Source organism: Bos taurus, chromosome 8, assembly GCF_002263795.3.
Source record: "Bos taurus isolate L1 Dominette 01449 registration number 42190680 breed Hereford chromosome 8, ARS-UCD2.0, whole genome shotgun sequence".
Classification (NCBI taxonomy): Eukaryota; Metazoa; Chordata; class Mammalia; order Artiodactyla; family Bovidae; genus Bos; species Bos taurus.
Window position 1 is genome coordinate 39,316,988 of NC_037335.1, and position 465,666 is coordinate 39,782,653.

A 465,666-nucleotide genomic window follows, 5' to 3' on the forward strand; every position below is an offset into this window, starting at 1 on the left:
GAGGAGCCTGGTGGGCTACAGTCCATGGGGTCTCAAGAGTCGGACACAACTGAGCGACTGACACACACACACACAATTGAGATACATGATGGTGCAAGGGCACACTTTATCTACTCTCCCATCTCCTGCAGGAAGCAGGATGGGGCAGGCAGCACCTGGGAGGCAGGGTGACTCCCCTCACCCCCATCCCTTCTGGAAGTCTTGGGGCCTCAGTGCCTGCAACACTGGCCTTAGGCAAATAAAAGACTAAGTTGTTTACTGAAAAAAAAAAACAAAAACAACAAAAAAAAACTGAATTACTTACTCAGGATTATACACAGACAGAACTGAGACATAACCTTAGATGGTTTGGCTCCCATGTCTACACTTTAAAAGATCTTGAAAAACTTCTGCCTTAATGCATTCTTGACATGCAAAGAGAGTTGTGAAAGACAAAAGGTAAAAACATTCAAATAATGACTCAAGGTATAGTCACTAGAGAGGTAGGAAGAAGGCAAGGTTAATTAGGATGCCTACTTTTTTATTTCCACTCACCAGGAAATCTATACTCATAAAATAATTCTATTTATGCCATTTTTACAGGTGTAAACCCTACATGTGCTAATTTCAAAATATTTATTAAGACCTACTGTGTGTCAGGCACTGTTGTAGGCACTAGCGCTACATGAATGAATGTAGAGACAAGGTTGCTATATCCTAGGCAGAGAAGTAAGTTCTTGAGAAGAGTGGAGATATGGGGAGAGAATCAATAAATATGAAGATAAGTTCATTTCTAACAGTGACACATGCAAATAGGATGATAAAGGAATGATAAGAAGAATGTTGGAGAAGGCTAGTTTGATCTTGGACAGTAGGGACTGCCTTTCTGCAGAGATGACACTTGAGCTAAGACTTGAATGAGGCAGTCCTGTGAAGAACATGAATGGGGACAGGGAAGGGATCTCTAGGCAAAGGGAAGAGCCAGAGGAATGCTCTGAGACTTGGCATGGCCAGAGAATAAAAGAAGGCCAGGGAGAATACCAGAAAATGAAATCTGAAGGGAGAAAACAATTATGAATACAATGGCTGCTACTTTTAAGCATCACAAGATATAGTTTGAAACAATAATAGTTGCAGAGAACTTGGGGGAGGTCTTCGAGGATATGTTGATTTTCTCCATGAAGACAAGGAGGTAAAGGGGAGGGGCATTCTGTGCAGAAGACTGATAAAAGGCAGGTCCATACATGCCAAGTCCAGGGATCTGCTGCTGCTTGTTCAGTTTACCTGGGGCAAGAAGTTCCTCACATGGGGTACTTGTCATGAAAGGAGCCTGGAGGCACAGTTCAACTCCTCAAGGACCTTGGGTGTAACACTCCATAGTTTGCACTCTATCTTCAGGGTAATGGGCATGAAAGAATCTGCACTGGGGTTTTACTGGAATCAGTCAGTTGCTCAGGGAGGATCCCAGAGCCCAATCAGGGAGGAACTGCAATGGTCACCTGAGCACTCGCCGGGGCCCTGATCTGTCTAAGATGTGGTTCTGGGGATGGACTCAGGAAAATGAAAAGGAATAATAACGGGCCTATGGAGCTAGTTGGAAGTTTTAGAGGGAGGAGAAGGTGATTTCCCTTCATTTAATCCACGTGGATTATCTGTGGCCCCTGGAGAACATAAGACGGGATGGGGAACACATGTATACCTGTGGCGGATTCATTTTGATATTTGGCAAAACTAATACAATTATGTAAAGTTTAAAAATAAAATAAAATTAGAGAAAAAAAAAAAAAAAGAAGGAACTAATTGGGAGGCATACTCGTAGTCTAGTGGATATCTAAGATTTAGCACTGGCTTGTAGACCACGTCAGAATTGGGAATCATTAAGTCTTTCTTTCCTTTGTCAGCCGACAAAGGTCCTATCTAGTCAAAGCTATGGTTTTTCCAGCAGTCATGTATGAATGTGAGAGCTGGACCATAAAGAAAGCTGAGCACCAAAGAATTGATGCTTTTGAACTGTCGTGTTGGAGAAGACTCTTGAGAGTCCCTTGGACAGCAAGGACATCCAACCAGTCCATCCTAAAGGAAATCAGTCCTGAATATTCATTGGAAGGACTGATGCTGAAGCTCCAATACTCCGGCCACTTGATGCAAAGAATTCACTTACTGGAAAAGACCCTAATGCTGGGAAAGATTGAAGGCGAGAGGGGAAGGGGATGACAGAGGATGAGATGGTTGAATGGCATCACTGACTCAATGGACATCAGTTTGAGTAAGCTCAGGGAGTTGGTGATGGACAGGGAAGCCTGGCATGCTGTAGTCTATGGGGTTGCAAAGAGTCAGACATGACTAACTGAACTGAAGTCTTTCTTTCCACTGAAATTCAATCATGCTGTCCAAATATTCCTGACATGATCTAACCAGGGCTCCCCAAGAGTGGGTTCAGTACCCTGTAAGGGTTGACTGGCTAAATAACTTACATGGGATTTGTGATGTGCAACATATCCAGGTCCTGAGCTCCTTCTGAACCACCAGGCCATCCATCTGTCTTGGTATCTTACATTAGCATTGACCCTGAGTTCACTAATAACTGTTACTCTATAGAGCCTCTGCTATACACACTCACATACTTATACTTTTTCCTTAGTTCCTTCCTGTGTTCTCCAGGGATCCCAGATAAGCCATGTGGCTCAAATGAGGGAAAATCACCTTCTCCTCCCTCTAAAACCTCCAAATGGCTCCCCAGCCTTGTTATTATTCCTTTTTATTATCCTGAGTCCATCCCCAGAGCCAAGTCTGGTGTGTGGGGAGGTAAAAATCAAAGCATAGCTATTAACTAATGGCTTTGCAACACAACACAACTGTACTAAAATATATCCTAATTGTCTTTTTAGTATTAATCATGATCCAAAGCTTTCCTCCTAATTTATTATTTACAGTATTCTTTAGTTGAAAAGACAAACATTTATGCCCGGATTCTCCTGAGCTGTTTCTTAGTCATTTATCTTAATGAATAATTGCATTAATATATGCTCGGGACTTCCCTATTGGTCCAGTGGTTAAGACTCTGCACTCCCAATTCAGGGGGTACAGGTTTGATACCTGGTCGGGGAACTAAGATCCCACATAGCATGTGGTGCAGCCAAAAAAAAAAAAAAGAAATACTAAGCCTCAATTATTAACTAGACATCTGACATCTCCAAATTCTGAACTACATATGGTTTTTGTTCAGCTAAATTACAACCACAGATTTTTGTGATATTACAAGAAGATCGAGGAAATTATTCTAAGAAAGTATATAAGGAGAAGGATAACAAACTATGATCTGAGTAGGAGGAAAGATTTAGAGCTTAAAATAATGGCAGCTTCATCCAATGTCTTTGTCAGTGATTAAGAAAAAAGCTGGGGAGGGGGGTGTGAATGTCTTCAGTCCATATGACTGTCCATCTCTCCCCAAATACTACTGTTTTAACCAAAGCAGAGACTCTCTTAGTGGATGTGGTGGTTAAGTCATGATTTAAAGGAAATAAATACAGGTGCAGAAATTCTCTGCAGGAGAATGACGCTTCTTGGAAATCACTCTATAATAGTAAATACGGATCTTATGACATCACAGTACCTGAGTATTTTGAATGTTTAAAATTCATATTTAAATGAAAAAACTGGGGAGTAAAGTTACACTGACTAAAATTACAAATAAATAAAGTTTACATGGAGTTCCACCCAATACTTAACTGCACTTTGCATAGCTGTGCCCCAAATCTATGGAAAAGAGTTTTAATGACAAATACTGAAATGACCATCAAGATCTTAAGGAAGGAGGGAAGACCTTTAGAAATGATCTTGTCTAAGCCTCCATTTTTACAGTTGAATAAATGGAGGCCCTTAGTGATTTACCTAAAGTTTCACATCTAGTAATGGTAGTTTGTTTTGAACATTTGGTATACCTGGGAGGATTTTTTTCCCCCAATACAACATGCTGCCTGACTCTAGGAAAACAATGACAGGGTTAAAAAAAAAATTTTTTTTTAATAAAAACACCACATATACTCAGTCTCAGAGCCTTAGAAGATGCCCTATAGAAGGATATGAGTTAGAAGAGATGGGGAGGAAGACTCAGGTTGCAAAAATAATCTACAATATCATAATGGGAATATGAGCAATCTGAAGTTGAAAATGTTTTTATAGATTTCAACAATTTTAATATTTATATGTTCAAATGGGATATTCTAGACCCTTGCCAGAACTATTTTGCTCCACTGTTCTGGGAAAAGAATAATCTCTTACAGAGAATACATTTTTATATAAGTTTTTTGAGAAAATATTTTTAAATAAAGCCTGTTACTCAGGCAGTGTGGTTCTTCTTGGCCTTGGAGTATGTCTGCTTGGCATGAGGGTTGGAAATGTTCCTTAGCTTTGGCCTTGTGGATGCTTACAGGCGATTTCAGGAATACTTGCATACTACCAACTATCAGTTTGCAGAAAGTAGTTTCTAATATTCAAGGCTAACTATTTAGCATCCCTGCTGCTTTGTCTACTGGAAACTCTGCATCAGTCTTGGATTATGAAGGCTGGAAAAGTACTTGGGCTACAGGCGCACCAGGAAGCACACATTAACCAGGGGGAGAGAAAGGGAAACAAAAAAAAGACTAGAAAATAAGAAGAGGACCAAGTATAGTTTCAGGAAGGGAGAGAGCTAACCCAAAGCCCTCTCACAGCAAAGAGCTCAAGAATGGCTGCCACAGTTCAGTTACTGGCCTAGATGGGGGAACTGAATTTCCCAGGGACTAAAGTCACCCATGGGATCCCCTCAAAGGCCAGTTTATTTTGCTAGGCTAACTTGCTCCTCTGGCTACTTGGATGACAGTAAGAAGTATGGCTGGGGCAACACAAATTCATCGTGATCTCAGATAAAAGCAAATGGAAATCTATACCCCACTGATAAAGATTCAGTAACACTGCTGAGTCTGAGGTCTGGATGACCTTTTTGGTTCACAATTTTAGTTCACAAGTGTCACTGAATGATGGGATGCAGGCAGATTCTTAATCGGAGGTGGTTTTGCCATTTCATTTGGTGTTAGGAGAACAGAGTTAAGGATGTGTCCAAATGAAGTCACATCCCATGGAAGACTGGCAATCAGAGAATTAGCTTATTGAAGGTTTCAAAAAACTGTAAGGAAATAGGTGTTGAATGTATGTGAAAATCAAGGACTATAGATAACAGTTGACATTGAAATGCAATAACAGAAGACTGTGAAAATCTATCAGGATGTCAAGGATAATATGGTTGGGCTTTGAGGAATATAGGTGATAATTTGTCTTTCTCTTCACACTATCTCCACACCATTAAAGTACTGCTGATGAAGATCTGACTTGAGTAGAAGGTAGAACCAACTCGATCCACCAAAGTGATATTGAAAGAGAGAGAGAGACGGTCAAGGAGAGCGTGAGGAACCCAATATGGATTCTGAGATACTTGACAATTTTATATATTCCTAAAATAACAGAAAAACTGGTCTCGGGAATACTTTTCATCTTCAAGGAATTAAATCTTTGAAAATGCTACCTGTTTCAGAATAACAATAATAAAAAGACACCAGGAATTTGAATATAGTCTATGCCTACAGATAGTTACTTCTCCAAATTCAATAGCCATGGGAAAACACAGGTTGCTGGACTGAACTTCCAGTTGTTTTCCTTGTCTAAACTGGAGGCTCACCACCTCTGAAACAGCTTGACAGTCTAACTAGGCAGGCAAAAGAGGTTCTGTTCAGCTTATGACTTTCATAAGTACTTTTCAGCAATTGCAACAGAGACATCAATTTCCTACTAGAATAGGAGAATTTTAGGAAAAGGAAAAATTTAAACAGGCTCATAAGTCCTAGTTAAAAGACATTCTGTTCAACTTCCCATTTCCTTTTTCTCAGAGATATCCACTTTTATCTGTTTTAGCTGTCTCAGTGTAGGATCTCCCTGAGGCAAATTTTGCAATAATGACCTGACTGAGTCATTTATTTGGCAGACAATCATAGAAATGCTTGTGGGGAATTGAGGAAGAAAAGAAAGGCAGTAAATGAAGTCAGACACAGGAAGTTACCTCTGTGGGCAAATGGAGTTTAATCTGCTGGGGAACGCTGAGAAAAGGTTTAGAACACACTCCCCTAGGCCTGAGTTATCCCACACAAGGAGTGAAAGAGTTGGGGTATTTATAACCAACTCTTGAGTTCACTCATGGAGGGCACTTCCTGATGTGTTATTTCTCCAGCACGTATGATATTCAGGATAAGTATGATCTAGAGGCCAGAGAAAACCCTCAGACAAGAGATTCAGATGCTAGAAGCTGGAAGTCAAATCCACTCAAACAGAAATGTTAAGCAGTGCTTTTGAAAGCACACATATTTTAGTTACTATGTTACTTTGTGTAACTTTATATCTTTAATATCCCGATGTAGTTACTTCTTAATGTTTCAAAATACTTTTTGATACTATTTCTTGACACACTATTTAAATCATGAAGAATTTGCTCTCTTAGTTCTCCTATCCCACCACCTTCATACAGCCGAATCCTTCGCATTCCCGCATCCTTCAAGTACTGCTCTGTAATCATTTTTAGTTATATCTGTAGTCAGTGTTCACATTGTAAGGATGATGAAAACACTTCACAGCTATGCCACGTTATAAAGTATGATTACCATTCCTTTCTTGCTCAGCTTCCTGTTTTCTCTGGAATTAATCCTGTTGCTGTTTTGAGTGCTTAGTATTTTCTGTATCTATCACTTCTTTAATCTGAATCTTTGTTGGTTTCTAAATCTAGTCCCAAGACATTCATTCACATCAGTTATTCAATCAATATCCTGAAGAAATGTGGAGGCTTCTAACCTGCTCTCACCGTGACTGTTTTCCCTCTACATCTGGTGCTCCACTCTCATCCTGAGTTCTCCACCACCATGGTGGAGGATCTCTTTTTCTTATCCCTGTAGTGGGTCTTTCATTTTCTATATCCTATGTTGTGCTCCCTCATTTGCTGAAACTCATAGCTTTCTGAGAAAAAGTGAATGGAAGAAAAATGTTGATATCTTTTATACCTAAAAATAACTTTATTCTCATCTGACACTTAATTGATAAGTTTGGCTGTGTACAAAATTTCTGGTTATTAATTTTCCATCAGGATTTCTAAGGCATTATTTTATTTTCACATTTCTAAGCCTGTTTCAGTGTCAGCACCCTTGGCAGGAAGCCCTCCTACACAGACTGCCTTCTGTACTCTGAGTTGCAACTGTTTACACTGCCACCCATCACATAGACAGACGTTTTCCTCATTCCTTACAGGTGCTGACACAGCTGCCTGACCCACTGGGCAGAAGCCCTCCTTTACCAGCTCACGCTCACACATGTCTCCGTGCACCACCTTCTCACTCTCTCTGACCCCAGTGTGGATGCCCTCCTCACGCTCTCAGGTTCCAAAACCCATCTCTGAGCCACCACAGCCTTCCCCTACCCCTGCCAGGATGGGTATCTCCTTTGTTCTGCCTTTCCTAAAGACTTTAGCATGGAATTATTTAGAAAGAGAAAGGAAGAGGAAGAGTGAACTAATGGAATGGAATTTTAACATATTTCACATAATTTTAGGTGACACATTTTTTTTAAGAAAATTTTAGAAACAAAATTACTTTCAAATTGCATGTTAATGGTATTGATTTTTACAAGCCAGATCCTTTTATTTAGAAGTTGGATACAGAGATCTTCACCAAAGAATATTCAGGCTAACTGGAGAAAAGTACTCCAGTGAGTTGTTCCAGCAATGCCAGAGGGCACGGAACTGGATTTCAAGGCCAAAGCAGCCAAAGAACCGCCTCCTCACCAGAAGACCAAGTCCTGAGCTATCCACCAGATTCTGTATGGGACGTAGATACTCTCAGGAAGTGTGTGGGCCCTTGAAATTTTAGAATGTCTAGTACTCTGCCAATTAATTGAGAACTCAAATCTATATAGTAAAATATTTTATAACTCACGAAAATATGGTATTATACTCAATATGTCAGACCATTAGTCCAATAAGTTTATTTATTAAATGTTTCAGCATTTCTAATTATTTGAATAATTCTAATACTGTATATTAGTGTATAATTCTAATAGTGTAAACGAAACTATTCTGTTGTTTCAATCCAGGTTTCTCAACCGCAGCACATCTGGGCCAGATAATTAACTGGGGTGGGGTGGGGGGCAGGGCATGCTGTCCTGTGCATTACAGAATGTTTACCAGTATTCCTGCGGTCTACACACAGGTATCAACAGTAACACCCTCTATCCCAGGTGGACAACCAAAGATGTCTCCAGATCACCCCTAGTTGAGAACCACTGCCTTGAATTTATACTTTAATTATTTTGACTCCCTTCTTTGTTTAAAATGCATCTTCTTCCACAAAGTGATGAAAAGCCATTGCTCTTTTAGCTTCTCAGGTACAAAAAATTAACAGATGATTAATAAAAGATTGCTACTGCCGGTATCAACATAAAATGCTAATTTTAAAAATATTCAGCTTATGTTAATTTCCACTATTATCTCTTCTTCAAAGTCTAAGACTTCCTATTTCACTGGTATTTAAGTAGCCATATTAAAGGTAACTGAAAGCAAATAATGAAAATAAAAAACAAACTGGATTTTAAAAATATATTTCAGGGAGAAAGCTTATCTGTTAAACTCAAGTAGTCAACATTTCCAAAACAAATAATTTTAAAACTACTTCACTGGTGCTTCAGATCCCCATTTATTCACTTACCTCAGAGTCATATGAAAGATAATAACCTCAAAAGTATTTTGGGTAAAAAGGTTGCACTTTTAATGGTTTTGGCAATGTTCATTTCTCCTATGTGCAATGTGCCAACATTTGGTATTTTGCTATATACTAAATTAAAATACTATTCCTGCTATGATTTAAAAATAATATTGTAAATGTTTTTCTTTATGATCTGTTCTTTTTAGTAAGTCATTTCTAAAGTTCCAAATTTTCAAAGAGTAAACAGGAAGAGTCCAGATCCCTCAATGTGGTTCTTAACCAGGGCAGAATTTTATAACTGGTATCATGAACTCCTGATTGCAAAATTCAATCAAATTGCAAAAAGACTTAAGTTGAAAAAAAGTAGGGAAAACCACTAGACCATTCAGGTATGACCTAAATCAAATCCCTTATGATTATACAGTGGAAGTGACAAATAGACTCAAGGGATTATATCCGATAGACAGAGTGTCTGAAGAACTATAGTTGGAGGTTTGTGACATTGTACAGGAGGCAGTGATCAAGACCATCCCTGAGAAAAAGAAATGCAAAAAGGCAAAATGGTTGTCTGAGTAGGCTTTACAAATAGCTGAGAAAAGAAGAGAAGCTAAAGGCAAAGGAGAAAAGGAAAGATATACCCATTTGAATGCAGAGTTCCAAAGAATAGCAAGGAGAGATAAGAAAGCCTTTCTCAGTGATCAGTGCAAAGAAATAGAGGAAAATAATAGAATGGAAATGAATTTCGATATCTGGCAAAACTAATACAATATTGTAAAGTTTAAAAATAAAGTAAAATTAAAAAAAACAAAAACAAAAAATAAATAAAATAAAATTAAATTAAATTAAAAAAATAATAGAATGGAAAAGACTAGAGATCTCTTCAAGAAAATCAGAGATACCAAGGGAATATTTCATGCAATAATGGGCACAATAAAGGACAGAAATAGTATGGACCTAACAGAAACAGAAAATATTAAGAAGAGGTGGCAAAAATACACAGAAGAACTGTACAAAAAAAGATCTTTATGACCCAGATCTTTATGATGATGGTGTGATCACTCATCTAGAGTCATACACCCTGGAATGTGAAATCAAGTGGACCTTAGGAAGCATCAGTACAAACAAAGCTAGTGAAGGTGATGGAATTCCACTTGAGCTATTTCAAAGATGATGCTGGGAAAGTGTTGCACTCAATATGCCAGCAAACTTGAAAAACTCAGCAGTGCCTACAGGATTGGAAAAGGTCAGTTTCCAGTCCACTCCCAAAGAAAGGCAATGCCAAAGAATGTTCAAACTACTGCACAACTGTATTCATCTCAATGCTAGCAAAATAATGCTCAAGCCAAGTGAGGCTTCAACAGTATATGAACCAAGACCTTTCAAAAGTTCAAGCTGGATTCAGAAAAAGCAGAAGAACCAGAGATCAAATTGCCAACATCCACTGAGTCATCAAAAAAGCAAGAGTTTCAGAAAAACATCCACTTCTGCTTTATCAGCTATGCCAAAGCCTTTGACTGTGTTGATCACAACAAACTATGGAAAATTCTTCAAGAGATGGAAATACCAGACCACCTTACTTGCTTCCTGAGAAATCTGTATGCAGGTCAAGAAGCAATAGTTAGAACCGGACATGGAACAAAGGACTGGTTCCAAATTGGGAAAGGAGTACGTTAAGGCTGTATATTGTCACCCTGCTTATTTAACTTATATGCAGAGTACATCATGTGAAATGCCAGGCTGAAAGAAACACAAGCTGGAATCAAGATTGCTGGGAGAAATATCAATAACCTCAGATATGTAGATGATACCACCCTAGTAGAAAGTGAAGAGGAACTAAAGAGCTTCTTTAGTGATGAAAGTGAAAGAGGAGACTGAAAAAGCTGGCTTAAAACTCAACATTCAAAAAACTACGATCATGGTATCCGGTCCCATCACTTCATGGCAAATAGATGGGGAAACAATGGAAACAGTGAGAGATTTTATTTTCTTGGTCTCCAAAATCACTGCAGATGATGACTGCAGCCATGAAATTAAAAGATGCTTTCTCCTTGGAAGAAAATCTATGACCAATCTAGTCAGCATATTAAAAACCAGAGACATTACTTTGCTGACAAAGGTCTGTCTAGTCAAACCTATGGTTTTTCTAGTAGTCATGTATGGATGTGAGAGTTGGACTATAAAGAAAGCTGAGTGCCAAAGAACTAATGTTTTTGAACTGTGGTCTTGAAGAATACTCTTGAGAGTCTGTTGGACTGCAAGGAGATCCAACCATTCAATCCTAAAGGAAATCAGTCCTAAATATTCATTGGAAGGACTGATGCTGAAGCTGAAACTCCAATACTTTGACTACCTGATGTGAAGAACTGACTCATTTGAAAAGACCCTGATGCTAGGAAAGATTGAAGGCAGGAGGACAAGGGTACAGAGGATGAGATGGTTGGATGGCATCACTGACTCAATGGACATGAGTTTGAGCAAGCTCCCGGAGTTGGTAATGGACAGGGAAGCCTGGCGTGCTGCAGTCCATGGGGTCTCAACAAGTCAGACATGACTGAGTAACTGAACTGACCTGACTTTAAACACTGTGATTTGCTTTAAAGGAATGAAAGAAGTAAAGGGTTAGAAAACATCCTTCAAGGAATAGAGAGGCAGATGTAGAGAATGGACTTGTGAACACAGCGGGGGAAAGAGAGGATGAGATGAATTGAGAGAGTAGTGTTGACATATATACACTACCATGTGCAAAACAGACAAGGTGCGGCAAGCTGCTATATAACACGGGGAGCTCAGGCTGGTGCTCTGTGATGACCAAGAGTGGTGGAATGGATAAGGGATGGGAGCGAGGCAATTTAGGGATACTTATAGCTGATTCACACTGTTGTATAGCAGAAACTAACACAGCATTGTAAAGCAATTATTCTCCAATTAAAAGAAAAAATCATCCTTCAGCTTCAAAGGATGAAGGTGTGTATTATGTAGGTGTGTATGTTAATTATAAAGATCCAAACTATTTTTAAATTTCCAAATCAAATGCTGCTGTGTGGATTGCCTAGTAGGCACTAAGGGGAGTTGACACTTTGGGGTGGTAGGAAAGGCACTGAACTTGTTATCTGAAGTTTTGCTTGAGTCCTACCATAGACTGTTACTGTGATCTCTGCAAAGCAACTCTGAATTTCACCTGTGTGTGTGTGTGTGTGCGCGTGTGCGCATGTCCACGTGCTCAATTGTTTCTGACTCTTTGGGTACTCTGGGACCCACAAGATTCCTCTGTCTATGGGGTTTTCCAGGCAAGAATACTGGAATGGTTGCCATTTCCTCCTCCAAGGGATCTTTCAGACCCAGGGACTGAACTCGTCTCTCCTGCATTGGCAGGCAGGTTCTTTACCACTGAGCCACCTGGGAAGCTCGAATTTTACCTGTAAAATGGACTAAATACTCATGGAATATCCTTATTGTGTCAGAAAAATGAAATCACATTTCTAAAATTTTCAAGAAACTACAAATGACAGTCAAGTGTTAAGAGCCCAAGCTCTCCTGACAGTCTTAGTTTGAACCCTCATCGCCCTCACAACTCTTAAGACTCAGACATATGACTGAATCTGAGTTCCTCTATACCTCATTTATAGTTTGATGATATAAATACTTTATGCAGGTCAGATGACTATAGAGAGGGATGAAAATGAGATAATGCAGACAGTGTTTGGCAGATGATAAGCACTCAATATTTCCTAATACTGTTGTGATATGTTTATTGACATTCTCCAAAATAGGCATATTCCATGTCTATTGCTATTTTCACTCTACCCTATAACTTGATGAGTTCTGCTTTACATGGGAGAAACTGACTGCAAAGCCCTCCCTGTTAAGCAGTTGACTATACACCTTATTTCTCAGAAAATGACTATTCTATGGAAACAGTGACTATATTTGAGAATTTAAACTAGAGTCAATGATGTGATAAGGGACCATATCTGATTGACACATTTCAATGAAACTTCACAAAAAAGGTATAAGTTCAAATGACATTTAGCTGTGCACTAAACGAAGGATATTTACAGAAAAGACCATAACTGAAATCATGGCTATCTTCAAAAATCCAGAATATGAAGTATCTGGCTCTGTGAACAACAACAACAACAAAAAAAAAACCCTGAACGCAGGAAAATGGGGTGTTCAGAGAAAACTGTGCCTTTTAGAGACATAGTATTGGGCATTTAAAGTAGTTGGTTATTGAAACCAGTAGACTGCAACCCTGGAAGTAAGTGAGAAGGCCTCTCCATTCATTGTGATGAAATGTGCAGATATTCTGCACACACCAAAGAGCAGAAAGAGCACCTTCATCAAAAATTAATAAATCACTTCTTAGAAACAACCGAATCACAGATGAAGGGAGTTCATAATCATATAAAAGCATATAACTATCCCTAGAATCTTAATCAATTTTCTTTTCCACTGATCAGCTTAGCTCAGAATGATTTTCTTTGTCAACTGTTTTTGAGTATCCCTTACTCAAAGAATTACCTATATAGCCAATCTCACCTATCAATCAATGTTAATATAAAAAGTGTAATTTAACTTCATTTATAAGATGGGCAATTTACAACTTACAATTTTGTTCAAATGCTGCTATGAAAATAATATTTTTTGAATTATAACTGAATTATGTTTTTTGAAAGCCTTAAAATGTCATCTCTAGCATGCTAATAAATGCTTGAGAATTATTTGAGAACAATTAATAAGGATTATTTGAGATGTTTCAAGGTTGGTATGTTGGCCAACATTTTAATGTCTTCAATTATATGCAAATTATAAGTGACATTTGATGTCCCTGAATAATAAAGTGTTAAGGAAGGAATAAAGTATCATTCTTCAGCTTCTATATTCATGACTAAACATTTTCATACTAAACTTTCATGCATTCCATTGTTATTGAAGTAGAATAATTAATGTTTATAAATACCATTGGCTAGAACCTTAGAAGTACTAGTTACAAAATATATTTTCTTTAACATACATACACATTTGTTATTCATCATGTTAATAGTGTAGCCTCATATTACTGACATTAGCTCTTTATAACACATCTAAAGTATTGCATAATCTATTTATGATGAAGACAACTGTAGTTAGGAATTTTAATTCTATCAACTTATTCAGGATTTCATATGTAACAAATTCAATGGAAATAACTGGCAAAATCATTCACATACAAGGCTATACTGATTTAATTGCTTGGGCAGGCAACATAAGCATTGGGAGTTGTTTAAGTTTCCCAAGTGATCCTATGTGTTACAATGCTGGTGAACCTTTAGGATGGGGTAAGCATCCTCATTAGGATTGGGAGGCATGAGCCATTGACTAATCTGAAGGATCACTCATCCTATTCAAGAAAATTTCTAGATTACAGGGTGTGGGGATGGGGATAAGGAGGGTCCTGGGGCAACTCTTACACAATTGCTGAATAGTTTGTAAAAATGTGCTGCTGCTGCTAAGTCGCTTCAGTCGTGTCCGACTCTGTGCAACCCCATAGACGGCAGCCCACCAAGCTCCCATCCCTGGGATTCTCCAGGCAAGAACACTGGAGTGGGTTGCCATTTCCTTCTCCAATGCATGAAAGTGAAAAGTGAAAGTGAAGTCGCTCAGTCGTGTCCGACTCTTAGCGACCCCATGGACTGCAGCCTGCTAGGTTCCTCTGTCCATGGGATTTTCCAGGCAAGAGTACTGGAGTGGGTGCAGATGGCACCATTTATTGGCAAAGGCATCCAGTGCTAAGATGAATATCTGAAGTTTGGTCAACCGTGCTGATGGTTGAATCCTGGCCTTTGTGAGCAACATCAGAGTTAAGGGATGGGGTGTTGTTTCAGGACATATATGGAAATGATATCATCCATAAAGTATACTGACTCCCACTGTTGTCCACTTGTGCAGGCTTGCTCAGTCACTTAGTCAAGTTTGACTCTTTTCTGACCCCAGGGACTGTGGTCTGCCAGGCTCCTCAGTCCATGGGATTTTTCAGGCAAGAAAACTGGAGTGGGTTAGCATTTCCTCTTCCAGGGGATCTAGTTGATCCAAAAAGACTTCCCAGGCAGCAAGGGGTCCAGCAGAGGGGAGCACCCCTGCACATTGTGCCATCTGCCAAGGGTTTGAGGACAGCGAAGGCCACCCCCTTCCAGAGGTTTAAGTCATTCTACAGCTTGTCGGGTGCTGCTTCCATGACCCAAGGCATAATGGGCAGCTAGATATGGAGGGTCACAGGACCATGGGCTTTAAGAACCTCTATTCCCAGGAAAAGGAGTCGTGGTGGGTGCAGGAGGGCCTAGAGGAGCCAGCCCATGTTGAAGGTCAGGAAGGGCAGCGGTGATGAGATACCCCTCGTCCAAGGTAAGGAGCAATGGCTGCGCTTTGCTGGAGCAGCCGTGAAGAGATACCCCACGCCCAAGGTAAGAGAAACCCAAGTAAGACAGTAGGTGTTGCAAGAGGGCATCAGAGGGCAAACACACTGAAACCATACTCATAGAAAACTAGTCAATCTAATCATACTAGGACCACAGCCTTGTCTAATTCAATGAAACTAAGCCATGCCCGTGGGGCAACCCAAGATGGGCGGGTCATGGTGGAGAGATCTGACAGAATGTGGTCCACTGGAGAAGGGAATGGCAAACCACTTCAGTATTCTTGCCTTGAGAACCCCATGAACAGTATGAAAAGGCAAAATGATAGGATACTGAAAGAGAAACTCCCCAGGTCAGTAGGTACCCAATATGCTACTGGAGATCAGTGGAGAAATAACTCTAGAAAGAATGAAGGGATGGAGCCGAAGCAAAAAGAATACCCAGCTATGGATGTGACTGGTGATAGAAGCAAGGTCCGATGCTATAAAGAGCAATATTGCATAGGAACCTGGAATGTCAGGTCCATGAATCAAGGCAAATTGGAAATGGTCAGTCAAGAGATGGAAAGGGTGAATGTTGACATTCTATGAATCAGCGAACTGAAATGGACTGGAATGGCTGAATTTAACTGAGATGACCATTATATCTACTACTGCAAGCAAGAATCCCTCAGAAGAAATGGAGTAGCCATCATGGTCAACAAAAGAGTCCGAAATGCAGTACTTGGATGCAATCTCAAAAATAACAGAATGATCTCTGTTCGTTTCCAAGGCAAACCATTCAATATCACAGTAATCCAAGTCTATGCCCTAACCAGTAATGCTGAAGAAGCTGAAGTTGAACGGTTCTATGAAGACCTACAAGACCTTTTAGAACTAACACCCAAAAAAGATGTCCTTTTCATTACAGGGGACTGGAATGCAAAAGTAGGAAGTCAAGAAACACCTGGAGTAACAGGTAAATTTGGTCTTGGAATACGGAATGAAGCAGGGCAAAAACTAATAGAGTTTTGCAAGAAAATGCACTGGTCATAACAAACACCCTCTTCCAACAACACAAGAGAAGACTCTATACATGGACGTCACCAGATGGTCAACACTGAAATCAGATTGATTATATTCTTTGCAACCAAAGATGGAGAAGCTCTATACAGTCAGCAAAAACAAGACCAGGAGCTGACTGTGGCTCAGACTATGAACTCTTTATTGCCAAATTCAGACTTAAATTGAAGAAAGTAGGGAAAACCATTAAACCATTCAGGTATGACCTAAATCAAATCCCTTCTGATTATACAGTGGAAGTGAGAAATAGATTTAAGGGCCTAGATCTGATAGATAGAGTGCCTGATGAACTATGGAATGAGGTTCGTGACATTGTACAGGAGACAGGGATCAAGACCATCCCCATGGAAAAGAAATGCAAAAAAGCAAAATGGCTGTCTTGGGAGGCCTTACAAATAGCTGTGAAAAGAAGAGAAGCGAAAAGCAAAGGAGAAAAGGAAAGATATAAACATCTGAATGCAGAGTTCCAAAGAATAGCAAGAAGAGATAAGAAAGCCTTCTCCAGAGATCAATGCAAAGAAATAGAGGAAAACAACAGGATGGGAAAGACTAGAGATCTCTGGAAAATCAGAGATACCAAAGGAACATTTCATGCAAAGATGGGCTCAATAAAGGACAGAAATGGTATGGACCTAACAGAAGCAGAAGATATTAAGAAGAGATGGCAAGAATACACAGAAGAACTGTACAAAAAAGATCATCACTGCCGGGGTCCAGCCCTGGCTGATCCAGGGTATTCGAAGGGGAGATGGCTTCGGCGACTATTTAAATATTCATCAAAGATATAAAGAGTAATAGAATGAGGATAGCTCAGTGGGAAAATTCAGTGGAGAAAAGAGGCTGAGTGGCTTGGTTTACGCGGGAGACCAATAAAACTTCAAAACAAGAAGTTTGCACCACTTACGTAGGCCGCAGGCGTCCTTCCGTTCTCCCGAAGGAGAGGAGACACTGAGGCCTCCCCGGTCTGATTTTAGAAGCCCAGGCATAATTAGTAAGCATGGTGGGTTCCGCGCTCCAGATGGAAACTCAGCCAGAGTGAGAGGGAGAGCGACATTGGGAGACCAGTCTTTTGAGGAACTGATCCCAATTCTTTATTTTCCAGAGTCTGTTTTTATACACTGAGATGTTATACAAAAGTCATGTGGGGACAGCAGTCCTGACTTTTATTAAAGTCAGGTGCTTCACACAAATGTATACAGAGGTCTTAGGGGTGTTACATCATCTTCTGGCCAGGGGGGCCTGCTGACAATTTACGACCCTTTCCTTGTGACAGTGGTCAGTCAACCAGAACACTTTTTTCTCCAAGGGTGATTATTCTTAAAACAGACGCCACCCAAATAAAGTTACATTCCCATAGGGTGAGGGTGTAGTGGGTTTAAGGAAAGAATTCACTTAGCCTAAGGTCTGACATGATTAATATCAAAGGTTAATACTTATTTCTTCTATATATTCATTAATGTGTGTAAGGGCAGGGGATGTGGAGTCTTAGCAACAAACGTTGGCTCAACAAATGAAAAACCCTTCACCAATACAATTTCTAATCAGCCCACTATACATATACTAATAATTTTCTAACTTCTCTAAAGAACCTGTTTTTAGAAGGTTTAAAGCATCTCGTGCCTCTCACGGTTGGGAGGCTGTGAGCAATCACATGTGGCTGGACAAGCCTGTCAGGCAGGCTAGAGAACCTTCAGAGGAGTTTGTAGGTTGAAACACTCCTGTCATGCCCAGGAATTATTATTAACTGGAGCTCTAAGTTAACTCCTTCTCTGAAAGAGGTGGTGGGAGACAGCCCCCCGTAAAGTCAGAGGTGTAGGGGAGAGCACAAAGTAGTAAAGTAGGCAGGCTCTGGTTATGGGGGTAGATGATCGAGAATTTCCAGGGGGACTCCTGAGGCTCCATCCTGCCTTTGCGTATATCGAGCCTCCTTCCTCATGACCTTTGTCATGGGCGGAGTGCCTCACGCCGGCCTCCAACACATCACGACCCAGATAATCACGATGGTGTGATCACTGACCTAGAGCCAGACATCCTGGAATGTGAAGTCAAGTGGGCCTTAGAAAGCATCACTACAAACAAAGCTAGTGGAGGTGATGGAATTCCAGTTGAGCTAGTCCAAATCCTGAAAGATGATGCTGTGAAAGTGCTGCACTCAATATGCCAGCAAATTTGGAAAACTCAGCAGTGGCCACAGGACTGGAAAAGGTCAGTTTTCATTCCAATCCCAAAGAAAGGCAATGCCAAAGAATGCTCAAACTACCGCACAACTGCACTCATCTCATACGCTAGTAAAGTAATGCTCAAAATTCTCCAAGCCAGGCTTCAGCAATATGTGAATCGTGAACTTTCTGATGTTCAAGCTGGTTTTAGAAAAGGCAGAGAACCAGAGATCAAATTGCCAACATCCGCTGGATCATGGAAAAAGCAAGAGAGTTCCAGAAAAACATCTATTTCTGCTTTATTGACTATGCCAAAGGCTTTGACTGTGTGGATCACAATAAACTGTGGAAAATTCTGAAAGAGATGGGAATACCAGACCACCTGACCTGCCTCTTGAGAAATCTGTATGCAGGTAAGGAAGCCACAGTTAGAACTGGACATGGAACAACAGACTGGTTCTAAATAAGAAAAGGAGTACGTCAAGGCTGTATATTGTTACCCTGTTTATTTAACTTATATGCAGAGTACATCATGAGAAATGCTGGACTGGAAGAAACACAAGCTGGAATCAAGATTGCCGGGAGAAATATCAACAACCTCAGATATGCAGATGACACCACCCTTATGGCAGAAAGTGAAGAGGAACTCAAAAGCCTCTTGATGAAAGTGAAAGTGGAGAGTGAAAAAGTTGGCTTAAAGCTCAACATTCAGAAAACTAAGATCGTGGCATCTGGTCCCATCATTTCATGGGAAATAGATGGGGAAACAGTGGAAACAGTGTCAGACTTTATTTTTCTGGGCTCCAAAATCATACAGATGGTGACTGCAGCCATGAAATTAAAAGACGCTTACTCCTTGGAAGGAAAGTTATGACCAACCTAGATAGCATATTCAAAAGCAGAGACATTACTTTGCCAACAAAGGTCCATCTAGTCAAGGCTATGGTTTTTCCTGTCGTCATGTATGGATGTGAGAGTTGGACTGTGAAGAAGGCTGAGCGCCCAAGAATTGATGCTTTTGAACTGTGGTGTTGGAGAAGACTCTTGAGAGTCCCTTGGACTGCAAGGAGATCCAACCAGTCCATTCTGAAGGAGATCAGCCCTGGGATTTCTTTGGAAGGAATGATGCTAAAGCTGAAACTCCAGTACTTTGGCCAACTCATGCAAAGAGTTGACTCACTGGAAAAGACTCATGCCGGGAGGGACTGGGGGAAGGAGGAGAAGGTGAAGACAGAGGATGAGATGGCTAGATGGCATCACTGCCTCAATGGACGTGAGTCTCAGTGAACTCCGGGAGTTGGTGATGGACAGGGAGGCCTGGTGTGCTTCGATTCATGGGGTCACAAAGAGTCGGACATGACTGAGCGACTGATCTGATCTGATCTGATCTGATACAATATGATATGCAACAGGTCTACAATATAGTGATTTTCAATTTTAATGTGTAATGCTCCATTTATACTTAATACAAAATATTGACTATATTCCCTGTGTAGAATATTTCTGTAGAATTTTTATTTTATGACTAAAAATTTACACCTCTTACTCCTCTACCTCTACTGTGTACCTACACACTCTCCTTTCCCCACTGGTAACCACTAACTTGTTCTCTGTATCTGTGAGCCTGCTTGTTTTTGTTGCATCCCTGATTCGCTGTGTTTTTATATTCTACATAGGAGTGCTATCATACAGTATTTGTATTTCTCTTAATACAAATTCACTTAAGTGAAATTCACTTAGCATAACGCCTTCTAAGTCCACCCATTCTGCTGCAAATGGCAAAATTTCATTCTTTTTGTTAAGGCAGATTACTATTTTTTTTGGGCGGGGTGTGTGTATCACATCTTCTTTATCTATTTATCTGCTGTTGGACACTTGTTTGTTTCCATATTATAACAACTGTAAATAACACTATGAGCATTGGTGTTCAAGTATCTTTTAGAATTGGTGTTTTTTTCTTTTCCCAGATATGTACCCAGGAATGGAATTGCTGGGTAATATGGTAGCTCTAGTTTTAGTTTTTTTGTGAAACCTCCATACTATTTCACACTGGTGCACTAATTTACATTTCTACCAACACTGCTGAGACATCATCAATCTAAATAACATTATACTTACTAAGGAGATTGAATCAATAATGAAGTACCTATCAAGAAAGAAAAACCTGAGACAAGATAGCCTCACTGGAGAATTCTACCAAATGTTTTAAAGAATTAAAACCAATCATTCTCAAACTCATACAAAAAAACTGAAGAATTAAAACACTTCCTACCTCATTCTCAGGACCAAAATTACACAATCCCAAAGCCAGACAAAGACACTACATAGGAAACTACAGGCCAATATCCTTTACTGATGCCAAAATCCTTAATAAAAAACAGCAAACTGAATTCAACTGGATATTAAAAGGATGATACACAGTGACTAAGTGAAATTTATTCCTGGAATGCACGGATAGTTCAACATATGAAAATCAATGAATGTATTACACTACATTAATAGAACGATGGGACCAAAAACATGTAATAAAAGCATGACAGCAGGGGAAGGTGAGGGTGGGGCAAATTGAGAAAGTAGTGTTGACACATACACACTGCCATGTGTAAAAAATAGCCAGCTAGTGGGAAGCTGCTGTATAACACAGGGAGCCCAGCCTGGTGCTCTGTGACAACCCGAGAGGGGTGGGGGGGTGTGTGGGGTAGTATTATGGGAAGGAGGCTCACGAGGGAGGGGATATATATATATATATAGAGAGAGAGAGAGAGAGAGAGAGAAAGAGAGAGAGAGAGCTGATTTGTATTGTTCTATTGCATAAAACACTACACTCTAAAGCAATCATCCTTTAATTTAAAAAAAAAATGACATAACTCAATACTATTTCATGATTAAAAACAACCAACAAACAAGGAATGGAAATATACTGCCTAAGCCTGATAAAGTCTACGTATGAAAAACCCATACTTAACATCATTCTCAGTGAAGGACTGAAAGCTTATCCCCTAAGAGCAGTAACAAGATATTTCATATTTATTTTAGACTAGGGAAATGACGTTAGACAAAAAGCAATTTCAAGCAATTTTCTTATTTGAATTCAAAATGGGTTGTAAAGCAGTCCAAAACCACAATTTTGTTTGCACCAACCTAATAATTAACTTATGTTGTGAAAAAAAGGTTGTAACAACAACAACAAAAAACCTTTTCTTAAATATGTATGATACAGAATGATTGTTGATTTCACATCTACATGTATATTCTCAATGATGCATTTACCTAGGTCCAAATCAGTTCAGTTCAGTTCAGTTCAGTCACTCAGTCATGTCCGACTCTTTGCGACCCTATGAATCACAGGTCCAAATTAGGCCCCACTAATCATTAGAATATGAGAAATCATTCCTAGTGTTCACATTTTTCAAATGTTATGGAACAATATTGTCTTCCCACATCATATTTTTTCTCAAAAATCAATTTTTTTCCTGCTAAAGAAGCTGTTTTAAAAAAATCAATGGTATTATTGCATGAATTACTTTTGTATCTTATTAACTTCATAATGATTTTAAAAGCTTTATTATTTAACTGACATACGTAGCTTTATATACACCTAACACCAGGTACAAACAAAAGTAATAAAAATGTTTAATCAAGCTTGTTGGTATAGACTATTTAAACATTAAACCACAAACCTTGTAATTTTCTACTTGAGCCATAGCAGGTTTTATTTTCCCTGCTGAACTAATGTTTGAAAGTAATCAGATTCAATACCAGATACAATTAGATTTTTGTGCCCAAATGAACTCAACTGTTTTTCAAGTTATAGTACTTTCATGCTTCTAAGAAATTCAAGTAAATATATTTAAGTGACATAAATGAAGTCACAAAGTGAACAGAAAAAGAAATCAATGTTTTTTTCCTTAGAAAAGAACTAGATTGGGGAAAAAAAAAACACAGTAAAGTTTACCATTTTAGAATTTATGGAACATTCATGTAAGCAAAATAAACTTGTGAAATGATATGAACATTTGTTAAAATCGTAAACCAGCATGGTATTAATAGTCAATTTCTTTAATCTATTTATTGATACATAGTTAGCTAGTATTTTGGGGCTTTTTTAGAGAAAATGTACTTATAACAAGTTAATCTCCTCCATCAAATGTCTGGAGATGAAGAATAACAGAAGATGAAAAATCACATTTCCTATATTGCAAATCCCTAGGCATGGCTAGTCATAAGCAAATCTCTGAAGTTCATCATGTTCTCCCTGAGGCCTCCTCCCAAAGAGCTCCTTATTGAAGAAGCAGAGACCAACAGAATGTAACTCTTTAGGGAGAAAGTCAGTATTCTTGCCTGGAGAATCCCAGGGACAGAGGAGCCTGGTGGGCTGGCATTTGTGGGGTCGCACAGTCAGACATGACTGATGCGACTTAGCAGCAGCAGCAGGGAGAAAGTCAATATTTTTTCAAGAGTTATACTTTCATCATGAAATCTTTGTTGCTGATTTTAACATTTCCATTCATATATCATTTATTCCCCAGCATAGCTCATTGTCAATTCCAGAACTCCATTTGCTCTGAGGTCCACTCCTCATCCCACTAGTTTTCACATCATACTTAACTAATAACACTGAAGTTTCACCATCATCTGGTGACTCAGTTAAATTTCATCTGCTAGTACATACCACTACTCCTGCCTATCTTTTCCTCCATTTTAAATGGAAAAGTATCCCCAAAATGTAACCCCTCTACCTGTCTGTATGTTATGACCATGGCTTTCTTATTCCTGAAAGACTGTGTCTACGTGTAACAGGCATGAATTTGTAAGCAGTCTCTGGTGTGAAAGAAATACACAACTATTTTATTCTCAACAGATTGATATGTTTAAATGCTGTCAATGAATTGGAAATTTAGCATCAGACATTATTCTAATGGAACTCCCCTATTAAGCTGTGCTTGAAACCCAGAGTTTTAGCACCAAAGCACTAAGTCCCCAAGACCCATAGTTTCAACAGTTTCCACCATGACACCTACTATTCTAGCCTGCATGGTGTCTCCATTAAAGGTCTTACCTCTCTTGCTGGAGTCAACAGAACTTTGCCAAATGTGCGTGTTTTCTGCTCAGGGTCTGTTTCCCTAGGTATACCATATAGCCATTCCTTCTAAGGCTCCCCCTTTCCATGTCACTGCCACTCAGCACTGCACAGCAGTAATTCTTTATTTCAGGACTCTAGTCCATCATCCTCTTTCCATTACAAGGAAATTCTTCCCTTTAACCCCTCAACCATCTCTCCTCTTCCTCTCCATTTCTCTCTTACTTGGCCATTGGGGACACCTGCCTAATTTTGGCCTCCTCCCGTATTTAGGGGTCATGGGAAGAGTAACTTTAAGCAATCTCTGTTTTCTGCCCTGCAAAAGTCCATCAGGAAGGAAACAGTTAGGCTCTGGATACCTGGTTAAAACTTGTGGGGAGATGGTATAAGAGGTTGAAAGGAAAAAATAGAGGGGAAAATGTAATGTCTCAATTATTTTGCCACACTCTTTGACCTTGCACATCATCCACCTTTCCTTCTGCATGGGAATTTTCCTCTGTTTCTAATATTTTTCAGTAAACAAAGAAAACTGTTTTTGCATCAACTCTTCCTCTGCCAAATCAATAGAACTTCTGCTAGTTCTTCACCCCTCATTCCCTCTGGGACCCACTATGAACTGTTCCCTATCTGAATCTTAGCATATTAAATTCCACACTGGTCTCCAATCCCAAATTTTAATTTGCTTCTCTTTTACTTCTCTTTCACATTTCACTCCACTGATGATCCCTCTTCAGAAAATTATCTTCCCTTTTTGCTTTTATAAAAAGCAGAAGGACATCATCCTCTATAATTCTTGTTTTCTCCTTCTTTATCTCTTCTCTTGCTTCTTACCACATGAAATTCCCTCTTCTTTACTTTGACACTGTATGCCCTGTCCATCAGTTGGAGAGTTGATTTAATTTTATTTAACTCACAACTCTTTGCTGTTGATTTCTGAATCTGGATCTCCAGGCTGGATGTCTTAGCATACTTCCAGCCCCATGTTTCCATCTGTTTTGTTAGGAGAATTCCTCTTGAATACTTTAGAGTTATCTAAGATTCATCATTTCTTAAGCTTTACTGGGGCTTCCCAGGTGGCACTAGTGGTAAAGAACCCATCTGCTAATCCAGGTTTGATTTCTAAATCGGGTAGATCCCCTGGAGGGAGGGCATGGCAAACCAATCCAGCATTCCTGCCTCGAGAATCCCATGGACAGAGGACACTGGCGGGCTACAGTCTATAGGGACTCAAAGAATCATACACAACTGAAGCGACTTAACATATGCAAAGCTTTACTGTAGGATTAAATTCCCCTCATGATTCTTCAATGTCATCAGCTTTTCATTCTCTACAGCTCAAAGCCCTGGTCTTCCTGACATACAATGGCAAAAAGGCACATGATTTTCAACATTGCTCATTATTAGAGAAATGCAAATCAAAACTACAAGGAGGTAACACCTTACACCATTCGGAATGGCCATCATTAAAAAAGTCTACAAATAACAAATGCTGGAGAGGGTGTGGAGAAAAGGGAAACTTTCTACACTGTTCCACTATGGAAAACAGTATGAAGATTCCCCAGAAAAGTAGAATTATCATATGATCGAGAAATCCCACTCCTGGACATATATCTGGACAAAACTATAATGCAAAAAGATACATTTACCCTTATGTTCATAGCAGCAGTATTCATAAAGGAGAAGACATGGAAACAACCTAAATGTCCATCAACAGATGAATGAATGAAGAAGACATGGTACATATATACAATAAAATACTACTCAGACATAAAAATGAACAAAATAATACTATTTGTAGCAACATGGATGCAACTAGAGATCATTTTACTAAGTGAAGTAAATCAGAAAGAGAAAGACAAATACCACAAATATATATCACTTATATGTAGAATCTAAAATATGACACAGATGAACCTATCTACAAAACATAAACAAACTCACAGACATAAAGAACAGACTCATGGTTGCCAAAGTGGTGGAGGGGACGGAAAGGAATGGAGTAGGCTTTTGGCAACTCATGGTTGCCAAAGTGGTGGAGGGGACAGAAAGGAATGGAGTAGGAATGGAGTAGTAAGTAGATAGAAACTATTACATATAGAATAGATAAACAATAAGGCCTTACTGTACAGGACAGGGAGCTATATTCAACATCATGAGATAAACCATAATGGAAAAGAATACAAAAAAGAATGTATATATTTTGATATATGTATAACTGAGTAAACTTGCTGTACAGCAGAAATTAACATAATTGTAAGTCAACTGTCCTTCAATTTTTTAAAAATCCCTGGTCTTGTTAAATTCTTCTCTCTCTCCCACATCCAGTTTACATAAAACAAGTCCTCAAATCTAATGATGGTTCATTTAAAAATCACTTTTATGGGTCCTTTCTGTTTATGTCTACTCCTTCCATCCTACTGCTGGGTCTTCACAATTCATTGATCCAAAATGTGGACTTGTAGTTCGTTTCTTCACTTTTGGTTTTTCTTCCTCCACATCTGTATACATTAAGGTCAAGTTATTTAAGCTTCAATTTTAGCTTCCCTGGTGTCTCAGTGGCTAAAGAATTTGCCTGCAATGTAGGAGACCTGGGTTCGATCCCTTGGTTGGGAAGATCCCCTAGAGGAGGGGCATGGCAACCCACTCTAGTATTCTTGCCTGGATAAATCTCATGGACAGAGGAGCCTGGTGGGCTGCAGTCCATGGGGTCTTGAAGAGTTGGACACAAATGAGGAACTAAGCACAGCAGCACATACATTATCCACTAATTATTTTATAACCTCCTGTTCCCCATAGGATAAACAGAAAAAAATCCAAACTCCGTACTCTAAATTTTAAAGCTCCCTTTGTCCTCTAGCAACATTCCATCTTCTACTAATCCTTAACATCACTATTATAGGTTCTTTTACTGACGATATACCTTGCTCACTTGTTTACATGCCTTTGTAGCTTCCATCCTCTCCTCCTGAAGTACCAGACCCACTTTCTGACTACCTACTTTTTCATCGAAGCCTAATTAAGTTCTGTCTCCTAAATGAAGTCTTCCAAGACTACTGAGCTCATACAAGTCTCCCCCTTCTACAAATTATTTTACTTAAATTTCTGCAATTCAACATTTAACCAATGATGTTTTTGCTCCATTATATTTAAACATAATTAGAATAAGAAGTCTAAGCTCCTGGTTTAAAGCTCCTATACTTCACTTATTTCATTTATAGATCCTAAACACAAAAGACTCCCCCCACACCCCACTGACTTAATGGAGAATCTTTTCTTGTAGGACTGGATCATGACTATATTGACTGCATACTATCCTTTATGTACTAGAAGTAAAAATGATTTTAAATGAGTTTCTCATACTCTAGCCAAATTAACAGTCTGGTACCTCAAATGTAAAAAATGCAATAATTATTTTAAAGAACACCAAACCTATTATCTCATTTGATTATCACATTCCAACAAAGTAGCTGCTGCAGCTAAGTTGCTTCAGTCGTGTCTGACTCTGTGCGACCCCATAGACAGCAGGCCACCAGGCTCCTCTGTCCCTGGGATTCTCCAGGCAAGAATACTGGAGTGGGTTGCCATTTCCTTCTTCAATGCATGCATGCATGCTGCTTCAGTCATGTCCGAATCTGTGCGACCCTATGGACAGCAGCCCACCAGGCTCCTCCATCCATAGGAGTCTCCAGGCAAGAATACTGGAGTGGGTTGCCATTTCCTTCTCCACAACAAAGTACAAATGGCAATAATTATACAGCTAATACATATCATTATGTGTTAGGCACTGTATTTTCTCATTTATTATTTCATGTGTTACTTACTGCATTATGTCATATAATCCTTTAATAGCACTGTCAGAAGGCACTACTATTATTACCTACCTTCAACCTACACCACATGTTCTTATATTCATGACATATATTACGTAAACTAGTATAAGATTTCTGCAAATTTGTATAGCTACTTATTCCTATAGCTGAGACCAGCTTCTAAGTGTCTTTATTACCAACAGAGTGAACTTTTAAACCCATTCTGAGGCAATTACTTTAATGTGTGTGCATATATGCTTTTTTTTTTTTTTTTGGTCCAAATTATTATTTTCTCTAATCTAAGGGTTTGGTCTAAAAGATTTGCTTTTATATTATAACTGGGGCTCCATAGCTCATGGGTTAGAGCACTGGTCTCATAAAAGATTTGCTTTTATAATATCACGTGCCATCATCACCAATCCCAAAGAAAAGCAATGCCAAAGAATGCTCAAACTATTGCACAACTGCACTCATCTCACACACTAGTCAAGTAATGCTCAAAATTCTCCAAGCCAGCCTTCAGCAATACATGAACCATGAACTTCCAGATGTTCAAGCTGGTTTTAGAAAAGGTAGAGGAATCAGAGATCAAATTGCCAACATCTGCTGGATCATGGAAAAAGCAAGAGAGTTCCAGAAAAACATCTATTTCTGCTTTATTGACTATGCCAAAGCCTTTGACTGTGTGGATTACAATAAATTGTGGAAAATTCTGAAAGAGATGGGAATACTTGACCACCTGACCTGCCTCTTGAGAAATCTGTATGCAGGTCAGGAAGCAAGTTAGAACTGGACATGGAACAACAGACTGGTTCCAGATAGGAAAAGGAGTACATCAAGGCTGTATATTGTTACCCTGCTTATTTAACTTATACACAGAGTACATCATGAGAAACGCTGGGCTGGAAGAAACACAAGCTGGAATCAAGATTGCCGGGAAAAATATCAATAACCTCAGATATGCAGATGACACCACCCTTATGGCAGAAAGTGAAGAACTAAAGAGCCTCTTGATGAAAGTGAAAGAGGAAAGTGAAAAAGTTGGCTTAAAACTCAACATTCAGAAAACTACGATCATGGCATCCGGTCCCATCACTTCATGGGAAATAGATGGGGAAACAGTGGAAACAGTGGCTGACTTTGTTTCCTTGGGCTCCAAAATCACTGTAGATGGTGACTGCAGCCATGAAATTAAAAGACACTTACTCCTTGGAAGGAAAGCTATGACCAACCTAGACAGCATATTAAAAAGCAGAGACAATACTTTGTCAACAAAGGTCCATCTAGTCAAGGCTACGGTTTTTCCAGTAGTCATGTATGGATGTGAGAGTTGGACTGTGAAGAAAGCTGAGCACTGAAGAATTGATGCTTTTGAAATGTGGTGTTGGAGAAGACTCTTTAGAGTCCCTTTCAAGGAGATCCAACTAGTCCATCCTAAAGGAGATCAGTCCTGGGTGTTCATTGGAAGGACTGATGTTGAAGCTGAAACTCCAATACTTTGGCCACCTGACATGAAGAGCTGGCTCATTTGAAAAGACCCTGATGCTGGGAAAGATTGAGGGCAGGAGAAGAGGACGACAGAGGATGAGATGGTTGGATGGCATCACTGACTCAATGGACATGGATTTGGGTAGACTCCGGGAGTTGGTGATGGACAGGGAGGCCTGGCGTGCTGCAGTTCATAGGGTAGCAAAGAGTTGGATACAACTGAGCGACTGAACTGAACTGATCATCGCCAAACAGATTCATTGTTTTTGTAATATTTTTCTTTGACAAATTATGGTTATATGAAGTAGTTTAACAGTTTGTACTCCAGGGACAGACTGACTGTTTTTAATCAGACTTCTACCCCTTACTAACTCTCTCATTTTAGGCAAGTTTTGTAATCTAAGATGAGCTCCCTCTTGTCTATAAGCTAGAGATAATTACAAGACTATTTGATATGATTACTACAGGATTAAATGGGGTAAAACGTGTACAAGCACTTAGATTACTGCCTGACATACAGTAATCACTCAACAAATGATGTACTGTTATTATTGTTCTTTCAAAACATATTTGAATACATATTACTTAACATATAATTGAATACATATTTTTTGTATATATTCAAGAATACAGACTTAGTATAAATACCAAGAATAAAGTGTTAATGAGACCAGCATTATAGTGGGGAAAACAGACAATCAATTGGACAGAAAGCAAAAAAGTAAATAATGGAGATATTATCTACTAGCTGTTTTATAATCTAGCAAGTATTAATTATAGTTACTATTATTAATTGTACCCACATTTAATACTGCTAAGATAAAAATTTTAAGGACTCAATCATGGGAATCATATTTCCCACATGAAGATATCAACATAAAATGCTAAAATAACTTGAAAACAAATATTCTAGTATAATTACTAACAATTCCATATTCTTCTTGTATAAATGGAATTTTATTTTATAAAAACTCAAATGAGCTCTTTTGGATAGCTCCAATTTTATGACAATGTTCTGGAATAAGGTAGACAGGAAAAAGTGAAAGTGAAAGTTACTCAGTCATATCCGACTCTTTGTGATCCCATGGACTGTAGCCCACCAGGCTCCTCTGCCCATGGAATTCTCCATGCTAGAATACTGGAGTGAGTAGCCTGTTTCCTTCTCCAGGGGATCTTCCCAACCCAGGTCTCCCACATTGCAGGCGGATTCTTTACTAGCTGAGCTACCAGGGAAGCACAGCTAGGATAGTATATTAACAAATAAGTCATTCAGTAATAATAGCAACTTATTCAAAATAAGTCATTTCACTAATAATTTGTTCAGTTCAGTAAGTTTGTTGACTCTTGATCAGTTCAGTCACTCAGTTGTGTCTGACTCTTTGTGATCCCATGGACTACAGCACACCAGGTCTCCCTGTCCATCACCAACTCCAGGAGTTTACTCAAACTCATGTCTATTGAGTTGGCGATGCCATCCAACCATCTCATCCTCTTTCATCCCCTTCTCCTCCCACCTTCAATCTTTCCCAGCATCAGGGTATTTTCAAATCAGGTGGCCAAAGGATTGGAGTTTCAGCTTCAATATTAGTCCTTCCAACGAACACTCAGGACTGATCTCGTTGCCATCCAAGGGACTCTCAAGAGTCTTCTCCAACACCACATTTCAAAAGCATCAATTCTTCGGCATTCAGCTTTCTTTATAGTCCAACTCTCACATCCATACATGACTACTGGAAAAACCATAGCCTTGACTAGACAGACATTTGTTGGCAAAGTAACATCTCTGCTTTTTAACATGCTGTCTAGGTTGGTCATAGCTTTTCTCCCAAGGAGTAAGCGTCTTTTAATTTCACGGTTACAGTCACCATCTGCAGTGTTTTTGGAGCCCCCCAAAATAAAGTCTGCCACTGTTTCTCCATCTATCTGCCATGAAGTAATGGGATCAGATGCCATGATCTTAGTTTTCTGAATGTTGAGTTTTAAGCCAACTTTTTCACTTTCCTCTTTCACTTTCATCAAGAGGCTCTTTAGTTCTTCGCTTTCTGCCATGAGGGTGGTGTCATCTGCATATCTGAGGTTTGACATTTCTCCTGGCAATCTTGATTCCAGCTTGTGCTTCATCCAGCCCAGCATTTCTCATGATGCACTCTGCATATAAGTTAAATAAGCAGGGTGACAATATACAGCCTTGATGTACTTCTTTTCCTATCTGGAACCAGTCTGTTGTTCCATGTCCAGTTCTAACTGTTGCTTCCTGACCTGCATACAGATTTCTCAAGAGGCAGGTCAGGTGGTCAAGTATTCCCATCTCTTTCAGAATTTTCCACAGTTTATTGTAATCCACACAGTCAAAGGCTTTGGCATAGTCAATAAAGCAGAAATAGATGTGTTTCTGGAACTCTCTTGCTTTTTCGATGCCAACATCCAGCAGATGTTGGCAATTCAATCTCTGGTTTCTCTGCCTTTTCTAAATCCACCTTGAACATCTGGAAGTTCATGGTTCACGTACTGTTGAAGCCTGGCTTGGAGAATTTTGAGCATTACTTTACTAGTGTGTGAGATGAGTGCAACTGTGTGGTAGTTTGAGCATTCTTTGGCATTACCTTTCTTTGGGATTTGAATGAAAACTGACCTTTTTCATTCCTGTGGCCACTGCTGAGTTTTCCAAATGTGCTGGCATATTGAGTGCAGCACTTTCACAGCATCATCTTTTAGGATTTGAAAGAACTCAAATGGAATTCCATCACCTCCACTAGTTTTGTTTGTAGTGATGCTTCCTAAGGCCCACTTGACTTCTCATTCTAGGATGTCTGGCTCTAGGTGAGTGATCACACCATCATGATTATCTGGGTTGTGAAGATCTTTTTTGCACAGTTGTTCTGTGTACTCTTGATAATAACAATAATAAGTAGTAGTTGTAGTCAGGAATGTGTTCATTCATTCAATAAATGTTTATTAAGGGTCTACTTAGCAGGCATTGTCCTAGGCACTGAATAATAAATATGAAACAAAAATAATTCCAGTCTTTAATGAGCTTACAACTAGTATAAAAGATAATTACATGATTTAAAAAAAATTCAGCATAGTACAATAAAGAATAATGATGACATAAGTATGAATTAGGATATAAAGGAACAAGTAGTCAAATCTCAGGGAGTTTATTCACTTACTAAATATTATGATTATTGATATGATTAACATTTTACTTATTATTTGTTGACATTGCTATAATTGTTAACATTAAATTATTCCTGAGAATTTTACTATGTTTCACACTGTTCAAGGCAAAGATGCTGCCAAAGTAAACAAAATAAACAAAAATCCCTGTTGTGTAGAGCTTACATTTTTGCGAGACAGAAAACGTGAAGAAGTAAGATATATATAGTATGTCAGTCTTTAATGAAGATGTGCACACTGAAGAAGTACAAAGGAGGATGAGAATACTGAGCTCACAAATAGAACGGGAGTATAGATTTTTGTGTGGTTCGGACATATACTGGTGCTTCCCTACCGGCTCAGCCAACAGGGTAAAGAATCCTCTCGCAATGAAGGAAACGTAGGAGAAGAGGGTTCAATCCCTTGGTGAGGAAGATCCCCTGGAGGAGGGCATGACAACCCACTCCAGTACTCTTGCCTGGAGAATCCCATGGACAGAGGAGCTTGGCAGGCTACAGTTCATAGGGTCACAAAGAGTCTGAAGTGACTTAGCACGGACATAACACATATATTGCTTGAGTGGTTTTTTGTTGTTGTTTGGTTATGTTCTTTAAGAATATATATATTTTTCTCAGTATAATGAATAGTTTCCTTTCTCACAGGGTTTCCCTGGTGAAGTTCTGCTTAGGACTCATAGCCACTACAGTTTATACATGAATTGTTTCTCAAAGTAGGCAATGAAATTGTGCTAATCAAATTACATAAATCTTTTAAAAGATCTGACTGCCCGTTACTAAGTACTCATGGATACCACTGGAAAGTAGGGCAAAGCTGGGCGAACAGAAAACGGAGAAAAGTACACAGAGGCAAAAAGGAGAAGGAGTGAAAAATAACATTGTAATGGGAAGAGTTAAGAGTATCACTGATAATTGCTGGAGCCTCTGAGGCTTTAGTGGAGAAGGAAATGGCAACCCACTCCAGTGTTCTTGCCTCGAGAATCCCAGGGACGGCGGAGCCTGGTGGGCTGCCCTCTATGGGGTCGCACAGAGTCGGACACGACTGAAGCGACTTAGCAGCAGCAGCTGAGGCTTTATTTATTTATTTTTATTTATTTATTTATTTATTTTTATTTTTTTTAACCCTCCTCCCTCCTCCCTCCCCATACCATCCCTCTGGGTCGTCCCAGTGCACCAGCCCCAAGCATCCAGCATCGTGCATTGAACCTGGACTGGCATCTCGTTTCATACATGACATTTCACATGTTTCAATGCCATTCTCCCAAATCTTCCCACCCTCTCCCTCTCCCACAGAGTCCATTAAGCCAGAAGGAAAAACACCAATACAGTATACTAACGCATATATATGGAATTTAGAAAGATGGTAACGATAACCCTGTATACGAGACAGCAAAAGAGACACTGATGTATAGAACAGCTGAGGCTTTAGTATACTGAAGTTAACTATTCCTGAGACGGCCCCTGACTGCCCCCTTGTGGCTGGTGGGACACCTTCAGCGCCAACACAGTCTAAAAAAATTTCATTTAAAATGACAAGGCAACCTATATGGATTGCGCTGTACTTCCCTGCCCCTTCCCTCTTGATGTAGCAGAATACTATTTTTCTTAGAGGACAAATCCTCTACAAATTTCTGTCACACTCTCGACTAAAATTGTAGTCAGATCGATTTGAGTTGGTAATGGACATGGAAATCTGGCGTGCTGCGGTCCAAGGGGTCGCAGTCGGACACGACTGAGTGACTGAACTGAACTGAACTGAGACCTAAAGGGAGCACGCTCATGCCCTGTCATGCATCATCAATTTCTCCCAACAGGAAAAGACAATTGCCTACATCTCCAAGAAAACAGGGCGCTATTTAAAATACAGCAGAAAGAAGAAAACTTCTCTCTGGTCCACAGATCTCAGCCAGAGATTAAGCAACACAGCCAATTAGAAGACTCCACACTTTGGACTCCCAGCTTCCCCAGTGGATCCTTTGGTTATCACATCCAGTCCCACCTTCCCCCTTTTCCCTACAAAAGCAAGTTCTTCTTCCTAGTTCTCTGAATTTGCATACGGTCCATGACAGTGCACATATGCTGAATTGCATTCCTCTGGCTATTTCTAAATAAATTCACCTTTGCTGATAAAATAACTGACTATTATTAATGTTGACACTATAATTTTGCAATGGACAATCCTTTACAATCCATGGCCAAAAGAACCTTTTATCTCAAATACTCTGTTTTGAAGATTGAGACTAAGGCCCATTTCTCCCCGTAAAAGTGGTAGGAATTTCCTCAGGAAGCTTTGCATCTGCCTTTAAAACGTACACACAAGTTTTAATATATCTTACACCCAACAATTCGTCAGGCCCTGAGGTACAATTAGAAGCAATGTCACAACCACTGCTTTCATGAAACCTGCAAACTAGGGAAAGAAGTTATCAAACAACTGCACAAATAAATGTGAGCAAACCTACCGAGATAAATACCATGAAGAAAAGGAAAGGTTTCTTGAAGGAGGCGACGTCCCATTAGCAAGCAGGCAAAAGAGGCGGGAAATCCATTTCACTAGAGGGAGGCTTTATCCGTTAGTCACGGCCCCATATTTCATTTGATAAATCTTCCTAGTGAGGGTAGAGAGAAAAACGAACCATTTTCAGAACTAACAGCTTGCCACCTGGGGCAGCCTGAGGGCCCTGGGAAATTCGGGAAGCTTAGGTAGCGCCTCCACAGCTGCCCTCGTCTTGACTCGAAGTTCTCGCGAGATCTGGAGACGAAGATCAGAAGGTGCGCACCTCGCCTTGAAGTTCTCGCGAGGTCCGCACGCGAAGATCAGAAGACTGTCCACGTGCACAGTCGTGCAGGACGGCAGTTAGAGCGCGCGGCGGACCTGGCTTGGGGACCCAGGGATGCCGCGGTTCCTCTATCTGTGTCTCGGGCTCCTGCTGGTTCGAGTCTCCCGTGAGCTGAACGACATTAGCAGAGCCAGGAGATTGTGCGGCCAGCATCTACTGCATGAGATAGTAAAACTCTGTGGCGATGTTAACTGGAGCCACGTTGAGAAGGAAAAGCCTTTCACACAGCTGCTTTCCCAGGCCTCAGAAAAGGTTGAAAGCTTCATTCCTGACCGGTCAGAAAGCTCCCAAACCACTTTTCCGGTCTGGAGGAGAGCAACAAACCCAGGTGAAAATCTAAACCAAAGGCATGTTTGTTCATCTTTGTACATTTCTTATTCTCGAATTCGCTCTGCCAGCCATTTAACTTCAGGAAGTGGAATTTGTGCCTAATATACATACACACGGAGAATGCAATGGCACCCCACTCCAGTACTCTTGCCTGGAAAATCCCATGGACGGAGGAGCCTGGTGGGCTGCAGTCCATGGGGTCGCGAAGAGTTGGACACAACTGAGCGACTTCACTTTCACTTTTCACTTTCATGTATTGGAGAAGGAAATGGCAACCCACTCCAGTGTTCTTGCCTGGAGAATCCTAGGGACGGGGGAGCCTGGTGGGCTGCCGTCTATGGGGTCGCACAGAGTCGGACACAACTGAAGCGACTTAGCAGCAGCAGCATACATACACAATCTCTGTGAAGCTTTTTTTTTTTTTTTTTTTAATTTAACTTCAGGGAAAGAAATGCACAAATGTAAAGTCTACAAAGTTGTATAAGTTTCCCAACTTTCCCTTCTTGCCGTGCCCTTGTCACCTGGCAATCTCTATTTTGTCCTTTAACGCCTAATTATAGGTATCACCTTCCCTGGGAACTTGTGGCTCAAACGGTAAAGAATCTCCTGCCGTGCAGGAACCACAGGTTCAATCCCTGAGTGGGGAAGATCCCCTGGAGAAGGGAGTGGCAACCCACTCCAATATTCTTGGCTGGAGAATTCCATGGACAGAGGAGCCTAGTGGGCTACAGTCCATGAGGTTGCAAAGAGTCAGATACGACTGAAGCTACTTGGCACACACACACAGGAATGTATGTTTTATATGAAATGCCCAGCAGAGGGCCAAGCATAGAGTATATGCTTAAGGTATATTGAATTTATACAAAATGCTTTTAAGCAGTCTTTAGGAAGAACATGCAGAAGGCAATGGCACCCCACTCCAGTACTCTTGCCTGGAAAATCCCATGGATGGAGGAGTCTGGTAGGCTGCAGTCCATGGGGTCGCTAAGAGTCGGACACGACTTCACTTTCACTTTCTGTTTTTACATTTTGTGGCTAATGCATTTTAGTCCCAATACATTTGCTGTTTTAAAAGAAAGTGCTCTTTATTTGTAAACAGTTGCCTAGAGTGTATAGTTTAAGTCACTGCCTTTTACAACAATTCAGTTGTTCTAATTTGGGCAAATTTTGTGAAAGTCAAGATTCTGAAATTAAAGGAAGGAGTAGACTATCATATCAAAAGAGAGACCCTAACATAGATGAGTAAAACAAACTAAAACATTGCCTAGCACTTTGTGAGCACTTACTCTTTTTTATTGTTTTGAAGTATAGTTGGTTTACAATATTAGTCTCTGTTGTACAACTGCTAATTCAAAATTTCTATAGATTATATTACATTTAAAGTTATAAAATATTAGCTGTATTCTGTATTCTTTTTTAATGAATGAATAAAACCTATAAATTATTGATGCTAGGGGAATAAAAACTTTTTTATTGAAGTATAAGTTGATTTACAACATTGTATTAGTTTCAGATGTACAGCAAAGTGACTCTGAGTCCATCCATGTTGCTGCAGATGACATCATTTCATTCTTTTTTATGGATGAGTAATATTCCATTGCATATATATATATATATATATATATATATACACACACACACACACACACACACACACACCCCACATCTTCTTTACCCATTTGTCTCTCAGTGGACACTTAAGTTGCTTGCATGTAAATAATGCTGCTATGAGCATTATAATGCTGCTATGAGCATTGGAGTGCATGTATATTTTCAAATTAGATTTTATTTTTTCCAGATACATACCCAGGAGTTGGATTGTTGGAACATATGGTAATTCTATTTTTAATTTTTTAAGGACCCTCTATACTGTTCTTCATAGTGGTTGCACCAACTTATATTCCTACCAACAGCATAGAAAGATTCCCTTTTCTCCACACCCTCTCCAGCATTTATTATTTGTAGACTTTTTGATGATTGACATTATGTGAGGTGATAGCTCATTGTAGTTTTGATTTCCATTTCTCTATTAGTGATGTTGAGCACATTTTCATATGCCCATTGGCCATCTGTGTATCTTCTTTGGAGAAATATTTAGTTCTGCCCAATTTTTTATTATTTTTTTAATTGAGCTATATGAGCTGTTTGTGTAATTTGGAAATTAAGTCCTTGTTGGTTGCATTATTTGAAAATATTTTCTCCCATTCTGTAGGTTGTCTTTTCATTTTGTTTATGGTTTCCTTTGCTCTGCAAAAGCTTATAAGTTCAATTAGAGCTCCTTTGCTTATTTTTGGTGTTATTTCTATTGCTTTGGGAGACTGACCTAAGAAACCATTGGTATGATTTATGTCAGAATGTTTTGCCTATTGTCTCTACAAGTTTTATGGTGTTATGTCTTATATTTAAGTCTTTAAGCCATTTTTAGTTTATTTTTGTGTATAGTGTAAGAGAGTGTTACCTTCATTGATTTACATGGGGCTATCCAGTCTGCCAACACCACTTCCTGAAGAGACTATCTTTTCTCTGCTGTATATTCTTGTCTCTCCTGTTGAAGATCTGTTGACCATTGGTGTTGGGTTTATTTCTGGTCTCTCTATTCTGTTCTGTTGATCCATAAGTCTGTTTTTTGTGTCAGTACCACACTTTTTTGATAGCTATAGCTTTGTAGTATTGTCTGATGTCTGGAAGGGTTATGCCTTCAGCTTTGTTTTTTTTCCTTTAGGATTGCTTTGTCTATTCTGGGTCTTTTGTGATTCCATATAAATTTTAGGACTATTTGTCTAGTTCTGTTAAAAATGTCATGGGTCATTTGGTAGGAATTGCATTAAATCTGTAGATTTCTTCAAACCCAAGAGCACAGCCTATCTTCTTATTGCTTTGAATCATCTTCAGTTTCCTTTATTAACGTTTTATAATTCTGAGGTTATAGGTCTTTCACCTCCTTGGTTAGGTTTATTCCTAGGTATTTTTTAAATGTGATTTTAAAGGGGATTTTTTTTTAACCTTCTGATAGTTCATTGTTAGTGTAAAGAAATGCAACAGATTTCTGTATATTAATATTGTAACCTGCTACCTTGCTGAATTTATCAGTTCTAGTAGTTTTTGTGTGGAGTCTTTAGGGTTTCTATGTAGAGTATCATGTAAAGACAGAAACAATAGAAAACATCAGACTGAATCTTGATCATTTTCTATCATCAAAACCACCTACATATAAATTCATTTTATCCTGTTCTTGTAATGAAGGAATTATCTCTCACCAAACTCTCAGTTGTACTTCAGTTTAGCTGATATTCACACTTTTATGTGTATATGAATCACCTCAGGAATGCTATTAATATACAGATTCTGATTCAGTAGGTCTGGGGTGGAGCCTGAGTTTACTTTTTACAAGCTCCCAGGTAATGCCGATTCCGTTAGTTGAATAATGCTTTCTGAGTAACAAGGGACTAGTTCAGTTTTCTGTTTCTTCTTTATTCTTTCCTCTCACAAGTGCAAGGTGGACTTCCCCTTTTACTTCATGCTTGGTGGGCGTTCCTCTCACATCAAATGCTGTGCTCTCGTTACCTATACCATAGTCAAAATTTTACCTTCAGACATCCAAGCTTGAGTTTGTGATTAAGAATGAGTTTGGAATCCTTTTTCTTGACCAAGCAATAATAAGTCCTTGGTGACCCAGTGGCTAAGATTCCATGCTCCCAGTGCAGGGGGCCTGGGTTCGAACCCTGGTCAGGGAACTAGACCCCACATGCCACAACTAAGACCTGGCACAGCCAAATAAATAAAATATTTTAAAATCAACTTTAAAACTTGTAGCTGGTTAATCACTCCTTTATTTCATGTGTTATTCACAATACCCCAAAGGAGTAAATGTCATTAATTCAGTGAGGAGAGATCTGCAATGAAAGAAGATTTGTAGGAAATGGAAATATATCTGATCATATTTCAGGATTGTCGTACACATTAAACATGTTACTATGGGGACTATATAAAGGACAGTTTGTAAAAGTGGAAATATGTGGCAATGAAACATGGTTTTTTTAAAATATATGGAAGAAGAAAATGAATTTAGGTTATCAATATGAATTTGTATTAGATTTTAAAGAATTCTTAATCTGTAAGGAAAGATAGACTGTAATCTATTAATTTCCAGTGACTAATTTATTAATAGAAGTTGAAGAGAGGCATGTATTTCCAAAAGAGAATTCCAACATAGAATATATAATTATGTCATTTCTTTTGCATGTGAATGTTGCTGAAAAGTTGATTACTTTTTATTTAGTTTATACAAGCAGAATATATTTCTATGTTAGGCCAAATCAATTATCAATAATTTTAATCTTCTGATAATTTCTTTGAGTCTGACACAGGAAATGACAGTTTGGTACACTGATATTCAAAAATGCCTTCTTCAGAGCTACTCAGACATAAGTTGAATTTCAGATTGTGCACTTCTTGTTAATGAATTCCGAATGTATGGACCATTTTGCCACAACCTATTTCAGAGTGTGGCAGCGTGGAACTAATGTCATATTTCTAAATTCTGAGTATGGTGCTGCCTAACTCTTAGTGCTAGGTGAAATTATTGAAGTTTCATTACCAGTATTTCATAATCCATACCCCTATTCCAGTTAGATAGGCTGTAGTCCCTTATTCCTGGTCTTCATCCATCTGTTCTTGTTTTTTACTAGTATATGAGAATTCCTATGTTCTTATATCCATGCCAAGAATTAAAATTATATAATTTTTAACATTTTCCAGTGTGATAGACATGAAATAAAATCTCATTTAACTTGTTCTGGATTTGAGTACCTCATCATATGCATATTAGCCTTTGGGGTTCCTTTTTTTTTTGAAAACTTCCTATTTTTCAGAAATTTTATTTCTATATTTTGCCCACTTTTGTCAAAGTTGTCATCTTCCAGTTAATTTGTAAGACTCATTCAAAATCTAGATACAGTAATAGTTATAGGTTTTAGATAATGCAAATATGCCATCCTATTCTGCCATCTATCTACTGGTGTTATTAGATAGTCTTAATTTTTATGCCATTAGACAATAAGTGTTTCACCTTATTGTTCGTCCTTTTGAATGTTTTGGAGGTCCTTTTTTGTTTCTCTATTTGTTTTATAGTTTTACTTTTCTTGTTAGGTCCTTAATTCTTCTGGGGCCCATTTTTGGTTCTGTTCTGGCTAGGAATACTGTCTTTTCTCAAAGTCTTACTTTTCTGTACATGAGGAAGTATTTTTCTGAATACCATCTACTGAACAGTCATTTTTTCCCCACTGATTGTAGAGCCACTTTTATTGTTTATTAAGTTTGTCTGAGATTCTTATTTAACTGGTCTTTTTGTTTGGCTTTGTATTATTACTACACTGTTTCAGCCAACTTTTTCACTCTCCTCTTTCACCTGCATCAAAAGACTCTTTAGTTCCTCTTTGGTTTCTGTCACTAGGGTGGTATGATCTGCATATCTGAGGTTATTGATATTACTCCCGGCAATCTTGATTCCAGCTTGTGATTCATCCAGTCTGGCATTTCACATGATGTACTCTACATACAAGTTAATAAGAAAGATGACAGTATATAGCCTTGACATACTCCTTTCTCAATTTTGGACCAGTGTGTTGTTCCATGTCCAGTTCTAACTGTTGTTTCTTGACCTGCATATAGGATTTTCAGGAGACAGGAAAGGTGGTCTGGTATTCCCATCTCTTTAAGAATTTTCCACAGTTTGTTGTGATCCACACAGTCAAAGGCTTTAGCATAGTCAGTGAGGCAGAAGTAGATGCTATTCTGGAATTCTCTTGCTTTTTCTGTGATCCAGTGGATATTGGCAATTTGATCTCTGGTTCCTCTCACTTTTGTAAATCCAGCTTGTACATCTGGAAGTTCTCAGTTCATGTACTGCTGAAACCTAACTTGAAGGATTTTGAGCATTAACTTGCTAGCATATGAAATGAGTATAGTTGTGCAGTAGTTTGAGCATTCTTTGGCATTGCCTTTCTTTGGGATTGGAATGAAAACTGACCTTTTCAGTCCTGTGACCACTGCTGAGTTTTCAAATTTGCTGGCATATTGAGTGCAACACTTTAACAGCATCATCTTTTAGATTTGAAATAGCTCAGCTGGAATTCTATCACCTCCACTAACTTTGTTAGTAGTAATGCTTCCTAAGGCCCACTTGAGTTCACACTCCAGGATGTCTGACTCCAGGTGAGTGATCACACCATCATGGTTATCCAGGTCATTAAGACCTTTTTTATGCATTTCTTGCCATCTCTTCTTAATCTTGCCTGCTTCTGTTAGGTCCTTACCATTTCTGTCCTTTATTCCCATCTTTACATGAAATGTTCCCTGATATCTCTAATTTTCTTCAAGAGATCTCTAGTCTTTCCCATTCTTCTGTTTTCCTCTATTTCTTTGCATTGTTGACTAAGAAGTCTTTCTTACCTCTCCCTGCTATTCTTTGGAACTCTGCATTCAGTTGGGTATATCTTTCCCTTTCTCCTTTTCACTTCTCATCTTTTCCCAGATATTTGTAAGGCCTTCTCAGACAACCACTTTGCCTTCTTGCATTTCTTTTTCTTGGGGATGGTTTTGACCTGTACAATGTTATGAAGCTCCATCCATAGTTCTTCAAGCATGCTGTCTATCAGATCTAATCCCTTGAATCTATTTGTCGCTTCTACTGTATAATCATAAGAGATTTGATTTAGGTTGTACCTGAATGGCCTAGTGGTGTTTCTTACTTCCTTCAAGTCTGAATTTTGCAATTCAGCTCATGATCTGAGCCACAGTCAGCTCTAGGTCTTGTTTTTGCTGACTGTGTAGTGCTTCTCCATCTTCAGCTGCAAAGAATATAATCAATCCAATTTCGGTACTGACCATCTGGTGATGTCCATGTGTAGAGTCCTCTTTTATGTTGTTGGAAGAGGATGTTTGCAATGGCCAGTGCATTCTCTTGGCAAAACTCTGTTAGCCTTTGCCCTGCTTCATTTTGTACTCCCAAGGCCAAATTTGCCTGTTACTCCAGGTATCTCTTGACTTCCTACTTTTGCATCCCAGTGTCCTATTATGAAAGGACATCTTTTTAGGTGTGAATTCTAGAAGGTCTTGTAGGTTTTCATAGAACTGGTTGACTTCAGCTTCTTCAGCAATTGGTTGGGGCATAGACTTGGATGACTGGGATGTTGAGTGGTTTGCCTTGGAAACCAACTGAGATCATTCTGTTGTTTTTGAGATTGCAGCCAAGTACTGCATTTCAGACTCTTTTGTTCACTATGAGAGCTCCATTTCTTCTGAGGGATTCTTGCCCACAGTAGTAGATGTAATAGTTATCTGAATTAAATTCGTCCAGTCCAGTCCATTTTAACTGATTCCCAAAATGTCGATGTTCACTCTTGCCATTTCCTGTTTGACCACGTCCAATTTACCTTGATTCATGGACCTAACATCCCAGGTTCCTATGCAATATTGTTCTTTACAGTATCAGACTTTACTTTCACCATCAGACACATCCACAACTAGGTGTTGTTTCCATTTTGGCTCAGCCTTTTCATTCTTTCTGGAGTTATTTCTCCTCTCTTCTCCAGTAGCATATTGGACATTTGGGGCGGCGGAGGTGGGGGTGGGGGGGGCGGGTCATCCTTCAGTTTCATATCTTTTTGCCTTTTCATACTGTTCATGGGGTTCTCAATGCAAGAATACTGGTTTCCCATTCCCTTCTCCAGTGGACTACATTTTGTCAGAACTCTCTACCTTGACCTGTCCGTCTTAGATGGCCCTGCACAGCACGGCTCATAGTTTCATTGAGTTAGACAAGGCTGTGATCCATTTTATCATTTTGGCTAGTTTTCTGTGATTGTGGTTTTCATTCTGGTGGCTGTGGAACTGAAGATCTTGTTTCATCTGTCTGCCCTCTCATGGATGAATCTAAGAGGCTTGTGCAAGCTTTCTGATGGGAGGGACTGCTGTGGGGAAAACTGGGTCTTGCTCTGGTGGGCAGGGCCATCCTCAATAAATCTTTAGTCCAATTTTCTGCTGATTGGTGGGGCTATGCTCCCTCCTTGTAGTTTGGCCTGAAGCTCCCAGTCCTGGAGTCTGCAGGCTCTATGGTAGGGCTATAGGCTCTATAGTAGGGCTAATGGCGACCTGCTGCAATAGGACTTATGAGCATGCTGTGCCTCCCAGGACTACTGCTGCCAGTGGCCCCTGGCCCTGCAGAAGGCCACTGTCGACCCATGTCTCCACCAGAGACTCCCAAACATTCACAGGCAAGTCCTGCTCATGTCTCTTGTGGGGCCACTGCTCCTTTCTCCTGGGTCCTGGTGCACACAAGGTTTTTTTTGTGCCCTCCAAGAGTCTCTGTTTCCCCAGTTTAGTCGAAGTTCTATAATCAAATCCCACAGACCTTAAAAGTCAGATTTGCTAGGATTCTCAGTCCCTTTGCCAGATCCCCAGGTTGGGAAGTCTGATGTGGGGCCTAGAACCTTGGCATCAGTGTGAGAACTTCTTTGGTACAGTTGTTCTCCAGTGTGTGGGTCACCCACCTGGAGGTTCTATGGTAGGGCTAATGGTGACCTCCTCCAGGAGGACTTAGGTCACACACTGTGCCTCCCAGGACTGCTGCTGCCAGTGCCCGTCCCTGCAGCCGGCCATTGCTGACCCACGTCTTTGCAGGAGACCTTCAAACCCACACAGGCAGCTCTGGCTCAGTCTCTTGTGGGGGTCATTGCTCCTTTCCCCTCTTTTCTATTTATACTTAACTCTCTTTGTGATCTGATCCAGTCTTATGGCTCAAAAAATTATCTATATACCTGACTCATAAATTTCTTCAAGCAAAATTTTTTCTTCCATTCTGATTAATCCCATGGGATTTTCCAGGCAAGAGTACTGGAGTGGGTTGCCATTTCCTTCTACAGGGGATCTTCCCAACCCAGGAATAGAACCCAGGTCTCCTGCATTGCAGGCAGATGCTTTACCATCTGAGCCACCAGGGAAACCCAGTTTCAACAAGAGGAAATCTTATTGAGCAAACTTATTTTTCACAGGGCATGGATTGTGGGCCACTGTGGTAGATGGTTTCTTTGGGGTCAGTTGCCAACCTCCTGTCTGTTTCTTTGGGGTCAGGTGCCAACCTCCTGTCTTTGAACTGCAGATTTAGGATGCAGTCCTAAATGGTTCAGAACATGACTCAACAGCAGTGGCTAGAGGCAATATATCCCTCAAAAGGAACTGTAGATGGGCAAGGGCAATGATGGAAATTCAACAAGCCTCCAATTAATTACCTTCTGGTGTTATTTTAATTTCTTATAAGTAATACTGAGTAAGAGCAGTGTAACATTAACAATTCACTGAGCATATCACACTTCTCCATTTCTTTATATTTCAACAGAATGGCTTCTACTAATCACTTAGTTATAAAATATGCGTAAAAAAACAAGTAACTCAATTACAAATGGGCAAAAATTTGAATATACATTTCTACAAGGAGGATATACAATAAGGACATGAAAAATACTCAACATCATTAGTTGCAAGGTCATTACAAATCAAAATGATAATGGGATTCCACTTCACATCCATTAGGATGGCTACCATCAAAAAATGGAAAACATAAAATGTTGGCCAAGATGTATAGCAACTGGAAGCCTAGTATACCAGTGGTGGGATTGTAAAATGGTGTAGCCACTGTGGAAAACTGGCAGTTCCTAAAAAAAGGTAAACAAATTTACCATACAATCCAGCAGTTCTACTCCTAGGTATATACCCAAGAGAACTGAAAATGTGTTCACACAAAAACGTATGTGGATGTTCTGAGCAGTGTTATTCTTAATAGTTAAAAAGTAGAAAGAACCCACATATTTATCAACTGGGTAAATAAAATGTGATATATCCATACAATGGAAAATTATTCATCCATAAAAAGAATAAAGTACTGGCAGACATGCTGCAACATGATTGAACCTCGAAAATATGCTCAGTGAAAAAAACCAGACACAAATGACCATATATGGTTATGTTTTAGGCAGATCTGTAGAAATATAAAGTAGATTAGTAGGTACCAGGGGCTGAAAGAAGAGGAAAATGGGAGTGACTCCTAATCGGGGGAGGTTTCTTTTGGGGATGATAGAAATGTTCTGGAATCAGGTAGTGGTGATGTTTGTGCAACCTTGTGAATATACTAATTGTATATTTAAAATGCTTAATTTTATGGCATATGAATTATAGCTCAAAAAATGTTTTCTGAATAAAAGTGTACAAAGGTTTCTAGGCCTTTTTATAGGAAAACATTACAACTGTTTTACTTAAACATATACATTGCTTTTGAATAACCATTTTACTAGTTAAAATGTGATTACTTGTGTTTCAGAATTAGCTGGCTTTAGTGTTACAGCATTATGATTAAATTTTCAGCTAAGATTTTAATAAAGGATTTATTTCTTGCCTCTCAACAGTCCCTACTTCTGCCTCTCAGGAAGAAGCAATAAACAATATGAAGATGCAGTCACTGCCTGAGTATCAGTATAAAAAGGCCAACTTGCCTTTTAAGACAAGACAAGAGGAATCTTCCTCATCACAAGATATCAGTCCATATATTCATGAGATTATAGAATTTCAGAAGAAAAATACAAACAAAATCAAAACCTTAAGCAATTTGTTTTGGGGGAATCATCCCCAAAGAAAACGCAGAGGATACTCAGAAAAATGTTGTCAGAAGGGATGTACAAAAGAAGAACTTATTATTGCATGCCTTCCATATATTGATTATGAAAACTTAAGGAAGCATCAGCAGTTGTGACTGAGATATACTAACCATCATGAGACTTACACTAACTTAATAAAAAGCTTAATATATTTTACTTATTATTTTTTTGGTGATTGTCCTTGTAGTTTCTCTGCTGTGACCAACATCTAGATGTATTTGTAAGCACTTAGCAATACTTTGTGGTGGTAATACGACTTAGTATTTTCTTTGGTGCTCTGTTTTTCATATATTTTTATATTTGAAGATATTACTGGAGGTGGCATGATCTATGCAGACATCTAACGATTACCTGTTTATTCTTATTTATGGTTTTGAAACTCTCTTAAGTAGCATTTAAATGGATTATGGAGTGTTCTGCATTCCATGTGTATGATATACTGACTGGTGCCCATTACTATTAGGCTCACTCTAGTATGCCAGTTGGAGAAGGCAATGGCACCCCACTCCAGTACTCTTGCCTGGAAAATCCCATGGACGGAGGAGCCTGGTGCGCTGGAGTCCATGGGGTCGCAAAGAGTTGGACACGACTGAGCGACCTCACTTTCACTTTTCACTTTCATGCACTGGAGAAGGAAATGGCAACCCACTCCAGTGTTCTTGCCTGGAGAATCCCAGGGACGGGAGCCTGGTGGGCTGCTTTCTATGGGGTCACACAGAGTTGGACACGACTGAAGCAATGCAGCAGCAGCAGCAGTATGCCAGTACATCTGTCCTACTGACTTAAATTAGCTAACCAACTACCCGTAGTAGCTCTTACACATTTTTAGTAGGTACAGTTTTAATTCTTTGTATAGTAACTGGTAAGTCTTTTCACAGTTTCTATTGAGGACATAGTTCAGTGACTTTCTTGAGGTTGTAATCTCTCTCCAAGATCCCCTGTCTTTGCTTTGAAGGTACTGATACAATGTGAAGTCTTATTCAGGCTTGGTCAGAATAGAGTGCAGTGTCGGCATCACCTGGGAACGTGTTAGAAATGCAGTTCTAAGGTCCTCTCCCAGACCTACTGAATTAGAACTCTGGGTATGGGGCTCATTGGTCTGCATTTTTACAGGCCTTCTGAGTCATTCTTAAGTAGGTTAAAGGTTGACAATCACTGTTAATATTCACAGTATGAATATTGTAGAAATTCTGTTTATGTGCTTGCATATCTTAACTCAATATAGGTACTATAGCACTAAGTTTTTGGTATGTTTTTCCACTTTATGTCCACATGGGAAAATCTTTTAATGCTACAAATTAGAGCAAAGCTTATACAAAGAATCCAAAGTGAAATTCCTATTTTCTGCCATTAATTAGGGGGTAAGTATAATTTGCAATATTTTTCTAGTTTCTTTCCCAAATATGCACTGTAATGTTCTTTTCAATTAAAATTTTAAATTCCTATTTGGCTCTGTTATTTTTTAGAACCAAAGCTCTTTTCCACGTGTATCTGTTATATTCATTTACAGTGCATTAATAGATACAATTTTTTAACCAGTTCTAGGGTACAGCATTCACTTTAATTTTTAGTCACTTGTTTTGATATAAAATGATAGATTATATCATATCATGGTTGAGTGATACAGTAAGTTGGCTGGGTGTTTGATGAAACTGCTCCATTGAGAGTTGCCTTGTAAGCCAAAATACAGTGATACACTTGAACTAGTTTGAAGAAGTGTAGGTCTGTACTTGTAGTTTAAGAATAAAAATGGAGTTTTATTAGCTTCCTAACATATATATCCAAAGTGTCAATTAGAAAATTATGAGATTTACCAAGTATGTTATCTGCCTAGCTATATACTTACCTACACACTTTAGTAATTTTTATGCTAGGGTATATTTAATTAGCTTCTTAGCTTAGTGCCTGTCTGTTAATATCTGTAATTGTATTAACAATGATTTTGTTAGATAGAACACTCATATTTTCCTTATGGACTCCTTAGAGCAATCCTGAAGTAGGAAAAAAATTAATGAAAGCTGAGGTACCTTAATATTATGCAGCCTCTTGAGGCTTCTTCATGTTGTTACTTGCTAGTTAGGGGTAGAGCTAGACCAAGATTTTAATCCTAGCATCTTGTTCAATGTTCCTGATGTCAAGATCATGAGCAGAAATTATCCATATGTTTTGTCTGGAGTTCATTTATTTGGCCCCTACTTTGTTTTGTTTGCATCTGTGTTGGTTAATAACTGTCCTATTTCTAAACACTTGGTAAGAATGTATATTCTGCTATATGTACATGCTGCTGTTTGTGGAGTAGTTCATAAACGTCAGTTAGTTGAAGTTGGTTGATTGTGTTGTTCTCAGAGTTCTATATCTTTACTGATCTTGCTGTTTTTTCTGTCAGAGAAAAGTACTGAAATATCTATAATTTTGCACTTGTCTATTTGTTCTTTTAGCTCATTTATCTTCCTGTATTTAAAAATTACTACATGCATGTTGTATCTATCTTCTACTGAATTAATAGTTTATTATGTCTCCCTTTATCACTGGTAATATTCCTGATACTAATATAGCAACTTCAGCTTTCTTATGATTAGTGTTTCCATCATATATTATTTTTTACCTTTTTATTCTTAACCTCTTTTCATCTTTATATTTAAAATTGGTTCCTTGTAAACAGCATGTAGTTGGTTCTTGCTTTTTCATTGAGTTTGACAATATATGCCTTTTATTTGGAAGTTTAGATCATTGATTAATGTAATTATCAATATGGTATGGATTTAATTAGCCATATGGTTTGGATTTAAATCTATACTTCTGCTATTATCCTATGTGATTTCTGTTCCTTTTTCACCTTGCGTTCTGTTGGGTTGAAATCTTTTAAAATTTCATTTTATCTTGTTGGTTACTTTGCTATTTCTTAAAATTTGATACAATATGCATCTTTATTACAGATTCCTTCAAATATTTTATCACTTCACATGCAGTTTAAGACCTTTTCAACACAATACTTCCATTTACCCCTCCTGTCTTTTCTGCTATTTGTGTTTATATATTTAATTTCTATATCTGTTATAAACTATACATTTTTATTTAACTTCTGTTATAAGCTATACATTTTTACTTTATTTTCAAGTATTTTTAATTCACACAATTTTAATGAGATTATTGCTATTGCATACATTTTCAACTGATTTTTATGTTAAACCAGTGTCATGTAGCTGTCAAAACCATGTAGTCCAATTTAAGCTCAGCTTCTTAAAATTAGCCACTTCTGATTGTTTTCATAAAGTCTTTCTACACTACAAACTCATATCAGCATGAATTGTAAACATACCTGCATCAGTGCAAACATTTCTCAGGTCTGCTCTGTTAAAGCTCTCTGAAAGCTTCACAAGTACTTCTAAATAATCTATTTTATCATGGTACCTTCATAGATTTTCAGTATATCTAATATTGCTTATAAATATATATTTAATTTACCTGGAGACAGCAAAACAGGATTCACTGTGCTCGTTTTTAGCCATGATCATTTTAACTCTGTGCAGAGTATCATATCCATCCATTTGAGTAACTCCATTAAAGTCCTCTGAACCTATCAGGTGAAGTACTTTCACAAAGCTAATACTCACAATGACATCTGTTTTATTCATAAAAATGATGCATGGCTGATAATCTCTGGCATACTGAAACAGTTCTCTGATCAAATGAGCACTTTCACCAATGTACTTGTCTATAGCAGAGCTATATACATTTAGAAAATTGTAGTCCAGCTGGCTAACAGCTCTTGCTATTAGTGTTTTCCCTGTAACTGGCTGTTCATACAACAGCCTTTTAGCCATACTACCATTACAATGGAATAATTCTAGGTTTGTAGGAGGTAGTTCTTTCACCTCTATCAATTTGATAATCTGATAACAGCCCAGTCTCAGAAAAAAGGATTATCTGTGTCCATGAAACATGCTATAAAACAGTGGATCTTGGCAAATGTGTATTCATGTGCAAAGCAGCTCTTGTTCCTGGCTTCAGCTTACTTTTTTCAGGCTACAAGGACAACTCAAAACATATCTTGATCCATTTATAGCTTTAACAGTGAATTTTTGAATCAATATCTTAAGTACTTTACCCACAATCTTTCTACATTTGCGTGACTCGAAGTCCTTCAGATAATTTTCAGACTTCTCATTACTGATTGGTGGTGGTGGTGGTTTAGTCACTAAGTCGTGTCTGACTCTTGCGACCTCAAGGACTGTAGCCTGCCAGGTCCCTCTGTCCATGGGATTCGCCAGGCAAGAATACAGGAGTGGGTTGCCATTTCCTTCTCTAGGGGATCTTCCAGACCCAGGGATCGAACCCAGGTCTCCTGCACTGCAAGCAGTTTCTTTCCCAAGTAAGCTATGAGGGAAGCACACTGATTGGTAAGGTCTTTTATCCTTAATGGTTTAAGATAGCTATTGTCTTGTGTTCCAGCACTTTTTTGCATGTGATAGTCTTGAAGTTTATTATCTCTGTGGTCTACCATGATGAGATGCCATCACTCATAAGGAATGCCAAGAATGGCCATGGCCAATGAGGTGGGGAACAAGGTGGGATGAAGAGGGGAGCAGCACTGGAAGGTGGGGGCCAGATGATCCTGCCCATTTCAATTTTGTATTCTCCCTCACATTCATCATCTATTAGTCTTTCTTCCTTTATTGTCGTGTCAAGTTACCATGTTGTACATAACTGTGTCTGATTATCTTCCTTTATTACAAATAGCTGAGAAAAGAGAAGTGAAGGCAAACAAGAAAAGGAAACATATACTCAACTGAATGCAGAGTTCCAGAGAATAGCATGGAGAGATAAAGCCTTCTTAAGTGAACAATGCAAGGAAACAGAGGAAAATAACAGACTGGGAAAGACTAGAGATCATTTCAAGAAAACTAGGATAAGAAAGCTGTGGTACATATACACAATGGAGTATTACTCAGCCATTAAAAAGAATACATTTGAATCAGTTCTAATGAGGTGGATGAAACTGAAGCCTATTATACAGAGTGAAGTAAGCCAGAAAGAAAAACACCAATACAGTATACTAATGCATATATATGGAATTTAGAAAGATGCTAACAATAACCCTGTGTACGAGACAGCAAAAGAGACACTGATGTATAGAACAGTCTTATGGACTCTGTTGCAGAGGGAGAGGGTGGGAAGATTTGGGAGAATTGCATTGAAACATGTATAATATCATGTATGAAATGAGTTGCCAGTCCAGGTTCGATGCACGATACTGGATGCTTGGGGCTAGTGCACTGGGACGACCCAGAGGGATAGTATGGGGAGGGAGGAGGGAGGAGGGTTCAGGATGGGGAACACATATACCTGTGGCAGATTCATTTTGATATTTGGCAAAACTAATACAATTTGTAAAGTTTAAAAATAAAATAAAAAGAAAACTAGAGATACCAAACGAATATTTCATACAAAGATACAATAAAGGACAGAAATGGCAAGGACCTAACAGAAGCAGAAGAGATTAAGAAGAGGTGGCAAGAATACACACAAGAACTGTACAAAAAAAAAAATCTTAATGACCCAGATGATAGTGTGGTCACTCACCTAGAGCCAGACATCCTGGAACATGAAGTCAAGTGGGCCTTAAAAAAGAAGCACTACAAACAAAGCTAGTGGAGGTGACAGAATTCCAGCTGAGCTATTTCAAATCCTAAAAGATGATACTGTTATTTGGAAAACTCAGCAGTGGCCACAGGACTGGAAAAGGTCAGTTTTCATTCCAATCCCAAAGAAAGGCAATGGCAAAGAAGATTCAAATTACCGTACAATTGTACTCATTTCACATGCTAGCAAATTAATGCTCAAAATTCTTCAAGCTAGGCTTCGGCAGTACCTGAACCAAGAACTACCAGATGTACAAGCTGGATTTACAAAAGTGAGAGGAACCAGAGATCAAATTGCCAACATCTGTTGGATCATAGAAAAAGCAAGAGAATTCCAGAATAGCATCTACTTCTGCCTCACTGACTATGCTAAAGCTTTTGACTGTGTGGATCACAACAAACTGGAAAATTCTTAAAGAGATGGGAATACCAGACCACTTTACCTGTCTCCTAAGAAACCTGTATGCAGGTCAAGAAGCAAATCAGAATTGGACATGGAACAACAGACTGGTTCAAAGTTGGGAAAGGAGTACAACAAGGCGGTATATCATCACACTTATTTAACTTATATGCACAGTTCATCATGTGAAATGCCAGGCTGGACAAATCATAAGTTGGAATCAAGGTTGCTGGGACAGAAAACAACCTCAGATATGCAGATACTACCACCCTAATGGCAGCTAGCAAAGAGGAACTAAAAAGCCTCTTGATGAAGTTGAAAGAGAAGAGTGAAAAAACTGGCTTTAAAACTCAATGTTCAACAAACTAGGGTCATGACATCCGGTCCCACCACTTCATAGCAAATAGACGGTGATAAAGTGGCAACAGTGGCAGATTTTACTTTCCAGGCTCCAAAACCACTGCAGATGGTGGCTGCAGCCATGAAATTAAGACACTTGCTCCTTGGAAGAAAAGCTATGACAAACCTAGACAGAATAGTAAAAAGCAGAAACATCACTTGGCCGACAAAGGTCCGGATAGTCAAAGCTATGGTTTTTCCAGTAGGCATGTGCAGATATGAGAGTTGGACCATAAAGAAGGCTTGGCCCAAAGAATTTCTGCTTTTGAATTGTGGTGTTGGAGAAGATTCTTGAGATTTCCTTGGACAGTAACAAGATCAAACCAGTCAATCCGAAAGGAAATCAACCTTGAATATTCATTGGAAGCACTGATGCTGATGCTGCAATAAATAATTTAGCCACCTGATGCAAAGAGCAGACTCATTGGAAAAGGCCCTGATACTGGGAAAGACTGAAAGCAAAAGAGAAGGGGGTGGTAGAGGATGAGATTGTTAGATAGCATCACTGACTCTATGAACATGAGTTTGAGCAAACTCTGGAGATAGTGAAGGACAGGGAAGCCTGGTGTGCTGCAGTCCAAGGGGTTGCAAAGAGTCAGACATGACTTAGCAAGTGAACAACATTATTTCTTGAAGTGGACTACTCTGTCTTTCCTTGCTCAGTCTTCATCCTCAGTCTAACCTTTAAATGTTAAGATTGTCTCAGGTCCTGATCCTCTACTCGCTGTCTTTATCTAACACTTCCTTAGTTAGCTTAACTATATCCATTATTTTAAATGACTGCCTGTGTAACATTTCTGGGCTTTCCTTCTACTTCGATATCTATTAGGCATCTCAGATTTAACATCTCCAAAGTGGAATTCTGGTTTAAACTCCTTCCATCTAGTTGTTCTTCTCTTACCCTTTCCATCCAAACCACAATAGCATACCGACTTCTTTCCATTTCTGTCCCCATCTCTCTAGTCCAAGCTGCAACATACTTTGAGGGAATGAATGGCGATTAAACCAGTTAGGCAGTGTTTCCAGCACTGGAGCCTACAGGATGTTATCTTGGTACTCTAGACCCAAGCAAAATACTTGTCTCCCCCAAGAGTTCTGATAGATGAACATTCCCTGATATTTCCAACACCAGTTTTTATTACCCCAGGGAGAGCCACAGCCATCCCTGCTTTCCCAGACCACTAATGAACAACAGATCAGCAGGTAGGTCTGGCCTAGGCGCCTATGAAGTCACTGCTTTTGCCCTGCATTCTGGTGAACATGAAACCTTGTGTTCGCCCTCCTGGCAGCTGCTGCACCTGCTCCTTCCTATTCAGCTCACAGTCATATTGTACCTTCCCAAGTTTTTTTTTTTTTTTAAGTTCATTTACTTTCAATTTTCTCTCATCATCTAGCAAATTCATTATCATCACTTACCTTGTTCTTTCTACAAAAACACTTGTTTTCTACATTTTATCACACTGTTGTGCACTTGTAGGGTTTTTTTTTGTTTGTTTGTTTGTCTGTTTTGAGGGACAGAAAGTGACAGTCCAACTAAAAATATGTTCAAATAATTTTCACTGGAAACTGAAATGATTTTGTCATCTTGCCATCTGAGAAATATCACTGAAGAAAGCTTATCTAGTTTATTGCTGCTTTATATGTATGCTGCCAAAGCTGTGAAAGGCAGCATAGTGAAGCAATTATAAACTCTGGCAAACTCCTGGAGTCAGACTGCCTAAATTCAAACTCTAACATCCCTTCTTTCTCCACTTTCTAAATTTATTGTATCTTGCTAAATGTCAGTGTCTACATATTTAAAGCAAAAAAAATAATAGTGTCTACCTCATAGAGTTGTGTGGATAAAATGAGATAACTACCTAAGAGGATACTGAAAGTGAAATGAAGTGAAGTGTTAGTTGCTCAGTTGTGTCAGACTCTGCATCCTCATGGACTGTAGCCTGCTAGGCTCCTCCATCCATGGAATTCTCCAGGTAAGAATACTCGAGTGGGTAGCCATTTCCTTCTCCAGGGGATCTTCCCAATCCAGGGATTGAACCGGGGTCTCCTGCATTGCAGGCAGATTCTTTACCATCTGAGCCACCAGGGAAGCCCTACCTGTACCCTAAATACAGTCTACAGATTTAATGTAATACCATTCAAAATCCTTATGATTTTTTTCCCAGAAATATAAAACCCATTCTAAACCTCATATGCAGTTTCAAGGGACACCAAATAGCCAAAACAATTTTTACAAAGAACAACAAAATTGGAAGTCTCTCACTTCATGACTGCAGAACTTAAAATAAAAGCTACAGTAATAAGAACAATGTGATACTGGCATAAAGACAAACATATAAACTAATAGCATGTAACAGAGAACTCAGAAATAAACTCTCACGTATACAGTCAAACACATTTCAACAAAGGTATCCCAAAGTCATCCGGTAGAAGAAAGATACTCTCTTCAAAAAGTGGTGCTGGAAAAACTAGAAATCTACATGCCAAAAAAAAAAAAATATATATATATATATATATATGGATACTATCTTTCAACATATAGAAAAATTATGGATCAAAGACCTAAATATTAAGAGTTAAAGGCATAAAACACTTAAGAATTTTTTTCCCAGTGTTTTCTTCTGACAATGGATTTGGCAATGATTTCTGGAATATGACACTGAAAGTAAAAGTAGATAAACTGGAAAATATAAAAATTTTAAACTTTTGTGCATAAGAGGATACAATGAACAGAATAAAATGGCAATCCACAGAATGGGAATAATATCTAAAATTATATATGTGATAAAGGGTTAATATCCAGAATATAGAAAGAACTTCTACAACTAAAAACATGAACCCAATCTTAATTAAAATGGACAAAGGACTTAAATAGACATTTCTCCAAAGATGAAAAAATGACCAGTAAAATTACGTATTAAAAGATACTTAAGATCATGAGGTAGATGAAACTGGAGCCTATTATACTGAGTGATGTAAGTCAGGAAGAAAAACAATACCGTATATTAATGCATATATATGCAATTTAGAAAGATGGTAATGATGACCTGCAAGACAGAAGAGACACAGATGTAAAGAACAGACTTTTGGATTCTGTGGGAGAAGGCAAAGGTAGGAAGATTTGAGAGAATAGCATTGAAACATGTATATTACCATATGTGAGACAGATGACCAGTCCAAGTTCAATGCATGTAACAGGGCACTCAAAGCCAGTGCACTGGGACAACCCAGAGGGATGGGATGGGGAGGGAGGTAGGAGGGGGGTTCAGGACAGGGGGACACATGTACACTCGTAGCTGATTCATGTCAATGTATGGCAGAAACTACCAGAATATTATAATTGGCCTCCAATTAAAATAAATCATTAAAAAAAAGATCATTAACCATTAGTGAAATGCAAATGAAAACCACATTAAATAACATCACAACCATTACAATGGATATCACAGAATGTAAAAAGCTGTAGCATTTTTCAAAGACTAATGCTTTGACTTCTAGGTAAATTTCATAGAATAGATATGATCTTCATTTGCTGGTGTTAGTTTCTTTACTATTTCTGTATAGAAATTCTGGCTTTATTTTTTTTTTCAATATTTTATTTTTACTATTTATTTTGGCTGTTCAGTTCAGTCGCTCAGTCTTGCCCGACTCTTTGCAACCCCATGAACTGCAGCACACCAGGCTTCCCTGTCCACCACCAACTCCCAGAGCTTACTCAAACTCATGTCCATTGAGTCAGTGATGCCATCCAACCATCTCATCCTCTGTCATCCCTTTCTCTTCCCACCTTCAATCTTTCCCAGCATCAGGGTCTTTTCCAATGAGTCAGTTCTTTGCATCAGGTGACCAAAGGATTGGAGTTTCAGCTTCAGCATCAGTCCTTCCAATGAATATTCAGGACTGATTTCCTTTAGTATGGACTGGTTGGATCTCCTTGCAGTCCAAGGGACTCTCAGGTGTCTTCTCCAACACCACAGTTCAAAAGCATCAATTCTTCGGTGCTCAGCTTTCTTTACGGTCCAACTCTCACATCCGTACATGAATACTGGAAAAACCATAGCTTTGACTAGACAGACTTTTGTCAGCAGAGTAATATCTCTGCTTTTTTAAATGCTGTCTAGGCCAGTCATAGCTTTTCTTCCAAGGAGCAAGTGTCTTTTAATTTCATGGCTGCAGTCACCATCTGCAGTGATTTTGGAGCCTAAGAAAATAAAGACTGTCACTGTTTCCATTGTTTCCCCATCTATTTGTCATGAAGTGATGGGACCAGATGCCATGATCTTAGTTTTCTGAATGTTGAGGTTTTTTTTATTTTGGCTGTACCAGGTCTTAGTTGCAGCATGTGGGATCTCTAGTTCCCTGACTATGGATCAATCCTAGGTCCCGTGCATTGGGAGCAGAGTCTTAGCCACTGGAGCACCAGGGAAGTCCCTATTCTGCCTTTAATATACAGTAATATGCCATGGTTTTAATATCTTTGTTATTATCTCCTTTTATGATCAAGAAGAAAAACTGCTAATACACTGCATATCATTAAGATACCCTAAGTTTTTTGAGACAATTATATCTTAACTGATTTATTGTGAAATGTAAAATCAAAGACAACAAAATGGTTCTCATGGAGGTACTCCATTGAAGAAGCCTCGATTTTTCCATCTATGAAGGAAAACCTTTAAATTCTAGAGAGATTAAAATTAGGTGACTTTACCAACTAATTTTTCTTAGTTCAGATACACTATTTAGTATATTTTGGAGAAGGACATGGCAACCCACTCCAGTACTCTTGCTTAGAGAATTCCGTGGACAGAGGAGACTGGTGGGCTGCTGTCCATGGCGTTGGACAGAGTCGGACACGACTGAAGCAACTTAGCATGCATGCATGCATGCATGCTTAAAGATCCAATACACTCAGTGTTCTCACACTGACATATCTTCCCTTTCTAACTGAAGTCATTTCTCAGGTAGTACTGGTTTGGCCCATGTCTACATGAGTACACTTAAGAGCAGTGTTTCTCAACATTCTTTGCATTATCCCTAATATCTACAAAGAACTTTTTAGTCATTTTCTCCTAGTCTCTTCCACCATGAGAATTTTATATTACTGCCTATCTACTTATGTACTGTATTTCTGTGCTTTATACATTAAAAAATAAGTTTTTTTTTTTTTTTTTGTCACTGTTCACCCCTGAGAGTTGGTATCAATTCTGCTGAAAAAGCATGCTCTAAAGAGAAGTTTATATATGAAACTCCAACTCTCATATTAGGCCCAAGCCCAAGAAATTCTTTCTATGGATCCTTTATATTTGGGGCCACACCAAACTAGATTCTCTAAAACCATCATGATTAGGGCTGGTATCTGAAAGTTGCAGCAGAACTGAAAGTTTAAATCTCTTGGTTTTGTCTGTATGTTTATTTAACAGGGAATTATAAGATGAAATACCATCAGGATTGACCCTCACAGAAGATTACTCATGTCTTATATATCCATAACTATACCCATAACTGCACTATCTACTCTTCTTTATTCTCAACACATGAATGGGATTTAGGATTTTATCAAGAGGTGATGTCTTCATTACTGCAACCATTAATTTGAATTATCTGATGCAAATTTAAAGTCGCAGGGAGCCTGCATGTGTCAGTATTGGTGAGTGTATATGTAGGAAGGTCTGAAGGGGTATACAATATGGACATGATCTTTTATTTTTTAAGTTTAGAAAAGAAAAATGACTGTACTAAGAATCTGAAAATTAAGTGCCCACGTTGGAGCAGCTGTAAAAAAATGGCCTAGATAACTACTAGAGCCATAATACTTTGGCATTTGACTGAGCTATCCATCCTCTAACCTTTGTCAACTACAAACTGGCACTTGCCATCTACTTCTACAAAGACTAAATCATTGTGCTGCTGCAGCTGCTTATTTTCAACACCCCTTAAAGGAGTTTAGGATGGAGAGCAGAAATGAGGCACACTGTGCTGGGGGAAAAAATGGCAGGACAGGTCTTCAGATAGATATTTTGGGGAGCAGATTTTATAAGCCCAATTCTTGAATCTCCTATCTAGGAAAGCACTAAAATCCTTCATGATGTCAACTGTTCATGACTAGCAGAAACTTTCTTAAAAATAAAAGAAAAAAGTGCTTGATCTGCATGTATCCCCCTTCACCAAAATCACATATATACTGACCCTCTTCCCCCCTGCCTCTTTGGAACAGTTTCTTAGAGCTGTCCGAGATGCTGCTTCCTGGGTCCTCATTTTGCCCCAAACAAAATTTAACTCATAACTCTCACATTGTGCAGTTTTTTTAAAAGTCAACACCTTCTACATTTATTATAGTAACCCTAAAATAAGAGAAATTCAAGATGTTAGAAAAAATTCCCATTAAATGCAAGTTTGAGATCTGACAGAATCTAGAAATCTCCTTTCCCCCTCACCACATACATTGTTCTTTAGGTCTCAGATTTCCAAATCATTATTAGGAAAAAGATTGTCCTCTACAGTAATCTCAGTTTTTGGAGTTTTATTCCTCTATAATAGTAATTTAGGAAGTAAATGGGGCCACCTTAAGGAATTATAATGATATACTCAGGGTTTAGAATTCAACGTTTCTCAAAGTCCTTCAATAAAAAGGTAAGATTTTGTCTCAAATTTTTAAATCACCAATACCCTTACTATATTATCAAGAATTCCTATTCAGTAAGTTACATTATAATGTTACAAAACTAATAACAGAAAGAAAAAGAACTGGTACCAGGGGATTCATGCTGTACTCAAACTTACTGATAGAAAAAAGTATTTAAAACATTTTTTTAAAGAAGGAAAGAAAGAAAACAATATTCTGGCAGAATTTGTGGGAAATAGTGACTATTTTTGTTTTTAAAATGCTTTGTGAACAGCAGATAATAATTTCTGCCATTCAACAGAAACTACATTAGATTTGTCATTTAGATCTTGGCCACCTGCAGCTTGCACTCATAACCTGGGTTATGAAGATTAAAAGTATTTTAATCAGTATTGTTGCAGAATTCAGTTACTTGTTATTAAGAGTCAAGATTCTGCAAACAACTTTCTTTTCCTTCTTCTCCAACCAAAATTAATCCAAAAACTTGAACGTTACTAAGGACATAAAATAAATTTTGTTCTTATATAATTAAAATTTGGGATAGTTATAAAGGTTTACAGCAATCTTCAACAAATTATGCAGAAGAATAAAGTATAGTGTATTTCAAGTTGTTGAAGTTAAAAAAATTTCAAGTATTTAAATAATTGTTAAGTTTGTGTGTTTAGGTTTGTATTTCTCATTTCTATTTTCTATAGTGTCTATGATTTTTTTGCTCTCTAATGTTTTTAGTTTCAGTTAATAAAGTCCAACTCACAAGCTTGTACTCAATACTACTAGAAAACTCTATGCTTTGAGATTCACATTTTTCTAAGAGTTTGAAATACTCAAACTTTTTCATTAAAAATACTACCTACTTAATTATCTCTTTGTGTGTGAGAAGCACCTAAACATTTTCAACTATGTTCTTGGAAGGATAACTGATAAAACTTTCTGTTGCATACTTTCATTTGTGTCTTCAGTATACTTGTATCTGATAATGTCTTATCATCTGCAATGTCTTATCATCTGCAACTAATAAGTTCTTATCCAGCTGCCTCTACAATGTCCTGCTATGTGCCTTTTCCTTACCACCTTGCACCATTTATTAATGCTATTTACCTGTAGTCAGACCTAAATGCTATGCTACTTTCTGTTCACATTGCTCAGAGGTGACATGCTTGACCTCAATAAACAGCATCTATTAAGAGTTCTTCCTGGTACAGTTATTAAAAACATAATTGTTCACAAAATTTAATGCTATGGATAACTAGAACAGGGACTCCTAGAACTCTTTTAATGATTTCATCAATCTATTACAGTTCAAAATAAGATGTTAAACAATTTGCTAAGCAAAGAAAGGCATTATAATGGAAAATGCTCATTAAAAACTTTAAGAAACATTAATGTTGATTGATGTTTCATTTAGAGATAAGGCTTTTCCTTATAAATTTGTAAGGCTGGAAGAGAAAAATATTTAGGCCCTGTACTATGCAATAACATCTGGCATAAACACAACAGAAATTATTAATATTTTAACCTAAGATGAACATACTGTAATAAAGTGAAACAAAATTGGTAATTTAGAAAATATTTTAATATTTAGGTATGTAATGTGATGCTGAAGAAGCTGAAGTTGAATGGTTCTATGAAGACCTATAAAACCTTTTAGATCTAACACCCAAAAAAGATGTCCTTTTCATTATAGGGGACTGGAATGCAAAAGTAGGAAGTCAAGAAACACCTGGAGTAACAGGCAAATTTGGCCTTGGAGTACAGAATGAAGCAAAGGCTAATAGAGTTTTGCCAAGAGAACGTACTTGTAATAGCAAACACCCTCTTCCAACAACACAAGAGAAGACTCTACACATGGACATCACCAGATGGTCAACATGGAAATCAGACTGATTATATTCTATGCAGCCAAAGATGGAGAAGCTCTATACAGTCAGCAAAAACAAGACTGGGAGCTGATTGTGGCTCAGATCATGAACTCCTTATTGACAAATTCAGACTTAATATGAAGAAAGTAGGGAAAACCACTAGACCATTCAGGTATGACCTAAATCAAATCCCTTACGATTATACAGTGGAAGTGAGAAATAGATTTAAGGGACTAGATCTGATAGAGTGCCTGATGAACTATGGATGGAGGTTTGTGACACTGTACAGGAGACAGGGATCAAGACCATCCCCATGGAAAAGAAAGGCAAAAAAGCAAAATGGCTGTTTGAGGAGGCCTTACAAATAGCTGTGAAAAGAAGAGACAAGAAAAACAAAGGAGAAAAGGAAAGATATACGCATCTGAATGCAGAGTTCCAAAGAACAGCAAGGAGAGATAAGAAAGCCTTCTTCAGGGATCAATGCAAAGAAATAGAGGAAAACAATAGAATGGGAAAGACTATAGAGATCTCTTCAAGAAAATTAGAGATACCAAGGGAAATTTTCATGCAAAGATGGGCTTAATAAAGGACAGAAACGGTATGGACCTAATAGAAGCAGACGATATTAAGAAGAGGTGGCAAGAATACACAGAAGAACTGTACAAAAAAGATCTTCATGACCCAGATAATCACGATGGTGTGATCACTCACTTCTGAATTATTGATTAAATCAGTATTTCAATTTTGTAGGAACATGCAAAAGGCACAACGATGAAAATAATACCGTCTCAATCTGACATCATGCCGCCCCAAAATGAGTCCCTATGTATAGAACTGCAGTATCCTCTAATGTCCATAACAAAATTGTTTAAATAAAATTAAATATCAAGTTATGGTTGTGATAAAAATTTCACTTGATTTTAAAGCAGAAGTCTTGGGTTATAAGAAAGCACTCTTCCATAGCAAATTATAGTGCTACCGGCAGCATACATAAATAACATGAAAAAGTGACTGTTTCCCAAAGTAGGTAGCCATGGATATAGGGGATTATTTACATAAAGATTGTGTAACTAAAAATACTGGAATATTTACAGAATCACAGATTTTAAAGAAAATCTGTACCCTCATTTCTGAAGAATATTAATTTGAAGAAGCTGTCTGGCATTAACTGGTACAATACTTACTTACCTGTGTCTTATGCACAATCAACTAAACAGCGGCAAGTTTACTTTCCTTTTATATAAGGTCGGAATCAAAATTTAAAACATCATAAACACTCAATGAACAATAATTCTTTTGAAAACTTAGAATTTTACAATAAAGCAGTCATTCCATCTAAAAACTTTAGATATATGGAATTTTCTCCTAAAACTAAAAACTGAAGCATTAAAAGAAAAACTATTTTAAAAGAAATCTAGTTAACATTCTTATTTTTATAAACAAAATGTTATCAACTTCTAAGAATCTACTTCAGGTACCTAAGTTTTAGTACAAAAATCTGAAATCAAACATATATGATATGCTATTTTTGACTTGAAAAGTAGCAGAACGGAAGATCTCTTAAGTGCATTAACATTACATATACAGATCCTGGAGGAGTCTTTTTACAAATTAAATACAAATTATAGTCAACTTTCATCAAAATATTTACTAGAAATCTTTTAAAATCCAATACATTATCATTTTAGAAGATTTGTGTGTTTGGTAACTACATTTGGTAAAATGTTTTAAAGTAAGTGAAGGTCACTCAGTCGTGTCTGACTCTTTGCAACCCCATGGACTATACAGTCCATGGCATTCTCCAGGCCAGAATACTGAAGTGGGTAGCCTTTCCCTTCTCCAGGGGATCTTCCCAACCCAGGGATCGAACTGGTGTCTCCTGCATTGCAGGCAGATTCTTTACCAGCTTAGCCACAAGGAAAGCCCCAAAATACTGGAGTGGGTAGCCTATCCCTTCTTCAGGGGATCTTCCCAACCCAGGAATCGAACCAGGGTCTCCTGCATTGCAGGCAGATTCTTTACCAACTGAGCTATGAAAGAAGCCCAAATACTTTAAAGATAACATAAAAAGCATTTCTTCCCTTTCCTTCCAACAAAAAAACTCAAACTTTATGTGTGAGGCATTTTTTTTTCTTATATAATAAGCATTTAAAAAACCAGCTCTGAAAGTTAGAAAGATAATCTAAAGTCTTTAAGTAAAAAAAAAATATATATATATATATAGAAGCATATAGCACTGAAAATGAACTATTTTCTTTCTAACCAAAATTCCAAGTATTTTAAACTTTGTATAAATAACACACATACACACACAAACCCACCATATTTTAGGTATGATGTCTAAAATGGAGTAGCACTAAAATGACAACAATAATAAACAACCCTTTATACTTAATTGAAAACACTCATTTTTTTTCAAGATATACATTAAGAATTTTCTACTGGCATTTTTGAATAAAATTAATAATCATTTTAAAAAATCAATTTAATTTCTCCCTTGTATATAAGAATCTAACAACAACAAAAAAGATCTCTTTTATGATTGCAATAGATTTCTGAAATCCCTAAAATATACATTCTTTAGAAAAAAATTCCTAAACCACTGTGCATCTTAGTAGGCTTATATATATGAAAAAAAAAAATCTCTATTATAGCTTACACTTAAATTTAATGCATGACCATAGGTCCCAGGGATTGAAGAATCTTATTGGTAACCAACAGCTCAAGGGATGACAATATTCCTGGCATTTGTAATCTCAAAATTTTAAAAGAAAACTGTTCACGGTGGTCTTAGAAAAAATCTGGAGATAGTTATATTTAAAAAACATACGTGCCACAAACAGATACAAGGGAGACAAATAAGAAAATATATTGTGTTAATCTTTGTAAACTTGTTCCATTTCAAAATGTATTCTAGAGGGTCAGGAAAATTCCCTATACAAATAAAACTAAACATTTGTTCCCTTTGCTTTGAAAAATATTTACAGTACACAGAACAACAAGCTAAAGTATACACCTGCTTATATTGCTGGCCAGTGACATAAATGCGCGAGGACAAAAAGGTGCATATTCAATTATCTGAGCATCTTAATTTGTCTATAGAGTGAAGTTATCATAGAACTATGGAAAAATTATAAAACATTATTTATGAACGCCAGCCCCTGTGTAAAACATCACACAAGATGCCAAGGTGTCACACATTCACTATGGTAAAAACTGTACATACGTATTCTGTATATATTTAAAACTTACAATTTTTTAATCGCTTATAATTCTTAGTTGAAAAATGTCTAATTTTCTTTTTTTGCCAAAGAAAAGTGATGTTAACTGACTGATCAGGTTCCCCAAGTAGTTTACAAAACTCTTTGCTAAGGACTTTTCATCAATGTCTTTGGCTGGTATCCTCATGAAGAAAAACTCACTAAACTTCGAAAGTTTTAAGCAGGTATTTCCACACTTTTGCTGGCAAATATTGTGATATACATAATAATGATATACGTAACAAAAGTCCACAGCAATGTGAAATACAAAACTTTGTTCTGTAAGTCTATCCTGGTCTCAGAGTGAAGTTCATTTCTTTCATCCAGTCATGTTGTCCCTTATTTGATCAACTCGAACTGCTAGGTCTCTGAAAGAGGGGCGCTGGTTTACATTATTGTTCCAGCATTCTGTCATAATCACATATATCTGTAAAAGGGAAAATAAACCAAAATTACAATGAACACAAAGCGCCATTTTTTAATTGGTGAAGACATGAATTCGGAACTCCTACTTAATTTTTTCATAGAGGCGTATGTCATGGCTATACCTACATCCACAGTCATGTTTATGCTACTTATCTAAAAGTCCAGTGAACTGCATAAACTGACCTGAAATCCTTGGGTAAAAAGAGAAAGAAAATGCATGATTACTGTGGATAAAAAAAATTTTTGTTACCTCATCTGGGCATCCATCTGGTCTTGGTAATCTTCCATTATTCTTCAGGAGTTCTATCAAATGGAACACAATCATCTGTCCTTGTTTGTCATTGCCAATCATACGCATAAATTCCTGAAACACAAACCTACTTTTTAATCACATATTTTTGGTACATTTAATTTGAAGCAGAATTCTCAATTTCTTCCAGTAAATGGGAAAAATCCCATGTATGTATGTTTCCTTACCTTGAAACTTTTAAAAACTTTTAAAGACTATTTTAACTTCAAAAACTTCCTTTTCAGTCATACTTCATAAAAGATTGTTAAATGTGGAACCTCTACAATGCCATTTCTGTAACTATAACACCCTCAACACAAATCCCCTGAGAAGAATTCAAAACCAGTGAACTAAAAACACACTTTGTTTTAACACATCATATCACATTTCAGTTGAAATAAAAAGCTGAATGTAGAAGAGGACATAAAAAAATGCAGAATGAATATTAAAGCATAAATGGAATGGAGAGATGTTCATATGTTTAAATTTCATAAGATTAAAGTCTGAACCATAAGGTAGAGGAATATTTACAATGAACACATTTATTTAAATACAGAAGACTCTTGTATATTGGCAAGAAAAGTTACCAATATAAAAATGGGCAAAGTACATGAGGATACAATGCACACATGCACTTACCCCAAATGCCCAATAAATATGTACTCAAGCACACTAAAGGCAGAAATGCAAATTAAAATCAAATCGCTACAACTTCTCTCCCATCAATTTGGCAAAGCTGCGTGGAAATGTAACAGTCGACACGGACAAATGATAAAATACATACCCCTATGCACAGCTACTGAGAGTCTAATTGAGATACAGATTTCCTGGAGAGCATTTTGAAATCATCAAAATCTATTATATGTAAGAGCTCATAATATTTCACATATAATTACATTTTCACTCTAAGATGACAACCAGAGATAAACATAAATATTTATATATAAGGATAGCCACTATGTTCAATGAGTGTTACTTAAAAGGCTGAAAAACAGAAAATGATTGTCCAGAAACTATATCTTTATGTTGAAACATCACCAAGAAATTAGAAGTCATATTTGTAGTAAGTATTTATTAACATAGGAAAATGTCCATGTTATAATCTAATGAAAAAGCAGGAAAGCTAACTGTACAGTATGACTCATTTTATAAATAAAACTTTTTAATAAAATTTAATTTTTACATATAAAATTAAAAGAATCCTGAAAGAAAACATACTACAGTATTAAAGTGGTTACCTCTGAGTAGCTGAATTAGAGATTACTTTCATTTTCTTTTCTATACTGTCCTATATTAAAATTATACAATGAATAGAAAAAATATTATTTTAAAAGGTTTAACATTTGCAATAATTCCTGGGAAGAATGAGTTTATTGGATTTACTAAAAATAATATAAAGAGAATATATTAAACAGTACTATAATCCCCACCTTTCAAAACTTCAAGTTAATTTAATGAGTTAGTTTGGGGGTTATTTTGTTGCTTGTTGTCTTATAAATAACCAATAGGAACTCTAAAATAACCCTAAGTTTACTATTATTCTTTCGAAACGCTTTTCTCATGTTAAAAAAAAAATTGAAAGTAAACAAAAAGCATACTGACCGCTGGTGGGCTTTTACTCTTGTCAATATATGTGAAAAGTTCATACAGAACCACTCCAAAGCTCCAAACATCTGAAGCCACAGAAAACTTGCTCTCTGTCAGTGATTCTGGTGCATACCTGTAATATATTTAAAAGAGTTACTTGATGTGCCAACTCTTGATTTTACCTGCAAATCACTGGATTTAAAAACAAAATAAAAAACAAGGTGTACAGAAAAGGGTTAACACATCAGGCCTGAGTTTGCAATCATCAAAAAGGTCTGTTGGTTGAATGCTGACACTTGACTGGCACCTGGGATGTTATATTCAGGAGGGTTTCCACAATTCCCTAAATGACAGAAGTGGCTTACTGCACCTAAACCATTTCCGTAGACAATATGAGTCTAGAGTTTTGGTATATGCCAGACAGAAAATATCTACATGGATCAGTTCCAATAAAAACTGTGGGCACTGAGTCTCTATTAAGTTTCCTTAGTAGATGACATTTCACACGTGTAGTCAGAATTTATTGCTGGGGGAATTAAGTGTGTCCCATTTGACTTTACTGGGAGAGGACACTTGAAAACATGTGCTTGGTTTCCTCCAGGCATCGCCACAGAGTCTTTTCCTTTTGCTGATTTTTCTTTCTATCCTTTCTCTGTAAGAGTCATAGTCATGTTTATGACTGTATGCTGAGTCCTATGAGTCCTTCCAGTGAATGATCAAACCTGAGGCTGGTCTTGGGAACCACAACACACAAAGATAACTAAAAGCAAAAAAAAAAAAAAAAATTAATTTTGTCTCCTTAACACCAAGGTTAACTGCACAGTACTTTCAAAGAAATGGAAAAAAAAAAAAAAAGCTGATCTTTCCAAGTTAAGCTTAAAATGAATCCAGATAAGTATTCTAGGGGGGCTTCCCTGGTGGCTCAGATGGTAAAGGATCTGCCTGCAATGCAGGAGACAAGGGTCTGATCCCTGAGTTGGGAAGATCCCCTGGAGGAGGACATGGCAATCCACTCCAGTATTTTCGCTCGGAGAATCCATGGACAGAGGAGCCTGGCAAGCTGCAGTCCATAAGGTCAAACAGAGTCAGACACAACTGAAGTGACTTGGCATGCATGCAAGTATCCTAAAGAAAAAAGTGCCTTTTAAGCTGGAGAAGACTTGAAGCTATTAACATATAAAACAAATAACTGTTAATCTGAAAGGGGGTGATTAAAAGAGGGAACATAGAAAATAGAAAGTCACAGGGGAAAATGGTGTCATCCTTTCCCTCAAGTATTAACACTACCCAAGGGAGAATTTTGGCCAATGGATTATGCATATCATGGTCCACAATGTTTATATTCTGTTTATATTCATTAAAGAGAATAATGAAAGATCTGTTTTAAACTTAGATTTAAAATATGAATTATATGAACTGAATCTCTCCTTCAAAATCTCCTTCTCTCCTTCAGCCTATGGTTCCTCACTTCTAGAAATCCTTCTCTAACTACTTAAGGTCTTATGACCTCATGCTATTGAATTTCTATTGTACTTTCAGTCTATACTACACAATTTACCATTATTTTAATATTTATTTTAAAAATTTACATATTTAGTTATGTTAATCCCACAAATGGAATATAACCTCCTTGAAGAGGAGTACTACTTCCTCAACCTTTGCAAAATATTCTCTTACTTTGCTTTCATGAAAGCACTCTGTAATTTCTCCCTTCATTTTCACATTATATATGTAAGGATAAATACAAAGGAAAAAAGAAGCCCATGTAGAAAAGGAGAGAAAGGACTCTCTTCTCATTTACTTTAGAAAATGTAGAATTGTGAATTCTCTATTTGAAATGTATGTAAAAATCTTTTTAAAAGCTTTTGTTTAAAAGCCTCTTGCCAGGTTTACATATAGCAATGTCTTTCTCAAGAACCTGGAAACCACCTCTTCAGAATGCAGTTATCAAGGAAGATCATGCCCCTACATCCCAGTTTAAGTGGGAGGGCAGGAGCCTAACTTGGGCTGGTGCCTCCTGCAAGTTGCAAAACTATCTCCTATCATAAAAATATGAGAAGTTTATTTTTCCTTTGGATAAAGCCAATTAGCTAACACAAATGGGCACTCCTATTACTAAGTGAATTTAGGATGAACTTATGTGTGACAGATGATGCTGTCGAGTCCTCTTACTTGAGGACTAGTTACTGTTTATCCTGAGAACATATATGGAACGAGTTGAACTGTCTTGGCCATATCCAAGAGTGAGATTTCTTTCTGTTTTTTGGCAACCTCTTAGCAGACTGCTTATGGTGCATATTACTTTCTGGATTAATGTTTATTCAGTAACCAAAGTGTTTTCTTTCTGTTCTGTTTTGGGGGAGAGGCTTTCTGGGTTGCGAGGAGATTCGTTTTTAATGGCATTTCCCCAGCACGTTCCCTCCTTTTCTCAATTCTCTAAAGTTGGGTTTCCCCCAGGTTCCATAATCAGAGCTTTTCCTCTCGTTCAAAAAAATTCCCTTAGATAGTATCATCCACTTACACACTAAGGTCTCCCAAATTTACAGCCACTTTATCTTTGACATTTCTTTTATGTTTCAGACTTACTTAAAATTTACACATTAAAGTTCCATAGGCAAAAAGAAATCCAGCCCACCTGTACAAGATTATTTTGCTTTCTCTGTGCAATCAATGAATGACATCAAATCTAACTCCCTAAACTCAAAATCTTAAGAATTATATTTGACTCATCTCTCACTCCAAAGTCTACTGAGTCACTAAGTTTCTTTAGTATGTCTTAGTTATGTCTCCAATCAGCCTCCCAATCCAATACTGCCATTACAGTCTTCGTTAGATCTTTATCTCATGACTAGTACAGAGATCTTCAAACCAGGTGAGGAGTAAGCAGAAAAATATACAAATATTTCCAAGGGGCTCTATAGCAAGAGCAGTATAAGGATTTGTCATTAATTCAAAACCCTGCTTTAATAATTAAAAAAAAAAATCTAAGCAGAAGCCTTTTCCCTTAGTTCTTCTTAATACAAACCTACAGGGCAAGCTGTAAGCTAAACAACACTTGTGAACAATAAAAGCAATATAGATGACAATGATTCTTTTAAATGAAATTACATATTTTAAAAAATATGGTGGCTAAATCTGATGGATAAAAATTATTATTTCTTTCAAACTTTAGTGTTTACTTTTCAATAAGTTAGTTAAAATATATTCTGTCAACTCCTTCTGAAATATGTAAAAATTAGTTGACCTCATTTACTTACATAAAACACTTAATATTTTTACTTGCTACTATGAAAATAAAACAATATACTAACTATCTGATTAGTTTCTAGCAGTATATAGCTTTCTTTTTCATTAAACACATAAAATCTTGATCATGATCAATGATAAGGTTTCTGATTTTTATACAAGCTTCTTATTAGTGAGTCCCCAAAGTCAAACATCAGGCTTCCCAGGTGGCAATCCTGGTAAAGAATCCACCTATCAATGCAGGAGATGCAAGAGACATGGGCTGGATCACTGGGTGGGGAAGATATGCTGGAGAAGGAAATGGAAACTCATTCCAGTATTCTTGCCTGGAAAATCCCTGGTGAATTACAGTCTACAGGTTGCAAAGAGTTGACGTGACTGAGCAGCACAAAGTCAAACATCAGAGTTCAATTTCCCTAAAACATTTATTTACTGAAGGAGTAATAGGCCTTTTACCATATGCCTTACTTCATAAAACGTAATCTTAACAATATTTTATTCTGTATTATGTATTAGGAAATTAAGTAATGAGAAGCAATTTATCTTAATTGTTTAATAAGGAAATTAATTATACTAAATATATATCATTTTAAGCTTATCCTGCCCTGGAGGAGGGCACGGCAATCCACTCCACTATCCTCACCTGGAGAATCCCACAGACAGAGGAGCCTGCAGTCCTCCTCTGGACAGGAAGGCTACAGTCCATGAGGTCGCAAAGAGTCAGACACAACTGAAGCGACTTAGCATGCATGAATGCACATAAGCTTATCCTGATTTCCTTTGTGATTAATCTTTCCAGATATTCAGGAAGAAATACAGGGCCCAAAGCTTTAGGGGCCTTCTTTATGATAAGAATATAAAGTTAGGTATAAAAGTGAATATTTAAAATTAGAAAAGAAAGAATCTCAAAAAGAAGGAACTCTGACAGATATGCCTTGTTAGCTTCATTGTAAACTTGTCTCTCTGCATATGTGTTCTATAGTTTATAATGATTTTTTTAAAAACAGTATTTCATAACATTAACTACTTGAACTGAAAAATGAACTAAAGTTTTTTCTGTCGGAAAATAAGTGTATTTGTTTATGAGGCCTGGTATTGCTAAGCAGATTGAATGAAGGACATTCCTCATTAAGTGACTCAATCTTTGAGATAGAGCAAGGGATTGCCATATTTAAATTATGTATTTAAAAATTATAAAACATTATTTAAAATACTGTATCAAAATTAATATTCTGTTTCTTAACTTTTTATAAATGTATAAACAAGATGCCTCTACATGAGAGTAATACCATGATTTGAATTAATTTGAAAAAAAAATTTTGGCATACTTCCTGGAAACTGAGAAAATGAAAGACCCTAATGATTGGGTAGTAAATCCACTTTTGAAAATCAAGTGGGTTTAATTCTTTGTTTTCTATGAAATTGAAAACAGAATGGATCTAATGAAATTGCCAGCTAACAAATTCTATCAGTAGATCACTGCATATTGTTTTGCTTATCACAAGTCATAAACGTGAATGACATAACAAAACTCCTTCCATTTCCATCTCATTTATACAAAAAAGTTTTCTCTGTGCTTACAAAAACAAAAATAGACTTGGAATTTATGTTGAATCTGGTCCCCTTATAACAGTAAATAATATTTATCTAAGGCTATATGGACTAGTTGGAGGGGGAAAAAAAAAACTCCATATCTCATTAAGAAATGATTGCAATAAACATTTTTAAAGAACTAGTCAAATAACTAATCCAAATTAATAATTCATTTATATTGCATTGGAAATTGCACCCTGACAGTAACTTCAGTGATAGTTCAATCCAGAAGGAAAAAAATGAATAGTTTTGTGGTCACAGGAAATTTTAAAATTAATTCAATTTATATATGTATTTTGGTTACAGAGGAGATTATCAAGATATATTCCAAGTGCAAAATAAAATACATTATGCAGAATTCTGAGAAGGGAGGTGTAAACATAATTTTAAAGAGAAAAAGGAATAACATAAAGTTTCTATCAAAAAGACAGTCTCTTTCTATACCTTTTTAAGTGGGTGACAATCTTTATCAAGTTGCTGTGGCATTTGGATTTCACTGTATATCTCTAAAGGATTGATACACCTGGTATTAATGTCATTATTTATAATACTTTACAAAATATTTACAACCATATAAAATTTTAAAATGTTTCATAAAGAATACAGCTTTTGATAATTCTTTCAATGGGTATACATGCACAAAGGGTTTCAAAATCAATGACCTAGATACCTGAAAAAGTTGTCTAAGTAGTCCTCTCTGCTGTTAGCCTCTCCTTAACACAATGCACTCTCTATACCTCCAGTTCTGGTATGAAGTCCCCTATACACTAAAAATTTACTGACGTGCCCCCAAAGCTTTTGTTTATGTGGGTTGAATCTACTAATATTTACCATATTAGATTTCAAAACCAAGGAGACATAAAAGTATCATTAAAAATAACAATAAACCCAGTAATACTAGCATAAATAATATTTTTATAAAAAATAACTGTTTTCCAAAACAACAAATTTTGTATTTAGAGTTGTATGTTTTACATTTTTGCAAGTTTCTTTAATGTTGGTTTAATACACCTTTTTTGCACCTGATTTTTAAAAAAATTTTTATATGATTTTTAAAGGTTATACACCATTTACAGTTAGTACAAAATATTAGCTATATTCCCCATGTTGAACAAATATATCCCTGTAGCCTATCTCACGTCCAGTAGTTTGTACCTCCCATTTGGCCACCCCCATAATGCCCCTCCCTACTTGTAACCACTAGTTTACTCTCTGTATCTGTGAGTCTGCTTTTTTGTTATATTCACTAGTTTGTTGTATTTTTGATCCCAAATATAAGTGATATCATACAGTATTTATCTTTCTCTGTCTGACCCTCTAAATTCATCCATGTTGTTGCAAATGACAAAATTTCATTATTTTTTAAGGCTAAGTAGTATGCCCTTGTATGTGTATGTACATACAATTGCATCATGTGTGTATGTATCTATGTATACATAAAAGAGATTCATTTCAGAAGTAAAGACACACACAGACTAGATGGAAGGGAAAATATATTTCTAAATACACATTTATATATATATAGGAGCACCAAAATATATAAAGCAAATATTATCAGACCTAAAGGGAGAAATTAAAAACAATACAATAACAACAGTAGGGGACTTTAACACCCCACTTACAGCAGTGGATAGATCATTTACAGAAAAATCAATAAGGAAACAGCTGGCCTTAAATGACATACTAGGTGAGATGGAGTTCAAAGCTATGTACAGAATACTCATTCTTCTAAGGTGCACATGGAATATTCCAAGACAGATCACATATTAAGCCACGAGTTGTCTCAATAATTCAAGAAGACTGAAATCATATCAACCATCTTTTCCAAGTATAATGGTATGAAATCAGAGATCACGATAAGAAAATTGGAAAACCACAAAAATATGAAGATTAAACAACATGCTGGGGCTTCCCTGGTGGTCCAGTGGTTAAGAATCCACCTTGCTTACTGGTTCAATTCCTCATCTGGGAAGATTGCACATGCCACGAGACAACTAAGCCCATGTGCCACAACTACTGAGTCCATGCTCTACAGCCTACAAGCTGCAGCCACTGAGCCCCTGTACAACTACTGAAGCCTGCACACCCTAGAGCCCATGCTATCCAACAAGAGAAGCCACTGCAACAGAAGCCAGGGCACTGCAATTAGAAAACAGGCCCTGCTAGCCACAACTAGAGAAAGCTGGAGCACAGCAACAAAGATCCAGTGCAGCCAAAAGTAATAAACATAAACTTTTAAAAATAAACATGCTACTAAACAACTAGTAGGTCAATGGAGAAATCAAAAGAGAAAAATAACATCCAAAGACAAATGAAAACAGAAATAAAGCACACCAAAATCTACTGAATGCACCAAAAGTAGTTCTAGGAAGGAAGCTCATAACAATACAAACCTACCTCAAGAAACAAGAAAAATCTAACAATCTGAATTTACACCTAAAGTAACCAGAAAAAGAAGATCAAAGTCCAAAGTTATTAGAAGGAGGGAAAGAACAAAGACCAGGGCAGAAATAAAGACTGAAAATGGCAGAAAGTGAAGAGGAACTGAAGAGCCTCTTGATGAAGGTGAAAGAGGAGAGTAAAAAGCTGGCTTAAAACTCAACATTCAGAAAACTAAGATCATGGCATCTGGTCCCATCACTTCATGGCAAATAGATAGTGGAACAATGGAAACAGTGACAGATTTTATTTTCTTAGGCTCCAAAATCACTGGATGGTGACTGCAGCCATGGTATTAAAAGATGCTTGCTCTTTGGAAGAAAAGCTATGACCAACCTAGATAACTATTAAAGTGCTGCACTCAATATGTCAGCAACTTTGAAAAACTCAGCAGTGGCCACGGGACAGGAAAAAGTTGATCTTCATCCCAATTTCCAAGAAGCAGAGTACTAAAGAATGCTAAAACTACCAGACAATTGAACTCATTTCCCATGCTAGTAAGGTTATGCTCAAAATCCCCTAACCTAGGCTTCAGCACTACATGAACCGAGAACTTCCAGATGTTCAAGCAAGAACAACTTGGAGATCAAGTTGCCAACATTCAATGGATCAAGGCAATTCCAGAAAAATATCTACCTGTTTCACTGACTACGCTAAAGTCTGTGACAGTGTGGATCACAAAAATCTGGAAAATTCTTAAAGAGATGGTAATACCAGACCATCTTACCATCCTGAGAAACATGTATGCTGGCCAACAAGCAACAGCTAGAACCTTATATGGAATAACTGACTGGTTCAAAATTGAGAGAGGAGTATGAAAAGGCTGTTTATTGTCACCCTGTTTATTTAACTTATACACAGAGCACATTATGCGAAATGCTGGGCTGGATGAGTTACAAGCTGTAATCAAGACTGCCGGGAGAAATATCAACAAATTCAGATATGCAGATGATACCACTTTAGTGGCAGAAAGCAAAGAGGAACTAAAGAACCTCTAAAGAGGAGAATGAAGAAGCTGGCTTAAAACTCAGTATTATAAAACCAAGATCACAGCATCTGATCCCATCACTTCATGGCAAATAGAGCAGGGGAAAAGGTGGAAGCAGTGACAGATTTCCTCTTCTTGGGCTCTAAAATCACTGCAGATGGTGACTGCAGCCATGAAATTAGAAGATGCTTGCTTCTTCGAAGAAAGCTATAACAAACCTAGACAGTATATTAAAAAGGAAGGACATCAGTTTGCTGACTAAGGTCCGTATAGTCAAGGCTATGGTCTTTCCAGTAGTCATGTATGGATGTGAGAACTGGACCATAAGGAAGGTAGAGCACCAAAGAATTGATGCTTTCAAACTGTGGTGCTGGAGAAGACTCTTGTGAGTCCCGTGGACAGCAAGGAGAACAAACCAGTCAATCTTAAAGCAAAAATCAATCAACTTTGAATACTCACTGGAAGGACTGAGGCTGAAGCTGAAGCTCTAGTATTTTGGTCACCTGATGCGAACAGCTGACTCATTGGAAAAGTCCCTGAAGCTAGGAAAGATTGAGGGCAGAAGGAGAAGAGGGCATCAGAGGATGAGATAGCTGGATGGCATCACTGATACAATCGACATGAACTTGGGGAAACTCCGGGACAGATGGTGAAGGACAGGGAGGCCTGGTGTGCTACAGTCCACGGGGTCGCAAAGAGTCCGACACAACATGGCTACTGAACAACAACAGCACTCAGAGCAATCTACAGATCTAATGCAATTCTTATCAAAACTCCACAGAACTAGAAAAAATTCTAAAGTTTGTATGAAACTACAAAAGATCCTTTGAGAAAGGGAACAACCTTGATAAAGAAGAACAAAGCTGGAGGTAGCATGGAGAAAGGACAGTTCTTCAATAAATGGTGTTGAGAAAATTGCACAGATACATGCAAAAGAATGAAATTAGACCATTATCTTACACCACATATAAAAATTAACATCGAAACAGATTAAAAACTTGAATGTTTAACCCAAAACCATAAAATTCCCAGTGGAAAACATAGGGAGTGGAAAACATCAATCACCTTCATTGATTATTATTATAAATATATAAATGATAAACTACTAAAAATAAAAATAAAGCTTGAAGTTTGTGCTCTAAAACTTTATTGTATGGTACTAAAACATACTCACCAGAATATGGGACTTTCACCAGGCTCTTTCACTTTGTAGTACTCTTTGTCTTGTGGCAAGACTTTGGTTAATCCAAAATCTCCTATTTTAACTCTGTTTTCATTCTCCACTAATATATTCCTTGTTGCCAGATCCCTGTGGATATATCTTTTTGTACCAAGATATTCCATCCCCTATGGATAAAATAACATTTTTCTTTCAGCCAGCTTAATAAACATAAACAATTTAGTCTTCTGGTTACCTACTCCCTTAATTATCTAAGGAAAATTCTAGAGAAAATAGAAAAAAATATATTATTTCTTAATAATTACTTCAACGTATTCTCTTTATTTGGGCTTCCCTGTGGCTAAGATGGTAAAGAATCCACCTGTGATACAGGAGACCTAGGTACAATCCTTGGTTCAGGAAGATCTCCTGGAGAAGGGAATGGCTACCCACTCCAATAATCTTGCCTAGAGAAACCCATGAACAAAGGAGTCTGGCGGGCTATAGTTCATGGGGTCCCAAAAGAGTCAGACATGACTGAGCAACTAAACACAAACTCTTTTCATTTACAACAAATAGCCATGATATTAGGTACCTTGCATATCTGAGATGTGTATTGCAGAAGTTTTTTATGATCTATCCGTTCTTTATGTTTTTGGAGATAGTCTCGTAAACTTCCATATGGTAAATACTCCATAATTAATCTTAGATTATGCCGGCCTATTAACACACAAATGAGAACATAATGTTTTATTCTGTCATGTTTTATTGATGAACTAATATAACATAACTGTGTATGAATGACCTAAAGAGATATAAAATCTGAGTCTAAGATGACAAAACCTGATTATAAATTAAAGGTCATGTGGTATTTAGGAACACTAACTTTCTGAATCAAAATGGTCTGAACATAAAGTTTTAGAAATACTTATGTTTTAATCTCCTGTAACCATTTATGCAAATCAAAATAAGCTGATGAGAAAACTTACTTTCTCTTCATCTATACTGAATAAAAAGGATCTAATTAAAAAATAATATTTTCATAGAAAATATGAACAATTTCTTTCTTTAGAAATGATATTCCCTTGGTACGCTAAAGCAAAAATGGTAACCACCATCCTCACTGAAAAGAATGATCAGCCAAGTAATCAAGGATTTCTTGTAGTTACAGCCCAACACCAAACACAATCTCCAGTCATACAGAATGTTTCCTTCTCTGGACACTGGAATATTTTAAGTTCAGATCTTGGGACATCACGTGTTTCTATTACCCAGTATGCCAAAGACATATCCTAAGTTCAAAAAAAGTATCAATGGGCAACATACCAGCACTGTAGCAGACTCCTTTGTATTTTACAATGTTGTCATGCTGCAAGGATTTAAGGATTTCAATTTCTCTTTCGAAGTCTCTGAGGTGCTCTTCAGTACTGTGCTGGAGCTTTTTCACAGCCACCACCTCCCCAGTATTGTCTTGTAGAGGGTCATACCGGCACATCTCCACACTCCCAAAATTACCCTTAAACAGCACATATCACATTAAGATACAAATCTCAAGTTTTCTAGAAAATTACTAATTATGATTATACAGTCAATTTCAGCAGCTAGAATTAGAAGATGTATCTCTAAACTCACATTAAACAACTTTCAGAAAAAGGAGATAATATTTTAGTAGGTGGATAGTAAGCCTAAATATTTAATTTCTCCAAAAGGAATTAGAGGCTGAAATATAAATAACTTCAAAAAGGCATTATAACAAAACATAAACATTATTTTTTAAGATAAGCCAAAGGACATGCCAGGGAATTTCTAAATTTCTGTCACTAACTTCCAGGAAGAACTTTTCTTTTTCACAATATAGACATTGATATCACTGTCAGTGAGCTGTATAGAATAAGGGTCTGTTATGGACTGAATGTCCATGTCCCATCCCCTCAAATTTGTATGATAAAGCTCTAACCCCAATGTGGTGGAGACAGGGCCTCTGAAGAGGTCGTAAAGGTTAAATAAGGTCATAAGAGTGAGGCCTTCATCCTGAAGGCTAGTGCCATTACAAGAAGAGGAAGACACACCAGTGCTCTCTGCCGCATGAGGACACAGTGAGAAAGTTGCCATGTGGCAAGCTAAGAAGAGAGCCTTCACCAGAACTTGAACCCTACTGGAACCTTGATCTTAAGACTTATCTCAAGAACTTTGAGAAAAAAAATGTCTGCTGCTTAAGCCAAGGTCATGCTGTGTCATTGGTAGCTTCTGTAATTATCTCCTAATATTCTCTACATTCTGATATTCAAGCTCTTTTAAAATCCCCTTCCTTTGAGTGTAGGCTATAAACTCATTTATACTGAACATTGACTGAAAGTGAAAGAGAGTGAAAGACTGAAGGCAGGAGGAGAAGGGGACGACAGAGGATGAGATGGTTAGACTGACTGATGGACATGATTTTGAGCAAGCTCTGGGAGTTGGTGATGGACAGGGAAGCCTGGCGTGCTGCAGTCCATGGGGTCACGTAGAGTTGGACATGACTGAGCGACTGAACTGAACTGACAGTGAACAGAATATGGCAAGAGTGAGAAGATGCCACACCTGAGATAAGGATATAAAAAGTCTATGGCTTTAATCTTGGGTGTTTGCTCTCAGCAACCATGTTGTGAGGCAGCCTGTGGAGAGGCCCATGTAAGTGAGCTAGGAAGCAGATATTCTGAGGCCTATCAATAGCCATATGACAAGCTTGAAAGTAAGTCTTTCCCTAGTTAAGCTTTCAAATGAAACTGCAAGACCTGGCTGGCACCTTGGCTGCAGTCTTTTGAGAGACCCTGCACTAGAATCATCCAGCTAAGTTGCTCCTATATTCTTGACTCACCTAATGAATGTTTTTTGGTCTTTTTTTCAGCTGTTAAGTTTTAGGGTAATTTGTTGCAGAGCAATAGATGATGAATATACCAAATACCTAGACTTATTTTTGTCATTGCTACACTCTCTGAAACATTCTCAAGAATATTTTACAAAGGATGACATCAAAGTATTAATAAAACTAAGCCAATGTATAATATAGCCCCCAATGTTTAGCTCTGGCAAAACTGGATCAGAACATTTAGTTTAGATTCAATACCTAAGTGAGGCCTTCACATTGTGTCCATGCCAAAAATCCAGTTCATAAGGCCACATGGTACAGAACCCTATACTACCAAGCTTAGAGGAAGAATGAGGGCTTACCACTATGATTGGACCTACTAAGAAGTAAGCCTTTTCTATCTTACTTAAAATATATGTTGGTGCAAAAGTATTTGTGGGTTTTGCACTGAACTCTGCTTTTTGATATTGGAATACATTCTTAAACAAATATGATTATACTATATATTATTTTAATGCACATTTCTCGCTTTATGGAATTTTGCTAATGACTTATTACTTGTTGTTTAATTTATATTTATTTTAGACTAGGGAAATGATGTTAGACAAAAAACAAATTTGAGCAATTCAAAATAGGTCATAAAGCAGAGGAGACAATTTGCAACATCAACAATGCATTTGGCCCAGGAACTGCTAACAAATGTATAGTGCAGTGGTGGTTCAAGAAGTTTTGCAAAGGAGTTGAAAGTGTTGAAGATGAGGAGCACAGTGGCTGGCCATTGGAAGTTGACAACGACCAATTCAGAGGATGATCAAAGCTGATCCTCTTACAACTACACAAAAAGTTGCCAAACCTGTGGCAGATTCATTTCGATATTTGGCAAAACTAATACAATATTGTAAAGTTAAAAAAAAAAATTAAATTAAATTAAAAAAAAAAAAAAGAACATTCTATGGTCATTCAACATTTGAAGCAAACTGGAAAGGTGAAAAAGCTGGGTGCCTCATGAGCTAACCACAAATCAAAAAAATCATCATTTCAAAGTGTTGTCTTCTTTTATTCTATGCAACAATGAACCATTTCTCGATCTGATTGTGACATGCAATGAAAAGTGTATTCTCTACAACCAGCTCAGTGGCTGCACTGAGAAGAAGCTCCAAAGCACTTCCCAAAGCTGAACTTTGGGAGGTTTGGTAAAAGGTTTTGACAAAAAAGGTCATGATCACTGTTTGGTGATCTGCTGCCTGTCTGATCCACTATAGTTTTCTGAACCCTGGCGAAACCATTCCATCTGAGAAGTATGCCCAGCAAATCGATGAGATACACCTAAAACTGCAATGCTTGAAGCCAGCACTAGTCAACAGAAAGAACCCCAATTCTTCTCCATGACAACACTCAACCACACAGGACACAACAAATGCTTCAAAAGTTGAATGAACCGCTCTACGAAGTTCGGCCTCATTCTCCATATTCAGCTGACATCTCGCCAACTGACTACCACTTCTTCAAGCATCTCAACGATTTTTTGCAGGGAAAATGCATTCCAAAAGTCAGTCAAATCCTGAAGCACAGATTTTTATGCTACAGGAATAAACAAACTTATTTCTCATTGGCAAAAATGTGCTGATTGTAATGGTTCCTATTTTGATTAATAAAGATGTGTTTGAGCCTAGTTCTAATGGCTTAAAATTCACGGTCTGAAACTACAATAACTTTTTTACCAGCCTAAAATGTAGGCTATGCCTGACTGTGTTACCTTTCAGAAGAGAGAAACTGTCTGCTAGTAAACATGCCTTCTCCAGTCAACATCTGGACTCTGAATGAGCAAGCAGATTAATTATTTCTCCCTTAGGTGACTAAAAAAGGAGGCAGGTGGAAAGGCTTATTAATTGTTCTTTTCTCTATCTCATAACTAAAGTGCCCTCTACCAAGAAAGAATCTCATGGTCAAATTAATTGGGAAAAATATAGCTTAATTTATCCTCCTTTTGAAAATGTTCAATGCACAGTACATGTTAAAGGTTCCAACAAGTTTTTCAGTAAAGACAGCTATTCAACAAAGCATTTCCCCAAAACCTGAAAACTAAGCCTTTTTTCTATAGACACCTTTTAAAACCTTTTTATCTTATATTGAAGTATAGTTGATTAATAATGCTGTGCTAGTTTTAGGTGTAGAGCAAAGTGATTCAGTTATACATATACACGTATCTGTTCTTTTTTCAAATTCTTTTCTCATTTAGGTTGTTATAAAATATTGAGCAGAGTTTCTTGTGTTATGTAGTAGGTACTTGCTGGTTATACAAACACTCTAAAACTCTGTGGAAAGTGAACTTTAGAGAGTCTCTTAAGTCTTTTCTCCCCTAAATAAAATGTTTTATGATTACACTTCAATTATTTAAAAATCTTCTGACACTTTACCTTGCCAAGTTGCTGTAGAAATTTCAAGTGTCTTTCTTCAAATTGTGTAGGGTCTCGGTCTTCAAAAGCACCAGAAAATCCTAGGGCACCTATTCTCATATTTGGTAACATGTCATTTTCTGTTAATAGTTCATAATCTGGAGAAATAAATAACATTTCTAACATAATCTGGCAAATCCATTCTCTGGGTTAAAATTATTCTTATTCAGGCTGACCAAAATAATCATAATGAGTTAGAAACACTAAATACAAATTGATACAAGGCAACTCTGAACGTTTAGACTGTTAATGGAAGCCTTGAATTATAACTCATAATTGGACAGGTTTTTGGTAAAGATTTTTGCAAAGGATAAATGAATACTTTCCAAAATAGGCAATTTTAATATTTATAAAGTAAGTTAGTATGCCGATTTTTGTGGCAAGAAGAACAAGCAGTATTGGAACAGAAAATATTTATGGGTCAGACACAGGTATATTTAGCTAAGTTTTTTAAGGAGGAGAGGACAAACAAAAATCTACTTCATATTTAGAAAATTAATCAGCTATATGTGAGAGCTAGTTTAAAAAACAAAGAATTGTTTATAAAAAAATCAAATAAGCTTCTCAGTGTACTAATTAAATAGCAAACTAAATTGAGATTATTAAAAGGGTAAAAGCATTTTATGAAAATACTTCACAATCAATGAGACTAGAATATGTATAAGGTAGAAAAAGTCATATGAATGTAAGAAATTAAGAGGGTCTAAAAGACATCAGGGAACTTCCCAGAGGGGGATTACAAAATTAGTAAGGATTTATTAAATACATCATTAAGATTGTTCCAACAGTACATACCTGGAGTAAACAAACTATTAAGATCTCTTATAATGGCTCTGAAAGAAGGCCTAAAATCTGGTTCATAATCCATGCAATTATTAATAAGATTTGCTAATTCTGTCCACTTTGGCGCAGGAAGCTGGTGCCTATCTTCATAAAACTGTAGTTTCTATAATTAAAGAACCACATGTTGAGAATAAATTATAAATGCCATGTAAACCTTTTTTTTTTAACATAAAATTGGCCAAAGAATATCAAATAATGTGAAAGAAATATTAGGAATCACAAAATAATTACAACTTCACTGTTTATATAAACTTACTCTTTGAGAATCCAAAGCACTCAGAGGCTTATCTCCTCCACTGCAGATTTCCCACAATGTGGTACCAAAACTCCATTTGTCTGTTGCCAGGTTTAGATTTTTAGGATTTTCAATGCATTCAGGTGGTACCCATGGTATTCTCTCCTGCAGGACTTTTAAATGATAGTTAAAAAAAAAAAATGCTTAAATAACTCCCTTAATAAAACAATTCTTATATATGTTAATAATTTCACACAAATTGGAATAATCAAATCATTTTAATTTGCTTGGGGGCGGGGGTATGTTCATGCATATACACATGCTTAAGGGCCAGAAGGGACCTCTGAGATCACCTAATTCAATATCTCAGCTTTAACAATGTCAACGTTAAGACCCATAATGATTGAATAATTTGCCCAAAGTTATACAATTTGTTAATAGCACAGAATTAGTTACTGTACAATGAATCCTGGATCGACTAAATTTTACATTAAACCGTAGTGTTTCAACTATTGCCCCGTTCTCTCTAACCTTTCCTAATAGCTATGCATTCACAATATTTTTTTCCCCCGTACATTTTTTCCCAAATTGCTTCTTGACATATTTTTTACTTCTTAACAATGTATAAACAATAAAGGTAATGTTAACATCATTTCAATCTGTACTAATGACTCAATAGTAGTCACTATTCTAACCTGCAAATGAAAAACAAGGGCCAATAGGCAAATGAATGATTAAATTATACCAAGATATTCTTGGCACAATATTGATATACATAGGTTCTGCCCAGACCATGAAATCTTCCAAGTTAATTTTTTGATGTCTTTGATCCCATCAGAAAAATGATATTCACAAAAGGAGGGAACACTTTAACTTTACCCTCTGGTATTCTGGCATAGACAGAATGATAGAAGATAGATATATATAAGTAAATAGGTATGTAAATAAGTAAATAAATAAATAAGAACGATAAACTGTTGCATCTTTTGCTATATTTTGGTAAAGCAATGTGAATATTTCTGATGTATAATTAAGAGATTTTAAGAGTACAGAGTCCTTTTCTCCTTCATACAAATATATATTCTCTTTCTTCACATTCCACTCCAAAGGGTAAAATCCCCAAGTATCAGATCTAAATTCCTATAACATTTTCTGCCCTATAGTCCCTGTCCTCACTGTCATATAAGGGTACAGAGTTCAACTACTATTAGCTCCAAAAAGAAACCACGCATCAATGTACAAAAGTTGATAAATCTGGATTCTAAATGTAGAGCATTCAATTAGAGAAATTAGCTAGTTCAATGAAACACAATTACAACACTATTTGGACCAAAAAAACACTCCTCTTTGACTGAAATTTTTAATTTTGTTAAGGATGTTACCGACACAAAAGAAAAGTAAAAGAAGTCATAATTAGCTGAATAATTAAACAAAATAAAAATTTCAAACTAGAAATACTTCTTCTCAAATTTTTATTTAATGATTAAAGAGAATAAAAATTTAGAAAATTTACTTGTGATTCAAAGACTGATATTAAAAAATTCCACAATAAAATTGGATAAAACCTGACATTTCATACTTAATTAGGGATTAAAACTGCTTCAAAAAATCACTTTACAGTTCACGGAAACGTAAGAAAGGACAAATAGACAAGAGTCTAAGATGTAACTATAATTTAGGTTGCTGAAAATGGTAACTAAATTTATTAAGCAAGAATATGTCAATAAAATAGTGTTTGAGAAAAATTAACAGCATGATTTTTATACCTCTTTCCAAGCAAAGGTTAATAAAGTTAAATTTGATTCCTGTTGAACTTACTGTCTTTTGGCAAAACTGTAATACTAATGCCAGGATCACTAAGTTTGATGAAAGGAGGATTTCCTGTCTTCCTGTCTTCTTCTCTGATAAGAAGAATATTTTTGGCGCACACATTCCCATGAATAAGGGTTTTTTCTTCCTATTAAAATTAATTGCATAAACATTCAAATATTAACCCACAAATATTTGAGCACTTAGTATGTCCAGGGCCCGTAAGTGGATTTAAAAAACAAAAATTAAGTAAACATTAATTTGGAGGTACACTTTGAGAAAATAAAAGGAAATGTTATAGCAGCACTGTGCTTCCTATTTTACATTTTAAACAAAACAATAATCTATACCCATGATGAAACAAATACTTACTTTTATAATTTTATAGGCTATCTTATTTAATTATTAATTTATTTTTTGCCACACTCGGCGGCATATGGGATCTTAGCATCCTGACCAAAGATTGGACCTGTACCCCCTGCTTGGAAATGCTAAGTCTTAACCACTGGACTGCCAGGGAAGTCTCCGAAAAATTAATATTTTTTAAAATTACTTTATGCCAGTTCACTTTATGAATCTTGAGATTTTAAACTGTATGTATTTGTAGATAGCAGCTGACACAAGAAATATTGTTTCTGTTCAGAAGGTGCACTCTGAAGAATCTGATCACTGGATGGCCCTCCAGTATTTTGCTTTTCTGACAATATTACTTTCTCAGTGGACATAATTTCCAATTACCTACAAATATCGTAACAAGAGACTTTCTACAGGATTTTTATGTTGTCCATAGCTCTTCTTTTTTTTTTTGATAATTTTTCATTCAATTCTTTAAAGCCAAGGTACACAAACTACAGATTATCCTTCAGCAGTTCTAAGAGACTGATGGAATGACAATACTACTTGTTTCAAAATTTATTTCACATAAATATACACCTAAAATAATCCCTTTCCCCAACTGACACAGATTATTTTAAATAACTCAGCATCTATAGACTTATTTCTTGTTCCCAGGTCAAGATCCTTTCACACAGCTTCATAATGTAAAATAGTAAGTTGACAAAAGAATATACTACTTACTAGAAAATGCATGGCCCATGCCAACTGTTTAGCCACTTCAAGTTTCCATAATATATTTATAGAATTTTTATTCTTTTTCAGATACGTATCTAGTGATCCAAATTTTACAAATTCCTGAACCAGAATATCTGCATTAAAATATAATAATAATAAGGCTAAAATATAATACAATGAAAATATATATAATTTTAAACTTTTATAAATATATTTATAGTTATATGTGAGTATTATAGGTAAAGAAATTAAATTACATGAAATTCAATAATTTAAAGAAAGCATAACAGGTATATACTACTGCATTTTGGAGTTTTAGTTTATTCACAACAGTAAGAGGCAGAAGTCTAAATAATTATATACAAACACAATATCATATATAGAATGAATCTCAAATTATGACTCTGCTTCAACTAATATTAAAATTAGTTTTCATATGTATATAACAATTTTTGGTGACAAAAGTCGCCTTTGGATCTTGCTGGGTGACTAAAACAAATGTTATGAAAGTTTTGCTGCCCATGGTTAATTTGGAGAATAATCCATACATCAATAATAAAGAATTTACTGCAGAGAAATTTACATTAGTATTAAAAAAAAAAAGATCTCGGAGTTTCAATGAGCCACTGACTGTCCTATGTCCCATTACTATGGACTACAAAATTTTTTAAATTGTCAATTATGAAATACCATCAATTATATCACATTCAGATACTTTTAATGTGAAAAAAATGCATCACAGAGTCAATGAAATAAGTATAAAACCAAAAGAACTGGGATTATATGCTCTAAAACACTGTTTTCAAACTTTGTAAGGAAGTATATTCTCCTTTTCCCCTAAATGAAAAAGTATGGGAAATATTAATAAATAAAAAAAAGAAATACAGTGTTTTGTGTTTCAACAATATTTGTTATAGTTATACTGATAGCCAACTATGATCCTAAAATTAAATTTTCTATATAAATAAAAATGGATGTTTTGAAAGACATAACATTAACAGAAAGGAAGCTGGTGGTTTTACTTACTCTCCTCTCCACAGACACATACTCCATAATTTAAAATCAGATGTTTGTGAGAAAGCTGGCTCATCATGCTTGCTGCTTCAAAGAAAGACTAAGGAAAAGAAAAAAAAATTAAAAGTTGCAAAAGAATTACCTTTCATGTCTATAAGCATTCACAGTTCAGAAAGATACTCTCATTTTTCATTAGAAAAATGAACTTCTATTCTCAGCAGGACTATATACAAGACTACAATGTGCTTTGGTCCCTTTAGATTTGCAACTTCCATCAACCTTGATGTTAGAGTTCATTTCCAAGAAACCCCTGATTTAAGCTTAGTTTAAGGAAAGAGCAATGAGAAAGACCAATCGTGATACAGGGCAATGTGAATGATGCAAAATAAACAGTCTTAGACCCACAGCAGCCAGAGTGGAGAACAGAGATATATACAGCTGCATACACCAGAGACAGTGATGTGCAACTGCAGTAAACATGGATGGGAGCTTCAATTAACACTTCCTAAAGAATTAAGAATGATGACTTGGCAGATAAAACAGTCTAACACCTATGTCAGGAGACTGGCAGATAATATCACTCTAACTCAACTAAACTTTGCCTAGAACTTCGGGGTATGGTTGTTGACGATCACAATCACCAACACTGTGGAGTTCTGGATTATAACAACTCTTTGGCTTGTATGTTTCACATTATCTTTTACTAACTTCTTTTAAGACATTTTAAGTTCATAAATGTATGTTACATCACGTTTGGTGATGTATTACTGTGCTAAAGACTCTGGCAACTGGCAGCAGGATTTCTGCTGGCTAGCATCTTCAGATGATGCCCAGAGGTATCCATCCACATTTCACCTACACAGTGTTCCTCAGTACACTGCCCTTCAAACTTTTTTAAAAAGTAGATTAAATTACAGAGGAAACCTGTGGAACCCAGGAAGCTCTGGGGAGCTAACTTTAAAACCAACTGCCTTAGTATTATATATGCAAAGATGTAATCAAACACTTAACACCACACTTAAAAATTAGTTTGGAAATTAGTTACAATGAAAAAATTCTGTTAGTTTTTAGCCCCAACAGAATGCATCCTCAGAAAGGTCTTTGATAAATATACTTTTAAAAATTATAATTTGAAAAGCCACATGAATCAATGTGTTTTGTGTGTATGAGAGCATATTTTAACTATCATAAACTACATGAATTATATAAAGAATATACAAACCTCTGAATAGTTTCTATGTGCTTTATCCAGAACTTTTAAAAGAACTTCTGTTTCATGCAGCTGACCATAGTCTCCTATTTCTCTTCTTATACCTTTAAAAATTTTTGTAAAAGTTCCTTGGCCAAGGCTTTCATTCTTTAACCAAAAAAAAAAAGAGGAAAGCATGAATAAGAATGGAGGAAGATGTGGGAATTAGGAAATATGTCCAATGACAAGAGTTATGGTATGGGGAGGGAGGAGGGAGGAGGGTTCAGGATGGGGAGCACATGTATACCTGTGATGGATTCATTCTGATATTTGGCAAAACTAATACAATTATGTAAAGCTTAAAAATAAAATTAAAATTACAAAAAAAAAAAAAATTCATGAGCAAATATTTCCTTTACAAACCAAATCTGGATTTGAGACTCCATATTAATTATATTCTGCTTTCTTCATAGTAATAAAACACAGAAAACAAAGATTAAAGAACAAAGTGTAATTTGATTTCACCCTGTTCTTAAATGCCCTAAATTAGGTATAATTATCAATTTTAACACTTTTTATAATGTCAGTGTTACCTACATTTATTTGCATGTGAGTCTCTTTCCTTGCTTGCCTTTCCTGATAGTGCAGAATGTCTGACCTGTTCTTTATTACTACTTACTATTTGTGTGACCTTGTACAGGCCATTTAATCTTTCTATACTGCAGAAAGAATAGAAAGAAAGAATATCTTGGTATCCTCATCTGAAGAATGGGGATAATGATTATTTTTCCAAAGAACTCTCATGAACAATAAATGAAAAAATACACAATAGCACTTAGTGCAGTCCACAACAGAGTAAATGCTGAATTAAGTGTTAGCTATTACTACTATTACTAGTGCTTCCTATATACCCTTACAGAATAATTGAAAGCCTGCAATCTGAAGCAGGGCTGCCTGCACTCTATTATTATTAGTTTTGCAATGTTAGTCAGGTTACCTAGCAACTCCCTGCTTCTTGTTACTCACATAAGATTCATATCTTTGTAATTCTGAATAATTCTATCTATTGTTTCCTTAAGGAATTCATATATCAGTTTGGTCTTTCTCATTCTACTTTTCATGTCCCTTAAGCTCTCTTTCATAATTTCCATTTCTCTCTCCCTATCTGCAGCATTTAAACGATTTTCAGATCTTTCAATTCAGTAGTTCTCTCTTCAACTATGAATAATCTGCCTTTTACTTTGTCCCTTTTTAAATGTCAATGAGTATATTTTCCACTTCTGTACTTTTTCCCCCAAATCTTTTTGGGCTATGTTGATACTATCTTGGGTTTTTCCCTTGTTTTCAACTCCTTTTTAATGTTTAAACATATAAATGTGTACTTTATAGCTTCTATCTGAAAAGTCTATGAAGCTCTTAGATATAATTTTGATGCCTGTTGGTCTGCTGATTCTTGCTTAATCCTGGATTACTACTTCTCCATATGTTTTTAAATTTTCAGCTTAAAGCTCATGTTTGGAGTCATTTTATCTGTGGGAATCTTAGGTGGCCTACATTAAGAGGATATCCTTCCAGAAAGATTTTATATTTGCTTTTGACGACCACCACAAGGTGTTACTAAAGGAGTACCACCTATTATTTTAATTTATTGGGTTCAGTTCAGTTCAGTAGCTCAGTTGGGTCCAACTCTTTGCGACTCCATGAACTGCAACATGCCAGGCTTCCCTGTCCATCACCAACTCCCGGAGTCCACCCAAACCCATGTCCATCGTGTCAGTGATGCCATCCAACCATCTCATCCTCTGTTGTCCCCTTCTCCTCCTGCCTTCAATCTTTCCCAGCATCAGGGTCTTTTCCAATGAGTCAGCTCTTCGCATCAGGTGGCCAAAGTATTGGAGTTTCAGCTTCAACATCAGTCTTTCCAATGAACACCCAGGACTGATCTCCTTTAGGATGGACTGGCTGGATCTCCTTGCAGGCCAAGGGACTCTTAAGAGTCTTCTCCCACGCCACAGTTCAAAAGCATCAATTCTTCTGTGCTCAGCTTTCTTCACAGTCCAACTCTCACATCCATACATGACCACTGGAAAAACCATAGCCTTGACTAGACGAACCTTTGTTGGCAAAGTAATGTCTCTGCTTTTGAATATGCTGTCTAGGTTGGTCATATGGAGAAGGCAATGGCACTCCACTCCAGTACTCTTGCCTAGAAAATCCCATGGACGGAGGAGCCTAGTAGGCTGCAGTCCATGGGGTCGCTAACAGTTGGGCACAACTGAGCGACTTCAGTTTCACTTTTAGCAGCAGCAGCAGGTTGGTCATAACTTTCCTTTCAAGGAGTAAGCATCTGTTAATTTCATGGCTGCAGTCACCATCTGCAGTGATTTTGGAGCCCAGAAAAATAAAGTCAGCCACTGTTTCCATTGTTTCACCATCTATTCGCCATGAAGTGATGGGACTGGATGCCATGATCTTAGTTTTCTGAATGTTGAGCTTTAAGCCAACTTTTTCACTCTCCTCTTTCACTTTCATCAAGAGGTTCTTTAGTTCTTCAATTTATTGGCTTAGGGTTTCTCAAACCATGCAGGTGGTATAAACTTTAATTCAAAAGTTTATAATTACAAATTCTCAGGATGAACTTTTTCCTAACTTAAGAGCACAACTAAAACAGACAACATTCTTTTTCTCTTTTTGCTAGTGGATAAATTTTTCACAATCCATATACTGTTTCACTGAGGATCCATTTACTTAAGAATCCTGGCTTTATTCACAGATAGCCTTACTTTTAACTCCTTGTCTTGTATAGAACTCAAGACTTGGCCCTTTTTTGGTACTGCTTTTATCTCTTAGTTCTCTTGATTAGTGAGAATAATCCTAATTTCCCAAAATGTCCTGTGGCCAAACATGAGCTCTTATGTGTTACTACTGTTTTCAGTACCTTCTTTGAATTTCCCTTACTTTCTTGAGAACCTGAGAATTAAGATACTTTTTCAGAAGACTTTTAATTTTTAATTTTTTAAAAATTTCTCAAAAGAGAATACAATTCCATTCTTAAAATAATTAACTCATTTGGTATCACACATTCACAGGAAATGAAAGTATCTGAACTGCTATAAAATTTTTATAACATAGGTTATAATAAAATAGTTCTAAATGTCATGTGAATGAATGCGGGGTAGAAAATGAAGAACATTTGTTTAAAAAGACAAAAACAGTTGTTTTAAAAAGACAGAAAGACAATAATCAGCATCCATTGACTTACAAATACCAAATCTTCATTTCTAATTTTGTGGAACACCATTTGGTTCACATTATTATGCCTTTGTAAAGTTGGTGAGGTTGGTACATCAGAAATACCATTGGTTCTGAAGACTAGAAGGTTTGATTTGTCTGTTTAAAAAAAGGATAGAATGAATGAAAAAAAAATACATAAAATCAAAACACAGAGAATATAAATTGCTCTAAAGGAATAAAATAAAATGTGTCCTATATAAAAGAAATGCTTAACAGCCTCTTTTTGTTCCTTTTTATTTTTCCATGGAAAACTATTTTAGGAGTTTTTTCATTGAAGTCTGATGTACTCTAACCAGTTATTATATGCAAAATTATAATCATTTTCTTAACTAGTACAATTTTTCAGGAATTTTAATATGCCTGTTATCGCAAGAGGTTTCTAATCTTACTATTTTCATTTTAAAAGATAATTGAAAAGAAATTAAGATTCTAAAAGGATCTAAAAGTATTTATTCAGAATAACATGAGAATTTGGTTGTGAGGTCTTTCGGTTCAATAAATAAGTAGCTTATTGATCCTATGAAATTATTATTTCTTAAAATAAATTTTAGCATTATACAATCTTAAGTCACTTATAGACAACCCAAACCAAACTGAACAATTCTATTAGAGGATGCTTGTACAACATATGAGGAAAAAATTCATTGTTTTTGGAGCTTTTTCTCTCCTGTTTTTTGTGAAATCAGTATACCAAAGATATCGCCCACCAAATACAACACCCAAGACCAGTATTTTAAAAATAACTAGAAAACTATTTTACCTTTTGGCTTTGGGGGACAGCATTTAGTAAACTGGAAAATTATACTGTCTGAGCGAACAGTTTCCATCTGGTAGCAATTCAGAAGATCTTTAAGATTACTGAAGTTCTTCTTAGTACCACTGAGGTTGTATTCTCCATTCTCATTTTTGGTAATCAAACAGTGCTTATATTCAATAACATTTTCTCGCTATGTAAGTTTAATTATAAAGAAAGGGGAGGAAAAATCACAATGGACATCATAGTGATTACTGTGACAAAAAGGATATCACAAAAACAACCAACAGAACACTTGAACCATGAATCCTAACGTAGTATCAGCATAAGGTGACCAAGGTGTTAGATGCCTCAAAAAGGCATCTAATTGCAACTGCCTAGTCTATAAATGTGGCTTATTGAAAGGCAAGGAAGAAAGCAATAATAATAAACAATAATAATAGCATCCTTAAGAACCTTCCACATTTACAAGACATAGTATAAAACGATTTTAGCACAATAGGCCTTCCATGAGTTGGCTTCTGCCTCCATCTCCAACCTTAACTCCTGCCACTCTCAACATATAATCCATGTTTTAGCTTATTGAGTGGCTTACAAAATTTAAAGCAAATGCCATGCCATTTTATGCCTTGAAAACTGTAAGTGCTATCTCTCTGTAGAATGTACATCCTTTCCTTTTGAGCAATGTCTTTAATTCTTAAAACTCAGTTTAATTTCACTTTTTCTGTGAGGTCCTCCCTAACAACACTTACTCCATTCCACAGGCAAAGGTGATGACCTGTTTCTCTGTGCCATTACAGTATTTGTATAATTATCTCTAATATGGCAATTCTGATAATATTCAGTTTTTCAATGTTTGTCTTATGTGCTGTACTTCTCATCCATCTATTTTTAAACATATTCAATCTGCCAAAAACATATTCAATCAACTTACAATCATTTTTTATAAAATCAACTCATCTCTGGTCAGTCTCAAGTCCTTCCTACTCTAAAGGACCTATTTTAATCATTGTAAACCTTCTCTTATTGTCTTATTTGCTTACACTGGATAATGTTGTATAATAAACAATGCTCAATTTAATATTTTTTGGTATACTTCATTTTTGTTTTACAAAAAGATAAATTTCTTAAGCAGGGTTATATCATATGCTCCCTAATATACAGCCCTCATATTACACTAGACTAATACAGTAAACATAAAAATATACACATTTTGATTTGATAATTGAATATAATAGACTGTGAATTAGGATAGACTATCAGTATTTTACAATGTTAAAGTCATGGAGCAACCTACTTTCTATATTTTCATGGACAATTAATCCACTTTACATATGTTAAATATGATTGTTTTTTATAAAAATTAAAATAATAACACAATTCTTATAGTCTCTACTTTTAAAAAGTATGATAAATTTTGGAAGCAGCTATAAAGTTTCTCAAGATTTATACCATGAAATTGCTTTATAAGTGATAGTATATCTTATATAATTTTGTACAATAAATAATTTTAGTTGAGATCCAAAATGGTCTGTATTAACAGTGAGATTTCATTACAGTATTACACTTAAAGTGTACATTGTAGATCATTATTCTTAATATTGGAAAAACCACCAGTTAAAAGTACAATGTCTTTTTCTTTGTTATTACCCTATTTTGCTCTAATTCTATAACCGTTACCAGTAAAATGAAAGTTTACTTCTAATTTGTTTTGTTCTACACGTTTTGGTAAAGGTTTCCATTTTTGTGACAAAAGAGACTTCAAAAGATGTGATGAAATCAGACATACTGGTAATACTCAAACAAAAAAATCCAGATAAAAAGATACTAAGATATTACAAATAATTTTTAACATTAAATCCTAGGAGTTATATTTTGTTTATTTATAAAGAATTCCTGAGGTAAATTAAGCTTACTTAATTGCTAGTTATCATATCCAGAACTATCATTTGGAGCATTAAAAAGGAAATACAGTAGATATTATCAAAGGGGAATTACATGCACTAAATAAACATATTACCATTAATTATGTCATACTAACCTCAACAGCAAAAGTCAGAAAATATTTATTAAAGTCCTTAGGACTGCATCGAAGTACATAGAGTCCAGTCTGATTACCTGTTTTCTTCAGTTTACTGATAGCAAAATCCATTCTAAAGGTAAAGAAATAATTTGAATGATAATGTAGTAAGAACCATGACATTACAACCAAAGTGTCATCTAAAAGATCAAAAGTCAAATCTAAAACTCTAAGAATTTTTATAAGTCTCCTCTACTTTATACTTTTACCAATAATCTTGCAAGGAAAAATACTTAAGTACCAAGCCATTCTGCAATAAGTTCACATTGATTCAAGGAGCAATTATATTGCTTTAAAAACATAAGGTATCATAAGACATACAAAATCATAAAGAACACAACTCATTCCTTTGACTTTTCTGCCTTCCAATTTCAAATTTAGTATTTTAAAAACCATACTCAAAACTTCATTTAACTATACAAACAGTGTATCATAAAACACTTGTCTCTTCCATCACAGCCATTACTAATATAAAAATTTATGAGTATATTTAATATTTAATATAATATCAAAGTCTAATAGAAGACCAATGGCAAGCAACAAAGACTACTAATTTTTTAAAATTTGCTATATGTTTAACTGAAGCTGTATATATTGAAAGAAATGTAATCTACATGAAAGCAAGAATTATCTCTGTTTTACTTATCACTGTATTTCTCATATATAAACCAGCACCTGATACATATCAGGTACTTAGTAAATGTTCTACAAATAAATGAAAAAATGGGTAATGAATGAATGAATGAATGGCAGGAGTTTTCAAAATACTGAATATGTAAATTACAGAATGTTCAAATAATGCAACTTTTTCATAGCAACCATACTTCTTTTTTGGCTGTATTGAGTAGCATGTGGGATCTTAGTTCCCTGATCAAGGATCAAACCCATGCCCCCTGCAGTGGAAGCACGGAGACAGAACCACTGGATCACCAGGGAATTCTCACAATCATACTTCTTAAACAGACATTAGGTATAGGTCAAATCAGTCTTGAATTTCAGTCAGGACCTGATTTCTCAAATATTTAAAGATAGGTTAAGGTAAAAAAGCTTCTTCAGTGGCTCAGACTGTGAAGAATCTGCCTGCAATGCAGAAGACCCGGGTTTGATCCCTGGGTTGGGAAGATCTCCTGGAGAAGGGAATGGCAATCCCTCCAGTATTCTTGCCTGGAGAATCCCATGGACAGAAGAGCCTGGAGGGACACAGTCCATGAGGTAGCAGAGTCAGACACAACTGAGCAACTAATACTTTCACTAAGGTAAAAAACATATGCTCAAAATCCCAGATTGTTTCTTCTGCTCAAATCCTTCAAACCTGCTGCTGCTGCTGCTGAGTCGCTTCAGTCGCGTCAGACTCTGTGAGACCCCATAGACGGCAGCCCACCAGGCTCCGCCGTCCCTGGGATTCTCCAGGCAAGAACACTGGAGTGGGTTGCCATTTCCTCCTCCAATGCATGAAAGTGAAAAGTGAAAGTGAAGTTGCTCAGTCGTGTCTGACTCATAGCGATCCCACGGACTGCAGCCTACCAGGCTCCTCGGTACATGGATTTTCCAGGCAAGAGTACTGGAATGGGGTGCCACTGGCCTTCTCCGCCTTCAAACCTGGTGCCAATCATAAAACACATTCTGGTTGAGAGATAACTTCTACTTGGGGTGAACAGATGTTCATGATAGCTGGTTTTATCTAGTGCTAAAGTAAGGTCTACAACTGTGTGGGTCAATATGTTGGCTAGTAGCCACATGAAGCTCTTCACAGTTGACCCTTGAACAGTGTGGGTTTGAACTGCAAGGGTCCACGTATATGCAGGTATTTTTCAGTAGTAAAGATTATACTACTGCTTGGTCTGTGGTTGTTTGAACTCAAGGATATCAAGGAACCACAGATATGGAGGACTGACTATAAGTTATATGTGGATTAACATACTGTGTTATTCAAGGGTCAACTGTAAAGCTATTAAAATTAAATTAAAAATTCAGTTCCTTGGTTGCAGTAGAAACATTCTAAATATTAAATAGCCACATGTGGCTAGTAGCAATTACTAAAGAGCACAGATATAGAACATTTCATTTCCATCACATACTGCACAGCACTAGTCTAGAAAGATGGACATCAGATACAGTTTGTGTTCAAAGCTTTCAGTAGAAGGTGTTGGATTATTCAAAAATAAGGATGATTATCAAATTTTGCATTGTGGCTCCTCCACATTATTTCCAAATTAATGAAACATAAATAGGACGGTTTTAAAAAATTAATACCGAAGAATTAATTAAACACAAGGAGATCCAACCAGTCCATTCTAAAGAAGATCAGTCCTGGGTGTTCATTGGAAGGACTGATGCTAAAGCTGAAACTCCAATACTTTGGCCACCTCATGCGAAGAGTTGACTCATTGGAAAAGACTCTGATGCTGGGAGGGATTGGGGGCAGGAGGAAAAGGGGAACACAGAGGATGAGATGGCTGGATGGCATCGCCGACTCGCTGGACATGAGTTTGAGTGAACTCAGGGAGTTGGTGACGGACAGGGAGGCCTGGTGTGCTGCAATTCATGGGGTCGCAAAGAGTCAGACACAACTGAGTGACTGAACTTAACTGAGAGTACTAAATATCAAACTTATACAACGAGTTAGTACTATAGACTGGAATATAGATGGTAGATTATAATCTAAATAATTCTTATTGTTATATAATCTGATTGGAAATAGAATTTTGTTAAAAGAAAAATAATTTCAGTCCGATCAAGATAATATTTCTTTTCCTGAACTTCCTAAACCTAGGTTTATCATTCTGTTGTGTAAAATATTCTTTATAAATACCTTGTTATTACTTTTTTACTTTAAAAGTCAGTATTACTCACGAAATTGGGCCATGACAGTTGCTTTGTATATTTTCAAGCACCATTGGAGGTGCTACTTCTTTACAAAGATAATGATGTGCATCTGCAGTTAATCTATAATATCCATCAATTAATGACACAAAAGACAAAGCTTCTCTTAATGACTTAAGCTCAATTTCCTTGGAGGAGAAAAGAAAAAGAAGAAATTTATTTTCACTGCATGTTATCAGGTAATTCTTCTAAATTACTTTTCTTTGCGATTGCTCAAATGTCTTTTATGGCTCCAAGTTATACACTTTGAATTACAAATTCTTGTGTCTGATATTTGAGACCCTCTCAAATATGGGTTTACCATGCTTTTCCAGTTACAGTCCACTCTATACCCATAATTATATTGTATTTCCCAATACACCCATTAGACAAATATTCCAGTCATCTCAATTAGAAACCTATCTATATCTAGTCTGATACAAAAGTTGGTATGAATTAGAAATACTAAAAGAAATTGAAGGAACAATCAACTTGCAGAAAAACAAAAAGTTGTACATATAAGAATGAAAATGTGATCATGGTATAATGCCTGGTTCAGCAAAGAACAATATTAGTCACAATGAGAATAGAGAATATGTACTTATGTCAAAAATTATAAGGAGAGAACTGTGTGAGGTATTTGAACTATAAAAAATATTTAGTTAACACAGGTTATAAAAATGATTCCTATAAAAGATACCATAAACAATGACATGAAGAATTGCAAACCTGTGCAACAAAGGATTAATACCTAAGAACAGGAAAGCATGCTGATCAAAGTGAATTACAAGTTTTAGAATTTTGGTCATATAACCCTAAAATGGCCAGAGAGATAAGACAGAGAGATATTTAAATTACAAAATAAATATGACATTTAAGCCAAAAGTACAAGAAATATCTGAGTTAAAAAGAAAACAACAGAGCCAGAAAAATAAGTAGTTTAAGAGCACAGTACAAAGGAATTCATTTCTTCCTTTCAATTAAAATAAGTAGGATGTCTGAAGCTGTTTTATCTTATTATTATTATTAGCCCAGGCTCGGCAGCATGTGGGCTCTTAGTTCCCAGACCAGAGATCAAACCCATGGCCCTGAAGTGGAAGCACACAGTCCAATCCACTGGACAACCGGGGAACTCCCTCTGAAGCTACTTTAAACAGAAAAAAGTTTAATCTTTTATAATCAAACATGCCTCACAGTTCAAATAGGGATTACCTGGGATTGGTTCACAATTTGTTATATAAATAGGCAATATGATAGAATTACGCACACCTCTACTGGTAAAAAAGATTATACAGTTATCCCTCCATTCCTTTATATCTGCATGGTATTGGCTCAAGGATCTGTCTCCCCTCCACAGATACCAAAATCCATGAATCCACAAGTTCCTTATATAAAATGATGCAGTATCTGCATATAAAGTATGTATATCCTCTCATATCCTTTAAATCGTCTCTATAATACCTCATATAATGTAAATGAGATGTGAATGGTTATAAATACAATATAAATGCTATGCAAATAGTTGTCTGCACATGGTAAATTCAAGTTTTCTTTTTAGAACTTTCTGGAATTTTTTCTCTGAATATTTTCAATCTGCAGATAGTTGAATCTGTGGATATGGAACTCATGGATATAGAGGGTAGACTGTATAGACAGGAAGGAGCATTACAACAGGGAACGAGCAAAACTGGGGTTGGGGTGGGAGAGGAGAGGGCAGGAAGTAACTGGTGCTTTGCTAATTATGAAAATGACTGAAAAATACATTAATATACAAGACATTCTTTGGGGAAATGGTGTTGGTAGTGATACAAAGAACTAGATGTAATCAAAAAGCTTACTAAATTGATGTTTACAGCTCTAAATTGATGTTACAGCTCTATTTAAAATTATAATCAAAATCCCTACAAGAGAACATCTTAGGTATTAAGATTCTGAAATACTTATTTCTGACAACCATAAAGCATAACCATTATATAATGATAAAGCAAACTTACTAGACTTTTACCATCTTGCTTATGAATAGTTACAATTCTGCTTTCATTTGCGCCTTCTTGATTTGCTTGTTTAATACTGATATCAATAATATCAGGAAAATCACAATACAACTGTAAATCCTGTAATTAAGAGCAGTTGATATTAAAAATAGGTTGAATTTATGGAGCCATTTTAAAACAAAACTTATAATTTTTCATTCCAAATTCTTTTTAAAAGTATTGACAGCAATAGATAAGCATTAAATGAGATTCTCTCTCCCAGTAATAGCCCTAAGACTACACTGTATCTTGTTTTGAATTTAAAAATGAGAGGATTAAAGGGTGCCAGGAATCTAAAGTGTGCTATAGTACCCTTCAATCCAATCAACATTAGTAGAAACCATTACCAGAAAATTCAGTTTACCAAATAATTAAAATAAAAAAATAAATAAGTATCTGATAACATCCTAAGAAGAATATACGCATGAACAAACTTAAAACTTGTAAAGCAAACTTAAAGAAGTATTTAACAAGTATGCAATATCATAAAATCAATAAAAACTAATCTTTTTCTAACTGAATTTCATAATTGTGCTTCCAGTTATCAGTAACAGTAAAAGAAAAAAAAAGAAGCAAAACAACCTTAAAAATCACTTTTAGAATGTAAGCCTTTTTGAACCTATAAGAACACCATCTGTATTTTCAAAGTCTCCTGTAAATGTGTTATCATACTTCAGAATTTTAAAAAACAAAAATTAAAAGAGAACACCATTACTAACTATTTTGTCATAGAAAACAAACAATATGCCATTTAAGAACAATGAGAAAAGAACCATAGCTATGATCTTGCTGGTGTCACACTATTAAAAACTTTCACTTATATCAACGGAAGGAGAGTAGTGCAAGACCATGTTCCAAATGACTAAAAGTACTTTGCTTCTATTGCCATTCTACTTAAATTAACAAAGAACGAGAACGTATCATTGAAGATTACCTGTTCTGTCAGTGTCTCACTTTCTTTATGTTTCCCTCTTGACCACTGAATTCCACCGTTTCCAGTTATTATAATGGTTGCAAAAATCTCCTCACCTGAAGGACCTCTTCCAGGTTCTTTTACTTCAAATTGCTCTGTGTAGAAGGCAGACTGAAGAGTTTCCAGATTTATAAGATACTTAAGTTTCAAGTTTCTGGCAGTGGCTTTGCAATGGCTGAATTGCTCAATAAATCTGCGAAATCTGTACCTTATTCTCTTCCTTGTCAAAATATGATACTCTTGGATCTTTGCTCGAACACATTTTGGCAAAAATGTCTTGTAGCTAGAGATAATAAAGAATACACACAAGAGCAAAACAAGTTGAAACAAAATAAAATTAGAAGATACCACTCTTCTCCATAATAAGTAAATAGCACAATAGTCAAATGAAAAAGGTCACCATCCATATAGTACAAAACCTTAAGGTTTTATTTGATGATGTGAATGCCTTTACAAATTCTGAGTTGTCATAAAATTTTAGAGAAGGAGAAGTTAATTTTTTTCCCCTAAAGAAATGAAGACGGAGTCTAGTTAATATTGGAATCTCTAAAAATTTCTCTGATATCTTATATACACCATTTTGGCCTATCTTTCCTATAATACTATAAAATTTATCTGAATTCTGGAAATTGTTACATTTTGTTAGATATTACTGATACTCACTAGGCAAACATAGTTCTTTTGTGTGCATTATTCTCTCAGGTCAGCTTCGATATCTATTAATCCCTTTGCAATAAAAACAATTCTATTTGGAAATGTTCTGAATCTTTTGTACTTCCGTCTCTATGTAAAATATCCTAAGGAAGGAAGATAACTTACTTCCCTTCTGCTCAAGTGTCTGAAAAAGGAAGACTGTTTTATTTCTGAAGGCACAACTGGATCTCTATAACCATGTTAGATGCTATTCCCTTTGTCTGACAGCATTCTGTGCACTGCTCCATAATTAACCACTTATCACATTGTACTATGCGTACCTGAGTGCTGGAACTACCTAATGATGAGGGATTATTATATTTTAATGATTATTTTGTACTGTTATAGAGCCATCATTAAATTGTAAATTAAATAAAATTGCAAATAAATTATATTTAAATATAGACAATAAATACTCAAAAGGCATCACTTCCTAATTATTTTACATTATTTATTTATTTATACATTTTTACTACTATATGTGCTTTTGAGGTTATATCTGAGTGATGGAAAGAGTTTGCTACTCATCTCTTTTCAACTCTGCATTGGGTGATCTCAGATTGCTACTTTGAAATTGGCCACAGATACATGGTATTTAAACCATGCATATCAGCAAAAGTTACAAACAAATCAGATATTTTTTTCTCTAAGAACTGTTATTAAACATTTAGCAGCACACCACTGCTTTCTTTCCTTCCCTGCTCTACCCTAATCCCCTTATGGAGATATCAGTCTTGTGTTCAAGTAGCCAAAGCTGCTGGGAAGAGTCATTTGACAAGGTAGATGGGTTGCATTATAAATTCATAATCACAAATTTCAAATAGGCTTTTATCACTACTATCACTTTTATGACATTTCTCTTTTCAACTAATTTTCCCAAGTCCCACAACCATGTCAAATCTCTGATATTCTTAAAGTTCCTACTTCTCTTCTGTCTTACACCTCAGCTACATTTCTCTTTATTATCAAAAACGACTTTATCTTTTTCTTAGGGGAAAAAAAGGGAAAAAAAAAAAAAAGCTTCTCTAAGCAGAACTCCCTCAGTATCTTGCTGCTGCTGCTAAGTCGCTTCAGTTGTGTCTGACCCTATGTGACCCCATAGATGGCAGCCCACCAGGCTCCCCTGTCCCTGGGATTTTCCAGGCAAGAACACTGGAATGGGTTGCCATTTTCTTCTCCAATGCAGGAAAGTGAAAAGTGAAAGTGAAGTCGCTCAGTCATGTCCAACTCTTAGAGACCTCATGGACTGCAGCCTAGCAGGCTCCTCCGTCCATGGGATTTTCCAGGCAAGAGTACTGGAGTGGGGTGCCATTGCCTTCTCCAACAGTATCTTGCTAGTAAACCTTATATATGTGCACTCATTCTTTCTTCCTTCCCACCTATTACAATAAATAAGGTATAAATCTGTTAAAGTTATTTCTTTGATATATACTTACCTCTACCCTCTGGGGAATTTTACTCTATTTATTACTTATCTTCTAACCACAAATTTTAAAAACATTAATGTTTTTCCCATCTTAAATATAAAATCTCCTTATCCTTCATCTCTCTCCAGCCACAGCCTATCTGGCTTCTTTTTAAGAGTTCATATAGCCAATGTCATTTCCTCACCTTCCCTTTACTCCTTAACTCACTCCAGTCTGGCTTCTGTTCCATCATTATCTAGAAACCACTCTTGCTAAGATCAAGGAATGTTGCTGAAACCAAATTCCTTGTTCATTTTACTTGCCATTTTTCAGAAGCATCTAACAGTGTTAATCTCTCTCTCTTTGATACTTTCTTCCCTTAGCTTTCCTGATTTTCATCCCATTTCTTTGGCTACTTTGCCAGTCTTCTTACAGGCTCAATCCCCTTTAGCTGGTGATAATTGTTAGAATTCTTCAAGACTTAACTATGGGCCCTCTTCTTTTCTTATCTATACTTTCTTTCAGTCTAGATACAAATGACTCTGATATCTCTAGCTCTAGCCCAGACCTCTAAGCTTCAGACATAATCCTCCATAGTCAAGTCAATTTACCCATATAATGTGGATGTCTCAAAAAGTGCCTCAAACAACACAGCAAACCAAATTCATGAGTCCCCATAACGTCCTCCCCTAAAAGATTCTCCTAAAGCATTCCCTATCTGAGTACACTGCACTAAAGATCCTCTATTTCCACAATCCCCAGAAACTCGTGAATCATTCTTTACATAACCTCCCCACCAATCCCCATTATTCAATCTGTCACCATCTTCCCTTGATTTTCCCTTCTAAATATTTCTCTAATTTGCCCACTTTTCTTATTATTAACCCATTCAACTGCAACTCCTAGAGAAACTACTGCAATGATCTTACTTTCTAGGTGACCCACATTTCCATTTTCTCTTTCAGCCCTCTAATTAGTTTTCTACTCTGTTGTCATAGGAATCTTCTATGTATTAAATCCTTGCTTTAATATTCTTACATAGGGCTTCACTGGTGGCTCAGTGGTAAAGAATCCAGCTGCCAATGTAGGAGACATGGGTTTGATCCCTGGGTTGGCAAGATAACCTGGAGAAGGAAAGGGCAACCCACTCCAATATTCTTGCCTGGGAAATCTCATGGACAGAGGAGCCTGGCCAGCTGCAATCCACAAAGTTGCAAAGAGTTGGACACAACTTAGCAACTGAGCACACAGGCAACACTCTTACATAGTTTCCTAGTGTTCTTAACCTTATCAACATGCCTCTAGGTTCTATATGGTCCATCCCCTGCCTCATCACCTACTAACTCTTTGAGCTCTAACCATACTGACTCTCTTCATCCTCCCCACGTTTCTTTCTGCTGCAAAGCCTCTTACATGAGCCTCTACTCTCCATCACTTACCTCTCTCCACCCAATAAATTCTACTCATTTTTCAGATCTCAAAAGTCACATTCCCTTCCTTTTTAGGGCAATTATACATTTGTAAAAGACTCTTGATGAAGGTGAAAGAGGAGAGTGAAAAAGCTGGCTTAAAACTCAACATTCAAAAAACTAAGATCATGGCATCCAGTCCTATCACTTCATGGCAAATAGATGTGGAAACACTGGAAAACACTGACAGACTTTATTTTCTTGGGCTCCAAAATCACTGCAGATGGTGACTGCAGCCATGAAATTAAAAGATGTTTACTCCTTGAAAAAAAAGCTATGACAAACCTACACAGTGTATTAAAAAGAAGACACATTACTTTACTGACAAAGATCCGTATAGTCAAAGCTATAGTTTTTCTAGTAGTCATGTATGGATTGAGAGCTGGACCATAAAGAAGGTTGAGCGCTGAAGAACTGGTGCTTTTGAATTATGGTGTTGGAAAGGACTCTTGAGAGTCCCCTGGACTACAAGGAGATCAAACCAGTCTATCTTAAAGGAAATCAATCCTGAATATTCATTGGAGGGACTGATGCTGAGGCTGAAGCTCCAATACTTTGACCACCTGATGCAAAGAGCTGACTCACTGGAAAAGACCCTGATGCTAGCAAAGATTGAAGGCAGGAGGAAAAGGGGACAACGGAGGATGAGATGGTTGGATGGAATCACCGATTCAATGAACATGAATTTGAGCAAGCTCTAGGAGATGGTGAAGGACAGGGAAGCCTGGCATGTTGCAGTCCATGGGGTTGCAAAGAGTTGGACATGACTGAGCAACTGAACAAAATATATAAAATTTAACAAAAGTCTGGATAGAATATAGGAGAGCCTCAGTAAGTTTAGAAAAAAACTGAAAGGTTTAAAAATACAATCAGAATACAAATACTTCCTACTTTACCTTCTTCTATCAAAAACTTTAGCTAAAACCAAGAGCCTTACTAAATATGGATTACAATTTACATAAACACCAGTGCTACTTGATCTAAAAGGCTTTGAAAGCTTATGTGGAAATCAAAAGAGGAGTTTAAGATAACAAAATACAAAAATTTTTTCCACTTTAATTCCTAGAATAAAGGACAGACATACATCCTTTGCTATACTATAAGAATGCATAGTTTCTTGAATATAATGAATCTACTTTGGTGTCATCTGTGATGGGAACTAGCTAGATTTTGTTAGAAACACTACAATTTTTTCAAAAGTCACAAAGTTATTAACTCCTGAAGCATGAAAACATTATTCTTGATGCTTTTGTTATACTGAAACTTTAAGTGTTAGTCGCTCAGTCACGTCCAGCTCTTTGCGACCCCATAGACTGTAGCCTACCAGGCTCCTCTGTCTGTGGAATTCTCCAGGCAAGGATATTGGAGTGGGAAGCCATTCCCTTCTCCAGGGGATCTTTCTCATGATCTGGATTGAACCCAGGTCTCCTGCATTGCAGGCATGTTCTTTACTATGTGAGTCACAGGCTCTAAAAGCTTCTGAAGTTAAGTCTTGTCTTACATACTATTTTTGTACCATAACATGAAATCTGCATCTTATTACTACAATTGGAATAGACCACTGTAAACTCTAGTATCTGCTTAGCTGTGTAGGAGTCTAGTGATATGAGGCATATACCTCCGTTGCTATGTAAGTGGCCTTGGCCCTGGTCTAGTGTTCACAAATTAACCAGGGTCTCCTTTAAACACTTTTCATTCTCTAGCTCTCTTCCTTTTGCAGACCTAGGATTTCAAGGAGCAGATGAAGAATGAAACAGAAAATTCTTATCCATTTCTTTTACTTTCTGTATTCCAACACCAAAACCACAATGCCCAATCAGGATCTGGCATAACAATGGCTAAGTATCTAATACATACACACGCACAAGGAGATGCACAAACACACAGACACGGGTACACAGGTAGACACAAAGGCTTGTCCTCACAGACATAGATGCATCTAATACACAGGTACAGACACACAGAGATGTATTTTACATGTATTTTTTTAAGTCTGGGAAAGAATATGTATTATTTTATGTATTATACTAGACAGAGAAGCATACTCTACTGGATATTTCTAGGAACAAAGCAGCTTATTTCATTTGGTGAAAACAAATTATTCACCTGTTCTTCCATCAATCCCGAAAACTTAAACAAAAAGTAGAGTTCCTTGATTATTTTTCAGAAATAAGCAACGAGTGAAAATTTGGAAAACATCAGGGAATTAAATTACATTAAGAAGGCAAGCAAATCAGGCATGACTTGCTTCAGTACAGTGATAAATTATTTACCTAATATTAAAAGGTCATGGTAACAAACGAAAAAATAGATTACTTCAAAATTTAAAGTCTTGTGCTGCTAATAATATTTTCAAGAAAGTGAAAAAAATCCACAGAATAGGAAAAACATTTGCAAATCATAGATATGAGAACCTACATCTGGAGACTTGTATTCATAATATATAAAGAACCTTTATAACTCAATAATTAATACTGAATTGTACAATTAAAACAAGTAAACTTTGAACTGTGGTGTTGGAGAAGACTCTTGAGAGTCCCTTGGGCTGCAAGGAGATCCAACCAGTCCATTCTGAAGGAGATCAGCCCTGGGATTTCTTTGGAGGGAATGATGCTAGAGCGGAAACTCCAGTACTTTGGCCACCTCATGCGAAGAGTTGACTCATTGGAAAAGACTCCGATGCTGGGAGGGATTGGGGGCAGGAGGAGAAGGGGACAACAGAGGATGAGATGGCTGGATGGCATCACTGACTCAATGGACATGAGTCTGAGTGAACTCCAGGAGTTGGTGATAGACAGGGAGGCCTGGCGTGCTGCAATCATGGGGTGGCAAAGAGTCAGACACGACTGAGCGACTGAACTGAACTGAACTGAAACTTTATGTTATATGAATTATATCTCAATAAAGCTGTTTTAAAATATCATGGAATCTTATAATGAATGTTTAGTATCTATACAGTTTTAAAAGTAAATGAAAGATGAAGCAGAATTCTGCAGATGCATTTATATTCTGGTAAAGATAATCAAAGAAATACAATTACTACACATTTACTGGTTTTAGGACACCAGATTAAATAGGCAGGAAAAAGAATAAATAGATGATGCAATTCCTGACCTCAAAGAAACCACAATCTATAATGTGCCAAGACTTTGGACAATATCATGTCTCCACAGCAGAAATGTTCCACCATAGCTTAAGCCTAGAGTTGGCTTCATATTTAAAAATTCATTTTCAATGGCTCAAAGCTTCTCTGTTCTTCAACTATGTCCCTTTCAATTCCTTCAGTTTCTACTGACAACATCTAAGACACTATGTTCTACTATGGTCTTGCTACAGCAGATATTCAACAAATAGTTGTTAAATGAATAAATGAACGAACAAATGAATGAACAAATGAATGAGTAAGTTATTATCCTAAGAGGTGTTTGTCTGGATTTTAATAAAGATCAAGGCCTTACTGGAAAATAGAAACATTTTTGTTTTTTCTTTAGATACTGGAATCTTTAAGATAACTTCAGTGAGTTCCTGAAATCATTCCCTATGGCTGGCCTACACCCTTAGATGTAGTAGCATTAAGGACTAATAAGCTAAGGACTAATAGGACTAAGGACTAACAGACATTTGAAAACAAAACAAGAATACCTAAAACCAAAGAGGGAAACACAGAAACTGATAACCTGCAAACTGGGTATTTAACATGAGGGCAGTCATAAAAAGAGGGACAAAAGCCAGTTACTGAGAGAAGGATTTCTAGGAATAAAGAGAATTTTAACCAGATTCATGACATCCTCAAACTTATAATCTGGTAGGTATATATAATATGTAAAACAAATGTTTAGTCTTCAAACTTCAAAAAAAAAATCAAAGCATCCTTAAAGTAGTCATATATAGCTTCAAAAGGAGTAGAAGTCTTATAGCCATTAAAGCTGGCCAACAGTAGTAGAATTTCAAAAAATCGTATTAGGCATGACTGTCAGAATTCAAGATGCAGAAGAAAAATTTGGAGTCCGTGGATCACATGTATAAGAATCTGCTGGATGTATTATAAGATTAATAAGGCCTAAGGATCTAATGTAAAACCTGACAATAACTGATAACACTATATTATATAACAGAAACTTGCTAAAGGAGTAGAATGTAAGTTCTCACAATAAATGAATAAAGAAATATTTATGTGAGATGATAGATATGTTAATAAAGAGGGAACAGTTTTACAATATATAGGTAGATGTACACTTTAAATATCTTATAATTTTATATGTCAAGCGTACAAAAATAAACTCAAAATGGATTTTGAATTAAAAGTCTAAATGTAAGACTGCATACTATAAATTCCTCAAGGAAAACATAGGCAGAACACACCCTGACATAAATCATAACAGTATATATTTTTTGGTATTCATCTTAAAGTGAAGAAAATAAAAGAAAAAATAAATAAATGGGACCTAATTAAACTTAAAAGTTTTTGCATAGCAAAGGAAACCATCAACAAGATGAAAAGACAACCTACTGAAAGGGATAAAATATTTGCAAATGAAATGAATGATAAAGGATTCAGTTCAGTTCACTCAGTCATGTCTAGCTCTTTGCAACCCCATGGACTGCAGCACGCCAAGCTTCCCTGTCCATCACCGACTCCTGGAGCTTGCTCAAACTCATGTCCATAGAGTTGGTGATATCATCCAACCATTTCATCCTCTGTTGTCCCCTTCTCCTCTTGCCTTCAATCTTTCCCAGAATCAGGGTCTTTTGCAACAAGTCAGTTCTCAACTCATATAACTCAACATCAAAAAGCCTAACAACCCAATTAAGAAATGGGCATAAGAACTGAATAAACATTTTCCCAAAGAGGAAATGCAGATGGCCATCAGGCACATGAAAAGATGCTCAATATTGCTAATCATCAGGGAAATGCAAATTAATTAAAACTACAATGAGATGTCACTTTGCACCCACTAGAATGGCTATTATTTAAAAAAATATCATACAAATATCAAATGTTGGTGAGGGAGGAATGTAGACTGGTACACATTGTGAAAAACAGTAAGGAGGCTTCTCAAAAAATTAAAATTAAAATTAACATATGACACAGCAATTCTACTCTTGGGTATAAATGCAAACTGTAACTGTAAGTCGCTTCAGTCGTGTCTGACTCTGTGCGACCCCATAGACGGCAGCCCACCAGGCTCCCCCATCCCTGGGATTCTCCAGGAAAGAACACTGGAGTGGGTTGCCGTTTCCTTCTCCAATGCATGAAAGTGAAAAGTGAAAGTGAAGTTGCTCAGTCTCGACCGACTCCCAGCAACCTCATGGACTGCAGCCCACCAGGCTCCTCCGTCCATGGGATTTTCCAGGCAAGAGTACTGGAGTGGGGTGCCATTGCCTTCTCCGATAAATGCAAAAGAAACAAAAATACTGATTTGAAAAGATACACGCACCCCAATTTTCAAGCAGCACTGCTTACAATTGCCAAGGTATAGAAGCAACACTAAGTGTCCATTAACAAATGAATGGATTAACAAGATGTGGTATATACACACACAATGGAATACAACTCAGCCATAAAAAAGAACGAAATTTTGCATTTGCAGCAAAATGGATGGACTGGCAGTGAATTATGTTACATGAAGTATGCCAGACAGAGAAAGACAAATAGTGTACAGTAGCACTTATATGTAGAATCTAAAAAATACAACAAACTATTAAACATAACAAAAAAGAAGTAGACTCACAAATACAGAAAATGAACTAGTGGTTTCTGGTGGGGTGAGGGAAAGCAGGAGGAATTCTATAGAGGTAGAAGGGAAAAAGGATTGTTATGATAACATACAAAATCATTTGTTTGAAACTTCTGAAAATCCTAAAGCATCTATAGAATTTTAAATTTTTTTCATTTAATTTTTTAAAAACACCAAAAACTAAATACAGGCAAACTGGAAAAAAACAAATAAGTTATACAAAAAGTATAACTAGTCATACTTATATGGATTTGCATAAGAAAATTACCTGATAGAGCTATAGATGTCCAGTGGGGTTTGATTTTTTTCTTTGGCTATTCTCATCATATCTAACACTGCCATCCCAAGACATTCTTCCTGTGTTTCATGAGTCACAGGTACTTTTATCCATCCATGTAAAAAATCATGCCGCCACTAAAGTAAAAACAAAATATAGAAGAAAATATTTCTTAAGTTTCACTACCACATCTTAATCTATTATTCTATTTTAATCTATAACACAATTTTCAGAACATATACATTTAACAAGGTCAACTCCTCCCTTGATTTTGAAACACTGTGCCATAAAGTTTTAGTATAAGTTCTTTTGCAAAGATTTAAATTAGGTTCCCAATTATCAGCCTATTTCACTGATTCTATCTTCAAATTGTATCTTCAACATCAAAATTACCTAAATTAAAATAGGTACTAATCAATTAAATATGTACTGAGTTCCAAATATGCTTAAAGCATTGTACTAAGGACTGTTCTGGCTACAAAGAAATATAAGATGTAGCTTCAGCCTCCAAGGAGACTAAAATGTAGCCAGGAAGGGAAATAAGTGAAAAAAAAAAAATTATAATGCCAGACACCATATAAAAGAAGTTGAGACTATATCCAGTAGCAGTAATTAGGAAAAGTTTTGCAGAAAAATTGAAATTTCATGTATTCTTTGAATATGAAGCAATTTTTTAAAATATTTATTCATTTATTTAGTTGGCTGCACTGGGTCTCTGCTGTGTCACACAGGATCTGTGGCTCCGCTGCTGCAGGGTATGAGGGATCTTAGTTTCCTGACCGGGGATTGAACCTATGTCTCCTGCACCGCACAAGGTGGACTCTTAACCACTGGATCACTAGAGAAGTCCCGGAAGAAATTTTTGATTAACACAAAACAGGATGCAGAAATAGAAGAAATGGCACAAAAAGAAAGCACAAGGCATGTTCAGAGATGCAAAGTAGTTGGGTTAGAACAGATAATTCATGTAAAGTGAACAGAGTGAATTAAGACTTGGAAAAGCAAGTTGGGGTCAAACTGCAGGTACTCTTCAACACCTGGATCCCAGAAGCAATAGAGAACCATTTTCTTAAATGTATCCATTTCATAAAGTATCTTTTCTTAAAGCATCATGCCTGTTTCACTGGTAGAAGTAGCAATGATACAGGACTTTAAGAAAATAAAGTGTATTCAAGGAGACTCTTGAAGAGGCTGCAGTAATGGTTCAAATATGAGAGAGTAAGGCTTTGCTGTACAGAAGAAAAGACACTAAAAGAGTCTGAAAAACCCATTAACTTTATAATTATATGTAAAAGAATGAAGAAAATGGAAAAACAGAAATTCTAAGATTTTGATCTAGAAAATTTAGGGACACAGATAAAATCAGACTAAATAGGTAATGGGAGCAAGGTTAAAAGCACCAGTATTCTAAAAATAACAATCTTCTTTATAAGAAAAGTAGAAGCCATAATAATGGCTGAAATACCAACCATGGCTTAAACTAAGAGAAAACATCACCATATTTTATACACATATCTCCCTTCTTCCATATGATAACATCTCATGAAATTAAGCCAGAGAAGGCAATGGCAACCCACTTCAGTACTCCTGCCTGGAAAATCCCATGGACGGAGGGGCCTGGTGGGCTGCAGTCCATGGGGTCGCTGGGAGTCGGACATGACTGAGCGACTTCACTTTCACTTTTCACTTTCATGCACTGGAGAAGGAAATGGCAACCCACTCCAGTGTTTTTGCCTGGAGAATCCCAGGGACAGGGGAGCCTGGTGGGCTGCCGTCTATGGGGTCGCACAGAGTGGGACACGACTGAAGCAACTTAGCAGCAGCAGTAGCAGCATGAAATTAAGTTTTACATAAATTTAAAAAATAATTTTATTTAAAAAAATTAATATGCACTTAAAAGTAGGAGAAAGTAGGGAAAACCACTAGACCATTCAGGTATGACCTAAATCAAATCCCTTATGATTATGCAGTGGAAGTGAGAAATAGATTTAAGGGCCTAGATCTGATAGAGTGCCTGATGAACTATGGAATGAGGTTTGTGACATTGTACAGGAGACAGGGATCAAGACCATCCCCATGGAAAAGAAAGGCAAAAAAGCAAAATGGCTGTCTGGGGAGGCCTTACAAATAGCTGTGAAAAGAAGAGAAGCGAAAAGCAAAGGAAAAAAGGAAAGATATAAGCATCTGAATGCAGAGTTCCAAAGAATAGCAAGGAGAGATAAGAAAGCCTTCCTCAGCAATCAATGCAAAGAAATAGAGGAAAACAACAGAATGGGAAAGACTAGAGATCTCTTCAAGAAAATTAGGGATACCAAGGGAACATTTCATGCAAAGATGGGCTCGATAAAGGACAGAAATGGTATGGACCTAACAGAAGCAGAAGATATTAAGAAGAGATGGCAAGAATACATAGAAGAACTGTACAAAAAAGATCTTGATGACCAAGATAATCACGATGTGATCACTCACTTAGAGCCAGACATCCTGGCATGTGAAGTCAAGTGGGCCTTAGAAAGTATCACTATGAACAAAGCTAGTGAAGGTGATGGAATTCCAGTTGAACTACTCCAAATCCTGAAAGATGATGCTGTGAAAGTGCTGCGCTCAGTATGCCAGCAAATTTGGAAAACTCAGCAGTGGCCACAGGACTGGAAAAGGTCAGTTTTCATTCCAATCCCAAAAAAGGCAATGCCAAAGAATGCTCAAACTACTACACAATTGCACTCATCTCACATGCTAGTAAAATAATGCTCAAAATTCTCCAAGCCAGGCTTCAGCAGTACGTGAACCGTGAACTTCTAGATGTTCAAGGTGGTTTTAGAAAAGGCAGAGGAATCAGAGATCAAATTGCCAACGTTTTCTGGATCATCAAAAAAGCAAGAGAGTTCCAGAAAAACATCTATTTCTGCTTTATTGACTATGCCAAAGCCTTTGACTGCGTGGATCACAATAAACTGTGGAAAATTCTGAAAGAGATGGGAATACCAGACCACTTGACCTGCCTCTTGAGAAACCTATATGCAGGTCAGGAAGCAACAGTTAGAACTGGACATGGAACAACAGACTGGTTCCAAATAGGAAAAGGAGTACGTCAAGGCTGAATACTGTCACCCTGCTTATTTAACTTATACGCAGAGTACATCGTGAGAAACCCTGGGCTGGAAGAAGCACAAGCTGGAATCAAGATTGCCGGGAGAAATATCAATAACCTCAGGTATGCAGATGACACCACCCTTATGGCAGAAGGTGAAGAGGAACTAAAAAGCCTCTTGATGAAAGTGAAAGAGGAGAGTGAAAAAGTTGGCTTAAAGCTCAACATTCAGAAAACGAAGACCATGGCATCCGGTCCCATCACTTCATGGGAAATAGATGGGGAAACAGTGGAAACAGTGTCAGACTTTATTTTTGGAGGCTCCAAAATCACTGTAGATGGTGATTACAGCCATGAAATTAAAAGACCCTTACTCCTTGGAAGGGAAGTTATGACCAACCTAGATAGCATATTCAAAAGCAGAGATATTACTTTGCCAACAAAGGTCCATCTAGTCAAGGTTATGGTTTTTCCAGTAGTCATGTATGGATGTGAGAGTTGGACTGTGAAGAAAGCTGAGCGCCGAAGAATTGATGCTTTTGAACTGTGGTGTTGGAGAAGACTCTTGAGAGTCCCTTGGACTGCAAGGAGATCCAACCAGTCCATTCTAAAGGAGATCAGCCCTGGGTGTTCTTTGGAAGGAATGATGCTAAAGCTGAAACTCCAGTACTTTGGCCACCTCATGCGAAGAGTTGGCTCACTGGAAAAGACTCTGATGCTGGGAGGGATTAGGGGCAGAAGAAAAGGGGATGACAGAGGATAAGATGGCTGGATGGCATCACTGACTCGATGGACGTGAGTTTGAGTGAACTCTGGGAGATGGTGATGGACAGGGAGGCCTGGCGTGCTGCAATCGTGGGATCACAAAGAGTCGGACATGACTGAGTGACTTAATGAACTGAAAAGTATATTTGGTAGCTAACTTTCAAATTAGAAAACATTTTTGTATAAGAAAAGAAATATACTACTTAAAAGGCACCAACCATGAAATAACCAGTGAGCACACATACACACACCCAGCCAAAACAAAGGCCTCAATATTGATAAAGCAAAACTGACTCACAGTAGGATATTTCTTTTTGCTCAAGTTCAAATACTAATTTCACCCCACTTCTGAAAATAGGCAAGTAAATCATTCTTGATTAAAAAAAGCCACCGATAACCAAAGGCTAGGTAGATTATTTTTAATAGCTTGCTTCCGTTTCATATACTATATGGGACCAGAATATAATAAATTCTGTTTATGAGAATATCCTGTGGAACTCATGCCCAAAAAGCAATAAACATATGAAAAAATTAGTGCAGTGCTAACAACAGTGCTAACAACAGAATCAACGAAATAACCATTAGAAAAAAGTTACAGATGAAAGTGTCCCAAATGCCAAAGCATATAATTTTAAACTAGCCGTCTTAACCGTCAATAAAACTGATTCATTTAATTGACTCATTTAATTAAAACTGTAGAAAAGTAGTTTCTCATCTAGGCAGCTGACATTTGAACCAAGAAATTTTATCTACATTCAGCCAGGAAAAGAAATAAAGAAAGAAAGAAAACAGTTATAGTAAAAAATTAGCTATATTTAGTCTAAAACATGCATAAAGTCTAATCTGATATCAATACAATCTAAGAATAAGTTAACTATTACCTTATTTATTTTCTGGGCATGGATTTAGAGAAGTAGAAACACTAAGTAATAGAAAATTGCATGTGGTCATGTCCAGACACAATTTAGGACTCTATTATGAAATTATTTTGCCATCCTAGATAAGAAAAATCCGTTCTAGAAAGATAAAATTGGAAATCACCCATCATTTTTCTAGATCAAAAGTATGAGATGTCATAATACTAATATTATGATAAAGTGGCTCAATGAATAGTTTAGGAAAACCTGGCCTATCAATGGGACTTAACTAGCATGCCACCAAATAAACCATATATGCATAACAGATGAAACAGTACAATTATAAAAGCAGCAGAAAGTCATAATTTCATAGTACCCTATTCTCAGAAGCTTGTTTCTCTCTTTCCTTAATGACTACTAAAACAAAGGAAGCTATGTAAAATTTGGTTAACAGTCAAATGGTTTTGACAAGAGTACCAAGACCATTCAACAGAAAAAGAATAGCCTTTTTAACAAATGGTGCTGAAAAAACTGGATACCCACATGCAAAACAATAAAGATGGCCTCTTACCTTACACCATATAAAAATTATCTCAAAACATAAGACTGTCCTTACATGCAGGTGACATGACATTACATATAGAAAACTCTGAAGACTCCACACAAAAACTACTAGAACTGATAAAAGAATTCAGCAAGGTAGTCGGATATAAGATTAACATACAGAATTTGGTTGCATTTTTACACTAACAATGATATATCAAAGAGAATGTTAAAACAAAATTGCTTTTTAAACAAAATTTTACTTTATTCAAAAAAATAAAATACTTAGGAATAAATCTGACCAAGGAGGTAAAAGCATTATATGCTGAAAACTATAAAACATGAATAAAGAAAATTAAAGATTATTCAAAGACACAGAAAGATAGCCTATGTACTTAGATTGGAAGAATTAATGTTGTTAAAATGGTCATACTATCCAAAGAAATCTACAGATTTATTTAGCACAATCCCTTCAAATTACCCATGACATTTTTCACAAACTAAAAGGAATCATCCTAATTCTTTTGGCCATGCCATGCAACTTTCAGGATCTTAGTTTCCCAATTGGGGTTTAATCCAAGGACCTGGCAGTGAAAGCACCACGTTCTAACCACTGGACTGTCAAGGAATTCCCAGATAATATTCAAATTTATATGAAACCATAAAAGACCCAGAATTACCAAAGTAATCCTAAGGAAAAAGAACAAAGCAAGAGGCATAACCCTCCCAGACTTCAGACATTATTACAAAGCTACACTAATAAAAATGGCACGGTACTGGTACAAAAACAGACATACGAATCAATGGAACAGAATGGAGAGCCCAGAAATAAACCTACACACCTATGGGCAACTGATCTTCAACAAAGGAGAGAAGAATATACACTGGGAAAAAGTCTCCTCAGCCAAGTAGTATTGGGAAAGTTGAACAGCCACATGTAAATCAATATCAGAACACACGCTCATATCATACACAAATACAAACCCAAAATGGTTTAACAATTTCAATATAAGACATGACACCATACAACTCCTAGAAGAAAACATAAGCAAAACATTCTGACATAAATCCTATCTATGGTCAGTCCGTCAAGGCAATAGAAGTAAAAAAGTAAAAATAAATAAATGGGACCTAATCAAACTTACAAGCTTTTACATAGTAAAGCAAAATGTAAACAAAACAAAAAGACAACCTATATAATGGGAGAAAGTACCTGCAAATGATGTGATTAACAGGCTTAATTTCCAAAATATACACATAGCTCATACAATTCAATAACAAAACAACACATAACCCAATTGAAAAATGGACAGAAGAGCTAGACATTTCCCAAAGGAGAAAGACATACAGATGGGCATCAGGCACATGAACAGAAGCTCCACATCATTCATTGTTGGGCTTCCCTGGTGGCTCAGATGGTAAAGAATCTGCCTGCAATGCAGGAGACTCAGGTTTGATCCCTTGGTCGGGAAGACTTCCTGGAGAAGGGAATGGCTACCCACTCCAGTATTCTCGCCTGGAAAACTCCATGGACAGAGGAGCAATGCAAAACAAAAATACACTGAGATCTCACTTCACGTCGGTGAAAATGGCTATCATTAAAAAGTAATAACAAATAACAAATGCTACAAATAAACAAATGCTAGAGAGTAAGGAGAAAAGGGAACCCTCCTACACTGTTGAAGGGAATGTAAGTTGGTACAGCTACTATGGAAAACAGTATGGAGGTTCCTCAAAAAAAAACTAAAAACAGAGTTACCATATGATCCAGCAATCTCACCCCTGAATACATATCTGAAAAAAACCCTGTAATTCAGAAAGATAAAGGTACTCCATATCCACAGCTACCTATTTACAAGAGTCAAGACAAAGAGACAACCTAAATCTCCCCCGACAGATGAATGGATACAGAAGATATGGTACATATATATAAAATGGAACACTACTCAGCCATAAAAAGGAATGAAACAATGCCATTTGCAGCAACATGCACAGATCGAGAGATGATCACAGAAGTGAAGTAAGTCAGAAAGAGAAAGACAAATACCATGTGATATCCCTTATATGTGGAATCTAAAATATGAACTTATCTATGAAACAGAAACAGACTCGGGCATGCAGAACAGACATGTGATTGCCAAGGGGTGGGGGGACGGACTGAGAATTTCAGGTTAGTAGATGTAAACTAGAGAATGGATAAATAACAAGGTCCTACTGTATAGCATAGGGAACTGTATTCAATATCCTATGATAATCTGTAATTGAAAAGAATATAAAAAGTGTGCGTGTGTGCATGCTAGGTCTCTTTGGTCATGTCCAACGCTTTGTGACCCTATGGAGTAGCCCACCAGTCTCCCCTATTCATGGGATTCTTCAGGCAAGAATACTGGAGTGGGTTGCTGTGCCCTCCTCCAAGGGATCTTCCCAACCCAGGAGTCAAACCTACATCTCTTGTGTCTCCTACATGGTAAAGCAGGTGGGTTCTTTACCACTAGCACCATCTGGGAAGCTACGAAAGAGTGTATATATGGATATATGAATCACTTTGCTGTACAGCAGAAATTAGCACAACACTGTAAATTAACTATAATTTAATAAAAAAAAACCCTGAAAACAGATCAAAGATCTAAAGGTAAGAGCTAAAACCATAAAATATTTATAAAAAATAAAGAGGGAAAGCTTCACAATGATGGATTTGGCAATGATTTCTTGCATTTGACACTAAAAGTATAGATAACAGAAGGAAAAAATAGATAAATTGCACTAAAATGTTTGTGCATCACAGGACATAATCAACAGTGAAAAGGCACCTCATGGAACGGGAGAAAATAACTGCAAATCACATATCTAATAAGGGGTTAGTAGCCAGAACCAGACGACAACAACAACAACAACAAAAAAACTCTAAATAACCTGATTAAAGAAATGGGCAAAGGACTTGAACAGAAATTTCCCCCCCAAAAATATACAAGAGGCCAATAAGCTTACAAAAATGCTCTACATAATTAATCATTAAAGAAATGCAAATCAAAATCACAACACGATACCACTTTACACCTATCAGAATGGCCATTATCAAAAAGTGTTGGTGAGGAACACTTGTGTGCCACTGGCAATAACGTAAAATGGTACAGCTGCTGTGGAAAACAGTATAGTAGTTCCTAAAAACATTAAAAATAGAATTACCATATGATCTAGTAGTCTCACTTCTGGATATATATCCAAAAGCATTAAAAGGTCTCAGAGATATCTGTACACTCATGTTCATTACAGTATTACTCATAAGTACCAAAAAGTAGAAGCAAAGCAACCCTCCAAGAAGAGACATGAGTAAACAAAATGTGGTATTTATACAACAGAATATTACTCAGCCTTAAAAAGGAAGGAAATTCTGACACATTCCACAACACAGATGAGTTTTGAAGACATTATGATAAAAGAAATGAGCCTGTCACAAAAAAAGTAAATGCTGTATAGTTCCACTTAACTGAGCTAACCTGGAATAAGCAAATGAATAAAGACAGAGTAGAAAGGTGGCTGCCAGAGGTCAGGAGGAGAAGGAAGCAAAGAGGTACTTTTTAATGGGTAACAAGTTTCAATTTGGGTAGATGAAAAATGTTCTGGAGATGGATGGAGGTAAAGGATGCACAACAATATGAATTCCCTGAACTAACGCACTGCTTTAATCACTAAAAAGTGGCTAAAATAATAAACTTTATTAAGCATATTATATCCCTTCACACATAAAAGTGTCAGTTGCTCTAAACAGCAAAAAAGAAATATTCTTTAATCTGTTGCTTATAAACTGAACTGTACCTACTACACACCTTAGAAATGTGAGCTATGAGGATCTGTGAGATTACTTCCCATGATATTAGCAAATCTGATTTAGAACTTGACTGGATACCTTGGGAATATCAAGAGCATATTTTTACATAAAAGCACTAATTTCTTTCTTTACTAACTACTCCTCATTCTTGCAGCACACAGACTTAAAAGTAATTTAATGACAAAACATTTCAATTACTGTTTAAATCAGGTTATAAACAAGAAAGCATTTTAAAATGTTCCAAAACACCATAAAAATCAAACAGTATTAATAAACAAGTAACTGGAACACAGTTTTCAGGCTAAGTATCAACAAACAGCTCCCCTCCTGTGAGGGGCTACACATACTGCTGTATATTGATAGTTCGCTTTTTATGCAGTTACTTACTTTCTTTACATTTCGCTACCCACTAATAAAAGTCTGAAACTGTTTAGGAATTTCTTTAAAATCCCTCTAAAGAAAATTCACTGTCCCGTATTCCAGCCACTTAGGTCTGTCTACATGAATCATGCTGTAAAACTCAGTCCAAACTTTGTGAAATTCTTAAAATGATTTAAAGCACTAAAATAAAAAGAAAATTCAAAAGGGCCAATTCTAGGAATCTTTATAATTTAGAGTCTATTATCCATAAGCCATGGGCTTCCTAGGTGGCATCAGTGGTAAAGAATCTGCTTGCCAATGCAGGAAACACAAGAGACGCCGGTTCGATCCCTGGGTTGGGAAGATCCCCTGGAGTAGGAAATGGCAGCCCCCTCCAGTACTCTTGCCTAGGCAACTCCATTGACAGAGGAGCCTGGCAGGCTACAGTCCATGGAGTCGCAGCAAAGAGTCGGGTATGACTTGGCACAAATGCACATACATCCAAAAGCTATGGGATTAAAAATTAGTGATAAAAGACTCAATTTTGTTACCTCTCTGCACCTGCTATGCATACAGAGCATCAATTTTCCCACATGCGAATAATTTCCTGATCAAGAAATATACTATACAGCAAGATATTTATAATTTAACACATGTACAATGAAGATAATATAATCATACCTGAGCAAAAAGGTAAGACATGACAAAGTCATCAAGAAGAGGAGCTTCAGCACCTCGAGCTATTCCATGTCGATAGGTTCTGTTGCTGCCATTACAATACCAGTAAGGGAAGTAAAATCTACAAGACAGTTAAAATATTCAGTCAGCCTCCAAACAGTTCTAAAACAGATATACTGTGTATATACAACCAGTTCCAGTCTACCAGAAGGTATTATTCCATAATCAGAAAACACAACCAAGAGTGTTAAATATAAAGTGAGGATAAAAGAAAATACGGATAAAACCACAGTAATAATATAGGCAGAAAATATAAGAAACATAAGTTTAAAATTCATAATCTGCCTTCTTCAATCTGTTATTTCAAAGAAGCAATAACAGAAAATAGAGGAATGTAGAAATACAACATTAACAAAAAAACTTTATATAATTCTAGAAACATCAATGGAAGAATGTGAAAATGTTAAATTTGGTGTGAAAACAATTGTGTCTTCTTTTTAAAAATGGAGATTACATTAAAAAGAATGAAATAATACCACTGGCAGCTACATGGATGCACCCAGAGTTTATCTTATTAAGCAAAGTCATAAAGAAAGAGAAAGACAAACACCACATGATATCACTTATATGTGGACTCTAAAATATGACACAAATGAACTTATCTATGAAATAGAAACAGACTCACAGACAGAGATAACAGACTTGTGGTTGCCAAAGGGATAGGGGAGTCGGGGAAGGCTGGATCGAGAGTTTGCAGTTAGCAGATACAAACTATTATATATAGAATGGATAAACAACCAGGTCCTACTGTATAGCACAGGGATATTCAATATCCTGTAATAAGCCATAATGGAAAAGAATATAAAAAACAATATACATAAATATGTATAACTTGAATCACTTTGCTGAACACCAGAAACTAGCACAACATTGTAAATCAACTATACTTCAATTTTTTAAAAAAATGGATGTGACAAACTTGTCCTTCAAAGAAACAAAAAAATTTCTATACTGCTTTCACAGCTCTACTGAGACATACTTCATTAAAAGTTCAATGTTTTTAGTATATTCAAGGCACTGTACAAATATCACCACAACCTAACTTAGAACATATTTATCTTCCATAAAAGAAATTCCATTCTCACTAGCAGTCATACCCAAGCCACCCATATCTACTCCCCAGCCCTAAGTTACTATTACTCTGTTTCTATAAATTTATCTATTCTAGACATTTTATATAAATGGGATCATATAATGTGGATTTTTCTACCTTTTTTCACTTAGCATAATGTTTTCAAGGATCACCCATATTTATAGCATATGTTAGTACTTCATTTCTTTTCATTGCCCAGTTAGATTTTCATTGTATGGATGTATCACATTTATTTAACTGTTCATCAATTTATGGACATTTGGTTTGTTTCCACCTTTTTGCTGTTGTGAATAATGTTGTTATTAATAATTATATACAAGTTTTTTTTTTCCTGAGGATGTATATTTTCATTTCTCTTGTATATATACCTGGATGGCACTGCTGAATCATATGAAATTTTATGTTTATCTTTTTAAGGAGTAGCCAAACTCTCTTTCAAAGCAGCTGGATTATTTTATACTTCTAACAAAAATTTATGAGTGCCCCAATAGGTCACATCCTTGCCAACACTTGGGTGGAAGAGTTTAAGCTGAATTTTTCTATGGTACTGCCGACTCAGCATTCATTTTGTTTGCTCAAGAATCCTATACGGACCTTCAGATCAGATCAGATCAGTCGCTCAGTCGTGTCCGACTCTATACGGACCTTAAACTGACATTAATCCCCACACAAATGCACGCTCCAGATAGAAATTTGCAGAGTCGCAAGCAATTACAAGTTCCTGATACAATTTCCCCAATAGCCTTTGCGATCCATAGTCATCCCTGCCTCTCCATGCCCATCCCTATGTGCCTCTTCAGTGGACGCCCATATGGCTTACCAAAACCCAGCTCTTTTGAAATGAGTCTAGCCTTAGTCCAGGAGCACTCACCCACAAACCCTAATAAAGGCATGTACTCCAGGGCTGACTCTATCTGCAGTGTGCCTTAACTCTTCCATGTGACACCTTAAGGCATGCTGGTATGTCCTCAAGGACCAGTGAGTAATAAACTTTTCTGCTTCAATTCCTTTTGCAGTTTATTGTTGAAATGTATCTGGTACACTGTGTCCCACTTAATAAGAGTTAATTTGAAAAACTGATAATTACTGTCCATCTTTTTAATGCTTGCCATTCTAGTGGGTAAATGATATCCCACTGTGGTTCCGATTTACATTTCTCTAATGAGTAATGATGTTGAGTATCTTTTCACATGATTTTTGATCCTTTGAATGTTTTCTTTAGAGAAAGGGCTATTCAAAACTTGGCCCATTTATTTTAACTGGGTTATTTGTCATTATACTGAGCTGTTAGAGTTCTTTACATATTATAGATATAAGGTATCTGTCAGATACATGATTTACAAACATTTTCTTCCATTCTGTGGGTTCTCTTTTCACATTCTTGTCAGTATCCTTTGATGCACAAACATATGTTGATGAATCCCAACTAACCTATTTTGTTGTTGCTTACTCTTTTGGTGCCATATTGAAATCACTGCCTACTTTAAGTACACAAAGATACAGTCCTATGTTTTCTGCTAAGAATTTTATAGTTTTAGCCACTAAATTAAGGTCTATGATCCATTTTAAGTTACTTTTTGGTCAATGGTGTAAATTGGTGGTCTAAGTTTATTACTCTACATGTGGATATTCAGTTGTCCCAGAATCATTGTAGAAAAGACTATTCTTTCCCCATGAATTGTCACGGCACCCTTGCCTAAAGTCTACTACCATAATATGAGAGATTATTTTTGGACTTTCAATTTATTCCATTAATGTATATACCTAACCTGAAGTCAGTACAACAGTCTTAATAACTATGATTGTGGACTAAGTTTTGAAATAAGAAATGTGAATCTTCCTACTTTGCTCTTTTTCAAGACTCTAATTTTTCACAAATTTTATGATTATCTGTCAATTTCTAGAATAAACACAGAATTTCAGTGGAGATCACACTGAAAATAAAGCTTGATGATGGGACTATTGCCGTATTAAATCTTCCTATACACAAACATGAGACAGTTTTCCATTTATTTAGGTGTTTCTCTAATTTCCTTCAATGATATTTTATATTTCTAAGTGTACAAATTCTGCAATTCTTTTGTTAGGTTTAAATCAAAGTATTCTTTTATGCTATTGTAAATGGAATTTTATTAATTTCACATTTGTACTATAATTCCTAGCATACAGAAATACAACACTTTGAATTTCTATCTTACAACCAGGCTGAGCTCTTTTATTAGTTCTAATAGTTTATTAATTTCTTAGGATTTCACATATACTAGATCCTAATATCTGGGAATAGAGAGTTTTATCTCTTCTTTTCCAATACAGATGCCCTGTATTTGTTTTCCTTGACATATTTCCCTGTCTAGAATCTGTTCTACAGTGTTCAACAGAAGTGGTGACAGCAGATATTCTGGTCTTGTTTTTGATCTTTGGAAGAAAGCATTAAGCTTTTCACTATCAAGTATTAGATTAGCTTTGGAGTTTTTCACAGATCCTTTATCATACTGAGGAAGTTCCAGTCCATTCCTGTTGTGTTTAGTATTTTGATTACAACAGAATATTAGATTCTGTTAAAAGTTTTTCTTCCATGTTTATTAAGATATGCTTTGGCTCTTTATTCTAATATGGTACATTATACTGATTTTGAGATGTTAAAGCAATATCCTAGGATAATCTCTACCTGGTCAATATTTAATCCTTTTTATATATAGGTAGATTTGGTTTGCTAGTATTTTCTTGATGATTTTTACACCTATGTTTATAAAAGACATTGGTCTGTAGCTTTCTTATTTTTTGGACTTCTTTGTCTGGATTTGGTATTAGAGTAATGGAGAACTTATGGAATGAGTTGGGAAGTGTTTCCTCCTTTTCACTTTTTGGGAATAACTAACAGGGGTTTCCCTGGTGGCTCAGATGGTAAAGAATGTGACTACAATGCAGGAGACCTGGGTTTGATCCCTGGGGTCAGGAAAGATCCCCTGGAAAAGGAAATGGCAACCCACTCCAATATTCCTGCCTGGGGAACCCCATAGACAGAGGAGCCTGACAAGGCTACAATCCATCGGGAGCAAAGAGTTGGACACGACTGAACGATTAACACTTTCACTTCTTTCAGTATCAACATTCCCCTTCATGGATCACAGTCTTGTCACAGTGAAGGGACTTGTATAACTCAATGAAGCTATGAGCCATGGCATGCATGGTAACCCAAGAAGGAGGGGTCATAGTGGAGAGTTCTGACAAATCATGGTCAACTGGAAGAGGTAATGGCAACCTACTCAAGTATTCTTGCCTGGAAAGCCCCATGGACAGTATGAAAAAGCAAAAATATATACCAACAGAATATGAGCCAACCCCTACCCAGGTCAGGAGGTGCCCAGTATATTACTTGGAAAGAGTAGAGGGCAATTTCTATTAGCTCCAGTAAGAATGAAGTAGCTGGGCCATACAAGAAATAGCATACAGCTGTGGATGTGTCTCATGGTGAAAGTAAAGTCCAATGCAGTAAAGAACAACACTGCATATGAATCTGGAATGTTAGGTTCATGAATCAAAGTGAATTAGACATAATAAAACAGGAGATGGCAAGACTGAACAAGTACATCTTAGGAATCAAAATCAGTGAATTAAAATGGACAGTCATGGGTGAATTTAACTCAGATGACCATTATATCTATTGTGGGAAAGAATTCCTTAGAAGAAATGAAATAGAGCTCATAATCAACAAGAGTCCAAAATACAGTACCTGGGTGCAATCTTCAAAACAACAGAATGACCTTTGTTTCCAAAGCAACCCATTCAACATCACTATAATCCAAATGTATGTCCTAACCACTGATGCAGAAACTGATCATTTCTATGAAGACCTATAACACTTTCTAGAACTAACACACAAAAACAATGTCCTTTTCATCACAGGAGATTGGAATGCAAAAGCAGGAAGTCAAGAGATACCTGAAATAACAGGCAAGTTTGGCCTTATAGTACAAAATGAAGCAGGGCAAAGGCTACCACAGTTTTGTCAAGAGAACACAGTGATCATTAGCAAACACCCTCTTTCAACAACCCAAGAGATGACTCTACACATGGACATCACCAGAGTGTCACTATTGAAACTGGAGTGATTATGTTCTTCACAATTAAAGATGGAGAAGCTCTATACAGTCAGTTTAAAAAAAAAAAAAAGGGAGACCTGGTGCTGACTGTGGATCAGATCATGAACTTCTTACTGTAAAACTTAAGCTTAAATTGAAAAAAGTAGGGAAAATTACTAGGTCATTCAAGTATGACCTAAATCACATCTGTTATGATTATACAGTGGAGGTGACAAATAGATTCAAGGGAGCAGATCTGGTAGAGTATGTGAAGAACTACAGGCAGAGTTTTGTAACATTGTATATGAGGCAGTGACCAAAACCATAAAGGGAACATTTCATGCGAGAATGGGCACAATAAAGAACAGAAACAATAAGGACCTAACAGAAGCAGAAGAGATTAAGAAGAAATGGCAAGAATACACAGAAGAACTATACAACAAAGGTCTTAATGAGCCAGAAAACCATGATGGTGTGGTCATTCACCTAGAGCTGGACATCCTGGAGTGGGAAGTCAAGTGGGCCTTAGAAAGCATTACTACGAACAAAGCTAGTGGAGGTGACAAAACTCCAGCTAAGCTATTTAAAATTCTAAAAGATGATGCTATTAAAGTACTATACTCAACATGTCAACAAATTTGGAAAACTCGGCCATGGCTGCTGGACTGGAAAAGTTCAGTTTTCATTCTAATGACAAAGAAGGGCAATGCCAAAGAAAGTTCCAACTATCATACAATTCCATTCATTTCACATGCTAGCAAGATTATGCTCAAAATCCTTCAAGCTAGGCTTTAGGAGTACATGAGCTGAGAATTTCCAGCTGTACAAGTTGGGTTTAGAAAAGGCAGAGGAACCAGAGATCAAATTGCCAACATTCGCTGGACTATCAAGAAAGCAAGGGAATTTCAGAAAAGCATCTACTTCTGCTGCATTGACTATGCTAAAGCCTTTGACTGTGTGGATCACAACTGTGGAAAGTGCTTAAACAGAAGGGAGTAGCAGACCATCTTATCTGTTTCCTGAGAATTCTGTCTGCGGGTCAAGAAGCAACAGTCAGATCTGGACATGGAACAAGTGACTGGTTCAAAACCAGAAAAGGAATATGACAAGGCTGTATATTGTCACCCTGCTTATTTAATTTCTATGCAGAGTACATTATGTGAAATGCTGGGCTGGATGAATCACAGCTGGAATCAAGATTGCTGGGAGAAATATCAACAACCCCAGATATGCAGATAATACCACTCTAATGGCAGAAAGTGAAGAGGAAGTAAAGACCTTCTTGACGAAGGTGAAAGAAAAGAGTGAAAAAACTGACTTGAAACTCAACATTCAAAATACTAAGGTCATGGCAGCCGGTCGCATCACTTCATGGCAAATAGAAGAAGAAAAAGTATAAACAATGATAGATTTTATTCTCTTGGGCTCCAAAATCACTGTGAACGGTGACTGCTGCTATGAAATTAAAAGACGCTCGCTCCTTGAAATGAAAGCTATGACAAACCTAGAGAGCATATTAAAAAGCAAAGATATCACTTTGCCAACAAAGGTCCGCATGTCAAAACTATGGTTTTTCCAGTAGTTATGTAAGGATGTGAGAGGCAGACCATAAAGAAGGCTGAGTACAGAAGAATTGATGCTTTTGAATTGTGGTGCTGGAGAAGACTCTTGAGAGTTCCCTGGACTGCAAGAAGATCAAACCAGTAAATCCTAAAGGAAATCAACCTTAAATATTCACTGGAAGGAATGCTGCTGAAGCTGAAGCTTAATACTTTGGCCACGCGATGTGAAAAGCCGACTCACTGGAAAAGACCCTAATTTTGGGAAAGATTGAAGGCAAAAGGAGAAATGGACAGCAGAGGATAAGATGGTTAGATAGCATCACTGACTCAATGGACATGAACCTGAGCCAACTCTGGGAAATAGAGGAGGGGCAGAGGAGCCTGGCAAGCTACAGTCCATGAGGTCACAAAGTTGGACAAGATTTACCAACTGAACAACAACAAGTATCAACATATCCTTAAAAGTTTAATAGAATTCACCAGTAAAGCCACTTGGATCTGGGCTCTCCTTGTGCAAAGCTTTTTGTTTTATTTGTTGTTTTTTAATTACTAATTGAATTCTATTTCTTTACTTGTTAAGGTCAATTCACATGTTCTATTTCTTTGTCAGTTCTATAGTTTGTGTCTTTCTAAGCATTTTTCTATTTCATCTTGGTTATGTAGTTTGTTGGCATACAGCTGTTTCTTATAATCCTTTTTATTTCTGTAAGGTCACAGTAATATTACCTCTTTTATTCCTGATTTTAATAATTTAAGCTTCTCTCTTTATCTAGTTAAAGCTTTACTGATACTGTTGATCTTTTCAAGGAACCAACCAACTTTTGGTTTCCTCATTTTCTCTTGTTTTTCTATCCTCTATTTCATTTATCTCTACTCTGATCTTTATTATTTCCTTTCTTTAACTTGCTTTCAGTTTCATTTACTCTTCTTTTTCTACTTTGTTAAAATGGAATGTTATTGATTTGAGAACTTTTTTAATATAGTTTTTACAACTATGAATTTACTTTAAAGCATGGTTTTTAGCTGCATACCCTAAGGCTCAGATGGTAAAGCATCTGCCTACAATGCAGGAGAACCAGGTTCAATCCCTGGGTCAGGAAGATCCTCTGGAGAAGGAAATGGCAACCCACTCCAGTACTCTTGCCTGGAAAATTCCATGGATGGAGGCACGTGGTAGGCTACAGTCCATGGGGTCACAAAGAGTCGGACATGACTGAGTGACTTCACTCACTCACCCTAAGTTTTCACATGATCCGTTTTCATTTCCAGTTATATCAAAATATTTTCTATTTTCCTTTGTGATTTCTTCTTTGACCCATTATTTATTTAGAATAGTGTCAATTACCACATATTTGTGAACTGCCCAGTTTTCCTACTGTTAATGAGTTCTAATTTACTTCCACAGTGGTCAGAGAACATACTTTGTATGATTTCAATATTTGTAAATTTACTGAGATTCATTTGATGGACTAACATATGGTCTAACCTGGAGAATATTTCCTATGCACTTGAAGAGAATATGCACTGTCCTGTCATTAGGTACAGTGTTCTATGTTTGTATGTCTAGCTAGTTCACAGTGTTGTTCAAGTCTTCTATTTCCATGCAGATTGATCTTCAGTCTGGTTGTTCTGTCCGTTACTGAAAGTGAGGCATTGAAGTCTCCAACTATTATTGTTGAACTGTCCAGTTTTCCTTTTAATTTTTTCATTGTTGCTTCATTTATTTTGGAGCTCTGTAGTTGGATCCAACTTATAGTAATTACAAGCAAATATTATGCTTCCTAATGGATAAACTCCTTGATCATTATAAAATGTCCCTCCCCTACCTCTAGCAACAACATATATCTTATAATCAACTTTGCTTGATAATATAGCTTCTCAACTCTCCTTTGGTTACTCAATGCCTGGTATATCTTCTTCAATCCTTTACTTTCAAGTTATTTGTGTTTTTGAGTGCAAAGTGTGCCTCTTATAGACAGGATGTAACATGTATTTTTTAAAAATTGAGTTATTCAGTCTCTGCCTTTTAAGAGTTTAATTCATTTACACTTAAGGCTATTACTGTTAATAAAGTATTATGTCTGTCATCTTGCTTCTACTAGGATTTTTTTGTCTTTTTGTTCATTTGTTTCATTATTGCTATAGATATTTTCTAGTATATTATTAATACATTAAGTTTCTAGTGTATTATTAATACATTAAGTCTCTTACTTTATCTTTTACTATATATTTTTGAATTTTGGCATATAAGTCTCTCGGAGAATTACAAAAGACATTGTAACTTAAACAATCTAGTTCTTATTAATATCAACTTAATTTTAATACAATACAAAACTCTCTTTCATTCCCTTTATTCTATATTTGTCATATAAATCACATCTTTATACATTATAAGTTCTCCAACACAGTTTAATAATTGTTGCTCTTTTATGTTGATTCTGAAATAACCCATAAATATGTAATAAAGGAAATGAAGAAGAGCCTCTAAACCACAGACAGGCAGAATTTTTAAAAATTATATAAAATCTCTTTGGGGCAGTTTCTGGTTACATTATCCTTAGTACTTGTGATTATAGGTAGCAGTGCATATGTGCTCCCTTAATTTAAAAGTAGGAGGAAGTCGTGAATTTGATAAGGGAAACATTTTTTAATTCTTTAGAAGAGATCAGCAAACTATTCCCCACAACGCCTAAAATATTTACTATCTGACTTCTTATAGAAAAAGACTGCAGATTACTGCTCTACAGACATTTTAAAATAAAAAGATACACTACTTGCTGATTACAGAAAGAAATTATAGAAATTGATAAAGAAAATATTCTTAATAAGATACTGATATTCTGTGAAACATATGTTGCATATTACTCTGCTTCTTTAAATAACACAAATTTGAAAAGTCTTAAAACCTGCATAAAAGTCTTAATAAATTTGAATAGGTTTAATTTTAAGTACCTTATGTTTTTTTGCTTTTATTAGTCTTTATTTTAAGTGACCTCCTTTCTGTTTGTTTATGGTACTTAACATACTGATCCCATAAATACAGCCTTGGGCTGAATGGTTATTACGGATGCCTGTAGATTTGCTCATATTTTTTTGTTAATAATCATATCATTTCCAAATAATGACTTTTTCCTTCTTTGTTCTCAATTATGAAATATTGTTCCTGTTTTACTGTATTGGTTAGGAACTCCACCAAAATCCTATATACAAGTAGATAACTATATACATGTTATCTTTGCTTTTTATCTTATTCCTGACTTTAGAAGAGAATGATGCTAATATTTTATCATTTAAGAATATTATTTGCCACATGGTTTTTGCAGATATCCTTTAATCATGGTATGAATGTCTCTCTTAACTTTTAGTTTACTAAGGTTTTCTTTCCTTTTTATAATCATGAATGAGTTCATGGTCATGTTTTACTATGCAACACTAACTCTCTATGGAACTGATCTATTTCAGATTCAGAAGTAAGAACAGACTGGACTTATTTCTTTGTTTCATTCTTTTAAATCATAAAATACCTCTGGATTTCTCTAAATTGGTATTACATATCACCAAAAATTATTACACAATTTGTAATTTGAGGTTGTAAATAACCACTGGCAAAATCTTATCCTTCCCTCACTTCAACTGAAAAAAGTTTTTAAAAAGAATGGATGTGAGATCACAGATTATTATATAAAACATCAAGTTTTCTGAGAAATTATCAGTATTCCAAACATTTAGGATTTTTCAAGTAAAGGTCATTCTTATCCTTTTCAAATTTTACTTATAGTCTTAAGTGGAAAAGTAGCACCCTACCAAAACAGCTTTATTCTCAGAGCATTCTAGTAAAAGAGCATGTATGAACACTTTATCTAGTGGGGAAAGAGACTCTTAAAAGAAGAAGTGTGTGCGTGCATACTAAGTTGCTTTAGTAGTGTCAGACTCTACCATCTTATGGACTGTAGTCCACCAGGCTCCTCTGTCCATGAGATTCTCCAGGCTAGAATACTGGACTGGGTTGCCAGTCCAGGAGATTTTTCCCAACCCAGGGATCAAACCCATGTCTCTTACATCTCCTGCATTGGCAGGTGGGTTCTTTTCCACTAGTACCACCTGGGAAGCCCAAATGAAGATTAGATGCTAATTGGTTCTGGTCTCCGATACTAAAGACCTTGCAATTAAAAAGTATGGTTGGTAATTTCTCCCACTTTGCCTTTTACCATTAAGTTAAAAGTGACTACTTTACTGGAGAAAGTACCTGATTCTGTAGAGTACGTTTTGCCTGGTTGATTCATCTATATGGAAGACATGGTTGGGTGGATACCAGATCCTTTCTGTTTCACTCATTAAAGCAAACATACTGTGATATACAGGTGTGATTCCTAAGAAAGAAACAGAAACAAATTATTACAGATATTAAAGTACATTTACAATAACATCTATAATCTGCAGTGGGGCTGAAGCAATAACTCTTAAAATCTGTGCAAAATGCAGCAGCAGTCAAAATCTTCTGGTTCAACACCACTTACAAGTAAGTTCTTAATTAAATATATTTTCCCCCTATATTGTAACATTTGACTGCTAGGATTCTTTCAAATATATTATAAAAAACAGTTTACCTAGGTTTTTTAGTTGTCTTGTACAGTAAAGTTGACCCAATAATACTGGGTTAACCCAACAATATTGTTTTAAATAATACTGAGGGTACCAAATAACGAAAATATTTGAGTCACCAGGTGCTTTAAAAAGAACAATGAAACAGTTTTATTTTTAAATATCAAGTTTTACACAATATACTTTTTATTATATTCTCTGAACTATTTAAACGTACAATGAAAACTTTTAAACATCAACTTAAAATGCAAGGATATGTGATTTTTTTTCAAAAAAAATTTAGAAGGTACATTAACAAAAGGCTGAAGGCCAGTGAACTTTAAAAATCATATAGAACACTTAAACCACAAAATTAAATAATGTATATTATTTCCAAACACAGAGAGAACCCACACAAGTACATACCAATCATGTGGAGGCTAAAAACAAGTCTCCAAAAATACCAGAGACTGGTCATACATACCATATTTTCTATTCACATTTCAATTAAATCAGAAACAAATACTAAGAAAAAAGAGAACAGGAAAACCGACACATTTTTAAATTCAGTTTGACCACGATATCAAAACCAAAGATATTATAAAAGGATAAATCTTACTTACAAAAATAAATTCAAAAATCCTAAATTAAACATTTGCAAACAAAATCTAGCAATGTTACTTAGAAAAAAATATGACAAAGTTCATTTATTTGCAGATTGGAGAGATGGCTAAATTAAGAAAATCTATTAATATAACTCATCAGGATGGTGGCTCAGAGAGTAGAGAATCTGCCTGCAGTGCAGGAGACCCAAGTTTGATCTCTGGGTCAGGAAGATCCCCTAGAAAAGGAAATGGCAACCCACTCCAGTATTCTAGCCTGGAGAATTTCATGGACAGAGGAGCCTGGTAGGTTACAGTTCATTGGGTCACAAACAGTCAAACATGACTAAGTGACACTTTCGACATCATGATAACATATTAGAAAAAAGTCTGTAGTTAAATGACAAAATGATAAATTTGAGAAGCAGTGAGCACACTGATATGTATTTTATCTTTCTACACAAAGAATTACTTGAAATATGTTATAATAAAAATCAAGATTCAAAAGGCAAAATAAAAATATTAAAAGTGAAAATGGAAAAAAAATGGAAATAAGTTATTCACAGTGGAGCAAATCCACAAGACTAAAAAGCAAGAGAAAGAATGGAAATATTAGTATTGAAGAAAATGTAAATTTAAATTAAGTAATATCACTTTATCCCCATTCACCTAAGAGGGATAGCATCTAGTGCTGACTGAACTGTAGTGAAAAGGGAACTACACTGCATAATTGCTAGGAACATAAACTAGCACAACTTCTGAGAAAGTAGTACCTGTATAGCAGTCATGAGAAATCAATGTCAGTAAAAATTTAAAATGTGTTTTTAAGCCAGCAATCTCTCCTGGGTACTCCTAAAAATGTAGTATAGTAGTAAGAAATTAAAAAGAAATAAAATGTAAATTCAAAAGCAGGAAATAAGAAAAAACTGAGGTGGTATAATCCATTCCATGGACCTTTATGAAATTTAATAAAAAGAATGAGTTAGTACAAAGGCAGTTGGTTTGAACAGATTTTTTACAATGTATGTTTTCATGAAAAAAGCAAGAAGCACATAAAGAGTGTATAATATGATTCCATACTATAAAATAATGATCTCAAAATCCTAATGACTCTGTATGACAGGGAGGGGGTGTTGTGCATCCCCGTGTGATTATATGGGAGCTTCCCTGGTGGCTCAGACAGTAAAGAATCTGCAATGCAGGAGACCCAGGTTCAATCCCCGGGTCAGGAAGATCCTCTGGAGAAGAGAATAGCTACCCACTCCAGTCTTCTTGCTGGAGAATGTAATGGTCAGAGGAGCCAGGCAGGCTATAGTTCATGGGGTAGCAAAGAGTCAGACATGAATGAGCAACTAAGTACACAGGGTTACATGATTATGCAGGAAACTTGGAGGATTCACCAAAGATTATGGTCCTAGTTATCAGGATGGGACTAAAGTAAAAGGAAGCTAACAGTACAATGGAGAATAAACTTCTTTTTTCTTTTAAAGAATTCATTAAATAAAAACAGCAAGCCTCCTGTTAAAAAGAAAGGGAAAGGGGAAAACAGATAAAAGCCACTAATGAATACAAAGAGTCCACCACATATGCCACTTTGAAACTAGAGAATAATGGCTTGTTAGTCTCTAAACTTTAAAATAATCATAAGATGACAGGAAAGAATACTATTCTAATAATTTGAGACGTAATTATTTTCTCTGAGTACCATCTGGATCTAGTCTAATTCTGCACTGAAAAAATGCTTTAAACTTGATATTTCTTCTATCTAGAAGGTACAAGGCACTACCTTACCTCTTTCCACAAAATAAGTCACATTGCCAGTGTTTCAGGTACATATATGAGACACAGTGGAAATGTATATATCTCAGCCCTACACAGCTGATTCACTTTGTTGTACAGCAGAAACTAATACAACTTTGTAAAGCAATTATACTCCAATTACAAAAAAAAAAAAAAAAAAAGAAACACAGTGGGAGATGAAATTACTCAGGAAGGGAATGTAAAAGACCTGATTTGAGATTACCTTGGAAAAAAGAGTACTAAGAAGAGAACTTTAGCAAAAAAATGTCATTTAGTTTAAATGTAATCATGCAAATAAAACTGCATATGGAACCATTATTCTTAGCATATGATGATAGGGATATTTTTCTGAACAAGATAATGTCATGATTTTCAAACAACAGTGTGATTATGATTATACAAAGCAGGAAAAGTGAACTCATACTGATGAAACATCAGGATTTTTTTAAATGCTGAATAATTATTTCTTAACAGAAGACTCCAAACCTTAATTATATGTATTAAAATAGGAAAACAAATGTATCCATATAAATTGGCACAAAAGGGTCAGAACAAGGGGATACACCCCTAAAGGAAAATGGTTAGGTCACACAGCAAACAAAAGCAAAAGACAGTGCTTACGTCATGTTTAGTCACACCATCTTATTCCAAAATGGCAATTATATATTATTACTTAATTCACATTTTTTCTAACTAGTTCATGTTAATTGGGCTGTTCTAGGAAGAAAGAACAGAGAAGGCGATGGCACCCCACTCCAGTACTGTTGCCTGGAAAATCCCATGGATAGAGGAGCCTGGTAGGCTGCAGTCCACGGGGTCGCTAGGAGTCAGACATTACTGAGTGACTTCACTTTCACTTTTCACTTTCATGCATTGGAGAAGGAAATGGCAACCCACTCTAGTATTCTTGCCTGGAGGATCCCAGGGACGGGGGAGCCTGGTGGGCTGCCATCAATGGGGTCACAGAGTTGGACACAACTGAAGCGACTTAGCAGCAGCAGGAAGAAAGAAAAAGCAGTGACACTGTGTCTGAGATATACATTATACTGAATAGATTCAAAGAAACCTCAAAGTCACTTTTAACTCCTTTTCTTTCCCTATACACTAAGTCCAAATTATTCTTATTTTTATTTAATAAAAAATTAATTCAAAATGTTTCTTATTTTCTAAGCCACTACCAAAACTGTGATTCAATCCCATATCATTTTAGACCAAGAACAGTCATTCCACTAATAGTAACAGTCTCTATTCTATAATATGCACAAGATGGGTATGGAAAATACAAAAATGAAAACATTGCCTAACTTTAAGCATCTCATCGTAGATGACCCAGAGAAGCCATTAGAGAATTACAAAACAAAAAATTAAGTGCATGATAGTAAAGACCACAAGAAAACACAAAAGTATAGTGCTGACAAAGATTCTTTCCTAGACCAACTTTTAATTAGGCTTCTCTGAACCCTCCCCTAAGTGACCCTAAAAGTTTATTTCCTTGAAGAATCCAATTTAAGCAGGAATCCTGCTTAAATCCATTTAGCAAGATTTTGCCACCTCTGACATATCTGATCAAATTCTGCACTCCTTTAATCCCCCAGCTGGTATCTGATCACCATGGTCTGCTCAGCAAGAATCCCCCCCAGACCTGATGTCTCCTCCAGTAATTTGTGATTCCCCAGTGTCCCCATCCTACTTGTTCCTGGGCTATAAATTTCCACTTTTTCAGACTGTATTCAGAATTAAGCCCGCTTCTACACTGGAGTAGCTTTCCTTACTACTGTTTAAAAAAGTATATCTTTATCACATTAACTTTTGTCTGGCTCTGGTTTTCTTGAGCAAAGGTAAAAAATGTATCAAGAGGTTCAAGTGAAATAAAGATAAACAGTTGAAGGAATCTGTCACCAGCAGATCTGCAATACAAGAAATACTAAAAGGAGTTCTTTATGCTGAAGGAAAATGATGACGGATGAAAGCATGGAACTGTATGACAAATGAATAGGAAAGAGTAAAAGAACAATAAACATTTAAACCAATAATAATTTGTATACCTGTGTGTTTGTGATGTGTACAAAAGTAAAATAGATCACTAACACCAAATGCAAAAAGAAGTAAATACAGTTAAATTGTTATAAAATTCTCAAATTGTTTGAAAAATAACATGCTAGCTTAAGACTGTAATAAACCAAAAAATGTACACTATAATATCTAGGGTAGCTGCCAAAAGAAAAATACAAAAACTAGTTCAAAAAAAAAAATCCAACAGAAGAGATAAAGTAAAAAAAAAAAGAAAGAAAGAAAAATACTTGATCAACCTAAAAAAGGCAGAAAAGAAGGAAACCTAAAGATACATAAAATACAAAACAAATAAGGTTATAAACACAAACACATCAGTAATTTTATTATACATAAATGTAAATAAGCCAATTAAAATACATATTATATCAGTCTGGATTATTAAGAAGAAAACTGTGTTATTTACAAGGGACATACTTTAAACAACCCAGGTTCTATCCCTGGGTTGGGACAATCCCCTGGAGGAGGAAATGGCAACCCACTCCAGAATTCTTGCCTGGAGAATCCCATGGACAGAGGAGTCTAGTGTGCTATAGTCTATAGGGTTGCAAAGACTCGGGCATGATTGAGTGACTAACACTAATTTAAACAAAAGGATATAGACAGGTTGACGCTAAAAAGTAGGAAAATGATACACCATGAAAACACAAGGCAAAAAAAAAAACCCCTGATGAGTCAACATTAGCATTAAACTAAGTAAACTTAAAAAAAAAAAGAAAGATTAGTTGAGATAAAAAGGAACACTTCACAGTAATAAGAGGGCCATCTCAACAGGAAGATATAATAATATTCAATGTGTGTTTCACTAATAAAGTGAAAGGGACAGTCGCAAAGTCTTGTCTGACTCTTTGCGACCCATGGACTGTATCCTACAAGGCTCCTTGGTCCAAGGAACTGTCCACACGAGAATGTTGGAGTGGGTAGCCATTCTCCAGGGCATCTTTCCAACTCAGGGATCAAACCCTGGTCTCCTGCATTGCAGAACAGAAGCTTTACCGTCTGAGCCACCAGGGAAGCCCCACTAATTTCAAGGCTCAATAGAATACATGAAGCAAAAACACAAAGGGCCAGAAGGAGAAACATATATTCAAAATTTCTCAGAAATTGGGAGAAGACAAAAATAAACAAAGGATATAAAATTTAAAATTAACCAAATTTAGTTTACATTTAGAGAACACTACACCTAGCAAGTCAGACTATACACTATTTTCAAATGCATGTGACACATTAAACAAGAGAGTAGATAACCTAAGTAACAAAGAAAGTCTCAAAAAATTTCAGAGGATTGAAATTATATAGAGTACACCCTGTAACCATAGAAAAAAATTTTTTAAAAAACCAGTAACAGGAGGATAATTTTAAAATCCCCCAAAGGAATCAGAATCTGGATGTGCTATATTACCTAAAATGTCCAGTTTTTAACAAAAGAATTATGAGATATGCAAAGAAACAGGAAAGTGTAATCCTTGGGCACAAAAAAAGGAAGGTAACAGACAATGCCTATAAGAAGACCCAGATGTAAGATTTAACAAAAATTTCAAAGCAGTCATTATAAATATGTTTGAAGAACTAGAATAAACCATGATTACAGAAGTAAAGGCAGAGTGACATCAGTGAAAACGGTATATTCCTATATAAAATCAACAACAAAAAGCAGTAAAAACTGTCAAAATCAATTTCATGAGAACTCTGGAAAACAGTCAAAGATATGCAACAACCAAGCAATTGCTGAGTCAGGAAAAAGACAATTTTAAAATGGTGGGAAAAATTAGCAGCACTTCTACTTTGCTCTCTGCTCAGGAAGGGTTTAGCGATGGCAGCTGGTATTCCCAATGTGAAACTCTGGTCCATGGCTCTAGAATTAATAGAGTCAATCTTAATGATTGATTAAGTCATAAAGTGATTTAATCAATCAAAACTATTAAATAATTTTAATTCGTTGCCTTCAATGTGCTCAGAGACCTAAAGGAAGCCATGGACAAAAAACTAAAGGAACCAGGAGAAATACGTGTAAACAAAGATGAACAGTATAAAAAGTGAAAATCTGGAACAAAGAAGCACAACACCCGAAATGAAAAATTCACTGGACTGTTTCAAAAACAGGTTTAAATAAAATAATCAGCTAACTTAAAGATAAGTCAATTAGATTATCTAGTCTGAAGAGCAGGGGGAAAAAAGAAAAAAGATGGACAAAAGTAATACACCTGTGGGATACATTCAAGTCTGCCAACATTACGTTATGACAATTTCAGAGATTTGAAGAGAAAGTAGAGAAAAGGAAAGAATATTTAAAAAATAATGGCCCCAAACTCCCCAAATTTGATGAAAACCATGAACCACACAAATCCAAGAAGGTGAATGAATTGCACGATGATAAATGCAAACTGATGCACACCGAGACACATTAAAAATCAAACCACCAAAAGACAAATATAAAGAGAACATCAAAAACAGCAAGAAAGAAATGACTCATTACATCCTCAATTTGGCATTCTCAGTAAGACTCATAGCAATTTCTCATCAGAAACCAATATGGTCATGAAGAAATTGGATGACATAATTAAAGAGCTCAAAGAGAAAAAAGTCAAATGAGAATTTTATATCTGACAAAATAATTCTTTAAAGATGAAGTAGAAATTAAGACATTCTAAGATAAACAAAAGCTTAGATAAAGGGCCAGCTCCACAAGAAATGCTAAAAAGTATTCTACAGGTAGAAATTATAAGACATTAGACAGTAACTCAAAATCATGAGAAGAAATTTTTAAACTATGATGAAGATACCTATACACACTACAGGCATAAATGTTAAACAATGCAGCCACTTTGAAAAAAACAGTCTTGGGGTGCCTCAAATAGCTAAACATAGAATTACCATTTGACTCAGCAATGCTGGGTTTATACACAACAGAAATGATGTCATACATCCACACAAAAACCTGTATACAAATGTTAACAGAAACATTATTCATGATATCTAAAAGTTGGAAACTGTCCAAATGTCCATCAACTGATCAGTTGTTATAGAAGATGTAGTATATCAATACCGCCACCACCAAGTCGCTTCAGTTGTGTCCAACTCTGTGCGAACCCATGGACTACAGCCTACCAGGCTGTCCATGGGATTCTCCAAGAACACTGGAGTGGGTTGCCATTTCCTTCTCCAATGCATGAAAGTGGAAAGTGAAAGTGAAATCACTCAGTCGTGTCTGACTCTTAGGGACCCCATGCACTGCAGCCTACCAGGCTCCTCCGTCCATGGGACTGGCCATGCAAGAGTACTGGAGTGGGGTGCCATTGCCTTCTCCTAGTATATCAATGCAATGGAACACTATTCAGTCATGAAAGAATTAAGTACTGATAAGTGATACAACTTCTGCTCTATTGACTATGCCAAATAGTAGTGATCTACTTCTGGTTTATTGACTATGCCAAAGCCTTTGACTGTGTGGATCACAATAAACTGTGGAAAATTACTCAAGAGCTGGGAATACCAGACCACCTAACCTGCCTCCTGAGAAATCTGTATGCAGGTCAGGAAACAACAGTTAGAACTGGACATGGAACAACAGATCAGATCAGATCAGTCGCTCAGTCGTGTCCGACTCTTTGCGACCCCATGAATCGCAGCACGCCAGGCCTCCCTGTCCTTCACCAACTCCCGGAGTTCACTCAGACTCACGTCCATCGAGTCAGTGATGCCATCCAGCCATCTCATCATCTGTTGTCCCCTTCTCCTCCTGCCCCCAATCCCTCCTAGCATCAGAGTCTTTTCCAATGAGTCAACTCTTTGCATGAGGTGGCCAAAGTACTGGAGTTTCAGCTTCAGCATCATTCCTTCCAAAGAAATCCCAGGGCTGATCTCCTTCAGAATGGACCGGTTGGATCTCCTTGCAGTCCAAGGGACTCTCAAGAGTCTTCTCCAACACCACAGTTCAAAAGCATCAATTCTTCGGCACTCAGCCTTCTTCACAGTCCAGCTCTCACATCCATACATGACCACAGGAAAAACCATAGCCTTGACTAGACAAACGTTTGTTGGCAAAGTAATATCTCTGCTTTTGAATATGCCATCTAGGTTGGTCATAACTTTCCTTCCAAGGAGTAAGCGTCTTTTAAGTTCACGGCTGCAGTCACCATCTGCAGTGATTTTGGAGCCCAGAAAAATAAAGTCTGACCCTGTTTCCACTGTTTCCCCATCTATTTCCCATGAAGTGATGGGACCAGAGGCCATGATCTTTTCTGAATGTTGAGCTTTAAGCCAACTTTTTCACTCTCCACTTTCACTTTCATCAAGAGGCTTTTTAATTCCTCTTCACTTTCTGCCATAACGGTGGTGTCATCTGCATACCTGAGGTTATTGATATTTCTCCCGGCAATCTTGATTCTAGCTTGTGTTTCTTCCAATCCAGTGTTTCTCATGATGTACTCTGCATATAACTTAAATAAACAGGGTGACAATATACAGCCTTGACGAACTCCTTTTCCTATTTGGAACCAGTCTGTTGTTCCATGTGTTCAAGCTGGTTTTAGAAAAGGCAGAGGAACCAGAGATCAAATTGCCAACATCCGCTGGATCATGGAAAAAGCAAGAGAGTTCCAGAAAAACATCTATTTCTGCTTTATTGACTATGCCAAAGCCTTTGACTGTGTGGATCACAATATACTGTGGAAAATTCTGAAAGAGATGGGAATACCAGACCACCTGATCTGCCTCTTGAGAAATTTGTATGCAGGTCAGGAAGCAACAGTTAGAACTGGACATGGAACAACAGACTGGTTCCAAATAAGAAAAGGAGTACGTTGAGGCTGTATACTGTCACCCTGCTTATTTAAGTTATATGCAGAGTACATCATGTGAAATGCTGGGCTGGAGGAAGCACAAGCTGAATCAAGATTGCCGGGAGAAATATCAATAACCTCAGATATGCAGATGACACCACCCTTATGGCAGAAAGCAAAGAAAAACTAAAGAGCCTCTTGATGAAAGTGAAAGAGGAGAGTGAAAAGCTGCCTTAAAACTCAACATTCAGAAAACGAAGATCATGGCATCTGGTCCCATCACTTTATGGCAAATAGATGGGGAAACAAGGGAAATAGTGACAGACTTTATTTGGGGGGGGGCTCCAAAAACACTGCAGATGGTGACTGCAGCCATGAAATTAAAAGACGCTTGCTCCTTGGAAGAAAAGATATGACTAACCTAGACAGCATATTAAAAAGCAGAGACATTACTTTGCCAACAAAGGTCTGTCTAGTCAAAGGTATGGTTTTTCCAGTGGTCATGTATGGATGTGAGAGTTGGACTATAAAGAAAGCTGAGCACCAAAGAATTGATGCTTTTGAACTGTGGTTGTTGGAGAAGACTCTTGAGAATCCCTTGGACAGCAAGGAGATCAAAGCAGTCCATCCTAAAGGAAATCAGTCCTGAATATTCATTGGAAGGACTGATGTTGAAGTTGAAACTCCAATCCTTTGGCCACCTGATGCAAAGAACTGACTCATTGGAAAAGACCCGATGCTGGGAAAGACTGAAGGCGGGAGGAGAAGGGGATGACAGAGGATGAGATGGTTGGATGGCATCACCGACTCAGTGGATATGAGTTTGAGTAAACTCTGGGAGTTGGTAGGGATGGACAGGGAAGCCTCATGTGCTGCAGTCCATGGGGTCAGACACAACTGAGCGACTGAACTGAACTGAATTGAAGTGATACAACATTAATGAACCTTATAAACATTATATGAGCTTAAGAAGTCAGTAACAAAAGACCAAATATTGTATGATTCAAATTTGCTGAGACAAAAAGGTAAATTTATTGAGACAGAAACTAGACTGGTGGTTGTCTAAGTAACTAGGGAAGAATAGAGAGTTAGGAAGTGATATCCAATAAGCACAGGGGTTTCTTGAGGGTAGTGATGGCTGGACACCTCTGTGAGGATAATACAAAATACTGAACTGTACATTTTTAAGGGTGAAACATATGACTTTAAATGCATGGAATTGAATTATATATCAATAAAGTATTTACAAAAAACAAATATGAGACATTACTTCATACCCACTGGGTATGATCCACTATTAGATGGCGCCAAGGGTATTGCCTTGGATGAGTAAATGTCTGAACTATCTCTGAATTGGCCAGAATTGTCAGTATTAAAGAGTAGGACCAAGACAACTCTACCTCAAAAACTCTAAAAAGGAACTGTCAGATCAAGTCAAAGAAAAAGAGTCATTTGGTTAATTTCCTCACTTTAAAAGAGAGATAAACATACTAACTCGTGTCAGTTTCAGCTTATCAATAATGTTGCTAGGAACCAGAAGTACCTAAAGACCCACCTAGGACTGAGGTCAGTCTCCACAGACATTTCCCCTTCCAGAGTTAATGCTGTGGCAGGACCAGCTCTTGTTAATCTTATTATGATTACAAGGTGCATTTCAGCAAAAATCATCAGGGAACTTTTCAAGTAGAAAAGAAAGGCCACAACTAGCAACAAAATTGTAAATGGAAAAGCTCACTGGTAAAGACAAATATACAGTAAAGGCAGGAAATCATCCACACAGAAATATAATATCAAAACCAGAAATTGTGAGGACAGCACAAATGCAGGATATTAGAAATGCGTTTGGTATTAAAAGATCAGCAACTTAAAACAATCTTGTTTATATACAGACTGCTATTACAAAACCTCATGGTAACCACAAACCAAAAATCTACAATAGATACACACACATAAAAGAAAAAAGAATCCAAACAAAACACTAAAGTTAGCCATCAAATCTCAAGAGAACAAAAAAGGGGGGAAGAAAAAACACCTACAAAAATAAATCCAAAACAATTAATGAAATGGCAATAAGAAACACATATTGATAATTACCTTTAACATTAACAGATTAAATCCTCCAAACAAAAGACACAGACACAAAAAAATAGGCTCAGACACAGGCTATCTACAAGAGACCCACTTCAGATCTAGAGACAATACAGACTGAAAGTGAGGGAATAAAAAAAAAGGTATTCCATGCAAATGGAAATCAAAAGAAAACTGAAGTAGCAATACTCTTATCAGACAAAACAGATTTTAAAATAAGGACTGTCATGGGAGACAAAGAAGAACACTACATGATGATTAAGAGATAAATCCAAAAAGAAGACAAAACAATTGTAAATATATATGTACCCAACATAGGAGCACCTCAATAAATAAGACAAATACCAAGAGCCATACAAGGAGAAATCAACAACAAAAGATAAAAAAGGAGAAGTTTAACACTTCACTTTCATCAATGGACAGATCACTCAGACAGAAAATCAATATGTAAACACATGTCTTAAAACCTTAAAGCACATGGACTTAACTGATATTTATAGAGTATTCCACCCAAAGCAACAGAATACATATTCTTCTCAAGTGCACATGGAACATTCTCCAGGACTGACCACACACTGGCCCACAAAGAGAGCCTCAGTAAACTTAAGAACATTAAAACCATATCAAGCATCTTTTCCAACCACAACATTATCAGATTACAAACCAACTATAAGAAAAACTATTTAAAAAAAAACAACAAAAATACAAAAAAACATGCAAACATGTGGACGCTAAACAATTTGCTACTAAGCAGCCAATGAATCACTGAATAAATAAAAGAGGAAATTTTTAAATGCCTAAAGACAAATGGAAAAAAAAAGCATGATAATTCAAAACCCTTGGGATGCGGCAAAGGCGTTCTAAGATGGAAATTTACAGCAATATAACCATACCTCAAGAAATAAGAAAAAATTCAAATAAATGAGCTAATCTTACACCAAAAGCAACTAAAGAAAAAAATCCAAAGTTATTAGAAGAAAAGCATCATCATGAAGATCAGAGAAATAAATGAAATAGAAATGAAAAAAAGAAAAGATTAATGAAACTAAAAGTAGGCTACTTGAAAAGATAAACAAAACTGATACACCTCTAGCTAATTCATCAACAGAAAGGAGAGGGCTCAAATCAATAAAATTGCAAATGAAAAAGGAGAATTTACTACACATATCACAGAAATACAAAGAATCATAAAAGACTGCTACAAGCAACTATATACCAATAAAATGGATTATTTGGAAGAAATGGACTAATTCTTAGAAAGGTACAACTCCTGAAACTGAGGCAGAAAAAAATAGAAAATACGAATAGACTAATCACAAGTAATGAAATTGAAACCATGATTTAAAAACTCCCAACTAATAAATGTTCAGGACCAGATGGCTTTACAAGTGTATTCTATCAAACACCTAGAAAAGAGTTAACACTTTTACTTCTGAAACTATTTCAAAAACTGCAGAGTAAAACACACTCCCACACTCATTCTATGAGGCCACCATCATCCCAATACCAACAAAAAACAAATATCACAAGAAAATTACTGGCTAATATCACTGATGTACATAGATGCAAAAATCCTCAACAAACTACTAGCAGTTCAAATCTAACAATACATTAAAAGGATCATACACCATGATCAAATGGGATTATCCCAGGGATGCAAGGATTTTTCAATATCCACAGATCACTGTGAATCATCACATCAACAATCTGAATAATAAAAACTATATGATCATCTCAATAAATGCAGAAAAATCTTCTGACAAAATTCAACATGAATTCATAACAAAAACTCTCCAGGAAGTGGGACAGAGGGAACATACTTCAATATAATAAAGTCCATATATGGCAAACCTATAGCTAACATCATACTGAACAGTGAAAAGCTGAAAGCATTTCCTCTAAGATCAGGAACAAGACAAGGATGTCCACTCTCACTACTTTTATTCAACACAGTTTTGTAAGTCCTCAGTACAGCAATTAGAGAAGAAAAAGAAATAAAGGGAATCCAAATTGGAAAAGAAAAAGTAAGACTGTCACTATTTGTAGATGCCATGATACTATACATAGAAAGCCCCTAAGACACTACTACAAAATTACTAGAGCTTATTAAAGAATTAGGTAAAGTTGCAGGATATAAAATTAATACACAGAAATATACTCCATTTGTATACACTAACAATGAAAGATCAGAAAGAGAAATTCAAGAAACAATGCCATTTATCATCACATCAAAAATAATATATACCTAAGAATAAACCTATCTAAAGAGACAAAAGACCTGTACTCCAAAAACTAAGAAGCTGATGAAAACAACTGAAAATGACACAACTGGAAAGCTATACCATGTTCTTGGATTGCAACAATTAATAATGTCAAAATGACTATACTGTCCAAGGCAAAATACAGACTCAATGCAATTCCCTATCAAATTATCAATGGCATTTTTTTAGAACTAGAATAAAAAATCTTAAAATCTGTATGGAGACACAGAAGACCCCGAAGAGTCAAAGCAATCTGTGAAAGAAAAATAGAGTTGAAGGAATCAGACTCCCTGACCTCAGATTACTGAATAAAGCTACAATCATCAAAACAGTATGGCACTGGCACAAAAACAGAAAGATAAATCAGTGGAACAGGATAGAAAGCCCAGAAATACACCCATGCATCTATAATCAATTAATCTATGACAAAGGAGGCAAGATTATACAATGAAGAAAAGACAGTGTCTTCAATACATGGTGCTGGGAAAACTGGACAGCTATATATAAAAAAATGAAATAGAATATTCCTTAACACCATACACAAACATAAAATGAACTAAAGACCTAAATGTAAGACCAGATATTATAAAAGTCTAAGAGAAAAACATAGGCAAAACACTCTCTGACATGAAACACAGCAATATCCTTCTCAACACAGCTCCTAAGGTTATAAAAATGGAAATAAGCAAATGGGACCTAATTAAACTCAAAAGCTTTTGCACAGCAAAGGAAACCATAAACAAAATGAAAAGACAACCCATAGAATGGAAGAAAATACTTACGAACTATCTGAAGGACAGGGACTGGTCTCCAAAAATCTACAAATACCTCATGCATAACAACAATGATAAAAAAATACAATAAAAAATGGGCAGAAACCTAAATAGACATTTCTCCAAAGAAGACCAAGAGGCACATGAAAAAATACTCAACATCACTAATTATTCAGTTCAGTTCAGTTCAGTCGCTCAGTCGTGTCTGACTCTTTGCGACCCCATGAACTGCAGCACTCCAGGCCTCCCTGAACATCACCAACTCCTGGAGTTCACCCAAACTTATGTCCATTGAGTCGGTGATGCCATCCAACCATCTCATCCTCTGTTGTCCCCTTCTCCTCCTGCCCTCAATCTCCTCAAGTTACTAGAGAAATACAAATCAAAAATATGAGAGATCACCTCACACCAGTCAGAATGGCCATCATCAAAAAATCTACACACAATAAATGATGAAAAGAGTGTGGAGAAAAGAGAACCCTCTTACACTGTTGGTGGGACTGTACATTGGTACAGCCACTATGGAGAACCATATGGAGGGTCCTTAAGAAAATTAAAGTAGGGCTACTGCCGGAAGTTGGTGATGGACAGGGAGGCCCGGCGTGCTGCAATTCATGGGGTCGCAAAGAGTCGGACACGACTGAGCGACTGAACTGAACTGAACTGAACCATGTAATCCAGCAATACCATTCCTGAGCATATAGCTATCCAGAGAAAAACTGGATAGTTTCAAAAGATACATGCACTTCAATGTTCACTGCAGCACTGTTTACAATAGCCAAGACATGGAAGCAAGCTAAAGGGCCATCAACACAGGAATGGATAAAAAAGATGCCATACATATATACACCAGAATATTACTCAGCCATTTAAAAGAATGAAACGATGCCATTTGCAACAACATGGATAGAACTAGAAATTATCATACTAAGTAAGACACAGAAAGACAATTATCATATGATATTGTTTATATGTGGAATTTAAAGAAATAATGCAAATGAACTTATTTACAAAACAGAAAGAGACTCAGACTCAGAGAACTTAGAGTTACCAAGGGAAAGGGTAGGGGAGAGGGATAGAATCGGAGTTTGGGATTTACATGTACGTAGATAACCAACAAGGACCTACTGTATACTTCAGGAAACTCTGCTCAAGACTCAGACTCAAGACTCTGCTTAATAACCTAAATGGAAAAATAATTTGAAAAAGAACAGATACATATAAATGTCAAACCGAATCACTTTGCTATACACCTGAAACTAACACAACATTGTTAATCAACTATATTCCAATATAAAATTAAAACAATTTTTTAAAAAGCTATCAGATGCTTATCAATACACACATACACCCTAGTGCTATTGTAAGAACTGAGTAACACATATAAAACAATTATGTGTTTTATGTAAACAATGAGAATAAATTTCAGCCAGCTGAAAGAGGTAAATGGGATACAACTGTAACATTAACTTCATATTCTCATTTCAACTGAGAAAAGAATAAAAGTCACTTTAAAAAATACACTTCCTTTAAGCATTTTTTTTTACAATTAGAAGTTATAACAGATCAAGATTCTTCATTAAATACAAATATCTTAATATTAAAACTTATTTATAACTTAATATAAATTATTTTATCATCAAAGCTATACCTAACAAAAGGTCATTCAATAAAGGGCAATTGGGGATGGAAATGGAAAGGAATTTGAAGATAATAGATATGTGAGTAGGTAGTCAAGAAAGTCTAACTGGTAAAGGACTCAGAGAGGTGGGAGGATTCCAAAAGATAACTCTACAGCCTCTTTTGTCTAAACCTTGCTGTTTCTACACTAGAGCTAATTATCTCATATCTTTAACGTAAAACTTGTCAAGGCTATAGATATGATATCAGAATAACTGTCTTCTCATTTCACAGATTTCTGAATCAAGAAGACCATCTAGACATGACTGAGAGAATATAGGGAGAACCTAGATTTTAAACCTGATTCAATGATGGCTTTGGGTATCCTCACTGAGGAAGGAAAAATTTATTTTAAATACTGAAAAAAGAAAATTATTTGTGGCCAAGAGGGAAAAGTGTAGCAGACTACATTATTGCTCATAAATACTCCATCTTTTCCTCCCACTCCCTGAGAGGACCACCTCATCTGACCCAACACTGGCTTGGCCATATGACTCAGTTTGACCAATGGAATCTGAGCAAGAGTGGTAGTGTGTTAGTTCCAAAAAGAGGCAGTAGGAGGTATTTCATTTCCAGCCCTCATGTTTTTTTTGCCTTTTACCAGTAGAACACCATGTCTCATTTAGGGGTTATTCCTTCAGCCTGGAATCCAAACTGAGGCTATACATGGAACAAACACCTACCAGCTATCTCAGTTTACCACATGTGTTATAAGTCACAGCCATCAACATGTGGTGTTACAACTTCTCATGTGATTTCAGATAACCTTCCTTCTACAACTTCACACTAACTCACAGGATGCAACCTTTTCAACATCCACTTCCACCAACAAGCTTCATAACTTTTTTAAGGTAAAGTGCCAAATATATCGCACTATTTATATATTTTCTTACCACTTAGCATGTGCTGTTTTTACTAAGTTTTTTTTTTTAATATCACCAAGTTTAGACTGTCATACCCCTAACCTTATTTTTCCTATAAGCCCTGTGCTTTTTACTGCACAATTCTGCAGAACACAGTGTCTTTTAGGAACACATATTTCACACCATAACATAACTGACTACATCTTGAAAAAACAGACACAAATATCCGTAATTCGAAGAGACACAGATAACTTAGCTATCTATAACTAAGCCACATAAGGGTAGAAAAGCAAGTTGGGTAAGGTGATATTTAACCTTATGACCTGGTAACACTGTCAAATACAATCACATTGGGAGAATATGTTTCAACTTATGAATTTGAATGTTTGTGTCCTTCTCCCTCAACCTATAGCATTCTATTCCTGGCCCTCCAAAAATAATATCCTTTCACATTCAAAATATATTCATTCCATCACAATAGCCCCAGAAGCCTTAACTCATTCCAGCATCAACTCAAAGTCTGAGTTCAAAGTCTCATCTAAATATCATCTAAATCAGATGTGGATGAGACTCAAGCAAGGCTTCAGCAGTATGTGAACTGAGAACATCCAGATGCACAAGCTGGGTTTAGAAAAGGCAGATTAGCCAAGATCAAATTGCCAGTATATGTTGGATCATGGAGAAAGCAAGAAGTTCCAGAAAAGTATCTACTTCAGCTTCACTGACTACGCTAACACCTTTGATTGTGGATCACAACAAACTGTGGACAATTCTTAAAGAGATCGGCATACCAGACCACCTTACTTGCCTCCCAAGAAATCTGTATGCAGGTCAAGAAGCAAGAGTTATAACGAGACATGAAACAACAGACTACTTCAAAATCAGAAAAAGAGTACAACAGGACTGTACACTGTCACCTGCTTCTTTACCTTTTATGCTGAATACATCATGTGATATGCCAGACTGGATGAATCACAAGCTGGAATCAAGACTGCCAGGAAGTAATATTAACAACCTCAGTATGCAGATAACACTACTCTAATGGCAGAGGGATGAGGAGCTGAAGAGCCTCTTGATAAGAGAGAAAGAGGAGAGTGAAAAAAGCTGGCTTAGAACTCAACATTCAAAAAACAAAGATCATGGCATCCAGTTCCATCGCCTCATGGCAAATAGAAGGGAAAAAGTGAAAGCAGTGATAGATTTTATTTTCTTGGGCTCAAAAATCACTACAAATGGTGACCCCAGCCATGAAATTAAAAGATGCTCGCTCTTTGGAAAAAAGAGACTCAAACTCTGGTGGAATAAGCATCTCCACGAAAGCATCTTTGGTGTCATAAGCTATGACAAACCTAGACATCATATGAAAAAGCAGAGACGTCCCTTTGCCAACAAAGCTCTGTATAGTAAAAGCTATGGTTCTTCCGGCAGTCGTGTACAGATGTGAGAGTTGGACTATAAAGAAGGCTGAGTGCCAAAGAACTGATGTTTTCCAATTGTGGTTCTGGGGAAGACTCATGAGAGTCCCTTGGACATCAAAGAGATCAAACCAGTCAATCCCAAAGGAAATCAATCCTGAATATTCATTGGAAGGACTGATGCTGAAGCTCCAATATTTTGGCCATCTGATGAGAAGAGCCAACTCATTAGAAAAGACCCTGATGCTGGGAAAGATTGATGGCAGGAGGAGAAGGGAACGACAGAGGTTGGATGGCATCACCGACTCAAAGGACATGAGTTTGAGCATGCTCCGGAAGATGATGAAGAGTAGGGAAGCCTGGCGTTTTGCAGTCCATTGGGTTGCAGAGTCAGACATGACTTAGCGACTGAACAACAAGGTACAATTCATCCTGAGGTTCTCCAGCTGTAAACCTATGAAATCAAACAAATTATGTGTTTCTAAAATATAATGGTAGAAAAGGCATAGGACAGATGTTCCCATTCCAACAGGCATAGGACAAATATTTCCATTACAAGAGAAAAGAAAAAATGAGTGACAAGTCTCAAATAAATCTAAAACCTAGTAAGGCAAATTCCATCAGACCTTAAGGCTGATGAATAACCCTCTAACTTGATACTCTGCCTTCCAGACCCACTGAAGCAGAGATCCCACCTGCAGAGCACACCAGGGCAACATTCCTGCCCCTCCAGCTTTGCTGGGCACCAAAGACTCCTGGCAGCCCTGCCCCATGCTTCCCTTCTTTGAAATATAGGTGGAGTCAGACATGCCTCCAGGGCCTTTGCATTCTCCGCTAGCAGAGATACTTATTCCACCAAAGTCTGCTGCCTGCACCCCGCTGAGGGATAACTGCCACTAGGGGCTGCCAGAACCATATCCAGGGCAGCCAAGGAGCTCAGCAACAGCATTAATTTTTTACAACTATAAGCAGTTATGAGGACTCAAGCCACACCTTCAACCCTTCGCTTAGAAAAGACTTGAAGTAAACACCCAATTTTATTGCTCTTAAGTTCTACATTCTACAAAGCACTGAAACATGAACACAACTCAAGCAAGTTCTTTGACACTTTATAACAAGGATCACTTTTCTTTCAGTTTCTAATAACATGGTCCTTATTTCCATCTTAGATCTTATCAGAATGGTCTTTAATGGAACACAATTCTACCAATATTCTCCACAGGATTGCACAGGTGTCCTCTAAGAAAATTGTTTTCTTACAACTCTGTTTCTTTCTTTCCAAGTCCTCACCAAAATCTCCTTTAAAGATCTGTTCCCAACAATGTAGACTTTTTCTAGCATGCACCTCAAAACTCTTCCATTACCCATTACCCAGTCCCAAAGCCACTTTTACATTTTTAGAAACTTGTTACCGCCCTTCCACTTCTCAGTACCAGTTGCTGTTTTAGCTCATTCAGGATGCTATAAGAAAATTATCATACATGAAGTGGCTTATAAAAAAAAGAAACATATTTCTCACATTTCTGGAGGTTGGGAAGTATGAAATCAAGCAGATGCGGTATCTAATGAGGACCCTATTCCTGGTTCATAGATGATTTATTTTCTTATTCATCTTCTTGCTATGTCCACACATGGCAGGAGGGGCAAAGGAACTCTCAGCGATCTCGTTAATAAAGGTACTAGTCCCACTAATGAGGGGTCCACTCTCATGACTGATTCATCTCTGGAAAATCCCACTTCCAAAGTCATCACACTGGAGGAGTAGGTCACAACACAAATTTGGGCGAAACACATTCATTCTATACCACTACCTCAACACAGAATTTACCTTGTATTCTACTTTAGTAATTTTCTCATTTTATATGCATATGAAAACAGTTGTCAGTCATAGAAGCATAAAAAATATATTACACAGGTACATTGTGTTAGAGTATAATAAACCAAGCATATGTTAATAAGAAGAAAAACACTGTTTTTTAATACTTACCACAAGCTTTAGAAGCAGCAATACAGATCTCTTCAGCAACATACTCTCCAGTTAGAAACTGCAGATAATCCCCCTCAGCGTTCCCAAGGGAATGATAAAGATAGACCTGTAGGACTGGATCTATTTGCTTCACAGAGTTAGCATTTCCAGAAATATCACCATTCTGATGTACAGGGGATGTGGATGTTCCTTCCATTTCTGTCATTGTAAGGCAAGCCATTCCCATGCAGAGTCGTTTTCAGAACATTTGCCTGTAAGAGAAACCAGTTACAAATGAAAGTGACACTGGTAAGTTATCCTTCATATATAAAGAAGTCTTCACTGATAGCATTGACTCTGTCAAATCCAGTATTGAATAAGTATCATGGACAAGCATTTCTCAGAGATACTGAAGGTTTTGTTCCAGATCAGTGCAATAAAATAAGTCACACCAGTTTTTTAGTTTCCCAGTACATATAAAAGTTATATTTACACTAGACTGTACTCTATTAGGTGTACAATAGCATTATATCATAAAAAAAAATCCACTGTACATACCTTAACTGAAAATGCATTATTACTGTTAACCATCACATGAAACTTCAGCAATTTATAATCTTTCCACAATAGTAACTCTCATAAGGATATAAGATGCATACTGAAGGAAAAAAAAAAAAACCTGGCAAACTGAATCCAGTAATTTTTAAAAGAATAATAAATCTTGACTGAGTTTGGGAATTCCCTGGTGGTCCAGTGGTTAGGACTTAGGATTTGCTGTCAGTGCTGCGGCCCAGGTTTGATCCCTGGTCAGGGAACTAAGATCACAACCCATGTGGTTCAGCCAAAATAAAAATCTTGACTGAGTTATACCAGAAATGCAAGGCTAACTGAATAATCAAAATTCAATCAATAAAATTTACTATTAGAATAAATGAGAAAAGTAACATATGATCATTTCACTAAATGCCAAAACTGAATTAAAATTCTACAATAGTTTGTGATTAAAAACTCAGCAAACTAGGTTTAAAAGCAAACGTGTGATTAAGAGTAACTACAAAAGACCTAAAATTAATAACTTAATGGCAAAATACCAAACTTTTTTTTCCTGAATTCAAAAACTTAATATGCATGTCTAAAATCATGTCTTCAAATCAATATTGTAGTGTGGTCCTGGACAGTGCAATATGGCAAAAAAAAAAGAAATAAAAGGTATAATGGAAAAGGTAAAACTACATAGAAAACTTACAAGAATCTAAAACTTACTAAAGTGAGCTTATAAGATCACAAGATACAAAGCCAATATACAAAAATCTATTGCAATTCCCATATGCCAGAACCAATTAAAAAATGAACATTTTAAACTGATAGTGAAGTCGCTCAGTTGTGTCCGATTCTTTGCGACCCCGTGGACTGTAGCCCACCAGGCTCCTCTGTCCATGGGATTCTCCAGGGAAGAAAACTGAAGTGGGCTGCCGTTTCCTTCTCCAGGGGATCTTCCCGATGCAGAAATCGAACCCAGGTCTCCCGCATTGCAGGCAGACGCTTTAACCTCTGAGCCACCAGGGAAGCCCCGATATAACAGGAATCAAAAAGTCAAATATATAGGGACAAATTTATTGAAATATCTGTAGGAACTCTGAAATGAAAACATTGTTAGAAGAAAAAAAAAAAAGGCCAGAAAATTTGGATATTTTTCTAAAGAAGACATACAGATTGCCAATAGAAACATGAAAAGATACTCAACATCACTAATTATTAGAGAAATACATATCAAAACAATGAAGTATCACCTCACACCTGTCAGAATCACCATCATCAAAAAGTCTACTAATAATAAATGCTGGAGAAGATGGAGGAAAAAAGAACTCTACTACAATGGTGGTGGGCATATGCATTGGTGAAGTCTCTATGGAAAAAAGTGTGGAGTTTCCTCAAAAAACTAAAAATAGAATAACCATATGATCCAGCAATTCCACTCCTGGATACATATTCAGAAAAACCAACAACACTAATTTGAAAAGCTTCAAGCACCCCTACATTTATAGCAGCACTGTTTCTAGTTTTTCTTCTTCTATTTGCCATGAAGTGATGGGCCTAGACGCCATGACCTTAATTTTTTGAATGCTGAGTTTTAATCCAGCTTTTTCGCTCTCCTCTTCCCCCTCATCAAGAGGCTCTTTAGTTCTTAAGACATACACTCTAGCCTCTATAAGATAACGTGGATATACTGTACAGCACAGGGAACTATAACCGTTATCTTGTAACAACTTTCCAAAGTACAATCTGTAAAAGTACTGACTCACTATGCTGTACATCTGGAACTAATATTGTTAATCAATTATATTTTATGAAAAATACAAAAAATAAAAGTCAAGAACAGAACATGGTGATAGACAATGATAGGAAAGTCAATGTTGTCCAGATATTGATTCTTCTCCAAATTGATCTATAGATTCAACACAATCCCAATTAAAATTTTAGCAGCTTACTCTATGGAAATTTACAAGCTAAAATCTATATGAAAAACAAAAAGGACTTACAATAGCCAAGATAATCTTGAAGAGCAAAATGGAGAATTTATACTACCAGACACCAAGATTTATTATAAAGTCAGAGTAATTAAGTCAGGTTGGTATTGCAATAACTACAAATAAATAGGCAAATGAAACAGAATACCAAAAAAAAAAAAAAAATCCTCACATATGGTCACCTAATCAGAAAAAATGCCTCATTACACTTCAGTGGAGAAGAAATGATTATTTTTTCAAAAAATGTTTCTCAGTCAATTGGTTATTCATATGGGAGGTGAAAAAAAAAAAAGAAAAGAACTTTGACCTCGACTTTATACCATACATAACTACTAATTTGAGATGGATAATTGACCAATATGCATAAGGAATAAACTTTTTCTGGAACAAACACTTCAGAGAAATGGGGACCATCTTCATGACAACAGAAACTTATCTTTCAATAATAAAATAAGAAGGGAACAACATTTAAACACACTTAAAAAAAAATCACTGCAGACAGTGACTGCAGTCATGAAATTAAGACACTTGCTCCTTGGAAGAAAAGCTATGACAAACCTGCTGCTGCTAAGTCACTTCAGTCGTGTCCGACTCTGTGCGACCCCATAGACGGCAGCCCACCAGGCTCCCCCGTCCCTGGGATTCTCCAGGCAAGAATACTGGAGTGGGTTGCCATTTCCTTCTCCAACGCATAGAAGTGTAAAGTGAAAGTGAAGTCACTGAGTCATGCCCGACTCTTAGTGACCCCATGGGCTGGAGCCTTACCAGGCTCCTCCATCCATGGGATTTTCCAGGCAAGAGTACTAGAGTGGGGTGCCATTGCCTTCTCCATGACAAACCTAGACAGTGTATTAAAAAGCAGAAACATCACTTTGCCAACAAAGGTCTGTAGCGTCAAAGCTACGGTTTTTCCAGTCATCATGTATGCAAGGGAGAGTTGGACTATAAAGAAGGCTGACTGTCAAAGAATTCTTGCTATCGATTGATGCTATGCTGCTGGAGAAGATTCTTGAGAGTCCCTTGGACTGCCAGGAGATCAAACCAGTCAATCCTAAAGGAAATTAACCCTGAATATGCTTTGGAAGAACTGATGCTGAAGCTCCAGTACTTTGGCCATGTGATGTGAAGAGTCAAATCATTGGAAAAGACCTTGATGCTGGAAAAGTCTAAGGGCAGGAGAAAAAGGTATGACAGAGAATGAGATGGTTGGATGGCATTGCCGACTCAATGGACATGAGTTTGAGCAAACTCCAGGAGATAGTGAAGGACAGGGAAGCCTGGCATGCTGCAGTGAATGGGGTCTCAAGGAGTCGGACATGACTTTGTGACTGAACAACAACAAAAGAGATACAAAATCGTCCAAAAGCACTTATGAATAACTACTGAATATCACTAATAATTAGGGAAATACAAATTAAAACCATAAGATACTTTCACACACCCATTAAAAAGGAAAATTTAATACCAAATGTTTAAAAATTTGTAGAGAAATTGGAACTCTCATTGCTGGTGGGAATGTTAAATTGAACAAACACTTTGCAAAAATGTTCAGCACTTCCTCACAAAGTTATACATACATTCACACCATGATCCAACAAGTCCACTCCTTGGTAATTTAGCTATAAAGTGCACGCTTTTTTCCTTGCTACTTTCCCCTTCAGGCTACCTGGAATGAAGACACAGTAGCTGAAGCTATACAATGACTCTCTTGCAACCACAAGGTAACCGTGAGGATGGAAATCAATGCAAAGGTTGGAAGAAAAGAAAGATAGCAGATAACTAGTTTCTTGACAACCAGGGAGTCACTAAGTCCAACAGAGAGAAACAATAAACCCAATATTATTTGCAAGGCTTCCCTGGTGGTTCAGTGGTAAAGAATCCTCCTGCCAATGCAGGAAATGCAGGTTCAAGCCCTGTTTCAGGAAGATCCCCTAGAGTAGGAAATGGCAACCCACTCTAGTATTATTGCCTGGGAAATTCCATGGACAGAGAAGCCTGGCAGGCTACAGTCCATGGGGTCACAAAAGAGATTATTTGTATATTCCAGTTATCTGCAGCCAAGTCAAATCGAAACTGATGTCCAACTTCTCCAGATTTCAACTCTTGTACAACCTAAAACATTTTAGTAAATAAGTTAATTTTTTCTTTGAATTTCTGCCCTTCCAGGGCTCTCCTATCTCACATTTACGATAAATGCTATTTGCATTCAAACCAAGAAGATATGTTATCTTCAAGATTATAAAGGATTAAGTCAAAAGGATTTCACAGAAAAATACGCTTATTTTTTAAAAGAAATATGTTCAAAAAGGCATTCTCTCACCAGCTTCAAATCTGAGGTCTGATTTTAGCAGTTTCAAAAGAAGCAAAAGAATTTCTTTTGCTTTAACAGAAGCAAAAGAAATTGCAGAGGCACAGCACAGAAAGCCTGTTGGATCTCATGTAGTTTCTTAGCTCAAAATCACAGAAACTCGTAAGCAAAAGGTTATGATCAGAAAATCTGTAACACAGAAAATCCTTTCCTTCTGTTCCCTTGTGTACTTCGTCCATAACACCATTCCAGAAGACAAACAGCTATTTTCTCCATAATCCCTCGCCCTCAACTACTAAACCTAAAAAGCTCATTGAGAATAGTTTGAGAAAAGTACAAAAATTATTAAAGGTGCTGTGAATAATATCCAAATACAACTTCTCACTATTCATGCTCATACAGATTGTCATTTTGCCTCTTTAATTTAAAATGAAACTGTATGGCTAGGAGTGAATCATATGGTATTTGAATTATGCACCATAAAACATTTTTTAAATATATGTATTTTTAGGAAAAATAGAAATGTTAAAACAATTACCCCAGATACCTGTTTAGCATCAAAACAAGTAAACTTCTGTTGTCTTTATCTCTTCATATTTCTACTAGTTTGTCCATTTCTATCATATATTTGGCTATCCAAACATACTTTTCGCTTCACATTTGATCAATTATGTCTAATCCAATACCCCCCTAAACAATAACCAAACATCCAAGTGTGGGGACAGCCAAGACAATTACATAACATAAACTGCACAAGGGCAGAGACAGTGCAGCCTGAACTTGTCAGAAATGTCAGAAATGGTAATAGGAACATCATGTTTTCAACAGAAATGATCAGTGAATAAGAATTTGGATCTAATTCTCAGTAGTTATTGTTCTAAAAAGTTCTCAGATATGAAACAATGCATATACTGTTTCAAAACATTTAACAGAATATATACAGTGAAATGACAGGGCTATGCATAAACCTAGCTCAACCACCAAATGTACATGAGGGAAACGGAGGAATCCATCCTCAATCTGAGCTGACTGAGTGACTAGGTATATACAAAGCGCCAAAATAGATAAAAAGAGTACGAAAGAAGAAATGAATTTTAGATATTTACAGTCAGGAGCACCTATAAGACAATTAAAAGGAATATCTGTAGTAACTGGCTTGGCATATGAGTAGTTAAGAATGATTTCTTAATTTGGGGTTTGAGAGACTGGGTATCCAGTATTATAATTCACAGAATAGAATATATGGAACACAAGGATAGTTTGAGAGGAATGATTAATTCAATTTAGCATAAAATGAACTGAGTTACCTATGATATATACAGACTGAGATATCCTAAAGGCAGCTGGATTTATGCAGGCTAAGGGAAACATAATGTGCTTTTGGGACAGATTTCACAGTCAGTATACATAAAGGTAGCTATAGCCATAGACATATATGACGTCCAGATATAAGGTATGAGGTAGGAAGAGAAGATGATAGATCAAATCCTTGAGGTCACAACATTTAACATTATCCAGAAACGTCATGGATGGAGGGCATAAAGAAGAATGTAGCAAAGATCTTGAAAATAAATGGCCAGAAATAGAAGAAAACTAGAATTAACTGTATAAAAATTGATTAGTGCATTTTTCTATGTGTTTATTTTAATAAAAATATGGTTCCCTTTAGAAAAAAAAAACAGAAGAGAAGAATTATCTATGAGAAGAATTATCAAACATCATGAAGAGGTTAAATAAGAAACAGAAGGAAAAAAATCTGCTGAATTTAGTAATTAAGAAGTAAAGAATCTGAAGGGTTGCTGCTGCTGCTGCTGCTGCTAAGTCATTTCAGTCATGTCTGACTCTGTGCGACCCCATAGATGGCAGCCCACCAGGCTCCCCCATCCCCGGGATTCTCCAGGCAAGAACACTGGAATGGGTTGCCATTTCCTCCTCCAATGCATGAAAGTGAAAAGTGAAAGTGAAGTCGCTCAGTCGTGTCTGACCCTCAGCGACCCCATGGACTGCAGCCTTCCAGGCTCCTCCGTCCATGGGATTTTCCAGGCAAGAGTACTAGGGTGGGGTGCCACTGCCTTCTCCGTCTGAAGGGTTAAGGATGGCTTTTTCTTTTCATTTGACTTCATTATTTTGAGTTCTCTAATCTCAAGCATGGTTTTCAACTTAGAACTATTACCCAGAAGAATACAGGCGTTCCCAAACATTCAAAAATTCAAAGTTTACCTCAAAAGCAGCATTGAAAAAGGTATTTTCTTAAGATGTAATAAACCACACCAGAAGAGTAAATCCAAAAAGAGGATGATATCAGGTTCAGAAAATAGATCTAATCCTGGAAAGTAATAAAGTTAAGTTATGATGAAAGCTGAATGTCAGGCCTGAGGCACACTAAGAGCAGATAGGAGCAGAGGAGCTCTAGAAGGAAGATTTCAGAAAAAAAGTGTTAGACCACTTGTTATGATTAGTTCAAAACAAACAAAACACCCAGAGTGGACATGATAAAGGAAAACAGTGAAAAGAAAAAAAGGCAATTCTAGTGGGAGAAAACGTTATAAGAAAGGAGATGAAATTATAGCATACTCCTAGGCTCTATAATTGGAGAAGGCAATGGCACCCCACTCCAGTACTCTTGCCTGGAAAATCCCATGGATGGAGGAGCCTGGTGGGCTGCAGTCCATGGGGTTGCTAACAGTCGGACACGACTGAGCAACTTCACTTTCACTTTTTACTTTTCACTTTCATGCATTGGAGAAGGAAATGGCAACCCACTCCAGTATTCTTGCCTGGAGAATCCCAGGGACGGGGAAGCCTGGCGGGCTACCATCTATGGGGTCGCACAGAGTCGGACACGACTGAAGCGACTTAGCAGCAGCAGCAGCAGGCTCTATAATAAACAATCCTCAGTATAATATAAATATTGTTGTGTTAACTATGGTTACTGAACAGAACATAAATGTTAGTCTTAACATAAAATACCAGAGGCTGAGAGGTGAAAGTATGGAGGGAAGCTAAACTAAAGCTTGGGAAAGAAGCACTAACCTTAGAAATTGAGAAATCAATAAATAATGCCAATGGTTGCTGGAACAAGAAATAAAGTCACAAATATATTACTGTAGGTTACAATGATAGCCAATATAAGAAATAAAATAGTGAAACCTGTAATCTGAAGAAAACAGGAGGAACATAGTGGTATAGGTAAAACAGAGACTGAACTACCAGAAGTTAACAGAGTTAAAACCGTGTCCCTCTGGAGAAAAGGATTAAAGTTGGAAAGCACAGAGGTTTTCATTGTAACTGGATTGTCCTACATTATTAATGCTTCTGTGTGATCTGACTTTTTAAACCAATATAAATGAAACATCTATGGGAAAAAAAATTATGAGAGTAATAAGAAAATCATGGTGGCACGGCTACTCTTAAAGGTGAAGAGCAAAAATGAAAAAGGATAGCTGCTGGGCTTCCCTGGTGGCCCAGCGGTTAAGAATCCACCTGGGAATGCAGTTTAATTCCGGATCTGGAAAAATGCCACAGAGCAACCAAGCACACAAATACCAAGCGCCTTGCTCAAGAGCCCACAGGCTATGACTACTGAGCTAGAGGGCTTCAAGTACTGAAGCCCATGTGCCTAGAGCCTCTGCTCCACAATGAGAAGCCCACATCTGCAACTAGAGAGTAGCCCCACTCTCCATAGAGAAAGCCCACAGGCAGCAATGAAGACCTAACACAACCCAAAATAAATAAATAATCAAAAATCCCAAATAGGATATTTTTAAGGTATTCAGTACTACCACCATTTGTAGATCTAAAATATTTGATCAATCTTAACTACACAAACCCAGTTTGAATTAATCTGCAAGAAAAAAAAAAAAAAAGCCTTGTAAGAACTTATGGAAGATACCTTTATAAAGTTTTCATTGAATATAGATGCTTAAATATTTAATTTATAATCTACTTTAAGAATTACTAGTCCCAATTCCTCTCCCTTATCTAGTCTTATCACATTGTTCACCTTGATTCTTCTTTGACTTCCTTCATCTTTAAAATAATGATACAATCACTGTACATCATCTTGAAGTAATTTAAAACAATGGTTCTCACCCTGGCTGCAAGTTACAGTAACAGGGAATTCTATAAATACCAGTGCCTGAGACCAAAGAAAGGAATGATATGGTCTGATAGAAACTTTACAATAATTATTAGTCATGATCAAAGAAACAAAGGCAAGATTAACATTCATGAAAAGAACAAACAGCTATAAAAGAAAATAATTTCAGCAGAATATGTCATACAATGACTACTCAGAAACAGATGTAGAGAGTAGTAAACTGGAAGGTAATACTAAGACATGCAAACAGAAAGCAGCATGATAAAGACAAAAAATACTGAAAAGACAGTTAAGAGGCCTGGAAAACAATCAAGAAAACTATTTTTCAAGAGTGAAAAAAGGTATTCTCAGACTGTTCAAAGCTATATGAAGATAAACTATACATATATTCTGACTAAAAGAACTATTAAAAGATACATTTTAATAAGAGAATTCTGATAGAAAGTACTTAAGATACAGTAGTAAGCACCAAAATTGATAAATTATTGGTAAATGGTAGTAGATACTGCCAGGTGTTTTTAAGCAGGGGAAAAAAAAAAAAAACTCAAGAAATATGTGAACCTGAAACATTAGTAAGCATAAGAAAAGAGGGCTATTTGATTTCTCCTTACCTATAACAGGATTGAGGGCAAAATATGCCACCTCAAAATATGCCATTCTGACCCACCTATGTTTCTTGAAAGTGTGAAATAAATCTCCCATGTGAAGGTATAGTCCCTATACTGGGAGGCTAGATGGAATCCTTATCACCAGAAACAGGGAATTCAAGGTTGAGAAAGCTATATAAACTTTGTTACTTCATTAATTTGCTACCCCAAGCCCAAAGCCCTTTGTTGTATCAAAACTTCACAAATGTTTCCTTTTTTAAAAGGGTATATCAACAGCCTGATTTGGTCACTTCTTAGGTCTTATATCTATGGGACTTCCGTATGTATGAAATGAAATTTGTTTTTCTTCTGTTAATCTGTCTTGAGTCAATTTGATTAGTAGGCCAGCCAAAAGAACCAAGTGACAAAGAGCGGAAATTTACCTTCCTCAACAGTTTTGGTATAATCAGCAGGATCTTCTTTGCTGGAAAACTGCCTGTTCCCAGGACTGCTGCTGCTGAGAAATCCTAGAACCTCTGACAAGAGCTGGCAGCAGGGAAGGATTCTTACTGTCAGCCTTCTGATCTTCGGCTATGGGGGTCCGGTGAAAGCAAAAGTGATGACAGCCCTTTTTCTCTTTCTAAATTTACACTAACAAAAGAAACTATTTGTGTAACAAGTTTCTTTGGTGTAGCAACTATTGTAAATTTAATTTGAGCACTCCTGGCTTTTATTGTTCCTTTTCCTCCCAGAGATGGGCACCATTTTTTTTTTTTTTGGCTCTGTTGTATCATTTGTACTAAGGAGGAAAATCCACAGGGTAGAACACAGGCATAAATAAGCCCCATAAGCATGCTGTTTGAACCAGCTTTCACAGACTAGTGAGTTCAGTTCTCATCAGACGAGTATGAGGACTTTCATTTCACCTTGTTCTACATCCTGAGAGCTTGGCTTTGTGTCCAACGAAACTATTCTCTCTGATCACTACCATCTAAAAAGTACACTTGTCAGGGTATACTTAGTGACCAGTCAAATAGACTGGGGTGCTGAGACATGAAGTCACAAGCAGCAATCTGTCCAGCAGTGTAAGCCCTCAGGGTAATTGGTCACAAGGGGTCCCAGTCCATAGGGGACTCTGTCATCTCAACCTCTGTTGTTTTATTAGTGCTGGGAAAGTCCCATTCCAGTAACACCAGCCTACTGTCACAGATTAGCAGATCTGTAATCAGAGGTGTCTTATATTCTTGGGAAAATCAGAAACACAGTTTTCAGCACACAATTCTTACCACCTATGCAACAAAGGACTTTCCTTTCTTAGACTATCTTTGTGATATCTTTTTGGATACTGTGAGAGCTTATTCTTTATACTCTCTTTGAGAACACCTCTTGCATCCATAGTTAAGTCATAAAAATGCTTATTTATGGTTTAAGTCACTATTAAGAAGATCCTACTCCTCAATGCTCAGACAGTGGATCCTTCAAACTGGAAAACCTTCTGATTTTTTCATCTTAAACAACTGTATTTGGTACATATGGGAAGACCAAAGTTAAAAGTGGATATGAAGAAATATAATGATTACCCTTAGGTATTCCTTTAACAAGATAACAGAAATTAAACTCAGAACAAAATTAAAAATCAAATCTGACATAAACCCCCTTTCTCCTCCCTCTTACACACCTCTTGTCCCCAGCTCTCTATCCCTGACAGAAGATCCCTTCTATCCACCAGAAGACCATCTGGATGTAGGGGGCCCTGCACTAAACACTACCCCTCAAAGAGATGGCCAGAACCTGTCCTAGGACCTCCTGCAAATAATCAGGTAATGACTCAGCTACAGGCCAATATTCAAGGCATGACAGGAATGAAATTAGAGGCTTTCTCCCCTACAGTGAATTGGACTGAGGTCATATCATGCCCTATAAATAGTAATTGCCCTAAAGTTCTGGTAACAGGCAAATGTACTCCAAAACTGCCAAGAGAAAACCTGCATTCTTTCTCTGTCCCTTAAAGATGTAAACTTTACTGTATCTTTGAATGTAAACATCCAAGAAGGTGTATAAAAAAATGCCCAGGCTCACCTGATACTAAAGATAGAAAGAGACTTTTTAAAAAATATAAACTGCTAAAAGCGTTCTCGTGCCCAAACTGTAGAACACAGCCTTCTTAAGGTTACTTGTTAAAGACAAACACCAATCTTTATTCTTCATAAACATTAACAAAAAGCTTTAAAGGTATGTATCTTTAACTTGTTCCACAAAAGACACAATTATGTATAAATTAGTGAGTTTTGTATTGTACTTGATTCACGGCCAAAGTTCTGGAATAGAGCTCCAAGATCTCTGTGTCTGTCTGCATATTTTATCTATGTATGTACATTATAGATTTTTATTTTTCCACCTCCAGACGGTATCGCTAAAATTAATTGGTAAAGAGCTCTATGCAGTTGACTTAGAGAAAAGTAAGCATTTATGTAAACCAAGCATATGTGTGCATGCTAAGTCACTTCAGTCATGTCCGACTGTGCAACTCCATGGACAGCAGTCTACCAGGCTCCTCTGACCATGGGACTCTCCAGGCAAGAATACTAGAGTGGGCTGCCATGCCCTCCTTCAGGGATCTTCCCAACCCAGGGATCAAACCCGTGTCTGTTACACCTAACCTGCACTGGCAGGCGGGTTCTTTACCACTAGTGTCACCTGAGAAGCCTCAAACCAAGTATAGTCTCATACACATAGAAGATAATCCAAATGTTTTTCATGTTTATATGATCTGGGATAATCTCTGATAATAAAAGCTTGCTTAAGTTTATTGCTTTAATAAAAACAAGCATGTCTTCAAAACTCAAGAAAAATACCTTAAGTTGATTGTTAATTATTTCACGTCTAATGCAAGCATAATTATCACAAACAAATGTTTTAAATAAATTTAAATAAGACAATAGTTTATACCAATGTAAACTAAATAATGGATATATATTGAATATCTAAATCATTTCCAGATAGGATAGTATACTGAGATACCGATTGCTAAAAATAGTCTGTTTAGTTTTGACTTTGTAATTTTTTCAGAGGCAAAGGATACTTGGGCCTATTAATAAATATGTTTTAGGCCACAATGAAAAAAAAGTATTATAAGAAAGAATATACTTCTAAAATTTTTGAAATTTATAACTTTGCTAATCTAAACTACTACAGAATGTAATATCATATATTAACACAATGTTTGTTAATATATGAGAGTTCACAATTGCCAGCTTCCTAGTTTTCACTGGAAGGTAAAGATCACAGTTTAAAAGGCTGGAAGAAGAGCTAAGACAAGAGTGAACCAGACAGAAAATGTCAGAACACAGAGTAATAAGTATAAACTAACTCTACATAAATGTGTACATTGGCGCTGAAAGAATGTAGGCGCCCTCTCTGAAAAGTGAGAAGCAGTGAAGCACCCATGAGCACCATCTCCTAACTGTGGATTTGCTGTAACTTCTATAATTTTAATGTAACTTTTTCAAACTGTAGTCATGGAATATTGGTGAGTTATGACTAACATTTATTTGAAAAGTACACAGGTTATCTATAGTTTACATAGATAAATGGATAATATAAACCTACAGCTTTATACTTTGTAGATAGGTAAATAAACATTTATTATCTATATATAAATAGAAAAAACTAGTTTCACAAGGTAGAAAATAGAGTACATGCAAGATTTCTACTTAAAATAACACTTAAAACTGTGTTTCAGTTTATTAAATTTTTACTACAGTTACTTACATAGTTTTGTATGTGTGGCTGTGTTGGGCCCTAACATACAGTATCTTTCTTACTGTGGAATGACCCAATGTGTCTGAAAAGCCACTGCTCTTATATCACAGTAAACTGAACAAAAGGTGTATGCAGCCAGCTAAAAAACGAGTTGAATAAAAACCCTGAAATTCTTCTAGCCAAAAAAGACATTTGTTGTTGCTAAGTCACATTGGACTCTTTGCAACCTCATGAACTAAAGCACGCCAGGCCCCAGAGTTTGCTTAGATTCTGTACAGAGTCTGTGATGCTATCTAACCATCTCACCCTCTACCATCCCCTTCTTCAACTGCCTTCAATCCTTCCTAGCATCAGGGTCTTTTCAATAAGTCCTCTTTTCTCATTAGGTGGCCAAAGTATTGGAGCTTCAGCATCAGTCATTCCAATGATTATTCATGGCTGATTTCCCTTATGATTGACTGATCTCCTTGTTGTCCAAGGGACTCTCTAGAGCTCTTCTCCAGCAATTTGAAAGCATCAGTTCTTTGGAGCTCAGCCTTCTTTATGGTCCAACTCTCACATCCGTACATGACTACTGGAAAAACCATAGCTTCGACTATACAAGCCTTTGTCAGAAAAATAATGTCTCTGCTTTTTAATAAGTTTGTCATAGCTTCCCTTCCAAAGAGTGACTTCAAATTTCATGGCTGCAGTCACCGTCTGCAGTGATTTTGGAATCTAAGAAAATAAAATCTGTCACTTTTTGCCCTTCTATTTGCTGTGAAGTTATGGGACTGGATGCCATGATCTTAGTTTTTTGAATGTTGAGTCTTAAGCCAGCTTTTTCACTCTCCTCTTTCACCCTCATCAAGAGGCTCTTTAGTTCCTCTTCACTTTCTGCCATTAAAGTGGAATTATCTGCATATCTGGGATTGTTGGTATTTCTCCCAGCAATATTAATTCCAGCTTGTGACACATCCAGCCTGACATTTCACATAACGTACTCTGCATAGAAGTATAAGCAAGGTGACAATATACAGCCTTGTCATATGCCTTTTCCAATTCTGAACCTATCAGCTGTTCCATGTCCAGTTCTAAATGTTGCTTTTGACCCACAGACAGATTTATCAGGAGACAGGTACAGGGGTCTTGTATTTCCATCTCTTTAAGAATTTTTCAGAGTTTGTTGTGATCCACACAGTCAAAGCCTTAAGTGTAGTCAATGGAGCAAAGTAGTTGTTTTTCTGGATTTTCCTGGCTTTCTCCATGACCCAACGAATGTTGGCATTTGATCACTTGTTTCTCTGTCTTTTCTAAACCCAGCTTGTACACCTAGAAGTTCTCAGTTCACATACTGCTGAAGCCTAGCTTGAAGGATTTTGAGCATAACCTTACTAGCGTGTAAAATGAGCATATCTGTACAGCAGTGTGAACATTCTTTGGCATTGCCTTTCACTAGGACTGGAAGGAAACTGACCTTTTCCAGTCCTGTGGCCACTGCTGAGTTTTCCAAATTTGCTGACACTTTAACAGCACCATCTTTTAGGATTTTAAATAGCTCAGCTGGAATTCCGTCACCTCCACTAGCCTTGTTTGCAGTAATGCTACCTAAGGCCCACTTGACTCACACTCCAGGCTGTCTGGCTCTAGGTGAGTGGCCACACCATAGTGGTTATCCAGGCCATAATGACCTTTTTGTACAGCTCTTCTATGTATTCTTGCCATGTCTTCTTAATCTCTTCTGCTTCATTAGGTCCTTACCGTTTCTGTCCTTTATTATGACCAACCTTGCATGAAATAGTCCTATGATAGCTCCAATTTTCTTGAAGAGATCTCTAGTCTGTCCCATTCTATTGTTATCCTCTACTTTTTTGCACTGTTCACTTAAGAAGGCTTTCTTATCTCTCCTTGCTGTTCTCTGGAACTCTACATCCAGTTGGGTGTATCTTTCCCTTTCACCTGTGCCTTTCATTTCTCTTCTTTCCTCAGGTTATCTGTAAGGCCTCCTCAGACAACCACTTTGCCTTCTTGCATTTCTTTTTCTTCAGGATGGTTTTGGTCACTGCCTCCTGTACAATGTTACGAACCTTGTCTATAAGGTACTCTGTCTACCAGATCTAATCCCTTGAATCTGTTCATCAACTCTACTGTATAATTATAAGGATTTGACTTAGGTCATACCTGAATGGCCTAGTGGTTTTCCCTACTTTCTTCAATTTTAAGCCTGAATTTTACAGTAAGGAGCTCATGATCTGACCCATAGTCAGCTCCAGGTCTTGTTTTTGCTGAATGTATAGTGGTGCTTCATCTTCAGTTAAAAAGAATATAATCAATCGGATTTCAGTATTGACCATTTGGTAAAGTCCATATGTAGTCTTCTCTTATGTTGTTGGAAGAGGGCATTTGCTATGACCAGTGCATTCTCTTGGAAAAACTCTGTTAGCCTTTGCCCTGCTTCATTTTGTACCCCTAGGCCAAACTTGCCTGTTACTCCAGGTATCTCTTGACTTTTGCATTCCAGTCCCCTATGATGAAAAGGACATCTTTTTTGGCGTTAGTTCTAGAAGGTGTTGTAGGTCTTCACAAAACTGTTCAATTTCAGCTTTTCTGGCACTGATGGTTAGAACACAAACTTGGATTACTGTGATGTTGAATGGTTTGTCTTGGAAATGAACCAAGATCATTCTGTCATTTTTGAGACTGCATCCAAATACGGCATTTTGGACTCCTTTGTTCACTATAAGGGATACTCCATTTCTTCTAAGGAATTCTTGCCCACAGTAGTAGATATAATGGCTAGCTGAATTAAATTCGCCCATTCCCATCCATTTTAGTTCACTGATTCCTAAGAGGTTGATGTTCACTCTTGCCATCTCCTGCTTGATCACATCTAATTTACCTTGATTCATGGACCTAAGCTTCCAGGTCCTATGTAATATTGTTCTTTATAGCATCTCACTTTACTCTCACCACCAGACACATCCACAACTGAGTGTCATTTCTGCTTTGGCCCGGTCACTTCATTTTTTTTGTCAGTTCAGTTCAGTCACTCAGTTGTGTCCGACTCTGCGACCCCATGAACTGCAGCATGCCAGGGCTCCCTGTCCATCACCAACTCCCGGAGTTCACTCAAACTCTTGTCCATTGAGTCAGTGATGCCATCCAGCCATCTCATCCTCTGTGGTCCCCTTCTCCTCCTGCCCCCAAACCCTCCCAGCATCAGAGTCTTTTCCAATGAGTCAACTCTTCCCATGAGGTGGCCAAAGTATTGGAGTTTCAGCTTCAGCATCAGCCCTTCCAAAGAAATCCCAGGGCTGATCTCCTTCAGAATGGACTGGTTGGATCTCCTTGCAGTCCAAGGGAGTCTCAAGAGTCTTCTCCAACACCACAGTTCAAAAGCATCAATTCTTCGGCACTCAGCTACCTTCAGAGTCCAACTCTCACATCCATACATGATCACAGGAAAAACCACAGCCTTGACTAGACGGACCTCTGTTGGCAAAGTAATGTCTCTGCTTTTGAATATGTTATCTAGGTTGGTCATAACTTTCCTTCCAAGGAGTAAGCATCTTTTAATTTCATGGCTGCAGTCACCATCTGCAGTGATTTTGGAGCCCAGAAAAATAATGTCTGACACTGTTTCCACTGTTTCCCCATCTACTTCCCATGAAGTGATGGGACTGGATGCCATGGTCTTAGTTTCCTGAATGTTGAGCTTTAAGCCAATCTTTTCACTCTCCTCTTTCAATTTCATTTTTTTTTTTTTTTTTTTGTAGCTATCGTAATTGTCCTCCACTCTTCTCCAGTAGCATATTGGACACCTTCCGACCTGGGAGGCTCATCTTCCGGTGTCAGGTCTTCTTTTGCCTTTTCACACTGTTCACGAGGTTCTCACAGCAAGAATACTGGAGTGGTTTGCTGTTCCCTCCTCCAGTGGGAGGAGGCACATGTTTTGTCAGAACTCTTCACTATGACCTGCCCACCTTGGGCAGCTCTGCATGGCATGGCTCATAGCTTCACTGAGCTAAGCAAACCCCTTTGCCAGGACAAAGCTGTGATCCATGAAGGGGCAAAGACTATTACATTAAGTGTGTAATTAACTAAAGAAATCTCAGCTAAATTTGGAGTAGGAACAGCCTGTAGAGGGAGCTCTTAGGCGCTACCATGCATCATCCATTGCTCCAAGCAGGAAAAGACATGCCTACATTTCTGACAGAAAGGTGCCTCTACTTTACTAACCAGCGGGAAGAAAAATTCTCTCTGCTCCATGACAGCCCAGCCAATCAGGCTACAGATGCCCACCAATGAGAATCTGCCATACTCTGAATTTCCAGCTTCTGCCAACAGACTCTTTGGTTAACAGAGTCCCTCTAAAAAGTTCCCCTTTTACCTTATAAAAGTAAGTGCCCCTTCTTTGTTATCTAAATTTGCCCATGGTTCACCATAGCTTGCATTTCAAAAACTGCAATTCCTTTGGCTCTTTCCAAATAAACCAACTTTGCTGGTAAAATAAATGGCAATTGTATAATTAAAGCTGACATTTTTGGTGTCAGAAGTGGGACCCAAAGCAGGTGAACCCTGAGACAATGAATCCTGGAATCAAGCAAGGTACCAACACCAAGCCCCTTTTGCTCATCACTTCCATGAGCTACTGCCAGGTTTTTTTTTTTGTTTTTTTTTTTTTTAATTGGAGGCTAACTACTTTACAACACTGTGGTGGTTTTTGTCATACACTGACATGAATCAGCCACTGGTATACATGTGTCCCCCTGTCCCAAACCCCCCATCCCACCTCCCTCCCCATCCGATCCCTCTGGGTTGTCCCAGTGGATCAGCTTTGAGAGCCCTGTTTCACGCATCGAAGTTTGGTAAGTAAGTGTCCTCTCAGGTTCCAAGCTCTGCTCTTTTTGCATTTTGAGCTTTCTGACTTAACTCAGTATCTGGAAAGGCTTGGTCCTTTCAGGTTTGAGGCTCTGACTTTGGAGAGTACTCAGTTGCTTTCTACAGTGTGCAGTAGTGCAGGGTTTTGGAGAGGGGCAGATTCTGGTCGTCTAAATGCTCTAAGTAGAGCCCGCCTTTCAGGACTCTGGACAGTTTAATGTTTAAAAACCATGGACCCCAGCATGTGCACTTTTAAGTAAGTGACCTGAACAAACTATAAGTAATCAGAATTACAATGAGCTGTATGGGGAATTTTCAATCTCCCCAAACTTGTTCTGCTTAAGATTAAAGTGGAGGACTACAATTCTATAATTAAACAAAACAAATTCAAATGTACACAAAACTCTAAAATTTCCATTTTGTAAGATAACATTTCTAAATTGGATGAAACAACAACAACAACAAAAAAAAATAGAAAGGAACAAAATGGCTTCTGAAGCTTCCTGCACCTCACCCTCCCCCAACTTCTTTGTCTCAGGAGCCATCGTGTGTATCTTCCCTGATCACCCATTTGTCTCAGACTGCATCCCAGCAGCCATTTTGTGCTCAGGCCCCACCTCCATGACTCTTTCTTCCTCTGCAAAAACCTACCCCTTTAAAATTGGACCCTCTGAAGATTCAAATGCTATAATCCTAATTACTGTTTCGAAGTTAACTTAAGCAGATAAATATTTAGAAGAAAAGTGTTAAATAACAGCTGCCCTAGATTTCTGGTAGCAGACATACACTCCAAACCTCTAGGAGAAAACTTGCTTTCTGTTTCCTTTTGTTAGGTAAGCGACCCTTCCCGTTCAAAGGGGAAACATTTGTTTTAAATAAGTCCACCTAAAAAGAGGATTCCAAACCTCTTGTGAGACAATAAAAAGCATTTTTTGATTGGCATGCAGAAGCTTCTAAGAAATAAACTGACTCCAAAAACAGCTCTAAAAAGACCCTTACAGGACACAAATACATTCTGAATCTATTATTCTTGTGGGTTTGTATCAGCATATGGCTAAAATTTCAAATCAAACAGTTCCTGTTTGCATCTATCTGAGTGCTCATGTGTGTATATAGGTGTTGTAGACATGTGGGTTTTGTTTTCTTTTCTACCTTCAGATGGTATTGCTAAAATTTGTTTGTAAAAGAGTTCTATTTAATTTGCTTAAAAACAAATAACCACTTACATTAATTAAAGAAATATCATAGAACATAACCCAAAATGCTTTTCAAGTTCACATGATCTATTCAACAGGATTAAATTTTGGTAAATGAAAGCTAGTTTAAGGTCATTGGTTACATTAAAATAGGTTATGTCTTTGGAGTTATAATGGTATAAATAATAGCATGTGTGCGTGCTTAATCATGTCCAGCTCTTAATGACCTCATGGACTATAGCTTGCCAAGCTTCTCTGTCCATAGAATTTTCCAGGCAAGAATACTGGAGTGGGTTGTCATTTCCTTCTCCAGAGGATCTTCCAAACCCAGGAATCAAGCCCGTGTCTCTTGCATCTCCTTCACTTGGAAGGTGGATTCTTTACCAACTGCACTACTCGGGAAACTCCCTTCATGTCAATAATGGAAGCATACAATTTTCAGTTTACCTGGGTAGATGCATGGCAGGGCCTGAGAGTTCCCCATACAGGCCTGTCCCAATTTTAGCTGAGGTTTCTATTTTATTTCACATTTTCCCCTTTTAATCAAAATTTTTCCTTAAAAGCATCACTGATCAAGAGTAAGGATCTCCACATGTAGTGGCACGTTTAGTCTAAAGTCTCAGGCTAAATTTTGTAAACAGAAGGGGTTTTAATGCTTTAAAACCAAAGTAATTTGGTTGAGAGAGGGGAACTGCTATATACTTACATTATCCAAAACTTGCAAGTGTTTGTGAAACTGACATTGTCATTCAGTCACTAAGTAATGGCTGATTCTTTGGGGAACTCTGTTCATGGGATTTCCCAGGCAAGAATACTTAAGTGGATTGCCATCCTCTTCTCCAGGAGATCTTCCAGGACCAGGGATCAAACCCACATCTCCTGCATTGGCAGGTGGGTTCTCTACCACTGAGTCACCAGGGAAGCCCATGAAGTTGACACATTAAACCAAGATGATACACAAAAAGTCACTGACTATTTACTGATATTTCTTTACTTGTGCATTTACAGACTCTTTATTTGAAATACACTTATAAATGCTGTAATAGTATAAAATAACCCTTTCTCTGGATTAATGAACAGGAACAGTATCTTAACAGTATCTTAACAGTAACAAGAATCCCACCATATAAAAATGTGTATGTCCCACAGATGGCCAGTAGGCACATGGAAAGATGCTCAACATCACTAATTATTACAGAAATGCAAATCAAAACTACAGTAAGGTACCACCTCACACCAGTCAGAATGGCCATCATTAAAAAGTCTGCTGCTGCTGCTGCTAAGTCACAAATAACAAATGCTGGAGAGGAGCTGGAGAAAAGGGAATCCTCCTACACTGTTGGTGGGAAAGTAAGCTGGAACAGCCATGATGAAAAACAGTGTGACAGTTCCTCAGAAAACTAAAAACAGTATTCTCATATAACCCAGAAATTCCATTCCTGGCATTATACCTGGACAAAACTATAATTCAAAAAAATAAATGCAGAGGCCTCTGTGGTGATCCAGTGGTCACAAGTCTGCCTAGCAAAGCAGGGGACCCTGCTTCAATTCCTAGTCCAGGAGGATCCCAAATGCTGTGGAGCAACTAAGTCTATGTGCCACAATTACCAAGCCCTCTCTTTAGGGCCCACAAGCCACAACTCCTGAAGCGTGAGCACTTCACAGTCCATGCTCCACAAGGAGAGAAGCCACTGCAAGGAGAAGCTTGCGCACCACAACTAGAGAGTACCACTGCTCACTGCAACTAGGGAAAGCCTGCACACCGCAACAAAGACCCAGAACAGTCAAAAATAACTAAATAATTAAAACATGATTAAATGTTCCACATTTATTTTTAAAAAGTACATGCACCCCTGTATTCATAGCAGCACTGTTCACAACAGCCAAAACATGGAAACCTAAATGTCCATCAAAAGATGAATGGATAAAGAAGATGCAGTACATATATTCAATGGAATACTACTCAGCCATAAAAAAGAACTAAATAATGCCATTTGCACTAACACGGATAAAACTAGAGATTATCGTGCTAAGTGAAATAAGCCAGAAAGAGAAAGACAAATATCAATAGCATATGGTATCACATGTTAAATCTAAAATATGGCTCAAGTGAACCAACTACCAAACAGACTAACAGATATACAGAACAGATGTGTGGTTGCCAACAGGGAGGAGTGAAGAGAGAGTGATGGACTAAGAGTTTGGGGATGGCAGATGTAAAATATTACATTTAGAATGGATAAAAAACAAGGTCCCAATATATAGCACAGGGAATTATACTGAATACAGTTGATAAACCATAATGGAAAAGAACATATAAAACAATTCTAGCCAAAATAGTACTGGTATACACTAGACAGATCAGTGAACCAAAAGAGCATCCAGAAATAAATCTAAGTATATAGTGTAATCTGATGACATTGTTATGCAATAGAAAAGGATATTTAGTTTTATAAAAAGTACTGGCATAACTGACAGTACAACTGGAGAAAATATGCTATAACTATATTGCTGCTGTTTAGTCACTAAGTTGTGTCCAACTCTTTGTGACCCTGTGACAATAACCTGCCAGGCTTCTCTGTCCATGGGATTTCCCTGTTCACTGAAACTAGAGAAAGTCCATGCATAGCAATGGAAATCCAGTGCAACCAAAAATAAATAAATAATAAATTATATATGAATTACATTTTTTAATGCAAAAAACAAAACAACAAAAATACTGGAAGAATCTTTGAGAGAACTTTTACTTGGAATGGAAAAACGTTCTTACACAAAATGGAAAACTCAAAATCCATTTTACAAAAGTCACACAAATTGAGTGTCTGAGTCCCTGTTTTCCTTGACTAATAAAGTAGTTTTCTTATTCTCACTTCAATTTCAATGCCTTAGGCAGGACAGGCAGTTCCCCATAATCTCCACTTCTCCCTACTATATTCCATAACAAGCCCCTTTATATTCATTAATGACACTTTAGTCATTTAAGTTTTCTACCTCCACAATAAAGAAAAAGATCCATTATACTGAATTTTTTATTTCTCTAGAGAAAGGGGACCATAAACAAAATCAAAAGACAAACGGAGTGAGGGAAATATTTGCAATTCATTTATCAAAGAATCTCTCTAATACACAAAGAGCTCCATAAACTGATAAAAGACAAACAATCCACAAGAAAAAAGACAAATATATTACAACTTTCCACCTACAATATATTTTTCGAGCACATATGGAACATTTATAAAAACTGAGCCCAATGAAGCATGCTTGAAAAAAAAATTTTTTTTTTAAAAAGGAAACTCTTAAAAGGCATAACAAATCTAAAAATTACTTTAAAGTTACTGTAACTGTTCCTAAGAAACAATCTCTTCAATGAGTATATGCCTTTATTTCACTGCCACGTTATACTTCTCTTTACATCTGGATCCTTAGTATACTCAGGCAAGAGAATACCATGATATTAAAGATGATGTCCACTGACTTATCCTTAATAATATATGCAGTGGTTTAGTCGCTCAGTCGTGTCCAACTCTTTGTGACCCCATGGACTGTAGCCTGCCAGGCTCCTCTGTCCATGCGATTTTCCAGGCAAGAATACTGGAGTGGGTTACCATTTCCTTCTCCAGGAATATATGCAGTGCACAGCATAAAATGGACACTGACAAAACATCTACCAGGTGACACACACTTACTGTCACCTAATCTATGACAAAGGCAGCAAGAATACACAATGGAGAAAAGACAGTTTCCTCAATAAGTGGTCTGGGAAAACTGGACAGCTACATGTAAAATGATGAAATTAGAAACATCATAATACCATATACAAAAATAAACTCCAGGACTTCCCTGGTGGTCCAGTGGTTAAGAATCCGCCTTTCTGTGTAAGGGGCACTGGTTCGATCCCTCATTTGGGAAAATTCCACATGCGGTGGGGCAGCTAAGCCTGTGCATCACAGCTACTGAGCCCATGCTCCAAGCCCGTAAGCCACAACTACTGAGCCCACATTCCACAATTACTGAAGCCTATGTGCAGTAGAGCCCATGCTCTGCAACAAGAGAAGCCACTGCAATGAGAAGCCCGTACACTGCAGCTGGAGAGTAGCCCACTCAAGGAAACTAGAGAAAGCCTGAATAAAGCAACAAAGACCCAGCACAGTCAAAAATAACTAAGTGAATTTTTTTAAGACTCCATATAGCTAACAGTCACTAGCCAAGCAATATATCTCTAAACTCCCAAATAGCTTTCTCATAGATAACACCTTTGATGTATGAATCACTATAATAATGGTTGCTTAAGTTGTTTTTCAGGAACTCAGAGCTAGATCTTGACCAGCTCAAACCAGCTGAGACCACCAATCTTATTCAACTAGGCCTACCTGAGTATCCAATGGATCACCTTTTGATGTCAGAAGGCCAAAAACTCCACCCTCAGATCATGCTAATGCCACCAATTTCTGAACATGCACCCCATGAAGAAGCATGTAGTTCAGTTCCTTGGAGAACTTCAATCACTATACCTTTTTCCTGCATCCAATCACCCTTCCCCATGCCTCAGACCACCTTGCTCCTTTATCCCTTAAATATCTCAAAACCTTCACCTTTAGGGAGACAAATTTGAGATTTGTTCTCTAGTTTTCTCACTTAGCTGTGCCCTGTGAGTAAACATTTTCTCTGCTGCAAACTTTCCATCTCAGCATGTGTCTTGCTGCACATCAGGCAAATGAACCCAGTTCAGTAACATGATTAACAGAGTCTATTCCTCACCCTACCTTCGCCATGTTCACTGAAACACTCACTCTTAAACCCTGACTCGTCATGTAAGAAAGCCAAGTATCCTGAGTCCCCGATGTTTTAAGGATGTCCAAGCCACATGTATTGATAACGTGCTCCAGTGAAGAGCCTGAGATGAGATCTCAAGTCAAACAGCCAGTGTCAGCTTCCAGTCATATGAGTGATGAAATCTCCAGATGATTCTAGTCCTCCGCCTTCCCATTATCCCCGCCAGCAGCTCTTCCCAACTGATGTCCTAGACACTGAAGAGTAGAAACAAACCATGCCTGATGTGCCTGATCTTAAGTACTGACTCAAAACATCTGAGTCTAATAAACCAGCTATTTTATTTCACTAAGTTTTCAGATGGGTTTGTCATAGCAATAGCAACAAAAATACATACTAATGGAAATGATCCAGTAGATGAAAAAATGGAGAATGCAAGAAAAAGAGAAAGAAACACAATGGTAAAGTCCTTGAAGGTAAAAGGGGATGGGTTCTTCTACCCAAATAGAAACCTTAGATGGGACACTGAACAGCCTATACATTGTAAAGGGGGGGAAAGGGCAGAGTACAGACACAGATACAGAATTGGAGGAGAGGGTCTACTGATGGTAGGTTGTGTTATTTAGAAAATAGAGGTAAGTTACCAGAAGACACTCTTATAAGACTTATAAGTGGTTTCCTGACAAACATAAATAAGAGATGGGGGGAGAAGCGGGTAGAGGCAAAAGGCTGCTGTTTTTCTGTTACAAACATTTAAGCCATTTATCTCTTAAATTTTTTAAAAACTCCCTCATTGACTCATAGATTATGTGATTTGCTCAAAGTCACACAGCATATTAACAGCACTGAGTCTTTGATCCCGATTTCCAAAACAATATACTTTCTCACATTATACTACCTTTTATATTATAAAAATATTACCTAATGGAATTATACTGCATAATCAGAATTTATTAAACTAAAATAATTTAGTAATCAATAATGAATGCCCTATTCTCGAGGACTGATATCAACAAAGAAGGCAGAAAAATGTTCTTGGGAAGATAAAAATATGCATTCAAGCAAAACAAAGAGCCCATGGACTATCTCTACCTCAGTCACCTCCAGAGTAGCTACATCATACAGGTTTCAAAAACAGATAACACTTTTACCCTTTCCAATTCTCCTAATCTGAATACTCCTAAAATTTGCTACCTTCAGTATTCCAAGTTATCTATAAGAATTTCTCTTTCCTTTTAGCAATTAATACCCTTATCATTTTATCCAGATCTTACCAATACAACTGCACCAACAGTCATTTGTCTACCCTGACAGACCACTAAATGCCTTAACACTAACCACTTAATGTCCACTCATTCAAATAACACAAATGCAGGGCTAATGCCCATAAGAAATATGGGCGCCTATGTAGTACAATATGAGAGGACACAGATAAATGACAAACACTCTTTCAAAAACTACCTTCTGGTCTTTATTATGTCTAAAATTCTCATCATTAGTCCCAGGGATGGACAGCTTTGAAAAAAAGTCTCCGTCAATCAACCAAAAATCAAATCCAAAGGTTGTTATACTAGAGAGAACAAAATAATAGCAGTGGTTAATTATGTATGGGAAAACCATAAGCAATTTTCTTCTTTGTTCTGCTTTTCTAGGTTTTATATTAGGAAAAACACCAGTAAACATTTATAAGACCTTTTTCAATTCTGATTCTTCTCACTTTTTGGCAGTGATCAACCATGATCAACTTGATAAACATTCACACCTTAACCTTCCCACTCACTTGCCTCTCATATTATCTGCCCTGTCTTTGTCACCTTTGCCAATTCCTCTTCTTTCACTCACTCTCCAATTATGTGCAGTTCCCAAGGCTCAATCTCAGATCCCCTGCTTTTCTCTCTAAGCACAATAATTTCAGCCTTAAATTTCTTTACTAGGTTCTATTCACATTGTCCCACAGTCTGGTGATATGTCTGTACTTGCTTATCTCACTGTCACCTCAAACTCAACAAATCCAAACTACACAAGCCCAGATGTCTGTACCCCTTCAACTAGCTAATATTTCATACCTATTTCTGTCAGTACAGTCATTAATTAAACCCTTGTTCTTTTTTTTGTCACCAACTAAATGAGTAACTTTGGCCATATTTTTAAACCTCTCTAGGTTTCCTAATGCACATGTTCTCATATAGCTTAAGAGTTTCGACACTCTAATTTCTTGTCACTGTGGATCAAAACTTCAGTCATCTCTAATTACTCCTCTCCTTCCCTCCACTACATCTTCCTTTCTTATCCAGTCCAGAACAAAGTCTTGTGTGACATCTCTCCAGGCTTATTTTTACTAAATTCAAATCCTCATTTCCTCAGGCCTAGATGATTTTCCTAGGTCTATGACTTCTCTTTCCACCTCATACTCTACCCAGCTCTGGTGCCACTGTGATTTTCTTAAAATACTTTTTTTAAGCAAGTTTTTTCTCATTGTGAACCTTTAAAGCTTGTCTATTACCTATGAATCAAAATATACTCTTCTAACCCTGCACTTAAAGACATCCATCCATCTAACCCCAAACATTTTCACCTGATTTCTTTCTACTCTCTGACAGAAACCTTCATTTCAGTCAACTTGTTATGTACTGTTCTCTGATCCTGTCCTGCTTATTTTGCCTTTACTTCCTATACAAGTTCCTTCCTCTTTTGTAAAATCAAGTTCTGCCCAGTTTTGATTCTACCTCTTCTCTGGATCTTTGTCTGCTCACTTCAACTTTATATGGTATCTGAGATATATAACTTTTATTATTTTCCTATCTCCCCTATTACATTATAAGTCCTCAAGGAAAAGAACCTGCTTTACATTTTTCTGCACCTCTTGTGGATCTATAGCAAAGTACCTTTACGTTGTAGATATGAATAAATATTTGTCTGGTAATGGCCTAAAATTCCTTTTTAATACACAGCATTTCTTGAATGTTCCACATGTACTCAGCATTGTGGGTTTGTATGTGTGTGAGTTTAATCTAAATTCTGTTTCTCAATGCATACACAATCAACTTGAAAAGATGTGGCTAACAGAGAAATAATTATCAAACAACCAAAATATGATATATAATTAAACTATGTGATGATATGCTAAGACTAAAAGAACTATAGAACTGTAAGAGAGGAAAAAAGCAATAGTTAGTGAGAAACAATTTCACGAATGAAGTAGAACTTTTAACTTAGCAGCAGTGGTAATAAACTGTTGTAATAATAATAGCGTATTATATTCAGAGCATTGTATAATTATGACAATAGTTTATTGTTAAAGGAGTTTACTTTATGTCTGGGAGTCCTTAATGTGCCAGGCCCTATCCCTGAGGGTTTTTCATGTATCAACTCTCTTAATTCTCACTACAAGCTTACAGAAAAAGTACAGTTCTCAGTTTTCAGATGAGGAGACTGAGGCTCTGCTCAGTTATTCCACACCTAGTGACTCGTGCAGTAGGGTGCAGAACTGGACTTACTGGAAGAAGGATGGAAAACGTGTGAAAGTTAAAAAACAGAATAAGCTTAGGAAGTTATTAGGAAGTATGAGACACAGCTTGCAATACTAGAGCAGAGGATGCTTGCCGAAGGTCCTTAGACAAAACTGAATAAACGGGGCAGGGACTGATGACATAATATTTTGAAAGCCAGGAAAAAGAAGCTCAACTTAATAGGTGGAATGTGGGAGGCCACTGAGGATTTGGGAGCAAGAGAGTGCCATAAAAAGGAGTATCAGAGTGGTATTTATAGAAGGAAGAGATGCTGGATTCAAAGGGGTTGATATGAGTTACAATATTCTAGGCTGAGGATGAGTCCTGGGATTTAGGTAGTAAAAGTGGGAGAAGCAAAGGTATGGATGACAAAAGAAATATGAATAGGACATGGTGAATGGATTAGTACGTGAGATAAACGAAAGAGGCAGTTTAAAGATTATGTCTAATTTAAAGCTTATATGGCCAACAGAGAGAAGGAAATTACAAAGGGGTATAAGAAGATGATTTTCATTTGGGGCAAAGTTAAGTTTAAGGAGATGGTCAAAAATACTAATAGAAAACCAGTACTGGAGAAACTATAAAGTAATCAGAATGACAAGCAATAGGATCAGTGTGAAATAAAGGAACTAGATAGTAGCTATGAAGATATTAAATAGGAGAGTAAACATACGAAGCCGTGATCAGCTGGTACTAACTTTGTATCAATAATTGTACCAATAACTTCGGTGGGAAAGGGAATCAATTAGTGACCAACATTTAAAAATGCAGTTTTTCCATTAAATTTTTTTTTATCAGAAAGCCAACCAAAAACTAAGGCAAAGGCTTCCAAACTTTCTCCATTTAGGGAATCCTTAGACTTAGTAATTTTTTCATAGCACCCCCAGACCAAAAGAAATACTTAAGTGGGGGTGGTTTCAAACCACGTAAGTGTTAACGTCCTTATAATTTAGTGTTTGTTGGACACTGTATAAATTCTCAAACTTGGAATCAAACTTGACAACATCACATTCCAGTATTCTGTTTCATACAGTAGTTGCTTTTTATCAGAGCAACCTTTAAAAGTACAGCTTTGCAAAAACATGACATTGTAGAAAGGAATGTGTCAATCTAATGTTGAAACTGTGAACTACCTCAAATTATCAGTTCAAGCCTGAGTTCAATGGCACCCTGGGGCACCCCAGCACAGTTTGAGAAACTGGGAGCAAAGGGAAGGGGCCTAAAAAGAAAAGAAAGAAGAAAAAAAAATGGGAGCGGAGCAAAAGAAAATTCTTATTAACGTGGTTAACCACAAGAGGGCAGCACAACAGCAGGTAGGGGCAGGACAAATGCAGGGGGCAGGGGGGTGAGGAGAGATGATAAGGGTCAAACCTCCCCATAAGAAGGCTCTAAGACCACTTAACCAGTTCAAGATATAAAAGTCCTTTTTCTCCTTAGACTAAAAAGGAAGAAACACTGGTCACTGGCAGATCACCTTATGCAGTCATCCTGCCCTTCTCTAACATCCTTTCTATGCCTACCCAGTCAAGAGAATAGCCATGACTTTCACAGTGGCCAAGCAATGTACTATTTTGCATGCGTAATTTTATTCAAACTCCACAACAGTCTTATAAGAAAGTGAGGCTCAAAGAGATTTTAAATAACACTATTAAAAGGCAGGAACACCAGAATTCAAACCCAGATCTGACCCCAAAGTCAAGGTCCTTCCCTATTTGGTCTAAAAAGCATCTCATCTTTCAGCAACAGCCAGTTGAAGTAGAGAAGAAAACCATGTTCCCTTCCTATACCTGAGACACGTGTCTCAAATCACTAGGAAAAACCAGCAAATGAAGCAAACTCTTCTTTAATGGGTTCCTAAAACATGCTAAATACTCCAAACGTAGGACACTCAGAGAAAGAAACAAGTATTGTATGCTTATCTAGTCAGCAAGTACTGTAGTTTTCCTGTACAGGTAAATACATGTTAAGGCAAATGCTGGACACATCCAGTTTGCAGATATGTTACATATTAAAAGATACGCGCACACAGGAGCAAGGGATTCTCATACCCAAGTGGTAAAGGGGGAAGGGAAAGGGAGGAAAAAGGTTGATTATTCATCTTAATATCCGTTGGGTGTTATATCAGAATACCTGCAGTAGCGCAACAAAACTATTATGAAACCAAAACCAATCGTCATCACTTATTCCCACTTGCAGTTTCCTCCTCCACATTTCTCCTCCCCTCTATGACATACTCAGCTGCCTCTGTCCTTTCATTCAGAGAAAAGAGAGTTCCTCCGGACAGATTAATAACCACCGGAAAGCAAAATGGGTAAATTCAACCGACAAAGTAAACTTAAGCAGATAAAACTGCCCAGGAAGCATTCTATGCGGTAGCAGAAACCCCAGCAAGAGCAGCTAACGTGTCCTCTCAATAAGTATCTCTTATTACTTGAAAATGTTCCTCCCTCAAAGATTAAGAATCTTTGGTTGCTTGAGGAGAAAGGGTATTGGATGACGTTTTCTCTGCAGAGAAAAACAATGTACGGTCAGCAGAGAAACAAATAACGACTGTTTCTTAAAGAATAACAATAAAGCCCAGAACTACCCTCCAAGTTCATTCCAAGTTCAGCACTGCCATTTTCAAAGAACTAAGCAACAATGAGCCCTGCCTGTCGACACACGCTTCCAACCTTCCTACGCACGGACTCACACCTCAAGACACCCTCGTCTTTACTGCAGAGAAAAAGGACTGCAGTCAGGATCGCTTACCCACCTTCGGGGAAAGGGGATGGAAGGGCCTCTTCTGCAGAAGAGAAACAGATCACATCTTGTTGCCTTGCCTGCTTCTGAAACCTAAAAGAAAAAAAAAAAAAAAAAAAGCGGCAGTTACTACCGCAGAAATCCAGGGGAAATAGATGCTCTTTTCTAGGCTGTTCAGATGTCTAGAAAATTTTAAAGAGAGATAAGTAAAGGGGAGGAGGAGTATCAGGCACATAAGGATGCAAATATCAACAGAAAGACACTCCGTCCGAGGTTTCCTTCTAAAAAGGAGGATTTTCTTGCCGAGTTTACCGACACTAGCGGGGGGAAGGGGAGATCGGGGTGGAAAGGACGAGAGAGACAACTGGTGCCCTCCACCTGGAGCCCAGGCAGCAATAACACTCACCCGCCGCACGGATGTGGTGACGACGACGCGCCCCCAAACCCGAGGGGACTGCTCTTACCCGGTGCCTCCGGCTGGCCACAGTCTGCGAAGCCCCTGGAGCAGGCAAAGGTCCGAGTGTCCGCCAGGCTGAGACCTCGGGGGCCCTCCCGTGCGGGTTCGGCTCTCACTCACATCCCTCGGCGGCGAAGATCTGGCCTTTCCCTGCGCTGCAACAGAAACCCTCCGCCCCGACGCTCTGCCACCAAGTCCGGACCCAGGGGCCGAGGGCCCGAGGCGGCGGCGCGCACTGTGGAGCGAGCAGGACGCGGGCCCAGCCTGTCAGCGCTCAGGAAGGCCGTTAGCGTCGGCCGCTGCGGCCCGCTCCGGCTCCTCTTCCTCTCTCCTTCCTGCAACCCACACCACTCCCACTTTGGGGAACCGGGAAGCCCGTCACAGTCGTCGTCTCCACCCTCTCCGGAGTCACACCGTCTTCTCAGCGCCGCAGGCGACACTGGCTGGGACGTCCTATTTACGTCCGACTCAGCCTCCCAGTTGGCCTCGGGTCTGGCGTCTTGTTCACTGCAGAGACCGCCTTGGTGCAGGGCCGGCGCCTGGCGCGCACCCCCGGACTGCGCGTGCGCCGCTCCACCCAGGCTGCGCTTTCACCGACGCGCGCCGGGGGCGGCCGACGACTGGCTACACAGAACCTGGGCTTCTCGGGAAACGAACTGGCGTGCTCGGAGATTCCCGCGGTGGCCCCTGGGCGTGAGCGGGCGGGGAACTTGAGCTGGGCCGGGCCCTCCGCAGATGGGCGTGTGCGTGGCCGCCGCCCGCCGTGGAGGCGGCTGGGAGTGAGTCAGCCTGGCCGGGTAGGGTCTCCCCTGCGCACAACCTGGCACCGCAGAGAGACTTGCCCTGGTCGCTAGGCCGAGGGTTTGGTGCAACGCGTTCCTAACGCAGCGTTTCGCGCCAGTGCAGTTATGGGAGTCTGATTCCAATCAGTCACTTCTGCTGGAAAGAAATGAGGGTGGGATGAGGTGCCCAGATGCCTGCGGACTGGCGGCAGTGCCAGGCAAACGAGAAACAATTTCCACCATCCCGAAGAGCCTCATTCATTGGGTCAACAAATATTTACTGAGCACCTACTGTTTGCCATTCTTGGTAGGACCCCAAAGATGCTATGTGAACACAACCCACATACCCCTTGCCCTACTGGAGCTTGTATTCTGATAAAGCGACAAAAAAAAAAAAAAAAAAAAAAAGCCTTAAATTTATAACGTGCAAGAGTATAATTGCCACTAGGAAAAGTAAAGGAGCAGGAAGTGGGGAGGCAGTGTGCTATTTTAGTTAGAATGGCCAGGAAAGACCTCCCAGAGTAACATTTGAGTGGAGATCTGAAGAAGGAGAATGAGCCAGTCCTGTGGCTATCTGTGAAGACAGTTTCATGCAGAAACAGTAGCAAAGACAAAGACCCTAAGAAGGGAATGTGCTTGGCAAGTTCAAGGACCAGGAAAGAGGTCAGTGTGGCTGAAGAACAGTAAAGGAAGGGGCAACGGTAAGAGGTGAGGTCAAAGAAGGAGCCTGTAATCCAACTATGTCGGGCCTTTTTCACTCATCATTAGCCTTCTGTCAATCTGAAAAAACAGATACATTTATAGCCCCCCGTTTCACCATACAAATGATGCTGCAATTCAGGTCTAGCTTGTACTTAATTGTTCCTTTAAATCTCACCAAAGCAACTCCTGCATTTCTTCTTACGTAAGACCCATTGCAAAAGGTCTTTGAGCAAATGATAGCAGGCTAGGAAATGACTTGAATCCACACTGGCTTCTTTAAATAATGAACTGGAGCCCTGTTTTCGCCTAAGAAGGGATATACTGGGGAATTGCATTCCTATGGCTCCCGTCTTACAAGCAAAATATGCTGGAGAGTGCTTTGTTGTTGCTGTTTAGTTTCTAAAAGAAATTGCAAATACGAGTTGTGACACAACAGCAAATCTAAAATCTGCTTAGAATATTAAGGCTGAAATTACAAGCAGGAACTATCATGAGAGTTCCCCCAGCAAACAAAACTGTTAACTAGATTAGAAACCAGAACACAGACCCACACGAAGAACATAAAGTGCTGAGGGTGACCTTAACATTAGAGTTAAAATGAAAAGTATCTGAACTGTGGAAATGGAAGCATTCTCTTTAAGAGGGGAAAAAACAAAACAAAATCTGTTTAAGAACTCTAAACAGTACAGATACAGTCATTGTAGTAAATAACATTTCTGAATTTTGCAATGATATGTTTATTCAACCAGGCATGGTATCTGTTACTGTCCACTGCCTATTTGCAGGGAAAAGCCATTTAGAACTAGTGGATATTGAGGGTGTCTTGTGGAGGAAAGCATTCTTTTTTATATTAGTGATTTGGATAGGGAAGAGAGGGTTGACAAGGGAACTATATTAGTCATAGGCTTATAAACTTGAGAAATCAATCTACCCACACAGAGAGATAAAGTGACTTACTTACTGTCATTCTGATAGTGAAAGCCTCTCTCTTCACCAAGATACTATGATTTTAAGCCAATATTACCCTGGGATGTTTAGCTCTTTTCACTCTGTAGCAACTTTTTAATGTTTTATGTGATCTCTGGTAGTGACATAGCTGGAAATTTGCTCCCAGGGCAAATATTTCAGAAAGTTTCCTCTATTCTTTGATATGATAAAAGAAAATTCCAAGACATCTAAGTCTTTCAAGACATTCTTTCACACAATATGGAAAAACAAAAAGTGTGAATTCGGTTAGATGGTAATACATTTAGATTCAAAACTGATTATAGGTCATAGCTAGAAGTAAAAATCAGCAGTCAATTGTCAAGTATGGGGTGTTGTGCCACAAGTTCTGTTATCCCATTGTAATAGAATACGGTGGCACTGGTTCTTGACTGTCACTCCTCAACCCAAGCCTGCAACAAGACTGACAGCACATGTGGGATGGAGCTTTGGCATTTACTTCTTTTTATACCGTAACAAAGGCTGAGTGCCGAAAAATTGATGCTTTCCAACTGCAGTGCTGGAGAAGACTTTTGAGAGTCCCTTGGACAGCACAGAGATCAAACCAGTCGATCCTAAAGGAAATCAGCCCTGAATATTCATCAGAAGGACTGGTACTGAAGCTGAAGCTCCAATACTTTGGCCATCTGAGGCGAAGAGCTAACTCATTGGAAAAGACCCTGATGCTGGGAAAGATTGAGGGCAAAAGGAGAAGGGGGCGACAGAGGATGAAATGGTTGGATGGCATCACCAACTAAATGGATATGAGTTTGAGCAGACTCTGGGAGATAGAGAAGGACAGGAAGCCTAGCGTGCTGCAGTTCGAGGGATTGCAAGGAGTCAGGCACAACTGAGAAACTGAACAACGACAAAGTCCTTAAGTGGTTTTGATGCAAAGGTTAGAAATCCATGGTTCAGGGAATCTGGCTGACCCAGGTTTGAACTACTCTTTTCACCAAGGAAGTCATTTAAATTTTCCAAGCTTCCATTTCCTCATCAGTATAATGAGGATAAGAATATCTTGCTTGAAGAGTTGTTTTGAAGCTTAGATGAAAAAATACTTTAAACCCTTAGCACAGTTATTAAATGCCTATTATGGTTTTGATGGGGACAACTTATATATATCGCCAAAATGTTGGATTTTCTCATAATCCTGAAGCATTTGTCACACTTTATTGCATGACATGGAACTGTGTGGGCAAGAATGATAAGGGCTGAGTTGTAATAGAGATAAATGCAAAGATCTGCATTTGTATAAAAATAAATTATGCCATTAGCTGATGAAATAATGAAAACACTCTTAAGAGCAGAAAAAGATATAGGGAAGTTATTCCCCTTGGAACAGGAAACAGGCCCAAGCAAAAGACTGGGTATAAATCCACAAATTAGTTTGTTTCCTTCCAGGATAGAGATTTACTCTTCTGAAGGTATCAAAAAAAGAGCTATGGAAAGAGGCTGATTTACCCCAGGTCTAGTAATATATGCCAAAAGACAAAGTCAGGAGTGTGAATCAGGTAGACAGACAAGCAAGCAATGTTGTTTTACTTTGAATTATTCATATATTTTAGGACAATTCATTTCAAAGTCTGGCTGGATATGGCAAATTTTTTTTTCAAAATTTCCTCTGCATTTAATTATATCTCTAAATGAATCCTTTCATCCTTCATTATAGTCTCAAAGAAAAAGGTGTTCCTGGTAAGCAGGTCCCTCTTTCCCTTGAGATAACTGGATAAGTTTAATATTGGTGCATAAAAACTAATTTCCCCATCTGTAAGCCAGGAATAAATAACCTCCTTCAGGTAAAAATGATTATTTTGCAAAGCATCTATTATATAATTCTGTTGCTGCTGCTAAGTCACTTCAGTCGTGTCCGACTCTGTGTAACCCTATAGATGGCAGCCCACCAAGCTCCTCTGTCCACAGGACTCTCTAGACAAGAATACTGGAGTGGGTTACCATTTCCTTCTCCGAATTATGCTCTACTTTACAATAAAATTTTAACTTAAAACATTTGTAGTACCAATTCACTAAAAATATGTTTCTTTATAAAAAGATCCATACCAACATTCACCCTTAAGAATAGAAATCCCTGGCCTAATTATTAGTTTGTTGTTGTTTAGTCGCTAAATTGTGTCTGCCTCTATTGCAACCCCATGGACTGTAGCCTGCAAGGCTCTCCTGTCCATGTAATTCCCCAAGCAAGAATACCTGGGTTGCCATTTCCTTCTCCAGGAGATCTTTGTCATCCAGAGACTGAACCCACATCTCCTGCTTAGCAGGTGGATTCTTTACCACTGAGCCACCTGGGAAACAATTATTAGTTTCGGTTCAGTTCAGTTCAGTTGCTCAGTCGTGTCTGACTCTTTGCAACCCCATGAATTGCAGCACACCAGGCCTCCTTGTCCATCACCAACTCCCGGAGTTCACTCAGACTCACGTCCATCGAGTCAGTGATGCCATCCAGCCATCTCATCCTCTGTTGTCCCCTTCTCCTCCTCCCCCCAAACCCTCCCAGCTTGAACTTTGGTGTTGGAGAAGACTCTTGAGAGTCCCTTGGACTGCAAGGAGATCCAACCAGTCCATTCTGAAGATCAGCCCTGGGATTTCTTTGGAAGGAATGACGCTAAAGCTGAAACTCCAATACTTTGGCACCTCATGAATAGAGTTGACTCATTGGAAAATTATTAGTTTATAGAGTGCTAATTCCTGTGTCCTTATTTAGATTAAGGATTTTGCCCTCTTTCATTGAGAGATGTCCTCTACACCCAGAGTAGTCAGCCTGTAGCCCCTGTTTTATGGTTTGTGACCCTGTCCCCCATAACTTGATTACACCATGAGTCAAACTGAATCATTCATGGTCTCCCTCCTGAGGAATTTGGAACTAGGATTCAAAGACAGTTGCTCAGATTTATTTGTTCTTTTAGAGTAAGTTACCCATGCTCTAAAGTTGTAAGATTTCTTCTGTATTCATGTATGTGGAGTTGCACAGAAAGCTGACTTGCTTTGGGGAAAAAAAGACAGTGTACCAAGAATGAATTCTCTTAGGTTTTCAGCTTCCTCTTCCTTACACGGCCCAAAGAAACTTCCTGTATCTGGTATCTTGAAACTTCCTTATGACAAATTTCTCCTTTTAACTTTTACCAGATCTGGTAGAGTCAGAGTATTCACCATGAAATAACCTGGATTATAGTAGATTGATAAGAAGAAAATATTAAAAAAAAAAACCCAACACTCAAATTACAACAGGGAAAATGTATGTGTTTTTTTTTTTTTTTTTTGGTCATATGATACCTTTCATTTCTTTCTTTGTGATTCAAAATTTTTGTAGATAATACTCCATTTGTAGTTATTATAAAGCATTAGCTATATTCCCTGTGCTGAACTGCATGTCATTTAAAAATCAAATTTACCAAGCAATTTTGGAATTCTATCTTCAATCATAAAGTCAAGCATAACTATATAAGTATTAGTCACAATCTAAGGCATTACACAGAATCCATGGGTTAGCAGAAAATAAAGATACCTCCTATCACTACTGTTTAGTTTTCTTTTCTCAATCGCTTCACTCTACTTTCTCTGTAACTTAATAACTTTGTGAGTTTTCTGGGCCACAGCCACAGTAATGTTGTGGTCACTCCATTCTACTTACACTACTGACTAAAGGAAGATTTGATTTGATATTAAAGCATCTTAATAATGTGGTTAAATACTCTGAATTTCAATTTTACCTATGAAATATATAAATGAACCAGAAAATGGTAAGTGACATAGTTCTCCGTTTTAACTTTCACTCCTAACTGGTTACATACCTCCAACATTCATAATTCATCTTTAACTACATCTTTTTTTTCCTCTTTTTCTTTCCTTTGATGCCTTCTCTTCCTAAGGTTTTGAGCTTGTGCTCCTTTATCTCTACATCATGAGAATTAGCCACAGGGAAAACCAGTGTTTCCCTCCTCACAGGGGCACCTGGTGCTAAGAGAGCTCCTTCTTTCAGGTAGTCTTGCTTTATCGACGTTTCTGTCCTCTCAGTTCTCTTTGAGACCTAAGATCTATCACAGTGACCTATGTCTAAAATTTTTTACCTGAAAAAAAAATGCTTTTAAGTCACCTATGTCTTTTTTGACTATTGTTGAGATTATTCGAATTGAATGACTATGAGGTGCTTTAAAGTCTACTGAATCAGTCTTATCAGACTTAGGCAAATGCCATATATTTTAAATAACTGTTATTAATAATTGATCACACTTGAATCCATTGTTACAGGTTGAATTCTGTTCCCCCAAAAGTTATGTTTAAGTCCTAATCTCCTGTACCTGTGACATATGGAAATGGGGTCTTTGTTTGTAATTAGGTTAAAACGAGGTCATTAGGGTGGACCCTAATCCAACAGACCAGAGTCCTTAAGAGTATAGAAGACAGAGACAACACAGAAAAAACAACCATGTGAAAGGGAGGCAGAGACTGGAGTGATACATGTACAGCCCAAGGAACACTCGGGGCTACCAGAAACTAAAAGAGGCAAGGAAGAAATCCTCCCTAGAGGCTTTGGAGAGAGCATGGCACTCCCAATACCTTGATTTGGGGCTTCTAGCCTCCAAAACTGTGAAATAGTAAGTTTCTGTTTGTTTTAAGCCTCCGGTTTATGACATTTTGTTTCAGCAGTCAAAGAAACTAATATACCATGCTACATTTCTCAAACTGAAACTGAGGAAAACCAGGAAAATAACTTTCTTCTTTCATCCACACCTAATACTGTCTCCCACTGAACACTGATATAACCATTCATTTGGAGAAAAAAACAAATGCTATGTCTTTGGTTTCTCTTTCTGTATAATGGTGTTTTTGTTTGTTGGAGTTTTGGTTTCATTTGGGTTTTTTTCCACTGTCACCTTAATCTGCTATAAATCAAGCATGAAATGATGTAATAGTCCCCAGGCAAACGCTCTTGGCTAGGTACTCTAAGGCTATAAGAATTTTAGTACTGTGTGCTTTCCACTCAGCTGCCAATTCAGCTCTTTACTTCTCACAGGAAATGTTCTGGGAATCAACAGCAGTACAAGTGAAGTTTTTAGTTGGAATGATAATTTTGGAAATTTTAAAAAATAACTGCTAATTACTGGAATAGACATGTTTTAAAGCTTGTGAAAGCTTATCTTGTGCATTTCAGCATCGGTTGCCCTCATTTAAGTGCTTATATTTCTTGAGCAAGCTACTTTTTTCTTTTTTGATCCCAAAGTAAACATTAATACATACTACTTGTGGTAAATCCAACTAATGTGGATCATCATATCAAGCATATGATATGAAGTTCTTCTTGATCCTCTGTTTCTAGCCCTTTTCACTTCTCAGAGGTAAATACCTATAACTATTTGTGATATAACTTTTCAGAATTTTATCTAAGCATTTTCCTACTTATTTCCTATAGATTTAGTTTTGAACTCTATAAACAAAATGGATAATTCTGTACTTTTTTCTGTTATAGTTCTTTTTACTTAACATTTCCTGGAGATCTTTCAATATTTATTGCTTTCCATCATTCTTTTTAACTTTTATATAGTGTCCAATAAAATAGGTAATCATAACTTACTAAATAATTCTCCCAGTTACAAACATTTTGATTTGTAATTTTCACAATTACAAATAGTGCTAATTTTAAGAATCATTGTACATGCTCTATGGGCACAAAAGTATTCCTGCGGATAGACGATTAGACTCTCTGGGTCAAAGGAAATACATATTTAAAATTTGGTGGCTTTTGCCAAATTGACTTCAAAAACCTCACAGTACTATATCAATGCCCTTTTCTCTATAATCTCGCCTACTCTGGATATTATGAATCTTTAATTTTAGATCATTTTAATTCCAAACAACATTCATTCCAATAGATCAACAAATATTTATAAAAACCTATTATATGACAGGTAGTCTGCAAATGTTAGACACTCACTAGTGTGTTACTATTCTACCCTTGCCTCCATGATTTGTCTTTAATCTATTTTAAAGTGGAAATAACAACATTAGATTGTAAAATTCACCAACCATCCTTTTTTAATTTATTTTTTATCGAAAGATAATTGCTTTACAATATTGTGTTGGTTTCCGCCATTCATCAACATGAATCAGCCACAGGTATACATATGTCCCCTCCTTCTTGAACCTCCCTCCCACCTCTCACCTTATCCCACCTCTCTAGAGTGTCAAAGAGCCCCAGTTTGAGTTCCCTGAGTCATACAGCAAATTTCCACTGGCAATCCACTTTACATTTGACAGTGTTTGTTTCCATGCTACTCTCTCCATTTGTCCCACCCTCTCCTTCCCCGTCTCCTGTGTCCGTAAGTCTGTTTTCTATACCTGAGTCTCCATTGCTGCCCTGCAAATACGTTCGTCAGTACCATCCTTCTAGATTCCATATATATGTGTTAAACTACGACATTTGTTTTTCTCTTTCTGACTTACTTCACTCTGTACAATAAGCTCTAGGTTCATTCATCTCATTAGCGCTGACTCAAATGTTTTCCTTTTATGGCTGAGTATATTCCACTGTATATACGTATCCCCACTTCTTTATCCGTTCATCTGTTGACGGACATCTAGGTCACTTCCAAGTCCTAGCTACTGTAAATAGTGCTGCAATGAACATTGGGATACATGTGTCTTTTTCAATTATGATTTTCTCAGGATATATACCCAGTAGTGGAATTGTTGGGCCATATGGTACTTTTATTCCTAGTTTTTTATGGAATCATCATACTGTCTTCATAGTGCCTATATCAACTTACATTCCCACCAACAGTGTAAGAGGATTCCCTTTTCTCCACATCCTCTCCAACATGTATTGTTTATAGATTTCTTGGTGATGGCCACTCTGACCAGTGTGAGGTGATATCTCATTGTAGTTTTCATTTGCATTCCTCTAATAATGAGCGATGTTGAGCATCTTGTCATTTGTTTATTAGTCATTTGTATGTCTTCTTTGGATAAATGTCTGTTTAGGCCTTTTGCCCACTTTTTGACTGGGTTGTTTGTTTTTCTGGTATTGAGTTCCATAAGCTGCTTATATATTTTGAAAATTACTCCTTTGTCAGTTGTTTCATTTGCTATTATTTCTCCCATTCTGAGGGTTTTCTTTTCACCTTGTTTATAGTTTCCTTTGCTGTGAAAAATCTTTTAAGTTTAATCAGGTTCCACCTGTTCATTGTTGTTTTTATTTCCATTACTCTAGGAGGTGGATCATAGAGGATCTTGCTGTGATTTATGTCATAGACTGTTCTATCTATGTGTCAGGAAGCATTTAACAGGAGGCTTCCTGTGTGCTATCTTGGATCTGTCAGGAATCCTCTGTTCCTTATTAATTCCTGAATATTCAGGAATTAAGAGGAGAGGCAAGCCTCTCCTGGGGCTGAGGGATCCAAGCATTTCCTTCGTTAGTTTTTCAATATGGTGATAAATACCCTCTTCCTTCTTGTGAACCATACGGTAAAAGTGATTGTTAACAACTCTCTCTTTCTTTAATATGGATTGCCCATGTTTTGTAAGTCTGGAATTTTAATCTTTATCTTTGTTGAGAATAACTACAGTATATATGCCCACACCATGTTGATTAAAACACCTTTGCTCCATCAGAGCTTGGGTCCCCATGTCTTTCTTTCTTTCTTTCTCTCTCTCTATCTGTCTATTTCTGGCTGATTTCCTGGAACTCAAAAGCCAGCTGCGTAACCCAGGAAATATTAGCCTCTCTCCTTCTTTCACTTTCTCATCATTGACTCCAAACCACCAGGTTCCGGTCCATTAAAGGACCTCAACATCTACATTTTCCTCTAAGAGTTTTATAGTTTCTTATTTTGCATTTTTAAGTCTTTAATTCATTTTGAGTTTATCTTTGTGTATGGTGTTAGGAAGTGTTCTAATTTCATTCTTTTACATATAGCTTTCCAGTTTTCCCAGCATCACTTATTGAAGAGACTATCTTTTCCCCATTGTATATTCTTGCTTTCTTTATCAAAAATAAGTTGCCCATAGGTGTGTGGGTTTATCTCTGGGCTTTCTACCTTGTTCCATTGTTCTATATTTCTGTTTTTGTGCCAGTACCACACTGTCTTGATGACTGAAGCTTTGTAGTATAGTCTGAAGTCAGGAAGGTTGATTTCCCCAGCTCCTTTCTTCTTTCTCAAGATTGCTTTGGCTATTCAGGGTCTTTTGTGTTTTCATATGAATTATGAATTTTTTTGTTCTAGTTTTCCACCAACCATCCTGATCAAGCAAGTATTGGGTTGGCCAAAAAGTTCATTCATGTTTTTCCATATGATGTTACAGGAAAATCTGAATGAACTTTTTGGCCAGCCCAATAATTTTTCAATTACATTCAGATGTACTTTTGAAATTAACTTCCTTGTATCATCCTTCTTATGGGAGAAAATTATTCCTTTGGGAAAACACTGGTGAAATAACACAAGGCCAGAGATTTTACCAGCTGGGGATTCTTTATTTAACCTTTCTGAACTTCTGTTTCCTAGTCTTCTCAATGAGAATAACATGGGTGCCTACCTTTTAAAAGAATTAGCTTTAGGTTTGAATGAGATAACATAATGTTAGTCACTTAGTCATGTCTGATTCTTTGTGATCCCATGGACTATAGCTCACCAGGCACCTCTGTCCATGGAATTCTCCAGGCAAGACTACTGGAGAAGGTTGCCATTCCCTTCTCCAGGGTATCTTCCCTACATGGATAGAACCCAGGTCTCCTGCAGTGCAGATTCTTTACCATCTGAGCCACCAGGGAAGCCCATGAGGTAAAATAGAGAAGACAACAAATTCCTGATGGTAATAAGTAACGTCAGAGTGTGTGCAACACACCAGTCATTCTTCAAAAGCTTTATACACAGTAAATCATTTGAGCCTCACGACAACTACAGATGGCTACTTCCGTTATCTTCATTTCAAAAGAAAGAAATTGAGACACAAGAGACTAACTTTCCCAGGGTCTTCCAGAAATTCTGCAGAGGCAGGACCAAATCTCAGAGAACCTGGCTTCAGAGCTTCATACCAACCCCACTTTTCTGTCTCCTTTATATGTAATCAAGCTAAAAATAACATTTCCTTTATTCTTTGTGCATTATACCAGGGTCTATCAGACACATATCCCTACCTACTGGATGTTAAATATGCTGACAGAAGATGACTCATAAATTCTTAAGCTTTGTATTACCATATAAGGAAATCATCTAATGTTATTTATATACAGGGTATAACAAAGGCTTCTTACCTAGGGATAAATTATTTGCTGGAACAGCTGCCAGATATTCCTATATTGTAGGGTATATATTGTAGAGTATATTGTAGTTCTCAAAATGTTTTGGACCAGCAGTAACAGTACTAACTGGGAATTTGTTAGAAATGTAAATTCTTGAGCCCCAATCCAGATCTCATGTATCAAACTCTGGAGGTGAGTCACTTGTGTTCTAAACAAGAATTTCATGATTCTGAGGCACACTAAAGTTTAATAACTACTATTACATGAGTTCAGGTTTTTGAGCCTAAGCCACCACATTCTCCTTGCTTGCTGCTGCTGCTAAGTTGCTTCAGTCATGTCCAACTCTGTGCAACCCCATAGACGGCAGCCCAGGCTGGAGGAGGAGCCCAGGCTCCTCCGTCCCTGGGATTCTCCAGGCAAGAACACTGGAGTGGGTTGCCATTTCCTTCTCCAATGCATGAAAGTGAAAAGTGAAAGTGAAGTCGCTCAGTCGTGTCTGACTCTTAGCAACCCCGTGGACTGCAGCCTACCAGGCTCCTCCGTCCGTGGGATTTTCCAGGCAAGAGTACTGGAGTGCGGTGCCATTGCCTTCTCCGTCTCCTTGTTTAGCCCTACAATAAAGTTTTCTCCACTCAACAAAACTAAACAAAACACCAAACAAACCACAATTGCATAGAATCCAAGTAGTGGCTTAAGTGAGAAATAAAATGTAAGCCAGAGAGCTTAGGCTGACAATAATAACAAACAAGTCATGCACAGAAGGCGGGAAAGACAAAAGATGTGTGAGGCCCAGGTACAGTACCTGACTTGAGGGATGAATGAAAAGAAGAAATCTTTATTTCAGGTTTATGTAGTATGTGGAAGGAAATAAGAGATAGATGGCAAAGAGAATGTCAAACATTTTGCTTTATGTTATATATTGGTTACAATTTCATTCCCTTAAAAAAAACTCATATTTTCTCTCTAATTATTCTTGGTTATCGACTTGATTTGTTTGAATACAGTTACTTTATAATGCCTAGACCATATAGGAACCTCTAATTTTATTAAGATTACATTGTTATAATGCAATGAATTTAAATTGAATAGCATTGAGTATACAACAGAAATCAAATTCTGAAATCAGAAAGGGTTGATGCTGAAGAACCTTACCATAATCACCATAAAGATCATTGATGAGATACAATCATCAAGCATAGATACTATATTCTACAAAGGTTGCAAAAAAAGACAATGCAGTCCAAGCAATGTACCTATTCTTTGGCTGGTAGTGTAGGTGTAGGAAGAATCAATGGAATAAGCATTCAAAGTCACTCCTGCAGACTATAAAGGCAGGAAACAGATCTGTTTCTTTCCCCACCACATATCCAGTATCAATCAAAGTTTGACATGAAATAGGTGCTAAATAAATACTGTCATATAAGTGGGTAATGAAAAAGAACAATAGTAGGTACAAAATGAGGGTTCTGTATTAATAATACACTAGGCTATCAGGAAAAAAGTTACCACTTCAATTGCCTGGGTAGAGTTCTGGATATGGAATTAATTCCCTCACCTTAAGGGAAGAAGATGAGGTGCAGAAGTGCAGCCTGGAGAAAATGACTGAGTATCAGGAGATGAGCTGAGTGATAACTGAGTTAAGCATAGGATGGTGGTGTTCAAGATTGCCTTCCAGCCCAGACATCCAGCACCTGTGTCACAGTCAGGAAGAGAATGGAGAGAAAGAATTTAATCAAGAACATTCAAATAAAATACTGATATATCCAGGGCCTCTGTAAGAAACTGACAGCTCAAGATAGAGCTTTCTGTGGCTCAGTTATAGAGCACAACCATGGAGGTATGCCCCTGGAAGACTTTGGTATGAAGTTGTAGACGTCAGAGTTGCTCCTTCGGATCATTACAAGAGCTATAACAGTAACTGCAGCTGCAGGAATCAGGGCAGTGACTTTTCCTAGACCCCTTCCCCACCTTCCTATATCCACGTAACATGCTCCGTATCGCATCCTTCAGATGAGATGTAATTGAAACCCCAATGTATCCCAGCCTCCAGCACTCCCTATATCAATACCCTGATTTGGTTTTCTCCATGACACTCATTGGGTTTCCCTGGCGGCTCAGTGGTAAAGAATCAGCCTACAATTCAGGAGTCACAGAAGATGCAGATTGAATCCCTGGGTTGCAAAGATCCCTGGAGGAGGGCATGGCAACCCACTCTAGTATTCTTGCCTGGAGAATCCCATGAATAGAGAAGCCTGGCAGGCTACAGTGGACTTAGCAAGCATGCACACATGACACTCATGACCATTTCACATATATTTCATTTATTTGTTTGTTTGTCTTCCCTCAGTTATAAAGTAGTTCTTTGTCTGTTTTATTTGTATTGTATGCCTAGCACCTTGGACAGTGCATGGCAAATGGTATGTGCTAATACATATCTATTCAGTGAATGAATTCTTCATGATTTTTGTTCTACATTCTTTTAGGATTCTTTTAGGAAAGAATTCTTTCTATTTTGCCCCCCAAGAAATGAAACTCAGCAAAATTAACTGGTCCAAAGTAACATAGCTGCTAAGTATTAAAGTTGCTATTTGAAGTTAGCTCTGTCTCTCCACAAAGATGTTCTCTTAAAGATGTCATTTGAGCTTTACAAATGGGTAGTATTGATTGGAACGACTTTAATAACTTATGTCTTTTAAAAATTTGCATTATGTTCTGTAGCTATAATCTATATTCTTAATCCTACAATAAGAGAGTCAATATTCTTCAGTCATTCTGCTATAGTTTCTTTATCTCCCAGTTCATCCTTTATTAGTTTCTTCTAGAAGGGCTCAGGAGAACTAGTCTCTAATTAGAGCATGTTCAAAATGTTTTCATTTTATTTCCTATCCACCCACTTAAGTTTTTTTGATATGTTAAGCATGGGAAGCTTATTAGGTATGTAAGAGGAGAAATCAGATAAGCAGTTGTGTTAAAGTAGAAGAGAGAAAGATGGAAAGTGCTGGAAAGGGAAGTAGGGCAAAAAGAATAATTGTTTAATTAATTGAACAATTGTGAGAAATAACAGTGTGTATGTAATCCAATGGAATGGTCCAGATGAAAGGTAGCAATTTATGTTGAAGGAAGGAAAAGGGGAATTGCTAGAGCAATGTTCTTAAATAGGAAGAGAAGACAGAATCTAGATCATAAATGAAAAGTATGGCCTTACATGAGAGCACAGAGCATTCATCCAGGATGTACAAGTGTAGGTCTTATGAGAAGTAGGTACCAGGATAAAATCAGATGTGCCAGAGGTTTACCAGGAGAAAATCTGTGAAGGGTTAAGACAAAAGAGATCAGGAGTAGGTACAAAGTGCCTTCAGACCATTCTGCAAGCCCGAGACTTGGGGAAAAACAGAAGAAGTAAAAGAGGATTGGGTAGTTCCTCAAAGGGTTAAACACAGAGTTATCATATGGACCAACAATTCTACTCCTAGGTATAAACACCAGAGAAATGAAGATAAATATCCTTTCAAAAACTTGTACAGAATGCTCACAGAAATACTATTTACAATTGACAAAAAGTTGGAACAACCTGAATATCTATTAGCTGATGAATAAATAAAATGTGGTGTGCCCAGACAATGAAATATTTTCAGCAATAAAAAAGGAAGTACTGATACATGCTACAATATAGATGAGCCTTGAAAACATGCTAAGTTAGTCACAAATGACCACAAAGTATATGATTGCTCTTACATGAATTATCCAGGAGACCCAAATCTATAAAGACATCAATTAATGGTTATCAAAGGCTTGGAAGATTTGGAGAGTTGACAGCTAAAGGGTATGGGTTTTTTAGGCAGTAATGAAAACGTTCTAACATTGACTGGAGTGATGGTTGTATAACTGTGAATATAATGAAAAGGAATGAATTATACACTGTAAATAGGTGAAGTGTATAGTATGTGAAGCATATCTCCATAAATATTTTTTAAATGAGAAAGAAAAACAGAAGATTAGGTAGGAAGACTCAAAACTGCAGTACCACTCAGAAAGTCTTAACTGGTTCAATAGGGAGTCTTCAAGCAGGATTGCCTATTAGAGGAACTGTACGTGGAGGAAAAATGACCCATTTCTGGTACTCACACCATGCTCAGTCACTGGCTGGGGGAAGCCCAAGGGGCAATGGGGAGGGCCTTCGGTGTAAACTGCAGTGAAACTAAAGTAAATCAACCAGAGGCCATAAGCCAGCTACCTACCTCCCAGGAGATTCCCTTCAGTAAAGCACCTCCAAACAGTAAAAGAAAGCAGGTTACATGGCGACAACCCTGACAGATGAGTGTTCTATTCACGAACTGATTCTAGTTTTTTTTTCTGTGTATAGGATGCAAGATCATCATCAACTGACAGTGAATTTGGGTGGGAGGGGGTAAAGACGTTGAGGTTTGAAGATAACAGAGAAGGCACGAAGAAGTCACTTAGAATAACAGAAGGTGAAAAGACCAAGGAGATGTAGTTTGATAACCAGGCAGTGAAAGAGCCCACTAGACATCAAGAATGTGAAATCGGGCCCTGCAGCACAGCTGTGGGTTTTTTCCCACCCACATTCAGCTGCACAAGACAAAGCTCGGAATAGAGAAAGCTTAATTAAAGCAATGTTGGAGTTTTCCTGGATGAGTAAGAGGAAGTGAAAAAGAGACAAGGGAGTTGAGGGTGTATGCAAATCACTGATTATAACAGTTGATCATGGAATTTTAATTCAGTAAGCAAGAGAATGAAGATATGAGGTAGGTGGGGACAACAGAAAAAAAAAATTAATTGTTTGTCCAGTAAGGGACTGTTTGAAGGATGCTTGGAGTTAGGGTACTTGAGAGAGTGACCTAGAAATAGAGGAGGTAGAACTATCGAAGGCAGCAGAGTTGTAGAGAAGCTTCTGCTGTCAGCTTGCCAGCTTCACCTGTATTATAGTCATCCCTCAGTAACCAAGGATGACTCGTTCCAGGATAACCCTAGGATACCAAAATCTGTGGATGCTCAAGTCTCTTATATAAAATGGCACAGTATTTGGATATAACCTATGCACATCTTCCCACCTACTTTAAGTCACCAGCGTTACTTATAATACTTAATACCACCTAAAGCCTGGCAAGCTGCAGTTCATGGGGTCACAGAGAGTCAGACACAACTTTGTGACTGAACAACAACAAAAAGTTTAAATGTAAATACTATGTAAATAGTTGCCTGCATATGACAAATTCAAATTTTGCTTCTTGGAACTTTCTGCAATTTTTTTTCTAGTATTATTAATCCGAGGTTGGTTGAATCCATGGATTCAGAACCAAAGGACATGGAGGGACAACTGTACTCCAAACAGGTTTTGCCTATTAAATCAGGGTGGCCCTCGTGCTTTGGAGAACTATCTTCTCCCGACTTAGTCTGAGTTTGGCAGCCACAAGGATTCTTCTCTCACACAGTCCCTCCTTGTATTCTGTGCTTCACGATTAGAGGAATACCTCTGAAATATTGAGGGTTGGGTTCTGGACCACAGCAATAAAGCAAGTCACATGAATTTTTTGACTTCCCCACATATATAAAAGTTATGCTTAAACTATACAGTAGTCTACTAAGTGCAATAGCATGATGTCTAAAAAAAGTACACATGTATTAATTTAAAAATACTTTATTGGGACTTCCTGGTGGTCCAGTGGCTAAGACTGTATTCCCAATGCAGGGAACAAGGGAACTCATGCCACAGAGAAGATCAAAGATCCCATGTGCTGCAGCTAAGACCCAGTGCAGCCAAATAAATTAATATTAAAAATACTTTATTACTTAAAAAATGCTAAGCATCATCTTAACCTTCAGCAAGTCATAATATTTTTGCTAGCTGAGGGTCTTGCCTCGATGTTGATGGCTGCTGACTGATCAGGGTGATGGTTGCTGAAGGTTGGTGTGGCTATTTCAATTTATTAACACAGGCAATTGGAACACAAGGAAGCTTGCCACATTAATTGACTCTTTATTTCACAGATGATTTCTCTGTAGCCTGCAATGATGTTTGATAGCATTTTACTCACAGTAGAACTTCTTTCAAAATTGGAGTTGACCCTCTCAAATCCTGTTGCTGCTTTATCAACAAAGTTTATATAGTATTCTAAATCCTTTGCTGTCATTTCAACAATCTCCATAGCATCTTCACCAGGAGTAGCTTCCATCTCAAGAAACCACTTTCCTTGCTCACCCATAAGAAACCATCCCTCATCCATAAAATTTTTATCATGAGATTGCAGTAGTTCAGTCACATCCTCAGGCTCCACTTCTGATTCTAGTTCCCTGGCTTCTTCCACCACATCTGCAGTTCCTTCCTCCACTGAAGTCCTGAAACCTTCAAAATCATCCATGAGGGTTGGAATCACTTCTTCCAAACTCGTATTAATGTTGATATTTTGATCTCTTCCCATGAAACTTGAATGTTCTTAATGACATTTAAAATGGTCAGTTCCTAGAAGGTGTTCAAGTGACTTGGCACTGATCCATCAAGGACAAGCTATAGCCTTAAAAAATGTATTTCTTGACAGCCAGCAGGTCAGAGCCTTTATATCTGCAACCAGCAGCAGTTCCACTAATTAGCCACACATGGTCCAACTTGAAGGTTCTTGTAGCCCAGTCATTTTTTTATCTACTCCTAAGAACATGCTTCTAGAACTTTCATCTATTATGAAAAAATAATCCATGCCTGGGATCAGAAAAAATGAACCCAGGAGAGAGCTGGCATCTGCGAAATAAAAGTTGTATGTCTGTGAGCTCAAACTGCAGGAGAAACTCAGAACCATCCCCTCCGGAACCCCTGGTCAGGCAGTGGCTGTGCATCAGAAGCTCCCAGCTGGGCCCCCTGACCTCTGGGGTCAGCCTCTCGCTGCCCTACTTGGCCACACTTCCTGAAGCTGATCTGATGCTCTGCGTACACCAGGGAGGCACTCTATTCCATCAGAGAAAATCTAGGGGCCAGAGCTGCCACCTGAAGGGAGGAGAAGTGGGATGTACTACCCTCCCGGCCAGCAGCCGACTCCGCAGCAGCAGCAGTTTGGACCCTTGAACATGGGTCCAGAGCAGCCTGGGAGCTCTGCCCGCAGCCTGGGCTCAGCATACTTCCTGTCTGTACACAGGAGGTGGGAGGGGAGATTCTTGTTTTCTTCCTCTCATCACCTTGGCATTTCTTGGGGATGAAGCAGCTGCATCTTCATACCTACATGCTATGACATAAAATATGGATGACAACGCTGGTGAACACTGGCATTGCATGACTTTATCGTTCTGTTGGACTCATACATCATCAGTGGTGATGCCATGACTGTGGGCCAACAGGTGCTGGTGGGATCTCATTACTGACCTCCAGAGGAGAGACTGGAGTTGGCACCGCTTCCTCCTGCACCCCACCCTCCCAGGGGCCCCGAGCCATCCAGCAGAAAGCACTGAACACTTCTTATAGAGCATGCTGTGATTCCACTAACTCTCCAATCTGTGAGGCTGGTTGGTTGAGTTCTGAGAATCATAAAGGTGGGGTGAATTCCCAAGGCAGGAGACACTTAGCTCCTCCATCCTCCGTCTTATGGCCAGACTCTCCTATCTCTGGCCACACACCTTCTAACAAAGGTTTCAGGTTATCAGGAGAATCAATTCGTTCCAAAGGCACAAAATCCGCACTCCTTAGCCTGCACATGGAGCCTTCATGGGCTGGCTCCTGCCTCACGTTCATTCCCTCCCTCCTGGTATCTTCTGTACTCTCTGAGTAAAGCAGATTGCCCTCCCAGTGTGACAGACCAGCCCCCAATCTGTTGAGAGCCTGCACAGAATAGAAAGGTTGAGGAAGGATAAATTTGCTTTCTCTACTTGAGCTGGAATGTCAGTCTTCTCCCTTGGACTGGGACTTACATCATTGACTCTGCAGTTCTCAAAACTATACCACCAGCTTCCCTGGGCCTCCAGCTAACAAAAGATGTAGATTGTGAAATTTCTTAGCCTCCATAATTGTATGCATCAATACCAACAAATCATCCAGTCGATCAATCAATCAACCTGTATCTGTCTCTCTAATAAAATCTCCTATTGGTTCTGTCAAAAAAAAAAAATGTATTTCTTAAATAATATGGCTTGAGGTCAAAATGACTCTTTGAGCCATGGGTTTTAGAATTCATGCTGTGGTAATAGGCATGAAAACAACATTAAATTCACTGCACATCCGAACTCCTGGTATGACCAGCGGTAATATTTTGAAAGGAACCTTTTTTTTTTTTTTCTGAGCAGTAGGTCTCCACAGAGGACTTAAAGTATTCAGTAACCCATGTTGTGAACAGATGTGCCGTCATTTAGACTGTAGTGCTGTTTATACAGCACAGAGTAGATTTAGTGTAGTGTTTATGGGTCCTAGGATTTCTGAAATGACCACTGGCTCCAAATTAAAGTCACAATTACATTAATCTCTAAAAAGAGAAGCCTGTCCTAAGCTTTGAAGCAGGCATTGACTTTTCCTCTCTAGCAATGAAAATCCTAGATGCCATCTTCTTCTAATGTAAGGCTTTTCATCTACATTGGAAATCTGTTGTTTAGTGTAGTCAACTTCATCTTAGCTAGATTTGGATAACTTGCTGCAGCTGCATCAACACTTGCTGCTTCACCTTGCACTTTAGCACAGCTTTTTTTCCCTGAATTTCTGCATATGTTTCAATTTGATAATAAAAATGAAATAAAATACAAAATTTTATGTATATAAATAAATATTTAACATAAATAAATACATAATAAGAATAAACTTTACCAAAAAAATCTTCATGACCCAGATAACCATGATGGTGTGATCACTCACCTAGAGCCAGACATCCTGGAATGCAAAGTCAAGTGGGCCTTAGGAAGCATCACTACAAACAAAGCTAGTGGAGGTGTTGGAATTCCAGTTGAGCATTTCAAATCCTAAAAGATGATGCTGTTAAGGTGCTCCACTCAATATGCCAGCAAATTTGGAAAACTCAGCAGTGGCCACAGAACTGGAAAAGGTCAGTGCTCATTTCAATCCCAAAGAAAGGCAAGGCCAAAGAATGTTCAAACTACTGCACAATTGCATTCATCTCACACGCCAGCAAAGTAATGCTCAAAATTCTCCAGTCCAGTCTTCAACAGTATGGGAACCATGAACTTCCAGATGTTCAAGCTGGATTTAGAAAAGGCAGAGGAACCAGAGATCAAATTGCCAACATCCACTGGATCATCAAAAAGGCAAGAGAGTTCCAGAAAAAAATCTACTTCTGCTTTATTGAGTACGCCAAAGCCTTTGATTGTATGGCTCACATCTAACCATGGAAAATTCTTCAAGAAATGGGAATACCATACCACCTTACCTGCCTCCTGAGAAATCTGTATGCAGGTCAAGAAGCAACAGTTAGAACTGGACATGGAACAACAGATTGGTTTCAAATTGGGAGAGGAGTACATTAAGGCTGTATATTGTCACCCTGCTTATTTAACTTATATGCAGAATACATCATGTGAAATGCCAGGCTGGATGAAGCACAAGCTGGAATCAAGATTGCTAGGAGAAATATCAATAACCTCAGATGTGCAGAAAGCGAAGAGAACTAAGGAGTCTGTTGATGAAAGTGAAAGAAGAGAGTGAAAATGTTGGCTTAAAACTCAACATTCAAAAAACTAAGATCATGGCATCTGGTCCCATCACTTCATGGCAAATAGATGGAAAAACAATGGAAACAGTGACAGACTTTATTTTCTTGGGCTCTAAAATCACTGCAGATAGTGACTGCAGCCATGAAATTAAAAGACGCTTGCTCCTTGGAAGAAAAGCTATGACCAACCTAGACAGCATATTAAAAAGCAGAGACATTATTTTGTCGACAAAGGTCTGTCTAGTCAAAGTTTTTCCAGTAGTCATGTATGGATGTGAGAGTTGGACCATATAAAAGCTGAACACTAAAGAATTGATGCTTTTGAACTGTGGTGTTGGAGAAGACTCTTGAGAGTCCCTTGGACTGCAAGGAGATCACACCAGTCAATCCTAAAGGAATACAATCCTGAACATTCATTGGGAGGATTGATGCTAAAGCTGAAACTTCAATACTTTAACCACCTGATGCAAAGAAATGACTCATTGGAAAAGACCCTGATGCTGGGAAAGATTGAAGGCAGGAAGAGAAGGGGATGACAGAGGATAAAATGGTTGGATGGTATCACCAACACGATGGACATGAGTTTGAGCAAGCTCTGGAAATTGGTGATGGATAGGGAAGCCTGGTATGCTGTGGTCTATGGGGTTGCAAAGAGTCGGACACGACTGAGTGACTGAACTGAACTGAATAAAAATTATCTCCTCTGTTAATTTTGAATAGATCTTCCCACTGGTATTTCCATTTCCTAGAATTATGTCTGATTCATAAAAAGTCAACAATGAAAGTTTTTTTTCAAATAAATAATGAATAACTAAATTACTCCAGTGACTACGAGCTATTACATAAACAAAGATTTCAAATGTATGCTCAACTTAAATCTAACTGATTTCCTCAGAATAGATTTCTTGCATTCTCTGTACATTAAATCAAAGGATTTCAGTCCATGCTCAGAGGGATCAGAGGTTGTATGGAAATGGTTCAGGGTGTCCAGGAACATCTGCATAACTTCCCATCAAATACAAAAATTTTTAAATCATAGTAAAGTCTGTATAGTTATTATTTCTGCTTTACACAATGGTTTTGGAGATAAATTTTTAAGGAATTCTGCCACTGCTCTAGTATTGTAAACCATCCAGTGCTTGAATCTTTTTTAAAGCCTATCTGACAAGTGGTTCTATCTGAAACATTCCAACATTATCTAGGACAACTATTTTGCCCTAATTGTTTAATTAAGTTTCCCAAATTAACTATCATATTCTACCAGAATTTAAGTGCAGGGTCAGATCAGATCAGATCAGATCAGTTGCTCAGTCGTGTCCGACTCTGCGACTCCATGAATCGCAGCACGCCAGGCCTCCCTGTCCATCACCAACTCCCGGAGTTCACTCAGACTCACGTCCATCGAGTCAGTGATGCCATCCAGCCATCTCATCCTCTGCCGTCCCCTTCTCCTCCTGCCCCCAATCCCTCCCAGCATCAGAGTCTTTTCCAATGAGTCAACTCTTCCCATGAGGTGGCCAAAGTACTGGAGTTTCAGCTTTAGCATCATTCCTTCCAAAGAAATCCCAGGGCTGATCTCCTTCAGAATGGACTGGTTGGATCTCCTTGCAGTCCAAGGGACTCTCAAGAGTCTTCTCCAACACCACAGTTCAAAAGCATCAATTCTTCGGCGCTCAGCCTTCTTCACAGTCCAACTGTCACATCCATACGTGACCACAGGAAAAACCATAGCCTTGACTACATGAACTTTTATTGGAAAGTAATGTCTCTGCTTTTGAATATGCTATCTAGGTTGGTCATAACTTTCCTTCAAGGAGCAAGCATCTTAAACTATTGGCCTTTATATGAAAATCTATATTGTGTCTTTTTAGTTTCTCAATTGAAGATTCATCTAGATGACCATACAATGGCAAGACTCATTGCTACTCAAAGTGTGGTTCACTTAACCAGTAACATTGGTATCATCTGGGATCTTGTTGGGAATGCAGAATCTCAGTGCTACCTCTGCTGATTCAGAATATGCATTTTAACAAACCCCAGCGTAATCATATGAACATATATATTTGAGAAGCAGTGATATAATTAACTCAGAGCAAACAGCATATCTGTATTAGGCATGAACTAGTTTACATAGAGAAGAAGAGAGTTTTTAAAAGGTTCCCAAACTTGGTCACATATTAATCATCTGGGTAGCTGAAAAAAAAATACTGATGCATGGGTCTTACTCCCACATATTCTGACTTAATTGGTTCAGGGTGAAGCCTGGGTATTTGGATATTTTTAAATTCCCCTGGTGACTCTAATGTGCAGGTGAGTTTGAAAATCGTTTCTCTAAGTTAAAGGTTTCTAATTTGTGGTTACATGTGACAGTCCCTTCAGGAGTTTTGAAAAAATACCAGTGCTGGGAACCATACCCCCAGGAGCTCTGATTCAATTTGGCTAGGTAGAAGCCCAGGCATTGGTGTTTTTGTAAGTTTCCCAGTTGGTTCCAATGGACAGCTAGAGTTGAGACACAACTCTACGTGTTCCTGATAAACCCATTCTCAAGTTCAGGTGAAATTCATAGTATTGGACTAGAGTTGATAAACTGCCCTCATCATCTCTTGCCCCATAAGATATAGGAATCCAGCAGGCATAAAAAGACACTCATGAATACTCATACTTAATTTCTGGGAACTCGTATAGCCAGCAATACCCCTAGATATCTCTGCTCTATTGGAGATCTACAGCTATGAAGTGAAGCCCAGCACATCTAGCAGCCTTCAAAAGGCTTGAACATTCAAACAAGAATGCACAGTTTTTGTAAAGACAGACACTCAGCTTGGAAAGTCTTCTCTATAACTTACTAAAACAAAGCCCTTTGGCCGTTTCCTTCACCATTCAGCACCAGGCCTTCCTTGGCACAAGAATCTCCAGCACTTCTGCCTTTGGAGGTCCAGGTCTACAAGGTAAAAATTAGGAGTACTTGGAAGAGGAAATACAACATAATTAAAAACAGCAAAAAAGAAGCTTAACCTTCCATAGAATCATTGACCAAATTTGAAAATAGAGCAAAAGCATTCTCACCTTCACATATCATCCAAACATGGGTGATGAACTGTACGACATAGAACTGTAAGGTATTGATGGCAATACCAGAAAATTAACGCTGCTTTAAAGATATGACTCAATATTGAAATAAAAGGCATTCAAATCGGAAAGGAAGAAGTAAAACTATCACTATTTGTAAATAGCATGATTTTATATAAACAGAACCATAAAGATTCCTCCAAAAATCTGTTAGAAATTAATAAATGCACATAATAAAGTCAAAAGGTACAAAATCAACATGCAAAAACTCTGTGGCTATCTCATTAACAATAAGAGAGCTGAAAGAGAAATTAGAAAAATAATCCCACTGACAATTGCAACAAAAAGACTAAAATACCTAGAAATACATTTAACCAAGGAGGTAGTTCAGTTCAGTTTGGTTCAGTTGCTCAGTCAGGTCCGACTCTTTGCGACTCCATGAATTGCAGCACGCCAGGCCTCCCTGTCCATCACCGTCTCCCAGAGTTCACTCAGACTCACGTCCATCGAGTCAGTGATGCCATCCAGCCATCTCATCCTCTGTCGTCCCCTTCTCCTCCTGCCCAAAATCTCTCCCAGCATCAGAGTCTTTTCCAATGAGTCAACGCTTCGCATGGGGTAGCCAAAGTACTGGAGTTTCAGCTTTAGCATCATTCCTTCCAAAGAAATCCCAGGGCTGATCTCCTTCAGAATGGACTGGTTGGCTCTCCTGTCAGTCCAAGGGACTCTCAAGAGTCTTCTCCAACACCACAGTTCAAAAGCATCAATTCTTCAGTGCTCAGCCTTCTTCACAGTCCAACTCTCACATCCATACATGACGACTGGAAAAACTATAGCCTTGACTTGAACCTTTTTTGGCAAAGTAATGTCTCTGCTTTTGAATATGCTATCTAGGTTGGTCATAACTTTCCTTCCAAGGAGTAAGCGTCTTTTAATTTCATGGCTGCAATCACCATCTGCAGTGATTGGAGTTAAACACCTGTATATTGAAAATGATAAGGTACTGTTGAAAGCTGAAAAAGACACAAATAAATGGAAAGATATTCTGCACTCATGGATTAGAAGAATTAACATTGCTAAAATGTCTATATTACCTAATCTACAGATTTGATGCAATCTCTATCAAAATTCCAAGAACATTTTTAACAGAAATAGAACAAAAAAATTCTAAAGTTTATATGGAATCACAAAAGATCCTGAATAGCTAAAGCAATCCTGAGAAAAAGAAACAAAACTGGAGGTGTCACATTTCCTGAATCCAACTATATTACAAAGCTATAGCAATCAAAACAACATGGTATTGGCAGAAAAACAGATACACAGATCAACAAAACAGAATTGAGACCCCTAACATGAACCCACACATATATGAACAGTTAATTTACAACAAAAGAGCAAAGAAAATGCAATGGAGAAAGGACAGTCTCTTCAATAAATAGTGTCAAAAAACTTTATAGCCACATGCAAAGAGAAAGAGGGAGGGAGGGAGAAAGAGAGAGACAGAAAGAAACTGGATGACTATCTACTGGGTATTTATTCAAAGAATACAAAAATACTAACTTGAAAAGATATATGCATTCCTATATGTTCATCACAATATTATTTACAGTAGCCAAGGTATAGAAACAATTTAAGTTCCTATCATTGAATGAATGGATAAATAAGATATCATTTACATATACAATGGAACACTACTCATCCATAAAAAGGGTAAATTCTTGCCATCAGCAGCAACATGAATAGACCTTGAGGGTACTATGCTAAGATGAAACAAGTCAGATGAAGTAAGATAAATATCATACAATTTCACTTATATGTGGAATATAAAAACAAGCAAACAATATATTAAGTAACCAAACTAAACACAAATAAACACACAGATACAGAGCACAGAAGGGAAGGAGCAGTGGAGGCGATAGATTGAAACAGGTAAAGGGGACTAACTGTATGGTAATGAATAGAAACTAACTTTTTGGTGGTTAGCATGCTATAGTGTATATAGAAGTAGAATATAACGTACACGTGAAATGTATGTTATACCTTAGTAAAAAATGACTCTTTAAAAAAAGTTATAATTCACTTCTGAAGAACTCTGTAACTTAGTCAAAAACATACAACAACCAGGAGGAAATGTAGTGAAAAAAGAAACTGCTGGAGATGTCCTTGGTGTTCCAGTGGTTAAGAACCTGCTATGCAATGCAGACGAAATGGGTTCAATCCCTGGTCAGGGAACTAAGATCCCACGTGCCCTGGAGTACCTAAGTCTGCACACGGCAACTTCTGAAGCCCAGGTGCCACAACTAGAGTGTCCATGTACCATAGTGAAAGATTCCACATGAAGCAATGAAAATTCTGCAAGCCAAAACTAAGATCCAACATGGCCACATAAATAAATAAATAAATTTTAAAAAGAAAGAATAAATGAAAGAAGCTGCTGCTTTTTTCTAAGACAGTGTTGCAGTGTTTTAAATTTCCCATCAACCATCCATATGCCCCAGATTAACAGAGATAAATGATTGAGGGTAAATAGGAAATTGAGAGAGCCTGCCTTGAAAGTGGTCAAACAGAAGATAGCAGGAGTGAACATCGATATTTTAGGAATCAGTGAACTAAAATGGACTGGAATGGGTGAACTTAATTCAGGTGACCATTATACCTACTACTGTGGGCAAAAATAGAGTATAAGAAATGGAGTAGCCCGCATAGCTTCCCCATCTATTTTCAATGAAGTGATGGGACCAGATGTCATGATCTTAGTTTTCTGAAGGTTGAGTTTTAAGCCAACATTTTCACTCTCCTCTTTCACTTTCATCAAGAGGCTTTTTAGTTCCTCTTCACTTTCTGCCATCAGGGTGGTGTCATCTGCATATCTGAGGTTATTGATATTTCTCCTAGCAATCTTGATTCCAGCTTGTGCTTCATCCAGCCCGGCATTTCACATGATGTACTCTGCATATAAGTTAAATAAGCAGGATGACAATATACAGCCTTGACGTATTCCTTTCCCAATTTGGAACCAGTCTGTTATTCCATGTACATTTCTAACTATTGCTTCTTGACCTGCATACAGATTTCTTAGAAGGCAGGTAAGATGGGCTGTTATTCCCAACTCTTGAAGAATTTTCCAGTTTGTTGTGATCCACACAGTCAAAGGTTTTGGTGTACTCAATAAAGCAGAAATAGATATTTTTCTGGAACTCTCTTGCCTTTTTGATGATCCAGTGGATGTTGGCAATTTGATCTCTGGTTCCTCTGCCTTTTCTAAATCCAGCTTGAAAATCTAGAAGTTCATTGTTCACATACTGTTGAAGACTAGACTGGAGAATTTTGAGCATTACTTTGCTGGCGTGTGAGATGAGTGCAACTTTGTGGTAGTTTGAACATTCTTTGGCCTTGCCTTTCTTTGGGATTGAAATGAGCACTGACCTTTTCCAGTTCTGTAGCCACTGCTGAGTTTTCCAAATTTGCTGGCATATTGAGTGCAACATTTTAACAGCATCATCTTTCAGGATTTGAAACAGCTTAACTGAAATTCCAACACCTCCACTAGCTTTATTTGTAGTGATGCTTCCTAAGGCCCACTTGACTTTGCATTCCGGGATGTCTGGCTGTAGGTGAGTGATCACACCATGGTGGTTATCTGGGTCATGAAGATCTTTTTTGTATAGTTCTTCTGTGTATTCTTGCCACCGTTTCTGAATATCTTCTGCTTCTGTTAAGTCCATACCATTTCTATCCTTTCTTGTGCCCATCTTTGCATGAAATATTCCCTTGGTATCTCTAATTTTCTTGAACAGAGCTTTAATCTTTCCTGTTCTGTTATTTTCCTCTGTTTCTTTGCACTGATCACTGAGGAAGGCTTTCTTACCTCTCCTTGCTATTCTTTGGAACTCTGCATTCAGATGGGTATATCTTTCCTTTTCTCCTTTGCCTTTCACTTTTCTTCTTTTTTCAGCTATTTGCAAGACCTCTTCAGACAACCATTTTGCCTTTTTGCATTTCTTTTTCTTGGGGATGGTTTTCATCATTGCCTGCTATACAATGTCACAAACCTCTATCCATAGTTCTTCAGGCACTCTATCAGATCTAATCCCTTGAGTCTATTTGTCACTTCTACTGTATAATCATAAGAGATTTGATTTAGGTCATACCTGAATGGTGTAGTGGTTTTCCCTATTTTCGATTTAAGTCAGAATTTGGCAATAAGGAATTCATGATCTGAACCACAGTCAGCTCCTGGTCTTGTTTTTGCTGACTGTATAGAGCTTCTCCATCTTTGGCTACAAAGAATATAAACTATCTGATTTTGGTATTGACCATCTGGTGATATCCATGTGTAGAGACTTCTCTTGTGTTGTTGGAAGAGGGTGTTTGCTATGACCAGTGTGTTCTCTTAGCTAAACTCTGTTAGCCTTTGCCCTGCTTCATTTTGCACTCCTAGGCCAAATTTGTTGTACTCCAGGTATCTCTTGATTTCCTCCTTTTTCATTTCAGTCCCCTATAATGAAAAGGATACATAGATGGGGAAACAATGGAAATAGTGAGAGACTTTATTTTCTTGGACTCCAAAATCACTGCAGATGGTGACTGCACCCATGAAATTAAAAGACGCTTTCTCCTTGGAAGAAAAGCTATGACCAACCTAGACAGCATGTTAAAAATCAGAGACATTACGTTGCCAACAAAGGTCCTTCTAGTCAAGCCTATGGTTTTTCCAGTAGTCATGTATGGATAAAAGAGTGGGATTATAAAGAAAGCTGAGCACTGAACAATTCAAAAATGCTTTTGAACTGTGGTGTTGGAGAAGACTCTTGAGGGTCTCTTGGACTGCAAGGAGATCCAGCCAGTCAATACTAAAGGAAATCAGTCCTGAATATTTGTTGGAAGGACTGATACTGAAGTTGAAACTCCAGTAGTCTGGCCACCTGATGTGAAGAACTGACTCAATGGAAAACACCCTGATGGTGGGAAAGATTGAAGGCAGGAGGAGAAGGGGATGGCAGAGGATGAGATGGTTAGATGGCATCACTGACATGATGGACATGAGTTTGAGCAAGACTGGGAGCTGGTGATGGACAGGGAAGCCTGGCATGCTGCAGTCTATTAGGTCACAAAGAGTCAGACACAACTGAGTGACTGAACTGAACTGAACTGAAGCCCTTATAGTCAACAAAAGAGTCCTAAATGCAATACTTGGGTGCAGCCTCAAAAACAACAGAATGATCTCTGTTCATTTCCAAGGCAAACCATTCAATATCACAGTAATCCAAGTCTATAACCCAACCACTAATGCTGAAGAAGCTGACCAGTTCTATGACGATCAATAGGACGTTCTAGAACTAACACCCCAAAAAGGTATCCTTTTCATCATAGGGCACTGAAATGCAAAAGTAGGAAGTCAAGAGATATCTGGAGTAACAGCAAATTTGGCCTTGGAGTGCAAAATGAAGCAGGGCAAAGGCTAACAGAGTTTTGCTGAGAGAATGCCACCCTCTTCCAACAACACAAGAGAAGACTCTACACATGGACATCACCAGATGGTCAATACCAAAATCAGGTTGTTTATATTCTTTGCAGCCAAAGATGGAAAAGATCTATACAGTCAGCAAAAACCAGACCAGTATCTGACTATGGCTCAGATCATGAACTCCTTATTGCCAAATTCAGACTCTAACTGAAGGAAGTAGGGAAAGCTACTAGACCATTCAGGTATGACCAAAATTAAATCCCTTTTGATTATACAGTGGCTGTGACAAATAGATTCAAGGGATTAGATCTGATAGAGTGCCTGAAGAACTATGGACAGAGGTTCATGACACTGTACAGGAGGCAGGGATCAAGATCATCCCCAAGGAAAAAAAATGAGAAAAGGCAAAATGGTTGTCTAAGGAGGTCTTACATACAGCTGAGTAAAGAAGAGAAGTGAAAGGCAAAGGAGAAAAGGAAAGATATACCCATCTGAATGCAGAGCTCCAAAGAATAGCAAGGAGAGACAAAGAAAGCTTTCCTCAGTGATCAATGCAAAAAAACAGAGGGAAATAATAGAATGGAAAAGACTAGAGCTCTCTTCAAGAAAATCAGAGATACCAAGGGAATATTTCATGCAAAGATGGGCACAAGAAAGGATAGAAATGGTATGGACCTAACAGAAGCAGAAAGTATTAAGACGAAGTGACAAGAATACATAGAAGAACTATACAAAAAAGATCTTCATGACCCAGATAACCACGATGGTGTGATCACTCACCTAGAGCCATACACCTGGAATAGGAAAACAAGTGGGCCTTAGGAAGCATCACTACAAACAAAGTTAGTAGAGGTTATGGAATTCCAGGTGAGCTCTTTCAAATTATAAACGATGATGCTGTGAAAGTGTTGCACTCAATATGCCAGCAAACTTGAAAAACTCAGCAGTGGCTACAGAACTGGAAAAGGTCAGTTTCCATTCCAATCCCAAAGAAAGGCAATGCCAAAGAATGTTCAAACTACTGCACAATTGTATTCATCTCACATGCTAGCAAAGTAATAGAAAACTATTTTGAAAACCACTGATGATCTGGAAATTAATCAACACAATTATAAAGACTTCTATAGATCAAAGAAAAATATTACAAGGGACATTATAAAATACCTTAATGACTGAAAATTGAAATTACATATCAAAATTTGTGGGGTACAGTGAATGCAGTGATTAGAAACAAATTTAAACTATCAACTGCTTATATTAGGGGGGAAAAGATCTCAAATCAATAATAGATGCTTTTTACTTCATGAAAAAAGAAAAAAAGAGCAAATTAACGTCACAGCAAATAGAAGGTGAAAAGTAAAAAAGATAAGACTTGCAAACAATGAAATTAAAAAAAGAAAAACAATAAGAGAAAATAAATAAACACAAATGTTGGTTATTTTAAAAAATCAATAAAGCTTATAGACCTGTAGATAAACTGGAGAAAAAAGAAGTAACATAAGACAAAAACTACCAATATTTTCATCAAAAATGAGAGATCACTACATATCACATATTTAAAAGAGAATATTATGAATAGTAGAATGCCAATATTTTGATAACTTAGGTGAAACAGAAAAATTCCTTGAAAGGCACTAACTACCAAAAGTCACTCAATAAGGAGTAAATAAACTGAATATTCCCATGTATATATGAAATTTAACCTGGAGGTTAAGAATCTTTCCTCAAGGAAAACAAACAAACAAAAACTAGTAGTGAGGACGGCAGCCTGCAATCCTGGTACAGGTTTCTAGAGTCAGAGGGAGCAACACAAACCTTATTCTCAAAACATTGTGGTTTTGGGTCTTGACCTCTCTTGTGGCTCCATTAAGGACCTACACAAAGGTTTCCCTTTGTTTCATCCTACTCAGAGCATTCTCAGGGCTGGGGCCACTTCCTGGGCAGCTTTTGCTGAAAGCATTTAAAGGCAAAGGTGTTAGATACAGCAGCTTTGAGAAAGAGACAACACTTAGACTGAGAGCCGAGAAAAGAAAGAGATTAGGAAAGGAGATATATGCACGAATAGGGACTGTAAAGGCCCCCATGTGCACCAGAGAATCAAGAAGGTCATGAACACACACAGAGCAAGACACACGCGCAGAAAAAGCCCAAGAAGATCCAAAGCTTTCACATTTAGCCTGCCTGCAAATTCTGTGCAAGCAAAACTTAAAGGAGAAGGCAAGGTTATAAACTGCTTGATAAGGCATTGAAGGAGTGCCCCAACACAGAGCCAATCTACAAAGACTGGAAGAAGCCTTTCTTCTTCTTTTTTTCTTCTGTTGATTCCAGGCACTTAAGGTAATTCTACCAAAACACAACCAATGACTAGGTAACAGAACACAGATTTCAGTGGCCATACATGACAAAGAATACACACTTTAGAAAAGGTTTTATAAAAGTCACTTAATAAGCAAATAACAACAACCCATGACAAAGAATAAAAACAAACCCTGAAGAGGGGGTAGAATTGTATTTCTATAATTGCCACATTATAAAATTCAGAAGGTCTCATTAAAAAAAAAAATTAGGCATGAAAGAAACAAGTCAGTGTGGCTCATTTAAGAAACCAAAGAAATTAATTAAAAAAACTGTCCAGAAACAGTCAAGGCATTGTTCTTACTAGACAAAGACTTTAAATCAACATCTTAATATGATAAATTGAAGTTGATAAAAAGAAACCAGAAGAAAGATTTCTCACCAAATAGAGACTATCAATAAAACGGTAGAAACCTAAAAGAGAAACTCTGTTAGTCAGTTTGGGCTGCTATACAAAGTATCATAGACTGAGTGGCTTATAAACAACAGAAATTTATTTCTTAATGTTCTGGAGATTAGAAGTCTGAAATCAGGGAGCCAGAATGATCAGGTTCTGGTTAGAAATCTCTTTCAGGTTACAGACTTTCAGCTTCTCACTCTATCCTCAACATGGCAGAAAGAGGGTGAGTAAGCTGTCTGGCCTCTTCTAAAAAGGGCACTAATCCCATTCACAGGGCTCCACTCCCATGACATAATTACCTACCAGAGAGGCCCCTCTTCTAAATACCATCACGTTGAGTATTCCATTAAAACATATGAATTTTGGAAGAATATAAATATTCAATTCATAGCAGAAATAGAAATTAAAATTCTGGAACTAAAAACAGTAATGAAAAATTCATTAGAAGTTTCAACAGCAGAGTTGAACTGGCAGAAGAGAGAATTAGTGACTTTGAATAGGTCGTTTGAAATTATCCAGTCTTAGGAACAGAAAGAGAAAGGATGGAAGAAAAGTACAGAAACCTAAGGGACCTGTGTGGGCATCAAATATACACAAAACAGGAATCCCAGAGTGAGAGAAAAGTGCAAAAAGAATATTTGAAAAATATTCTTAACGGCTATAATAGCTGAATATAACGGCTGAAAGCCTTATAAACTTGACAAAAGATGTGAATCTACATATGCAAGAAGCTCAGTGACTGCAAGTGAGATAAACCTATAGTGATCAATAAAGGGAGAATCCTGCAAACAGCAAGAGAGAAGCAACTTATTATGTATAAGGAATCCATAAGTTTAACATCCCATTTCCATTAAAAACCATGAAGCCATGAGGCAGTGGATGAGATACTAAAAGTGCTGAAAAGGAAAAAAAAAAAAAAACAAAAACAATAATTCTCTATTTAGCAATACTATTCTCCAAAAGTGAAAAAGAAACTTCCAGGAGCTAGGAAATCATCATTTCTTCTTAACAAATAGAAAGCTGAACAAACAAAAAACCAACAACTCTTCTTTGAGCCATCGGACTAATGAATTCACAAAGCAAACTGTCACCCAAAAAACTGGAGAGGCAGATACAGACAACTAAAGCATCCTAGAGTGGAAACTCTCAAATAGAAACTTTCAAGGGAACCACTGTCAGGTTAGAACCTAAACTATAACTGCCAAATTGCTGGAGGTTTGGTGTGAACAAGCCTGAGAGAGAAAAAATCAGTCAGAGAGTCACCACATTTTTGTTAAGTTTACCTCCAAGAGCTTAACTTGGTTCTCACAGTGAATATTGGAGAAAAATCCCCTCTAGCTCTAGCAGGTGGAAAGTAACCATTGTCAAATATGGTACAGCCTTCTACTAGTTCTTAACAAGGCCTACCCTCAAGAGAAACTGTTTTACCCTAGCCTAGACTAATGGGGTTTAGTTTTAGCCTAACTGACCTGAGGAAGGGAAATACCTGATTCCAATCCATTGCAGTCTTCCATGCGGGAGAAGGGAAATACCCAGTTCCACATCTCTCTAGCCATCCTGTCTCACCTAATAAAGCAGGAAGTAGGGGGGGAGACAGAGGTTCACAGTTCACAGTACACATACAGGTTCACAAAAAGACTAAGACCTAACCACAGGACTATAGAAGGCTTCCCCTCCTCCCTACCTTACCACCACACGACTTAAGGCCTCTTTACCAGAGATGCTTTTATCCAATACATCATGTCTGGCTTTCAACAACAAGAACAAAAAGTTAGAAGACATAAGACAGAAAACACAGTTTGAAGAGATAAAGTAAGCATCAGAACCAAACTCAGATGTGGTGGGGATGTTGGAATTACCAGATTGGGAATTTAAAACAATTATTATTAATACATTAAAGTCTCCAATGGATAAAGCAGATAGCACGCATGAACATATGGGCAATGTAGGAATAAAAAATAAATTTTAGAGATTAAAAACACTGTAACAATAGAAGAATAACTTTGATGGGCTCATTAGTGGGATGGACATAGCTGAATAAAAATCTCTGACCTTGAGGATATGTCAGTATAACTTCCAAAGTGAAAAAACAAAGGAAAAAAAAAAGACTTGGAAAATGTAAAACTGAACAGAATATCCCTAAACTGAATAACAACTAAAAAAGGTATATGTGAAAAAAGAATAAAGAGAAAAACAAAGAGAATTATTTGAGACAATCATTGTTGAGAATTTCCCCAAGTTAATGGCAGATACCAAACCACATATCCAGGAAGCTCAGAGAACACTAGGCAGGGTAAATGCCAAAGCAAGCAAACAGACAAAAACCCTACACATAGGCATATCATATTCAAACTGAAGGAGATCCCAGATAAAGACAAAATCTTCAAAGAACTCAGAAGAAAAAGTGCCTTATATACAGAGGAGCAAAGATTAAAACTATTATACAACTTCACCAAAGAAATCACTGAAACAAGAAGAGAGGAGAGTTAAATATTAAAAGTATTAAAAGAAAAAAAAAAACATCAACCAAGAATTTTGTGAAATTATCCTTCAAAAGTGAAGGAGAAATAAAAACTTTCTCAGACAAACCAAAATTGAGGGAATTTAATAGTTCCCTGGTGGTCCAGTGGTTAAGAATTGGCCTGCCAATGCAGGGGACAAAAGTTCGACCCCTGGTCTATGATTTAAGATCCTACATGTTGTAAGACAACTAAGCCCATGTGCCACCACCCCTGAAGCCCTTGTGCCTCGGGCCAGTGCTCCACAAGAGGAAAAGTCACCGTGGTAAGAAGCCAGCACACTGCAACGAAGTGTAGCCCCTGCTCTCTGCAACTAGAGAAAGCCCACATGTAGCAACTAAGACCCAGCACAGGCAAAAATAAATAAATAAAAAATTTTAAATTTAATACTTAATACTCGAAATTGAGAGAATTTGTCATCAGTAGCATTGTCTTGTAAGAAATGTCAAAAGAAATTCTCCAGAGAGAAGGAAAATGATACCCGTCAGAAAATCGTACCTACATAAGCAAAGGAAGAGCACTGGAGAAGGAATAAATGAAAGTGAAATACAAACTTTTACTTTCTATCTTAAGTGATCTAACATAATTTGTTTAAAATAAAAATAGCAACAGTGTATATGAATACATATGTCCATACATGTAATACATAACATATAATACATATCTTTATGCATGTTTATATATATGTGTTATGAATGCTAGCTAACATCGATACAAGGGATGAAAGGGAGGAATCAGGATTATTTTGTTATTAGAAAGTACTTGTACTATGTATGAAGAAGTATCCTATAGGAAAGTGAACTTGGATTACTTGTAAATGTGTATTGCAAACTCTAAAGAGAAAACACTAAAAAAGTTTGTTTTATTTTTTAAAAAGGAACCACCTATATGCTAAAAAAGAGGAGAAAATAGAATCACATAAAATGCTCAATTAAAATAAAAAATGGCAGAAAAAGAATGGAAAACAAAAAATAGGGGCAAAGAACAAAGGCAACAAATAGAAAATAGGAACAAATATTGTAGATATTAATCTAACTATATAAAAAAATCACTTTAAACATTAATGGTCTAAATACACCAATTAAAAGATAGATATTGTCAAAGCGGACCAAAAAGCAAGATCTAACTATAAAGCTGTCTACAAGAAACCTGCCTTAAATCTAAAGACATATAGATTTACTAGGGTATGGCCAATTAAAACAAGATACCATTCCACACCTATTAGAATAGCCAAACCTCAAAATACTATCAACATCCAATACTGACAAGGGTGTGGAGCAATAGAAATTCTCGTTCCCTTGTGGGAATGCAAAATGGGACAGCCACTTTGGAAGATAGTTTGGAGTTTTCTTACAAAACTAAACATACCCGTAACAAATAACCTAGAGATCATGATCCTTGGTATCACTCCCAATGAATGGAAAATTTACACCAAAACCTACACAAGAATGTTAAGAGCAGCTTTATTCATAATGGCTGAAACCTGGAAGCAATCAAAATGTCCTTTAGTAGGTGAATGAATAAACAAACTGTGGTATATTTCCTTGGAGAAGGAAATGGCAACCCATTCCAGTGTTCTTGCCTGGAGTCCCAGGGATGGGGGAGCCTGGTGGGCTGCCGTCTATGGGGTCCCACAGAGTCGGACACGACTGAAATGACTTAGCAGCAGTGGTATATAGGGACAATGGGATATTATTCAGTGATAAAAAGAAATGAGCTATTAAGCTTTGAAAAGACATGGAGGAAACAAATTCATATTACTAAGTGAAAAAAAAAACAAAAAACAAACAGTCCCTAAAGGCTACATACTGTATGATTCCAAAAATATGACATTTTGGAAAAGACAAAACTATAAAAGGATCAGCAGTTGCCTGGGGAAGGTGGGGGAGGGATGAATAGATATGGAGCGCAGAGTATTTTTTTAAGGCAGTGAAACTACTCTGCATGATACTATACTGGTGGATATACATCACTGTATATTTGTACAAACCCACTGAATGTAGGTCAGGAAGCAACAGTTAGAACTGGACATGGAACAACAGACTGGTTCCAAATAGGAAAAGAAGTACGTCAAGGCTGTATATTGTCACCCTGCTTATTTAACTTATATGCAAAGTACATCATGAGAAACTCTGGGCTGGAAGAAGCACAAGGTAGAATCAAGATTACTGGGAGAAATATCAATAACCTCAGATATGCGTGGCATCCCACTCCAGTACCCTTGCCTGGAAAATCCCATGGATGAAAGAGCCTGGTAGGCTGTAGTCCATGGGGTCGCTAAGAGTCAGACACGACTGAGCGACTTCACTTTCACTTTTCACTTTCCTGCATTGGAGAAGGAAATGGCAACCCACTTCAGGGTTCTTGCCTGCAGAATCCCAGGGACGGGGGAGCCTGGTGGGCTGCCATCTCTGGGGTTGCACAGAGTCGGACACGACTAACGTGACTTAGCAGCAGCAGCATATATGCAGATGACACCACCCTTATGGCAGAAAGTGAAGAGGAACTAAAAAGCCTCTTGATGAAAGTGAAAGTGGAGAGTGAAAAAGTTGGCTTAAAGCTCAACATTCAGAAAATGAAGATCATGGCATCTGGTCCCATCATTTCATGGGAAATAGATGGGGGAACAGTGGAAACAGTGTCAGACTTTATTTTTCTGGGCTCCAAGATCACTGCAGATGGTGACTGCGCCATGAAATTAAAAGACACTTACTCCTTGGAAGGAAAGTTATGACCAACCTAGATAGCATATTCAAAAGCAGAGACATTACTTTGCCAACAAAGGTCCGTCTAGTCAAGGCTATGGTTTTTCCAGTGGTCATGTATGGATGTGAGAGTTGGACTGTGAAGAAGGCTGAGCACTGAAGAATTGATGCTTTTGAACTGTGGTGTTGGAGAAGACTCTTGAGAGTCCCTTGGACTGCAAGGAGATCCAACCAGTCCATTCTAGAGGAGATTAGCCCTGGGTGTTCTTTGGAAGGAATGATGCTAAAGCTGAAACTCCAGTACTTTGGCCACCTCATGGGAAGAGTTGACTCATTGGAAAAGACTCTGCTGCTGGGAGGGATTGGGGGCAGGAAGAGAAGGGAATGACAGAGGATGAGATGGCTGGATGGCATCACTGACTCAATGGACGTGAGTTTGAGTGAACTCTGGGAGATGGTGATGGACAGGGAGGCCTGGCGTGCTGCGATTCATGGGGTGGCAAAGAGTCGGACACGACTGAGGGACTGAACTGAACTGAACTGAAGGTACAACACCAAGAGTGATCTCTAAGGTGAACTACAGGTTTTGGGTGATGATGTGTCAATGTATTTTCACTGATTGTGAACAAACGTACCACTCTGGTGTAGGATGTTGATAACAGGGTAGCTGTGTGTGCCTACATGGGGACAGGGCAGTATGGAAATTTTCTGTACCTTCCAGTCAATTTTTCTGTCAATATAAAACAGTTGTAAAAAATAAAATTTATTTTTAGAAACATGAATGCAAAATTAAGACATACTCAGATAAAAAAACTGAGGGGAGTTTGTCAACTGTACACCTGTTCTACAAAAATGGTGAAAGGACTTCTCCAAATTATAATGAAAGAACACTAGACAGCATACAGAGAAATAAAGAGCAGTGATAAAGGCAGCCACACAGGTAAATGTAAAATGTAGCAGCATCACATATTTGGTTTGTCCTCTTCCTTTTCCATACAATGAATGCATAAATCAATGATTACATTGCTATGTTAATGGGCACTCAATATATAAAGAAGTAATTGTAACATTACCAACATAGAGGAAAGGGATGGAGCAGTAAAGGCGCATAATTTGTACATGTTATTGAAACTAAGTTGGAATTAATTCAAACCGGATTGTTACAAAATTAAGATGTTAAATATAATCTCCTGGGTAACCATTAAGGAAAAAACTAAAAATTATACAGAAAAAGATATAAGGAAATCAAACAACAAAATACAAAAAAATTCAATAAAACACAGAAATTACAGTAATGGAATGATAGGAACAAAAAATTATAAGGCTTAGAGAAAACAAATAGGAAAATGGCAGAAGTAAATACTTCCTTATCAGTAGTTACTTTAAAATGTGAATGCATTAAACTCTACAGTTAAAAAGAAGAGATTGGCAAATTGAATTTTAAAAAGTACATAACTGAACAATAAGTTATAAAAATTATAAACATATACACACATAAAAATAGAGCTCACAAATTGACAGAATTGAAGGAAGAAATACAGAGTTCAGCAACAATATTTGGAGATTTAATATCCATGTTCAATACTGGATAGAACACATAGAAGACAAATAAGGAAAGAGAGGACTTAAAAACGCTATACACTAACTACACCTGACAGACATATGGAGAACATTACATTCAACAGCAACAGAATATTCATTCTTTTTAAGTATACATGGAACATTCTCCAGGTAGAGCATAAATCAAGTCACAAATCAAAGTCTTAACAAATTTATAAAGATTGAAATCATCAAAGTATCTCTTCTGACCACAGTGGAATGAAACTAGAAATCAATAACAGAAAGAACAGTGAAAAATTCACAGATACATATAAATTAAACTACATTCAAACAACTAACTGGTCAAAGATTAATCACGTGTGAAATGAGAAAAATATTTTGAGATGAAAGAAAATTAAAACACAAAACACCCAAACCTATAGGATACAGTGAAAGCAGTGCTCATTGGGGAAATTTATACCTGTAAGCACTTATAGTAAAGAAGAAATCAAGTTGGTGAGGACCAAATAAAGTTGAAGAGCTATGTTAGCTATATTCAACTCTAGGCTTATGCCCTGGAGAAATGCTTAAATATTTTCTTTTGCAGACATGTATAAGAATGCTCAAAGGAGCAATATTTGAAATCACAAGGATTTATAAATAATTAAAATGTCCACTGGCAAAAGAATAGATGATAAATTTTAGTATATGCATACACTAGGGAATTCTACAACTCTGTAAATGAATTATAGAGTAGAATTAATCATCATGATACAATTTAAATATTAGAACACAAAATAATACTATATATTGCTTTAATTTGTATGGTAAGTGTGGTAAGTGTTAGTTGCTCAGTCATTCCCTTCTCCAGGGGACCTTCCCAACCCAAGGATCAAACTCAGTTCTGTATTGCAGGCTGATCCTTTACCATCTCAGCCACATATATAATAAGGTCAGTTCAGTTCAGTCGCTCAGTCGTGTCCAACTCTTTGCGACCCCATGAAACGCAGCACACCAGGCCTCCCTGTCCATCACCAACTCCCGGAGTTCACTCAGACTCACGTCCATTGAGTCAGTGATGCCATTCAGCCATCTCATCTTCTGTTGTCCCCTTCTCCTCCTGCCCCCAATCCCTCCCAGCATCAGAGTCTTTTCCAATGAGTCAACTCTTTGCATGAGGTGGCCAAAGTACTGGAGTTTCAGCTTTAGCATCATTCCTTCCAAAGAAATCCCAGGGCTGATCTCCTTCAGAATGGACTGGTTGGATCTCCTTGCAGTCCAAGGGACTCTCAAGAGTCTTCTCCAACACCACAGTTCAAAAGCATCAATTCTTCAGTGCTCAGCCTTCTTCACAGTCCAACTCTCACATCCATACATGACCACTGGAAAAACCACAGCCTTGACTAGACGAACCTTTGTTGGCAAAGTAATGTCTCTGCTTTTGAATATGCTATCTAGGTTGGTCATGTAATAAGGTATAAAGTAACAAATAAAATTTGTGTTAATCACACAATCATGTCTGACTGATTGCAATCCCCTGGACTGTAGCCCACAAGAGTCCTCTGTCCATGGAATTCTCCAGGCAACAATACTGGAATGGGTACCATTATCTTCTCCAGGGGATCTTCCCAACCCAGGGGTTGAACCCATGTCTCCTGTACTGGCAGGCAGATTCTTTACTGTGTGAGCCACCAAGGAAGTCCAAAATTTGTAAACACTATTACAAATTCAAAATAATGATTAGGTCTGACAGAGTTTTAAAAATATGATCCAGGAAGATTAGTGAGAGGTTCTCTGATTGAATTATTTCATATTTTAAGCTTGGCTGTGAGTATATTGTATACTTCCATTCAGTATGTAATTCTCTTGGTCTCTTTCTCTATGTCTGTCCCTTTCTCAGTCTCTCTTCTTTTTGAAATCACTTCATAATTAAAAAGTAAAATGTATAAATATATATATATGAAATAGTTATCAAATCAATAACCCAGCCTTATGACTTAAACATTTTTTAAAAATGGAGCAAGCTGAATTCAAATCTTGTGGAAGGATGAAAATAATGAAGGTTAGAATTGATGTAAGTCAAATAGAAAAACAATAGAAAGAATAAAACCAAAACTTGGTTCTTTGAAAACATTGTAAAAATTGACAAACATTCAGCAAGACTGACCAAGAAAACAGCTACCTGAGAGTACTACGTACTACCTGAGAACACTACCTGCAAAGCGTACGCAAAGGCAGGCAGAAGAGGAGTCTGCAGGTGGAAATAAGCAATGTCACTGGGAGAGTTTCCTGGTTTTGCAACTCTTTGCCTGAGGGCAAGTCTCAGTCAGTGCCAAATTGGGAAGTCAACACCCCAGTACAAAACCTGCAGTCTTACTAGTCAGATGAGATAGTTTTGGGTAAATACAACAGCTGGAAAGGGAGAGGTTAAATCCCAGTAAAGACCACATAAACTTTGCCTAAATCACTGCCTGCCCTCTGAATTACACATGCACAGACCCTAAGCAGCTCAACTAAGCTGAGTTAAAACATGCAGAGTTAAGCTATTGCCCACTACAGGAAAGACAACTTTGAATTCAGCCAGGTTAACGGCTTGATAAAAGAGTAAAAGAAAATTAAGAACTTTTCAAAGGAACATACAGGATTTGTATTTTCAATGTGTTTATAATGCCCACCATAAATTTAAAGCTATTAGACATAAAAAGAAATAGGAAAAATGTGACCCATCCCCAAGAAAAAAGGTAATCAATGGAGACCAGCCCCAAGATGACTTAGCTATAGGAATAAACACAGTACGATTTAAAGCGGCCAGCACAATAATACTCAAGGATGTGAAAGAGAATATTCTCAGTGAGTGGAGAGGATATCTCAGTAAAGAAATAAAAACTATACAAAGGAACCAAAGTTTCTATTTTAGAGGTAAAATAATCTTTACTAGGTTACTGTTTCCTGTTTATAAGTAAAAATACAATAGCTGGAAAAACAAAAAGTTCCCTGAGAAAGCTTAAAAACATATTAAATATGACAGATGAAAGAGTCCTTAAACTTAAAGATGGTAAGTATTGTAGAAATTATTGAAGCTGAAGAGAAAAGAAAAAGACTGGGAAAAAATAAAACAGAACCTCAGGGACGTGTGTGCGTGTGCTCAGTCATGTCTGACTCTTTGGGACCCCATGGACTGCAGGTCACCAGGCTCTTCTGTCCATGGGATTTTCCAGGCAAGAATACTAGAGTGGGTTGCCATTTCCTACTCCAAAGGATCTTCCCAACCCAGGGATTGAACCCATCTCTCTGGCATCTCCTGCATTGGCAGGCAAATTCTCTACCACTAGCATCACTGTGGGAGAATGTCAAATATTTTAACATTTACGTAATTAAGTCTTATAAGAAGAAAGCTGAGTCTCAAAAAAATGTGTCTGATAAACTTAAAATGGCTGAAATTTTCCCATATTTAGTGAAAACATAAGCTTATGGATTCAAGAATGCCAACAAATTCCAAACAGATAAACATGAAGAAAATGACACTCAAAAACATCAAAATCCAATAGTCCTCGAAGGATGAGCCATGGACCTCTAGGGATCTCTCAAATCCTTTTGTGGAGACTTACAAGGTCACAACTATTTTCAGAATAATAAGGTAATATGCATCATTTTCACTGGTTGACATTTACACTAATGGGGCAAAAGCAATAGCAAAATCAAACTGCTGGCATATTATGAATCAAGCAGTGGTATCACCTGACACACCAGGGAAGCTCTATCAAACTACAGCTGTGGTCACTGTCTTCTACACCATGGGAAACTCAAAAAAATTTTTAAGGCCAGTTATATTTAAGAATGTCATGAATTAATAAAAATATTTATCTTATTAAATCTTGACCTTTGAGCATATATATATATATTTAATTAAAGACTTTATTTTTAGAGCAATATTAGGTTTAGAAAAACTGAGCAGATCATAGAGAGTTCCCACATACTCTTTTGCCTACTCAGTTTCCCCTATTATTAGGATCTTGCATTTGTGTGGTACATTTGTTACAACTGAAGAGCTGAAACCAGATATATTACTGTTAACTGGAGTCCACAGTTTACATTATGGTTGTTTGTGTTGTAAACTTCTATGGGTTTTATATAATGACATATATCCACTGTTATAGTCTCACAGAGAATACTTCCACTGCTTAAAAATCCACTGTGCTCCACCTATTCATTCTTTTCCTCTTATGCTTCAGTCCCTGGAAATCACTGATCCTTTCATCATCTCCAAAGTTTTGCCCTTTCCAGAATGTCAGTTAGTTGGAATCATCCAGTATGTAGCCTTTTCAGATAGGCTTCTTTATCAATATGCATTTAATGTTTTTTCCAGGTCTTTCCATGGATTTGATTGTTTCCTTTCATTGCTGAACAATATCTCATTGTACGGATGTAACACAATCCGTATAGTCAAAGCTATGGTTTTCCCAGTAGTCATGTATGGATGTGAGAAAAGAAGGTTGAGCACCGAAGAATTGATGCCTTTGAATTGTGGTGCTGGAGAAGACTCTTGAGAGTCGCTTTGACTGCAAGATCAAACCAGTCAATCCTAAAGGAAATCAACACTGAATATTCATTGGAAGGATTGATGCTGCAGCTGAAGCTCCAGTACTTTGACCACCTGATGTAAAAAACCCTGATGCTGGCAAAGATTGAGGACAGGAGGAGAAAGGGGCAACAGAGAATGGGATGGTTGAATGGCATCACTGACTTAATGGATGTGAGTTAGTGCAAACTCTGGGAGACAGTAAAAACAGGGAAGCCTGGCCTGCCGCAGTCCATGGGGTCATAAAGAGTCGGATGTGACATGGCAACAGAACAACACAATTTGTTTATCCATTCACTTAGTGAAGGACATCTTGGTTGCATCCAAGTTTTGACAATTATGAATAAGGTACTATAAACATCTGTGTGCAGATTTGCACATGGAAATAAGTTCAATTTATTTGTGTAAATATCAAGGGGTGTGATTTCTGGACTGATGTAATCCTATGTTGAGATGTGTGAGAAAATGCCATACTGTCTTCCAAAGTGGCTTTAACATTTTGGATTACTCCAGCAAGGAATGAGAGTTCCTGTTGCTTCATAGCCTTACCAACACTTGATGTTGTTAGCATTTTGGATTAGTCATTATAATAGGTGTGTGGTGATATTTCATATTTTCCCAATGACAGATGATGTTTAATGTATTTTTATATAACTTACTTACCATCTGTATGTCTTTAGTGAGGGATTTCTATTCAGGTCTTATACTCACTTTTTAATTGAGATGTTTAGTATACATCTTTGTAATGTGATGAAATCAGAAGTAAACATAAAGTATTTCTGCTGCATACTTAAGTATGATGATTTTCTTGAGAAAAAGACACTTGAGTGATTGTTTGAGTTGTAAGCTGAACAAGCCAGCGTTTTCACAGAGCACCATTTTTACTTGTAAGAATGACTGATAAACTGCTGTTATTCATAATTGGGTAATGGCAGACATTTTCTTGAATTTTGGAACCCTTGTATCTTCCAGCGTCATTAGCTTGATAGCTTTTCAATACTTACAACATTTTCTGATAAGATTGATAATGTTATTAATAAGGGTCATTTAAAAATATTGTATAACCAAACGTGTCACTATTTTAAAGATCTGCATAAATTGGTAAACCAATATTCTGCATCAAAAGCCACTGCTAAGAAAATGAATAGGCAAGATACATACACAGGAGAAAAAAATTTGCAAATCATACATTTGACAAAAGACTGTTATCCAAAATAAATAAAATCCTACAAGTGAGTATTTTATTTTAATTGGAGAATAAGTTCTTTACACTGTTGTGTTGGTTTCTGCCATACAACAACATGAATAAGCCATAGTATACACATGTGTTCTTTTCCTCTTGAACCTCCCTCCCACCCTCACCCCTGCTTCCCCTCTAGGTTGTCACAGAGTACCAGCTTGAGCTCCCGGTGTTATACAGCAACTACGCACTGGCTGTCTGTTTTATTTACGGTAGTGTATATGTTTCAATGGCACTCTCTCAATTTGTCCCACCTTCTCCTTCCCCCACTATGGCCACAAGTCTATTCTCTATGTCTCTATTTCCACCCTGCAAATAGGTACCAGTACCATGTTTCTAGATTTCATATATATGCATTAACATACAACATTTGTTTTTCTCTTTCTTACTTCACTCTGCAGAACAGGTTCTAGGATCATCCACCTCACTAGAACAGACTCAAATTTGTTCCTTTTACGGCTGAGTAGTAGTCCATTGCATATATGTACCACCTCTTCTTTATCCATTCATCTTTTGATGGGCATCTTAGTTGCTTCCATGTCCTGCTGCTGCTGCTGCTGTGCTGCTAAGTTGCTTCAGTCGTGTCCGACTCTGTGCGACTCCATGGACTGCAGCCTACCAGGCTTCTCTGTCCATGGGATTCTCCAGGCAAGAACACTGGAGTGGGTTGCCATTTCCTTCTCCCTTCCATGTCCTAGCTATTGTAAATAGTACTGCAATGAACACTGGGGTACATACACTACTCAATTTTAAAAGGGCAAACAATCTAATTAAAAATGAGCAAAAGATGGAGAAGGAAATGGCAACCCACTCCAGTATTCTTACCTGGGAAATCCCATGGACAGACAAGTCTAGCAGGCTACAGTTCATGGGGTCACAAACAGACACGACTTAGTGACTAAATAACAACAACAAAGATATCTATTTATACTTACATAAATTTCTAAGGCCTATGTATATATATATATATGTGTGTGTGTGTGTCCACAATCCCTTTTTTTTTAATTTTACAATTAAAAAAATCTGAGGGCAAATATGTTTTCTTATAATCCGTTTCATTACTAAACCTGAGATGACCTAAATTCATTTGCTGGTGAAATAAAGACTGTTTACCTCCCCTACCCCCCAAAAAATAAGCAAAATATTTAAACTGAGATTTCACAAAGGAAGATATAGGAATAGCATAAATACATGAATAAGTGCTCAAAATCATTCATCAATGAAATACTGCTATAAATGCATAAGAGTGGCTAAAATAAAAAGACTATTAACACCAAATATCAGTGAACATGTGTTATAATTGAAATAGTTACATACTGCTACTAAACTAAGCTGAGGTGAAAACCATACTAGTGGTGACCTTCTGAGAGATGGGTACAGGGAACTGGGAAGAAGCATAAGTAAACTGGCTGGGGAGATCGGAACATTTTATATTTTGGTAGGAGTTTAGGTTATCCAAGTATACGCATTTGTCAAAATTCATTGAGTGGTACACTTAAGATTATTTATTCCCTATATGCAAAAAACAGCATAATAAATACTGAACTCTAAGTAATAATATATATGCTTAAATACTAGATGAAGTACAATGATGTTTACAACTTTGAAATGCATCAAAAAATGGATTGATAGATGGAGGAATCAATAAATAAATGGTTGGGTAAATATAAATAAATGGTTGGGTAAATATGCAAAAAAGTAAATTAATTGATAATTGTGGAATTTAGTTGATGAGTATATATAATTCACTGTGTAGATGTTTCCATTTTTCAGTATATTTAACAAATTTCCTAATAAAATGTTGGAATAAAGCTTTGCATAAAAAAGCCTGATAGAAAACATATTGAATTCAGATGTTTAAATTTTAGAAGACTTTTCAAGTTATTTAAAATGCTGCATATTAACCTTAATCATAAAGTACACTTTATATTTTTTAAAACTTCCTACATTTCAGTGAGGCAGAATCAAATGGTACTTTTTTCATCTTATACTAATCAGTGGAATACAGCTTTCTAGTTAAAAAATTAATCCATTTTAAATGTTAAAGACATGAGAAGATGAACTTTGTTGTCACGTGGTAAAATCATTTTAATAAGGATAAATTACTTGAAGCACATTTTCTTTGAGCAAACATAGGGCATTATATGAGTTTCAGAACTCAGAGTTTAGATGTCCTCAAGAGCTTCACATTCTAATTATAGCATAGGTACTACTAGGTGGTTACCACTTTATTTAGAAAATATAACCTATTAGAGATATCTTTAAAATGGCTATTAAAATGCCTGACAACCTTTACAATATATTATGAAATAAAATGATGGATATAAAGACACTTTGAAAAAATAAAGTTATACAATTCTGCTGAGATGGTATTAAAACATTTTCCTCTCTTGGTTCATGTTGAATACTGGACTTTCAGTTTCAGTTCAGTTGCTCAGTCGTGTCCGACTCTTTGCGACCCCATGAACTGCAGCACGCCAGGCCTCCCTGTCCATCACCAACTCCCAGAGTTCACTCAGACTCACGTCCATCGAGTCACTGATGCCATCCAGCCATCTCATCCTCTGTCGTCCCCTTCTCCTCCTGCCCCCAATCCCTCCCAGCATCAGAGTCTTTTCCAATGAGTCAACTCTTCGCAGGAGGTGGCCAAAGTATTGTAGTTTCAGCTTCAGCATCAGTCCTTCCAAAGAACACCCAGGGCTGATCTCCTTTAGGATAGACTGGTTGGATCTCCTTGCAGTCCAAGGGACTCTCAAGAGTCTTCTCCACACCACAGTTCAAAAGCATCAATTCTTCAGTGCTCAGCTTTTTTCACAGTCCAACTTTCACATCCACACATGACCACTGGAAAAACCATAGCCTTAACTAGATGGACTAGTAATGTCTCTGCTTTTGAATATGCTATCTAGGTTGGTCATAACTTTCCTTCCAAGGAGTAAGGGTCTTTTAATTTCATGGCTGCAATCACCATCAGCAGTGATTTTGGAGCCCCAAGAAATAAAGTCTGACCCTGTTTCCACTGTTTCCCCGTCTATTTCCCATGAAGTGATGGGACCAGAGGCCATGATCTTAATTTTCTGAATGTTGAGCTTTAAGCCAACTTTTCACTCTCCACTTTCACATTCATCAAGAGGCTTTTTAGTTCCTCTTCACTTTCTGCCATAAGGGTTGTGTCATCTGCACATCTGAGGTTATTAATATTTCTCCCAGCAATCTTGATTCCAGCTTGTGCTTCTTCCAGCCTGGCGTTTGCTGTTGCTGCTGCTGCTGCTGCTAAGGTGCTTCAGTCATGTCCGATTCTGTGCGACCCCATAGACGGTAGCCCACCAGGCTCCCCCGTCCTTGGGATTCTCCAGGCAAGAACACTGGAGTGGGTTGCCATTTCCTTCTCCAATGCATGCAAGTGAAAAGTGAAAGTGAAGTTACTCAGTCATGTCCGACTCTTGGTGACCCCATGGACTGCAGCCTTCCAGGCTCCTCCGTCCATGGGATTTTCCAGGCAAGATACTGGCCTTTAGAAAAGCATAAATATTACTTTATGCATTAGTCAAAGAATTAATTAAATCCTGCAGTCCTTCTGTTTATAAAAAATGATTGTTATTATTCACTAAATTACTCTAGGTTTGTCTGTTCAGGAAAAAGAAGCCCTTAAGGCTACAGCAATCTTGCCTCACTTGATTGCTTCCAGAGAGTCAAGTAGTGAGAGTGTTGAAAATTGTGCTTTCTTCATTAAGTAAGAATAATTGGAGCCTATTATACAGAGTGAAGTAAGCCAGAAAGAAAAACACCAATACAGTATACTAACGCATATATATGGAATTTAGAAAGATGGTAACAATAACCCTGTGTACGAGACAGCAAAAGAGACATTGATGTATAGAACAGTCTTATGGACTCTGTTGCAGAGGGAGAGGGTGGGAAGATTTGGGAGAATGGCATTGAAACATGTAAAATATCATGTATGAAACGAGATGCCAGTCCAGGTTCGATGCACGATACTGGATGCTTGGGGCTGGTGCACTGGGACGACCCAGAGGGATGGTATGGGGAGGGAGCAGGGAGGAGGGTTCAGGATGGGGAACACATGTATACCTGTGGCAGATTAATTTGGTATTTGGCAAAACTAATACAATATTGTAAAGTTTAAAAATAAAATAAAATAAAAAAAAAGAATAATTGATGATTAATCAGAATGTGTAATTTCCTTTTTCTTTGGAAAAAGGCAACTAGATGTGTTTTGAAGAAACAATTTCATTTTCAGGAAGAATTCCACTAAGCTAGGACAAGAAATGTCAAACTTGTGCTGTAGCATCCCTTTTGTCCATCCAGACAAAGCTAGTTAAAATTTCTGTAATTGAAATTACCCCATCTTTCTCTGTTATTGACTAACTCTCTAATCCCTCATATCTATACATCTCTTAAGCTGAATCTTAAAAACAGGAAAAATGTGGAGAAAGGCCCCTATTAATGTAAAAATTTAAAAATTTTCCTAACTAGTTTTCTTTAAATCTGTTACTTGCTTGTTCTCTGAGCTATTGGCTCTTCTTTCCTACAGCTTAAAGGTTTTGCAAATCTGTCTAGCTTGAACTCAGATTTTACTTATCCCTTGCCTTTCTTTTTACATTAAAACAAATACAAAATTTCCTGAGAAGTTTTTTCATTTTGAAAAAATAGAAACCTCTGCTTCGAAACTTTTGCCTTAAATCAATTTCTTTTTTAAACGAAGGCTTATTTTTGTGGAGATCGACAACATAGTACAGTTCAAAACCACAAGGAACTTCTTTTCTTGAGTCACCTTTTCTTACCAAATAGCAGTTCTTACTAACTGATTTCCTTTCAGGGCACATTTTACTCACTGATTACAAGCTCCTAAAAACAAGTGAGCGTGTGTGTGTAAAATCCAAAATCAGAAACTGACCTACAATAGGATCAATTCTTACTTGGCCAGACACCCAGCATAGTCATAATCAGGAATTATCATTAGTGATATTGTATGTTCTTTAAAAGAAATATGACACATAACTGAGATATTTTATTGTTTTCATTAGTCTAATTAGAAAAATAGAATATTTTTCACACATGCAAATAATACTGTTTATTCTAGAAGTCAGTAGGATTCTCTTTTGAAGCATTTGAATTAATCTGTTTACATGCTGTTCCTTATAGCAAATTAGATCATTGTTCTGGATTCTTCACCCCCTCCCTCTGCCTCGTGAAAATCTAATGAGAGTTAATTCCCGAAACCACTGACGTTGGGTATAGTCATGTATGTGACTTGCTTCGGCCAACTGAATAACAGCAAATATGAGTACAAACCTTACGTGAGTGGTTTGACTTGGCCTCTTCTGCTTGGTGATCCAACAGGAAAAGAATGCATTGATACCTTGTGTAGCTAACGGGATTTTGAGAACACATGCAGCACAGTTGACCTTGGCCGGTCTAGGTGACCTGCAAAAACAAGGCAGTGCTAGCTCATCTATGAACCATGATCAAGGAAAACTAATTCTTGTTTTTTATGAGCCACTGAGTTGTGAAAATGTTACTTAGCTTTAGTGTAACAACAGCTGATAAAAATATGCCATATTTTGGTGTGCTCAGTGGCATACACCTATTTGAAAACTGACCGACAGAATCAATCCTTACATTAACTCTTAGTCCCACAATCTGCAATGACCAGGAGCTTTGGAGACTCAAATAATCAAGCACATCCCAATAACTACTGTTTCTTGCTACTACCAATGGGGAGCCCAGACAAGCTGGAAACACTAGATAAACTTCCATAAGAAAACTGGAGAAGAGAAACAGAATAGTCAACCAAAATGTGCAAAAATCTTAGCTTCCGTAAGAGTCCAACAGAAATAACAAGAGCAGAAAGAAGATTTATATCTAACCAAGATTGCAATCTGCCTTCCACTCCACTGGCCAAAGAATCAGCAACGTAGTCCAAACTGTGACTTTTCCTCTGGGTTTCAGAGGACCTGGAGTGTTTTACTCTGCCAGCATTTCCTCCTTTCTCCTGTTTCATTTGTAGCTAGCCACATTAGTATGTTTTCACCCAGAGCACAGTGCAGTAAGCAGGGAATCTTGGAGACTGGGGAGGGGGTTTATCGTGGTCTCTCTCCGGTTTTGTTACAGGAGCAGCACAGAAAGGAATAAAGGGTAGGGTATATACTGAGATGTTTATTTTCAGAGACACACTTTTACATGTACATTCTTGACACATTCCCCAAAAGATCATAATAATAGTTATACATTTCTGCTAGTTGCAGTTAGTGATGCAATTCTTGGCAACAGTCCAGATAAAAATTAATTTATATAGTACTTTTTGGTTTAAAAATAAAGCATTTTGTTATTATCTTGATTAACTATAAAATTCTCCTCTCATCTTCCTATCATAATTTCAGTGTATTTCTTTGTATACATGATTTCTATTATATATACTGCAAAAATTTTTTAATATGGCTATAAAATAATTTTTTATATGGCTAGTGTTGTTCAGTTGCTCAGTCATGTCCAACTCCTTGCGATCCCATGGACTGCAGCATGCCAGGCTTCCCTGTCCTTCATCATCTCCTGGAGCTTGCTCAAACATGTCCATTGAGTTGGTGATGCCATCCAACCATCTTATCCTCTGTTGTCCCTTTCTCCTGCCTTCAATCTTTACCAGCATCGGGGTCTTTTCTAATGAGTCTGCTTTTCACATCAGGTGGCCAAGTATTGGAGTATTGGAGCTTCAGCTTCAGCATCAGACCTTTCAGTGAATATTCAGGCTTGATTTCCTTTAGGATTGACTGATGTGATCTCCTTGCAGTCCAAGAAACTCCCAAGAGTCTTCTCCAACACCACAGTACAAAAGCAATAATTCTTCAGCCCTCAGCCTTCTTTATGGTCCAACTTTCACATCCATACATGACTCCTGGAAACAGAAATAGCTTTGACTAGACAGACCTTCATTAGCAAAGTAATGGCTCTGCTTTTTAATACTCTGTCTAGGTTGGTCATAGCTTTTCTTTCAAGGAGCAAGCATCTTTTAATTTCATGGTTGCAGTCACTATCTGCAGTGATTTTGGAGCCCAATAAAATAAACTCTCTCACTGTTTCCATTGTTTCCCCACCTATTTGCCATGAAGTGATGGGACCAGAGGCCGTGATCTTCATTTCTTGAATGTTGAGTTTTAAGCCAGCTTTTTCACTCTCCTCTTTTACTTTCAAGAGGCTCTGTAGTTCTTCTTTGCTTTCTGCCATAAGGGTGGTGTCATCTGCACATCTGAGGTTACTGATATTTCTTCTTGCAATTTTGATTCCAGCTTGTGCTTCATCCAGCCTGGCATTTTGTTTGATGTACTTCACATATAAGTCAAATAAGCAGGGTGTCGATATACAGCCTTGATATACTCCCTTCCCAATTCCCAGTCCGTTGTTCCATGTTTGGTTCTATCTGTTGCTTCTTGACTGGCCTACAGGTTTCTCAGGAGGCAGGTGAGGTGGTCTGATACTACCATCTCTTGAAAAATTTTCCACAGTTTGTTGTGATCCACACAGTCAAAGGCTTTAGCATAGTCAATGAAGTAGAGGTAGATGTTTTTTGTTGCACCGTGTTTCTGCTTCCACCCCAGTGACTTACCTAACATTTTTCCTCTAGGACCATCTGGATTACACACAGTGTTGTTTTTTTCATAATCCTTATATGAAATGGCTGCCTAATCTCCCACTCAGCCCTAATCAAATTAACCATTTCCTACTGTTGGATTTTTATGCTGTGAACAATTTTTCACCATTACAAATAATTTTAACAAATTGCATATTTTTATCACATATTTTTAAATCTTTTGATTATTTCCTTAGCACAATTTTCCAGAAGATCCTACTGGGACAAAGGATATGATATTTTTAAATCAATTGATTTCTAGAAGACTTTTATGAAACCAAAGGTAATTAATGAGAGTACTACTTTTACTCTTTTCTGCTGCTGCTACTGCTGCTAAGTCGCTTCAGTCGTGTCCGACTCTATGCAACCCCATAGACGGCAGCCCAGCAGGCTCCGCCGTCCCTGGGACTCTCCAGGCAAGAACACTGGAGTGGGTTGCCATTTCCTTCTCCAATGCATGAAAGTGAAAAGTGAAAGTGAAGTCGCTCAGTCGTGTCTGACTCTAGCGACCTCATGGACTGCAGCCTACCAGGCTCCTCCGTCCATGGGATTCTCCAGGCAAAAGTACTGGAATGGGTTACCATTTCCTTCTCCATTGCATGAGAGTGAAAAGTCAAAGTGAAGCCACTCAGTCGTGTCCAACTCTAGCGACCTCATGGACTGCAGCCTACCAGGCTCCTCCGTCCATGGGATTTTCCAGGCAAGAGTACTGAAGCAGCAAATGTTAAATATTATTATGAGTGTTGCTTTGTTTTGTAGCTAAACAAACAGAAGTAAAAAGGTACTTCATTATCAACTGTTCATTTAAAAGTGGAACATTTTCCCAAGTTGATTAATTAGATCAGTTCCTCTTCTCAATATCCAGTTACTTTACCACAAATGAACAGAAGTAGGTTTCACATAGTGCCAATCAACAGGAAAAATATACTGATTGCTTCTTTTTTATGTGAATGCTTTATGTGGGTTCGTCTATGGATTTGCACATAAGACTGTTCTCACATTATGAATCTGTAAATTGGGAGCATCCTTATTTTAAGAAAACTGTGGCAGTCTTTCTGAAAAATAATTGCTAGAACATTTTTACCAGATTTACCTTGATCCAAAAGCTTTGAGTTTGTAGAGGAATCTAATCAACTTAGCAAATCAGCCAAAAACAACACTGCATGACAGATCAAATTCCATCTGAACAAATATCACACAGACTGGGTAATTTCAGAGGACAGAAGTAGGACCAATAAGGGGAAGCTGAAGGGAGACAAGACTTTTGCTGGTGATAGGAAGGCTTTTCTAACAATTAGCTCAAGTTCGAATTGGTTATGAGCTGTCCTCCGAGGAGCAAGTTTCTATCACTCTCCTCCAGCAAGGATGTCAGGAATAGTTTGGGGTACTGTATAGGTATAGGGGAGGCCTGTTGGGGAGCAGCATGCATAGCTTCTAAAGTTCCTGTGACTCTGTTTTCCATAGAGCAGCCCTTGGACCTGGACCTCTTGGTCCCAGGAATAGGGACTGATTTGTACAAGAGAAGGAAAGAGGAAGAACCTGTCTTGCTCTTCTTGTGGGTGGGGCTGACCCTAGCCAGAATTTTGAAATAGTCAGACTTTATCGTTGGCAATTTCCCACTTCCCTTTCTGCACGTTTGCTTCCAGTCTCGTCCAGACCTCAGCCTCCAAGCAGGACCACTTCTACTACATCACTCCTCTGTCTCCAACCATTTCAGACGTCCCATTCTTTTAATACAGCTAACCTCAGCTAAATGTTGAAAAGAAAGTAATTTGTTAAAACCATTTCACTCTAAAATGTGAATGATACCCCCATGGCCTTCCTAGGCAGATATGAGTTTTCAAAACAACGTGTTTCTAAAACCGGTGATATCTTTAACTGACAACACATGGTAAATTAAATGTCAAAAAATAACCCTTCTAGAATTCAAACTTAAGCACCAGGACTTACTGTCTGGTCAATAATTAAGAAATTATTAAGCCACTCTGTGCTTCAATATTCTTATCTGTAAATGAGGAAGATATATTATTAAAATACAAAATGTACATAACCTGCCTACCATAATGTTTGACATATATCTTTGTAAATGTTATTTCTTCTTCTCCCCTCTGCAGTATCCCAGACAGAAGTAATCACAGATTTCCTGCTCTTCTGTCTGTTAATTCAATGTCCATAACACTTATTCCTTGGGCTGGAAAATAAGTATCCAAATCAGAGAATAGGCAGTTGAGATCCCAATGTAAAAGGAGAACTTTCTCAAGTTCACTGCTTCTATCATTTTCTATTGCATTATTTCCTACCGTTACACTTTTTGTATTTTTCCATTCTCTTTCATGTTCATTTTCCTATTTTTGTTTGATTGATTGCTGGACTGAGGGGTTAAATTTTGATTTGAAAGTGTGCTTATTTTCAACATCCTTATTTTCTATAATGTAAGGCTACACATTTCATTCTGGGTAGCAATTTGATGATTAATGTAAACCACAGACTTTATAAAGTAATGCTTCTGCGTCCATTTATCTTTACATATTTTGTAATTTCCATTTTCTTCTTAAGAGTTGTTTAGTAATGTGTTTTAATGTTTTTTAATGTATGGCTTTGGTGGATATTATTGCTTGGTTCCTGAAGAGTCTTACTGTCTCTATATTCATATAATAACAAATGTAGCACTTCAGGCATTAGAAGGCAGCAGCCATCTGAGGCTCTCTCTCCCCTCTCTATCTTCTCTCTACATTTAGATCTATTTAGATCACTATAAGTGAAACCAACTCTTAAAAGTTAATATTTAAGTACATTTAATATTAAATGAAAGGATGCCTGATTAAAGCTATTTTAAAAGTAAATAACACAGTATAGTGCTTTCAGTAAACAACAGCAATGGGTGTCCATTGGAAAGATATCCTGTAACAATAAACCATGTTCTGTTAATGAGGTGAAAAATGATGTACCTGTAATTAAAACTAAAGTACGCTAAACCAGAAAAATAAAACTCCTTTTTTTGTGTGTAATGCAACATCATCACTGATGAAAAACATTTATCTTCACACAGCTAAAATTTGGCAATGTCTTATTAGTGGTTTAAACCAGGGAAGTATAATTATGTAACTGTTATTTTTACAGCCGCATTTGGGAGTTCTCTGATGATATAAGATTACCTTATCAAAATGAGATAGGAGAGCTAACATCCTCCCAAATAGGGTGACTTGTTTACTTATTTTAAAGTGTTTCTTTTCCCCACAGTTACTGGATAGCAAGTTAGCAGCTGTATTAATGTTAAAATTAATTATGCACCTTCATATTCGACCATAATGCACCTTCACATTTGGGTCCTTTAAGGTGACCGAATGCTGTGGTTAGCCCTAGAGTGGGGGTTTCCCAAGACACGGAACTTTCAGTGCTAAAATGGGGACAGTCCCAGACAAACGAAGACGATTCTACATATTTCCCACCAAAATGTCACGGCATTATCCAGCACTGATCTTATAAGCAGGCAGATTAAGTAACTGTCATTGACTTTGTACAATTTAAGGGCTACCAGAAAGGCCTTTCTGTCTCTCAAATTACTGGCAGACTCTAATACCACTACCCGCTTGACTAACCTGCAATTTCCAGGGTTAGAGTCATTCCTTATGTTATTTTCCTTTTCAACTAGAATTAGACATCAAAGGCCCTGGCATTATCTTTAGAAGGCCTTTGTTACAAAGCCCAAACCTGGACAGGAAGATGCTTTTAGGACTTTCTTCTTATCTCAAAACCCAAAGAACCCTTTGAAAAAACATAAAAAACCAGTCTGGTGAGGGTGACACAAAATTATTGGGTTGGCCAAAAGTTCCATAACACAGAAAAACCGAAACAAACTTTTTGGCCAACACAGTATTTGGACGTTTCCCTCCATATTGCAGCTGCCTCCTTCATGTTGTCAGTATCTTCATTCTATCTCTCGTGTCTCCTCTAACAAACCTTCTCCCAGAACTGAGGGACACAATGGACTTGCACTAAATTATAGGGTTTAGAATGAGCTTTACACTATCATCAAGTTGAAAGAGTTACCTCGTCCAAGGACATATGCATTTTAAGTGGGACTAAAGCTTCTATTGTCTTAAGTCAAAGAAAACAGAAACAAAGGGAGAAATTTCAGGCATAGGTACAGGTAGCAGAAAATTTGCAGTGGCCCAGATTCACTCAGGAAACTACCTCCTCCACCCCTGAGTCATGCAGAGGGTACTGTGGAGCTTCTGTATGTAGGAAGGATTCATTAGGGAGATGAGAGAATCCATTCATTTTTTTTTTAATTTTAAATTTAATTTTATTTTTAAACTTTACAAAATTGTATTAGTTTTGCCAAATATCAAAATGAATCTGCCACAGGTATACATGTGTTCCCCATCCTGAACCCTCCTCCCTCCTTCCTCCCCATACCATCCCTCTGGGTCATCCCAGTGCACTAGCCCCAAGCATCCAGTATCGTGCATCGAACCTGGTCTGGCAACTCATTTCATACATGATATTATACATGTTTCAATGCCATTCTCCCAAATCTTCCCACCCTCTCCCTCTGCAACAGAGTCCATAAGACTGTTCTATACATCAGTGTCTCTTTTGCTGTCTCGTACACAGGGTTATTGTTAGCATCTTTCTAAATTCCATATATATGCATTAGTATAGTGTATTGGTGTTTTTCTTTCTGGCTTACTTCACTCTGTATAATAGGCTGCAGTTTCATCCACCTCATTAGAACTGATTCAAATGTATTCTTTTTAATGGCTGAGTAATACTCCATTGTGTATATGTACCACTGCTTTCTTATCCATTCATCTACTGATGGACATCTAGGTTGCTTCCATGTCCTGGCTATTATAAACAGTGCTGCGATAAACATTGGGGTACACGTGTCTCTTTCCCTTCTGGTTTCCTCAGTGTGTATGCCCAGCAGTGGGATTGCTGGATCATAAGGCAGTTCTATTTCCAGTTTTTTAAGGAATCTCCACGCTGTTCTCCATAGTGGCTGTACTAGTTTGCATTCCCACCAACAGTGTAAGAGGGTTCCCTTTTCTCCACACCCTCTCCAGCATTTATTGCTTGTAGACTTTTGGATCACAGCCATTCTGACTGGCGTGAAACGGTACCTCATAGTGGTTTTGATTTGCATTTCTCTGATAATGAGTGATGTTGAGCATCTTTTCATATGTTTGTTAGCCATCTGTATGTCTTCTTTGGAGAAATGTCTATTTAGTTCTTTGGCCCATTTTTTGATTGGGTCATTTATTTTTCTGGAGTTGAGCTGTAGGAGTTGCTTGTATATTTTTGAGATTAGTTGTTTGTCAGTTGCTTCATTTGCTATTATTTTCTCCCATTCTGAAGGCTGCCTTTTCACCTTGCTAATAGTTTCCTTTGATGTGCAGAAGCTTTTAAGTTTAATTAGGTCCCATTTGTTTATTTTTGCTTTTATTTCCAATATTCTAGGAGGTGGGTCATGGAGGATCCTGCTGTGATGTATGTCAGAGAGTGTTTTGCCTATGTTCTCCTCTAGGAGTTTTATAGTTTCTGGTCTTATGTTGAGATCTTTAATCCATTTTGAGTGTATTTTTGTGTATGGTGTTAGAAAGTGTTCTAGTTTCATTCTTTTACAAGTGGTTGACCAGATTTCCCAGCACCACTTGTTAAAGAGATTGTCTTTAATCCATTGTATATTCTTGCCTCCTTTATCAAAGATAAGGTGTCCATATGTGCATGGATTTATCTCTGGGCTTTCTATTTTGTTCCATTGATCTATATTTCTGTCTTTGTGCCAGTACCATACTGTCTTGATAACCGTGGCTTTGTAGTAGAGCCTGAAGTCAGGTAGGTTGATTCCTCCAGTTCCATTCTTCTTTCTCAAGATAGCTTTGGCTATTCGAGGTTTTTTGTATTTCCATACAAATTGTGAAATTATTTGTTCTAGCTCTGTGAAGAATACTGTTGGTAACTTGATAGGGATTGCATTGAATCTATAAATTGCTTTGGGTAGTATACTCATTTTCACTATATTCATTCTTCCAATCCATGAACATGGTATATTTCTCCATCTATTAGTGTCCTCTTTGATTTCTTTCACCAGTGTTTTATAGTTTTCTATATATAGGTCTTTAGTTTCTCTAGGTATATATTCCTAAGTATTTTATTCTTTCCGTTGCAATGGTGAATGGAATTGTTTCCTTAATTTCTCTTTCTGTTTTCTCATTATTTGTGTATAGGAATTTAAGGGATGTCTGTGTGTTGATTTTATATCCTGCAACTTTACTATAGTCATTGATTAGTTCTAGTAATTTTCTGGTGGAGTCTTTAGGGTTTTCTATGTAGAGGATCATGTCATCTGCAAATAGTGAGAGTTTTACTTCTTCTTTTCCAATTTGGATTCCTTTTATTTCTTTTTCTGCTCTGATTGCTGTGGCCAAAACTTCCAAAACTATGTTGAATAGTAATGGTGAAAGTGGGCACCCTTGTCTTGTTCCTGACTTTAGAGGAAATGCTTTCAATTTTTCACCATTGAGGATAATGTTTGTTGTGGGTTTGTCATATATAGCTTTTATTATGTTGAGGTATGTTCCTTCTATTCCTGCTTTCTGGAGAGTTTTTATCATAAATGGGTGTTGAATTTTGTCAAAGGCTTTCTCTGCATCTATTGAGATAATCATATGGTTTTTATTTTTCAATTTGTTAATGTGGTGTATTACATTGATTGATTTGTGGATATTGAAGAATCCTTGCATCCCTGGGATAAAGCCCAGGTCATGGTGTATGATCTTTTTAATGTGTTGTTGGATTCTGATTGCTAGAATTTTGTTAAGGATTTTTGCATCTATGTTCATCAGTGATATTGGCCTGTAGTTTTCTTTTTCTGTGGGATCTTTGTCAGGTTTTGGTATTAGGGTGATGGTGGCTTCATAGAATGAGTTTGGAAGTTTACCTTCCTCTGCAATTTTCTGGAAGAGTTTGAGCAGGATAGGTGTTAGCTTTTCTCTAAATTTTTGGTAGAATTCAGCTGTGAAGCCATCTGGACCTGGGCTTTTGTTTGCTGGAAGATTTTTGATTACAGTTTCAATTTCCGTGCTTGTGATGGGTCTGTTAAGATTTTCTATTTCTTCCTGGTCCAATTTTGGAAAGTTGTACTTTTCTAAGAATTGGTCCATTTCTTCCATGTTGTCCATTTTATTGGCATATAATTGTTGATAGTAGTCTCTTATGATCCTTTGTATTTCTGTGTTGTCTGTTGTGATCTCTCCATTTTCATTTCTAATTTTATTGATTTGATTTTTCTCCCTTTGTTTCTTGATGAGTCTGGCTAATGGTTTGTCAATTTTACTTATCCTTTCAAAGAACCAGCTTTTGGCTTTGTTGATTTTTGCTATGGTCTCTTTTGTTTCTTTTGCATTTATTTCTTCAGGGCAAGACATACCAAGCAAATTCTCCAGAAACAAAGGAACACAGCCCTGAGCTTCAAGATACAGGCTGCCCAAAGTCACCCCAAAACCATAGACATCTCATAACTCATTACTGGACACTTCATTGCACTCCAGAGAGAAGAAATACAGCTCCACCCACCAGAACACCAACACAAGCTTCCCTAACTAGGAAACCTTGACAAGCCACCTGTACAAACCCCCACACAGTGAGGAAACGCCACAATAAAGAGAACTCCACAAACTGCCAGAATACAGAAAGGACACCCCAAAATCAGCAATTTAAACAAGATGAAGAGACAGAGGAATACCCAGCAGATAAAGGAACAGGATAAATGCCCACCAAACCAAACAAAAGAGGAAGAGATAGGGAATCTACCTGATAAAGAATTCCGAATAATGATAGTGAAATTGATCCAAAATCTTGAAATCAAAATGGAATCACAGATAAATAGCCTGGAGACAAGGATTGAGAAGATGCAAGAAAGGTTTAACAAGGACCTAGAAGAAATTAAAAAAAAAGTCAATATATAATGAATAATGCAATAAATGAAATTAAAAACACTCTGGAGGCAACAAATAGTAGAATAACAGAGGCAGAAGATATGATTAGTGAATTAGAAGATAGAATGGTAGAAATAAATGAATCAGAGAGGATAAAAGAAAAACGAATTAAAAGAAATGAGGACAATCTCAGAGACCTCCAGGACAATATTAAACGCTACAACATTCAAGTCATAGGGGTCCCAGAAGAAGAAGACAAAAAGAAAGACCATGAGAAAATACTTGAGGAGATAATAGTTGAAAACTTCCCTAAAATGGGGAAGGAAATAATCACCCAAGTCCAAGAAACCCAGAGAGTCCCAAACAGGATAAACCCAAGGCGAAACACCCCAAGACACATATTAATCAAATTAACAAAGATCAAACACAAAGAACAAATATTAAAAGCAGCAAGGGAAAAACAACAAATAACACACAAGGGAATTCCCATAAGGATAACAGCTGATCTTTCAATAGAAATTCTTCAAGCCAGGAGGGAAGGCAAGACATACTTAAAATGATGAAAGAAAATAACCTACAGCCCAGATTATTGTACCCAGCAAGGATCTCATTCAAGTATGAAGGAGAAATCAAAAGCTTTTCAGACAAGCAAAAGCTGAGAGAATTCTGCACCACCAAACCAGCTCTCCAACAAATACTAAAGGATATTCTCTAGACAGGAAACACAAAAACGGTGTATAAATTCAAACCCAAAACAATAAAGTAAATGGCAACAGGATCATACTTATCAGTAATTACCTTAAAAGTAAATGGGTTGAATGCCCCAACCAAAAGACAAAGACTGGCTGAATGGATACAAAAACAAGACCCCTACATATGTTGTCTACAAGAGACCCACCTCAAAACAGGGGACACATACAGACTGAAAGTGAAGGGCTGGAAAAAGATTTTCCATGCAAATAGGGACCAAAAGAAAGCAGGAGTAGCAATACTCATATCAGATAAAATAGACTTTAAAACAAAGGCTGTGAAAAGAGACAAAGATGGTCACTACATAATGATCAAAGGATCAATCCAAGAAGAAGATATAACAATTATAAATATATATGCACCCAACACGGGAGCACCGCAGTATGTAAGACAAATGCTAACAAGTATGAAAGGAGAAATTAACAATAACACAATAATAGTGGGAGACTTTAATACCCCACTCACACCTATGGATAGATCAACTAAACAGAAAATTAACAAGGAAACACAAACTTTAAATGATACAATAGACCAGTTAGACCTAATTGATATCTATAGGACATTTCATCCCAAAACAATGAATTTCACCTTTTTCTCAAGCGCACATGGAACCTTCTCCAGGATAGATCACATTCTGGGCCATAAATCTAGCCTTGGTAAATTCAAAAAAATAGAAATCATTCCAAGCATCTTTTCTGACCACAATGCAGTAAGATTAGATCTCAATTACAGGAGAAAAACTACTAAAAATTCCAACATATGGAGGCTGAACAACACGCTGCTGAATAACCAACAAATCACAGAAGAAATCAAAAAAGAAATCAAAATTTGCATAGAAATGAATGAAAATGAAAACACAACAACCCAAAACCTGTGGGACACTGTAAAAGCAGTCCTAAGGGGAAAGTTCATAGCAATACAGGCATACCTCAAGAAACAAGAAAAAAGTCAAATAAATAACCTAACTCTACACCTTAATCAACTAGAAAAGGAAGAAATGAAGAACCCCAGGATTAGTAGAAGGAAAGAAATCTTTAAAAATTAGGGCAGAAGTAAATGCAAAAGAAACAAAAGAGACCATAGCAAAAATCAACAAAGCCATTCATTCTTTCAACAAGCATTTGCTGAGCATTCACTATTAACATATGCCAGGCATATTCAGCTACTGAGATCAATGAGATGTGCTTTCTACCCGACAGTACCCTCTATAAGTACTGTATGAGTACAAGGACCTACACAAGCACCATCCAGATGCATGTCTAAGGTGCCAAGGAAGCAGAAAGGGGAAACCCTGGGTGAAAGTAGCCGAGGGGAAGTCAGGGGCCACAGAACAGGCGCGGCAAACACACAATCTAGGCCCACAACACCTGTGTTCCTATAATAGGCTGAGCAAGAAAGCCACATCCAAACATCAAAACTCCCTCTACTCTACCTAATCTCCCTCTGAAACCAAGTTTTAAACTCAAACTAGCCTCTTTGACTATTTTAAAAAACCCTAAACATAGAAGTTGGAAGAAAAATAGATATATAAATGATATTAAAATATATAAAATTAAATTTAATAGTGTAAATATCTTATGCAGTTTTATGAGAACTGCAAACTGAAAAACTGTTTTTCTGGGGGAGTAACGATTTAAAAATCCAATTAAAAAGGAAGATTTCAACTTCTGTGAGTAATGAGCTTGACTTTTTTTTTTTTTTTAATCATTTGGCTTTTATCTCTTTGTTTCACTTTCCAGAAGTAAATGCTTTTCTCTAGCCCACTATTTCCACTTTTCAAATTACATTATACACTAACTGAATCATCTTTCATGTTTTGTCTCATACTTAAAGATTCCAACCCACACTTCCTTGTCCTGACTTTTACATATCAGGGATTTAGCTAAGTTAACTAAGGGAGTCTACATTTGTTCCTACTTATTTCAACAGCACAACTTGATACTTTCTTCAGGAAGCCCTATACATTTTCAAGGAGATTATAGAGATTATTATATGTTGCATTACCCACCTCCATGTGATCAGTGGGCAAAACCAAGGTTTGTCAAAGTTCAGCAGTGAAAAGGAATTCTTAGGTAGTAAACAAGAATCACTCAAGGGATTTCCCCAGTAGTCCAGTGGCTAAGACTCCCCACTCCCAATGAATGGGGCCTGAGTTTGATCCCTGGTCAGTGAAATAGATCCCACATCCAACAACTAAATAAAAGATCCCACTTGTCACAACTAAAGATCCCGCATGCTGCAATGAAGATCAAAGATCACATTGTGCACAGCAACTAAGACTGGGCACAGCCAAATAAATAAATTAATTAAAAAAAAAAGAATCAGTCAAGGGAACTATGGACCCTTCCTTAAATCTCTTGGTCAGTCACTCTCTTGATGTGTTTACCCAGAAGACAACCCTAGGGACAAGGAGAAGGACTGAATCTTGAAGAGGAGCCACACGCTAGGTAGAGGTTGTAGGTGACCTCTAAGGGCATTTCTAAGCCTACAATTCTGTAAAATTACTCATTGGGGTGTCTGAGAGTCTTGTCTTGACAGGCCTTCCCCTGTGCAGGATGAAGCATGGATTTTGAGTCAGGAGCCTTCTTTTACCAGCTTTCCTGTGAGTAAAGAACTCACTGACCCAACTCTTAAACCTGGGCTCCCTGCCTCTGCTGCCATCCCAAACCAGAAGTCAAACAGAAAATGGACAAACACTGAGCGAGCATGTTTTGTATACAAACTGCTAAACTAGATCTCGGAGGGATTTTTCAGTGGTTGTCAACAAGACGTGTGAACAACGAAAAATCTTCAACAACATGAAAGTTAAGAAAAAACAAAAACACAATGAAAAGAGATCACCAAGAAGTCTTGTACAGTGATATGGAGGTGAATAGATAGTTTTATATTCTTGCACTCTTTACTAGCTATGTGATCCTGAGCAAGTTATTCAATACAACTAATCCTTCAACCACATCAGTAAAATGGGGGCATTAAGAGTACTTTCACTATAAAACTGTTGTGAGATCAAGTGAGGTGACGACACAAAATGATTAAGACAGTCTGTGCAGAGGAGGAATTTGAGCTTAAGTCTTCTATTTGCCCTTTTGTACACTCTGCCACTCTTCACCCTCCGTGTGCTCTAGAGGCTGGCCCGTATGCTTTCTGCCTGGATTTGCTCACCTGAGAGCCCTGGCAGGAGAACAGAGGGAGGAAGGAAGGAAGGGGGTGAAGGTAAAATGTGTATTTCTTCAGCTGCCTACCTTCAGGGCTGCCATGGGGCGGTCGGGGGTCCCTTGACAAGAGGCCACAAAGCCTATGAAGTGGTCTTGTCTACAAAATCATCAGGCCTAGATGAGGTTACCTGCCTGCCTGGCATCACTGCCTTCTCTCTCATGGTTTCCTACATTTTTTCCACCGGACTGTCAATAGTTCCTTTGTTAAACTCTCATTACACTGCTCAACTGGTGTGCATCACATGGTAAAGTAGCCAGTGAAGCACAGTAGCAACCCCAGCAGCAGCAGACATAGTTGTGATTGTTTGAGTATGAAGCAAAGAACCAAGTGCATTTTACAGACACTGCAAAAGAAGTGGAGGAGGAAATGGTAACCCAATCCAGTATTCTTGCCTGGAGAATCCCAGGGACAGAGGAGCCTGGTGGGCTGCCGTCTTTGGGGTCGCACAGAGTTGGACACGACTGAAGTGATTTAGCAGCAGCAGCAGCAGCAATGTAAACAGATTCCCTCTCCTGAAGAAGGCAGCTGGAATATCTGAGAAACAAACCATTTCCTAATTCTCAGGCTTTTTTTATAACATACCTAAGGAATAGCTTCCCCTTTGAAAAATCTCTTGTCACTAGGGTTGCCTGATTTAGAAAACAGTAACAACAAAAACAAAGAATAGCTTTTCACTGTATGTCACAAACACAGATGTTGCTCATCGGAAATATATTCATTGTTTAGCTGAAGTTCAAACTTAAGTGCCCTGTGTTTTATTTTCACTGCTTCTTAAATATGTATTTAAGAACACATTTGCCTTTACAACTGGGTGGGAAAGTCAGGCTTCATGATTAACCAGTATTTTCCCATGTAAAAATATGCTCACTATCAACCTGAGTACACAAGTGATAAGTTGAGAGAAGTGAACTCTGAATCACATGCTGTTATAGACACACCAGTGGTGCCTACCTTTCCCTCCAGCAACTCCCAAGAACAACGCCCTATGCACCCCACTCCACCCCCACCCAAGGAGACTATAAAACAACAGCCAATTGGACCAGGAGATGGATCACTGCCTGAGAATGATGGACATTACCTGGTATAGAAAGATGAACTGGACCAATTAAATTTTTGTTATTTCTAGAGAATTTTGCTGGAGAAAATGAGGCAGTTAGCAATGGCAGCCATAGGAGCTAAAAGAAGCCTTGATAAGTCTTAATGCAAAATGAATCTGGAAGAAGCAGAAGTTGGGGTAGAGGAAATATGCATGCATGCTCAGGTACTCAGTCATGTCCAACTCTTTGTGAATCCATGGACTATAGCCTACCAAGCTCTTCTGTCCATGGGATTACCCTGGCAAGAATATTGGAGTGGTTTGCTGTTTCCTCTTCTAGAGATCTTCCTGACCCAGGGATAGAATCTGCATCTCTTGTGCCCCCTGCATTGGTAGGTGGATTCTTTACCACTGAGCCACTTGGGAAGCCCAGAGGAAATAAAGTCATCAAAAAATAAAAGAATACAAGTGCATAACAGAAAGAAGCAGACATATAAAAAGTAGCTAAGATCCACTGATGATGGAATGTGAGAAGAAAGCTCCATTCACTAAAGAGAGAGGTCTCCAAAGCCTTACGGGACGCAGAACTAACCCAAGGTTCTTATCTTCCCAAGGCTCCAGGTGTCCTGTTTTCTCCTGAATGGTGAAGGATGCAACCTCTCTTATATCCTTAAAATGCCCTCCTTCTTACTTGTGATAAATTCAGGTGCGTCTCCTTGCAAACAAAAGCCCAGTCACCCTGTACCTGCACCACAAGCTACTGGGCCCCAACCAGGTGAGGCAGTCTCCAACCCTGAAGAAATTCCCATGCAGCTCAAACTTGTGGAGGTTCAGCCCTGCTATCACGAAGAAGGGAGAGTGGCCTGCAGCCATAAAAAAGAATAAAATTCGATATATGCCAAATCATGGATCAACTTTGAAAACACTATGCTAAGAGAAATGTCACACACAAAAGATCACACAATGTGTGATTCCACTGATGTGAAATATTTCAGAATAATAAATACGGAGAGACAGAAGATTAATAAGGGTTAGTGAGAATGGGGAATAATTCCTGAATTGGTAGAGAATTTCTCTTTGAGGTGATTAAAAATTTCTGGAAATGGATAGTGGTGATAATTACACACCATTGGAAAGTACTTCAGTTCAGTTCAGTCATTTAGTCCCGTCCAACTGTTTGCAACCCCATGAGCTGCAGCATGCCAGGCTTTCCTGTCCATCACCAACTCCCAGAGCTTGCTCATACTCCTGTCCATCGAGTCATTAATGCCATCCATGCATCTCATCCTCTGTCATCCCCTTCTCCTCCTGCCTTCAATCTTTCCCACAATCAGGGTCTTTTCCAGTGAGTCAGTTCTTCCCATCAGGTGGCCAAAGGATTGCAGTTTCAGCTTCAGCATCAGTCCTTCCAATGAATATTCAGGATTGACTGAATATTCAGCCCTAAAGAGGACAGACTGGTATGATCTCCTTGCAATTCAAGGAACTCTCAAGAGTCTTCTCTAACACCACAGTTAAAAAGCATCAATTCTTCAGTGCTCAGCTTTCTTTATGGTTCAACTCTCAATCCATACATCACTACTGGAAATACCATAGCTTTGACTATACGGACTATTGGCAAAGTAATATTTCCACTTTTTAATATGCTGTCTAGGTTGGTCATAGCTTTCCTTCCAAGGAGCATGCGTCTTTTAATTTCTTGGATACAGTCACCATCTGCAGTGATTTTGGAGCCCCCAAAAATATTGTTTCCCCACCTACTTGCCATGAAGTGATGGGACCAGATGCCATGATCTTAGTTTTCTGAATGTTGAGTTTTAAGGCAGCTTTTCACTCTCCTCTTTCACTTTCATCAAGAGGCTCTTTAATTTCTTTGTTTTCTGCCATAAGGGTGGTATCATCTGCAAATCTGAGGTTACTGATATTTCTCCCAGCAATCTTGATTCTGGCTTGTGCTTCATCCAGCCCAGCATTTCATATGAATTACTCTGTATGTAAGTTAAATAAACAGGGTGACAATATACAGTTTTGACATACTCCTTTCCCAACTTGGAACCAGTCTGTTGTTCCATGTCCAGTTCTAACTATTGTTTCTTGACCTGCATCCAGATTTCTCAGGAGGCAGGTAAGGTGGTATGGTATTTCCATTTCTTGAAGAATTTTCCACAGTTTGTTGTGAACCACACAAGTCAGAGGCTTTGGCATAGTCAATAAAGCAGAAGTAGATGTTTTTTCTGGAACTCTCTTGCTTTTTGGATGATCTAATGGATGTTGACAACTTGATCTCTGGTTCCTTTGCCTTTTCTAAACTAGCTTGAACGTCTGGAAGTTCATGGTTCATGTTGAAGCCTGGCTTGGAGAATTTTGAGCATTATTTTGCTGGCGTGTGAGATGAGTGCAATTTGCGATAGTTTGAACAGTCTTTGGCATTGCCATTCTTTGGGATTGGAATGAGCACTGACCTTTTCCAGTCCTGTGGCCACTGCTGAGTTTTCCAAATTTGCTGGCATACTGAGTGCAGCACTTCCAGTTGAAATACCTCAACTGGAATTCCATCACCTCCACTAGCTTTGTTTGTAGCGATGTTTCATAAGGCCCACTTGACTTCGCAATCTAGGATGTCTGGCTCTAGGTGAGTGATCACACTATCATGGTTATCTGGGTCATAAAGATCTTTTTTGTATAGATCTTCTGTGTATTCTTGCCACTTCTTCTTAATATCTTCTGCTTCTGTTAGGTCCATACCATTTCTGTCCTTTATTGAGCCCATCTTTGCATGAAATATTCTCTTGGCACATCTAATTTTCTTGAAATCTCAGTCTTTCCCATTCTATTGCTTTCCTCTATTTCTTTGCACTGATCACTGAGGAAGGCTTTCTTATCTCTCTTTGCTATTCTTTGGAACTCTGCATTCAAATGGGTACATCTTTCTTTTTCTCCTTTGCCTTTTGCTTCTCTTCTTTTTTCAGCTATCTGTAAGACCTCCTCAGACAACCATTTTGCCTTTTTTGCATTTTTTTTTTTTCTTGGGGATGGTCTTGATCCCTGCCTCCTATACAATGTCACGAACCTCTGTCCGTAGTTCTTTAGGCACTCTATCAGATCTAATCCCTTGAATCTATTTGTCACTTCCACTGTATAATCGTAAGGAAGTTAATTTTGGTCATACCTGAATGGGTTAGTGCTTTCCCCTACGTTCTTCAATTTAAGTCTAAATTTTGCAATAGGGAGTTCATGATCTGAGCCACAGTCAGCTCCCGGTTTTGTTTTTGCTGCCTGTATAGAGCTTCGGCTGCAAAGAATATAATCAATCTGATTTTGGTATTGACCATCTGGTGATGTCCATGTATAGAGTTTTCTCGTGTTGTTGGAAGAGGGTGTTTGCTATGACCAGTGCATTCTCTTGGCAAAGTCTCTTAGCCTTTGCCCTGCTTAATTTTGCACTCCATGGCCAAACTTGCCTATTACTCCAGGTATCTCTTGACTTCCTACTACGAATTTTACAGAAAATATTTAAAATGGTAAACTTTGTGTTATGTATTTTTTAACCACAATTAAGAAAACAATCAGGATGTCTGAGTCCAGGACTTCAGTGGATTTCCATAGACTACCAAAACAGTTCTAAGGCAGTGGAAACTGCTGCACATTAAAATTATCTGGGGATAAGTTCCCACTCTCAGGACCACATCTCAGACCTATTCAATCAAAGTCTCTGAGGTTGGCATTTTAAAAAATTCCCCAGTTGATTCCTATATTCACCCAAGTTTTAGAAGAGTGCTGTAAGGCAATCTGCTTCTCAAAATGTTAATGTGCATCTTAATCTGGATATCTTGTTAAAATGCAGAATCTGAGGAGATTTGTGGTGGAGCCTACAGTTCTAACAAGCCCACAGGTATCACTATTGTTGCTGGTCTGTGGACCACACTTTGAGTAGCAACACCCCTTAAGGAGTCTTAACTCATCCCAGCCAGTTATGTATCTATCCTTTCAACAAAGAATATTAGTGATTCTATTACTTAACAGCCTTCATTATTAGGAAGGTCTTTATATCCAATCACATTTTCATTACCCATATTTCTTCAGCCTAATTAAACATCTCCATGGCCTTCCTCCAAAGGGCCTGATGTTATCATCAGCTACTTTGAACTATTGAATATTTCTTATTATTACTTCCACTTTTGTCTGAGTTCTCATGTTCCTGTGGATCTGAGTATGGATCCAGAAATATCCATTAATGAGCTAATGTTAATTCCATATTTTGGTTGCAGAATATAAAATATATACAACACTTCAGTAAGACTTGTGCCTAATAATTCAAGAATAAATTACATAAGATTTTGACAGCTTTGCTACTGATGTCACAACTGTTTTGTTCCCTTTCCCAAAATCAAGCAGTAATAAAGTTGAAAAAGTATATTTAAGATTTGCAAGGAAATGAATTTTAAAATGATATCAACTATCTATAAATAAAATGATTTCATTACACAATTTTGTTGACAGAGAAGATTCAGAGACCTCAGTTTCCAAGGGATTTTAAACAAAATAAATGAGGTCTCCTAATTGTAATGATTACAATTAGGAATTTAAATATTAGCAGCCAGAGGTTTGAAAAACTTGGTGATGAAGCATTTGTAAAAGAGGTGGCAAATGGGTGTGATTATGAAACACAGTTCACTGTTAGTGTCACCTGGTCAGAATATATATAAACCAAGGAAAACAGAAGAGGAATTTCAGAGTTTCACTGTAAATTAACTTTTGCCTGAAACCAGTACATACATTCCCAGTTTAACTGGCAGAGTCCATCTAGAAAATACACAGTTTGAGAGTCACAAAAAGTTCATAAACCTGCAATGTGCAGCAGGAATGAATGATAGCAATGTACTTGTAAAGATGGTATAAACATCTAAAAACACTGATGGGAGGAACAGAAGAGAATCAAACCAACTGAGCAAAGATTTGTGATAAGATTTACTCAAAATATGGCTAACTTAAGCAAAACTCATGATGACAATTTAAGGGTTTAATTATTGTATATGATGTCAATTTTATAGCAAAAAGCATTGAGAGACAGCATTTAGAGCAATAAAATAAGGATATAATATTAATAGAAGCCATAAAAAATTATGCAAAAATTCTGAATGCATGTTCCAATATAGTGATAAATACCTAAAGAAGAAACGTAGAAATGTAACCATAATCAAGATTCAACCAAGATTTTAATCATCTGTTTTCAAATTTTACAAAAAAGATAGAGCATTAATAAGGATACTACATATGAATACTTTATTATATTGCTCAGTGCCTCTTAAATAAAGGTTTTTATGGCAAATTCCCAGAGAAGGCAATGGCACCCCACTCTAGTACTCTTGCCTGGAAACTCCCATGGACGGAGGAGCCTGTTAGGCTGCAATCCATGGGGTCGCTAAGAGTCGGACACGACTGAGCAACTTCACTTTCACTTTTCACTTTCATGCATTGGTGAAGGAAATGGCAACCCACTCCAGTGTTCTTGCCTGGAGAATCCCAGGGACGGAGGAGCCTGGTGGGTTGCCGTCTATGGGGTCCCACAGAGTCGGACATGACTGAAGCGACTTAGCAGCAGCAGCAGCAGCAGCACGGCAAATTACTCTCAGAGTTCACACCCCACACAAAATTTCTTCTCCTGATAAACAGATACTCTTTGTCATCTATACCAAAATTTATAACTATTTCAGAAAGATTTTAAAATACAAAATCCATGTAGTTCCTGTTTTGTTGAGGCCACTAGAAAGCTCAGGGCCAGACTTTGATCTTGATAGTGTCATTCTCTTCAGCTACAACTTTTTAGTATAATATTAATTTTCTCCTTCTCACTTGAATTTCTGCCTTTTAACCTGTATTACTGCTTGTTAGTAACAATGCATCTGTCCTTTTATCTTAGGCCACCTCATACTCTTTTTTGAAAGCGTATGTGTGCTCTGTTGCTCAGTTGTATCCCACTCTTTGCGATACCCTGGGACTGTAGCCTGCCAGGCTTCTCTGTCCATGGAATTTTCCAGGCAAGAATACTGGAGCAGTTTGTATATACTGGAGTAGCCATTTCCTACTCCAGGGGATTTTTCCAACTTAGGGACCAAATCTGCTTCTCTGTACCTCCTGCATTGGCAAGCAGATTCTTTACTACTGTGCCACCTTTTTGAAAGTATATTATATGAAATAAATTAGTATAAATGAAGATCTGAACACAGTATCTAATAAAATAGAACAAATTGTACAGACCTGTTTTAAAACCCTGGCCATCCTCAGAATGGGCTCTTTTAAGACTGGGCAGAACCAGAAACCCCACTCCAGTACTCTTGCCTGGAAAATCCCATGGATGGAGGAGCCTGGTGGGCTGCAGTCCATGGGGTCGATAGAGTCGGACACGACTGAGCGACTTCACTTTCACTTTTCACTTTCATGCATTGGAGGAGGAAATGGCAACCCACTCCAGTGTTCTTGCCTGGGGAATCCCAGGGATGGGGAAGCCTGGTGGGCTGCCGTCTATGGGGTCGCACAGAGTCAGACACAACTGAAGCGAGTTAGCAGCAGCAGAACCAGAAAGGCATCCCTGGGGCTGATGCTCTTAAAAGACTCCTTATCATCTGCATAAACCAGTATCAAAGAGACAGCACAGTCCTGGGTCAGATGTGAGATCCCTTCACTAACCTTGTCATATAATCCCTTCTGCTCTGGTTTGAATCCAAATCTCTGACAGGCCTTGTGTGCATGCAGTGGTCCATCTTCCTCCCCGTTCCTGGCTTACTATCTGTACTTTGACTATACAGCACCGATCTTTTTCCAACATTTACTAGAATCCTTATTAAGAACCATTCTCACCTAGCAAATCCAGCAAGCTGGATAATTCCTCTAAGGGCCTATTCTCCTTCACTGCCAAGATCTGATCAAGCCAGTCTGGGTCCTGGTACCTCAGGGGTCAGATTTAAAGCCACAGGGGAATAAAGGAAATTCAAAATGCAAGCTTTCTTCCTGTGTCTCTTTCAATACAATGTGGATTATAAAAAAGCACTTCATAATTATAAAAATGTAATAGTTCTCTGAAGTGGTATATAACTAAAAAAAAAAGACAGGTAGAAATGCTACTAATGTCTCAAAAATCTGTGCAAATAAAAAAAATTACAAACTATCTTAGCCTCAATATCTATCTCCAGTTAAAAGCATAACTTTCCAAATTTCTTTTGTATATCTCATTAATTCACTTATCAAAGAGTTATTGAGCATTTGTTATGTGTCAGATCTGGTCTGGGCCTGGAGATACAAGGGTGAAGGAGAAAAAAAGAGCTTACTGTTCAGTGGAGGAGGCAATTCTACTTATAAAATTAATAAATAGAGGATGTTGTAGAAGTACGGACAAGAATACCCTGTCTTACAGGAATGGGATGAATTTCCTGAGTAAGGAGACCTGAAGTCAATGATTAAGGGCACGACAGAAGCTGTTGTGGGCAAGAGAGGTAATGAACTAGAAGTGGGAGCTGACAGAGATGAGAGAGGGGTTTCCTAAGTGGCTCAGTGGTAAAGGATCCGCCTGCCAAGCAGGAGATGCAAGTTTGATCAATGGATCAGGAAGATCCCCTGGAGAAGGAAATGGCAGCCCTCTCCAGTATTCTTGCCTGGGAAATCCCATGGACAGAGGAACCTGGCAGGCTATAATACACGGGGTCTCAAAAGAGTCAGACATAACTTACCAACTAAAGAGTAACAACAGCAACAGAGATGGAAAGAAGACAGATGTGAGAGTTAAAGATGAGGTAAAACTGACGAGATTTGATGACTACACAGTAAGGTGTGGGCAGGGAGGAGGCGGGGTTTGGTTCTGACAGAGGTGGGTGCCATTCACTGTGACAGGCAATATAAGAGGAGCACAGCTAGGAGGGATTATGAAACATTGAGAGAGCTATGTTTCTACATGGTAGAGGAGGGAGAAGAGGGAGGGAGAAGAAGGGGTAAGGAAAAGGGGGAAGGTAGAAAAACTGAAGACTGATGACCCCAGGTTAGTGACATCACTACTGACCACAGAAGCTAGAGGGAAAAACGAAGATGGCTCCACACATACACCTGCCTATTCTTATTAGAGTCAGCTGGTTACTGACTGTACACCTTTATACCTGAAGACCTAAATGATTCCATTTGCCTAGGTTGGAAGCAAGTTAAGTGGCCTGGAGAAAATTTTGGTAAAATCATCTTCTTGGCCCAGTTCTCCTGGACCCACCACTCATGGAAAGGAGGTATGATAATCCAAAAAGGAAAATAGAAAAATAGGGATTCTCTGGCCACCTTGGAGTTACAGCCCATAGACCTTCATTTCTTTAGTTCTTACTTGGTTGTCTAAGGGTCGCTATAGGATACACTTCTTCCTCAAATAGAGGCTTTGGGCCCCTCTCAGTGCAGCAGCATGTAGGGAACTAGATGACCAAGAGGTAGATTAGTGTGCCACAAATAGGCTGGATGAAGCAAACTAATGCCAACAGTTCAAGAAAAACTGTTGGACTCAAAGGAATGGAAATAGTATAGAGAGAATGAACATGATCCTAACTCCCATATAGGGAAAGGCCTTTATAACTCTCAATTTAAACTGTCCCAATCCATTTGATTTGTGCAGTAAAACTAGCTGGAGTATAAGTAAAAATGTTCAGTTCCTAGAGGCATTTGACAAGTCCCAGAAGTGGAAAAACCAATCACATTTCTACTTTTGACCTCCTGACAGCAGACCTAGGTAGCTGGAAGTAAAGAAGGCCTGGTCTCTAATTCAGAGCACCCAATCAGAGTCCCACTGGGAAAGGGCTCAGGACAGACAGCAGGGTGTTTCTGAGGGGAAGGAAAAAAAAAAGGTAGCCTTGCACCCAGACGTGGAGACAGTGTTTATTCAAAGTAGATGTGGATAGAGAAGTATGGTTGTTGTTGTTGTTGTTTTTTAATCCTACTACCTTCTGAACTCTGGAGACGTTAGTCCAAATTAGTCCAAACATCACTGAAAATTATTCCTTAATCACTAAAAGATTCAGATTATTGAAATGCTTGATGAGTCAATGAGTGCTATTTCCTGTAATTTATAGAGTGCCTCTCTGTAAACTACCAGACCTTGAACAGGCTTAGTCATGGGTCCATGGGCTAGTAAAGAACTGTATGATCTATGGCTTCTCAGAGTCTAGAGCAAATAACAGGTGCTCTCTGTGTTAGGTTTGACACAGGGAAAGTAAAGTAATGGCCTGCCAGGTTCGGACCAGTGTTCCTTCCTCAAGTTGTTTTTTTTTTTTTTTTCCTAACACTTCTCTGTGCAATTAACCCAACACAGAAAGTGAATCCTTTCAAGATGAGCTTCTAGAGAGACCTTTGCCATTTTCCTCTAAGAACCTATCCTTTGCCAACTTTTTCTAAGAGAACATATTAATCTATTTCAGGGAACCAGAAAAGACAGCTGGAGAAGGGGTAGATGTAGGACGGCCTTCAAAGTAGGTCCAGACTCAGATTCAGAAAGAAGGCCGTCACTTTTCCAGTTATCAGTTTTCTCACCTAAATGTCTGTACTAGACTAATTTAGGGTCCCCGGAGTGGTACTATACAGGGGCCTTGGAATGATGCTGTTGCTATGACTGAGAATAAAAGCTGACTTTAAGCTTCCCAGAAGCCAGTGTAAAGAGGAAAGCTTGGTAAGAATTGTATGTAGTTAGCTGAGAGAAAGAACTGGGAAATGTCTGAAAGGAAAGAGTTTTTCCTAGTACTGAATTCTGAGACAAATTCTTTGCAGGATACCCTACACAGGGACGCTGAGTGATTTACTGGAGTTGTTTTGCAAGTGCAAAAGCTGAAATAAAGCTGTTTTATCTTGTAGTAACCACTGATTAAAGTAGAAAGCATAATATTCAAATTTAATTCAGTGAAAGAGATTCTCTTTGGAGTTGAGCTGAGTTGGACCAAGTTAATAGCCTTTCAGGAGTTGGACTTGCCTCAAAGACAGAATTTAAAGTTAATGTAGAAAAATGGATAGACAGTATGTCCTTTGAGTTCTATTTCCTAAATCCATTTCTCTCAAAGGGGGTTTTGATAAAAGCTGTGAAGACCCAGATTATTCTCTCTAGCAAAATCCTGGAGTGCTAAAGGTATACCAGGATCAGAAAATTATATCCTGTGAGCTTATATGACCTTAATATAGCCCACTAACCATTTTTGTATGGCCCATGAGGAAATAAATTTTTTCCACATTTTTAATAGCTGGGGAAAAAATCAAAAGGAAAATATTTTGTGACATGTGAGAAAAATATGAAATTCAAATTTCAGTTTCTATAAGTAAAGTTTTATTGAAACACAGCCACTGATACATTTACATCTTGTCTTAGAAGGAGTGCTATGACAAACCAAGACAGTATATTAAAAAGCAGAGACATCTCTTTGCCAACATCTCTTTGCCATATAGTCAAAGCTGCGGTTTTTCCAGTGGTCATGTACAGTTGTGAGAGTTGGACTGTAAAGAAGGCAGAGCCCTGAAGAATTGATGCTTTTGAATTGTGGTGCTGGCGAAGACTTTTGAGAGCTTCACGGATTGCAAGGAGATCAAACCAGTCAATCCTAAAGGAAATCAATCCTGAATATTCATTGGAAGGACTGATACTGAAGGTCCAATTCTTTGATCACCTTATACAAAGAGTTAACTCATTGAAAAAGACCCTGATGCTGGGAAAGACTGAAGGCAAAAGGAAAGAGGGCAGCAGAGGATGAGATGGTTAGATAGCATCACTGACTCAATGGACACAAATTTGAGCAAACTCTGGGAGATAGTGAATGAAAAAGGAGCCTGGTGTGCTGCAGTCCATGGCATCACAAAGAGTTGGACACAACTTAGCAGCTGAACAACAAACAACTTGCTTCATACTGCAACATGAAGTGGTTGCTACCGAGACTATGTGGCCTGCAAATTTTAAAATATTTACTACATGGCCCTTCACAGAAAAATTTTGCCAACATCTGGGATATACTTCTGATTGATGACAAACCTCTAAGTTCTTGAGATCAGACAAATAAATGATAGGATTTGCTAGTGGGAGCCATTGTTAGATGACAGGCCCAAAACAATTTAGACAGAACTAGAATTTTCTTAAGTTTCATTTAATCTTTTACCATTTAATGGTGGCTTTCCTCCTATGTGTATAGATGAGAAAACGAATCTCAGATATTAAGTGGTGGAACAAACAGATTTCCAGAAAAGATGGCACAACAAAGGAGGACTGTAGACTCTTCACTGGCAACATTTTTGAAATCAATAAAAATAAAGGAAAACCCATAAATTTACCAAACATGTAACCAAATATAAGACAGCACTGCGGATACTTCCAGTCTTATGGGAGATTGATCTTATGGCATAGACTTCAAACCTTGGTTGGTAACCAAGGAAAAAACAGAAGCATAGCGCTGAGGAAAAGTAAGTCAACAGCATCATAAGAACTCATTAATCATCCTCAATTTGTAAATAAAGTGAGCAATGAATAAACAGTCCTAGGAAAAGTCAAAGTCACAGTCTGCAAGGACAGGAAGGTCTTGTTGGGCCTTCCCATTTTCCAGGGTGCTGTGCTGAGTCAGAGGAATGAGTAAGAGCCCTTGGAAGTAGGATATACCACAGGCCAAGTGAAGTGAGCTTTTTGGTCTTACTCTTCTGAGGTTCTACAAAATCTCAGAGGACATATAAGAACCCAAATAAAAACAGTACTCAGTCCAGACTAGCTCATGTCTTCCTCATACCCATATCCACACTCCTAGTTTTCAGAGAAGTGAATAGACAGCAACATGTTGCTCCTAAAAGGGGTAAAATGAGAAAGATAATCTATTCCTAGTGAAGGTGGAAACACAGACAATTTGAATTGATGACATGAAGGAAAAGATCATCTGAGTTAATGCCAAAGAAAAATACAAAGAAATTAAGAAAATTAAGACTAAAGATGATAGATCAAGATAAAAATGACTGTCAACTTTAGGGAACACAATTGAGTTAGTCTCAAAAAACTCTTCAGCAATATAAAGAGAACAAAACTGATAAAATCTAAGGACAGGATAACCCAGAAATATTACAGGCTGCAAAGGTGTTGTTTAAACAGGCAGATATTATTTCTTAAAATTTTAGAGAACTCAGATCACATCAAATCCATAAAACTCTTCTTGAAAAAACTACTTAACTATGTAGTCCAGCAAACAAAAGTTGAATCAAACTAAATTTAGGAATGGAAAAGTCATGCTAGGGACTACCCTGGTGGTCCAGTGGTTAAGAACTTGCCTGCCAATGCAGGGGACATGGGTTCAATCCCTGGTGGGGGAACTAAGATACCACGTGCCACAGGGTGACTAGAGAGCCTGTGCGTTGCAATGGAAGATCACACATGATGCAATGAGTATCCCACGTGTTGTAATAAGACCCACCCAATGCAGCCAAATAAATAAATTAATTAAAATTTTAAAAGTCATAGTAAAAGGGTAAATGGCAATCATAGAAGTCTTTTATAGTAAAGACTGAACAGTGGTGATCATTTTGTAACATATAAAAAAATCAAGTCACTGTACACCTGAACTGAAATCGTGCACCTGAAACCAATATCGTAAGTTAATGATGCTTCAACAGAATTTTTAAATTAATTAACTTTTTAAATTCCTAGGAAAACAAAAAACAAACAGAGAAAACTAAACAACTGGGGGAATTATAATTGTAAGCCAGAATGCAAATGTTATAATTCTTAACAAAGTTAAAATACAGGAGCAACTGTGACAACCTAGAGGGGTGGGATAGGGTGGGATGCGGAGGGAAGTTCAAGAGGAAGGGGACATATGTATACCTATGGCTGACTCATGTTGATGTATGGCAGAAGCCGACACAATACTGTAAAGCAATCATCCGTCAATTAAAAATAAGTACATTTTTTAAACACACGAGCAGCAAAAATCAGAAGGTTAAATGCAAAGGGAGGTGGGAGCAAATGTAAGCATTCATATTACCTCCTTCCCCTAACAAAGAATACATCTGTACTGTCTAAACTTAGGCATGTTTTATTTTACAAGTTATCAATTCAGTAATTTCTTCATAATTTCTTTTCTTAATCCTAGAGGGATTCTAGAAAATATTCCTTGTAGTGAAAAAAATCATTATCTAAAGTTTACCAACTCCTTAGTTTCTGTTGGACTTCCCTGGTGGCTCAGATGGTAAAGAATCCTCCAGCAATGTGGGAGATCTGGGTTTGATCCCTGGCTTGGTAAGATCCCCTGGAGAAGGGAACAGCTACCCACTCCAGCATTCTTGCCTGGAGAATTCCAAGGACAGAGGAGCCCGGTGGGCTACAGTCCATGGGGTCACAAAGAGTCAGACACGACTGAGTGACTTCTGCTTTCGTTTCTATTGCTTTTGTTATTTTTTTAAAATTAAAGCATAATTTATAGTGTGATTTTATGCATCATTCAAGTAAAATTAAACAGTAATACTATTTATAACACAAATATATGCATAGTTAAACTCCACAGAATAACATGTATTTACTTCTGTCTGTCTGTTTCTGTTTCTCACCCACATGCAGAGAGAGAGATTTGAAAATAAGTTAACCAAATGCCACCCCATATGGGGATAAGAGTAAATTATTGTTTTTGTTTCTTCTTATATTTCTATGTTTCTCACCTTTTATGCATTGTTTTAGTCACTTTTAAAATTTACATACAGTAAAATTGACCCTTTCTGTTATACCATTCTTTGAGTTCAGAAAAATGCACAGTCATGTAACTGCCATCAAAATCAAGACATGGAAGAGTTTCATCATCCCACAAACTTCCCTCTTGAGCCTCCCCTGCATTCAACCCCTCTTCCTACTCTCTGGCCCTCAAACCACTAACCCATTTTCTCTTCCTATAATTTTGGCTTTTTCATAATTTCTTCAGTTCAGTTCAGTCGCTCAGTCATGTCCGACTCTTTGCGACCCCATGAATCGCAGCACACCAGGCTTCCCTGTCCATCACTAACTCCCGGAGTTCACTCAGACTCACGTCCATCCAGTCAGTAATGCCATCCAGCCATCTCATCCTCTGCCATCCCCATCTCCTCCTGCCCCTAATCCCTCCCAGCATCAGAGTCTTTTCCAATGAGTCAACTCTTCGCATGAGGTGGCCAAAGTACTGGAGTTTCAGCTTTAGCATCATTCCTTCCAAAGAAATCTCAGGGCTGATCTCCTTCAGAATGGACTGGTTGGATCTCCTTGCAGTCCAAGGGACTCTCAAGAGTCTTCTCCAACACCACAGTTCAAAAGCATCAATTCTTCCGCTCTCAGCTTTCTTCACAGTCCAACTCTCACATCCGTACATGACCACTGGGAAAACCATAGCCTTGACTAGATGGACCTTTGTTGGCAAAGTAATGTCTCTGCTCTTGAATATGCTATCTAGGTTGGTCATAACTTTCCTTCCAAGGAGTAAGCGTCTTTTAATTTCCTGGCTGCAATCACCATCTGCAGTGATTTTGGAGCCCCCAAAAATAAAGTCTGACACTGTTTCCACTGTTTCCCCATCTATTTCCCATGAAATGATGGGACTGGATGCCATGATCTTCATTTTCTGAATGTTGAACTTTAAGCCAACGTTTTCACTCTCCTCTTTCACTTTCATCAAGAGGCTTTTTAGTTCTTCTTCACTTTCTGCCATAAGGGTGGTGTCATCTGCACATCTGAGGTTTTTAATATTTCTCCCGGTAATCTTGATTCCAGCTTGTGCTTCTTCCAGCCCAGCGTTTCTCATGATGTACTCTGCATATAAGTTAAATAAGCAGGGTGACGATATATAGCCTTGATGTATTCCTTTTCCTATTTGGAACCAGTCTGTTGTTCCATGTCCAGTTCTAACTGTTGCTTCCTGACCTGCATATAGGTTTCTCAAGAGGCAGGTGAGGTGGTCTGGTATTCCCATCTCTTTCAGAATTTTCCACAGTCTATTGTGATCTACACAGTCAAAGGCTTTGGTATAGTCAATAAAGCAGAAATAGATGTAATTCAGAATGTGTCTTTTGAGTCTGACTTCTTTCACTTACCAAATCTATTTGAGATTCAAGCACACTGTTGTATTAGTAGTTTGTTCACTTTTAGTGCTGATTTTCATTGTATGGACATTCCACAGTTTGTTAATTCATTTACCAGTTCAAGAACATTTGGGTTGCTCCTATTTCTGTGATCAGGAATTAAAACGCTGTAAACATTAATGTACAGGTTATTGTGTGAAGGTAAGTTTTCTTTTCTCTTGAATAAATACCTAAGAGTGAGAACGCTAGTTCACATGGTAAAAATGTTTCATCTTATAAGGAATTGACACTGTTTTCCAAAGTGGTGGTGGTGTTAAGTCCCTCAGTTGTTTCCAACTCTCTGCAACTCTTTCCAAAGTGGCTGTACCATTTTTATTCCCATTAGCAACATATGAGAGTTCTGTTTGTTCTGTGTTCTCATCACCATTTAGTACTGTTAGTTGTGTGTATGTGTTTAATTTTTAGCTATACTATAAAATAAGTGCACAGTGGCATCTCGTGATTTCAATTTGCATTTTGTTGAGCCTGAATTTTTTTTAAAGTATCATTTTAGAAAAAATTATTGATAGTATTAAAGAACGAATAGATCATAAAAAAAGATTCAGAATTTTCCCCCAAAAAAGTGATAAGATATTATCACAGTGTTTGCTTTGCTGTGTGGTGTGTAGTCAAGCCGTGCTTAGTAGCTCAGTCATGTCCAACTCTTTGCAACACTACAGACTGTAGCCTGCCAAGCCCCTCTGTCCATGGCGATTCTCCAGGCAAGAATACTGGAGTGGGTTGCCATTTCCTTCTCCAAGGGATCTTCCGGACCTAAGGATCAAACCCAGGTCTCCTGCATTGCAGATGGACTCCTTACCATCTGAGCCTACCAGGGAAGCCCTAGTGCCATATTATCTTTTCCTCAAGATATTGTATTTTCCTCAAGATATTGTTCCAGTTCTGCCACTCTGTTACACTGAAATCTGATCTCCCAAGATTTGATGCTTTATCCAAAACAATGGGGGTTTGGATGACATCAACAGTTCTCAACTTTGCCTGAATATTAAAACCACCTGGAAAGATTAAAAAATCCTGATTTTTTACCACACCCAAACCAGAAATTAAACTGTATCAGAATCTCCAAGGATGGGACCCAAATGTCAGTATTTTAAAGCTTCTTAAGTGATCCTATGGGCAACCAAGGTTGGGAACTGCTCAAGTAATCTTTAAATTTTTTCAAACCCCCGAATGCTAATAGTCTGATTTGAGCATTCTCAGGCATATCTGAATTTGGCCCCCTCTACTGGAGTCAGATAATTCTCTGTTGGGGTGGGTGGGTGAGGGCTGTTATGCAACCCTTGTTTCTACCCACCCCATGCAAGTAGCACACTCTCACCTTATGCTGTGACAACCAAAAATGTTTCTAGGCACTGCAAAATGTTCCCTGGGGGCAAAATCACCCACAGTTAACCACTGTTCTACTGCACGCCCCAGTAAATCAAACACAATTCAGTAGCATTTAAAAGCTTTTATAATTCATAGCAACATTCTCCTCCGTGTTTTCTCCTATCTACCAGTGTCTTCAACTCAAATTTTTATTAAACGAAGAAACTCTATTTCCAGACGTTAATTTTGATGTTGCATTGCCAACAACCAGCAGAGGGCACCTCTAAAGATTGACTGATTCTTCTCATTTCTTCTGAGTTCCTGTGGGTGAGTGTTAAGATAAAGGCACAAGCAGAAGCCTGGCCCCACAGGCCCTGTTTGTGGGACAAGAGAAGGATACGGAGAAAGACAGGCCTGAGGGCTGAAGAAGAATCTGAGGAGAGAAAAGATAATACAAGAGAGCCAGGGAGTTGGCAGGCCAAGCAGTCAGATGCGGGCCACTGAACTGGAAATTCATTCCAGAAATTAAAAAGGTTTCCAGCTTCGTAGAGAGCTGAAGTCACTTTCAGCTTCCTGGAAAGGACTGAAGAGGGTATGGAAAACACCTAAATGCCTTCCTCTTTCTGTCTAGACTAACCCAGCTGCCCCTGAAAAGGAGCAAGTGAGGAAAGCATGGACGTCTTCTTCCTACCTGCGACCTTGTGAGAGAGCCCAAGATATTATGTTGAAGCTGCCACCATGTATCACAATTTAAAAGTGCTATAAAAAATTCCACTCAGGGAATACCATCTGGGTTTCTGGAGGGTCTAAAAGTTCCATAAGGTCCTCTCTCCAGACTCCTGTCACACTAGCTTTGCTCATTCACTCAGTCTTCTTGTGAGCCATGAACTCTTTTAAAAATAGGTCTTCTAAAGCCAGCTTTGATTACACACCCCATCTCATTTACCAGCAGGCTTGATGTTCCCTCTGGCTTGCTTTTTTCTGACAACAACTTTGTAAACTCCTTTCAGAGGAGGCTTGGCCTCCTCTCAATAGTTCTAGCCTGGCTAGAACTCAAATGGCTCAAATAGTTCTAACCTGACACCTCTCTATCTTTGGGCAAAATCAGAGGGTACTCATCTTACAGACACAAGAGCCACAAGGGAATGTCCTTTTTTATTTGTCAAGAAAAAATTTAAATAATGCATATGTAAAGGAAACTTAGATGTATATTACTATGTAAAAGAAGCATCTTTAAGAGTCTCTCTCTATTTGAATACAATTATCTTTGGAGGCAACAGGTATTAAACTTTAAATTATTCTTTGGAACAGAGTTTAAAATACAGATTAAGAACTTGGGCATTGGAATCTAGCAGGCTAGGGGTGAGCACTGGTCCTGGAACCTACCAGCTATATGAGCTTCAGTATACTATTTAATATCTTCAGGTGTCAGTTGCTATCACTAAAAAATGGGGATCATAATAATGTAATTTAACTCAGTTATTTTGTGAGGGTTAAATGAGGTGATGCGCATAAACTCCTTAGGAAACACTCCGGGTCACATAGCATGCATTTTTGATTCCTGTATCTAAGAACCTTGTAATAATGTCTTTTAAACATACATTCCAGTGTTCTTGCCTGGAGAATCCCAGGGACAGGGGAGCCTGGTGGGCTGCCATCTATGGCATCGCACAGAGTCGGACACGATTGAAGTGACTTAGCAGCAGCAGCAGCAAACATACATTGGGTTTTAAAAATCTTAAATTCTTCATGACCATTATGATCTCTGAAGTATGTTTATTTGCCAGTTTCAACATATATTCAGTTCAGTATAAATGTCCCTGAAAAGAGTAATAAAATATTAAAGTAGTCCAATATCCTATTTTATAGATTAATAAAGTTAATTCCAGAGACATTAAGGGCTGGACCCAAGAAGGTACAGCTGATCTCAGGGCTGGGAGAACTTCTATTCTTTAAAGAAAATATTGGAAATTTGGTTCTGAATCCATTCTTAAGCCAACTTCTTATTCTGAATGTAGTTCATCCCAATTTAATAACATCACTTGTTTCACAGATGACAAATCTTGGTAAATTATAAACTAGAAGCTTTGAGGTCAGTTGGGCCCAGGTTTGAATGTTGATTCTGCCTCTTAAAGTAAAAGATAACTGTGGCCTTGGGTTGAGCCTAGTACCAGCATACAGTCAATGATTAATATTGGTTGGTAAAACACAAATTAATATTGTGAAGAGTATTGGGCTTTCCTTATTCATATTTTTTAGTAAGAACAGAGCAGAATATAAATATGCCCAAGACTGGATTGTTTATGCCTAAAATCTAAAAGACACTGGAGAGAAAATATTAACACTTTTGAGACAAAAGCTGGGGATAGACATTAAAGAACAGTCCAAATGAATGATTATATAATTTGGGAGGGATATAGATTATCATTTATTTAGAAGTTATAACACACTTTGAGTGTCTTACACTCTACAAATGAATAGATTGATCAAATAGGAGGCTTTCCTGGTACAAACATTGCAATATTGGAAAGATTTGTCTTTGGGCTCCATTTCAGTATATTTTTCCATTTGCTGTGCAGAGACCTGGGCCAGTCAGACGATATCTTATTCTTTCTCTGGGAAGAATGCCAGATATTTCAACACACTATTTTCAGTAGCTTTGTGGCACCTCACCTACGACTTTCAGCTGGCCTAGTTGGTCATAATGTGGTAGAGGGACATCACCATAACAGCAAAAAAAGAGAGCACACACTCAATTCCACACTTGGTTAATTATGGCTAATTTAATTAGCGTACATCCAGGGAATGTCATGCAGCCCTTAAAAGAATAACATAGATCTATCTGTGCTACTATGGAAAGATATCAGTAATAAACGTTCTGGGATCTAGGGCCACTCCTCTTGGTCCTAACCTCAGCTGCAGCTATGGGGACAGTTTCCATGCATGCTGAAGGCTACCCAACTCAAGTAACAGCTGCAGTTTCAAGCTCTCTTCCAGAGCTTTTGTCAAAGCTGAGAAGCTTTCTCAGCCCTCCCAGAGTAGACCAGAAGAGCAGGGAAATTAACCTCTTGTGGCAACCCTTAGCAAATGGGGTTGCCTTCTGTATTTTAGAGGGACAATTCTGAAGTGTGTTCTACATGGAGACTCTAAGATAGAGTCTCCATGAAACTGGTCCCCGGGTCCATTGAACTAGTCAGCCCAAAGATCCTGGTTTGTATCGGTTTGCCCTCCTCTATAATATTCTTCCTAATATTTCATTCCAGCTCCTTGGAATTAACAGAAAGAAAGAGAGAAAGGGAGAGAGGAAGAAAGAAGAAAAGAAAGAAAGGGAGAGAGACAGAAAGGGAGGGAAGGAAAGAGGGAGGAAAAAGGAAAAGACACAACTACCTACGCCCGTGTCCTTTACTCAGATTCTTTTGGGGGGAAAAATCTCAATAAATTCTCCCAAATTTCTGAAAAAAATCAAGATGATGTTCACTGGAAAAAGGTGTGAATCAAGCTGCATAATTGGATACATGGTTGTTCCCATTTGTGTGGAAAAAACACAACAAAACTGTGATATGCATATACGATTATATATACTTAGAAATAAGATAAAAGCTATGGAGGGAATCACACCACACTGTGACAGTGCTGCCTCTGAGACTGAGATCGTTAAAGAAAAAGGAGAAGGAGACTTGCCATTTAATTTTTATACACTTCCGTATTATTTCAACCTTTAAAGAATGTTACTTTTGTAATTAAAAAATAAGTTAAGGCAGAGGAAGTAGTAGTTTCCGTGTTCTTGAAACATCTAGCTTCCCCTTCAAGCCATAAGGTGTATTGTAGAAAAAGGAGTAACCACACAGACATATGACCACTTCTCTTTAAGACACAGCTGCTGAAAATCCCAACCCAAACCATCTTCACAGAAAAATCACACACTAGATAAAAATTCTTTTGGAAATACCCATCTAATGCGAGGTGAATTAACTTCTTCAGATTTAGTCTAGAGGCCTTCAGTGTAATAGAGAATATCTCTTTTTCTTTTTTTTTTTTCAAACTGAACTGCTTTAATAGTAGGTTAAACCTTACAAGAAACTGATGAACAATTCTCTGAAATGGTTGCACCACTTTGAGTTGTTTTTATTTAAGCTGTTCTGATTGGTTTTCTTATGAATTTTACTCTGACAACGAATGATATTTGAGTATCTTTTCACCCGATCATTCCTATATCTCCTTGAAAGTCTTACCAAGTCTTTTGCCTATTTTAAAATGGGCTTTTTGTTTCTATTGTGGATTTCTAGTTCTTTACACATTCTGGATACAAATCTTGTTGAATACATACACCTCAAATATTTCCCCCAATCTGTGGTTTATTTATTCATTTTCTTAATGGTATCTTATTTTGGCTGCACAGTGATGCTTGTAGGATCTTAGTTCACCTATGAGTGATGGAACTTGGGCCCCAGCAGTGAAAGTACTGACCACCAATGAATTCCTGTTAATGCTATCTTTTGATGATCAGAATTTTTTTTTATTTTAATAAAGTGAAATTTATCAATTTTTTTAATTTTATGATTTGAAAACATCTTTCCATGTTCTTTTAGAGGCTTTCTAGTTCTGATTTCATATTTAGGTCTATAAGTTATTCATCTATTTATATCCATACAAGTTATCCATCCTAGTCTATGTATAGGAAGACTGCTCTGGCTCATGCATCTTTATGACTCCCATGAGAACATTCCCACATTTCTGGAGGATAAAAGGCACATGAAGTACACTAAATTACACCAGTCATCCCAGCCAAGAATATTCTAGAGGAGGCTGGTGACCTCCAACAAATATGAGTAAGCACAGCCAAGATCACCTAAGCTTAACCTGAATCAGGTAACTACATAGTCACCTACAACTACATAAATGCTTATTTTGAATGCTTATGAGATCCGTCATTCTTTGTCCTGAAACATATTTGTGTCAATAGAAAATAGATACCTAGAAGTGTGGTACTACTATAACAAAAACTAAAAATGTGGCACTTAGCTTCAGAAATGTGACCCATGTTTTGTGGTGGAAAAATATTTGGTAAAAGCACAGCTATGATAACTTAGAATACAGAAGATGTACCCAATGAACATTGGGACTTGAGCAAAGAGATTTTTAGGAAGAATACTGAAAGTATCAAATGGTTCTTACTAGCTGCTGCAGATAAATAAGCCACCTCAAGAAAGAGAAGAACTCGGAAAAGAACTGGCCAGTTTTCAGGAAGAATTTATATAGAATCTAGTAGGGCCAGAATTTGCTAAGTTGCAAAGTGAAATTGTTTTTCATGTGTAGCTTTTTCAAGGCAGTAAATGGGTTTCAAATTAAGAAATAGCCTCAGGATCCAGGTCAAATCAAGGATGGGGCTGTGAAATTTTTGTTGGGACCTCAGAAAGATGCGAGGTAATACAGAGTAGATCCCTCAGTGGGACAAAAATGTACCTGGGCCTCCCAGCAGCCTGATAAGACATTCCCAAATTAGCACTGATTCAGTCCAAAAGAGTGGTATGTCCCCAAAAGAATCTACAGTAAGTTTTTCAAAACATGGAGTTAAGTCAAGTTATATAAAACACAAATTACTGAGACAGTTGTAATGGAAAAAGTAGCCACCAGGTAAAACTAAATATGATAGATACTGTTCAAAATATGAAAAAGGCCTCTTGGCCTCCTTCACTAGACAGAAAGCAGACAGAAAAAAAATTGTTAAGAGAACACACTGTCTAACATCCTTTCCAGAAGAGGTCAAGGCAAGCAATGGAAAGTGTGGATGCCTATCAGAGAGCAGAGCCAGGAACTGTGGAGGAAATGACTTGCAAGCCATTTCCAGGTAGCAGAACCAGGGTCTAGTTAAAAAACAATTCTGGACTTTCCTGATGGTACAGTGGATAAGAATCTGCCTGCTGATGCAGGGGATGTGGGGTTCGATCCCTGTTCCGGGAAGATTCCACACGCTGCAGAGCCAGTAAGTCCATGTGCCACAACTACTGAGCCCACACTCTGGAGCCTGTGCTCTGCAACAAGAGAAGCCACTGCAGTGAGAAATTCTCACACTACAACTAAAGATGATGTGGGAATGAGTGTGAAATGCAAGGTATTAAAAGAACTTCTCTGTCTGTTTAGGTTGTTGCCCCTAACTCGATTCAGTCATTATCTTGATCATCATCATCACCACCACCATTACCACAATGTCTCTAAGTGTTCAGTATGTAACAGGATTCTGCTAAATGTTTTACATATCTGTTTTAATTAGTCCTTACAAAAGTCTTAAGAGGCAGGCGATATGATTCTCATTTTATATGTAAGAAAATTGAAGCTCAATTTCCCTCCTCTAATGTCACCAACTCCAATTCTTCCCTTAAGTTTTCCCTTAGAAATCACTTCCTCTAGGAAGCTGTCATTGATCTCCAATTTGAGTTTGGTGGTGGTACCTCTAAATTCCTATGGTAACTTCTGCATCTTGATTATTACACTCATCACATTGTAAAACCAGGGTGATGTCTTTCTGTGTCCATATGGCTCTTCCAAGACTCTAACCTCCTAGAGGGCACAAACTACGAAATATTCATCTTTGTAATCCTAGTGCTATGCACAGAACCTGATATAAAGCAGGTACACTACAGATATTGAACTGGTTTGTGGAAGAGGAAAGGCATGACAGGAATAATTATTAGGCCCAGAGCATACACATGCCCTAAACCACAAAATCCATGAAAGACCAACTAAAACCTCTTGATCTGATTAAATAGTTCAGAAACCACTAATTCCTGCCCCCCTCACCCCCCCGCCTCCGGGAGCATAGTAGGGATCTTCACAGGCATACTACCACAGATCAGAGGTCAGGATCCCTGTGCGAGAGCTGGCTGGAAGATATTTATAGACTCTATCAAAGAGTCACTCTTGGTACCCTGGTCATCATCTGGCCACGCCAGAGAAAAGAGGGATACTACACTATCTGGAGAGACTCCGTTCACTGCATTTTGTAAGTTTAATAGCTTTTAATAGAAAAGTGGCCAATTATTCATTTGTCCCTGAAAAGGGGAAGGAATTTGAATACTGATTCTGTACTAGGCACTGCCCTACATATTTTTATTTCACTTAAAGACAAATATTGCTACAAACTCAGAGAAAGAGCTGATTGCACTAATTGTAGAAAATAGAACTGTTTTCAAATTTCCTGTCTTACCCTGGCCTGGAATTTTGTGGACTAGCACCGTGGGAGCAATTTATAACAGTAATCCTTCACTGGACTGTAATTCTTTCTCTGACTTCACCTCTATACCAACTAAGTATGGTTTTAAATATCCAAGAGTTTGACATTTTCCTTTTTACTCTCCTTCTTACATATCTCTTAAACTGAGAAAGTCTGTGCCCATTTTCTCTGAATCTAAATTAAATGTACCTCTCCTTTGTATTTTTCTCTGAGAGTTTTAGTAAAAAAAAAAAAAATTCTAGATGGCTATGCTTTTTAGAACGACATACCTGCAGACCACTTTATTGTTCCTAGCTTAATTTCTCAAGTCCAGGTTAATTTGGAACTAATTATTCTTCCCAGACTAAAGTATTTCCCATACTTAACTGGTCTCTCAAGGTTTTTTCCCCCTATGCTGCTGCTGCTAAGTCATCTTACATAATTTTCTCTTTGAGTTAACAACTTGGTGCAAGAAAGGAGTTCAGAAGTCCGGCTCATACATATATTAGGAACTAGCTAATTCCTCTGGCTAACTGGATCTAAAATTACCTTAACTCTCCCCTTTGCAACAGGGAAACCACAGGGTGTTAGATGAAGCTGAGAAGCACATACAGTCCGATGGTAATCTAGTGGAAAATTAATCATGAATATGTTTTGTTCTTTTCCTTGGTATTTTTTTCTTCCTTAGAATTCTACCTTTACACTACTTAATAAATATGTCAAGAATTGTGTGTCATGTTGGAGGAGGGTAGTAATACACAAAGAAATATTCAATATACTCTTTTCCCAGATGAAAGAACTTAAAAAATTTAAAGCCTATGATAACTCAAAGAAATAAACGTTAAAAAGGGGTAAATATCTAATATCATCAATTGTCTTCCAAAGCAACACAAGAAAAGTCATCTTATCCAACAGAATGCACATTAAAGAGAACAAATAAACATATATTTACATTTTTGGAAGCTTTTAATAACATTCTCTACCAGAGACACTTTTTTTTTTTTAATTTATTTTAATTGGAGGCTAATTACTTTACAATATTGTGGTGGTTTTTGCCATACAATGACATGAATCAACCACGGGCGTATATGTGTCCCCTATCCCAAACCCCCTCCCACCTCCCTCCCCACCCTATCCCTCTGGGTTGTCCCAGTGCACTGGCTTTGAGTGCCCTGTTTCAGGCATCAAACTTGGACCGGGTGATCTATTTCACATATACATGTTTCAGTGCTATTCTCTCAAATCATCCCACCCTCGCCTCCTCCCACAGAGTCCAAAAGTCTGTTCTTTATATCTGTGTCTCTTTTACTGTCTTGCATATAGGGTCGTCGTTACCATCTTTCTAAATTCCATATATATGTGTCAATATACTGTATTGATGTTTTTCTTTCTGACTTACTTCACTCTGTATAATAGGCTCCAGTTTCATCCACCTCATTAGAACTGATTCAAATGTGTTCTTTTTAATAGCTGAGTAATATTTCATTGTGTATATGTACCACAACTTTCTTAATCATTTGTCTGCTGATAGACATCTAGGTTGCTTCCATGTCCTAGCTGTTGAAAACGGTGCTGCAATGAACACTGGAAAACATGTGTCTCTTTCAATTCTTCTACCAGAGACATTTTTTAAAAACAGCACTTGGGATTCTCAAGCAATTAGAGCAAGGATAAAAAAACAATTAAACATGAAATAAGTAAGTTAAATGATCCTCTAATTATAGAAATGGAGGAAGTTTTAACACTAGTTGTATCCTAGGGATCAACACCAAGATTACTTAATATTATATATATATATATATATATATATATAATATATAACTCTTCTACTTGATGAAATGCAACTAGATGGGAATAAAGAAAGTAGTCTCAGGCTTTTACTCAAAATATATTTATTTAGGATGGTGGCCTCAAAGAAATAAATTATAAGCTCATAAAAAGAAAAGAATCTTCATCTTTAATACTTAAAAAAATCAGCTGCAAGTTTGCAGTCATTTTGCTTTGAGGCCAGAGAGAAAAAAAAAAACCAACAATAATAAATACTATTATTTGATGTTTTCATAAAGGTATTGAAAACAAGTACTTCCCTGGTGGTTCAGATGATAAAGAATCTGTCTGCAATGCAGGAGATGCGGGTTCAATCCCTGGGTAAGGAAGATCCCCTGAAGAAGCAAATGGCAACCCACTCCAGTATTTTTGCCTGGAGAATCCCACGGACAGAGGAGCCTGGTGGGCTATGGTCCATGGGTCACAAAGAGTCAGACATGACTGAGTGACTAATACTTTTACTTTTCACATTGAAAGAGAACATAACTTCCTTTTTCCACAAAAACATGATGCATTTGCCAAACCTGAATGGAAAGGACTCCTCAGCTGGACTCTAATGCTATCCGGGCTTGAGTTTATCTATCTAGGTTCAACTCCTGGCTCTGCTACTTACAAGCTGTATGACCCTGTATGACCTTTGTGAAGGTAAAAAAACCTACCTTTGAGTGATACAATATGTGTTAAGCAACTAGCAAAAGCTTTGCACATAGAAAGCTGGTAATAAATATTAACAAATATTATTTTATAACTGCCTGTACCTAGGTGAGAGAACAAGGCACTATACTTATGGTTCAGAAGAAGAGAATGAAGAGGTGTGCTCAGAGAGAAAAAGGAATGAGTTGAAGACTGCAAGGGAAGAGACTGAAACAAAATGAAAAACCTGAGTCAGTTCCAGGCTACCTTGGAAGAGAATCAGGAAAGCAGAGTAGAAAAAGCAATTCTAGAAACGGATGAGCTGAAGATCAAGTTGGAAACCAAAATGAAAAACCAAGGGTGATGGTAAGATAACAGCAAGTGAGGTTTTAGGAGCCCCAGTCAAGTAGTTAGGACTCAGAAATCCAGGAGAAGGTGCATTAACAGCTTCGCTGCACAAAAAATAAAAATAATAATTCCTCTGAGGTAGTTCAACATTTACTGCTGTTGAAGGCACCAAACTCCAGTAGCTTTGAGTCCATAACAATTGCTACATCAAGGCATTTCATTTCATTTCATTTCATTTAGGTAACATAATTGAGTTAGAAAACATTTAGGGGGAAAGTTTTTTTCATAGAAAAGGGATTAGAAATCTTCAATCTGCATATTAAATACAAAAATCCAGCCATGGTATTATATTTGAGTGGGTAAATAAATTTATTTACCAAACTGAGAATATTCAAATTGTATATAGATCAGGCTTCTCAAATTTTCTGTGATGAAAGGCCAGATTTCGTTTGACGCTTTGTTTTCCCAGTCAATGCTGGAACATTATATAGCCTAATTATATGTGTCAGGCTACATAACTATAGGTGTTAGGTATGTGCTATGAGTAGTATGCCGGAGAAGGCAATGGCACCCCACTCTAGTACTCTTGCCTGGAAAATCCCATGGATGGAGGAGCCTGGTAGGCTGCAGTCCATGGGATCGCTAAGAGTTGGGCACGACTGAGCGACTTCATTTTCACTTTTCACTTTCCTGCATTGGAGAAGGAAATGGCAACCCACTCCAGTGTTCTTGCCTGGAGAATCCCAGGGACGGGGGAGCCTGGTGGGCTGCCGTCTCTGGGGTCGCACAGAGTCGGACACGACTGAAGCGACTTAGCAGCTTAGCAGCAGCAGCATGAGTAGTATGCAGCTCATAACACATGCAACTCACCAAGTGAGTTCAACACCTCCTAAAGTTGTCTCTCCTGTTCAAAAAACAGAGTCCACTGATCATGTGCTTGATGTCCTAGAAATGTCACTATAAAAAAATTTCTAAATTTTAGACTAGTTGTAGACTGATAGTATACAGATTGGCACCAGTCTTTAGACCAACACTTGGAGACCTACTCTGGAGAGTTTTAATCCAAATAATTGGGTCAAGCATAAGAGGTCAGAAAATCCTGAGTTTTGAGGTATGTTGACCTCCAGTTCAAGAGGGCTAGCCAAATGCTAGTGTTCCGTCTTACTCCCAACATCAAGCAAGAATGATAGAAGAAATACAAACATAAAGATGAGTTCAAGGCAAACATGGAAAGGAAAGGGGTATATTGTTAGACCTCCCCAAAGTGAGAAATTATTGGAAGATATAAAGCAGATTGATAGTGAAACCAACTAAGTCTAAAAGACAACAGAAAAGACATCCCCACCCCAAATTAGTTTCCCAATAGAACCTTGGAATGCCTCAAGATTAGAGAAAATAGGATGAGGGGGAAAGAGTGAGGTTTGAACTTGGTAATTTACTAATAGTGGTTGGTGAATAGTATTGATTACCTACAGCACTCATTTTCTCTTTCTTCCTAATGGAACCCCTATTTTGTTTCACTCCTCCAAACAGGGCATATACCTGTGGGATGACCAACCCTTTCAGTTTCAAGGGTGGCAGACTTTGGTCTTAGTGCAGTCTCATGTCTCAGGTTTAGGAATAAGCATGTGACTAAGATATGGCCATTAAGACAAGTGGATATTTGCCAGACTGAAAAGTATGCAGACCTGACTATCAAAAATACACAACCTGCAACAAAAGGTTAGGATAAGATTAACATTGTATATAGAAAAAAACTGAGAAACCAACAGAATCTGGGCCTTTGATGACACTGTTGAACTTCTCAATCAGCCAGTTCTGAAGCCCATCCTCTGGCTGGGTCTGCTCTGAGAGACAGTATACTTCCTTATTGTTTAAGCCAGTTTCATTTGAGTGTACTATATTTGCAGCTGAAAGCATTATCATATTATACGAATGATAATAGCTATCCAATTCTTTTTTTCTCAGAGTAAGTGACTATGGCCTTCGCTCAAGAGTAGTTCTCAAAGATAGAGACTCCCAGAAAAGATGCTAGTCCCTGAGAAATGCAACAGTGATCCAACAAAGTAATGGCTTGTGTTTCTGTACCCAGAAGAGAAGATATTGCAAATTCCAATAGATATTCCTACCTTATACTTCCAAAACCAGTGGATCTGGAGAAAATGTTTGCAAATCACATATCTCATAAGGGATTAATATGCAGAGTATATAAGGAACTTCTACAACTCAACAACAACAAAAACATAAGCAACCCAACTCAAAACTGGGCAAAGGACTTGAATACATGTTTCTCCAAAGAAGATATACAAATAGCCAAAAGGCACAAGAAAAACACTCAAAATTACTAGTCATTCAGTTCAGTTCAGTTCAGTCGCTCAGCCGTGTCCGACTCTTTGCGACCCCATGAATCGCAGCACGCCAGACCTCCCTGTCCATCACCAACTCCCAGAGTTCACTCAGACTCATGTCCATCGAGTCAGTGATGCCATCCAGCCATCTCATCCTCTGTTGTCCCCTTCTCCTCCTGCCCCCAATCCCTCCCAGCATCAGAGTCTTTTACAATGAGTTAACTCTTTGCATGAGGTGGCCCAAGTACTGGAGTTTCAGCCTCAGCATCATTCCTTCCAAAGAAATCCCAGGACTGATCTCCTTCAGAATGGACTGGTTGGATCTCCTTGCAGTCCAAGAGACTCTCAAGAGTCTTCTCCAACACCACAGTTCAAAAGCATCAATTCTTTGGTGCTCAGCCTTCTTCACAGACCAACTCTCACATCCATACACGACCACTGGAAAAACCATAGCCTTGATTAGACGGACCTTTGTTGGCAAAGTAATGTCTCTGCTTTTGAATATGCTATCTAGGTTGGTCATAACTTTTCTTCCAATACTGGTCATTAGAGAAATGCAAATTAAAATCACAATGAAATACTGCTTCACACACATGAGGATGACTATAATAAAGAAAATAATAAAATGGAAAATAACAAGTGTTAGTGAGGATGTGAAGATACTGGAACCCTGGTGCACTGTAATAGAAATGTAAAACACAGGTGCAGCCACCGTGGAAAATTATAGCTGTTCCTCAAAAATCTAACACAGAGTTACCATACAGTCTAGTAATTCCACTTCTGGGTATATACTCAAAAGAAGAGAAAGCAATTAGATAACTAATAAGAACCTGCTGTATAGCACAGGGAACTCCACTCAATACTCTGTAATGGCCTATATGAGAAAAGGCTCAAAAAAAAAAAAAAAAAAAAGGAGTGGATATACGTACATATCTGTATAACTGATTCACTTTGCTATACACCTGAAACTAACACAACATTGTAAATCAACTATATTCCAATAAAAATTTTAAAAATAAGTAAAAGCAAACATTTGAACAAATATTTACACACCAATGTTCACAGCAATATTATTTACAATAGCCAAGGTGGAAACAACCGAAATGTCAATCAACAGATAACTGAATAAACAAAATGTGTTATATACACACAATGGAAGATGATTCAGCCTTAAATTAAAAAAGAAAGGAAATTATGATATATGCTACAATATGGATGAATATTGAAAGCGAAAGTCACTCAGTCGTGTCTGACTCTTTGTGACCCCATGGACTGTAGCCTGCCAGGCTCCTCTGTCCATGGAATTCTCCAGGCAAAAATACTGGAATGGGGAGCTGTTCCCTTCTCCAGGGGATCTTCCCAACCCAGGAATCAAACCAGGGTCTCCTGCATTGCAGGTGGATTCTTTACCAGCTGAGCTACTAGGGAAGCCCCAAACATTATGGTAAATGAAATAAGCCAGATAGAAAAGGACAAATATTGTATGATCCAATTTATATAAAGTACCTAGAAGAGGCAAATTCATACAGAAATAAAGTATCACAGAGGTTACCAGGGTCTCAGGAAGAAGAGACTAACAAGTTATTTAATGGGTACAGAGTTTCTGCAGGGGATATTTTTTAAAGTTCTGGAAATGAATAGTGGTGATGGTTCCACAATACAGTGAATATACTTAATATCACTTGATTGTACACTTCAAAATGATTAAAATGGTAAATTTCACTTTATGCTTATTTTACCACAATTCAAACAACAAGCAAACAAACCATGGATCCAGGGTTCCTGTTAAAGAATTTGAAGTTACTGTCAGCTAAAAAAGGAATAAGGAAAAACACACTAGTTACCAATATAGACTAAACAGGGAGAATATTAACTGTAATTCATATCCCCAGAAATTGGGTGGCACAAAGAACACAATGCTATAAAAAGTAAAAAAGAATACATAGAAATTAAATATATCACTACCAAAATTAAAAACTTCACATTGGGCTGAATAGATGAAAGGAGTCAGCCAGGGAGTGCATGGGTGAACTGGCAGAGAAAGCAGAGTGATTTTCCCAGAATGCACTGCAATGAGGTAAAGAGAAAAAAGTATAATAGAAAAGTTTAAAGACATGAGAGATACACCCACAAGTCCCGTTGTCAGTATAACAATACGAGTTTGATAAAATGAGGAGAGATCGAAGAAAGTAGAGAAATAATCAAAGAACTTAGAGGAGGAAATTTCCCTTAGTGGATACTTGAGTCCTCAGTTTGAAAGAAGGGTACACCAAGTACCAATCAGGAGGGGAAAAACACACTTAGACTATTTTGGAAAGATGTATGAGTTCTAAGAAAAAAGAGAAATCGAAAAGTCTCCTGTTAGAGACAGGAAAGGAAAAGGATACCTATGAAGGACTGAAAACAAAATTTACACCAGAACTCTTATTTGCCATAGTGAATGCCAGAAGACAATGGCACACTTTCTTCTAAATTCTGAGAGGAGAAACTTTTGAACCTCAAATTATATACTTAGCCAAACATATAACAGGCAAAATAAAGGCGTTTTTATATATGAAGGAACTCATAAAGTTTACAGTCCATGAACTTTGATCAAAATAATTATCTGAAGACCAATGAAAAAATGAACACCAAAAAAGGCCACAAAAAAACCTGATTATAGTTTGAAGTTATAGTTACTGATTTGAAGTTATAGCTACTTCAAAATGGTTGTTCATAGAATGCTCCTGAGACCTGTGGTTGATGCTGTGCTGTGTTGTCAGATGGCCCTTCAGGAAAATAGGACTTATGGCTTCACCTGCTGGGAGTCTCTCCAGGGAGCAGCCCTCATTGGTCAGGCCTCACCTGAAGTCACATCTCCTCCCTGGGTGGCCCTTACCTGATGACTGATCTACCCAGAGGTATAAAGCCCAGTCTTTTCTCTGCAACTCAAACAGCTCTGAAAAGTCATCCACCTTCATAGTCCCCCAGGTCAGGCTAAGGTTTCCCCAGGCCTGCATCACAGACTTTTTCCTCTGACTTGTCCTGCTCCTTTTCCCTTCTCTTTTCCCCAGTTCTTGATCCCAAGAGCACGCCCTAATAAACTTCTTCTCTGTTTCAGTGACTACCTCCTGGGGAGCCTGACCTGTATCAAATAATTAGAAATTATTATTACTGCAAGAAATAGAAATTAAATAAATAAAATAGGTAATATTCCAAATGAATTTAACAAAATACTGTATAGGAGGCAGCGGGAGTAGAGAATGAAAGGAGCCTCAAGGTCAAAGAAGTGAAAGCATTCCTAGAGTCTGGCCTTCTTCAAAACGGAAATGTTTACATTTACTGGGCCTCCCTGGTGTCTCAGAAAGTAAATAATCTGCCCACAATGAGCGAGACTTGGGTTCTATCCCTGGGTTGGGAAGATCCCCTGAAGAAGGGAATGGTTCCTGACTCCACTCCACTCCAGCATTCTTGCCTGGAATACTGCCATGGACAGAAGAACCTGGCAGGCGAACAGCAAATGGGGTCACAAAAAGTCAGATGACTGAGTGACTAACACTGTACTTTACTTTTACTAATTAATCTTCAATATCCATCAAAACCCATGTTTAACTCTGTCTTTTCAGAAATGCAAAGATAAGCTTTCAAAGTACTACAGCACTGGGTCTCTTAAACTTTAACTTGCATATGTATAATCTGGTTGGCTTATATTAAAATGTAGTTTCCCAGACCTTAATCTCCAAAAGTTCAGATTTCATGGGCATGCCGCCTAAGGCAGGAACTTGCAGTTTAACAAACAAGCTGCTTGGTAGCCCTGATGCAGCTGGTACGAGGACACACTTTGAGAAACACTGTGCTAGAGAACAAAAAGGAACTAATAATATTCAACCTGGGGGGTCCAGTGGCTAAGACTCCATGTTCCTAATGCAGCAGCCCCAGGTTTAATCCCTGGTCAGGGAACTAGATCCCATATGTGACAACTAAGAGTTTGAAAGCTGTAATTAAAGATCCTGTCTTCCCAACGAAGATCAGAGATCCCACGTGCCACAAATAAGATTCAGTGCAGCCAAAAAAATAGAAATAAATATTTTTTAAAAATTCAACCAATCCAATTACAAATGTAAGGGGAGATTCTTTTTAGAAAAAAATTAAGAGGAGGACTTTTCTAGTGGTACAGTAGATAAGAGTCCACCTGTCAATGCAGAGGACACAGGCTCAATCCCTGGGCCAAGATGATTCCATATACTGCAGAGCAACTAAAGCCCATGGACCATAACTACTAAGCCCCACTGCAACTACTGAAGCCCATGTGCCTAGAGCCTATGCTCCACAACCAGAGAAGTCACTGTAAGTAAAAGCCCATGCACCACAACAGGTGGAGAAGGAAATGGCAACCCACTCCAGTGTTCTTGCCTGCAGAATCCCAGGGATGGCGGAGCCTTGTGAGCTGCCATCTATGGGGTCGTACAGAGTCGGACATGACTGAAGCAGCTTAGCAGCAGCAGCGGCAGCAATAGCACCACAACAGGAGCAGCAAGCGGCAGCAAGCGGCGCAGGAGCCTCAGCGAGCGGCAGAGAGGAGATACACCACGTCCAAGGTAAGAGAAACCCAAATAAGACAGTAGGTGCTGAGAGAAGGCAAGGCACAGGAGCGGCTAGAGGCAGTTGGGTGATACAGGAGCCGCGAGCAGCAGAGAGGCCAGCAGTGGCTGCCGCACAGGAACAGCTAGTGGCAGTTGGGTGGTACAGGAGCAGTGAGCAGCAGAGAGGAGATACCCCACGTCCATGGTCAGGAACGGCAGCTGTGAGGACATACCCCACGTCCAAGGTAAGAGAAACCCAAGGAAGACACCAGGCACTGAGAGACGGCATCAAAGGGCAGACAGACTGAAAGCACAATCACAGAAAACTAGCCAGTCTGATCACATAGACCACAGCCTTGTCTAACTCAATGAAACTAGGCCATGCTGTGTGGGGCCACCCAAGATGGACAGGTCATGGTGGAGAGGTCTGACAGAATACGGTCCACTGGAGAAGGGAATGGCAAACCACTTCAGTATTCTTCCCTTGAGAACCCCATGAACAGTATGAAAAGGCAAAAAGATAGGACACTGAAAGATGAACTCCCTAGGTCGGTAGGTGCCCAATATGATACTGGAGATCAGTGGAGAAATAAATTAAGAAAGAATGAAGGGATGGTGCCGAAGCAAAAACAACATCCAGTTGTGGATGTAACTGGTGTAGAAGCAAGGTCCGATGCTGTAAAGAGCAATATTGCACAGGAACCTGGAATGTTAGGTCCATGAATCAAGGCAAATTGGAAGTGGTCAAACAGGAGACGGCAAGAGTGAACATCGACATTCTAGGAAGCAGTGAACTAAAATGGACTGGAATGGGTAAATTTAACTCAGATGACCATTTTATCTACTACTGTGGGCAGGAATCCCTTAAAAGAATGGAGTAGCCATCATAGTCAACAAAGGGTCCAAAATGCAGTACTTGGATGCAATCTCAAAAATGACAGAATGATCTCTGTTCATTTCCAAGGCAAACCATCCAATATCACGGTAATCCAAGTCTATGCCCCAACCAGTAATGCTGAAGAAGCTGAAGTTGAACGGTTCCATGAAGATCTACAAGACCTTTTAGAAACAACACTCAGAAAAGATGTCCTTTTCATTATAGTTGACTGGAAGGCAAAAGTAGGAAGTCAGGAAACACCTGGAGTAACAGGCAAATTTGGCCTTGGAGTACAGAATGAAGGAGGGCAAAGGCTAATAGAGTTTTGCCAAGGAAACACACTGGTCATAGCAAACACCCTCTTCCAACAACACAAGAGAAGACTCTACACATGGACATCACTAGATGGCCAACACCGAAATCAGATTGATTATATTCTTTGCAGCCAAAGATGGAGAAGCTCTATACAGTTAGCAAAAACAAGACCGGGAACCAACTGTGGCTCAGATCATGAACTCCTTATTGCCAAATTCGGACTGAAATTGAAGAAAGTGGGGAAAACCACTAAACCATTCAGATATGACTTATATCAAATCTCTTATGATTATACAGTAGAAGTGAGAAATAGATTTAAGGGACTAGATCTGATAGACAGAGTGCCTGATGAGCTACGGACAGAGGTTCATGACATTGTATAGGAGACAGGGACCAAGACCATACCCAGGAAAAAGAAATGCAAAACAGCAATATGGTCTGAGGAGGCCTTACAAGTAGCTATGAACAGAAGAGAAGCGAAAAGCAAAGGAGAAAAGGAAAGATATGCCCATTTGAATGCAGTCCAAAGAATAGCAAGAAGAGATAAGAAAGCCTTCCTCAGGGATCAATGCAAAGAAATAGAGGAAAACAACAGAATGGGAAAGACTAGAGATCTCTTCAAGAAAATTAGAGATACCAAGGGAACATTTCATGCAAAGATGGGCTCAATAAAGGACAGAAATGGTATGGACCTAACAGAAGCAGAAGATATTAAGAAGAGGTGGCAAGAATACACAGAATAACTGTACAAAAAAGATCTTCATGACCCAGTTAATCACGATGCTGTGATCACTCACCTAGAGCCAGATATCCTGGAATGCAAAGTCAAGTGGGCCTTAGAAAGCATCACTACAAACAAAGCTAGTGGAGGTAATGGAATTCCAGTTGAGCTATTTCAAATCCTAAAAGATGATGCTGTGAAAGTGCTACACTCAATATGTCAGCAAATTTGGAAAACTCAGCAGTGTCCACGGGACTGGAAAAGGTCAGTTTTAATTCCAACCCCAAAGAAAGGAAATGGCAAAGAATGCTCAAATTACCACACAATTGCACTCATCTCACATGCTAGTAAAGTAATACTCAAAATTCTCCAAGCCAGGCTTCAGCAATACGTGAACCGTGAACTTCCAGATGTTCAAGCTGGTTTTAGAAAAGGCAGAAGAACCAGAGATCAAATTGCCAACATCCGTTGGATCATCAAAAATGCCAGAGAGTTCCAGAAAAATATTTCTGCTTTATTGACTATGCCAAAGCCTTTGACTGTGTGGATCACAAGAAACTATGGAAAACTCTGAAAGAGATGGGAATACCAGACCACCTCACCTGCCTCTTGAGAAACCTGTATGCAGGTCAGGAGGCAACAGTTAGAAGTGGACATGGAACAACAGACTGGTTCCAAATAGGAAAAGGAGTATGTCAAGGCTGTATATTGTCACCCTGCTTATTTAACTTATATGCAGAGTACATCATGAGAAACACTGGGCTGGAAGAAGCACAAGCTGGAATCAAGACTGCCGGGAGAAATATCAATAACCTCAGATATACAGATGACACAACTCTTATGGCAGAAAGTGAAGAAGAACTAAAGAGTTTCTTGATGAAAGTGAAAGAAGAGAGTGAAAAAGTTGCCTTAAAGCTCCACATTCAGAAAACTAAGATCATCCCATCACTTCATGGCAGATAGATGGGGAAACAGTGGAAACAGTGAGACTTTATTTTTTTGTGCTCCAAAATCACTGCAGATGGTGATTGCAGCCATGAAATTAAAAGACGCTTACTCCTTGGAAGGAAAGTTATGACCAACCTGCTACTGCTAAGTCACTTTAGTCGTGTCCGACTCTGTGTGACCCCATAGACTGCAGCCCACCAGCCTCTCCCGTCCCTGGGATTCTCCAGGCAAGAACACTGGAGTGGGTTGCCATTTCCTTCTCCAATGCAGGAAAGTGAAAAGTGAAAGTGAAGTCACTCAGTCGTATCCAACTCTTAGCGACTCCATGAACTGCAGTCTACCAGGCTCCTCCATCCATGGAATTTTCCAGGCAAGGTATAAAATAGTAAGAACTCACACAAAGGATACCACTTGAATATAAGACTGGGCATCACCCAACCACCAGTAGCACTGTGTGCAGGATGCCTCGTATACACAACAAAGAAAAAAACATACAAACCCAATCATCAGCAGACAGGATTACCACCTCACTCAGCCTTGCCCATTAGAGGAAAAACAAACAAACAAAAACTCAGCACAAATCTCACAAAGCTCACACAAACCACTGGACCAACCTTAGGAGGGCAGAAACCAAAAGGAAGAAAGAATTCAACCTTCTTCAAGGAAAGAATTCGACTTTCCTTGTAGCCTGGTAAAAGGAGACCTCAAACACAATATGTTAAAAGAAAAATAATGAAAAGGCAAGAAATACTGCACAAATGAAGGAACAAACTAGAAACACAGAAGTCCAAATAAATGAAGAGGAAATAGGCAAACTACCTGAAAAAGAATTCAGAATAATGATAGCAAAAATGATCAAAAATCTTGAAAACAAAATGGAGAAAATACAAGAATCAATGAACAAAGATCTAGAAGAATTAAAAAATAAACATATAGAGGCAAACAACATAATTACTTAAATTAAAAATACTCCAGAAGGAATTAATAGCAGAATATCTGAAGCAAAGGAACAAATCAATGAGCTGGAAGTTAAAAATAACTTCTGAAGAGCAGAATAAAGTAAAAAGAATGAAAAGAACTAAGGACCATCTCAGAGACCTCTGGGACCATATCAAATGTGCCAACATTCGAATTATAGGGGTCACAGAAGAAGAGAAAAAGAAAGTGTATGAGAAAATTTTTGAAGAGATTATAGTTGAAAATTTTCACAACATGGAAAAGGAAACAGTCAATCAAGTCCAAGAGGCACAAAGAGTTCCATACAGGATAAACCCAAGGAGAAACACACCAAGACACATACTAATCAAACTAACAAAGACTAAACACAAAGAAAGAATATTAAAAGCAGCAAGGGAGAAGCAACAAGTAACATACAAGGGAAACACCATACCCTTAACAGTTGATCTTTCAGCAGAAACTGCAGGACAGAAGGGAATGGCAGGATATATTTAAAGTACTGAAAGGGGAAAATCTACAACCAAGATTACTGTACTTGGCAAGGATCTCATTCAAAATTGATGGAGAAATAAAAAGCTTTTCAGACAAACATAAGTTAAGAGAATCAAGTATGACCAAACCAGCTTTACAACAAATGTTAAAGGGACTTACATAGTCAAGAAATACAAGAGAAGAAAAAAATCTACAAAATCAACCCAAAACAATTAAGAAAATGGCAATAGGAACATATATATCAATGACTTTAAATGTAAATGGATTAAATGCTCCAAGAGACACAGACTGGCTGCATGTACACAAAAACAAGACTATATATATGCTGTCTACAAGAAACCCACTTCAGACCTCAAGACACACATAGACTGAAAGTGAGAGGATGGAAAAGTATATTCCATGCAAATGGGAAGCAAAAGAAAACTGAAGTAGCAATCCTCATATCAGACAAAATAAACCGTAAAATAAAGATTACAAGAAATAAGGAAGGACACTACATAGTGATCAAGGGATCAATCCAAGAGGAAGACACAGCAATTGTAAATATCTATGCACCCAACATAGAAGCACCTCATACATAAAACAAATACTGCTGCTGCTGCTGCTGCTGCTAAGTCGCTTCAGTCGTGTCCGACTCTGTGCAACCCCATAGACTGCAGCCCACCAGGCTTCCCCGTCCCTGGGATTCTCCAGGCAAGAACACTGGAGTGGGTTGCCATTTCCTTCTCCAATGCAGGAAAGTGAAAAGTGAAAGTGAAGTCGCTCAGTCGTTCCCAACTCTTAGCGACCCCATGGACTGCAGCCTACCAGGCTCCTCCATTCATGGGATTTTCCAGGCAAGAGTACTGGAGTGGGGTGCCATTGCCTTCTCCAAAAACAAATACTAACAGACATAAAAGGAGAAATTGACAGTAATACAATAATAGTAGGAGACACCCCACTCACACCAATGGACAGATCCCCAAAACAGGAAATTAATAAGGAAACACAATTCTTAAATGATACATTAGATGAGATGGATCTCATTGATATCTTCAGGACATTCCATCCAAATGCAGAAGAATACACCTTCTTCTCAAGTGCACATGGAACATTCTCCAGGATAGACCACATCCTGGGTCACAAATTGAACCTCAGTAAATTTGAGAAAATTGAAATCATATCAAGCATCTTCTCTGACCACAATGTTATGAGACTAGATATCAATTACAAGAAACAAACTAAGAAACACAAACTCATGGTGATTAAACAATATGCTTCCAAATAAACAACAGGTTACTGAAGAGATCAAAAGGGAAATCAAAACATTTCTAGAAACAAATGACCATGAAAACATGACAACTCAAAACCTATGTGATGCAGCAAAAGCAGTCCTAAGAGGGAAGTTTATAGCAACACAATCCTACCTCAGGAAACAAGAAAAACATCGAATAGACAACCTAACTTTACACCTAAAACAACTGGAAAAAGAAGAACAACAACAAAAAAAAAGACCAAAATTAGTAAAAAGAAAGAAATCATAAAGATCCAAGCAGAAATAAATGGAAAAAAAAAAAAAAGAAAGAAACAATAGTAAAGATTAATAAAACTAAAAGCTGGTTCTTTAAGAAGGTAAACAAAATTGATAAACTTTTAGCCAGACTCATCAAGAAAAAGAGAGAAGAATCAAATCAACAAAATTAGAAATGAAAAAGGAGAGGTTACAACAGACAATGCAGAAATACAAAGGATTATAAGATACTATTATGAACAACTATATGGCAATAAAATAGATAACCTGGAACAAATGGACAGATTCTTAGAAGGGTTCAGTCTTCCAAGACTGAATGAGGGAGAAATAGAAATTATGAACAATCCAATTACAAGCACTGAAATTGAAGCTGTTATCAAAAATCTCCCAAAAAACAAAAGCCCAGGACCAGATGGCTTCACAGGAGAATTATACCAAACATTTAGAGAAGAGCTAATGCCTATCCTTCCAAAAGTCTTTCAAAAAATTGCAGAGGAAGGAACACTTCCAAATTCATTCTATGAGACCACCATCACCCTGTACCAAAACCAGACAAAGACAACATACAAAAAGAAAACTACAGGCCAATATCACTGTTGAACATAGATGCAAAAATCCTCAACAAAGTTTTAGCAAACAGAATTCATCAACACATCGAAAAGCTCATACACCATGATCAAGTTGGGTTTATTCCAGGGATGCAAGGATTCTTCAATATACACAAATCAATCTATGTGATACACCATATTAACAAATTGAAAGATAAAAACCATATGATCATCTCAATAGATGCAGAAAAAGCCTTTGACAAAATTCAGCACCCATTTATGATTAAAACTCTTCAAAAAAATGGGCATAGAAGGAACCTATCTCAACATAGTAAAGGCCATATATGATAAGCCCACAGCAAACATTATTCTCAATGGTGAAAAACTGAAAGCATTCCCCCTAAGATCAAGAACAAGACAAGGGTGGCCACTTTCACCACTATAATTCAACATAGTTCTAGAAGTCCTAGCTACAGCAATCAGAAAAGAAAAGAAATAAAAGGAACCCAGATCAGAAAAGAAGTAAAGCTCTCACTGTTTGCAGATGACATGATACTGTACTTAGAAAACCCTGAAGATAGTATAAGAAAATTACTAGGGCTAATCAGTGAATTTAGCAAAGTTTCAGGATACAAAATCAATACACAGAAATCATTTGCATTTCTATACCCTAACAATGAAAAATGAGAAAGAAATTAAGGAATCAATCCCATTCACCACTGCAACACAAAGAATTAAATACCTAGGAATAAACTTACCTAACAAGACAAAAGAACTGTACACAGAAAATTATAAGACACTAATGAAAGAAATCAAAAGATGACATAAACATATGGAGAGATATTCCATGCTCCTGGGTAGGAAGAATCAGTATTGTGAAAATGACTATACTACCAAACACAACCAATATATTCAATGTGATCCCTATCAAATTACTAACAGCATTTTTCACAGAAGTAGAACAAAAAATTTCACAATTCATTTAGAAACAAAGCAGATCCTGAATAGCCGAAGCAATCTTGAGAAAGAAGAATGAGCTGGAGAAATCAACCTTCCTGATTTCAGATTATACTACAATGCTATAGTCATCCAGACAGTATGGTACTGGCACAAAAACAGAAATATAGACCAATGGAACAAGATAGAAAGCCCAGAAATAAACCTGCGCACCTACAGGTACCTTATTTTTGACAAAGGAGGCAAGAATATACAATGGGGCAAAGACAGCCTCTTCAATAAATGGTGCTGGGAAAACTGGATAGCTACATGTAAAAAGAATGAAATTAGAACACTTCCTAACACCATACACAAAGATAAACTCAAAATGGATCAAAGACCTAAATGTGAGACTAGAAACTATAAAACTCTTAGAGGAAAACATAGGCAGAACACTCAGTGACATAAATCAAAGCAAGATCCTGTATGACCCACCTCCTAGAGCAATGGAAATAAAAACAAAAGTAAACAAGTGGGACCTGATTAAACTTAAAAGCTTTTGAACAGCAAAGGAAACTATAAGCAAAGTGAAAAGACAGCCCTCAGAATGGGAGAAAATAAAAGCAAATGAAACAACTAACAAAGGATTAATTTTCAAAATATATTTGGAAATATAACTCAATACCAGAAAAACAAACAACCCAATCAAAATATGGGAGAAAGACCTAAACAGACATTTCTCCAAAGAAGACATACAGATGGCTAACAAACACATGAAAAGATGCTCAACATTGCTCATTATCAGAGAAATGCAAATCAAAACTACAATGAGGTATCACCTTACACCAGTCAGAATGGCCATCATCAAAAGTCTACAAACAAATCCTGGAGAGGGTATGGAGAAAAGGGAATGCTCTTGCACTGTTGGTGGGAATGTAAATTGATACAGCCACTATGGAAGACAGTATGGAGATTCCTTAAAAAACTAGGAATAAAACCACCATATGACCCAGCAATCCCACTCCTAGGCATATACCCTGAGGAAACCAAAATTGAAAAAGACACATGTATCCCATTGTTCACTGCAGCACTATTTACAATAGCTAGAACATGGAAGCAACCTAGATGTCCACTGACAGATGAAAGGCTAAAGAGGTTGTGGTACATATGTACAACAGAATGTTACTCAGCTATAAAAAGGAATGCATTTGAGTCAGTTCTGATGAGGTGGATGAACCAAGAACCTATTATACAAGAGTGAAGTGAGTCAGAAAGAGAAAGATAAATACCATATTCTAACACATATATATGGAATCTAGAAAAATGGTACTGAAGAATTTATTTACAGGGCAGCAATGGAGAAACAGACATGGAGAACAGACTTATGGACATGGGGAGAGGGAAGGAGAGGGTGAGATGTATGGAAAGAGTAACATGGAAACTTTTACCATATGTAAAATAGAGAGCCAACGGGAATTTGCTGTATGGCTCAGAAAACTCAAACAGGGGTTCTGTATCAACCTAGAAGGGTGGGATGGGGAGGGAGATGGGAGGGAGGTTCAAAAGGAAGGGAATACATGTATGCCTATGGCTGATTCATGTTGAGGTTTGACAGAAAACAGCAAAATTCTATAAAGCAATTATCCTTCAATAAAAAATTAATTAATTAAAAAAAAGAAAGTGTGTGAATGGGTTGAATCCACAAGTTAGAAAGTATACTGACTTTGATTAAAAACTAAACTCAGCCATAAAATTGTTTATAAGAGTTAAAACTAAAATAAAATGACACAGAAGTTTGAAAAAAGAGGCAGAGACAAAGATACCTAGGCAGATGGTGATAAGAGAACAAGAATGGCAATATTAATAGAATGAATAGAATGTCAGGCAAAAAATCTTTAAATGAGAAAAAAGGAGTATGTTTCATATTGATAAACTTATCTAGCAAAAAGTTAAAACATGTATAAAACTTTAATGTACCTTATTGTGTGGAATTAAATGTAAACCTACATTGGAGAAGACTCTTGAGAGTCCCTTGGACTGCAAGGAGATCCAACCAGTCCATCCTAAAGGAGATCAGTCCCGGGTACTCATTGGAAGGACTGATGCTGAAGCTGAAACTCCAATACTTTGGCCACCTCATGCGAAGAGTTGACTCATTGGAAAAGACCCTGATGCTGGGAGGGATTGGGGGCAGGAGGAGAAGGGGATGACAGAGGATGAGATGACTGGATGCCATCACCGATTTGATGGACATGAGTTTGAGTGAACTCCGGGAGTTGGTGATGGACAAGGAGGCCTGGCATGCTGTGATTCATGGGGTCGCAAACAGTTGGACATGACTGAGCGACTGAACTGAACTGAACTGAAACCTACTATCAAAATACCAATGCAAAGCATAAATTATCACAATAACACTCAGTGTGATCTTTTTAATGCACAAATAAGTGGTTTTAAATTGCCTTATAGAAGTTAAAATCCTATAAAAGTGAAGAAAATAGAATAATGAGTCCCTATATGCCCATTACCCAGTTTAAATAGCATTATTTCATCTAATCCTCAATTTTTTCTTAGTATTTTAAAGCAAATCCAAAATGTCATATTATTTCACCTATAAACACTTCAGTATGCACATTATCTGGTAACATTTTTTTATAAGCAATATAACATCACCATATCTAACAAAATCAGTAATTATTTCTTAATATCTCTGAGTTGATTCGGGCTGCAAGAATAAATATACCATAGACTGGGTAGATTATAAACAACAGGAATTTAGTTCTCAAAGTTCCAAAGGCTCAGAAGTCCAAGATCATGCCACTGGCAGATTTGATGCCTGGTGAGAGTCCCTTCCTTCCTTAATGGCCAGCCTTTTCACTGTAATCTCCACAAGGCAAAGAGCAATGGGAGCTTTCTAAGACTTCTTTTGTAAAAGCACTATTCACATTAATTCAATGGTTTTTAGTAGATTCTCAAAGATGTGCAACTCTCACCATAATCCATTCTAAAATATTTTCATTACCCCTAAAGAATAAATTTTGTACCCCTTAATCACCATCTCCCAATCCTACCATCTTCTCCAGGCAACCACAAATCATTTTCAGTCCCTATAGACTTGTCTATTCTGGACATTTCATATAAATGGAATCATATAATATTTAGTTCCTTGTGACTGGCTTCTTTCACTTAGCATAATATCTTCAAGGCTTATCTGTGTTTTAGCAGATTTCCTTTGTATTGACAAACAATATTCAATGAATGGATATATTATAGTACATGTCATGAATTTTTGATAAAACTGAGCCATGTGTTTCCTAGATTTGTCCTGTAGATTCTCTGACATTTTGGATTTGGCTAATCACTTTCTCTTGGTCTCAGCTAATGTGTGTTGGGGGAGGGAGTGGTAAATCAATTATGGGGTTTGGCTAGACTAAGGATTAATATCATAGATAAGAATACTTCGGGTAATGCTAAATATTTCCTATCACATTATATCATGAGACATATAATGTCTGGTTGTTCCCTTCATAAGCCTCAAAGCAATCAAGAGGGTTTAGGTGGCAACATCCTGAGCCCTCTATTACAAAATCCCTCATTAAATTTTCATTTTATGGGACTTCTCTGGTGGTCCACTGGCTGACTCCATACTCCCAATGCAGGGGGGCCTAGCTGGATCCCTGGTCAGGGAACTAGATCCTACATGTCCACAGCTAAATATCCTGCATGCTTCAATGAAGATAGAAGATTCTGCATGCAGCCAAATAAATAAATAAAAATTTTAAATAAATTTTCATTTTATGGCTTTAACATTCACTGACAAACATGTTGCTTAGGTCCATAGGGTTACAAACTAGTGATTTTCTACTTCTATCATTCTTTCTTCATTTATTAGTTGGATTTCTTCCATAAAGAATTTTTATAAATGGCTTGGTTATTCTTAAAGTTTGAAAGGCAGAATAAATGCTGATTCTTTATTTTTATGTATCAATTTACAGATAAGTTAGTGCCCTATTAACCTTCAATGGCAATCAGTAAAGTTTATGTTTGACATTTTTATGGAATTTTATATATCTCATATGATTCAGTGAATTGCAATTATTGTTCTTTGGCTCAAGTCTAAATTTTTCCCATTAATTTTTGATAGCTTACTTGTTCTTGGGTACGATAAGATAATACAGGTTTATCTTAATATATTTCTTACCATAAACATGCAATCAGCTATTTTTCTAAGAAGACCAGTTTCTTTTTAGTTGAAAACCAACAATTTGGGAAATTAAGGGTGCTCATTGTTATTGCATCATTATTGCTTTTATGTCTTTGTAGAATTAGGAAGGCTAAGACAGAGTTAGGAAGTATGTATTGGTTTTTGAAATTAAAAACTCATAAATCATAAGCTGATACGTGCATTTCATGTATTACATGAAATGATTACATGCTTACAGAGTGTTTACTTAATTTCTCTGGTTTTATATATGTCTTTTTTCTTTTAAGTTGAAAATCTTGGTTTCCAACATTAACATAATTATTTACTTTCTTTATACTATGACAGATCTACAATAGTTTTAGACTAGCATTACCAGTATTATTTAAAACAATAAGCTACTGAACACAATTTAATATTTTTATGGGGTTTTGTTCTTAGCATATAGCCTACTAGGGCTGCAAACTCAAAATACTGCACTTTAAAGTCACTTCTAGTAATTATGTTCTTTATGTGGGCTTAGCATCAATGTGATCTACAGTTGCAGCCATTTGTTTTCAATTTTTAGGGATTTCTTTTTGTTCTTTAGTAATTCAATTTCTGTACGTAAAACGTTTACATGGTTCCAAAGTTAAAACTATAACAAAGTGACTTGACAAGAGTCTTGCATTATGCTTGCCTGTCCCCCGAAACCTTATTTCTCTACAGAGGCAACACATTTTATTAATTTTTAATCTCTAACTGCTTTTAAAATATAAGATATACATACTTATTCTCCCCTTCCACAAAGATTGTAGCTGTTATTGTTGTTTAGTCACTAAGTCCTGCTGACTCTTTGCAACCCCACAGACTGTAGCCCTTCAGGTTCCTCTATCCATGGGATTTTCCAGGCAAGAATACTGGCATGAGTGCCATTTCCTTCTCCAGGAGATCTTCCAACCCAGGGACCCACGTCTCCTGCATTGGTAGGCAGATTCTTTATCCCTACTATAAACGGTGGTCTACATCTTTATTTAAAATACATTCTAGAGATAAGTCAATATAATGTTCAAAAATCCTTCTCATTTTCATTTGTACAACTGCATGGTCAAGAAAGATTTGTTTTAAAACATAAAATCATACCATGAGATTTATCTGCCTAAACCTTTTTAAAGGTTTACCACTGCACTTAGAATTAAATCTAAATTCCTGACCATAGTTTTCAAAGTCTTGACTTATCTGGACTTGCTAATAACTCCAAACCCATTTCATTCTCTGCCCAGTGTACCCCAATGTTTCTGAACCCTACCTGTATATTAGAGTCATCAAAGTTACTTTAATAAAATAGTTTCTTCAACCTCACTCCAGACCAACTACATCAGAATTTAGAATTTTTAAAGACATAGAATTGTTACGGAGAAGGCACTGGCGACCCACTCCAGTACTTTGCCTGGAAAATTCCATGGATGGAGGAGCCTGGTAGGCAGCAGTCCATGGGATCGCTAAGAGTCGGACATGACAGCAACTTCACTTTCACTTTTCACTTACATGCATAGGAGAAGGAAATGGCACCCCACTCCAGTGTTCTTGCCTGGAGAATCCCAGGGATGGGGGAGCTTGGTGGGCTGCCATCTATGGGGTCGCACAAAGTCAGACACAACCGAAGTGACTTAGCAGCAGCAGCAGAATTGTTAAAGAGTAATTCTCAAACTTTAATATTTATTAGACTCATATAACGGCTTGCAAAACACATCCCTAAGTCCCACCTCCAGAGATTTTGATTTAGCACATCTGAGCTAGGGCCTGAAATTTCGCATTTGTAAGATTTCCCAAACAATGCTAATTCTGGTAGTACCAAGGATACCTTTGAGAACCTACTCAATTTATTATCTTCTATCACTTTAACACCATTGTTCTCTTTTTAATATTAAATCACAAATTTTTGATGACATTTATTGTCAGTACTATGTAGAAGGGAAACAGGTTTACCACTCAACACTTAGTTTAATGCCTGGAGTATATCTCTTTGATAAAGAACTGTAACCTATTGAATCAAAAGGGAAGAATTTAAGTGGTCTCTGTTACAAATTAACAATTCAAGCAATCAAAAATAAGTAAGACCACTTAACAACACTGTGGGATGGCTATAATTAAAAAGACAGATGATAAGTGTTGGTATAAGATGTGCAGAAATAGGAACCCATACACACTGCCAGTGGGAATGTAAAATGGTGCAGCCACCGTGGAAGAGTCTAGCAGTTCTTCAAAACATTAAATACAGAAATATCACATGATCTGGCAATTTCACTTTCAGAATGTACCCAAGAGAAACAGAAACATATGTCCACACAAAATGTATACATGAATGCTCAGAACAGCAGTGTTCATAAGCCAAAAAGTAGAAAGAACCCCGATATCCATCAACTGATAAATGGATAAGTGAAATGTGGTATATCCATTCAATGGAATTATTTGGCCATAAAAATAAATGAAAATATATACTACAAAATATAAAAATCCTGTAAAGTTCATGCTGACTGAAGAAGTCAGCCATAAAAGACACATATTATATAATCCTATATTATACAACATACAAAGTTCCATTTATATAAAATGTCAAAATAGGCAAATCACTGACTTGATGGGCATGAGTCTGAGTGAACTCTGGGAGTTGGTGATGGACAGGGAGGCCTGGTGTGCTGCGATTCATGGGGTCGCAAAGTATCGGACACGACTGAGCAACTGAACTGAACTGAACTGATAGAGATGGAAAGCATATTAGTGGTTGCCTACAGCAACCCCTGTAGGTCCCCAATCTGGGAGGCTTGGGGAATGATGGCCAAGAAGTATGAGATTTATTTTGGGAGTGATTAAAATAGTTTAAAATTGATTGTTGTGATGGTTGCATAACTCTGAATACACTAAAATCCCACTTTAAAGGGGTGAGTTGTAAGGCATGTGAAATATAGTTCAAAAAAGACATTATAACATAATAAATAAGAATGTAAAGTAAATGGATAACAAAATTTAAAAGATTGAATAGACAAATTTAGAACCTTTAATCTCATATACAGAAAATACAAATACTTTTCAAACATCCGTGGAATATTAACAGGAATTTATCACATAGGACACCTTATAAACACACTCATAGTCACATACACAAAGTCTAAAATTGGAAAAATAAACAAACACACATAAACAATAGAAATTATGGCAAATAATAACTTTTAGAAAGTCGTAACAGAGTATGTGGTACCAGATTTGACTTTTGACCAAAAAGTAGAAAAAATAAGAGGCAACTCTTTCAGATATCAAACAACATGGAGCATATTGCTGTGATCCTTGAGACAAGGAACATACACGAGATGTTCACTGATTTTATTCTTTGGAATGAAGAAACGGGGGACCAGGCACGGCAGTGGTGTCAGTGAACTGATGACATCGGAGTTTCAGATTGCTGAGGAATTGGAATATTCAGCAGGTATACTAGAGAAGAAAGATATGCCTGGGGCATGAAGGAAGACAGAAATTTAAACATGACTTGGATACACAATCACAAGGAGAGACCACAAAGTCTAGCAGAGATAATCTGGTGTGGGTTTGAGAGCTGACGTGCTAGGAGATATGTGGTTTCTAGTCCATTCAATGCTGAGAGACCTCATTTAGTAACTATGTTATTCAGCTTGGAACCCAGAAAGGTCATGCCTTAGAAGTAAGGAAAAGAACCTAAAATAAGATTCAGGCCCTAAGATTTACTTCAAAACAGAAATAGACCTACCCAAAATGAGAATAAAATCAACCTTGACAAGACTAAAAAGTTCTGTAAGTTAAATACCCAAAGCAACAAAATTCAACATTCTTACTGCTACTGCTAAGTCACTTCAGTCGTGTCCGACTCTGTGCAACCCCATAGACGGAAGCCCACCAGGCTCCCCCGTCCCCGGGACTCTCCAGGCAAGAACACTGGAGTGGGTTGCCATTTCCTTCTCTAATGCATGAAAGTGAAAAGTGAAAGGCAAGTTGCTCAGTCGTATCCAACTCTCAGCGACCCCATGGACTACAGCCCACCAGGCTCCTCCGTCCATGGGATTCTCCAGGCAAGAGTACTGGAGTGGGGTGCCATTAAGATGATGAGATAATGTATACTATTCAACATATGTTCCACAAAGCCAGCACAGAGTTTTTTAAAATTGCTGAACATGAAAATAAGCAGGAAAATATAAATATGATTAAGAAAGAGAAATGTTAATAGAAAAAGACACTGAGATGACACAGATGTTGAAATGATCAGATAGTGGTTTCAAAGAGGCTATCATATATTTAGCTGAAGCTCCAATACTTTGGCTATCAGATGCAAAGAGCTAACTCATTGGAAAAGACTCTAATGCTGGGAAAGATTGAAGGCAAAAGGAAAAGAAGGCAGCAGAGGATGAGATGGTTAGATAGCATCACCAACTCAATGGACATGAATTTGAGCAGACTCTGGGAGATAGTGAAGGACAGGGAAGCCTGACATGCTGCAGTCCACATGGTTACAAAGAGTCGGACATGACTTAGCAACTGAACAACAACAATCATATATTCAAGAATATAATGGGAAATGTGGATATAATGAGTGAACAGATGGAGATTCTCAGAACTATGAACTATAAAAAACTAATCAAGTTGAAATTTCAAATCAGAAAAGTACAATATCTGAAAGGAAAAGTTTCCTAGATGGACATGAGAGTTTGCAGAAGAGTTAACAACCATGAAGATAAATCAATGGAAATTTCCCCACTTGAAGAAAGCAGAAAGACTAAAAAAAAATAGTAGAGCCTCAGTTACATGTAGGACAATGTTTAGCAGAGTAAATATACATAAAATTAAAGTACCAGAGGGATTAAGAAAAATTGGGACAGAAAAAAATATGTAAAGTAATAACAGTGGTTATTTTCCAAATTCAATGAAAAACATCGACTTATACAACTGAGAACAGCAGTAAATTCAAACAGGATTAAATATAAAACAAAAACTCTGTGGCATATCTAAATCAAACACTGAAAATTAAAATAAACATATTAACAGATAGAAAAATAAGACATATTTGCATGCAGAGAAGCAATGATACAAATAATGGGCGACTTCTCATCAGAAAGAAAGCAAGCTAGAAAACAGTGTGATAACATTTTGTAAGTGCTGCAGGAAAAAAAAACCACTCTCAGTACATTTTATATCTAGTGAAATAGGCTTTGAAATTGAGGATGAAATAAAACTATTTTCAGAGAAGAAAAGCTTAAAAATCCCATTATCAAAGAACTGGCATAACAAGAGTTGCTAGAAGTTTTTCAGACCAGAAGAAGATGGTATCAGATGGAAGTATGGATCAATAGGAGGAATGAACAGTGCCTGAAATGGTAAATATGTAGAAACATAAAACAGGTGAATTTTTTTCTCCTTTTAATTTTTGTGAAAGAAAATTGACACTTTAAAGGAAAAACGATGTTATTGCAGAAATTATTAAGTATATGTAAAAAGAACAATAACAATAGGTCAAAGGATGGAGAAATTATTGTTCTAAGAGTCTTGCTTTTTATGTGAAGTAGTACTATATTATTTTTAAGTAGACTTATAAATTAAGAATACATATTTTAATGACTAGTTCAGTCGCTCAGTTGTGTCCAGCTCTTTGTGACCCCATGAACTACAGCACGCCAGGCCTCCCTGTTCAACACCAACTCCCGGAGTCTACACAAACCTATGTCTATTGTGTTGGTGATGCCATCCAACCATCTCATCCTCTGTCATCCCCTTCTTCTCTTGCCCTCAATCTTTGCCAGCATCAGGGTCTTTTCAAATGAGTCAGCTCTTCGCATCAGGTGGCCAAAGTATTGGAGTTTCAGCTTCAACATCAGTCCTTCCAGTGAACATCCAAGACTAATCTCCTTTAGGATAGACTGGTTGGATCTCCTTGCAGTCCAAGAGACTCTCAAGAGTCTTTTCCAACACCACAGTTCAAAGCATCAATTCTTCAGCACTCAGCTTTCTTTATAGTCCAACTCTCACATCCATACATAACCACAGGAAAAACCATAGCTTTGACTAGATGGACCTTTGTTGGCAAAGTAATGTCTCTGCTTTTGAATATGCTGGTTGGTCATAACTTTCCTTCCAAGGAGTAAGCGTCTTTTAATTTCATGGCTGCAATCACCATCTGCAGTGATTTTGGAGCCCCCAAAAATAAAGTCTGCCACTGTTTCCCCATCTATTTGCCATGAAGTGATGGGACCGGATGCCATGATCTTAGTTTTCTGAATGTTGAGCTTTAAGCCAACTTTTTCACTCTCCTCTTTCACTTTCATCAAGAGGCTCTTTAGTTCTTCACTTTCTGCCATAAGAGTGATATCATCTGCATATCTGAGGTTATTGATATTTCTCCCAGCAATCTTGATTCCAGCTTGTGCTTCATCCAGCCCAGTGTTTTTCATGACGTATTCTGCATATAAGTTAAATAAGCAGGGTGATAATATACAGCTTTGACGTACTCCTTTTCCTATTTGGAACTAGTCTGTTGTTCCATGTCCAGTTCTAATTGTGGTTTCCTGACTTGCATACAGGTTTCTCAAGAGGCAGGTCAGGTGGTCTGGTATTCCCATCTCTTTCAGAATTTTCCACAGTTTGTTGTGATCCACACAGTCAAAGGCTTTGGCATAGTCAATAAAGCAGAAATAGATGTTTTTCTGGAACTCTCTTGCTTTTTCAGTGATCCAGCGGATAATGGCAATTTGATCTCTGGTTCTTCTGCCTTTTCTAAAACCAGCTTGAACATCTGGAAGTTCACGGTTCACGTATTGCTAAAACCTGGCTTGGAGAATTTTAAGCATTACTTTACTTGTGTGTGAGACGAGTGCAATTGTGTGATAGTTTGAGCATTCTTTGGCATTGCCTTTCTTTGGGATTGGAATGACTACAGCAAACATTTAAAGAATGATATACAGAGACATAGGTATAAAGCCAATAGTGGCATTAAAACAGAAACATTTAAAAATAGATTTCTTTGTAAAACTAAATAAGTATCTATCCAGTTTAGCTCCTAGCTATATATTCAAGAGGAATGAAAGCATGTCTACCAAAAGACTTGCAGAAAATGCTAATAGCAGCTTAAATGAAAATAACTAAAGACTAAAAATAATTAAAATGATCATCAACAATTATAGCATATTTATATAATAGGATACTACTCATTATTAAAAAAAATAAACCACCGATACATACAACAACATGACTGAATCCAAAAAACCTTTATGTTGAACAATAAAAGCTGGACATTAAACATAAAATTACTCCTATAAAGTTCAAGTGACAGAAATCAGAACGGAGGGATGAAATTTAACTGGAACATAATGGAATGATTCTAGGATGAAGGAAATGTTCTGTATCTTGATTGGAGTGTCAGTTTATAACTGTATCTAATTATAAAACTCAACTAATTGCAAACTTAACACCTGGGTGTTTCACTGTTTATACATTTTATCTGCCTGAGTGAAAAAATATTTTTAAAAATTCACAAAATTAAATTAATCCAGTATATAAACAAGCTAAAAAAAAAAAAAGCACATGATCATATCAATTAATGCACAAAAGAACACTTTTTGGAATCCAAAATTCATTAAATTAAAAACAAACCAACCACAACAAAAACAACAAAACAAAAATGCCACAACGAAGTAGAACTAGGGAAACTTCCTCAACTTGATAAGCAACATCTTTAAAGAATCTGTATCTAACATCTACTTAGTGATGAGAAACTATTAATATATTCTTTTCCCCAAAGCTTAAGAACAAGGCAAGGATGTCCTCTACAATCAATCCTATTCAAGGTAGTCCTGGAAGTCCTAGCTATTGGGATAAGACAAGAAAAGGAAATAAAAGTATACACACCAGCAGGGAAGCAGGGGGAGGCTGTCTCTGTTGGCAGATGACATAATTGTCTGTGTAGAAAATCAGAAAGAATCAACAAAAACAACAAAACTCCTGGAACAAACAACTATTATAGTGCTATAATCAATTCTGCAGGCTACAAAGGTAATGTAAAAAATTCAATTTATTTCTATATCTAGCAGTGAAAAGTATTAATAAATTTAAAATTTCTAATTTACTTGAAATTTGGGAAATGAATGAAATAGGGGAAGGGGATCAGGAGCTACAAACTTCCAATCATAAAATAAATATGCACAGGGATGTAATATACAGTATGGGGACTTTGGTTGAAACTGAGCAGATACTGCAGGGCCTTCCCAGGGATAGGTCCCCTGTGTCAATCTGCCTCTTGTATGTAGAAAAGCTTTAGCCTCCTAAGCCTTTCCCAAGTTCCAAAGAGCAAATTTAACCAAAGAAGTGTGAAAATGTAGAAACAAATGAAAACGGCTAAGCAAGACAAAATAATATTAACAGGTTAGCAATAAAACAAAGTCCAAAACCTTAATTCCTCTCCAAGGACTATAGATAATATCCTGAGCTACACCCTTGAGTTATTTTGCATATATAAAATCCCCACCAGGTGAAAGGAGTTAACTGTTGACCATTACTACATAGACCACAGATAGTTGGAGCCAGAAAACTGATAACTGAGATTCCCAATATACCACCCTGTGACCTCACTACCAACCAATCAGAAGGATGTACCTGAGCTGTTCACACACCCTGATCCTTTCCCTCACATTGCCTTTAAAAAGCCCCTTCCTGAATGCATCAAAGAGTCTTTTAAGCAGAGTAGCCCATCCTCTTTGCTTGGCTTTGCAATAAATGCCATACTTCCCTTTATCACAACACAGTGTTAGTAGATTGGCTTTGCTGAGCATTAGTTCTATAACTTAGTCAATAATATTTACTGCAAATTTGGAAGTTGCTAATAAAGTAAATCTCATCATAAGAAGGAAAAAAAAATCTTGAATCAGATGCTGTACAGCCCCTAAATCTAAGGTCTTACTGACTCTCTAAACCTCTGTTTCCTCATGTGTAAAATATAAATAATAAAACTGATCTTTAAGGACTGTTGTGTGGATAGTATGAGGCACTAGATATGAAGATATTTAGCAGGAAGTCTCTTATTCCACAATTATTTACTGAGGAACTTTCCAGTCTCAAGGAATGTAGCAAGATGAACAAGTTCCTACCCTTTTGGAGAAAGACAGTAATCACATAAACAAGTGAATACCTAAAGAGTACTAAGTATAATGAAGAAAACCAAGTCAAGTGTGATGGAGGTGAGGTTCACCTTCAGATGGGAGTGTGGTCAGCTGATGGGCTCCAGCTGTGGAGCCCTTAGGACCTGCCTCAGTTGCAGACGGATGCCTCCCAGTGTTCCTGGGACAGCCTCCACATAGGGCAAAGCAAGATGAGCTGTAAAAGCCTTGCTATTTTGGCCCCCAGGCCATCTCTGGTAAGCAATACTGGTTCCCAAGCTCCCCAAATCACAGTTCCATTTCTTCCCTTAACCCTGCTTCCACCCTCTTCTCTGCACTGGCATTGATCCCTCTTAAACATCTTGCATCCCAAACTCCATGTCTATGTCTGATTCTTTCCAGAGAATTCAACCTGATAACAGAATAGGAAGAAACAGAGCACTTGTGAGTTTGAGTAGGGGGTCAGAGGAAGACTCTTGGTGTATATGACATCTGAGCAGAGCCCAGAATGAAGTAAGGGCAGGAACAATGAGACCATCTGGGAAAGACTGGTCCACAGTGCAGCCACATGTGCAAAGAAAAAGAAGAGGCATGAGCAGGATGGTCAGAGTAGAGTGGGTGGGATGAGAGGAGTAGATGAGGTAAAAAAGAGGACAGAGGCCAAGATGACATGGGCTATTGAATCATAAAAAATACTGGCTTTTATTCTTAGTGAAATGGGAAGCTATGTAAGTTTAGAATTGCCAAATCACATGATATGCCACCATGTTTTAAATGAGGCACTCTGATTGTTGTGTGGGCAATGGATTGGGAGAATGGGCATCAGGGGCGCAGAAGAAGCAAGAAGACAACTTAGAAGAGTATTACATGACTGTATCATATAGCCATGTACAGGGGCTTCCCAGGTGGTACAGTGGTAAAGAATCTGCCTGCCAATGCAGGAGATGTAAGAAAGGCAGGTTCAATCCCTGGGTCAGGAAGATCCCCTGGAGTAGGAAATGGCAACCTGCTCCAGTATCCTTACCTGGGAAATCCCATGGACAGAGGAGGGGTCACAAAGGGTCAGATGCGACTGAGCACACACACACACACACACACACACACACACACACCTGTTAGGAAGTAGAAGTCATCACGGTAATTCAGTAGTAATATAGTAATTACAATAGTAGTTGTGGCCACAATGGTTGGTAGGGAGTTTCCTTAATTCCACAGCACTGGGTTGCCATGTGGTATCTGCATGCTGTTCATCTGCACCTGGCTCATCTACATAAGGTCTCCCATGCAGTGAATGTGTCAGACCAGACCTTTAGTGATCTTAGCCCCACACATAGCTACTCCCATCTCTCTAGGAAATGTGTTGCCATTTCCTAGTCCAGGGGATCTTCCTGACCCAGGGATCAAACCCACATCTCTTGCATCTTCTGCATCTCCTGCATTGGCAGACAGATGCTTTACCACTGTGCCATCTGCGAAGCCCATTTACATTACTATATGAGTATGTTAAATGTGAATACATAATAAAATGTTGATTCACTCAAAATCAAAAAAGACTTGCTATAAAACTACAGTAATCAAGACAGTGCAGTATTAGTGAAAAAATAGACAAATATATCAATGAAATAGGATACAGAACCCAGAAATAGATCCACAAAAATAAAGTCAACTAATTTTTGACAAAGGAGTGAGGCAATACAATGAAGAAAAGACAGTCATTTCAACAAATGGTGCTTGGAACGATTTAACATCCACATGCAGAAAGATGAATCTAGACACAGACTTATACCCTTAACAAAAATTAACTCAAAATGTATCACAGACCTAAACATAAATATGCAAAACTATATAACTCCTAGAAGATAACTTACGAGAAAACGAGGATGAATTTGGATGACACAAAATGTACAGTTCATGAAAGAAATAATTGATAAGCTGGTCTTCATTAAGTTAAAGACTTCTGCCATGTGAAAGACACTGTCAAGAGAATGAGTTGTCATGCCACATTGGGAAAATACATTTGCAAAAGGCATAATTGATAAAAGCCAGTTATCCAAAATATACAAGGAACTCTTAAATGCAACGGTGTGAACACAGCCTGATTAATAATAGGCAAAAGATCTTCACACGTGTCTCACCAAAAAATATATACGGATGGCAAAAATGCATGTGCTCAACATTACTTGTCATTAGAGAATACCAAGTTTAAACAATAATGAGGTAGACTACACCTATTAGAATGGCTAAAATCCAAAAACAAACAAACAAAAACTGGCAATAGCAAATGCTAATAAGGATGTAAAAGGTAACAGGAACATTTATTCAAAATTATATTTTGGAAGACAGTTTGGCATTATCTTACAAAGGTAAACATAGCTTTATCATAAAATCCAGCAATCATGCTCCAAATTAATTACACAATTGACTTGAAAACTTATGTTCACACAAAACCTGCATATAAATATGTATAGGATCTCTATTCATAATAGCCCAAAATTGGAAGCAGTCAAGTTTCCCTTCAAGACACAAATGGCATACTGTGTCATATCTGTGTCATAAACAAACTGTGGCATATCTAAACAATATAATATTATTCAGCAATAAAAATAAACAAGCCATCAAACATTAAGAGACAAAGATGAATTTTAAACTAATATTACCAAGTGAAAAAAGTCAGTAGCAAATGTTACATTCTGTAATAATGCCTTATATGACATTCTGGGAAAGGCAAAACAATAGAGAGGATAAAAATTATCAGTGGCTCACAGGAGTTTAAGGAAAAGAGGATGGATATCTGAATAGTCAAAGCACAGAGAACTTTTGGGGGCAGTGCGGACTTTAGTTGTTAAGATTATAGTCCATGAGGGTATGGGTTAACAATCCGGATACTGCTATACATGGTAACTGAGCAGTTAAGGAAATGGTTGGCAGACAGAAAGAGTTGACACAGATAAGCAAGTGGAGCAAGCTATAATAGAATGATCCATGTGGTAACAGATATGAGTTAGGGACATAATTATGAACTCATATTTAGCTAAATATAGATATAGTTACATATAGAAATATTTATTATATGTGTATATATACAGATCATCTATACACGTATAGTTCCTTGTTCAATCAGCTGAGAGAATCTAGAAACAATGACACCCCAGTAGTAACAAGCACATCTAGTGCTCCAATGTTGGTTTCTAACACCGTTCTCCAAAGGAAGCAGAGCTCCATAGAGACGTGACTCTTTCTAGGAACAGAAAATATATGGGATGAAACTGCAGCATCTTACAGTGGAAGAAAGTAAGGAAATGCTCACAGAAAATCCGTAATACTACAATAATGAGGATTTGGAAAAGGGACACCAAGGCCAAGTAAAAATATCTTCAAACAGGCAAAATGAATCAATTTAAACAACAAAATAAGTAAGGTAGTATTGGATTATAACCCAAAGTATAAAAACAAATATCCACGAGTCCATACTGATATAAAGTACTGAATTAATTAATAAAAAGAGACAAATCTCCCTTGCAGAACGATTCAAAGTAAATTGTGGAGGTATTCCACCTTCAAAGATGTGAGCATAATTCCGCATTCCTTATGTGTGGGCAGTATTAGTAACGTCCTTCCACACAGCACAAGGTGGAAAGTGGGAAGGAAAGAGTAACTTTACAACTGAGAAATCTGATAGTCCTCAAAACTGTCAAGGTCATCTAAACCAAGGAGAGTCTGAGAAACTGACACAGCCAGGTGAACTTACGGAGACCAAACAACTAGATGTAATATGGTGTTCTAGGTGGGGTTCTGAAATAATAAAAAGACATTAGATAAAAACTGCTAAGTCACTTCAGTCGTGTCTGACTCTGTGTGACCCCATAGACATCAGCCCACCAGGCTCTCCTGCCCCTGGGATTCTCCAGGCAAGAACACTGGAGTGGGCTGCCATTTCCGTCTCCAATGCATGAAAGTGAAAAAGTGAAAATGAAGTCGCTCAGTCGTGTCCGACTCTTAGCAACCCCGTGGACTGCAGCCTACCAGGCTCCTCCATCCGTGGGATTTTCCAGGCAAGAGTACTGGAGTGGGGTGCCATAAAAGGAATCTAAATAAAGTATGGACTTTAGTAAATAATGATTCATTAATTATAACATATGTATTATATTACTGCAAGATATTAATAATAGGTGGAGACTATATGGGATTTCTGTACTACTTCTACAATCTTTCTATAAATCTGGAACTATTCTAAAAATTAATTTAAAATTTTTTAATTTTATATGTATATAGTTTGAAAATTTTAAATATCCTTCTAAATAACTCGAGTAAAAGAGAAAATGGAAATAAAAATTACAAATAACTTAGAAATATGTAACATAAGTGCATTATACCTGAGAAATTCTACAATACAGATAAAGCAGTATGCAGAGAAAATTAAAATTTATAGCCTTAAATGCATCTTCTAGAGAATGGTAAATTTTGAAATAAATAGCACAAAATTGAAGAAAAACAGTAACATTAAATAATATATAATTTAAAAGTCATAAAAGGAATATAAATAGAAGGAAATAAAAATTAAATTTTTATTAAATTTATAAGGTCATTAGGGTTTTGATCAATAAAACCATGTTCCTAAAAACCAGTAATTATAGGAAACTATAATTTTTTTAAAAGGAATTATTAAAAAATACCATTTAGGGATGAGAACTTAACTACAGGGATAGGAGAGATTTTTGGAATTATAAGATATATAAGATAACTGTATTATTTCTATCCATAAATTTGAAAAAATTAGGAGGTTTATTAGTCAAGACTGCTTCGAATGCAAATGTCAGGCACCCATTTCCAATTAGTTGCAATAGGACTTCCCTCGTGGTGCAATAGATAAGAATTTACTTCCCAATGCTGGGGATGTAAGTTCAATACCTGGTCCCGGTAGATTCCACATGCCATGGACCAACTAAGCCAGTGTGCCACAACTCCTGAAGCCTATGCACCCAGAGTCTGTGCTCCACAAGAGAGGCCACCACAATGAGAAGCCTGTGCACCGCAACAAAGAGCAGACCCCGCTCACCACATAGAGAAAGCTCACACAAAAGCAACAAAGACCCAGTGCAGCCAAAAACAAAAAAAATCTATCTGCTTTAACAGATTCTGTATTGATTCATATACCTGAGAAGTCCATAGGATAGTGCTAGCTTCCAACATGACTGGGCTCAACAGCTTACTGTCATAAGACTATCCTTCTTCCCACTGTTTTCCCCGGCTCAGCTTATCTCTTAACTCATGTAGGTTCTCTCCATGTGTCAGAGAAAATGGACATCTACAGCCACAAAATTTCATCTCCCTAGTTTAAAAGCCAAAGTAGAAAAAGGAAAATCCCCAAACTCTGGTGTCTTGTATCAATCCAGGAGAAGATTCTAATTGGCCCTATTTGGAACTTAGGTCCAATCCTATGACTAAGTGTCCTGAGAATGACACTTCCTTAATTTGGTAAAGAGAATCAGAAAACTAAACACCATATTTAGTGATAAATCATTAGAAGCATTTCTGTTAGAGAAACAAGAGGATGAACTCTGTCACCACTATCTTTGAACACTGTACTAGACTTCATAGTCAATGTATAAGACCAGAAAAGGTAAATATCTTGGAAGGAAAAAAAAAAACCTGTCATTAATTGCAAATATCTAACTTTTAAAAATCTAAGAAAACTAAAAAAACAAGTTGCACTGATAAAATAATGAAATGACATAGCAAGATTCAAGACAGATAATACAAAAAGCATTATTTTTCCTATATTAGCAATAACCAGTAAGAATATAAAGTCAATTCTCAAGACTCAGGATTGACCACCAGAACAAAATATAGAGAAATGTATGCTTTATGAAAACTAAGATTTGAAATGGAAGCTTCCATTCCTAGATGATTAGTAACATTCTCTTTGTATTCCATCCCCATAATATTTTGGGTGCAGTAGGCATACCATGATCATCACCTTGAATATAGTGAGAGGATATGAATAAGATAAAAGGAAATGGAGAACAATCAAAAAGGAGTGGAATAATAAGTGGTCAGAAAAGATTGGTAGAGACAAGCCATTTGAGCCTCTATTATGTATTCCTTTCCATGAATAAATCATCATTATCTGAATTCCTTACATTTCAAAAAGATAAAAATTTTAGATGAGAGTATTCAGTATTTGGGGAACTTCTGGTGAAAATATTAGGAAATATTGTCCATACAATATAGTCCAAGTATGGAGGGCATTTTTCATTTTTCAAGGACTTGAATTTAATCCTTCTTTTCCCATTCTCCACAAATTCTCCCAAATATCCCTTTCTCTCTCCTTGGCCTCATTTCTATTTTGCTTTTATTCCCTTCTGTTTTCCTGTCTTCTTGCCTTTCTTCTCTTCTAAATCTAGATGGTCCTCCCCTTTTTTCTGTTAAACCTGGTGTCAGAGAGGGCTGAGGAGGCCGCAGGTTTTGCATCTAACTCAGCCATGTCCTCTATGGTGTAGGAATGAAGGAGTCAGAAATGGTCAAATATTTACTGTGTCTCATGCTTGGGAAGACTGAGCTTTGGGGAATTAAATAGAGTTGAAATCAGGTTCCACACAGGTTAACAATCTCTGTGCCTTGGTGTTCTCATCAGGGAAACAAAGACAATACAAGCAGCTCCCACAGCGAGTGGTTGGATGAATAAAATAAGATATAATAATATCTGTTAGTGAAATATGGTTGAAAAACAAGGAAGGGAATATAAAGGTCATACTCCAATATTTTCTTTCTCCCACTTTCCTCTCCTTTAGCCTAAAATCACAGGAGTGGAAAAAGGAAAGAAGGCCGGGAGGCAAGAACATGGGCAAAGCAATACTAAATCCTAAATCTCAATCCCTAATTTAGCTGCTGAAGCAAAATCAAAGATACTGAGATGACAGTTTTAACTTCATATACAAGATTTATAATTTATTCCAGGGAATTTATCTAAGCAACAACATTATATTTGGAATACAAATCTCAAAGAGGAAAATACTCTTAGACAAAAATTATAGCGAAACTGACACACCCCAGTTACTCACTGACTTCTCAAGAGAAAAAGAAATCTGGTGATGTCATTCCCGCCTTTGCCCACTCCAACTTCAATACAGTTTCAAATTTTCAGAGTGTAATAAAAGTTCTTGTCTTTCACACAATAAGTAACAAAGCAAACTCCCCAAAACTCATGGAGCTACTGTAGTTGAGGGGGAGGAGGCAATTTTATCTAATTAGTAAATTTTTCAGATATTTAATATTTGTTCTGCAGAAAAAATATGAATGTCTGTTGTAGATTACTTATTCCTTGTGGTATGTAACTGTAATTCATTTGGAAAGTATTTTCAAAGTAGGTAGACAAGTTTTTTCAATACACCAGTTCACTGTATAATTACTGCTACATTTATAATTACTCCATTGATAAAGAAAAAAGGAAGGAAGTTTCACCAAAGTCCCCTAAGAAAATGTTTCACTTCTCTCTGTCATCATGTTAGTGAATCTACTACACTTATAAGTAATAAAGTAAAGAACACATTCCGGTTATTGCTGAAAAGAAATTTCACCAGTCTTCCTGTTAATATGAGTCATAGCAGAGAAGAGTTTGACGATTTGCAAGAAGAAACCACAATCCACTAAAGCACTCCAAGTCTTCAGGCCACAAGAGAATGGATTGGCAACAAATTTTACTCTAAATTTTTCTTTGAGCACCTACTATGTATAATACTAGCACTCTTCTAGGATTTGTGAACACTTTAAAAATACAGGATATAGTGTCTGACATTAAGGAATACTTAACTTGAAATTTTCTTTGTAAGAAATCAGCACTCTTTTTGAATCTCTGATGTTTGGCAATCCAGAGAGTTCAGCCTTCATTCACCATTAGAACAAGGATAATAATAACATTAATATCCAAATTTCACCAGCTCTAAGCCTCCCATCAATTTGACCATGGGAAGTCCAATTTCTCAGAATCTCCCATTTAAAGTCATTTCCCAGAGCCTGCCAAGGTGCCTACAAACACACACAAATATCCATAAACAGTGAGCTAGGGAACTCAGAAGGGAAAGAGGCCTCAGTTAAAGTTGCTTGAACCTCACAATGTTAAGTGGTTAGCCCAGCAAATTCTTTCATTTGTCACCTTACTAGCAGTTTAGGCACTGACAGGCCACCCAGGGGGTCACACCATCCTGCCAATGCTGGACATCTTGTCACCTAAAACTGACCTTGAAAAATGAGAAGGAGTTTAGGGGTGGTCCATAATAAAGTTTTTCAGTGCCCAATTTTCTCTGGACAACTCACTCACAAGTTAGAAACAGGTATTTTCCTTAGGCCCTTACTCACCCAGATGGTAAAGTCAGGATGGGTTTTGGTAGCAACCCCTACCGTACACCAGGAGCAACCACTCCTTAAGACACTATGGCCTTGCTGCTGGTTTTGGTTTTGGTTTTGTTATGACAGTTCTTCCCTTATGGTGACTTAGCTCTCAAGAGCCCCAGCACTGACAGGTCACATAGGGGATCACCCCAGCCATTTTTCCCTGTTGTCTGGCCTCTGTGAGAGCTATTCCAGTCCATCAGGCATAGTGTCTGAAGCCAGTGGTATCAAGATTCAAGTCTTGTGTTCCAGGACACTTCTTGGCCTTTTTGCAAATCAGTGCTGGACTTTCTTATCACAATCACCTGAGCCTCAACTCTGACCTAGCCAAGCAGCTCTGTTACACCAATGCTGGGAATTCCACTACTAGGTGAGTGATCATAAATGATGTGTCAATGTAATTTGGTAAGCACAGTGAAATGTAAAAGCCTTCTTGGTGCAAAATGTTATTTTTACCTGTCAGTTACTCAATTTAAGGGGTCAGAAGTGGTCGTATGTGATTAGATGGCTATTTAAAGTAAGCAGCCTATTTAAAGTAAGCAGTAGAAATTCATAATAAATCTACAAGAATTAAGATTTTACATACAGCTTTAGCTTTCTCAATAGTTTAAAATATTTTATTTCAGAATATTATGTGCCCAGAATCAGCAAGCAAACAGCAATATACCTATCTGTTTAGGAGACTTTAGAGATTGAGTAGGAGAAGGCAATGGCAACCCACTCCAGTACTCTCGCCTGGAAAATCCCACGGACGGAGGAGCCTAGTAGGCTGCAGTCCATGGGGTCACTAAGAGTTGTACATGACTGAGTGACTTCACTTTCACTTTTCCTTTCATGCATTGGAGAAGGAAATGGCAACCCACTCCAGTGTTCTTGCCTGGAGAATCCCAGGGATGGGGGAGCCTGGTGGGCTGCTGTCTCTGGGGTCGCACAGAGTCGGACACGACTGAAGCGACTTAGCAGCAGCAGAGATTGAGTACAGCGATTTGGTCATATTTTAGTTTCCAAAGCCCCAGAAAGATATAGGACTTGATTGGTAATGTTTACTAAGCAGTTACTATAGGCTAAGCATTGTCTTAAGTAATTTACATGCATGGTCTTACATGATTAAACAATGCTTTGAGGTAGCTACTATTATCATCCTCACTATTATCATCCTCACAGATACGAAAGCCAAGATTAAGAAAATGTCCCAATATTCTGAGCTATTGAGACACGGAACTGAGACATGAACACTGGGCCTCTGATTCTGACACCTCTGTGCTCCCTGCTTCCCCCAGGCTTCATCATGGGTTTGGCTGCCAAATTTGGCTTCTAACCCCATTTCTGCTCCTAAAGAGTCACTAAACCTCACTATCTTGTCTATAAAATCGAAGAATGAGGATTCTCTGAGCTAACATTTGCAAAGACCCCAATGCAAGATTATCATTACATGAGAGGGCAGAGTTCATCCCTCATAAGAAGGATAAGAGAGTCAGAGGACCCTTCTGCGGTAGAACTGAGCTCTGTGGCACCAGCAGTAATGTCCAGGCACATTTGAAGAGGGGCAACGCTGTTACCAGGTATAATGATGATGTGATTTGAGGCCTGAAAAGAGTGTGGGCACTTTAGTCACACTCCTGACCTCAGACTATCAGTGACTTCTGACAAGGAAGTTCAGACACATTGGATTTATTTTAATATTTCCCACTCCAGTACTCTTGCCTGGAAAATCCCATGGACGGAGGAGCCTGGTGGGCTACAGTCCATGGGGTCGCTAAGAGTTGGACACGACTGAGCGACTTCACTTTCACTTTTCACTTTCATGCATTGGAAAAGGAAATGGTAACCCATTCCAGTGTTGTTGCCTGGAGAATCCCAGGGACAGGGGAGCCTGGTGGGCTGCTGTCTCTGGGGTCGCACAGAGTCGGACACAACTGAAGCGACTTAGCAGCAGCAGCAGACTATTTTTGCCTTTGTCCAAAACTGGTCAAGTTGGGAACACAGGGATTATTTGCTTCTTTCATTGTCATGAAAATTGTCTCAATTACTAAAGCTGATTATTTTCTACAGATGCTCTCATGCTTCTTATCACAGTGTCTCAGAATACAAAGCTCAGAGGCCATCGCGTATCTGGGAAACTCTTTTAAGGCTTGGATTCCCCTTTGAATAATAACAATACAGCTAGTCTATGAACTGTTTACCCATTCTGTCTTCAGTATGAAATTCTTTCAGTTGCAAGTTTGTTATTAGGTTCTCCATGTATACGGCAGCTGGACACAGACTCACTGCAGGTAGCCACTGCTGGGCCTTTGTGCTTATGATGAAGTGTAAATAAGATAAGAGGAAGAGGGAAACAGGTTGAACTCTAAGTCAAAGGACTGAGGATTTCAACTAGCTGATGTTTTGTTATCATTTGCCCTGAAAGGTGACTGCAACAGAAGAGAGCTATCTGCTATAGTCTTTGTTTAAGAAAGCCCAGTCTCTCTCCATATCTAGTCCATTCTGGGTTGATCACTTAACTGAATATTTATCACCAAGTCCCTATATGCCAGGTAATATTTAAATCCATCATTTGTTAACTGATTGCTATTATCAAGGAGAAGAGGATGCCAGAGGATGAGATGATTGGATGGCATCACTGACTTGATGGACATGAGTCTGAGCAAGCTCCGGGAGCTGGTGATGGACAGGGAAGCCTGGCGTGCTTCAGTCCATGGGGCTGCAAAGATCGGACACGACTGGGTGACTGAACTGATAATCATGTCTACTGTAAATCAACATCAAATGATTTCCATATATGGGTTCGTTAGTATCTTATTCATTGTTCGTGGAACTGGAGCTCAATGGACAGCAACCAGTGTTCCCTCTTTTAATTGTAGGTAGTTTCCACTGGTCTCTGCTGGATTTTCAGGGTTCTGCTCACAGGACTGCCTCATTTACCCTTAGACTAGACTTCCCTGCTGACTATCATCATCACAATGTCAACATACATTGAGTACTTTCCATGCTTGAGATATTGTGTAAGTATCAATAACACATCTATACTTCACATGAATGACCTCACTCAATTCTATAGTTATTATCATTATTATTTCCATTTTACAGTTGAGGAAGTTGACTCATAGAGAAGCTTCTTGCCCACAGATCACAAAACTAGAGAGGGTGGCAGCTGGAATCTACACCCGTGTTTGTGTGACTCCAAATTCTGAGCCCTCAAGAGCTCCACATTTACACTTCTCTCTGACTAGGACCTGAAAAAAAAAACAAACTTCATTTCTACCAGTTTCCCTAAAATGGTGGCCCAATGAATGTCTCTCTCTTCGGGCAGGTTACAGTTCATTCACCAAATTATAAGAACATAAATTTAGTCTAAAGTGAATGATAATGACCTGAATGTTGTGACTAAGCAATTGTCTAAATCAGTTTCAGGAAAAACTGAGCTGCTTTGTAAGGGGGAGCAGTTGGTGTGAGGAAATATGGGTCTCTCCTGTTTTATTCTTTTCTGTGTGCCATTAGTTAAGTCACTTAGCTTCTCTGTACTCTGTTTCTAGAGTTGGACTGGATACGTTTAAGGCAGTGTTTTGTAAACTGCATCTTACAAGCCATTAGTGGAATATGAAATTAATTTAGTGAACCACAATCATTATATCTTAAGAAATCAAACAAGATAGAAGAGTAGAGCATTAATATATTTACAGTATTAAAATTGTGGAAAATAAAAAAGTTACTCACATGTAGTAAGGTAAGTATTTTTGATCAATCTTTTGTCGCAAGCACATGGGGGGGTATATGTGTGTGTATTAGGACACAATGTAAAATACATTTCTTATGGAGTTTGAATAACTTTGTTATTCAAAAAAAGTTTGAATAACAATTGACTATGGTTTTCCCTACCTCAAATTGAAGGACTCCATCCAATAGTTATACTTTCAGATCAGATCAGTCACTCAGTCGTGTCCGACTCTCTGCGACCCCATGAATCACAGCACGCCAGGCATCCCTGTCCATCACCAACTCCCGGAGCTCACTGAGACTCACGTTCATCAAGTCAGTGATGCCATCCAGCCATCTCATCCTCTGTCGTCCCCTTCTCCTCCTGCCCCCAATCCCTCCCATACTTTAGTCACACTCAAATTTGCAGATTATAAGTCACTATATTTTGTTAGTGGCCATCTCACTGGCAAAATTCAACGAAAAAAAAAAAAAGAGAGTCAAATAAAATCTAATAATGTTTGCTACTGCTGCTTAGTCGCTTCAGTCGTGTCCGACTCTGTGCGACCCCATAGACGGCAGCCCACCGGGCTCCACCGTCCCTGGGATTCTCCAGGCAAGAACACTAGTGTGGGTTGCCATTTCCTTCTCCAATGCATGAAAGTGAAAAAATAAAGTGAAGTCGCTCAGTTGTATCTGACTCCTAGCAACCCCATGGACTGCAGCCTACCAGGCTCCTCCATCCAAGGGATTTTCCAGGCAAGAGTACTGGAGTGGGGTGCCATTGCCTTCTCCGCTAATAATGTTTAGTGTCTCTTTAATACCCCAAATTCTTTCCCTGGTAACTAAGAAGTTAAATGTACTCTGATTGTCAAATAATGTTTTCCCTCTTGGATTCAGGACTATCATGTTTTCTCTTTTAACATATTTCCAAAAGTGATATTTGTTCCCTTCCTGTTTAACATGATTCCATGAATGATAAGAAACCAAAGTAACACAACTAGTCTCATGATATCAGCTCTGCATATCATAATTTGTCAATACTGAGGCAAAATCCTTATGAGATACTTGGTATATTCTTCTGATCTCATCTGCTGTGAAGCTACATTTCTCTTGTTTGTTTCAACATGACAATTTAGTGTAAAAACATAATCACTTAGTCACCTAAATAAAACCTGTCACATCCACCTCTTTACCCACCTATTTCTTTGTGCTTCTCTGAGAAAAAGTCTATTTGAGCAGGAAGGAGATTAGACTGTGGCAGTCAGTCTGGTAGATTGCCAATGGCTTTCTCTGAGCATCTCCACAACAAACCCCGAGTGCCTCAGTGTTCTCCACAATGATTCCTTCCCAGCAAAAAGGAAATATTAGATCTTGAGAAGGACAATTAAAATGCTATTTTTAGAAGATCAGCAGTTTCCAAAAAATCCCAATATACCAGAATCCCTGGGAAGCTTTTAAAAATTCTAATTTGGTAGGTATCAGATAGGGCTTAGAAATCTGTATATAATTAATGATGGACAGTGTACATACAAGAGCTTCCCAGGTGGTAGAGTGGTAAAGAATCTGCCTGCCAATGCAGGAGAGGCCAGAGACACATGTTCAATCCTTAGGTTGGAAAGATCCTAAGGATTAGAGTAGAAGATGACAACCCACTCCAGTATCCCTGCCTAGAAAATCCCACAGACAGAGAAGCCTGATGGACTGCAGTTCATGGGGTTGCAAAGAGTCAGACACAACTGAGCACACATGCACAGAAGCGTATAAATATACACATAAAAACTGTAAAAATCATTAAGTATATGGCTTCAGGAGTTTTCACATAGTGAACTTATGATAACTAGGTAACCAATCATATCAGGAAATAGAACAAGCCAACATACCAGAATCCCTTTCATGTTTTCTTCCCAGACTCTACCTCTTTCCCACAGGTGAGCCAATATCTTGACACTAAACAATATAGATTATTTTTTTTAACTTTATATCAATGAAACTATACAACATATACTATTCTGTATCTGGCTTTCTTTGCTCAACATCCTGTTTGTGAAATTTATTTTGGCACTATATTTTGGTTTGTTCATTCTTTCCAATTAAGGGCTGTTACAAACAGTGCTGCAATGAATTCTTATATATCTGTTGGCACACTTGTATATGCATTTCTGCTGTGTCCTTGAAAGTGTGTTAGTCACTCAGTCATGTCTGACTCTCTGTAATCCCATGGACTGTAGCCCGCCACGCTCCTCTGTCCATGGAATTCTCCTGGAGTGGGTAGAGTGGGTAGAAGATCCTTCTCCAGAGGATCTTCCCAATCCAGGGATCGAACCTGGGTATCCCACATTGCAGGCAGATTCTTTACAGTCTGAGCCACCAGGAAAGCCCACATTTCCCTTAAGTAAATATTAATATATAGAAATGAAATTGCTGGGTCTGAGGGTAGAGTTCTCACAAGACAGTGACCATGCTGGCACCCCGATCTCAAACTTCCAGTCAACAGAACTGTGAGAAAAGAAATTCCTGTTGTTTAAGCCACCCATTTTTGTGGCATTTCATTATAGCAGCCCAAGCCTATAGGGTTTGAATGTCATTTTAATAATTTAATTAGGTTCTAAAAGATAACTGAAAGTTAACTTTCAGAAGGATAACAGCCAACTATTTCAAAGCATTTGTTTAGTTATATCCAGGGAAAAAGCATTTCATTTCTGTCATCATCCAAGAGACAAATTCTTCAAAGGTAGGTTTAGGTTAGTCCAAATCCACAGTTCCAATACCCAGCATTGGCAACAATGGTGGTTGACGTAGGCTACAGCTCCCGCAAATGAATGATTCTATACATAAAAATTGAAAATAATGACTAAACAAGCTTATGACTCAAATACTAGAGGGCAATTTCAAAACAATACTGACAGTATAATGTTTTTTTTTTAACAATAGGTCTAATTACCTATCTATGTAGATCCATATGCTCATACCTATAAACAGGAAAAGAAAAGGCCTAAAGGGAAAACAGAGTCTCATATATGTCAATAGGACTGGAAACTGGTTAACCCTTTGTAGAAGGCAATTTGACCAACAGCTTTCAAATTTTAAATGCATGTGCTCTTTGACCCAGTAACTCTAATCCAAGGATTATTCTTACAGATCTATTAATACATGAACCCAATCACAAATGTACAAAGATGTCAATTGCAGCTTTGCTAAGAATATTTTTAAAAAATGAACATGTATTCTTTTTAAAATTGTTTTCATTTTTATGCATTGCTTTTTAATTAGAAAACAGAATAAATACCATTTTTAATGAAATGAATAAACCAACAGCTTCCCCTTCAAAAGCCTAGAAGTTAGACATAGTCTGGGAAAGCGTCTACCTTTGAAACTGGCTAGTGATCTTTAATAATTTATAATGACACTTTCAGAGAAGGCAATGGCACCCCACTCCAGTACTCTTGCCTGGAAAATCCCGTGGATGGCAGAGCCTGGTAGGCTACAGTCCATGGGGTCGCTAAGAGTTGGACATGACTGAGCTACTTCCCTTTTACTTTTCACTTTCACACATTGGAGAAGGAAATGGCAACCCACTCCAGTACCCTTGCCTGGAGAATCCCAGGGATGGGGGAGCCTGATGGGCTTCCATCTATGGGGTCACACAGAGTCAGACACAACTGAAGCGACTTAGCAGAGGCAGCAGAATGACACTTTACTTATAATAAGCTATTTAAAATATGTGATCATTCAGAGATGGCATGTGATTCTTAGGTTATGAAAACTGATATAACTTCTCTCAGTTTTCTACCTCACAATAGTAAAGTGAATCTAATCTTAAACTGCCTTTTTAAGCAGTTATTCAAATTAAAAAGAGTATTCATTTTCAAATGAATGTTACATTATGCTGATGGTATAAACTGCAACTTTTCCTTAATTTACTAATAGTTATTAAGTAATGAGTCTTAATCCCAACACTATTATTATTATTGAATAATAATATATGAATAGACTATTTTTATGAATTATATGAATAGACTTTTTTCCCAAGAGATGTACATATAGTTATTAATTAGATAATGCCACTATATTATGAAATCACCTGTGGAGAAGTGTGTTAAGAACTAGAAAATAAAGAGCTTATGATTCCAGCACTTACTTGCTTTGCCTCAGGGTCTGAAGCTCAGTCAGAAACACCCATGAGATTTTCTGACTTCTGAGTTAGGCAACTCCAACTCCAAAAGTTGATGTTAGGCTCCAGTTTTTCCTTGGAGCCCATATGAGTGAATGTTGTCAGGTGATGGGTTTGCCAGTCTAGCTCTCAGCAGAGTTCTAGTCTGCATGTAGAGAAGCATAGGGTGCTTGGAACAGAATTTCCTAACGAGGAAACTGCTGCACATTCTGTCATGTGGTTATTTGAAGGATGAAGCAATGACATCCTCCAAAGTGGCATCTCCTTTTTTCCCCCCTTTTTAACTTAGAAATTGCCCTTAATGCTGGTAAGAGTGGATTTCCCAAAGATAGAAAGCAATCTAAAGTGAAAAATAATTGGAAATTTTGAAATTTTCCTTTTTGTGGTCCGTAATCCCAACAGCTTTCTTTCCATTGGGGAGCCACTCATAACTCCTGAGTATTCATTCATTCACTGGAATGTATCAGATTTGGAAATTCCCAACTGCCATTCCTGTCCGGGATTCATTTCTTCACCATGCCAAGTCTTCTTAACCACAGAAGTTTGCGTTTAGAAGTGGGAAAGTTTTCTATTTCTTTCACACTTCAGGAGCAATAAGTCAAATACTTTGAAGAATGACTATCGTCAGAAGATGACGAAGGAGTGGATGCCTTTTAGTATTACCTAATGAGATGTTCTGAACTCTTCAGCAATAGCAGTATTGTATTTAAAAACATTTCCTTCCCATAAAATTTTAAACTAAAATTAGGTGGCTTACATTAGCAATTATCTAAACTTCTGTCTCTACATCCAACTATACTCAACCTGTAAGGTTAACCATATCTATCTACTTGCTGGAAAAAGAGAAAGAAGAAATGGCCAATTAATTACCAAGTGACGGAGAGATACTATTTGTGTTTGGGTTCAATTCTCTTTCATCTTTCAGATATGAAATCCATCCTATTTCATCCCCAGAGAATAGGAAGCAGGCTTTTTGCTGAGTTCTTTGGCAGGACGGGGGAGGTATCTTGTACTGTTGGATTAGCTGAGGGGGTTCCACGTGGGCAATCAAGCAGCACTGTTTAAATGACAGGGACTGAAAGCAACAGAGGAAGAAGGGTGAGAGGAGGCTGCTGGGCAGTCGTGGGCTGGATGTTGGCTGTTTTTTCTTGTTACATTCTAGCAAGCAGTGAGGCTGAATCCCTGCTCACCAACACTATGTAATCCTTTACAGTTTACCAAGAGCTTCTATATACAATAACTCATCTGGCTTTCTCAATACTCCTGTGTTTTAGCAATGGCCAGTATACATAGTAAGTATTATTTTATATCATATTCCATTAAATTTCCAGGCTTTAGGTTGAACTACTGGGATTCAAATATTAATTCAGTCAGTTTCTGGCTGTGTGACTTTAAGTTATGTGAAGTGAAATATAATGTCAGCCACAGTAGGAAAATACTGCATGATTAGTTGTGTGAGGTATTGAAAATAGTCAATTTCATAGAACCATAGAATCAACTGGTGGTTGCCAGAGGCTAAGGAGTGGAGAGGAGGAAATGGGAACATGATAATCAGTGGGTATAAAGTTTCAGTTAAACAAGATGAATATATCCTAGAGATCTGCTATACAACATTTTATCTAAGGTAACAAACTGTATCATAAAATTAAAACTTTAAGAGGGTGGATCTCATGCTAAATGTTCTTACCACAATAAAATAAGCTTTGAGAAAAATGAAAATGTACAACATAATACTGTTCAGGCAAATATGAGTGAATATATCATCTTAGGGAGGGAAACAACTTCCTAGGCATGATAGCAAAGATGGAAACCATACAAACATTACGAGTAAGAGCTAATATCTACTGAGGTCTTACTATGTGCTGGCCATGTATCGAGGACTTGAATTATTTTATTTACTCCTCAACCTTTAATCCTATAGCTACAGTTCAAGCTGGTTTTACAAAAGGCAGAAGAACCAGAGATCAAATTGCCAACATCCGCTGGATCATAGTAAAAGGAAGAGAGTTCCAGAAAAACATCTATTTCTGCTTTATTGACTATGTCAAAGCCTTTGACTCTGTGGATCACAATCAACTGTGGAAAATTCTGAAAGAGATGGGAATACCAGACCACCTGACCTGCCTCTTGAGAAACCTATATGCAGGTCAGGAAGCCACAGTTAGAACTGGACATGGAACAACAGATTGGTTCCAAATAGGAAAAGGAGTACGTCAAGGTTGTATCTTGTCACCCTGCTTATTTAACTTATATGCAGAGTACATCAAGAGAAACGCTGGGCTGGATGAAGCACAAGCTGGAATCAAGATTGCCGGGAGAAATATCAAAAACCTCAGATGTGCAGATGATACCACCCTTATGGCAGAAAGTGAAGAGGAACTAAAAAGCCTCTTGATGAAAGTGAAAGAGGAGAGTGAAAAAGTTGGCTTAAAGCTCAACGTTCAGAAAACAAAGATCATGGCATCTGGTCCCATCACTTCATGGGAAATAGATGGGGAAACAGTGGAAACAGTGTCAGACTTTATTTTGGGGGGCCCCAAAATCACTGCAGATGGTGATTGCAGATGCTTACTCCTTGGAAGGAAAGTTATGACCAACCTAGATAGCATATTCAAAAGTAGAGACATTACTTTGCCAACAAAGGTCCATCTAGTCAAGGCTATGGTTTTTCCAGTGGTCATATATGGATGTGAGAGTTGCACTTTGAAGAAGGCTGAGCGCCGAAGAATTGATGCTTTTGAACTGTGGTGTTGGAGAAGACTCTTGAGAGTCCCTTGGACTGCAAGGAGATCCAACCAGTCCATTCTAAAGGAGATCAGTCCTGGGTGTTCTTTGGAAGGAATGATGCTAAAGCTGAAACTCCAGTACTTTGGCCACCTCATGTGAAGAGTTGACTCATTGGAAACGACTCTGATGCTGGGAGGGATTGGGGGCAGGAGGAGAAGGTGACGACAGAGGATGAGATGGCTGGATGGCATCACCAACTCGATGGACATGAGTCTGAGTGAACTCTGGGAGTTGGTGATGGACCGGGAGGCCTGGCATGCTGCAGTTCATGGGGTTGCAAAGAGTCGGACATGACTGAGCGACTGAACTGAACTGAATCCTCAAATCAATCCTGTGAAGTATGTATGATTGTTATCACCCTTTCATGAATAAGAAAAACAAAGCACAGGAAAGTGAATACTGTCGATTGTCTTGCCAGAATCCATTCTCCCCTTCATCATTTCGAAGTGAATTCCAATTTTGTTCAGGTTTGTACGCTTCCTCATGAATAACTTGTGACCCCGGAGGTGAACTAATTAGTATAAGCCAATCAGTGATTGGTTCAGGAATGAGTACATGATTGACTGATATTTGCTATATCTTCAAGTTAACTGTTCTTCCATCTGTATTCTGCTGTTAATATTTCCAGTAAATTTTTATTTAAGATATTACATTTTTAGTTCTAACAGTTCTATTTTGTTTTATAATTTCTATTTTTCTATTGAGATTTTCTATTTGTTCTTCTATAATGAGCATATTTTTATTTCTACTTGTTGTAGATGACAGAGGATGAGGTGGTTGGATAGCATCACTGACTCAATGGACATAAGTCTGAGCAAGCTCTGGGAGTTGGTGACGGACAGGGAAGCCTGGCATGCTGCAGTCCATGGGGTTTCAAAGAGTCAGACATGATTGAGGGACTGAACTATAGTTTAAGGGATATGAAGCATCTACTTCAGAACAAAAGAACGATTAGGAGGTTGAAAATGTGCTCTTTTATAAACAGCTGTGTGACCTTGGGTTAACTACCACTTTAATCCTTTCTAATCCAATTTCTCTCCTATAGATATAAAAGCAGAAATCCCCTGGTCACAGAGGTCTTTCCAGTAGCCAAATATAAATGTATTTGAGTAACACAGAATTAAAGAGGATACAAATGTCAGGATGGAAAACCCCAGATTGTCTAGTTAGAAATTCCCTCCAATTTATCCCTACTTTTGTTCTCTGAGTAGTGACCACAGCTTGACATTAGGCTTGGTTCCAGTGTCCCCACAGGTAGAGTGATTTCAAAGGTGCACATTGCTGGGCAAGGCCATCATGGATGTCAGTGATGGGTCCACTTTGTAGGCCTTTCCACTTATGGCTGCGTTTATTCAAATGTTCCTTCCCCACCTAGGCCTATAGTAACAATTGAGTGGAAAGAGGCAGGGAGGGATCTTTAAAAAACATGAAGTTATCAAAATGCAGAATAATCCAAATTATTAACTCCAGGGGGCAGGGGGTGTAGTCTGAAAAAAGACTGAAGACTTTTGGTGAGAATACGTGCTCCAAAATATCTTTCACCATTTTTTTTTTTTAATTTGTATCTTGTTACAGTGAATTCCACTAATTAGAGACTGATTTACTGTACGTTGACTTTAGAAAATTGGAAATACCTTTCATATCAGATCAGATCAGTCGCTCAGTCATGTCTGACTCCTTGCAACCCCATGAATCGCAGCACGCCAGGCCTCCCTGTCCATCACCAACTCCCAGAGTTCACTGAGACTCACGTCCATCGAGTCAGTGATGCCATCCAGCCATCTCATCCTCTGTCATCCCCTTCTCCTCTTGCCCCCAATCCCTCCCAGCATCAGAGTCTTTTCCAATGAGTCAACTTTCCGCATGAGGTGGCCAAAGTACTGGAGTTTCAGCTTTAGCATCATTCCTTCCAAAGAAATCCCAGGGCTGATCTCCTTCAGAATGGACTGGTTGGATCTCCTTGCAGTCCAAGGGACTCTCAAGAGTCTTCTCCAACACCACAGTTCAAAAGCATCAATTCTTCGGCGCTCAGCCTTCTTCACAGTCCAACTCTCACATCCATATATGACCACTGGAAAAACCATAGCCTTGACTAGATGAACCTTTGTTGGCAAAGTAATGTCTCTGCTTTTGAATATGCTATCTAGGTTGGTCATAACTTTCCTTCCAAGGAGTAAGCGTCTTTTAATTTCATGGCTGCAGTCACCATCTGCAGTGATTTTGGAGCCCAGAAAAATAAAGTCTGATACTGTTTCCACTGTCTCCCCATCTATTTCCCATAAAGTGATGGGAGGGATCAAGACCATCCCCATGGAAAAGAAATGCAAAAAAGCAAAATGGCTGTCTGGGGAGGCCTTACAAATAGCTGTGAAAAGAAGAGAAGCAAAAAGCAAAAGAGAAAAGAAAGATATAAATATCTGAATGCAGAGTTCCAAAGAATAGCAAGAAGAGATAAGAAAGCCTTCCTCAGGGATCAATGCAAAGAAATAGAGGAAAACAACAGAATGGGAAAGACTAGAGATCTCTTCAAGAAAATCAGAGATACCAAGGGAACATTTCATGCAAAGATGGGTATGATAAAGGACAGAAATGGTATGGACCTAACAGAAGCAGAAGATATTAAGAAGAAGTGGCAAGAATACACAGAAGAACTGTACAAAAAAGATCTTCACAACCCAGATAATCACAATGGTGTGATCACTGACCTAAAGCCAGACATCCTGGAATGTGAAGTCAAGTGGGCCTTGGAAAACATCACTACGAACAAAACTAGTTGAGGTGATGGAATTCCAGTTGAGCTTTTCCAAATCCTGAAAGATGATGCTGTGAAAGTGCTGCGCTCAGTATGCCAGCAAATTTGGAAAACTCAGCAGTGGCCACAGGACTGGAAAAGGTCAGTTTTCATTCCAATCCCAAAGAAAGGCAATGCCAAAGAATGCTGAAACTACCACACAATTGCACTCATCTCACATGCTAGTAAAGTAATGCTCAAAATTCTCCAAGCCAGGCTTCAGCAATATGTGAACTGTGAACTTCCTGATGTTCAAGCTGGTTTTAGAAAAGGCAGAGGAACCAGAGATCAAATTGCCAACATCCGCTGGATCATGGAAAAAGCAAGAGAATTCCAGAAAAACATCTATTTCTGCTTTATTGACTATGCCAAAACCTTTGACTGTGTGGATCACAACAAACTGTGGAAAATTCTGAAAGAGATGGGAATACCGGACCACCTGATCTGCCTCTTGAGAAATTTGTATGCAGGTCAGGAAGCAACAGTTAGAACTGGACATGGAACAGCAGATTGGTTCCAAATAGGAAAAGGAGTTCTTCAAGGTTGTATCTTGTCACCCTGCTTATTTAACTTATATGCAGAGTACATCATGAGAAATGCTGGGCTGGAAGAAGCACAAGCTGGAATCAAGATTGCTGAGAGAAATATCAATAACCTCAGATATGCAGATGACACCACTCTTATGGAAATACCTTTAGGGCGGTTAAAGAACCAAGAAGCATTCACCTGGGGTGTGAATTTCCTCAATCAGGCCACTTTCCTCTTAATACCTGAAGTTTCTTGCACTCAGGGAACAGGACTGTGATTGTCATTAAGAGGATCCCGGTGGCAAGGGGGTTACTGTACTTGGGGGAGGGCCTGGTGGGGAACAGGCACAGAGAAAGCATTCATAAATGGCAGAGAAGTGTAAAAGTGGAAGTATGAAAATAGAAAATGTTCATGATAACTTATTGAATTCCAAATGACTCTTAAGGCCTATCCTTCTTCCATTTCTTTTTTCTTCCTTTGCTGTATGCTCTCCTGCTCAAAGGAACTAGGAAAGCTGAGACTACAGTTAAACTACATCATAGGTGAATTTGTTTTTTATATGTTAGTAGACTATAAGCTAAAAACCACCTATTATTGTGATGGCCAAATATCTTCCAAATTCCACAGGGCCTCCTTACAAGAGAAACTGTTTGGGATATAACTTGTTTATGACTTGGAAGTTTCCAATAATATCTAGTCAATAAATATTTACTGGGTACCTGCTATGAGCAGGTATTGCTAGGTTCTGAAGTTACAGTGAAGACTGAAAGACAGCATCTCTGTTTTCACAAAGCTTAATCATCATGTTTATATTTCAAAGGTCATTCATGTGCAGAAAGTGGGTTGGAGGAAAACAACATTGGAGCCAGAAGATCATCTTGGAAGCAATTTCAGAAATGTAAGGAAGGAGGAGGTCTGTCATCTTCACTGAACATTTCTGAGTGGAAGGGCATTAGAAAGACTTTTGTTGTTGTTGTTCTTTTGTATTTTCAGCAGAACTTGTATTTTGATTAGTGGAATAATGGGCACTCTTTGCCTCTTTGTAGGTTTATAACTGGTTTGGTTTTAATATTCTACACCAACATCTGCTAATCTTTGGCTGAGGAATGGACAAAGAGAGCCCTCAGGCAGAACATTCAGGTGCTGGCAGTTGAAAGTTCTATCCTGCATTGAAGTGATAAGGGTAAGATGGCATGGTTAGGGCACACATATCTAGTGTCCCCTATTGGGGCAGGCAGTGACTTTGAGATTCCCCCTACAAGTTCTGGGAAGATCATGGAACCAAGGACATTGTCTTAGCCTTGTCCACTTAGACACCTCTCTCAGCCATTTCCAATCAACTGTCTGGGTGTATATCACATGATCTGGGGACCCACATTTTGAGAAACACATCTCCAGTCCTTTGCATAGCATTGGTTGAAACAAACAAACCATAAACATTGATTTAAATGGTAGACATACAATTTGTTTATGGAACAAGTTTGCTTTCATGTTCTCTATCATGTCTGTCTTCATTTCACACTTTATTTTTTTTAATTTAATTTTATTTTTAAACTTTACAAATTGTATTAGTTTTGCCAAATATCAAAATGAATCCACCACAGGTATACATGTATTCCCCATCCTGAACCCTCCTCCCTCCTCCCTCCCCATACCATCCCTCTGGGTCGTCCCAATGCACTAGCCCCAAGCATCTTTAAAAAGTCTAGCTTCTCAGACTCAGAGATTAGTGAACAAATCAGTGGATACAGTAGGAAGGGAGAAGATGGGACTAGAAAAATAGGGACGGGACTAAGAGGCAAAAACTATTAGGTATAAAATAAGCTACAAAAGGGACTTCCCTGGTAGTCCAGTGGTTAAGGCTCTGCACTTCCACTGCAGGGGGCATAGGTTTGATTCCTGGTCAGGGAACTAAGATCCCACATCCCACATTCCATGTGGTATGGAAAAAAAATTTTTTTAATTAATTAATTAAGCTACAAGGATATACTGTACATGCAGGGAATATAGTGAATATTTTATAATAACCAGAAATAGGGTATAACCTTTAAAATTGGGAATCACTATACTATACACCTGTAACTTATATAATATTGTACACCAACTATACTTCGATTAAAAAAAGAAATCTGGCTTCCTTTAGTGCATTATCATTTAGCCATCCTTCCTCAAGGTTCTAACACTTTTAGAAAATATTCCTGAGCACCTACCTTGTGTAAAACTCTTCCTTGAGTGCTGTGGGGGCCACAAAGATGACCAGGAAGAATGCTGGCCCTTCCTTCATAGAGTATTTCTTTTAACCTATTCTGACTTTATTGAAATTTCTTTAATCTTCTGTTATTAATTCCCTAGTTCTACCCTCTCTAGCTCCCCACTGCCTCTGAAATATAAACTTCCAGGCTATGATAGACTGTTACACTAACAGTCCCTGAAGAATCACACTATTACTAGGATAGCCCCCTCCCACACTGATTCTGAGTTTGGCCACGCGACTTAGTTTTAGCCAGTGGACATTATCGAACACAATGCAAACACAAACTTGATAAGTGCTTGTGCATTTCAATAGTCTTTTGGAACACTGCCACACGGGGAAGTCTGGTCCAGACTCCTTAAGGATGAAAGCTCCTGGAGAGAGAAGTCCAGCTGAGCCTAGCATCTAGTGGCCCTCCCAGGAGAATGGAGCCATAAGGAGCCCAGGCAAGATCAACAGAAGAACCTCCCAGCCTTGCCACAAAATCATAAAAAATAACTATTGCTTAAGCCAAAGATTTGGTTGTTTTGTTATGCAGCAATTGGTAACTGAAATATATGCCTTATTTTCAAGGCCGTTCTCCGACTCTGTCATGGAAGAATTCTATTTCAGTCCTAAAGGTCTCCAGCCAACTTTCCAAGCTGCTATACTAAAGTCTTTTCTGCAAGAAGGAAGAGCCTGGGCTCTGGCATCAAGTGTTTCTTGGCTATGGGGCTTTGGACAATTTACTTAACCTTTCTAAGCATCAGTTTTTCTGAATTGGAGCAATGTTTCTTAAAATGTAGTCTACTTGCATCAGAAATACTAGGTGCGTTTATTTAAAAAAAAAAAAAAGTCTTGGGATTTCCCTGGTGGTCCGGTGGCAAAGACCATGTTCCCACTGCAGGGGCCCAGGTTCGATCCCTGGTCAGGCGACTATTAATAGACTCCACATTCCCCAACTAAGACCTGGCACAGTCAAATAGAGAAAACAAATAATTATTTTTTTAAAAATAGTCTTAAGCAGCTATTTTTATAATATCTGGAACAATGGCTATTAAAACAGCTGGAACAATTATTTATAACTGGAAACAATGTCAACAAATATTAACTGGTGAAAGCCTATGATATATTCATATAATGGAATACTTCTCAGCACTAAAAAGGACAGAACTACTGATACATTAACATGATTGAATCTCTCAAATATAATTTTGAGCAAAAGAAGCCAGACACAGAAGAATATATATTACACAGTTCTAGTAATACCTATTTTAAGTCTCAGAACAGGTAATACTGATTTGTGATTATCAGATGAAATAAACTAATGAAATCAGAGTAGTGATCATCTCTGACTGGGAGGTGGGAAGGACTGACTGCAAAGAGGAACAAGGCGACAGGATGTCATGATGGAAATCTGTATCTTGATTTGGGTGTAGGTAACAAAAATTCAGGCATCTGTCAAAATATTAAACTGTACACTTAAAACCTCTGCATTTTCATATGAAAATTAGACGTCAATTTAAAAAATGGATTGTAGAAATCATGCAGATTTGGGCCTGCTTTATGGGCTGAATGGGCTTCCCTGGTGGCTTCAATAGTAAAGAATCTGCCTGCAATGCAGGAGACCTGGGTTCGATCCCTGAGTCAGGAAGATCCCCTGGAGAAGAGAATGGCAGCCCACTCCAGTATTCTTGTCTAGAGAATTCCATGGACAGTGGAGCCTGGCTGGCTACAGTCCATGGGGTCGAAAAGAGATGGACACAACTGAGGGACTTTCACTTTCACTATTGGATGAATATTTAAATGGCTTTCTCAAACTTATTTCATCTCTTCTATGCAGAAGTTGGAAAGCTGAGAATATATTTCCCTGGTAGCCTCAAAGTTAGGCTTCTGGGTGTGAATTAGTTCTGTCAGTTAGATGTATTCATGAGAGATTTGGGAAGTGGAAAGAAGGTAACTCTATTTTGCCATCTCTCCACGGAGCTTCAGGCCAATAAGTGGGCTCCGACAAATGCTGGCAGGGGCCAGACTCCACACTCTACTGTGGCCGGTGGAGGGGGTGGTGTTAAGGACAGCAGTGACAGTCTAACAAACAACAGGGGCAGACTGACAGGCCAGCAGACCTCTAGATCTCAGCTACACTGGAATGACCTTGAGGCCAAAAGCCAAGTGGCTTCTTCTTCTCCAGCCCTTTCAGTGATTTTGTAAAGTCTTCATTCCTTATCCTAAATCTCCTTCTGCTTGATATACCTGGAGGAGTGTTTGCTTCCTGCACTTGAGACAGGCTAGGGCCTGGGACCCTTTGTTGCAGTGCTGCAATGCTTGTACCTGGACAAACCTTCCTCAGCAACAAAATAATACAAAGCAACTACATGGGACTAAAAATACCTGCATGTAGTTGGGGCAAATTCTGGATAAAAGATACAAAGAGACTAAAAAAAAAAACCAACTGCCACTTTTGAAGAGCAGGGAACAAAAGCAGGATACTGCGGATGCCCCCTATACACATCACCTAAGGGGTGGGCAAACCACCTAAGCCACCTCTCTGGCCAGACCCCTGGACACATCTCTACCTTCAACCCAAACAAGGAATAAGCTCCAAGCTTGCCCCCACTCAGGGAGAGAGCAAACAAGGGAACCTGTTTGTTCTTATTTCCCCTGCCACAGTAGGGGCCCCAATAAAGCCTGTCCTGAATTTCTTGTCTGGCCTCTGATCCTTCTATTAAGGCGGCCAAGAACCCTGGTCAGTAATACACTGAACCCTACTACAGAGCCCTCCACGACGCAGACCTAATGAAGTAATGATGGAACCTAGTGATTCTATCACAGGGAGTGACTGAGGCTCACACGAGAACTTATAGTTTAAAAGAAGGCATGTGACAGAGTATATGCTCAGAAAGTCAAATAGCAACTAATTATTGGGGTTACAGAGAAGGCAATGGCACCCCACTCCAGTACTCTTGCCTGGAAAATCCCATGGATGGAGAAGCCTGGTGGGCTGCAGTCCACGGGGTCGCTGAGGTTCAGACATGACTGAGCGACTTCACTTTCACTTTTAACTTTCATGCATTGGAGAAGGAAATGGCAACCCACTCCAGTGTTCTTGCCTGGAGAATCCCAGGGACGGGGGAGTCTGTGGGGCTGCCATCTATGGGGTTGCACAGAGTCGGACACAACTGAAGCGACTTAGCAGTAGCAGTAGAGTTAAATTATTGAGATTGTTTAAGTGAGTGAAAGTCACTCAGTCGTGTCCAGCTCTTTGCAACCCCATGGAGTGTATAGTTCATGGAATTCTCCAGGCCAGAATACAGAGTGGGTAGCCTTTCCCTTCTCCAGGGGATCTTCCCAACCCAGGGATCTAACCCAGGTCTCCTTACTGGACAAGAAAAAAAATTAAGAATAAATGAAAGCCTAGGTGTGTGGTGCAAACATATACTTTTTTGAAACAGGTCAACCAAACTCATTCTTCCCTGCCTAAATTGTCATGGCTTGAGCTACTGCCATCAGATGAAGCCAAATGTGCTGCCCTAGCCATTGCTCTTTGGACCAGAGACTGGTGAAGGTGCCAAAGGGCACCAGACTAAGGCTGAGCAGAAGGGAAGTTGCCCTAGAACAGTTTGGTTAGATCTCAGCCAACTCTGCCCAACAGCCTTCTGACATGGTCTCTCACATCAGCTCTCTGCCTAGTACAATCCCATCTCCAAAGGGCTTTGAAGTCTCACAACCATGCTTCAGATTAAGTTGGGTTCCTTACTCCCCTTGTGCTTTTTCCTTGGAACCACTCTCACAATTGCAATAGAATATTTTATAATTAATTAATACTTCTCTCCCACACTAGATGTAAGCTCAGTGAGAGCTGACATTTGTATATATTGTTCATCACTCTATTTCTGGTGTCTAGTTCAGTGCCTGGCACATAGAAGGTGCTCAGTGAATTTTTATAAATGAGCAAACTAACCAATACAAGCTCATAACATCATTGCTAAGTATGGTGGCTCCTTGGAAAAGCATCAACCAGGGCAATCTCAGGTCTTTGTGGTGGCGCATTCACCTCAGGGCTAATTTACCTATTTAATCTGCAGGTTGACAATGTTCAAGATTAAAAAAAAAAAAAGTAAGATCCTGGCACTTGTGATGGGCAGACAGGAGATTCTACAGGTCCTGGGGCCACTGGGCTGAGGGATTAGATTCAGGTGGAGTTTTTGGCTTACCCCTAAAGTAATACTATACATGTTATTTTCACAATGTTTTCTGCACTTATCATCCCCACTGTTATGTTAGTATAAAATATATAATAATTTGGTAAATTAGACCAAAGGCATAAGTTGATCATTGTTTTGGAACAATCTAAACTTTACCTCGGAATGAAGCAGGGCAAAGACTAATAGAGTTTTGCCAAGAAAATGCACTGATCATAGTAAACACCCTCTTCCAACAACACAAACGAAGACTCTACACATGGACATTACCAGATGGTCAACAGCAAAATCAGATTGATTATGTTCTTTGCAGCCAAAGATGGAGAAGCTCTATACAGTCAGCAAAAACAAGACCAGGAGCTGACTGTGGCTCAGATCATGAACTCCTTATTGCCAAATTCAGACTTAAATTGAAGAAAGTAGGGAAAACCACTAGACCATTCAGGTATGACCTAAATCAAATCCCTTATGATTATACAGTGGAAGTGAGAAATAGATTTAAGGGACTACATCTGATAGATAGAGTGCCTGATGAACTATGGACTGAGGTTCGTGACACTGTACAGGAGACAGGGATCAAGACCATACCCAGGAAAAAGAAATGCAAAAAAGCAAAATGGTTGTCTGGGGAGGCCTTACAAATAGCTGTGAAAAGAAGAGAAGCGAAAAGCGAAGGAGAAAAGGAAAGATATAAGCATCTGAATGCAGAGTTCCAAAGAATAGCAAGAAGAGATAAGAAAGCCTTCCTCAGGGATCAATGCAAAGAAATAGAGGAAAACAACAGAATGGGAAAGACTAGAGATCTCTTCAAGAAAATTAGAAATACCAAGGGAACATTTCATGCAAAGATGGGTACGATAAAGGACAGAAATGGTATGGACCTAACAGAAGCAGAAGATATTAAGAAGAGGTGGCAAGAATACACAGAAGAACTGTACAAAAAAAGATCTTCACGACCCAGATAATCACGATGCTGTGATCACTGACCTAGAGCCAGACATCCTGGAATGTGAAGTCAAGTGGGCCTTAGAAAGCATCACTACGAACAAAGCTAGTGGAGGTGATGGAATTCCAGTGGAGCTATTCCAAATCCTGAAAGATGATGCTGTGAAAGTGCTGCGCTCAGTATGCCAGCAAATTTGGACAACTCAGCAGTGGCCACAGGACTGGAAAAGGTCAGTTTTTATTCCAATCCCAAAGAAAGGCAATGCCAAAGAATGCTCAAACTACCGCACAATTGCACTCATCCCACACACTAGTAAAGTGATGCTCAAAATTCTCCAAGCCAGGCTTCAGCAATATGTGAACCGTGAACTTCCAGTTGTTCAAGCTGGTTTTAGAAAAGGCAGAGGAACCAGAGATCAAATTGCCAACATCTGCTGGATCATGGAAAAAGGAAGAGAGTTCCAGAAAAACATTTATTTCTGCTTTATTGACTATGCCAAAGCCTTTGACTGTGTGGATCACAACAAACAGTGGAAAATTCTGAACGAGATGGGGATACCAGACTACCTGACCTGCCTCTTGAGAAATCTTTATGCAGGTCAGGAAGCAACAGTCAGAACTGGACATGGAACAACAGACTGGTTCCAAATAGGAAAAGGAGTACATCAAGGCTGAATATTGTCACCCTGCTTATTTAACTTATATGCAGAGTACATCATGAGAAATGCAGGGCTGGAAGAAGCACAAGCTGGAATCAAGATTGCTGGGAGAAATATCAATAACCTCAGATATGCAGATGACACCACCCTTATGGCAGAAAGTGAAGAAGAACTAAAAAGCCTCTTGATGAAGGTGAAAGAGGAGAGTAAAAAAGTTGGCTTAAAACTCAACATTCAGAAAATGAAAATCATGGCATCTGGTCCCATCACTTCATGGGAAATAGATGGGGAAACAGTGGAAACAGTGGCAGACTTTATTTTGGGGGGCTCCAAAAATCACTGCAGATGGTGATTGCAGCCATGAAATTAAAAAACGCTTACTCCTTGGAAGAAAAGTTATGACCAACTTAACATATTCAAAAGCAGAGACATTACTTTGCCAACAAAGGTCCATCTAGTCAAGGCTATGGTTTTTCCAGTGGTCATGTATGGATGTGAGAGTTGGGCTGTGAAGAAAGCTGAGCACCAAAGAATTGATGCTTTTGAACTGTGGTGTTGGAGAAGACTCTTGAGAGTCCCTTGGACTGCAAGGAGATCCAACCAGCCCATCCTAAAGAAGATCAGCCCTGGGATTTCTTTGGAAGGAATGATGGTAAGGCTGAAACTCCAGTACTTTGGCCACCTCATGCAAAGAGTTGACTCATTGAAAAGACTCTGATGCTGGGAGGGATTGCGGGCAGGAGGAGAAGGTGACGACAGAGGATGAGATGGCTGGATGGCATCACTGACTCGATGGATGTGAGTCTGAGTGAACTCTGGGAGTTGGTGATGGACAGGGAGGCCTGGTATGCTGCAATTCATGGGGTCGCAAAGAGTCGGACATGACTGAGCAACTGAACTGAACTGAAGTGAAACTTTATCTCAGTAAAGACTAAATGTGAAACATCTTGGACAATAGTATGAGCCATATCCTAGAGAACCAATTATGAAAACCTGGGAAAGGAAGAGAAAAAACCCTCAAATTTAGAAATATTTCTGTTAGGCTTGCTAAACCTACTTTACTGTGCATAACAACAGAGGTATCGTGACCTGACAACTGATAACCTTACAATAGAGCCTTCTCATTCACATTTGTGAGAAGTTTCATCATGAATACTTTACTGACAAATTGTGAATTTAAAGCCACATTTTTTATGTTAAAAAGGATCAAAATGTATTAATATAAATTCCCAGGACTGAAGATTTTAGAAATAATTCTGTATACTCAAGGAAAGGAAAAAGCTGTTTGTCTAAACTAATTTGGAAAAAAGTACAGTGGGAAATAGAAATTAATCAGCTAGAAGACAATTGCCCTCTGTAATTATGATAGGACTTAATCTGTTAGGAGAAGGCAATGGCAACCCACTCCAGTACTCTTGCTGGAAAATCCCATGGACAGAGGAGCCTGGTAGGCTATAGTCCATGGGGTCACAAAGAGTCAGACACGACTGAGCGACTTCACATTCAAAGTAAGAAAGACCAGAAACAAGTCCTACTGGTTCTCAAGCTTCCTTGTCCATTCTTGCAGGTACCCTATCTGGTACTTTTCACCCGCACCTCAGGTGGCTGCTGCTACAAGGACTGTGTGAGACACTGGGCATACCAAAGGGTCTGAAAAAAAATTAACCAGTTTCTGGTGGCATGCTTGGTAAAGAATCTGCCTGCAGTGTGGGAGACCTGGGTTCAATCCCTGGGTTGAGAAGATCCCCTGGAGAAGGGAACAGCTACCTACCCCAGTACTCTCACCTGGAGAATTTCAATTTGGGCTTAGTTTGTTATTACAAGTACACATTTATCAAGAACAGATTCAGAAAAATCAAATAAACTGTAACTTTTGTGTGACTGGGAATTTCAAAAGATTTTCATTTACAAGGAAATAGCAGCACCCACATTTTCCACCCAAAGCAAAGTCAGTTCTTATGACAGCTTAGAGCATCCCAGGAAATTCCCTTGGCTCTTCTGAAGTTTCTTAGATAGTAGAATCTCATCTCCAGTGAAAACACCGGTCAGTACCTTCCTGCAAATTTTGTATACTCCTGCTCTGAAGCCAGAGGAATTAAGTAAGGCTCTTGCTTTCTGTGGGAGCTACTTACACATGACTCCCTTTTCTGAGCATGCTGAGTCTCTAGCCAGTCTCTAGATGGGTGCAAAGAAGAATGAGACCCAACACTGTCTTCAAGAGACCAGTCACTTGACAGGATATTTACTGCTCTGGATTAATAGGTTCAGAGCCTATAGTACCAACTCCCTGTGAGGATTAGAAGAGAAAATGCACTTAGCCCAGAGCCTGGGAGATGACAGCTGCTCCAAAATGTTAGCCATTATCATCATTATGGAGGTCGGAAATTTTGGAACCTTATCTCTGAAATCATTTTTGATGTAACCTTCATCTCAGAAGCTTTATTTCTAATCTCTTAGAATTCACAGGAATAATAAGCAAATAAACTGGTTCTCAAGGAAACTTTTCTTTCCTTCTAAAGAAAAGGTGGCAGTAGAGGCTCACAGTTTGTTTTTCTCTTCCCACTCTTTATGGTTTTCCTGAAAAATATTCATCACATGACTGAGCAACCGAACAATTCATCACACACTACCACAGTGAGACATTATGCTGAACACAGGATATTACATAGTCTTGGTTCCTGTAGCACCTGTGACTCAAGGGTAGGGAACCTCCTGAACAAATTACACAAACATTACTAATAATTCAATGACAAAAGAAGGGCTTAACAGAAGCACTATGAAAACACAAAACAGGGTAGGAACTGAGCCAGTTTGACAGGTCAAGAGAATATCCTTGAGCAAGTCATGGTTAAGCAGAATTTTGAAACATGGGTAAGAATTAACTAAACCAAGACTTAGGGAGAGGTTGACGCACCACTGCAAGCAAAGGGAACAGTAGGAGCAAGGACTGTGAAGCAAGGCAAGTTTACTGTTTGCCAGTGCTTGTGTGCATCTTTGGTTTTATTTGTTGTTTTTACTTTTCTTTATGGACTAAAATCATGGGACTTATTAAGTCTAAACATGATATTACAGAAGAAATTGGAATGGAAATTCTGGGCACTAGTCACTATCTAGGCAAGTTATTATCACTTCTATGTGTATATATGACATCTTAAGTCTTTAACATTTAGGGGCTTCCATTTCTTCACATGCAAAATGAAGGTCTTAGAATAAATGATTTTTAGGAGGATTCTAGGAACCTTGTACACTCATAGGGGATTAACAGACATGCTTTACCATCTGAGCCACCAGGGAAATCAACAGAAATATACTGGGTATTTACTAGACCTTCCTCTCTTGGGTATACTGTGTTTCTAGGGTATGATTTCCCCCAGCCCTCATGAGCATAATTGATTGGTTTGAGGGTGTGAACTTACTCAATTGGGCCAAGCAGATTTTATCACTGGGGAATTTTAAAGAGGCTAGTTCCTGGAATGAAGGAGATAAAAACTGGGAAGCTGTAGGGAAACCACTTTCTTCCCACGGGGTAGACTAAGCAGAAAGGAGGATTTCAGAAAGAAAAGAATGAAACATTGGCAGAAAGAAGCTGTCTGGGCACTCGCCCTAAGGTCAGCTATATGCCTGTCCTTATATTACACATGATACCTCTATATCCTTTTAATAAATTCTTCTTTTCTCATAAGCTAGCTTGAATTATACAGTGGATCATTGCAGGTATTATGCTTGTCTAACAACGTGTTTCCTCATCCACTCTTTGGATTTCCTAGGGAATTCCTCCTCTAATTTTCATGAGTAGGATAAATCATCATGAATACTCCCTTCAAGGGTGAGTCCATGATAATAGGGTAGTCAATCAGGGCATTCTATCTGCATGGACACAATGATTGCTGGTATGTGGGCACATGACCCAGGAAAGGCCAATCAGTGTCTTCCCTGAGATTGATACAGGAAGTTGGAAAGTTCTTTCTGTTAGGTGGGTAGAATAGGGAAAAGGAGTCCAAAATGGCGGTGGCTAAAAGACAAGGAAGGTCCGAGGACCAGAGTAAAGACTTCAGGCAGAACAAACAGCACTCCTGGCTAAGCCCAATTTGCATAGGGCAGGCCCAGGTGGAGGAAAAAACATATAAAAGAAGGAGCCAAAGCGCTTTCTCACGGACTCTCTCTCCCACTTGCGTGCGCTCTCTCTCTCTCTCTCTCTCTCTCTCTTTCCCTCCCCATGCACTCCTCCACTCTCTTCTCTTTGAGTCTTGGATTCTCCTGCTATCTTCTAAATAAAATGGAGCTGTAACACTGATTTGCCTAAGAACTGTAGCACGGTTTGTCCAAGACCTGAGAGCTGTGATGCGCCGAGGGCTTTAATGTCCGTTGCTCCAAATCTTTGTTGTGACGAGACAAAGAACCGAGGAACATACACTCACGTGACATTTCCACTTAGGTGGGAAAACTGAGATGATGTGCATTAGGGACTCAGCCACCATTTTTACTTCTTTGTGAAGAGGCCCTGTCTGCAGAAGGACACACTGAGCAGAGACAAGCAAAACCCAAGAGATGGCGGGAGAGCAAGAGAAAAAGACCTCTGAAACACTGAACCTTAGATTCTACCCTGTCTAAGGCCAGATCCATTCCTAGATTTTCCAGTTATGTTAGTCAATTATTGCTTTGTTTAAGCCAACTAGAATTGGATTTCCATCACTTGCAGTCAAACAGCCATGACTCATGTAAGTTCACTTTTATTAACTTGCCTCCAAAATCCTAACTAAAGGAGCAGTTTTAGGAAGTCTTGGATTAAGACAACTGTTTGTAAAGAATTAGAAAGACCACTATTCTGGCAGGGGCTCCCAACCCCATAACTCCTTCCAGTCCATTTCTGGTCTCCATTATGGGTTGAACTGTGTCCTCCCCCACCACCATCCCCCTCCAAAAAAAGATATGTTGAAGTCCTATTCCAAAGTATCTCAGAATGTGACCTTATTTGGAATTACAGTCACAGAGGATATAATTGATTAAGATGTGGTTAAATTGCAGTAGGGTGTGCCCTGAATCCATTATGACTAGTGTCCTTATAAGATGGTCATATGAAGACAGAAACCAAGAGAGAATATCATATGAAGATGGAGGATTAGAGTGATGCATTTATATGCTAAGGAATGCCTAGGGCCACCTAGCTAGCAGAGAGGCATGGAACAGATTCTCCCCTAAGAGCCATCAGAAGGAACCAAATCTGCCAATTTGGTTGGCAATGAGTTTCTGTTATTTTAAGCCACCTAATTTGTGGTACCTGGTTGTGGCAGCTCTAGAAACTAACACAGTCCTCAAATAATGACACGCTATTTGGAAGACAGCTGCAGGTTAAAAAAAAAGAAAAAAAGGTGTTGCACTCACTGCCTTCCATCAAGGTTCTAATTTTATGTAGGTCAGAATAACTTGCATCTGTGCTCAGCTGCAAAGTCGTGTCCAACTCTCTGCGACACATGGACTATAGCCCTTTAGGCTCCTCTGTCCATGGGATTTTCCAGGCAAGAATACTGGAATAGGTTGATATTTTCATCTCCAGGGGATCTTCCTGACAAAGGGATTGAACTTGCATCTCCTGCAATGGCAGGCAGATTCTTTACCACTGAGCCAACTGGGAAGTCTTATCATGGCAGAGGGGCTTGCATAACTCAATGAAGCTATAGATCATGCCTTGCATGGCCAGCCAAGACAGATTGGGTCATAGTGAGGAGTTCTGACAAAACACGGTCCACTGGAGGAGAGAATGGCAAACCACTCCAGTATTCTTGCCGAGAGAACCCCATGAACAGTATGAAAAGGCAAAAAGATATGACACCAGAAGACGAGCCCCCCCAGGTTGGAAGGTATCCAATATGCTACTGGGGAAGAGCAGAAGGCAATTACTAACTGCTCCAAAAAGAATGAAGTGGCTGGGCCACAGTGGGAATAACACACAGCTGTGGATGTGTCTGGTGGTGAAAGTAAAGTCCAATGATGTAAAGAACAACATTGCACAGGAACTTAGAATGTAAGGTCCATGAATCAAGGTAAATTGGACATGGTCAAGCAGGAGATGGTAAAAATGAACATCAATGTCATAGGAATCAATGAACTAAAATGGGTGAGAATAGGCGAATTTAATTCAGATGACTATCATATCTACTACTGTGGGCAAGAATGCCTTAGAAGAAATGGAGTAGCCCTCAAAGTCAACAAAAGAGTCTGAAATGCAGTATTTGGGTGCAATCTCAAAAATGACAGAATGATCTTGGTTCATTTCCAAGGCAAACAATTCAACATCACAGTAATCCAAGTCTATGCCTCAACTACTGATGCTGAAGAAGCTGAAACTGATGAGTTCTCTGAAGATCTATAACACCTTATAGAACTAACAAGCACACACACAAAAGATGTCCTTTTCATCATAGGGGATTGGAATGCAAAAGTAAAGTCAAGAGATACCTGGAATAACAGGCAAGTTTCACCTTGGAATATACCAGGGCAAAGGCTAACATTTTTGTCAAGAGAACACACTAGTCATAGCAAAAACCCTTTTCCAACAACACAAGAGAAGACTCTACAATGGACTTGACCAGATAGTCAACACCAAAATCAGATAGATTATGTTCTTTTTATATATATAAATTAATTTCTTAATTGAAGGATAATTATTTTATAGAATTTTGTTGTTCTCTGTCAAAAATGAATCAGCCATAGGTATACATCTATCCCCTCTCTTTTGAACCTCCCTCCCATTTCCCTCCCCATCCCACCCCTCTAGATTGATACAGAGCCCCTGTTTGGGTTTCCTGAGCCATACAGCAAATTCCTATTGGCTATCTATTTTACATATGGTAATGTAAGTTTCCATGTTACTCTTTCCATACATCTCACGTCTCCTCCCCTCTTCCCATGTCCATAAGTCTATTCTCTATGTCTGTTTCTCTATTGCTGCCCTGTAAATAAATTCTTCAGTACCATTTTTCTAGATTCCGTATTTGTGTTAGAATATGGTATTTATCTTTCTGACTTACTTGACTCTGTATAACAGGTTCTAGGTTCATCCACCTCATTAAAACTGACTCAAAGTCATTCCTTTTTATGGTTGAGTAATATTCCATTGTGTATATGTACCACAACTTCTTTAGCTTTTCATCTGTCAATGGATATCTAGGTTGCTTGCATGTTCTAGCTATGATTATGTTCTTTACAGCCAAAGATGGAGAAGCTCTATACAGTCAGCCAGAATAAGACCTGGAGCTGACTGTGGCTCAGATCAAGAGCTCATTATTGCAAAATCCAGGCTGAAATTGAAGCAAGTAGGGAAAATAACTAGGCCATTCAAGTATGACCCAAATCAAATCCCTACAGTGGAGGTGACAAATAGATTCAAGGGATCAGACCTGGTAGATAGAATACCTAAAAAACTATGGATCAAAGTTCATGACACTGTATAGGAGGCAGTGATCAAAACCATCCTAAAGATAAAGAAATGCAAGAAGGCAAAGTGGTTGTCTGAGGAGGCTTTACAAATAGCTGAGGAATGAAGAGAAGTGAAAGGCAAGGGAGAAAGGGAAAGATATACCCAAATGAATGCACAGTTACAGGGACTAGCAAGAAGAGATAAGAAGGCCTTCTTAAATGAACAATGCAAAAAAAACAGAGGAAAACAAAAGAATGGAAAATACTAGAGATCTCTTCAAGAAAAATGGATATATCAAGGGAACAGTTCATGCAAGGATGGCACAATCAAGGACAAAAAATTGTAAGTAACTAACAGAAGCAGATGGAGAAGGCAACAGCACCCCACTCCAGTACTCTTGCCTGGAAAATCCCATGGATGAAGGAGCCTGGTAGGCTGCAGTCCGTGTGGTCGCTAAGAGTCAGACACGACTGAGCGACTTCACTTTCACTTTTCACTTTCATGCATTGGAGAAGGAAATGGCAACCCACTCCAGTGTTCTTGCCTGGAGAATCCCAGGGACGGGGGAGCCTGGTGGGCTGCCGTCTATGGGGTCGCAAAGAGTTGGACACGACTGAAGTGACTTAGCAGCAGCAGCAGCAGCAACAGAAGCAGAAGAGATTAAAAAGAGGTGACAAGAATACAAAGAAGAACTATACAAGAAAGGTCTTAATCACCCAGATAACCATGATAGTATGGCCACTCACCTAGATTCAGACATCCTACAGCATGAAGTCAAGTGAGACTTAGGAAGCATCACTACAAACAAAGCTAGTGGAGGTGATGGAATTCTGGCTGAGCTATTGAAAACCCTAAAAGATGATGCTGATAAAGTGCTGCATTTATTATGTTAGCAAATCTGGAAAACTCAGCAGTGGCCATAGGACTAGAAAAGGTCAGCTTTCATTCCAACCCCAAAGAAGAGCAATGTTGCATTCATTTCACATCTAGCAAGGTCATGCTCAAAATCCTTCAAGTCAAGATTCAGCAGTATGTGAAATGAGAACTTCCAGATGGACAAGCTGGGTTTAGAAAAGGCAGAGGAACCAGAGATCAAATTGCCAACATTTGTTGGATCATGGAGAAAGCAAGTTAGTTCCAGAAAAATACCTAATTTTGCTTCATTGACGATGTGAAAGCTCTTGAGTGTGTGGATCACAAAGAAACTGTGGAAAATTCTTAAAGAGATGGGAATATCAGACTACCTTACCTGTCTTCTGAGAAACCTGTATGTAGGTCAAGAAGCAACAGCTAGAACCGGACATGAAGCAAGTGACTGGTTCAAAACTGGGAAAGGAATAAGACAAGGCTGTATGTTGTCACCCTTCTCATTTAACTTCTATGCAGAGTAAATCATGCAAAATGCCAGGCTGCATGAATCACAAGCTAGAAGCAAGATTTCCAGGAGAAATATCGACAACTTTGGATATGCAGTTGATTCCAATCTAATGGCAGAAAGTGAGGAACTAAAGAGCTTCTTGATGAGAGTGAAAGAGGAGAGTGAAAAAGCTGGCTTGAAACTCAACATTGAAAAAATAAATCATGGCATCCAGTCCCATCACTTCATGGCAAATAGAAGGGAAAAAGTGGAAGCAGTGACAGATGTTATTTCCTTGGGTTCCAAAATCACTGCAGATGGTGACTGCAGTCATGAAAATAAAAGACACTTGCTCCTTGGAAGGAAAGCTATGACAAAGCTAGACAGCATATTAAAAGGCAGACAACACTTTGCCAACAGAGGTCCATATAGTCAAAGCTATGGCTTTTCCAGTAGTTATGTACAGATGTCAAAGTTGGACCATAAGGAAGGCTGAGTGCCGAAGAAATGATGCCTTCAAACTGTGTTGCTCGAGAAGAGTCTTAAGAGTCACTTGGACAACAAGGAGATCAAATCAGTCAATCCTAAAGGGAATCAATTCTGAATATTCATTAGAAGGACTGATGCTGAAGCTGAAGCTTCAATAATTTGACCACCTAATGGAAAGAGCAGACTCACTGGAAAAGATGCTGATACTGTGAAAGATTGAAGGCAAAAGGAGAAGGGGGTGGCAGAGGATGAGATGGTTAGATAGCATTACTGATTCAATGTATATGAATTTGAGCAAACTCCAGGAGTCAGTGGAGGACAGAGGAGCCTCACATGCTGCAGTCCATGAGACGGCAATGAGTCAGACATGACTTAGCTACTGAACACCAACAGAATAACTGTCCTTAGACTACTTTCCTATTCCACTACTCCCCTCTCACAGTTTTTCTCTAAAAATAACTGAAAGCCTAGATGGAAATTCTGATAGCGTAGCCTAGACTAAACTCCAGTGGAATTGGGTTCAGAGCCCAGTTTCCAAGAGGTTCAAGTATTTGAAGAAGAGGGCATTCACAGGTGGGAATGCACAGACTGGCTGCAAGGTGGGAAAACAGACCATGAGAACCATGTGCCTTAGCAGGGCAGGGAGCATGCCAGGCACCCAACATCTGGAACCCAAGGCCCCATTCCCAGCCCTTGTCTGGGCAGTTTGTCTGGTAACCATCCTGGAGAACATGGGACTCATCCTTCTCTATTCCCAACAGCCAACCCCACATTCCAACACTATCTCTCAGGGCACAAGAAAGGGAGAGGAACAGAGAGACAGACAAGACGTGAAGTAAGAAACTGACATCTTTGTCTCTAGGATAAGACACACAGAGAGAGACATAGCTTGACTGCCTGTTCTCCATGGCAAACTAATAGAAGATGGAGATGGGTGGCACATCACCAGTACTGGACGAAAGGCACCATGCCGAGAGCCACACAGTTTCCTTGAAAGTGGAGTCTCAGAGAACTGGGGAGATGCTCAGAACATGAACTGGTATTTGTTACTCAGATATTTCTCCTCTAGAGGTTTTCTTTGGAAAAGACCATAATCTCCTCTTTCATTCTCTAACTCCTCATTCTACATGTTAGGAGAATCTCCTGATCTGGACACTGTGGGCCCTTCCAGATAATCACGGGAGCAGCTATTCAGTGTGTTTTCAAGCCTCCTCAAGGGTGGGTGCATGGAGGCAAGACAGTGGGAAGCCACTTTCCCACTGAAAGAGAATAACCCAAAGGGCAACAAGGAACAAGTTGTGGCTTTAGAAAAAAAAAAAAATCTTCTATTTGAGATGTCAGATACTTGATTCCCAGCAACAGCTCCATTAAATCATCATTTATTGATTTAGTGTTCAAGTGAGGTCAGCTCTAAGGATTAGATCAAGCTGTTCTTGTCCTTCAGTCCAGATGGTTTGGTGATCAAGATCCCACAGGAAGTAAGTGAATTCAGGTCAAGCTTCTCTGCACAATGTGAGTCTCCCCTAGGCACTGCCAGGGGCCAGCAGCCTCATCTCTCCTTCCCTCACCCCAACCCAAGCCCGCCCATGCCTCAGGGCCTGTCCGGTCCCAACTCTTCCCTCACTCACCTGTGAGCCCAACCTGAGCCCTCAGCTTGTAGAAATCTCTGGGCACCTGGCTATAGGGATGAAGGTGCTATAGGAGAGGATCACATCACACCAAGTTCTTCAGCTTGAGGAAGGCTGGTGTCTCCACAGTCACCAAAGATGGTTCTTCAGTGGAGACTGTCTTGGGGAGAAGAAATAAAATCCTGGGTCTGGGATTTTTTTTAGCATTGTTTTCAGTCTTGGATATACCACTTGAAAGTATGTCAAATCTTTTTTCTTTCTTAATTGGAGTATAATTGCTTTACAGTTTTGTGTTAGTTTCTGCCATACAACATGAATCAGCTATAAGCATAGATATATCCCCCCCTCCCGAACCGCCCTTCCTCCCAGCTTCCATCCCACCTCTCTAGGTTATAACAGCTGAGCTCCCTGTGCTATATACATCAGCTGTCCACTAGTTCCTTCAAGTGTATCAAATTTTGAAGGTGGAGTTATCTTTAAAGATAACCCACTCTCACACCATGCCATGTACCAGCACTGCTGTAGACCTGTGAAAATTTAATCAAAAGGCCCCAGCGGGGGCACAGTAGAAATGTGGCCAGCTGCCCCATCCCTAGCTTGCTTTCAAACTTCTGTGCCCACCCATCTGGGCCTCTGCCCACCCCCTCCATCTCACTTCCTCCATGGGTGTTTAGAGTTTCATCTTATTCCAGGTACATCTCTTCTGTGGTTTTCTGAAGGGTTTGCTTATGGTTGGTCAGAAAAACAGGAAAGGAAAAAAATGACTCAATTTTATCCAACTTTACCATTTCTTCCTTTCTTGTAATACAAGGCAAATTTCAGTGGTCCAGAACTACCAGCATCCTTAGATGTACCAGTGCTTCAAAAGGATACATCCATGGCCACTGCCAGTCTAGTCTCTGCAGATTTCACTTGGTACAAGAGAAGAAAGACAAAGTAAAGGTGGGGATAGTCACAGGCCCATTCTGAGAAGCAATCAGCAGAGGGAGAGAAGAGCAAGAAGGAAAGTTCCAAGTATAGCTGGGGCCACCAGCCATTCTCAGGCAATGGTGTAAAGTGCTCCCCTGCTTGTGTAAATGAACAGGATCTTCCGAAAGTAATCACCTGAGAAGGTGAGATCTTTATTTCCATAGAGAAGTCCTGTGTAATAAATACTTAGGAAACCCTCTGCTGCCTATAGGATTTACACTGATTTATTCTTTATTGACTATGCCAAAGCCTTTGATTGTGTGGATCACAAGAAACTGTGGAAAATTCTGAAACAGATAGAAATACCAGACCACCTGATCTGCCGCTTGAGAAACCTATATGCAGGTCAGGAAGCCACAGTTAGAACTGGAAATGGAACAGACTGGTTCCAAATAGGAAAAGGAGTACATCAAGGCTGTATATTGTCACCCTGCTTATTTAACTTATATGCAGAGTGCATCATGAGAAACGCTGGGCTGGAAGAAGCACAAGCTGGAATCAGATTGCCAGGAGAAATATCAATAACCTCAGATATGCAGATGACACCACCCTTATGGCAGAAAGTGAAGGGGAACTAAAAAGCCTCTTGATGAAAGTGAAAGAGGAGAATGAAAATTTTGGCTTAAAGCTCAACATTCAGAAAACGAAGATCATGGCATCTGGTCTCATCACTTCATTGCAAATAGATGGGGAAACAGTGGAAACAGTGTCAGACTTTATTTTGGGGGGCTCCAAAATCACTGCAGGTGGTGATTGCAGCCATGAAATTAAAAGAAGCTTACTCCTTGGAAGGAAAGTTATGACCAACCTAGATAGCATATTCAAAAGCAGAGACATTACTTTGCCAACAAAGGTCCATCTAGTCAAGGCTATGGTTTTTCCAGTGGTCATGTATGGATGTGAGAGTTGGACTGTGAAGAAGGCTGAGCGCCAAAGAATTTATGCTTTTGAACTGTGGTGTTGGAGAAGACTCTTGAGAGTCCCTTGGACTGCAAGGAGATCCAACCAGTCCGTTCTAAAGGAGATCAGTCCCGGGTGTTCTTTGGAAGGAATGATGCTGAAGCTGAAACTCCAGTACTTTGGCCACCTCATGCGAAGAGTTGACTCCCTGGAAAAGACTCTGATGCTGGGAGGGATTGGGAGCAGGAGGAGAAGGGGACAACAGAGGATGAGATGGCTGATGGCATCACCGACTCGATGGATACGAGTTTTTGAGTGAACTCCGGGAGTTGGTGATGGACAAGGAGGTCTGGCGTGCTGCAATTCATGGGGTTGCAAAGAGTCGGACACGACTGAGCAACTGAACTGAGCTGAACTGATACTTTATTATAGAAGTTTCCCTAGTGGTTCAGACAGTAAAACCCTCTGCCTGCAATGCGGGGGATATGGGTTCTATCCCTGGGTTGGGAAGATCCTTTGGAGAAGTAAATGGCAAGCTACTCCAGTACTCTTGCCTTGGAAATCTCATGGATGAAGGAGCCTGGCAGGCTACAGTCCATGGGGTTGCAAAGAGTTGTAGACGACTGAGCGACTTCACTTTCACTATACTTTATTATGCTGGATATCCTTAGCAATGGCAAATCTTTACCATTTCAGGACACATTTGATGACAGGAGCGAGTCATGTAGAGTAAAGCCTTACTAAAAAGCTGGGCAAGTCCCTTTTAGGTCAAAATCTAGGTGAGGTTGGTTTAACAATTATCTTTCTCTTATTTGTAAATTTCCCAGAAGTGAGGCGGCTAGGCTGGCTGGACCATGATCACCATTGCTCACCTGCCAATAGGGTCTTGACATTGTCAGGTCCAGTGGACCAAGTACATTGCCCAGCAGGGTCAGTGTCACTGCAAGAGAAAGTTCTTATCCTTGGAACACCTTCATTTTCTGGGTCTGTAGCAGACTCATATTTGGGTCCTTAATTGTCTCTCCAATCCCCAGATCTCACCCAGTTCCCCATCAGTGGTATTCTGCCAGTTTTCTTCAACCCTGTGTTCAGGGCTAAAAGTGATTCCCCCAGATATCCTACTATGGCTGGGTGCCTCCTTTCAAATCACTTAAAAAGATAAAGCAAAAAAGGAAAGTCCCCTCCGCAATCTCACAAGCCTAGGCTACTCCTAGTGATACCTAGTATGTTTCTTCCCACATGGTTTCTTTTTGGGGACTCAAGCATGCTCTTTTAACTAAATCAATACACATATTTTGAATGACAGGAAGAATACCCTGCAGTGAGCACAGTGACCCACCACCCTCTGCAAAGCCTTAAGTAGGCTATGATTATCTTGGGCCAGGATGGCTTAATTTCTAAGTCTATAGATCGTTCAGCACAGCTACAACCTATACCAATCTCAGGTCCTAGCAGAACCCAGGTAGGCTGTGGGACAAGACAGCCTGTTCTGCTGGAACGCTCAAGTGACAAAGTCAGTGGTAACTTCTGGTCCAGAAGCCAAAGGTTTAGGGCCAGGATCTGATCTGAACTCTGCCCTGTCCTGGATGAGTCCCTCTGCTCTCCAGCTACCTCACCTGGTAAAGACAGAGGTGGAATGAGAGGGAGCAAGTTGTTAAGATGCCCAGGGAACTAATCTGTAATGTAATGGAATAGAGAAAATGGTATTAATTAGCACTCTGCTCAGGGAGCATCCTGAGTCTGGTTTAAAGGAATATATTGATAAGCTGCCAGGTATTCAGGTGGAAAGTGAAAGTGAAAGTCACTCAGTCATGTCTGACTTGTTGTGAACCCATAGACTATATAATCCATAGAATTCTCCAGGCCAAAATACTGGAGTGGGTAGATTTTTCCTTCTCCAGGGGATCTTCCCAACACAGGGATTGAACCCAGGTCTCCCACATTGCAGGTGGATTCTTTTTTTTTTTTTTTTTTTTGCAGGTGGATTCTTTACCAGCTGACCCAGAAGGGAAGCCCAAGAATATTGGAGTGGGTAGCTTATCCCTTCTCCAGAGGATCTTCCTGACCCAGGAGTCAAACCAGGGTCTCCTGCATTGCAGGCAGATTCTTTACCAACTGAACTATCAGGGAAGCCCATTAAGGTGGACAGAAGAACATTTCTATAGTCTATATTTGTTGCTCTGGCCTGCCCAGTATCTATCTTCTTGTCTTTTGGCATCAGAAGGAATATTTTCTGTGATGTACCACCTCCCCCACCCTCAGTGCAAATGGTTTGGGAGCTGGACTCCTTCAGGCTGTAAGAACTGGCATGTGACCCAGGCAAGGACAATCAGAGCAGCGAATTCCTCTGGTTATAATCATTGATTTCTGGTTGGGCAAATGACCCAACCATGATGCTCAATTCTTTGGGGACATCGTTGGGAACTGTTAGGGAGACTCTGTTCCAGCTGCTCAAAGGACAGGATGTAAGCCAAGAATTAACAGCCTCTTGCCACCATCAGTGAGAAGATCCTGGGGAGAATGAAATAGAAGAACAGACATATGGAGCAAATATGATGTGTTTTGATGACATTATTCAAGTCCATGGATCCAACTATGCCAAAAGTAAGTTAATTCCCTAGAGTTCAATGATTGATACATTCCTGATTTTGCTTAAGCCTGTTTTTTTTCCACTTAGTTACACTTACACACACACACACAAAATCCTGACTAACACAACTTCCAAGGGGAATGCTTGAGCAACAAAGATGATAAAGCAGGGCTTTTGTTTTGCTGAGATGTGCAAAAGATGGGATGTTACCTCTAGCATTCTCCTTTTCCACTCTTTCCTCACAGAAATTACTTCTGTTATTTCTTCAACTCTAAGTACTGGACAATAATTTAAGAATATCCATTTAAAAGGGCACAGAGGTATGACTGGCTAGAGACACATGTATACCATGGTTCAGATATCATGGAACCAAACGCTTTGTGTTCATGTTCCAGTTTCTCCACTAACTGTGTGAACTTGATTTAGTCTCACAGCTTCTCTAAGACTAAATATATGTGCCTGTGAGGATGAAGGAGATAATGTTCATGGAAGCGTTTTGAAATCCATAAAGGAGTAGGAGTTGTGAGTCAGGGAAATCTGAACACTTACCACCTTGCAAGGATGCTACATTACAGAAGAAAACATCTTGAGGGAAGAAAGCAGAACTTTATCTCACTGGTCATAGCAAACACCCTCTTCCAACAACACAAACGAAGACTCTACACATGGACATCACCAGATGGTCAACACCGAAATCAGACTGATTATATTCTTTGCAGCCAAAGATGGAAAAGCTCTATACAGTCAGCAAAAACAAGACCAGGAGCTGACTGTGGTTCAGACCATGAACTCCTTATTGCCAATTGAAGAAAGTAGGGAAAACCACTGGACCATTCAGGTATGACCTAAATCAAATCCCTTATGATTATACAGTGGAAGTGAGAAATAGATTTAAGGGCCTAGATCTGATAGAGTGCCTGATGAACTATGGACTGAGGTTCGTGACATTGTACAGGAGACAGGGATCAAGACCATTCCATAGAAAAGAAATGCAAAAAAGCAAAATGGCTGTCTGGGGAGGCCTTATAATTAGCTGTGAAAAGAAGAGAAGTGAAAAGCAAAGGAGAAAAGGAAAGATATAAGCATCTGAATGCACAATTCCAAAGAATAGCAAGAAGAGATAAGAAAGCCTTCTTCAGCGATCAATGCAAAGAAATAGAGGAAAACAACAGAATGGGAAAGACTAGGGATCTCTTCAAGAAAATCAGAGATACCAAAGGAACATTTCATGCAAAGATGAGCTCGATATAGGAATGGTATGGACCTAACAGAAGCAGAAGATATTAAGAAGAGTACACAGAAGAACTGTACGAAAAAGATCTTCATGTCCCAGATAATCACGATGCTGTGATCACTGACCTAGAGCCAGACATCCTGGAATGTGAAGTCAAGTGGGCCTTAGAAAGCATCACTACGAACAAAGCTAGTGGAGGTGATGGAATTCTAGTGGAGCTATTCCAAATCCTGAAAGATGATGCTGTGAAAGTGCTGCACTCAATATGCCAGCAAATTTGGAAAACTCAGCAGTGGCCACAGAACTGGAAAAGGTCAGTTTTCATTCCAATCCCACTGAAAGGCAATGCCAAAGAATGCTCAAACTACCGCATAATTGCAGTCATCTCACACGATAGTAAAGTAATGCTCAAAATTCTCCAAGCCAGGCTTCAGCAATATGTGAACCGTGAACTTCCTGATGTTCAAGCTGGTTTTAGAAAAGGCAGAGGAACCAGAGATCAAATTGCCAACATCCGCTGGATCATGGAAAAAGCAAGAGAATTCCAGAAAAACATCTATTTCTGCTTTATTGACTATGCCAAAGCCTTTGACTGTGTGGATCACAATAAACTGTGGAAAATTTTGAAAGAGATGGGAATACCAGAACACCTGACCTGCCTCTTGAGAAATTTGTATGCAGGTCAGGAAGCAACAGTTAGAACTGGACATGGAACAACAGACTGGTTCCAAATAGGAAAAGGAGTTCATCAAGGCTGTATATTGTCACTCTGCTTATTTAACTTATATGCAGAGTTCATCATGAGAAACGCTGGACTGGAAGAAACACAAGCTGGAATCAAGATTGCCGGGAGAAATATCAATAACCTCAGATATGCAGATGACACCACCCTTATGGCAGAAAGTGAACAGGAACTAAAAAGCCTCTTGGTGAAAGTGAAAAAGGCGAGTGAAAAAGTTGGCTTAAAGCTCAACATTCAGAAAACGAAGATCATGGCATCTGGTCCCACCACTTCATGGGAAATAGACGGGGAAACAGTGAAAACAGTGTCAGACTTTATTTTTCTGGGCTCCAAAATCACTACAGATGGTGACTGAAGCTATGAAATTAAAAGACGCTTCCTCCTTGGAAGGAAAGTTATGACCAACCTAGATAGCACGTTCAAAAGCAGAGACATTACTTTGCCAACAAAGGTTCGTCTAGTCAAGGCTATGGTTTTTCCTGTGGTCATGTATGGATGTGAGAGTTGGACTGTGAAGAAGGCTGAGCGCCGAAGAATTGATGCTTTTGAACTGTGGTGTTGGAGAAGACTCTTGAGAGTCCCTTGGACTGCAAGGAGATCCAACCAGTCCATTCTGAAGGAGATCAGCCCTGGGATTTCTTTGGAAGGAATGATGCTAAAGCTGAAACTCCAGTACTTTGGCCACCTCATGCGAAGAGTTGACTCACTGGAAAAGACTGATGCTGGGAGGGATTTTGGGCAGGAGGAGAAGGGGACGACAGAGAATGAGATGGCTGGATGGCATCACTGACTCGATGGACCTGAGTCTGAGTGAACTCCGGGAGTTGGTGATGGACAGGGAGGCCTGGCATGCTGCAATTCATGGGGTCGCAAAGAGCCGGACACGACTGAGCAACTGATCTGATCTGATCTGAAGAAGGCTGAGCTGGGACACATTTTAGTATCAGCAGATCATGATGCCAAATGGAACTTCATCTCTTTGAATGAGGATTAAGAACAGCTCAATAACTGATATGACCTCCAGTCTTCCTGTTACCAGAAAGTAAGTTTATGTGTCCAATGTACAGTGAGGCCAAACAATACCAAAACGTGGGAGTCTGGAACAGAGAAAAGTTTATTGCAGGGGTGTGCAAGGAAATGGTGCTCATGCCTTAAAACTCCCAAATCTCCCCCCCAACAAGAGCTCTCAGCAAAGTCCTTTTCTAGGAAAGGTGAAGGAGTATGGTTAGTTGTTGCAGACTTCTTGGTGTCAGAGCCTTTGTTCTTGAGGCCAGGTTATGGTTAGATAACAATGTTCCTGCAAATATCCACCAGACAAATGTTATTCTCCGTTCTGACAAGAAATGGCGGGGTCCCAAGGCTCAACTTTTCCCCTGTGAGGTCCAGGTCCCGGCTGAAAAGCTCTCAGTTGATGGTTCCTTCAGAGCCAGGTCCCCAGACCCTGCCCAGCTGTCATCCCTGAGGGAGCCAGGTGCCCGGGACCTCTTGTCTTCAGCTCCTCAGGCTGCCCAAATGGTGGGGGCCTGGTCCCGCAGATGACATTCTAGGCAAATGGCTGCTGCCATTAGGTCACAGGGGTGGGGATAAAGGAGAGGTTCACTGTAGCCTCAAGGCCTGGGTCCAGCCAGCGAGTGGCTTTGGCGAGAGCCCTAGAGCCCTCCAGAACACAGCCCCCAGCCTGTTCTCTGGGCCCCTCCACTCACTCACTGGCCTGAAGCCAGGTAAGCTGGAGGGCCATGGGGGAGGCCAGGATCCGCCTCTTATTCTCTGCCTGACAACTAACTACTCCACTGAAGGTTGGCTGAACGGCCTCACTAAGGTTGCTCCTGAACAGTTGGTCGCTTGTGGGAGGGGCCCACTGTGGCACCAACCAATGACTGAGCAGGATCATTAACGGTCACTCACTGACGGCTGCTTAGGGGAGGGGCCCACTGAGGAGACGACCAATGGCTGAGCAGGACCACTAAAGGTCTTGTGCTAACTGTTGCCTAGTAGCAGGGTGGGCAGGCTGGAAGGAGGATGGTGGTAATGGCACACAGCGTCCACAGTTTGCTAAGGGCCACTCTTTATTATATTCCCATTGCTTCTCTCTCCTAACCTACTCCTTCCCCAGACACAAGCAGACAGTCAAGATTTGCACCAAGAAGTTCAAACATTCCAGATGGGTAACCAACAGGAGACTACCACTGGGGAGAAAATAATTACATTCAATATAACAGTCATTCTAATCTTTTCAAGAAAGCATGAGAACCTCTTTTAAACATCTGAAATTTTCACAGACCTCTTTCCACATGAAGGCACCTGTTCATTGAGAAAATACTTATTGAATTATGAATTCAGTGCTACTTTAAAATGAATTTGTATATTACTCATAACAGTGGCAGTTCCCAACACTTGGAGTCACACAAGAATATGCAAGTCATATGAGGTGCTTGGTGTTCAGTCCCCTCAGGTCAGGGGCAAACAGATGAGACGACCAGGACAGCCCCTGAGGGACTGACTCCTTGCTGTTTCCCTGGCAGCTCCCCCCGCCACTGTCTGGTTTCTGTGCCAATGTTGTTTTCTTGGTATTCTTAAGAAGGGCACTTGCCACTTGCTCCCTCCATCTGAGATTTGGTTGTTTTCCATTTCCTTTTGTTGTTGTTTTGCATTTTTCTTCCTCTCAGGTGGGTGAACAGGAGTTCAAGTTTGTTTTGTTATTTCCTAACCTGGGTCACATTCAGGACTCTGATTAAAGCTTTGTGATTTCACCTTCTGAACTCCCAGAAGACAAAACTCAGAACTGCAAATAGTACCCACTCAGGTTGTCAAGAGATGCAAAAGCTTTTCCTTGATGTACAGCATCAACAGCTTTAAAAAGCATCCACTTGGGTATCACACTGATTTTTCTCAATTAATGTCTCTATTTGATCACTATCAACTTCAACTGGTCTACCCGACCATGGACACTGTCCAGTGAGAAATCACCAGCATAAAACTTCACAACCACTTTTGACACATCTGATCAGTCACAGCACCTTCTCTGTACACTACACGAATCTTTTTCTGTGTTTCAGTTGCATTTTTACCTTCCTTGGAATAAAAAAACATAACATGCTGGAGGGGGGAAAAAAAAGAAAGCTCCTACTTAAGTTGTACATTTTGAAGAAGACACTCAGAGAGTATCCAGGCAGGCTCTTTTCTGGACAGCTTATTAACAGAGGAGCAGGGCCAGTAGGGGCTTGTTGCAAGTGTAATTCAAATGGCAACATACTCCAGTATTTTTGCCTGGGAAACCTCATGGACAGAGAAACCTGGTGGGCCACAGTCCTTAGGTCACAAGAGTCGGACACAACTTAACAACTAAACCATCATCTTTTAAAATGGCTGTTTAAAAAGCCCAAGGCCTCTCCACATTCCTAGACCCACTGCCTTGAGGGCCCTGTCTTCACATCTTGGTGATAGCTGCTGGCAAGTGGTGCCCAGGTCAGAGTTCTGAAAATCCAGGTGTTTGGGGGCTCAGACTTGAATATGGCTTGAAATCTAAAAATATGGCCAATCATTTTATGGTGCTCCTTCCCCAAGGGTTTCTCCTTGACCTATTACCAAGATTTGGGCTAAGCCCTCACAGGGTTCTGGCACTCTCCCTGGGCTCCCAAGTCAGTAGAACATCTTCTGACAACCTCTTGTTGAGAGCTCAGGTGGGTTCCACTGCGATGTTAAGGTTCTGAGCCGAGAAGGAAAGAACAGTCAATGTGATTCTCAAAGAGATTGTGGTCAGTTGCTAAGTCGTGTCTGACTCATTGTGACCCCATAAACGGTAGCCCACCAGGCTACTTTGTCCATGGGATTTTCCAGGGAAGAATACTGGAGTAGGTTGCCATTTTGTCTTCCAGGGGATCTTCCCGACCCAGGGGTTGAATCCACATCTCCTGCATTAGCAGATGGATTCTTTACCACTGAGCTACTTAAGAAGCCCCCTCAAGAGATTAGGGACATTGTAGTTTATCACAACACACACACACAAAATCCTAGCCTAGTCCCATTTCTGACTCTTGTAATTCCCAGAAGCCCAGATAAGAAAGTAAGATGGTATGGGACTAGGCGAGGCCCATAATCTGAAGCTCATGGGCGTGGGTGTCAATGCTGTAAGGTTGGGCAAGGGTTAGTCACTAAATTCCAACCGCTTGACTTCTTACAAATATTCCAATCACAAATGGCAGAGTTTATCTTTCCTAAAAAAAAAAAAAATCCTACTAGACCAAATACCTGCCAAATATGATTTGCAGAATAAGAGCACTACATGCAATACTTTTCTGGGGGTGGGAGGTATGGAAAGTTCAATGTCCAGGTCAGTTTGAAAAGCAGTAAGTAAAACAAAGACAGTTTCTGCTACAGGACTCCTCAGAGCTTCTGCTATGTTAGTACACATTGTGGCCTCCGAACCTGCTAGAGGCTGCAACACTGTCTACACCTGTATTAAGTTGGCATTTCAGGGAAAAGGGCTTCCCTGGTGGCTCAGACAGTAAAGAATTTGCCGGCAGTGTGGAAGACCCAGGTTTGATCCCTGGATCACGAACAGCCTCTGCAGAAGGGAATGGCAACCCACCCCAGTATTCTTGCCCAGAGGAGCCAGGCAGTCTACAGTCCACGGGATCGCAAAGAGTGGGACACAACTGAGCGACTAACACTTTCTTTTCACTTTTTCATGGAAAGCATTCTATGATGCTAGTGTACAACAGAACATGCTCTGGGAAACATTACAGCAGACCTAACGTAATCTACAGAGAAGGCAATGGCACCCCACTCCACTCCTTGCCTGGAAAATCCCATGGATGGAGGAGCCTGGAAGGCTGCAGTCCATGGGGTCGCTGAGGGTCGGACACGACTGAACGACTTCACTTTTTCACTTTCATACATTGAAGAAGGAAATGGCAACCCACTCCAGTGTTCTTGCCTGGAGAATCCCAGGGACGGGGCATCCTGGTGGGCTGCTGTCTATGGGGCTGCACAGAGTCGGACACAACTGAAGTGACTCAGCAGCAACGTAATCTAATTAAGAGGTGAAGCAGTGCTCTGACGCAGAATCCTGAAGAGAGGCAAGGGTAGAGGGAAGCCACTTAGGCAGTTTCATGAGCAGGCCTTGGATTCCTCTCCATCTACGGCACTTCCTTCCACAGGCCCCAGCCACATCATAAGTAAGTTGCTTGTGTGTGTCTGTGTGTTTTAAGGGAAGGTGCAGAGGAGTAGGACAAAGGGGATGCTTGATCTTTTATTTGCCTTGCAGCTCACGAAAAATGATGGGAGTTGCACCTGAGATTCTTAATATAAGTAAACGTATATACACACAGAAACAGGTATATAACTATAAAAACAAAATCGTGCAAGTTATTTGGAAATAAGAGGAATACCCATCATGTCCCCATCCTAATTCCTGTCATCACTTATATATGTCTTCAGTGCTCTTCTAGGGATAGCTTTTTACATCACTGTCATTATCATTTTAATTCTTGTATTCCTGGCAATGGAAAAAAGCCCTGATTTTCCTCCCCACTTCTGAATTTGTCTTTCCAGAGGTGGAAAAAGACAGAACCACGATGGAAAGCACCAATGGATATTGCATATCCGCCTTTCTTCAAGCTGGCCCCCTAACCTTCCTCCTGCCCACAGCCCACATGGTGTTCCCACCGCCAGTTCTCCTCCCTCTGTGTTATCATCCTGGTATACTCCTCCTTCCAGCCCAAGAATACCACTAGCTAAAATGATAAACTTTTGCCCAGTGTTCATATTAACTTTGGCCTTCCAGGTACAAAAGTCTTGCTTTTTGTCAGGAAGCACCTGTTGAAGTGAATTCATTCTTGCCCACTCAATTCTTTTTATTTATTTATGGCTGTGCTGAATCTTCATTGCTGTGCGAGGGCTTTCTCTAGTTGTGGGGGCTACTCTCTAGTTGCAGTGCATGGGCTTCTCATTGCGGTGGGTTCTCCTGTTGCAGAGCATAGGCTCTAGGGTGCATGGGCTCAGTAGTTGCGAAGCATGGGCTTAGTTGTCCCGTGGGATGTGGAATCTTCCCAGACCAGGAATCAAACTTGTGACCCCTGCATTGGCAGGCAGATTCTTAACCACTGGACCACCAGGGAAGTTCCGTCCACTCTATTCTATACCATGATCCTGGAAGATTTTGGATGGTGAAAGATGGCGGTGGGCAAACAGTAATGTAAGATATCCTCCCAAGAGTATTCAGGGAACTAGGTAATGCAGTCTATAGTAGATAACTGTTATTTCTGCCTTCCCAGTGTCTTTTCTCTTTGTAAAAGCATTCAGATTTTCCTTCAGGAACCACTTTACCTGTTCCTCTCAAACTACACAGTTTGGTAGTTTGGCTGACATCCTTACCACTCCAGGGTTGAGAATAGGACCCAGATCTGGTCATTTTGGAGTCAACCAGAGGGAGACACAATTCTGGAGGATTTTTTTTTTTTTATTTAAATAATGGGTAGAATCTCTCTGACCACAAGATTGCTAAGAACTGAATGTTAAAGAGATTGCCTGATGGAGAAGAAACACAAAGCAATACTGGGAGAAGGGAGACAGCGGAGTTCTGATGACATACAGTTGCTTACATGGTAGTCTTGTAACACTTTGGCATGATGACACTGGAGCTCTTCATTTGGTTTGGTGCACACAGTAGCTGAGCAGTGCTGAGCCCTGAGGCAGCCTGCCTGCTTACTTCACCCTGACCAGGTGGGTCCTGCTAGAACATGGCGAACTTCACAGAGATGCCTGTAGGCACTCTTTTTAACTCTATAGCGTGTCATGGGGCAGTGTGACCCCAACCCATGTACAGGTGCCACATCTTGCCTCTGGTCTTCTGGCTGAGTCCATCCAAGTATCAGATATAAAGATAAACCCTATGACCCATGGAGCCATGAACCTGTTAGGTAAAAGACTGCTTTGAATCCTCATCAGGGGTTTAACAGCTAAAAAGAACCCTAAGCATTTAACACATAACCATTTAATATGTCCTGTCAGTACGAGGGTGGACAGCAGCTATTTTCCATTTTACAGATGAGGTAGAGGATCTGCCCAATGCCATGTGGCTACAGACTCAGCTATTTAATAAGATGTAAACACAGTCTCATTCCTAAGCCTGTTACTTCCACAGTGCTCTACTGAAACTCAAGAAGCCAAAAGCTTTCCTCACAAATGATTGAATTCATCTTTTTTTAATATAGTCTTTCAAAAAAACACTTTAAAACCACAACCACACCAAATTGTAAAAGATCAACCTACTTCACATCAAAACAGGTTAACACAGAGAATTAACCAATAACTGAGGGTGTGACGTGTGAAGAAGGAACCCAGGGGTGTATGAGAACCTGTAGTTGGGGATGCCCCATAGGCTGGGGGAGTCCCTCCGGAGATGCTGAGGCTCTAACGTTACAGCGGTGGCTCGGTGAGGGGGGAGGACTTACATGGTTTTACTTTCTAGGCTTCTTATGACAGTGTCACCAAACCACACATGTTAAAATACAGCCATGTGGCAAATTTCTGAAAGGCTCCTTATAATTTTGCCTTTTAAACTGTTTGGTTGGCCAAACAATTGGCCATTTAATATATGACTGGCAATAATTCCTTGCAATTATGGTGTGTGCCTGGGAATATATGTGAAGAAACAAACTCATTATATTGTTTTCAACATTTTAAATTTGGAAATGTTTCATTTTGTGGATATTTATTTTTGCTCTTTTTCTTTGCCTAACTTGAAGGCAATATATATTTTTTTTTTTTTTGGTAAGCCTTCCCACTGATTCTTCAAAGCTTACAAATATTAGACACAATGCCTTTAATTGCCTAACAGGTAAAACAGCAGAGACGTGGAAACAGAGCATTGACAGAGAGAGGAGAATTTGAGAAGTATGGGGAGCCAAATGTACTCAGCATTTAAAACAACCTCAGGTCAGTTGTCATGACCTGAAATTGGACCCCTCCGAGCAACAAGCCAGGCACCATTTCAAAATATATGGTCCCACCAATATCTTCCCTTAAAGACTAAAGTGATATCTTCAGGAGTCCTACCATCCAAGATGCACCAGGAATAGGCACCTGCCTCGAACGTTCCTCTTCCTTTGGGGCAGCATCCACTCCCAAGAGGAGACCAGTTATCCAAATGGCCCCCAGTGAGTTCAACAGCAGGTCCACCACCCTCAGGACCGTGTGGTGACAGGGTATTCACAGAGTAGACACATGAAGCTGCCAAATGCGTCATTGTTGGGCTACTTCATTTAAGTCAGTCTCTGATTTCTAGAAATTCACCTACCTTCATCAGTTTGAATACATGATTTCACAAATCACAGTAGAAATTATTAGCAAACTAATCAACCTGAAATTTTTAGATGTAAAGCTCTTTAAGAGGGTTGGGAATGGGGGGAAAAACACAGGAATAAAGAGTGTAAAACATCTTGATGTTATGAGGATGGGAGTGGCATGGAGGAGGCAATGAAGGTCATCTTTCTGGTTTTGGGGGCACCCAAACCAGGAAACTCTGATGGAGTGCAAATTACTTCTCCCCTACTCTGGAGTCAGGTGAGGAAGAGCAGAGGTCCAGGCTGGGTACAAGGCCTCATATATCCACCCTGATTTCCCAAAAGCAATCCAAGTGTGCAGAAGTGAAATACTTATGCCATCACAGCTGGTCAGTAGCTGAAATGGGGCAGAAAGCAAGCTGGGCCTCTTACCTCCCAAGATCAGCATCCCCACCCCTGTAGACTTAACACAAGGGTATTAGCAGAGCAGGATCCACATCTAGAACCACCAGTATCAGAAGAACCAGGAAGACAGGAAGTGGCCCATGTGCCAAAAGCTCTGCCCCAGTCCATCTACAGATGCTACCAAAGGCCAGTGCCTCAGGCATGGAGTCAGGCTATCTAACTATTAAGGGCCAAATGAAAGACATGGATTAGAGGAGCCCTGGACCTAGTCTGCTCCTGACAAATATGACAGCCCTATTTGCTTGGGTAAAGGAGTGATGTGGCTTGGCTTCCCACTCAAATGGCTTCCTAGATCTAGTCAACTAGAGTACAGAAAAACTGCACTTGCCTGCTTGACATTCCTCGTAACTACTGGTCACTTCTAAAGAACAGGCCAGGGTGGTCTAAACATGGAAACTCTGATTGAGTGCAAGTTACTTCTCCACTCTGTAGTCAGATGAGGAACAGCAGAGGTCCAGGCTGGGTGCAAGGCCTGTGATGCTGCTTTTTTATCCATCACAGACTGTTATAATCACCTACCAGCACATTCACGTCTCCAAAAAAGCACCAACAGGTAAAGTCAATGAGGCCCCACATTCTAATCCACCCACCATAACCAATACCCTGGAAAAATCCACTTCTGCACCCTGCTTTGGTCCCCTCACCTCACCAGTTGAATCCCACCCCTGGCCTCAGGCACAGCCAAAATTAAAGTAATCCCTTAGTTCCCTGGTGTTTCCTTTTCTCCATCTACCTACGATTTTGTCCACTTCCTTAGGCCTCCTCTACTCCAATCATCTACTTTCTTCCCTGCCTTTTCACACCCTTCTCTCTTCCACTTGGCCACCTCGAAACTAAGTGTCAGCACTGGCCTTACCCAGGAGCCTCCCAACACAGAAGACCCAGCGGGATGGCGACCTCACCATTTTTCACTATAGAGTGACAGTGAGAGGACAGGCACCACAGTGCAACCTAAGCTTTGGGGCTTTTTGCTTGGGTCTGTAATCAACGATGTCCTTCACCACTTTTTATCAGAAAAGATAAACAAACAAACCACAAGGTTCGGCTGCCCTCTGAGGGCAATCTGGATTTCAGCAGTGCCTCCTGCTCTTTCCCCATCCGCACATCATGTTGCAACACCCTAGCTTCCCCCCCATCTGTCTTGTTGAATATGGTAAATAATCATGATGGAAGGAGGCTGGCTGGTGTTCACCCAGAATGTAACAGAGAAGGATGGTAGAAGACAGAAGCAAGGCTTGGAACATGATAGGAAGGCAAGGCCATGATTCTGTCACGATCCCTAAAATGTGTATATGCCTTAAAAAAAAAAAAAAAATTACTAGTCTTATTGAATTCAGACTGGTCTGTTTCTGTCAACAGAGGGAAGTAAAGGGGTCAAGATAGAAAGCTAAGCTCAAAGTGCTGGAATCTCCCATCAAACTATACTAGGGGTAGCTGCACCAACCAGGAGCTAAGCTAAGAACAAGGCAGAGACTGCAGAAGTGGAATGTCACTAAGAAGTACCAGTAACCTCTGCCCAAGGAGAGCTGTTGCTTCTCTCAGGCACCTGAGAAGGAGCTGGCAGCAGGCTGCTTAAATAAATATTAATATTTAATGTGTCTTCCTATTGCCTATAGCATCACTACTACCACTCCAGAAGCAGCTGTACCAGTCAGAGGGCTGGAGACCACCAGACACTTTCGTGTTGACAGCAGATGGAAGCTCGCATCCCTTATACTAGCTGTAATGATCTGCCTGGTGTCTACATGTCACCCTAAACTGACCAACAGGACCCATTTCCCAATCTTGTCCCAAGGGACAGAAAGTTCCTACTGGACACAGCCAAAGCCATTTGGTTCCTTACTTCTATATCTGAGCATGGGTGGATCTGGGTTTGAACATCAGCAGCATTAAATAAAATTACTTTGCCAACAAAGGTCCATCTAGTCAAAGCTATGGTTTTTCCAGTAGTCACGTATGGATGTGAGAGTTGGACTATAATGAAAGCTGAGCATCCTTTTCCATCCAAAAGGAAATCAGTACTGAATATTCATTGAAAGGACTGATGCTGAAGCTGAAACTCCAATACTTTGGCCATCTGATGTGAAGAACTAACTCATTGGAAAAGACCCTTACACTGGGAAAGATTGAAGGCAGGAGGAGAAGGAGATAACAGAGGATGAGATGGTTGGATGGCATCACTGACTCGATGGACATGAATTTGAGCAAGCATCAGGAAGGAGCATGACAGGGAAGCCTGGCATGCTGCAGTCCATGGGTTGCAAAGAGTCAGACACGACTGAGTGACTGAACTGATGTGTGGTAGGCAAAATTTTCAGATGTCTAAGAGTCCTGGCCCCGGCTATTCAAACACTAACCTAGGTACTGCTGTGACCAGATGACTTAAGATACGTTATCACAAGAAGTCAGATTCAAAGCATGAGAAGGATTCAATGCATCATCGCTGGCTTGAAGATGCAGGGAGTCAAGTTATAAGGAATGCAGGCAGCCTCTACTTATAAGCTGAGAGTTGCCTGCAGCTGACAGCCAGCCAGAAACAGGAACTCCAGTCCAACAATTCTGCCAACAATCCAAATATGGTTGGAAATGTATTCCTGCCCGGAGCCCAGCACCTTGACATTAGCCTTGCGAAGCCATAACCAGAGAATCCAAGCACAGACCAGGACCTCTGACCTACAGAATTGTGGATGATAAATGGTAATACTTTAGGCTCCTAAGTTTGTGGTAACTGGTTATGCAGCAACAGAAATCTAATACAGCATGTAGAGCTCTCAGTAAGTTGACAACCACAGTTCACAATGGCCTGACCTGTCGGTGTTAGCTCCCCACTCCACATCCTCCCACACCCCCAGACACAAGAGCACAAACTTCCTCGGGACCCCTTTTACTGAGAAAAGAAAAGTGTACTGAGAGACCTGGGGAGGTAAAGACCATGCCTTACCTCAAAAGTCCACCCTAGGTAGACAATATCATTTGGAATCCTAATAGAAAAATCAGATATTTCCCCTACCACTGATAACTCTGAACCCCCATACACACCACTTGTAGCCTCTACTAGCAGCAGGTACAATCGCCACAAGTCCTGAGTGTTCCTGCACATTCCCACTGGGGAGGCTTTTATCCTGGCCCTTTCCTATCACGTGTTCACAGCAAGCAATCTTGAGGGGTGAAGTAATGTCCCTATCTGGAACAAAGAGCAAGCTTGTAAGAGGTGGAGTTCCCACATGTGCATGTTCCTTGCCTGTGATGCAAACCACTGGTGTGCATGGCATACCTGCAGACCCTCCACATCTTGTGGGACTTGGAGAAAGAAACCAGTGAAGCTCATGCTGCTTCCTGTGCTCTGAGTAATAAAGCTTTTTGTCTATGACATGAGATTTTCATGTTTTCTGCTAGCATCCGTGAAACAGTAATAATCTAACTTACTAGCTTGCAAGTAGTATAAAACTCTAGACTCTGATACTTAGATCTTGAAATCAGGAGAGCTAATATCTCTATATTATCAAATTTCAAAAGGAACAAAATATCCTTTTTGAATTTCTCTTGTGGGGATAATCAAATCTACATCACTGGGCTATTGGGAGAATTAAATGAGAACATGCATAGCACACCCGAGATATGGAAAATATTCAATAACTTTAGTTGGATTCTTGCAGTCCCTAGGCATTCATTCCCCCAAAATCCACATACAATGAACCAGATGGGGAGCAGTGTATCTCCAAGATAGTAGTCCATTCATAAGACAAGGGATAAAATAGTCTAACACACCAATTTCTGACATTTGCATTACATGACATTATTCATAAAGGGCTTCCAATTCATTGTATCTCATTTAATCCCGACACAGAAACCAAGATTCAGGAGGGTCAGTCCTTGCAGAAGCAACTGTAACAAACTCCAAAGGTCTAGAAAATAGCCATACAGCGGAAGCCCGAGGATGTGGGCTCAGGAAGTAGTGCTAAAACGCAGCTGTGATGCTGCAGCAGTACAACTGTGTCCCGAAGGCACACTCTTCATCCAGGTAAGCCGAGGGAGCTCCCGTTGTGACTGGGCCTCCTGAGGAATGTCTGCCCCGGAGAAATGGCTGAAAACCACAGGTAGAGAGACATTTTTTGTTCGGATATCCTGATTGTTTTCAAACGGGAAGTTGGAAAGTCCTGGATGAATCTGGTCCCTTTGGTTCCTTGGCAGCTTCTGCGTTGTCTAGAAGCCTTTGGGCCTTTCATCTTCTGACAATGTCACTTGAGGGTCTTGCTAAGGTTGGAGAAGCCAATGCCAACACAAGTCATCAGCACTTTATCCCCTCCCTTGAGTTCTTCACCACATGGTTTGGTTTCGATTTTAAACATAATCTGGAAAAAGCTCTTCAAATGCCGCAAAAATTCTATCCTAAAAAATAAAAATTAAAATTAAAAAAAAAGGGAGGGGGTAAAAAAAGGAGGGAGAAATGAAAGAGGAATTCGATTTTACAAAAATTGTCCTCCTCTGCCAACCTAGAACTGAATTTCCTGGATCAGGAGCAAAGATTGAAATTAGGAAATTCTCATCAAAGCCGATTAAATAGCATTTATTTACAGCCTGCTAGATTCCAAAGATGATTTTAGACAGCTTGCAGAGATGCATACTAGACAAACTCAGTAAATAAATGAAAAGTATGGAGGTTAGTCCTACAAGCACATTAGGTTGGACATGAATATGGCATTAATCTTCAAGTGGTTCATACAGAGAAACACATGCTTTGATGATTCACAGTATCATGAAGCTAAAACCAAGCAGAGTGACTGCTGCTGATGCTGAAAGAGAGAAGCTGCCCTCTCCACTGTTTGATCTCAACAGGCCCTTCATTCATTCAACAAATATTTACAGAGTGCCTACTATGTGCCAGGCACTGTCCTTGGTGCTAGAGACATTGCTGTCAACCAAAACTCCCTTTTCTCATGAAGCTTTCAGGCCAGTAGAGCAGACAACATAAATATCCTTGAAATATATATATATATTCTTTCTCCATAATCAGAAATTTAAGTAAACAAGGCAGATGAGAAGGAAATGTAGGTATAAAATATTTGTGTGTATATGGCAGAAAAAGTGAAAATGTTAGTCTCTCAATCATGTCCAACTCTTTGCAACTTCATGGCCTGTAGCCCGCCAGGCTCCTCTGTCCATGGAATTCTCTCGGCAAGAATACTGGAATGGGTAGCTATTCCCTTCTCCAGGGGACCTTCCCAACCCAGGGATCAAACCCGGGTCTCACCCATTGTGGGCAGATTCTTTACCCTCTGAGCCACCAGGGAAGCCCTATATATGGCAGAAGGCAATAAATAAGGTGACCAGAGAAGGGCTCACAGTAAACATGGAGTTCCAAGGAGCTCTCTCTTGTCATCTCCCTCAAGACAGAGTGATGGCTTCACCCCAAGAATACTGTGGGAGCAACAATTCTGTAGAAGGACCATGGTTCAGGTATGCAGTCTTCTACTAGTCTGGCCCAGCAGATCCAGCATCACTCCAGCAGACTGATCATAGGACTGACCATAGTTCACTAAACAAGCAACTCCCTGAAGATTTCAATCAACTGGCAATTGGTGAAGAGAAAATGTCCATGTTGGAGAGCCCAGAAATACAGGCCACATGTTCCCCTCCACCATTTACCAGGCCTTGTCTCCCCAAGTAATTCCTCATCCCTGAGTGACTCTTACCAGTCCAATTTGGGAAACACAGGTTTAGTTAAGGAACACACAATCAGCACGTCTTTCATGAAGTACTTCAGCAACCTTGCATTGTGCTGTCTCCTAATCAAACTGTCCAAACGCTTGCCACCCAGAACGTACATGGAATCACCCCAGGAGCTTTCAAAATACTGATCCTGACGTGTAGGACCAATGGAACAGAACTGAGAGTCAAGAAATGAGCCCACACATTTATGGTCAACTAATTTTCTAAAAGGTGCCAAGGTAATTCAATGAGGAAAGAATAATCTCAATTAATGGTGTTGTAACAACTTCACACACAGAAAAATGAAGCTAGGCCCTTTCCTCATATCACACACAAAAATTCACTCAAAACAGATCAAAGACCTGCATGCAAGAGCTAAAGCTACGAAACTCACAGAATAAAACATAGGTGAATATCTTTATAATCTTGGGTTAAGCAATGATTTCTTAGATACAGAATCAAAAGCAGAGTAATAAAAGAAAAAACAGGTACATACTGAACTTCATCAACATTAAAATCTTGTCTGGACATTATTAAAAAAGTAGAAAGACAATGTCCAGAAAGGGAGAAAATATTTGAAAATCATTTAGTTCATAAGGGTCTGGTGTCTAGAACATATAAAGAACTCTTACAACTCAATAATAAAAAACCAAATAACCTAATTTTAAAATGAGCAAAGGATCGGAATAAAAATTTCTCTAAAGAAGATATGCATACAGCATTAAGCATGTGAAACTCAACATCATTAGTTATTACAGGAACACAAATAAAAATCACAATGACATACCACTTCACAAACCAACAGAAAGCCTGAAAAAAAATAAGGTAATAAGAAAAGTATGTGTGAGGATATGAAGAAACTGAACTCTCAAACACTGCTAATAGATATGTAAAATGGTACCACCACTGTGGAAAACAGTCTGGCAGTTTCTCAAAATGTGAAACAAGGAGTCAATTACCATATAATCCTGCAGTTCCACTCAGGTATATACACAAGAAAAATGAAAACATATCCAGACAAAAACTTGTACACAGCATTAATTCATAACAGTCAAAAAGTACAAACAACCTAAATGCCTATTAACTGATGAATACACAAACAAATTGTGGTTTATGGAATATTGCTATGCTATGTAAGTCACTTTAGTCATGTCCGACTCTGTGCAACCCCATAGACAGCAGCCCACCAGGCTCCCCAGTCCCTGGGATTCTCCAGGCAAGAACACTGGAGTGGGTTGCCATTTCCTTCTCCAATGCAGGAAAGTGAAAAGTGAAAGTGAAGTCGCTCAGTCGTGTCCAACTCCTAGCGACCCCATGGACTGCAGCCTACCAGGCTCCTCTGTCCATGGGATTTTCCAGGCAAGAGTACTGGAGTAGGGTGCCATTGCCTTCTCCTTACTCAGCCATAAAAAGGAATGAAGTATTGATATATGTGATAATATGGATGAACCTTGAAAACATTTTGTTCAGTGAAACAAGCCAGTCACAAAGAATCACATATTGTTTATGTCTCTATAAACTGGACAGAACAAGCAAATCTATTACAGCAGCAGAAAGCAGATTAGGAGTTGCCTGGGGCTGCAGAGGTGGGATGAGAGGAATTGGGAATAACTGTAAATAGGCAAGAGTTTCTTTCTGGGGTGGTGAAAATGTTCTAAAATTAGACTGTAGTTACATTTATATGTCTCTGTGAATAAACTAAAACCCCACTAAATTGTACATTTTAAATAAGCTGTGTGGTATGTGAATTATATCTCAATAAAGCTGGTTACAAGACTGGAAAAGGTCAATTTTCATTCCAATCCCAAAGAAAGGCAGTGCCAAAGAATGCTGAAACTACTGCACACTTGCACTCATCTCACATGCTAGTAAAGTAATGCTCAAAATTTTTCAAGCCAGGCTTCAGCAATACATGAACCGTAAACCAAGATGTTCAAGCTGGTTTTAGAAAAGGCCAAATCATCAACATCTACTGGATCATCAAAAAAGCTATAGAGTTCCAAAAAAACATCTATTTCTGCTTTATTGACTATGCCAAAGCCTTTGACTGTGTGGATCACAATAAACTATGGAAAATTCTGAAAGAGAAGGGCATACCAGACCACCTGACCTGCCTCTTGAGAAACCTGTATGCAGGTCAGGAAGCAACAGTTAGAACTGGACATGGAACAACAGACTGGTTCCAAATAGGAAAAGGAGTACATCAAGGCTGTATATTGTCACCCTGCTTCTTTAACTTACATGCAGAATACATCATGAGAAACGCTGGGCTGGAAGAAGCACAAGCTGGAATCAAGATTGCCAGGAGAAATATCAAAAACCTCAGATGTGCAGATGACACCACCCTTATGGCAGAAAGTGAAGAAGAACTAAAAAGCCTCTTGATGAAAGTGAAAGAGGAGAGTGAAAAAGTTGGCTTAAAGCTCAACATTCAGAAAACTAAGACCATGGCATCTGGTCCCATCATTTCATGGCAAATAGATGGGGAAACAGTGGAAACAGTGGCTGACTATTTTTCTGGGCTCCAAAATTACTGCAGATGGTGATTGCAGCCATGAAATTAAAAGACACTTAATCCTTGGAAGGAAAGTTATGACCCACCTAGATAGCATATTAAAAAGCAGAGACATTACTTTGTCAACAAAGGTCCATCTAGTCAAGGCTATGGTTTTTCCAGTGGTCATGTATGGATGTGAGAGTTGGACTATAAAGAAAGCTGAGCACCAAAGAATTGATGCTTTTGAACTGTGGTGTTGGAGAAGACTTTTGAGAGTCCCATGGATGGCAAGGAGATCCTAGCAGTCCAACTTAAAGGAGATCAGTCCTGGGTGTTCACTGGAAGGACTGATGTTGAAGCTGAAACTCCAATACTTTGGCCACCTGATGTGAAGAGCTGACTCTGGAAAAGACCCTGATGCTGGGGAAGATTGAGGGCAGGAGGAGACGGGGACGACAGAGGACAAGATGGTTGGATGGCATCGTCGACTCAATGGACATGGGTTTGGGTGGATTCTGGGAGTTGGTGATGAACAGGGAGGCCTGGCGTGCTGTGGTTCATGGGGTCACAAAGAGTCGGACACGACTGAGCGACTAAACTGAACTGAACTGAAAGCTGGTTAAAATTTTGTGAAGTTAAGAAAAAAAAAGAACTGATCCTTGGCTCCCATCCTCACATGGTATTACAAGCTAAATCTAAAGTCTATTGTATTTTCCACCATCTCCTACCCCTCTGTCCTCATTAATCTAGACAAAAGAGGGAAAGGCAAAAAGGGGAAAAGTAAGCCTGAACAATTGCATATCCTCTCTGCTTGAGACGGGGTTAAGAGATGAAACAGTAACCACCCTGGAGAGCAGGGTGATGAATGCACACTCATAGAATAACTCCTCACTCCTTTGCTCTCTCTTCCACCTTGAATCGTGCTATTTCATTTCCATCTTTAAAGTAACATCCTATTTGCTGCCTAATCTACAAAGCCTTCTCTAGCCTATGACCCCTCCAGGTTTCCACAGCATTCTTGGCTCTGCTTATGGAGTCGCATGAAATGTTCATGTATAGCTGTCTCACAATTGCCCCTTGCCCCCTCTTGGCAAATTATATAAGCATCTCCATGGCAATGACCTTAACCCATTATACCTGCCAGGCACTATATAAGGCACTCAGGAATGGGGTAACCAACAGAAACCGGGAGTTAGGGTTCAGGGATACTTTTGAGAAATGACTTCAACATTCTGAGCAATTAAGGGGAGTCTATTCTTCCCCTGCTGGCTTTCCCATTTTACTAACCAACTGAAATTTTCAGATTGTTGTTCTATGTCCCAGCCTTACAACCTCCTCAACGCTGCCCTAGGGAAAAAAGAAAACAAACACATCAAAGCCACAGATAAATAGTCCACATCTGTGGGCAAAGCTTCCAGCTGGCAGTAATGAAGAAAAAGCCAGCCATCTCACCCACTCGTCTGCATTCTAAGCAGCAAACAGCCTGTTCTCTCCTGCTGCTGCCTCGGTTCGAACACAGGCCCGAAAGCCTCCCCAGGCTACTTCATTCTTCCACCTGAATTGCTCAACTGTGCTAGAAAAACCAGACACCCTCCTCATCTGGCAGAATTCCTAAGAGGCCACAGCCTGCTTCTGATCTCTTGGAGAAGGAGGGCAGAAACACAGGCTTGAGTGTGCAGGCCTGCATAGTTGCATGGGGTATTTGTAGCCTTTGGAAGTGTTAGAAAAAGCAAAGTTGGTTCCACTTCTTACATAATGTTCTGCCAACCCTCCAGCCAGTCTGAAGAAGACTGTGTAAGGGCTGGATGAAAGTATGTCTTATGATCCCCTTCCCCTCCAGCCTCATTATCCCTAAGTCTCTTGCTGCTTGGGATAGCAAAAAGCAAATATAGCTTTTTTTTTGCTATGAGAAATAACCTCAGACGATATGGAATCCTAACAATCTCATTAAGAAAATCAAACAGAATAAATTCACCCACCTCTACATGCAGTTGAACAAAGTCACGTTCAGGGCGTGTCCACATCCTCCTCCACAGCCCCACAGCTCAGCACGGCCATAGCCACATGTTGGCTCTTAAGGCACCACTCCCCTTTCCTTCTCTTCCAAACACCATACAATAGACCCACACCTCCTAAATATACACCCCAGCTACAGAGCCAGGCAGAAGAGGCACCTAGGGGATACGGAGGACAGCCCTGCTCCTCTACAGATAACCCCCCACATGGTGTGACTGGCAGCTTCTCGAATTAGCCATCTCAGGCAACTGGGACTATGCAACTCCTGTGCAGAGAATTTAAATCCTGACTCAGACAAGTATCCAGAGTGAGCTTCCCCCACCCCAGAACAAAGTGATTTATATATATATATATAAACAACCGACTTTTTGTGAATGCCTCCAGTCCATCTGACAAGCAGGTTTCAGAGACTCCTAGAGCACAGAGGTAATTTTTCCTGGGTATTTTCCAAGAGCAGGTTGTTCCCACCACCACTACTGGTCAACAGGTGAAGGCCACTGGGCTCACTGTCATCTGCCCATTTGATCCCAATTGCCTGGAACTTGTCAGGTTGCCTGGCACTGCCCCTTAAAATACAGCCCTTCTTAGCAGGTCCCCCTCTAGAGCCTGCTAGAGCATGGCAGTGAGAGGAGTCACAATGAGCTCCCTCTGGCAGCTCCACAGACCAAACCATGCCAGAGGGTCCTGCCTCCTGCTCCACCAAGCCACTCAGACACTGGAATCACCTACCTTTGGGGTCTAAGGAGTTGATCTGCAAGCTGAGGGGATGGAAGATCTGGGGGTGGGAAGAGAATCTGCTCAATGGGGCCCCCTGAAGTCACTACACGGCAGCTTTTAGATGTATTGGTGGTACTTCTTCTGCCAAAGAGCAACTTTCCCAAAGCCCCACTGACCTCTGCTCCAGGAATTAAGTTATTAAACTCCATTATAAGGCAACAGGAAACAAGAGAGCCAGGCAGGCTGCACTCTCATGAGACAGGGGCCCCAGGCCAAGTTCAGCCAAGAACTAACTATAAGCAGGTGACTGACCTCTTTTTCATCTGAAAAGTAAGGATATCACTTGTTTTTACCATATTCCAAATGTGTTCTGCGGCTCAAAGAGCATAGTAAGCTGGCAGGGCTTTGCAGCATTTAAACCACTCCCCAGATGTAAATACAGCGGCATGTGTTGTGCTGGCTCCTAGAGAGCAGTTAGGCAACGAACCCAAAGAGCAGCAGGCTCGACCAGCAGCTCTCAGTACTCTTGCGCATCACTCGCCTTGATCCTCACGTTGCTGTGCTACATGCTGGGTGAGCCAACGACCCCCATCAGTCAGCGTCTGACAAGGACACTGGGCTCTCACTCCCCAGCACTTCAAAAATAGTATAAAGATGTCAGTTATTAAAACTGGAATAAAACAAAGTGACATGGTTTACTTTAGACTTCCAAAGAAAGACAGAAGGAAATTATTTTATGACAATTTGAAACAAGGATTTTGAGAAGATACAGCATGGCATACTTGCTCAGGCAGGGAGGTACCTGGAGTTCAGTAACATGTATGTTATATGCTCTACTGAAGAGCACAGTGGGTCAGGGACAGGACGTCAGAGGTCAAAAACCTCAGTTGCTGACTGTGTGAGTGACCCTGGGCATGTGACTCGACCTCTCTGTGTCTCAATCTCCTCACTTGTAAAATAGAGTGTGCAACAGTACCTGTCTTTATCTAAACCCTTGTGGGATTATCATGAAACCTGAATGAGTTCGTATTTGTAAAGCACTTAAAACAACACCTGGCCAACAGTGAACACTATAAATGTTGTTAAATAAACTTACAGAATTCTTGGGAACAGTAAGTAAAATATGTGTAATCTGTTTATTAATGTGACTGAAGGAAGCTAAGTCATAAATTTTAAAAAATCAGTGGACACAGATCTAGAGATAGACAATTTACAGCTGACTTCAGGCCTGAGATCACCCAAAGTAACTCCTCCTTATGTTCAAAATAACCTAAACTGGAGACTGGACTTCCCTGTGCGTTGAGCACTGATGGAGCTTCACCAGGCATGCTGTTTGGAGCGCTAAGTGCCCAATCTCGTCTAAAAGCCTCACTCCACCTCCACAAGCCCATGACTTCAGGACCAATGACTTTCTCTATGGATGAGACTGAGGCTCAGAGATGCTAAGGACCTTGTCCATGGTCTCCCAGTGCTGCAAAGTATAGGTAGAAGTGAAATCCAGATAGGCTGGGCTCCAATACCAGTGCACTGGAAGAACACAGAGAGCTGTGGTCACTGCAGTTTCCGATCATAAACGGTTTCTGCAAGCGCTAATTAAGACGCTCATTGCTATGTAACCATAATTTTAAATGAAGTACAAACTGTCCCTAAACTGTAAAACTAAGCTTTTTGAAGGGAACGTAGAATCATCATTACCAATTGTAAATCACCCAGAACTCCACAAACGGAAAAGAAATAAGATTCTCCACATTACCACCATGTCATCCAATACTATTTCATTCTACTGGGGGGAAAAAAAAATCTCTGGCTTTCCCAGAGAATTTCACACATATTGACTTACTTTCTCAAGTAACACAGAAAATCATTACCAGTCACATCCTGCAATAAGAGAGAAGATGAAAGGAGAAAAACAAGGGACCCTTATTTTCCAGAAAGGGTTTTTGAAAGCAACACTGCTGGAAAAAAACTATCCTGCCTGATCCCAGTGCTCTGTAAATACATTTTTAAAGTTATTTATACAAATCAAAATGTGCAAACTGCCAGAAGAAATACATTTCTTTAAACCAAGGAGGATCTTGCTTCTGGTTTTCTTTAGAAATCTGAGGTTACAGAAAGCAGATTTTTATTATTTTAACCGCACATAAAAATAAGTGTGATAGTTTGGTCTCCAAAGTTCCTGAATCCAACTGGGATAAGCTGTCCCCTCACCGCCATCTACCTGACAGCGGATTCTATCCTTTTCACCATTAACGTAATGTATGTAATGCCTGTATGTAAACAGGTGATGATAACTTTGTCTGCCCTGCAGCTCATGTATTTCTTCCCACCTTTGCCCTGCATCACTTTGGGCTTCTGGAGCTTTCCATGATGATTAAGGGAAGAAGGGTCCCAAACAGAAACAGTTTTCAAAAAGAGACCCCCTCCCACCACCACCTCGTGCTAGTTTACTGAAAGATGAGAGGCTGCCCTTTCCAAGCCCCTGGCCACCCCTCTTGCAGGAAGCCCTGGGAGGTGGGTAACCCAGAGGAACATGTCCTGCGAGCTCCAGCCCCAAGGCTCAAAACACAAAATTTTGCAATTTGTCCTACTTCTGTAAAGCTCCATTCAGAGCAGACTACTTTGTTTTCCAGGAGATGTGTAATTTTAGGCAAGGTTTCTGGAAGACAAGACACTGCAATTAATGTTTAGTGAGGGAGTGTGTCAAGGACACAGGAACTTTAAAAAATGTCCAGTCACATCTTCACCATCTCCACAGAGTTTGCTGACTTAAAAAGACTATACAAGGCTCTGTAGCAAACTGAAAAAAAACAAAACTCTAAAAGAGAGAGAAAAAAAAAAGTGTCAAGGAAAAATAAAAATATACATTCCATTTTTCACATAATGTTCTGCCAAAACCCATGCCCCACGACCACACACATTTCTAGACACTGTCTGAGGCTGGGTGAGCGGCCAGGCCCCGAAACCAAGGCTGGGAAAGCAGCAGCGATGAGACTGGCTAAGAAGCTGGAGTGGGCTGTGGTGGTCACACAGCCGCCAGTCACTTCCAGCAAACCCTCACCGGAAAGCCAATCTCTGCACTTAGGGTGCTGTGCTAACTGTAAAGTCTCTCTCAGCAATGTTGATTCCTCATGTCAGCTTGTCATTTAGGATTAGTCAATTTCAGATTTCCTGTCCTGTGAAACATTTACTTTACACAAGTTATCAGGAGATAATGTGGTCCTCATCAGTTTCCTGCTTATCTGTCTTTCCACACTGCTAACAGAATGTATTCTCTTCCATTTCCTTGTTTCGGAGAGCCTTCCACCATCAACTTACAGGAAAAAAAAAAGCCTCCAGAAGAATACCGTGGTCTCTGCCCATAACACCATGGTCCAGTGGTGTGCCAGCCCCTCTGCAGTGCCCAGCCTTTCTCAATGTGATGGCACCACCATTCTTCAGTTATCACAGTACTGTACCTTTCAGATATACAGCATCGGTACCATGATAACCGAAAAAGGACAGTTCAGTCTCATATCTACCTGAATATTCCCTTGCACCCAAGGCACACTCCTCCCAAGCTACCCACCCATAGGTGGCTACAGAACAATCTTTAAGCACACAGACACATGTACAGAGATATCAGTGCTCAAAGGGGCTGTTCACAGCAACCTCACTTACTTTCAGTAATGCTTTTTCACTGTGCTGTTTAGATTCAAGTCTTCTGAGGATCTGCTCTTTTTGGAGAATGCCTACTTTAAAACCCAGCAGTCAACTTCTGATAACAACCCCTTGGCCTCAAACTCACTTCTGCATTTCCCTCCTAGTCCAGTGGTGTTACTATGAACTTTGTCTTTCGGACAAAAAGGCAGTCCTTTTTCCTATGACTAGAGAAAAGAGGAATTTTTAAAAACTAACAATAACACCCAAGCTATATATATAATAGTACACCTCCAAAATCGAAATAAGGTCTAAAGCACAGACAGAACTGTCAAACACATATCACGCAGCTTTAAGGACATGGGAGCGACAGATGGACAGGAAGAAACTGCAGGAAAGAAAAGAAGGCCGAATCCTTGAGACACCAGATGAAAACGACAACCTCCAGCTCATTTATGAATTAGTACAATCAGGTGTCCACAGGACAGTGTTCAGTATAACACTTTCAAGGTTTCGTGCAACTGGAGGACAAAGTGAAGTGAAAGTCACTCAGTCATGTCTGACTCTTTGTGACCCCATGGACTGTCCATGGAATTCTCCAGACCAGAATACTGGAGTGGGTAGCCTTTCCCTTCTCCAGGGGATCTTCCCAACCCAGGGACTGAATCCAGATCTCCCACATTGCAGGAGGATTCTTTACCAGCTGAGCCACAAGGGAAGCCTAAGAATACTGGAGTGGGTAGCCTATCCCTTCTCCAGGGGGATCTTCCTGACCCAGGAATAGAACCGAGGTCTCCCACATTGCAGGCAGATTCTTTCCGAACTGAGCTATCAGGGAACAGAAGTGGACAATATAAGGAAGCTGAAAGAAAACAACTCACGTGTAGGGAGAGAGTGGTCCGAGCAGGACTTTGGAAACATCCTGCTGTCCAAGGGTCATGAGTAATAGAGCCAGGCTCTGGTTGGTGGAGTCCACGCATCCACCCTGTAAATAAAAACACTATAAAGATTAATATTGTACCAATCAGATAATGGAAAACCAATCAAATAGAGGGAGGAAAAAAAAGACACAGATGCCCAGAGCAGACACACAGAAGAGCAGACTGCAAAGTTCAAACAATAATAAAACTGAGTAAGGGTTTTTTAAAGAGTTATCCTCATATTAACAACTGTAGGGGGTTAAACTAACAGTTAATCAAAATAATTGTATGAGTTGAGACTATCAGAATCAATAGACATTGAAGTTTACTGAAGTATATCTAAGGAAAAATAAAACTTTCCCTTCGTAATTAAACCCACAGCAGGACATATAAGCAAAAAGGCATAATCATTTTTGCACAGGTAATTAACATGGGTTAAGTGAATGACATTTTTACTTATTAATATCTTTCAGAGAACACCACAGCTAATCTGACATGAAAGGACCATTCCCTTTCAAGGGTCTTACCTGAAACACTTATTTAATTACATTCAGAAACTCCATGCCATGTCCCATTAGATTCCCCTCTTCAGCTCTTCCTGTGTGCCTTAGAACTGGAGAACCTCCCAAATGCAATCCCTCCACTCTTACTATTTATGCATGATCTTTCATTTTCCCTGTTCCTCCAAATCAAGAAGCAGAACAGAATTCTTTTCAAAAATTTCTCCTGAAGTATAACTGCTTTGGTTGCCTTTCTTTTTTCATTCTTGAATTTCTCAACCACTTTAGCCATTCTTACACTTGATGTGTGCATTCCTGCTGTTTCCATTTGTGCTTTAAACAATGTCTTTATTTCAGATCATTCTTTCTGGGATAACTTTATTTAAAACAATTTATTTAGTCAGTTAGCTAGCTACATTTACTCATTTATTTGGCTGCACTGGGTCTTAGTTGCAGCATGCGGGATCCTTGGTTGCGGCATGCAGACTCTTAGTTGCAGCACATGGCTCTAGTTCTCTGACCAGGGATTGAACCTGGCCCCTTGTGTTGGGAGGATGCAGTCTTAGCCACTGGACCACTTCCCTTAGGCAGGGAAGTTCCAAAAACAATTTAAACTTGCATTGTAAATAGCGAAAGCAGGATGACATCAACATATTTTGCACACATCACAAGAAATCTAGTTTTTAACCATGACACATCACCGTTCAGGGCTAGAATCTCCCAGACTTTGAACAGGTTAGGTGGTCGCCTACTGCTGCTTATGTGAGCACATCTCTCTCCTTTTTCAATGTGTGCAGGGTAGGAAGTAAGTCAGTTCCCAGATGCAGACACTCATTCTCTGCCGTTAAAACTTCCTACAATGGAGTAAGAAAACCAGGAAGTGGATCCTCCAGCCAGGCTTTATGAAAATCTGCTCTTCTTAAATCTACCTGAGTTGATAAAGGACAATATTTACCTTCTTTAGCAAATTTTAGAACAAGAGTTATATAGCACATATATTTCCATCTAAAAGGAAAACCTGACCCCATGGAGAATATATGAACCAACAACACTATTTCTTTTTTACAGAATTCACTCCATTTCATAAAATTAAAACTGTTCTCTTTCGTCTCTGCTTCCTATCACTGTAGTGCTGTTCTGCCATTCTCAACTGATTTTTATTTATTTTATTAATTTATTTATTTTTGGTGGCACTGTGTCTTCACTGGCGTTTGTGCAGGCTTTCTATAGTTGCAGCTAGCAGGGGCTTCTCTTCCTTGCGGTGTGAGGGCTTCTCATCGGAGTGGCTTCTCTTGTTGAGGAGCACAGTTTCTAGAGCACAGGCTCAGTAGTTGTGGCACATGGGCTTAGTTATTCTGAGGCATGTGGGTTCTTCCTGGACCAGGGATCGAACCCGTGTCCCCTGCATTGGCAGGCAGATTCTTATCCACTAGGCTACTAGGGAAGTTCCTCAACTGATTTTTATTACGTGCTGAACCAACACTTCACTGCAATAAATATATTAGGGTCTGTGTACAGGACACCATGGAGGGAGTGGTGGGGCCACTCCAAAAGCAGAAGATACAATCCTTGTGCCAAGTAGCTTCAATCTCACTATAAAGATGAGATATGAGCAGGAACCAGTAAGAGTTCAAGGTGAAGATGAAGCTATGCTGTTGAGGGCACCAGGACTGCCAAGGTGATGGGGTAGGGGTAGTCACTCGCCCAGCATCAGAGAGAGGCTTTGTGGAGGTGGGGATTTGAGCTGGCCCTGGAGTGATGAGCAGGATTTGGAGAGGGAAGAAGAACAGGAGGATGGGGGAAAATATGACCCAGGGCCAGTGAGGAACAGCCAGGAGGCCAGCCTGAAAGTGACTGAGTGCCCTCTGAGGAGAACTATACGAAACTGCAGGGACAAGGCGGAGCAGGGAGGCTGAGGCAGGGCTTTTCTCACTGGGTCAAGGGTTTTGATTTTATCCTGGGAAAGTGAGAAGGTGGTGAAGATCTCTGAGCACAGGAGTAACAAGATCAGATCACTGTTTAGGGGGAGATTTAGACTGAAGACGATGTTGGAGAGAATGTGGAAAGGATTTGCTCTCTGCAAGAAGGGAAAGCCAGTACATCTAATCAGAGGAGGTTGGTGTGGAAGGGAAGAGGGTAGTAGATGGTGCCAGAGAGATGGATAGGCTAGGGTAGTTCCAGAAAGTCTGGAATGAAATCAAGAGGGCTTGGTAACTGATGAGACATAAATGGAACAAGAGGAATTAGATCAGAGGATTAAAACTTTAGTAAAAATAAATGGTACCAAAGGAGATGGATTTTTATTCCTTATTTAAACCATGTCACATCACAGACTTACAAAGAATTATTATAAAAACAAGAAGCATCTTCATCCTTTTTAGCAATTAAAGATCACAGACCCACACAAAAGAAGTTTTCTTAATGATTTAAAACAAACAAAAAAAATGCAGTCCAGCCACAATTAAATGGTTTAAAGTAGAATTTAACTAGAGTAAAGAAAAAAAATAATAACCTAATCCAGATTGCATGTCTTGGGGACTGGTAGACTGTGCTTTCACCCTGAGGCTTATAATCTGCCATTTATGGAGATTTAAAACCCACATTCCAACTGTGCCTGTGGGCTCCCACTGGGCTGTTCCGTAATGAGATACATCCACTTCCCCCAGGTCCACTGGAAAGAGACAGGAGCGCAGATGAATGTCTAAGCAAAATGACCGGTGGTACAGGCTTGTCTTCAGCATCCTGTCGTCACTTTTTCTTTGTCTCATCTTCCCAAGCCCCTACTGTGCTCTGACACAGGCCTGCCTTCCTTAGACAGTCGTCAATGCTCCCGAACGCTGTGCAAAGTTGACCCTACTACACTGTTTTTTATCTGAATTAACTGTCACATACAAATCCAGCTTTCCAGTTTTTCTTGAAAAATCTGAGAAGAACGAGCCCTCACCCATGCCATGGCAACGACTGGGGGGCTGAGAGAAGGTCCCTGCTCTGGGGAGGGCAGTGCGTGCCCTTCAGTTGGCCAGTCACTGCCTAACTTGCTTCATTTTTCATCTCCTCCCTCATGCATGACTCTGTTCTAGTTCTCTGCCCTCCCAATCGTTAAAACTTACCTGCTGTTTGTATCAAACCAATGGGGCTGAGTCTCTGCTCACTGACTAGTTAGCTAACCCACTAAGCTAGTTAATGCTGAACTGTCTAAAGGGTAGGAAGAGGTTAACTCCTTGACTGAAGCCCTTCAAAGAGAAAGAAAGTTGCTAATGAAGATACATGGGAACTGCTTCCAGGTGCTCCTCTCCCAGACCTGCAGAAGTTGAGGACATACCCGGTAGATCTCTTCAAGCAGCAGCCTGGCACAGTTCCTGCCAAGGTCTTCGGGCAGCATCGCTGCGCCCTGGCCCTGGGGGTTGGAAGCCAGCTCAGCACTGAGAAAAGTGCCATTGGTGGTCTCAGCAACCAGGGACAGCCCAAAGCCCGGAGACCTGGAGGTTCAAAGGCACAGACACTGAGTAGTGTATGAAGCAGGGTTTGCATTCACCAGTCAAAAGAGAAGACAAACATCCTTTTGATGGCACTCTGTCTGGTTATATCAGGCCTTACTAGAGATCCTACCAGCTCACACTGGAAATACACATGACTCAGTGAGGGCACAACATGGCAAAACCAAAGGTGATGAGAATCTGCACTGCTTTGCCTTTCAGCCCTCCCTTCGCCCACACCGTACACTGTGAGAGTTTGTAACACTCCACATGTACAGCCACCCTAACAGCTACCAGATATTGAGTTCTACTCTCAGCCAGTTTCTGAGCTAGGGGCTTGACATGACTCTGCAGAGTAAATATTACCATCCCACCTTACAACTGAGGAAATGGACAAATCCAGCAACGAGCATCAAGTCCACACAGCCAGAAAGAAGATTGATATGCATTTCAAACATGGTCTTCCAGAAGCCAAAGACCACACAAGTTCTCCACTTCCTTGGCCCTCACTCAACCACCCCAGAAATGTAAGCAGCCTGGAGACCACCTGATTATAGCTCTTCTTGAGACACAGCAAGTTGTTGCCCCGTGATGGCAAAGACCACCCAAGGAGAACGGGCCTAGAGAAGGTACACCTTTATGCTTTTGTCCCCACGGGACATCGCTAACTCAGAATTCAATGAATAGAATCCAGAAGCCAGTAAGTATCATGTTCTCGCCCAGGTGTTTTGACCACCAGCAGCCAGAACCTAACACCCTTACCAGTCCAGGACCACAAATGCCTCGTGCACTCATGCACACAAAAAACATTTAGGAGAAAGTTTCCACATACCCAGGAACTGGGGCACACACGGGCCCCTGCCCTCATGAGGCTTAGTGACAACCAGTTTGATGTAAAACAAAATCAGCTGACAATAATAAACACAAGCATCTCCCCACAAAACTTCTAGACGTGACACCTCATGTCTACCTTGCTCAGTGCCTTTCAAACAAATATAACTGACCCTTAAATAACACAGGTTTGAACTGCTCAGGTCCAGTGACACAGACCTTTTTTCACTAAATACGAACCCCGGATACAGAGGAACCAAAGATGGAGAGCTGACCGCTGGTTTCGAGTACAGGGAAGTTCAGCACTCCTAATCCAAGCGTTGTTCCAGGGTTAGCTATATCCAGCTCCCAGCAGTACACTCCACATGCAAGCATGATACAGCCCTGCCTCCTTTAACACAATTCAACATACATGTTCATGAAGCACCTTCTATGCATCTAGCACAAAACTAGCCAAAATATTTGTTTCAGAAAAACTACATGTAAAATTAATAATGTACTATATGAGCTCACGACAGGGGCTAACTATACTGGTTGGTCCTTAATTTCTTTAAAAAAAAAAAAAATTGATCGTCTATACAGCCAAAGGTTAATAACACCTGCCAAGGGGACAGGGAGCAGTGAGAACACAGGTTCCAGGGCACTCTGAGTCACACTCAACAATCTAACACTGTACTTCCCAGCATCATCATGGGACATTTAAAGCACAATCTCAAGTTGCCTATGACTCACTTGACCAGGAGAAGGGAAGGGGGCACCCAACTCATCAGCAGAGGTAGTGGCACAAAATGACAAAGAGAAAACGGAGGGAGGAAGGGCCAGGAGACAAGCCATCATCACTGCTCAAACCCACTTAACTTGCAGTTCCTAAGCACTTCCAAACTTTTCCATCCATGTGAAATTTTTGAGGTATTGTGTACTTATTACAATGAACTTCACATTTAATCAAGACTGTTGATATCGTATTTGTTTTACAGAGAAAACACGATAACATATTATGCTCTATGCACGTTATGCCGACATCCCCCACCCCCCAATTTGGGCTATGTATATTATCAGGCCTATTTCAAGTTATGCTGACAAAGCAGCTGATCACCAAGTGACCTCACTGAAGATGGCATTAGTACAGTTTATAGATAACGGGCTCCAAAGCTTTCTCATTGATAAATGGTTAGATTTTTCAAAAAAGTCATGACTTTGGGAATCAAAATGGGACCATGCTGGACAAATGTGCACTGGATAAACAACTGACACAGGTCCCCAAGAACTGCTGGCTCCCAAAGTCCCAGGGCGTGGCCACACAGGACTCACTCCCAGAGTTCAGCAAGCTTAACTTACGAGGACACGTCACTGAATTAGAAAAGGAAAATAGCTACTCGTGACTGTAATTTCATAAGGGAGAAGGAAGATCACTGTTTGTCAACCGTAACTTGTTATTTAGAAAGCAGAATGCAAATTTAACATCGTGCATTGGTTTTATAGGTAAATTTTACCTATAAAACAAGGCTACATTATGCCTACATCTCCATACACATGTGAGCTTCCTACTCATTATTCGCAAGTATGGGCCTTGAGCAGCACTAGGGTCAGCTGGTCAATGATGGCATTATGAAAAGCCACATTCTAGCTGGGAGCACAGCCTTTTGGTCTGCTCTGCTTCTTTGTAGAGCGAGAAGCCAGATGACAAGGCACGACAGAGATCAGGCCACTCAGACAGCTGCTGGCACCACCTATCCTCCCCCATCCCTTGTAATTCCCTCTCCCCAAAAACAGCTGACACATAATCCCAGACCTGCAGCCAAGAAGGGAGGAAAAAGGCAAGAACGGCATTAGCAGCTACCATTTCTGCAGCACCTACTATGTGCCCGGCATTGCATTAGGGGCTTACATATGGGATCTTTTCATCTTTACAGTAACAGTAACCTAGGGATGTAGGCGTTATCACTCACATGTTAGGAATGAGGACACCACCAGTGGTATTTGAGCAATACACCAAAAGTTTGGGACCATCACTGACCTTTCCAATTCCCAGGGAAAAGGCCAGCTTTGCACACAAATCCTGTCCCAACTCTAAGCTCTGACACCACCTCCTCTGTTGCTCTGGACAAAGAGCCACCACTGCATTTGTGAAATCTCCTTTATCTTTTCCTTAGGCCTCATGAAGGTCAGAGATCCCATAACACACTCGCCCCCTTCTTTCCCCTCTCTTTCCTTCTTTTGCTGAGGTTAAAGAAACTCAGAGAAAGGACTATGAAAGGATGAGCTGTGGTACAACTTAGGAAAAAAACTGATTTCTTATCTCACAATTGTCAGTGTCTAATGTTCTTACTTTTGTAAGACACAACCTGAAAAGTTCAGGTCCAGAGTGTAAAGATACTGTCATTCACACTAAAATGGCTCAGCAAAAACAGAGAAAACTCACATACAAGGAAAGCAAATTTGGCAAAATAATCTCTACTTACAAGTAAGAAAAATATACAAGTGTACACTGTATTATCCTTCCAACTTTTCTGTACGCTTAACATTTTCATAATAAAAAATTAGTGGTTTCTAAATATATAACAAAAGCCTAAAACAGATATTTTCATTACATAAATCATCATTATTAACTTTTTATGTTCTAACGTGAGGTTTTCCACAAAGGCTCTAACTAAACCAAATTAAAATCTGCAATAACAAGTTTCTCTGGCTCTAAGGGTGTTGTTCCCCTTGATGGAGAGACACACCGACTGGCACTTAGACCAACAAAGGATTTTTTTCCCTAAATTGTTATTTACTCAGGGTGGGAGAACTTTGTTTACTTTACTTTTTAGTGGGAACAGAGTGCAGATGGGATTTAAAGCTGGAGGCACTTTTATTAATAGCTGGGTTTTAATTCCCCGAGGCTGATATCTCAAACCCTCATCACCCAGCACTGGGCACGGCGATGCTTTCCATGTGATAGATGCTCAGAATATACTTGGTGGTGACAATGGCAGTAAGTCAGAAGGAAAAAAAAGGCGAATCATTCTTCCTCTGGCTGCCCAACCTCAGAGCTGGCAGCTTAAGCTTCAATCAGAGACCAGGAGTATGAAAAATGCTTAGAGAGGCGGCAGAATTAGGCTTCCAAAATGCACAGACACTTACTTCCCAGAGTTGATGCCTTTCATGTGGTCTGTGTAAATATAGATATCAGGTATAAACTTGTTGAGGATGCTCCTTGCAGAATCCACAATCCGGTTTGCCATCTGAGGTGATACACGTACCGAATACCTGCAACTTGGAGTTAAGGGTGTCATTCTGCTTGGACTCCACAGCGGAGAAAAGTCAGTCACAAAGCTAGCAAATATTTGTGGTACTGCCATAACAAAATGATGTTTCTAATTTCTTTCTATTCTCCACCTGTATTTAATTACTAAACTTTGTAGTATCATAACTCAATTTTTACATTATTATTTTTATTATTATATAATTTTTGTATTGTTATAAAAAGTCCTGGATGAAAAACACCCAAACAATATAGACACTTGGAAAGTATAAAATAAAAGCAGCTGCCAACCCTGCTCTAGATTGCCTACCCATTCCCTCCCCGCTAGAAATGGTTCACCTCAATTTTGGAACAAGTAAAGGCAATTGCCCCCCTGTATGGCATGCGCCAGACTCCCTTTGAAGTATTCTCTGAACATCCCCATTGCTGTTACCATTAAGTCTTTCTCTTAGAAACCTAAGACCAGGACAGACACCCCACTGGGACTGACCTGGGCCTCTGGGTGACCCAATCCACCCCATGGTATGCTGACAAAAGAAGCAGAAAAAACATTAGTAAAAGAACATAGTGGGGCTGTCTATATAGGTCTAAACAGGTTTTTAACTCACGCCTATTTTCGATTATGTAAGTGCCGACAATGCTATTTATGGCTGATACAGGCTCCTTACAACTGCTACCTAATGGTCCAATTAGTGATAATTAGCACTTTTACAACAGGACAGCCTCAGAAAGGAAAGGAAAGATATTGGCAACTCAAATCAACTCAAATTAAAAGAGTGCTGCTTGAGGAACTGGAAACTACTGCCTCAAATTAAACTTTATTACAGACTGGTTCTCCCCAAATCAACCAACCAAATAAAAAGTAAGTATGTACTAAGCACTTCCAATGTCCGATGTATGGTTAGGGGCTGGCTGTGCATGTGGAACGAGGGGCTAAAGAAATGAAGAACAACACACGATCTTTCCATTACTCTGATCCAAACCCCAGGCACAAAGTCCAACAGGGAAAACCAGGTGTGTGGTCTCCCCAGCCCAGCCCAACTGTTCGAAAATTACTGTCAATAACACATTTAATTTTCATTTGGACTGCAGAAACAAAAACCAAAGAATCTGACTGGCATCAAGCTCCCCTTTCTGACCCATCCTGGACATTCACCAAAAGATCCAGCTCCCACATGTAAGGGAGAAGCTCCCAGTAACTCCAGGCCTTCCCAGATCTTGCGATCAGACCCCTAGTCTGTTTGGTTCATCCCCAACCCAACACCACCATCCCCAGCTCCATGAACCAAAGTGTCCAAATCCCTCAGCCTGATCTACCTGCTTCCATTCTTCCAACCTGGAGTTCTCCCTCTCTCCTGAAACCCTCCAGGACGCCCCACCTGTGGCCTGCACTTGAACTTACCACACGTCTCCCTTCATATACACTCAGGCCGTCCTTGCTCTCCGATAACACTGCATGCTTCATAATGAAAGGGGCTCTACCTCCGTATCCCTCACAAGTCTCTCATACACTACTTTTGTACTCAGAAATACTCGATAAATATTTGACTTGACTCAAAGGACAAACCCAAAATGAGGAAAGAGTAAAGAGGGATTTTTCAATACACACACACACACACAGCCCAGTTACATCACCACCTCTTCTGTCCAGAACGTACTTTTGACCACAGGCAGCTTCGATAAACAGTCCCAGGTCTCATACCCTTTGGACCAAGAGGGTGCTGTCCCTCTGAGGCCTGAAGTGCCTGCATTCTGCAGGAAAATACAGATGTCACTATCCTGATACATAATCCCATGGTGCTCGTGGCTTTCAAAGCTCTTTCAGGTACATGGTCATCTTATTTTATGCTCACGTAACCTTGAAGTAGGAGAAGGCAATGGCACCCCACTCCAGTACTCTTGCCTGGAAAATCCCATGGATGGCAGAGCCTGGTAGGCTGCAGTCCATGAGGTCGCTAAGAGTCGGACACGAATGAGTGACTTCACTTTCACTTTTCACTTTCATGCATCGGAGAAGGAAATGGCAACCCACTCCAGTACTCTTGCCTGGAGAATCCCAGGGACGGGGGAGCCTGGTGGGCTTCCATCTATGGGGTCACATAGAGTCGGACACGACTGAAACGACTTAGCAGCAACCTTGAGGTAAGGCCACGGGTTTCTGCTTCAGGGGTCTCACTGAAGACAACTGAATCACAGAACCAAGATTCAAAATTAAACAGATACGACTTCCCAAAGGCAATCTTCTTCCCTGATCCCTCCAGGGATGTGGAAACTCAGTAGGTAAAAGTGCTAATCGGGGCCAATGGAAGCGTGTACTAGAATTCAGGCACTGTAGTAATGAAGGAAAGGAACTTTAAAGCCGGCTGCATCCCAGAGTCATTGTGGTGCTCTCTGGCTTGGTATGGAGGTCCTACCAACACTGGCTAAGAGTTCTAGAATCGGACTATCTGTATTAAGTCCCAGCTCTGGCAAACTGCATCATTCTGGAACCAATGTGCTATACCTGGTGCTTCTGGCTTTGCACAGTGGTGGTATCATAGCCAACGAGCTTTATCCAAGGTGTGATTATTGCTACTTGAAAACCTGGTGCCTCCGCATCCTCATTGTTACAAAAATAACGATCATAATACTCTCCTTCACAAGGTCTGGGAGCTCAACTGAAACAATGCATGTCAGGCGCTCAGCCATGCCTTGTGTGTAGTTGGAGCCCAGTGAATGTCCACTACTGCTTTTCCTACTGGCAGTCCAAGGTTCAAACCCCAAAGCAGAGGTTCTTTCCTCTCAGGAGTAAGAGACCTCTCTGAGAATCTGGTAAAAGCCATGAACCCTGTCTCAAGAAACACGTGAACACACAATTTTGCAGACAATTCCAGGGGCCTTTTATGAGTACCATACTAAGAACTCATATCCATGAAAGACAAGTTCATGGCTACAGGGCATATGGAACTCCTACCCTTCACCCTCCCTGGTGTTACAAGTCAGAGAAGGCTAAGGAGTGAGGGTATGTGTGAACACAAAGCAAGAGACTCACTCTCTAAGTACCCTCCCTACAATTAAGAGAAAGGAAACCAGATCGTCCAACAAACTCCACCTCATGCCCCTCTCCTGCCTCCACCCCAGCTTTTTCTCTTGACTCTTATACATCCAATCATGAACTACTGGGACAGCATCACAAAACTGAAAGACAGTGTTTCTTTCTCTCTCAGGCAGTGGGGAGTAAGAGAGTGGGTGGCAGTAAATAAAAGGCAACCGCACCATCCAGTCACAGCTGCTGGCAGGAACGCCACCAGCTCCCTCCCAGGCCCTGGCCAGTCAGTCAGAGAGATGCACTCTGCAGGGATGGGGGTGGCGGGGGAGGGGGAACAGTTAAAACCACAGACACACACAAGAGAATGGGGCTATTTCTCCCAGCTTGAGTCCTCCTATGGGGAATATAACCTCCAAGCTCAGCCCGACTGTTAACCAGCCTTGCAAGTAACAAACCCCTGCTAAAGCTTTTTCCAAAAGCAGCTTCTTTTCTCCCAGGCTCCAAAGCTGGCCAAGAAAGTGATCTCAATTCAAACCCACATTCCTTTGGGGTATCTGTGAAACGGGCAGCTTTGCAGATCAGCAGCTGGAATGTCTGGTTTGCAGACAGGGATCTGGGCAAGGGCGCTGTGTCGACTTGCGTGGGGAGTTTAGAGGAAGGACTAGAGTTAGGGCTAGATGGGGGAAGGCACAGGTGTCCTATCCCCAGCCTCAAGGAAGAGGAACCGCCTGGGACCTCACCAGCATCCTTCTGGCTCAGAGCCTACACAGGGAATGTTCGAAGAACGCCGGAAAAAAGCAGGGGAGGAATGAGGTTACATCCCAGATGCCTAGGGTACAACAGCTGCTTCAGCTGTTATGTAAAACCCTGTACAATCCCAGAGCTTTCCCTGTTTCCTGGCATCTTCATCAAAGGCATCAAAAAACTCACAAGGCTTTTGTACACCTGGTACAGAGTACATGTGAGACCCCAGTGTAACAGCCTCCATGCAACCCACGTTGTTACCACAGGACTGTGGTAAACAAAGAGAGCACACACTGGAAATCACATTTCCAAACTGAGAGAGTGGACTCCAAGCAGAGTTCACTGCCATGACACAGCACTGAAGAAACAAATCTCTAAATGGAAAAAACAAACTGAAATAGTTCTGAAAGTGTGTAGGACTCTGTGTACAAGGCCATTAACCACAACATTTTTGGCAACAGTGAAGAACAGAAGACATCCCAATGGCCATCAACAGGGTTTAACTTGGAATTTGTACACAGTGAAATTCAATGTTAAAGAGAATGAGGTCGAGCTATTAGTAACTAGGGGGGCTTCCCTGGTGGCTCAGGCAGGAAAGTATCCACCTGCAATGTAGTAGACCCTGGTTCAATTCCTGGGTTGGGAAGATCCCCTGGAGAAGGGAATGGCAACCCACTCCAATATTCTTGCCTTCAGAATCCCATGGACAGAGGAGCCTGGCTGGCTACAACCCACGGGGTTGCAAAGAGTCGGACACGACTAAACGACTAAACATGCACATAAGTAACTAACGTGCATCAAGCAAAACAGGTATCTCTAGTTTTTAAAATGAAAACCCACCTACTAGCATCACCAGGCTTCCCAGGTGGCACCTGTGGTAAAGAACCTATTTGCCAATGCAGGAAATGTAAGTTCAATCCCTGGATCAGGTAGATCCCCTGTGAGGAGGAAGTGGCAGCCCACTCCAGTATTCTTGCCTGGAGAAGCCTATGGACAGAGGAGCCTGACTGGCTACAGTCCACAGGGTTGCAAGGAGACGGACAGAACTGAAGCAACTTAGCACACACTTGCATCACATTTCCATTCCTCTATAACCTGTTTCTATCTCCTAAGAGTCGGAGAATATGAGAGTCGACCATCACCTTCAGACGTCAATGTAAGCATCCATCAACCTGGGGGTTCCCTGGGAAAGGTACCATTTCTCCTCCACCAGCCATATTCCCCCCTACATGCACAAGTCTTGGCCTATGGTTGGGCCCAAGGATAGCCCTGCAGAGAACAGACATTAATCCAGGGAAGCTCTCTTACAAGTTCTTCTGTTCTTGATAATTCCTAAAAAGAACTTCAGGCAGCACCCCAAGTTTCTTCTTTTATCTCAGCAACAGCTCTCTCTGTCCTGTGGCTCTGCATCCACCCTACATCGTGCCCTCACTACTCACCATGCAATCCAGTCAAGGCCTCTGAAAAGGCAATCCACTCCACAGTTCCTTTCCTCCAAGTAAGACCACCCTTAACCCTCCTGAAAAATACAAAACTTGACTTTAAGCCCCTATCACCCCTAGAAGCACACATCCTTTCTACTCATATCAAATCCCCACCAGGAAAGCCATCACCCAACCCCATCCGGCCCCCCACCTCCAACACTTGCCCTTACCATGATCTTGTTGGCACCTAGAATTCTACCACTCTTAACAATGGAAACCCCGAAATACAACTCCCTAAACACAATGTCAAGTTCTACACAACACACACGTCTATTTCCATTAAAACTGTGAAGAAAAAAAAAAAAAAAAACAACTGTGAAGGTTTCCAACCCCATGACCATGTGCCTTCTCCAGGCTGGCAGCCTCTGCTGCATTCCTCAGTAAGGAGTGCACCGGCCGTCGCTCCAGTGACACGCTCACTAATACGCCCTGTACTCCATACTTCTGCACATCTCACTCACCTGGTCGATCCACACCCAGTCCTGCATGAAGATGGCCTCCTGCCTCCTCCACTCCTCCTTCTAGGCTGCCAATTACTGCTGGACTAGCCACACACCACACAGCTAGCACCATGAAAACACCTCACTTCAGCTGAGCCCTTACTGCAGTGCCACAGCCTTTTCCTTATCCCGAGTTACTGTGCCCCACTGGACACACCCCTCACAATGCCTAAGTGGCCCACATCTTCGCCACCCTTGTCACATTCCCTTATCACACCCCTGCCAGTCCCCTCACCCTGGAACCCATCCTAACTCAGTAAAAATTCAAAATGCCTCCTACCCCTTTCCAATCATCATCAAAATGCTCCATCTAGAGCCATTCTTACCATACACCTGCATTTTCAATCCATCTCCTCTTAAATAATAATAAAAACAAGAGCAGCCACCATTTACCAAATACTTACTTATACCAGCCCAGTTTCTCATACTACACATCTATTACTCCATTTAAACTTCATTAGAGCCTGGCGGACTAATGGGGTCACAAAGAGTCAGACAAGACTGAGCACAGCACAGCATCAACAGCCCCACATAGCAGTCATAAACTGGCCCAATGATAAATGTGCCAACCAAAGTTTGGGGCCAAAATCCCAACATCAGTGAATGGCAAAGCCAAAATTAGAGCCACGTCTGTCTGACTCTAGCACCTGTGCTTTAGCTTTAATCGCCTTGTTACCTCGCTTTGTCAGTCTCCCTCTCTCATGCGTAAATCTACTTAACCTACAAAAATACTCCAATCATCAATCTTTTTGTTAAAGAGAGGGGATGTTCTCAATTCTTTTCCTCAAGTTATCACCATATCTTTCTTTCCATTCTCTTTCCTGTCAAAGTTCTTGAAAGAGTAGCTTCTGCTTGCCACCATTTCCCCCCATCACTCTGCAGCCCAGAACTGGTTATCTGGCCTCTGACTCCAACACTCACTGGAAAGAGCCCTCAGGGTTATCAGTGGCAGCCTCCTGTGAGTCCCTCGGCTTGGCCTAATGCTTACTTCTCTGGGCCCTTTAAGGCACTGACTTGGCTTCTAATAAGCTGCATTTTCTTTTCTCTTTATTTTTTTAAGAAAAAAACTATTTGCAATTTATTCATAAACAAAGAGTCAATACCTTGATACACAGAGACTTTCCCTCATCAACTTCCCCTTATCAGTTTGTATAGGAAAAGCAGAAAAAATGGTTGACTTTTATTACTGATTTTCAAAAGAATGGGTCGATTTCCAAGGATGATCAATACAGGGTTTTTTTTTAAGTATCATAATAAATTTGTGGATGTAACCTTATTTAATGTGTAATCAATTGATCTGTAGTTATTTTTATTGGTAGTTAGATTGTCCCATCTTTGGCTAGTAGGAGCCACTTCAAGTTGGCTTCCGTGTCCATTTGACATGACTCTAGTAGCCTTTGACAGCTCCCTTGATGTCTAGGAATTTTACTAGATACTGTCAAATTCTTAATCATACTAATTACATTGTCTCACCTTCTCACCAACCTTTCATCAGAATATTATGTCAAGCTTTAGTTTCTTTACCAATCTAACTAGTGAGAGATGGCATCTCAGTGTAGTTTTAATTTATTTATTTTTAATGAAGTATCACTGATTTCTTTATTCCCCATTCAACTCTGATTTTCCCTAGTCTCCCTTCCTGGAAGAACGTTGCTTTCTGCTTTCAAATCTTAGTGACCTTTCAGGGTCCCATCCTCTTCTGTTGCCTTCTACATAGTGGCTGATGCCACAACCATCCATTTCTAGCTTTCCTTGTCCCTGAGTCCTACATTTCCTAGGAAGTTCTACATTCCCAATTTCTAAGTCCTTTCTGGACTTATCCATGTACTTACCTGGAATCATAAAACCCAACATGAATAAAACTAAACTTATTTTCACTGCCAACCACATGGCCACACCCCACCCCAAACATTTGCAGTTTCTATCTGAACAAATACGTCTATTCAGGGGTATAAGTGAGAAGCATCAAAATCATACTCAAGGACTCCCTATTCCTCTAGCACAGACCCAGGTGATCACTGCATCCTATCCATCCTGCCTCTAGGAGACCTTCATAAACTAGCAGCCCTCACCTGTCCCCAAGACACAACCCTCACCAGCTCTCTTTAGGGCATGATAATTCCTTACTATCTCTGCCTCTAAGTGAGTGCAGTGAAGAGGTGCTTTTGTTTTGTTTTGTTTTCCAACTCATACCTACCAAAATTTCTACAATGAGCCAAAAACAGCCAAAAGTTCTTTCTGTACCACTGGAGTTATTTGGTTAATGTGCAAATTCTAAATTCTCTTTCCAAAAGAAAATTACTGATTCTGAATGAAGGTCAATTCCTCAGCACAGCCTCCAGTCTCCACAGGCTCCTGCTCTCACTTTTCATCCCATCTTCCACTTGACATCCTTGAGTGACCTGCATTCAGGCCACACCACATCGCCTGCCGCTCCCCAGAACGGCTGGGCACTGTTCCCTCCACAGGCCCACATTTCCGTCCACAGCACTCCTCCTTCTTTGTCCCGCTTTACAAGCCTCTATTCTTCAAGCTCAGTCCAAATGCCCTGTCCTGTCTACAGGAAAAAGCAGAGGTTAAAGGCATGGGCCACAGAGACAGGGCTCAAATCCCAGCTCTACCATTACTAGCAATGTTATATGGGAGCAAATTCCTTAAGTGTTTGAAGCCTCAGTTTCTACATCCACAAAATAGGATAGAAGTGAATTCAGACTCACTTTGAGGTTAAGAATAAAGTATATAAAATATAAATGTATTAAACTCCACAATCAAAAGACACAGAGTGCCTGAATCGATAAAAGAAGATCCAACAAGAGACAAATGAAAATGAAAACAGAACATACCAAAATTTACGAATGCAACAAAAGGAGTACTAAGAAATTTTATACTGATAAGTGCTTTTCTGGTTGCCTGATGTCCTCCGCCGGCATTCAGAAGTTGTTCTGTGGAATTTACTCAGCGTTCAAGTGTTCTTTTGATGAATTTGTGGGGGAGAAAGTGGTCTCCCTGTCCTATTATTTCGCCATCTTAGGACCGCCTGATAAGTGCTAACATTCTTTCAAAGGAAGATCTCAAACAGCCTAATTTTACACTAGAAAAAGAAACCAAATTCACAGTTGGCAGATTAGACATTAATAAAACAGAAAAACAATAGAAGAAACTTAATGAAATAGTTGATTTTTTGAAAAGATAAAAACTGACAAACTTTAGCTTGACTAAGACAAGACAAAACTCAAATAAGTAAAATCAGAAATGAAAGGAAATATTAACAACTTACGCCACAGAAATTGGAAAACATCATGAGGGACTATTATAAATGACTATATGTCAATAAACTAGACAACTTAGAAGAAATAAATAAACCCCTATACACATAAAAACTTTCAAGTCTGAATCAAGAACAGAGAGCTTGAACAGATCAGTTACATGTAAAGAGATTAAACCAGTACTCAGAAAGTTCCCAACAAAGAAAAACCCATAACCAGGTGGCTTCAGCAGATGACTCTAATGGTGAATTCTATCAAATGTTCAAAGAAGAATTAACACCGATGCTTAAACTTCTAAAAAAAAATCTAAGAGGAAACACTTCCAAACTCATTTTATGAGATTAGGATCACCAAAGCCAAAGATAATACAAGAAAACTGCAGGCCAATATATCTGACAAACACGGATGCAAAAAACCTCAAAAAAATTAACAAACTGAGTTCGACAGCATATTATAAGGGTCACACAACATGACACGGTGGTATTTATCCCTGAGATGCAAGAATGGTTCAACATATGCAAATCAAACAATGTGATACCTCACATTAACAGAATGAAGGATAAGAATCACATCATTGTCTCAATAGCTGCAGAAAAAGCATTTGATAAATAACACTCTTTCATGATAACAAAACAAAAAACCTCTCAACAAATTAAGCATGGAAGCAACTTACCTCAACACAATAAAGGCCATATATGAAAAGCCCAAAGCTAACATTATCTTTAATGGTGAAAAACTGAAAACTTTTCCTATAAAATTCAGAACAAAGCAAAGATGCCCACTCTTGACATTTCTATTCAGCATAATACTAGAAGTCCTAGCCAGAGTAATTAAGTAAGAAAAAGAAAATGCATTCAAATTGGAACGGAAAAAGTAAAATTATCTCTTTTTGCAGAAGACGATCTTATATGTAGAAATCCTAAAGAACAGCATCCCCCCCAAAAAACTGTTAGAATAAATGAATTCAATATAGTTGCATGATACAAAATCACCATACAAAAATCAGTTGAGTTTCTATACACTAACAACAAACTACCCACAAAAAAAAAATCAAAGAAACAATCCTATTTACAATAGCATTTAAAACAACCTAAATTCTTAGAAATAAACTTCACCAAGGAAGTGAAAGACCTACACACTAAAAACTACAAAACACTGATAAAAGACATTTTAAAAGACTTTAGAGGAAAAGACAGGCCATGTTCAAAGACTGGAAAAATTAATATTGTTAAAATGTCCATACTTTCCAAAGCAATCTGCAGATTCAAGGCAATCACTATCAAAATCTCACATTTATTTTTAATAAAAATAGGGAAAAAATAAACCTAAGATTTATATGAAACCACAAAGGACTCCAAATAGCCAAAGAATTCTGAGCAAGCAGAACAAAGCTGAAGGCATCACAGGTCCTGATACCAAAATATGTTACAAAGCTACCAAAATCAAAACGGTATAGTACTAACATTAAAAAAAAAAGACAACAGAACAGAGAGCCCAGAAATAAACCTATGCATATCTAGTCACTTGACCTTCAACTAGGTTGCCAAGAATATACAATGGGGAAAGGATATCCTCTTCAATAAACACTGTTGGGAAAACAATACCTATATGCAAGAGAATGAAAGAGGATTCTTATTTCACACCAGGTACAAAAATAAACTCAAAATGAATTAAAGACAAATGTAAGACTTTAAACTGTAAAACTCTGAGAAGAAAACAGTGAGGAAGACTTTTAGCTTCAGCAATGATTTCTTGAATACCAAAAAGGAAAAAAAAAAGGAGGCAAAATAAACAACAGAGTGAAAAGGCAACCTATGTAATTAGAGAAAATGTCTGAAATTCATATATATGATTAACACTCAAAAGATACAGCACACCTTATCTTACAATTTAGTAGCAAAATGAACAAACAACTCTACTTAAAAATGGGCAAAGGGCTTGAATAGACACTTCTCCCCAAAAGACATACAAATGGCAAACTAAAACATGGAAAGGCACTCAATAATCACTAATCACCAAGGAACTACAAATTAAAACTACACTGAGATATCACCTCACCCTATTTGGACAGTGATTATCAAAAAATAAATAAGTAAGAAGTGTTGGTGAGGGTATGGAGAAAAGGGAGTCCTTGTACACTGCTAGTGGGAACATGCACTGGTGAAGCCACTATAGAAAACAGTATGGTGATTCCTTGAGAAATTAAAAATAGAACTACCATCTGATCCAGCAATCCCACTTCTGGACATATATCTAAAGAAACTTAACTTAGGATCTCAAAGAAATACACATGGATTCCTATATTTTTTTTCAGCATTATTTACAATAGCCAAGGTATAAAAGCAACCTAAATGTCTACCAACAGACAAATGGATAAAGAAAATGTGGTATATGGATTCAATAATGTTATTCATCCTCAAAAAAGGAAATGTTATCATTTGTGGCAACATGGGTGAACCTGGAGGATATTATGCTATCTGAAATAAACCAGATACATAAGAACAAGTACTACATGATCCCATGTATATGAGGAATCTAAATAAGTCCTGCTGCTGCTGCTGTTAAGTTGCTTCAGTCGTGTCCGACTCTGTGAGACCCCATAGACGGCAGCCCACCAGGCTCCCCTGTTCCTGGGATTCTCCAGGCAAGAACACTGGAGTGGGTTGCCATTTCCTTCTCCTAGACACTTACTATACACTGTAATGCCTATATTGCATACTTAAAATTTGCTAAGAGGATAAATCTTATGTTAAAAGTATTCTTATCACAAAAAATTAAAACAATAAAGAGGATGAAAAGAAACTTTTGGAGGTGACAGAAACACTTATGGCACTGATTGGGCTGATGGTTTCACAGGTATATATATGTATCTCTCCAAACTCCTCAAGTGGTACACATTAAATATATACAGTTTTTTGTATGTCAACCACATCTCAATAGTTTAAAAAATAAAAAATAAATTAAGTATATAAATTATCATAGTTCAGAATAAGCAATTACTAAATGGTAGATATTATTAATTACTAGTCAGCTCTCTCACATCTTCCAGACAAATATGCCACTCTACTCTTAGTTCCTCCGACCCACTGAACATCATCTACATCACTTTATACATTATAGCAGAATTATGTATCTGTACATTCATTTCCTTCACCAGACAATGAGCTCTTCTGAAGCAGGGACTACAGTGCATTGGTAGCCCCCAAATCAAAGCCCTCAAGACAGTGTAACAAACAGTGGAACTGTTTGCTTAAGTGTTAACCAAAAAAAATAAATGAATCAATCAGTCAGTCTAGTTATGATGAGGCAGATAATAAAATACCCTATCTCAGCCAATAATTACAAGTTCACTGTTAAGATTTTTCCAAGATTGTTGTCTGGAATGTGAAGCCAGGTGGGCCCTAGGGAGCATCACTGCAAACAAAGCTAGTGTAGGTAACAGTACTCCAGTTGAGCTATTCCAAATCCTAAAAGATGATACTGTTAAAGCTGCACTCAATATGCCAGCAAATATGGAAACTCAGCAGTGGCCACAGAACTGGAAAAAGGTCAGTTTTCCTTCCAATCTCAAAGAAGGACAATGCCAAAGAATGTTCAAACTACCACACAACTGCACTCATCTCACACACTAGTGAAGTAATACTCAAAATTCTCCAAGCCAGGATTCAGGAGTACGTGAACTGAGAACTTCCAGATGTTCAAGCTGGATTTATAAAAGGCAGAGGAACCAGAGGTCAAATTGCCAACATCCGTTGGATCATAGAAAAAGCAAGAGAATTCCAGAAAAATTATCTACTTCTTCTCTATTGATTACACCAAAGACTTTGACTGTGTAAATCACAAAAAACTGAGGAAAATTCTTAAAGAGCTGGGAATACCAGACCACCTTACCTGTCTCCTAAGAAATCCGTATACAGGTCAAGAAGGAACAGTTAGAACTGGACATGGAACAACAGACTGGTTCCAAATTGGGAAAGGAGTATGTCAAGGCTATATATTGTCACCCTGCTTATTTAAGTTGTATGCAGAGTACATCATGTGAAATGCCAGGCTGGATGAAACACAAGCTGGAATCAAGGTTGCAGGGAGAAATACCAATAACCTCAGATATGCAGATGACACCACCCTTATGGCAGAAAGTGAAGAGGAATTGAAAAGCCTCTTGATGAAAATGAAAGTGGAGAGTGAAAAAGCTGGTTTAAAACTCAACATTAATAAAATGTAGATCATGGCATCTGGTCCCACCACTCCATGGCAAACAGATGGGGAAACAATGGAAACAGTGACAGACTTCACTTTCTTGGGCTCCAAAATCACTGCAGATGGTGACTGCAGCCATGAAATTAAAAGACGCTTACTCCTTGGAAGGACAGCTATGACCAACCTAGACAGCATATTAAAAAGCAGAGACATTACTTTGCCGACAAAGGTCCATCTTGTCAAAGCTATGGTTTTTCCAGCAGTCATGTATGGATGTGAGAGTTGGACTATAAAGAAAGCTGAGTGCTGAAGAATTGATGCTTTTGAACTGTGGTGTTGGAGGAGACTCTTGAGAATCCCTTGGACATCAAGAAGATCCAACCAGTCAATCTTGAAGGAAATCAGTCCTGGATATTCACTGGAAGGACTGATGCTGAAGCTGAAACTCCAATCCTTTGGCCACTTGATGTGAAGAACTGACTCATTTGAAAAGACCCTGATGCTGGGAAAGACTGAAGGCAGGAGGAGAAGAGGACAACAGAGGATGAGATGGTAGGATGGCATCACCAACTTGAGGGACAAGAGTTTGAGCAAGCTCCAGGAGTTGATGACAGGGAGGCCTGGCATGCTGTAATCCATGGGGTCGCAGAGTCAGACATAACTGAGCGACTGAACTGTTGTCTGAAATGTAAATAACCCTGGGAAGAAGTAAACTGTTATGAGTCATTCTTATCTTACTGAGGCAAAGAAAAAAAAGTAAGAAATCTGAAGCTAATGCAAAGGATACGCCATTCCTCTGATACGTTTGATCTTTCCTGGATCTATGAGTTGAATAGGCTTCAGGACCTTCCTCACAGGACATGAAAAAAACACTTCACCTCCTCCTCCAGGTGGCATCCCCCGTCGTACAACCTGTAGGCATAGTGAAAAAGAAGAGGTCAGGATTCAACAGAGTGGATGACACCCAGCCAGGCTGGTGTACACCAAGAATGAAAACCAACATTAGAATGCAGAAGGCTTTCAAACCCAACTTGTCCATCTCTTCAAGATCAACAGAACCTAATGTCAGCTCCACAGGGGCACATGCTGAGCAAGGGGACTATGTGGTGTGTCAGAAAAAGCAGTAGAAACAGAGCCTGCATGTTCCAGTCAAAGCCAGACAGGTCACTTCACCACCAGAACTTGTTTCCTCAACCTTAAAATGAGGGACTGGTCTAGCTCATCAGCTTACCCACTTCTTAACCACCAAGAACCCTTTTCTCCTCTTTTGGAATTAAATGGTCTATCAAAACTCAATAGTTTTGAGTTATTAAATAAAAATGAAGTAATTTCCCTTCAAAAAGCAGAGATGCTAAACAGCTTAAGATATCCAGTGTTATCACCCTGGATTGATATAATTCCCTTAAATAGCAAACAAATAGATGCTTAAATTACTTCAACTAGGTTTTGAAAGTAAAGTACTAAAAAGTCTCAGGGACATTCAGATTGGTAGGCTCTGGACACAAATTAAAATAAATGATCCAGATCAGAGAGGTAGCATGGTCAGAATCCCAGCTCCATGACTTATTGGCTGAGTTGTTATGAGTCAAGGAGTTAATGTATGTAGAATGTTGACAACGTCTACTACCACTAAGTAAGTGCAATATATCAGTTACTCTTGTCATTACTAAAGGGACCCTTTCAGCTCAAAGTCTGCAATGCTAGGTTCAAGAATTCTTATAATGGTGACTTCAAACGTGCCACACACACACTGGGCCATACAGCTCTTCCAGTGAGTTGGTAAGAAAATATTTCACACTGATTTATGCCACCAACAATCTGGACATTCGTACCTTTAACTCAAAAGATTCACCATCAATCCCAAACTGTTTCAGTAGAGGGAGTGCTGTTGCCTTCAGAACATCAACCTGCAGAATAATTTCAGAAAAAAAAAAAAAAAGTTTAGTTAAACCTTGAGATTGAAAGAAGAAAGAATCCACAAAGCCGGTTAAGGCTTAGCCTCCTGGTAGATGAAGCAGTCTGGTAAAGAGAAAAGAGGCTGGCTTACAACTGAGGGCATGGGTTGGCTCTGCTCTCGACTAAAGACTATGATTTTATAAGCCACTGGCTTCTCTGAGCCCCTTTTCCACATTTATAGTAGTACACACCTACCTTATGAGTCATCATGAGCATCACATGCTATCACGCAAAAAGCACCAAGAAACTGCTGGGCTCATGCAGAAAACAAACTGAGACCTCTGCTCATTCTTACAGGTATAAACACTAAGCAAAGACATGGCCTCTTTAAGTATTCTTTATTCAACATGACTATTTCACGTTTAGAGCTGGTGGCACTCCAGGCTAAAGTGAATCAACTATTCAGCTTAACAGTTCTACCTAAGAATCCTGCTGACACCCACACACAGGCAGTTAAAAGTGGTGGTGATTCTACAAGGCGCCGGGAGCCTCAGAGGAAAGACAGCCTCAAACTGCAGCAAACAACAAAAACCCCTAAGTGCAAAGGAAGACATCCACAGTCGATGGCAAGACACTGTCAAGTACAACTGTTACCATCTCCTCATTCGAAACTCCTAGGAGGGCTGCGATCCTTCCTTATTCATTTGCAGATTCCTCACAGAGGATAAGGTGATATTCCAATCCACGTTATCCAAGAAGTCAGTGACTGCTGTCTCAGCGGCAACTAGGGAAACAAGAGCAATCCCTTCCTTGTTCCCAATGGAACAAGAGATGTTTCTCAGCCCTGCAGGGGCTGATCCTACAACAGGAAGCATTGAGGGCAAGCAGCATAAGCAGAGGCTCTGGGAAAAAGCCCTGGTCCCAGTCCAGGCTCTAGTTTGCTGTGTGGCCTCAAACAAGAAAATCTCAATTTCTAAATTCCCTTGTCTCTAAGGTAAGGAGCTCAGCCTGCCTGTCTCCAAGTTGCTACCAAGTCTTACATGCTAACATTCAACAGAACAATACTCCAACAGGGCTTTACGGCAGAGAACAGTCCCCAACCAAATATTCATATATCAGAAAATTAACCAGAGGTAGAAATGACCTATGTATCCTAGGAACATGTTCAGCATGGATCAGGTGGGGCAGAAGCAGTTACTGAGAAAATCCATTAAAGATTAGCTAATTTCAATTAAATATTAAAGCTACACACAACTCAGAAACTTAAAATAGGCATTTGGAATTGCTGAAACCAAGAAGAATTCAGTCAAGGCTAGTACGAAGGGCAGCTGGGGAGAAGACCAAGCCAGATTCTGGAAAAGGTGGGGGCTGCAAGGACGCCGGTTGCTCCGTGAGCATGACTCCTGGAGCTAGGCGGCCTCCAGCTCTCCCAGGTAAGAGAAAGGCAAGAGAACAGAACACCCCTGCTGGTTCATCCCACCCACACCTGGAGTCAAATAGGAGGAAGTCAAATTGACTGAGGGCCAGTCAGGAGCCCAAATACAACTGCAGGTGTGGTCCTGTCTCCCAGGTCACTCTCCATCTGACACGAAGGGCAGGCCCCTCGCTGTGGTGGGACAAGGGCTGGAAAGGCAGCTGTGGCCTGGAGCCCCACTCTGCCTCTTACAGCCTCTGAGGCCCGGACGCTCTCTCCTCAGGGCTTTGGCTGCCTGCTGTAGAAAGAGGGGCCCAACTAGAAAGTTCCATAACCTCCTCAAGCTCCACACACTGGATCTAGCAAAGTGGGGGTGGTCTGCGGGTTCTGCTTCAAGGAAACCTATCTGTTACTCTGAAGTCAGAGAGGAAAGGCAAAAGTCTGACCCAAGTGGAACCTCAGGCAAAGGCACCACCCTTACAGTCCAATCAGTCAACAAGTAGAAATATGATCAGACCCATAGCTTCCCAGGTGGCCCTAGTGGTAAAGAACTTGTCTGCCAGTGCAAGAGACATAAGAGACTCAGGTTCAATCTATGGGTCAGGAAGATCCCCCAGAGAAGGAAATGGCAACTGAATATTCTCCAGTATTCTTTCCTGGAGAATCCCATGGACAGAGGAGGCTGGCAGGCTACAATCCATAGGGTCGCAGAAGAGTCAAACATGGCTGAAGCAACTTAGCACACACCACAACAAACAGAAAAAGGGAAGAAACCTGTTCCCTTCTGAAACAGTGATAAGAACATCTACCTAACCCTCATGAATCAAATAAATACGGATACTGACAGAGGTCCACCTAAACAAGTGGCCAGGACACAGCAGATTTCACTCTACTTCTTTTCCCTGCTAGGATAGCCCTGAAAGAGGACAGACTCTTCACTCACCGTCTGGCCAACTGCTGGCACCAGTAAATATCAACTGGGGGCACCAGTATCAAATCACTGAGACTCAAAGGAGACCTCCTAGAATTTTTCTTTTCAAAATTTCCCCCCATTTCCTATCTTTTTGTCTCCAAAATGTCCCTACCCCTTTACAAGGCTCATCCCATCACTGCTGCTTCTATCCTCTGGATATCTGTAGGTGGCCTTATTAAGCCCTTCTACCCTTCTCATTTTAACTTTTTCCTTCTCCATTGCAGCCTACAAACGAGTGCAAGTTTCTCTCACTTAAAAATTCCCAACCTCAGCTCTTAAGGGGATATCCCATCTAGCATTCTGGAAGAATCTCCCAACCTTCTATGGTTCTATTTCTTACTCATTCTGAACCTGTGTGTGATCTTGCACCCTAATGATACTGTTCTCTTAAAGCTCAACAGAACTTCTCACTGCTGCATCTCCCTACCCAATCCCAACTCAACTCCTGCAAGGACTGACTCTTGGATCATCCCTAGCTTTTCAGAACTCAACTCCTTGGCTCCTCCAAATCCTTCTATTTCCATAGTCACTGTCTCCAGCTCCTCTTCCCCAACTCACTCCTTATACACTTATTCCTCTTCTTCATCTATTCTCAGTCCCTGGAACCATGAAGCCAAAACTCTACTGGCCCACTGAGGCTAGAAGGGGACGTTAAATGAATGATGAGGTCAGTTAAGACCTGTGTCCAAATGGAGCTCTCACGCCTCTTCCCAAGAGGGCAGGTGCTACTCTGCTCTGATGGATTGCTGTTGTGGAGAAGCCACGCCAACCTACTGCAATGAAAAACTCTGGGGTTTCAAACAAGAACAACCAACTCAGATACACACACCAACACCAACACCACCAGCACACTGTGCAGACCAAGAGAAAAGCACCTGTCAGACTTACTGAGCCAAAAAGCCAACAGTGATCAAACTGGGTACTAGTCAACCTCATTCTCCTACAGAGTGAAATGTGAGTAGGTAAGATCCTGATGATCTGAGGCTCCAAACAGTAATTCCCAACTGGACATCCCCCATGGATATCCCATCAATATCCCAGAGAATAGGACCAAAATCAGACACATCAACTATCACCCCATCACAATTTTCCTCTTCCCTGTGAAACTCTTTCTGATCACTATCCTTTCAAGTCAACTATGACAGAAATCATGGAGTTACCTGTGACCCCTTCCTCCTATCCCAACTCCAATTAGTTATTGAGTTATGAAGCCCCTCCCTCCACAATGCCCTTCATATTTGTCTACCCTTCCACTTCCCTCTGCATCAAGTTCATACTGGTTGACACCTTGGCAATTTACCCTTCTCTCAGCTCTACAGCTATCTTCCTAAAACCATGACTGACTCTGGGGCTTCCCTTCCTCTTGAAAGCCCTCCCCAGCCCTCAGCACTCGGCTTGTGCATCTGCCAGAGCCCAGAGTATCCAGCCTTGTGGTCTCCCTGGCTGTGTTCACAGCTGTTCACCCCATGAAACCACATTCCCTACGGGCAGAACTCATCGTATTCATCCCTGTGTGCAGACAGTAGGTGTGGACATAAATTGATGGGGAAACTACACATTAAAGAGAAAGTTTAAAATGAAGAAGCCACAGGCTGAAGAAGTTACTCTTTATCCAGGATTAGGTGTATTTATTTTATCCTGGGCTGGAGCCAGGTACTAACCAAGGTCATTTTAGTCCTGTAGCTTGTGAAAACTACAAGAAAGCCTTTTAGTATACTGCTAGAAAGAATAAAATACTATTTCTAGGGAATCTATCAATTAATCTTTGTCATTGTTAATATGTAAATATGTAAATTTTTAGTACTGTCAGTAATAACAGCTTTTAAGATCACTGGCAACTATAGAAAGAGAATACAAAACTGGGATACATGGTGCCAACATCTGTCTGCTTCAGGGACTTTTCCCAAGAGTCAAGGCACCTACCCCACCCCCTCCCAATCTGAAATAGTAGAGGTCTCCACTCTTACTTTTAACTGAAGAACCCATTTCCTACAATCTTCCGGGAAAATGTGAGAAATAAGCAACCACTTGAAATTACTTTGAAATTCTAAACAGTTTATGCAGCATTCGTATATAGTTAAGAATATCAGATCTTGCACTCTACTTTGGATCCTGGGAAGACTTTATGTACCCGAATCTTAAGAATTCAGGAATAAACCTTTTATTGCCCAAGAACACATTAATCATGTTTATAACCTCATCAGCATCCTGGTGAATACCAGCAGTCTCTGCTTTGGAGCTCACTGCACCACCTAACTGGTCTTCCCTGGTTAGGGAAGCCACACACATCTGCCTCTGAAGCTACCCCTTCAGTGGTCTTCTTCTAATGTCTGCCAAGGTGAAGACAAGCATCCTCAGTTAGAACTTCACATCATGGCCCTCAGCTTGAAGATATCTTCTCTGGACAGCAGAGCATCCAAAGGAGGGGATCGTTGCCTCACTATGAAAGGTCTAAGGCAGGCCTGCTCCAATCCATCAATCTCCCTCTCCCCAACCTGTCTGTCTTTCTCTCTCTCTCTCTCTCTCTCTCTCACTCACACACACATACAATAAAACCCATCCCAGACTGGCATTAAGACAGCTGAGGTAGCCACAATGAATACTCTAGTTGTACATTAAACTATCCTCCCCACAAACACAGCACGCTTAATAAGAAGCTTGCTGATGCTCACACACTGGCAAAGCTCATATATACCTTCCCTGCCCTTATACCCTTTCTCTAAATCTGCAAACTCTTCTCAGAAGAAGAAAGTCCTAAAGTGTACAGTTGAAGCCTAAGTCAAGATTATGCTACAGCATGCCAAGAAGATATTATTCTCTGCCTAAAATTCTGATCTGCTGCCTTTCAGCCTCAACCGTCACATGACCTTATGAAAACTCCACTCCCACAAACTTCAGTCAACAGAGCCATATTTCATGTCAAACACGATGAGACTGCAAGCATCTGTTCAGAAGGTTCTTAGACATAACAATGAAAGGCACCTTGAAGAAGATTAACAATCGTCACTGAATCTGATGATTATGAGTCTTGGCTCATCTGCCTTCTGGAGTGATTAATCTCTAAACTTCAAGGTAAATAACAAAACAAATGTGTTTTATCAGGAACTAGTTTCTCAGAAGTTAGGTGTAACAGGAGACAAAAATCACAGGGTGGTGTGGCCTCACTACTCACCGAAGGGTCAACCTGGTCATTGGTCACTCCTCGCAGAACTATTCTCAGCGGGTGCTTCATAAATGGAGCCAGGCAGAGCAGACTTTCCAGATAATACCCAATGCCGCGAAGAACGCTGCAGTCATGCTCCATGGACCCACCATACAAGAGGCCGGGCTGATAATATAAGGTCGTTCCTTATAACAGAGGAAAGAAAGTCAGCAGAAGGAAAAAAAAAAGTGTCACAAAGGCAATGAAACAGTCAGTCCCAAGGGGAAAGTCTGGCAAGGGCATCCAAGAATTCAAAATGCCATTCCTGAGAGCCCACATACTTCACTCCAAAAGCTGACTCATTACTGTCAAGTCCTTGTAACAATAATAAACTGTGAGTGTAATTTAATAAACAGTAATAAATTAAACCCCTCCCTAAGCCATCTGAATTGCCAGAGTCACAGCAGGGCACAGAGGAGATATATCCTAACAGGCACCTTAGTCTCCCAACAGCATGCTCTCAGATTGTGCCAATGTCGGGGTTTACAGATGATGTTCTGAAATCATCGTGCCAGCAATCAGCTTCTTCTAGGCCCAGGAAATCAGATTTCCCAATACCATAGTCACCAAACTAGGTACCTAGAGAAGGCAAGTACTTATGGCACTCATTTCCATTAATAGTAACTATTTTAATTTAATAGTAACAAATGGAAATGTCTAAAATTATTGAACTGCTTTAGTGAAAACACTTTATCTTTCTTTATTCTTTCAAATATGCATATCATCCAAAAAGTTTCATACTAGGTTTACATATTAGAGGAAAAACCAAATAAAATATGCTAGATGATTCAGGGGATATGAAGAAATGAACACAATATATTTTTGATACTAATAATCCCTGGCCAAGTTCTCCTGGCACAATTTACCAATAAAGAAATCTAACATTAGAGGAAGGAACTAGGTTCAGTCACCAAAAGGAAAGCAGCACTTGGGAGTTTGACACAAGAAATACAGGTTTTACCATATTAAAAAATCAAAATCACAATAATCACTATCAGAATCATATTCTAATCAAAGTTAGAAAACTCTACTTTAGTTATTCTAAATACTATTCGTGACTCAAAACAATCTTTTAGGTCCAAAAGCCCCCAACTCCCAAAGACTATAACCACTGAACTCTGCACTAAAATCTGTCTATGCTGGCAAATTAACCAAATAAGAAACTAACCAGATCATCAAAATGAAGGCTGGGGGGGGGTGGGGGGTGGTGAGGTGGGGCGGGCGGGTAGACACAAGAGGTGGAAGGAAGCAGGATCATATAAATATCTTATTTCTCAACTAAGCTGTAGAAAGTGAAAGTGAAGCCACTTAGTCATGTCTGACCAAGCTCCTCCATCCATGGGATTCTCCAGGCAAGAATACTGGAGTGGGTTGCCAATTGCTTCTCCAGGGGATCTTCTTGACCCAGGGATTGAACCCAGGTCTCCCACATTGCAGGTAGACACTTTAACCTCTGTGCCACCAAGGAAGCCCTTAAATATAAGAATACAGTCTCTCAGAAAACCTCCTATAGAGACACAGAACTTCAGATCCAAGTACTAACATCAAAGATGTCAAAGGGAGGAAAGGAAGCCAGGTTGAAAGAAGAAGGGGGAGGAGGCGGGAGAGGGGGGCGAAAGGGGTGGCCTTACAGACGTCTCCTGCCACCTACAGATACCCAGGCATTATGGGACTTTTCCCTGGGCCTTCAGAGAAGGGAGGACTGGAACTCGGCCCTACCAGAAATCAGACCAGACCAGAACCAGAATTCGAATTCTCTGCCACGAGGAGGTGATCAGTCTCCAATCCTCAGCTCATGCTGAGGACCCTTCGACCAGATTCCTGTGTCCAGGACCGGGGGACTAGAAAAATGGGGAAGGATAGGAAGGGTTAAGGAGAGGAAAGAGAGAGGGAAGGGGAGAGAGGTCAATAAAGTCTCTTGTTCCTTACCGGTCGGGGCACTCTGGCCAGTTGTCCAGGTCAGGAGGAGACCAGGGACAAAAGGGTCCCAGTTGCAGCCACTGGGTCTGGTCCATTGGCAGGCAAGCTGGCCCCTGAGTACCCTGAGTGGTCAGGATGTTGGTCTCAGAGAAGAAGAGTCCCACCAGAGTCGCCATTTGTTGCAGGAAGGCAGACCCCTTCCAGGGCCCAAAACTGGGCTCTTGTCTAACACTTGGAAATGAATTGTCTGAGGAGACACATGTGCTGACAAAGCAAGAGATTTTATTGGGAAAGGGCACCCGGGTGGAGAGCAGTAGGGTAAGGGAATCCAGGAGAACTGCTCTGCTGCGTGGCTCACAGTCTCGGGTTTTATGGATATGACCATAAAACAACAGATATGACCCCAAAACAACAGAATTTCTTGTCCTCTGAATCACCAATAAAAACCACTGAAAACATCCCCAGCAATTTCAAAGTAAAGGAATCAAGAAAGACTAAAGGAATCATAGCTTGCAAAGGGCATCTGATGGTTTACTCCTGAAACCTGTTCTCTGTGAGGTATGGCTGAATGCAGCTACAGATCAAGTCCCATGGCCACTTATAAAGCCAAGCTTGTCTTCTCCCTTAACAGAGCCAACATACCAGAAAAGTTCAGTTTCCTCTGTTGAATACATGTTTCTCCCTTAACAGAAAACACATAGAAAAGATCAGTTTCCTCTGTTGAATACATGTGCAAAGGCACATAGCTCATGGAGACAATCAAAGCATGTTTGCCATGATCACCTATACAATGTAGATAACAGTTTCTAATAGCAAAAAAAAAGAAGGAAAAAAAAAAAACTAGACAAAAAGCTAGAAACAACCTAAATGTTTATCAGCAGGGAACAGTCAAATAAGTTATCATGTATCCATACAACAGAATACAATGTAATGCCACTGAAAAATTGAGATGGACCTGCATGTGCCTGGCAAGCAAATTCCCTGAGACATCTGTGCTAATAAAAAACAGCTGGCTGCAGAACAGTATGAACAGCCTGATCCTGTTGATGGTTTGAGATACAGAAGTGCCCATGGAAGCAAATACATACAAAGGAGACCAGGACAAAGTCCCCATGCCTGCCCCTGGGAGAGTGAATGGAAGGGGAAACAGGTGAAGGGATTTTCACATTTTTTGCACATACTTACATGAACTTATTTTAAAAGACAAAATAAAAAAAATTAAAATTCATCACATACAGCTACCTCAGAGTTTGTTGTAAGATTTTATTGTGACAACATAAGCTACATGGACACTGAAAAGCTGTACATAAAGTTAGGTATAAAACACTTCTATTGTTTAAAAGAGAGGAGGTGCTTGCCTGTTTATCTGAAATTTTCACTCTTCTCACTTCCTTAAGTCAAGTATATGTCCCTTAAATTGGCAATATCACATACTATCTTCAGACAATCATATCACAGACAGGAAACTGGGTCTTTCCATTCAAATACAATATTTATACCATCAAAAAGAGTGAGTAACAGAGGAATATTTAAGTAGTACATGTAAGTGCTTTCAGGAATGGGAAGAAAAGGAGCTTACCTGTTTGGTTTATTTCAATTCGAGAACCATTAGTTACTTTGTCCAACAGTCTTATGAAGCTGGCTTCAAAATCTGTGGGGAGAAAAGAAAACTGATTGGCCTCCAATTAGGTCATTTTCAGACAGCAGATCCCATCCAAGTGCTGCAGTGCAGGGTAGGTTACTTCCTGCATCACACTGGGTTCTTCACAGGACCTGGGTGAGCACACTGGCTAAGGAATCTGAAGCAGTTGAGAAGCACTGACTAGCATTCGTATGTTTTGCTGTTGCTGTTGTTCAGTCGCTAAGTAGCGTCCAACTCTTTTGCAACCCTATGGACTTGGCCCACTGGGCTCCTCTGTCCGTGGGATATCCCAGGCAAGAGTAGTAGAGTGAGTTGTCATTTCCTTCTCCAGGGGAATCTTCCCAACCCAGGAATCAAACTCGTGTCCCTTGCATCTCCTGCACTGGCAGGCAGATTCTTTACCACTGAGCCACCTAGGAAGCCCATATGTACGTTTAGTAGAACTATTAAAAACAACTCAGTTTTTGTATTCCACCAAAACATAGGAACTCTACCAGCAATCTAATGGGATATTAATTTCAGCAGCATAACACCCATTTGTTCTGATCTCAGGAGTGTGTGCCAAATGAGAGAAAGAATAGAAAGCAGGAAAGAGTTTTAAAGTCAAACTCTTACTTGCTGCAGAATACCCTTCAATCTCAGAGACAGTAAAAGGTCACTGCCTCTCTCATTCAACAAAGTGCCCTTTCTCCCTTCCTCTATCATCTTATTGATCTAGAACTTTCTAATCAGTTCAGTTTTTAATTTTATTACAAGGTACCTGAATATACAGTATTATTGTCACTTTTTTAATGCATGAAAAAGATTAGAAGAAAAAAACACCAAATGTTAATAAATAGGTTTCTCTTCACAGTAGCATTTTATATGAATTTTTGTTTAAATATGCTTCAAAAAAATTGCTTCAGTTACTTTTATGAATAAATTGTTATCAAAGCTGTTGAGTTTGGCAGAAAACAAAATTCTGTAAAGCAATTATCCTTCGATAAAAAAATTAATTAAAAAAAATACAAAAGCTGGGTTATTCTCTAAAACATGAGGGGGTAGATTGTAAATGTGAAATATGAAAAGACAGAGAGAAGAATCAGAAGGATATGTTCTCTGTTCTCCTGAATTGATATTATATACATACAACCCACTACAGTATTCTTGCCTGGAAAATCCCGTAGACGGAGGAGCCTGCTGGGCTACAGTCCATGGGGTCACATGGAGTGACTGAGTGACTTCACTTCTTCTTTCTTTCACATACACACACACACACACGGAGCTTTAGCTTCAACATCCCTCCCATGAACGGAAACAGGAAGACCAAGTCTTCTATACTGAAGGCATGGTGACTGCCTGATGCTTTCAGGCAGTTCCTGCTGCTGCTGCTAAGTCGAGTCCAACTCTGTGTGACCCCATAGACGGCAGCCCACCAGGCTCCCCCGTCCCTGGGATTCTCCAGGCAAGAACACTGGAGTGGGTTGCCATTTCCTTCTCCAATGCATAAAAGTGAAAAGTGAAAGTGAAGTCACTCCGTGTCCAACTCTTAGCGACCCCATGGACTGCAGCCTACCAGGGTCCTCCATCCATGGGATTTTCCAGGCAAGAGTACTGCAGTGGGCTGTTACTGCCTTTTTCGTCAGGCAGTTCCTACTCCTCTAATAAACCAGCAGAGTTTGAGAGCACAGACCTTAACAGTAACCTAAACTGATCCCAAAGGGTGAGCAGATCAACGAAGCAATTCCCATCCACCTGTTGTTACTTAACGCTGTCCCATAACTCCTGTTACAGCAAATTCTGCAATCTGTACAAAGAGCACTAGGCTAGAAGTCAGAGAAGCTCCCTTAAGTCCTGAAATAAGGCATAATGGCTAATAACAGAAGCTGTGTGTTAATGCTTACATTATATTAATCCTCATAACCACTAAGCAGGAAGTGCTTCCAGTTTTACAGAAGGCTAAGGCCCAACTGGCACAGTGAAGACTTGAACCCAAGTCTGCCCTTCTCTATAAAACCAAACCAGGGCTGGGTTTGCCTCACTCAGTTTAATCTCTCAAAGCTAACCTCCCCCTCTAGAAAATCATACTACCTTTCAATTGATTTACTGAAGGTCCTGCAGATGACTTAATGAGTCCCCAGTCAACATTTATCTTTAATGAAATTAGAACAGAATAAACACTATCAGTTACATAGTAAGGGTGCTGTTCATGAAATTTTAGTCTCAGTTCAATATATACTTGTATATGTATTGGGTTACGTAGAAGTAGCACCACGAAAGTTGAAAGGTTAAGTCAGCTACAAAATTGAACTACATATTATTTCTATGGTCTTTTATATAGAATATTGTATGTTTTAATGTAGGCAGGATGTATTAATGCCATGCCACTGTCTACCTATGTTTATAGAAAATGCGAGGTATTCTGCACAAAAAAAGAAAACTTGACCTGCTCAAGCTTTCAGGCTGCCTAAATGGGTGAGACAAACAAGCATTTATGAATAAAGTCCAAGATTATAAACCCCATAGCTTTTATAAATTAGTAAAGAAAAGAAAACAAAAAATTACTTTGAAAGTAGGGTGTTTTTTTTTTTTTTTTTTTGCAATCCACAGGGGCTCTTGAGCATGAACACAGTTTAAAATGTCCAGCAGAGGAACACAAGTAGGAAGAAAATGAGCACTTATGAAGACCTCCAGACAAAAACCATCCCCAGATCACAGTAAACAGGTGCTTTAGAAGCCGTACCTCAAAGACCCAATGCAGAGCTAGTTCCTGAATCCTAGTAACAGTGAAGATACAGCTCCATCACCTGGTACGAAAAAGATTTCAAGTTCGCCTAATAATAGTCAGACTGAAGCCTCAAACTTCGTTAAAACAAGATGTGTAGGATTCCCTGCCACCTCACTTCTTCAAGACTGCTCCTAGGAGTACAGAATTTCAGATATTGAGCATTAGGGAGGAAGTTCCCCCCAAAAGCACAATTTTACTAGATGGTTTGAGAATACATAATTAGGTTACACAGCTATAAGGAGAATCAACATGAACGCCACAATGGTCAGGAGACTGGCTACCACTAGGGGCATGGAAGGGAGAGGTAAATAAAACAGGTCAGTGAAGGTGTGCACAATGCTCTCTTTCTTGACCTGGATGGCATCACACGGATGCTCATTTTATAATCCTATGAGAACTACTTTTATGTTTTATGAATTTTTCATGTTATTGTACTTCACACTTTCAACAAAATTGTCCCATTTAAGACCTTTAATTTCAGGATTCCTTAAATACTACCTCCCATACATAATGACCTCCCTTCCCTAGACCCCCAAAGAAGGGAGTTCTTCATTTCTTTAAAGGGGTTGGTAACTTCTAGAAGACTTCAGTTCAGTTCAGTTCAGTTGCTCAGTCATATCCGACTCTGCGACCCCATGAATCGCAGCACACCAGGCCTCCCTGTCCATCACCAACTCCCGGAGTTCACTCAGACTCACGTCCATCGAGTCAGTGATACCATCCAGCCATCTCATCCTCTGTCGTCCCCTTCTCCTCCTGCCCCCAATCCCTCCCAGCATCAGAGTTTTTTCCAGTGAGTCAACTCTTCGCATGAGGTGGTCAAAGTACTGGAGTTTCAGCTTCAGCATCATTCCCTCCAAAGAAATCCCAGGGGTGATCTCCTTCAGAATGGACTGGTTGGATCTCCTTGCAATCCAAGGGACTCTCAAGAGTCTTCTCCAACACTACAGTTCAAAAGCATCAATTCTTCGGCACTCAGCTTTCTTCACAGTCCAACTCTCACATCCATACATGAGGACTTAGTGGCACTCAATATTGGCACTAAGCCTGACCCATTCCTCACCAAAGAAAGGCAAAAAGCCATTTCTTAAAGGAGGGGACTGAAAAAAGGAATACAATCCAAAGATCTACCCTTTAAAAACAAGGAGCAAATCTCAAGAAACAGATTCAACTTAAAAGTATTGTAATGACTCAAATAAATTATGACACATCTATATACTGGAACACTCAGCAGCTATCAAATTAGTGAGATTTTTCATACATTGATATGAATCATCTCTATAGTATATTGACTGGGAAAAAAGTAAGATGCAAATGGCCTCTGTCTGAGAAAGGAAACAGTACCTATTTGCTTATTTATGGAAAGAAAAAAAGAGTCCTGAAAAGAAACACAGCAAACCAACAACACTGGTTGCTTCACACGGAAGGAAGATTGAGAAAGAAACAGACAGACTTTGTAAACCGCTTTGTTTGTTTTGAATTTCATGTCATGTGTACACATTTTTAAAAAATACATAAAAATTAAATTAAAAAAAAAAACAAAGGTACTGTAATACAATTTAAAGAACCAATAAACACTGCTCTCATTAAATGGCCTATGAAAGGTCTTTATAATACAACATAGCCATCATTTTTTAAATAACTGCTTAATTACAAAAGAAAATATTCACACTATTTTGAGGAAAACAAATTTTAAGTAATATATACAGTGTGATTACAATTCTGTCAGAGACAGAACTAAAAGAAAAGACAGCAAACTATTAACACATGAAATTAGGACTTACTATTTTCAACATTTAATCCAAAAAAGGTAGAAATTACAAATATATACCCAAGTCTCAGAATAAATTAAAGGATGTTCACTCACTTGGAAATAATATATATATAAGGCATTTACATATTTTATATAATTATGCAGAATGTGACAAATAATAAGTAATTTGACCTTACATACATCCCATCTTTCCTAAATTATAAATCATGTGAGTTCAGTTCAGTGGCTCAGTCATGTCTGACTCTTTGCAGTCCCGTGGACTACAGCACACCAGGCTTCGCTGTCCATAATCAACTCCCAGAGCTTGCTCAAACTCATGTCCATCAAGTCAGTGATGACATCCAACCATCTCATCCTCTGTCATCCCCTTCTCCTCCTGCCTTCAATCTTTCCCAGCAGCAGGGTCTTTTAAAATGAATCAGGTCTTCGCATCAGGTAGCCAAAGTATTGGAGTTTCAGCTTCAGCATCAGTCCTTCCATTGAATATTCAGGACTGATTTCCTTCAGCATGGACTGGCTGGATATCCTTGCAGTCCAAGGGACTCTCAAGAGTCTTCTCCAACACCACAGTTCAAAAGCATCAATACTTCAGTGCTCAGCTTTCTTTATAGTCCATCTCACAACCATACATGACCAATGGAAAAACCATAGCTTTAACTAGATGGACCTTTGTTGGCAAAGTAATGTTTCAGCTTTTTAATAAGCTGTCTAGGTTGGTCATAACTTTTCTTCCATGGAGCAAGCATCTTGTAATTTCATGGCTGCAGTCACCATCTGCAGTGCTTTTGGAGCCCCCCAAAATAAAATCTGTCGCTGTTTCCATTGTTGCCCCATCTATTTGCCATCAAGTGATGGGGCCAGATGCCATGATCTTCGTTTTTGAATGTTGAGGTCTAAGCCAATTTTTTCACTCTCCTCTTTCACTTTCATCAGGAGGTTCTTTAGTTCTTCTTTGCTTCCTGCCAAAAGGGTGGTGTCATCTGCATATCTGAGATTATTGATACTTCTCCCAGCAGTCTTGATTCCAGCTTGTGCTTCATCCAGCCTGCCATTTCACATGATGTACTCTGAATAGAAGTTAAATAAGCAGGGTGACAATATACAGCCTTGCCGTACTCCTTTTCCGATTTTGAACCAGTCTGTTGTTCATGTCTAGTTCTAACTGTTGCTTCCTGACCTGCATACAGATTTCTCAGGAGGCAGGTCAGGTGGTCTCGTATTCCCATCTCTTTCAGAATTTTCCACAGTTAGTTGTGATCCACACAGTCAAAAGCTTTGGCATAGTCAATAAAGCAGAAAGAGATGCTTTTCTGAAACTCTTGCTTTTTTTATGATCCAGTGGATGTTGGCAATTTGATTTCTGATTCCTCTGCCTTTTCTAAAACCAGCTTGAACATCTGGAAGTTCACGGTTCACGTACTGTTGAAGCCTGGCTTGGAGAATTTTGAGCATTACTTTGCTAGTGTGTGAGAACCCAATTTATAAATCTTTCTGTGGCCTTTTAAGGAAATCTTTGCCTTCACCAAGCTCATGAAGATGTTCTCCTTGAACTTCTATATTCATGTGGAAACCACTACATCTGATAAATTTATTCTTCATGGTTTTTGAAACAGTTTACTGAGAGATGGACGTTCAATTTTGTCAGGTGTCTTTTCAGTAGCAGTTAAGTTGGTTATGTGATTTTTTTCCCCCTCATTTTTGTGTTTAACCTTACATTTAATTATGTTATACTTTTCCATGTGTTTTATCTGTAGCCAATTCTTGAGATGTACCCTTCCTAATCATACTGGATAGTTTAAAAATTTGTTATGATCTATTTTTTAAAGATTTATTTAGGGCTTTTCATTTGGCCTCATTAAATGAGGTTATTTTGTAATTTAATTTTTTTGTGTGTGGTGCTCTTAAGTACCCTACAACTGAAGTCATCTCTGCTGCTGCTGAGTCACTTCAGTCGTGTCTGACTCTGTGCGACCCCATAGACGGCAGCCCACCAGGCTCTCCCGCCCCTGGGATTCTCCAGGTAAGAACACTGGAGTGGGTTGCCATTTCCTTCTCCAATGCATGAAAGTGAAAAGTGAAAGTGAAGTCGCTCAGTCGTGTCCGACTCTTAGGGACCCCATGGACTGTAGCCCACCAGGCTCCTCCATCCATGGGATTTTCCAGGCAAAAGTACTGGAGTGGGGTGCCACTGCCTTCTCCAGAAGTCATCTCTATACATTCTTTTTTGTTCTTTGGAATGTGTAAAATAATAAGAATTATTTTTCATTGAATATTGGGGGAAATTTTCTAGCAACTTCAGTGCTCTTTTCTATATATTACTTGGTGAATTTTTGCATTCCTTTTGTTTTGGTTTTATCTTTGGGTGTCTTTAAAAATTTCATTTTATCTATTTTGATTTGTTATCTTTTTACATAACTATGTCAATTCCAAATGTATCAGTAAATAATAGAGAATAGTCTACCACAAATGTTCTTGATCTTTTACATTAATTACATTTTTTATTTTATTAATTCATACTTTCTTTCCTTTTACAAATGAATGAGTCTATTGATTTGTTTTGTATTTTTTTAATGAATTAACTTGATGTCTTTTGCTATTTTCCATTTTGTTTATCTCTTCCTTTAAAATATTTTCATTTCGTTTTTGGCTTGTAAATTTGTTCCATTTCTAAATATCTCAGTTCATTGTTCTGTTGTTTTTCTTCTTAATTACCAAAGTGTTTAGAGTGGTAAATTTTTCTTTGGTAGGCTCCCATATATTTTGATAAAATTGATATGTCTCTTAATGTTCTTCTTCCAACAACAGAAGAGACAACTCTACACATTGACATCACCAGATGGTCAATACTGAAATCAGATTGGTTATATTCTTTGCAGCCAAAGGTGGAGAATCTCTATATACTTAGCAAAAACAAGTCAAGGAACTGACTGTGGCTTAGATCATGAACTCCTTATTGCAAAATTCAGACTTAAATTGAAGAAAATAGGGAAAACCACTAGACCATTCAGGTATGACACAAATCAGATCCCTTACAATTATACAGTGGAAGTGATGAATAGATTCAAGGGATTAAGTCTGATAGAGTGCCTGAAGAACTATGGACAGAGGTTCATGACATTGTACAGGAGGCGGTGATCAAAACCATCCCCAAGAAGAAGAAATGCAAAAAGGCAAAATGGTTGTCTGAGGAGGCCTTCCACATAGCTGAGAAAAGAAGGGAAGCAAAAAGCAAAAGAAGGAAAGGAAAGATATATCTATCTGAATGCAGAGTTCTAAAGAAGAGCAAGGAGAGATAAGAAAACATTCCTAAGTGATCAGTACAAAGAAATAGAGGAAAACAATAGAACAGGAAAGACTAGAGATCTCTTCAAGAAAATTAGAGATACCAAGGGAACTTTTCATGCAAAGATGGGTTCAATAAAGCACAGAAATGGTAGGGACCTAACAGAAGCAGAAGATATTAAGAAGAGGTGGTAAGAATACACAGAAGAACTATACAAAAAAAGATCTTCATGACCCAGATAATCACTATGGTGTGATCACTCACCTAGAGCCAGACATCCTGGAATGTGAAGTCAAGTGGGCCTTCAGAAGCATCACTATGAACAAAGCTCGTGGAGGTGATGGAATTCCAGTTGAGCTATTTCAAGTACTAAAAGATGATGCTATGAAAGTGCTGCATTCAATATGTCAGCAAATTTGGAAAACTCAGCAGTGGTCACAGGACTAGAAAAGGTCAGTTCTCATTCCAATCCCAAAGAAAGGCCATGCCAAAGAATGCTCAAACTACCGCACAATTGCACTCATCTCACATGCTAGTAAAGTAATGCTCAAAATTCTCCAAGCCAGGCTTCAATAGTATGTGAACTGTGAACTTCCAGATGTTCAAGCTGGTTTTAGAAAAGGCAGAGGAACCAGAAATCAAATTGTCAACATCTGCTGGATCATGGAAAAAGCAAGAGTTTCAGAAAAACATCTCTTTCTGCTTTATTGACTATGCCAAAGCTTTTGACTGTGTGGATCACAACTAACTGTGGAAAATTCTGAAAGAGATGGGAATACAAGACCACCTGACCTGCCTCCTGAGAAATCTGTATGCAGGTCAGGAAGCAACAGTTAGAACTAGACATGAACAACAGACTGGTTCAAAATCGGAAAAGGAGTACGGCAAGGCTGTATATTGTCACCCTGCTTATTTAACTTCTATGCAGAGTACATCATGTGAAATGGCAGGCTGGATGAAGCACAAGCTGGAATCAAGACTGCTGGGAGAAGTATCAATAGTCTCAGATATGCAGATGACACCACCCTTTTGGCAGGAAGCAAAGAAGAACTAAAGAGCCTCTTGATGAAAGTGAAAGAGGACAGTGAAAAAGTTGGCTTAGACCTCAACATTCAAAAACGAAGATCATGGCATCTGGCCCCATCACTTGATGGCAAATAGATGGGGCAACAATGGAAACAGCGACAGATTTTATTTTGGGGGGCTCCAAAAGCACTGCAGATGGTGACTGCAGCCATGAAATTACAAGATGCTTGCTCCATGGAAGAAAAGTTATGATCAACCTAGACAGCTTATTAAAAAGCTGAAACATTACTTTGCCAACAAAGGTCCATCTAGTTAAAGCTATGGTTTTTCCAGTGGTCATGTATGGATGTGAGAGCTGGACTATAAAGAAAGCTGAGCACTGAAGTATTGATGCTTTTGAACTGTGGTGCTCTATTTAAAACAACCAACACTGAAGATTACTTTTTTTGCCTCCTACCTTCAAATTTTCCTGGATATTTTATCTTGCTCATATAAAAACCTTTGAAGAAATGAAATCAACAAAACACAGCTTATTTTTCTGATTTATGCTGTTTTTAGCATCTTCAAGTATTCTATTTGTATCCAACCTCCTCAGTTTTAGTCTTTTTCTTCAAACAGAGAGGAAGTGACCCTTCTCTGACACAACTGAGCAACTGAACTGAACTGAACCGACCCCTCTCTAAGCCTAATGCACTGAAATATTTCCTCCACCTTAGAAAATTACTCAAAGCAGAGTAGGACAACACTGCATAATACTCAAAGGGTCAATCCACCAAGAAGACAGAGCAAACCTACATGCACCAAACAACAAAGCTGCAAAATATATGAAGCTAAAACTGTTCTGACAGAATCAAGAACTCAGCAATTCCACCAAGCAATTCTAATCAACATCTACATATCACCCAACTCACAGAACAGAATATACATTCTTTCTAAGTGCACAATGAACACACACCAAGATAATGGTATCTTGGGGCTTTAAGAAAACTCAAGAAATTTAAAGTAATTGAAATTTACAGAGCACGTTCCCTAAACATAACGGAATCAAACTTATATCAATAACAAAATGATAACGGGAAAATATTCAACACTTGGAAGTTAAACAACACACTTGTAAATAATCCATGGATCAAAGAGGAAGTTTTAAAGGCAAGAAAAAACATATTCAACTAAATGAAAATTAAAATATGACACACTGAAAATTCATGGGACTCAGCTAAAGCTGTGTTGAGAGGAAGTTTATTGTACTAAATGCCTATATTACAAAAGAGAAAAGGTTTCCAATAATCTCTCACCTCAATTTAGAAAAAGAACAAAATAAATCCAAAGCAAATGAAGAAAATAATAAAAATAGCAGAGACAGATGAAATTGAAAACAAGAAAAATGGGGGGAAAAAATTAGTGAAATAGCTGGTTCTTTAAGAAAATAATCCCAAATTTCTAGCAACACAGAAAAAAAAAAAAGACACAAATCAATAGTTTATCAGGAAACAGGGAATATCAATGCAGAACCTCCAGGCATCAAAAGCACAATAAGAAAGAACTATGAACTCTACATATATAAAACAATTTAGATGAAATGGACCATTTCTCCAAAAAACACAAACTACCACAACTCATCATACAAAATGGGTAATTTAAATGATCCTATAACCATTCAGGAAATTGAAAATATATTCTTTAAAACTCCCCCAAAAGAAATCTCTAGGCCTTTATGGTTTCATTGGAGAATTATACCAAATGTTTAAAGAACTAAAATCAATTCTACACAATCTCTTCTAGAAAACAAAGAAACAGTTTCCAATTTATTTTAAACTAGTATGCTGCTGCTAAGTCACTTCAGTCGTGTCCAACTCTGTGCGACCCCATAGACGGCAGGCCACCAGGCTCCCCTGTCCCTGGGATTCTCTAGGCAAGAACACTGGAGTGGGTTGCCATTTCCTTCTCCAATGCATGAAAGTGAAAAGTGAAACTGAAGTCGCTCAGTCGTGTCCAACCCTCAGCGACCCCATGGACTGCAGCCTTCCAGGCTCCTCCGTCCATGGGATTTTCCAGACAAGAGTACTGAAGTGGGGTGCCACTGCCTTCTCCGTTAAACTAGTATATTCTTATTTAAATTATCAAAATCAGACTAAGAGTACAAAAATAGGAAACTACATGGACTGTAGCCCACCAGGTCCTCTGTCCATGGAATTCTCAAGACAAGAATACTGGAGTGGGTTGCCATTTCCTTCTCCAGGGGACCTTCCTGACCCAGGGATCGAACTTGGGTCTCCTGAATTTCAGGGAGATTCTTTAACATCTGAGCCACCAGGGAAGTCCACAAATGAGTATCATTTATGAATATATATGAAAAAATCTGTAACAAAATGTTAGAAAATAAAATCCAGTAATATAAAAAAGAATTACACATCATGACCAGTAGGGTTTATTTCCATAATGCAAGGATGCTTCAATATTTGAAAATCATTCAATGAAATAAACCATATTAACAGACTAAACAAGAGAAATCACAAGATCACATAAGTGGTACAAAAAGTGCATTTGATAAAATACAACACTCATTCATAAACATGTACAAATCTTAGAAAACAGAAGCGAATTTTCTCAACTTGATTAAAAAAAAAAATCTAAAAAAAATATACAGCTAACATTATACTTTGTGGCAAAACACTTGTTTCCTAAGACAGGGAACAAAGTAACGAAGTTTGGTCTCATTACTCTTATTTAACATAGTGTTAGAAGTCCTACTCAGTGCAATAAGGCAGTAATAAAAGGTATAAATTTCAGAAAAGAAGAAATAAAACTGTTCCAAGTTATAGATGACATGACTGTCCACATGTGTATACCTGTGGCGGATTCATGTTGATATACGGCAAAACCAATACAATACTGTAACGTTAAAAAATAAAATAAAATAATTAAAAAAAAAAGAAAACTAAGAAAAAAAAAAATCCCAAAGAATCTACCAAAAAAAGAAAAACCACTACACATTTAGAACTTATAAATGAATTTAGCAAGGTTGCAGGGCTAGGAATTGAGTCACTCAGTAGTGTCTGGCACTTTGCAACCCCATGAACTATACAGTCGATGGAATTCTCCAGGCCAGAATACTGGAGTGGGTAGCCTTCCCTTTCTCCAGGGGATCTTCTCAACCCAGGGATCAAACCCAGGCCTCCTGCATTGCAGGCAGATTCTTTACCAGCTTAGCCACAAGGAAAGCCCAAGGTTGCAGGACACAAGACAAACATGAAAAAAAAAAAATTGTATTTTTTATATACTATTAATGAACACATAGAGGCCAAAATTTAAAATCAGGTATCATTTACAACTGCTCAAAAAAGTGAGACATTTAGGTGTAAATCAACAAATCATGTACAGGACTTAAATGCTAAAAACAACAGATGTTGATGAAAGAAAACTAACATCTAAATAAATGCAAAGATACATTATGTTTATGGATTAGGAGACTCAATACAGTAAAGATGATAACTCTCCCTAAACTATCATATAGGTTTAACACAGTTCTTGTCAAAATCCTAATATGATTTTTTATAAAGACAAAATTATTCTAAACTTTATATGAAAAGGCAAAGAACTAGAATAACTAAAATACTCATGAAAATTAAGACTAAAGTTGAACGGACCAACCCACCCAAATATTATATACATAACAATGCCAGAAAAACATCTACTTTTGCTTTATTAACTACACCAAAGGCTTTGACTGTGTGGATCACAACAAACTGTGGAAAACTCTTAAAAGATGGGAATACCAGACCCACCTCCTGAGAATTCTGTAGGCAGGTTAAGAAGCAACAGTTAGAACTGGACATGGAACAACAGACTGGTTCCAAATAGGGAAAGGAATACATCAAGGCTGTACATTGTCACCCTGCTTATTTAACTTAAATACAGAGTACATCATGTGAAATGCGGAGCTGGATGAATCACAAGCTAGAATCAAGATTTTCAGGAGAAATACCTATAACCTCAGATAGGAAGATGACAGCACCCTAATGGCCGAAAGCAAAAAGGAACTAAAGAGCCTCTTGACAAACGTGAAAGAGGAGTGCAAAAAAGCTCACTTAATACTCAACATTCAAAAAACAAAGATCATGGCATCCAGTCCCATCACTCCATGGCAAACAGACCAGAGGGAAAGTGGAAATGGTGACAGATTTTATTTTCTTGGGATCCAAAATCATTGTGGATGGTGACTGCAGCCATGAAAATAAAAGACACTTGTTCCCTGGAAGAAAAGCTATGTCAAACCTAGACAGCGTATTAAAAAGCAGAGACATTACCTTGCTGACAGAGGTCTGTAGAGTCAAAGCTATGGTTTTTCCAGTAGTCATGTATGGATGTGAGAGTTTGACCATAAAGAAGACTGAGCTCAGAAGAATGGATACTTTCAAATTATGGTGCTGGCGAAGACTCTTGAGAGTCCCTTGGACTTCAAGGAAATCAAACCAGTCAATTCTAAAGGAAATCAACCCTGAATATTCACTGGAAGGACTGATGCTGAAACTGAAGGTCCACTACTTTGGCCACCTGATGCGAAGAGCCAACTCATTGCAAAAGACCCTGATGCTGGGAAAGACTGAGGGCAGAAGGAGAAGGAAGCAACAGAGGATGAGATGGTTGGACGGCATCATTGACTCAATGAACATGAATCTGAGCAAACTTCAGGAGATAGTGAAGGACAGGGGAGCCTGGTGTGCTGCCGTCCATGGGGTCACAAGGAGTCAGACATGACTAAGAGACTGAACAACAAAAATCATGAGAGTGTGGTACTGACAAAGGGACAGACATAAAGGTCAGTGAAACAGAACAGAGAACCCAGAAAGAGACCCACACAAATATGCCCAATATTTTTTTAACAAAGTGATTTGTTAAAAAGGGATTAAATGGAAGATAGCCACTTGTACAAATGGTGCTAGAGCAGTTGGACATTCATAAGCAAAAAAATGAACACTGACCTAAGTTTTAAACTTCATACAAAAATTAACTTAAATATAAAATATAAAACTATAAAATTTACAGGAAAAAAAAAAGAAAATCTTCAGGTCTAGGGCTAGGCAAACAGTTCTTAAACTTTTCACCAAAGGTACACGCAGTAAAAGAAAAATTTGATAAATTCTATTTCATTAAAACTTTCCCTCTGCAAAAGACCATGTTACAGTATAAAAAGGCAAGCTGTAGAGTGAGATAAAATACTAGGAACTAGGAAACCACATATTTGACAAAGGACTAGAATATGTAAAGAACTCTCAAACTTAACAGAAAAATCCTACTAGAAAATGGCAAAAGACATGAAATGTTGTTCAATATCATTAGCCATTCAGTTCAGTTCAGTTCAGTTCAGTTGCTCAGTCGAGTCCAACTCTTTTCGACCCCATGAATCGAAGCACACCAGGCCTCCCTGTCCATCACCAACTCCCTGAGTTCACCCAAACTCATGTGCATCGAGTCGGTGCATCGAGTGCATCGAGTCGGTGATGCCATCCAGCCATCTCATCCTCTGTTGTCCCCTTCTCCTCCTGCCCCCAACCCCTCCCAGCATCAGGGTCATTAGTCATTAGGAATGTGCAAATTAAACTGCAAGACAGCACTACACATTAATTAGAATGGCTACAGTTAAAAATAATGACACCAAATGCTGGCAAGAATGTAAAGAAATTAAATCATTCCTTCAATACTGGTAGGAATACAAACTCTATGCTTATCATTAGTACAGTGGCCAGGCCTCCCCCAATTCCAGTTAATTAGCAACAACTTTGAGTCCCAGACCATACTGAAATAAAGTATAGGTACATCCTGTGGTATAATAAGAAATATAGTTAGTCTTTGTTCCCAGCACAGACCTCCTATTAAAAAAAAAAAAAACCTTGGACGTTCCAGAGTGACAGGGGTCTACTTTAAAAGCTATTCATAGAGTCCCTTTTGAGCACACCTGAGTTTATGCTGCTGAGGTGACTTAGGGCAGAGCCCCAAGACAGCCTCAGGATGGGGCTGGTCACCAAAAAAACCAAAAGATTAGATGGTTAGAACTTTCAATCCTACCAACTTCTACAGGGGGTGGTGTGGTATGGAGGTAGGCCTGGAGATTAAGCCCTAGTAAAAATTCTTGAACAAGGAGAGAACTTCATGTTAGTTTAAAACAAAACAAAAAAAAATCCACATTCTGGGAGAATAACAAACCCCCACCGTTCCACAGGGATGGAAGCCCCTACTTCAGGACTCTTCTGGACCTACCCTATGTATCTCTTCATCTGACTACTCATCTTTATCTTTTATATCCTTTATTATAAACTGGTAAATGCAAATAAATATTTCCCTGAGCTTCATGAGACATAATTTTAGCAAATTATTAGACCTCAGGAGGGAGTTTGGGAACCCCCGAATTATAACCGGTTGCTACGAAGTATAAATGGTCTGGGCTTGTGACTGAGATTTGAGATTAAGTCCTTAACCTGTGGGATTTGATGCTATCACCACCGAGGTAGTTCACAATTGAGTTAAATTTGTAGCACACCCAGTGAATGTCCCGGAGAAGGCAATGGCAACTCACTCCAATACTCTTGCCTGGAAAATCCCAGGGCCAGGGGAGCCTGGTGGGCTGCCATCTATGGGGTCACACAGAGTCGGGCACAACTGAAGCAACTTAGCAGCAGCAGCAGTGAATGTCCACTGGGAACTGGACAACTACCTGGTATGGAAAGGAAACCCCACACATCTGGTGTCAGAAGTATTGAGAGCAGAGAAGAAAAATAATTTGCCCTTACAATCCTTTTACAAAATCCAATTCATGAACACCCAGATTTATCCCCAAAACAATGTATCAGTTTGCCAAAAGACATTTTACCTTTAAGGACCTCCATGTGGCATGTTTCCTCAGCACACTTTAAAGGATTCTTTTTATTAAAATTTCACTTACCCCTCCTTTTTCAGAAACTCATCTGGTTAAGCCACGTGCAGCACTCCCCGAGGACCAAATAACTCCTCTCTCCAGTTTCACAGCAAACATGTGACCTACTCAGGGACATGGGTAGCAGCAATCCCATGTCCTAAGTGCTAAATCAGGACTCTTACCCAAGTCCATCATTTCTGTATTCCCACTTTTAAAAAATCATCATTCTTGTGAATTCTTTCCATATGGACCTCACCTTTACCCAGAAAATGTTAATTCAACTGAACCCTACAGCATACAGCCCTCGTGAAATCCAGAAACCGAAGCACTTTGGACAGCTGCTTTATAATCTGAGGAACACTCAAGTCCACCAAGCAGTCGGTTGGGAGAATAGGCCTTGCCGACTGGAGCTGGCTGCCGTCTGCTTCTGGCTCTGTTACTGACTAGATATTTAACTTCACCAGCTATCTTACTTAACCATGTTTTGCCTTTTTACCTTTAGTAAAACAACAACAGAAGAATATTTATTTCCTCCTCACTGATGGAAAGAATCTAACGAGGCAATATAATTGTTCATGTTCCTCAAAAGTGAAGTAAATATTATACATTGTAGCTGCATAATTAATAAAAACTATTTCAGGATCTTCTTTCTTTGGGATTCAAATTCTTCTCATCATTTACAATTCCTCGTTCAGAGGAGACAAAAATATTCTATTTAAGAGATTAACAAATCCAGCTGAAATCACAATTTCAGCTGTGTCTCATCCCCTTCTGAATCTGTTTGCAGTTTTCTTGGTACCTCATGCTGCTATTCCCAGTCATTACGGATACGAAGAAAAGAAAAAGCTTAACAATTATATTCAGTTGTTGCTGTTGTTTAGTCACTAAGTGTGTCTGATTCTTCTGGGACCCCACGAACTGTAGCCTGCCAAGCTTCTCTGTCCATGGAATTGCCCAGGCAAGAACACTAGAGTGGGCTGCCATTCCTTTCTTCAGATCTTCCTTACCCAGGGATTGAACTCACATCTCCTGCATTGGCAGGTGGACTGTTTACCACGGAGCGACCTGGGACGCCCAGTTAAGTCTGGTAGAGCAGGGTTTTCCAACAGCAGCACTGGTATTTTGCACAGAATAGTTCTTTGTGTGGGGAGCTGTCCAGCGCACTGTAGGGATGTTTAGGGGCATCCCCGGGCTCCACCCACTAGGTGCCAGGAGCAGACTCTCAGTTGTGACAACCAAAAATGTCTCCAAACACTGCCAAATATCCCCGGGGAGCAAAACTGCTCCTGCCTAAGAACCACTACATTATACATATAACACACAAATATTTGGAAGCCATCACCTAAAAGGAAACCTTTAGACTGAAAAGAAAACAGAGAAGGTACAATTAAATATTTGAAAATTTTCCATATAGAAGCAGGAACAGATTTTGAATGCCAGACAAGGGAAATATACCAGTGAACAGAAGTTACAAAAAATAAAACCAGCTAATATTTACTCTTCTTACACACCAGGCTCTGCTGAGTGCACTTTCAAGCACTATTTCATTTAATTTTCACATGACCCTCTGAAGTTGTAGTAATGGCCTCACTTTACAGATGAAAAAACTGAGGCTCAGGAGCTCCAATAGCTAATAGCAAAAGCAGAACCCTATTTCAAACAGAGATCTAACTGAGCCCAAGCTCTCAACTCCCAACCTACCATGACCATGACAAATGAACAGTTTATTCATCATCTTTGTGTGCTCAGTCATGTCCGACTCTTTGCAACCCCATGTGTTGTAGTCTGCCACGCTTCTCTGTTCATGTAATTTCCCACTAGAGTGGGTTGTCATTTCCTATTCCAGGGGATCATCCCAACCCAAAGAGAGAACCCACATCTCTTCCGTCTCTTACATTGGCAGGCAGATTCTTTACCACTGTGCCACCTCGGAGGGTACACACCTCCACAAAATAAAGAAAATGAAGAACTTTTTGACTTAAAAGCTGTTTCTTTCAGCAACAATTCCCAAAGCCACCATCTCAGTCCTATCCGGTCAGATCAGAAGATCCAGAGAGTCTTCATCATAACCTCTAGGCACACTGTTGCTCTAACTCTGAGGAGCCCCATTACAACTTCCTACCTCAAGTTACTCAGGATACTCACTCTCTCAGCTCTTCTTCAGAAAGCTCCTTGAGAATGGAGCAATGAGCTTCTCATGTTTACACCTCCACAAAGCTATGCTCGACCTGGGGCTCAATGAACCTTTTATGAATGACTATTCCAGAGACGCCACCTCCACTCTCCAAAGCTCACACCAGAGGAGATATTTAAGTAAGCACCTTCAGGAGATATAATTCTTGCACTTGAGCTGCAAAATTTTATTGGAGATGATGAGTTTTTTCTAACTCTCAGAATCTAAGTCAGGAAGAGTCAGAAAGGGACAGATGACAGATAAGACATTCATTGGCTACACCTCCATTGAAGCTACTACAGACTCATATGACTATGATCACATCATGTGTTGGGGCAACATGTATTTATATGTGTGTATGTATATACACTTACATATGTATGTATGACATATATACATATATCTCTCTCTCTCTCTCTATGAATGCATGTATATACATATATCTTAGTTCTCTTCTTAGAAATTAAGTATATGTCTACAGAATTTCTGAGGCCTTGAATCTAGCCAAGAAGGTCTAAATTAAGGGTCTCTTTTTACCCCCTAGTATATTAATAAGGTAAGGCAAATAAGGCTATACAGAGTGCTCCTCATATAATACCAGCACTTCTGCTAACCAGTACTACCGTCCCTAGGTACCAGAGTCTGGTATCTTTTCAGGAAAATGCCAAGTGCCCAAGCTCCATTCATGTGTGTGGCAGTGAAAAGATACTCACAAACAGTGCAGGAGGGAGAAAGGGAAACATCACTAAATTATATCTCATGGGCACAATTTCCATTAGAAATCCCAGGTCTACAGGCTAATGTATGAATGTGTGCTCAGTCACTCAGTCTTGCCTGACTCTTTGTGACCCTATACACTGTAGCCTGCCTGGCTCCTCTGTCCGTGGGATTCTCCAGGCAAGAATACTGGAGTCAGTTGCCATTTTCTCCTCCAGAGAATCTTCCCCACCCAAGGACTGAACCCACGTCTCCTGAATTGGCAGGCATATTCTTTACCACTGAGCCACCATTCTTTACCACTGAGTACTTTAAATAGAAGCCAAAGTACTTCTATTTAAAAATGCTATCCCCAGTGTTCCTAGAACCCTGTCTTCACACCACATCCAGGTAGCTATGAGTTCTCTAGGCTAATATATGGAGAAGGCAATGGCACCCCACTCCAGTACTCTTGCCTGGAAAATCCCATGGACAGAGGAGCCTGGTAGGCTGCAATCCATGGGGTCGCTAAGAGTCAGACACAACTGAGCGACTTCACTTTTACTTTTTACTTTCCTGCATTGGAGAAGGAAATGGCAACCCACTCCAGTGTTCTTGCCTGAAGAATCCCAGGGACAGGGGAGCCTGGTGGGCTGCCGTCTATGGGGTCGCACAGAGTCGGACACAACTGACGTGACTTAGCAGCTTAGCAGCAGCAGGCTAATATAGGGGGCTAGTGGGAGAGTTGATAGGGAATGCCAGAGTAGAGCAATCAAGCAATTGCTTCACCCAAGAGTCAGACTCCAAATTAAGGTTAAGAAATGTTGAGAGGAAGAGCACCTGGCAAAAACCATGCTAGCGGTCCCTCAACTTCTTCAGGACAGTGAGGGCACTAATAATCATGTACCAACAGAAGCCTTTCTCACTGTCACCAGGTTCCCCTCCATGGTACAGAGGTTCATCTGGTTCCTTCCTTACAAACCTTCTATCTCCATCAATGACATGACATTTCCCCTTATGTGCAACCAATCACCCTTCAAGAGAGGCAGAAACATCCAGAAAATGCATTCAGACAGATGATGAAATGGGCTGGTCACCGAGTATAGGAACCAGTGCAAAATCAAACACACCAGCAGGGCCCAGAAAGCTCCCAGGACCAACCACAAACCCTCTTCTCCTTCAACATGCAGAGAGGTTTTCTTTTTTTCTTGAAGTGATTTTTCCAAATCGGAATAACCAGACAGAAGCTTTTAAATATATGAGTCTTATGCCAGGGGACCAGTTGAAATTCGGACACTGTTAACCTGACATGGGTTTAAATGGGGCCTTATTTTTCACCTATTCACCCTGTAGGGCAAAAAGAGAGCTCTGAAGCCTATAGTTTAGCACTTGTCACCAACCCTTTACTAAAGTCAAGGCAATTAGGCCCATGACTGTTAAAAATTTATCTCAAAGCTTCTGTCCTGCACAAACCAATCACAGTCACGGCTGAAAATAAACAAAGAATTTTAAAAAATTCTTTAATCCACACGCAAGGAGATGTGTGAGGGCGGCCGAGAAATCATGGCGACACGGACAGCCGGTGGCGACCAAGGGGACATCTGCTTCTGAGACCTGTTTTGGGACAGGGGACAATACCAACCAGTGGTACTTCGCTCTCTCCACATCTCTCTCCGTCTTTTCATCTGCCCATTCACCACATGTCGGTCCAACAAACTGTTTCTCTCTTTTGAGAGGTTAATAGCGAGAGCAAGAGAGACTCAAGACAAACGAGGGGGCGATGCCTGGGATATGTTGCAACACATAGTGCTGGAAAACGTGTAGCTGTTTACTACCAGCGCCTGGGAGACGCAGAGCGCCGCGCGCACCAGAGCTCAGTCCTCGGGGCGCGACCCCGCCTCCCCACAACCTCAAGCGCGTTCTGGTGTGGGGGCGACGCGCTGCGAGCCCCCTACGCGCCCACGGAACCCGGAGGCTCCCTGCCTCCCGGACCCCAGGGCAAGAGCGCGGTCTCCCCTCGGGCCCTGCGCCCACCCTGCGAGCTGCGCGCCCTGGAGTTACCTCGGAGGCCGGGGTTGTCATCTCTGGCCCGAATCTTTCGGATTTTGACTGGGCGCCCGCTCAGAGTGGACAGGACCAGACGCTGGCGCAAGAAGTTGCAGCCTGAGTAGCTGAGGGAGTGCGCCTGGCTCGCCATGTGCACGCCCTCCGCAAAGCCGCGGGCAGCAGGGACGAGGCGACTTCGGATGGGCGAGGGGGTCGCGGTATGGCAGTAGCGGCGACAGCGGCAGGGGCGGCCTGGGTTCCCTCCCGCAGCCCCCGGCGCGTCCACGTGGTTTGGAACAGGAAGAGAGAGAGACGAGACACCGGGTCAGAGGGGAGTGAGGCGGAGCCGGTGACCGCCTCTCCACCTACCCGCCCGGTGGAGGCAGTCCCCCGCACCGGGCCATGCCGCTATTGGCCGGAGGAGAATCAGGGCGGTGCCCGTGCCGCGCCGCTATAGGCCTTCACTGAGGCTGGGCGGTGCCCAGGCCGCGCTACCATTGGCCTGCGCTGGAGTTGGGCGGCGCCCGGGCCCCGGCAACAGCTCTCGGCTGGAGGAGCTTTGGGGCTGGGGGTGGATTGCGGAGAGGCCTGGGAGCGGACTCTCTGTAACACACCCTCCCTGCCAGTTTCTTCGGGTCTTTCCCCCGTAGGGGTAAGGGGAGTGAACAGCAGGCCTGGTACTTAGGCTCACCACTAACGGCAATCTCTGGGATGTGGATAGTATAATCTCCTCCCGCTTTTTCTTAATAGAAAACAGGATTGGCGCGCTTTACCCTGTTGGCAGACACAGTGCTGAGCACGCAGCCAGTTTTATCCCCTCGCTCCCCTCTGTGACCCTGCGAGGTAGTGTCATTCCTTCCCTACACTTGGGGAAGACACCAGCAACACTGCGAGACTGATAGCACCATGCCCAGGAACCGAAGTCTTCAGATACCAGGCCATTGTTTACTAGACATGAAGCTTTGCCACTTTAACCTCAGTGGCTTCCTTTACTGTCACTGTGCTTCATGCCAAGTCAGGTCCTCCCGCCTCTCATGCCTCAAAACGGGTAGCTGCACACCAAATCTTGCACACCAAAATCTTTGCAAAGATTGGATTATGTCACTCTGTTGAAAAATCTTCGAAGATAACACAATTAACTATAAAATGACTGCAGACTTGGGAGTTCAATACCATAATACGGTTGGTTTGCAGCTATTCTCGGGAAATATTACAGATCATGAGTTCCAGAACATATGAGAAAAGAGGGGCTTCTGGAAGGGGTCAGAGTTTGCGTAAGATTAAAGAAGATGGCTAGCCTTAATGTGGGTTAAGAGTTATGAGGAACCACTGGAAGGTCTGAACTCCTATAGGCTATTAGAGGTGTTAAGTCCAGTCCCTCAGTCGAGTCTGACTCTGTGACTCCATGGATTACAGCACGCCAGGCTTCCCTGACCATCACCAAATTCCTGAGCTTGCTCAAACTCATGTCCATGCAGTCAGTGATGCCATCCAACCATCTCATCCTCTGTCAGCCCCTTCTCCTCCCGCCTTCAATCTTTCCCAGCATCAGAGTCTTTTTCAGTGAGTCAGTTCTTTGCATTAGGTGGCCAAAATATCGGAGTTTCAGCTTCAGCATCAGTCCTTCCGATGAATATTCAGAACTGATTTCCTCTAGGATTGACTGATTTGATCTCCTTGCTGTCCAAGAGACGTTCCAGAGTCTTCTCCAACACCACAGTTCAAAAGCATCAATTCTTCAGTGTTCACCATTCTGTATAGTCCAACTCTCACATCCATACATGACTACTGGAAAACCATAGCTTTGACTAGATGGATCTTTGTCAGCAATGTCTCTGCTTTTTAATGTGGTGTTTAGGTTCCTCATAGCTTTTCTTCCAAGCAGCAAGTGTCTTTTAATTTCATGGCTGCAATCACCATCTGCAGTGATTTTGGAGCCCAAGAAAATAAGCTCTCTGTTTCCACTGTTTCCCCATCTACTGCCATGAAGTAATGGGACCGGATGCCATGATCTTAGTTTTTTGAATGTTGAGTTTTAAGCCAGGTTTTTCACTCTCCTCTTTCACTTTCATCAAGAGGCTTTTTAGTTCCTCTTCACTTTCTGCCATACAGGTGGTGTCATCTGCATATCTGAGGTTTCTGATTTTTCTGATATTTCTGATATTTCTCCCTGCAACCTTGATTCCAACTTGTGCTTCATCCAGCCCAGCACTTTGCATGATGTACTCTGCGTAGAAGTTAAATAAGCAGGGTGACAATATACAGCCTTGATGTACTACTTTCCCTGTCTGTTGTTCCATGTCCAGTTCTAACTGTTGCTTCTTGACAGCATACAGATTTCTCAGGAGGCAGTTAAGGTGGTCTGGTATTCCCATCTCTTGAAGAGTTTTCCACAGTTTACTGTGATCTACTTCTCTGACAGAACAGTTGGTAAAAGAATCCACCTGTAATGCAGGAGACCCTGGTTCGATTCCTGTGTTGGGAAGATCCCCTGGAGAAGGGAAAGGCTACCCACTCCAGTATTCTGGCCTGAAGAATTCCATGGACTGTATAGTCCATGGGGTCACAAAGAGTCAGACACAACTGAGCGACTTTCACTTCACTTCAAGCAGAAGTGGATGTTTTTCTGGGATTCTCTTGCTTTCTCCATGACTGAATGAATCTTGGCAATTTGATCTCTGATTCCTCTGCCTTTTCTATGCTATGCTATGCTAAGTTGCTTCAGTAGTGTCCGACTCTGTGCGACCCCATAGATGGCAGCCCACCAGGCTCCGTCGTCTCTGGGATTCTCCAGGCAAGAATACTGGAGTGGGTTGCCATTTCCTTCTCCAGTGCATGAAAAGAGAAAAGTGAAAGTGAAGTCACTCAGTCATGTCCGACTCTTAGCGACCCCATGGACTGCAGCCTACCAGGCTCCTCTGTCTGTGGGATTTTCCAGGCAAGAGTACTGCAGTGGGGTGCCATTGCCTTCTCTAAATTCATCTTGAACATCTGGAAGTACACGGTTTACCTACTGTTGAAGCCTGGATTGGAGAATTTTGAACATTACTAGCATGTGAGATGAGTCCAACTGTGTGGTAGTTTGAACATTCTTTGGTGCTGCCCTTCTTTGGTATTGAAATAAAAACTGACCTTTTGTAGGTCTGTGGCCACTGCTGAGTTTTCCAAATTTGCTGGCATCTTGAGTACAGCACTTTCACAGCATCATCTTTTAGTACTTGAAATAGCTCAACTGGAATTCCATCACCTCCACTAGCTTTGTTTGTAATGATGCTTCCTAAGGCCCACTGGTACTCTCGCCGCTGCCCCTGACCTGGGTCGTGGGGTAACTCCTCTTGGCCGCCGCCCTTCGGGCATGGGGTCCTCCTGACTTCTGCCCCTGACCTTGGACGTGGGGTGGCTCCTCTCGGCCGCGCTTAGCGCGCCGGTCGTCACAGGGCCGAGAGGAGCTACCCCGCGTCCGAGGTCAGGGGTGGAGACGAGAGGACTTACCCCGCGTCCGAGGTCTGGGGCGGTGGCCAGGAGGAGCTACCCCATGCCAGAGGCCGGAGCCGTGGCCGGGAGAACCAACCCCAGGTCCAAGGAGCTGTGGCTGCACGGGCGCAGGAGGGCCTAGAGGAGCTGTCCCACGTTGAAGGGCAGGAAGGGCGGCGGTGAGGAGATACCCCTTGTCCAAGGTAAGGAGCAATGGCTGCGCTTTGCTGGAGCAGCCGTGAAGAGATACCCCACGCCCAAAGTAAGAGAAACCCAAGTAAGACGGTAGGTGTTGCAAGAGGGCATCAGAAGGCAAACACACTGAAACCATACTCAGAGAATACTAGTCAATCTAATCACACTAGGACCACAGCCTTGTCTAACTCAATGAAACTAAGCCATGCCTGGGGGTAACCCAAGATGGGCAGGTCATGGTGGAGAGATCTGACAGAATGTGGTCCACTGGAGAAGGGAATGGCAAACCACTTCAGTATTCTTGCCTTGAGAAACCCATAATCAGTATGAAAAGGCAAAATGATAGGGTACTGAAAGAGAAACTCCCCAGGTCAGTAGGTGCCCAATATGCTACTGGAGATCAGTGGAGAAATAACTCCAGAAAGAATGAAGGGATGGAGTCAAAGCAAAAACAATACCCAGTTGTGGATGTGACTGGTGATAGAGGCAAGGTCTGATGCTGTAAAGAGCAATATTACATAGGAACCTGGAATGTCAGGTCCATGAATCAAGGCAAATTGGAAGTGGTCAAACAAGAGATGGCAAGAGTGAATGTCGACATTCTAGGAATCAGCGAACTGAAATGGACTAGAATGGGTAAATTTAGCTCAGATGACCATTATATCTACTACTGCGGGCAGGAATCCCTCAGAAAAAATGGAGTAGCCATCATGGTCAACAAAAGAGTCCGAAATGCAATACTTGGATGCAATCTCAAAAATGACAGAATGGTCTCTGTTCGTTTCCAAGGCAAACCATTCAATATCACAGTAATCCAAGTCTATGCCCCAACCAGTAACGCTGAAGAAGCTGAAGTTGAACAGTTCTATGAAGACCTACAAGACCTTTTAGAACTAACACCCAAAAAAGATGTCCTTTTCATTATAGGGGACTGGAATGCAAAAGTAGGAAGTCAAGAAACACCTGGAGTCAAAGATGCAGAGAAAGCCTTTGACAAAATTCAATATCCATTTATGATAAAAACTCTCCAGAAAGCAGGAATAGAAGGAACATACCTCAACATAATAAAAGCTATTTATGACAAACCCACAGCAAACATCATCCTCAATGGTGAAAAATTGAAAGCATTCCCTCTAAAGTCAGGAACAAGACAAGGGTGCCCACTTTCACCATTACTATTCAACATAGTTTTGGAAGTTTTGGCCACAGCAATCAGAGCAGAAAAAGAAATAAAAGGAATCCAAATTGGAAAAGAAGAAGTAAAACTCTCACTATTTGCAGATGACACGATCCTCTACATAGAAGACCCTAAAGACTCCACCAGAAAATTACTAGAACTAATCAATGATTATAGTAAAGTTGCAGGATATAAAATCAACACAGAGAAATGCCTTGCATTCCTATACACTAATAATGAGAAAACAGAAAGAGAAATTAAGGAAACAATTCCATTCACCATTGCAACGGAAAGAATAAAATACTTAGGAATATATCTACCTAGAGAAACTAAAGACCTATATATAGAAAACTATAAAACACTGGTGAAAGAAATCAAAGAGGACACTAATAGATGGAGAAATATACCATGTTCATGAATTGGAAGAATCAATATAGTGAAAATGAGTATACTACCCAAAGCAATTTATACATTCAATGCACTCCCTATCAAGCTACCAACGGTATTCTTCACAGAGCTAGAACAAATAATTTCACAATTTGTATGGAAATACAAAAAACCTCGAATAGCCAAAGCTATCTTGAGAAAGAAGAATGGAACTGGAGGAATCAACCTACCTGACTTCACGCTCTACTACAAAGCCACAGTCATCAAGACAGTATGGTACTGGCACAAAGACAGAAATATAGATCAATGGAACAAAATAGAAAGCCTAGAGATAAATCCATGCACATATGAACACCTTATCTTTGACAAAGGAGGCAAGAATATACAATGGATTAAAGACAATCTCTTTAACAAGTGGTGCTGGGAAATCTGGTCAACCACTTGTAAAAGAATGAAACTAGAACACTTTCTAACACCATACACAAAAGTACACTCAAAATGGATTAAAGATCTAAACGTAAGACCAGAAACTATGAAACTCCTAGAGGAGAACATAGGCAAAACACTCTCCACCATAAATCACAGCAGAATCCTCTATGACCCAACTCCCAGAATATTGGAAATAAAAGCAAAAATAAACAAATGGGACCTAATTAAACTTAAAAGCTTCTGCACATCAAAGGAAACTATTAGCAAGGTGAAAAGGCAGCCTTCAGAATGGGAGAAAATAATAGCAAATGAAGCAACTGACAAACAACTAATCTCAAAAATATACAAGCAACTCCTACAGCTCAACTCCAGAAAAATAAATGACCCAATCAAAAAATGGGCCAAAGAACTAAATAGACATTTCTCCAAAGAAGACACACAGATGGCTAACAAACACATGAAAAGATGCTCAACATCACTCATTATCAGAGAAATGCAAATCAAAACCACTATGAGGTACCATTTCACACCAGTCAGAATGGCTGCGATCCAAAAGTCTACAAGCAATAAATGCTGGAGAGGGTGTGGAGAAAAGGGAACCCTCTTACACTGTTGGTAGGAATGCAAACTAGTACAGCCACTATGAAGAACAGTGTGGAGATTCCTTAAAAAACTGGAAATAGAACTGCCTTATGATCCAGCAATCCCACTGCTGGGCATACACACTGAGGAAACCAGAAGGGAAAGAGACACGTGTACCCCAATGTTCATTGCAGCACTGTTTATAATAGCCAGGACATGGAAGCAACCTAGATGTCCATCAGCAGATGAATGGATAAGAAAGCAGTGGTACATATACACAATGGAGTATTACTCAGCCATTAAAAAGAATACATTTGAATCGGTTCTAATGAGGTGGATGAAACTGGAGCCTATTATACAGAGTGAAGTAAGCCAGAAAGAAAAACACCAATACAGTATACTAACGCATATATATGGAATTTAGAAAGATGCTAACAATAACCCTGTGTACAAGACAGCAAAAGAGACACTGATGTATAGAACAGTCTTATGGACTCTGTGGGAGAGGGAGAGGGTGGGAAGATTTGGGAGAATGGCTTTGAAACATGTAAAATATCATGTATGAAACGAGTTGCCAGTCCAGGTTCGATGCACGATACTGGATGCTTGGGGCTAGTGCACTGGGATGACCCAGAGGGATGGTACGGGGAGGGAGGAGGGAGGAGGGTTCAGGATGGAGAACACATGTATACCTGTGGCAGATTCATTTTGATATTTGGCAAAACTAATACAATTTGTAAAGTTAAAAAAAAAAAAAGAAACACCTGGAGTAACAGGCAAATTTGGCCTTGGAATACGGAATGAAGCAGGGAAAAGACTAATAGAGTTTTGCCAAGAAAATGAACTGGTCATAACAAACACCCTCTTCCAACAACACAAGAGAAGACTATACATGGACATCACCAGATGGTCAATACCGAAATCAGATTGATTATATTCTTTGCAGCCAAAGATGGAAAAGCTCTATACAGTCAGCAAAAACAAGACCAGGAGCTGACTGTGGCTCAGACCATGAACTCCTTATTGCCAAATTCAGACTTAAATTGAAGAAAGTAGGGAAAACCACTAGACCATTCAGGTATGACCTAAATCAAATCCCTTATGATTATACAGTGGAAGTGAGAAATAGATTTAAGGGCCTAGATCTGATAGATGGAGTGCCTGATGAATTATGGAATGAGGTTCGTGACATTCTACAGGAGACAGGGATCAAGACCATCCCCGTGGAAAAGAAATGCAAAAAAGCAAAATGGCTGTCTGGGGAGGCCTTACAAATAGCTGTGAAAAGAAGAGAAGCAAAAAGCAAAGGAGAAAAGGAAAGATATAAACATCTGAATGCAGAGTTCCAAAGAATAGCAAGAAGAGATAAGAAAGCCTTCTTCAGCGACCAATGCAAAGAAATAGAGGAAAACAACAGAATAGGAAAGACTAGAGATCTCTTCAAGAAAATCAGAGATACAAAAGGAACATTTCATGCAAAGATGGGCTCGATAAAGGACAGAAATGGTATGGACCTAACAGAAGCAGAAGATATTAAGAAGAGATGGCAAGAATACACAGAAGAACTGTACAAAAAAGATCTTCACGACCCAGATAATCACGATGGTGTGACCACTGACCTAGAGCCACATATCCTGGAATGTGAAGTCAAGTGGGCCTTAGAAAGCATCACTATGAACAAAGCTAGTGGTGGTGATAGAATTCCAGTTGAGCTATTCCAAATCCTGAAAGATGATGCTGATGCTGTGAAAGTGCTGCACTCAATATGCCTGCAAATTTGGAAAACTCAACAGTGGCCACAGGACTGGAAAAGGTCAGTTTTTATTCCAATCCCAAAGAAAGGCAATGCCAAAGAACGCTCAAACTACAGCACAATTGCACTCATCTCACACGCTAGTAAAGTAATGCTCAAAATTCTCCAAGCCAGGCTTCAGCAATACGTGAACCGCAAACTTCCTGATGTTCAAGCTGGTTTTAGAAAAGGCAGAGGATCCAGAGATCAAATTGCCAACATCCGTTGGATCATCACAAAAGCAAGAGAGTTCCAGAAAAACATCTATTTCTGCTTTATTGACTATGTCAAAGACTTTGACTGTGTGGATCACAATAAACTGTGGAAAATTATGAAAGAGATGGAAATACCAGACCACCTGACCTGCCTCTTGAGAAATCTGTATGCAGGTCAGGAAGCAACAGTTAGAACTGGACATGGAACAACAGACTGGTTCCAAATAGGAAAAGGAGTACGTCAAGGCTGTATATTGTCACCCTGTTTATTTAACTTATATGCAGAGTACATCATGAGAAATGCTGAACTGGGAGAAATATAAGCTGGAATCAAGATTACCGGGAGAAATATCAATAACCTCAGATATGCAGATGACACCACCCTTATGGCAGAAAGTGAAGAGGAACTAAAAAGCCTCTTGATGAAAGTGAAAGTGGAGAGTGAAAAAGTTGGCTTAAAGCTCAACATTCAGAAAGCGAAGATCATGGCATCCGGTCCCATCACTTCATGGGAAATAGATGGGGAAACAGTGGAAACAGTGTCAGACTTTATTTTTCCGGGCTCCAAAATCACTGCAGATGGTGATTGCAGCCATGAAATTAAAAGACACTTACTCCTTGGAAGGAAAGTTATGACCAACCTAGATAGTATATTCAAAAGCAGAGACATTACTTTGCCAACAAAGGTCCGTCTGGTCAAGGCTACGGTTTTTCCAGTGGTCATGTATGGATGTGAGAGTTTGACTGTGAAGAAGGCTGAGTGCCGAAGAATTGATGCTTTTGAACTGTGGTGTTGGAGAAGACTCTTGAGAGTCCCTTGGACTGCAAGGAGATCCAACCAGTCCATTCTGAAGGAGATCAGCCCTGGGATTTCTTTGGAAGGAATGATGCTAAAGCTGAAACTGCAATACTTTGGCCACCTCATGGGAAGAGTTGATTCATTGGAAAAGACTCTGCTGCTGGGAGGGATTTTGGGCAGGAGGAGAAGGGGACGACAGAGGATGAGATGGCTGGACGGCATCACTGACTCGATGGACACGAGTCTGAGTGAACTCCGGGAGTTGGTGATGGACAGGGAGGCCTGGCGTGCTGCGATTCTTGGGTTCGCAAAGAGTCAGACACGACTGAGCGACGGATCTGATCTGATCTGAAGGCCCACTAGACTTTACATTTCAGGATGTCCAGCTCTTGGTAAGTGATCACACCATCGCAGTTATCTGCGTCATGAAGATCATTTTTGTATAGTTCTTCTGTGTATTCTTGCCACCATTTCCTCATATCTTCTGCTTCTGTTACGTCCTTACAATTCCTGTCCTTTATTGAGCCCATCTTTGCATGAAGTGTTCCCTTGGTATCTGTAATTTTCTTGAAGAGATCTCTGTTCTTTTCCATTCTATTGCTTTCCTCCTTTTCTTTGTGTTGATCACTAAGGAAGGCTTTCTTATCTCTTCTGCTATTCTTTGGAACTTTGCATTCAAATCAGCCTATCTTTCCTTTTCTCCTTTGCCGTTAGCCTCTGTTCTTTTCTCAGCTATTTATAAGGCCTCCTCAGACAACCATTTTGCCTTTTTATATTTCTTTTCTTGGGGATGGTTTTGCTCATTGCTTCCTGTACAATGTCACAAACCTCCATCCATAGTTCTTCAGGCAATCTATCAGATCTAATCCCTTGAATCTCTTTGTCATTTCCACTGTATAATCTTAAGGGATTTGATTTAGGTCATACCTGAATGGTCTAGTGATTTTCCCTACATTCTTTAAGTCTGAATTTGGCAATAGGGGACTTCCCTTGTGGCTCAGCTGGTAAAGAATCTGCCTGCAATGTGGGAGACCTGGGTTTCGTCCCTTGGTTCGGAAGATCCCCTGGAGAAAGGAAAGGTTACCCTACCCATTCCAGTATTCTGGCCTGGAAAATTCCTTGGAATGTATAGTCAATGGGCTCACAAAGAGCCAGACACAACTGAGCGACTTTCACTTTCACTTTTCACTTGGCAATAAAGAGTTCATGATCTGAGCCACAGTCAGCTCCCAGTCTTGTTTTTGCTGACTGTATACAGCTTCTCCATGTTTGGCTGCAAGAATATCAGTTCAGTTCAGTCGCTCAGTCGTGTCTGACTCTTTGCAACCCCATGAATCACAGCACATCAGAGCTCCCTGTCCTTCACCAACTCCCAGAGTTCACTCAACTCCTGTCCACCGAGTTGGTGATGCCATCCAGCCATCTCATCCTCTGTCATCCCCTTCTCCTCCTGCCCCCAATCCCTCCCAGCATCAGAGTTTTTTCCAATGAGTCAACTCTTCGCATGAGGTGGCCAAAGTATTGCAGTTTCAGCTTCAGCATCGGTCCTTCCAAAGAACACCCAGGACTGATCTCCTTTAGAATGGACTGGTTAGATCTCCTTGCAGTCCAAGGGACTCTCAAGAGTCCTCTGCAATACCACAGTTCAAAAGCATCAATTCTTTGTGACTCAGCTTTCTTCACAGTCCAATTCTCACATCCATACATGACCACTGGGAAAACCATAGCCTTGACTAGATGGACCTTTGTTGGCAAAGTAGTATCTCTGCTTTTCAATATACTATCTAGGTTGGTCATAACTTTTCTTCCAAGGAGTAAGCGTCTTTTAATTTCATGGCTGCAATCACCATCTGCAGTGATTTTGGAGCCTGGAAAAATAAAGTCTGACACTGTTTCCACTGTTTCCCCATCTATTTCCCATGAAGTAATGGGACCGGATGCCATGATCTTCATTTTCTGAATGTTGAGCTTTAAGCCAACTTTTTCACTCTCCACTTTCACTTTCATCAAGAGGCTTTTTAGTTCCTCTTCACTTTCTGCCATAAGGGTGGTGTCATCTGCATATCTGAGGTTATTGATATTTCTCCCGGTAATCTTGATTCCAGCTTGTGTTTCTCCCAGTTCGGCATTTCTCATGATGTACTCTGCATATAAGTTAAATAAGCAGAGTGACAATATACAGCCTTGACGTACTTCTTTTCCTCTTTGGAACCAGTCTGTTGTGCAAGAATATAATCAATCTGATTTCGGTATTGACCATCTGGTGATGTCCATGTGTAGAGTCATCTCTTGTTGGAAGAAAGTGTTGCCGTGACCAGTGCATTCTTTTGGCAAAACTCTGTTACCCTTTGCACTGCTTCATTTTGTACTCCAAGGCCAAATTTGCCTGTTATTCCAGGTATCTCTTGACTTCCTACTTTTGCATTCCAGTCCCCTATGATGAAAAGGATATATTTTTTTTTTTTTTTTGGTGCTAGTTCTAGAAGGTCTCATAGGTCTTCATGGAACCATTCAATTTCAGCTTATTAAGCATTACTGATTGGGGCATAGACTTGGATTACTGTGATATTGAATGGTTTGCCTTGGAAACGAACAAAGATCATTCTGTCATTTTTGAGATTGCACTTCAGACTCTTCTGTTGACTATGAGGGCTACTCCATTTCTTCTAAGGGATTTTTGCCCACAGTAGTAGATATAATGGTCATCTGCAGAGTCTATGAAGACCTACAAGACCTTCTAGAACTAACACCAAAAAAGACATCCTTTTCATCATAGGGGATTAGAATGTAAAAGTAGGAAGCTCAAGCTAAGAGATATCTGGAATAACAGGCAAGTTTACCCTTGGAGTACAAAATGAAGCAGGGCAAAGGTTAACAGAGTTTTGTCAAGAGAACACACTGGTCAGAGGAAACACCCTCTTCAAACAACACAAGAGACGGTTCTATATATGAACATCACCAGATGGTCAACACTGAAATCAGATTGATTATATTCTTTGCAGTCGAAGATGGAGAAGCTGTATACAATCAGCAAAAACAAGATCAAGAGCTGACTGTGGCTCAGATTATGAAATCCTTGTTGCAAAATTCAGACTTAAAATGAAGAAAGTAGGGAAAACCACTAGCACATTCATGTATGACCTAAATCAAATCCCTTATGATTATACAGTGGAGGTGACAAACAGAGTCAAGGGGTTAGAACTGGTAGACATAGTGCCTGAAGAACTATGGACAGAGGTTCATAACATTGTATAGGAGGCAGTGACCAAACCATCCCAGAGAAAAAGAAATGCAAGATGGCAAAGTGGTTGTCTGACAGCAAAGGCTTTACAAATAGCCAGGAAAAGAAGAGAAATGAAAGGCAACAGAAAAAGGGAAAGATTTACCCAACCAAATGCAAAGTTCCAGAGCATAGCAAACAGAAAGCCTTTTAAATGAACAATGCAAAGAAACAGAGGAAAACAACAGAATGAGAAAGACTAGAAATCTCTTCAAGAAAATTGGAGATACCAAGGGAATATTTTATGCAATCATGGGCACGATAAAGCACAGAAACCATAAGGACCTAACTGAAGGAGAAGAGATTAAGAAGCGGTAGCAAGAATACACAGAAGAACTGTATGAAAAAGGTCTTAATGACCCAGATAACCATGATGGTGTGGCCACTCACCTAGAGCCAGACATCCTGGAGTGTGAAGTCAAGTGGGTCTTAGGAAGCATTACTGTGAACAAAGCTAGTGGAGGTGAGGAATTCCAGCTGAGCTATTACAAATCCGAAAAGATGATGCTATTAAAATACTACACGCAATATGCCAGGAAATTTGGAAAACTCAGCAGTGGCCACAGGACTGGAAAAGGTCAGTTTTTATTTCAATACCAGAGAAGGGCAATGCCAAAGAATGTTCAAACTACCACCCAATTTGCACTCATTTAACATACTAGCAAAGTAATGCTCAAAATCCTTCAAGCTAGGCTTCAGCAGTATGTGAACTGAGAACTTCCAGATATACAAGCTGGATTTAGAAAAGCAGAGGAACAAGTGTTCAAATTGCCAACATTCATTCAGTCATGGAGAAAGCAAGGGAATTCCAGAAAAATATCTACTTTGCTTTATTGTCTATGCTAAATCCTTTGACTGTGTGGATCCCAACAAACTGTGGAAAATTCTTTAAGAAATGGGAATACCAGACCATCTTACCTGTTTCCAGAGAAATCTGTATGCAGGTCAAGAAGCAGCAGTTAGAACCAGACATTAAACAATGAACTGTTTCAAAATTGAGAAAGGAATAAATCAAGACTGTTAATTGTCACTCTGCTTATTTAACTTCTGTGCATATTACATTACATTTCTGTGCAAAATGCCAGACTGGATGAATCACAAGCTGGAATCAAGACTGTCAGGAGAAACACCAACAACCTAATATATGCAGATGATACCACTCTAATAAAAGAAAACAAAGAGGAAATAAAAAGTTTCTTGATGAAGGTGAAAGAGGACAGTGAAAAAGCTGGCTTAAAACTCAACATTCAAAAAAGAAAATCATGGGATCCAGTCTCATCACTTCATGGCAAATAGAAGGGGAAAAAGTGGAAACAGTGACATGTGTTATCTTCTTGGGCTTCAAAATCACTGCAGACAGTGACTGCAGCAATGAAGTTAAAGATGCTTGCTACTTGGAAGAAAAGCTATGACAAACCTAGAAAACATTAAAAAGTGGAGACATAATTTAGCTAACAAAGATCCCTATTATAGTCAAAGCTATGGTTTTCCCAGTAGTCATGTATGGATGTGAGAGTTGGACCATAAAGAAAACTGAGCACTGAAGAACTGATGGTTTTGAATTATGGTGCTGGAAAAGATTCTTGTGATTACCTTGGACTGCAAGGATATCAAACCAATCAGTCCTAAAGAAAATCAACCCTGAATACTCATTGGAAGGACTGATGCTGAAGCTGAAGCTCCAACACTCTGGCCACCTGATGTGAAGAGCCAACTCACTGGAAAAGACCCTGATGCTGGGAAAGATTGAAGGCAGGAGAAGGAAGCAACAGAGGATGAGATGGTTGGGTAGCATCACCGACTCACTGGACATGAGTTTGAGCAAAGTCACAAGAGGGACAGGGAAGTGAGAGACAAAGAAGCCTGGCTTACTGCAATCCATGGGGTCACAAAGAGTCAGAACCAACTTAGCTACTGAACAACAACAACAATGCAGAGTTTAACATGATCAGCCGTGAAGTTCATTGAGGGAAGTGGTAATCCATATACATTAATGTCATTTGTTGAGACTTTTAGGAAGTTGACAGTATTCAAAGTTCCAGGACCTCTGAATGCAGCCCTTGAATCCTGATGTGGAGGATCCCAAAGCAAAAACTAGAACCATCACACCAGTAGAGGATGTTTTGTATATTATCACATTTTATTCAACGACCTTAAAAAAACAACTAATATCCTTTGTATCAACCCCTGTCAGTGCCCTGTTCATATCTCTTCAGCTATTACTATTTTCTGTGCAAACCTGCTTAATTTTCCTCCAACAGCACCTTTATCTCTTTGTCTGAGGGTTTTTCTCACCTGTGTAACTTAACAGGGCAAAAGTACTGGGAATTAATTCTCCCTCACTCACCTCCCACTCCCCACCCCACCCCCTCACCCTCCACCTCCCCCCAGTCCTCACCCAATGGCTGGTTTGAGTTAATACCCTAGTTCTGAGACATAAGTTCTACAGTGGTTCCCCAGGGTTCCCCAGAGGTTTTAAGCGTCCATTGCCTAAGGGGTTACTTGCTTAAGTACCTTTTACTGGCTTCCTTGCAAGCTTCCCAGCTCCCTTCTGATATTTCCTGGGATTAATTTCCAAATAAACTACTTTCACTCAATTTTTTGCCTAAGGGTCTTCTTCTCAACAACTCCAATGTAAGTTTTGATTTTTAATATTTGAGAACTGAGGATCAGAGAGAATAAATGCTTAAAGTGACACTTGCTTAAAGTGACACCTTTAATAAATGGCAGAACCAGAACAAAAACTTTGTCTGCCTGTCACTGTCTGTCTACCTCTCTCATCTCATGTCTCTAGAACTCTGAACTCTAATAAGAAGTCTGGCTACCATGAAGCTGCCATGCCAGAGAGACCACACAGACAGAGCACCAGCTGTTCCAGCTGCCAGCATCAACTGCCAGACATAGGAGTGACAGAGCCTTCAGATGATTCCAGTCCCCAGCCAGCCTCTGACAAGTCTTTGGAGCCACTCTAGCTGACACCATATGGAGCACAGATGAGCCGTCCTCAGTGAGGCATGCCCAAATTGTGTATTTCTGAGATAAATAAACGATTGTTACTATTTTAAGCTATGGCTCTGGGGGTAGTTTGTTACACAGTAATTAATAACCAAAACTACATGTCCCTGAATCCCCTTCTGTGCATAATTCTCAGTTGTGTGTATGTGTGCTAAGTTGCATCTGACTCTGCGACCCCATGGACTGTAGCCTACCAGGCTTCTCTGTCCACGGAATTCTCCGGGCAAGAATACTGGAGTGGGTTCCCAACCAAAGTGCAAGGAACATCTTACATGAGATTTAAAAGGCAAAAGTGAAGTCACAGCCACACTTTTTATGTTTCAAAGGTCACTACAAGGTGCCAGGCTCCCTTGCAGCTCACATACTTACTTTGTTGGCATGTAGCAGCAGCCAGGCTCACCGGTCCTCTAGTGTTGGGGTCCTTTAATGGACCGGAACCTGGTGGTCCATAGTCGATGATAAGAAAGTGAAAGAAAGAAAGAGGCTAATATTCCCTGGGTTATGCTGAAAACCAATAAAGCCCTTGGACAGAGCTTGTACCACTCATGTAGGCACAGGGCACCCTCTCAAGAAGTCTTGAGAGGTCTTGGAAGCCCAGGCAGGAAAATGAACTCGGAAGGCCTCCATGCTCCAGGGAATCAGCCAGAAAGAGAGATAGAGAGAGAGAGAAAGAAGGACATGGGGACCCAAGTCTCTGGTGGAACAAGGGTGCTTTATTGAATTCTGTGTGGATATATATACCATATTACAAGGTAGCTTCTTCAGATAAAGATCAAAAGACCAGACTTTACAAATTACCAAGGAAACAAGGAGTACTAGAGGCCATAAAGCCAAAAGACAATCCATATCAAAAGAGGGTTGTAGATAATCCCTTTCACCATATGGAAAAGCTAATGAAGGAAATCTTAAGCAAGAATCCCATCTCTTTGATCTGAGTCCTGGGAGTGGCTTGCCACTCTGCTCTCTCCTATCAGGAACTGATAAGGAACAGAGGGCTCAAGAGAGATAGGAAACAGCACACAGGAATCCTACTGTTAAACAGTCCCTGACATTCTAGCTCCTACCTGATCCTAGCAGCCCCAACTGTCATGGGCTCCATGATAAAGGACAGCATCTTCTGCTGGTCAATAAAGTTAGAGACTTGGAGTCAGTGAGCCACTGACGCAGCTTCCAGCTCATCCCTGTTGATTTTGAGCTCTATCACCAAGTACAAAGACAAGAGCCTCATATGGACTATGAAACTAGCCCCCACACTTGTTAAGGTCAGATCCCGACAATTAACCTCTTTTGATTTTCTGCTTAAAACGTGACCAGTACCAAGCCAATATTGAAAGCCTCCACCTAGTCAGTGTAGTTCAGTTCAGTCGCTCAGTCGTGTCCAACTCTTTGCAACCCCATGGACTGCAGCATGCCAGGCCTCCCTATCCATCACCAGCTCCCGGAGTTCACTCAAACTCATGTCCAATGAGTCAGTGATGCCATCCAACCATCTCATCCTCTGTCATCCCCTTCTCCTTCTGCCCTCAGCATCAGGGTCTTCTCAAATGAATCAGCTCTTTGCATGACGTGGCCAAAGTACTGGAGTTGCAGCTTCAACATCAGTCCTACCAATGAACACCCAGGACTGATCTCCTTTAGAATGGACTGGTTGGATCTCCTTGCAGTGCAAGGGACTCTCAAGAATCTTCTCCAACACCACAGTTCAAAAGCATAAATTCTTCAGCACTCAGCTTTCTTTATAGTCCAACTCTCACATCCATACATGACCACTGGAAAAACCATAGCCTTGACTAGACGGACCTTTGTTGACAAAGTAATGTCTTTGCTTTTTAAAATGCTGTCTAGGTTGGTCATAACTTTCCTTCCAAGGAGTAAGTGTCTTTTAATTTCATGGCTGCAATCACCATCTGCTGTGATTTTGGAGCCCAGAAAAATAAAGTCAGCCACTGTTTCCACTATTTCCCCATCTATTTGCCATGAAGTGATGGGACGGGATGCCATGATCTTAGTTTTCTGAATGTTGAGCTTTAAGCCAACTTTTTCACTCTCCTCTTTCACTTTCATCAAGAAGCTCTTTAGTCCTTCTTCACTTTCTGCCATAAGGGTGGTGCCACCTGCATATCTGAGGTTATTGATATTTCTCCCGGCAATCTTGATTCCAGCTTGTGCTTCCTCCAGCCCAGTGTTTCTCATGATGTACTCTGCATATAAGTTAAATAAGCAGGGTGACAACATATAGCCTTGACGTACTCCTTTTCCTATTCGGAACCAGTCTGTTGTTCCATATCCAGTTCTAACTGTTGCTTCCTGACCTGCATACAGATTTCTCAAGAGGCAGGTCAGGTGGTCTGGTATCCCCATCTCTTTCAAAATCTTCCACAGTTAGTTGTGATCCATATAGTCAAAGGCTTTGGCATAGTCAATAAAGCAGAAGTAGATGTTTTTCTGGAACTCTCTTGCTTTTGTGATGCTCCAGCGGATGTTGGCAATTTGATCTCTGGATCCTCTGCCTTTTCTAAAACCAACTTGAACATCTGGAAGTTCACGGTTCACATATTGCTGAAGCCTGGCTTGGAGAATTTTGAGCATCACTTTACTAGCATGTGAGATGAGTGCAATTGTGTGGTAGTTTGAGCATTCTTTGGCATTGCCTTTCTTTGGGATTGGAATGAAAACTGACCTTTTCCAGTCCTGTGGCCACTGCTCAGTTTTCCAAATTTGCTGACATATCGAGTGCAGCACTTTCATAGCATCATCTTTTAGGATGTGAAATAGCTCAACTGGAATTCCATCACCTCCACTAGCTTTGTTTGTAGTGGTGCTTCCTAAGGCCCACTTGACTTCACATTCCAAGATGTCTGGCTCTAGGAGAGTGATTATTATCACCCATCGTGATTATCTGGGTTGTGAAGATAGATACACAGATAGTTCTTCTGTGTATTCTTGCCACCTCTTCTTAATATCTTCTGCTTCTGTTAGGTCTCTACCATTCCTGTCCTTTATTGAGCCCATCTTTGCATGAAATGTTCCCTTGGTATCTCTAATTTTCTTGAAGAGATCTCTAGTCTTTCCCATTCTATTGTTTTCCTCTATTTCTTTGCATTGATCACTGAGGAAGGCTTTCTTATCTCTCCTTGCTATTCTTTGGACCTCTGCATTCAAATGGGTATATCTTTCCTTTTCTCCTTTGCTTTTCACTTCTCTTTTCACAGCTATTTGTAAGGCCTCCTCAGACAGCCATTTTGCTTTTTTGCATTTCTTTTTCTTGGGGATGGTCTTAATTCCTGTAAAGTCTAGTCAAGGCTATGGTTTTTCCAGTAGTCATGTATGGATGTGAGAGTTGGACTATAAAGAAAGCTGAGCACCAAGGAATTGATGCTTTTGAACTGTGGCGTTGGAGAAGACTCTTGAGAGTCCCTTGGACTGCAAGGAGATCCAACCAGTCCATCCTAAAGGAGATCAGTCCTGGGTGTTCACTGGAAGGACTGATGTTGAAGCTGAAACTCCAATACTTTGGCCACCTCATGCGAAGAGCTGACTCAATTGAGAAGACCCTGATGCTAGGAAAGATTGAGGGCAGGAGGAGAGAGGGATGAGAAGACCCTGATGCTAGGAAAGATTGAGGGCAGGAGGAGAGAGGGATGATAGAGGATGAGATGGCTGGATGGCATCACCGACTCATTGCACGTGAGTTTGGGTAAACTCCAGGAGTTGGTGATGGACAGGGAAGCCTGGCGTGCTGTGGTTCATGGGATTGCAAAGAGTTGGACACAACTGAGCAACTGAAGTGAACTGATATTAAGGCCCTGTATAAAGGCTTTATACACATGATCTCATTTGGTCACAACAACTACCTCAAAAGTTGGATTATATGTACATAGGGGTTTTATGATACAATTCTCTCTACTTTTATTTTCAGAATTGTCCATTTCAATTTTTAAAATCTGTTCATATATTCTTCTTTCACACTAATATATATCACAATGATAAATGATATATATCTTCTCTTATAATTACTTCCATGATTACTCCCATTTCAATAGTGATAACAGTGTACTTGGCTCAGCAATGGATTTAGAGGTCAGAGTAGAAACACATTCTTCCCAGTTTATAGAGAAAATTACTCAACACCACACTTCCACCAACTCTGCTATCTTATCATCTCCTTTATTCAAACCATAATGGCTCAATGGGCTTTTTCTCAACTCAGCCTGGAACTAATGCTTACACTGCTTCAATTTTAGGATGCTTTTATTTCCAGTGCTCCTTCTCTTGTTGTTTTTCAGTCACTAAGTTGTGTCCAACTCTTTGCAACACCATGGACTGCAGCATTCCAGGCTTCCCTGCCCTTTACTGTCTCCCAGAGTTTGCTCAAACTCATGTCCACTGAGTCAGTGATGCCATCCAACCATCTGATGCTTTGTCACCCTCTTCTCCTCCTGTCCTCAATATTTCCCAGCATCAGGTTTTTTTTCCACTGAGTTGGTTCTTCACATCAGGTGGCATCAGACCTTCCAAAGAATATTCAGGGTTGATTTACTTCAGGATTGACTGGTTTGATCTCCTTTCTGTCCAAGGAACTCTCAAGAGTCTTCTCCATCACCACAGTTCAAAAGCATCCATTCTTTGGCACTCAGTCTTCCTTATGATCTGACTCTCACATTCGTACATGACTACTGGAAAAATAATAGCTTTGACTATGTGAGCCTTTGTCAGCAAATTGATGTCTCTGGTTTTAAAAATGCTGTCTGAGTTTGTCATAGTTTTTCTTCCAAGGAACAAGCATCTTTTAATTTCATGGCTGCAGTCCCCAACCACAGTGATTTTGGATCCCAAGAAAATAAAATCTGTCACCGTTTACACTTTTTCCCCATCTATTTGTCATGAAGTGATGGCACTTAATGATGGGATGCCATGATCTTTGCTTTTTGAATGTTGAGTTGCAAGCCAGCTTTTTCACTCTCCTCTCTGCACTCCCACAATGACTAGTCACAAGTACATCTCCACATATATACCTTCTTATTACCTCTTTAAACCTGTTTATGTGGCAGCCTTCCTAACAACACTCTGTGATCCAGTGGGCCTGAGGACTGGGTCCTATCATTTAGAGCAGAAGTCATCTCATTGTATGTCCAGTGCTTGGCATCTCAGTTCAGTTCAGTTGCTCAGTAGTGTCTGACTCTTTGCGACCCCATGAATTGCAGCACACCAGGCCTCCCTGTCCATCACCAACTCCCGGAGTTCACTCAAACTCACGTCCATCGAGTCGGTGATGCCATCCAGCCATCTCATCCTCTGTTGTCCCCTTCTCCTCCTGCCCCCAGTCCCTCCCAGCATCAGGGTCTTTTCCAATGAGTCAACTCTTTGCATGAGGTGGCCAAAGTATTGGAATTTGAGCTTCAGCATCAGTCCTTCCAATGAACACCCAGGACTGATCTTCTTTAGAATGGACTGGTTGGATTTCCTTGCAGTCCAAGGGACTCTTGAGAGTCTTCTCCAACACCACAGTTCAAAAGCATCAATTCTTCAGCATCTAATAGGTGTTTAATCACTGTGACTACAGTTGATTAATCAATTCATTGAAACACACATGGCTAGGCTATATTAATAAATTATAACTGGCTAAAACATTGGTTCTCAAACTTTATCATGCATTAAAATTGCCTGGAGGGCTCATATTCCTGGGCCTCATTCCCAGAATTTCTTCAGTACCTCTGGGTTATGGCCTGAGAATTTACATTTCTAACAGTTTCCCAAGTGATATTGATGCTTCTGGCCTAAGGATCACACTTTGAGAAGCTTAACAAAAAAAAAGAGGGTAATTCCCTGGTGGTCCAATGATTAGGACTCTGCACTTCCACTGCAGGGGGCATGGGTTCAATTCCCTGGTCAGGAACTAAGATCCCATAAGCAGCACAGTGTGGCCAAAAAAAAAAAAGGCATATGTTTACATACACATAATGGGAGTCTCACAGAAGAGGAGAGAGAGACAAGGATAGAAAGAATATGTGAGCCAAAACTTTGCAAATTTGATGAAATACATAAAGCTACACATCCAAGTAAAGGCACTAGTTTTGAAGTTGAAGGTTTAGAAGTAGAACCTCCGAATAAGCACCTAGTCCAGGTTGAGAGTCTCTGAAGCAAAGAACCCAATGAAGCCATGCCTGAACTTCTGACCCACAGCAACTGTGAGATAATTAGTGCATGTTCAAGCAACTAAGTTTGTGGTAATTTGTTACATAGCAATAGAAAATTACTACACTGGTTTTCAAATCCCACATCTGATTAAATGTCTTATGAAGGGTGTTAAAGGTGTTGATGGAGATGACAGACTTTCTGAGTTTCAAGAAATACAAGTCAAATGGTCTGCCCTTCTATGACAAAGGCCTCTCTCCTAAGGGAACATCTAAAAAGGTTGGAACTATTGAGCTATATAAGCCCAAATCCCATTTATATTTGGATGATAACTAGTTGTTGTTGTTGTTCAGTCGCTAAGTCATGTCTGAAAGTTTAACCCCATGGACTGCAGCTCACCAAGCTCCTCTGTCCTTCACTATCTCCTGGAGTTTGCTCAAACTCATGTCCAGTGAATTGGTAATACAATCTAATCATGTCATCCTCTGCCATCCCCTTATCGTTTTGCCTTCAATCTTTCCCAGCATCAGAGTCTTTTCCAGTGAGTTGGCTCTTCATGTCAGGTGGCCACAGTACTGGAGATTCAGCTTCAGCATCAGTCCTTCCAACCTTCCAGTATTCAGGTTTATTTCTTTTAGCATTGACTGATTTGATCTCCTTGCTGTCCAAGGGACTCTCAAGAATCTTCTCTAGCACCGTAGTTCAAAAGCATCCATTCTTCAGTGCTCAGCCTTCTTTATGGTCCAACTCTCATATCTATACATAACTACTAGAAAAACCATAGCTTTGACTCTACGGACCTTTGTCAGCAAAGTGATGCCTCTGCTTTTTAATATACTGTCTAGGTTTATCATAGCTTTTCTTCCAAGGAGCAAGGGTCTTTTAATTTCATGGCTGCAGTCACTGTCCACAGTGATCTGGGATCCCAAGAATACAAAATCTGTCACTGTTTACACTTTTTCCCCATCTATTTGCCATGAGGTATTGGGACTGGATGCCATGATCTTGCTTTTATGAATGTTGAGTTTTAAGACAGCTTTTTTACTCTCTTCTTTCACTCTCCTTAAGAGGCTCTTTAGTTCTTCTTTGCTTTCAGCCATTAGAGTGGTATCATCTGCATATCTGAGGTTGGTGATATTTCTCTTGGCAATCTTGATTCCAGCTTGTGATTCATCCAGCCTAGCATTTCACATGATGTACTCTGCATATAATTTAAATAAGCAGGGTGACAATATACAGCCTTAACATATTCCTTTCTTAATTTTGAACCAGTTAGTTGTTCTGTATAAGGTTCTAACTGTTGCTTCTTGACCTGCATAAAGGTTTCTCAGGAGGCAGGTAAGGTTGTCTGGGATTTCCATTTCTTTAGAAATTTTCCTGTTTGTTGTGATCCACACAGTCAAAGGTTTTAGCATAGTTGATGAAACAGGAATAGATGTTTTTCTAGAATTCCCTGGCTTTCTCTTTAATCCAACAGATGTTGCCAATTTGATTTCTGGTTCCTCTGCTTTTTCTATATCCAGCTTGTACATATGGAAGTTCTTGGTTCACATAAAGTTGAAGCCTAGTCTAAGGATTTTGAGCATTATTAGATTAGATTTGGTAGACAGAGTGCCTGAGGAACTATGGACGGAGGTCCATAACATTGTACAGGAGGTGGTGACCAAAACCATCCCAAAGAAAAAGAAATGCAAGAAGGCAAAGTGGTTTTCTGAGGAGGCTTTATAAACAGCTGAGAAAAAAGAGAAGCAAAAGGCAAAGGAAAACGGGAAATATATACCCAACTGAATGCAGAGTTCCAGAGAATAGTAAGGAGAGATAAGAAAGCCTTATTAAGTGAACAATGCAAAGAAATAGAGGGAAACAATAGAATGAAAGAGACTAGAGAGAGATATCTTCAAGAATACTGGAGATACCTAGGGAACACTCCATGCAAAGATGGGCACAATAAAGGACAGAACGACAAGGATCTAACAGAAGCAGAAGAGATTAAGAAGAGGTGGTAAAAATACACAGAAGAACTACACAAAAAAGGTTTTAATGACCCAGATAACTACAATGGTGTGGTCACTCACTTAGAACCAGACATCCTGGAGTGTGAAGACAAGTGGGCCTTAGGAAGAATTACTATGAACAAAGTTAGTGGAAGTGATGGAATTCCAGCTGATATATTTCAAATCCTAAAAGATGATGCTATTAAAATGATGCACTCAATATGTCAACAAATTTGGAAAACTCAGCAGTGGCCACAGGACTGGGAAAGGTCAGTTTCCTTTGCAATTCCAAAGAAAAGCAATGCCAAAGAAATGCTCAAACTACCATGCAATTGCACTCATTTCACATGCTAGCAAAGTAATGCTCAAAATCCTTCAAGTGAGGCTTCAACAGTATGTGAATGCAGAACTTCCAGATGTATAAGCTAGATTTAGAAAAGGCAGAGGAAATAGAGATCAAGTTGCCAATATCCACTGGATCATGGAAAAAGCAAGAGAGTTCCAGAAATCCTGGTTTTTAACTGCAAGATACTAGGAGCACTACCTCTCCCAACTAACACAACCAAAAACAATCTCCAGATATTGACAAATGTATTCTAGGAACAAAAACATTGAGAGTGACTGATATTAGAGGACTCATAAGGTTCAGGATCAAATCTAGGGTAATGGGGCACTGGGGAGCAGAAGGCATACTCTATAGGTAGGATGTGCATCTCTGTCATGAGGCATAGAATGTCTAGACGGCTCTTCTTTTTCATGTTGGCAGCCAGGGATAAGCATTGCCTACCTCCATTAATTCATCAGGAGGGGTTGCACAATGGTAATTTTCAAACTCAATTATTTCTTTTTCATTTATTAAGTCAAATATCTGCATGAAGAGAAAGTTCTTCTAATCTAGTATCTGCTTACCTGAGGTGCAGTTCACAGAGGAAATGTAAGATCTGCATTTGTTCCTTTTCATTTATCTACCAATTTTCAAAATAATGAGTTCTGCAAAGGTGTCCTTTGGGGATTTGGGAGTATGTGAACCTTTATGAGCTCATTAATTTAAACATATTTGATATGACTCAAATCACTGCAGTTAATATTCTTAATAATAATCAAATTATCCCCTCTCTCTAAGAAGTGACTCTCTTTTCTTCTTTTAAATATTTATTTATTTTATTTAACTGCACTGGGTCTTAGTTGCAGCATGCAGGATCTTTAGCTGTGGCATGTGAATTCTTAGCTGTGGCATGTGGGATCTACTTCCCTGACCAGGGATTGAACCTGGGCCCCCTGCATTGGGAGCATAGAGTCTTAGCCACTGGACCACCAGGCAAGTCCCAAGAAGTGAATCTTTACTTGGTTGCTGAACCTTTTTGCTTTATTCAAGTGTATCCTAATAACATCCTTGCTTTCTTGGATGAGATGGTGTTCCAGAATCAACCTGTATCTTTTCTGTCTCTCATCTAGAATCAGACATTTTCCTAAGAAGTTCTGACTTCTTTTAGTGGGGGCTGGAGGCCACTAAGTAGATCTGGGTAATCTACTGTATTGTCTTTGTTTCTAGTCTTTTTCAGGAGACAAAGCAGAGAAATACTTTATATTTTTAAAATAAAAATATACTGTGAATTTGTAGTGGTACTTCCATTCAGGGTTCAAGGTATTTAAGTTAATTCCATTATTCTTACATTTGTATCTCTGCTTCCATTGCCCCCCTCCAAAAAAAAGCCTTATTCCCAAGGACCCCAACATAATTACTCATTTGCTTTATCCCACAAAACACAAAGCTAGTGTCAGAACAATAATTATAACATCAACAATACAATTATAAAAAAGCACTTACAGCATTTGTTTTTGTCCCCAGAGTATACACCAGAAGGGATGTATAGGGAATTTCCGATGTTTTAAAAGTCTTAAAATAGTTCCACTCTCTGTAGTTATGCCATCTACTCATTATAGACTTAGGCTTATTTGTTTCATTTGCTTCCAATTTTAGGGACTTAAAAAATGTTTAACTTTGTCTCACAGTTAGGCAAAATTTACAAAACACAAGTATATGTAGAAAAATGTAGCTATTGTTTCCATACTTTCTATCTTGTCCCTTCCCTCCCCCATATAAATGACAGATTTTTTAAAGTTTTTAGTTTATCCTTATTTTATAAAATATAGTTTTATTCTCTCTCCTTTCAGCTTTCTTAGATAAGCAGTATCATATTATATAGAATTTTCTTCATGTCAGTTTTCAACTGATAAATGTGTGTTAGAAATTACTCCACAGAAGAACACACAGTTCTTTCTCATTTCCCTTTACAGCTTCCTTTGTATGGATGGGCCATTTTATTCAACTATCCACAACAATTTCCAGTGTTTTGCTATGACAACACTGTAGCATTTTTACGGGGCCCACTGCGTAAAAGAATACAAACAACTTCAGTATTCTTGCCTTGAGAACCCCATGAACAGTATGACAAGGCAAAAATATATGACACTGAAAGATGAACTCCGCAGGTCAGTAGGTGCCCAATATGCTACTGGAGAAGAGTGGAGAAATAACTCCAGAAAGAATGAAGAGACAGAGTCAAGGCAAAAACAACACCCAGTTGTGGATGTGACTGGTGATGGAAGTAAAGTCCGATGCTGTCAAGAACAACTTTGCATAGGAACCTGGAATGTTAGGTCCCTGAATCAAGGTAAATTGGAAATGGTCAAACAGGAGACGGCAAGAGTGAACATTGACATTTTAGGATTCAGTGAACTAAAATGGATTGCAATGGGTGAATTTAATTCAGATGACCATTATATCTACTACTGTGGGCAAGAATCCCTTAGAAGAAATGGAGTAGCCCTCAGAGTCAACAAAAGAGTCTGAAATGCAGTACTTGGGTGCAATCTCAAAAATGACAGAATGATGTCTGTTTATTTCCAAGGCAAAGCATTCAATATCACAGTAATCAAAGTCTATGCCCCAACCACTAATGCCAAAGAAGCTGAAGTTGAATGGCTTTATAAGGACCTACAAGACCTTCTGAATTAACACCAAAAAAAGATGTCCTTTTCATCATAGAGGACTGGAATGCAAAGGTAGGAAGTCAAGAGATATCTGAAGTAACAGGCAAGTTTGGTCTTGGAGTACAAAATGAAGCAGGGCAAAGGCTAACAGAGTTAGAACTAGAGAACACACTAGCTATAGCAAACACCCTCTTCCAAAAACCCAAGAGATGACTCTACACATGGACATCTTCAGATGGTCAATATCGAAATCAGAATGATTATATTCTTTGCGGCCAAAGATGGAGAAGCTCTATACAGTCAGCAAAAACAAGATCAAGAGCTGACTGTGGCTCAGATCATGAACTCCTTATTGCAAAATTCAGACTTAAATTGAAGAAAATAGGGAAAACCACTAGACCATTCAGGTATGACCTAAATCAAATCCCTCACAATACAGAGGAAGTGAGACATAGATTCAAGGGATTAGATCTGATAGACAAAGTGTCTGAAGAACTATGGACAGAAGTTCATAACATTGTACAGGAGGCAGTGATCAAGACCATCCCCAAGAAAAAGAAATGCAAAAAGGCAAAATGGTTGTCTGAGGAGGACTTACAAATAGCTGAGAAAAGAGAAGCAAAAGGGAAACAAGAAAAGGAAAGCTATATCCACCTGGATGCAGAGTTCCAAAGAATATCAAGGAGAGATAAGAAAGGTTTTCTCAGTGATCAATGCAAAGAAACAGAGGAAAACAACAGAATGGAAAAGACCTGAGATCTCTTCAAGAAAATTAGAGATACCAAAGGGACATTTCATGCAAAGAAGGGCACAATAAAGGACAGAAAGAGTATGGACCTAACAGAAGCAGCAAATATTAAGAAATGGTGGCAAGAATACATAGAAGAAGTATACAAAAAAGATCTTAATGACCCAGATAATTATGATGGTGTGATCACTCACCTAGAGCCAGACATCGGAGTGTGAAGTCAAGTGGCTCTTAGGAAGCATCATTAAAAATAAAGTTAGTAGAGGTGATGGAATTCCAGCCGAGCTATTTCATATCCTAAAAGATGATGCTGTGAAAATGTTGTACTCAATATGCCAGCAAATTTGTAATACTCAGCCATGGTCACAGAACTGGGTAAGGTCAGTTTTCATTCCAATCACAAAGAAGGGTAATGGCAAAGAATGTTCAAACTACCACACAATTGCACTCATTTCATGCGCTAAGTAATGCTCAAAATTCTCCAAGTGAGTCTTAAACAGTACATGAACTGAGAACTTCCAGATGTACATGCTGGATTTAGAAAAGGCAGAGGAACCAGAGATCAAATTGCCAACATCCTTTGCATCATAGAAAAAGCAAGAGAGTTCCAGAAAAACATCTACTTCTGCTTTATTGACTATGTCAAAGCCTTTGACTGCGTGGATCACAGTAAACTGTGGAAAATTCTGAAAGAGATGGGAATACCAGACCACCTGACCTGCCCCCCTGAGAAATCTGTATGCAGGTCAGAAGCAACAGTTAGAACTGGACATGAACAACAGACTGGTTCCAAACTGGGAAAGGAGTATGTCAAGGCTGTATAGTGTCACCCTGTTTATTTAAGTTATATGCAGAGTACTTCATGCGAAATGCCAGGCTGGATTAAGCACAAGCTGGAATCAAGACTGCCAGGAGAAATATCAATAACCTCAGATGTGCAGATGACACCACCCTTATGGCAGAAAGTGAAGAAGAACTAAGAAGTCTATTGATGAAAGTGAAAGAGGAGAGTGAAAAAATTGGCTTAAAACTCAACATTCAAAAAACGAAGATCATGGCATCCAGTCCCATCACTTCATGGCAAATAGATGGGAAAACAATGGAAATAGTGACAGACTTTATTTGGGAGGGCTCCAAAATCACTGCAGATAGTGACTGCAGCCATGAAATTAAAAGACGCCTGCTCCTTGGAAGAAAAGCTGTGACAAACTTGGGCAGCAATTAAAAATCAGAGACATTACTTTTCTGACAAAGGTCCATCTAGTCAGAGCCATGGTTTTTCCAGTAGTCATGTATGGATGTGAGAGTTGGACTATAAAGAAAGCTGAGCACCAAAGAATTGATGCTTTTGAACTGTGGTGTTGGAGAAGACTCTTGAGAGTCCCTTGCACTGCAAGGAGATCCAACCAGTCCATCCTAAAGGAAATCAGTCCCTAATATTCATTGGAAGGATTGATGCTGAAGCTGAAACTCCAATACTTTGGCCACCTGATGTGAAGAACTGACTCATTGGAAAAGACCCTGATGCTGAGAAAGATTGAAGGCAGGAGGAGAAGTAGACAACAGAGGACAAGATGGTTGGATTGCATCACCGACTCGACGCACATGAGTTTGAGCAAGCTCTGGGAGTTGGTGATGGTTAGGGGAGCCTGGCGTGCTCCAGTCCCTGGGGTCGCAGAAAGTTGGACACAACTGAGTGACTGACTGACTGAATTTGGTCTATTTCTCAATGTCATTATTTCCAGACCATTCTCTTTCCCTGTCCTTCATCTCTGGACCATTGTTCAGTCTAATAAGCTGGATGACTCTGAATTTGACATGCACTGGTCTCTACTCCCTTCCCTGCCCTCTCCTCCCCACCACCACCTTCCCAAGTTAAAACCATAAAAGACACTTTTGCTGGGACAATCCTCTAAGAGATCAAAACCACGAAGAGAATAGCTCATAGTCAGGCCTGGGACTATAATTTATTATTATTATTTTTACAAAAAGGACAAAATCCTGAATTTTGCCTTCAGGGAGAGGTACTGGAACAATGGACTTATTGTATAATTCTAGCCCAGTGTGACCAAGGCTGTCTAAAACCAGAAAAGGGAAACCAGAGAGGGGAAACCAGCTGCAGGGAATTCCAAGAAACATCAACATGTGTATACTTCTTGGAGGGAAATTTCTAGTGATTTCTGGGAACATTTAGTAACTTCTGTGCTTACATATGTTTGGTGTATAAAGGCAAGTGCTCATCCCAAAGATAGTCAGCAAGAGACATAATGAGTCTTTATTTTTTAGTTAAAAAAAGTTTTCCTCTTTCCCTCTTATTTATAAAACATTATATATTCTCATAAGTAGAAATTAAATCATATATGACTGGTACTCATACAATAAAATCTTTCTATATTCAGTAGACAATGGCATACCTATTAATGGTGTTTTATTGTAAAAAAAAATCATGGCACAAAATTATTTGTCTCCTTAAACACAGATTCAGAATGTTAAAGTTTTAACTCTCTCCTTTCTGCTAGAATTGAAGAATTTATTGTAATTCCTTAACTTTAATAAACTCAATGACTACTTCATGGCTGACTAAATTGTCAAGGAAGTTTCCCAGTGAGGCTGTTTCAGTGGCCCATAAGAAACATTTATAATCGTCTCAAACTCAACATGTCTAAAAGCTGAACTCATCTTCTGCTCAAATCTGAGGTTTTTTCCAGTCATGTCATCCCTTTTCTTTTTAAGAGAGGAAGTAATGATAGTTTTCTGGTTCACCAGACTTACAACATCGATGCCTCTCTCTTTTGTTCTCCACATATTTACAAAGACAGAAATTCTCCTTTTACCTCATAAAGGGGAGAAAATTTTTTTCCTTTATTCTTTTCTTCTTTTTTAAATTGCATCTTTATGAGAAGATGGGTATGAGCCAATCCTATTGTAGCTATCACTTTACAACATACATAAATGAAACCATCTTGCTGTGCACCTTAATTATACAGTGACATGAATCAATTACTTCTCAATAAAACTGGGGAAAAAAGATTTCTCCTTTAAACTGTCTCCAGAATTCCATCTTGAATTTCACAACACCAACCACTTTAGGCCTCATCAACTGGAAAGATGTTAGTAAGGAGGATTCAAATTCATGTCCATCCAGTTGCTTCTTCATTATTCCCCCTCACACGTCCTTATGTTTTATTAGTCCTTTTTCTGAAATGTGTCATAGGTCTTAATTGTTTACTAATTAAAATCTAAACTCTTAGACCTAATGTCATTCATTTAAAAACTATCTAGTCTGTGCCAGGCACTGTGCTAGGCAGAAAGGATACAAGAATGCAACGAAGTTAACAGGCGAGATCCCCCGCCCCATGGTGCCATGAGCTAGTGAAGGAGATGTACAATAAAGTGCAAGACAAAAATAAACATACAACTTGTGACAAGTGCTCTGAAGGAAATAAATAACCAGGGTGCCCAAGAATCACAGAGAGGGTCTACTGGTTGGTGGGTGATATGCAAACTTGGGGAGGGGGTTGCTGAAAGAGGAAGTGGGGAGACCAATAAAGTGGGTCCTCCCATTGTCTGGGCAGCAGATGACAGATGGTTTTGATTATTGTGGAGAGAGAAGGAAGTGGGCATATTAGAGATATATTTAAGAAGTAGAAATGATAGGACTTGCTAATGGATTTGATATGAAGGGGAAGAGCCAAACCAAGTATCATGTCTAGCTCTCTGGTTTAAACAATCTGGTAGATAGTGGTACCAGTCGAGATGAGGAATGTGAGAGAAGAATGAGTTTGAGGACTGAAATCAGGAATTCCATGTTGCACCTAATCAACCATCTAAGAAGATGGAGGAACCAGTCCTGTAATCACAATAGTTAACACCCACCAGGGAACGGACTCCCATGACCCCATCCCTTAAACCCAGCTCTTATAGAGAGAACCCAATCCTCTGGGCAGCCAGTGGCTGATCTCTATCCCAGCTGGAGACCCAGCCCAGAGCAACTTTGACCTTGGTCCGGTTTTTATCAGGCCAAGTTTATCTTCTACGGTCTCCAGGGCAGGAAGAGTCTGGTCAGAGTTCTTCCCCAGGAGCACCTGCTCCTAACCCTCCCCTGACTTAAGGGAGGGGGATTCCTCCCAAAGACTCCTGCATCCAGCAGGGCCACCCTCTTCTTGCCCATCCTGCCACAGGCAGGATCCCTTCCAGGAGGAAGCACTGCCCTCCACAATCCCCTGTGGGTCAGGAGGAAGTTTATCTCCCTGTTTCTGGTCTAGACGATTTGCTCTCCCTGCCACCAGCAGAGAGAGACAGTGTCAGCCCCACACTGGTCCACGGCCACCCCGAGGCTGAGTTCTGGCCCCCTGCTCAGTTCACTCCTGTTGTCCAGGGCGTTCCCCACAGTGATAGGGCCTCTGGCTGGCTGGCCTCCCGCTCTCCTCCAGGCTGCCCTTCCCAGACCACATGAGCCAGATCTGCTTCCCTCGCTGTAACATGTGTTGCATTGTGTGGCCCCTGGAACCTACCCCCAGCTAGTTACTCTCACCTCAGCCACTGGAAAGATTACTGGTAGTGCTTCTGCTTTTACCCCTCAAGCTGCTCATATTCTGTAAAACACATTTGTTCTCTGAAGCCCAATGCTCAGTTTGGTCAGAGACACTGGGTGCTACCTGCAGCTGCAGCAGATTGGACCTCCTGCTTCCAGGGGACAGCTCCCTTGGGCCCAGACATGGCCCTGCTCCTGGGTTGGGGGAGGGGACACTGGACAAAGACAGGAACATCTGCCACTGAGCACTCTCCTGCTTGGTGCTCTCCAACCTCCCCGCCACTGTCCTCATGTACCCCTCATCATGAGGACAACCAGACCCATGTGGGGGACCTGGGAGGGTGCTCTTGCCTGCTGCTGTGACCAGGAGCCATCCAGGAAGTCCCAACTTCCTAGCCCCCCACCAAATGACGTTTAGTGACTTTTGAACTTGACAGTTCAAGGAGTAAAAAGAAAGCAAAAGGGAAACTGTATTGTCTCTCATTTCTTTTAAGCACTTCCATCTAGTTTATACTGAATCATTCAGAACTTGAAAGTTATTTTCTACTAGGTGGAAATTTGTATGATGCCTCTCAATTGCGCCTTCCCAGTAAGGCTGGGAGGCTGTGCAGAGAGCAGGGGTTTTGCTTCTCCTTTCTGTCTATCTTTGTGTCTACTGCTCCCCTCCGCGTGCTGGGAAGCCCCTCCCCCACCCCTTCCCCGCCCCGAGAGGGCCTCTGGCAGAAAGCTCTGTGCTGGGAGGAAAACAGCTCAGCTTCTCGTTCTGGCCCTGCTGATAGTCTTCCCAGTGCCCTATGCCAGCCCTATCAGTTATTTGCACACGGATGCCCCTGGGGGTCGAGAGGGCAGGCTGGAAGTGGGAGGAAGAGTGGTCTATGGGGCCCTGGCTCCTAGACTGTGAAGCTCGCTTCCAACACCTCAGGAGAATAAAGTATTCAGCCCAGGAGGAATACTCAGGCTTTCAGACTTTGTACTACTAGGGAAAGGATTTTAAAAGATTAGTCATGTAGTCATTTGACAGTCTGTAAAGGAAACGTGGATGACTAACAGAATTACAGGATGACTCCACCCTCTTGCAGAAATGGCTTATTCTTTTGAACTTTCTGGGTAATTTCACAACACTTAGTACGGGCTGGGAGCAGCTTTCCATCAACAGGATGGAAATAGGGGTAATTAGCATAACCTTCTTTTCTCTTTCATTACCTGCTCAGCTCTTTCTGCGACCAGACTTTTTCCACTTGTTTTTCTTGTCTAAGTTTTCATGTCTTCAGAAATCAATTTAATAATTCAAGTGGGACAATGGTAGACAAACTGGGTAGGAAAAAATAAATTCAATTACGCAGCAGTCTAGTCTTGAATTCCTGTAAAACAAAATTTCCCGTCTTCCTCCTCCCCATCGGGTTAAAACACAGATGTTGACACAGCGCCATCTGTTGGAATCTGGTATTACAGTCGCTGAATACACGCTTTATATTTGTGTTGCCTTGACTAGTGCAGCTCACTTAACTCATTCATTAGGAACACATTCATTGTGTGCCTACTTTGTGTCAAGCACTATGCTAGATGTTAGAAGTACGAGAAAGCATGGCCGCAGTTTTGTTTTGTCTAGGACGGTCAGAATCTTGGTATAAGTCGGAATCATCTCAGGAAATTTCTAAAATGCACACTCCTGGGCTCCATCCTGCAAAGATTTTGAGTTGATGGGACTGAGACAAGTCCCAGGAACTTGATTTTCAACAAAATTCCCAGGTGATTCTGAAGCAGGGGGGCCCACAAATCATATTTTGAGGAAAACTAATGACAGAGAAGTAGACAGTGGAATAATATTGAAATATAGACCGGTAAATGCCACATCCTATGGCAGAGTCTACTGAAGACACAGAGAAAAGATGTCTAATCAGAATAGGGAATAGATTAGAGAAGGCTTCCACAAAGGTAAGACTCTAGATGAGGTGAAGAAGTGGAACAGAGGATCCAGGCAGAGGGTGCCCTATATGAAAAGGCAAGGTCACGAAATTTCATGTGACCTGCAGGTAGTGTTCAGTTGAGTTCAGTTCAGTCACTCAGTCGTGTCCGACTCTTTGTGACCCCATAGACTGCAGCACGCCAGGCCTCCCTGTCCATCACCAACTCCTGGGGTCTACTCAAACTCATGCCCTTTGAGTCAGTGATGCCATCCAACCATCTCATCCTCTGTTTTCCACTTCTCCTCCCGCCTTCAATCTTTCCCAGCATCAGGGTCTTTTCCAATGAGTCAGTTATTTGCATCAGGTGGCCAAAGTGTTGGAGTTTCAGCTTCAGCATCAGTCCTTCCAATGGATACTCCGAACTGATTTCCTTTAGGATGGACTGGTTGGATCTCCTTGCAGGCCAAGGGACTCTTGAGAGTCTTCTCCAACACCACAGTTCAAAAGCATCAATGTTTAGGTGCTCAGCTTTCTTTATAGTCCAACTCTCACATCCATACATGACTACTGGAAAAACCATAGCTTTGACTAGACAGACCTTTGTTGGCAAAGAAATGTCTCTGCTTTTTAATATGCTGTTTAGGTTGGTCATAACTTTTCTTCCAAGGAGCAAGCATTTTTAAATTTTGGAAGCTAGTTTGAAGTGTGACAGAGTGTCAGAAAACAAAATGTGTGGAATACTAGGCTAACTTTATCCTAAAAGCTCCAGGGAATGCGGAAACTTTTTAAATAGGAGATTGACTTGGCCAGATCTGTATTTTAGAAAAATCTCTCTGGCAGCAAACTAAGTGTGCAGGATGAAAAACAGAGCATCCTTTGGTAAAGAAGTGGTGGGGCTCTGAGTGGAGGCAATGGGCAGAGGATGAAGAGGAGGGAGCAGCCTGGGAGGAATTAAGAAGGTACAGACAGTAGACACTAATGGCTGACACACATGGAGCAGGGAGCAAGTGTGAGGGGTCCAAGGATGACCTTAAGGGTTCTGGTTTGGGTTATCAGGAATCAGACAACCAGTTTTGGGTTGTCTTTCACAAGACAAGGCACACAAAGGGAGGGACAGAGTTGGGGAGGGGCAAAGAAGAGTAGGAGAGACACAAAAGGGAGAGAGGTAATGGGCAGTGTTCTTTTCTAATATAAATGTTCTTGCCTGGAGAATCCCAGGGACGGGGGAACCTGGTGGGCTGCCATCTCGGGTCGCACAGAGTCGGACACGACTGAAGCGACTTAGCAGCAGCAGCAGCAGCACCCTACTCTGACATTTACTATATGATCTTAATTCTTCCTTCATCCTACTGTGCCTTGGCTGTTCATCTGTAAAATATACACCATATTAGTATCTACCTCATAGGGTTGTTGTGAGGATTAAATGAGTTAATACATGCAAGATACTTAACAAAAGTGCCTAACACTTAATAAGACTTAGTGTTGTGTTAGTCGCTCAGTCGTGTCTGACCCTTTGTGATCCTATAGACTATAGCCCGCCAGCCTCCTCTGTCCGCTCTGGCCAAGAATATTGGAGTGGGTAGCCATTCTCTTCTCCAGAGGATCTTCTCAACCCAGGGATTGAACTTGGGTCTCCAGCATTGCAGCAGATTCTTTACTGTCTGAGCCACCAGGGAAGCCCAGTAGATGATAAATATTATTTTATTATCTTTATATATTATTCGTAATAATGTTCATTGCCAGATTACTAACTGTGGTAACATTGGATCATTGCCCCCAATGTTTCATTCCCTCCATGTTTTAGAATTTTACATCCATGTCCTTTGCTAAAGGACTTTGCACTAGGATAAAGTACATCCCCATTTGGCATCCATGACTTGCTCTGGCCAGTGCAGGAGTAGTGGCACTGTGACACAAGGAGAGGCTTTAAATGTGCTCGTGAGGTTTGGCTTGTTCTTTTGAGCTTATGCTATTCATCAGCCATGACCTTGTTAGCCACTGGGCCTGGAGTGATGAAGACCAAGGAGCAGCCTCAGTCCCAAGGGACCAAGCCGAACCGTAGACTTATGAGCAAGAAAATAAATGTTTGCGGTTGTGTGTCACTAAGATACAAGTGTTGTTGTTACAGAGCATTACTGTAACAATTGTGAACTAATACGCTGATATGGGAAAACATTCTCTGACCAAATTTTTACACTGTTTCAGTGATTCTTGTATCTCTACATTAGGTTCCTCAAAAGTAAAGGCTGCCTAGGCATCCTAGATCTCTGACAATATACCAGGCTTTCTCAGCCTTTGTCAGGAGTAATCTTTTCTTTTTTTTAGGTTGAAATTTATTTTTTGGCCACACAACGTATTTGATCTTAGTTCCCTGACCAGGAACTGAACCTGGGCACTTAGTAGTGAAAGCATAGAGTCTTAACCACAGGGAATTCCCAAAAGTAATCATTTTAGAGGCTTCCCAAGTTGTAGCTACCAAAGAGTTATGCTGAGTGTCTTCATGTCTATGAGAAGAGAGGCACTGAGTCAGAAAAGCATCAGGTGCCCAACCCACTTCAGTTTATACCCTTCCTTCCCTTTGACCAAGCTCAACTCATGGCTCTGACCACAGAATGACCCAACAAAGCTAAATTTAATTGTTTATTTGAAACCTGGGAGTGAGCACAACTTGACCTCCGACCCTCCTCTAACAGCAGTGCTGTTTCTAAAGTTAATTCTCTGCATAGAATGGCTACTGGAATGGGTCTTCTTTCTCTCTGTCAGGAGCTTTTGGGTCTTTGTTCATTTCTCAGCTGTACTTGACAATCCTGTTTTATTCTAGACAGGAGAATGGGAAGGGCACTGTGTCAGAAGTTGGAAGACCAGCTCTGCCTCCTCATTGTCTGACACTGAATATTCAGTTAAACTGGCCACTCTCAGCTTTCTATCTGTAAAATGAGGATAATAGGAGCAGCCCCTAATCATCGCCTAGTTGTAAGAACCAAATGAGAAAGTGCTTCAAAACTGTAAAGTGAAATACAAGTGACAAGTCCTATTGCTGGGAGTTTCAATACGGGGGGGGGGGGGGGGGGGGGGGGGTGGGAGCAGGAGGAATAATACACGAATGTTGCCTCCTTCTGTGCATCTCTGGAACTTCAACACATCACTGAGGTGGCAGTCTTCATCCAGAGTGGGGATTGTCTTCATCCAGAGTGGGGATTCCTAGCCTCAGGCATTACAGGTTTCCCTATCTCAGGTTCCCATCATCAGTTGCTTTACAACTTTCCTCCTGGTTTCCTTGGTACCACTCTCCCATTCCTCAATTTGGCTTCAGTCTGGGCATCAACTTTTCCGAACAGTTTAGAATTCTCTGGAGAAGGCAATGGCACCCCACTCCAGTACTCTTGCCTGGAAAATCCCATGGACAGAGGAGCCTGGTAGGCTGCAGTCCATGGGGTCGCTAAGAGTTGGACATGACTGAGGGACTTCACTTTCACTTTCCTGCATTGGAGAAGGAAATGGCAACCCACTCCAGTGTTCTTGCCTGGAGAATCCCAGGGACGGGGGAGCCTGGTGGGCTGCCGTCTATGGGGTCGCACAGAGTCGGACACGACTGAAGTGACTTAGCAGTTAGAATTCTCTAACTGCCCTGTGATAATTTCATACTCAACCGAAGGGTTCTGTGTATCACTGGGGACCTTTCCTGGAAGAAACTTGTGAGATGTACAGCACAGCTTCAGTTCTAACAGTTAATCTTATATCTTTTTAGCTTGTCAATTAGTGCTTGCTGAGAAATAGTCTTCATCTGCTTATCCACCTATTCTGTGTTGTTCTCCAGACAAGCAAATCGCAAGCCCAAGGCAAAACTGCAAAGATGGGCAAGGTTTGAGGGTCCTTCCATTCACTTTTCTGTCTAGTGGTCTTCTTTAAAAGCACCAAGAGCCAGGAACCAGGTTGTTCTTGAAGACGTCCCACCATATCTGAACCCCAATTTCACTGTGCCCCAAGGCATCACAGTTCTGCTACTTAGACTGACTTGAATAACTTTGGAAAGGTATTTTTAAATAAATATGTTTTAGGTGATAGTATCTTAATGTGCTATCTTAACAGATGTTTGTCTTTTAATAGCAATCTTTAAAACCTTGAGTTAAAAAAAGAGGGAATGATGAAAAAGAGAATTTCCATTTCAAATCACAACCTTTGATTAATAAGATTATTTGAAAACAGAGCCTTCATTTACATAGTAATAAAGCGTGCCACATCCTTTAGAGTCTCACCACCCTCTGGGACGGGCGTGATTTCCATTTTACTGTTGAGAGAGCAAAGTGGCTCAGTGGTAAAGAATCTGCTTGCCAATTCTAGAGACCCAATTTGGGTTCAATCCCTGAGTTGGGAAAATCCCCTGGAGGAGGAAATGGAAACCCACTTCAGTATTCTTGCTGGGAAAATCCCATGGACAGAGGAGCCTGGTGGGCTACAGTCATAGGGTTGCAAATAGTTACACATGACTGAGCAACTGAGCACAGATGCACAGAGCAAGGCTCAGAATGGTGAACTACTTGACCAAGTTTCCAGAGCTAATTAATAAATGAGGCAGGGCTAGGACCCAGCTCTTCTAATTTGAAGACCCAGCTCTTCTAATTTGAAGACCCAGCTCTTCAGACTTTGTCACTTTATTCTGTTGTAGAGAGTATTTGATGAGGCAGATACTGCAAATATTCACTGAAAAGACAGTTATTTTTATAAGAATTGCCTGCAGATTTAAATTCTCCTTCGCTTTCTTCCGGAGAAGGCAATGGCACCCCACTCCAGTACTCTTGTCTGGAAAATCCCATGGACGGAGGAGCCTGGTAGGCTGCAGTCCATGGGGTCTCGAAGAGTCAGACACGACTGAGCAACTTCACTTTCACTTTTCACTTGCATGCATTGGAGAAGGAAATGGCAACCCACTCCAGTGTTCTTGCCTGGAGAATCCCAGGGATGGGGGAGCCTGGTGAACACGACTGATGCGACTTAGCAGCAGCAGCAGTTGCTTTCTTCTTCTTTTTTCTCCCACAGTAATCATTACTAGCCTCTCTCCCTTCCACATAATGGAAGGGAAACTCTGTGAGAATAGGGGCTTTATTGCGCTCACTGCTATATTCCTAGAATATTAGTAAATGTTAATTGAATCAAAATAAATCAATCAACATGAATAATAAAAAGGTGATGTTATTAACTATACTTCAATAAAGCTAAAAAAAAGCTGAAGAAAATTCACTTTTTTTTTTGATAGGTGATGCTGTATTAAATGAGATTTGGTTCTTTTTAAGGTGATTTTGGGGGTAAAAATTATATGAGCCCATTAAGCATTTTTTCAAATGAAACAGAAAAGTAAAAGAAAAAAAAAATCAACATGTTACACCCATTATGAGGACAGGCACACACAGAAAAGAGGACATGTGAGGACACAGTGAGAAAGTAGCCATCTGCAAGCCAGGGAGAGGGCTATCACCAGATACCAATCCTGATGACACCTTAATCTTGGACTTTCAGCCTTCAGAGCTGTAAGAAAGTAAATGTTTAAGCCACTCAGTCTATGGTATTTGTTACAATACCCAGGCAGGTTAATATCGGAAATATGTTTACATGTCTGTAAAAACCTAGGAGATAGACTGCTTGTTTTTTTGGTAGGTGGGCATTTAACTTTACAAGAAACTGCCAACCTTTTCCAAAGTGACTGTATCATTTTGTATTCACATCAGCAATGTATAAGAGTTGTAGTCATCCTATATCCTCTTCAATATTTGGTATGATCTGGTTTTAAATTTTAGCTGTTCTGGTAGTATACACTGGTATCTCATTATTTGTTGTTC

The 465,666-nt window shown here is 39.2% G+C and overlaps 3 protein-coding genes, 1 long non-coding RNA gene, 2 other non-coding genes and 1 pseudogene across 16 annotated transcripts; 3 read left to right on the forward strand and 4 right to left on the reverse strand.

Annotated features, from left to right (window-relative positions):
• Positions 1-34,724: 34,724 nt before the first annotated feature.
• Positions 34,725-45,949, forward strand: INSL6 (insulin like 6). Of its 2 annotated transcripts, none has more exons than NM_001077521.2 (2): positions 34,725-35,080; positions 45,540-45,949. In NM_001077521.2, exons 1-2 carry the CDS (start codon positions 34,807-34,809, stop codon positions 45,881-45,883), a joined length of 618 nt encoding a protein of 205 aa, NP_001070989.1. In that variant the 5' UTR covers positions 34,725-34,806; the 3' UTR covers positions 45,884-45,949. The 2 variants fall into 2 exon arrangements, with proteins under 2 accessions (NP_001070989.1, XP_059745264.1); XM_059889281.1 differs by having other exon boundaries at positions 34,852-35,080; positions 45,560-45,944.
• Positions 44,366-62,242, reverse strand: LOC132346030 (26S proteasome regulatory subunit 10B-like; annotated as a pseudogene). Its single transcript, XR_009495740.1, has one exon. The product of XR_009495740.1 is annotated as a 26S proteasome regulatory subunit 10B-like (transcript).
• Positions 62,243-63,554: 1,312 nt separating this feature from the next.
• Positions 63,555-181,868, reverse strand: JAK2 (Janus kinase 2). Of its 7 annotated transcripts, none has more exons than XM_005209981.5 (25): positions 181,367-181,868; positions 180,916-180,995; positions 150,563-150,813; positions 129,908-130,031; positions 118,868-118,985; positions 108,733-108,878; positions 99,120-99,441; positions 98,147-98,266; positions 96,144-96,301; positions 93,252-93,363; positions 91,217-91,403; positions 90,425-90,552; positions 87,196-87,330; positions 85,986-86,073; positions 84,966-85,093; positions 83,898-84,036; positions 82,101-82,252; positions 81,797-81,947; positions 80,963-81,099; positions 77,024-77,213; positions 76,293-76,417; positions 75,713-75,885; positions 66,288-66,405; positions 64,647-64,760; positions 63,555-64,397 (listed from the first exon to the last, which is right to left on the reverse strand). In XM_005209981.5, exons 3-25 carry the CDS (start codon positions 150,786-150,788, stop codon positions 64,290-64,292), a joined length of 3,399 nt encoding a protein of 1,132 aa, XP_005210038.1. In that variant the 5' UTR covers positions 150,789-150,813; positions 180,916-180,995; positions 181,367-181,868; the 3' UTR covers positions 63,555-64,289. The 7 variants fall into 7 exon arrangements, with proteins under 7 accessions (XP_005210038.1, XP_003586433.1, XP_024851895.1 ...); XM_003586385.6 differs by having other exon boundaries at positions 181,309-181,868; XM_024996127.2 differs by lacking the exon at positions 150,563-150,813.
• A 24,218-nt stretch (positions 181,869-206,086) lies between these two features.
• On the reverse strand, positions 206,087-426,468 carry RCL1 (RNA terminal phosphate cyclase like 1). Of its 3 annotated transcripts, XM_024995983.2 has the most exons (10): positions 426,191-426,468; positions 405,435-405,506; positions 401,906-402,081; positions 396,283-396,357; positions 395,238-395,362; positions 381,108-381,233; positions 376,997-377,153; positions 373,136-373,239; positions 231,923-232,054; positions 206,087-206,781 (listed from the first exon to the last, which is right to left on the reverse strand). In XM_024995983.2, exons 1-10 carry the CDS (start codon positions 426,324-426,326, stop codon positions 206,574-206,576), a joined length of 1,311 nt encoding a protein of 436 aa, XP_024851751.2. In that variant the 5' UTR covers positions 426,327-426,468; the 3' UTR covers positions 206,087-206,573.
• On the forward strand, positions 325,406-325,478 carry TRNAG-UCC (transfer RNA glycine (anticodon UCC)). The gene has a single exon. It is a non-coding gene; the product is annotated as a tRNA-Gly (tRNA).
• Positions 352,889-356,933, forward strand: LOC132345947 (uncharacterized). Its single transcript, XR_009495548.1, has 2 exons — positions 352,889-354,106; positions 356,770-356,933. It is a non-coding gene; the product is annotated as an uncharacterized lncRNA (long non-coding RNA).
• Positions 372,042-372,120, reverse strand: MIR101-2 (microRNA mir-101-2). The gene has a single exon (NR_031264.1). It is a non-coding gene; the product is annotated as a microRNA mir-101-2 (primary transcript).
• Positions 426,469-465,666: the final 39,198 nt, after the last annotated feature.

What these genes read in the sequence shown, in the direction of transcription:
- RCL1 (XM_024995983.2), bottom strand. Translation starts at nt 426,326, where the DNA reads ATGGCGAGCCAGGCGCACTCCCTCAGCTACTCAGGCTGCAACTTCTTG. An exon ending in AAAGGCATCAACTCTGGGAA is followed by an intron (nt 377,154 to 381,107) that starts GTAAGTGTCTGT and finishes TTGAACCTCCAG; the next exon opens with GTCTCCGGGCTTTGGGCTGT. An exon ending in TGCTTGAAGAGATCTACCGG is followed by an intron (nt 373,240 to 376,996) that starts GTATGTCCTCAA and finishes TTTTATTTACAG; the next exon opens with GGTGGATGCGTGGACTCCAC.
- INSL6 (NM_001077521.2), top strand. Translation starts at nt 34,807, where the DNA reads ATGCCGCGGTTCCTCTATCTGTGTCTCGGGCTCCTGCTGGTTCGAGTC. An exon ending in GAGGAGAGCAACAAACCCAG is followed by an intron (nt 35,081 to 45,539) that starts GTGAAAATCTAA and finishes GCCTCTCAACAG; the next exon opens with TCCCTACTTCTGCCTCTCAG.
- JAK2 (XM_005209981.5), bottom strand. Translation starts at nt 150,788, where the DNA reads ATGGGAATGGCTTGCCTTACAATGACAGAAATGGAAGGAACATCCACA. An exon ending in GAAATGAAGATTTGGTATTT is followed by an intron (nt 87,331 to 90,424) that starts GTAAGTCAATGG and finishes TTTTGGTTAAAG; the next exon opens with AATGAAAGCCTTGGCCAAGG. An exon ending in CAGATGGATGCCCAGATGAG is followed by an intron (nt 64,398 to 64,646) that starts GTAACAAAAATT and finishes TCCCTTTTACAG; the next exon opens with ATATATGTGATTATGACAGA.